Consider the following 521095-nt stretch of genomic DNA (forward strand, 5'->3'; position numbering starts at 1 on the left):
GTCTCTTCTCCCAGATAACAAGAGATAGGACAAGAAGAAATGGCCTCAAGTTATGTGAGGATTAGGTTTACATTGGATATTAGGAAAAATTCCTTCACTGAAAGGATTGTCAGGCATTGCAAGAGGCTGCCCAGAGAGGTGGTAGAATCACCATCCCTGGAAGTGTTTAAAAAATGCATAGATGTGGTGCTTAGGGACGTGGTTTAGTGATGGTTTTGCCAGTCCTGAGGTAATGGTTGGACTTGGTGATCTCAAAGGTCTTTTCCAACATAAATGATTCTATGACTTTATGATTCTGTACATATACAAGGTATATACCATTTAGATATAGTGAACTGTAACTGGCACAAGCAGAAAACTTTAGTCACAACCGAACCCAAACAAGAAATTAAAGTAAAACATGTGTTGTTGTAGCTCAGTTATGTATAATTTTGCATGAAGTACATCAGTTTATTCAAGCAGAAGAGCCTCTACAGATCCATAGATCTCAACAGATAGTACAGGAAGAACTGAATATACAGTGGTGACCACTACACATAAATATTCTGAATACAGCAAACACAGGGTTGTATCTGAGATACAGGTTTCAGAGAATGCATAGGTAATAGGCATACAATCTTGTGTTCTATTAGATGGAAAGTTCTGACTTATTATTGACTTTATAATGGCAAGGAGCAAAACAGAAAACAAGAGTATTGACAAAACAGCTTTTATTTTCCTTTGATGTCATCTGGTTATGTCACTCACAGCAGTTAAATCCAATCTCTAATTGCAACATTATGAACAGTATTCATGAACTTATTACATGGTGCTATGCCAAGCCTGCATTTGAGTGAATGCTCTAGTCATTTCTAATTCTACAACTATCTGTCTAAAGTCCTCTTCACCTCAAAAGGACTGGACTTGCTGACAAAAAATGTCTGCATACGTCATGTGTAATATCACAAAAAACACAAGCACACACCTTTTTCTTGTCTACATGTGTACCCTTACTTTCATGACATTTTCCTACTTCCTTTATGATCCTATTATATTTTACAATTTCATCCATGGAAAGGATTAAAGTTTGAAAACACAGGAATTTTGCACCTGTTGCTCCATTTACACATGTGGAAGATGACTGCAAGCAAAACCACAATATTGTCAATACAAAAATATTCACAGACACATTCCATGAGCAGAGGCAAGTGTAGGAAATGACAGTCAATGAACCACTGTCTTCTGGTTTGCATCATTCATATATTGGGCATTATAAGTCATTACAAACTCATCAAGATTTCCACGTCTATGAAAGCCCCTGCCAAATCCGCAGCCACTTTCAAGGCTCCTTTTAACAATAAGAATTTTAGAAAAGAACAAAAATATAAAGGAGACTCAGCCCATAATATTTTAGTGCTAAATAATAAGATTGGTTATTGCATATCTGAGACTAGTAAAGACACAACACGTCTACCAGTTACATGAGATGTAACTCTGTTATGATTGTATGTCAGGAATACTGTTCTGAAACATAAAAACACAGGCTACCAGATGCTGAAGTGCACGTGACTTTTTAATGAATTTCTTTAATGCTGGCAAACTAAAAACTGAAGAAGTGAATGTTTATGTTTAGCAGTGATTGGTGACAGCACGATCAATGTACCAGTCTAATTTAGAAAATTCAGTTCTAGATGTTTTCACTTCATTTTCTCACATTCTTGTACATAGATGTTCACCAAAATCACCACCTAAAATGAATTTTATTGATCTTTGATCAGAAGGTAGAAGGTAATAATTTCAGTCTCAAAGCACATAAGCATAATTTGCACTCACAAAACTCAGAAGTAATTTATTTTAGATGTCAAAATGATCTCTGATTTCCCATTCTTCTAACTCAGTTTTTGGGTGAATCATTCAAAATGTTCAAGAAATACAACATATAATGAACCCATCTATTAAAACTAAAAAGTATTTTTAAATGTTTCCTAGCTTGTGGGGATCTCAGCAGAATCCTTTGCAGCAGGGCTATGGGGAGCATAGCACAAATGAGATTCAGCAGAGCAATGTCATACAAAACATGAATAGTACAGGTTATGAAGTATGAAGATATTAAGATATATCTGAATGCATAAGAACTCTAAAATGTTAATGTTAAAAGCTTAACTTAAATATGTTAGAAAAATGAGTATTTACAGAATGTCTTTTACAACATGTAACAACTTACAACACAAAGTGATTGCTACAAGGTGTAGCCTTGGGTAGGGTTTTTGCAGCCTATCCTCAGGCTCACAGCGTCAGAAGTGGCAATTCTGCTGAGGGCAAAAAAGCATGCATCTGGAAAATTATATGCATATGTATACGAAAAGTTACAAAGTCCTTCAAAAGAGCGTGGCTGGTTTTTTTCTCTTCCAGTGTATAAGTCCTAAATAGTCTCAACTTCTTTACATTGTCTTTACAATCAATAACCTATAGTGTTCTTATTTTGACTCTTAAATCTCTATCTAAAATTTTGACTCTCTTAAATCTCTACTCTGCAATGCCACCACATCAGTATTAGGATAGAAAAATGAAGAAAAGCAACATTTATCAACTTGGAAGGGGTAAGAAAAAGACAGAAGTTGAAATTACAATGTCAGAATCTTCTACAGCTCTTAGTAATATTTTCATCCTCTGAAAAAGAATTTTTTCAACCATCATACACAGTAAATACATACAGTATTAGTCCCTGTTACAGACAGGGACTGAAGACTCTTTTCCTTAATTCATTATTTCTGATTTTAGTTTTACTTGCTCAGTCACTACTTCCAGCACAAAGAAAAAAACAGGAAAATATTTCACTAGGGTTTCATTATTTGACCAACTAATAATAAAATAAATAACTGCTCACAGATTTGGGTGGGTATATTTTTCAGATGATGTCTTCTTTATCATTCTTACCAAATATCTTTTTAATTTTACCCTACACATGTGAAACAAGGACACAAGGAATACTCTCAGTAATAATTTTCAGTACTCTGTTGCTCCCATTAGGCTGTATCTTGGCATGAATTTTTAAGAGTTTCCTTATGATTTTAAATCCTACCCCTCCCATTCAGCTTAAAAGGGCTGCCTACATTGCCAAAAGTTAATATTTTCATAAATGTTTCTCATAAACATTCACTTCCTTGCTTTCAACTCAGAATTTCTGGGATCTTTTGAAATTATTTTTTCCTCATGTCTACTCTGATCTTGAAAGCTGTTAACAGACTAACTGTGAGCAGAAAGATCATCTTTGTATGTACAGCGTAAATTCTCCGCTGCCTTTGCTGGTGCAGTTCCACTCAACAGCTCCTTTGGCACCCACAATACTCTGCATCTTTGCACTAGAGTTTGGCCTACAGCTTAACGGCCCTTTCTCTCATACCACATATACCCATTTTACCTTCTTGTTATTTTCTATATGTAATTTCTTAATGCTTTAAGAAATAGGCATTACCTGAATGAAGAAATTATGATTTCAAGCATGAATCCAAATCAAGTGTATGAGTGAGCATATTCACATGAACACTTCCACAATAATCAAAAAACACTTAAGTACATTTGCACTCAAGGCTGCTCTACAGGCTGTTCAGCTGCTGAAATATCTTAAAACCAAATGAACTAAAAATCCATTAGTCTTCCCTTCCCTTTGGCTCTCAGATCTGTGTTGCTGTCTTGATGGTTAGAGTCTTCCCCTTACCCTCCATGTGTTAAATCTTTTGAGTCTTTAAACCTATAAACAAGCTACTTGCCTGCCTTTCTACTTGATTCTTGCCATCAGTGTTTCACTTCCAACAAGAAAAACACTATGTAGTTTCTTTAACGGCATCTAATGTTAATCACTTCCTCTAGGTGTGCAAGCTGCAGCTGCTTGTGTCCCCGAGCCCTCTCCTGTGGCAGTGCTTTAGCTTTTTCTGAAAGGTACCTGTGATGGAGCAGGCAAAATACCTTGACACAATTTCTCTTTCCTTTAAAAAGCCTTCAGTTTTCCTTGTCAACAGCTCCTGTGCTTCAGTTACCTCAACCCTTCTCCCATTCATGCTGTAGGTTGCAGTATTTCTTCAGTGACTTCTTTTCCTTGTTACCCTAGGGATGGTTGCCCGGGCTATTCCAAACAGGGATATAATCATGTTCAGCTGGTTTTAGTTCTTCTTTGTTTAAGACATGTTCTCCCTCAAGTTAAAAAGTATCCATGAACATTAAACCAGTTCAGCCCTGACATGTCCAGCCGACATCAACAGAATACAAAGTCTTTAAGACGGCAAATAGGCACTGTCATACTGACCCAAAGAAATGTGTGCAGGCAGAGAAGCAAAAGGAGCAAGTTCCTTTAGTGCTGTACCATGTGTGGCTACTTAGTGCCTCTGCAGACCAGCAGATGCTGGGGTCAGCTGGACAATGCTGTCAGGTTATGATGTGAAGAGGAGGTGCCAGTAGAGAGCCATAAATTGACAGCAGTTCCAAAGCAAGAGAGAGGTGGTGGGGAACAGGGAAGAAAAATGAGGTTGTATCAGTCTATACAGCACACATTGCATGTGATGAGCCACATGGTGAGCAGGTAGGAATTGTCTACTGATGACACCACACAACACAGAGCAGAACAGCACTGTCCCTGGACTGGCACCTGTTCATTACCTTCTTCTAACCCAGGTACACCACCTGTCCCTTTGAAAAAGAGCTGCTAGCTAATGCTTCATTGCTTAGAAAGGGTGGGCAGCAGGCTAGAACATTCTTGTTTTTTCCCTATTTTGCTGACTTTCTGCTTCTACTTGCAAAACGATAGAGGCTTCCTTCTACTCCTGTACTGTATCCAATACAATCTCCATTTTTCCTTTCCTCCTGCATCCTCATCTAAGTCTTTCTACTGCCTCTAAATTACAAAAATAGAATCACAGAACGGTTGAGGCCAGAAAGGACCTCTTCAGATCATCTAGTCTATCCCCTTGCTCAAAGCAGAGCCAATTACAGCAGGTTGCTCACAGCTGTGTCCAGTTAGATTTTGTAAACAGAGATGGAGACTTCACAACCTTTCTGGGAAACCTGTTCCAGTGTTTGACCATGCTCACAGCGAAGAAAAAAAGAAAAAGAAAAAAACCCAAAACATTTTCATGTGTTTGAATGGAATTTCTGAATTTCTTGTGCCCATTGCCTCTTGCGCTTTCACTGGGAACCACTGAGAAGAAGCTGTTCCTGAGCTTTACACCCTCAAGCAGTTCTTTCTTGTTTGTAAGTACAAGGTAGAGTGGAATGCCTCCCCTTGTCATGTCCTCAATCACCTGTGTTAACAAACTGTCATTGATGTGCTCCAGAAACTTCTTGGATCATTTGAGCCTTTCTCTGTTGCCCCTACAGCAGATACTGTAGTGGCTACAGTTCCCCTGTGAGCACCAAGGGCTGTGAACATGAGGCTTCTTCCTGTTGTCTGAAAAAGACTTCAGCTACTTCTTCCTGACAGGCAGTCTGTACACCTACTACAACACTGCCCACATATCTCTGCCCTCTAATTCTATCCCCTAAGCTCTTGACTGGCTCATGATCCATCCCAAGGCAGAGCCCATGCATTCCCACTGCTCCCCCACATGAAGAGCAACTTCCCATCTTCACCTTCCCTGCCTGTCCTTCCTTCCAAACAGCCTGTATCCAGCCATGGCACCACTCTGTTACCTCAGCCCTTAGCCTGAGCAGAACAGACAGCAACAGGAGTCAGAGACTCCAGTACATTTGTCTTCCCTTTAGCTCTGGCGCGTGGGATAGATGCCCCCACTGGTCTGTCTTTACAGCAAACATCTCTGTGTAAGGAAGTGTGGTTATATGTGCCTGAGTACGGCCAGGGGGAGAAGTGGTCCTCCAGATGGGAAAGACAAAGATAATGAAGGATGCTGCGTATGTATACTCATATTCATGAGGAAAGGAAAGCAAAGTATATAGATTTAAACATCTGCTGCAAAAAACCACCAGAGAGAGAACTGCAGAGCGATGCATTCCAGCCCTTTGTAAGGTCTGATCCAGACCCCTGGCTCCGTAGGACAAAGCGGGAAACACAAGGTGAGGAGGAGACAAAAGAGTGGCGATACCAGTGGAACCAAGGGCAGGTTGAGAGACACCAGAACAGAAATGCTGTGCCCAGTTTTTTGCCCACCAAAGAAAGACAACACATCTGCAGGCAGAGAGACTACAAGCAGAGTTCAGAATGAGCTCCTGTTGCCATAAAATCGCCAAATATGTACACCCTACCCCCACCCATTTTAGCACCTTCAGTAATGAAGCAGATGTAGTGCATGCCCTGCAGGCCAGGCAAATTGTTCACATGCCGTGTTTTACACAAGAATACAATTTGATCGTCAGTGATTTCTTAAGCAAACATAAAGCCATACACAACATATTGGCTAGTTCTGGGAGACTGCAGTGAGTGCAGTGGTTTCTACACAACCTGACACACTTGGGAAAAAATGCAGCCATGCAGTCTCAAAACATGGGTCACAAACCAGGTGTATTTCTCACTTCCAAAAGGCTTCAGTGACAGTTTCTTAAACATGAAGCAGCCAGTAAGGACTTTTCATTGGCAAAGACTGGAGCAAATGGGCAGTTTACGTACTGAGTGCACTCTTACAGAAAGCCTAGAGGTAAAGCCATTTTTACAAGGCCTTTTAAAGGCTGTCTAATAATCATGAGTTAAGGAATGTTATGTGGGCCACATCATCCTCTTTGTTCTCATGGTCAAAGAAATTAAAGCTGCATTGTTCCATTTGGTGGACACATAAGTAGTTGAACCATACAATGAATTAGTCATGGATTTATTTTTAGACTTTCATTCCAGGTAGTCCTGCAACTATCTGCTGTGGCAAGACAATACATGACTAGGGAAGGCAGACCTAGAATAGTAAGCATTCTACATTTTTAGTGGGGGAGCACATTAGGGAGTGCTCATATTTTCATACCCTACATAATCCTGCCTCTCTTGCTGCTCCAGATACTATCTTTGTGACTTCTGTTAGCTCCTAAAATGGAACAAAAAATATGATGTCAACGTAACTGACAGAGGACAATCAAAGCAGCCTTTAAATTATCAATGCACAGGAGAATCCTTTATTGACTTTACTACAAATCTCTTTTTTTCTCATCCCTTTTCCCTGTAAATAGATGTCTATCTCACAGATTGCTTCTGGATGACAGATACCCTCAGATTTTCACTGCCTGCTTTTGGGTAACTAGAGAGATCATTTGAGCTAGGGTGTCCAAAAATGTCCTGAATAGTGGCACCTCTGTTACTTGTGAAACAAATGGCATTTTTTGGCTTCATTCAAGTATTTTCCTGGAAAAATATATTGCCTTTTTACCAGCTCTGAAAGGAAGTAAGGTATGATATATGCTTTGCCATACCATCTGTGTAAAGTTACTGCAATACATAGAAATTCACATCTGCAGTTCTAATTATCCATGTTAAAACAAACACATTTTCAGGTATTTTCAAAACCTTTGTTTTCTCCAGTCAGAATTCTTTTTCTGGTAAAACAAGCAAGCACACGCCTAACCAAAGCATGTAAGTAATCCCACTGCTTTTCATAGAGATCTTTACATGTGTAGAAGATGGTATCTTGGTAACTAGAACTCAAGGGCCAAATTCTCTGCTAGTGTCATCCTGTAAGACCACGTCCTTCAATTCAGCTCTGCTGATTTATAAGCCCAAACTGTATAATGAAATTCAGCCAACTGGAAAGTAGAATATAAAAGCATTATGATGCTGTCAGCTTTACAGTAGAAAGCCTTGTAGCTAGCATTTGTTTGGAAAAATAACAAGCCCTGAAGATGTTGGCTAGATTTCCTTAACATGTCGTCTTATTAATGTCATTCTTCTGTATGGAAAACACTGTGCTTAAGCAGAACCAAAATTCTATTTTTTTTTTTTTTCATTTCTAAAGCTCTTTTGAATAAAATGAACCCTGTGATGACAAGACCAGCAAGTAGGTGGCTGGTTCCCTCACAACCTGTAGTTCTCCACCGTACTTCCCTTTCTTACAAAGCCTCAGGATCAAGGATGTGAAACTGCAATTCCTGACTAGTTATCCAGGAAACTACTACTACTGTGCCCAGGTAATGGTTTCAAGGAACATTATTTAGAAGTTCAAAATAACAACTGTCTTGAAAGACTCACAGAGCTGAAGTCACTCCCTGGCTTGCTTTCTGTTTGTTTCATTCAGCTGGGGTTTCTGTTTGTTTCCTTTGGCTCCATTCCTTGCTTGTTTGTTTCCTGTTGTATAACTTTTGTCCAGCAAAGCTTCTGACTGACTAAAGCTCTGCAATGTCCACAGGAAGGTGAAAGGGCAGTGTACTGCCGTGTTTGGGCTACGGCAGAAGTGCTGTATAGAACAGTATTTTTGCTTGTGGTTCCCTGCAGGTTAGGTACAAACATATGTGGGTTGTCTTGTTCGTAAAACCATTCAGCTCTCACACGTTTTCCTATCTCACAGGTGACTCCAATATTTAATATAACTCTAACGTAAGGAGTAGCATAGCTAGTTAAACAGAGATGAGTACCACTCCAAAACAAAATCTGTTTATATTTATATTTAACAACAGGAGGTGTATCCTCTAGCAGATATTCCAGTCTGCCTGGAAAGCGTATATGCTCTATTAAGAGAGGCTTACAAAGGCTTTGACGATCCCTATGGTAACCCAGTAGAAAGGCTGTTACCATGGGGACTAGCCAAGCCTATATAAACCTTCTGTCTTCATTAGAGTATCTCTGAGACTGAATGCTTTAACAGTTACCGTTCTGGAATAGTTAACAACAATCTCTGCTTTGAGGAAAGAATTATTTTTTTCCAGTGGAAGTTCAGTTATTTTGTCAGCTTTCAGTAATACTCAACAGCCTGAATACCTGTCATATATCAATATAGTGAACAGACTAAACAGTGGTATACACTTGAAAAAGCACTCTGATATTACCATCCCCAGTATTATAGTATACATACATTTTGCATTTGAAACTGCTGTTAATTTAAGCATGAGGACAGGATAAATCATACTTCTTATATTTCAGTTAAAGAACTAGCATGCACCAAATATCTTATATCTGTGTGTATCTGTAGTTGGTTAACTGTGAAGGTGGCATTCTGCTTCCAATTCAGATTCCCCTTCTCAGTTGCTCGCAACTCCTTCTAAAATACTCTACCAAAACAAAACCAAAAAAAAATGTCTTTCTTTTGAATGTGAACGTTTCATGCTTGGTCTCAGCCAAATTTGCTTTTTCTTTCCCCCTTTCCTTTTTCCTTTCTCCATTTTCCTTTCCCTTTTCCTTTCCTTTCCTATAAACCTCAACAGTTTTTGAATTATGCAAGTGGAAATAAAAGCTTCGTTTCTTCCATATGTTCTACACAAAATGTTTATACATTCACAACTCAAAAATGCCTGAAGGAAGAAAGTTCAAACTTCTGCTCAGCAATTTCTGAGTCATCATTAATTTTCGCACCTCTTTCCTATATATTAATGAGACTAATTTCTCTTTTTTATGCCCTTTTCCTTTGATATAAGAGCCTTTCTTAGCACCCTTCTTCCCATATCCTTAGGATATTATTCTGCACGTAAAGACATGCTGTCTAAGCTACAATATGCAGACCTCAGAGTAAATAAATCAAAGAAACCAACAAAAGAAAATCTCTGAATAATTCTTCAAGAGTTTAAAAATGTGCCTTTGTCTCCAGTTGCAGCACCACATGTGCTAATGTAGTATGAGTTCTTGACTTGATTGAGTCTTAGTATCAACTGACAATAGACAAAAAATATTTCTCTTTTTAAAAAAACGCTGTCCAGGTGCCCTTTATGATAATATTTGAGATCTTGCCTTAAAAACAATATCATACTAAATAGCTGTGGTCCCCTTGAAGTTCATAAAGAAGCCCATTTCTGCTCTGTTTAATAATGGAAAGTCCTCTTTAGAGTAGGAATTCAGCATTTTTCAGGAAAAAAAACCCAGGACTTCTTTGTGATATAGCTTTCTTCCACACTTGCAGATTTAAAACCAGCAAAGAATATCACAACACCCTTCCATTTCAGATGGATAATGACAGTGATGATGACTGATGCACACAGCCAGGACCACTATATCTCTGCTTACTTCATGAGTTATTGTTAAGAAGCACCCTCCAGTCTGGGATGTTTAGAAAACTCAAGACTTTCATACATCTATCTGTGAGCCCAAATCTTGCTCAGCCTACTAGCAGCTGTGCAGGCTTAGGTTCTTCAAATAAGACACTGCTTGGACTAATCTGTCATTAGCACATGTGACAAAGCCAGTAAGTACCATCACACTTCACAGCTTTGCTTTCTGTAAAGATGCTTTGGTTTCCCACTTGATGTTCAGTATATGAAGAAGACAGAAATTAAAAATTGTTCTGTCATCTCTCATTTTTATACCTCTTTTCCGTGCACCAGCATGCTCAGAACATCACCTCACGCTTTCCACTTGAAAGACACATATCTTGGCATTTGACCTTAGCTGCTTATTTTCCAGTATGTATTTAGACACATGGCCAAAGGCAGTATCTGAATGATACACTTGATTCCAAGTAGCACTTGATTACAGATTACAGGGTCTAAATGCACCTCCTAGCATGGTATAATCTGATGCAATTCCTGGATCAGTCAGATGACTTTGTATGATAATGATTTTTTTTCTTCAGATTAATGCTGAAGTCCAATCTTGTCGTTAGCTCCCCAAAATGAGAGCAAAGCTTTACATATTTGCTTCAAGTCAGTGCAGCAAACAGGAGGATAAAGAAGGCTTGCCTACTTAACTTTCTGATTGTGGATATGCAGTGCCTTTTTAAAAATAAATGGTACCTTATCAGCAAAAATTAAAGTAAAAAGAGAAAAGAGAGAAAAAAATATGTAGCATAAACAGTAATACTAGTGTATGCCTTAGTTCTTGTGAGGATTCAAGTTTTCAGGCTAGGCTGGTTTTCAGAACAGCAATATGATTAAAATCTAATTCTGAGTGAGTGTACTACTCACTAAATCACTTTAGGCACATAGGCCATTAGATATGTATTCCATCCCTTATATTTCCATTTTATTACAGTTGCACACGAACTCAACGGCAACTGCATATGCCAGCTGGACACAGAAATGCTTACACCATTCTGGAAAATCTGGATCTTAACATGTTGTCAAACAAGACAGAATACTGGTTCACAGTGCGCTGCTGGGCAAGTAGTCTCTGTATTGTGTTGAAGAATTGTCTATCCCTATCTTCCTGCCACCATACTCTACAACTTCACAAGCATTCAGAGTAAAATGAAATGATACCCAAAAGGCATCGTAACAGAACCCCTGTGAATATGAACAATTAAAGCAATTCTTTTAAGGATGAGCTTTACTAAGGAGTTACAACATTTTGCACAGCTCTTAAAATACCAGTGTTTTGCACGTTGGCATAGCATTTCTGTATTGGACAAAGTCTATGCAACGAGTTCTGCAAGGTGCGTGAGACAGCATTACTTCCCAAATTCTTATTTGTATTTGCTGAAACTATGTGTGCTTAGTTGAAAGTATATTTTTAGCTTTTCAGCTCATCTTTTCTACTTACTTTTCTGTTGGGCATTGAAGTAATGGTGTATCAGCTAACTCAAACAGTAACATTTAGATACTGACACCACTACCAGCACCCCTTTAAGCAGAGCCCAGCGAATGCCCCTGAATCAGCAGCGTACATGCAAGCTGAACAGAATGAGGTCATTTCTCTCCCTTACATCTCTTTTGCAGCAAGTAATTGCTCAAAGCAGCAAACCTCATTTGATGTTCTTGTAGTCAAGAAGTCATTGCCAATTATTGCAATTGTGAATGATCCCTGATCAGACTAGAGAAGGCTCTTTAAGCCAGCCCCACAACCATGTATCAGGTGCGGTGTATAGATGTTCTAATACAAATGGCCTAACTGTGTCATAAAGGGAGAAGACTGGGTGATGAGTGATATGTTCGTTCCTTCTGCGTGGTGAGACTTACAGTTTGAGATGATTCAGTTAGGGAGTATGTCAGCAGAGAGTTTTTAATCTTGTTAAAGAAAGCAATCTTCCTTCCTATTGGATATCTACTGGCAGTCTCTAGAGAGATGACTTCTTCCCAGTGCTGCACAGGATCCCACTGCTTGCTGTGCTGGAAGGAATGTGTCAGAACTAATCTTACAATAACAAGTTGCACTAACTGCTGACATGAATCTTGGCATTGACGTAAGCCTGAGTTGTTTAATTAGTATTTATGAAAGATGAAGTGATATCGTTCTTCAAGAAATGGTAACATTCTGGTAATCTGTTATCATAAACTGATATAAAGATTTCAACCAAACTAAGATTACTTGGAAAGGGGAACAGTTATCTACAGTTTAATAAAGCAGAGAAAGGATTTGGAGAGCAGAGCACTATGTAGAAGTAAATACATAAGCTTTGGCTTCGTTATATTTATTTCCTATTTAGCTTCTCATTAAAAACAATATAACGTTGAGAGAAAAAATTGGCTCATTATTATGAATGTGTTCTGAAAAACAGGTGACCAACACTATACTTTCAAATTGTAACATTCCAGCAGTGATCTATTCATTGACCACATTGGCAGAATAGTGATAAGTATTTAATATCTCCCTAATTGAAAAAGAAACACTTCCATGATTCATAGACCACTATTCAAAATGCAGAACTTCATTTTTTTCATAGGCAGCAGAAACTAACAAAATACATCCAGTTAGTCTTTGGTAGATTTCTTTAAACTGATAATTTATGCTAAATTCTTATAGATGAATAATAACATACAAATACACAACACAGTATCTTCTTCCATCTTCAAAGAAAAAAATCCATTTTAAAATTGTTACTAAAAGACTCCCAGGGACATTCTCAGGTGTTTTTCTACTGTGATAGCATTAGTTCATGAAAAATTCTGCTCATAGCTTCAAGACTGTTTAATTTCCCACAGTCAGATTGCTTTCTTCCATTGAAAATCCCATGGGAAGTGGTTTGAATGAAGGGATACTCAGCGACGTTCCTCCTCTGCTGTATTTTTTAAGCCAATTTGTGAATATCTCTAGGGAATGACCCTGGGCTACCCACAAGGATGGGAAAACATTTGAGCATGAGTATTTAGCACAGTGATGTTCTGTGTTAGCTTTTCTATGAATCTACACTGGGAACGAAGCAGACAGCTCCCAAACCTCCTCTTCCTTCAAGCTCCTTTCCCATAGACCTTGCCTTGCAGGCCTTGCAGAAGGAAGTCTGATATTATCCAGGTAAGGTAGTGACCTTCTTTCCGTGCTTCTCTTTTTTCTTCCATGCAGAAAGGGGGAAATCTGCATTTGTCAGGTGCTTTCCTCATGATCATCTCGGTTCTTTCCATTCAAGCTTCTGCACAGCCTGTAAAATCTCTCTATCTCTTGTTACTATATTCCTTCCCAAGAGCCACCGTTCTTTAAAAGCAATTTAATCACATGTTGAATTTTGTCTCCCTGTAAAGACTTCAAATTCCCTGAAAGACAGCCTTTGCTGTAATACGTGTCCACAATAAACAGTACATACACAGCACTGCTTTGATTCTCCCTTATCCTAACTACCTATCTCAGTGTAACGATCACATCTTACTTTCCTCTGAAAGCCCCCACCTCCCCAGCTCTCTTTTTTCACATCACTGTTTCTCAGTGAAAGTCATTGTCTGCTCCCCATCTTCCCTAGGTGTGCTGGGAACCACAATGCTCTGATGATTCATCTACTTTTAGCCAAGTCCCTCCACTTTCCTACATTGCCTCACACTTAAATCCATTCTGTCCACTTCATACATTTAGCCTCTTCATGCTGGTCCCTAGCCTACGCACCCAGTCAAGCACAGTCCATCTTCATTTCTACCCATGAATTCAAAACACCTCACAGTCATATATGTACATATGTACATACATAATGCATGTCTTAGACATGACAGAAAGGCAAAAACTTCAAGCATGAAAGCACAATAATACACAGAGACAAACATGGCCTCTTTATCTCACTTGAGATCTACTTGCACCTGGTGATGATCAGGTATGAAAACAGTCCCCTGGCTAAGGGGAGAACACCAGAGGATTTACATGACAACAGTGATGTGACACCCTTCTCTGGCCCTCACTGTTAGACTGATACCAAGGGAAGCGGAGCCAGCACTGAACATATCCCTTCTAGATCTTTATCCCCAAAAGGACAGACAATGTTTAAGATGAATGCTCAGAGGAAAAGCCTGGTTGTCACCACTGAAAGAAAACTATCAAGCACAGCAGCATTAGTAGGCCTAGAAACAAATCAATCCGTTACATGTATTTCTGCCCCATACTACTATTTCAGACATTCTTCCATCTCTGATTCACAGAAGGTAAAAATCTATCAGAACCCTGGAATTTAATTTTTCTGGCATCTCAAGGTTTTAGCTGCAACTTCTTGACCAGCCTCTAAGGACGCAGGAAGGCCTGTAAGGAGTCAAGGACAGTGGACCTGTCTGCTCTAGCTGTGGTGTTAGGAACCTGTTTCACCTATTTGACAGCCTTCCACACCAAGACTCGGAGCATCAAGAGCCTTTCAAAGTCCTCCTGGGTCGGTACAGCTTTATGCCACCCCCAAACAGGCGGGTGGTTGTCAGGCACAATCTGGCCTGGACTGTTTTTCATTGTATAAAGTTGCTATGGTATCACCAATTAAAAATTCTAAAAAATAATCTGCATCTGTACAGCATGCTAAAATAACCTACCAAATGACACGTCCTTTCGTAGAAAGCAAGTCTACTAATTGCTGAGGGGCAGATTCCTCCACCCTTCCTCTCGCTGAACAGTGCCTTCAAGCTGCAAATACTCCCACTGCTTGCAGCATTTGCCAAGCCGAAGTTTTCCACAGAAACCATGAGTCAGGCTCCAAAAATCAGGAGACAGGCTTAAAAAACCATGAGATTTAACTACAGCAGGTGAATTATTTTGCCTCGGTGATTGGATTTGGCAAAGCAGGCATTTAGCATAAGAGTCATAACAGCTAAAAAGCAGGTGATCAGCAGCTTCAGCAGAGAGTGATCCCCGGCACGTCTGAAAATATGTGGTCTAACACTTCAAAAGCTTTCTGTTAGTGTCTAGCAGAAAGAAACTGAGATCCTACCTTCCCTGATCATTTTCTTCCCTCCCCATTTTTAACTTTCTCATTTCATCTTTCCTTATTCCTTTTTCTGTCTCTCCACTTTAATTTCCAAATGCATTTCAATAGGTTGGTCATTGCAGGAAAGATGAGAGTTGAGACTCTCAGACAGCCAGACAGTTCTGGTGGCCAGGGGTCTGACGAAGCCATGGATGACAGCACTAGGCTGTGAAGTCAGCACTGGGCCTCCTGGGAGAGAAGGCTTTGCTGACCAGAAGGCACAGCCTGACGTGCTCCACTGAACTGGTGGGGCTGAGCAAGGTGGGGATGTCTGACTTCAGAGAGCTCTGTTTTCCCCTCTCTCACCCATCGGCTTAATATCAAGGACTTGAGATCAAATGACTTAAGAACTGAACTTCAGTCAACAGCAACTGAAATCACAAACTAAAGACCTATCTTCCCTCTTCAGTCTCACAAGCTACTCCTTCACAGTCAAGGACTCAAGCTCATGTCTCCCACTGAGCACCCCACAGAGATGCTGGGGCCCTGCACACACCAACGGGACTTACTGGCCCTGACTGGTCTCCATTTGCCCTCCTGCCAAGGCTGGGGGCTCCATGTGCCCACAGGCCTTTGCTGCAGCCTGAGCTATGTCACTGGGCAGGCCTGTCCTTAGCTGCCCCCCCCTCAACCCGGACCTGCTGACTGACCCTGGGCTGACATTAGACCTGACTTGTTGCCCTGCTTTTCCCCAGTAACTACTGGGCCATTGACAGAACCTGCCACAGTCACCAAGCTGCCCTGCTTTGGCTGTCCCTCCTGAGTGAGGTCACTGACCCTCCTGAGTGAGGTCAGTGTCCATCCTCAGTGATGTCACTGTTCTTGCTTTTATGCTGCTCAACTCCAGGTCAGTTGTGTGACAGAAAGGCTCGTGCCGTATCATGGAGCAATCTGAAATTAACCCTGGCCTGGCCATGTGTCAGGAGGCTCTCTGGCAGCCACAGACAGCAGCGCTGAGGACCATCACTTTTCCTCTGATGACAGGCACAAGTATGAGTGTGAGTACTACATGCTGAAGATGCAGACACAACAAAGGACAGATTTAGACCTGGTCAGACCTGATGCAAGAAGAACTTGCCTTCACTTACCTCCTCCCACTGTAGTAGAGCCTTTCCACCCCCATATGTATTGTCAGCAATCTTTTACACCTTCCACCAGAACAGTGAACTAGGTCACAGTGACAATGAAAATTCAGCACATTCTCTCTTCAACTCTTTCATCTTCAGCATGCAGAAAAAGCCTGAAAGCTCTGCAGCTGCAGCTTGAAAACAAGGGACAATTCAGCTTCAAGGAATTATCAGTACTGATTAATCTCATGAAGTTTGAAAGCAAAGCCCAGAAACAAGTTTTATCACATGAGTTTTACAAGGTCCTCTTAATTAAAGACACAAGCATTTATATTTTCTCATGTTATAGGCATCCTACCCATTAATTTGACTGATTACATGCATATTTTATTTCATAGGAGTTTATTAGACTTTGGTCACAAACATGGTCTTTTTTTTTGGTCAAAAATTTTGTCCAAAATATTGTCAAAAATGGTAGCTTTTACATAAAGGAACAAACAAGTCCAAATAGGCACCTGGATTTCGGCAAGAAAAACATAGATTTGTAATGTCATAATATCAAAAAGCTGTTGCTAAGTATGGTGAAAAAGAAAGTCTCTGGCTGTTTTAAAAAAGAAAATATTAGGTTTTTTTAAAAAAACAGGTGTTGAGAAGAGCTAAGTGAATAACTGTCTGTCTGGGTGCTGCAAATGGGAACATGTCTAGATGCTACAAATTTAGAGGTGAATAATCTTTCTTTATAGCAAGTATAAGAAAAGTACAGAAAAGATGCTCCATCTCAAGAAAAGTCCATATAAGCGGAATCAGCTTCCCTATGAGGAAATAATTACTGCAAGCTGCAAAAATAGAAATAAAATCTTTGACGAATGGCTGGTGTATGAATTCCTGTTACAGTTTATTTATGCAGACAATATAGTGTCTGGGATGAAACAGCTCTGTTGGCAGAACGAGCATGAGCCACTGTATGTGGGCTCTCATAGCACTGCATGGGAGTATTTACTTCAGCTCTCCTGGAACCATGCAGAAGTGACGTTATCTTGCTAGAGCCTGAAATAAGCAGTGAAATCGCCAGCATCAAGAGAAAGCTGAGCATGTGGCTGAGATCTTCGTCATCTGACAAAAACAAAATTAAACGAACTAAGAGGAAAAAGTAATTGAAACCTCTTCCTATGCAGATCTTGCTGAATTCAGCGGGGCCGCTGGACTCAGTCACTCCCATTTTGGCACTACGATCATTTACCTGTAGTGTCTTCTGCAGGACAGGACAAACCACATTTATATGCCTTTTCACATCTGTATGTTTATATTGACTTATTCTTCTAAATGGGAGTTCAAATTGTACTGGATATCATCAAAAACTCCAGCGATCCCCTGTAAGAACAAAATGCTCTGACCGAGATAAAAAAATATGGATTTTATTCAGAAGTTACAAATAGCTTCTTTTTCTAATCTAAAGGATGAGCCTGAAATTAAAATGCATTGGTTAAATATGACCACTTTCACATTTGGAAGATGTGCTGATCTCTTCTGTTAAAAGATACCATCAGCAGGCCTTTTCATAGCCCTATTGCTCAGAACAGCCACAAATGAAAAAGCAGAGAAAATGTATGTACACAAGAACTAGTGAAGCCGTGGCACTCAACTGCGGAAGAGCAGACCCTGGAGATGCAGTCAGCATGGCATGCTGTGCTCACTGCGCGTCACCCGCCCATCGCACCAGCACCCTGCTGGGTGGAGGTCAGCCCTCCTGGCCTGCCTGGTGTCACACACTTCCACTGCACCTGCTGGCTTGTGGACAGGCTCACAGTACGCAGAGCACAGAAACAGCCTTGGAAGACAGGGTGAGCACCCACCACAGCTCACAGGAGATAGAGCAAAGAAGGACGGTAAAGAAGGGGCACTGTGAGAATACAAATGCGCAATGCTGCACTGTCCCGCCAGATGAGGTACTCTCCATCAGTCATCATACGACCCCTACAAACTGGTGGATCAGGACAAGGATCAGACTCCAGCTCATAGCCCACCTCTTTGGTCCTGCACCCCCTGAAGTAAAGGACACAAGATCCATTGGCTTCAGGGACAGAGCATCATCCCCTGCTATCGGGAATCACACACAGTTGTTTCCTCAAACACTAAATTCCTGTGAAACCACCATTTTCTTTTGCCCTTAGCATTCAGCTGTTGGAAGATTTTTCCATGTGTGTACCAGTAACACATTTCTGAAGTGCCTCATGCAAAACCTGAGCATGACCAGAGAGCAGCCACCCCTGGGCCTGTAAGACTTCCTGGTGTATCCAGAGGTGAGCTCAGCAATGATACAGCTGAAGAAAGAGAGCTACCTAAACTATTTAAATATTAAAAGTTTGCTGAAGTGATGTTTCATTCCCTTCCGCTGAAGTGAGTTGGAATCTTCCTATTGATTGCATAACAATAGAACTGACCTTTGAGGTTTGGGTTTGGGTTTGGGGGTGGTGGGGTGGGTGGTGGTGGTGGTACCCATAATTTTACCAATAACAGGCAGTGATTGTTATTTCATCAGTTCTGAATTTCAAATTTTGTCTTTCTTCTCTCATCTGGGGTTCTGTAGCATTCAGTTACTTTTTTTTCCCATTAAATACTCAGAACAGTTTCATCAGGATTTATGTTGCAAACCTAGCAAAAATATTTAGGCAGAAAAATACCATTATACATGGACAATTTCTTCGAGAATGGATAAAAGATTATATATTTGACCCCACAGATGATAATAATATGCCCCAAAAATAAATGGTTAGTTAAGATGTATTCTAAGGGGCAGGTGACTGAAACAGACACACCTGAGAAGAGCAAATTGCACCCGCTCATTATTATGATAAAATTATCAGTGATGGGCAGTACAGTGGAAAATGATTAAAAAATCATGTGTACTGTTGAGGAGGAAGAGAGGAGAGAAGAAGACATGCAAATAAACATCCTGATGCAGAATATGTTTTTCCTGTCTCCAGATTCTACCAGGCATAAAAAGGGTATGCAAGTGGAGGTGTCTACACTTTTCTGGGGGAAAAAAAAAAAAAAAAGAACAGTATGTGGAGGGTTCATTTCATACCTTTTCAAATTATAATATTTTATGGTGCTATGTTAGCATCACTTCGAGTTCTCTGAGCTCTGCTTTTGTATTATATGCATCTCTGTTTTTTTCCATATGTGCACTGAATATTATTATTTTTAAAAGACTCTGATTTGGCTTTGTTCAAAACTGGAGGGAATCTTTCCTAGGGCAAAAAGTAGGAATTATACTAATCTTTAATTTCTATCACCTTATAAAAAAATGAAAACATGCAGAACAGAATTTTACTCTATGGCAGGAAATTCTAAGTTGCTGTGTTCTCATGAAATTTATCCATATTTTTAAACAGTGTCTTCACTAGTGAAGGAGGAAATTCTGTGAGGCTAGATATTATGTAGATGCTGAAACAGATGTCAGTAACTGTTGTAAAAGCCTTTTTCTACCTCTTAGACATCCAAAATAGAGCTATTTTTTGGAGAGTGAGAGATCTTTATAGTATCTATAGCAGCCATAAAAGCAATGGCAGCTGATAGCACCAGCTAAAGCAGCTAGAGTGGATGAATGGGTAGTGTCAGTGCATGTTAAATAATAATTCACAGTAATTTACAATAAATTAGATGCAATAGCAGTCTAAAACCTATATGAAGGAAAGAAAAAGGTCACTTCTTATAACAGTACATGTACTTATTCTCTTACTTCCATGCAGAGGCATCTAATTACGTGCATACAAATGGATAGCAGTTTTAAGATACTGGGTTTATTTCAGGATATGATGTGAAGATCCTTCTCAAGCACTTAACTATCATTTCTGTTTCTCCAAGTGTTCCTACTAAACATTATTACTATTAAAAATTATTAGGGAGTTTTTAAAAATTCCTGAGTTTATAAATTCGTGAAGCATGGGATTTTGAATATATCCGTTTTTGAGCCTTTTAATCATGCACTTATTATCTGAATAAATTTAGTCACTATGCATTAAAGAAAAAATATCTTTTCTGCATTAATTTAAATAGATATCAATTATTCAACTTCAGCTGAATCTTCAGTACTGCATTTCCTCTGTATCTTTCATGATATTACAGATGTCTATTCTCAATTTGTTTGTTTGCTTATTTTTAACAATTTTTAGTAACAGAAAAGTATGTACGATAATCAGCGCATGAAGTGCTGTATCTAGCACATGGCTTTTCACAATTTCAATGCAATGTTCCCTAAGGCATCCTTTGGTAAAAGACATTAGTGTTAATATCAAAACCTTTAGACAGGAAGGCCCTTCTTTTTCACTCTTATGCTTACCCTAAGAACCTGTGTAATTTCCAAAGGGCTTACCCCTAGCTAGTTTTACATTTTTCTAAGATTATTGTTACTATCTATATCAGTCATTTGTCCTGACACAGATGATGTTCTGAAGGCTGTAGTTTAAGCATCCCCCTGGTCTTCCTTAGGTAGGATACAGATGGTGTTTGTCCTTGATATGATCTTAAACAAGCACAGTCTTGGTGGCAGTCTCTATACTAGACATCCTCAGATGAAAAGAAGGTAGTCCTTTGTGCATATTGCTGGCTCTTGTTTTCCTGTTGTGGCACAATTTCAGCTGATGGCCATATGTAAACACTTGGCAGGATCAGTGAGAGAAATTACTGAGGTGGGTCTCAATTGGCAAGAGATACAATGACAAGACAAAGTTAAGCTTTCCCATAAAACCTCTTTGGAAGTCCATCCAGGGACAACTTCAACTGCTTTAGAGAATTTTAGGGTAATATGAGAAGACCTCACAGAACAAGAAGAATGTCAGCATGCCCTTTGCTAACAAAAGAGCACCCATGGGAATAGCTAACGCTGTTACCATTGCCTGTCCCAACCCAAAGCAGATTGTGCGTGGACTAAGTTTGTGCATTCAATTAGCCGAGTTGCACCTGGTGTCTGACATAAGAGATTTGAAACTGGCAGTACTGCTAAAACAGAGTGTATCTTCCTACCTGTGGCAGGCCCTGGGTAAGCACCAAGCCACTAGCCTGGGCCAGCAGGGGCTGGGTGTTTCTTGGTGCTACAAAAGCACTGCAATTGATGTATGAAAAACACTAGGAAATTAGAAAAATGTGAAAGTCTTCATGACTTCTGGGGACTGATTAAGGGACAGGCTTCTGTACTTTGGAAATAGCTCCAGGTGAATCTAAAAATTAACTGGGAAATCTCAAAAGTTGTAGAGAATTTGTAATACATGAGATAATTGATGGCTGGTACAGCATTATATGCAGATTCCTTTAGTATTACCCTCATACTAATCATAATAAGCAAAATCATAAGGGTAAAAAACCACTGTTTTCATCTCTGTCGATCCTTTCAGCGATTCCAAAACACAGACATTTTGCTTCTTGGAAACACAGGGCTATTGTGCTTATTCCTAAAAGCTGAGATTGTGTTGCTGTGAGCTGCCACATGGCTGGATAGGAAGCAAGTCAACACCTGGAGACAACAGTAAAGGAATCATAACCCAGGGGTTGTTCCATCTTTTATTTTTAGGTGACAGTGTAGTAAGAGGGATAAATGGTGAAATGCTGTAGGATGTAGCCAGGAGCTAAGGCCACACAGGCTGGAACAGTGGGGTCATACGGAGCAGTTGAGAAATGAAAGTATCCCTTGGAGAGGTAATTTTAAGCACTGATCTTACATAACAGATGGAAAAAGAGTAGGTGGTGTAGTCATATAAGAAAAAAATCTAGTGCCCAAATCAAAAAATATCTACTTTTTTTTTGGTCTTAAATGACTTTTTATGTTTTAGGCACAGCAGTCAAGAACAGATCAGAGCAATTTGTAGATTATGCTAGTTGATCATTGTGAAGGGAGCAGAATGTTGTTTTAAGGGGTGTAAAGAAGACTTAGAAGGATCTGAGTCCGTCTGTCCTAATGCAAAGGCCCAAACCACTGTAGGGTAATAGCATAAATGAGAACTGAGATCACCTTGCATACTCTTCGTGAACACTAGCTTTCCGGCTAGCTACAAGATGCCTTGCCATCAGTGCCTTGTTCGTTCATTCGACTTTTCACAAAGTCCAGTTCAGTCGGTTGAAATCAGAGGTGTCCACATACAGGAATATAAACTCTAGGGGTTTAGATATGAGCATAGATTAGCTATGGGCAACAATTCTGAGAACTAAAAAAGGGAGCACTGCATCACCGGATGAGCTCTGAATGGAACAAAAGGATTAGCTTAAACACACGCTCAAAATAGAAAATAATTTTAGCAATGTTGTTCAACTAGGAGGCTTTTTTTTCTCAGAACTGATCTGCAAAGGAAAAACTACAGCAAAGCAACTTCTCTTCCATTGAGCTCTCAGGGTTTAATTCTCTTTCAGTACAAATTCTGCAAACTAATTTAAGTATCTTGAACAAAGAACTGGATGATTTGATACGGTCACATTACCACGAGCATTGTGAATGTTGCCTTTTTTGTTGGAGAGCTTGCCAATTTACCTGACATTCACATACTGCCTAGCAGCCTGGCTGGCCTCTCAAGCAATGACTAATTCTTTGGGCAAAGTTTAGAATTTGGAAAAGTGAAAGCATAGTTTAACTGTGTGTATACCTTTCCTTTTTAGAAGGCATGTTGCAATTAAGACTGTAAAGGTCACGTTCACTCCCTCCTTTTTTGTTAGTGCTGATTTGGGCAAGAAGACAGTCATCTTTATGGGACAAATTGCAGTCTGATGTGATACATGCAGCAGTTCAGAGACCAGGAGCAGAAAGGTTGCCCACTGGGAGACTGAACTGACCACATTTCTCCTATAGCATGCTCCTTCATGGTACTTCAGCTTCAGAAAAAGTCCCAGGCACGTGCAATTAGGCAGGGCTTACTGGAGCTACTGTATTTGTCCAAAGCAGTCACAGGACACCAGTCATCGGCTGCGAAAAGTATGTACTGAACTCAGCATCTGCTCATAGCTCCTGTAAGAGAAGGAGGTTAGGGAGTAAGATTTCATATACAAAGAAAGATGTTTGCTTCTCTCACACCCATTTTACCTTATTATCTGTCTCCAGGAGGTGGGCATGCCTTCACAGCCTTATCCCTAGCTCCATTTAAACTACTTATAAAGTAATCTTCACTTTCTGGACTTCCAATAGCTGTTCCAAATATGCTTAAAAACACTTTTTAATCAAGCCCACCAAATTCCACAAGACTATATACTTAGCAGCAGATAATGCCTGTTTGTTACCAGCACTTTATCTGAATGCCTGTATTACTTAAGTATCTGGCAGTTCAATCAGCCTTTAGAAAGAGGAGAGCACTAGTTAATTATTTTCAGTGCCTCAGGTACAACTTCTTTGATAGCTTTAGGATGACAGCAACTTTTAATGCACTTAATGGGGGAATCCAATTGTCCTGCAAAAGTCCAGAGTGTGTAGGACCAATGTTAAATGATGACAGACTAGACTTCACAGAGACTGGACGCCAATCAGTTTCTGAAATATTTCACCACTTTGGCACTTTGTTGCAGTCTTTGTTTGCAATTACTTTCTTAACTTAGGGCCCATTCAAATATTTTAGTTCAGAGACCTCTCTGAACTAGGGAAGTAAATATATCCTTTCTTGTTTTCCAAGTAAAACTCAGTCCACCATCATTTCTGGTTTAGATACAGTTCCCTCATTTGCTTTTCTTCTTTGTAACAGCCGGGAAGATTTTAAAGCTGAGCCATTTATAGCCTTAACCCATTGAATTACTTTCTGGTAAAGTGGTTAAGAAAATCTTCCTTTAGAAGAACTAGTGACAGTGTGTATGTATTCCAAATCATAATGCATGCACCAATAAGTTGCTGGGTTTAAAAATGCCTTCCTTTACTTGTGTGTACCACAAATGAAGTCAGTGGGGTTTCAAATTAAATAAAACTTGGCACTTCTTCTCAAAAAGCCATATTTTGTTTTGCTAGATCTGCATAACTCAAAATTGCCTAAGTGAAAGTTTCTTGCACATAAGAGAGATTAATTTAGCTCAAGAAAGAAATTCTGTCTTAATTTAAATCCCTAAGGCAAACAGGTGTTAGTCTGTGCAGAATTTGGCCCTCTGGGTCCTTTCATTCTACCTCTACATTTATGTTCTTGCTAAAACAATTGGGCAATTTCACCATCCACTAAAAGATAATATATGACCCGTCACTCTGAGACCAAGGCATGGATCTCCCAGCTCTGAACAATGCCAGTCATTGATAAATGTAAATGAAAGAAACAGAGAACAAATGCAGTGCCAAAAATCCTCTTGAGAAAGCCATATTCTCTTACTCTGATTTTTCAATTTTGCCTAAGACATAAAGAAAACCATGGAAGTATTGCGGGGTGGGGTTTAATCACTCTTTAAGTGTGCCTAGAAAAAAGCAATAGGGATTAAACACCCTATGCCTTTTATCATGCTGAGGTTGTAATTTTTTGATTTCTGAGGTCTCAAGCAAGAGCCACTCATGTTTGTAATTACACATCTATTCTAGAAGATGCAAATAAATATTTTTATTTGCATTTAATTTATATTTACCTCAGTATGATGAGTTAAGAGTACCTTCAAGCTAGGTAAGTAATGACAATGCATTTATTACTCAAGTTGATGGAATATAAGTTAAGTTGTAGTATGCAGGTACCCCAATTCTCCAGCAGTCCTGCTAGAGTATTTAAAGTACAATAATTTGGTCCATTTTGAAATTATTAGCTTTCTTTTGAAGGAACCAAGCAGATATCTTAGCTCCAGACCACATGACTCCGGAGATGGGTAAATGTCTTCTGGTGGACAGTAGTAACCAAGGAGGCTCTCTGGCTGTCTCTGAAAAGATTGTGAGGAGCAGATGCTCAAACTCAAGGCACCCCAAGGAGTTTGTCACACCCACCAATATTTGAAGAAGTGGGTCAAAAAATAAATCTTTTTTCTTTTCTGTCCTCTATTTAAGATGAAGGCAGAAGAATGTATGGTCTAAACGAATAGCCCAAAACCCCCAAAACAGCAACAACAAAAAACATTTACAACATTTTCACTGCTACATCATTAAAGCACGTGTAGATATGGAAGGAAGAGAAAGTATTCCTTGGGAAACATTTCATTTCATTGTGAATTCAAGGCAATGCACTCCAAGTGTGCTCTTGAAATGCAGAGGAATGGGGTGGGATCTGCTAGTAGCTGACATGCCAAAGAATTGACTCTTTTACTGCCAGTGGCCAGCAGGAGACAATGTTGCAGTTGTAATAATTTATGCTTAATTCCAACTCCTAAATAACAGTGAGCTCTGACGGTCAATAAAGAAATACAAACAATATTTTTAAGTCTTTAGAAAGGACTGAAGCATAAACAGTGTTTAGGCAGGCTTTCTGCTGAGCTGTGCTAGTTTACCTCTCCTGCTGCAGATTTAAGCAAATTACTTCAGTCTTTTGACACTGAATCCGAAGAATTATTTTGCAAGTCTGGTTTATGTGGGCACTCTTGTGCACCTAATATCATAAGGTTTCACCATCCTAAAGGAAGGATTTCAGAAATACTTTCAGAGTAATTTTTTGGAAGAGACTAGTTTATAGGCTTTATAGAGAATGTTATCAGTTTGAACACAGAAAGAATTCTGATATTCTGTTAGTGAACAGGGCTATGACAGATACCCACTCACATAGTCTATGCACAGAGAATAAGAGAGGCAAACACACAGGCAGTTTCTTCTGGAGGTGGCTCTGTAGTAGCTGTATTGCCTGCAACATGCCACATCCAGGAGAAGACAGGCCAATGGCAATGCCAGTCATTGATTAGGAAACCAGGCATAGCAAAGATAAACCAGTCATTCCCTGGTCTTCTAAGAATTTTCAGGAGAAAGACCTAACTTCCCTCTGCCTCTGGGCTTCCCAACCCACAGGTCTTTGTGTAACAATATTAGAATTTGATACAATGTCTTCATAATTTTTATGAGTCCAGTATCTTCCCATTTATTGATCTATGCATGAGAAAGACCCTAACAATCACCTTGTTCTCAGCTGTTCCTCTCTGCCATTCCCCTCTATCTGGTACTATAATACTGAGACTACATGCAGAGTGTAGGAGAGATTAAGAAAAAAATCACTGGGCAACTCTGAAATGTTTATTGTACACATGTCGGTTTACGCTGTTTAAGAGGCATTTGTGATTAGAACACAAGAAAAGGGAAAAGGAGAGAAATATTATGAACCTGAGACAAAATTACAGATTTCAGAATAGGTACCTAGGGCAGTGAATAATGCCTAGATATGTCTAGAGTCAGTGGTCTCCCTAATCTCTGTAAACAACTTGTAGATTCTGGTCTCAGAGCCAGTAGTTGTGCATGTAGGGCAAAAGGGGAGGAATAAGTGGTAGGAGAATCTCCTAAGTCTCTTCTAAACTCAGAGGTAGAAGTGCCTGTCCCCCATATGTGAGAAGTCTGAGCAACAGCTCCATGTGTTGCTCCTTTGCTCTTACCAAAGAGCTGAAATGCAGAAACTGCTAGCAAAGCTGCAATGGATGGCTTAGAGTAGCACCAGAACAATGAGAAGGGAAATGGTGAGTAGCTAGTGCAGGGGAAGAGCAGCTCTGACTGAAAGATCACTGGCAGCTTCAGCTTGGCCAACTCACACAAGAAAACACGCTGCATTTGACACCTGTGCACCCCAAACTGAAAATGAAGTCCAAGCAGGAGTGGGAAGCCAGGAGGTGACCTAGCAGCAGTCTCAGTAAAAAAGCAGAGGAACAGTGTGAACAACTGGACTTCAGCAACAAAAGTAGTTTGGCACTGCACATTATCTGTCAATCTACCTTCCTAATTATTTCTCTTATTCTTTGACAAATTGTTGTTTCTTATGTCAATTGAATCATGTATGCAAGGAAAAACTAGCTCACTGAACAACAGAAAGTTTAATTTTCTAAGGGATTTGGTGGGGGTTTTTTTGGTTGGTGGGGCAGAGACAGAGGCTCAAACTGGTATTTAGTATCTCCTCAAATGTAAACCCAGTTCATACTGTAGCCAATCAAGTCTTATCAGAAGGGTTATAACTAAATGAAGAAAAGCTGCGAGGATGACAATGTAGCCTACACTCTCTTTTCCTCTTTTTTTCCCGCAGTGCAAAGCAGAATACAGTCACATCCCTACTCATCCCTCTCTGCAGTCCAGCTCAGAATACCAGACAAACTCAGAATTCTACATTTCAGACTTTGGTAGAGAACAGCCTTAAAATCAAAAATATGCTCAGAGAATAAGACCTGTCAAGGTAAACACTATCATCCATCCCCCAGAAAGAGTCATATTCCCTGTGATTGAGCTTGCCTGTAGTAAGAGCCTGGCTGTGGAAGAGGGGCACTGGTGCAGCTATTCTTAGAGATCAGCCAAAGGACCAACAGGCTTGTATGTCATTCCTTATGGCTCAGGAGGAGTTTGGATGCGGAGCTTATCAGTTCTGACAGAGACTCTATGATCTGTGTCAATGTGAGGAGCAGGCTGCTTGTATCTGAAGGCAAAGCAAAAGGAAAATGCAATGCTAGTTAACTGCTGTTCACAGCTGAGCTGAAGCCACAGACACTAAGCTTTACCTTCAGCCAGAAGAGCCCAGTTGTGGCAGGAAACAGCAAAGCTATTTAACGTCCAGGACACATTGCTTTCTTAGCTATGGTACTTTGTGTTTTATGGAAAAGCAGGCAATAAACAACTCAGAGGCTGCATTTAAAATACATAGTTGCTGTTACTACGGCTATCCCAAGACTAACCTTGAGAGTCCTCTGCTGCCTTGTATTAAAACGACGATATAATCCCCAGCAGAAGCAGTTATAGAACCTTTGGCTAAGTAGTGAGCAGTCAGTATTTCTGGATGACTACTTGCTACTTAATAGAAATGTCAGCATATTGGATATTGATTTGCTGAGCAAATCACTGGCATAAAGGGTTACTTGATCCAGTTATAAGTTAACAGTTCTAACATGGAACAAAACCAAGTATCACTGTTGACAGCCAGGTGATCATGGTTACACTGCAGCTAGTCAGGTTTTATATCTGCTAGAAAAGCATTAATAATTCATCTTCCTTTGTCCTGAATCATCAGTGACAGGCAATTTGGGACTTGAGGGACAAAAATTCGGACTTAGGGGACAAAAAGTGACAACTCTTGATAGCCAGCATGATCCATGTGTCTTGCAAACTCTGCAGTGGAAACAAACTGTCTTCAGTAGCTGTGCTTTTCAAATCAATAGGTCAACTTACTAGTAAGACGGAAAGGGAGGAGATTTATCTATATTAAACTGAGTGATGCTGCACTGAACAGTGGGACAACCTCCATTAAAAGCAAACTGGAGAACATCTGCATGGACAACCATGAGTAAGGCTATGCAGAAACTGCTAATGTTTGGCTATGCATTTCATGTAACAGTTACACAGGCTGTTGAGCAACACTAAGACTGCTTCAAGTACTTCTTTGATTATTTAAAATTAAGACTTTTTTTTTTAAAAGGAAGACAATTAGGGCTTTCTTCACAGATATTGCCTTGCTAAGCTCATCTGTGCTGACTGCTGTGAGGAGCAGTATTGTCCTCTACATTGCAACTCCATCATGCCTCAGGCTTTATTTACAAATCTTTTGCATGCTAACTGGCTTTTTCTTTAAGGTCTCTTCCTCTTTTGCCTTGTAGATAACTGTCCAAGTTGCATTATGCACAGTCCTTTCCTAGTTCCTTAGTAGTACTTCACTCTCTCACTTGGTGCTGAGTGATACTACACTCTGAATAAAATACATCCTCCCTTGACTTTGCCATGCCCAAGTATTCAAGATCAAAATAAGTCGTGCTCCACAGCTGAGGCCTTTTACTTGGGTGGATTGCCTGGACTCAACACAGAATGAATAGACATTCAGACTCAAATGCCCTAGGATATAACCAGCTCATTGGTTAAACCGCTCCCTACATCACAGCGGTACATGGCTCAAACCACTTCAAGGGATGAGAGGACTACTTATTTGAATAATTTTGCACAGTGATAGAAATATCACAGGATTTGTTATGAATGATACTAAGTGTTTTCCAGTTGGCAACACAGTTGATAGCACAATTGAGTTTTGTAATAGTTTGTAGTACTTTTGTAAAGAGTAGTAACAGACTTAATCAGGATAAAAAACAGCCAACTTAAAATTGTCTGGATCCTATAAGATGCTCTCAGTAGCTATCAGTATCTGGCCAATGTTTGGAGATCTAACTCTATCACCAAAACAGGGAAGCTTCCAGGGAGTCAGATCTGTTTTACAGCAGCAGGTTTAAGAGACGAAGAGCATTTCTTCCCTGGCTGTACAGATAACCCCACAAGATACAGTAAGACCCTCAAGCAGCTATTACAGCTGTGCAGTTCAGTAACTGAATTCTCAGCCACATTACTCATCCATTTCTGATCCCAGACATGGTATTACCCAGCAATAAATGTAGCCTGCCATTTTATTTATTATAAATTCTGCAGACTTAACAGAAAATGAAAGGTTTCGTCTCAGATAGGTACATCTGCTCTGTGTTTTATCTTCATTTGCCACTCTTTTTAAAGACACAGTAAACAGAAAAGCAGTATTTACTGACAGAAGTTGAAAATTACTTTGCTGATATCCATGGCCCAATGTTAATCTATCACAGATAAAAAACGTCCCTTTTTCACCAGTTCCACCCTCTACAGGTGAAAGCCAACCATAATAATTTCACCGACTTTGAAGACCACAATTTGGCTTCATTTATCTGACCATCAGATTAGATCATTATTAGCTTCTGCATAATCTCTTTTCTGATGCATTATATTGCACTAGACATGAAGCAAAGGTCACAGTAGTAGTTTTGTGAGGACAGACAGCAAATCTTGGTGTTGCAGAAGAGGTGCTAGTGGTTAGAAGACAGCTGTACAAACTGCAAAATCCAATTTGTTTTCTGTGGACTACCTGTCCTCTTACGTCTTATGATGGTCTTTTACTGTGATTCTCATGGTCTGTGTTAAGGAGACAGGAGAATTATACCTATAAGTCTTCCTTTAAAGAAGGCAACCGTTCACTAGCACAGGCAGAAAGGCAGAATGAATTAACTCTCAGGGAATTATTTTTTTTACTCCCTTGAACCTTTTAGTTCTTAGAACCACAGAAAGACCACAGAAATAATTATGGCATTAAAAACTAAGGAAAGAGCAAGAAAGAGAAATATAAGGAGCATATGGGACTGATCTGTAGGCTAGATGGTCAAAGGAAGAAACCACCTACAGAAGACAAAGGAGAGGAGGTAGAGAGAAAGAGAGAAGCAGGGAAGGGGGGGAGAGAGAAAGAGATGCTGTAGTTTGAGGAGAAGCCTTGAGATGTAAAAAGAGGATTCTGGTTGCCCTGGAGGACTTGTTAAAATGTTATAAACTGATGAGGAAGCTCAGAAATATATACAGGACATAACTATTTTTTCCAGATCTGCAGATCTTTTGTGCTTGCTACACTGAAAATTAATCAGATTTAGAACTCTTTGCAATTCTCACTACTTGTCTGCTTCCTCCATAACACATCTGAAGACACAAATGTAACCTTCAAGCATCCAAATGGGTTAGAGAGATGGAAAAAAATGAGAAATTAGAAAAATGAGAATTTTATCTTGAAGGTATAAGAAATCTTGGTCTATGAAATGGCAGTTCCATGCAAAAGTGATAGCCACAGAGGAGTTGTACCAGAATGGCCAAAGAGATTGCATGGTTGCCTTTTCCAAACACAAGAAGTTCAAGCATGCATGTCCAGCATGATGGCACTCTAGCACAGCTGTTTGCCTCTGTCAGCTGGAGGATCTCTCCCAGGACTGTATGACAGAATCCTCTGCATTAGGAACAATGTTGTCAATAGGTCAAGGAAAGTGATCCTTCCTCTCTGCTCAGCATTGGTGAGGCCACACCTAGACTACTGCATCTAGCTCTGGGCTTCACAGTACAAAAAAAGGTATGGACTTATTGCAGCAAGTCCAGAAAAAAGTAGCAAAGATGATTAAGGGACTGGAGGAAAAGGTGAGAAAACTGGGACTGTTTAGCATAGAGAAGAGAAGGTTCAGGGGGGCTCTTATCAAATGTATTAATGATCAGAGGGATGAAGAGGGAGCCAGACTCTCCTCACTATTGCCCAGGGACAGGACAAGAGGCAATGGGCACAAACTGAGACACATAAAAGTCCATCTGAACACCAGGAAACACTTTTTTTTACTGTGAGAGTGACCAAGTACTGGCATGGGTTGCCTAGAAAGGTTGTAGAGCCTCCACCCATGAGACAGTAAAAATCCAACTGGACTTGGTCCTGGGCAATTTGTTCCAGCCAGCCTGCTTGAGCGCAAGGATGGGAAAAGAAGATCTCAGGAAGTCCCTCCCAACCTTACTGATTCTGCGGTTCTGTGACCTTGTGTCCTGTATGTATTATTTGCTACAGATGAAGTATAACTTAATTCCCAGCCGTGTGAAGACTTCATAGGACAAGCCTAGAAGCATTAAGGCAAACCTAGCATGATCAGCTGGGAGGAGCAACGCATCCAGCTTTCACTAGCTGGATGCACCTGTGGAGAGAGGAATAGAAAGGGTACATCTTGGAATCTTGCTCTCAGTTGTGCTGCCCTTCAGTGCTTGGGTCTTGATCTAAGTGATTCACTGGCCAGTAATAACTATTGTTCAGAAGTTAAACCCACAAAAATTAATAAATGTTTTACAACAAGTTACAATTTTATTTATTTCCCTGTCATGAATACCTAGATTTACTACCCAAAACAATCAATTCCACAAGATGAGTATGTTGCTGAGTTATAGCTGTCTCACACAAGTGTATTTTGAGAGAAACACAGAAAAAAATTTGATTCAGAGCCTTCAATATTCAAGACATCAAAGGAGTAGGCCAGCAGTGTTGATTGTTGTTGTTAATTATGAATTACTTAGGAGTGGATAATTAGAACCGAAACCAGCATTCTTTGTATTGGTTTTGTAACGAGCAGCATGACTAATCTAGAGCCATCGGGATGTCCTTGCTGTCTTACAAACGCATGCTGACATCACAAGTGTGGAACCACATGCTCCCCTCAGCTGCTGTACATACACTGGAGAGGATGGTGGTGCTGTCTACGCCCTGTCCAAGGCAAGACGCCACCACTGTAGAGGCCAGTGCAGGGATAAAGGAAGAAGAAAGAAGTGTGACAACATATCATGGTACAGTCCTCATCACCAGAGAGAAAGAGAACATGCAACACTGACCAGTTTCCTCAGAAAGAAAATATTGTGGCAACGATTTCCCTCACACCTGTGCAGTGATTTCCCAGACCAGACTTACTCCTCCTTTGGACTATTCCAAATGTGTATCTGTCCAGCAGATTAATGATGACAGTGACCTGCTGCTAAAACACTACTGCAGTTTATGAGGCAGATCAGTACCATTCTCCTCATTTAGCAGGGTGGAAATAGGGGCAGAGGAACTTGCCCAAGGTTCTCCAATGTGCCAAGTGGTGGAGATAGAAATAGAAGTGACTCTGTCTGAATCACAGCATCGTATTCTCTCCACCTCAGCCAGGATACCTCCACATTTAAGAGAGATGTGCAAGAAGGAAACTCAAGAAATTGAAAATAGGTATTTAAAAAAAAAAAAGTAGCAACAGCAGGAGAAGAAACTCATCTCTTCTATCTCTTCTACAAAGTCGATAACCAAACTATCATTTCAGGTAAAGGAGACAGTAGATGGCAGTGTCCCCCAATACTTCCCAGGGAGACACAGCTTTTACACTCAACGTCCCTGCTACAGAACACAGACCCACACCCCAGCCCGGGACAGATGCTAGACAGGACAGCCTTCGCTCCCCACTGCAATTTAGAAACAGGCAGTGTCTGGAAGAGTAGTGCTATGCAGCCTCATAGTTCATTTCTCCTTAGGAAAGCCTTGTAGCTCACTTTTCCTGTCTTGCAAGTTAACCTACTATAAATGACATCTGACAGATGACAGTAGGAGATGATGACCATTTCTGGACTGAAGGAAACACTGGCCAGTCAGCTCATCAAATATGTTCCATAGTAACAAATTATGACAGCTTTCCATTTTCTAAAATCCTGATATCTGGCCTTCAGGCACAAGGTATTAAAAAGCCAGGCAAAAGGTCCTAGGGCAGAACAGAGATCTGGTTTCGAATTATGTGCTTCTGCTGGCTTCCTGTGTCACAATGACCAAGGCTCCCTCCATTCTGGTTCCTGTTACAATGCAGCAATCTCTGCTTTGGGATATACACTAAACATGAAAAAAAAATAAAAAATCTGCTGTCCCAATCAATGAAAGAATTCAGATTAGCCCAAATGATTCAAAGAATCAGACTTCTATTGCAGATACCTAAATATCTGCTGAAGTCTTTTCACAGGAAATTGTTGAGATTATTCCATTATTTTGTAAGACCATATAAAAGCCATAAGAGGAACCCAGAATAGAGATAAAGAAAATAAATACAGAGGGAAGCAGCACTGTGCAATGGTTTTCTCAACAACAGATCAAAACTGGGATATGTTGTGGGGCAGACACCTTTCCAATTTCTCTATAAGAAGAGAAGCACAACAAGTGGACTCAATGGAAAGGTCAAGAATTAAACAATCTACTCTTCCAGCACTGCTGGATAGTCTGTTCCCTTGCAAAAATCAACATAGTTCTGTCAACCACAATATTGGCCTGTGCAAGCTGGTCATCTGATCTCTTCTCTGAGCTTTGGTATTACCTTGGAGTCTGAAGACCATTACCACAGTGCTTTGCAGCTAAACAACTGCTGCAGAGCACAGTGATGTAACTTTTAACACCTACAATGAGATCAGAGCAGGACATAGACCTTGTAACTGGCCTTGGGTGCAGGGATAAAGAACAATGGCAAACTAAGCCAACCTGACAAGACATGCCACCAGCATTTAAAATTAGCCTTAATGAGTCATCCAGACATCCTAGAAGAGCAGATCCCAAACCATCCTTCTTAGCCTCCTTCCTCTATAGCTCCAGAGTGATACAAAACCTTTAATTACAACATGCTAGTAGTCTGGTTTTAATATAGTAAAAAGAGATATAAACCAATAATTTAAAATATACTCAGAACATACTGTGATGCATCCCGTGGTAATGAAGGACAGCGCACACAAGGTTGAACAGGGATAAGGGGAGGCAGGAACAGGTTTATAAATCAATTTGGATCACTAGGTAATTGCAAAGCTCTTTGTGCTTCCAGCATGTTGAGGGAAAATTGCCCTGCAGAGTTACAACAACACAAGATGAGGAATTTCAAGACTTCCACAGAGAGGGTGGGGGAAGATTCTCTTGCAGAAACTTCCAAACTGCCAAATCTGCAACTACAGTCAGTTGGAGGACCACCTCACATGCTGTATCTTGCCTTCAATGGCCCAGTTAGTGGTGCTATTGTTGTTGCAGGGAGAGGGGAGAGAAAATAAATTAATGGCCAGGCAGTTGCACCTGAAGCTCCCTCACATGCTGATTTGAGACGTCCTGCATGGCCTGGACTGATTGTTCAGCTCTTTCAAAAAGCCAGGAGGATAGACTTCCATTTGTGCTCACACAGATTGGTTCCTATGGTCTTTGCCAAATGCATTCACTCAGTCATACACAGGCATCTCACATTTTGTGGAATGAAAGGTTTGTCTGCTTTGTGAGTCCAGAGCTAGAAGCTTCCTGGACTAAGCAACAACTCAGGAAGAATCTCTGAAGGACATAAAAAGAAGAGGTTGTTCAACTATTTAGGAAGAAAAAGAAGTATACTTGTACATTAATCCCTAATTTTAGGAATCTGCATGATACATGGGTACCTTTAAAAAAAGGCACTTTGCCACAGACTAAGCAAGGTACAAATGGCAGAAGAAAGCTGTGTCATCAGAAAAACTTGGAAAAAAGTGCTTGTTTACTAAATTACCTTTGCTTAAAGCTTTTACACGTTTAAAGGCATCATATTATAGCTGTCCTATGTGATGAGATATTTCTTACAATCCCAGTACTGTATATGAAGCCAAGAAGGCCTTTACAAGCTTTATTTAGTAAAAAGCTGTCCAAGCCACTACTGTTTCTTTGCACCAGCCAGGCACGCTGCAGTACACTACTCCTCCTGGACCGTGATGCCTCCACCCTGAAATGTCCTGAATACACATTCTGCTGCTGTGGTTTTAGAACCAACTTAGTGAAATAAGCTTTTCTCGATGGCATCATCAGAAGTATCCCAGGACTGTGCTGGCAGGTGTTCAGTAACGCAAATCTTGCTTAACTCATCAAGATGAATTGCCAAATAACAGCTTGTGATGAGGTTCAAAAGTTCGTTCTGTTGGCATTTGCAGCTACGCCACTGGTGACACTAAAGAAAGGAAAATTATTCAAATTTAAATAACTGACAAGGTTGGCCAGGAATTTGAATGACAGAATTTACAAACTACTCAGAGTCCTCAGATTTCTTTAGAAAAGCAAAGCCTCAGGTTCATCTTGACGTTACAGAGGACAAACAGTGACTTTAAAGACTTTATGAAATTGATAGGCAGTCTCTCTGAACACAGGACATAGGGTGAAGCTTTGAATCGACCACTGCTACAAATCCTTACCTTCTAGATGTGTTCATGTTTTCTTTTTCTCTCTGAGCTATCAAGAGAACACCTCATCACCGTTCACTCTTCTAACCAGTTTGTCCTTCCAAGTCACCCTTCAGTCAGCCAAGCCCTGGCAGAATAAGAGCAGCACATACAATGTGACTGCACAAAAAGGCTCGGCTGTGCCCTCAGGCTTTGATGTTTGCATCCAGCATACCTTGCCATCAGACTCAGTGTCACATTTTGTCCCAGTCTGTGTGCAGGCATGCTTGTGTTTCGTGTCACATATAATAAAACGCATTTTTAAGAAGGCTTGTCCTAAACAGTTGCCATATACATACAAGTTACAGAAGCTCCTGCCACCCACTTTCACAAGTCTGTATTGAACAGGGCTATGCAAATAATGGGGTTATTTTAGTTCAGCAATCTCAGGAAAGGCTAAGAAAAAGAAAGAAATTACACCTCTATTAACCAGGATATACATTTTTTCTTAATTCCCCTGCTTTCTTCAGCAACAAAAAGAAGCTATCACACTTCTTTCCCCAAAATGATAATGCCCTAAAAGAACCAACCTCTACAGGTTTTGTATTTTTCAGCCATCCTTTAAAGAACCACTACATTTTTTGGTTTTCTCCACAATGTTCCAGAAGATCCTCAAAAGTATAAATCACAATTTCAAAGCAGCTTTCCTCCAAACCCATGAATAGAAGAATTAATCAAGTGTTTGAATACTACGATATCTTTCAGCTCATCTTTTGGTTTTAATGGCACCCAATCTTTGCTCTGCTCTTTTACCAGTTTTTTAAGGATCTAGTTCAAACACATGTTGAGAAAAATAGCTTGGACTTTTTTCCATCCTTTTTTTCTATTTCCCAAACAAAACTTCAGGATTTACCTTAATTGTTTTCCTTTACATCTTCAGCTCTAATTAGTAAACTGAGTTGTTTTAATAAGGGAACGATGATTATTATCTGCAGCAGGTTCTAAAGGTTCCAAAGGCCGCCCCAGAAAATCACAGTTTCTCTTTCTGTATGTTATAGCAAAGCTATTGGAAGAGGTTTCCACCCTAGCTAGAGAGTCCACAGCCCTCACAGGCAGGTGAGAGTAGGGCTGGAGAATGAGAACATTATGAAAGGGATAGTAGCAGACTTTCTGCTAGCTCCTGTTATGAGTGTATTCTGCTAAGAGTGAAATGCATATGAAAACATTTATAATGTATTTTTACTGGACAGCCCCCTGCCTGCAGTAGCAGCGTGCATTACTTCAACAACAGCTGTGGCACTGTGCGATGCAAAAGGGCTTAAGAGACCTCACTGTCATCCCTAGCTGACCCCTGACTATCAACAAGTTACAGACCACTCCTTGCAAAAGCATGTACCCCACTGCACAAGCCACAGCAGTACAAACCCTGACAGGAGTAGCCTCCTGCAAGCTTTTCCTAGTCATTTAGAAATCTCAAGACATGTAAATGTTCTATTACAGGGAACCTATTAAAACCGTATTAAAATAAAGTTACAGACAGGAACCTCATGGTGTAAAATACCCACTCTCCTCCTGCCATTTTTAAGATAACCAGCTTCTTTCAATCCAGCCAATGCCCCAGCTCTGGGTGTTTCAGGTCATGAATTTTAATTTGATGGCTAGCCTATTAATCTATGTTAAATTAAATCAAAGCTAAAGCTCAAAAAAACCCCAACCCAATAATCTAAACTTTGTGATGAAGTTAATCTTTTCATTTTCTCCTTTTTGTTTGATAATCAGTATATTCTGTTGAATAACCAGTGTATTTCCTAAGATAGCTGCAAGGAGTTTCACAATAGCATTCATTCATTTAAAAAAAGGACAGTCAAAGCTCTACTGTCTTACATCATTTTCAATGAATGCTTTAGAGTGAAATGGCAATCATGAGACCTCCAGCCTACACAAGGAGGAAGTGGTTTTGCAGGCTTGCCAGATTAAAGAGTGACATCACATTACCTTCGTCAATGCTGATTCCAGTTCTTCGATAATCAGGCGAACATGGAAAGTGCTGTTCTCGTGTCACATGGTCAGACATCACTTTCCATTCATTAGTGGAGTTAGCAGTGCTTGCCTCAGCACAAGCCCTGCCTCCTTTACTATAGGAAACTTGCAAAAGCTGAGAAAATGTGACAGAAAGAGCAACCATCTCTTCTTCTAGGCTGATCTATTCAAGATCCACATTCCAAAGCCACTTGCTATTTGTTTATGTCACAAATCAAGAGAAAACTGAAACCTTGTCCTTGCACAAAAGAGAGTGTTGTGTGCCATCACTTTCAGTCCTAAACTCACTAGCAAGAAGTTTTGCAATTTTTGAGTGTAAGTGTGGAACAGTCAGAGAGCTCTAGATTTTCAGATTGTTTACGAAATATGGAGACATCATTGTGTAGTACCCCTTCCTGGACATCCAGTAACACAAACTGCAAATTATAGACATGATCCCAACCACCAAGAATTCAATCAGTGCACCATGAATTTTTTGGTGATGTGTTTTTTCAGCAGAGTTCCAGTAACTCCTGGACTCTTACTTTCCTATAAGGTTCCTGCACTGAAACTTTGTTGAAATGAGAGAGAGCTCGGGTTCACAGCAAACATTTCAGAGAGCTTTCCAAGGCTCCAAATCACACAAAGTATCATTTCTGTTAACAGAAATTTGGACTTAACCTTCAGACCTTTTGAACTGAACAAATGAGAATGTCTTTCTATGTACACCTATATTATGGGTCTAGCATACTACACAGAACAACTGATATGTGCTCCTCATCTGCCTGGAGATTCTGTCTGTCCCATATAGTCTCAAAATTAAGTTCATTACCGTCCCTTAGCTGAGACTTAATGCTTCTTCCCCACATAGAACACTGTGTAGAGTTGCATAATGTTTATTAAACATTATGTACATTTTCCACATAACTTCAAAACCCATGCCAGATCTCTTCTAGAATAGATGTAGTCCATGCCCCAGAGACATTGTGCAGTCCAAGGCACCCCTGTCTCAGAGCTCTTCCACCTCTCACGTAAGTAAGTGTTTCACAGCAGAAACATGCAGAGCACCAGCAGCACTGATGCTAGAACAGGGCTTTCCACAGAAACCAAAGGTATTCATCCAGAACACAGTACCAGACAGCAGCCAAGGTGAAGATGAGGCAGCAGGCTTCTCTTTTCAGTCCCCTTGTAGACTTTTTCTGCATTCATTTCTACTCCTTGATCTGGAAAAGTAGAAATGGAATTCCTCACTGTGCACCTGGACTGAGAGAAGAAGACAGGCTTGGAGACAGTAAAGGCCTTCAGCTGAGACTGGGCCTTGCAAGAGCATTGGCTATGATGCCATTCCATCAACCCAGAACTAAGGACTCAAATTTTCTGCAGATTTATGCTTGTCTGATTTAGGGATCCAGTTAGACATGAGGTTCAGGTGAAGCTTTTCTCATGGTTGAGGATTTTATAAGGTTCCTCTCTTTGACTTTCTGGTGCCCAGAAGGAAACCAGCTCACCAAAGCCAGCCCCTCAATAAGGGCACAGGTAAGCTTGTTCTGTTTTATTCAGCTTCATGGCTTCTTTAGGAAATTTACATCTTTAAGAACTCAACATTTTGATTGCCTAGGAAGCTACTGAAGGAGGAAAAGGGATGCAGAAAGGGAGCAAGCACATTGTACAACTGTATAACCAGAATTTCTGCAAGAAATCAAACTAAAGCGCTGGTGAAGTAGAAGCTCTGCAGAGATTCATATAGAGGATGTGAACATGCCTATACAGAGCACAGAGCACACACCCAGTTTTATATAAGCAGCACCAAAACACATTGCAGTGCTGTGCAACTAACACCTAGGCAGAGCATGGCTTCCACTAGCTATGGGACAAATGAGAAATGGTAGGACTCCAGGATGGTTGATCTTCCCAACCTCCTGTGTTTCACACCAAAATCTTTAGGTGACCAAGACATTCACTGCATAGACTGAAAAGCAATGGGAAGGGGGGCTGTATGATCAATCAGAGGTGGAAACTGGTCCCCCAAGGTCTCAGTCATATTCTGTTGTGGGCTGAGGCTGGCCTGGGTAAGCAGCTATATCTCAGGCCAACTCACCCAATGCCACCCCAGCAACAACTGCTGTTCTGCCTCCTCCTACAGCAGCGCACTCGTCTGAGCACATCCCATACCAGCACAAGGTTGCTGCTGGCTTGATGACAGCCAGCCATGCTCCCTCACATAACTTGTTCAAAAGACACCTGCAATTGCTCACCCATGCACTGGTTCCAGGCCTGAAACATTCCCACTTTGTATCAAAAGTTTCCCAATAACTAGAAGACTGGAAAAACAAGCAAACAAACCCTAAAGCGTTCAGTATTACTTTTTAAATGGCAGGATTAAAAACCTAATTTGGTTCAGATAATCTGAATTAAATTTATCCTCACTGTTTAATCTCTGGGAACTCTGGATAAGCTTAGAGGTGAGAGGCAGCAAATCTTATCAGAGTAGAAGCAAGTTGTTCAAGTTGTTCCCTGAAGTAAACTAAGTTCCCCTTTTCTTTTGCACAGCTACGTCATAGGTGGTAGAGAAGGAAATCTCCCAAGACTGTCAAGCCCGAAAGTTGTATCACACGACAACGCCCACAAGGTTAAATAAGCACTGTTCTGATAAACCCCAGTCAAGGAAAGGAAAGAATTACAGCTCCCCTTTTGAAATGGAAGTCCCAACCAAGTTTATAATCCCCAGACACTGTGCCTCAAAAATAAAAATAAAATAAATAAATAAAAAAATACACAAGTATACATTGAAAAAAATCAGCCAAGGAAGTCTGTCGTCGGTATTATTATGCACACACTCATATAGTTCACCTGAACTGAAGCACTCTACAAATGAGTGCATCTCCCCAGGAGTTTTCATCATAAGAATGAATTTTCTCAGCTCTCAAGAGATAACAAACAGTAAATCATTTAGATCATGAAACCTGGATAGCAAGCAGCAAGTTCAGAAGAGTTTGTCGTGTGGCCGAAAATCACTTCCTCAAAATAGTGGCGTTTGCACTGAATTTATAAAAATCCATTTTAGCCACTTCTCTTAATCTAGCATCTTGGGTTCACGATAGATGAAAATGCTCTGACCACAGACATTTCCTAACTGAAAAGGAATCGGGAAGTGATGCCAGTTTCTTCTGCCATTCAAAGGTTTTGGCTAATAAGTGTCACTTTAGATCCATTTGAAAAATTTTCACTTGCTGTCATGGGATGTTTACTTATTGCTTTTGTTAATGTTACTAATTTGGAATCTAAAGGTCTAACAGAGGCACTAGGCCATTGTGCTACACACTGCACGTACTACTGTCATAAGTAGGTTCTTTTCTAGAAAATATAGATTTAACCAGACATTCAGGCAGGTTGTTGGTTGGGGAAAGCATGGACTGTGGACTTTAAGGAGAGGTGATAAGAATATAGTTTACAATAACCAGTTTTGCACAGCCTAGGCCTGAGAGCAACTCACTGTGTAGAACAGTCCATGGTCTATGCCCTGTGACAGCACAATATGGGCTGGGTAGAAGGCAGGTACACACTCTTTCTGTATAACTGATCATGGTAGACAAAAAGTGTGTCATCTCTATCTGGTCTTTGCTAAAATCCCAAAGCCTAAAACACATGTACATTGTCAGGCAGCTTTATTTAAGCATGAAGAGAAAAAAACCACTGCAAAGTAAAATAATAAAAAAAAAAACCTCAGGGAAAACATCTATCCTAGTTTCTGAAGGATGTGTGTTACTCTAGATAGGTGCCTTTTGGAATAGTTACACAATGGCAAATGGTTTCTTGAGGGTGCCTTTTCTTTCTCCAGCTGACCTCCCTCTCCCCCACCCTGCCACGGTCAGAGCCTTTAGGTAGTAGGCATTTTTTACCATCCCTCCCCCTTGCCTCTCTAGTGCCATTCAGTTACATTTTTCAGGTTGCTTTGATCTTCTCTCATGTGACTTTTCCCTCCAGGGTATTTCCACTGCGATTTCTCAGAGGAGGAGATGACAGTCTCATGAAGCATAAGCTGCATGTTCCCCAAAGCCAGGAACCTATTCATGGTTTCGCATGAATGGACCTGGGCCTTCTTTCTCCTTTATTGTTTGAACAGAATTAAGGAGTTCCTTTGAAGGTGTCACCACACAATAGCTGTCTTCCAAGCCTTTGCATGATCTTATTTCCAAATAACTCTCTTTTCGCTCACTCACATTTCTGAGCACCAGCTGTTCTTCCATTTAGAACAGAACTGTGCAACTGCACATTCATTATCCTAGCCAGGGAACAGAGGGACAGGTGGATCTGCCTTTGCACACACCAGCTTCATATATTTCCTATGTATCCATCACATTTTGTTCTGGTCCTCCTCACTGATTTTGCTATGGATGAGAGTTGAATGAAACCTGGTGCATTTTTAGAAATTACTCCAGACCCTTATTCTGCTGTCCTTGCTATAGGAGTAATTCCTTGGTATACTCAGCGACTGTTACCCCGTCCAGTACAAGTGAAATTAAAATATCAAGTGTTTTAAGGATATGATCTTGCACCACAATCCACAGGATAGGTGTTAGCTACACTGATATACTTGATCCAGTGCCGTTCTTCTAGGTACTGACTTCACAGAAATCCAGTTAACTCAGAGGACATTTCACCATTCCAACCACAAATACACTTTACATCAGTTTAGTTTTGTTAAAAGTAGTTTTGCAGTGTAGAGTCAAAATACATGTTGCTCCCCACAGCAGCACATTTTGTTCAAGTTTAGGATGGCTAGCATTGAGCAATGAGACAGTACTTGTCTCTAGTTGTTCTCCTACACAGACACCCAGATTAAATCACAATGAAAGTTGTCTGAAAATTTGTTGACACTTCCCCCTTCCCTCAAAAGTCAACAAACACCACTTGTCAAAAAAAAAAAGAAGGCATCATAGAAACTGGTGTGTTTCAAGTCCAGGGTGGAACGTTAGAGGGAGAAAAACTCTTCAAATCACTTTGGGCTTCTTCCAGTAACAGAAGAAAACAGCCTCCATGTAATGCAAGAAGAGAAGCAAAGAGAAGTGGAGGGGTGGAGGGAAGCTAACAATAAACTGCTTCCAAACAGATACAAAGTAAAATACCAGCACATATTAGAGATGAGTGCTCATGATCAGTTATTTTGCCATAAGGCTGTTCTCAAATCCATCAAAATGTTCCTCCTTCAGCCTCTCTTACTGTTCTCTTTGTGTCATAAGAAAAGTCTCTTACAGCATCATAACTGAAAAAAATACACCTCGTTACATCTGAAAACAGTCTGGGCTTATTGGGGAAACAGATAGAAACTGCTGGACCAACAAATGTGAACTCTGATTTCTACATCAGTCATTTTTTCTGTGGTGATCCAAGAACATCTGAGCACACAGTTTCTCTTTAGAGAGACAAGTTGCCTTTACTTCACACTCTACTCACAGCCCTTTATCTGTTTTAGAGAAGTAGGATTCAGCATATGCCAAGTAGCTGCTGCAGTTTTAGCAGCAGAGCTTGAAGAAAGTAATGAATGTACAAGTCATTCAAGGAACATCTTAATCAGCTTGAAAAGGGTCCCAATATTTCCAAACAGTAAGGCGGTTTGATTACAAAAAACCCTGAGTCACCTAAATGTTCAAATTGCCTAATGAAATGATGTTACAGAATTTTTCCACAATCTCTTAAGTTGTTCCACAGTTTGTCATTCTCTACCGCTTTACCTAAAACTGAACCTCAGAAATACCAGGCTATAGCTAAAAGTCAGCAGCCTTTTCCTCTGGCTATCAATATCTTCATAGCGATTTTGCCAAACAGCAGTATCCAGTTCATAGATCAAAAAAATCATAACCATAGTTTTAAGACCTAAAAAGATGGCAAACTGTATTAGGGGATGAATTCTAAGAGGAGAGAAAAAACAACCGTTCTTTACAGGGTTTCTCTTAAAAACAGACTAATTCATTTGCACATATGTATATGCCCAGTTTGGGTAACTGATGCTGTACTGCAGACTGCAAACAAGAGCGAATGTAAATTAGTACAACTTTATCAAATCTGAGTATCTAAAAATTAGAAATAAATGCCAAAAGCTCCTGGTATTTTTAGAACAACCATGAAGATTTTCTAAAATATTATACCTTTGTCTACTAGTTTTTATGGTGATGCTATGCTCACTAACAGCACATGTTTACACTTTTCTCCAAAACTAGCTATTTGCTTTAAAAAATGGATAAATAAATAGAAAGGGGAATGTATAGAATCTGAACTAATCTGTAATATCCATGGGCAGGAGCTTCCCAGACAGACAGCTGACAAAGTTGTTAATAAAATCTAATCACAAAGAGAGCCAGAAGTAAAACATGTGGCAGGAAAAGCAGCTAAGGATGGAATAAACCACCTGCAAGTGTTCCTCTTGCTGAATTGAATGTATCCATCCATGGCAAGATTTTGAGAGCACCCAGATGTCCTTTGACTTTTTTAGATTTGTGGGTGCTTGACACCTCTGAAAATCAGGCCAGTGAGAAAATGAGACTCAGACTGCACAGCTAGCATACCAAACAGAAATTTACCTACCTAGCCAGACCCAGCCTAAGGCAAAGGCAGGGAGTTTGGTTGTCTGGGAATGGCAGGCTGCTGGCAGCCAAGCACTCATCCAGGAATGATCTGGACAACCTGGTTTTCCAGATACACGTTTGGGTTCGAGTTTAAAACCAAACCAAATAACGACAAAGCTCCGGTCCAGATGGATTCAGTCAGGTCCAGTCCCATAGCCTCCTCCAGAAAAGATGAGTACCAGTTCTATGAGCCAAGCATATTACCTGCACAGAAAGTTTTCACCTCTTGCCTTCATAGACTGTCACTGCCACAGGGGAGAAATCAGTTTTTGTGAGGCAGTGATTACAGTAAGTTATATAGTCTTGATTTTTGAGCTGGCTCAATTCATCCTTGAACCTGCTTAGTATGTCGGCGTACACTACAAGAAAAAAAAAAAAAAAAAAAAAAAAAAAAAGAGCTTCATGTTGGCTATATTGAATTGGGAATAAGGTTAGAATTTGCCTTTGGCTTCCAAAACCAGAAAGCCCTGTAAATATAGATGCATAGTGCCTATGTGGCACCGTTAAGTATGGAAAATAAATCAAAGCATCCTAGCCAACAGACTATCCTCTGCCCTAGCAGGAGGGATGACATAGTAAGATATCATGATTTGTCACTGCCTACTTATAACTTTTACTGAACTGATTTCTCTTGTAATGTGCTATTTGCACTCCCTCCCCTGTTTTAGGTTACTTAAACCACTCAGCAGAAGGCAGATGCAATGCTACACTGCTCAGCAACCTCTGTCTTTCTTCCCAGCCAGCATATGCTGCTGAGGAAACTACTCTGAACACAGCTCCTAATTTCACGAGAATAAGATTCCTCACAAAGACACCTAGCATTTAACTGCTTCAGTGGATCAGAAAGACCCTAGAAAAAAAGCATTTCTCACGACAGGGAGAAACATCTACTTCTGGCCAGAAATTAAGGAAAAAGGATTAAAAAGCTGAACTTCCAGAAAGGTCACTTTTTCAGAGAGAAATGTAGACTTATTGGATCTTTCATCTATTGTCTGTGCTCAACAAATAGAAAACTCTCATAAAAATCCCCTTACAAAATCCTCTTAGCTCACTCTTCTGCCACAGAAAGACACGTGCCCCTAAATTTTACATGGCAGAACACATACCACTGCTCCGACAACAGAAGTGATAAACAGGGCTTCTGCAACCATAAGGATCCATCAAGACCACATGGCTGCAAGAAAACAAAACACAGCTAAGAACAGTAAGCAGAGCTTGACAAGAGCTCTATGGTTTTAATCACAAAAGTACTTAGCAACTGGACCAGGTTTAATCCCCTCTTTTCTTCAGCAGAAGGGCAGCAATGTCACTTGCTCTTAATATTGGAGCTATTCATGGAGGCAGGTAGAGCACTAGAGCAGGACTCTGCTTCTTCCAGGTTTCAGAAAGAGTCTCAGCCCACGCCAGGTCTATCATTTGCATAGGACCAGGGAAATGGATGGAGAACACTTGCTCCTGTGACATGCTGACCTCCGCTTACAGCAACACCAAGCCAGCAACCCTAGAGCAAAACCAAAAGATTAGCAATTCACAGAGACTTTCTTTCAGGCACAGGCATAACTTTCTTGCTGGGTTGGAAATATACCCATAAAAAAAGCAAAGGGAAACCTTTGAGTTTGGATGGGAGCAGAAATATAGAAATACTTGTACACTGAGCACAACTCATTAAGAAATAAAGATCAAAGACTCCAGCTTTCCAAAATAATCTCTGTAGCTGCCATGGAAACCACAGTAACCAATGGCCAGAGGCTCATCTCTTCGGCACGACATGGAAGCCCACAAATACAAGGTGCGGGGAAGAGGGTGCAAACGAAAGGAAGCCCCTCTAAACCAGCAGGATTTGTGCACCAGGCTGTCTGCTTCCCTTACAAATCAGTCGGTTGTGAACTGGGAGCTGGTAGCTGCTGACAGAGGTAGAGTGCATCTGTTTTGCGCAGCCTGGTTCCTTCATGTGCCAGGTGACTCTCATCTGAAAATTTACATAGGAACTGCTACCACTTATACCAAGGCAAATTCCATCCTTAGTTCTATATTTTAGGGTGTGGGGGAATGTAGACAATGCTAAACAGCCTATCTATCCATTAATTACACATACAATCAATTAAGAAAGACTGTAGAACTATATATTTGGCCAAACAAACTGTGATGGGACTAGAGGACACAAGAACAGCATCTAAAAGTGACCACAGAATGTTTGTCAAACCAGCTTCTCTAACCAGACTGAAGAGCTGAAGATGCCCCTGTTGGATGTCCAGAGTTCACAGCTGGAATAAAAACTACTCTTCTGGCAGGGACTGCGAAAAGAACACAGCACTTAACCTTCACGTCGCACAGAGTTCAGCTTCTTTCCTACCCAGAATTCAGCAGGCAGGAGAAGCAAGAGGAGAGAAGCAAAAATTGAGGAGAATTAGCAGCTCCTCTGGAGCACCATCCACCTTCTGAGCAGTATTATTTCCACTTACCCTACAGGTCAGCCCTGTTCTCTGATGCAGGGAGACCCTGTTCTTAGCTGTACAATGTTCTACCTTGCACAGGGAACAATCTGCAGAAAAGGAGGAAGCACAGACTCTCCACCTTTGTTCTCTGCTCCACAGTCTGCAGAAGAGTATCTTCAATGATTTCTAGTTCCTTAAATGTGAAAGTCCATCACTGAAGGCACCCACAGACCAAGCAAAATAGGATTTGTGATAGAAGAAAGTCACTGATATTTGGATGTGTCTAGAAAAGAGAGAGAGTGATGGAAGAGGAGTGACAGCAATGGGGCAGAGCTCTGTGGTTGTATGATGTCCCATTATTTTCAGGGTTCAATGTTCCTAAACTGTTTATTCAGTTAGGGCTCCTTCCATAGCTGAGGTTTCTTGAGTTTCCAGTAACTGAAGTCAGTAGATCTCTTTAATGCCACATTTGCTCAGTTGCTGATCAGTTCTTTTCCTTGCTTATGTATTCTGGGAGATCACACCAGATACACCAAAATGGGGTCATTATGCCGTATGCTTATTTACTATGTGTACATTAGACCTTTTGTATGCTATTTTTCACTTGTTATCCATCATTATATGTATTTATCTTCAAGTACCATATGGAGCAGTAGGATGGGGTATATATATGGAGTCAACAGATGGTGAGACTGTGTGTGATTAATATGTCCTCATGACTTTTTATTGTCTCTTTTTCTTATATGTTCTACTTTCAAAGTGTCATTACTTTTGCCATCCCTGTTCTCATTTCTTTATTCCTGTATGCTGTTAAACAAATATAAAAAAATTCAATGTCTGGTTTTGAGATTTGTCTTTATAGTGCGCCAGGTGTTACCTTCACCAAAGTAATTCATGGGGTTTTCAGGCTAAAAGGGCCCATGTGCTCTGCTCACCGTGCCTAACACTGGACACAGAATTTCACACTGCAGCTTCTTGAGTTAAAGGAATGTTGCTCCCAACTACTGTATCAACACTGTCAATATTTTATTGTCTCTATTTCACATAGCAGCCATTCCACAAAACACTAAAAAATCCTTTAGAAGATGTAACAATAATTCATGCTGTTAAATTGTAACTTAAATGCAGACAGAAGGGTGCACGATGAGTTAGAACCAGTTCATCATGCACTGGAGGCACTGCGGGAACCTAGCTGAGATGTCCACATGTGCACTGGGACACAAGACAGGGAAGAAATTGTGCACATGCTCTGGGCTGACCCTACACATCACACCTCCCAGACAGTGAACAGCTTTGCCCTGTTTCATTTTGACTGTCTTTGCTCAGTAGTACAGTGGTTTCACTTTCCAGCTGTGGCACAGGAAGCACAAACACGTTTCCCCACCTAATTCATAGTTTCCAGGAAGCCTTTTACGTCTTCCTTATCTGAATGGGAGGGCATGTTATCAAATGCCTCAGTTTAGCTGTGTTGCCTTTCCTGCCAGATATATTGCTTCCATTACCTGGGATTCATGTGTCCAGCACTGCAATTCTGGCACTTGCTAAAATCACTTGGAGCCACTGTTGTCTGTTGATTTTTTTATTATCAAGTAAGTTGAAATGTTGCTTGAACCCATGACTGCCTCCTCTGCCCTTAGTCCTCCTACATTCTGAAAACAAGGGAAGCTTGACTGTTTACTGGATTTTTCAGGGAAGAACTTCCGTTCTAATAGCAGCGTGATCAGGTCAGGAAATCTACATGGCAACATGGGCAAGCACAAGTTTTCATCTTGATCAATAAGTCTACAAAGCTTCATGTCTTTACCTACCAGAGACCAGGATTAGATGAAATGTAAACTGTGACTTCCAGAAACTGCTGCTGCAGATGAGACCATACTGAAAAGTCTAATCACAGGATGGTGAGCATAGCGTACTTCCAGATTGTATGGGAGTGGGGCTGTAAACTTTATGCTCCTATTCTACAATTTGCCTGAAGCATGATTATTAGAATGGTTTTATCTTGCAGTTTTCGCTAGATGCACCAAACCAGACACGTTGTTTAATAGTAAGCCACCAATTAGTAACAAAGGAGTAAGCAGCTTACGATGATATACAGGCTGAAGTACATCATCAATAGCCTGTTATTCCCTCATCCGGCAAATTGCTGTCAAGGGGGATTTGCAGATATTAATAGTGCAGATTAGTGTAAAACCAAGACTTATTTTATTGTGAGGTTCTGAGTATTACTGTTATTTCATGAAAGTGATACTGTGCCTATTTGCAACAAGACAGATCACAGATAGCAGCAGCGACCCAAAAGCTGTCTTGAACATGAAAGTAATTTCAAACAGTCACACAGTACAGACATACCATTACACCCTCTTCAGATCATATAAAGGAGAAATGTATGGGTTTCTGAGTTAGCTGTTTTACCCAGATAGGGTCAATACAGATTGCAATCTTAGTTGACTATCAATGATTGTCATGATTGTCAACAACCGTCAAGAGCTAGACTCTAGGAAGTAACCAGAACTGATGGAAATACACTGTTTGGAGGGAAGAAATCACCTGCGGCATCAACAATTAGTCATAGATCATTGAATGTTGGGGCTTTTATTTTGGAATGGTTTTGAAACTCTGTGTTATGCTAGTGTTGACCATGAATTCTTGCTACGTTTGACCAGGGAAGGAGGATGAGTGGAACAACACAGGACCTAGCTAGACAGACTTGCAAGTGCAACCCTATGTGTTGCATAGAAGTTGATGTTCCATAGCACTGGTAAGCTCCAGCTCAAATGCTTGGTGAATCAGACTCAGTCAGGCTTTGAGTGATAACCAAACACCCACAAGCTGAATGACAAAAAGTGAAAAAAGACACCAAAGATATGTCATTAGAGTTGGTTCTCTCTATCTGTAACAGCTTGATGACAAACAGTTGCTATTTCATCTTTCTACTAGCGAAAGCCCTACTAAAATAAGAGGTAAATTACACAGTAGCTTTATAAATATGGAGGACTGCGAGAGAGGACCATGAAATCTGAGTGTATTAGTTACCTATTAGCTGACTGATTACTGCACCTTCCCAGTAAATAGGGGAAAAAAAAAAAAAAGAGAGAGAAAAAAAAATTGAAAATGAAGAATTGAATGAGATTCAAGTTTTTAAATCCCTTGTTTGATTCAACTGGTTTAAGAAGAAGGAAACATGCATTGTGGAAATCCAGGAGATAGGTTACTTTCTTTGCTGACATCGCAGAAATATTAACATTTTGTCTACAGGGAACATCCTTGTTGAATCAGATAAACTAAAGAAAAGAAAGTACTCATTTTAAAGAGCGCTCAATGCTCTAACTGTTGAGAATTTCCCAACCAGAGACTTCTGTATGTTCCCAGTCAAGAAGGATTTGGCAATAGATCCAGATATGTCATGAATGCCTTTCAACTTCTGGAGGCTCTGGTTATATAAGCACAGCATGGTTATATTGAAGGAGGGGTAGTTACCCTAGAAGAAGAGGTGAGGAGAAGAGAAAGACTGCATATATGGTATAAATGTGTGTAAATGTTGTGCTGAAAATACGCTGTGATGATAACAGATGTTACAGCTGTTACTTTTCATGAACATAATGCATAGGCAACAGCAGGAGCGTGAGCTAGTATGGCAGTACACTGGATTAAACTTTCTCAGAAATAAATTGCTTTTACACAGTTGTTTTTAAAGTATTTCAGAACACATGCTTTTATTGCTTATGTGCTTACTATAAATATTTTCACTATGAATAATTTTGTGGTATCTTTTTGTTAAATAGCAGCTGGTTACCTATACAAAAGACCTGAATTCAGTATTTGAATACCGTGCCTTGAATTTCAGTCTGTCAGGTATCCTTACATATGCTTCAGTTGACACATCCCTTCCTTGTACTGCAGCAAACATCTAAATGGAAGTACAAGGAGAAACATTGACTGTACATACTTCATGCTGGTATTCTACATATATTAAATAACTTTAAGAGCAGAATGTTGTACTGATCAATGCGCTCCAGTTTTGAAGGCTTCTTTACTGTCTATAAATGGCACACAGGTACTGAGAAAGTAACTAGAATTTATTTTAGTTGTTGTCCTTTTGGGAAAATAATTTAAAAAAAAACCAAACACCAAAACAAAACACAATCTGAGATCAAAACTCTAAAACTCTTCAGTGTTGCCCATCAGGTTGATCAGGAACATGGTGTCAACAGAAAGAGAAGACACAGTTTGAGTAGCCTAGTAGAAAGACAAAAGAAAGCATGGGGGTTTTGATGCAGAAATCAACTTTGAATTTGCACCAGCTATATGTTGACAAAGAGGTACACACACTGCACTTTACATATTAATGAGACCTCCCTACTGATCTTTAATCAAACCGCAGCTGAGCCCTTCTCTACATTTTTCCTTGATATCTGGGTTTTCCTACCATTTACTAGCCTTCAAACTTGCAAATAAAGTATTTTTCCTCCATATACGCCCATTTTGATTATTTCTCCTCACTGGCTAGTCCTTTGAGTTTCTTGTTGTTTGGGGTTTTAAACAGCATTTTCTAAATGCTTATTCATAAACTTATCCAAATCCTTATCAACTGATTTCTGTTTCATAAATGCTTTATTTTTGCAGAGGAGCACAAATCTTTCTTGCTGCAGACAGCTGACAAGAAAACATTCCTCCCCATCTTTTCTGTGCTCAAGACCAGGTAGGAAATTTTAGCTTCCACTTCAGTATCATACACATACTGGAATATGGACTAACCTAGTCTTTCCTTAGACTAAGCAGTGAGAAATGATCACTTTTAAGTGCTAGGCAAAATTACACTCTTGCTTACACAGACGTAACACAAAACCAAAGAAGCCCTCTTAGAGATCACACGGTCCAGACCAGGTTGCTTATGATCAGCTTATGACTCTAAATATAATTTCATGTCTGGACTCTGGCCTTCTTCTGGAGAAAGGAATTAGTATTGTGGTTTCAACCACAGGAAGGTTTTGGTTTGCAGTTCATCCTGTCAAGGAAGGTCAGCATTCTGCCTAGAGAAGGTACTTGAAGCCACAGGGTGACGACATCCACTTGCTGCCTCTCCTCAGTCTCACAAGCACTCCAGACACACCTTGAGAAGATTCTCCTCACCCTGAGCAGCATTTTGCTCCAGGGAACACACGCCCCACTGAGTTTCGTGGAAGCTAGGCAGGAACAGAGCACAGCTCGCCATCGGTAAGCAGGACAGACATTTATGAAGATGCTAAGCATGAACAAGTAATGAATTATGACAATGCATATTTGAAATAAAATCAAAATGGTTGCACAGTATAAGCAGCTCCAAATGAAAAGACAAATACTGAATGGCAGAGAATGTCTTGATTCCATTTAGGAAAGACAGAAGTGTAGTGCTAAACGAGAAAATTAAAACATTTCCTCCTTTTGTCTTTGTTTTGTACTGGCATGAGAACAGAGCCTTGCATTTTCCAGACACTACTAGGAAACACGTTCATAACGATACTCAAATATAGCTATTACCATATTTAAATATTTCTTCACTGTTTATTACTTACACAGTCAGCTATAGCTGTTTCCAATTCAAGATGATTACGACACGCATACGAAAGAGCTGAAGGGGAGGAGGGAACAACTTTTGCTCCTAAACAGCTTACCTCTTCAAAAAAGAACAATGTTTACTGAGATAAATGAAGAGAGGGTGGTTGTTTTAGATCACTATGACTAATGTTAAGAAACAGCTGGTAAGGAATATTAGGTAATCACATACACAGGCTGCACATTGGGAACATTACGCTAACATACCTACTATAATTTTATTCCTTTCCCCACGCATTTATTCAAAGCTGCAGCTGTGATACTGGCTTTTGAACATTAGAAACTATCAGGAGAAGCAGCATGAATCATCATCCTTTGCTTGTGTTATTTAACTTAGTCACTCAAGTGCAGTTCTTCTAAGGAAACAATAATAGAAGGAAAACAATAGTTTCAGATATTTGTGAAGACCTCCTTTCCTTTCCTTTCCTTCCCTTTCCTTCCCTTTCCTTCCCTTCCCTTCCCTCTTCCCTTCCCTCTTCCCTTTTCCCTTCCCTTTTCCCTTTTCCCTTTCCTTTTCCCTTTCCTTTCCCCCTTCCTTTCCCCTTTCCTTCCCTTTCCTTTCCGCCAGTTCGACTAAAGTACTACCACTTCTATGCAATATGTACAGCTAACCTGTCCATTTCCTGAGTACATAGGCTGTTCAAAGAAAAAACTATTCAGAACAGTTACTTCGCATACCCCAAGACAATTTCATTTCTCTTCGCCTAAAATGGGCAGCTCAGTTGACTGAAATGTGATACGGTCAGTAGTAGCAATACCAAAAGTAAGGATATTTTCAAAACCCTAAGAAAGAACTACCCATTTTTTTTCTTTAGTGGAGATATTTGCTAGGTTTTTCGATTAATTCAGAGTTCCAGCCACCACATGGTAACTCAGATATATTCAAAAATCTCACCCAGGTTCTGCAATGAAGGGCTTGTGGTGGCCCCCATTTCTCTGGTGTGGGGTTGACTTAAATTGTCAAGGCAGGTCGTGCCTTTCAGAAGGCAGCACTTTTGTTCCACTGGTTCAGAACAAACCTGCTTAGGAAGGAGAGAGACAGGAAGGTTTATTCTTTACTGGCAGCATGTCATATCCTCACTGCTTTGGTCCCTGATCCCTTTAGAACAAGTCCTGATGAAGCAATTCCATCTCATGTCAATTGTTGCTAGCGGCTTTGTGGTTAAACACACTGTTGCTCATGCGGTCACCCATTTAACTGAGGCCAGGTGACAATTAACTTTACTCCTTACACAACTGAAGGCAAGCCCACAGCCCTAAGCAAGCTCCTCTTTGCTCAGTGATCACCAGTGTCCTGCTTTTGTATTAAAACTGCCATTTCCTCACAGTTTTATGCTTCCATGCGCCTGAGTAGTCCATACTAGTGAACTCATTCAGAGAAGAGTTTCTACTGTTTCTGGGAAACGCAACTACACTGGAGTCCCAGGAAGCCACCCTAAGGCTTGGAAGGTTCCTGGATAACTGCAGTTCAGATATCAGGGATAAGTGGACATATCTGCAGACACCAGCCGAAGCAGTCCTTGAAACCACTGGGTGTTATCCGTGAGGGATGAGGAATTTACAAGACAAGTGTTTGCTGCCTCATGTTGTTCTGGATGCTCTGTGACAGTGAAATCACAGTTCAAGCTGTCCTCACCTTCCCTGTATGGCTAGTAGAGAACTCCTTCTATCCCAGGTTTTCCCAGTACTTTACACACACACATGCATGCACACACACAGAGCAGATCTTACTGGATGTGGCACTGTGGTTCACAGTTTAACCTCCAAGCCAGGGAGTATTTGAACAAATAAGAAACAGACAATGTCACGCCATTTCCACTTTCAATTTACACAAGAGCACATGGAATTATGCAATGTAAGGAATGAGTGCATGCAATATCTGGCCATGCTTTGACATTTTATCAGTAGCATTTCAAGCCTCCCCCATCCATATCTCGTTTCTCTAGCTATGGCTTTTCTTCTGGATCACAGGTCTGTAAATGTAGACTTACTGAGATGCAGATGAGGCAGGTATGCTGGGAAGAGCCCTGTGCCCTTGCCGCAGTCAGAGGTGGGAAAGAAAGCCATAAGGAAAAAACATGCAGTGTCTTAACGTCAAAGAGATATTGTAACAGATGCTGTAGCATGCTGAAAAAAAACAGTGTCAAGTGACATACAATAATTATGACCTGGTGGAAATGGGCCTACCTTACATTTTCAAAGGAAGACACTGAACTCAGCCAGACGTTACTGCCACAGAGCTATGCGTAGCCAAATAAGTGCCAGAGATCCAGCCAGTGGCCTCCCTCCAACCTGAAACCTCCAGCGTCTGGGAAGGATCAGTGGATTCACACACCTGACATGTCTAGCTTTCACCTTCTAAATCCTCTCTTTGGCATCCAAAAGATGAAATCAGGTTTTGACCACACAGGATTTAAGGCTGATCCCTCAAAGCTGAAATACATTATCTCCCAGAACTTACCCCTGGAAGCGCAAGCTCTCTGGTATACCATTTAGCTCTCCACAAGTACTTGGTAGAGCTAAGTAAATCAAAACCAAAAATCAGACTTATGGACAAAGTGCATTAAGATTCCACCACTACTTACTTCATGCCACAATAAATACATGGATCTATACAAAAATAACCTTTTCACCATTCTATCAGAGCCCTCCTTTGAGCTCAGTTCAGATCTTTTGCATCTATATAGGGAATTTCTGATCAGATCACATCCTTCTCCTGAAACATGGGGTACTCCCAAATGACCCCATTTTTTCTAACCCAACCTCCACATTAGCATACCTTACCTGGCTCAGATCTCTCTTCCTGAGGACTTTCCATGTTTGCCCATTTATATGCAACTTATTTTCTCTCTCTGATAATTTCTTTTTAGCCCATACATTCTGTTCAAAGACATGACAGCCAGAATGGTTTGTTCTAAGCTTTGGGCAATCCTTGATTCAAATGTTTTCTATTTCAATCACTAAACATTGAGATTTATGAGCTAACTAATGTCCTTGATCTAAAGACATGTGACCTACAAAAATGGATGCACGTGGACAAAAAATATTTATGAAACAACAGTATGCATAGCCAGAGCTAAAAAAATAACCTCATAATATCAACCAAATTCAGGCACAAGTTTCTCAGATTATGTAGGTCAGTGGAGCAGGGATATTTACGAACACTCTGTATCTATCCTAGCAAAATCATACTTTCAAGAGTGCCAGTGGTGTCAGAGAAGGCAGAGGTGGTCTCCAGCTGGCCACCCCTCACCACCAGGTTCAGGCTCACCATCTACCTCCCGCAAGATGGTGGGCAGACAAACTCTGGAAGATTTATTTAGCAGAGTTGAAAATACCACTGTAGCTTGTTGCACACCTCTTTTCTGCACCTCCTTGCCAGACATGACTAACTTGATAGTGCAGGCAGTGGAGGACGTGGGTCTGCCTGTCAGTCCACTACCTAACACAGTTGTATAAATTGCTTCAAAGGTGGGACGGTGACACGGCTCCCATCTCCTGACCAGTGGATTCCTCTCAGATGGCAATGTGTATACCAGCTTGTAGCTCTCCCTACTCGCCCCCCAAAACCTGCTCCTGCACAGAATCACTATGGAGCGTTATGCACCCCCTGATTTCCAAAAGACAAAATGTTTGGTCTAAAGAAGCACATCTTCTGTCAGTCTGCTGGGACATCGTTTGAGAGCTCATAGAGGATAAGCACAATATTCCTGAGTTCACCGCTTCTTCAAGTTGCCTCCCACCATCTTACAAGCCATTACAGTCTGTCACAACAATGATAGAACAAGACATGAGGAGGGAGAATTCCTCCCCACAACTGTCAGATTTTTTTTTAACTTAATGAAATTGTGAGAAGTTCTATAATTGATTTTAAAATGTTGCACAGAGGGAAAAGTAAGAACTTTGTTAAAAATTAATAAAAAACAAAAGTAATGTTACGTATTTTTAAAATTTTAATTTCAATAAGTTTTTTATCAGAGGTGATGTAATTTTGGATGGTGAAAATTTATAAATTTTCCATACATCTAGGCATATCAGCTAGCATATTCAATATAGGTGTGGACAAAGTAGTCTGGAGCTACCTTCCAAGTTTTGAAAACATTTTTGTTGGCCAACAAGGTTATGAATACCTGGTTGTAAATAGCACTTATGAACCTCTCAACCTGCATGATGAGTAGGGCCTGCAGGTGAGTGCAGACAGGGCTGTCTGGCAACTGCAAACTTGGTCATTTGTAGGGGAAAAAAATCATTCTGCTCCATCCACAGAGGAGAAATGTTAATTTTCAAATGATCCACTTTAAACTCTGACATTCTGTTATGCTGTCTAGTTTCAAGTAAACCAGGGTAGGGATATCTATGGCAATATTAACTCCCTGAGATCCCAACGGTGGTTTCTGCCTCACATTGTCTCCCTGCCACCCCAGCCTCCAGCTTCCTTCCCTAAAGGTTAGCTGGATCTACCAGGACAGAGCATTGCCACATGACAAACAGGAGTCTCACCCAGCTGCACCATCACCACCAAGCTGCTCTTTACCATCATTTCCAAACAGGTAAAGAAAGCCTTGTTAGCAGGTGGATGTTACTACATCTCTACTACATCTTGCAGGGCAAGTTAATGTACAGCTGATAGCTATGCAGCATACATAGAGTTTGCCATGAGATTAGAACAGAAAAGGCCTCACTATTCAAAAATACCATCTGGACAGGTGCATGGGTCATCTGGAGGTATCAAATGCATGCTTCTGAATGCTGACTACTGTTATGCACACATCCCCATCCAAAAGACACTGTTGTTCACATAGCAAAAATCAGAACAATGCACAAGAGGAAATCTCTTACAGTTGTGGGAAATAATCCAGAGTCTCCCAGAGTGAAGGGCTGCCTCTCTATTATTTGTCCCCCACCAGACCAGCCCTGTTTGCTGGAACCACTGGATTTCAAACTGCATCTTGCAGCTTGTTGGCAGGACAACACAGGGATTGCTAAATTTGCCCAGCTTCAAGATTACAAAAGGTTTTATTTGCATCCACTCTACCCATTCTTGCTATGGCTTCTGAGATCCCTCTTAACACTAAGCTAGGTTAAAGAAAAAAGCAACAAATTCATTCCAGCAATGCAAAGCTGATTTTTCTACTCATATTTTCCTTTTTACTTAGGTAGTTGTGGTTTAAGCCCAGCCAGCAACTAAGTACTACACAGCCACTCACTTCTTCCCCACCCCCTGCCCCGGTGGGATGGGGAGGAGAATAGGAAAAAGGTAAAACCCATGTGTGAAGAACAGTTTAATAACTGAAGTAAAACATCATCATCATCATCATCATCGTAATAGTAGTAATAGCAGTAGTAGTAGTAGAAAACAGAGATAAAACTAAGAGAGAGGAATAAAACCCAAGGGAAACTAATGATGCACAATACAGTTGCTCACCACCCACTGCGCAATGCCCAGCCGACCCTGAGCAGTGATCAGCAGGCTCTGGCCAACTCCCCCCAGTTTATATACTGAGCATGATGTTCTATGGTATGGAATATCTCTTTGGCCAGCTGGGGTCAGCTGTCCTGGGTCTGCTCCCTCATGGCTTCTTGCACACCTCCTCACTGGCAGAGCATGGGAAAACGAAAAGTCGTTGACTAAGGGCAAGCACTGCTTAGCAGCAACGAAAACATTTGTGTGTTACCATTATTCTCATCCTAAATCCAAACCACAGCACCATAGCAGCTACTAGGAAGAAAATTAACTCTATCGCAGCCAAAACCAGAACCGTAGTGAACAACAGCTATAAAATCATATTGCAAGTCTCACCCCTATCATACACCAAAAGTATTTCCAGGGCTCTTCTGATGAACCTTCCAAAGATGCCTCATTAGTGAACTTTCATAGTTTTAGGGCAATTATGTTTAGCCAAACTGAGGAACAGATAGTGATCAGAGGTCCTTCCCACCTCTTCAGTTTCTGAAGTTCATACTACTAACACCATGAAGAAGCAGACACAAGAGCCTCTACTGGGTCTGATTGCACAAAGTTTCCGCTGGCATCTTTTGAAGTTGGCAGGAGGTCATTATGAGGCGGCCAGTGCCTTCAGGCCTGGAAACAGGGATGGTGACAGTGATACCAGAATGCCTGATCTGGCTAAGCATGCTGCTTCTCATGGTCCTCCTCGCTAGAGAAGCAAGTGTGATGCACACACTATGGTCAGAATAAGTTTGCTTTACTGTCCTAGTTCAGTCCACAGTGATAAAGCACAAGATTGCCCAACAGGTATCCCCAGACAGCAATAACTACAACTTGCTACATCTCATATTCCCTTTCCCCTTTCTCACTCTCTTCTGTTTCACCATTCTGGTTCTCTCCCAAATAAACATCAACCACCCCGTTTACTGTTTTTCCTACAGGGACAGTATTGTTACATAAATATCTTAAGACTCTACTCCAGGCAGTTTTGCCATTCCTGATGGTACTAGCTGCAGCTTTTGCCAGCTTCTTACTTTATTGTATCAGGTTCGGGAATTTCTAATTTGATGCCCAGTAATTTCTTTTTCATTAGCCTAAGTTCAGGCCAGGACCTGGTCAGTGATCTAGTAATTTGCCTGTAGCTCTCATAGTTGTCATCGAATCATAGAATAATTTAGGTTGGAAAGACCTTTGAGAGCATCAAGTCCAACTGTTAGCTCAGGGTTGCCAAGTCCATCACTAAACCATATCCCTAAGCGCCGCCATCTATGATTTTTTTAAATACCTCCAGGGATGGTGATTCTACTACCTCTCTGGGCAGCCTGCTCCAACACTTCACCACGCTTTCAGTGAAGAAATTTTTCCTAACAGCCAATCTCAGCCTCCCATGGTGCACCTTGAGGCCTTTTCCTCTTGTCCTGTCGCTAATTATCTGGGAGAAGAGACCTTCCCCCACCTGCCTACACCCTCCTTTCAGGTAGTTGTAGGGAGTGAGAAGCTCCCCCCTGAGTCTCCTTTTCTCCAAACTAAACAACCCCAGTTCCCTCAGCCGCTCATCATAACACTTGTGCTCCAGACCCTTCACCAGCTTCGCTGCCCTTCTCTGGACACGCTCTAGCACCTCAACTAGCCATAATAGGTGTCTTACTGTTGTGAGTTAAATTCAGTATGGACACAGGTAGAAGGAACACATCTGTATGAGTTAATTTCATATACTTTAATACACAGATATATGTATTATTAATGTTGACTATCACCAATTTGTTACTATAGAATATCTTAACGTAAAAATGAGCCTTGAGTTTCTGTTCTCTTCTCTCTATTCTTTTTTATTTATTTATTTGGTTATATACTTCAGAATGTCTTTCCTCCCTCACAATTCTCCCCTTAAATCTTTTGACCTTCTTGCCAAAACAGATAAACTTAATTTCTCCCCCTGGAACAGTATCAGTTTTACAAAAAATAATAGAATCTTAAATTTTCACAAATCTCATCAATAAGGATAGACTTCTATAGTATGGTCTTCTGTTTTTTCTGGTTCCTCGATAGCAAAAAGTGATCCTATAAAACACTTTTAGAAATATGACTGCATTGTGCACTGTTTCTATCCACTTCTGTCTCTGACTGAATGCCTCTTAATGGAACCCACTCAGCCCTGCTTTGCTTTAGAATTGAATAGTTAGAATCCATGATCAGCCACTGTGGAAAGACCCAGCAGAAAGAAAATGCGTGGATTATAAGCAACAAACATTTTTTTCTGTAACAAACTCATGGTACTTTCTGTAGTAGCATCACAAGCACAAACATTATTGTTATGATGAGTTTCCTGGCTCTTCTAGGCAAAACTTTCCCCAGGGATAGCATTATCCCTTGTTTGAAGTAACAGGGTAACTGAAACACAGAAAGATAAAGTGATTTGTCAGGAAACACCAGTAGATCATTAGCAGTCAGGAAGAGAGTACTGGTCTCCTACCTCCATACCTGATGCACTCACAGCCAGCAGAGGTCAACTTAAGATGCGTAGCCTATGTGCTTGCATGCAGTCTCCCATGACAGTCCCATTCCCTTGGCCTGGTATCTCCCTGTTTGCAGGATTTCCCAAACACCCTGGAAGTTCTGAAATAAATTCAGCCTTCTAGCAGAATTTACAGCACAGGTTCTTGAGTGGCAGTCAAGCAGAGCACCTTATGTGAAGCTAATATCATCACCAACAGAGATCTTGATTTAGCTGCTCACCAGTTGCACATATTTGCGGTTTTCTGTTGTGTGGGAAGCGTATGTTCAAAGCTGGTCATGTCCCTTTCTTCCTCTCATATGATTTCGTGTGAATTCCTTATTGGTAACAAGTACTGCAATTCAAAATACAGATATATGGTGGCCTATTTCTTTATTAGCTCATGAATACTAATGGAGAAAAAAGCCCTCAACAAATATACAAAAGATAAATATATCTGTCAGCCAGAGATGCTCCTGTTAAAGATTTTTGTACAGTTAGCGCAATGGCTGTCATTACAGATGGTGCAGAGTCACACCATTCTTTGGGGAAATTCAGAGACCATTTCCCCCACAGGACAGAAGTCTGGCTGGCTGGCTTTCCCCGGAGTGCAGCAGCTGGTATAAGGCCAAGTATTCATCTAAGCATCTAGCGCAGAGGTCCTTGTACCAGACTTTTTCCTTTATTCCAGTATAAAACAGCCAGGCAAAATCCACCCATACCATTCCCAGTACCTAAGGCCTCCCATTGTTGCTGCTAATATTCGATGAAAACCTTATGGATGTTCCTATAGCACTTATCTACAAGAACCTGGCATGGTGTCAAGAAAAGGGACAAAACAACAAACGATACAGTGTCAACAATACCATGACACCTCCAGAGATACCAGAAATCTTCTGGTAAAAATGTAAAGCAAGTCTCTCCACATATGAAGGAAGAAAACAACTAGAGCAGCCCATTCCCACACAGCTTCCAACTAAACCACAGGCATATGAGTCTATACAAAATAAGACTCAAGCTAAAAATACATACCTTGAGCCTGTGACAGCTCTGTGGAATTGTACTTTACTGCCCTTTTGTTAAGACTACCTAAGAGTGAGTTGGAGATTTCCAAACTGAAGACAAGAAGTATGAACACATTGAACTAAGTTGACACCATGGAGGGGCTACTGCAGAAATTTTTCTTGCCCTGCCAAGTAGCCAGCGATCCACTGGAACTGCCTCCAGAAACATCCAGACAGGGCACTTACAATCTTTCATCATGCTGGTCCAACTCACAACAGAGATACATAATCCTTAGTGTCCAGAAGCGGGTCTTTTTGGTACTTCAGCTAACTGAGGTGGCTTTTTGTAATTGTAATAGCAAGAAATAATACATTAAGGTTCAGGCTAATATCCAATTTATTGAAAAGGTATTAAACCACAGTTTTCACAGGAAGGTGAATTTGTTCTCAGCCTGCAATTCATTAGATCCCAGCTCTTGCCTTCACCCTTTTGCCATGAGGGACTAGGAGAATAGCAGACATAATTCCCTAGACTAGCACAACCCTGATATGTAGAGCTTGAATGACGGTTTCTCCAAGTAGGGCTGAAAAATGTCTTTCAAGCAAAAACTTTCCCTTTCCTTTCAAGAAGATTTTTATCTTTAATGCACAGTTTCCCTTTACAGCAAAAAACAGACTACATGTAATGGACGAGAGTCCATTATTTGTACAATCAGCCAACATCAGCTATTTGAAAAAAAGGGCCAGTGCTATTTTGGGGCATATCAATAGGGTTATTACAGGAAAACAACCAACATCATTACTGCAGTCTAGACAGCAGTGACTAGGCCTTAATTGGAATAAAAAAGTTGGATCTGAGTACCACAGCTCTAAAAGCTGATTATGAAAAAAAAAAGAACACCCTCCAAAAATAAAGAACAATCAATTAGAAAATATAACCTATAAAGTTTATTAAAGGATCTAGATGTGTTCAGTTGTTCTCCCCACCCACCCAAATGAAGCCTTTGCATGTTATTACTTGTCAATATAAGGAAGATAATATAAGAACCAATAAATGCAATATGCTTATGAGCAGAACCTTTATAAAGAACAAACATGTAATATAACAAGCTTCAGGGCTGAAAGCTGTGCAAGTTGACACTACTGTCACTTAATATGGACACCTATGTATTAGGTGTAGCTTAAAAAGATCAGTTTTGTTGTGATTAAAGGGCAGACCTGCAGTACAGTTACCAGAAATCCATATGGGATGCCATATTCTTGACAACACAGCTTTTAATTGCCTCGGAAGTTGGCTCATCATCTTTCATGGGCGAAAACACAATAGAAAAGGGATATACTATTTCTCATCCAATTCCCTCTCATTCAGCATTCCTGTTGCACTCACTGTTATACTGCCATATTCAGTTTATTGAGATAAAACCAATAACAAATATGTTTCTAAACATTTCAGTTCTTAAGGTGTTTTTAAAAATCAATTCATACATCTTTTCACACATTCAACTGAAAATTACATGAATTTGTAGCTTGGGTTTAACAGAACAAATATGTAATATATGTCCATACTATCTGTTTTCAAAAGAGAAATATTCTTCAGAGTGGGCACTCAAGTTAGGAGAGGGCATATTAAAGTAAATTAATCTAGAGAAATAGAGAGAACAAGAGCTTAAGGATAGAGCGATGGATGATTTCCTTACACAAGGCTCATGCAGCAGGTGTACTACTGACACCCTCACCCTCCAGAAAATTCCTCAGACAAAGGTTCTACATTCAGACTTGGAAGTTCAGCCTGTCACAAGCATCTGTGATTTCCTGAGAGGCCCATATTTTTCCCAAGAAAGCAACTGGCTTAGTTTAAATTTAGTTTTGTTTATTGCAGCTTTAGCACAAATTCAGGTATATGAAAGGTGAATTAAATGTTTGGTGGTTTTTTCTGCTTTGATGTGAAGCGTTTTTAAGAATTAGACTATGATGCATGAATCAGTTGTCAATTCTTTTTCCTAGCTTACCTTTCACAGAAAGCATTACATCATTAACACCAGCATACAGAAGAGCAGGTTGTTACAATTTTTAAGTGTGCCATTAAAAAAAACTTTTAAGTAATTATTTAGTCATTGAAAGCATCACTCCCATCCTCACCATCCTTAAATAAATTAGAAATTGCAATTAGACAATCTTCATCTAATGTAGAAAACTAACTTCTAATAGTGACAAAAATTTTCAAGAACCCTTCACCTGCACAGTTAAGATAACACAGTTATCTTAAGTTAACAGCAGAGATAATATTTTGTGGAGATATGCTTCACTAGTTCCAAATATTCAAGGCTGGTAAAATTAAATATCTCCCATAACTCTGGAAATTTTTTGGCAATTGAAGAAAAGTGACTATAAACATGACTGCATGTTTTTTTGAACTAATTATTTATGTTCGGTGTACCTTGCTGTTAGGGAATAAGAAAGCCAGGAAGCTACTACTGTTTCTGGAAAGCCAGTGTTACCTTTATCAGTATAAATTATTATATGTTTTCAAAAGCCAAATAATTTGAATGCACTGTACTTTTCCCATTTGCAAATCTTCCTAATGCAGTTTCATTACCTTTTTAAAAATTAATTGAGAGACAGAGGCTTGTTCCCCTTTCAGAGCTGTGATAAAGAACAGAATATCAGAAACATTGGTATTTTCACAATTTGAGGTGGTGGCCAAAAAGAAAACACATGCCCTTTCCAACCTAGTTGTTTAATTGTTTTCTCAATTGAAAGAGGAATTATTAGCCTGTACATCAAATTCTAGTTCTGCCAAAAAGTATTCCTTAAGCTGTGGATAAACCTTGGAAGAGAGCACATTTTAAATCTTTTGTCACATATGAATGGCTCTGGATTGTACCAATATTTCTTCAGGATGAGTTCCACACAGAAAACAAGGTTTAATCAACAAGAGTATGTTTTAGCATCACTCTTCAAATGTTTGATTCATATGACAAAGTAATGAAATAAGGAATCTCCTTTAAAACATGGCGAGGCTGGTCATCTTCCCCAAAAGGGGAACCATTTTCAGAAAGCTTGACATCTGGTCAATATCCAGAAAACACAGAATTTATGTTCTATTATTAAGCCTCAAAATTAAAGCTGCACTGTGGCAATGCAGTCTACGTGTGATTAGAAAAATGCAAAGCTAGAAGCAGTTTCTAAAAATCTAAAAATCATTTTTTCCAGTGAGGAAAAGACTAAACTTCAAATTGGATAGGAACTGTGAGGCAGATTTGCTTAAAGCTTGTAAAATGAACTTCCTTTGCTTCTAAAACATGGGAGAAGTTTTGAAGTGAAAAGCCAGGTTCTATTATAAAATACAAATAAGAAGACTTAACATTTTATAATAGATATAAATCAAGTGATCAGGTGAGACAGAAATTAAATTTTAAAATGTTGGCAACGAAGGTCCTCTCCTTATTTTATTCTTCTGAAGTACATCTTTTCATTTGGGCTTTCTGGCATCCTAACAGCTTGTTCTCTTGAGGTTGCAGCTCAACTCTGTGCAGTGCCTGATCCCAAGAAAACACCCAGGCCTAGTTGTGTGTTTGCTCCCTGCTCTCCTCAGCCATCTCCTAGCTCCTCAGCTAGCTTTCAGTCCCAGCCGTTCCTCCTCTGCCTGACCAGCACGTATAAAAGCTTTCTTCTCCTCCTACATGCTCAGGTGATCTCAGGGAGTGATTTTCCCCTTTCTCCAGAGGTCTCTGCTTGACTCATCACTCTCTTTTTATAAAGGAGCAAAACATCATAGCAGCAGATTAAAAATAAAGCACCATCTATCACTGAGCTTCAGCCTAACTTCCACTTCTACTTCACTTGCATAAAATTGATAGTTTTCAAGCATAAAACTAATCTTTCTTTTAATCTGTACAAATCCTATCACGGACCCATTACCAAGACTGAACAAACCAGTCTATATGAGGCCTTTCAAACCTTTACGTTCAAGAAAATACACAAAGAAAACAGACCTAAGCAGAGCCACCAACCATCCATATGGATTAGGCACTGCTTAACCAAGAGTAGAACGTCTTTGAAGGAGATGTTTGAATACATGATGCAGAGAACTCAAAAAGAGCTCAATGTCGGGGCAATTCTTCAAAAAAGGGAGATGCTGATATGGAGAAGAGGCAAATTCACATCGCAAATACAGACTTGAATATTCTAAGCAGGACTATGAGAAGTTTTTGGCATCAATTTCACTCCGCTTCCACTGATATCTATTCACTTGAGAATGTTTCACCACCATAATAAAGACTTCATCCTCCAGACTTCGGGAACTTTTCACAGATAAAGGGTAACACCCGACTACCGAGATTTCCCTGTCACCTGGAAAATCCACACAAGTTCTGTTATAAAGTGATATATTCTCAGGTTATCCACAATTATAAAAGGATAACAGCTCTCTTCTCACTAAATAACTAGAATGTGGCCAGCACAAATTACTTACAAGGTTTTGACTCTCACCCTAACTGGTACTTTTTCAGAAGCCTACCATTCTTCAGAAATAGAGCAGCCACCCTTAGAGCCTTGCAGCATCTGGTAAGGGACTTTTGAAAATACAAATGCACAGCACTTGAAATATTCACACACATAGAGCACATGTAGACATGCCACATAGAGGTCCGTACCTGTCCTTTAACTGTTCATACACAGGTGGGCAAGAGAGGAGGGGGAGAATGGCTAACTTCAATGTACTTAATATTTACTCCTACATCCTGGTATTTTACTTAATTTCTGCTACTAGAACATTATAAGTAAATGAGGGGACTTTAACTACACCAATACCCACTGGAAGGGTAATACAGCAGGGTACAAACAACTCAGGAGGTTTCTGGAGTGTATCAGTGATAAATTCCTGACACAGGTGTATGAGGAGACAAGGTCTCTGCTGGACCTTATATTTACAAACAAGGAAGAACTGGTCAGGGATGTGAAGATTTGGAACAGCCTTGGCTGCAGTGACCATGAGATGGTGGCATTCAGGATGCTGAGAGGAGGGAAAAAAACCAAAAAGCAGGATCACAATCCTGGACTGCAGGACTGCAGACTTTGGCTTGCTCAGGGATCTGCTTGGAAGAATCCCAATGGGTGACCATTCTGGAGAGGAGTCCAGTAGGTTGATTTTCAACAACCACCTCCTCCAAGTTCAAGAATGGTCCATCCTGGTGAGCAGGAAATCAAGCAAAAGTAGCAAGAGGCCTGTATGGATGAACAAGTAGCTCTGACTAAAACACAAAAATTAAGCATACAAGAGGCAGGAGTAGAGCAAGGCAACCCACGTGTGAGCATGAAGAGGTGGGATAAAGAAGGCTGAAGGCCATATGGATCTGAATCTGATAAGAAACATGAAAGGCAGTAAGAAGGGCTTCTACAAGTACAGGAGCAGCAAAAGGAAGGGAAAATGTGGGTTTGCTGCTGAATAGGGCAGGGCACCTCAGGGCAAACAACATGGAAAAATCCAAGACACTCAATGCCTTCTTTGCCTTGGTCTTTGCTGGTAAGATTAGCCCTGATAAATCCCCTGATACCAGTGGGAAAGCCTACAGCAATGACAATTTCTCCTCCAGCAGGGAGGATCAAGTTAGAGAACATGTAAAGCGATCATACACAAGTCCATGGGTCTTGATGGAATGCATCCACAAGGACTGGGGAAGCTTGACAATGTCACTGCAAGGCCCCTCTCAGTAATCTTTGAAAGGTCATGGGGATCAGGTGAGGTTCCTCAGAACTGGAAGAAAGAAAATGTCACTGCTGTCTTCAAGAAGAGCAAGAAGGAGAATCCAGGGAACTATGGTTTGTCAGCCTCACTTCAAGCCCTGGGAATGTGATGGAGCAAATCTTCCTGGGAACCATTTCCAAACTTATGAATGATAAGAAGGTGACTGGGGAAATTCAGCATAGATTTAGGAAGTGGAACTTATGCCTAACCAACCTGATTCTGTGATAACTGTCTTGGTGCGAGGGAAGAGTGGTGGATGTTGTTCATCTTGCCTGGAGCATGGATTTTCACACTGTCTCATAATATCCTCATAGACAAACAGATGGGTAGTGAAGTTGAATGAAAACTGACTGAAATACTGGGCTCAAGGAGTTGTCACCTGCTGATCTGTAGGAAGTCCAGCTGGATGCTAGTCACCAGCAGTGTACCACACAGGTTGACACTGGTTTCAATACTGTTTAGCATTTTCATTAATGACCTAGGTGATGGGACAGAGTGCAGCATCAGCACGTTTGCAGTTGATATAAAACTGGTAGGAGTGTGTGCTAGGTCCAGTGTATGTGCTGCCAGAGGGACCTTAACAGGCTGGAGAAATGGGTGAACAGAAATATTAGGTGATAAAACAGTGAAATGCAAAGTCCTGCACCCATCAGTACATGTTATGGGCTGACTGACTAGAAAGCAGCTTTGCAAAAAAGTACCTGCAAGTCCTGGTTGACAAAAGGAAAATGAGCCAACAAGTCACCCTTGCAGGAAAGGCAGCCAGCAGCACCCTGCTGCAGTAGGAAGCGCATCTCCAGCAGGTTAATGAAGGTGATTATTCTGCATGGTTCAGCTCTAATGAGACCACATCTAGAGTGCTGTGTAAGATAAGCATAGAGATACTGGAGCAAGTCCAGAAAGGGGCCATGAAGATGATGAAGGGTTTGGAGTGTCTGACATAAGAAGATAGGCTGGGAGAGCAGGGACTGGTTTTGCCTGGAGAAGAAAAGGCTGGAGATAGGGAGCATATCTTACTAACGTGCATAAATACCTGATGGGAAGCAGTGAAGAAGACAGAGCCAAATTCTTATCAGTGATGCCCAATGAAAGGACAAGAGGAAACAGGCACAGATGAAATGCAGAAAATTCAGTTTGAACACAAGAAAAAGCTTTTATACTGTAAAGGTGATAGAACACCGTACCAGGTTGCCCAGGCCAGCTGGGGAGTCTCATCCTAGGAAATATTCAAAACCTGACTGGACACAGCTCTGAGCAACCTGCTCTAAATGACCCTTCTTTGAGCAGGGTGACTGAAGCAGACAGTCTCCAGAGGTCCCTTCTAACATCAACTGTTCTGTGCCTCTGAAAGCTGTCTCTTCGGCTATCAGGCTGCTGCTCCCGCCAGACAGACAGTTTCAGAGCAATAGCTCAAGACGATCAGCAGCATTGTCATGTTCAGCCCCTTACATTCCCTCCTGCAAGCTGAGACAGGCAGAACCCATGCTGCTGACTGCCCACTGCCACATTACAGAAAGTATGAGAGGACAGAGCTTTGCAAGAAAGAACCATGTGAAGTAGGGTTTTAGTCCCCAGTTCCAGGCTACTTACCTGATTTGTTACCAGTACCCTTGAGTATATCACTTGGTTCTGAAGATTTCCAAATGCCTACAAGTGAGTATATTTTGATTTTCCATGGTTGACATGATATTGTTCTTTCCATGCCATGGCAGGTCAATGACAGGACAAGGCAACGCAAACATGTTGATTAGAAAGAAGGAAGCATGTTACTACATAACAAGTACTAACATGTCTAATCCTTTAAATAATGTGTCTAGACCTTTAAACACACTACAGAACATTTATTATTTCCTTAAGTTTAAATAAATTTCTCAACATCATGGCATGGGGGGAGGAAGTACCAAAAAACCAGAAGATAATACCATGAGATAATCTATACTTTCAAGGTTTGCATTCTTCTGAGCATAGATGCAATCTTAATTTTGCAGACAAAGGAAGAAAGTTGTGGAGTTTTTTTCCACAGATCTAATCCCAGCTTTCTTTATAAAACTGAAATATGTATTGAGAATAAAAAGAAATACATTGTTACCAGGAAAAAAAAAAAAATAAGAGGAGTGTTTCATCCTTCTCCCTTTAGCCTTATCTCCAGCTGCAGAAGCATTTGATTGCACAGAAAAGACAGTGATCCTATTCTTCCACAAACATCGTCAGCAACTAACAGGAGAGAAAAACAGTGCAAAACTTTGATAATCCCCTTCTATCTATGGGATAAATCAAAGTTTCTGAACTTTTCTGGAGCACTGAACCACTTCTGGAATCTTGTGGACCATCCATGTGGGACTTGTCACATGCTGGGGAGTCAGTGGTCATATGAGGTCACACAGCAAGGGAGAAGCATTGCAGCAGAAGTTACTGATAGTAAACTACAAAACCTACCATACAGTACTGGTTAATTCATAAACATTGTATTTCCACCCAGTTCTGCAGATCTGCTACAGAAAACATCATGGGCTTCCAAACCACCAGGATATCAGAGATCGAGTATGTAACATCTTCAGATAAGCTAGATAAGTTTATCCCCTTATTTGCATAGGTAATCTAAGATGTGATTGGATTCTGTACCTTGTCCACACTGTGAGGCTTCTATAGAGACTAAAAAAGGTGTGTATCTGTCACCAGTCCCATCTCAAATATCTCCTAAATTAAAACAAATGCTCTAGAGTTTACCCAGTAAAAGCATTGTGCAGCTATATTTTAAGGGACGGAACAACATTCCTGTAAACAGCTTGGGTTCATAATAGCTGAAGTTAAAAAAAGTAATCTTTTTAGCTGGAGACAGTCATCCAGCACAGAAGATTTGGACCCAAGGAGCTGTTTGTTACAGCCAAACAGCCCTCTGGAAGGAGAGTCCTTATTAAGAAACACATTTGAGAATGCCAGTTATGGGTAACACCACCTATAGTCTTTTATTTTCTTTATGCCAGTCAACTTTAAACACCACCAAATTTCTCTCCATTACATTTCATAAGTGATATCGTACAACGGACCTGTAACTGCTCTGTGTATAATGCCTAGCAATAATAGTGAGAACCAGGACTCATACCTGAATTTCATTCCAAATCTTGCCACAGATACCTGCATCAGCAATTACTTAACTTACCTATGCGTCATTTTTTCTTTGAAAAAACAGGCTGAACTGTATGATGTCTTCATTGTTCACCCATTCCTCCCACTGAGAGTAGAGGAGGCTTTCTATTCTTCCAGAGCTATTCAGATGTAAGAGGTCTGTAACAGAAATGACAAAAAGGATATCTCACAGAAGTATTCAGAACCACAATATATAGTGAAGTATTTTGAAGACTGTGGATATAAGCCATTGTGGCAATCCAAACATATAATGAGAATTATCATTAGATAATATCAGCCTAGTCTGATACAATTCTTACATTATTTCCAGTTGCTGATGAATTTCCTAAATTAATGCTTCACTTCTGGTATGCTGAGATCCCATAATTACTTCCACAGCTCCAGCATAACCAAGAGAACAAGTGCTTTCTAATGCTCGCTAAGAAGCAAGAAAGAATTTAAGGGTGCAAACGGTGCAGCTGTGCTACTGAAATTACAGAGTGGAATATTTCCTGTAATTTCAGTCACTAGGTAACCTTTCTGTCCCATATTTATTTGTTTTAGTTAAAGGGTCTGTTCAGTTTCTAGACCTTTCCAGTAAAATTCTTAAATACCATCTTGAGCCCCGACCCAAAAGTCTAGGGAAATATATTATGCTGTATGAAGCATAATTTATGCCAAAAACTGAGAAAACATCCACACTCACATGCAGCAGATCACTCAAAAGGTTTATGAACAAGCAGAACTTCAGTGGCTTTGGAGATGACAACATAACCAAAGCTGAATTTGGGAGACCTGAGTTAGAGTAACCAACATCACCATCAGCTAGCCTCCTCCCTTTCTTAGGGTACTCCAGGAAATGTTCTGACTCATTCCCCTTCCCATATGTGTAAGTGGCCACCGAAGTAACTGCTATTACCCTCCTCTGCTGGTGGTGGCCATCGACATTACACTTGTCCAATAACTTCAGCAGATGGTTGGTCTGTTGTTGCAAAGGGAGGAGCAGTTTCCCAGGGCTCTTCTAGTCACCAGCCCTGTCCAGATCAGAGCTCCTGCTCATGTGGTCAATGACAAGATCTTGCTGGTCTCCTCCATGACTAGTCCATTGCTGGTACATCCAAGTCTGCCAGGCACCACAAGTAGCTGCCATGCCCACTTGCTTATTTAGTGACCTATCAGCTCCGCACCCTGGCCACTCTTTTTCCTTCTTCACAGACAGTCATTACTCCAAGTGAACTCCAATGAATCCTGACAATAGGAAAACATTTCCAGATTCATGCCTGACCTATGGCTTCATGACCCCAGTACTACAGATCGCAAAGCAGTCTGGGCAGTCCTCAGCAAGCACAAATACTGGTGTTACATTTTCTCTCATTTTAAAATTTAGCAATAGTTTTCAAAGTGGGTTGTCAGCTGTCTCAATGTTTACACATAAATGAAACCTGGACCATCTAACCAAATTATTTCACACTTCAGCACCAACAGAGTTCTTACTCCCCAAAAATGGCTTGCTATAGGTGAGATGCTCAGGAAAGGCTGCTCTTCTCTGGGTCAGGAAATATCACTGGTGAATGTCTTTGTTTAATGCTTAAAGTAATTTGGTCAAGACCTATATAAAGCAATAGTTTTGAGCCTGCTAATTAATTTCTGTCAGAAGGACTTTGATATTCAGAACTTATGTGTGTTCATTCTGATTGAATTCAGAGATGCCCCTAACCTGATCTAGGGGATCAAGTCCCTCTGAATGAGAGGCTGTCAAAACTCTGACTGAATGAATTCTAGAGAGGCTCCAATTACTTGGCAGAAAGGACTTCTCCCCACAAACGCAGCTGGTGTCTTACAGTTCCAGCACCAGGTTCTGGCAGCCTCATAGGCAAGAGCTTCAAGGTTTGTGTTGAGTGGATAGTAGTGTAAGAGCCATGCTCTGATGTAATTCAGTATGTTCTGGTACACTTGCCACTCTCCACAGCACAGAACAATATACTGCTGTTAAACTCACTAAGAATCAACTTCAGCGCTAGGCATATTTTAAATGGATAATTAGCTTCCTTCATTATATCTAAGTAAGTGTTAAAATGTAGCTTTGAACACAAATATTATTTTCTCATACCTGTTTTTGACAGGCGAGGGATAAGAATTTTATGCCAGAACTAGTAAATTTTCAGTGCTATTTTACCAACCCATCACAAATTGAAACAAAACAGTACTCAAAAACCAGCTGTGGTCTGGTCCCAGAGGGTTCTGCTGCAGCAACATCTCAGCCATTTCTATGCACGTCCTTGCAGGTCCACTGTCCCTCCCATCTTCACTGAAAAGCTACCCTAACATGCTGGCAGAATTCAGAAGATACTGCAGATTGAACATCCAGTGCACATTGAGGAAAACCAGGCACGTGCATCTCCTAGGTGTGGCACAATGAGTCCTACAGCCCAGCTGTTCCAGTGCTTTGCTAAGACGGAATTAAAACCTAACAAGGTGGAAAACTTGTGAAGTTAAGAACAAAAATTCTAAAGGCTGAGTTACCTGTACTGGTGGCTTGACTCCAAGATAACCTCAACAGTTTTTAGCTGCAAATAGAGACGCCACTAAAATTATCATTTCTACATATTATGACATAGCCACGGTTTGTACTTATAAACATATCTTCCAGATTTGGCTATTGCAAGACATCTTTGCTATTTTCAGCTGACACCTGAATTGCTTCAGCGAGTTTGAAGTGCATCAGCCGGACTCTTTCAGCCACACCAGTCACCCAGCACCCGTCACCCTGACTGTCAGGTTACATCAGAGTGAAACGACTCTGCTTTTCCTTTCAGAGCCCTCTGTGGGCTACCTAAAACTTTCTCGTCTAAAGGAAAATTATTTGCCACTAAAACTTTCCCCCACAGTGAAAATCACAGCTTCAACAGTGACCTAAGTGTGCTGGGAAGCCAAAGAACAGGTCTAGAACATCTTTTGAAGGGTGCCTTGAGAAGGCTCTGTTGCTACAGAGGAACTGCAAGGGGAACACCAGACCACCCAAGAATGCCCAGGGGCTGAGTGGCATAAGGCACGCTGCATTTACACCAGGCACAACCCCAGTGGCCAGCTGTAGATTGCCTGCAGGACAGCATTATGTTCAGAGGGCAAAAGACTGCTGTGCAGCATCCTTGTGGCTGGCTGCCAAAGGCCATGCAGGACAGTGCTTCACCAGCGACTCCGTGGAGACATTCCTCCAGCAGAGATGCCTAATAAGCATGAGACCCTGTGGCTTTAAGTTTGAAGGCAAAGCTTCCTTTCTGGCATGTCCTTTAGTCATACTGAAGCAAAATATCATTTTTAAAAAACATGACTGTTCTGTACCTGTAATACAAAACCATCTACATTGCCTTTAGTCCTGGAATAACTCACAATCCTATAAAAACCCTTATATTTTAGTTATCCCTTGCGCTTCACAGTAAATCAGTATAATCTGCCTTTTATTAGGTTACTGGATGCTGTGGCAAGAAAAAAAAAAGAACACATTGGCTTTTAAGCACTTCAAAGTGAGTACTTTGAAGCCTCAGTAAGTGATAATCAAGAAAAATGGCACTAACGTCTTATGATAAATCTTCTATATATATTTAAGTAGGATTACTCGTGAAGCCTCAGAAATTAAAATGATTATATACAGCCTTACTTAAGACTTGAGTTTAATAAAGCATATTGGTTTGCAAAATCTTCTCTTTTTGAACTAAGGTAGCTATAGCAATGCCAGTCAAATGAGCTCTTCTGTGAGTAGTAGAACTAATGAAAAGTAGTTCCCTTGATCCCATAAACCTGCTTGACACCACCATTTCTCGTTGTGCCACTCCAATCAGGCAAGAGAGTACATGCAATAGATAGTCTGAAGTTAAGACTTAGCCCACTGCTGCCTAGTAAAATGTATAGTGCTTACTTTCTGCCTACCCTTTCCTCAGCAGCAAACTCATTTGAGTCTCTTTCTTTCATGCAGCCCCCAATTTTTCACGTGACTTGAAGGAACACAAAGTAAACTAGAACTCTTACAGGTAACTCAGATTTGGTTGAATTTGACCATAGAATTCAAAATATGTTAGTGTAGAAGAGGCAGAGGGACAGACAATGCCACAGCATGTCTCTTCCAAAAATCTTGAAATCAAGTTAAAAAATAATTTCTCTTAAGTAGTCCGTTCAACTAGAATTACCACCTGAGATTCCAACGTTATAAAATCACTTACTATTTTCACCATGGAGTGATTTCAAAATTTCTTTTTTTAAATTAAATTTTATTTTATTAAAAAAATTTTAAAAAATCAGAAAGCTCATGAAATCTCAATCCTCTTGGCAGATATAAGAATTTTGCTATCAACTTCAGAGTCTTTTTTTCTTGTAATATCCCATTATTCAGCAAGAATAGTATCAATTCTCTATAACATTTCTCCATCTTTCAGTACAAGCGTCATGTTTCTGAGTATCATAACTAAAGTACAGAACATAGGTACTCGTCTAAATATTTCCAAAATGTCAGTTAAAAATTGTCAGGTGCTTTAACATTTCTTGAAACATAAAAAAATGATTAAGTGGGCATAAGAAGGCAATGAGACTGTGAATTCTAATATATAGTTTAGTCACTTGACATTTAGGGAACCTTAAGTTTATGTAAGTCTGCAAGAAACAAAGGCATTTGTTATATATAACCTCTTCTCCACCAATATCGTCTTTCCTATGTAACCAAGTTGCTCAGGACCATCCAAAGGTCTACATAAGTCAATGAGCTGACCTCAGAGCAGACTGGGAACTGCACTGTTCATGGCAGCAGAAGCAACTGTTTTGCAAGCGTACATCCTTGCAAGCACTGCCCAAGTTCTTTTGCACAACATGAGAGGCTTCTTTCAGTTCTTCTGTCTGATGAGCTTATAGGTCATAGACAAACATTACCTGTATAGCAGCAGTTTTGTATCTATGTAACTGCTCTTGAAGATTACATATAAACAAAGTATGTATGTAAAAGCCAGCTGAACTGGATGCTTAATGCTTGCAGTTAATTGTTTGGGGTTTTAACATCTGCCATCTAACAATGACATGTTTCTTTTCCGTTTTTTAGGACTGGCCCCAGAGCCAAGAGTTATGATACATTCCTATCAAAAGTATTGGATAAAGAAGCCCACCTGCAACTTTCCAGACAACTGATCCTTCCGTTGAGATATGTCAGGGGAAAGCTTCCTATAAAACATCTAGAGTAGCAGGTAAAAACAACACTTAAAAGTTACCACAGTGGAACTAATGCAATGCAGGCATTCCCTTGAGTAATATGTCAAAATTTCTCATTTAGGAATTTATCTTGGTTTTACATACTGAGTCATGATTTCCTTGTTTGTAGACTGTAAAACAAATACATTTCTGTCTTCAAGATAAACCATAATTCCGAATTTCTACATTCAAAAATGTGGCAATTTAATGATTTTTTGCACCAAGCCCAATTATGAACATAGGTAATACCTACTTTTTTATTAGAAACTTCTATTTCTGGTATTGCGTAACAAAATTTTCAAAACGGAAGCACCTCAGTTCAGCATTCATCAGACAACTATGCTAGCTCACAGAGGTTTTTTGATGCAGCAGTTTTAATTAGAACAGCAACTATTAAATTCCACAACACAAGCTCCAAGCTCCCTCTGGATTACTAAATACATTCCGAATCTTCCTACTGCAAGTCAGGCCAGCCACAAAATTCAAGCAATTAATCTGAACAGAACCTGAATACTTCTCAGCACTGGGCATTTTTAGAGGCTGGTAAGTGACTAACATGGACCTCTTTTCTGAAGAAGTCTGTCTCAGCTCAGGCAGAAAGAAAGGTGAGAGCACATGCAAGTAACTGTAAACTGCAGAATGCTTTCCTAGATAGACCTTTTCTCAGCCTGGCAGCAAGAAAAGCAGTCGCTGCAACATCATCAGCCTACTGACTTTCAGCAGGCTGGAGGAGGGTTAAAAGATGAGAGATTTGCTTACTGCAAGGATTCCTCCACCAGGACAGGATAAAAATGGAAGTGTTTCTTTGCAAATACTTTCTGTATATTCATCAACTTTAATTTGAATGGTCGGATGATATCAAACAAGGAATTGATACAGGAACAAATGCACTTCACTGAAAAATAAGACTTCTTGAGCAAAGAGATACTGTTTGAAATGTCTGGATGTCAGAATAGCTGAATGCTGCATTCACCCTGAGCCTAACAAAGTATGGAGGAGGAAACAAAATCACCCTAGAAAATTTAAAGAGGAAATGGAGAAATGGAGAATACTCATTGTTCTGTAGAAGACTATGCCAAAAGCTTTTTGTGCCCAAGTCCCATTTAAGAACTCAAAACGGTCATTAAAATATAGGTCCTACATAGGTGACAGGCCACTTGTTGGCACTGCCCAGCGATGTCTTTGATCCACAAATCACCTCCTTTACCAGTTCCACTACGGGTAATTCCCACATTTGGCAACTCCAACATCTTCTAGGATACTCTGAAGAAAGCAAAAGTCCACCAAGACACCGTCAATTTCTGTTAAGAATGAATTACTGCAGACAAAGAAAAGGGCAAGAATCAGGAAGTCATGTGAAAAGTTCTAGGGAAAGTAGATTGGTTTTGCACCTCTTACCATTTTTTAACATAATGAATGTATTTCTATCATACGGAAATTACAGTATTCAAAACTATAAGCAGTTGACTAAATGTTTAAACAGTAAACTCCTCCTTAAGACTACTCTCTTCCAGCAAAGCATGTATTCCTTCACCACATGACTGTGTGAGAGTCAGTGTCTGCAATTTAAGTAACATCCAGTAGACTATACTGAAAGAATTTTGGCTTTCCTAAAGGCTGAGCAAAACGAATTAGAAAATGCACCAAAAAGTAATCCACAGTTCTAGGAGTCAGTCTCCAACAATTGTATTTCCTCCATCTTCAAAGGCAAGTTTTTGAGCTAAGGAAAAGGCAAGACAGGAGTGGCTCCAAGTATACGTCAAAAGTGCTTACTTATGACAAGAAATGGCAGTTATGAATTAAAAACACTTAGAAGTTGGGGGGGCTGGGTATTAGAATTCATTATCATTAACACATTACATGATTCAGATTATTAGTGAAACTTGTTTAACCATTCCTCCTGCACAGAATGAATGCCTGGAGAGAAACTACAATAGATTGTATTTAGCTTGTTCCTAATTCCTCTTTAGGATCCATCTATAAGAAAGCAGAGGCTGCAATTTTTAAGCGTCAAGTTAAATATCATAATAGTGTCCTTCATATCGCAAGCCAGAATATCAATAAGCTGGGGGGACACACACATAAATATCTGCACCTGATAAGAATGACAGTTCAAGCTTTTCCCATTTTCCTAACACATCTGGCTGAAAGAAGGCTGAGAATGGAATTCCAAAAAACCGTGAGGGCAACATTTCACCTGCATATATGAACCATCTGGATTTGGCAGGAGAAAATGTGATGCTTTCAGTGCCACAGTGTCATCTAGCCACCTTGGCTAGATATTCCTGTGGAGCCTCAGAAGCAAGGGAAAGAGTAGCAACGCCCCATGCTGCTTTCTGCCAAGTAAAACGGAGAGGTTAGGGCAATCAGTAGTAATTATGATAAGTATTTTATTGGGTAATATGATAGTATTTTCCTTTTCAAAGCAAACTGGAAAGGTCCTTTCATCCTGAAAACTTTTTAATAACAGTTACTTGTAGTTGGTGTTAAATCTGTCCGGCCAGACATAAAGGTTTATTGCATATGTTATCTTAAACTAACTATAATTCATAGATTCTGTTTAGCTTCATGGCTGGAACTATCCTGATAAATTGAACTCTTCTTGCACCAGAAAAGACCTGGACTTGTGCAACAAAGCCAAAGCAGTACTTTTACCATCTGATACTTTATCTCTGGCAAATTATTTTTCACATTTTTCAGGAAGTTTCTTTTATGTTGAAGCTGTATATTTATTTGTAGAAATGCCACTCTGCTTCTGAGTTTTAGTGATGTGAAAAGAACACAGCCCAGGGAATTTCTTATTTCTATATGGCAGATTTGGGATTTTCCCATGTGAAATAAAACTTCATTTTCCATGGGAAAATGTCACTGAAATTTAATGTATGTACCTATCTTACTATGCTTAATCACTAGGAACTGGCAGAAAGTATTAGCACCTAAATCCAGTTTCAACAAGTTTGGCTGGAGATCTTGTGAAAATTTGAGATGATTATGATAATGATGACAATGATAATAGTAACAACAACAATAATACTAATGACATTAAAGCCATCATCTAGTTACCTCTCTGTTGATATCATCAGCTTTTCAGCAAATAATCTTTTATGCCCTGTTCATTCTACCTGTAAGTTATAAAAAATGTATAATATTACCTGGTTCTTAAAATTAGTAAAGACATGTAAACTAGTCCTAAGATGAAGTAAGGATTTGATATTTTAAATCCAGTCTAACCAGACTAAAACCCCTGAGCTAATTACCATAGCCCCTTACCATATACCTTTAACTGAATCTGTCCCAGACCTTGCTAACTCTTACATGTCAATTAACATTCACCATTACAGACCTCCTATCAAGATCAATAGGAATGATCAGATAAGAAGATCAATAGGAATGATCAGATAAACTACATTACTTCATAATTTTTTTCCTAGGTTGTGGCCTCAGCCAGGCAGTATGAACTATTCTTTTCATAAGCAATATATTGTTTGCTTACCTACCCTCTCACCTGTACTTCCAGGATGCCTATGTTTTGGAATAATCTTTCTTTTCTTCATTTAGCAAGTCAAAGACCAAAAAATTATTTTAAAAATTCCTGGTTATATAAAATTCAAGGTTGTATATAACTCTTCCTTTCCCTTTGCAATCACTATTTGTATAGCCAGTACATCAGTGACCTCAAATAGCGCAACACACATCAATTACCCTTTTTTTTTCCCTATTCCACAGCAGGCGGAATGACTTCAAGGATGCTGTAAAACATCCTTGTACAGTTATGTACACAAACATAAAACAGAATTAAGCTGAAATGTAAAACTAAAACCATAAAGTCTTGCCTAGTCACCCTCTTAGCCTCTTTGGTAGGAATTATTTTTGGCCTACTATTCACTCCTTACCTGTTATGTATTGATTTCCAGTTTTAAACCACATATTATTGAAAGAGTATAATTGCTATATTCCTGTCAGAAATGACTGGCTGTTTAGTTTACAATTCCACTCTCAGTTTCATATACTCACAATTATTCCCAGATACAATCAAGTCGGTGTTAAACACCTTCCTGAATCACACAGTGAAACGATTGCCCAATATTGCTTGATATTACTGGCTATTTGGGTTAAGTTTCCATGCTGTGAGTGACAAAACCAAAATGAATAGTAAGTATCCCAAGGGAATCGTGAAAAAAGTAAAATAATTTTGTGACTAGCATCATTTGGTTACAGGATCAAAGCAAAGACGTTACTGGATGCCAAAGGATCAAGTTCTTTTGTCATAGCAAAACCATGAGCAATGAAAAATTAAATAAGTGCATTAGTGGAGCTATTTAGTATGGCCAAAAGCTACTTTGCTAAAAACAATTTGCAGAAATCCCCAGTGTTCATAAATACTTGTTAATGAAAAGTTCACAAAATAAAGGGTCTTTTTTATTTGTCTGTTTTTTAAAACCTCATTGAACACAAAGTTTCCTCAGTTTTCCTGGCATCTTTCTATAGGTAGAATCTGGCAGAAATAATCTTTATCAGAGACTTCCTTAAATTGACTCACTTGAAATCATAACACAGAACACTTATGATAGTCTATAGTAGTTACAGGTTTTCTTTGTCCAATGCTCTGTGATAGACCAGTCTGCACCACCTGGTTCCTAAATACTTTCAAATCACCTATTAAACTTTGTCACTCTGCCCAGAACCTTTATAATCTTTCACTGAGAGAAAATCTTATCATTTAAAACAAAGCTTTAAGGTTCTCATCTCACATTTGATAAAACATGGGCTATTACTCAGTAACTCCTGTGAAATTAAGGAAATCCCTACTACTTCAGGGCACTCACTCTGTAACTAGAGCTGAACCAGGCTCTATTTACAAATTTGTACATTCTGCTACTATGCTGTCTGCTTTTTTTGCAAAAATACAACTTTAAAAAAACAAACAAACAAAAAAAAAACAAACAAAAAAAACCCCAAAAACCACACCAAACAACTACACATTTACACAGACAGGCATCTTAATCATTGCACTGGCTGGTACTCACCTACTGCCTGGTTTTGCCCTTCCCTGTTCCTCTTGCAGCACAGCTCTTTCCAGAAGTTTTGACACAGCTCTAAAGGCACTCAGGGAAGGAAGGCAAGAGGGTGTGAAGCACTTAGCAGGCAGCAGGCACTAGTTTACAGGCAAAGGGGAGCAGTGCTGTAAAACTGATGTGAGCACGAGCAAAGTCATGCACAGACTGAGCATATAATGACCACAGAATGGCAGAATAAGAAATGAACAGTCTGGTGGGGGGAAAGAAAGTAAGAAAATGTATCTCACGTCGTAACATTTTCCTCCTCTTAATAAATGTTCCTCTTGATAAAAGGAAAGATTTTGTTTTAATGCGGCAAAGACTTACTAAGCAGCATAGAGAGCATAGCATTACTTAGATATATTAAGGAAGAAAGAACGTAGAGAAAGCAGTTACATGCTGCCAGTGCAACAGGACAGATGTACACACTCACCATATCAGAGAGATCAGCACATCATGCATGGCACCAGCTGGTCTTACCTCAAGCCACCCTTGCAGGATCATTGCCAACAGTGACCAGCACTGGATTTGTAGACAACCTCAGGATGACCCCTAAAATCAACACAATAAAAATTACTGGATTTGTATAGTATATATTACAGCGCTTCAGTGTGTTATGGGTGACATCATCTTCCACTGCTTGGCCTACTAAGAGTGGCATATAGCTACTGAAGCAATTAACCTTCATTTCATTAAATGAATTTGCAGAAACCAATTAAACAAACTGAGGGTGTTAAAATTATACATAAAAGCAATGAGACGAAGCCCAACTTCCATCTTCTAATGAATTGATGAATTTAGCTTCTTTCCTTCCTTCTTTCCCTGAACTAATATTTGAAGAATAATTTTTAGGATCCAGCACTCAAAGCTTGGGAAGTCCAGAATTAAGACTGCCCAAGCGAGAGTAATGTCCATCATCCACAAGGAGAACAGTTTGGTTTAAATTATACATTCACATCTTGATTTTTCTGGTATTGCCCTTGCCTGACACAGCTCACAGAAAGAACAGTACCTACACACAGGTCAGGGCAGTTAATAGTCTTGATTCTGTACCTGCCTCATTTTCTACATGGCTTTAAGCAGGCTGGCAGGGGGACTTCAAGGTGAGAGCAGATGTACAGTTTAGGAAAAAGAAATTAAGTCAGCTGAACCCACTTCCACTCCTGACTCTTCCACAGATTTCACAGAAATCTCCAGATTTCCCTCCCTGCCCTCAAGAGAGAGATATTTTGCAGTCCTCATTTTGGTATGATTTTCATACCAAACTTTCTTTCATACTATCTTTCAGGTGTGTCATCTGACCCCTCACTCCTGTAGCAAGGTCATTCCAAAGTGTGCATTCCAGGCATGCTGATGACCAGCTCCGAAGACCAGAGTGCAGTGCTGGGAATCTCCATGCTGACAAACATTATCCTAATTGTCAGCAGAAGTCTGTTATGTCAACTCATAAAAAGTTTGTTCTGACATATTTTCCTTGCCTGTAAAATAAGGATGCTACAGATAAAGGGTAAGGAAGAAATGCAGGAAGATTTTTGTCACTTGGTATTATCCATCCTTGCATTTAGTCAGACAGAATCCTATGTAAAAGAAAAAAAAACAAAAGAATCGTAAATTAAAGATATATCATACAAGTGAAGGAGGTCTCAAAATTAGTATTGCCCAGGCAACTGTAACTCTGTTTTTCCTTTGAGATCTTCACTTTGCCACATTAATATTACTTTAACAGATTATCTGTGTGCATACTCATAGATGAGGGGAAAGCATTAAAAACTGACAAAGATATTAGGTAAAAAATTTATAGCTAAATAAATAGCAGAAGTTTAGAAAAAAACAGAGACAATTCTACTGCTGGAGAAAGAAAACCATACTGCTCCAGAAACCACTAGCAGAAAAAAATCTAACTTCTTTCCCATACAAAAAAAACAGGGCAAGTAATGTTGGAAGTCAAAAGAAATTAACTGTAAAAGGGTTACAGAATGCAAAATGATCACACTACAAGGAGGAAGGTGACTAGAAATCAAGCGCTGTTTTTTTCAAAAACAAGAAGTAGGGGCCATTAACAAAAGCTAGTAGGGGACAAGGTTCAAAGAAATAAAAGGAGTTGATTCTTCACATAACAGGTGGAATTTGTCCAAATGCTTTTCTGCTATCAGCACCTAATTACCAGAGAAACGTAGACAAATTGGATTAAGATCAAAGAAAAGCTATGAAAATAATTAGGGGAGGCTAAACAAAAAGAAAATATGAAAAGAGAAATACTTGCATAGTGCTGCCTAAATGACAGCTAAGTTACGATTACATCTATAACAAATATTTAAAATGTGCAAACTCTACGCTGGTTCATTAGCAGAATAATTTAAAGAGATACAAGACAGTATTCCACAAACATCAAGGAAAAATTAAGTTATGAGCACTGAAGTTCAATAGTAGGGAAAACATTAATTGGTCTCTGAAATGAATTAATTGGCATAATAGTAGATTAGATGAACACTAGCATCTACATGAATTTGGGAATGATCCTGCACTGCAGTAGGCAAAACTAGGGAATATAATTAGAGGAGGTTTCAAGGGGGTTTTTATCAGCAATTTTGGAAAAAAAAATTCCAACTAAGTTGATATTTTTTCCAGGAAGTCATCGTTTTATTAAAGATTTTCATTCTCTTGTTGACATTTCAGATTGCATTGTTTTAAGAATCTTTTTCTTAAAAAAATTTTGTAAAGTATATCAAAGGGTGTATATATAAAGTATATAGAAAACTGTACAATATAAATAATTGCTTCAGTCCTTTGAAAAATTATCCTGGAAAATAGCAATTATTCCCCCACCTCTACCCTAACATGTTAAAATTCTAATTATCGCTATCATTTGCAGTTACAACTTTATTTCTAGCTCTTCTCCTTCCAGATGTGCTCTTTCCCTGCCCCATGCCTTTCTTTAGGCACTTACCTTCCTGTTGTTGCCCATTCCCTCCCAGCAGCAGTTGAGGGGGGGTTTTCATCCCTTCTATCACAATCCACTGCAGCAGTGTTTCACACAGGCACTCTGCAAAGCAGCAGCATCTGCAGTCAGAAAGGCCTCCTCGCCTCCCCCTCCTCGGTGTTCTGTCAGCAGGAGAGAACGAAACAGCTCTTCAGAGACAGGACCTCACCCACAAATCTCTTATTTGGCGTTTCTCCACGTTTATCTGTCAAAACCACTGAGATCGTGCCATCTCAGTGTCAGGCCTTAAGTCTTTGCAGCTTAATTACAGTTTCTTGAAGGCAGATGGGGGAGTGGAGAACTCTCCAAGCCTTCAAAATCCAACCACAAGTTGAAAAGGGAATCCTTCACAAAAAGGCAAAAACGAGGTAAAAAAAACTAGCGAAGTTCCTTTGCCAGTCACATGCCAACTTCCTCAGGACTTAATAAAACTCCTTCAAAGAAACTTTCAGCAGCTGTGTCCCCACACCTAAATAGTACTCAGTGTAACCTGAACCTGAACAGTATAAAAAAGCAAAGAATTCAGAAAAACATTACTAGCACTGCTATTCAGTGTTACCACAGGGTTTGGCAATCTAATGAAATAAAAGGGTTGTTTAAGAATTATCTGTTAGGAAAGAATTACTTAATAGACTGCAAACACAGTAGACAAAAAATGAAAGAGAAATCCTGGGGCAAGAAATCCAGCAGCCTCACTGCCTTACTGCAGGTGGGAACCACAAGACTTGGGCCAGAGGTCCAGATCTGCCACTGAACCGTGTTACTGCTGATTGCCTGTCACCTTCGCCTCCTCCCCCTTCACCTCTGAGACACATCAGTCACTCAAATTTACTGAAATTTACTGTCCACATGTCCATACTGTCCCCAATGGAACCCACATTTGCTCATCCCTTCACGTTTTCCTAGTTTTTCTCTTTTTTTTCTTTCCCACAGTAAAACCCAGCTATCCTCTTTTCCACATCACTATCATGAAATTTTCCATGACAAAACGTTAAAGCTAAATGTTTGCAATGTAAATAAAATGTTACACACCAAAACCATGTCAGATCAACAGGTCACGGTGACAATTTTGCACAGATGTCATCATCATCTCCTCCTTCCCCTCATTTGGAGATTAGGCTTCAAGTTTGAGAACCGCGTTTTCCCATGTGTTTGTACCAGCCACAGTAATCCAAGCTGGACTTAGCACAGCCAGAGCAGCAGCGTGTTGGGTTTGCATGGCAAGGTTTTGGTAGCAGAGGGGCTACAGGGTGGTCACTGTGAGAAACTGCTAGAAGTTTCCTCTATGTCCGATAGAGCCAATGCCAACCAGCTACAAGACAGACCTGCTGCTGGCCAAAGCAAAGCCCATCAGTGATGGTGGTAGCACCTTTGGTGTAACATATTTAAGAAGGGGGAAAAAACCCTGAATGACAGCAACGGCAGCCTGGCCTGAGAGAGGAGTAAGAGTATGTGAGAAACAACTCTGCAGACACCCAGGTCAGTGCAGGAGGGGGAGGAGATGCTCCAGGCACAGGAGCAGAGATTCCCCTGCAGCCCCAGGTGAAGACCCTGGTGAGGCAGGCTGTCCCCCCGCAGCCTGTGGGGGTTAGTGGTGGAGCAGATATCACTGCAGCCCATGGAGGACCCCACATGGGAGCAGGGGGATGCCCAAGGGAGGCTGCGACCCCTGGGAAGCCTGTGCTGGAGCAGGCTTCTGGCAGGAGCTGTGGCCCCATGGAGAGAGAAGCCCACACTGGAGCCAGTTTGCTGGCAGGACCTGTGACCCCACGGGGGACCCATCCTGGAGCCAGCAGTTCCTGAAGGGCTGCACCCTGTGGAAGGGACCCATGCTGGGGAAATTTGTGAAGAACTGCAGCCCATGGGAAGGACTCACGCTGGAGAAGTTTGTGGAGAACTGCCTCCTGTGGGAGGGACCCCGTGCTGGAACAAGGAGTAAAGTTGTGCTTGAGAAGAAAGGAGGAGAGGGGGGAAGGTGTTTTTAAGATTTGGGCTTATTATCCTACCCTGATTTGATTGGTAATAAATTAAATTAATTTTTCCCCAAGTCAAGTCTGGTTTGCCCATCATGGCAATTGGTGAGTGATCTCTCCCTGTCCTTACCTCAACCCATGAGCCTTTTGTCATACTTTCTGTCCCCGATCCAGCTGAGGAGGTGAGTGATAGAGCAGCTTTGGTGGGAACCTGGCGTCCAGCCAGGGTCAACCCACCACAAGCAGCAAAAAGAAATACGTTGGAGCAAGACGTGGTTGAAAGTGGAAGTACTTATTGTAATCCACGAGCTAAACATAGGCAAATTAAGTAGGGAATTGTGTGACTTCCAATTTTTAAACCTGAGGAGATTCCACAGGAAACTTTATCTTAACTTTACAAATAAGCTTTCTCCTGTCATATATCAGAAGAATCCTTACGGTTATGTATTTCTGAAACATGATACGAAACCTTTGCAGATGATACAGTAATTTAATTAATACACGAAGTACCAGCTTTTTCCAGTCTGAGAACCAAAATTCTGTGGTAAGATCACAATGGCAATAGCTCATCCACGGGTCTGGGTTTACACCACTATAATCTGCATAGACGGTCTCATGCATTTAGCCCCTATGAGAAATTTGTTAACAGTAAATCTACATTGTCATTATTTAATAACACGGCTGCATTCTGCCCTGCCGGGTGGAAATAGTCGATTCTGACTTTCAAACATCTTAATTTCAGAGGCCATTTTATTGGATGAGCAGCGTTAAATAAAAAGTGCCCAAATCACAGCAAACATAAAAGCCCAACATGATTTCATTTGGCAAATGAAAAACACACTGACATTTCTTTTGTCATGCAAATGCATGCTGAACACACAGGGTGAGAGAGAGTCGTGCTGTATCATGTGTACCGCATACACACGGATTCCGCTTACAGGCCTCGGAGGCAGAGCCACGCTGCGGAGGGGTGGTCTTCTGAAAGGTGGGTGAGAGCTTCCCCGTGGAGCACCCCAGTGGTGCAGGGACAATAGCAGCAAAAGGGCGGCAGGGATCAGCCAGCACTACAGGACAGAGGAAAGGCCATGGCTAGGCTGCGGGGTGCCCCTTCTCGGGCAGGCGACACCCTCTATCGCTGCAGCCTGGCTGGGTCCTGACCTAAGCCAGCCGTCTTGTCAAACGCAGCACGCTTAAGCTGCTGTGATTTGTTCCATTGACACATCAGAGAAAGTGTTAAAACCCCCACCCCCAAATGCAAGGGAGCTGGTCCTGCATCCAAAGCACCCAGCCGGCGTACTCAGAGCAGCGCGCGACGGGAAGCCGTATGCACCAGGTACTTGGTTCCATGCACAACTACCCTTCACCGCTTCACAAGCAGAAAAAGGGGCTGAGAAAATGCAGATCTTCTCTAGATACCTTGGATTGGCAGCAGGGGGACTGTTTCTTTTGCCTGCCTCTTACCACAGAAATAAAATGAGTAGCGTGTCTCTAGCAAAACCTCTAGAAGTGGTCTAGATCTAGCTAGTGCTTCACTCATCACTTCTAAAGAAAGGACCCTGCTGCGCCTCCGCCTGCAATGAGAGGAGGTGGAGAGGAGACTACTGCTTCCGAGGGGGAATGTGGTTTCCTGGGAGATGCTGGAGCAGAGATAGCTTCAGCATCAATGACAAGAGCTCAGCACTCACTTCTGACCCCAGTCAATCAGGGGCAACTCCTGCATTTCAATCTCACCAGGCTCTCAGGCTTAACGGCATTATGCAGCTTTGCTGGGTAGGGCTCAGATGCTCAGCCCTTGCAGGTTCAAATCCATAGTGACTTAAAACTGAAATCAGGGTTACCAATAACTAAATGGAAATAGTGTTGTTTCCCACAACGCAGCAGATCTTTCACAATGTACTGGGGTGCATGTTTTTCGTCTCCACTGAGCTATGAACAATAGGCAACTCTCTGCTTTTATTAAAAACTTTGAGGGATTATTATTTTAGTTAAGCCTTTAAGAATTCATACCTATCTGGAAAGGGCAGCTTGTGTAATGAACTTCCTGTTTTCATCATAGCTGGATACTGCTTTTTGCCGTTGCCTTGTTATTACCCAGTTAATATGAACTGCCTGGAGTTTATTTTTAGCTCACTTGAGCCTATTGTAAGGTCTGTTCAAGAACTTAACTTCCCAGCCAGAAAATGTAATTACTGCACCTAATGCTGAGTTTAGGAATATATTCTTAAGTCCTTTTAAACAGGCAAGACATAAAGTGAAAATAGATAATGAATAGTGGCTGAATACAAGTAATCTGTTCAGCTCAAAAATTACCTTTTATTTTCAAATTATACCCTTAATTTCTAAAATAACTATTTATTTGATAGAGAAGTCATGCTCCATTCATTTAATTACCAATTAAAACAGGGGAGATTAATAAATATTTGCCAAAATGAGCAGGGGAGTATTCTTATTTGAGGGAAAACATGTAATTACCTAAATGTCTTGAGGTAATAGAATCAAAAACTTTGAAGTCTTCTGTGTCAGCCACAATTTGTTTCATGTATATCAAATCACATTTAGCATAAGTGAAAAGTACTTAAGACTGAAATGAGACTGAATGTAAACTCTGGAAAGAACACTTTTTACAACAGTCTTTCCACCCCTTATAGAGAAGAAAATAATAATAATAAAATCACATGGAATCACAGGATAATTCAAGTTAGAGGGTATCTCAAGAGGTCACCTAGTCCAATATCCTGCTTAAAGCAGGATGAGCTCTGTGGTTACTCAGGGCTTCATTCAATCTGCCCTCAAAATCCTCCAAGAATGGAGAGCACACAACCTCCTCTGGATCATCTGTTCCAGCATCTGAGTTTCCTCATGGTGAAAAGGTTTCTCTTCACACTCACTGCGAACCTCTCTTGTTTCAGCTTCTGCTTGTTGCCTATCATTCTCCCACGTCACACCACTGAGATGGGCCAGGCTTTGTCTGGGCGACCTTGTCACAGGTAGGGGAATGCTGCTGTTAGGGCCCTCCAACACAGCCTCCTCCCGAAGCTGAACAAGCCCATCTCCCTCAGCCTCCCTCCACTGGGCAAGAGCTCCAGCTCCTGACTGTGGCCCTCCACTGACCTCATGCCAGTTTACCACTGGCTGTCTTGTCAGGGGCTCAAAACTGAACACGGTACCCACACGTAGTCTAACAGGTGCTGAGTAAATAGGAATAATCACTTCACCTACTGAATGCACCCCTGTTGCTACAGCCCAGGACACTGTCGGCCTCCCTTGCCGCCAGGACACATTGCTGGATCCCGCCACACCTGCTGTCCATGAGCCCTCCAGGTCCCTTCCACCGAGCTGCTCACTCTGTCCCCAGCCTGTGCTCCTCCCTGGGATCCCTCGTTCCCAGGCACAGGGTTTGGCATTTGTCCTTGCCAAATTTCTGTTAACTTCGTTATGACAGATAATTCCACGAATGGTTCTTAAACAGGAGCTTAACATTTTCCTCCTTTCCATTTTGCTCTACTACTGCAAATTCATTTTACTACAATTTAGCTTAAAGAGGTGGATTACATAATTCAGGATACATTAAAATCTGATTAGCTTAAAAGAGAGATAAAGAAGTCTGTCCTGGTTTTCATGCAGAATTTATTTTTCACTGTCTTCTATTCACCGTATATATTTTTACGTTTGCTGCTATAACTACTTTGGCTTTGACAGACCCATAAGAATTTACAGAAGCTGTATACTAAAAAATCAGCTTTCTGTCTCTTGAGCTAATCTGACAAACGAACAGTCACATTACTTTCTATGTCATACATACATTTCAACAATTTCATTATTAAACCTTAGCTATGACAATCCCTAAATTATTTACTTTAAGCCAACTTGAAAATAATAGTAATAAGTACTCTGCAGGAGAAGTGAACATTAGTGCGAAATAGGTATGTTGAAAAGGTTTTATATGTAAGTGAGGGATACAGTTTGACAAGTTAATAGTAGCTTCATTAAGTTGCAATTAATTTTATATATAATTGTATCTAAAAGATTTGTTTGTTTTGTTGTCAAAATAATGTATTTTTGGCCAGCTGCTGCCTGTGAGATTTTACAGACAGTATTGCAGTTTTCAAAAAAAGGTGCTATAAGTTACAAAACTGAATATATAGTATATGACCTAGAAGGATACATTTCTCTGTCCTTTCAAGGGGACTGTGTGCAATTCCAAGCGGCCACATTAATACTTTGTTTAAACTTTTTAAAAGAAAATGCAAAAGCTTCAGGACTGAAGTATCAAAGCTAGCTATTACATGCTGTTGAACAAAGGAAACTTATTTTCATTTTTAAAGGCTTGATTTTTTTTTGCTATGTCACTGGCACTGTGATTTTTTTTTAACTGTTTATTGCCTTTACTTAAAAAATTCACCCTGGAGATGAAAAAATAAATCAATCAAGAAACATCATCATTACAAACCTTTCAAGACAATTTTCAGTGAAAGCTACTTGTGCTTGGTTTGCCACATGTACCTGTCCAATATTTGGTCTGATTCCCTTCTCTCCTTCTCTTTACATCTTCCTCCAAAACAATCCAACATCAAAGATCTTACCATGAGGAATTACATAGCAGACATTAGGTTCGATTAGAACATCTATAATCATCATGTACAATACAGTGCATTTGTGGTGGGTTGACCTTGGCCAGCTGCTGGTCACGCACCCAGCCACTCTCTTACATCCTCAGCAGGACAGGGGGGAAAAAATAAGATAAGGAAGTTCATGGGTCGAGATAAGGACAGGGAGATCACTCATTAAGTCCTGTCACAGGCAAAACAGGCTCAGCTTGGGGAAAATTAATTTTATTTATTGCCAGTGAAGAACAGAATAGGATGTTGAGAAACAAAGACAAAAGCAAAAACACCCTCTCTTCTTCCCAGACTCACCTTCACTCCTCCATCCCCACTCCTCTACATCCTCCTCCCCATGCGGTGTCAGGGATGGGGAATGGGGACTGTGGTCAATCCATAACAGCTCCTCCCTGCCGCTCCTTCCTCCTCAGGCTGCTCCCTGCTCCAGCTGGGTCCGCTCCATGGGCTGCAGTCCTTCATGGACTGCTCCAGTGTGGGCCCTTCGCCTGGGCTGCAACTCCTTCAGGGTAAGACTGCTGTAGCATGGGGTCCTCCATGAGCGGCAGCGTGGATGTCTGCTCCACCGTGGTTCTCTGTGGGCTGCAGATGGACAGCCCCCCTCACCATGGTCTTCTCCAGAAGTGGCTGGGGGGTCTCTGCTGGGGTGCCTGGAGCACCTCCTCCCCTCCTGCTGCCCTCCCCTCCGGCCTCGCGGGGCTGTTTCTCTCATATTTCTCCTCACCCCTCACTGCCAAGCAGCGTTTTGCCTTTTCTTAAATACTTTTTCCCCACCTCCTGGGCTGGGGGCCCAGCCGTGCCCTGTGGCAGGGGGACTGGGGCTGTCTGGGGCCAGGCAGGTCCCTGCCACCCGCCCGGCACATCATCGCTCACACTGAACCAAACCCTTCGGTCGCCGGTGCACCCTCTGTTGCCTAAGGTGGCAGGGACATTCAGGTGGATCTCTTTTTCCATTTTGGACTGGCCCAGCCCACCTCTAGGTGGAAATCTAGAACCACAGAGACATTACTGGTCTTGACATGCCTGTCCTCACCTGTTACAGCCAGAAACTTTAGACACCCTGTAGTTCTTCCACTGTCTCGGGTCCAAATACCCATTCCCACACATCAGTAGACACCTGCACACCCATGAAGCTGTCTCCTGGGACTATTTTCCTGTAAAGACAAGTTAGGAAGACAGAAATTATATGGTTGAAGCTAGAATTTGTCTATCATGCCAGAGCTAGCAGCCTCCGTGCCACGGGATATTTAGTGTCAAGAAGCGATAGAAACTCTTAAGTTCCTGTCTTACTGTGTACATCTTAATCGTGAATATTAACATTTAGGCCTGGATTGGTCTCAGTCAAATCAGTGAAAATCCAGAGAATCTACATTTGCTTTATTAGTACTACTTCAGATTCACAGAAGTATATCTAGGTATAATAGTTTAGTACATAACCTTAATACTGATTTCATGTCCTTTAAACCACAGCACACTGCAGGCCCATTCAAATTCTTACTGAGTAAAACACTGAAGAAAATCCTATTGCAATAAAATATTCAAAAAATATGAGAAACACTTAAACTGCAAGCAACTGTCATAAGAGAAGGTGAATTTAGCATTGTCGGTGCTCAGTCTGTTGCAATTAACTAAACTGAAATGAGGAGCAAGGAAACATTTTAATTTCACCTTCTGAAGCAGTTTATCCCAGCGAGACCTTTTAGGTCAGAGCATAACCTGCCGTGAGAGGTCATATCACTGAAGCGCTGTATTTACAGGGTGAGGAGACAAAAATTAGTAACTGTGTGGAGGCCAGTGCAAGTTCTCCTGCAGCAGTGCAGAGGGAATCCCAGATCATTAAAAATTAACTTGCCTTTGATTTTCTGATGTGTAATCTGTTATGCCCAAATATGACACCACTAGCCAAAGAAAATACATCCCATGCTGGAATCGAACACAACAATTGAACAGCTTTAGATGTTCAGTAAATTGACAACTATGCACCACTATTCTGGTACGTCAAGCCCCAAACTCCATAAAATTGCAATATTTATCTCCAAAACCATAACTGTCTAAACATTTACATCAAGTTTCTTCCATAAAACACACATTGAAAGTTTAGAAATGTTGACTGAATCATTTCCTGTGACTCAGTGATTTGCTATTGCATCTGTGCAGAACACCAGGAGAGCTGTTTTTAGCTTGACAATTTTACAATTCAATGGAATGTTAATGGCCTCTTAAATTTCATATAAAACAGCTTCTTATCATGTTCTTAATCTCTTATCAGATGTTATCTAGAGGAAAAAAACTCAAGGCCAGATTATAACCATGGAGAGAAGAAGTAAGAAAATTCTCCCATGCAACTGATCTCAGATTAAAGATTAGCAGACTATGTGCCAGCTATTTCCTGTGATTGATCAGATATCTAGAGAATCATTACTCTGTTCCCTGTCACATGCTGCCCAACATACATGACAAGAAGGGCATGTGTGCTGCTGGAGTTCAAAGTTGTAAACCTACCCCTACCGTCAGCCAAGCACAGTTTATCACGTCCTGGAGCCATCCTTAGAGCAGTTCATAGATGTACAGGACACTGAGAGCTAATCAATCTAAACTTGGTTTGAAATAGGGAAAATCCCACATCTGTCCCTAAATCCCCTGGGATATTTCCTGTGGCTTTACAGTATGGATCCTCTACTTTTTTAACAGGTTTCACATCTACTGACATATGCAGAAATAATAATAAAAAAATAATATAAAAATTGGTGCATGTCTCTATAAAACTTATGAAAAGAGTGAAACTGAATACCCCCACTGTGCTGGCACATGGACAGAGTAAACAAGCTGGAAAGAGAGAAAGAAAGAGCGAGAGATCCTTTTCCTCACCCTCCCTTTCTAACCCTTCTACTTGCTTGAAGTTTAAATTAAAGTAAGTTTAAAAAGTAGGTTTAAAAATGTCAACTTGATTTCTTTTCATTTGCACTTCTCCATTAACAGCTTTATAAAGATGCTCACCTTTTAGAATGCATTGTTTGTTTTAGGAGAAGGTCTTACTATGCGATTGCTTAAAGCAGACAGGATAAAGCAAACGGCATGGCTTTTGTTGAGCCTGCATTTTAGAGCAAATATCTTTGAAGCGCAGCCTACTGAGAAGAACAGCTTTTCACAGGAAACAGAAGAAACTACTGTGCGCTTGAAACAAATGGGATTTTCCCCAGGCAAGAAAGATGTAATAAACATCTCAATATAAAATTGGTTAAGAAATATGAAAGGTTGTGGGTTGATCTTTGCTTTACAAAGACAAAGGAGGAAAATGTCTGCACTAAAGGACCTACAAACTCCTCTAGAGCAGATTTCAGATATAAATAAAAAAATTTAAATGAATGCTCTAATATATGCCTGCAACCAGCCAACATGACAAGAATGTGTAAGAAACAGCAGAAATGTGGATCCCATTCTTTCCCTACCACACCACACTGACAGATTAAAGCAGTATAACTGCTGTAACACGCCACATTCCCAATCTCCCCTTTTCCTCATGCTCCTCACTTTCCATGTGTACCTCATAACAGCATTTCCCATTCTTCCTCTCCAGTTACTGTTCTGCATGATCCCATCTTTGTCCCCCTGTACCCTAGTATGAGGGTCTTTCACTCGGCAGGTCACACCTTCACTGCCCCCAAGTCACACTTTTCCAGCCTGCCAGCAGGTCTATCTGCCCCTAGACCCTTCTCACCACAGCTGTTTCAGTGTTCACTGAAAATTTTCATTTATTGGTAATTAAAAGCAACAACAATTTAAAGACAAAAACCCCAGAATCTAGTCCCATCCAAAGAGCAAGTGTAGTTATGAGTTGGCATATAGGGAGAAAAGGAACCCTGAATTAGCTGCATCAAAGTTGTATGCAAAAAGCTACCAAGGGCCAGTGGTGAGGGTACATGGCCAAAGGTCTGACCTGGCTGCAAATATGTGATTCTGAAAGACATTTTTTTTTCAATCTGTTTTCTTACTCAGTGCCAGAATAGAAAAGGGAAAAAAGGCATTTACAAAAATTAGTAAGGAAAACTCTTAAATTTTAATTGGAAAAAAATGTATTAAGTGGCATAAAGCCACAGCATAAGTTTGACGGGTAGATAAACCCAATGAATGGTTCCCTGCAGCTGAAAGTATGAGGTCTGCCTTCCCCTTTCTTCCTCTCCTGCTTCCCTCTTTCTGTGCCCCAGCTCCTATCTTCCTCCATCCCTGCTCAAAGCCACATAATCCACTGTCACGTTTTATAGCTGTGGCACCAATTTCTTCTATGACTTGATTTGATTGGCTGAAATTTCAGAAAACTACCCAAATCATAAATGGCATAAACAGTCTGCCATTTAAATGAATTAAATCAGTTCCTGGACAGATACAAGTGTCAGAGAAAACACAAAGTCTATGATGGGAAAAGGAGAGCAGGGTAGAGGATCTCATCTTTTTGGTAGTGGTGAGATGATATGTCTACTCATTCTGTCTCATTTGACCATCCCCTAAAAAGACACTGCTTGAGAGAATATGTCTGTGTCTTTGTCCCACACATTCCACACCTGGTGTAGACCCACAACTGATCTCAGTGATGCGGTAGCTATCCTGGGTATTCCATCAAATGTAGCTTACTTACTCAGGAACCAGACTTCAGGAACTTCAGAGTACTCCATTCTGCTTTTTGAAGTGCTTTGGCTTTTACTACCCATGTCACCATAATTCAGTGGAACTGTTTCTAATGACAAGGATGGAAAACCTTCTGTCTAGGGTTCAGAAGCTCTTTTCCTGGTTTTAGAGTAGCAAGAACCACCTGCACTCAGATGGTCCCAAAACGTCACCCTCCAAAGAAGCCTCTGCCTAATATTCATCCTGGCTTCATGGTAGAGCAGATACACAAAATTCTGCAGGTCCCCCTCGGCTCAGAAAGGGTTCTACTCTCAGCTCCATGTTTGCAAAAGAGATCTGGAAAAAATGTTCTTTGTCTGAACGTTATTGTTCCTTGGGGGTGGCAGAGCATGCCCCTTCTGCAAGAGAGAATAGACTCCAAGGCCCCCCATGGCACACAGCAGCTCCCAGGGAATCTGTGATAGGCCAATACCCCCCATATGCCTCTAAACCATCCACAATCCCCGACAGCCACCATGTCAAATGACAATAGTGCAGAATCCCCAAAAGAGTTTCAGTCTTCTGACAATGAATTGAGAACTTTATTACAATAAGTAGACCAGAATTCCCCCTAAGAAGGCACTCCCAAAGTATGGTCCACCAGGCCAGGCTAAACGCTCTAAGGCTGGCCCACAAAAGTCTTATTAAAACACTGTTTTCAACAGGGTCTCTTTTAAAGGTTTGACAAAATAACTCAGTGGCAGTACCAGAGAAAGAATGAGGCTAACAGGCATCCATCGCTCAGAAACTTTGGGCGCTGCTACCTTAAGCCACTTCTCCCCCCAGTCTCCTACTCCTGGCAGAGCTTCTCAGCCCCCTTCTGCCAGGCTTCCCTTAACAGACTTAAGCCACAGCATGCATGCACCCTTACCAGGGTCCCCCTTCTTCGCTGAGGCTCTGGCTCTTCAGAAAGCAGCAGGTTCCAGAGCTGCACCAGTGCCCAGCTTTGATGACCACCCTGCCGACGTGGACATCCTCACCTAGAGAAAACTTCTGCCTTTTCAGTTCTTTTGGGTATTGAACACCGCAGAGGAGGACCCCCCTCAAAAGACCTTTTGCAAGGGTTCCAGCATGACTAACCTTGACCTTCGCAGCACACCACAGCTCAGTAAAGTTTACATACTTCAGTCAACAGCAGTCACACATGGTCTGTGTCTAGTGATATGATGTCAGCAGGTATTGCCCAACATTTCCCCTACTTAGTTTTATTGCATCTAGATTGCCTGATTTCATCTGGAGAAAGATCTCTGTGGTTACGGAAGAGAATGATGGATTTTTGACACCTACAAGTCTCCTGTCATTTACATGAGGCCACTTGAAATGAAAGTGGTGGTGTTCCTAGCTGCTGACTATGCAGCACGCCTGACTAGAAGATTGTCCTTTAACCAAGAGGAGCTCACACTGGCTGATGTTGCTCCAGGTGTCTGTCCTGCTCTCTCTTACCAGTCTGCTCCCTCGTGGAGTGAGTGACCAGGACGTTGTATGTTCCATGCCACGCTGTGGTTTCTGCAATGCCTGGTGCATTACAGATCTAAGAAACTGCTCTTAGTCATGGCTATTCCCTCCAAGTACCAAAAAAGAAAAAATGCCTTTCTGAGATCCATTCATTGTTGGTTTTAGATGGAAGAAGTATTCCTAAAAATTTAGATCAGCTGGTAGTTGTGACACAGGTAAGTCACAGAAACTTTGTGCCATTCAGCAGCTAGTGCTCAAACTGGTGGGTACATCTCAGAGGTGGTATTATTCTAGCCTCTGCTCTCAACCTAGTCTTCGCTTATGAACAAGCCCAAAAACTATTCCCATAAAGGTCATATTTCTTCTTACCACATCCTGCTGTATATTACACCCATTTCTTGTACTGCAACCAATACGGAGACTCTTCACATATTTGATTCATTCATTAAATGAAAAAGTGTGATTATGGAATTACAAATGCTGCGTGAAGTGGCTGATAGGACATGTAGGATCTTTCATGCTCATTTTAGGTATTTTTTGAGAGGAAGGTGCTATAGGTTATATTTTTTGTGCAACACCTAGCATCAAATCTGGATGTACATTTAATGTCTGTCTCATGGTTTTACCAATTCTACACATCAACTTAACATCTTTTGAAAATCTAACTTTGTAAAAATCTCCTGGATGCGCAGCTGGAGAATGTACCACCTTCTAATGCCTCCTTGGTCAATACAACACTTAAATCTGACCTTGAACATATCTCCGAGTACCTCCTGTTTTGAAACAAAACCAACCAAAGCTGCTTCTGGAGTTAGTATTAGAATTAGTCTTGCTGCTTCTCAAAGAATTATCATCATACCACATATTAGACTTGCTGTCTGCTACACTTCCTCACTCACTAGAAATTTTGTCCTACTACTTATAAAACATGATAAGGGACACATTAGAAACCAATTTGAGAAAGCTGGGGGCAAACATTTATGTATTAAGAAGCTAAATCATTGACTGTGTTTTGAAACTTCAAAAAGTCCTAGGTTTTTTTAACAGAGTTGCAGTTTCCTATCCTTTTCCTGTCCTTGGCACTACTATTTTCACCTTTCTGCCTTTTCCTGTACTCCCCAGGATGAATGACATTTCTTTGCAGATGCAGGAAGGAAAACTGTCAGCAAGAAGCCAAAACAATGTGAAGTACTGGCCCTATATTCTTTGAATTGTCAATGCTTTCAAAGAATATGTCATTGTTGAAAACTACTCCATCAGAGGTCCTGAACACACTTAGAACAGCCTCCTTCCCTAGCACAGTGTAATAGTCCTGTAAATACTGCTTTGGGGAACGTTAGTCACATTAGTAATGCTCATCAGTGTAGACAACAGTAGAGAGCAGAGAAGCAGAAGCAGTTGCAACTAAATGTTGCAAAGACTGTGGAGAAACTTTTACATAATTTGCTTTATCCAGTTGATACTGTTGCTGTAACCAAAAGCGCAGGACAATCTGCATATGTAAGCAAGCACAGCACTGTCAATAGCTGAGAAACTATGCCACGTATGCATTTTTCTTCACTTACCAGATCCATCAGCACAAATAAAAACTATACCTGCTGGTAGCTCCTCATTCCCTCAAAATCCCCTTCAACTTTGCACAGTGTGACACTATAAACCCTATCCACACCTAGCCACATTAATCTCATCATCATAGCATTTGTATTGTTTCCTCACCTGAAAAATACATAATGTACAGTTTCTTCTTAGTTTTATTGTTTGCTACCTTTATAACCTTTCATTTATGGCTGAGGAGTTGATTTAAATACATGGCACAAAGACATCAATAGTCTTCACTGTGCTAATACATTTCACAAGGAAATTTCCTTTGAAGCAAGATGTTGTGATTCAAAATAGTCTCTTGATACTGAAATGCTTCTGAAATCCCCTTCTACCCCCAATGAGGTATAAACTTCTCAGCAAGTGTTGTAAGATATATATATATATTATAAATATATATAAAATGATGGTTTTGCAATGTACTCTGAAAAGAAAAAAATATGTATTAATGAATCCAAAAGTATACATAAATAAGAAAAATCATCTGTAAACTACCATCATTCTGAAGTACACCATGCTCCTAGTCATCAGTCTTGAGGTGCCAGGCCACTCCATTTGCTGATGCTAAACAAGTAAACTTATAACATTTAAGAAGTCATAAAGCTTTTCTTTTCAGAATACTCATGTTCCCCACAGGCTCCTGTACAGATGGTGCAACAAGTCTGTTAGGTGTTAAAACTAGTTCAAGTTGTAAAATACTTTTCACTTCCTTTTCTGAGTCTCTGCAGGCTGCAGGCCAGAAACAAAACCAATAGTCAACAAAGGATTAAAATACCTTTTAAATATTTGTACTCTGCAGCAAAGGTAAAAGCAAATATCTGTTCTATTATTCTACTACATTTATTATGAACAGGCTACACTATGCAAAAAAAAAAAGAATATATGCTGACTTAACACTTTACGTTATTTAACCCGTCTAGAGCAACATTACTGAGAAACCACATAAACACTCAATTATATAACTTTTTTAAGGTGCTTTTTTTTTTTCTAGCCATGTAACGATTTCACGTAATGAAAAACACAAAAGGGTGTTTTTGCAAAACTATCAGATGAATACAGACCTCCTAGCAAAGAGATGCCAATCTGAATATTAAAATATTCTACTGGCACAGCTTATAGCTAAAGTACAAAATTGTACTAGTAATAATTGTTTGGAGAAGGGGAAATTGTATTCTTTTTCCTATACCAATATGAATTGAAGCAGTAGCACTTTGAGTAAGAACAAGCTTTTCTGCATATGTTTATTTTCTTCCAGATCTAGTTGTGTAGGATGAAGTTGCTACCACTCCTGGTTGCTCCCCATAACCCATTAGTTGCAGGTTACCACTTGCAGGGCCCTGCTAGCAAAAGAGACTGCATGAGCCCTCCCTCATTCACATTCATCCAGTCTGCAAGGTTATCAGCTGTTTTAATCAAACCTTCTAGCTGGGCCCATAGCGGATAAAGTAAGCACACTTATTTCCATTACAAGATTTACCAGGGTGATACTCTTCAGCAGCAAGATTGGTAACGAAAAGATGATATTTTAACTTCCTCAACCAGCCCAGCAGCCATTCTCGAAGTCAGCAGCTGTCACCACAGCCCAAAGCAACTATGACTCAGAACAAAACAATGCCTGTCGGGATCCTGTAAAAAGCCCTGCTCAGCCTGCAAGGCATCCACTTCAGGGTGAACTATTACAGGTCTGAAGATACTGATTGATAACCTCATACCTAGCTACTGCCTCAAGGATAGGGACTCCCCTGCCATTAATACACAAATCACTATTTGCTTCACTGATGGAAATCTGGCTCCTGACTCCAGTTCAGTTATATCAGTGATTAACCTAAAGGCAAAACTACCATCACCCTTGGTTTACAAGGTTCCCATAAACTATTTACTCAAATTTCTTCTCCAGTCAAATGTATGGCCCTGTTGTTTGGTTTGAAACATCAGTACCTCATACGTCATTTAAATTCTCTGTCTACACAAATACAAAACCACTAACACTAAAGTGTTAGCCTCAGATGCAGAGAATTTCATGAAGTGTCACATAAAAAAATAAGTTGCTCTGATACACGGACTGTACATCTTTTCCATTGTGTTTTTAACCTAATGATTCTCCTCCAAGTCACGTAATATCACAGTACTCATTACTATTGATGGCCAATCTCAGGTACAGCTTTTTAAAGCATTCTAGAGTAAGTGAGGCACCACATTGCAAAGATTGATACTTTGAGCTAAAAGATACTTTTTACTATGACTTGTCATGACAGGGCAAAGGGCAACACCTTTAAACTGAAACAAAGTAAAATTAGACTGGACATAGGGAAGAATTTTTTTATGATGAGGGTGGTGAGACCCAACAGGTTGTCCAGGCAAGTTGTGGATGCTCCATCAAGTGTTCAGGCATGGGGCTTCGAGCAACCTGATCTGGTGAAAGACGTCCCTACTCACTGCAGGGGGGATGGACTAGATGGTCTTTAAAGGTCCCTTCCATCTAAAACTGCTCCACAGTTCTGTGATTGCATGGTTCTGTGAAAAGTAGGTCACTTGTATTGACATATTCTGGTGACTTTGTCCAGAACATGAAGGCCTTCTAGTGTAGCTCTGCTGAGGAACTCAAGTATTTCTTTTTATTTGAAGTGGTAATCCTGATGGTGAATGCACCATTGTAACCAAAACTTTTTCTACAGTACTGGCATAGGTACTGAGTCACTGATGCAGGTCATGCTTCGAGTATCTGCCTTGAACCAACAGTCAATAGTACTCAGTGAACTTCAGGTCACTCCTCACCTCAAAACCATCAGCTGAAAAAGGTGCACTTAGGATTGCAGAGAGGACTGGATCTGTTCCTTGAGAACGAGGCCCCAGGCTCTCATCTTCCTCCAAAATTTAGATGTGCTCATAACCAGAAAAAGTCATCACTGTACAGCTTAGGTCTACAGTGTCATGGGAATGCACAGAATACGTAACCGTCACTCTATACACTATGCTAAAAAATCTTCAACTAATAAGTGAATGGAATTACAATTGTAAACAAATACACAGGCTGCTAAGCTTTAACAATTACATAGGGTTTAGAGTAAACAATTTTCCAATGTTATTGGAATAGCAAATACATAAAAATACATTTGGCTTCATGATTAAACAATTCTGTATTTATAAAATTAAATTAGCATTGTATTGAAATACCCTTCTTTCCACAACATCATAAATGGAGTTGCCACTCCAGTCAGGCATGTGAAAATGACTTTTTGATGATTCCTCCAAATTCCTCCCTTCTCCTTCTGGTGTTTCACCTTCCATGTTCTACTTAAGTTGTGATAAAACGTGTACATGTGCCACTGTCAGTTATTAAAACATGAGTCATTAACTGATGGGAGGTTGCTACTCGCCAGTGCACTGTTTTTCAGAAATCAGTCAGCAGGTACCTCAGAGACTGCCTTCATCTGAACTAAAAAGATTCTTCAAACTCTTTAAACTTTTCGCACCGCTGTTAAGGGTAGAATTTAAGCCATTTTTCCATTGGACTGATGTATGCATATTCTCAAGAAAAAAAAGAATGTGCCTCAGCCTAAAACTCTTCTACTGCCATTATTAATGCTACAACATGGTACCGATTTTCTCCTTTTAATAGGTTATTTGGTGAATTGAAACAATGATTGCTAGTGGTTGAATATATTCCATACATGATCATATGGAAGTCAACGGACTACTGGCAGATTATAATAGAAACACATATACATACATTTCTGTTGGAGAAATTTGGTTTCAAACAAATGTCCTTGATTATTGTTACAGATAGTTATTTGTTCACTATTTCCTTTTTTTTAAAAAAAAAAAAAAGTTTTACCTAATTATACTTCAGTATGGTCCTTAAAAAAGTTCACTTTTCCTTCAAAAAGTATGTCTGTGGAAAAAGAAATTAGCTTCTTACTAGCTCTATTTTATTACATTTCAAATCCAGAACCATAACTTTTTACTCCAGCATATGGGTATCACAGCAAACAATAAACACATTACTGTAGCATAATGAATTACTGTTCAGCAGCTGAGCAACAGTAACTGACCCCATGCGTGCTTTTAGCAAAATCAGACCCATTATTTTGAGCACTGATGAGGATATACATTAGGCACTCCTCACAGCCACAACAAAGCAGTTGTTTTTCCAAAACACAAATTCTCTGTAAGACACCAATCTAGATTCTGTATTTCTTCCTGAACTATCAATAAAACCATGTACTAAGCTTCACTTCATGTATTTACCAACAGCTACTGAAGAATAAGTGTCTTCACCATCACTAGAAGCCTAATAGAAAAATGATGGGGTTGCATCAGTGCCTAAAACATCCTGCAAATTCTTTACTGTGGAGACAGCATAAAAATGCATGATGAATCTCATCTGATCCTCACATCTCAGGCTGCAGTGGGAAGGCTCATCCTTGTCATACACAGACAGAAATCACTTGATATGGTGCTCTCTAGAGACCCAGCACACATGGAAACAAAGGATGTCAGGCTTAGAGAATCACTCTTTGAAGGAAGGGGGAAGAATAAGTTTTGCTATGAATACGTGTTTATTACAGCTAAGTGGTAAGTTTATCTTACAGTAACCCATGGGCTATCTTGGAATCACTGCAAGGTATTTTTTAAATTCTATTATCCAGGAAGAAAACTACTTAAAGTGTTGCCAGCACTTCCAGGACTGCACTGAATGAAAACACCGTGGGAAGACACAGCCTCAGCAGCATAGATCCGTACAACCCTGGCTTACTGTGTCCTTGCCTCCAGCTGTGGCAAAGTCCATGGAGAAGAAAGCTTCCCCACATTTTCATTTTAGTTTTCTTTGTAAACTGGCCATTTATTAAACAAACTTACAGTCACTGATAGTGACTAAGGCTGTACAAAATCAAGACAAGGATAAACCTAATGGGGGAGCTCCACCTAGCTGGCAAAATTTCTTTATTTGGCCCAGTTCAGTTTCACACACACCAAGAGAGACTACTTCACTGGGCAAGCTGTTTCCGTAGAAAAGCTCCCTATAGAACCCACAAAGCCAAATGGGCATCCTCCAGATGCATAGGCAGGACATCACACTATCAATGCACCAGAGTCCTGAAACAGCAGGTTGCTCTTCCAGAGGTCCTGTTTAGGAGAGGAGCAGGGGAAAACAATTCTGCTGAGCACATTTGTCCTCTACCTTCCTGCTCTCGATTCCCACTCAGAATTGGAAAAAAATGTAAAGAAGCAAGCAGACCAGAAAGTGTTACAAACATGGGTGCTACGTGTATGTGTGCAAGTGCACGTCACGTATTTTAATCCTTTGCCTCTGTAGAAAGGACTCAGCAGCTTCATAGACCTTTGTGCTTAAGATTTTCAAAATAAAGAGTGGTAGAGTTGCATGTGAAGGATCAGAAAGACAATTTTTATAAGAAACATCCATTTTACAGATCAGAATGCTATGAGATTAATAAGGATTCTCCTTCCTTGACAGGCCAACTACCAGAATAAACTCTATGGAAAGGGACCTGGGTCTTTTCTCATAAGATGTCTACCTTTTGGATTTGGTTGTTGGTTTGGATTATGGGGTTTTTATATTATATTAGTTACAATGTAATACAGCTATTGTCAGAAGTCATTGCTATCGGGGATGAAGCTGTTCATAAGGCCAGCAGAATTTGAATGCTAGCACAGAAATCTGGAGTCAGCTGAATCCTGTATCATAACAGGTCAAGACAAAACCAAAAATGTAAAGGAACTTCTTCCCAAATCACAAATCTGCCATGCCTGTCATGTAATCTATCATTTCAGTCTGCTTCAGCTTCTGGAAATGCCAGATACTGAACATGAAAAATCTGTAATGGCTTGAAGAGGGATCCTAAGACCAGTATGGTTGTCCTCCCTACGAACCAGATCAGTAAAAGCTACTAGTAGCAGAGAATTGAGTAAATCCTTAAAAGACAAAAGGAAAGAATGAAAGACAGGAAAGAAAGGAAGAATGAAAAGACGGGACAGTTCATCTGTTTTAATAATGAAGAACTGGTGACTCATGGAGTGGGATTTGAAAACAACAGTTTTCTTACCAGCTCATAACTCCCTTAGCACTGCAGGACAGAAGACTTAAAATGGATTCTATTGGTCCAGCATAATTAAATTTGATCAAATATATGCTAGCCAGTTTCTTGAAAGAAAAACTCTAGTTGATACCTGAATAAATGTGCAGAGCAAGCTACTGACAAAGCCAGCAACATCCTTGGGATGAACTGTTAGCTTCCATGCAGAGAATGGGTTTGGGGGGTTTATTTATTTTGTATGCATAATTTTGAGAGTCTAAATAAACTGTTTCAAATTCTGGAGACCCCCAAAGCATTGGTGGACTCAGGGACCACAGAACCACAAAGACAACTCTCACAGGCTTATCTTTGTTCTTCCTTCCACCACTGCACATTTTCCTGGGACTTCAAACCAAAAGGTTGAAAATCGCTTGTCTAACTGTAACATGAAGACTTAAAGCCCTCAGCAAAGACCTACAGGAGGGAAGAGTAACACTATGTGTAAAGCAAAAATAAATTCGGTCCAGTAACTTGGAGAAAGAAAATATTCAAACCTGCATACGTATACCAGATTTTATATTTTTTTAACAGTTAAAAAAACACTTACTATTGTTCATTAATTGTAAAAAGTGGTAGACTTGCATGAAGCATCTTTGTTCCTCATATGGGTTATTCCCCTACTGAACCAGTTACTGTGCTTTTTTTGAAGACAGGCATTGGAACACCAGTACCCAGAACTTTATCATAGGCAGAATTTTTAATGACAGAATCTCAATTATTGCCTTCAGTCTGATTCAGGAGATACTTCCCTTGAGGAAGACTTCTTGATATTTTCTAACAGATGCTGAGCAGACTGGCACTAGAAAATATGTATTTCAGCATTACCTCACTTGCTTTGTACAGGGTGTTATTTAAAAAAACAAACAAAAACCCAAACCAAACAAACCAAAAACCAAACAAACATTGGAAGGAGCACAGTTTTCTTTTACTTCCAGTGTGAGCGACTCAGTCTTGAAGAGGTAACAAATAATAACTGAGTTTCATTTTCTCTTGTTATTATTAGTCTGTGGTCCAGCAAATGTCTGACATAATGTACATACATGTATTCACAAGACTGTCTAAGTTGTTATGTTTTTCACTGAGCCCATAAAGTTAACCCGTATTTGTCACTGTAAAAACAACTTCTTCATTCCTGTCTTGCTTTTTGAAGGCTTCAGGGATGAAAATAAGTACTGTTCATGCCATGACCCACCCTCACAGCTGTTATGATCAGGTGGTCTTCAACAGACAGAAGTGGCTTCTGTAAAGTGACTAAGAGAACTGGTGAGCAAGCTTTGGTCACAGTATCACCAAAACACAGGCAATACCCAGCTCCTGATCTTTGCTACCTCAAATTTAGATAGCACCATCTCCTGTGTGTCTAAATGCCTTGAAGAAACTGCTACCTGGCTGAAAAAGATACCACCAAGGCAAACTCAGGGGGAAAAAAAAAAAAAAAAAAAAGAGGCTTTGCAGTGAGGAATGAGAAACTGAAAACATTCTTGGACATTAAGATGCACCTGAGACTGCATTGTTGGACCACCCCACAGATCATCTTCCACAGCCTACTAAAACCTTATAAACATTTTGATATTATAATCACCCATCAAAACAACATGTGATGGGCAACAAGCCCGGTCATAGTCCTCTGTATGATTTTACACTGAATTTCAATTATTTCCATCTTTTGATATTCAGGAACAAAGTCTTCCTTTCCTCATATGCACACACCACCACATCCTTTGAACAAGATGCTTCATCCACTACAAGCCACACTCCACAGCATCAGGCCACAATTTCACTGGCTGCCATCCCTGACAGTGCCCTGACTACTTTGGGAACAGCACAGCACCATCCCCCTTCAGCCGCATGCGGTTTAAATTCTTTCTGAACCTTAAAGGCAGCATCACCACCTTTGTGTTTGGTAACCCTCGTGGACCTCTGGCCAGCTAATTTGTCAATCACTGCTGTAACCTATTTATTCAAACCACCTGCAGCAACAAATGCGACAATGTAATTATTTGCTTGAGAATTTTCCTTTATTTATGTGATTTTCCTTTAAAAATACCTCCTCTTGCTTGCATTTAAACTTCATCCTTAAGATTTCATTTTCCTTTACGGTTTATTACTGAGAAAGGAATTATTTGCTCTATGTCCTCCCATCCACCATTTATCCCTCTACAGAAAGCTATCATATTCAAATCCTCTCCCTTGAGATGCATTAAGGCAAATAACTTCTGTCCTCATACAAAAACCATTCCAATGATCCTTGTTCCTTTGCTCAGGTTTTTTCCAAATTCTACTCTATCTTCCTTTTGATAAGGTGGCCCAAAATGCATGCAGTTTTCAAAATCTCCATAACAGCCTGATGTTTGGGGTTTTTTTTCTTTTTGCTTTCTGCCCCTTCCTAACATTGTTTTGCTTGCCTTTTTGACCTCCATTGAGTATCAAACTTGACATTTTCACAGAACTATTCACAATGAGTCCAAGACCCTTCCTGAGTGATAACAGGTAATCTGGAGCACATCGCTGTGTATGTATAATTAGTTGGTTTTCTCCATGTGCATTATTTTGCATTTATCAATTCTGAATTTCATCTGCCATTTTCCCACTCAGTCACACAGAATTGCAAGATCTTCTGCACTGCTTTAGAGCCAGCTTTACTTTTGATTTCTCTGTAAGCTTTGCCATTCCCTCCAGTCTCCTCAGATTGCTTTTAAACATAAAAACACAGAGACAGCTGCACTGTGTCAGATCAGTGATCCCCCTAACCAACCATTCTGTGCAATATAGACTGAAAAAAAGATGCTTAGGCAACAGCATCAGAACACATCCCTGGAAGACCTTCCACTCTCAGCCACGCCTGAGTTTGCACAATGTATTTATAGCTACTAACTCCTGATGGCTTACTTTTCCCTGGGGCTGTCTCCTTGGACCCAGGCAAACTTCTAGTATTTGTCATGTCCTCAGGCGAGGAATTTCAGAGCTTTGTGACACACTGCAAAGAACCACCTCCTCTTGTTCTGAACCCGACACCCACCAGCTTCCTTTGGCACCGCAGACACTCGGTCTCTAGTCACCCTCTTAATGACACCCATGAATCGGTGGACTTCTGTTTTTAAAGACTGAAACATTTGTTAGCTATTTCAGAACAGATTTATAGTTTCTTTAGGCTCAGGCCCAAAATTTAACTATCGAGCAAAAGGACTACAACAGCCAGATGGGCCATCTACGTTGTCCAATGCTTTTCTAGAAAAAATTGTAGTGGGTATTTTCTCCCTGCTATTTGATCTCCTTACTCTCATTCAAATCCACGTTACAACAGATCAGTGAGGTTCTTGTCCCAAGAACAGTTGCAACACTCAATAAATTTTACTGTTGCATTTCAACAATCAATAACACATCTGTAAATAAGTATATTACGAATACATATACAGAGGAAAGAGGAAAGCAGAAAAAAAATGAAGCTAAAATTTTTAGAACATTCCTCTGTGTTGCGTTTCCGCTTGGCTTTCTATTGTCTCCTCTTCGATTGGGATTTTTCCTCACCCAAAACCCAAGTCTAAGTAGCATTTATACTGCTGGCCAGCAGAGTGAAAGTTCTGAGGACAGCAGTCATGAGGAAGACTACCAAAAACCGCACAGGAAGAATGGACAAAATTTACACTAGTTCTTCCATACTTTTATATACATTATTTAGGCTTTTTAAAAAGAAACTGAGATCATCCCTATCTACGCCCTAGGGTTTATTTTTTTTCCTGGTCATTGTGGAAAGTCAAGATTGAAGCAAGTGAATTTTACGCTTAATTCTGAGGACAGGGAGGTTTATAGTCACTCTGATGTGTTCCAGGAATTAATCCCTCAGTTGTGGGCTAGCTGCAGAAGCAGTTTGTCTCTTCCATTCATTCCCCATTTTGCCAACAATGCCATTGTTCCCGTGGAATGCAGCTGTCATGAGCTGCCGTGACTGCAGAAGGTGTTCCCTCAGGCGGCCTGGGCCATCGCCATCAAGCATTGTGAAGTCTAAGACCAAAACCAAAACCTTGAACTTGTCTTGGTACTCAGCAGGGTTACAGTGCAACGAGCAGAGCTTCAGGGTGATATGCTTTCAGCAGCCTGTATTACGGATGAGATTAATTGCTCCTTTTTGCGTCAGCTTTGCAAATCTATACCATATGACCGGCTACTAAAAGTCAGTAGCCAACTAGAGCACAAGGATTCGTAGCTTCTGAAGTTATTGTGAAATTATGGGGGGAGGGAGTGTTTCAGTATTTATACAAGCAAGAGGCACAATCTGAATTCAGGAAACTTTAAATATAAATAAATCTGTACAATTATGCGTCCGTGACTCTGAATCCCACACACTGTTCAGCTAAGAATTTATTTTAGCTTAATACTTAACTCCTTTCTTCAGTTTAAAGAAACAATTAGGACATATTAAAAAAAGAAAACATTTACTGCTGATGTGAAAGTGTACATGGAAGTTCACATCTTTACATCTATACAGTTATTATACCAGCATGCACAAACTGATTTTTTTACAAAGGGAATTCAAGCATCACTCAGAAGTAGAGGTCAACAATCAGGTTTTGTCTACATTGATTTAGAACTTGTTTTTGCAAAATTCTCCAAAGTATGTGAGTTTCAGAACTTCAATATGACATTTTCCATATCTTCTTCTGGTTCTTAAAAAAAAAATATATCTCCCAATGCACTTACTCTAGCCTTTATGACCTGTAAGAGATCTTATCCAATATTTCCAAGACTTCTTACCTGTTTTTAGCAGTCCTACCAAGTCCTATCAACAATTTCCAAATAATCTGTATTGTTCAACCACCCTTCCTCTACCCAACTATCATTTCTACCAATAACCGGCCCAGTGTCCAAATGATCACAGCCAAGAACAATAGCTTAAATCCTCATTACCTAACTTTTCCCCACATTGACTGAGGAGATTCAAACAAAATTAAAACATACTGCAGATGGCTGCCCTGGTTATTTCTACCTTTCATAACTTTTGTGCCACTTCTTCCATAACTAAAGCACAAGCAGTGTTAATTAAGTGCATCATGTACTTTTAAAGTATCACATTAATTGAGAGTAATAAACTTACCCAAGTACCTTTCTGTAAATAAGTTACTGAGAATGCATATAATATCAAATCATTCTGACGCACAGAATTACAAGGGCTAGTGTGATAGTAACTGTGTCCATCCCATAAAGACAGACCACGTTGCCTCTCCTCGCACAGAGGGGACCAGACTTTCTCCAAATGCTTCCAATCACCTTGGGTTAATGGGAAATGGAAAGCATCACCAGTCTTCCACAACTACTTGCTGCTCTATCACTCTAGAGGCCTCAAGAATATTAAAGACAGACTGATTTCTTCTCCTCAGAGAAGAAACAGAGATCACATCCCAGGTTTGCATCTCCTTCCTAGTGCAGAAGCCTTGGCTTTGCCATGGAAGATTGAGCAAGTTGCTGACCATTTAAGTGGGAGAAGGAGGAAGATCTACTCACTAGTAGAAAAGACCATCACAAGGAAACACATGCACAAATCTCATGTAAGTAGCTCTTGTCTCCATTACATGCCAGATCCCAGAGCAAAACTCCAGTCATGTATAGAAACTAGAAAGGAGTCAGTTCTGAACAACTAAGTCAATAGCAGAAGAGTGCATAATGAAAACCAAATGTCAAAAAATATTTAGAAAAAGGCTGAACGTAGCACAACAAATTGCCACGAGCTTTAGACATTAACAGGTTTCACTAGTACTTCTTCCACAAGGAGATCAGCATGAAAAAAGTAAATGTAAGTTTTATTAAAACCCTAGAAAGCTAACATGAAAACACTCCTTATTTTTAACACAGAAATGAACTAAACTAGTCAATTAGGGAAATGTGAAGTGAGTAAGTCCAGAACTGGCCTGCTGCGGAATGAAGAAGACCCAAAACAGAGACTAGAAACTCTAGAGGTAAAAGACAGACAAAAGATGCAAGTGAAAAGAAGAACAGAAGGCAGACAAACCTAGAAGGGCATTTTTAAGTGTGACCACAGGCCTCAACCAAAAGGCTGACATTAACAAACCACATTATATTGTGCTCTTCTGCTTACGGTGTCCCACTCAAATCATGAAGTTAGCCCATTTTTGCTTCTCATGAAAAGAAAAAACAAGGGAACAAGGAAAACAATGCCAATTAAAATTTGTTTAGAATGCGGAACCCTCATACACAGTATTATTACAATCATATTCAAGAACCATACCAAGCCACACTTTTTAGTAATTCAAATACCAAACTGGGTTTTAGTACAATCATTCACATTGTTATAGTCCATCCAAACACGTTTTTCTAACTCAATTTTCTTCACTTTAACAAATGAAACATTTCTGGAGAAGAAGCAACAAGAATTTGCTCAAAATAAACATTGGCAAATTTGCTCCTAGACATACATCACAGAAGGAAGAGAATGTTGTTCTTTTTCTTATTAAAAACATGTATCTGACACATTGAATTCTGTAAAACAGACTGGAGTGACTTCACTGATGGGAGTATCCCAGTCCACCTGAGCAAACCTTTTAAAAAAAGGTTTTTAAAAAAACAAAACAATTATTCCAAAAACAAAAATATTCCAAAAAAATTATTATTTTTTGTGAAAGACTCCAAGTGTACAATATTGTCACATTAATATCACATTTTTCTTATGATCAAGTGTTACAGCAAAAATATGTTCACAGTTTACCATTTGCAATGACAGAAACACTATCCATTAGCCTGATCACAGACAGCATCACTATTGAGGAAATTTACTCCCAGCACTGAGAATTAAGAGCTATCTGAGCCTGGGGAGACAACCATAAAAGAAACTAGGCTTTTGCTTCATTACCGTACCCTACAAAGCCATTATGGCTTCGTGTCTTATTAATCTTTCCCTGCTTTCCCCTAAACTCTATTTTTGTTCAGTTTTATCTCATCTGTTATTCAAACAGGTCACTACATTGGTATAATTACTGCCCATGCATGTGCACTAGAAGAGTCATCACTTTTTTTTGTTTAGGTTGAGCCCCACCAAGATTACCTCCAACTTCCCACCTTTTTCATCTTCCTTAATTCAAGGCCTTGGGACTCAGCATTGAGAAGTGACACAGTGTTAAAGTCAGCTTTCCTCGGCTCACCATCAAATGTCCCACCTCTCTATCCTTTCTGTGGGAAGAGAGTTCACTGCACACCTAAGTGCTTTTACTCACAGAAACCTTTCAATGGCAACTGCAGCAGACCTTTAGGCATCAAGCGGCATGAGGCTCATTAACAAAAAGCTCAGGATCAGTTTAACAGAAGCTTACTAACAGTGTATTTGGTCAAATACATCTAAAGATCTCATTTCACCCACCAGTGACACTGCACAATACATCTCCCCAAAGTTTTCTTTGAAATATCGCAGGGCAGAAATACAAAGCCAACTTCTCCTGGAAAGACAGTGCTGTGACTCTACTCCACCACTTTCAGAAAGGTAGGTTAGTTTGAGAGCTTGTTCATAACTAGATCCTTTCACCCTTTTCACCTACCAATGGCTTGGAATTCATACTTTGGGGATGACTAGGTAGAGGCAAAGATACCAGCCATCCCACTGATGATGCTGCAGGTAATCTATCCTATGTAACAGTGAAAATCTGTCACAACTAAGCCACTCCTAGTTTCACCTCACCTGTACAGCCACAGATGCTGTCTAGGAAAACTCTCCAACAAACTACAATCCTTGCAAATAAAGCTACTGCAGAACCACTGAGTTTCTCTCCAAGAATGCAATTACTGAAGCAGCAAACCATTTTCCTTGAGAACTGAAGCTGGTATTGCCATCAAATCTGAACTCCCAGAAGGCTGACAGTCTCTGTATAATACTCCAACAGACCACATACATCAGAGAAGGGTGTACTTCCAAAAAGACAGAAAGATTAAGAAACGCTCCAACATCTCTAAAATCACTACGTCCAACATGCCCTAGAAAGCTGACGAGGTATTAGAAATGGTAAGTATCACTATTCCACCCACTGCTAGCTGTAAAACTTTCACTTTATCTGCAGAAAGACAGAAGTGAATTTGTCTACTGTACCAGGGCTAGAAAATTACATACAGAGCTCCCCAAACGCACAGAACTCTGTGGAAACCCTGAATCACTGAAATGGCTAATTTTCTTAGTGGAACAAGTTATTTTTTAAATTCCGATGATATAAAAGCACAAGACAAGAGAAGTGTAACATCAAGTACTTCAAAACCTATAGTTTAAGCAAATTGATCAAGTTTTAGATGTTGACCTACAAAACAAAACACAATACCATGCACTAGAAAACCATTAAAAGGGCTGGATTTCCTGAAACTCCAAGTAAGAGTTATATGAAGTAAATCTGGTATTTACATTTCATTTACTACTGCTTTGCAAAGACTCTTTGGAAGAAAAACAGGCCTTGCTGCAAGCACTAAGAGGCATGAGACAGCCAATAATTGCGATGCTCCCCTACCCAGGAAGCTTACCATCAAAACTAGGTACTAATTCAATTAGTACACAACTTAGCAGCAGTTGAAGTACTAGAATTTGATTTCTTTGTCCAGAAGTTTTCAACAGGTTGTTCAGCCAGTCAAGCAGGACTACCTTCGAACCCAGCCCTAAACATTTTGGATGCAAATGAGAAGCCCAGACACAAGAGCCAAACACACTGCCCATGCCTACGCTGTCACCAGAAGAGGCTACTCAGACATCTAGCACTGCTGTGCCCAGACACAGAGGTACTACCATCTAGACTGACCTGAGCGTTTCTCTACCCACCTGAATCCCAGAGATATCATGTACTCACAAGAAAGTTGTCCCAATGCCTAAAGCAACAGGCAAGTATCTTCTTTCAAGCATCACTGTGTTAGGTGAATGTCTTATTGCCATACAACACTGTCATCATCTATGTGCCATAGACAGCCAAGTCCAAACCTCTGCCAGCAAGAGAGATCGTATGAAACCTCCCTACAGTGCTTCAGGCAAAATTAGTACAGTTCATCCAGCTGCTCACTTATCCAACATTAACTCAAGAGCTGTGGGGGTGGTAACTCTGGCAGAGGAAAGGCAGCAAACCACTGGGGAAGTGTTGTATCCTCAGCCAGCACAGCTGCTTGCAAAATGATTTATCTTGCTACACCCCTAGCCCTGAGGGGCCTAATACATACTGACGACATTGAGACCAGCCATCACAGCCGCTTTTACACAGCAGACTAGTGGTTAGTGCACTTGCCTAGGCTGCGAGAGAAAGATGTTCACATCTCACCTCACCCTAAAGGGATCTGAAAGAGCACTGCCTGCTTCCTACATGGCGGCAGCTAAGCCTATGAGACCCCTACTGTGTAGCAGGGAATACATTGCCAAAAATATGTATGTATTCCGTGAACCCATCTGGGGCCTGGATGTCAGACTAGTACAGCAGGATCGCTAAGTTACCATTTCTGCTGCACACTCCATCTCCACCGCACATGGACTCGGGCCGACTGCACAGCAACTACTGAATTACTAACTCACAGTCAACACTTGAGGACAAACTGATTTAAAACACATGGCTGCAAGCTGCCACAGCTGGGGACCAGCTACGCAGCCGGGTGAGGGGACTGGAAGGAAAAGCTGCATCACTGCCTGCTAGAACACAGCTCACCCTTCCTAAGGGCTGGGGGGGGCCTCTGGCGTGCAGCTCCCCTGCTCGGGGGTGCTGGGACACGGGCCCCGGGGGGCAGCCTCTGCCCCAGCTGAGCCAAGCCCCGCACAGCACGGCGGGCACACGCTTCCACGAGCCCGCATCATCGCCCGGCCTGCCTGCCTGCCCCAAACACCTACGGCCTCTGCGGCAGGGAGCCCCTCGCAGCAGCGCAGCCGGGATGCGCCGCACCACCGTCTCAGCCGGAGGGGGCCTCGCTCTGCGCGAACCGTGGCCGAACGCCGGCAGCGCGGACTAGGCCCCCCGCCCGGCCACACACCGCGGCCACCCCCCGGGCTTCCGGGCGCCCTTCTCCAGGCTGACCACGGCTCCCAGCGCAGCGGCCCAAGCAGCTCCGGGCCCGCTGCCCCCCGCGGCACCGCCCAGCAGCCGCTCGAAGAAACGAGGCTGCGGTCGCCAGGGCAACGGGGCCGACCGCTCCCCGGGGAGCCGCGGCAGCGCCGCTACGGCCCGCGCCCGCCCCTGGCACCCGCTGCCGGAAGTTTATTTATAGATTGGCCGGATACGTGCTGACGTCACGGAGCGCACCGCCCCCGTGCGTCAGCGTAAGGCGTACGTAATGGGAACGTGACACACGCACGGCGCGAGCTATTTATAGCTGCAGAAGGCGGAGAGGGGAAAGAGAAAGAACAAAAAAAGAAAAAGGTGGCGCGCGGCGCCCCGACCGTTTGTTTGCCATCCGCACGCGCTGGGGGGCGGGGCCGCGCGCGCGTGGGCGCCGTCAGGTGACGGGTCGGCCCCAGGCCCGCGGAGAGCGGGCAAAGCCGGGCGGCCGGGCCGGGTGGCGGCGGCAGCGTGCGGAGGGGGCGGGGCGGCGGAGGGCGCGGGGCGGCCGCTGGGGGCCTTCCCCAGGCGGTGCGAGGGTGCGGCCGGGGCGCCGGGCGGGGGATTCCCCCTCCCCATCCCCACCCCATCCCCGGGAAAAACCCCACGGAAAATAAAAGCGTAACAGCCGGTCCCGGGCTTCCGGGAAGCGGAATCGCCGCCTGGGCCTGGCGGCGTAGCTCTGCCGGCAAGGCCTGCTCCTCCCGTAGCGTGCGTGGGCCGAGCGGCGGGGCCCGGCAGCCTCAAAGCACCCCCCGCCTGCCTGCGTCCCCCGCCCCGCCGCCTCTCCCGCCCGCGAGGGGAGGGGGGCTCCGCCGCGAGGGGCAGCGCGAGGTCAGCGAGCCCCGCGCGGAGACGCTGCCGTCCGCGCTGGGCCCCGTCCCCTCCCCTTGCCTCGACAGCTGCAAAGCGCCGTCCCTCAGCGTTCCCCTGCCGGGGAGACGCGGGACAAGCCGCTGCCCGGGCCTGCGCCGCTGCGGGCCGCCGCCGTGCGGTGATGCCCGTCGGTACCACCGGCTCTACCGGGAGGCGCGGAGCGGCCGGGCCCGCTGCCAGCCCCCGCCCCGCCTGCCCCCGCGGAACCCCTTCGGTACAGCGCGGCCCGGCCCGGGTCACGGGGCGGGGGGGTGCCCCGGCGATCCCGGCAGCGGCGCGGGGACACCTGCTGGCGCCGCCGCCGCCGTCACGCGGCGCTCAGCTGGGCGGGCGCGCGGCGGGCCGGGCTCCAAGCCCGCCGGCGGGGTCACGGGACCGGGCGCGCGTGCCGCACCCGCCGTCACCTGCCCGCGGGCCGCCAGGGCGGGGGGGGCGGGGAGGTCACCCCGGGACCCCCTCCCGCCTGGGAGCGCTCGCCCCCGGGTAACGCGCCGCCAGCTGGAGGCGCCGCGGGGGAGCCGCCGGAGGGGCCCGGTCGCGCTGGGGGCGAAGCCAGCGGGCACGGCGGGCGGCTGCGCTGCTTGCGTGGGGACCGGCGGGCACCTCACCCCGCCCGGGCTCGCTGCCAGCCGCCGGGGCCGGGCGCACGGGAGCCAGCGGGGCTCGCTCGGTAGCTGGGGACGGTACGACGGCCAAGTGTGAGAGTCTGAAAGCCGCGCGTTGCTGGCACGCGTTATCAGCAGGAGGCAAACCCGGGTGTAATCTAGCGGAGGGGGCTGGTGTGGCCCCAGGTCTGCAGGTAACCTGGAGCTCTCTAGAAACGTTGGCAATATGGCGAAGCAATTATAAAGCCAACTGAAGAGCCAGGAGGGCGGCGATCGTGAAAAGACACAATTTTTAATGAAAACCTGTTTATGATACTGTTTGGGTTCTCATCGTTAGAAGATGCCATGCTAGGAAGAGGTATAATGAGTGATAAAAAGGTGAAGCTCAGTGGTGTTACCTGTGCATTGAAAAAAGGATACTCTGTCTTAATTTTAAGAGCAGCAGCCTGGAAAATAAAGGGAATTGCCTAAGCTCTTACGGGTACGAGTCCTGCAAATTTAAGTTACTGTTTTGTAACGACAAAAACAATAAAGCGGGGAAGTATAATGAGAAAAGATACCTAATTCAGAACAGATGGCAGGAAGCCTTTTTCCTCCTTGCATGGAACCACAAATGCACGGAATGATCAGTGGGGAATTTTGGTAGGGTGAAAGCACCAGAGTTATTCTAGCACTCAGCACATGAAAGCTTTGGTGAAGGAAAGAGAAAATGGGAATAAAAAAAAAATAATTCAAGTGCCCACAACTCCTAATTATTCATTAGTTTCTATTGCCAAATAGAACTGCAACATGACAAAGCTTTTGCCTCATCATCCCCAACAACTGTCTTATAAAAATACAAAACATGTTCTAGTAAAAAACAGGAGATTGTTCAAACATAAATTCTCTTGCTGCATGGCGTTCCATTCCCTTCCTGTACGGCAGAGTGTTGAGATCGGCCGGAACATACAGAACGATGCTGACTTGGAGTAGTCTTTGCAAAACATTTGCTGGTCTTTTCTTTCAGAGAGAATCTATCATGACTTTTGCTCCTTTGAAAATGAGGAGGTCCTTGTACAAGGAAAGCACATGCACCTTCTGCTACAGCAGCGAGCAGCTCCACTGATTCTCAGTTCCACTGCGGTGCTTCCTGTTTGTCTTTGCAAAGCTCGAACACTCGAGGGAGGCTAACTTAAGCAAGCAGAAGACGAGGCATGGAATCTCTTTTCCCTGTCATTCTTCCCCTTGTCTCCATCATTGAGATACATAGCTTTCTGCAGTCTTGGATCTCTGCTCTAGGTGCCCCAGAAGCAGTGATGGTTGTTTTCTAAATCTGTATTTAGATGGGTTTGGCTTTCATTTCTTGGTGTTTCGAATTTTTGCTACTTGAACCACATCACTGTCTCATACAGCACTCCACCTGTAAGTTATTTACGTGGCATACAGTTATAATCAGGTGAGACTGTCAAGCTCTTGCCTCCTTGAAGCGGGATGGAACAAAGCCAGCAATTCGGCTTCTCTTTTGGTTTAGCTTTCAAGATCAACTTTCCAAGAGATATTTCAAAGCTCAAATGCTTTCCTGAAGAGTATGAGGCAGTTGCATCCTCCTTTGCCTTTCTCACAGCTTTTCCTGCAGAAATGGCAGCAGGCTCTTCCTCTTTGGTAGAAGAGGAACAGACCAGCTTCCCTAATATCCTGGTTTCAGCTGGGATGGAGTTAATTTTCTTCCTAGTAGCTGATCTAGTGCTGTGTTTTGGGTTTAGGATGAGAATGATGTTGTTAACACACTGATGTTTTAGTTGTTGCTAAGCAGTGTTTACACCAAGTCAAGGGCTTTTTAGCTTCTCGCACCACCCCAGCAGCGAGAAGGCTGGAGGAGCACAAGAAGCTGGGAGGAGACACAGCCAGGACAGCTGACCCCAGCTGGCCAAAGGGATATTCCGTACCATGGGATGTCATGTTCAGTATATAAACTGGGGGGAAAGTTGGTGGCGGGCACTGGTCAGTGGGTGGTGAGCAATTGCATTGTGCATCACTTGTTTTGTATATTCTAATTCTAATTGTTATTGTTGTTGTTATTATTTTCCCTTCCATTTCTGTCCTATTAAACTGTCTTTATCTCAACCCATGGATTTTACTTTTTTTTTTATCCCAATTCTCTCCCCCATCCCACTCAGGGCAGGGAGTGAGCAAGCGGCTATGTGGTGTTCAGCTGCCTGCCAGGTTAAACCACAACGCCTAAGCTGGTCCAACAGCAGCACACCTGTGCTCAGCGCACTTTGCTCCTTTTGTTTGTAAGTTTGTTTTGGCACTGCTCACTCCCGCCATCTCCAGAGGGCTGCACACAGGAGCACGCGTAATGCAGCTCCCTGTATGACATTTCCAGCCTGCTCTGGCCTCTGGCAGCCATGACTTGTCAGTTTCACTCAAGTTTAGATTTCAAGATGATTTTCACAACCCCAAAGACTAGACCCTGAGCTCTAGTCCTGGAGCTAGGACCATAAGTTCAGGCCGAGCGCATACACCATGGTCTGGTCTTTCATATATGGTGCAGGGGGTGGAACTGGGACTGGTTTCATCAGCTCACTAACACTTAGCTGATTCAGAGATGCCAGAAGATTTAGTCATAATTGAAGAAAGCTGATGCTTAAACTCTCTTAACCTGCGACGTGATACTAAAGACCACTTCTGATCTTTGATATCTAATAAGCTTGAAATAGTCCAGATCTTCTCAGGTGAATTATTCATTTCTTTATATAAGCAAAAAAAGCATCATTGCCATTGAGGTGTCTGAGGCCTCATGCATTAGTAAGACATAAACAATAATAGTAATTAGTTTTCAGTTCTGTGTCTTTATTTCCTAAATCCCTTGTTCTAATCTTACAGATGGGAAAACAAAGCGGGCAGAGGTAAACGGAGTTGTGCCAAGACACAAGCCATGACAGAGACAAGCAAAAAACAAAACCTGGACAGCTGGTTACCTTGGCAGCTGGACTCTCCCGCTGACCTCTCCTTGAATCCCTCGTCCTACCCCAGCTGAGGAACTGCTGCCCGATGGCTCTTGGAAATGGTCAGCTCAGGTAGCACAGCGATGAGAAGGGAGAGAAACGGACAGGGAAAGAGTAGGAAGGAAAGAAAATGCAGTCCAAGAAGAGGTGAGAGAGGCAGCAAATGGAACGCAATGCACGGTAAAATGGGTAAATGGTTTGGAGATCATTAGGAGTAAAACAAACAGGGTAACCGGAAAGATGAGGTAATAAGAAGAGATGGAATTTAAAAGGGTCTGCTGATTCTGCTCATAGAAGATGTTAGGAAAAGTAAATAAATAATAAGTTAATGCTTTTGAGGAGCTATCCTTTGTCAACACGAACAGAAAGTATTAGTCTGCCAGAACAGCAATGTCTGATGAACAATCCTAAATGATTATTTGGTATAAATGGTTATTTTATTTACAGTGATACAGTTGCATTTGTGTAGTACTCCATGTGGTAAGTAGAGAGACTCCTTGTTAGGAACAGAAATTGACAATCCAGTCAAAAATTAAATTAAGAAAGGATGGGCTCAGAAGGAAGCCATGGGAAAAAAACTTACAAAATAATAATTTCTATTATTTTATTAATTATATAGTAGAGGGGAAAAAATACTAACTTTTGCTGTTTATAAAGCAGCCCCATGGCCTTGATTCTTCATTAAAATCCATCTCTCTGTAATAAACGTTACACTCATCAAGATCTTTGCCCGGGCTGAGCTTCAGCTTTCCCCCTGCTCCCCCCATCATTTTTCTTGAAGTGAACACAATCAATTAAGATTGTCTTTCTGAAAGAGTCAAGGCCAATGCAACATGTAGTTCTTGTGTATCCGTGATAAAGCCAGTTTAAAGCTGTTTCATTACTACATAATTAATGTACTTAATTTAAGATCCCTCTGAATGCTTCTTCATCTTATTTAATAATGTGCTATGCTTGCATGTCTGAACCTTGTCTAGTTCTGGCTTCTCCCATTCCTAATGCCCTACATGGGCAGTAGGAATTATACTCTCAACAGCCCCTCTGCTTAGTGTGACCGCAGTTTGGTCTGTGGGTTTGTCTGCAAGGCAGTCGTTCCTTTTGTTAATACACGACCTCCTTTACTTTTAGTTTTGGATCTCCACAAGCAAGAAAGAATCGCCTATTGTTTTACAAGTCAGGCAAAGTGAAGAGGCTGAGTCAGTCCAGGAATATTCAAGCCTCCCCATCTGTGGTATTGCAGAATTCCAGGGCAATTCCACCAGTTGGTGGAGCTTCTGTCTGGGAAAACAGAGCTATTGTGAACAAAGCATACTGCGCATATTTCTAACATTCATAAAAGACTGCATTTGAATCATTTGAATCTTTCTCAAAATTTCTTCCTTTGGGGCAAAAATTTCCAACGCATGGCCTCAATCCAATTATAGTCACTTGGAAAATCTCAGCATAAACCACTCAAACATTTTTTTAACTTGGGAAAAGAAAATATAAACTTTTGACTGTAGAAGTATGACGGCAGGCTAGATTAGACTGGGATTTAATTTAGTCAAGACTACGATTCAGTTTTGGCAGGGGGTACCCCCTGCCAAACACACCACCAAAGGCTAAGCTAGGCCTTCCCTGCTTCCCCACCATGACCTTTGTATGACGAGGGCACCTTTCAAACAAAGGAGGCAGGATAAGTTCCTCTTTCAGTTTGGAAACACAGCAGTGATACACTGAGTGTCCTGACTGCCTATTGCAGCGTGCTACCTCACATATGGAAACTTGCTGCCCTAACCACGTAAGGCAGCCAAGGCAGAACTGCTGCTCCAGGCTATCCAGACTCAGCTAGGTGTCATTTTGACCAGGATCACATCCTATTTTCAAGACTTTAGTCACCTTGATCAGCACCAGAACCTGTTACATTTATTTTCTGAATGGCAGGATACCATGGTAGGATTCTGATTCAGACCTAAATCCAACAGGGTTTTAGGTGACCAAATTAAGAACTGCATTGTTTTCTTTAGTGCCCCATCCCCAGAAAGAAATCCAGAAATCCAAATTAATCATCTAACTCTTTGCAGGCATGCAGGGTGATAAAAGGGTACAAAGCAGACTACCTGCAGCAAGTTGACAGGGGCCACATCCCAAAATCCTGCCCCTCTGGAGCCAGGATATGCAGATTAGGACTGCATGAAGTCTCAGGGTGTCAGAATCCTATCTTGAAGATGCTCACCTATAAGTTTTTTCAAAGACACAGCTGGAAGAAGGTGGGTCCTACCTTCTGTTGACTGTAGCTTTGTTAGTTACAGCACTTCCTAGAAAAGAGAAGATCTGTGTTTCAGCTCCTTTCTCTGCCTGAAGAGACTCAAATCCACACTGACCATTACCCGAGAGAACCAGGTTATTGGTTGTCTAGGAAGGTATGGAGGGGAAAGGAGCTTTTACTATAGAAACCATGCTCAGTAGGAAGGGATTAATCAGGCAAGAAAGTTCATGTAAGGTCATGGCAGTGTTTTCACACTGTAGGTGTTTAGCATAAAATAACACAAGCCATCCTTGGAGCAGGAGTGGATAACATCTCCATCCCAGCAGACAGCCTGAAGCACTAGACTACAGTGCTTGTACACAATCCTGGAAGCAGTTTCACCACTTCAAATGGGTGGGTGAGATGCCACCCAGAATGATGCAGGGATTACAGCAATCTCCTGGGAGGTGGGGAATGTAGGTTGACTCTTCCCATCCCCACACTCACCCCCCCTGCCCCAGACAAACTAGGTGAATCTGGATTTCTGTGCAAGTCTACCAAGCTACCATGTAATTTGGGTGCACCAACTGACTCCTCTTTCGGCCTTTTCCTAGAAGGTGGCATTTAGGCAGAGGAACAATTGGTTTCTATTGTTGGAGGAAGATGGGGACATTTGTAGGTAATGCAGGGGGATATACTCTTTGAGCAGGAGGCTGGACTAGGTGACCTTCCCAAGAGCACTTCTATGGCACTGCTGAATTTAGGTGCCTCCAGGTAGATGGCAGCTGGTCAGGATGTCTGGATTGTGCATAAAAGCTTAAAACCAGTGACATTTTCATTGCCTTGGTCCCAGAAATTTGCAGCCTAAAGACTGGCCTGGACCGCACAAACTCTGGTCTCAGAGAAGTCAACAGTAAATTCTGATAAGGAGTTACCGTCAGGTTATTTGGCCATAAATGGAAACGCGTGGGTGGACACTGGGAGCAAACCCCTCAGCCTCTCCACATTGTTTGCTCCCAGTGCCCCCCCCCGTAACATTCAGTCTCCCCAACTCTGGCATCATCCAGAAAACGTCCCTCAACAACCCTCCTCGCCTCCCGGAGCTTTATTTCTCCTCCACATTGCTACAGGCTTCCTTCCCTCATTGCACAGCCTCCAGCGCCTGGTTTGATTATCGTGAGTTATCCAGTAGGCCCGGGGAACAGCATCCTTCTGGCCCTCGCTCCTGCGCCACCACCTCCAGTGAATCAAGCCGACATGTACACACCAATTAGACAATTCACCTCGTGTTGTTCCTGTCCCCTTATCTCTTCCCTCTGCCCCGGTGTTTATCCATGGATTGGGAGCTCCTTGCATGAAGGACTTCCTTCTCGCCACTTCGGAAGTGTGTGGCGGATGACCCCATGGGTCACCAGGAACAGCAGCGCAGCGGGCCGGGGAGAGCGGGGTGCCCAGCACCCTCTGCAGCACCCGCACCCCCCCGAAGCACATAGCGCTCCCCGCACCACTTTCTAACCATTTTCTCCAAATATCCCATTTCCTGTGTAGTGGTTCTTTAAATAGCACTTCAAGGATTATTTTAAAGGCTTTCAAAGCACTCTTGCTGCCGGTTTGGGGTTTGGGGTCGGTTTTGTTGGTTGGGTTTTTTTGTTGGTTTGGGGTTTTTTTTTTTGGTGGATTATTTTTTTTAGCCTTCTTGCATGACGATGTTTCCACATCGTGGGAGATGGGAAAGGCTCGAGCAAGCTGCGAAGTTGCACGGGCTACCCGGGGGATGGCAAAGGGGTGGCCAATACGGTTTCTGGGACCGTCCAGCCGGTACCGACATTTTGCGCTTGCACACACCCCCGGTGCGGGGCTGCGCGTTTCGGGATGGCAGTGTGACCGATACCCGGGGGTAGCTCGCCCGGGGGGGCGGGGGGCATAGCCCCGGGGCGGCGGCCGCGCTGCGCGGAGCCCCTTTCCCGGCAGAGAGGCCGCGATGCAAAGGAGAAATGACAGCATGGAAAGCGGAGTATTTTTATCTGGGCCGGTGCCCGGGGTGAGCGGCGGGCGGAAAGTGCCACCCTCTCTCCTCCCCTGCCCTCAGCCGCCCACGACGGCAGCGGCATCAAAGGGAATCTCCCTTCTCGCGGCGTGTCAGCACCGGGGATGAGCGCACCGGCCCGTCATGGCATTTTCACTTCTCCCGGCGCTTACTCAACAGGCGGAGGGGAGGGTTGGGGGGGGTTGGGGGGGGTTGGGGGGGGCGGGGGGAGGACTCCCAACCAGCCGCCGCTTCTGCCATGAGGTCACCGCCGCGCTATGCGCGCCCGCCGCCGCCCCTGCTCCGCTCCGTTGCGTCAGGCAGGGGGTATCCCCGCCGCGGCCGAGCGGGGCATCCCCGCCGCGGAAACACCCCGCGCTTCCACGCGTGTCCCTCGGCGGCGGGGCGGAGGGATGCTGGCTCCAGCCCCTCCGCCGCCCGGAGTGTCAAGTGGTGCGCCGGGGGGAGGGCGGGGATGGGACGGGACGGGATGGGATAGCAGCGCGAACTGCACCGAGGGAATCGCCCCGAACCGGCAGCCCGGCCGCACCGGCCGAGCGGGAGGCCAGGCGCCAAGCGCCGCCCGCCGCGGATTTTTTTGCGGGTGGAGGACACCCGGGACCGGCGTCCCCGGGCGCAGCTCTGTCCCCTGCGCAGAGTCGCGAGGGGCAGCCGGGAGGGTGGCGTCGGTGTGTGCAGGGGGTGGGGGGGCTGCGTGGGCGCGGCGGGGTCCCCGCGGGCGGGCGGTCCCCGCGGCCCCGCACTCCACCCCCTGCGCAGAGGAAGCCGGGCGCGGGCGGGGGCGTGGCCCCACGACAATGGGACTCGCCGGCGCTATAAATACCCGCCCGCGTCTATATTTGGTTTGGCCGGATCACAATCGGGGGGCCCAAAAATAGCCCCGCGCGCCCGCCCGCCCCGCCGCCGCCGCCGCCGCTCAATGGGCTCCGGCTCCGCCCCCTCCCCCGCGCGATCCCGATCGCCCTGCACGGGGCCCGGCGGCTAAATTTAGCAACGCCGCTTGCGTCAATGACGCGGCTGCCGTGCGTCAGCCCGTTACGCCCCGCCCCTCGGAACGGGGCCCGCCGCGTCCTGTGCGTGGATTGGCCGCGGCGGCACGAGGATGGCGTTCCGCGGTGACGTGCAGGCGCTGATTGGCCCCGCCGGGGGCTGGCTGCGTCCGGACGGGAAGTGTCGCCGCGCGGGGAGCCCGGCGGCCGGCGGGTTCCCCCGGGGGGGGGGGGGAGCGCAGCGGGGGCCTGGCAGCGGCGCCGGCACGGGAGGGAGGCCCAGCCGCCTCGGGAAGGGGATCCCGGGCCCGTACGTGTCCGCCGAGTCGAGTCGCCGAGGGCCGCGCTGGCCCCGGCCTCCCCTCCCCGCCGCCCCGGGCAGCAGGGCGGTCTGCGGCGGTGCCGGTGAGAGGCCGGTGGAGCGAGAAGCGACGAGTCCCGAGCGGCCAAAGCGAAAGTGTCGCCGCCGCCGGTCCCTCCTCCTCGAGGCGGCGGGCGTGCGCCAAGCGGGGCGCCTCGCTCGCCCCCGGCCCCGCAGCGCCCCGGCGCCCGTCGGCAGAACGCGTGTCGCAGAGCCCGACCGTATGAAGCACAAGCACAGCAAGCAACGGCCATAACGGCCGCAATGACACTCGCAAACGGCCCGGCTGCCGCTGCCGGCGGCAGAACTAAATACAGCAGCGGGCGCGGCGGCGGAGCGGCCGCTGGCGGCGGGGCACCCAGCGCCCAGGCCCGGTGCCCCAGACGAACACAGACACACGCAGGCGGTAGCACGGACTTCCCCGGGGCCGCTCGCCCGAGCGCCCGCTCCCAGCGGCATCGCCCGCAACCTGCTCTTCGCCCGTGCGTGCTGGAAAGTTTCATAAGAATATAAAAAGAGAGGGGGAGGGAAGGGAAAAGAAAAAAAAAAAAAGGAGGTAGGAGAAAGAGAAAAAAGATTAAAAGAAAAAAGGGAAAAAGAAAAAAGTAAAAAGAAAAAAAGAAACGTTTAATAATTCATCCTGAAAGTGCCACTGATTAACCAAGAGCTCTTTCCCCCTCCAGCCACTCCAGGAGAGCGCTGCTGCGTTTGCAAAACAGCACAACACGACCGCTGCTGTTGTTAGTAATAATAATAGCAGTAATAATTACAGTAATAGTAATTTTAATCTGTCTCGGGAGCGACTCGCCCGGCTGTGGCGGGCGGCCGGCCGCCCTGTCCCGCTGCCGGCCGCGCTGAGCGCCCGCCTCATCCGCGCTGCGCGGCTCTGCGCGGCTCTGCGCGGCTCTGCACGGCTCGGCGCGGCACGGTGCGGCGGGAGCGCGGCGCACACACTGGGGCGGGGGGGGGGGGGGTCAGTAGCGTCAGGCTCCCATGGCGTCACTATTGACGTTTCGCATTCCAGCCGCTCTATGGAGAGGCCGCTAGGGCTCCTCTCACATAAATGACGTTCAGAGAGAGGGAGCGGGAGAGCAGCGCAGAGAGGCGCCTCCGTCCCCTCTCTCCGCGCAGGCACACGCGCACCCCGGGGCACTCGCACCGGGGACACGGGCGCAGGTCCCGGCCCGGCTCCCGCCGCACACACACAAAGGCACATCGCGGCGGCGGCGGCTCGGCATCCCTCGCCCGCCCGCCTGCTCCTTCCCTCCCTCCGCCCGGGGACGGGCTGCTGGCTCCTCAGGCTTTTGCAATCCTTTTCCATGCCTCGGGATAACGCACCCTCCGGACCTGCAGCCGCCGGGAGTCTCCGGGGTTTTGTGTCTCGGGTCGTGCCGCTGGACAGCGCCTACATGCGCCTTTAAGGAAGCGGGCACCTACAAACTAGATGTAAAGACGGAACCTTCACAGCAACCGAGTACGTATACGAATGAACGGGAGCAGCTGAGGGAGAGGGACAACGCGACGTGTCCCCACTCCGGGAAAGTTGCGCTGCCGGGGTAGATGCTCGGGAGATGCCGTCGGCGGGCGATGCGGCTCAGCCGACGCGCTGCCGTGCCGGGCTCTCGCTGAAACTTTTCCCTCTCCTCCGCCCCCCCCTCCCCCCCCCGCCCCCCCCCCCCCCCCCCCCCCCCCCCCCCCGCTCCGTGGATGCTCATTTGCCGCTCGGCTTCCGAGCCTCCCGGGCGTCTCCGCAACCCCCGCCGTGCCCGGGGCACCGCCGTCCCTCGCAAACGGGAGGGCTGTGGGTGAGAGGAGCGGGAGCCGGAGCCGGTGGTACTAAGGTATTTCTGCTAGTTGTTGTCATGGAAATGATGCTGCCGGCGGCGGCGGGGAGTTTACAGCGCCGGTGATGAATGGCAGTAATTTGTCTCCTTCCTTTAACCGCGCTTGGGAAATAGGTGGTTTTGCTTGCAGAAGTTCGAGCTGTCTAATAGGGGCGGCGGGGCAGGTTGATCTAATCTCACCCCGGGAGAGAGCAGCCCCCCTCGGCAGCCCGAAAGAGCTCGCCCAAGAGGTAATTGCTGGAATGTGACATACTGTATTGAAATGAGACGGGATCTTTGCTCGGCACGTCTGCCCGGCATCTGCTCCTCGGAAATGTGCACTTTTCCCTTCGGAGGTCAGAAGCCGTAACGAGGGGCCGCGGTGCCCCGGCACGGGTGGCCCCGTGCGGGGAGCCAGGGCTGCCCCGCTCCCTGCCCCGCCGCGCCGCTGCCTTCTCCCCCCCCCCGAGCTGCGAAATAAGTTTCAGTCTTGGAAAGAGGCGAGAAAGAGTTGGCTTGTGATACTGTGTCGGGGGACAGTTATGGGGACGGCATTATCGCGATACTCTGTCCCGGGCGGAGATGCGGCTCACCTTCGCGCGGCTAGTTAATAACGCTGTTATTTAACTTGCAATTTTTGGAGACGATGGATTACGTGCGAGGGTATTTCCCAGGGAAAGGGCGGAAAACGCTGTTTTCTGGGGGTGGTGGTGGCGTGTTGGGATCGGATTTTTTTTCTCCAGAAAATAAAAAAAAAGTTTGGGAATGAATCGCTAACTTTTATCCAAGCCGCTTCAATCGATTACATTCTTCGCCCTATTTTTCTCTCCTCCGTGGAGACCGTTGTGTGCTGGAGTCAAGCCCCGGTAAAAAAACAATGGACTAAACCAGACCAGACGGTTCCTTCGGAGGTGAAATCTCACGCGAGCTCGTGGATGTTTGCTGGAGTGACCGTGCGGCTCGGGGCGATTCCTCCCCCCCAAAAAACAAATCGCGAGCTAACCGGCGGTGGAAATCGAGCTCAAAACTTTTTAATTCAATGGAGCTTCCCCCTCCGCGGTCCCTCCCGGGTAAATGAAGGTTTCGAAACTCGCCTGAAGAAGTCACAATCACAATGGAGTATTTCACGGTTTCCTCCTCGTATTACAGGGTGGGGAGGGGTGTCACTCGGGGCTGAATGTAAAGTGCACGGAGGAAGAAAAGAGCTTTGACAAGGGTAGTTATTTCCTCCTAATTTACAGCCCTTACGGCGCTGCGCTCCTGGCTCGGGCGGCTGCAGTCCGAGGGGTGTTGCATGGTTAAAGCGCAGCGAGTGTCTCTAGGTAACCGGCGGCCCGGGGGGTGGAGGAGCCCCAGGGCGCTCCGCGCCGAGCGGGAAGCCGCCTCGCCGGAGCTCGGCAGGGAACAAAACCCTCGGGAAGAGAAAGGGATGAGCTGACAATCACTTAACATCCCGGGAGCTGGCGAGGGGTGGGGGAGTGGGGGGATCAAAGGAGAGGGGAGCGGGGAAGGCAATGGAAAAAAGGACGAGGAACGGGAGAAGGAGTCGCCGGGGAGCGGCTCCCGTGGGCAGGGGCCGGCGCCGCCGCGCATCCCCCGCGCTGCCGCGGAGCCCCCGGGCCGTGCTGGCAGAGCCGGGCGGCTCCTCCGAGCCGGGGGTACGCGGCGGGGCCGCACTCCCTCCCCCGCGCCCACGGTGGTGACCGCGGGGCGTCCCGCGGGGCCCGGAGACGCCGCCGGTTACCGGGCTGGCAGGGTACCCCTCGAGCTCGGCAGGTACCGCGCGTAGAAACTTCCAGCCTGCTTCCCGCCCGTCCCTCCTCCCCGGGAAAAGAAAGTTCCCGCGGGGAAGCGGACGCGCGGGGATGCTTTGCTCCGCTCCTTGGAGTCACCCCGCCCGAGGCTCTCCTCTTGCCTTCCCTAGGCTCCTTGCTCGGGGAACTAACCGGCAGCTCCGCTGTCCCAGCCCTCTGCTTTCTGCCTTTTGTGCGATGCGGGGGCGGGAGCCGGCAAAACCGCGCTCCCCGCCCGGCCGCCCCTGCCCCGCCGCGGGGCGAGGCGAGCGCTTTGCCGTGCGAGCACGGGGGAAGGTGCCCCCGCGTCCCGCCGGGGAGAGGCGGGGGGGCCGCCCTCTGCCCCGCCGGGCACCGCCGCCCCCTGACCCTGCCTTCTCCCCCCGCCGCTGGCGGACAGAGCCCGGGTCGGAAGAGCGCCCTCAGCCGAGGCCAGGCCCCAGACCCGCCTCCGCAGAGAGGTCCCAGCCGGCACCCACCCCGCCGCCCGCCGCCGCCGCCGCCGCCGCCCGCACCTCCAGCCCCACCATTCAGCGCGCAAGATACCCGCCAGGTAAGCTGCCGCTCCGCGGGGCCGGGCGGGCCGGCGCCTCCCGGCAGGGAGGAGGAGGAGGAGGAGGAGGAGGAGGAAGGGGTGTGTGTGTGTGTGCGGGAGATCCTGCCGCGGCCCCTACCCTTCCCAAATCCGTTCGGCATCATCGGTCCCCGGCGTCCCGTACGGGGGCCGAGGGGCGTTTGGATCCCAAATGGATCTGGGCAGCGCTCTTAGCGATGCCGCGTCAGGGCACATGGCGGTGGCAAGCCCCCAGCCCGAGATGTGCCGGAGTGAAGGGGAAAATGGGTGGGATGTTGGCGTCCCTGCGAGGAGCCCAGCTTCCCTGGCGTGGACCTGGGCATCCCGCACGTCGAGCTCTCGCAAAGGTAGCAGAATAACGAGCTCCGAATGTCCCTACCATCATTTGGGCATTGATGACAGGTTGCTCTTCAATGCGCCTCCTGTGGGTATTTGGTGTTCTTTGGGGGTTTTTTTTGTTGGCTTTTTTTTTATATATTGTTGGATAAAGAAGAAAAAATGCCAGGTTATTTACTTTGCTGGGTAATTAATACTGGTTCTCTAAGTGGAAAAGTAGGGGTTAGAATTAGTCAAGTGTGCTGGCAAAGGGCAAGGTAGGAGGAGTCCTGCAGAACCAGGAGAGACCAGACCTTTAGGTTAGGGATATTTTTTCTGTCCTGAGGTCGAACTTATTTTAGACTTCTGTTTTCTTACTCCACTTTGCACAGAATTCAGTGACATAACCCTGTTATGCTCAGAAGAGCACAGAAAAAAACATAATGATCTGTTTCCCTGAACTCCTGCTCATTTTCTAGGCTAGCAAAAAAGCCTTTTTCCTTCACAGGGCTGTGTATCAACACATCCACTTGTGACATTATCTGTCCGCTCGCTCCGTTGTATTCCTCAGTCAGTTCTCAGTGGAGGTGTGTGGAAGGAATGTCTTTCTCTTTTTACCTGATTAAGCACTAATCACTATGTTTTAACAGGCAGTCCTTTAACAAATGATAATAATAGGACTTGCCATTAAATGTGTGTGCGTGGAATGGCATGGGCAGAAACTGCTAGGGAAAAAAAAGAGAACGGTAGAAAAATACATAAATAACATTGGGAGGCAAGGCTTGTGAAAGGGTTGTCCTGCTTTTTACTTTAAGCATTTGGATTTACAAGCAGGAAGGTCTTAATTTCAGCACTATTTTTTTCTCAGTTTTTAATGTTTTCTGGAGAAGAAGAAAGATATGAATGGTTTGTGACAGGACAATAATTGAAATATCATGCTTAGTTCAAACATGTTTATCTGAAAAGCAGGCAGGAAAGAATTAAAAGTTGATTTAATACAAATTATTTGGACTCCTGCATGCCAGGCTCAAGTGAATATTTTAAAATAGTAAGTGTAGGGAGTTCTTAAAATACCGAGGAAAACCTCATTATTTTCAAGGCAGCTTTTTTTTTTTTTTCAGTATGAATTGTTTCTCAAGTGCTTTTGGAATACAAATTACCACAATTAAGAAGAGATGAACTGCACTTAATTTTGATATACGTTTTCTCCATATTTACTTTTCTCTTCACAACAGAATGTATACTAATTGATGTGTTTTATTCCTCTGCTGTGGAACCAAAACACACCATGCACTTTTAGTTTGGGTTGCAAATATTGGGCTAGAGTCTCCCAGTGTTTAGTCAGGCAAACCTCAGATGGATTGCAGAACTGGGTCCATTATTTCCTGAGAGCAGCAAAGGAAAGAGCAGACTAGTAGGAAATGTAAAAGAAAACCAAAATCAAATCTTTATAGCCAGACACTGTGTTGCTTCAACCATCCCAGCTATTGGTGAACCACATTAACTTTTATGACTAATGGATAAAAACTATTGTATTAGCAGCCTCAACCTTGCTTTCCCATGAAAACAGAAACAGAAATACCACATACTTTTTCTCTTACATTTTTGCAATTTTAAGGGTATGTTGTACCACCCACTTTTTTAGGAGAATGTTGTACCACAGATAAGCTTTGAAACTACTAGTTAGGCAGCAACCTTAAATTATTAGCTGACCAGAAATATGCTTCAAAGGCCCAGAGCTGAGTAAGCAAAATTGATGTTTGCAAGTCCTAAGCAGCAAACACTGTGATTTGAGCCATTCCTGTGGCATGCACTGCAGATGCTGTTTCTTTTAAAATAAATATAATTTTTAATACTATGCATTTGATAATCTTGTTTACCCTTCGTGAAAATTTTACGGCACAGTTGCGTGCATACTGAGATAGATTTAGAGCCACAAACTGTTTTCATTCTGCTTATCTAATTCTCATTGACACCTATGTATATTAAGCAGCAGATGCAGGGCAGCTTGAGATGGAGTCTTCTCTCACTGACGCTGGTATAAATTCACGTTGTTCCCGCAACTAGCTGAGAGCTGGCTCCCTAATACCTAATGCTTAGTCGATGCCCCATGCCTATTTCTTGTTGAAAGGCAAAGACTCGAGGCTGATTTATCTGTCGCCTGTCCAGGCCAGAGTGGGAGTCGGGTGTCTAGCTCCGTGACGTGTGGGAAAGCTTCTAGGAAAGACGTTCACAAGGGCCTGGGCCGCAGCCTCAGTGTGCTGGACTTGTTGCTAACGTTGCCCTTTGCCCTTGCAGATATGCCCTGTGTGCAAGCGCAGTATAGCCCTTCACCGCCCGGTTCAAATTATGCAGCTCAGACCTATGCGTATGGCTCGGAGTACAGCTCAGAGATCATGAACCCTGACTATGCCAAGCTGACCATGGACCTGAGCAGTACCGAAATCACCGCCACTGCCACCACCTCCCTTCCCAGCTTCAGCACCTTTATGGAGGGTTACTCTGGCAGCTATGAGCTCAAGCCTTCCTGCCTCTACCAAATGCAATCTGCCTCCTCTGGCCAGAGGCCCCTCATAAAGATGGAAGACACGCGGCTCTCCCCATACCAGCCCTCACTGCCACCCTCCACGGATGAGGGGATGCCCAGCACTTCCATGTACTTCAAGCAATCCCCGCCCTCCACGCCCACCACGCCCGGCTTCCCCTCTCACCAGAGCCTGTGGGATGAGCCCCCGCTGCAGCCCACGCAGACCTGCCTGCCGCCCAGCCACCTGATGGACGCCGCGCCCATGAAGACCGTGCCTCCGCGCTTCCCCCTCTTCCACTTCAAGCACTCGCCCCCCCACACGCCGGCCACGGCCACACACATGTGCTATGACCCTGCCTCCCTGAGCCTGCCCCTGGGCTCCGACAGACCCGCCGCCAGCCAGGCGCCCATGGAGGGCCATTCCTACGGGCTTCACCTGGCCAAAAGGCCAGCCACCTTAGCCTTCGCACCGCTCGGCCTCAACGCAGCCACCTCCAGCCTGATGGGTGAGAGCAGTGGTGGCGGCAGCAGCGGCCTCCCATCTCCACCCAGCAGGAGCTCCTCATCCGGGGAAGGCACCTGCGCCGTCTGTGGGGATAATGCCGCCTGCCAGCACTACGGGGTACGGACGTGTGAGGGCTGCAAGGGCTTTTTTAAGGTGAGAGCTCTGCTGTTTGCTCCCCTCCCTGCTTCCCCCAGCCCCCCTCCCTCCCCGCCTGCCCCAGCACGCCCCTGCTCCTCGCCTGGGGAGCTCGGGGTGTTGTGTGTCCAGGCTCAGGGCCCCCAGCAGGGCGGGATGGACACCTACCCAGGGTTTTTGAAGAAGGCCAAAGCGAGCCCTCCGTAGGGTAAGAAGATGAGCCAGTCTCTGCTGAGGAAGGGCTGTGGCAGTGAGCTGGGCAAACCACATCTCCGGTCTGCCAGCATCCCCCAGCGGAGCACAGGTCACCCCTCTCTGAGCTATAAACTGCATTTATTCTATAGTGAAGCTCACCTGGAATACGTGCAGCCTGGGTTTTACTCAGTCCCTTGTTCCTGTTAAAACTCATTTTGGAGTGAGAAAAGGAACCCTGATATCATAAAAGTCAGTATTTCAGTGGATGGCAGCAGTGCCGTTTGCCGTGCTGGGGCGGTTGGGGTGAGGAGGGCTGGGGGGTCGGCACCAGGAAGAAACTGATTTCATACACGGGACACCCAAGCGCTTCTGGTTTTACTTGGTGGCTGCCTCATCATTACACTTCAGTTGGGGAGCCCAGTGAGTCCTCACCAGTGGGAAGCTGCTTGCAGAGCAGTGACTAAGCACTGCACAGGGTCCCGGTGCCTGATCGGTAACGGAGAAGGCTTTGCAGCTGAATAGCAACACAAATAACTCACGCATGGCAGTTTCTCAGTGGAAACTTTGTGCTTACATTTTTAAGAACGGAATACTCTCTTTTGCTCTTAGATATGGGTGCTTTGTAATTTCCTTTCAGAAAAATGATTTCAGATTGCAATATTATTTTCAGAAATAGCTTGTTTTCAGTGAAGAACTTGGGATATACTTTCGGTGTGATGGTTCTGGGCAGCATGTTTAAGATTTGATGTGTTTGGGGTTGATTTGTTATGTTCCTTCCTGCAAAGACAGCAGTCATGCCCCTGTTCTGGTAAAAGATGGGAATAAAAATAGTCCAAAAATAGTTGGAGGGAGGGCTTACAAGATTTTTTTTTTAATTGTAGACAGAGCTGCTAATGTTACTTAATAATAATCCTTCGACAACATGGTAAAATACCCATCTCCTATGTAACTCATTTGTTATTTAAATATAACTAGAAAAAGGAACACAAATGACCTGGAAATAGCAGCTCTTATGGGCCCGATCCAGCTCTTATGGGCCCGATCCTGCACCTGTGGAAATCAGTACCATATCCTTGATTTGGAGTAGTACCTAGATCTTATTCTGCAAAATTAAACAGTTTTCAGCTCCAAAGTGCAATGAACAATATTTGCTGTGTCTTTTAAATTTAGTACATTGAGGCTGTTATTTGAAAAGGAACACAAATTACAAAATAATATTTATCCATTAATTTAATTGCAGTGAAAGATTTAATACTGAATGTTGAATTGATACATTTGTGCCTGCTCTGATGTCTTTCCTATTAATGCCTTGTTTTGGTGCTAAGTTTTTTATTGATGTATCTTTGATTTTGAGTATGGAAACACATAATACATTTTTGCATCAATATTTGTTACATTCTCTCAAGGCTTACCAGGTTTTTACAAATTTTAAATTTATTGTATGGTTTTAAGATCAATTTAAGGTTAGTTAAATGTATGTGACTACAGTATAATTCTGTGGGTTTTTTCCCCAGGTCAGGTTAGCTTTCCCAGAAATATTTCACTACATGTATTTTGTAGGGGTTTCTGGGTATTTTTATTTTTCTCCCTGATGATTTTAATGGCTAACCAAACCAGTTATTGTGGTATTTGACTAACAATAGTGATAGCAAGAGAAGTACATTGGAGATCATTTTGATTTTATTTTAATAAGGTCAGCAATAATCAAGGGAATGAACCAAGTAGAAAATTGTTCCCATAGGGGTATTAAGAGCGGAGATAATCTAATCCCCAAAGGTAGATGTGATGACCTGGTAATTTCAGATATGATTTTATCATTCAAAGTTGCCTGTCTCTAGAGACTTGCTTCAGAACAATCCTAGATGATTTTCATTGTCAGCAGCTAACACTAATAAAATTGTTTTTCCTGCAGGCTAGTGTGTTAGGAAATTAATTTTATCTAATTATATGAATTGCACTGTCGCTTTTCATGTTGTAATTAAAACACATTTTGTCAGGTTCTGAGTTGTTCAAGAAACAATCAGTTTACTATTTTTGTGTTGCATTTTCACAGAGAACAGTTCAGAAAAATGCAAAATATGTTTGTCTGGCAAACAAAAACTGTCCAGTGGACAAGAGACGTCGTAACAGATGCCAGTACTGCCGGTTTCAGAAGTGTCTCAGCGTCGGCATGGTTAAAGAAGGTAAGGACTATTGATATTATCGTCCTAGACACTGAAATACGATGTTTAATGAATCTGTGTGTATATGTGTGTGGACATGGATGCCTTTACAATTAATTTTACACTGATGGGATTCATAACTTACCCCCAAATATGTGTATTTATGTAATAATGTATTGATCTTCTTTTTTTCACCCATATTATCATATTTAGACTTTAGACCCCAGAGTTCAAGAACAGCAAGGTCACAAGAGGATAATTTGACACTGGACAAAATGTCTCCTTTATTAACTTTGAACATTGTTCGATAATGCTGTTGGCTTCCCTTGTTAGGTTACTGGGGGCTGCACTGGCTTGTGTGCATTTTGACATAGGATCTTGCCTCATTCCCATAAGCTGATTGTAAATATGCAATTAATTTAAATGGAAACCGGATCAACTCATTAGTCCCAATTCTGCAAATATTTAAGTATGTGAGTAATACTCTGTGAGCAGTCCCATTGCAAATAGTAACATGTACAATATAACCTATATAGCATGACCATATTTTTTCAAAGGCTTCAAGAAAGCTGGAATTACTTTGCATATATGACTCTGCCATTTAAAAGGTGCACCATTAGTAGGAACATTATAATATGTGTTTCACCTTCAGTTTTCTTTCAGCAGTAGAGTGAATTAGCGAGTGTGTGTGTGTGTGTGCGTGGGCACACATCCACAGGCACACAGATGTGCTGGAAACAAAGCATGAACACTGGGAACACAGCTGGGCTTTAAGTAAGCAGCTACATTGCTGCTTATGATCATAGGTCTGATGCAATTTTGGTATCGTTTGTGTTCCTTTGCAATCAAAGGCATCGGGAGCATGTGCTGAAAATGGAGATGCTCTTATTTTTCCTGGTCTGGCCACCGCAAGAAAAGCAGGTGTTCATTCTGAACTGTCATTTGCTGGTTTCTTCACAACTGATTCCCTTCTTATTTTTTACCTAGTCGTCCGTACCGACAGCCTGAAAGGGAGAAGAGGTCGGCTGCCTTCCAAACCAAAGAGCCCCTTACAACAAGAACCCTCTCAGCCCTCCCCGCCTTCTCCTCCCATCAGCATGATGAACGCCCTCGTACGAGCTTTAACCGACTCCACACCCAGGGAACTTGACTATTCAAGAGTATGTCTCACTTTTTTTTGCCTGTTTGTTTTCCACATAGAAATGATTTGCAAAATGCATCTCTACTTACCAGTTGTTCTGCTAAAATTGAATTAAATGTGAAATTTGGATGAGGGTAGAAATTTGTCCAGCCAGCCATGTCTTTTCATGGTAGGTGGATGATGAGGAGCAAGAAGGTGCAGTAGAAATTACTGTTAGTAACTATTCATCATGAGGATCTCAATCACAGTGTTAACTGCTGTATATTCCATGGGTGAGTGACAGCAAAAATGCATGGATAAGTAGAGCATTCTTCCTGCAAAAGGCTGTGCCAAAACACTAGAAGTTACAATACAATCAATTAATCTACCAGATTCAGGAGCCGTGCTCCTACATCCAGTATCTTAATTTCCAGGTTCTGAAGGCTAAAATCTAATAGCACTTCCCTAATATTCATCCTAATAATAACTGGATGGATAAGGCCATTTCTATTGACATCAGTAGGAATTTTGCCATTATTTAAATGGGACCAGGGTCTGGCTTTGAATACTCCGGTATGACTATTTCTTCAGTAAAATTCACATTTGTAAAACAAACCTTTAAAAATTAAAATTCTAAAAAATTATCTCAGCAAAGCTTTACCAGCTTGTTCTCTAATCTATCATATTCACCATTTAAATATTCATGGAATATTTTGAAAGCTTAAAACCCTGTTCTATAGTTATTAAAATACAGCATTGGGGTGGCTTGTTAAATACATTTTTAGGCAGGTTGATATAGGAAAAGAAAAAAATACAGCTGAGGAAAAACAAGATCAAATTCCTTCCCCTTAATGAAATATGATTAAATCAGAGACTGTAAAAAACTACAGCTGTACTCAGAGAACATCTACATTGACCATTTATCACTTGTTGCTAAGTAATATTTAATACTAAAACATATTTCATTTTAATTATATAAAAATTACATTATTCTATTTTAAACTATACTTACATGTCATTTAGCTATTTTAAGCATACTGTAGCATCTTTTCTTCAAGCTAATCTGTAAGTTTACAATCATATAATTTTCCCAATTATTATTAAGATTCTAGCTGTTCAGTATCTGACAGCCTTTTAGGGGGAGAATGCATTAGCCATATTTACACGTATGTTAAGTTACCCAGAATGTCTCAGGGGGTCATTCTGCAAATACCGAGGTGTGTGATGAGCTGTGCTCTTTGACAGAAATCTGCTGGGTTCCACAGAATTGCAGGCATATAATAGCCCAGGCCATGAAAGTGGTATCTAACCTTGTGTACTTATTTATTTATAGATATAAAGTTCTTCTGTATTTACAAAAAAACTGAATGAAAGCTGTGTATTTTTATGTGACTTTTTTCTTTGTCCTGCAGTAATTATTTCTTCTTTAATGAAAACAGTCCATAGATCTAACTGTTGAACAGTTCTGTTGGATGTTACAGGAAGCATATGATTGACAGTAAATTAATTTAGTCTTGGTAGCTGAAAGATTAAGTGTGATTGTCTTTTAGGACATATTAATATCTAAGTTTTTCTTTAGAATAAAATATGTAATAGTCTGTTATGCTCAGCAGTACTGAAAAGACAAAAATATGCTAGAAGAAATGAATAAGTTCTTATGTTTTTCATAAAGCATACTTACTTTGAAAAGTTAAGGGAGATCAGAAACAAACAATGTAAAAACTGAGATTACCTAAATCAAATATGCTGTAAACACACTGCAATGCTAAAAAAAACCCTTTGAAGAATAAACCTGCACCCGTAAAGACTAATTTATGGCATGTTCGGTTAGGCTGTGACCCTGCTGAGCACCACAAATGGATAGGTAGGGAAATCTGGCTTTGCAGTCCGTCCTAACACTTCTGCAGGCAAGACCTCAATATTTAGAATGGTCTTCATGTTTACAAGCTGTAATGTCTTGACTGTCTTAAAAATACTGATAAGAGTTTCAGAGAGGAATGGGTACCCCTTCGCGCTAAAAAACCCTATACACACAAAAAAAGGCCAAAACCCAACCCCAAAAATAAATTACATAAGCTATGAATTTTCAACCAAAACAAGGTTGGAACCAGTTCTGTTCAGAACATGGCTACTTTTCACTTCAGCACTGGTTTTAACTTACCAGTCCACAGCAATGGTATATTTAGGTACTTGGTTTCAAAAAGCAATTACTAGGAAGAGAATTTGGTTTGTGAACTCCTTAAAGGCCAAGGGCCGCAGTCTGGTCTCACACCTGTTTTACTGGTACAATTCCACTCCTAAGTAAGCAAGATGAGAAACAGACACTAAATCTCGCTGTCCTTACTCATGCAGAATAGCCACCAACTTAAATAGAAATGTTGCCTTTTTGGAAGGAGAGTGCAGCATTTAGGTAATAATATTCCCCCTACCACCCCCCCACCCCCCTTCCCCAGCCACAAATTAAAGCAAATATTGGGGCTTTTGGAAAAACAAGCGTAGCTCCTTGTCTGCGCAGAGGAGTTACTGTCAGGCTTTTGCAGCTGTAACAGCTGATGGAGATCTGATGAAAGCAGGCAAGGGGTAGAGTTATGTTGTGCTATCAGGCTTCCCAGCATCAGCCGTTCTGAATCTCTTTAGATATACCATACAAGTTAATGTTGCTTCCTACACGTGCAGCCCCCTCCTTGAGTAACAGTTGGGTTTAATGTAATTTCCAAGGGAGCTCTGAGTGAGGGAGGAAAGGCAGAGCTTTTTCTTCTGGTTTTCTCCTGGTGTGACTCCAGTTTGTACAGGGCAGGTTAAGAAGTGCAGATCAGAGCCTTTCCATACTGTGGCCTCCTGACCAAGGGCAGACTTACCAGCTGTCTCGGTTGGAAGTTAGGTCAAATATCACCTTTTCTCAAAGAAATAGCCACAGAAAAAAGCCACAGATTTTGGTGCATGAAACAGAACCATATGTAATGATTATGGTTACTTATATACTTGTAAGTCTGTTACAAGTAAATAATACTTTATTTTAGCTATTCTTTGTAGTAAGCAGTGACATTGCAGCAGCTAAAAATTACACAATTGCATAAATTTTTTTACCTTTCCTCTAAAATTGCTCTTATGGGATAAGCTATAACAACAAATACAGGTTATATATTTTTTAAATGCATTTAATTAAGTGCCCCACATGGGCCGTACTGTAGCATTGACAGTTACGTGACATAATGCAGCATTCAGCTTCATTAGAAAATGTTAAAACTTTGCCTTACTTTTGCCAAAGGAATGTTTTATAAATACTTGGAACAAACTAATACCTGGCATAATTATGCTGACTTGTGATGAGTTATATTTAGAATGAACTTAGGGTAGTATCTTTTTTCTTTTCCTTTTCTCTTCCTTCCTCTTCACTGCCTAAAGGATCAAGAATGTGTTTTGCCTTAACAGTACCTATGGTGAGGCAGGAGTTCCCAGCAGCCTGTTTGGTTTCACCATGTAGAAAGGAGTTATAGTGAGCCCTGTGCAGCAAAGCACATCTCCCAGAGCCAAGATGCACACTGTCATGGCTTGCTCTGCAGCTTCATTTTAAGAGGGTTCAGAATATACAAGGCCTCTGAAAAACCGTATGATAATTTGCCACCCACTAATCACCCCAGTGCATCTTGCTGCAGTCCAGTGCCAGGAGTAGTTAATTCATACTGGTTGAACATCCTCAAGTGCTCCACGCAGATGGGGGACTGAGCACGTAAATGGTGCAGCATACTGCTGCTCCCCATCCTTTCTGTATTTTGGCCTCTGTGTGCTTCACTGTCACAGGATCCTTCAGAGTAGCTGGGGCAGAATTTGTCTCCACATAAACTTTATAAGAGGGATCGCATGTGTTTCACTAGCTGACCAGGCATGTGAGCTGGAGTTTACCATGAGAAACTCGTGCAGCTAGTGTTGGGTAGGCAGAACCCAGAGTTATTCAGGGTAGCACCAGTACCCCAGATATGGCCAGAGGTCTCCAGGATTGCTGTGGTTCTCCAGGAAGTCAGCGACTCTGACACTGTGTCCGTCGTCCCTTACCTACCACCAGCAACCAGCTCCAACTAGGACAGGCAGAGTACAGGACACCTACTCGAGAAGTTCTGCTTGCCGCCTCCCTCTCTTTCCTGCGTTCAGGTGACTTTTGGGTTGCAGTTAGGAGCTTGGGTGGTATCTGCAGCCCAAGTGGCACACCTGTAATTAGGTCCTCCCAGGCTGCCAGTCCACTGTTACTGATTGGGAAAGAGATGTGGGTCTTTCTGCTTCCACTCTGGCTTGGGGAGTTGCTAGGAAGCCCTTTAGGCTGATGGGCTCAAACCCTAACTGCGTGTAGAAAGTTGTTCCCAAAGGGTGTGCACACTTCTTTCAGCCATGGGGACCATCCCAACCTTGCCTGGGCTGAGTCCCAGAGAGAGGGTGCATATGAAATCTCTCCCAGAAATAACCCACCAGATGTCTGATGATGAGGATGTTACAATAAATGCCAAATTATTCAGTTCCTGCTCAGAAACGCAGCAGCACTTTCCAAGTGTAGAATCGGACTAAGCCACGAAAGCTCCTGTTGTATTTTCTGCCAAGAGAGAGAGAGAGCAATGTCACGGGAGTGACAAGGATCCACTGGTGAGGAAGTAGGAGATAGCGGGGAGGGAGCTTTCAGAGGGTCATGGGAAAGCTGAGCCTGTCGAATGGTTGTCTGGAAGAGTTATGGCCGCATAAGCAGGATAATAGGTTCTCCTGGACCCTAAATGCTTCTCTTTGAAGGATAAGAGGTGATATGGGGCAGCTGTTTTACTTTGAACCAATTCTGTATTCAAATGAAGCAATGCTGCATGTGTCAGATAAAACGTGATTTATCTTACATGGCTCTATCACTGTCAGATAAAATGCGGTTTGAGAGGTTTTGGAAGAAATTGTGTTTTGGACATACTGAGACAAATTCATCAATGGGAAAAGTGTTTAATTGTAGTAAGTTAAATAGTATTCCTCCTCTAGTATGATGGAAATTATGCTACCCACCAGGTTCCTGTTTCTGTTTACTAATAGCATATAGGTACTTGTAACGTGATAAACAATTTCTATATACGTGGAAATATTTTTGCAATATACATCTGAATAGCAAAATGCCTGCAGGTAGTCGAATGGGTAGATAGATGTAGACCTACTTACTATGATAATAATACCAGCTTTGCCACAGAAGGAAATGTTGTTGGGCAAGTAACACCGTATGTTTCACAGAATGCCCTTAAATGCATATAACCTTGCTTTCTGTGGCTTTCATTTTAGTACTGTTCCACTGATCAGGCCGCTGCAGGCACAGATGCAGAACATGTACAACAGTTCTATAATCTTCTGACTGCCTCCATTGACATAACTAGAGGCTGGGCAGAAAAAATCCCAGGATTTACTGACCTCCCAAAAGAAGATCAGACATTACTCATAGAATCAGCTTTTTTGGAGCTGTTTGTACTAAGACTCTCCATCAGGTAACTATTTATTTCATTTCCTCTTGAGCTGATGTGAAAAATCATCCATCAAAATATTTTTAAGGAATAAATGTGGTGCTATCTTTGAACAGTGTCAATTGTGCCAAAAAACCCACAAAACATCAGCAATGTCTGTATCCAAAGGATATGGTGTTTAATTTGTTTTATGCTCCAGGAAAACCAAGAAAGTGACTTAAAAGGAGAGCATAGGTCTCGCTAATGTGTTTCTTTTTATTTGATATACCGCATCCTCTTCTTCCATAGTAATCGAAATTGATCCTCAGGTACTATTTGAGCAAGCTTGCTTTGTACTCATCAGCATAAACTATAGAAGAGCATCTTCAGTATGAAAGTTTTTTCCTTTTCCTCCTTCTTTTGTGCATGCACATCATTGCCATCTGTTTTTGAAAGGGATGAAGCAGATTTAAGATCTTGTTCATATCGTTTTTCTTATTAATACTAAGTCATTTAATGGAGTGAGAAGTCGTTTGTCAGTCTAGCACTAGTTAATACACTTTACCAGAACCACTTCCAGGCATTGGGAAAATCCCAGACCGGTGATTTGAATTTTGCCCTTGTTTCTTTAGGATGAAAATGACCTTTGCATGCGTTTTTTAACAGGGATTTTGGCAGTGGGGAGGGGAAGGAGAGGAGAGTTTGGCTGTAATCTCTCTCTTGCACACAGGTTTTCATATAAAAGAGTTTATGACATTATGTATATTGTGGTGCATTATTGCACGTATTTTCCATTGTTTTTTCCTTATGAATTTTTACAATCTGAAAAATGCAGATGAGACGAAGAAAATGCAGAGTTGCAGAATCTCTTCTTTCTCCAGCTTTTACTAGTTTTGTATTTCAAAATGCGCTCACTTAATATTTCTTTGGTTCAAGCATACAGTATTTAATGTAAAATGTCTTCTCTGTTTATGCCTTTGGGCAGGACCAAAATCTTAACTAATTAGACAGTCTACACCACATGCTACAGCTAACCTCAGGCTTATAACTCTACCAAGTAAGCAATCATAGAAGCTTGTTTGTTGTACTTTGGCCCCAAGGGAGAAGCATATTGTCAAACGTGAATGCCCACATATGTCTCAGGATAATATGCTTTGGATTTTAAATGACAGACACTTCAATATTGGTTATGCATTTTGCTATAAAGTAGAAGATGCATTTATAATTTTTTGAATTATTTTTATTTGAGGTCTGATACTGCTGAGGATAAGTTTGTATTCTGCAATGGACTCGTGCTTCATAGACTTCAGTGCCTTCGTGGATTTGGGGAGTGGCTCGACTCTATTAAAGACTTTTCCTTAAACTTAAAGAGCCTTAACCTTGATATCCCAGCCTTAGCAAGTTTATCAGCTCTAACTATGATTACAGGTAAGTGCTCCTTTGTTAATAGAAACCTTCAGACTAGTGCTTTGCTTTAATGTAGATTCAAGCAATTTCAGGTAACTTAGCTATATTCAGGGTAAAGAGTATGAATTTTATGCATTGGAATGACCATGCTGAAATTGTGGACTGACATTAGGCTGTTAGATACCCCTATTAAAATGAAATCTGTTTCTTCACCGTTTCATTGTTTTCCTGGACTAGCCTCTAGAAAGCAAACTGCTTCCAAGCAAATTGTGTAGCGCCTACAAAAATGTTCAAAATACTTGCTGAATTCCCTGAAAAGCCTAATGAAATGACCAGAGCTAGGTCTTCTGTGTAGCAATACTAATATCGAGGTAGCTTGAGAGCTAGAAGTTATACAGCTCATCTCTCAGCAAGATAGCTAGACCAGAAAGTGCTTCACAAGGGCAGGCAGGCTGTTTCTGGTAGCCAAGCTACTGCGGGTATTTCATTTACTGCTTTTTTGAGAGAGAAAATTGGAGAGGTCAGTAAGAAAAAAATCCTCTTCTGCATTTGTATAAAAGCTTTTGGGTGTGCATGTGACTGTATCACCCCTTCTGGCTGCTGGGGTGAACGGCAGGAACTAATGTTGGAATCTGCCAAATCCGGCCAGCAAGTACAAAATGGGGAAGCATAACCTTATGAAGTCTAATTTTCTCATTCCTGAAACAACAAAACCTCTTGAAGTACACACTGCATGCCTTGGTCTTCTTGCAATTGAAGAGGCACGGCTGATGGAAGCAGGAAGGGAGCAAGGGAGTCTGACAACCATACAGCAGAAGTCAGAGCAGCAGTCATTTCTACAGAGAACCTCACACTAATTTCAGAAAAGCTGGTAGTGCAGCTGTGTCGTTAGTGTGAGACAGGGCTTCAGTGTGCCTTGAGCTGGACCTTACCAGGGATGCTGTAAGTTCCACTGGGATGGATATTGATTTCCTTCTGCATTTCAGGTATGCACCAGTTTGCAGGCAGTGGCCTCAACAATATCAGCTGCAGTCTTCATTTTACCTAGGATGAGATGATGCTAGGGAAGCACTGAGATAAAACGTTCAGTGGCAAATGTGAAAAATAAAATTGGCCAATTCCTGCTGGCATTTTTAGAGCCAAGACTTTGGCATTAGAATTTGCATGTTACGCTTCCTCCCTGCATTTTGGTGAAGGGTTAGTGTATGTGTGTAACTCTTTGTTTCTTAAGAAGAGTATTTTCAGGTGTTTGAGTAATTTCTGTTCGTTTCTTCTGCAGGTGTAAAGGGTACTTTAAGGTCCAGGTTCTAGTTTCTTTGATAAAATGCTTAAGTCCAGAATAACTCATTGGAGTTGTTTTGTTCTGTATGAAAAATTTTCAAAAGGAGTGATATGTTAAAATGAGAAAGAAGATACCAACCTTATTTTTTTACTCCTGTATATAATATAAACATCCACTGACATGTGTTCAAGCATACTTACATATATATATTATAAATACATATATATGTATGTATGTATATACATACCTATGTACCTATATAATACATATCTGTATGCCTATGCATTTAGATATCTATAAACCAAGGACAGATGCTGTCTCTCTCCATATATGTTTACATACAGGCACATAAGCTCACACATACATAGCACATATCATTAATTTCGTTTATTTACTATATATTAGATGTGTCTTTTTTAGATAGACACAGATAGCTTGTTCTTGATTTATCTTCCTGGGGACTGAGAGGTTGCAGGTCAATGAACAGGATCCTAGCAAGCTGTCTAAGCGAATATAGAAAAAGCTATTGTATAGAAGGAAAAGTTACTCTCCTTACAAACCCATGCCCTGATTTAATATGATAATTCTTTGTTCAGTTAGACACTGTTTGCTTGCCCTTACATGACGAGTCAAAGTTGTCCAGTGGCTGGCTTAGGTCATCCTAAGATATTTAGTGGAAAAAGCTTCCAATTCGTAAAAACTCACATTTCTTCCTTACCTTGATAATAATCCTTTCGGGAGTTGACTATATTGTGCTGGTCTTCCCAAAATTTCTAAACAAATGGAAGTAACGGTTGCCCTTAAAAGGAGACCATTTCTGTCCATAAAAGCTTTAAGGTTTTCTGCATTTGTCAAGTTTTTCTTGATTTTCTTACTTTTATGAGATGGTGCTTAAAATCAAAGTCGTTTTCTGCTTATTCTTTTATTTCATGAGGCCAGTATATCTCTGCTGATTTGCTCTTAAGGACAGAGTATACTTTCATGCGATCTAAGTTAGACCAAAGCTCCTGTGTCTACTGATCTATATTCACAGTTTCAGATCTCCAAGGTCAGCTAGCTAACTTAGGGACTCAGCCAGAAATTTGGTCACCTGAAAATGGATGGTATTGCATAATGAACAATATTTAAAAAAACCCAAACAAACCTGAAAGAGGAAACTAGGTAATTATGGCTAAGAGAGCACTGCAGCACAAAGTGCTGGTGGACAGGGTTCTTTTGAGACTTTCTCAGTGATAGTATATTGAAATTCTATGTTCAGGAAAGCCTTGAGATTTGCCTCTGGTGTGGCATCCCATGAGAAGTGTCTTCATGTCTTCTCCCTACAGTTTGAGTATGACAAGCCATGTGCTAATTTTCAGCTGGTCCCGCCAAAAGAGAAAAAATAATAAAGTTTAGAAATCAGAAATCTGTTGAACATTTTTAAGCATTGTTTTGAGGCATGATTTAGGTTTAGGTGGGTCTTTGAGGGGCCATTGCTCTCTGAAGAAGGTACCCTTTCCTCCTGGAATGGACTGTTGGAGGCAATGGGTAGTTAGCAAACCCTGGTGCAAATCCTTTTTGTGAGTCAGAGCAAAAGAGAGTGACCTTTTCCAGGTACATAAGATATCTGACTACTGAGTATCACTGTCTTTTGTGTTGAGGCCATTGGACGTATTTCATGCGCTGCAGAATGGCTGTTGTATATGATGATCTGGGAACAAGCTGGTGCTCAGAGAGACACCCAAGGCCCAGTCTCTGGTCTGATTCCAACAGGAAGGGAATCTGACCGTGAATCTCCCATGTCCCAGATGGATAGCCCTGTTACTGGGCTGCAAGCTAGGACAGAGCAGGAAAGCTCTGTTTTGTGAATCTGCTTGTTCACTTTTATTAGCAACACTGCAAAACTGAAGTGCTGGCTTGAGCAAGATTTTCTTCATTATTACACAAATTGCTCCAGTTTTTATTTTGCATGAGTCAACTTGTCATGACTTGATGGTTCAACCAAAAAAGGAAAAAGACAACAACCCAGTGTTCTGTAATAGTCATAGCTTGTTTTAATACTGTACAACATCATAGGTAGCACCAAATTCAAGAATTGGCTCTCTGGGTAAGGAAAAAAACTCCTGGGAATAAAGACCTGTTTGTTCTTCTTGATTTCATGAGTGCTCTCCACAGCCTGAGCAAAGATGTGCTCTTAGAAAACAAACCCTCTTGTATAATAGTCATTGGCAGTATTGCTGAAGGAGAAAAGAGAAGTCGCTGCTCTCTTTCAAATATTCTCCGTTCTGCAAGACAGACAGGGAAAACTGACATCTGTCTCCCAGTGAAGGAAGAGGGAATAAATGTAAAAATTAGTGTTGGAGATTAAAAGGCATTCCACTGTTCCCAGTGTCCCAAGGTACTGAAGGCTGATCTCCCATTTGGGGATGTCAAGTCGACTCCCCAGTAACAGCCCCAGTAGCTCCAGTGCCCTTTAACTAACTCAGCTGACTTGTTTGGAGCTGAAAAGCTCCACAGCTGCAGGTCACAGCATTGGATACATAGTTATAGGCATGTATGACCATTCATTCTGTTTGGTAATTTTGAAGAGAACAACAGGAGACTTAGTGAGTATCATAATACTTGCTAATTCACTGCTTACTATGAGTAAAACTAAAGGTATGCACAACAAAATAAACAGGAAAAGATTTTGTAATATTTTGCATTGTATAATCCATTAGAAAGTCCATATATCTGTGCTTTTTCTGTTTATTTTATGCTTTCTTGGAGTTTACAGTATGTTGCCTAGAAGGATAAGCATCATGTCAGATTGCTGCTGCATTTTCAAGTCCTTTCAAATAGGATATCAGCTTGAAAGAGCACCCAGAATGAAAGAAGTATATCTGGTTTATTGTGAGCGGCTTGCGAACAGTTAACTTAAAACTCTGCAATGCCAAAACACATTTTTTTTCCTTAAAGTACTCCTTTAGGATCTTCCTCTGTCTGTGTCTCTTCTCTTTTTTTACTTCCTTCAGTTGGTTAAGAAGGGCTGGACCCAGCTTCCTCCGGAGCACATCAGTGGTTCACTAAACATCAGCCAGAAGAAAGTAGTTAGGAAGCAACACATGACGCTCGCCCCACATCCCCATGAGAGCAAGAAATCGGTTCTGTCCTGTTCTTTTTCTTTGGATCACTTATTCTGTTGGGATGTAGGATCTAATGAGCTAAAGAAGAGTGCCAAAATGTAAAGAAAATGCTGGTCATCTTGGGACAAATTCTGTCCTTAGATCCAGATGGGTGATTTCTATCAGTTCAGTGTGTGGCATGGTCACAAGGGTTCCTGCAAAACCACTCGATGCTGGACTGGATAGTGTTGATGATAAAGCTTTGCAGAGTAGACCAGATATTAGCTCGTATTAGTTTTGAAAATGCTTCCTTAACTTCCCAAATGACCATTTATAATGCTCTGTTGTACAGTTTTTTCTAACAGTGTGAAAATATAAAGACTGAGAATCCAATGCAGATCATCTCAAGGGCACACTCTAATTTAGCCTCAAGTTTCTGCCTGCTCTAAAACTGCTGGTATTTTTTCTCTCTTTCATTGATGTGCTTTTCTTCTCGGCCTCTTCCTTTCTCTATCCACATCAAAATATTATTGTTTTACCCACTTGACACTCTCAGTGGGATGCTGCCGAGTACAGAGCATTCTAGCCCTCATTCAGCCAAGCTCTTTCAGCATATGTTTTATTTTAAGTGTGTTACAGACCAGCCCAGACCCACTGTATGTATCAGGCTTATTCACACTCTTAAAGCTTCGTTAGACTGGCACCAGAACATTGAAGAATATTCTGAGGTTTCAATTAATTTTAAGTTTGTGTTTGTCTTCCTGCTGTTGGGCTTTCCATTCTAGTTTACAAACACAATTTTTAGCACCATCAGTCATACCAAGAAGTGGTAATGAGTCCAGCCTGGCTACAAAGGGTCTGGCTGCTGCAGTTCCCTTCTGAACATGAATTTGTCGAGGCTCACCTACTCTTCAGCAGCAGATATCCTTCAGTCCTGTTGCCAGGATCTTCCAGAGTGGGTGCTTCGTGTGCTGGGTCTACATACAAGCAGGTGGCAGACTGGAGGAGTGTAGGAGAGCCAGTTATATAAAAAAAACCCACAAACCCTCCAGATTGCATTGTCTGCCTTCCTCCTGCCACTTTGCTGAGGGAAATACTGTCAGCATCAAAGTGAAGTACTCACTCCTTCTCCACTCCCACCCTTTTGCTGAGGCAAGAACTCTTCCCTTCTACAGCAACCAGCAGTCTGTGTTATTTTGTGGTTTTCTTAAAGGAGGGAACAAACTTATGATGTCCTGTGTGGTTATTCAGCTCATCTGACTTTAGGTACCTTGCACAGCTGGTGGAGAATACAGGGCACCTCCAGAAGATGAGTCATCCATCTAAAATTGTAACCATCTTTTTAAAAAGCCCATCCTTCCACTGATGTTAGGAGGAGCTTGAGAAGTCTCCGCTCCTAGCTTGGGCACCCTTGCGAAGTGCCTGAGAGTCAGGCAGGATGAATATGGGCCACATTGCAACAGGAAAGGAGACGCTTGGATCTGCTGAGTTGCAATCTTGCTGTGTCACAGAGTGTGCGTGAGACAATCAAAAAGCTATAGGCAACTGAGCCTTGTGTTTGTCTGCGTTACAGACGGGGAAGGGGATTGTGAAGGGGGAAGGAGAAAATCAGGTAACTATATTGAAACTGAGACAATCAAGAGGCCTATTTTAAGTCTGCAGCATAAAACTGTTGCGTTTCTGGTCAGACTGACACCTCAGGAGGAATTAAGGCTAAAACTGACCCACCGTGACACAGAGCACAAAGCTCAAGGGTCTTTGAGGTGCTCAAGGGTCTTTGAGGTACTCAAGGCCTTTGAAATACTTGGGCTCCTCAGGAGTTGTTTCTCATTCAGGTAGTGCTCGGTCTGCCTAGCCCTGGCATAATCTACCCTGTGTCAGAGATTAGGGAAAGAAGAACTAGCACAGCTGGTGATGGGTTTTCCTGCTCTTTTGCTTTCTTCCTATCAAGTTTTTGCTGATCAGCATAATTCTAGCACAGAATTGCACTGAGATTCCTGGGAAGAGGGGAAAGGTGTAAAACACTTGCTGCATTCAGTTTGCCAGGATGAGCTGCTAAGTTTGCAGAGCTCTAGAGGCAAGATTTACAATGAATCATTTTGACAGGCTTATGGAGAGCATCTTTGCCATAAATCACCACTTTTCGTGCAAAAGTCAATGGTATCCTGAAACACAAGCTGAGAAAACCTATATTCACTTTACCCAAGCCTTTTTAATTGTCATTGTAAGAAAGTCTGAATATAATAATATTTACATGTTTCCTTGATCAGTTAGAGATAAGCTGCCAGTTTTGACTAGCTGTCCTTCTTGGGATAAATCTTGGCCTTATCATTCCCATGTGGATAAAAACACCCGTTGGAAGACGGTGAACAATTAGAGGCCATTGGCTTCAGCGCCAGTGCACACACTTACCACAGGTGCCTCGTGCTGCTCCCTTTAGGCTGAGTAAGACTGTGGGCCTGTCTCTGTGAAAATGGGTCTGGCCACGTGGAAAAGGCAAGAAAATGTGCTTCCTGCTATTCAAATCCTATTAAATTGAAATCTTTTTGTAAATTAGACCCGACTCCTGAAGTCTACCGAACAGAGGAGCTGTTTCTTACACAAGTACGTTCGTCCGAAACTAGTTGGATGCTAACACCAGAGACCGCGGTGGCAGTGCCAGCGCATCCAGTGCCCTTTACTGGCAGAAGGGACTTTGACTTTCTATGGGTCCATAAGGGATGCCTTAGGGATTGGAGACTGAAAACCCCTGAGGCAGTTCCAGTCATGAGGAATTACCTTTGCAGAGATTTGCAAGTAGCAAAGGCCATTGCGTGGCAATTCATGCGGGAGAGGAAGTTTGGTTTATCAGAGACTGCTTTAATATTGTAGCACCAGAGAGCAGCTTAAGGATGGGGTATCTCTTAATTCTGAATTTCCATGATTTTTTTATGTAAAGTAAGGCTACTAATATTATAATCTTTGCACATATTGTGTTTTTCATTGGTATGTTTCATGGCTAGCCGCCAAAGGTACGATTTGTTCATGAAACCTTCTGAACTTGTCAGCGTGAGACAAAGACTGTTTAGTTCTGGCTGGAAATGTTAACGGTGCTGCTGTACGCTCCAGAGCCAGAGATAATTTTTGGTACTCTGCACCCAGGTACACCGCTACTGAGGTGCTGGTTTAAAAATGTGCTCCAGTCAGGTTTTGGATCCATTCTAGTATTTCAGTTCCTTAGAATTACAAAGACATTTTCACTTACATAGCCAGGAAAAAACCTTAAAACAGATTAAAAGATGGGAACTCTTCAAAGACTGCAAGATTAATTTAATGTCCTGCAGATTCTCTCAGTAGGCTAGTGGTAAAAAAAAAACCAACAAAACCCTACAGCTTTTCAAACCTGTATAAAATATTTATCCACCCAGGTTTTTAATGGCAGAATCTGCCTAAGTATTTACTCACAGTGACCTGTATAGTTAAGGCTTATGTAATTACACTATACACCATTTGCTGGAAAGTCTTTAAATATTCATTGACTCCTCGTGTTTTAATGTAAACAAGGCACTTAGAATACCTACAGTTTTTAATTCCTGCAAGGTGAAAAAGATGTCCAAAGCAGATGTTACTGCTTGGATGAGTGTTGCTCTGAAGCAACAGGGCAGATTGATGGTACTTAAATGCTATACCACAGTATCTTCCAGCCTGAGACGTACACGTCTGCACATCTCTCATCCCAAACTAGTATTCTTCAGCAGCTAGCTCTGCCTAAGTAACTAAAGCTGAAAGAAGTGTAAAATGGGTGCATATCAGTCGAAAAACAGACCTCTACATTTCTGACTGCCTTCATTGAATCCCTTCTGTTCTATTGGAACATCTAGTCAAAACAGGTGGTAAGGGGAGGCAGCAAGGAGTTCATATACACATGCCTGGGCAAGGCACCACTGTGCCTTGTGAAGACATTACACCTGCTTCTGGAAGTAAAGAAAACTGTACTCTTTCACTGTTCATTAGGGGATGGACAGAGAAAGTGTCTATTGCTTGCCCCCTTGGAGTAGAGGAGTAAGACTTGGGGGCAATGGGCAGCCCGTGGCTGCCAGGGATAGGGGAGAGGGCCAGGGAAGGCAGATGACTTCAAATGCATCAGACACAAGAACTGCCAAAATTAGTCCTCATCTGCTGCTGACACTGCTTTTATATGTCTAGTGGATTAAAATTAATTTAACCTGCATTTTCTTAGACTGCCTTATCTGGTATAATTCTGTTTCATGTGTAAATTACTATGACTTTGCTGTGAAGCGAGTTCATACTTACCTGTGAATTTCAAAGTCAAAGGCAAATCAAAACATCACAAAATTATTTGAGATTCTTGTTCTGAAATGTTATATTAATTTATCCACTAAATCTTGATAGTGAACAACACAACATTCTTTCCCCATGTACCTGTGAAGAGCCTGCTCTTAATGAATCACTAATCTGACGCATTCCGCTTATACTTAAAGAACTGTGGATGTGTTTAACATCGTTTTAGTATTTTAAAAGGCTAATTGAAGCTGGGGACAAACCCCAGCTCCCCTTTTAGGAATGCTGAGGTTTTTGTGATGGATAACCCAGCAGCCTTTCCACTTGAGGCATTGCTTACACAAAGCAAAACAGTTAACTTCCAGGCTTCTTTTATCTTAGACCTTCTAAAAATGAATAAACTAAAAAGCAGCAGCTGATGAAAATAACAAAGGGTGGTAAGGTGCCTTTAGTTTCTTATAACAGTGTCTGCAAATTCCTGGTGGAATTCTAGGCCGGACGCTGATGGAGCTGGCTAAGGATATCGATCGCCACTTGAATTCACTGAATAAATAATGGTTGCCATAGTTATAGAGCATTCACAACTGGTGGGGAAGCACGGAAATCTCCAAAACACCTCCTGTGATAGTTTTGCTGGAAAATCACCCAATTAATTCTGTCTCATATCATGAAAATTATGCAGGATACACAGGATGCTTGGCCTCCTTGTACTAGAATTTCAATCATAATTGAGCGTCTCTGCCACCCATTTTAGCAGCTAAAGAGAAAAGGGCACTTGCCTTCTCTTACTTTGCATGTCAGAAAGGTTAGCTGACATGGGGTCACACAATCATAGAACGGTTTGGGTTGGAAGGGACCATAAAGATCATCTAGTTCCAACCTCCCTGCCATGGGCAGGGACACCTTCCACTCAATCAGGTTGCTCAAAGCCCCACCTTCAGCACTTCCAGGGATGGGGCATCCACAATTTCCCTGGGCAACCTGGTCCAGTGTCTCACCACCCTCACGGTAAAGAATCGTAGAATGGTTTGGGTTGAAAGGGACCTTAGCGTATAACCCCAGCTGTTTTGAGAAATCTTATACTTCCACAGCACTTTTTGCTTTGAGTACCAGGATATGAATTTGGATTACACTGAAGAAAACGAGTTCTTTCAATTCGTGGTAGGGATGCTGATGTGTTTTTTCTCTTGCTTTGCAGAACGACATGGATTAAAAGAACCAAAGAAAGTGGAAGAGCTATGCAACAAGATCACAAGCAGTTTGAAAGATCACTTAACTTTCAGTTGCCAAAACAAAGGACAACCGCTTGAGTCTGCAGAGCCGAAGGTACTGGGTGTTCTGGCTGATTTGCGTTCTCTCTGCACACTGGGACTGCAGCGCATCTTTTACCTGAAACTGGAAGATTTGGTGCCAGCCCCTTCCATTATCGACAGGCTGTTTCTGGACACCTTACCCTTCTGAGTCAAACCACCCTCCTGAAAGGCAAATGCCCACCAGAGCAGGCAAACGGATCGTGACTTACAGCTAACATTTCTGCCCTCACTTAACAGAAAAGCAGCTCCGAGTCTAAAATGAGGTCTTTTCTGGCGCTTTGTCCTTACAACCTGAGGCCTGAAACTTACTGGCTTACTGGTTTGGGGTTGTGTTCTTTGTTTTCTTTTGTGTGATTTGGGTTTTTTAAACAGCTAATATGGCACTTTTGGACAATGCTATCCCAGCAGCAGTAAAAGGTTAACATGACTGTTTTAAATCTGTTGTTTAACACCTCATGGTATATGAGGAATAAAATTGTAGAAGCTGTGTTTGAAAACAAGAACAGCAAATAGTTGTTTGCCAGGGTAGTATGTATTTTGTGAGGATACCTTTAGCATACTTCCTGCATCAAGGGCACATACATCAGCACAATCTAAACAAAAAATTCACTTTTTTAGCAAAGTACATTCAATTGAACATTTCATACAAATCAAATATAGCAAAATGACAATGGCTGTTAGCTCCCATGTTCAAGTGCAATTTTTTAAAGTGCTGTCTTACCAAGTCTCGTTTATTAACTAATTTATTTTACTATGAAAACAAACGGAAGAAATCAAGTGAGAAAATTACATGCACTAACTTACCTGACAGAGTTTTCCAAACTTGATTCCATGTAGCGTGACTTATTGACAGATGTATGTGGAAGACACGGGAGCAATTGTGCCTCAGTTGTTCCTTAGCTAAGGAAACCCGCGTAAGTAGTGATTGGAGCATACAGGGTCAGCATCAGGGATAGGTCAGTTCCAGACTTCTAACATAAGTGACTAGTTAGTAAACAGACAGAAGATGGTTTTCAAGAACAAGCAAGTCTTGTAAAATAGTATGAATGTAAGTGCTAGGAAGGATATAGTGGGCTGCGTTTAAACATTCCGTGTTCGTACTTCTTTTTGTATGTTTATACTGTTGATGCCATATTAATATGAAATAATTTGTCGCATAGTGTCTTTATTTGTATAAATGTTTGTATGCATGGTATATTGTAATGGCTTTGCCTGTATTTATTGCAATGACTGCCAGCTCATGGGAGCCCTGTTACACACGATAACTAAATGGGGTGTTCACACTGACTCAGATACACCAGTTGGAAAACTATATACATATATATAATGTGTATATATATATATGTATATACCTATATTTGTGTGCGTGTGTGTGTGTGCGCGTGTCTTTTTATTAACCATTTGTATATAAAATATCTTGTCAAATCACAAGCAGAGTTATTTTACAGTTTATTTGCAGTGACTTCTAAGGCAGTACTGTTTAGCACTTTGATATTAAAATCTTGCTCATGTTTTGCTAAATTCAAATAATATTTAAGAAGTTTAGTTCTAAAAAACTTTATATGCACTGTATTAAGTCAAAATTTTGTTGGTCATTTTGCTAAGGAAATTTTTGAATGTCAACCTGATGTCACTGTATCTTTTGTTAGCTTTAAACATTCTAGCTTTTGTCTTTTTTTAAACTATGCTGTTTATATGGAAATTAAATTATACAATCAAACAGATGCCAAATGAATTGCCTAATTGCTGCAAAGGATAACCCAGATATTGAGTCACTGTATGGTTTTCAAATAGTAATCTGGTATTTTATCACTTAACTATGTTTGGATGTGCTTTTATGAAAAAATTATTCTTATATCAAGATTTATAGTAGTGTCAATAGGGAAACAGACTTCTAATCACTATAGTTAATATTTCCAGTTTACCTGCAGATAATATTTGGAAAAGTATTGCTTTTTGTATTGACTTTTAAGCTTATGTGCAAACATAATAGCATAATTAAATATCAGAGAAGCTAATGTTTCTTGTAGGTTGCTGTAACAAGCCTGACCAGCAAGACAAATATATTTTGACTGAATTTGCTTTTGTATATACTAAATATATATATATACATATATATATACACTCACACACATGTGCGCATACAAAAACATACAGACACAAAATCCAGAACTATGTTTACTTTTGTCCTTTTGTGTAAGACACAAAGTCCCTTGAGAAATTACTTTTATCTGGGGACAAATCCTGCCAGGTGCTGAGCACCAGCCAGAGGAGGGCTTGCAGGCACTTCTTGTGAGTGGGCCCTTACAAAGAATTTTCAGGCAAATCAGCATAGTGCAGTAAAATTGCTTTTTCGTTGAGCAAGGTTTATTTATTAAGTAGAATGTGAGTGGGAGGTAGCAGGTCCAGAGCCCCCGTGTGAGATTTCACGTAGCCAGTGTCCTCCAGTCTTCCATAGATAGTCTTAACTGTGATACTCTCCCAAATCCCGTCATCTGTGGAATTGTCCTTCATGTCATCTTCAGACTGATCCCAGAGTACAACCAGTGACACGTCACAGTGGCAAAAGAAAGAGTTAACGCAGAATAAATCTACTTTTCTTAGAGCTCTCTCAGTGTGAACATGCCTTTGTCTAGGCAGAATTCAGGAATATATCAGGTGTTAAGGGAGAGTGCCTTGCTTTTATTTCAGACAACAGTGTTTCGAGAGTTTCTTCACTCCGCTAACCGCAGTACTTTTTTCTTTTTCTTTTTTTTTTTTTTTTGGTGGTGTTAACCTGTGGGTTGAAAGAAATGCTCTTGTACATATACAATGTAAATTAAAATTATTAAATTGAATAACATTTTTTTCAGAGGCCCCATGTGTGTTGAATAAGTATGCTTAATTCTGTTAAAATCTGATGTGAATTTTTTATCATTTATAAAACATTAAAAAAGTTGTCTACTTGAGTCTTAAAAGTGGAAAAATTGGTGAAGCATGCTTAAGAACACTGGCAATTTAATGGCTAGTCTTTTGATTAAAATAGCTTTTGTATAAATACACTAAGACCGGCAGTATCTGGTTACACAATCTCAGATATTGGGAGCTGGACCATGGTTGTCCCAGAGGCTGAACCACACACAGTCCAGAGCAGAGAGACTTACCTGCCCCTCGCTGTACTTCTACACGCCAGGAAGGGACTGCAATTAACTCGCAGATGATGACATCCACAAGGGAGGGAGGGCATGGCTATAGGGCTCGTGGACCCATAGCACCTATGTCTGGCTAGAAAGAGGCCAGAGCTCTAATCCCATCTTCTGCCCCTTTGTGTCAGTAAATTCTGGTAAGACATCGCTTCAGCAGGCACCTGCAGCATTTTCTTTAAATGTGCATGCAATTCCTCTCCTTACTGTGCCTTTGCTTTGCAGGAGGGATCCTTTATCCCCTGCCAGACAAAACTGTTTGGCTGCAAATGCGTTTTCAACAAATGCAGTTTTGAGAGGCATCTGATACTATTCCAGGTATCACCATCAATACTGATGGCTCTGGCACACCTCCACAAGAGCTGTTCTGCAGGAACTGCTCAGCTGGAGGTTCCATTAAATGATGAGCTGTGGCGAGCTGCAGCATCAGCAGCTCCTTTGGAAATGCTGCAAAACAAAAGCTCAAACTTTTCCAAATTATTTGTTGCTTTTTTCCTATGCCTTATTTTAAAAATTAAACCATGAACCCTAGAATTGTTAATGATAATGACAATGATTTTTGCTTAATGGTCCTGTTAGGCAAAACATGCAGATCTTGTGACCAGCCTGTACCAGGGTCTGAATTTTCACCAACAAGACAAAGCTTATCCTCACTGAACTCACAAGTATCTCAATTTGTAATCACTTCAGGGGCCATAAGCTGTGTCCTTAGACATGAGAACAGAACTGTGTCCTGATCTAAATCACCTGCACTTGTGTCCTTACGTGTGCCTTTCGTGCCGATACTCCTAAAGCACACCAGTGCCAGAGTCCTTGTGAGGGGCTGTGACGCCTGATGATTGACTCTGGCAGTGGAAGGTTGGGCTGAGTCAGGAATATCATAGAGGCTTCCTCTACTAGAGACCATCCTTGGACAGAGGCTGGCACCAAGGCACCCCAAAATGAACAACTAACTAGAGGTGAGTCAAATCTCTTTCTACACCTTCCCTACTTTTACTTTTCGAATTCAGGTTCATTTGTCTAATATACAAAGCTAAAACTTCAGTAATGTTGCAGAAAGGAAGGAGGGAGAGAGGGGTTTAATTGCATAAAATTAAGCATGGCTCTGACAAAAATTGGCAACTCCCTCTATGGACACCATGAAACACGTCCTTTGATTAATTATTTGTATTATAGCAACACCTAGAGGCCACAACAGAGATGAGGACCCCGTTTTGCTAGCTACCCTGATCAGCACCTCTAGCACCCACCCAGGAGAAGCTCCAGTCCAAATAGACAGAAAGGAGCAACACAACAAAAAAGGAGTGCCATGCCCAAGGGCATACAGCATTTCAGTCACAGAGCTGGGAATAAAAACTTTTGTTTACTGAGCTTGTGTCCAGTGAATGCTCTTAATTTGTTTTCCTTTTCTTTCCCTGGGCAATTTATGCTGCCACTGTATTGAATTTTATGCAAACATGATAAAAGCACTGAAAAATTCAAAATAGTCCCTGTATTCAAACTGATCTTGTTTATCCTGCATATATAAGTCATCCATGAGATTATTCAAAATCCTGGTCAATCACATGTTTGGAACTAAGCTGAGATACAAGCTAGATAGTATTTTAAAAAAAGATATTTTTCTGTTCCTTAGTAAATTAATGAAATTGACCATTAGAAATATTGTAAGATACAGATTAAACAGTAGTTACTAATGGATAAAAATACTAACTTTTAAAAATGCCAAACTATTGATGCAGTAATTGAATAATTGGGGAGTCAATTAATCAAATTCTTAGCAGCAGATGACATATTTAAGAAATGTATTCCAGACCCACATTTTGTGAGAATTACCAATACAGTGATTTTTCAAATAAAAGAAAAAGAAACTTGTTTACCATATGGAAACACTTTTAGCAATTTTTCTTCTGTTTTCTTTTTTAACATTAGACAAACTTTACTTTTATATTCATAATATGGAATGTTCTGGCTGGATTTGGTTACAGAAGAAGTTTGAATACATGAAGTTGTGACATGGCTGTGAAAGTTGGATGAGATCAAGATTCTGGCATAAACTCACAAAAGCAAGGATTTTCTTTAAAGAGAAGGGTGGGATTCCAGCTGTAAATAGATATCATATATATGGCAAGATACTTATGTGTGTATAATGGGGCTACTTTAATGTCAAACACAAGATTCTGAAGTCATGCAAGAGACAAGAACATGGAGGAAAAAATGCCATTTTTTCATATTTTCATATTTTCATAGAATCATTTAGATTGGAATAGACCTTTAAGATCATGGAGTCCAACTGTTAACCTAACACTTCCAAATCCACTACTAAACCGTGTCCCTAAGTGCCACATCTACACATCTTTTAAATGCCTCCAGGGATGGTGACTCAACCACTTCCCTGGGCAGTCTGTTCCAATGACTGACAACCCTTTCAGTGAAGAAAATTTTCCTAATATCCAATCTAATCCTCCTCTGGCACAACCTGAGGCTGTTTCCTCTTGACCTGTTGCTTTTTGCTTGGGAGAAGAGACCAACCGCCACCTGCCTACACCCTCCTTTCAGGCAGCTGCAGAGAGCTGGTCCCCCCTGAGCCTCCCTTTCTCCAGACCAAACAACCCCAGTTCCCCCAGCCGCTCCTCATGAGACTTGTGCTCCAGACCCTTCACCAGCTTCGCTGCCCTTCTCTGGACACGCTCCAGCACCTCCATGTCCCTCCTGCAGTGAGGGGCCCAGAACTGAACACGGGATTTGAGGTGGGGCCTCACCAGTGCTTCCTTTGTCTTGCTGGTCACACTGTTTCGGATACAAGCCAGGATGCTGTTGGTCTTCTTGGCCACCTGGGCACACTGCTGGCTCATGTTCAGGCGGCTGCCAACCCCCATCCCCCAGGTCCTTTCCCACCAGGCAGCTTTCCAGCAGCTCTTCCCCAAGCCTGTAGCATTGTGTGGGGTTGTTGTGATTGACCCAGCACTTCTCCTTGTTGAACCTCACACAACTGGCCCTGGCCCATCGGTCCAGCCTGTCCAGATCCCTCTGCAGAGCCTCCTGCCCTCAAGCAGATCAACACTCCTGCCCAGCTTGGTGTCATCTGCAAACGTACTGAGGGTCCAGATCACTGAAAAAATATTAAACAGAACTGTCCCCAATACTGAGCCCTGGGGAACAGCACTTGTGACTGGCCCCCAACTGGATTCAACCCCATTCACCACCACTCTTTGGGCTTGGCCATCCATCCAGATTTTACCCAGCAAAAAGTATACCCATCCAAGCCATGAGCAGCCAGTTTCTCCAGGAGAACGCTGTGGGAAAAGATGTCAATGACTTAACTAAGGTCCAGGCAGACAACATCCAGAGCCTCTACCTCATCCACTAAGTGGGTCATCTTGTCGTAGAAGGAGATCAGGTTCATCAGTCAGGACCTGCCTTTCATAACCCCATGTTGGCTGGGCCTGATTCCCTGGTTGTCCTGTACATGCTGCGTGACGTCACTCAAGATGATCTCAATTTTAGATTGTTTATCAATTTTCCTTCAAAGAACAGAGAACTCTGAGCTTGTTAAGGTACAATTTTATCTCAAATAAATAGACAAACAAGCTAAGTGGGATTTAAAGAAATAAATGTGTTTAAGTTGCTGAAATATCTCAAATAAGCCGAAGTCTTTAACCTGCTAAGTAATGTACTAAAAATCTCCCTCTACAATAACTTCCACTGTGGTCTGTGATTAAGCGCTACTGCAGAACGAAAGTGCATTACAGAGATGGCTTGATACTGGGGAAACTTTCAAACACAGCAGACAGGAAACAAAAATTAATTTACCTTTCATGGGGTCTTGTTATTTATCTTGCTGTGTTTCCTAATTAATTGACGATATTGATGTTTACACAGGGATTTGCTCCTTTCCAACTTTGCTTGATCCTGTGAAGAAGTCAGAATGCCGCATTTGTAGTATCACATTTATTGCCATGGCAACAGTCAGGGATTTCACAAACACTAATTAGGGTTGGCAACTTGGAATGTTTTCAGTACAGTCTCATATAATTTTCCCTCTTTTACCCATTCCTCATTATACCTTACTTTAATGATTGACTTCTTCAGTATGTATACAGGGTTTTTTCCCCCATGTCCCCAGGATTCAGTTAATAACTTCTCTGATTTACAGCCACTTTTCTTACACCTCTGCATGCACCCGTTATGAAGTAGCTGCAGTCCCTACCTGCACTTGTGTTAAGCTCCATTTCTTACACTTCAAATTAGTCCAAGATTCAGTACAAACAGCTGATTTCTACACCGGCATGTGCAAAAGTAGTAAGGAAAGGTATGGAGGCTTAGCTGCGTCTTCCTAGGCAAGCTACTTTTAAATGTAGATGTTAAATCTTGCTCAAGCCAGAGTACAAGCCTTCTGTTCGCAAAACCTTAAGTTCTGTGAATGTCCAAAGATCACGTGAAATATTTTAATTCAAGCATACCAAAAGCATTTACAGACATTTAATTTACTATGCAATAATATGGAGAGCTGAGCCCACATGAACCTCATGAAGTTCAACAAAGCCAAGTGGAAGATCTTGCACCGGGGTCAGGGCAGTCCCAAATGTGGGCACAGGCTGGGCGATGAGCGTATTGGAAGTAGCCCCATGGAGAAGGACTTGGCATTATTGGTGGATGAAAAACTCCGTATGAGCCAGCAATGTCTGCTCACAGCCCAGAAAGCCAATTGTATCCTGGGCTGCATCAAAAGAAGTGTGGCAGCAGGCTGAGGGAGGGGACTCTGCCCGTTTGCTCCACTCTCGTGAGATCCCAGCTGGAGCACTGTGTCGATCCTGGGGCCCTCAACATAAGAAAGACACCGACCTGTTGGAGCAGGTCCAGAGGAGGGCCACAAAGAGGATCAGGGGGATGGAACACCTCCCCTGCGAGTACAGGCTGAGAGAGTTGGGGTTGTTCAGCCTGGAGAAGAGAAGGCTCCAGGGAGACCTGATTGTGGCCTTCCAGTACTTTAAAGGGGCTTACAGAAAAGATGGAGAGGGACTCTTTGCCAGCGAGCATAGTGATAGGACAAGGGGTAATGGTTTTAAATTGAAGAGGGTCAACATTAGACATTAGGAAGAAATTCTTTATTGTGAAGGTAGCAACATACTGGACCAGGTTGCCCAGAGAAGCCATGGATGCTCCATCCCTGGAAGTGTTCAAGTCCAGGTTGGATGGGGCTTTGAGCAACCTGATCTAGTGGAAGGTGTCCCTCCTGATGGCAGAGGGGTTGGACAAGATGATCTTCAACGGTCCCTTCCGACCCAAACTGTTCTGTGATTCCTGCCCTTTCCTCCCTTTGCAAGGGAGTAGCCTGCAGAACTCCCCGATGAAATGAGGGGCCCATTGTACCAAGTTCTCTTCACATACATAATTGCAGACACCCCCAGACACCTCCTGCTATTATTATTAACAGAGAACTGGTATTTGATTAATGAATTCTGAGTCTGATTACCACCTTCTTTCACTACAGCATGGGGAGGTAAAAAGCCTTTTAAATGACGGAAAAACATCTAATAAGATATGAAGGAATTGAGAGTTCATCTTGATGGTAAATTAGTAAATCTTTTTAGGAGATTATAAACGAAAACAGGGCAGAATTGCTCTACTTGATAAGGATGTCTTATTGAAGTAAACAATATAATGTGTTTAAGAAGCAAACAAAGGATTTAGATTAGACATTCAAGTCAAAAGTGAACCATTTGGAAGAAGTCCTGTATTCCTACAGATGCTGAGACAAGCTAACATAAACATCTAAAGCAAGCCTTTACTGAAAAAAAACCCTCAGAAGTGTACATTTTGCCTCTGATTTTCTGAGGAAAGACTGAACAGTGCCAGCTTGCCCAGTTTTTGATGACAACTCCCGCTGCACTTCACTGCAAGAATCAGTTTTAAAACCCTGTCCTAATGCTTTTGAGAAATTCGAACCCAGAGCCCTCCAGCCTTTGGGACTTTATTTTCATGACTTAACTTTTTTCCCCCATACCCTTAATTTCAAAAGGCATAATCAAACTCATGGCAGGGCTCTTCGTAAGCTTTATGAACTGTGCCACAGTCAAGGATTTCCACACTGGGTAATTTTATTACATGAAGTTTCCCGTCTGCCGTACAGAGCTGTGCAATATTCAGCACAGACATCTGCTTTTCATCTGATTTCTAAAGGAAAGCCTGGTGGATTGCTGCCCCTTTGAAATTAGGGACTCAGGGAACAAGTTTAAGTTGTGAAAATAAAATGCCGAAGCTGGAGGGCTCTGGGTTCAAGTTTTACAGAAGTACCAATGCTCTGTTTTAAACTGATCTCTTGAGGAAAGCACAATGGAAAGTATTGCCATCGACTGGGCAAGCTGACACAGTTCAGTCTTTTGGAAAAAGAATCAGGATCCATCACACGTTCAGACACAGAATTACATCCACTTTAGACCTAAGTGATAGCTTTCAGGAAAGACTTTTCAAGGTAAGTTTTCAAGGATGGCTGAACCTGAGAAACTAAAAACATAGATGTCATTAACTTAACTGAAATAAAAGCTTGTTTTACTCCGTGCCTCTGAAGCAGCCTCTCTTCCCATGAGATGGAGTTGTTAACACAACATGAAAAGGCTGCAGAATCATGCTGCTGGCCTCTCAGGGGCAGAAACAATCACGAAAATCTAATAAATACAGTGGGAAATGTTATTTGGTGTTAGCATTTTCCACTTTTCCATAATGCATTATTCTTACAGCCTAAGTGAGGCACCTCTGTGGTGCCTTCCCTTCCTTGGCCCAGTGGCAGGGACCATGTAGATGGGAGGAGAAACAGAAACTCATTGGGTTTAAAACTAACCTGGTTTTCCCAGGTGGGGTCTCTGCTCTGCATCCAGCTCTGGTGTCCCTGGCATAAGCAAGGCACCGACCTGTTGGAGCAGGTCCAGAGGAGGGCCACAAAGAGGATCAGGGGGATGGAACACCTCCCCTGCGAGTACAGGCTGAGAGAGTTGGGGTTGTTCAGCCTGGAGAAGAGAAGGCTCCAGGGAGACCTGATTGTGGCCTTCCAGTACTTTAAAGGGGCTTACAGAAAAGATGGAGAGGGACTCTTTGCCAGCGAGCGTAGTGATAGGACAAGGGGTAATGGTTTTAAATTGAAGAGGGTCAACATTAGACATTAGGAAGAAATTCTTTATTGTGAAGGTAGCAACATACTGGACCAGGTTTCCCAGAGAAGCCGTGGATGCTCCATCCCTGGAAGTGTTCAAGTCCAGGTTGGATGGGGCTTTGAGCAACCTGATCTAGTGGAAGGTGTCCCTCCTGATGGCAGGGGGGTTGGACAAGATGATCTTCAACGGTCCCTTCCAACTCAAACTGTTCTGTGGTTCTGTGATTCCTGCCCTTTCTTTACTGGTCTGTGATGCTATTAATAGGCACTTAATTTCCCATTTGCTTCAGGGTACTTTGGCCTAATTTTTAGATCTGCTGCATACCCATAACACCAAAAAGAAGCAAGGAGAGCCATGGGTACTCTTTTGACTCTTACTGCCATATGCTATTTGCAAGGGAGTAGCCTGCAGAATTCCCCGATGAAATGAGGGGCCTATTGTACCAAGTCCTCCTCACATACATAATTGCAGACACCCCCAGACACCTCTGGCTCCAAAGACATTTACAATTAATGAAGACAGAAAAAAAGAGTGTTAGAGTTGCTCTATGATAGATCTTTTATGGACAGAGGCATTTAGAGTTTTGCTCTGTCACATGGGAACTGTGGAAAAGTTAAGATGTTAACCCAGATCCCACCCTACTAGCCTATTGCTTTAAAAAATAAATCCTTCCTCTCTTATGCCATGAGTCAGCATACTTTTCCAAAATGGCTTTCAGACTAACAATTGTCAAATTGCTTGGGGAGACTGTAACCTGACATATTTAGCATGTTCTTCCCACAGCACTCACAGAAGCCCACAGATGTCAGCTTCAATCAAACTCAGCTGGGACTACAAAACTTATCAGGTTTGTAGGGCTGGGAGGCGTGTTAAGATGGTCTAAAAAGTAAATCTTCCAAAAACTTCTGTGTGTTCTGCACTTAGCGAGACACACGAGGCTGCAAAGGGCAGCACTTCCACAGGCTGCCATAAAATGACAGCTACATTATTAGTCCAATATTTTTTTTTTAATGTAGAAATTTCTAGACCATAGGAACTCTTTTGGAAGCAGGCTGCTGCTTTGGATCTCAAATTGTAGTCCCCTCCTGCTGTGAAAAGCTGTCACCATCCAGTCAGTGTAGTGCAAACCAGTCTCACAAACATACATGGCATAACATATAAAGCAAAGGATGTTATTATAATTGTCTGTATAGTGATTACTATTAGAGTAGGAGGTAAAAATTTGAAAACATCATATAAGAGATTTTGTTTTCAATACTCACCATTAGAAGAGCAATTCATGTGACTGAATCATGGAAAAGACCATAATTCAGTAAGGACAGAAAAGGGAGGAAAAAAAGTTTAAATCAAACCCAATACATTGTTAGAAAACTGCAGACGGTTCACAATCACAGCAGGTTTAAATGTTATGGATTAAGACTACACAAGGACTCATGTGTTAGTTCCAAGTGAGGGTCCATCTAGTCCAGCATCCTGGCAGTGGCCAGGACAAACTAGAAACGGGCTGTGCAGATTGATCTTGCCTTTGGGATCACTGGAGCTAAGAGTGTACCTACCAGACACCTCATCAAGCAGTGGTCTCCAAACCTTTTTGAGTGTGCACCGCTATCAGCAAAAAGTTTTTGAGCACACACCGTCAATATATGTATATTTATTTATTTATTTATAAACTATATACCTGTACTAATGAAGTTCTGTATTTTTTTCCCCAATGGATTGCCTTGCACCCCACTTTGGCGATCACGATTATAAAGGCTGTCCCATCATTTTAGTAGCATTTCTAGAAACAATAAATAATATTTTCTAAACACAGGGCACCTTGCAGCCAATGCAGACATCCTAGTTACTGGACCTCATTCAGATGGTAACGACCTGCCATATTTGGCCACCATGGCCACCATGGCATTTACTTCATGTGCACTGAATGTGATACCCATTAGAAACAGAAAGGGACAATTTGTCCAAGCTTAAAAAACCTTGCTGATTTAACAGGCTAGGAACATCAATTTAATGTGGGAAATATTAATAGGAACTGGAAATTGTTCAAGAACATACTACTGCGTATATAAAAAAAAGAAGTGCCACAGATTTTCAAGTAGAAAAGAATTCATGCTGGGGAAGAAAGAATTTGTGAAATATAGAAGATGCGGAAATGCTAGTCAAACATTAGCAATCAAAACATAAAGAATGCAAAAAAAGGATAACAGCAGTAAACGGCAAATTTTAAAAAAGGTACTCTGCTGAAAACAGCTGTATAAGAAAAGATCAATGGCCAACTCAGTTAGAAGGAACATATGCGAAACACATTAGAGTAAAAAATTTCTGCACCAAATATTCATCCATTTCTAAAACCAGGTATTTTCATTTTGAACAAAGGCTCAGAAAAGACAGATATGTTCATCACTATTTCTCTTCTGATTTCAGAAGGAAGCAGGAGGATAAATTGGCCCAATAAAAACTTGTAGATGGAACAGAAAACCTGGCATCCAGAATGAAGAAAAACATGATGCAGAGTCAGCTGCAATTATACACGTACAAATCAAGCAGCCTAGAGGGAAACAAGCAGCATGGAAAACAGGAAAAATCTCGAAGATCTTTCAATTGCCAATGTATTCCAAATATTAAAAAAAAGCAAAGAGATGATCCAGGAAAATACAGATTTGTTAGTTAGATGCTGAACCTGGACACGTAATGAGAAGTTTCATTTAGAAGCCCACCAACACAGAATTGAACACTTAAGGTGCAATTAATAATTATAAATACAATTCCATGGAACGCAGGTCTTGTAAAACAAACAGTCTTTATTTTATCTTCTTCAGTTTTCTTCTTCACAGCTATTGTTCTGGTTCACAGAGGTAACGGTATTCATACAGTATATTCATAGGCCCGTGCCTTCAAATCATTTGACCATGGATTTTGGACATCACATTATATGGAACCAAAAGGATATAACTTAGGAATTGGTTCTTATCAGTCTGTTAGTGAATAATTTTGTCATTGCTGCAGATACCTAAGCAAGATGGTAAGCAAGGAGACAGGTAATTTAGAGAGTGTGATCTGAATTGCCTGATTAGAAGAGCATATTAAAAAATTGCACAGAGATGTGAAGACATGTATTGAGGAGTAAGAAATACAATCTCACAATAGTGAAAACTCAGTTCAGAGCAGGGACTCAGAGGTGCACATATGTATCATCATAAATTAAACTGAAACTAGTGTAGCTAATTAATTCCTGAATATGGCAGGGGATGCAAGCCTGGGTGGAACCTAACGACTATGTCCTGACAGTTTGAATATGCCAGTATGTCTGAAGCTGTAGGGCTCAGTTTAGGGATGAGCTTTCATGACCTTTATGTATAAGGTCAGCATGAGTTGCCTGATCCTTTTTTTTCTGCCTCTGAATGAGAAGGAGCTACATTTTCCTGACAACTTTGTAGATGAACCTGCAAATATAAGTTCAACCTAGGAAGGGCACTCCTGAGCTCCTAAATGCATCAGTAACAAGCCAAAATTTAGAATATGATAAACAATGCAAAAATAAAATTTATGAAATTGTATTCAAATTCTGAATGCATCTTTCCTTGCCAACTTCATGCTCCTTTTTAATCCTTATCTCTGATTTTTATTGGCATAAACGTCTTGGGAATGTCTGTTTTCAGATGAATTCTCAGATACAAACATGACTATTCATGCATAATTAAGAGTATGTTCTGTTCACTAATCATTAGTAATCACACTATAATTCAGCATCCAAAGTCCAATAATTAATGATGAAGCAGAAAAAATGCAATGTAATTGAAGTGACCAATTATATGTCACAAGAAGCAAATAGTCAAAGTTAACAACTCACAGGCATAGACAATATTTTCCTTTTAAATCTTCAGGTGAGGACTTTAAAAATCAGTCTATTATAAGGAATCAAGATCAGTTCATGAATGATTTGTGTACAACAAAAAAGCTACAATTATCCTATAATCCATTTACAGTGAATGATTCATCCAGTCCTAGAAACATCCATGCTAACACTGCATCACTGACCCAACCAGTTACTCTATTTTCAGGCACCAGCAGAGGTACCTCTTCACATACTGTCTTGATAAAGGTTCCATGCAAACAGGCAAGACCTGATGCTCCTGGTTGAAACTGCTGTCTCCATTAGTTTTGACTGAGCTATTCCACTTCCACCAGCTCAAAATCTAAAGCTGAGCAGTAACATCAATAACACAGTAATAACAAAATATTATGGATTGTTCCTTTTCTCAAGGACATATGTATATTAGCTTTTAATAAGTTTAATAGTCTTTGTGGACAGCTTTTATATAGTTATCCAGCTTACTGTACATATTTATGTTCTGATTTCTGCAGTTTCCCACTTATTGCTCCTTTGTTGCCATAATTTCCATGCAAGCCTCTCTTCAGCAACTTTCCCTTGTGCTACTATGTCCTTCCAGCAGTTCCCCATCTAGCTGAGTACACAGCTCTGCTCTTCGTTTCACCGCCAGTGGTCTGTATCAGTTAGTACACATTAACATTTTTGTTTTCCAGGGTTATCTCATGATAGTCTGCACCTGGTGTCATGACACGTTTCCCTTCATGTCTGACGCCTGCACCTCATACACATGCAACTTTTAACTTGTTGATGTTTCTAGTCTATCCTGTATCTGCCTGTGGTCAATCAGTCTAGTCTTCCCCCGTATTCTGGGACTGGTGGAGATTCATGGATCAGATATGGCTTCTGTGGGGAGCGGTACCACCATGCTTCAAAAGCATTTGGTAAAAACTGCATTAACTATACTCCATTTTGAGTCCATGAAGACCCAGCTGTCCAGTCTCCATGTAAGCTTTGCTATTATTAGTTTGGTGCCTCCTACATTTTACCTCTTGCAGATTTTCTAACATTTTATTTCATTTCCTTAGTAAAAACATATGGCAAACAGATGTCTAAGCAGGGCCCCAGGCACCTATCTCTTTTTCCAGACTTTTCAGTATATCTGGGAAAATTCTGAGGTTTATCCTGATATGCATCACACTTGCAATTTATTTCAAATGCTACCTTTTCAGTGACAGGCATCCTAAACACCATCAGTTTTGGAGGTGTGTTATTTTAAAATCAAGTTTCTGTCTCTATTATTTTTTTTCCCATAGGGAATCTTGAAAACATAAACAAACTAACCACCAGGTTCCCGAAAAGGTAGCAGCCGGGCATCAGTCAGAGGAAGCAAGGATGATCTACAGATCCTTCTCCTTCTCACATGCACCTCTCAAAATGTAAAATAAATCAGTTGAGATTCATCTGCAAATGTCAGTTTATGAGTCCCTCCTTAAACCTTAAGTAATGCTTTCCACACAATGGTATGACCATGGCTCTGTCTGAGATAAAAGGGAAAGGAGCTGAAGACTTGAAAATGCTAAATCTAGTTCTGCTTAAAAATTGCTAGTCCCCTCTGAGACTGGGATTTAGCTATTTTGCATAGATTGTGAGAGGGCTGAGTTTTGCAGCAGCCCCCCACTTGCTGTGGCCAAAGCAACTATTCCATGGGAGAGAGCATCTTCCAAACCAGCAGGAAAATGGGAAAGTCTTCAGTAGAGATGCTGGTCTCTGTCATACACCTTTTTCCCAGGTGCTGGCCTTATTTTATACTATAATTCTTCTCTCCCCTTTCCCATGCCTCACCCTTTGTTGTACTATCCTTGGGTAATGCATTTAAAATTATATTTCAATATCTTGAAATTATTTCTGAATTTTAAAATTGTATGTATATTTTGGAGAAAGTTCATTTTGGCATGGGGAACTATAGGTGGCATTCTTTATTAAGGCTGCTTTGTAATTAGTTGTTCACATGGGACCTGAAAGCCAAGAAACAGCTTAACTGTTTTCCCTCTGCTCTGTCCCCTTCCCAGGATTCACTCATTCCAGAAACACAAAATATTGAGCACAGAATTCAAGATGCAATCATGTGTTGAGAAGAGAGCACTGAAAGCCAAACATCTGCAAGTGGCAGATTTACCCTTATAACTGGATCTATCTCCCAAGTATGAAGATACCCAAGGTGTTCAAGATTTGCTCCAGATATCAGACATCAGGGTGTAGATTTATTCACAAAATGCAATTGTTTCATTTAAAAGCTATTTAAATGAACAGCCTCTTGAATTTATTGTCATACTTTCTTTTTTCTTTCTCATTAAAAATGTTGCTTGCTTTTTCACATAGAATGAGAATGCTGCAATGCACCGTTTGCTGTATCGATATGCAGCAATCAATTAATGCTGAATTAGATGATTTTACCATTCGTAAGACATGCAGTGGAAGCTGATACATAGGCTGAATGAAATTGCTCTGAAAGGCATAGTGCATCGTCAGGAAAGACTATCAGCTCTGAGGCCACAAGGCTCCTTCAGAAGTGATTAATTTGCAGATACCTTATTCTATATTTTATTTCAAAATTATCCACCAAAAAAAGAAATGTAAAGCAACTAAATCAATGCCAAACTGACTGTGGCATGTGATGTTTCTTTTTCTCCCAGATAACTTGTATCAACATGAAATTCCTTACAAATGAAGGATCCCTTTTTGTTGTCCATAGGGAGGAAGTGCTAAAGGAAATAGTGACACACTAGCCATCATAGGTAATTCCCAAGGGATACTTAGTTTTTCTGCATCAACGTGTTAATGTTCTTTACAGATAAAGGAGTAATTTTTCCCATCCTTACCGAGGAAGGGCTAAGGAACACAGAGAATTTAATTGCACCAGGTCATGAATGTGACTGCTGGAAAGAAACAAAGCTCTGCAGTCCTCCAAAAAGATGACTTTTTACTATCTATGGAGCATCTACTTCCCCAGACTCCAGCTGGTTAGCTGCTGCTTAGTTATAGTTGCTGGTTAGCTGCTGAAGATGGGCAGCAGCCACCTGTGGTGACAGTGACGGTCCTGATGGAGCTGCCTGCCTCCAGCTGAGACCTCCCAGGCACACTGGCCAGCAGGACTGCCAGATGCTCTCAGACCAGCCATCCTGTTGCACAGAAATGGGGCAGAAGACTCTTGCTTCAACCACTTCTCCATAATTGCAGACCTCTCTGCAGGTCCCCTACGTTTTGTGCCCCAGCCTCTCTGACACAGGCTGTTGAACTCTCTCCGCAGTTCTTTCTTCATAATGTGCTTCTTAATTTGCCTCAGTGTTCCTAGTGATCATTTTACTATTCAAATGTGTGTGAGCAAAGCATTTGGTAGCTTGTCTTTTGTAGCCACATGAGGCAGCTGAAGACCAGAGGTGTCAGAATCCAACCAGTGCAGCAGGAATCGTGCGTGGCCCTGTCAGGGAGTGCCCACTCTGCCCGTCGTCCTTTCAGCCTGTGCCAGCTTCTGTTTTATCTCTGCCTACAGCACCACGGGGACCATAGGAGAAATGTGACTGGAAAATAAAGTGATTTCTGGTCTAATTCGATGAAACATGTGTATTGGTTTCTAAAATGTACGGACACTTTTTTGCCTCCTGGAATCACAGTTTTCAAAGAAAACCGATTGCCATCACATGCATTAAAAATAGCATTTAACAGTGACTTTATCAAATGAACTGGAATATTAACAGATACGTAACGTGCATAAATGTAACATGTTTCACCTCTATCTAATCTGAGAGCTTCTTATTTTCCATCCACCCACTCAGGCACACAGTTATTCATTAGGTACAAAAATGAACTGCACACCTTAAACATATTCAGATTATTGTAAAACTGCTTCCACCTTGCTACCAGAATTGCTGAGGTAAAAATATCCTTCTCTTTCTCAAAAGATAGACAGTGATAATATAGAAATGTTTCTACTTCCAAAGCGCCTATACTAATACAAGGAGTCAATTCTATTTAAAAATAAATTCACACTTGAACAGTTGCTGTACTTGATACATGTATTTCACACACACACAAAAGATTGTTTAAAAAGTTATGTAGCTCTAGTCAAGCATTTAGAAGTTCAGAAATAAACGAGTGAAGAAGAACCTTCTATGCCTGAAGAAACTTCTTTTCCCCCCTTCCTGCGTAAGTATTATGATATAGTCCTTAACTATGTGAAAATGTGATTTTTTACCTCAGGAATCCATCTTGCTTGATACAAAGAACACCTTTCTCTCTTCAAATTGTTTCACCTGAGCCACCTGTGCCATGAAGACCTATAACATTACTTAACATTCCCCCTGACCTCGTTTTCTAGGTAAACAAAACTTATGTTATGCTATGATTTTGTCCTTCAGACCCCATTGAGAACTTGTGAACCCACTGGGTAGTTTCAACCAAACACAATGGAAAAGTAAAGGTTTTAAAGAAGAAATTCTAATCCAAGTTCAAGTTTCAGGACAACCGCATAAAGGTGAAAGCCCTATCAATGCCTCCACCAAAGTAAAAGCTGAAGGTGAACCCTGCTCTGCCACCAGCATTTGGGCAGCTGAGCTCCTAGACCTTGCTCCTCAGGAAACCTGCCTTCACCCGCCCTGCTGCACCAGGGCCACTCGCATCCCTGCCTCAGCCCTCACCTGGCCTCTCTTTTCTGAGCATCTGCTTTTTTTGAAAATCGTTTTGAACCTGAAAATGCTCTGGGTGTGGTACCTTCCAGCTTGGGATGATGGAGATGACAATAATGCCTGCATTCATTTTTACATAACTGAAACCTGGTTTTGCTCTTTTCTTCTTTTCCTTGGTACTCCCATTGCCCCTAGCCTCTTGCTTTTGCCTGGCTGATCATGTTTTGGCTTTATAGTTCTCCCTCACCCTGCACACTCAGTTTGCCATTAAAATTCCCCCTCTAAGCTGAATGGTTGGGCTGTGTATTTAGGCTTGCAGCCTGGAAGTTTGTGGTAAAAGTTCTACACACAAGGCATGTTTGGGCAATTTCAGTATTAGGTGATAAAATTCCCCTTCTTTCTATGCACACAAGTCACACTTCCATCGACGTTTCCAACAACTGCCCAGTCTCTGCTATACTTCAGGACAGCTAAGACAGAGCTGGGTCACAGATCACAGCAATAATGCCTATGTCAGAAAAAAAAAAATTGATACAAAAAAATCAGCACACTACCTGAGAGTTTATCAGTCATCTCTGCCAGCCATGGATCTTGGACTGCATATTGTAGTTTTGCTAAATACTGTCAATACAGATGTTTGCACATTGGCAGAAAATTGATTAAATCCCACTGTTCTTTTTATGCAAACTCTGCTTCCATTTTCTCACATAAGACAGAGGTGTAACAGTAGATGGTATACAACCTCTGTTGTATTCATAATTGCAGTGCAATACATATATGCACATTATCACATTGGTTTTGCTGTTATGAGCCTTTACTGTCACTCCTCATCACTGCAAATGATTAAATGAAGTAACAGGCAGTGAAAAACTATGAAACCTTTCAGGTTGACACTACCTGTAATATATCATAGCAAATCTGCTTGTGTCCATGAATATCCAACCCATCTCCCAAGTATTACCATTCCCCCATTTTGTAAAGGTCCCAGTGTTGTCTCCTACAGAGACTTTTTTTTTTTTTTCTCTTCCTTGCTTTTTAGAGCAAGACTGGATGATTCAGTTTGTGTCTACATGCACTTAGTGACACATAACACTCTGCTTTAGCAGAAAATGTCTATCGAAGAGCTCTGGTGAGACTGGACATCAGTCTAGGGAGGACACACTACAGGAACTACAGTAACAAACTGTCATGTATAGCAAAAAAAGGAACTTAAACTCTGAAGTACAACTGTATGTCTTGTAATCATGATAAGATATTTTGCCTGACTTCCAGTATGTCAATATTAAAAAAGGCCTTTTTTTATCTTAAATGAGTTAAATACTGGTGACACTGAAATCAATGGCAAAATTCCCACTTACTTTGGTAAAATGTGAACATTATCTGAGAAATTTATATTAATAAAGTTTGGGTTTTAAACCATAAAACCTGCATTCTTCATGCCTTTTGCTAATGAAATGATATAATAAATAGATAAAAATACAAACTTTAAATAGCTTTACATTCTATTGCTTCCAACTTCTTTTTATAGCATCCAAAATCATAAAAGAATTAAAATATAAATACTTTTCTATAATCATGTAAATCTAAGGAAAATGTAACATTTGACAATAAAAATTTAACTGTTCATACAGTTTTCTTCTGAAATGTTACTATTGTAGCACAGTCTATTAATCAGTCTTTGGAAGTTGCTTCAACAGCAAATGGATAGATAGACTAAAACTGCTGAAGACTGTACCCTGTGAAGCAAAAAATACCAAGGAGCGAGTCTCAAAACCTACATCCAGTCTTATCTTTTAAAAAGTCTGATGAGGTAACAGGTACGATGCTAACTAAGAACTCAAGGCATCCCAGATACACCTGTTTTTTAATGGGACCAGAAGGTCTAAGGCAGCCTTGTGGAAGACAGCAAGAACATACCTCCCATCTTGAACTGATCATACAGAGGGAGCAAGAAGTGCCATTGCCCTGTAACTCATGGACAAATCCAGGGTATTAACTGGAAAAAAAAGAAATTATTGCCTCAGCTGTGCAACAGCTTTCTGCATTTCTTGCAAAACATGTAAACGTTTTTGTTAAAGTCAAAAGCTTAATGACTTACAGGCTACATTGGTATGGTGATCACCAGTGCTGTCTGATGGTCCTTTGCTTCAGCTAAGGATGGCAGTGAAAATATATGTTTGACAGCTCTTCTTCTTACAGTACTGGTACCATTGCTACCTATTATTATGAGTGCTTTTAGCACTGCTGCAGGCCTTCTAGGTGTGCTGGAGCGCAGTATAGACCTAGGGCATTTGGACAGTGGAAAAGGATGCAGAGCCAAATTATTATCCCCTATTACGCTCCTTCTTTGCAGAACTTGTAAAGACAACAGACTTTCACAGGAGGCACAAGTCACTTTATTGCTCCTCCCCTTGTACCTGCATGCAGCCTTTTTCCTAGAACTCAACATCAGTAGAGAGCTTCTGCTGCTGGAAATGGGTGTTGCGTGAACAGCATCAATTGGTGGGACAATTCCTTGTGCCCAGTACTTGCATTCCTATCACCTGGAAGGGAAGTCGCAGAGGGCTGCAGTGAGGGAGTTCAGGAAGGACAAACTTGTTCTCCTGAAATGTATTTTGAAGATGCTCCTGAAGTGACAGATGTATGTGTAGCGTGAGTCTTCCAGAGTAAGTGCTGCCTAAAGAGGAAACTTGTTTATAACATTTGAACATTCGAACTCTGCTGTGAGTCCATTAACCTGAACAGTAAGACTGAGGTTCAACCGGTCCCAGGAAATGTCTTTAGTCATCAGCTCTGAAACAGTCGTGAGAAACATATGGCACTTTTAAATTCCAGACAAACTTCCATCAGATACACTCAGGTGCTGCAAATCATCTTCAGGAGGGCCAAACTCTAATTTGACAACCTCCTGAGTCACATCCCCAAAAACAGTTTAACCCACACAACATTAGATTAAAAACAAACCAGTGTAAAATTTTAAAGCTCATTCTGTCTTGCTTTTTTGAACTGTTTTCCTCCCACATGTCTGCTAGACTTCCCAAACAAACATACTGAATCTGGACTCACTCCTACCTTCACTTTAGTCCTTTCTCTCCACTGTTTAGGTGTATTCTGCCCTCATCCAGGCACTGCATTAGTTCTGCCCTGCTTCTTGTCAGCCCCCACACCCAGCCACCCTCCACATCAAGTTTGTTCTGGCATTACCTTTAAATTTTCCAATACTAGAAGTGAAAGTACTGGCAGATTCCCCATTTTCTCCCCAAGGCCTGATGTTGACAGGTAAAGGGAAGGAGTGAAGGGAAGCTGATCATTTTTCACAAGAGAAATCAAGAATAACAGTGGTGATCTGTTGAGCTGTTGGATTCCTTCTCCCTCCAAAATTTTGGTGTATCACTTGGCAAAATTGTGATAAAAATCCTTATTAAGCTATAGCTCTGTTCCAAACAGCAAGACACTGGACAAGTCAGTAATAAGTATAGCAGTGGAGCAGTAGAACTCATAATAAAATAGAGGAACAACTTAAGAGACCTAAACAAATGCTTGCAAAAGAATGTTAAATAGCAGATTTTGTGCTTAGATCCATAGAAATGTTGTCTTGGTTTCTTTTGAGGCCTGAGGCTCATGAGAGCTATTTTGAATTCATCACCTCCATCCTATTCACTTCGGGACTGCTGTCCAGCTCAGAGATGACCCTCAGCATGAAGCAGTCACAGACTGAAAATGAGATCCAGTCATGTTAGTCAAATGACGCTGTCGATGTGCAAGTTTGCCAAACACAGTCACACACCAATTAAAGGTTTTTTTGCCCAGTGTTTTACCTGTCTGCAGCTGATACAGAAAAGAACCATTCATAAATGATTGAAATCCATCCTGCGGACAGTATTTGCCACCAGATTTAAAACTGCTAAAATAACTCACTCTCTGTACCACCCAAGCATTAAGTTAATACTCCTCTTAAGCTTCTCTGACACACAGAGCTTTTGCAGACAAAGAAAATAATCTACATTCATGGTGCCCACAGAACATTAAGCCAATCTACTATTTCCAAGGTAAGAAACAAAGCCATTTTAGTCACAGTTTAGGGCTTAATTTAAATTGTAATAATGATATCTTTTAAATAGCATTAAATATCTTTACTTAAAAATTGGCTTTTTTACATGTTTATGATTATTTTTTTTTTTATTACAGATGACTGTAATGGTAAGAAACTCATATTTTAATGGCTCATCTAAATACTAAACAAAGATGTAAATATTCAGTATGATGTGCAGGGAATTAGTAGCAGCATTAGCAGTAATGGGACTTACACAGCTAATTCTCCACATAGCTAGCTGAACATGTACCCCAACGTACTCATCAAGAAAATCAAACTTTCAATTACATTTTAAACTAAAATAGGCTTTAGAGGCTTTCTTTCTCTGAGACAGAACTTTAAAGTAGATTTATCTTTACAAGACTGAACTTCAGGGCTTCACAGTGTTACTGCCATACTAGAAGTAAATAGAATAAGATTCAAATATTATTTATAAAAACAATCCTTACTGTGGAATTAAGGGTCCTTGGATCACGCATATTTGTTTATGCAGCATCTCCACCCTACTGTTACAGAACTTGAGCACTTCACAGCTTTAATGTAGACACAACACTGACTACGAGGTAGTGAGAAGGTCTGCCCAACTCAGCAACAGAGCTGATACCCTTCAGCTTTGCATCTTTGATGTTAGACCATCAATTTTCTTTTTCAAGAAGTGCTGATGAGCACCTCTGCAGTAAAACCGTCTAGCAGGGAAGAAAGAAATAATTCTGAAATGTGAAACTAAGCCATTTGTCTTATGCCAACCTTCCCCCTCAGATGGGAATCTGATGGCTCAGATGTACCTATGACCTAGCAGGAAACAGAAGACAGTGAAACAGCTAATTGTGACTACCTTCTCATTTTGTGTCTTTCAGAGGAAAGGGTCTGACTTCTGCCAGAAGCAACTTAAACTTTTCAAGATAATACCAGCAAGCATCACTATAAAGATTCAGGTCATGAGGGGTTGCCTAGATACAAAGAAATTGATGGGTAGTCGAAAACGTGTAAGACAGGAAGAAACAAATCAGCACAGCACCAAAGAAGCTTCTGATTTGAGAAAGTGTATTTTATGATTTTACTAAGATAATGTTTCAGTTACATTCAAAATTGTATACAGCTTGTCACATACTAGAAATGACAGATACTTTCTAGCAATAGATGTTGAATTATACCTCAGCCATTCCTCCACTTCTGACACACCCTGACTTCTAGCAAGAATAACTTCCTTGTGAATTAAAGTATTCCTTTGTACAATTACCTTACTTATTATGTTGCCTTCAATCATTTTCAGTACAACTGTATAGCCAGTTCCTAAGCTAAGTAGCCAACCATTATGTTGGCCATTACCACTCAAAGCAAGATAAATGAATACTGTGTGCAGCTCTGGTCCCCTCATCCCAAATTGAAAAGGCCCAGAAAAAAATAAGGAGGATGATCAAAATTATGGAGTAAGTTGCCTACAAGGAGTGGTTGAGCCTGAAAAAAAAGACAACATAGAGCATAAATGAGGTCTGCGAAGAAGTGAGTAGCATGGGGAGGTTGGACAGCCATCAAGAGCCAGCCTCTTTACACAGACAGCTGCAGACCCATGAAAATCCTTGCCAAAGGACTTTGTGCCTGGAAGAGCTTTACTTACTTTCTAGGGGAGGCTGGGTGAGCATTTGAAAGAGAGATCCACTGGGGTTACTGAGGAAACAAACAGAACGGGTTCAGGCAACGCTCAAAGCAAAAAAAATGTTGAAGGCTGGGAGAACATTAAGGAGGAACTGGCACGCACGCTTGCCCGATTCTTACTCTAACCTCACCATGCACTTGTGGCTGCTGTTGGAGACAATCCAAAGCTGGGTGGCATGCAAGGCCTTTGAACCAGCGGTGCGATGAATAGGTCATTGTACAGACAGATACATTCCTGATTAACTTGATGTACTCCTTGGAGTCTGACGTGGCTTTTAAATCAGAACCAGTCTGATAAACTTTTTGTCTCCAGGCAAACAATAACCAACACATATTCCATAATCCAGGCTACAGATCTTCGTGTCTGTTCGCCCCACCTCTCAGCACAAAGAACTTTTTTGGCAGAGCTGAACAATGTCTTTCTGGTTATCCCATAAAAGGGAAGAGAGAAAGACAACTCCAGAAATCTTAGAAGTAGAGTTGTAACATCAAGTCAGTGGAAAAGCACCCCAAATTAATGTGAGTGTTGTAAATTTTAATTGTTTCTGAAATCCCCTGAAGTTTTTGTTGAATAGGTAGTTGCTTATGATCTGCACGAGTTAAGAGAAGCAGCAGAATCAAAACCATTTTAATATAAACTGATTATGAATGCAAGTTGATGATATTACACCTCTGGTCTGCAATTAAAAGAAATTCTGAATCCCTCTTTCAAGGCTGAATGGTTTTACAAAAGGAATGTTTATTGGTAACTGGATAAATGAATGTTTGTTCAGTTGATTCGACACTTTCTCTTTTTTTCCTCTCTGAATAAAGTTTGTATTTTCTTGTGTCAGGAAGTGTTGGAACCTGGACAAAGAACAAAATCCTCACCCTGCTAAACTGAATGGAAATTTTACTATTGACTTGAATGGCACTGATACAGAATTTCTAAGGCCTTGTATAAAAACAAAAAAGTAGACCAGCTTCCTTCAGTTGGTAAAACTGCCTTGTATGGAAACTTTTTTTTAGTTACAGTAACTTGCAGGGATTTAGCTTAAGGTGATGACATTATAATTCAGTCCTATAACAAGAGATGAATGTGCACAAAAGACAGTCCCACCAAAAGCTTAACTTAGTTAGCTCAAACTTCTTCTGAAGTAAAGTAAAACTGCTTAAGTGACCTTACAAACAAAACTGAGAATGCCTGATATGCTCTTGGTACAGCACATACTGAAAGCTGATCAGTAGTTCTGAGAAGGAAAAATCCTCTTCAGCTCCAGTGGGAACAAAAAGATGTTGGGTAAAACAACCATGGATCTGGATGAAATTCCAGTCATGGGCAAGTTCCCAGTTAGGGCCACAACCCCAGCAACACTTGTTTCAATGCTTTACCTCCTTTGGTTATGCCAGCGGTGGACAGCTAAGGCTCCCCAGGCAAAGTGCTGCAGGTGCACATTGCCCAGGTGCTGGCAGCACGAGCTGCCACCAGCTAGCCATGCCTGTTTCTGCGTGCTCGTGTCAGCGGGGAAATCCTACTGCGGACCACCTGTTGCAGATGGTTTCTGTACCTACCACGCTCTCTGCACAGGCTTTCCTGCACCACCATTGCAGGGGCAGATCAACAGCAGCTACTGTAAACCATCCCTGCACCAAGGTCACAGCGTGAGACTTGTGAATATGCTGGAAAAGACCCAACTAACCAGTGCAACCCGTGAAGAAGTGTTTATCTCAAAATCTGCTTTGCCCTGATTGCTTTCTCTCCTACTTTTACACCCGTATTCAGTGTTACTGCTACTGTCAATATGTTAATGTATAGTAAACCTCTGTTTTGTTGCCACTTGGGATACGTACTTTGTGCAATACTATACAAACGATCCTCAACCAAATCTGAGCTCGTTTTGCAACAAATTACACTAAAAGGGCATGGGATCAGAATTCCACCAACCGTAAAAAAACACAGCACAATTTTTGTCAACAGTAGCAAACAGTTTCCCTCCAAACCCACCCACAGTATTTTGCTTACACCAGGAAGATAGTTTCAGAAAATGCTGCCACATATTTCACAAAACACCCCTCAGTCAACAATTACTGAAAGAGTTTGATTTTTTTTTTTTGAGATGTAGGTTAGAAGGGGATCTCATTTTGAACAAACTTGTGCTCCTGAAAGACTGAGAAAGCGTGTGATGCTCACTGTAACACAGTAATGGCTGTTTTCCATGACACAATGGAAACTTTATTGTCAGTTCTTGCCAGCACACGCCTTTTGAGAGTGAAATCAGTGTATCTGTAACAATAATGCACTGAAAAAGGCAACAGAATTTTGAAATGTTCTACTGGAAAAAGATATATCTTTGGGAACATAATGTAAGTATGTGGAAAGTTCTGTGTTTATCGAGCAACACTCACTGAAATACCATCCCCGGCATGAGTTACGTGAGAGTCTGTGTATACGGAAAGATTGCTGGGAATAGAGCTGAGCATGTGAAATGAATTGCACATCTGGATCCTGGTCCTGAATTCATGTATCTGAAAACTACGAATGATCTCATGTGGAAAAAAAACCTGTTGCAAGCTTTTGCTTAGTCAGATGTACAACAGTTCTCTGTCTTTCTAGAACTCTCCACGATTTTCTTGTGTATTATTTACTGGTGATACAGAACAGTTTCTCTGATAACTGTATAGGAATACACAAGGTCATCAGATCTATAAGAGACCACTCAAAACTGATCACAGGCATGCAATACAAGTCTGAGACTGTCTGTAATTCAGGAAGTCCAACTCCATCTACATACTAATTTTTTTTCCTGAATTATCTTTTGCCATCAGAGGTAGTATTTTCCCAGACCTGAAGGTGGAACTCTTGTTCCTTTGATAATCTTTACATGAATGACGTAGTGTTTTGCATAGTCATTTTTCCCTTGAGGAAATTTGGACTTCTCTGAAGTCACTGCTGGATTGTCTGGGAGATCACATTAGCAATGGCAGCAGAACTGGACAGTCAGGCATGAATGTCATGTTCATAATTAAATGTGACAGGAGCTCTTCAGATGTTGCCTGTTAGAACTCACAAAAAAAAAAAAAAATCTTTCTTTTGGAGAATATCCTTGGGATCCTACTCCTTCTTTTGCTGCTACATAAGTAGACTTCTTGGTCATCTTCTGCAGTCATTAAGTTTATGGAAAGGAAAACCTGAGTTTAATCTTGCAGTTGTAAAACCACCATATCAGGCCACACAGAACCTCTACCAATGTATTCTGCATGAAAATTGCAGCTGTGTATGCCCGAGCTACACTACATCTTTGAAAAAACTCTCAATTTTTTTACCAACAATTTTGTATTGGTTCAAAAGGTTCACAATTTAATCCTATTGCAAATTAAGATTTGCCATATTTTTAGTTTAATTTTTTTTCTTAGTTTTGCTTTCAGAATTTTGTCATTTTCTGAAAGCCAACACTGCTTCTACTCCTCAAACATTCCTAACCCAGACAAGTACAGCTTATGACAAAGATACCTCTTCACCTGCACTGGATTATGCTTTAAAAATATCTCATATTAATGCACATTCCCCACACGTTTTGTAACTTTCTTTTGGACTCTTTCCAATATTTAACATCTCTTTGAAGTGTAAATGCCCAGACTGAATGCATTATTTTGATAATGGCCTCATGAGTTCTGTAAACAGGGGTAATAGCCATTCCAGTTGTATTTGATGTTCTGGGTTTGCTTCATAGTATTAGTTAGCAAAAGCTTTTTTCTGGGAGCTCATATTCAACTGCTTATGTACTATAACGTCCAGGTCCTCTTCAGCATTGTCTCATGCCAGTCATTCTGCCTCAGGTTCCAGGTGTGGCTTTGGGGCTTTGCCTTAAATCTTACCTCTAATTTGACTGTCTTCAGGGGAGTATTTTTACAAGTGAGACAATCTTACAAAGCAATTCAAAGGAGTTTATCTAAGTGACCTGCCCTTACCTTTATTTACAACAGCAAAGTAGTGATTTAGTATTTCTGTCTAGGTAATTTCTAATAGTACCAGCCCAAGAATAACACCACCCAAAAAGACAACCTTCTGACAAATCCTAACTTACTTCTCTTGAGAACTGTCAGCTGAATCGCTTCTTATGAACGGTGCAGAATTTGCATTCCATGCCTCATGTATGAGAACAGCACACTGTTCTACCCCAGATGGAAACTATTACATCAACATTATTACCTTTCTCAACCAAACTTAACTTCAAATGCATTTAATCAAATCTTTTTCATAAGTGTGTTGACTGGCGTTTAATTATTACCATTTAATGACTGTATCCCATGTCAGCACTTCCATGATTCTGCCCCATATCCATGTCAAACTGGCTATGCTAGGCTGTGTCATCCTTTTTACCAGTTTTTAAGCATATGTTCAGTGTAAGCTTTTTTGTAGTACACTGGCATTCCCCAGTACTCCACTGTCATTCCAGCAGCTGTACTGTGAGCAACAGAACTAATAAAGACACTGGATCCAGTGGATTTGGATCCTTTAGCTCCATAATAAACTTAATTACAATAACTAGAATTTATTCTCCATTTGCCTTATGAAAAACCCATCTAGCCGTCTGGAACTATGTATATGCAAAGTGTACGGCTAATGTATTGGTTGTCTGGCTGATTGCTGCTAACAAGAATGTGTAAGAGCTGAGTTTTTTGCTTGCTCTTCCTTTGCTGAGGAAACAAATTTAGGCTTATTTCAGTGACATACCAACTTCCACAAAACTTACAGGACTGTAATGACTTTCTCTAAATTAGATTGGAACTGGTCAAAAGTGCACAGAACGACAGACAGATGAACAGATAATGTAAATCTTGCTCGGAACATCAAAATCAAATTTGCCTTTGGTAATTTGGAGATCTGAAGTCCGTTCTATTAACGCTGTTGAGTTCACTGTAAAAATGTTTTATTTTAATAGTGGTGTAATATAGTTGCTCTACAGATATTGCCAGGTATCCAGACAGTTTTTCACTTCTATTTAGAGGTGATAAAGTGCTCAGGAGTGATACCAGGCTACCCTTGGGTACCGGTCGTACAGCAGCCAGCGTGCCCGCCGGGAGTGAGTGCTCTGCCAGCCACAGGCTCCGTGGGGTAGGACCCAATGACCGGTGTCAGACACAAACAGGTCACAGTGGTTTTCAAAATACAGGTCAGAAATATCGTATAGATACTTATTTTCTGAACACTGTTAGAAACAGCGAAGGTTAGTGAAAGGTGAAAGGAGACTCACTGGCATGGCCTGGTTGACATTTGTCCCCCACATATTGATGCCAAGGGTCCCACTTGGCAGTTTGGTATTGCCTAAATTACCTGTCAAGACACACAAAAATGTTGGTAGTGGGGAATTTAAGAAAAGTTCTTAAAATTATCCCGGCAACCTCTGGCTCTTTTTTAGAACAAGAAATTTAACTTTTCCCTCCCGATGAGCCCTTATCCCAAGAGGCTCAGTGCTCCCTCCCTGGCCGGGGCAGCTTCTCCTCCGTCCCCCTGCGCACCGGCCCCTTCCCGCACCCGGGGCCACGAAGGGCAGTCACCGGGCGGGTGGTGGCACCGGGGGGGGTGATGGCACCGGGCGGGTGGTGGCACCGGGCGGGTGATGGCCCCGGGCGGGTGGTGGCACCGGCGGGTGATGGCCCCGGGCGGCGGGCGGGGGCTGGGCCGCCTCCCGCCGAGGGGAGCCCTGCACGCCGGCTCCCGCCCAGCGTCCCGGGCCGCCGCTGGCCGCGGGCCCCGTCTCGGCACAGCCGCCACCACGGTGAGGGGCCGCGGGCGGGGCGGTGGGAGCTGCGGGGCGCGGCGGGAGGGGGCGGCGGCTGCCTCGGCGGCGCGCCGGCAGGGCGGGCAGCGGGGCCGGGGTGGCTGCCGGGCGGCCGCCGGCCGTGGCCCGGCTCCTTTCGCTTTCGCTTCCCGCGCCGGGGAGGCCAGAGGAAGGCTCCGGCGGGCCCAGGGCTCGGTTCCCGCGGACGCGGCTGGTCGGTAGGTGCCCGTAGCGCGGCCCGCGGCGGGGAGCGGAGCGCCGGCTTCCCCCCGGCCCCGATCCCCGGCCCCTGCCCCTCAACCGGGGCTGCGGCGGGCACCGCGGCCGCCGCCCGCTCACTTGGGCCTTGCGGGCCGCTGCCGCAGGCCGGGCCCTGCTGCCGCGGGCGGGCCCGCGCCCCTCGGCCGCCCCCCTGCCGTGCCCGGGGCCGGGCTGGCCGGGCGCGGGGGCTCGCCCGGCTGAGGGCCGTTCCCCTCCACACCAGGCCGGGCGCCCCAGAGCGGCTGGGGGCGGCCGAGCCGTGCGGGTGCCCGCGGAGCGGCTGGGGGCGGCGAGGCTCTGCCGGGGCGGAGGTGGGGCCGCGGGCAGGCGCAGGCTGCCGTGCCGGCGGGGAGCTGGGCCCCACCGGGGCTTGCCACACCAGCTGTGCTTATTACTGTTTTTTTTAAAGAGTAGAACCACAGTGTGACGGATTGTTTAGCCCGGCGTTCCCCGAGCTTTTAAAAGCGTAAGTAAGGAAAAAGAAACTAGCATAGTTCGCTTGAAGCCTTGATGTAAGACTTAAAACCTTACTTTATTCTTATGCTTCTGCTCTCTGCATGCACCCCTTGCTTTTCAGGGGTGAAGTACAAACTGTTGGTTGCTGGGCTGAGACCAGAGGCATGGTTCAATAATACAGAAAAACCAGTGTTGGGGTGCTGATGGCAGGTGGAACTGCGTTGCAGCTGCCTATTGCAGGTGTCAGTCTACTATGGACTCGCTCTACCGGTTCAGCATTGGTCAAGAAATGTTGATGTGTTAGTCATCAGGTATTTTCTGCCATTCTGCAGCTGGCGTAAACATGTAAAACCAATACAAAATGCCTGTCATCTGCTCTGATTTCTCAAAATGCAGTCATGTGCCTTTGCCTTGCCTGGGTCAAGTTTGCCTTGCCGCGTGATCCCCAAGCGCACAGAGCTGCTAGGAGCCACAGCCGGTTACCCACAGCTGCTAATTCTGCTTGTTCTGTGGGAGATCCCCCACACACGGCTCTTGATCCCACTCAGTAGTTTCATGACACATTGTGAACACGCTGGGGCTGGCAGTGCTGTATCTCAGCCTAACAAAGCTGTTTTCCTTTGGTTCCTTTTATAGCCGAAAGAGAAAGATGTAATTCAGACCCAAAGTGCAGTTTGTCTGTAGTCTGCCACAGGAGCGTGTTCCTCACTAATGACAAACCACAGCCAACTCAGCAATAGCAAATACTCTGTTGCTGCAATTTTGGGGCCAGCACTACTCTTTAAGAAGTGTTTCGGGTCACCTTAGTGAGAAAGCTGCTGTAAGTCTCTGTATTCTAGCATCCAGATTCTAATTTATTTTATTTGCAATGAGAAAAAGAAAAAGCTTTTTTGGCTTACAGCCCTTAAAAACAAGGCTTCTATGCTGGAAGTACTTTTTTTAGTGGCAGTGGTTGCCTAAAACGTATGTGAATTAAAATTAATTATGCAGGTTAGATTGCATTTCCCTGGGCAAGCAGAACTCTTCACATTTATTCTGCATTTGTCCTGCCGTATTTGAGTGGAGAACACCAGGCAGTTTAACGAAAGTTCATGAGCTTTGTTTTAACAGCATTTACTGAAATTTTTGACAAGAAGGAATACTTCTGACTGCAACTATGTGACTTTGTTCTTTCTATGCACTGCCACACAGTAAGTGGAGATTTTGTGTTAGTGTCAGAATTAAATTCACAGTTTTACTCTTTGGAATTGGATACCTTAAGATTCTTTTACCCCTTAGAATTATATGCTGAATACGAGTCTGAGAGTGCTGTTGCGGTGAAGGACAACCACATTGTGGGCTGTGTTAGTAAACGCAGCTGAGGGACAGCTGGTCAAGGGAGTGACTCTTCCCCTGTGAGACTGTCAAGGTGGTTAGGGGACTGGAGCACTTGATATTCAAGGAGAAAGAGAGAGGTGTATTTGTTCAGCCTTAAGAGGAGGTGAAGGAATGAGAGATCTTACTGCTATAGGTGGGAATCTGTAGAGTCAGGCTCCTCTTGGAGGTGTATGACGGTAGGATGAGAGTAATGGATGTAAGCTGGTTTAGCTACAAGGAAGGTTTTTCCTTGTTTTGTTCGCTTTTAACCTGGAGAATGGCCAAGCACTGAAGGGAGGGGGTCTAGTGAGTGTGTGGAGCGTCCATTCATGGAGGTGTTAGAGCTTGACTGGACAAAGGCCTGTGCAACCACATCTAAATCGGCTTGTACTGGATGGAGTATGAAAATCCCTCCCCACCTATGTGGTACTGCTATTCTGCGATTACTCAAAAAACCCAGGCGTTATAGCATTAGAAATTTGTTAAAGTCATGCTTAGGGAAATACAAACCCCATAAAGTATGCAGGAAACATTAGATTTTCTTGAAATTGCATCTGGAATGAACATATGGTCATCACAAAAACTTGTAATGTAAATGTAATTTACCATATTGTGTGAACTTAAAAAAAGGAAGACCTTGCATATTTTCTTACTGGTAATTTATGGCTTGGATTTTGTGTTACAAAAGCTAGTATACTGTTGGAAAACATTAAGCAGGAGACCTGATGACAATGTAAGTTTTTATATTTCTTTCTTAGTTTCTCACACTTACTGTGCAGTGAATTTTAGGCAGCAGTGCTTTAAAGGGGCTCATAGACATTTTCGTGAAAGCTAATTTACTGTCTGGGAATTTTTAAGGAGAAGAAAGTGACTGTTCAGAGCCATGCATGCAGCCAAATCTTTGAATTTAAAACTGTTCCTTATTCTGATTACCTACTCAAGACACACGGCTGTTGGTTACATTACCTCCGCTTTCACAGTGGTCCAGTTTGTAAGTAATCTAAACTGTCAGTTTTGGCTTTTAGCAATCTCTAGGTGTCATTAAAGGTTAAGGACAAAATTATGATGGATTTAGTTTAGTCTCTGCTGTATTTGTTCTAAGAATGCGCTGTGGGTTTCTGTGATTTCACGTTGTGTGGTAAGTTTGAAGAATTTGTGTCATTGCTTCTTCAGGGTGGTTCAGTATTAAAGAAGAGCATGACATAGCTACTAAATATCTTTAAGGAACCAAATTTTAATTCTAGCTCAAACTCATGGATTAATGTATAAGATGTTAGGGAACTGAATGTATGTTTGAAGAGGAGGCACTGCAGTTTGGAGTATGGTGCTTTTTGTATTTTGCTCATTGCAAAAAAATCAGATCTAGGCTTAAAATGGAGTTCAATTGTGAGATATGAGGGGCTTTTTCAAAAGTGTTAAGGACTGTAGTTACCAAATGTAGTAGAAAAACCGGTGTATTTTTTAACATCTTGCATTTAAGCTACTGTTTTTAGAATGGTGGAAAGAGTAAGTCAGCACAGAATAATTAAAGTTCTTTTTACATCCCCCCAAATCTAAGGCTACCCACTGCATGTTTATTTGAAGATTTGGACAAAGAACTATTAATATTAAATGCCTTGGGCTAGAAGAGGATTTGTAAGACTGATAGTATGTCTCTGTAATTTGAAGTAGGGATGATTTAGCAATGATGCAAAGTAGCGATGACAGCAAAGTCAGTATTTCCTTCAGAGGTTTTGAAAAAGGAAAAGGTGTATCTGTAAAGCCTTAAAGACTGACTTTCTGTAAATTGGTCTTCTCTCAGTAAATACTGTTTTCCACAGTTTTCAGTTTCTTTGTTGGGTGGGATGGGCAAAGGAGAAGTCTTCTGTTAGCATTGCTTTCTTTAGAAAAACACAACATTGTTTTATTTGCAGCTGTGTTGGAAAAGGTTGTTACCGAAATCTCGGAATGAAGAACTTATCGACACCAATGTGATGTAGATAAGCAGACACTTCTTTATTGACAGCCGGGTGCGTGAGTGAGTCCTCTCACGATCAATGCACGCCAGGTCTCAAAATCAGACACCATATATAGAACTTATTCATACATATTCATTAAATATTCATGCACAATCATAATATTTCCCGTAAATCATTAACATATTCTCCTCCCATATCCGATTCTGCGCAGTAGAGCTTAGAAAGGTCCAGAAATGGGTCTGGGGTACGATTTGGGTAGGTGGTGTCGGTGGTCGCGATCTCCCCCTGCCGGAATTACCTTTTACTAAAGTTCACGGTTTCTTGGCAGGTAACTACAAGTTGTTCCAGTCGACTCTCCCCAGTTCCCATTAATCCTATATTCTGACATTTCAATACACTTTCTACATACGGAAGACTAGTTAACTACAAAAAAACCCTTTCAAACCCTAAATTTATTACCTAAGTTTTAAACACTGATTCTAGCCCATTCTTCTGGCCTTGGTACGGGACTGTACAAAGGATTTCATAACAGCTTTTACTGTGCAAATATATTTCTTATCCCTCTATATTTCTATTAAAAATTATTTTATAAAATCAAATAAAGTCAATCAATCTTAACTTATTAGCAAATCTGTAACAAGGTGAGTAATCTGGGATTGTTTTCCTCTAGAAACGCAGCTTCCCTTTGCCAAAAGTACTTCCAGCTTTCTCACTGGCCTGATGAAAGATGCTTACCACTTGGCTCCTGTGAAGTTGAGGGAGATTTGTACATACCCTCCCTGCAGCCTACAAGTGAGGGCAGTGACGGAACTTTGAGCAGTTCAGTTGAAGACCCAGTGCTGTCAACTGGTGTCTGCCTTCAAGTTCTTTCTGCCTGCAGCAATCACAGGTCTCAGAAAAACCTCAACACACTCCTTCTGCACTTTCACACTGGTTAGATGTAAGAAAAATAATGTTTGATTTCACCGTTAATAATATGTTTGGCTGTGTGAAAAACAGGAAAATCTTTTAACCTCTTACATTCTGCTGTGCCTCATCTGTACCAGGAGGATTATTCTAGTTTAATTATTTAAAATTAGTTTGGTTACTGGAAGAGGAAAATTGGGGAAGGCTTCTGATGCAATTATTGTCGTAGTACAGGTACTTTCATTATAAGCAAGATAGCGTGTTGTCTTGTTACTGACATTTGTGACAAAACTTTTTCATAGCTGTCTGCAGCTTCAACTTCTTGTTTTTGTTAAAAAAGGAGTATACAGAAAGAAAATCTCACTTAAATAACCTCTGTTTATACAGTATTAAAACTGAAATTGTCTCACAACGATTTTTTCTTTCCCCTTGTGCATACTCAGCGTTATATTACTCATATACTCTGTAAATAAATGCTATTGTATGCAGTTCTACATATCTTTCTTTTAGAGAAGTGAAACTCCAAAGTTATGTTTTATGCACATGCAGGGAATGGAATTCAGGCTGCTGATGTACTACTGGTCCTGCAGATAATTTCAGCAACTGTTTAACCCCGTTGTTGGTGATGCCTTAGTCATTTTCAGTAGGGGACAAATGCAATTTGGAGTGCAAATCTTCGTTCAGGAGCTCTTACTCTTTCTAGGAAATGGACTTCCAAAATTGATTTTATTTTGGTGTTTTTCCGGACATGTTTTACAACTTTTAAGATGATTCAGAATGTAAATTGGCAAAAATTGAATGCTGATCAAGCAAGACATCTAACTGGAAGGTTTTTTCAAAGGCTTTCATCATTATATTGCAAAGCATGTTTGCATCTGCCTTAATTATTAGTTGGGGTTTTTTTGTTAGTGTTAAATTATATCTATGAAAAATGATCCCCAAAGCCTGAAAATAAATGGAGACAATAAATTTAAATGCAAATACGGTATCCATATTTTGAGTAGTTAATGCTGGTCCACTGTGATTTTGAAATAGATGTGGTTATTGGAAAGACTGATTTACCTTATTTTGCTTTAAGTGATTCTAGATGACTACATTTTTGTAAGTTTGTAATTCTTTGGTTTTTAGGGGTTTCTACCTTGGTGAAGGTATACTGGACAAGTGTTGACTTGAAAGCTGCTTTTAGGATGTCTGAAGATGACGAAAAAGTTAGACTCCGTCGAATTGAACCTGCCATTCAGAAATTCATCAAAGTGGCCATTCCAACAGATCTGGAAAGGTTAAGAAAACACCAAATAAATATTGAGAAGGTTAGTGTTCACTTTTTGCTAATGTAGTTCTCTTTACAGTATAGAAGCAGTCACACTGCAAGTTTACATAGAGATTAAAATGAAAGGTTGATTATGAAATGCTTTAATTCAAATTTGGCTAAAAGTGAAAATGTTGTGTTGTCTGACAATTCGGTGTATACAAAGGCCTTTACATTTGTAGTAACTGGTCAATCTACAGAGTGAGAAACATTACTGTTTTGTGTTAAAAAGTTACTGTAAGGAAAGCAGCCTAATATTCTTTATTTTTAAGTCACAGTGGTTTGCTGCCAACTGTTCTGAGTAACTTACTGTTTATGTGTATCTTTTTCTTTATATATTTTAAACTGAGTTGAGAGAAATAGAGAGATTGAATTAAGGAAACAGAAGAAGAATGGTATCAGGATTGTAGCATGTTTATAATGCTTCTTGTTGACATTAGCTCACAGTTGATAGTGAAACTGAATGTGCTTCCAAGAAGTTGAATTCTTTCATACACTGTGGCAGTGCCTGCACCGCTACAATAAACGTGCCCAGGACAGTTGTCTGGCATGAAACTGGCTATGTCCATATTATTAAATCCTCATGTTGTGCAAAACAGGGTGGCTGCATGCACACTGCTAATGGGGAGTAGCCTCTCTTCTGTGTTTATAACTCCTTAGCTGTTCCCGGGAGCTCTTTATGCGAGAGTGGTGTTTGGTGTGGCCAAGGATGGTTCTAACAATTTAACAGCACGGATAACCAGGTTTCAGACCTGAAACATTCTCAATCTGTGTTTATTAGTACCAATATAGCATGTGGAAACAGAGAAATTGGTTTATTGAGGAAGGTGGTAAGAGATTTACTAAAACAGGTGACACCAATAAAAAAAGGAAGTGACTCAAACACACACAGTCATAATATCAACATTGCAATGGAAGTTTTGAAATGACCATACAAGACATTTGTTTGGAAAAGACTATACTTACCACCACAGAGAATTCAGTGACGGTGTCTGTAGTTCTGCACATTTCTGAAAAAGTGTACATCATATTAATTTGACTAGGCTTATTCATGGTGCATAAAACCAAGTGTATATGTAAATCTGGACATTTTTTAATGCCTTGGGAAGGAATGAAGCAATTGGGAAAAAATAGGTGAACATGATTTTGATTTCCTGAAAGGTATGATCTGAAGGGTATGTATAATGTATTGTTGAAACTGTTTTGCATTTTGCTGTTGTCATTTGTTCACAACTTTTACCATAACTTTACTGTCACTTTACCAAGTGGGTAACCTTTTGGGTGAAATTTTCCATGCCTGGTTTCTGCCACAAATAGTTTGGTGGTGGGGTAGAAGGGAAAATAAGTCCGTGTATTTGTTTCTGAGAACATAGTCAAGAAATATGTTGTTAAAGTGATAGTAATTTCTTTTAATAACAAATAATTAGTTTAAATGGTAGTAAGTGATTGATAGTGTGGTGATAATTTTTTTCCAAAGTAGTGATGTGTTGAAACACTTAGATATTTTTGTGGGGTGGTCTTTGTTCAGACTGTACATTTTGCTGTGCCTCTAAAATCTGCTGGTTTTTGGCCAAGATGTACAATTCTGAAAAAAAAGTGGTTTGCAGGTATTTAGTAGATACTGGTAGAACTTCACCACCTGAAGTTTACTAAAGATTACCCAATGCTAAAGGCATGCTCCTGTGCTTAGAAATTAGCAGAACTCATTCCTGGAGTTGCTAATTTGATTGGTCCTGAATCTGAGAATGAAAACAGAGATGATTTTCTGTGTTGCCTTTGTCTCATCTTCTTACTTTCCCTTACTTGTGTGCAAAAGGATACTTCCTGGCTCATGTAAATAAAGGATAAAGAATTGGGTGGGGGGAACTTCTGAAGAAGTACCTGAGATGGCAGGTGAAAGTGCAGAAATGGTGGCTGACCACGGAACAAGAGAAAAACTGTGATTGAGGGAGACCTGGGGCTGCTGGGACTAATGGTGGGAGGTAATCATTTGACTTTTTCCTGATAAAGGTGTAATAAGGATGCAGAAAGGATATGAACTGCAATATTCACAAACTGAAAAGTGTATTGGTATAATATTTGCCAGAAGCAATACCTTCTGAATGAGATGACCTATTTTTTTCAGTTACAGCATGTTGTTTACTCTGTGTTATTCCGTATTTGTATAATTAATTTCTTTACCTAGATGCCAGCTGATTCAGCAGGTTTTTTGCCTTGGAGTCAGCCAGTTTGGAGCAGCCCTGTCTGTAGTGGCTAGGAGTGGCTTTCTCTTCTCCAGCTTCTCCCACAAAGAATTGAGTTACTTTGCACTGCAGCCAGAGTACAGAGGAGTCAGTGTTAGCTTGCTTTTGAGTGAGATGATGGGGGAACAAGGAGCCTCAACTGTTAACTTGCCCTGGACAGATGTACACTGTACATGCATGGCCCGTACCTAGCAGTGACCATAGAGCTAGCTAAAGGCAACTAGTGAAGGATTTGGAGGTGCTTGAGGAAAGTAACATAATAACAGCTTTTCCATGCAAGTTGTTCCATTGAAACAGAGACAGTCTTGGTAGCCAGGTTGTTCCCTTCTTTCTCTAACCAGAAGTTGCACTACTGCTTGTGGAAGCAACATGCATTTGTCATAATACAGCAAGAGGGATTTCTTGGTTGCAGAGAGGTAGAGTTTTGGGTCTGTAGCTGGCTTATGTTAACATTACGTTAAAAATTCTATCCTTGGGGCAGCACTCCAGTTAATACCAACGGCATCAATGAGTGTGGAGCAGCGAGGCATACCTTTCTTCAGAGTCTTGAGGAAGGCATCCAGGAACAAAGGGATGTAGTCAATAAATACCCACAAAAGGGTAGCATAAAAGCTACAGTTTTGCCTGAAAGGAAAACCACAGGTGGTCACTGGAAAAAGGTAGCCTGTTGATGGGAGCGGGGAGCTGACCTGCCACTACAGAATGGAAAATGATTAGCAGGGCACACTAGCAGTACACAAATGGTTTTGGTACACTTTGAAAATAAAGATAAGCTTTTGATATGTGTAAGGCAGTAATAGCAAGAGACAATGGAAGGGATGGACATAACTTATGCTACTTGCTTTTTATTTATTTATTTTTTGTAAGACGACTACTTTACACAGCTAAATAGATTCTTTGCTAAGTATTGTTCATATCCGTAAAAGCTCCCTCAGTTAGGGTATATACATACCCTATCAAGAAGCTTCAGGACACTGGGTGCTGCAGTGAGGAACAGGGACATGATCAGTGATGTGTAGTACTTAACAGTGTGAGAGATGATCTTGGGAATTGCTGTGTTTTGCAGAACCTGGTTATTGAGGAGCTATGGGCAGTTACTGGTTGATCCTGCTGAAAATATTTTATTTTATCTATTTAGAGAAAGAATAATTACACTGTATCTAGCCAGTTAATGTTACCATGGTTCAGGGAAGGGGTGAAATACGTTCCACTCAATTCACCCATGTCTTTACTGGTCCAGCAACTCATCTGCTTGAGGCATTCCTGTTTTGCAGACAGAAGGGAGATTGTTGCAAAAACAGTTTTCTGTGTCTGGAAGAAAATGCAGAAAATATTAGCATTTGGGATAAAATGGGTCGTTAGTTTAGTTCTGATCTAGCACTTTGTTCAAAGCATGGTTGGAGACTCATGCTTAGCCAGAGTTTAATTATAGGTAATGGCATTCAATGACCACACTAAAATGCCAAGATGCTTGATTGAGTAGTTGAATTTTATATTTTAACTGTTAAAAATCTGATGCAATCTAGAAGTATCTGGTTTGGACAGTCCTTGAGATTTTCAGGTTGTAGGTAGTATCATTGTGAATGATCTTTTCAGTCAACATACAAAAATTGTATACCAGAAAAATCCTTAAATAATTGTAAACATAATTGTTAACAGCACTTACTCTAGAACAACACTTTTATGAAAGCAAGAAGTGGTAGCAATGTTTAGTATAGGTTTGTCTTTCTGATTTCAGAATACAGTTAAAAATTTCTGTGTCCTCAGACAGTATAAAACCTGGCAGATTTGATATTTGAGTTAGTAATTAATCGAATTATTAGAAACAAGTAACTATGGATAAATTATTTAAATAATCAATTGGTAACTATGCCAGAAGGTATTTAGCAGTACTGAAAACTTCAGAACTTCTTTGTTATTATAAAAAATATGACACAAACATTTATGAGAAGTAATACATCTGAGTATAATAATAGTTCATAAATGCCAGATTCTTTAAAAAGTCCACACTCAGTGTAATGTTCTTTAAATTTGAAAGTTTATCTTTTTTAAAAAATACTTTTCTGACTGTAAGAACTATAAATACTCCAAAATCTACTCTATTGATAGATTTATGAGAAGGTGAGAATAAAAATTTTCGGAATTTAAAATCTGTCACTAGATAGTTTTAGATTATCAGAACACTAGCAACTAGTTTGGTTGAATTACTTCCATGATAGTTTGCATTTTGTATCTTTTACATGCATTTTAGCCATAACGAATGTGTTACAGAACTTTTATGAGCTGTCAGCATCAGCAGTTTAAATGGTTTTCTCTAAAATACTTTTTGTAAAATTAACTTTCAGCCATGTAAACCAAACATCCCTAGAGGTAAAAGGATAATTTTGTAGAATCTGATCCTGTTTATTTTACAGGCTACTTTTAAGCAAAAGTCACTAATTACGTCAAATTGCTTAGAGCAGCAACATTATTTACTTATGATGAAGCCAATATCTCTAACCTCGTTTCATGAATATTGATTTAAACCTTTGGTTCCAGAGATAGTCCAAACAATTAATCTACTAAATCACTGTTTGAAGAAACTATAAAATCAACATATAATGAAATTTGACCTTGAGTACACCTTTTCAGAGGAAGTGGCTACCATAAGTCCATCATCATTGCTTCTCAACTATTTGAGAGTCCCGACTTCCCATATGACAGTTTCTGAAGACTTAAAAATTGCATCCTTAAGAAATCGGTTCCCTGTACCTGTTTTAGTTTAGTTCCGTGTTTTCCCCAAAGAGTTGTAGTTTCCTAGAAAGTACATTCCATGGATTGGACGGCTTTTCACTCCATAAAAGGAAATAAAATGCATGTTTATCAAAAAGAGTTACAAGTTTCTGTTAGCTTCTGTTAGATAAAAGCAATTGTCATGGTATTGCAGGAAGGTGGAGATTTTTGCATGGTGCCCTAAACTTTGTTGGTGATATGCAACAATCCTTAAAACCAAGAAATCTGCTCTAAGTCATGATGTCCTTTTTACTGTTGCTTTCAGTTTTGATTTAGTTTCCTGTGACTGTGCCAAATTTGAAGGATGCTGTGCGAAACACTTTTTACCTTTGACTGGGGACTGTTGTTGTGGTGGGAAGATACATAAAGGTGGTACAAAATGAGAAATTATCTGAGTCTTATGGCAGTCTTAATCAGAATGTATAAATTTGTGTAAGACATCTATTGTAGAGCTTTTAGAAATGTGGGTGAGTACTACCTACTGTAAAAATCAATGCAGAGGTTATTACGAAAACCTTTGAGTTCTCTCCATGTCAACTGGATATTTTCAAGGAGAAATGGAAGTGATCCAAAGCATAAGCATGAAGGTTTCTTTCTAAAGAGAGCTTCTCAAAGAGAATGGGACAAAGAGGAAAAGAGATTGAGTGTCTTAATGTCTTATGTTTTATATTTCTGATGTGAAATACAAACTATTTGGCTATAGCACAGTTATTAAATATCACGGAATCATGGAACCACAGAGTGATTTGGGTTGTAAGGGAACTTTAAAGACCATCTAATCCAACCCCCCTGTGATGGGCAGGGATGTCTTCCACTAGATCAGGTTGCTCAAAGCCCCATCGAGCCTGACCCTGAACACTTCCAGTGATGGGGCATCCAGAACTTTTCTGGGCAACCTGGTCCAATGCCTCACCACCCTCATTGTAAAAATTTTTATTATGTCTGAGCTAAAATTAGCCTCTCTCAGTTTAAAAGCATTACCCCTTGTCCTGTCACTACAGGCCTTAGTAAAAAGTCTCTTCTAAGCCTTCTTTATATATTGAAAGGCTGCAGTCAGGTCTGGAGCCTTCTCTTCTCCAGGCTGAACAAGCCCAGCTCTCAGCCTGTCTTCACAGGTGTTCCACCCCTCCGACCTATTTTTTTTTGGCCCTCCTCTGGATCTGCTGTAACAGGTTAGGATTCCATTGATGTTTTACTTTGTGGAACTCCCTTAGTTTTACATGTGTTTGTTAATGGTAAATAATGTCAATACTAGCTTTTCTCAAGGTTTGCTATCGTTGGGTCCCACAGAGTGAATGTTACCCAGGAGTCCAGCCTACTTTGTGCTGGATGACAGAGAGAAGTCAACAAGGATGAATTATCCGACCATGTGAATATCATTACTCTGGGTGTATTAAGTCATTGGATTCTTTGGAGTCATCATCAGCATACTAGGAATTTTGAAGCAAAGTAATAAAACTTCTAAATATATAAAGCAGATAAATCTGTGGAGCGTTTCTTGTAGAAATTATAAAGAGCAATAAAGGTTTCCTGAGGAATTCTTCTTGTTGTCCTTAGCTGGAAAACAGGATTTTTTAAAATTTGATATGTGGACAGTGTATTACAGTCAGTTGAAATTGAAAAAGTAATTTTTCACCAGCCCCCTTCTGTTCCACCCTCAGAACTTCCTGTTTCAGTACTCTTTCAGGGATGACTGAATTGGAAGATACACTGTTGATACAGATTTTTTGGTCCATTTTATTTTAATAGACAATAGCAGTAATTTTAATGGCATAACAATTTGTGTGGAAGTTGCTAGTTTCCTAGAAAAATCACTTCAATCTGACTTAATTGAACACTAAACCTTTTCTCTTCAATAGCACTACAAAATCCTAACATGAAAGAACTTTTTTCTCTGAAAATAAGAAGTAACTTCTGATTTTTTGTTGTACTTTAGGAAGCTGAGTAATTTGTGATCCTTATTGCTGTGGCTTCTAAAATGATGAAAAGAATTAAGGAAAGATGTTGGCTGTAGATAAAGGTTTTTTATTGGTACCAAAGCATGTTAAGAAATTGGGGAATTAAACTTTACATAAAAATACTTCTCAAATCATAGTAAACATTTTGTCTTGTACTTTAAACTATTTAAAAGCATGTTCTTTTACTGTCTGGTATTGTAAACGCATTATTTGATGGTTTCAGCACATATTCCAGGAATCACAGTTTCTGCTTCTATTGTTTTACCACACTTTTTCATGATAAAGTCTCTATATTATTTATGTCAACTGCCAATGGCAGGGATTGTTTGATTTTAATGATGAAAAGGTTTATATGTGGTGATAAGCAGTTCTTTTGCAAAACTTGCTGTCTGCTAATGGAATAATCACTCTGTCCTGTGGAAAGTGCTGTATGCACTGAAGTTAGTGGAGCCTCATGCAGGTTCCAGGTCTGCTCTGATAGTTCTTGTAGGTGTGTTGTGTTTGTAACCACATAGAAATGGTAAGTGTAAATGTAGGCAGCAGTGCTGTGTAATGAATGCAATTTTCTTTGTAAATAATGTCAGATACCTTGTTGTCCTATATGACCAGTACTGCTTATCCCATGTTCCTTTCCTTTTGCACTTCATTTTTCTGACCACCAATGGATTTATGCCACAGTAGTATCGGGATGCTACAAGATGCCTTTATTTTTAGAAACTGATGGTGAAACCCTAGTTATCTGTGATTCAGTAAAATACATTGTACAAAGTATTCACAAAATACATTGCCATTTACCTCTCTTAATTTTGCAGTGGAAATGCCCGTGGATCAGCTCAGCTTTTTTACTGCCAATTTTGGAAAATTAAAGTGATTATTTACTGAAGGCTTGTTTTTTCTGCATAGCCAGTTGGTAAAAATAGCAATTATGTGGAGTATTTTTCCTTTATTTTAGTATCAGAGATGCAGGCTCTGGGACAGATTGCACGAAGAGCACATTAACGCAGGACGAACAGTTCAGGTAAGGATATTAAAATGACTGTGATACTAATGGAATTAAATTAGATATATTTGACAGGTGGGTTTGAGAAGTACATGGTATTGCTTTACTTCATTTAAAAGGTAAGGATTTCCTAATTGTGTCCTATGAGGCAACTACAGTCAGAAATGTGTCAGGATTCTTGAACGAACAAAAGTTTGGAGACTGTTCTTTTGCAAACTATCCTCTTATGTTACTAAATTAGAAGACGGGAATTGCAGTATGGGATGCTGTTTATTTAAAGTGTGGTTTCAGACCAAACACAGAACATCTGGACTACTAGTTTGGTGTGCACATCTCTTGTTAGATGCATTATGTCATCAAAGGAGGAAATACCAGACCCATTTGTCAGCATGGCATCATCTCAGTGACCTCATGCATAGTCAGTCACCCATTGCTCAGCACACAGGGAATCTTACATCTGTTTCTAAAACAATGCATGTTGTGATGAAAATGATGCAAAAGCTAATGCCAAACATCAGCCTTCACACTGCTAAGTAGGATACAGCCCACAAAGATGCTAAATAGCATACAGCCAAAAAAGACTATCAACACAGAAAAACGCAAAGAGCACATCTGCACTGCAAAGTTTGCTGATGCAGATATAGCAGCTAGTGGTTATAACATACATGCTGTACTGGCAAAATTCTGGGGACAGACATATCTTTGCCAGCAGGAAAGGCATCTTGTGTTGGTTTCATAGATGTTCAGAGGAGTGACATGCATGACTTTGTTACTAGAATGAACCTTTTGTGACCTATGTGGCATCTAGACCAGCAGGCTTTGCTGGCAGGGGTAGCATAATCCAAACCCACTATATTTCATATTTCTAATACTGTAAATTTCTGTGTTTGTTGTAATGCTTTACTGACTCCTGTGGGAAATTAGAGAGACTAAAAATGAAAAAAAAAAAGCTCAGAAAAAATAACTTAGTCCTGATTGAACAACAGTATTAGTAGGCAGAGCTGGAGTTATCTTTTTTGAGGAATGGAAGGTGTTAATGAGCTTTTGTAGTGTAGATGACAAGTTATATATGAAATCTACTTGATTTTTCTGTTATTTGGAGGTTTGAATGTTTATTTTGATTTTTCACCAATTCTTTCTGAAATTTGAATTTAGGTTTATTCTTAATATTTAAAGAATCTTCTAAAGTTGGACATCCTATTACAACAATGGTATTCTAACAGGTGTGGTGTAGTAAGCACATGTTTGCTTGTGTCTGTGCTCAAATATATTTTCACATCTGAGGGGTAGGAAGGACTTCTCTTTATTATCAGTATCATTTGTTTAGCAAGGCAAAATTTATCAATAATTAATCATGTTTAAGATTATGTTTTTAAATACATTAAGTGTTTTAGTAATAAAACCTCATATTTGTCTCTAGAAACATTTGTATTTATCTTGAACCTAAACCCTACCATTTTCACTTGCAGCCAAAATAAATTTTCTTACATTTTATTTAATGTTTATTGCTTTTAGATCTGGACACAAGTTATACATTAAAGTGGCCCACATTCTGATACCCAGAGAGCAGAATAAGTACCTGGTTCCATGGAAGAAGAGTAGACTAGCTCTTTGTTTTAATTAAATAGTTAGGAGTTTGGAGTACTTGATAATAAATTATATGACATGTAGAATGTGTTTGCTGTAAGCTGTTTAAATGTTTACCAATGGACTTGTGATCTGTTTGTTTGCGAAGAAATCAGATTAATTATTGTGATACCAAATGTTCTCTGCAGCACACACTTTGCTCTCAAAATTAGATGTTGTAAAAATACATTAGGAATCCCTAAGTCAATATTGACCCAAGGCATCTGCCACAGGTTTTAGACAAATATATGCACAGCCACTCTACATTTAATCCATGTGCACATAATTAGCCGTTTTTCTGATTTTTCAGTTTACCCAGAATAATTACTTCTGTTGTAGTTTTGATGATGGTCAAAATTATAATAGAAGTATAGATGAGCATAAATATATACCTCTTCTTTCTGGTGACTGGATACCACGTTAAAAACTTCTAAAAAAGAGAGTGAAGAAACAAAGAAGAAGGAAATCTTTGTGTAGGGCATGACAACACCCTTTCAAAAATACTGAGAAAATAGCTCTTGTATACCATGTATTAAATCACACCGATGTGCTCTTGTAGATTTTCATTTTTAGGGACCGTCCCTGGACTTCTTAAAATGTTAGGACCTGAATAAATAATGCAGTTTTGCTAGGCTTTGCCCGCATATATGCTGACTGTACCATACAGTGAGTTAATTATTGCAAGATTTAAGCCAATTTCAATGAAATGGCAGTATTTTGTTGTAACACCTAGGGACTGCCTTGATCATATTCATAGTAAGAGGAAGAAAAATGCTGCAGTTACTAGAGGTGTTGAAGAAAAAAAAGGAAAAATACTGTGGTTGAATGATCTGTTTTTAGTCTATATTCAGCCCACAAAAGGAGACTGTTCTGCAAAACATACCTAGGCAGATGTAGTCTCTCCACTGTGTTGCTGTAACCTGGAAAGCTACTTGAAAAATGTTAATTTTTTTTTTCCTTTTTCACTTTTATGATTTCCATTTCAACTGAAAATGGTTTACAAGTAAAAGATTGTTTTCAGTCAGCTCTCTTTTGCATAAGTCTTCAAAGCTTACTTGTATGGCTCATGTCTTCTGTACCACCTTTAAAATTATGCAGTCTTGAAATCAAGTATCTTTCTGGAATGCTATGCAAATATACTGGGAGAGCATGAGAAGCAGGGTAGAGTTTATTGCTGCTGGAGATTATGGTATCAGTGAAGGGTCATATAAAATCAGCTCACTATTACAGCCTGTGGCCATCTGTATGGTAAATATATCCTTAAACTCAGAGTTTCTTTTACCTGTGCCAAGAAATTTGTAACATATATCCTTTATTACATTACTTTCAACAAAGTCCAGAGAAGATAAGTGAAGGCAACTTTACATTTGCATAGCTAAGCTACTGCAATACTTTCTTAGAGGTCCTGTTTATGTTAAGGTGGTGGGTTTGGAGGCAGTATTTACTTTGTAATTTAAAATGACAACATGCAGAATGGAGGGAGAGTTGACAGTGTTTAATGCATGGGTGCCAGAAGGTAAAGAGAAAAAGGGACTGATATGTTGCACAGAAGAGAACCTGTGCCATCCATGTACTATTTCAGCATAAAGAGTTTGAAGTGTAAACTACTGGAAAATGTATACGACGCTACATGTAATGATAGTATTAGAAGAAGAAAAAGAGAACAACGGTGGCGGAGATGGAGTGTGATAATGGCATGGCGGCCGTGATTCAGTTACCTGGTAGTGTTAGGAGCAGTATATAGGCTGATGGGGATGGAGTAAGTGAAGTGCTGGAATTTCTGAGCACTCCGGGAACATCGGTTTTGCCAGGGACACATGGCTGAAGCAGATACTTACACTGCAAATTTTCAGGTAGCTGTTGCTGGGGTCCTTAGATAGAACTTCAGATATTTCCATAACTGGTAGAGATGTTGAATGTTACATGCAAATAATCTCACAGCTCAGGTCCCTGCTGCCTTTTCAAGGGTTTTGGTCCCATCTCAGCCCTTTGACATTTGTACAGGGTGGAGCCACGCAGACGCAGTGTTTATCCTGGTGCCCAAGGACCTCACACTGGGTCAGCACTGAAGCACTGAGGTTCCTTTATGCTCTTTGTTACTACCTCTTTTCCTTGTGGTGTTACGTGTTCTTAACGGCATGCTGTGGCAGCGCAGCCCAAGCTCTCTGCCATGGCATGCTACTGCAGGTTGCTATATGCATTTGCCTGCAGCTGAGTAGGGATTCCATTATTTCTTTGTTGTCATCTGTTACTTTTTCTCAATTGTAATGAAGCTGGTTGCACACAAGAGACAGGTGTTGCTGGTATAACATTGATAGTGATGTTCACGGGCGTTAAGTATTGGAGTGTGAAGTGGTGGTATTTTAAGGCAGCCTACAGTTACCCTGTGGAAACACAACATCTATTTTTCATCAAGTTACATTACTTTGAAAATTCAGCTGTCACTATTAGTGAAGAAAAACTACTGCTTTGAAAAACCAATACTGGAAAAAAATGAAGAATTTTTACTCTTTTGTGTAAGGTTTACTGGTTTGCTGAAAATTGCTGTTAAGGCTTCTGAATTCCTCAGGGAGTCTTACCATTTTTTTTGCATATGTCCAGACATCTGTAGAGGAGGTAACATTCATAAACCACTTAGGAAGAACAGAATATGGGAAGATATTTTGTGATTTTAAAGATAAAAAAAAGAATACTTACAATAATTCCTTCTCTTCATTATTTAAAACAGTGCTGAGTAATAAGGTAAGCTTAATGGACAGATGTGTACAGTAATGTCCGGCAACAGTGATTAAAAAAATATTTAAATTAATCCCTCCTTTGGCTCATTTGTCTCCTTTTCTATGTTACTTTCTGATAGAAATTTATAATTTATTCTTTATTTTTTACTGAATGTGTTTGTAAGGATTTTGAAAAGAATGGAAAAGCAGTGCAACTTCATTATGTATGACTTCTCTGTTTCTTTCCATTTTGGATGTGTTGATGGATTCAGCAGGTTTTTCACAGTGCTTGTGAAAACCATGCCACTTATCATTTACTTTTCTGATGAAAATCCATTATGTTTATTCACATAATATAGTGAATCCACCATCCTGGTGGATCTTCCAGATGTACCTCCAAATTTGTGGACACTTTAGAAAATTGGGCTCAGACATTGTGTCCCTACCTCAGTTCTGCATCTGCTCAACATCAGTGAACATTACTCCGGTGAAGTCCTTTGAGACCTAGGGATGAAGGCACTGTATAATAGCTATGTAACATACTGATTCATTATATAGTAATATGTAATGTTCATTATACAGTAAAATTTGCAAACAGCATAAAGCTGAGAGAGACTTAAGGGGTTCTGGTGGAGAGAGCAGAATTAGAAGTCATAATGATGTTGAGAAAAGACTTGAAAAATCAGTATGTTTTTGGGTGAGGACAAGAACAATAGTCAGCTGTATAGATCCAGCATGGGAAGCTGTGTTGGGGCAGCACTTTTGCAGAAGAGGACTTGAGGGACACAGACTAAAAGTGAACCAGCTCTGTTGTAGTGATAAAAAAATGTCAAATAACGTAGTGGGATGTAAAAACAGGAGAGTAGTCAGTGTGGTCTCTCATGCAATCTCTTTGGTCAGCAGTAGTAGGATCCCAGGTAGAACAGTTTGTCCAGTTTGGGCACCACACATGTAAGGAAGCTATGGACTGATTAGGGAGTATTCAGGGAGAGCAATGAAAAGGGTCAGAAGTCGAGAAAATGAGACTTATTTGGAAAGACTGACAAATCTGTGATTTTGCCCAAAGAACACCTGGCAGTGGCATGCTGTTTGCAACATGGAAAGGATGGTTGCAAAGAGGACAGGGCTTGTCTTTCTCTCTTTTGAACAGAGAGGGTAAGAAATATCTGGTTTAAACTGAGGCAAGAGTTTTCTGTTAGAGATGAGGAAAATGCTGCAGCAATTAGGGTAATGAATTCTTGCAGCACAGTATCAAGGAGGTTGTAGTTTTTCATAAAGAAGTCCTTTTAAGACCAGATTAGATAAACAACTGTCAGAAATAAAACAGGGACAACAGATCATGCTTTGGAGGTATGACTTCCTGTGGGGTTTGCTAGCTTTGTTTTCCTAGTTTTTGTGAGAAAGCCGTATGAAACAGTCTTATTTGGCTTTGGAAGTTAATAGACCAAAACTGCAAATATTATAAATAAAAATTCTGTGTCTTTTGGGCTGAATTTGGTGAGTCCAAAACTCAGGAGTTCCCATAAATGAAAATAGAATTTTGTATTGCCCCCCTTGCTAAGCTTGGTTTTAAAAGTGGAAACAGTTGGGAAGAGAGTGATACACTTTTATGCTCTGCCCAGAAATTAAACTCTGTCCCATTAAATGCTTGTGAAAAGAAGTCACAGCCATTTGCATATCCATAACATTTATCATGTTACACCCTGGTGAGCTGCTAAGATGTGTCTCCTCTCAGCAGGGCTCAGCTTTCTTGCTAGGCTGGATCCATTTAGCTTCTGTTTAATTGACAGTGAATGGAACAAGAGTCCTCTCTCCAAAACCACAAAGGAAGAGTTACTAAAATTAAATTTCACTGAATAGGCGAATATCATAATCTGATCCCTCCATCTTCTTTCTCACAAATACTTTTCTTTGATCAGCGAGGTAATAATGAACAGTGAAGGTGAGGATCTGATTTAGTCATTCCTTAGGGTGAGTAGTTCGTATCTCTTGAAGCTTCTGTTCAGAATTTTTGAAAACTGCAGCAGCAAGGTGAATGGTTGAGTGACCAACTCTGCAGAGTAACCGTCTTCATTATACTTGTGTGTTGGCCATACTCATAATTTGCCCCAGCTGTAGTGGTACAAATCGCTAGCAGAGCTATATTTTAACTCTGTTTCAACTGAGAATTTTTCTGTTGTTCTTTATTTTAAAGAAACTGCTTTGGAAGTATTATTAGCTTATCCCAAACTCACGATCATCGCTGTTTCACAACATGGTTTTGTTTGACTTGTCATTTTTTGTCTCCATTATGGCCAAAGACAGGATAATAATAATTTTGTTTCCTGAAACAAAAAGCAGGATCAACTTCACTTGGTCCCCTGCATATATTTATTATGAAATAGATAATTAAATGTTGTGTGTAGATAGTCCCATTTTGTCTTTTAAATGAAATTCCAAGGTTTTGTAAACCGAGAATTTTGGCATGTGGTGGACTATGACAGTGATGACATTCTCCCATTTTCAGCGGTTACAGACAGGCCATGGAAGGAAGATAACAGGAAGAGCAAGGTAGATTAAGATGACAAATGTATGAGGAAAATAAGGCACGGTGTTTCAGTTCAACATCTTACAAACTTACTTTTTGTATCTGATTTTTTTATCGTTAATCAGTATTTTTACCTGGGATTAGTTTTATATAATGCAGCTTAACTTGGCTAGTAATACTTCTAATTTAAGCATACAGTAGAATATCCTCTTAATAATTTGACAAATGATTTTTATGAATCAGTAGTTCTTTCTTTGGTTGCCTAATACGGCTTGGGCAGTGTTACTTTCATTTGTTGTTGAATCAATTTCCTCCTTCTCTAATTATATTTCTACTATTTCTTTATACATGGTAAATTAATTCTACTAGTGTATGTAAAGAAAAAAAGTTCCATTTAGTTCCTGCTTTTCCAGGTAAGCAATATTGCCTTTCGAAAGCATTACCTGCACCTGGTTTGCATTACTGAAGAAAACCTTTCTTTTTCTAACCACTCACTGGTGTTAATCCATTCTTTTGTTCTGCTGTGAGAAGAAATTTCAAAACAGTTGGTAAACAGTGCAATAAAAAATATGATTTATTACATCACCTTATAATGTAATGCAATGAATATTATTTTTATTACTTTTTTATATAGTTAGATAAAACCTCTTGTTTTTAAGAAGGGGCGTAATTTAAACTATAAATTTCTTCTTTTAATCTGTAGAAAAGGTGGTGTGCATTTTTAGATTTTAAAAGCCTAGGCAATAAAACCCCCCTCTATTTTAGCTGTAGACAGAAATTTATCTCACAGGACATGCCCACGCACAGACTCTTCTTGCTGGTTGTGAATAGTTTATATCTTCTCAAAACTCTTGTAACTAAAAGAAATATTTCTCTCTTTTATTATATTTGATATTCCAATCAAACTAATACATTCGTCCTTCTGAAAAAAGAAGATAAATATTGCAAAAAAAAGTGGTCTTCTCCTTTGTCCCTGAAGTTTTCTTTACAAAATGCAAATAATAGTGTTGGGCTAGTTGGGGGTTGTGAATAATAATATCCTGAAGTGCTATAGTCACAGCAGTTATTTATTATTTAAAAAAGCAAATTTTGAGAAGCAATCACTTTATTTGGATATTATTTTAACTTGTTGCGACTTGTGTAAATATTTTGGCGAAGGCCTAAATTGATCACAGACACTGAAATAACTTAAATAATTACATAGTGAATTAATTAGTTAAATACTTTTAATTGAAACCCAAAATAAAACAGACTGACTTCTTTGTTGGAGAAGTGGATAAAGTATAAAACTGACAGCAATAAAAATAAATAAAAATATTTATGGGGATGGCTTCAAAGATATTTCTCCCTTCTTTTGTGGTTGGCTGATACTGTGGATAAATTAGTTTGCCAGAGAAGATAACAGGTACCATCTCTTCCTTGATCTTTGGTTCTTATTATCCCGCGGCAGCTAGCTTAGTTTCCCTTATGGAAAGCAGGCCGTGTCCAGAAAGATTCAGTATGTCCCAGTGATGCTTCATTGCACTGTTTAGGGACTGCTGTGTTGGGAGCTGCCGCCCCCATTTTTTTTTTAATAGATGGAAAACCGAGTGAACTCACAAGCACAAGCAAATACTAAAAATACAATGGACTTAAGTGAGCTGGTTATGATGTAGTGGCACCTCCAAGTAAGAAGTGCTTGGACGTGCAGATGCCTTCCTCTATGGACAGTGTTGAGCTCTGGTTGAGGTGACTAATTGCTGTCTTGCTCAGTATCATTGTTGGCTACAGGACTGTCCCCTGCCTTAGGAAGAGGTGGAGGTAGGTCATTTACTCAGAAGGGATCATCTTTAGGTTGAGCTACCTTAAGTAAGGATAAGCCCCTTCTCTGCAGAGTGCTTTATGATTTATACGCTGACTCTTCTGCAAAAGCACTGTAAAAAGACCAGGGAATAGCACTGGGTCACAAAATCACAGGGTCTGGGAGTCCCAGGATGGGTTCAGGGGAGGGTTGGCTGTGTTACTGGAGGCACGGGCTTTTACAGTGATCAGGGGCATCTTTGACAGGTGACCCAGCTGCAGTCAAACAATAGAGTATGGAAAACAAAATGGGTGGAGAGGAGAAGTGACCTGGAACATGGGGATTGCTTGAAGCCTGGGACTTCTGAGGCTTTTTTTTGGTCTTAGTTTATTAAAGCTTAGAAATGGCACTTTTTATGATTATTTAAAGATAATCAAGATGATAGTTGCTTCCCAACCACTGAAGGTCCTGGTGCTCTTACATAGTGAGCTACAAAGTAACTCTTAATGTTACAGCAACTTCGTGCCAATATGAGAGAGATGGAAAAACTGTGTTTGCGAGTCCGACAAGAAGACATCCCAGTTCTGCAGAGAATGATAAAACCTGTGAAAGACGAAGCTTCATTTGCCATAAAAGATTTCCTGCAGCTCCATTCTGAATCTGCAGAAGAACTTAAAAGGCAACTTGAAGGACAGGAGGATGCCTCTTTAACCAGATCTGCAACTGTAGGAGGAGGTAGTAGAATTTAATTTCTGTATCTATCATATCTATATCATTGTATCCAGTTTGCAGTTTCTCTGACCAGCTATAAATGAAGTAAACAAATGAGATTTCAGTTGATTAATAATTATTAATCAAGAAGTGGATTTCTTCCCTACACCACACTTTTCTCATGACTTATGACTGAGTTTTAATAAGTGGAGAATTCCCTAATTAAATGTCTTAACAAATTAAATAGCTGTGGCCTTCCATGAGAAGGATCCCGTAGCCTTGGATCTTGAAATAGGAGACTGTTCATAGGAAGCAGAATACTTACATTCATGTTTCACGATAGCTTGACTTCTTCCCCACCCCACCCCCCCGGCCCCAAGCACTTGAACGTGTGCAAGTAATCATTTAGGCCATTTTCATTGAATTAGTGCTTGCAACATCAAGAAGAAAACAATTTTTATGACAGGTGATATATTATGCCACTGCTGAAATACATGGAAAAGAGGAGCAAGTTTCTATATAAAGGAGAACATCTCTTCCGCTAGCATTTTAACTTGATAACTGACAAGAAAGCAGGAAACAGTATAAATCCATTTAAATAAAAGATTTTGAACTGTAATGCGCTACAAGCCAGAAATGTTTGCTGTTCTTCCCTCCTTTCTGTACAAAGTGTCCTTCATTCTTTGTTCTACCATTCCGTCTTCAGGGGAAGCCCTTATTATGCCCTAGTACCAGCTCATGTTTGCTGCTAATGATCTGTGAGAAAGTTGGTTACATCAGGATTAAATCCTTCCACGTAACAGTAATTAGATTGATTGCTGCAGTAGCAGCACTTGAAGAGGCTGCCCAGAGCTTGTTTTTAAGACTCTTAAAATCAGAGCCTTAATTTAAACAATACATATTGTTTAAAATTGTTTGAAAATTCCATGTATCTTAACATTAGAAGTGTCCTCAGTCAGCAGCATTGTAGAAGAATCTGCTATCAAATTTGATTTCATTACCCTTCTTATTGCTACATAAAGAACTACAAGAAGTCTTTCAAGTGTGATTAATAAGCTAGCGAGTCTAATGGTCAAATAGGGAGAAAAGAAAAGTAGAGTTGAAGACTGGGCTGGCTTTCAGGAATGTCATGTGCAGTAGTATCAGAAAGCCTTATGAACATCAGTATACACCAAATACAGAATCACAGAACAGTTTGGGTTGGAAGGGACTTGTAAATACCATGTAGTCCAGCCCTCCTGAAGTGGGCAGGGGCACCTTCCACCAGACCAGCTTGCTCAAAGCCCCATCCAGCCTGGCCTTGAATACAGCCGGGGATGGGGCATCCACAGCTCCTCTGGGCAGCCTGTTCAAGTGTCTCATCACCCTCATCATAAAAAAAATTTTTCTTCTTACCAGGCCAATAAAATAGACTGAGTTAGCTTCTGGCATATGAATCTGGATTTTTTCAACACCTTCAGCATCTTAGTTGATTGGTCAGTAGTTTGTCCTTATATCTTTGTGGGTTTCAAAATCTGGGTATTTGCTGCGTTCTCCTTCCCCTCCAAAAAAGGACGATAACGGATTCTATTCTCTTGCAGTCCTCTGGGACCCCCTTATTCAAGTTCTCAGAAAAATGCTTGAACTGTTTTTTAATGCCCTAGAATGGATTTCATTGGACCCTCAGGACTTGAGTAGATCTAGCTCATCAAAATATTTTTAACCTGTTTCACCCTGTCCCTTTTTTTCTTTCTTGTCTAAATTAATTGCATGAAGTACCTAATTACAGCTACCCATTTGCATAAAGACTGACTTAATCTTTCTCCTAGTCATCTGTCTTTTCTTTCTTTACCTAGCAATGCACTTATCCTTCCTTTGTCTTCCTCTAACTTCAAAAGCATTCACAGACACTTTCTTGGTACCATTTATACCCCTTAGTAGTTGCAATTTACACGTCCCAGTCTTTCTGATACTGACTTCCCATGCTTCTATTATTCCTCGTACTCATCTTAATTGTGTGTCAAATTCTTGGTATCCAGGGCATTGAAGAGCTTTTGCTGAAGCCATAAATGTTTTCCTCTGCATCAGGACAATTTGCTGTCATCTTCAGCATAGCCTGTTTTATTAGTGTCTGCCAGCTCTTCTGCAATCCTTTATCCTTTAGGAACTTCTTCCCCATAGTTAATCAGTTTGTTGCATTTGTTGATACCTCTTTTGGGGGAGCTCATTGCCTTCCATCTTCTACTCTGAGTTTTACAATAGTGAGCTCTGTTATTCACTGATCCCCTTCATGCATAGTGGCCATTTCTTTCAGGCTCTTTGAGAGATCTTCTCTGTTACGATTAAAACTAAATTTAAAATATCTCTTCTTTTGGTAACTTTCTGCAGTTGTCCTCAATGCATTCTGGCATTTCATTGGAAAGGCCTTGTCCTGGCTTATTGCTTTTCTAACAGTTACATAGGTCGTAAATGGGAACTAGAGTTTAATTTCAAAGAACAGGACTGCTTTTTAAATCTGAAATACCTTGAAAGTATGGAGGACATTGAGCATAACAGCACTTCAGAAAGACAAGCAATTGATCAGAAAGATCGGGATGAGAAGAACAGAAAGATATTACTGGAATGACACGTTCCTGCAAGTCTGCTCAAGAATTCGGAAGTAATTCACCCCATTTAAAGTGAAACATACAGACAGGCAGACAACTAAATACAATTAAACAGATATTTTTTTTTTCAAGTTTGCCTGCCTGTGAAAGCAGCTGTCTTGAATTGCTAACACAGATGCAATATATTGCCTGTTCTTTTGTGCTTAGAGGCTACAGTTCTGAAAGCAAATCTTGGCTGCTGATCTTAATCAAAGGAGCTTCAGCATGCCCGTTCTTTGTAGCTTGTTGCTTCCCATCTGGTAGAGAAGGAAGGAGTTTACAAATTCAAATGGCCCATTTAGAAGGCATCAGTGATACGATGTAGTCCCTTCCCCCCTTCACCATCCTCAGCTGAGGTCCAATAGAAATGGAATTTAATTGCATTTTAAACAAATATTAACAAAAGGTGAGACTCCACTCTTAAAATTACTAAAATCTTTTAGAAGCAACATATTGAATCTTCCAGAGCATTAGATTTTTATCTTGAGTGTAATGAGGTGTGAAGCTGCTCTATGAAATCTGCAGAGGTGTTTTGTATTACTGCATTTCTGTGGAGATGCTGTAAGGGAACCGCTGGAGCCACTTCTATTCTCAGTTCTATTAAAATTGGTTAAGACTTGATAAAACATGAACTAGTGAATATAAATTTCTTACTCAAACTTACAGCCCAAGTGTGACTGCACCTTCTCTTACCCTTCTTGTTCTTTACTTTAGTTTTTTGAAGTGAGTAAAGGATTTTCTTGAGGTTTTTTTCCCCCACTAATTTTTAGTTATTAGAAAACAATAACATTGTAAACCTACATTTTAAATCTTTTTTTAAAAAAATTTAAAAAAATTAAAAAGAATTTTAAGTTCTCTTGAATGTGTCATGCAAAACTACAGTATCATTTCCGTACTTTGAAGGATATGTGTTTCTATAGTAGGTCAGTATACATTGTTAAGGACAGACCAGAGTAAGGAATGTAATTTGTGACGAGGCAATTTTGCTTAGTGAGCTTTTTTATTTTCTTTTGAATTGTATTTTACTTTCAGCCAACTATAGCATGCATGTGGCTGATCAGGGAAGAGTACACTTCTCTTGGCAGAAGAAACTTGATTTTGAAATAGGGTTTTGGAGAATTGAAATGGAATAAAACACTCAAACCCAATGCTAAATGTCAGAATATGTAGCAGAATTGGTTTCTCCAAAAATCCACACATTTGAATATATGATTAATTACGTTGAAAAGAGAAAAGTAATATTTTAGAACTGAGTATACAACATTAGTTAATCTGATGTTATAAACCAAAATATGTCCTGGAGCAGGTGATGATTGCAGAAGGGGAAGTGCCTTCTGTGTCTGGATTCTTAAAGGCAAAGGGGTAGAAATAATTAGAAAGAAAAGCAAGCCTGAAATAAACCCCCAACTTACTTACTCCATCATTGATATTCTGCTTATTTAGTAATTATGGCTGAATATCAGCTTCATTGATGTTGACTTCCATTGATGTGAGAGTAGGAAGATTAAGTCCTTCATGTGTTTTGAGATACTGGGATAAAAATGTTGAGAAATGGACAAATGTTATGAAAATGCATAATTTTTATTTTCTTATTTCCATGAATAAACATGCAGTATTACTGAATTTTTAAATGATTTTTCCATTGTTTGTATCTGTTGTAGTAACAGTTATATAATATTATTGTAGTACCTTTGCACATTCATTGTTTCTCAAGATTTTAATGCAGTATTTACATTTTAGTATTGTTGGACATATCTAACCAGTCTTTCCCATATTAAGCTTTCTCTTGATACTACCCTCAAGGAAAGGAAACATCAGTGTCATGCTAAAGTAGCTGTCTTCCATCAGAAACCAAAGTTGTCTAAATTAACATGATCTTCACACTGTTTATATACATACGTTCTCCAGTCTGCTTTTCATGCTCTCAAGCTGTTCTTTAATCCTTGCTGTGATAAGCCAAACGTGTTGTTCTACTTTATTACCACTTAATTACTTGTCTGTCATTACACACATGGCCATTACATCTGTAGTGGCTCAAGGCTGGGCTCTTTGACTGGAGGAGGTATGTGTACGTCTGTTCATGTATCTGCTCTCCCCTATGCCACCCAGCTGTCTATCATTCCCCATTTTTTCCATCCTAATGTCTTCTGCATTCAGTCCAGGTGATTTAGAAAGGACGGTACTTGAGAATATCTCCATTACACCACAGAGCTGCAAATATTTGCCATCCTCACAGTACCGTTACCCAGCTGGATCCAGCACTGAATGCTGGGAAGCACGTTACTTGGTTTTCACTACTTCTAAAGCCTTTTCCTGCAGCTTCTTTTAGTCCCAAATGGCTGAAAATCAAGCTGGTAGCATAATAATCAATCATAAAATGAGTAACTGTCTGTTCAGTTTTGGAAATACAGTGGTTTTGTGTGTTGGATGTAAATGAAAAGTTTTTGTCCCAAGCTCAGTTTTCTTAGCTCGGTTGATACAAAATTAACTAACTCCTTGAATTCAGAAGTATAATTTAATATAATTCTCAGAACTGATTGTGAAAGCACGCTGATAGAAAGTAATTCATGTCTTTGGCAATAACTTCCTTTTAAGAAACTGTCTGGTGCTGTGAGTAAGACTTTTCCCTATATGAGCATTTTCAGGGCTGCTGTTTGGCTTGAATTAGATTAAATACTGATTTAGCCTTGAGAAAGATTAAGAGCGAGAAACTTTGCACATCACCTGCATTCTGATTCAGTGCATTTATTTATAAACATCGTATTTCTCATTCAGAAACTTCATATAACATGGAAGTGAAGGATGGCTCCCAAAGTTTAATCCAGATCTACTCCCGCCTTCCTGAAATACCTCAGGAAGAAAATGCAGCTGAGTCCTGGGAAAATTTAGAAGAGGTATGTTGCAATGCCTTCACTGCCCTATTGGTGCTTTTGTTTTTAGCAACTATTACAAAGTAACATTTGTTTCTTACTTGTAGGACTTGATTCAGCTTAGCCAGTTGGTGACTGATTTTTCTGTCTTAGTCAGCGTAAGTATTAATTCTGCATTCTATCTTAGAGTCTTGTACAAAAGGAGGGCGAACGGGTAACTCCTAGTTGGGGGAAAAAAAGATGAGCAGTACTTCTGTCCGTAGTGTGAACTCAGACTGAGCTGGTATCACTTACCAAAAAATCAGAATAGCAGAATAGCATTAACTGAATTTTCAGTCCAGTATTTAAAGACTACAAAATCCTAGTCACTGTTAGGAACTTCAGGAAAGTGCCAGCAGAGGCAGAGCAGTTTCCCCACAGTGAGCTGAGATGCCTGCGTGAAGGTGCTGTCTTTGCTACTTGGGACCCATGGTAAATACACCTATAGTTTCAAAGACTGTACGTTAAATACTTTCCAAAGTAGTAGGTGATGCATATAATGTTTACGTCATGTTGTCTAGCAGTAAGGTGAAAGGTTTTATTTTGTTTTTTAAGTGTCAACAGAAGAGAAATGTTCAAAAGCATTATTTTAACTACTCGGCTGCCCCATCTGGTTAGAAAACTAACAGCTTTTCTTTCCCTACATGAGTGACTCATTGCTACAAGTGGCTTTGTGGCTCTCCTGTTGATTGAGGCTCTGTCAAGGTAATTTTTTGAGAAGGCAATAGTCTTCTGTTTCAGCACTAGTGCTGGTAATTGCTCCTAAGTTCTTGTCACCAGAGCAACTACTGATATTCTAGCCAGTGTCCTTGGCCAGAAGCTCTACAGTATTGACCGCAGACTTCTCCACAGGTGCTATTCGTATGTACAATTTCTAATCCTAATGGTGACGATGGCCTTCACCGCACAGGTTGGGTGTTTCTCAAGTACTTTTTCTTGCCTGTTCAGGAGTACTAGAAAAGTCTTAGGTTTCCTTCACCTTTTATCACACCTTTTCTCTGCTGTCACAAAGCTGCCAAAAGGTCTTCATCATCCACACTCAGTTCCCAATATTTAGTTCTTCCTGTGCCACTGGGAATTCAAAGCCACAGTTCTCATCTCCTAGGAGAGTTCTTTAATCTCCTTGCTATCGGATTAGTTGGGATAGATAAGCTAACTTTTATCCTTTCTGCTGAATATGTGCTGCTTCACATATACAGAAAAAAAGACTTAAGATTTCATTAGACAGGAGAGGGACTGCAAAAATTTTTATTCAGTAGCCTAAATGTTAGCAGCTTTAGCTAAAAAGGAGGGGGTTCCTGTTCCCAGGACTTCCTGGATTTCAGACCCAACCATCATTAGATATAACAGCAAGCATCTAAAGTGTGTGGATTGGATACAAGTGAAGGTACCAGAGCTGGCAGATTGAGCAGTTTCTGAATTAGAAAGAGAAAAAAGTTAAGAATGCCTCTTATTTTCAGCTTAAATCTCATTATTTTGTGACATAAACTGCTGAGATTAAAATCAGAACAAACAAACCCCCAAACCCCTTTATCTTCTGCTCCAGTGTTTTCTGAGAGACTGCAGGGGAATCTGACGGCACTTGGAGAAAGGATGGAACATTTTTGTAAAATCAAACAGTGAAATGCAGAGTAACATCAAGTATATTTTCAGTACTGTCACTACTCTATTTGTAAAGTTAAGCCTGTGTTTTATAATGTCATAGTTAAACACTACTATTTAGATTTCTTAGTGCAGTTTTGTATGTTGGAGTTGGTACTGATCTTATAAATGCTCTTTATAGAATTATTTTTTTAAAATTTGAAACTCAATAGGAAACAAAAAGGCCAGTTTGGATTATTTTTCCCTTTGGAATGCGAGTTCATCTATTCAGAAAAAAGATGTAGAAATCCGTATTTTCGGTTGTTTTCTGTAACTGCAGCAACACATTGTATAATACCCACACTATTATTACTTAATAGTTACGATTTTTTTTAAAGTAAGTTTGTAGTTTCAGCCCAGTTTATCAGATGCTATTAATGAACCACCATTAAGGCTGCACGGCTGCAGTGTGTAGCAGATGAAAGTGGCTGTGGGGCCCTGATTACAGGCATTAAAATGGTGTGTATTGGCTCACTGCTGCTTCCCAGCAGGTTACCTCACTCGTAATTCCTTTGCATCTAGTCTCAGCAGGAGAAGATTGACAGGATTGAAGACCATGTCAACAGTGCTGCTGTGAATGTTAAAGAGGGAACCAAAAACTTGGGAAAGGTAGGGATCTGCTCCTGCTGGTGAATCAATGGTACTCTGCCTCCCAGCAATCCTCTGTATTAACCCAATTGATCTGCCGTCTTTAATGCTGAGGGAGCCAGCAATTAAGGAAATAAGAAAGAAATGACTCACAGGTAGCAGGGGAAAAAAAAAAATCAATCTTCCTTGTAATTTTCTGCCACATCCAGACTACTAGGAAATAAAAAATTTTTTTCATTTTTGTAATGCTATTCTGATGCTGCTTTGGTTTATCTGCAAAGACAAGCACATTCAACGATTGGGTCACAAGAATGAAATAAGTGTAAAACAGGTTGATGATAACATACAATTTCAGTCCCATTCTATGTAGATGTCAGTGATAGTTGTTAATAAGCCACAAACCTTGATTCAGGCATGTTACTGAACAGTGAGCATTTTCTCAGTTTCTCATTGACTTAGTGATGGCAACAAAGTAATAAATAGTGTATATAATCAGCCAGAACCATGGAAAAGGGACCTGGTTCACAACTGCATACATGAGACAGCTCAATTTTGACTTGTTTTTACTATGTTCTGTCATGTGTGTGGGATAGGAGATCATCTTTTTTTAAATACTAATTTGTAAAGTTTATCACTGAGCTTTAAGTCATTGCTGAGAGCAATAAGGGGGAAACACACATCTCCACAGGCAAGTATTCTAACTCTTGCTTTTTTTTCCCCTTTACAGGCTGCAAAATACAAGCTGGCAGCCCTTCCTGTGGCAGGTGCAGTCATTGGTGGAGTGGTGGGGGGTCCTATTGGTCTCCTCGCAGGCTTCAAAGTAGCAGGAATTGCAGCTGCACTTGGTGGCGGGATTTTGGGTTTCACAGGTGGAAAATTAATACAAAGAAGAAAAAAAAAAATGATCGAGCAGGTCTGTTCTAGCTGTCCAGAGCTTTCTCACCAAAGTGCCAAAAAATCCAGCTGAAGTATAAATTCATTATGACTAGGAACAAAAGCGTAGTAGCTGCGCTAATGACAGACACGCAGCCTTATGCTTTAAATACAAGGCTGAGCTGTGTGAATTTTGATAAGTGCTGTTACTTGGGAGGGGTCAAACAGTTATGTCAGAATTTCTGTCTTCAGATGTGGTGACATCAGTCCTTTAGAAATTGTACGGGTGACTTTTATTATGAAAATTCTTAGGTGTGTTATATGCACAGCTGTTAAGATGGGTGACAGGTGCTTCATGCCAAATTTGCACAAAGTGTCTTGCAGACAATACAACGAGAGGTATCTGGAGAACCCTAGTGCTTTCCCATGAATGCCACCCAGAAGCTGGAGCTTTTATTATAGTGCTCCAAAGAAAAGGAGATATGCTCCGCGTGTCTTTCATGGTCATAGTACTTTCATTTATCTGGATTCCCAAACTGCCCCTGTGTGTACCCCCAGGGTATGACTGGCTATGCCTGTTCAGTAACGCACAGGGAAGCATTAGCTGCTGTAAGAGGTGAAAATGGTGGGGACTAATATGGAAAAAACCCCTACGTGTGTCCCATATCTGCCTCCATCAGCCAGATCAGAACAGCATCATAAGCAGCTTTTCCCCTTTTTCAGGTACCTTTTTTTTTTATTTTAAATTTGTGAACGTCTTGCTCAAAGCGTAGTTAAGAATTCAACAGTTTAAGCAGCAACCCCGCAGGAATGCTAGTGGAGATTAATAATTTTCCACGGCTGTTCAACTACTTGGCTTGTCCTGAGAACCATACAGGTGACGTGCCGGGCTCTATCTAGCCTTTCGAACCTGAAGCCTCAGCTTAAGCAGTGCTTGCTGATAGATATTGCCTTGGCCTTTGCTCTCCAGCAACAGTGCTGTGGTGGGAGAGCTCTATAGCTTCCCTGGAAGGCAGTGCTGCAGCAAGGCCCACTCTCTCAATAGTCTTTTTTTATCCCTCAAGGGTGGCATTTAGGCACCAGGTCAAAGGACGGTGAAGCAGCGGTGCAATGGTGCCAGTGTCAGCTGACATCCCCAGATGGTGGGGCTGTTTTGAAAATGTCAACCTGATACTGTTTAGAGTAAGTAAACCAGGCTTGCCTGGGTCAGCTGCACACCTCTTGCGTGCCGTTCCATTCCAAACCTTCTGCTTCCACTCACACTTCCACCAGCCACTGATAGCATCTCAGCTTTTTCAAGATTTTGGGACATGCAGTGGAGCCTGTGTGGGGTGAGATACTGTTAGTGCTTTTGCTAGCTTTTTAGAGCAGATGCCTGTTACTCTTACCATCCTTATTTTACTGCTTAAGAAGCCTTTTGCTTCTGAAACTCCCATTGTTAAATACAGAAGGGTTAATGTGTTTTTACTGTCACAGTTGTAATCCGCTGATCAGCCCCTAGTCCTACCTCCATCCTTCCAGGACAGTTCCCACACTACTGCTGCTACTGTTTGGGGGAACAGGAGCTGAGGTTGGGAGGCTGCTTTTTAAAGTTTTTAGATTGTTCAATTCATCCTGAGCTCTGCTTGAGTCTGATTTTATTAGGTGAACACTGACTTCAGTGTTCAGTTACAAGGCTCCCTAGCAGGGAACGCTGTATAAGGAAGCATACTATAGAAGAGGAAGCATACTATAGAAGAGCTCCCTTTTCGTAACCAGTACTTTGATACCATCATTGGAAATAACTGTCTGCTAATGACAGATGATAGGGCTTTCTGCCTAGAGGCACTGTAAGCAACTGTTAGTTACAGCACAAGCATCTTTTTCTGAACGGTTCTTCCTATTACTTTTAAAATATGATTGAAATCGGTATCTGTCAGAGCATTGTGTCTACTTCAGGTAGGTCTGAGGCTCAGGGAAGCAACACATGCGAGAATAGTTTTCACAAGAAATCACAAACATTGTCAAAAATCCATGTGTTAAAGCCACAATGCCTACATCTGTAAAATCTGCTGGAGTGGAAAACTTGACCTAAGTAATTCAGCTCCTTTGCTCCAGTCAGGCGAAAAGCAGGTTTTTTTAAATGCATCTATGAGCTTGTAATAACTTCACACTAAGGCTATTCATTCCTTTGATATGTAATTTGTACATTTAAAGGAAGAAAAAAAGTGTTCTTAATCAGAAACTGTGATTGATTCTTTGTATGATTTTTCTTTGTATGATTTTAAAAACCTGTCTGCTTTCCTACTGTATGCTTCAGAATCCCATGTGTTTAAATGACAGCAGCCACATCAGAGACATTGCAGACTCCACCCTCTCCCTCTGGACTAATGCCAGGACAATCTAAATTCATAAAACTGAATTCCTGCTGCAGCTTATACGAATTCAGCTTAGTATGCACTCATTATATGAAATGTCTAGCACAAAAAACTATTCTTCCTCCTTGTGTCTTTAAGGAAGCAATTTCAAAACGTGGTGTATGCACTAGACTTGGCAGAGTATTATTTAAGCTATGATTTTTTTTAAATAGGTGGTTTATTTACATATGTGAAGAAACATGGGCATCTGAATAACCCCAAACTAGCATTTAAATTGCTAGGCACGTGAGTCAGAAGCAATGTGAGATAAAATAATTCTTTCAGACCAAATACAACTTTTTGCCTATGAGATTGGTTGTAGCATTTACTGAGAACGTTGGACTTTATTTCTTTTCAGCAGCTAAAAGATTAATCCCTCACAAATTTTATATTGTTAAAAAAACTGCATTAACAAGATTTGAGTCCTGTATTAAATTACCAAACACATACTTCAGCTATTGAAATACTTACATTAACTGAAATTACACAATTTCCTAAAGTGGTGCATGCATCTAGTAACTTGTACGTATTACCAGTTCAGAAATGGAGTCCTTAAGGGGAGTCCGGCATGGTTTTGTTCGCTATGGGGATAACACTAAAATTTTTGACAGCTTCCTAGGAAAGCCTCAAGAAGCACTGAATGGAGTGGTTAGCTGAGCACTGAATGGTTAAAACCACTGATGTAGATCAGAGTTGAAGGGATCAGTTTGAAACGCATCTCACATTTTGTCCAGCGCTCGCTCTCTAGGCAAACTCTGTATCATCAGATACTTAAAAAGCTCAAGTGATGCTCAACATCACATCAGGCAAGCATACCTGGACTTCAGCTGTTCAACCTTTCTGCTGGCAAATAGAAAAATCACTCTGAAGTTGGTACAGCCAGGTCAAGGGTCATCAAGAACACAGGAGAATCAGGTCCAGCTCCAATGAATGCACAATGAAATGACTTCAGTGCGTAACGGTCATAGAACTATTACATCTAATTGTCTACCTAGTGCTGGGATGCCAAAGCTCTGGGAACGAGTCCTTACTCAGAAAAGCAAACCTGGATTAAGGAACGGTGGAGGGGGTTTGAACATCTCTCTCACTTTCTAGCTGAAAGCACCGGCCACTCTGCATCTCTCTCCGGAAAGATAAGTTTAGACATTTATAAATAAGAATCCAAGGAAAAACGGGAACCTCAGAGGAGCTGGATAAATACTTGTAGGCACCAAGCAAGAAGTGACTAAAGTGTCAGGTGCTTGAACAACTCCAGTAGTTCTGTAGCACCACCTGCAGATAACAAGCGGCAGTCTTAAACCCATACCCTGCTCACATCTTTAGATTCCAGCTGGAAGCGGGGTATGACTACACTGCCAAAAATGCTTGATTTGGCATGAGATGGAGAACAGGACAGGAGAAGACCTGGTTTTCAAGTACTTAACGTGCACTTCAAAATGCAGATTCAGAAAGCCAACAAAAAAGCATGCTTGTAAACAAAATCTTGCAATACTTCTAGCTACCAATTCTGCATCTACTCCACTGTAGCTTAGTGTTGCTTGGTATCGGCGGCTGTCTCCCTTGAATCGCCCCTAGAAAGCTCATGTAACCTGTTGCTGCAGGGGCTTGGTTCAGCAGGCTCTCTTGGGATCAACTTCTGCCCCAGCTGCACCAGATCATGTTAGTCTTCTGTCAATAACTGAATAGGTGGCATCTGGCTGAGAGGCAAAAGGAATCCTGAGCTGTGAACTGCAGAGGCTGGGGCACTTGCGAAAGTCAACATGAACCCAGTTAGTCCACCCATCCAAAGAACAAGCTTCTGAGGACACTAAACCTTGCAGGCCTAAGTCATGGACCTGGGTTCTTTGTAGTTAGTGTACTGCACAATTCCAGTACTAATTTGTCTCAAGCAGCGCACCCCACATTAACGTATTTTTTTCCATCTTGCGGTTTCTATATGTTCATCTCACCAAGCAGCTTGAAGATGCATTGAGAAAAGCCCACATTCTGGTATTATGCACAACAGAGAAGTCCACAAGGAAAGCAGCAATTCTTTCTTCAGAGCAGAATTCAAAGAGTATGCAATACAATAAATAAGGCACAAGCCAGAGAAAACGAGTATGAGAAGACCTACAATGGTTGCTCAGAAAGTGAATGTCTGCCAGGAAAGCAGGGACCCAGAGAAGAAAAAGAAAAAACCGAGTAATTTTAACATACATAAAGAGATTAATTTAAGACTGACAAAACTAAGATGGCAGTCCACCCCTAATCCTTTCCTACTTTGAAGGGTTTCCAAAATTCGCGTTCTTTTAACACAACCATGTGGATAATATAACGATATTTATAATTCCAGGAAATCTGAGCAGGTCAATACAGCCCTTTCATTCAAAGTACAGCCATTATCTTAACAAGCTTTCCTTTCCTCACTTGGTATTTTAATAGTCAGAAATTTTTTAATCATTTAGACATTAACACCCAGTAAAGCACCACACGAGATTCTGTAAAACTTTAATTTATTCCCCTCCCGAGTATCCAGAATAGAAGACCCTCTTTAAGTTGGAGAAAAATGTGACAAAGAAATAGATTACCAGGATAGCTGTTCACATGAAGAAGAAGCACATACTACCAAGGTTACACAGAAAACAACCCAAAAGTCCTATTTAATGGGATAGTGCAAGTTAACAGCATGTCTCTGGCAAGGATACCTTCATTTGGATTATAAAAGTTTTACAGAACAGAGTTAGATCAAGAGTCTGGATGGGTCTCTGATATTTGACAATACCATTAGGAACATACTGTTTGAAAGATGCTGTACAGAATGACCCACCAAACAAATGTATTTACAAGCCTGGGGAGGAAAAAATTATTTTTCAGTTTATTCAAAATAAAAATACACATAGAATTATGAAAATATAGGTTTACTATTTCCACCACACAGAAGTCAATGCTGCTGTCTGAAAGGCTTGCAAGATTAATTCAAGTTTTTAAAGTTCATCTTTTTCCCTCAATAAGGTGTACCTATGTTCACTGGGTGCCAGTTTCTGGAATGAGCTCTCTGGTGGGCTGCTTGCTAAATCCTGAATTGGCTGAAAAACAGAACAAACAGCAAAATTTCTTGTTAGACTCATTTTAATAATTAACAACCTCCATTAAATGAACTACTAGTATTAATAACGGGAGTGCACGGATGTCCAGCATTTGCACAAACGGAGGGGGATTTTTTTGGAAGGCACACTGTAAAGTCCCAAGCAGGTGGAATACACACACACACACACATTAATTAAATAAGCACCATCAGTTAAGGATGCTCCTTTCGCTGGCACATCTCAAAGGTAATGGGCGCACAAGTTTATGTGCAAGTGACTTAAAAGTACTGCAAATGCACCCCACTGTGTATTTGCTGGAGTCTATCTACTGCTTGCTTTCAAGGCATTCTAGTTTGTGTGTTTGTTTTTGAGATACACCAGGGCAGAAGTGGTATTGCTGCCAAAATATTCTACAATTCCTTTTCTACGGAAACTAAAAAACCCCAGAACACAAACATGCAATTCAGGGGACGCACATGAGCTAAGACAGCAGCCTCCAGTTTAGTTAAGGCCAGTATTTCCATCGCACACGCATACACATCTTCCACAAGATGGCAGGATGCCATATGGAGATGAGAAAATAAACATCCCAGGTTTTGCACGCATTTTTCAAGGCAGAATGAAGACAAGAGCAAGCCCGCAGCTCTAGGCAACCAGCCTGTGCCCAGACAGGCAGCAGGATCCTGGGCCTCTGCAGGCTCCCTCCCTCGCTGGCCAAGCCTGCTCCACACCGCAGCTGCCCGATGGCAACTTCCCACACGCGCCTGTGCAGCTCCGAGCTGACTGCCCTACGCCTCAGGCTCCAGCCCTGTTTTCTGCATCTCCTCATACCGACCTGAATTCCGGTTGCTCAATACATTCCTGAGGGAGTTACCAGTTAAAGGAATGACTACTGAGACAATTCAGCCCCTGTGTTTTCGCAGCCAGTCATGACAACATTCAGAAGCATTCATTCTCCTGGCTCAAGGCAAGCCCTCCAGGGCTTTCACACTTTTAAATCTTTTAACTTTGAGCAGGGCGACAGGAGGCTGCACTCACAAGGTTTAGCGCAGTGCCAGCCTTGCCACATCCTACAGATGACCAGGGAAAACGAGCCCGTAGCAATAAATCGTTTCTGCCCCTCACCCATGGATTCTGGGATGGCCCAAGACAACCCAACACAAGGGCACCAGATCTCTGGGTCCAACGTGGCTCTGAGCCTAGACAATGCAACATATAACTTAAAAGTGTTTTAAAACAGTTATTTTTTTAGAGGGTAATGAGAAGGTTGCCTGACAGGCTGTTAGATTTGCACTTTTCAGCCTGACAACAAGCATATGAACTGAGTGGTGTATCAAGAAGATAGAAGGCTGGTCACGACACATCTGCAAGACTGGGCTGGGCAGAGGGAACCAGGGCTGGTAATGTCCTTTCTTTTCTGCTTCTTGGATTAAACTAAGCACTGATGTTGTCCAGGTTTTGTCTGGAGAAGAATCTAGTAGTTGTGTTCCTGAAGAGATTCCAGGAGTGACTTCCAGGCATGTAATCATACAGCATGACAACCTTTGAGCAGAACAGTGAGGAATCCAAGCTGACAAATTCAGCCTGTGACCACTATTAATGCCACCTGTTAATGGCATTAATGAAAGTAATATGCCCCACTACCACTTACCAATCTTTTGTTCATGCTCTAATAACCTGCCTCCTGCTTGGATTGGTGTCAACGAATGAATATATAAAACATTCCATCAATGCATGTTTTCCCTTAGAAGCACCCTCTCACAGTGCATCGTGTGGGAAATTATGCATCTATGACATACCAGTTTTTGCACTGAAATCACAGGAGAATGCAAGAGCAGGTCTATGAGCCCAGAACAGCCATGTAGCCCAAGATCTGTTTCATTCAAGGCAAACGGGTACCGTATGTTCCCCTAATGCTGTCCCTGCCTTTACCCAAAGGAAGTTAAAGGAAGAGCGAAGCTGAAGTAGCAACGTTATGCTTCTATAAACAGATTTATCTTTCAGGAGACCAAAGTTAAAAGTGCATGTGTATTAGAAAGCACAGCTCTGACAAGGAGTGAAAATAGGCCTTTATTAAATGGCCAGATTAAATACATTTGTTGAAACCTTACCTGACCAGGTGCTACATCAGTTGGATCAGGGCCATGATGAAACTCTCTATGCAATTTTCCAGAATGCAAGTCTAGTACAAATTGTTTCAGTTTACCTGGAACTCTGGAACAAATCCAACAGAAACACACACATTTATTACAAGTTAAGTCTGAACACAGAAGATTTAGAGTGCACTGTTTAGAGTAGCCAAACAGTGTTTATCTAGCACACTATGCCCACTTTTAGGTGATTAATACAGGACAGGAAGCCAAATGGTTTGTTAAGGTATCCTACCAACTTCTTTTTCTTTCCACTGTCTCTTGAGAACACAGCAAGTATTTCATCTTTTCAATAACTCCCACAGAGTGGTACTAGCCGATAACTTCATTGTATACTCACTTCAGCTCCCCACTAACCGTAATGTAAGAGGGAACAGCAGGTTCCAAATGCACAGTTTACAGATACAAATGACAGTTGGGTAGCAGTATTGACAAAGCATCTTTGAAAGGCTCTCCAGTGCCTAAGCAACTGCATATACACTAGAGATAAGCACCGAGAGGATATCAATGTAAATCTAATCTGAGATCATCTACTGTCACCCACAGCAGACATGTTAAACTACAGCATCCAATTTTATTTGTAAAACATCAAATAGACTAAAAAGCTTAAAATGAAGGAGCTGATCTAACAAGTATTAAAGATGAGATAAAAAAACATGTGAGCACTATGCATGCAATCAAAAGGAAATGTATGAACAGAGACAGGTTTTGTAGGGAGTATTTCATCAGACCACTTATTAAATTTAGGAAAAAGGGACACAGTGTGGTCAGATGGGCTATCAGCAGCGTTGCAGATCATCAGAAAACTCCACGGACAAAATACAGCTTAATATAGAGTCAGAGGGTATCACTACAGCAAAGTCTGTAACTCATCAGTATTACAGTGGTACTTCGAGGGATCTCTTCCCCTCCCAGATCAGGAATTAGTACCGACTGAGAGAAGAAGGATCATTCCAGCCCAGTTGTAGGGACGGCAGAATCACTGCTCCCTGCTTTACCTCAGGCTCCTGTCCTGTTCTAGGTCGGGCACACTGCCGGAGACATTCCTCTCTAACCTCCTCCCCTCTCCTAACGCAGCAAGGGCATCTGGTGCCTACAGCCTCTTGTACCTCAGCCAGTTCTTGCTGAGAAGCTACAACTGATCTACCAAACAACTCCCGGCTATAATTTCCAACCTGGAACAGCAGGATGAATAGGGCCAAGTGGCCAAAGTATGAGGACAAAATATTGAGTGGTGGTCTCATTTGCCTATGAAGTGGCTATTCTCCAAAAAGACAACTCCCTAAAAGAGAGAGGAATCTTTTAATGGGCCAGTTGTGAAAGTGCCATATGCAAACCCTACTGGTTGGTGGCAGCACTAAGATCACAAGAGACAGTCTGGGGCCAGTTTGTAGGAGTCCTGAAAATGTACTGAAGTGGCAGAAATCCTTGCAGGTAGATGAAATTCTCATAATTAAGACTGTACCTGTTATTAAAAAAACACCAAAAAACAAACCTAACAAAAACCAACCCTACCAAAAAACCAAAACAGAAATCCAAACCACACACACACAAAACAATGTCACCCTAGGAGCTCCAAGCTCCCCTTGTTTCCAAACTGTTAGGTATTTCTAAGCATCAGCTCAATCTCCTAGAGTAAGGCTGGATAATTACTTATCCTTAAGCAACTGTCTCCAATCCTGATGTATCTCTCTCATCTTCATTTGTATGTAACAACTGGTATACAAACATGCAAGTAGCTGTTATTAAACTGGTAATGAATTCCAGAAACATAACACCTAAGAAACATAAGGTCCAGTGGAGAGCTGTAAAGATGATGAGGGGACTGGAGCACCTCTCTCACAGGGAAAGGCTGAGAGAGCTGGGCCTGTGTAGCCTGCAGAAGAGAGACTGAGAGGGGATCTTAGCAGTGTCTACAAATATCTTAAGGGCGAGTGTCAGAAGGACGGGCCGGGCTCTTCTCAGCGGTGCCCAGTGACAGGACAGGGGGCAACGGGCACACGCTGAAACAGAAGAAGTTCCACCTGAATATGAGGAAAAACCTTCTTTTCTTTGAGGGTGACGAAGCACTGGAACAGGTTGTTCAAAGGTTGTGAAGTCTCCTCTGGAGACGTTCAAAACATGCCTGGACACGATTCTGTGCAAGCTGTTCTAGAGCAGGGGGAGCTGGACTAGAAGATCTCCAGAGTTTCCTTCTACCCTAACCACTCTGTGATTCTGTGATAACATGAAAGTCTAAACTAAACATCTCTATTACCCCTGTAAGAAATATTAATTTATTTCAAGGCTATTTCAAAAGTGGTAATAAAAAGTGCTTTCAGAATGCAATTACCGCCCCCCCCCCTTTTTTTTTTAAAAAGTGATGGTGCATGCAGTGAACATGATCTTCCAAAGAAATGGTAACAGAGGGAGAAAAATAGTCAGTAGAATTTCAACATACATAACTTTAGGTATTTGAAGAGCACTATTTGAGATACATCAAACAGAAACTACATTTTAAGAATAAGCCTGTAGAGAATTCTGGGGAGAAGCTAGGTTTGAACCCTCCTTCCAAATGTCAAATTTCAGGTAGAAAAATGCCTCCTGGAATGGCAGAATTAGACATGGGGTTACATTCACATTGCAAGCTAAGCTTGCACTTTGAATCCTTGGCTCTGACAAAAATTAAATACCCTGAGTTTTTAAAAGTATGAATGGACAAAAATTCAAGTCTCAAAGCCTAAGCATCTAACCAGGACTTAACAAGCAGTGTATATGCAGGTACCTCCTTTGAAGCAGAAACTGGAGTTCAACACACAACCTGAAGGCAAAGACAGAGCGTTTGTCTCATGCTGAAAGCCCCTGAAAATAATACTTACACATCCTCACTCCTCAACTGAACCAGGGGAGACAGAACATTTCTATGCCAGCTTTCCAGGTTTTGACTAATGCAGGAAGGGTGGAATTGCACAGCAGGAAAAAGCAAGCCAGCAGGCGAGCAGGCTGGGAATTCTTACGTGGTGCATTTTACAGTAATCATTGCGTAACACAGCACTTAAACATTCCATGTAGTATTTTAAACCTTTTACAGTTAACTGATATCTCTAGATCACCACTAAAAATACCATGCCAGACTCCATATGCCTAACTACTATGGAAAATAGCAGAATTTTGAAATAAAAGAGCAGCAGTATCTAAAACTGTAATGCAAGCTTCTCTTCTTGCGTAAAGCAATGCAACTCTGTATAAACAATGACTTCACACCAATTCATATTGCTTTAAGGCTGACACCGAACCATACACAGGCAGCCTTACCTATCCCAGATTTACTCATCTTCCTACCATAGTACTGATTAAAATACGAGCACATCTTTTCCTTTGTTCTTCTCAAATTAAAATGCACGAAGAAAAATACTTACGACAAGTCATTGAAGTCTGGAAAGACATACATGTGCCTAAAGCTATCAATGGCAATAACAGGGCAGTCTGCTGGAGTCTTCTGAATGTGGAGGAGTGGGTGCCTGAATTTATCACAGTCAGCATGGAGGAAGTTTATTGTACCTTAAAATTGTGAGCAGGCAAAAATCCATGTTAAGATTTTTTTATTATTATCTTGAAACCCTAACCACTCATAACTATTACAAAGGTGGAAATACTCGATAGATAAAACAAGCAGAACTTGAAAGTAGATTTAAATAACTAACACCACCAAAATAACGGATTTTCTTCAAGAGGTTTTGGCCACAATCCAAACAAGTTTTGTTTAATATCTTCTCTAACTGCATTAAGTCACTTAGACAAAAAGGATTTCTGAAACAGCTGCTTACCAATAAATTGTGTATCTATTTTAATAATTTCTAGAGGAGTCAGTCCGTCCTCACTGTCAAAAGTGCATAAAGCCGTTTGGTCTCAAGCTTTTTAAAGCTAGGATTCTGTTTGGCCTCTGCTTCCACTCTACTGAGTTCACCTGAAAAAATTATACCAGTAAAAACAAGTAGTAGGAGTTCCTACAAACCTTTTTCACTTATTAACTGTCGTGCAACCTCCTGTTGGAATTTCTCTAAACTCTCCAAGTCATCTTTCATGTGGAAAAGTATGAGAAAAGGAAGGCCTTCTTCTGTCAGTTCCTGCACAGAAAACAAATGACAAATCTTATTCCTTCCATTTCTTAAGGGCACTTTAGTGACTCCAGCAATTTTCAAAAATCAGTGAGATCTCTACTTCAGTCCTGTCTGTTTAACTGTTTTTAAGGAAGTTAACTGCTGACACTTCATCTAAGATACCCGAGTGATACAGTTAACCGTATTTCCTTCCTCTATCATATACAGCAGATAAAGAATGAAGGTATTTCATTATCAACATGTCGGGAAGGGATACACTTGCAGTGGAATATATTGGAATACTTGCTCAAAAGAAATAGCCCAATTCTGAGAAAACATATCATCTTCATAGAAACAGCAAAAAGGCCTGAACAGTATGGTATTAAATGCTGTGTAAAGCTTGAGGGTGTATTCTAGATCCAGTCCTAGCTTGTTCATATACTAAACTGTTTTTTCTTAGCATAGCACAACAAATTTGTGGGTTTTTTCTTTAAATAACTCCATCCTAAAAAGAAAAAAAAATTAAAAGGAAAAAGCAGAAGCTGTATCAGTTATGATCAGGTACTGCTCTTTCGCCAGTATGTGTGTCCTTACTGGTCATCTGTATACCACCACTATTAAATTCACAGGCTACCATATTACTAAAACTGCTGAAGAAATGAAAAGCTTTGTTGGACAGGCAAGCTCTAGCTCCTCATAGGAATGCATTCTTGTAGCCCTAGTGCCTTTTAAAGATCTCTGTCCAGGGACAGATAAATGCAGGAAGCCCCTGAATAATTTATTCAGGATTTTTCTTTTACCCAAAGCCCAAACAACATGCATTTGCTTGCTTCGAAAGTGATTTTTAGGCACCTTTAAACATCAGCTCAACTCGCTACAGCCCAACTCAAGAAATAATCACTTATCTAACAAATGCCTACAGTCTTGCCTATCTTTCATTTGCACAACTGGTGTACAAGGAAGTGCTACTATTTCTTTGGTTCTAGTCTGAATCAGAATAAAATCTGCTTTTTGAGAAAGCAGCACTCATTTGTTCTGCCACCAAATAGAAGAGTTTCTGCAGATTTTTCCATTTGCAGTAAATTGGAAGAAATGCTTTCCATATCAGCAGGCAGCCAGTTACACAGTGTACATGAAACGGCTGTCATTCTCCCTTCAACCAAGTCCGTCAGGTAAGTTGAAGCTTTGTTTTTTAACAGCAGATTGCAAAGGTCCTCAGAACTTCAGCGCTCTTGATGAAATCTGAGCTTCCCAATCCAACCCTAAAACCAACACTAATCATATTTGCTCGTTCTCATTTTTACACACATGAATTTGGCTGGGTCTCTGCCTGCTCTCCTGTTAAAGGATGGGAAAAAGTCTGTTTTGTAGCACCATGATTATGGCTCTATTTCCTCACTCATTTCAGCAGGTATATTTCCAAGGAAGAACTCACACAGCTTATTATTCCAGCTCTAAGCTCGCCTCTTGCTTGCAAGCACCTAAAACGACAACCTTGAAGAATTATATTCACAAGATCAATTAATGACCAAATAGGCCGTTAGGACTGCTGGCTTGAAAGCCTTGCCAATCTTGGCTCTAACTAGTTCCTAAAAAGTGCCTTCCTTTGCTTTTCTACTCCAGCTTTCATACTGTGCCTTACTGATCAGGACACGGCAAACAGAATAGCATTTCATTTGCTTTGGACTGCTCCCTTGGAGGCTACTGTCTTGTTCGGCACTGAGAATATAAAAATATTTTTTCATTAGATCTGAGCTTCCCACTTTACTTCTGTACGCCTTTGAGAAGTTTTTTACCCTTTCAAAACTTTTCAATTCAGTACCATCGTTAAACCACACGGTTCGTTGTATTCGTATAACATAGAGCTAAACAGACTGATTACAGGTTAAACAGTGATTTCTTCCGCTTATCACTGATCCCAACACCCTTTTCCTGTGGAGTACAGGGACAGTCTTCTCCAATAGACAGTCTTCTCAAACTCTAAAGCAAGGTCTTCTACTTAATTACTACATGTTGTCTAAAGTCACAATGATGAGCTCTGTTCAGATTGGGCATCTTCCTGGCCAGTCTGCCCATGACGCTTATCAGATAATGAAAGCGTTAAGAAAGAAAATAAGGGGAAAACCTACCAGCAGTTTATAGAGGCCAATTTTGATTTAAAATTTGAATTTAAAATATGTGGTAGAAATGTTTGTCTTTATGTTATTTATATGGCATTGTAGTACCATAAACACAGCTTAACAGTCACAGCACTTCATATTTTTACCCTGTAATATTGTGCAGTATGTATTAAAGGCCCATTCAAATACTGTACAATCTCAGCAAGCAGAATTATCTCCGTTTTGGCACATTTAAATGTGTTTGGGTACTGGCAGCACTTAAATCTTTAAACAAATGTTGCTAGGCAAAATGTCACATTGGAATTGTAAATATCTGCCTAAGTAAACAGGAATGGAACATTGAGAGAACAACCAGAAAAACCACAACACAAGGTGGTACAAGCTGAGAGTGATGAACCTTGGCTTCTAAGGCTCAGAATCCAATTTCACCACAGGAAAAGTACACTGAAAATCTACCACGCACTTCTAAAGATGTTAACATGTAGCACCTTGTACCTGTTGAGTTGCAAGTCAAGGATTAAAGTTTGTTTAACTAACTGAACTTTCCAAGAAAAAGTTGGCAAGGTTGACTAGAAGGTTGTACTTAAACCATCATGTGCATCCCACCCTCCCCCTCCCTCTGTCATATAAACTGACATGTTGCATGCGCCCAGAACAGCAGTGTTACAGACATTCTGGATTCAGCATAAAAAAAATAAAGCGTGCAAACTGAGAATGAATCATATGACTGATGCTTTGGTTTCTAATCCAGTGTGGACAATATACTGCAATTTATTACAAACCTCACCAGAGTTTCTAGCAGATGCTGTAGCTATCTAAAAATACTCCTTTTGAGATACTACAAACTTGCTAATTTTCTACAGATTTTTTTCCTGTTGGTTATTTTTAAAAAAAAATAATATGGAGTTGGAAATAGATGAAAGGAGTGAGTTACAAAAGAAAACAGAAAAGTATTGGAAGAAAATAAGGCTAACAAGAAGAAGAGAGACATTTAAAAGCAAACCTCCAAATTCAATCTTATGATTTACAGCTAAAAAAAAGAAACCCAGGAGAAAGAGCAGCGAAGCTAAAAAGATTAAGAAGGTACCAGTGGTTAAACACAGACTGACCAAAAAAAACCCCCACAAAAGTCACGTTTTTTTATTACAGCTCCTAGAAAACTGCTAGTTCAGTAGATTGTCAGCCACCATTTAATGTGGTTATTTATTAGCTAATGCTTTGGAAGTGGTTAGTACAGTAACATTTTTCTGCTACCAACTTTAACATTAAATTTTGAAAGCTGATTTATAACTGAAGGACAGTTCACAACTATTTTAGTCTTTCAAACTGTCACAGACATGCTGACATGGATATTTTCTACACTGACTAGAAACATTTTCTCCAGATCATAACAGATGCAAAAACCACTTAACATTTGTGTCTGGATCTTAAATCAACATTTAGTCATAATATCTATATAAATGTACTTACTTCACGAATAACACAACCTACTCAAGGTGTTACACACATTCTTACACGTGCACATTCTTAGCATCCCAAGTGTCCACACTCTGCAAATCACTAGACATTTCTTACGTGACGTGTACACATAATCATAACCTCTGGTAGGGTATGAAACTGCTACAAATCTGCCTCCAGTGAATTTCAAGTCTAACCAAAAAGCTCCAAAAGAATGAAAAGACATTACCTGACAGCTATTCTCTGCCAAAAGTGGAGAATGAAGGGAGTTCTTTGGCATGGATTAGAGACCTTGAAAAAAACATTTTGGTTTTAAGAAAGAAACCCCAAAAGTAGAACGGTAAAAAAAAAGTCTTACCTCCCCATTTTCAAATGTAATTTCTCGAACTAGTGGTACACATTTATCTTGTGTCCATGCATAAATCAAATCAAAATTGGTTAGCGAGCCTAAATACACCATATCTGGAGCATTTTCCTGTTGAAAAGAAAAATATACTAGTTGAGAAACAGTAAAAATGACATTGCTACCTACAAAGAAGGTTACCTACCTGGCAAAGTAACAATTTTCATATAAATACTGAAAGCCAATTTTACACCAATATTCAACCTTTGTGCATGCAACATTTCTAATAACTATGTTACAAAAGTACAACAGGAAAATAAATATAATGTATGATCATTTATGCAGTCAACTCCACTTTTTAAGAAAACTTAAGAACAACTGAAAGGATACTTTGCTTCCAAATCAGGGATGCTTCAAACAGAGGCTATTTGTTAGGTTGAGAAATAGTATCTCCATACCTAAAAATCCCATGTAGATATAACTAAACGCAGATATTAATGCTACTTCATGCTGATAGTGACAGACTCACCAAAACCATGCTCCTAATGTCCTACACAACTTGAAACTGGTATTTTACATTTGCTTTGCCGAAGAGATATGAATAAATAATAGTTTTCCTTCATTCACCAGTAGTTTCAACTCAGAATTCAGTACTGTCATCTTTTAATGTAAGTGCAATTTTGATTAACATGAAGTGAAGCATGACTTTGCAAGATGTGGCCATGACTAAGCACACCTTAATTCAGAAACACCATATAAGTCAGGTAACCTAATAAATTCTGCTTTTGCAGAAAAAAATATTTTAATCTCCATTCCCCTTTAGGTCTTTTTTAATTTATTTCTCTTTTGTAAGCAACTATCTTCATACATCAAATTTGATAAAGCACATTTTCAGATACTAATTAGGTTTCTAAAAAGCAATTCTTGCAGATTTTCTTCTTTCTGAATTTTCCCTCAAGCAGAGCTATGTTTATGACAGTTTGTTAACAGGTAGTTAATTTTACTATTTACTTTTTTTTTTTTTTTTTTAATGCAGAGAACAGGTCTTGACCCTTGTGGGCTCAGACACATAAGACAGGCAAGTGGCAGTCAGAAAAATAGTAATTGTCACTTGCTTTGAAAAACATGAACTGCACCAGCTTGAACTTTGCAGATTTTAGTGACTTCTACAGAACACAAAGTATCTACACATGATGAATTGACTGTGTTTCTAAGAAAAAAATATTCTATACATCGACATTTAAAATGACAGAGGTTTTGTGCACTCAACTGGCAACAAAGGAGATGGAGATCTTTTTCACTGACTCAGAAACACTATTTTTTACTAGAAAATCTAGAGAAATCTTATTTCTCACACTATTTAGTAATGAAATAAATTAAAAGTTGAGATGCAGTAACATACCGAATGATCTGAATTTAGTCTCCATTAGTTCATATTCATATATAATGACAATAAGCAGAATAAAATACATAGTTACACTTACCCCTGGTGGCTTGTAGATTACATTGTCTCCGCTAAATCTCTCTGCTTTTGAAATAGCCCTACAACAAACCAACCAGTAAGCATGTCTTGGTACAGACAAATAAAATAACTAAGATACCAAACCCCGTATTTTAATTTGCTATCCTTTCTTTACTACTTATTTTTCCTTCAAAATTTGAGAATTAAAATCCTGGATCTTTAAGGTAAACTGTAAAGTGACTCCACAGAAACTTGGCCTGGCTATATAAGAAGGCATTAAGTGAGTCAGCAAGATGCGTCCCTAGGATTAGAAGTGTGGACTAAAGGCATCGAAGTGCAAGTGATGAATGCCGGTACTATTTTGGATAAGAGATTATCAGAAAAAAATGTTAATGAATTAATATAATCATGTAAATTAAAATAAGTAAATAAACAAATAAATACCTATTATTAAGGAATAGGTTTGCATTTACTCTTCCTGTTCCATTGTTACACTAAAAATTTACATCTCATCTACCCTCATAAAGAAGGGCTTTGAGGTGCTCTACCAGCCCAAGCAATGAGAAAATGGATAGCAAATAAGCCCATACTGTCCACTTTGCCTTCAAAGCAGACTTAGAAAGCACAGGACACAGCATGCAGTTTCTGACCACTGATGATATGGTATGTGTGTACCCAGAGAACACATACAGTTCCTCCTTGATATTCAGCTTACGATGTTGTCATACTATGTTGCTGTCTAAACTCACCAATTCCCAAACTCCACAATGTCACTTTAGTAAATTCCTCCTGCTCTTCTGGAATATTTTGTGGTTTCTTAATCCCAGCCACAACAGAGCACCCTGAAAGCTGCCAGCTTGTGCCCCCAAAATTATCATCTCTTATTCAAACAAATGAGGACAGCTATGCATCCAACACAGGAGACAAAAAAAAAAAAAAAAAAAGAAAGGAAATAGAACTCTCAACAGAAATAAACCCTTTCACCACCTTCAGACATTGAAAGAGGCCTCCTTTCCTCTCCCATGCCTTAATGTTCCAACATAACTCATGCTAGCAAGACAGAACTGACTGGCTGCACGTGCCAGAAAAGAGTAAATGAGCTACCCATTTCTTTTCCTTTTAGCTTAGGCTAAAAGGTAAGCATGTCAGCCTTTGGGGCACGTTAGCTAAGTGTTCCAGCTTCTCCAGTTATAGTATCTCTTTTGTGGACTCAATATAAGCATTGGTGAAGACTGATTAAGAGAGATAAGGGGGAGGAAAAAAAAAGAAGTAAAAATATCTCAATTTATCTCACTGCAAGATGAGGTAAATCTTCCAGGGGTCTAAACAATTTAGAGGGTCAAGGGAGGGTGGAGTACGAGATCAAAACATAATTTGAGTTAAGCCTTATATTTTTGGTCCAATTGTCCTTTTCTTATCACATTCAAAAGATGTCTTGCATAGTATGTTACATCTCTAAACTGGTACAAATACTGATAGGTGTATGTTTTAAAATGCATTTTTGTATTCCAGACATAACTGCTCCCATAATGTGAAATTACGCTCCTTTGTGACCATCATTAATTACTGAGGTAAACCACTTGCATCCTAAACAACCCTTCACTGAAGAAGAAAGTGAAGACATAGAAACCACCTGTCCGATCACTGCTTGGTAAACTGATAATAATCTATAATGAAATACATGCTCCAGGGTAAACCTGTGGTGGAACCCAGAAGATATTCTTCTGTGTTCTTCCACTTCAGTAGCTTCAGTTGTGACTGATTCACTTCAGATAAATAAACAGGGGACACGATGTGAAAATCCCAAATGCCTGAAGATACACCTTTTTAAAACAACTACCAAAATGGAAATATTTCAGTTTGCATTTTGTCTCTTCTTGAAGCAGTAACGTAGACAGTGAACCTCCTGGAACCACACAACCCCAGCTCCCCATCATCCCTCACACCCATTTCTTGCTAACAAAATTAAAACAGTTCCTAGATTCTTTACTCTTTTTCATGAGTTCATATAAGCCTTTTAAGAGAAAAGTGGTTTTTTGGCTGTTTTTGTTCTCTGCATTTGGCTTCCTATGCCATGGGTCAATCACACAAGGCCATTCTCTTGCATGTCTACAAACATTTCAGATTTATCCCTGATTCTACTTCTAAAATCTACCTCTAACCATCTCTTCCTCAGTATCCTCCTGTCTTCTCTCATTAATTTTGCTCTGCGGTCACCTCAGATCTTAACAGAACTGTAAGGATTATTTAAGAATAGTTCTAAGCATCAAGATGATCTGCAACTACGTACCATTAATAGAATTTAAAAAGAAGTTATTACCACTACCTAAAGCCACAATAACTTTGACATAGCAGGGAACAGTTCTGCCTTGACAGAAGTTAGTGAAGTAATTATTTTTTTTCCTGTCAAATTGATAGGTTTGAGTTTATTTTAGCTTACTACAAGTTTGAACATGACAGCACGTTACCATATACTACCCAAACCATATACCTGTTGAACTCTGTGCATAGCAAAACAAAAAATGCCTCCCAGGGGCTGTTAGGATGCCCAGTCAGAAGGGTCTGGCTGATCAGCGCCAGCTCCCCATGAAACATTTTGTTATACATAACCGGAGTAGAAAGCACTGCTATATAGCTAGTATCTCCCTCAGAAGTCTTTTCACATGTAATTTGTTAGGAAGCATGAGAACCACAGCCACTCAGAGATGAAAATGTTTAGTTTCCAATGTTGCTGTCTGGAAGGCTGCACCTTAAAACACAAACAGCTCCAAGCTAGGAAAGGAATGGATGTCTGGAGAAAAGAGTAACAGCAAGCTCGCTGTGTAGTTACGTGGGCAGGGTACAAATAATCAACCTCTGATCTGTTCCATTATGTTTGCTTATATCTAAAGAAAGAAAAAAGAAAAACCCCATAGTAACTACTTCAAGGACAGTGTCCAACAACCAAATGCTAACACTGAGCGGTGGGAGAGTATTTCTCATTATACAAAGTTGACAAATAGCAATATAAAGATGAACAGACTCAAACAACAGGAGAGAGGATCTTAGAAGTATTGATACCTTACTAATGATGTTTTAAGAGGCATTCCTGAAAAGGATGACAAGTCATACGAGGGGGACAAAAAATAATTTAAAATTCTAATAACAACTCAGATTGGCTGCCCTGAGAACCAGTATGGATGCGCTCATCAGAAAACACTTGGGGTTAAGACTGATAGACCTACAGACCACAGACTTACAAGACTTGATTATTTGCTCACAGCCAAGGCTGCTTACACAGTCACAGGGTACCTAACTGGGAAATGATGGAAAGGAAAGCCATGTGTACTCTTGCACATTACAAACACTCTCTCACACCCACACACTTTTTTTGGAGACATACTAGAAGAGGCATCAGTGACTGACAAAAAAAAAAAATTTGTGCAAACAGATGAAACATTTTCTACCTTGATAACACCTCTCAGTTTCACCAATATTCTTCGCTACATCCAACTCAAAAAACTGTCAGGGTGACTGTATATGGTATAAAAGCTAGTATAATCCATGCAAATTCCCTGGTCTTGGAACTGCAGGTAGACTGCAAACCACTGCATTCACATTTATGCCCAATCACCTTAAAGTGGGTGGTGCTGCCACATTAAACACTGCAGAGAGAATCTATAATTGCATTTTATTATGCTACTTAGAAAGGGATCACTCAGTCATAATTTATTATTCTTCTTCCAGTGAAGATCTTGTAATATTTTAAATTATCACTGTAAAACTGTGTAACAAGGAGAAATTTAAATTTCTGTAGGTTTTTCTTCTAGACTCACACTATGTAGCTCAACAATGCAATTCCCTTTTTAACTGTTACTAAGCACAGTGACACAGAACTTGCATGAAATAGACCCAGGCATAGAAATCAGGCATTTTGGAACAAAGTTCTCTCCCCAACATCAGGAAGAAGTGAGCAAGTAACTATAAAATTATTGTTACAGGAAAAAAGGAAAAAAAAAAAAGTCCCACCTACAAAAAGAAGGAACTTCCTCCTGTACAAAAAACCACCATAGTTTAAAGAAAAAAAAATTTAAGAGGTTGTAAAAAAAGTTACTCAGTCTGCAAAGCTGATAAAATGTTTGCCAAGAAGTTTTCAAACTCTTCCCAACATTTTCCCCTCTCCCTCCAAAGAAGCAGGTTTTTGGGACACAACTGTCTATCATAACCCCCAAAACCTCGCCAGTTACATTTAAGTTATACTGACAAAAAGGAGGCAAAAAATGAAAGTTGGATTTCACACCAAACATTCAGGCTAGCAAGTGTTTTCTCCTCCAGTCCTTCTCTTAGTGTATTTATCTGTTAAGGTCTAGTCTCTTCAGTTATGCCACACAAAGTATTAAAAAGTCCATTCAATTAAATTAGATACAACTCATTAACATAATTTCAATAATGAAGTCATGCAAACAACAAATTTTAACACTTACCCGAAGGCAGACAGGAATACACAATCATCATGCAAAATATTCGCTACTCTTTCAAAGGTTCTGTAATTGTCAGAGTCCTTTTGCTCAAAGTATCCAACAATATTTCTTCTGCTGTGCTGTAAAAACAAAGGTGAAATTATAACTTAACTCAAATTATCAAAAACTATCATCACTCCCTAAGGATATTAAATACGGAGGTGCCATTCATTCAACAGTCAATAACCAAGCAGAAGTTATTTCTTTTCTGCCTTTTCAATATCCAGAAGCATCCTTGTTAATATTTTTCCAGTGAGGAATTAGGAGTGTCTTGTTAAATACAACACATGATTCTTTTCAAATGATTAAAAGTAAAATAATTTGGTAGTGGAGTTACTGTTACAAAATTAATGCAGTTGAAAGTGATTATATTGGAATAATTTGTAATACTCAAAATGACCCAGTTTTCTACTCTGCTTAAATAAAAGCACTCACAAAATTTCTGAATGCAAAACAAAGAAGTAAATATGTACTTCAAATATATTACATTTCACTAGTCCAACATTAAAAAGAAAAAGAAACTATTTAGAAGGAATAAAGTTCAAAGACTTACATCAAGAGAACTGATTTCTTCCAAATCCTGGACCTCCCGAACAGGGTTGCTCTTCTGCTGCCTGATATAATCTGCTATTGCTGTCACAGATCTCTGGCCCCTGTATTCTCTCTTCATCATCATTCCATTCCGGAAGAGTTTCAGAGTTGGATACTTGCTTATCCTGTATCTCTGAGCTATATCCGCTAAAAAGAAATCAAAAAAATAAACCCAAAACTGTACCAATACATAAATACACTAAACATGGTATCTTATACAAGTGTACGTGCACATGTAAGTGGCATCTCTGAACAAGTAGTTCCACATCTTTAAACAAGCACACACTAAAAAACCCCAACCAACCCAAACACCACCACAGGGGACAGAACAGACAGCAGGTACAGTATTTCACACATGTACTAATCTTCATAAAAAAACCCATGACCAAAATCTGGAGTAAGTAAAGACTCAACTTTGTCAGCTATAGTAATTTAGTACAGCTCCTATGAACAACTAGGAAGGCTGATTTAAGAGCACAAGAACATGAGAATCTTAAAATCTTGCCAAATCACAATTAACCCCCATAAGAAAATTTTCATAAAATAAACCATCCCATATTTTTCTTTAAACTCACTATGATTTTTATCTCAATTACAGTGCTGGAAATATAACTGTCATATCTAAAATAGAGAATGTGAACCCTGCGCAAAGTATTTCTTGAAGCCTATGAAGGCCAGAAGACTGCTGTTACAGTTCTGAGCTGTTCAAATTTTGAATAAACACAAAATTTCAGGTTTGTAAATTAAGGCAAACACCACTCTGGTCAACTAGTGTCAGCATTCCCTTCAAGGCAGTTCTTCATTAACATCTATACACGCAGCCCAACCTTCTTCTAGACTTGGATAGCACAGAGCTTCTCCATGCAACAAAAGTAACACATATATGTGTTCATCTAGCATAAAAGCACTAGCTATTTTCACCTTTATATAACAGGTCGGCTATTTAAGTTATTCACAAGACTTACAAATGTAAAAGAATAAAAAAAGGGAAGAGGTTCTACAGTAAAATTAGAAGGGCAGCGAAGAAGAAAGCCAAGCAGAAGCAATGAAGCCCAGTTTCCCATGAATGTGCATCCTGTGCCCCTTATCTTCAACCACGGCTAAAGTGATTTGGTTCTTCACTACGCCCCACCAGAATACTTCAACTGTCCCCTTGTCCCTCTTCCACTTTGGTTAATCACTGGGCCACAGCAGGTTGCAGTGTAGGTGTTGCAGCTAGTTCCCAGCTATGCATGGCATACTCAGCAGGGTCCACTAGCCCTGAGTTTTTAAAGCAACTTCTGCTACAGTGTAGAAATTGGTTTTGTGCATCTCCAATATCTAGCAACCGCTTTAATCAAAGTTTGCAAGTACTTAATGGCTTTGAATGCCCTTCCCTCTTTCAGATGTTGCTGAAGTTCAGCAAAAAGCTTCAAGGAGTTTTTATGAGGAAGGACTGGAGAAAGAACATAGCCTTTGGATTACACTTTGGATTCTTAGGAAAACAAGACTGAAAACAAACAACAGAAACAAAGCATGTATGCAAAGTAGATTTGCACAATTTCCTTTCATTTTTGCTTTGGTTAATTATGCCCTCCTGTTCATTCCTCCCCTGGAAATATATCTAGAAACAACCAAACAAACAAATCATCTCACAGCTCCTGTGAAAACTGGGTGTCTTCTATTACAGAGCGGGATGTAGTTTAGGCAAATGTAGTTTAGGTAGATGTTGGTACCTAAATCCAAGTAAATCCCGAAATACGAGCAGTATGCCCACTTTTCAGAGCTGCTTAATCATTTGAGGTGACTCACTGCAGCCAACCACACACACCTCTGCTTCCTCTTCTTCCTTTCTCTCTCAAGGAGAGAGACACTGAACTTCAGAGTGATTTACCCTTTGGAGACAGAAAAGTTTCATCCAGTCAACAGAGAGAGGAGGGGATTGAAGTGTAGGCTGAATGCGTGTCCTGTTAGTGTTCGCCAACTCCTTTAGAAGCCAAAAAGTACACCTCAGGTGAGCTGGATTGGTCCACAGCAGGAAGGCAACCAAATGAGGGTCCATCCATGCTTTCTATCTTATCTTACACTTAACTCTTTTCTAAACAGAATGGAGACAGAAGTCCTGTGAAAACTGCTATTTAGAGACAGCTGCCATGAACAAACCGCTGATACTGGGCAGATGACATAAACCTCTCAGGTGCAAACCGAAATCAAACCCCTGTGCAACTGGAAGTCATTCCCCTGTGGAACTGTGCCTGTAACTGTCCTCCAGCACATAAAGCTCTACACCTCTTTTGAACTTCTGTGAGATTAAAAAAACAAAAAAAATCTAAATTCCCTGCTGCCTGGAAAACTCTGAGTGAAACCCATCAGTAGTTTTAATCACTGCTGAAACACTACTAATCTCTTGCAGCTTCAATTACTGAAAAATACCTTTGTACCAGCTGCACAACTGAAACAAGTCTGAGAACTGAAAACAAAACATGCACAGCAAAGGAATAAGAACCAGTTCTACTCTACAAAATGTTCTTGAGCATCCCTCAAACCAGTAGCTTTACCAGCTAAGCCCAGTTCCAAACGAGCTTTGCATCACTATAACTATCACAGAATTCAGCCTATCAATTTTGACTAAGAAAGGATTTGACCTGTTCCCTAAATATCACAGAAACGTTTTTTAATGCACTAATTACAGTTAAAATTAAGGGTAAGATATTTTATGTCCTCAGTTCAGAGTTCTTTTATGTCAAATTAATACAAATTTCTAAAGGAAAGATGCCAACATGTTCAAAATTAATGGGTATTAGATCAATACTGTTTTCTTCCTTTAAATTCCATCAATTTTTAGTTAAAGTGCCGAACAGCTGCCTGCAAGAAAGTGGCAGGTATAGAGGGGGAGGAATCACTTTGTATTTGTTTGGCAGAAGACAAACATCAGCAGATGAGGCATTTGCTGCCCTTCTCTCCTATTCATAGGAGGATCTTTGGTCTGACAGTATGTCAGTCTATCGAACCTTGACCTGGGTCTGGTAAGAGACAATGAGCACAGAAACCCGTTGAGATTAAAGACTGTTACTGTTACAGAACTCCACAGCAAGGGAACACCAAAACTACACTTTCTGGTCTCACAACATGGACTTTTCCTTCAGGTTATTTCCACAGTTACAGGAGGATGCAGAGGTTGTAGAATGAGCATTCAGATTGCAGTCCCTAGGGATGTGGATCTTCATCAAGTGCTGAAGTTGTGTAAAAAAAAATTAATGGTAATAAAATGACCACTGTCAAGACTGAATTCAAACATTATTTCGTAAGTCAGAACTTGCATGCTCTTTACAAATTACATTGAGATTCCATGAATACTGGTATTTGAACTAACAGAGAGAGATGACAGTCCTACACAAGTAAGTATTTGAAAACCATCTTTTTACAAAATATAAAATGCAAGTACATGAAAAATTGTTTGAATTCATTCAAAAGTCAAATAAAGTAAACCTTAAATGCTTCATTAAGCCTTGGCATTTGATACAGGTAGAGTTAGCATAAGCAGAGCAACTACAAAATTATATTCCTTTTAAAATTGGAAATACACAATGCAAATACATGGAATATTGCTTGAACTAATTCACTGATTTCATTAGTTATAGTAAATCCTAAATTAAATTTTTAAATATTTCCATTCTCACTGCCTATTTTCTGATGAAAAAGAGGTATTTGAAACAGATAAGGATAACCTACCTAAAGAAAAAAAAAAAGTCTCCCAGCTACAACTTCACATTTTCTTCAGCTACTAAGGTACCTACAAAGAACAAACCTTGTGTTTGTATTTTTCCCAATTAATCGTTAAATCACAAGACTAGTGTCTACGCTACCAGAAAGGTTTCACACTATTTATGATAGGAAGCTACACTGACATACTTGATCGTCTTCTACAAATCAGGAAATTTCAGGCAGAGCAATGACTTGAATTCTGATGATTCTCACCTCCTTGTTTTGCTGTTAGCATACAACCACTTCTAAACCACCCAGACTATTTTCTACTATTCATTCTATAAACTCCAACAGGAATGTCTTCACAGTCACTCAGTTCTCTTCATAGATGTGCTGTATTGATACTTCTCCTGAACTCAAGGGAAAGCAAAGCTGCTTCTTACAATAGGGAAGAGACAGCAGCTTTTATTATTTTGAAAGAAACTTTTACATGAAGCTTGACATTTACACCCATATTTACTAAGACACTCTCCCACATCATCTTCGGAGCAAGATCCTCCAAGAAAACATGCTTTGTGAGCCACATCATTTGTAATCTGTATCTTTATCATATGTTTGCACTGCCAGCCATTTCTCTGTTGTCTGACCATCCTGTGTTCCTCTACTCAAAGGAATGCCAAAACTCATTTTTTAGGGGTGTGTTGGGTGTTTCACATGGTGTGTACACACATTACCCAAGCTACAGCTTCAAGCAAGCACACACCCCGTGACTTAATTCCCCAAATGATTCAGACTCAATTGTTGTAAGTTAACACCACAACACACTGTTCAAAGAGTTCTGCTAGTATATCAGATCACGCCACCGAGAATCTCAAGGCTATTGTCACTAAATTAAAATTAAATGCACAATGCAGAGTATGTTGAAAAACTGCACCAAGACGCACTATATTGAAATGTGTGGGATTGAGTGCACCCTCAGCAAGTTTGCAGATGACACCGAGCTGGGCAGGAGTGCTGATCTGTTTGAGGGCAGGTGGCTCTGCAGAGGCAGCTGGACAGGCTGGAACGATGGGCCAAGGCCAGTTGTGTGAGGTTCAACAAGGAGAAGTGCCAGGTCCTGCATGTGAATCATAACAACCCCACACAGTGCTATGGGCTTGGGGAAGGGTGGCTGGAAAACTGCCTGGGGGGAAAGGACCTGGGGGTAGGGGTGGACAGCTGGCTGAACACGAGCCAGCAGTGTGCCCAGGGGGCCAAGAAGGCCAATAGCATCCTGGCTTGTATCTGAAACAGTGTGGCCAGCAGGACAAGGGCAGTGATCATTCCCCTGTGCTCGGCACTGGTGAGGCCCCACCTCAAATCCCGTGTTCAGTTCTGGGCCCCTCACTGCAGGAGGGACATGGAGGTGCTGGAGCGTGTCCAGAGAAGGGCAGCGAAGCTGGTGAAGGGTCGGGAGCACAAGTCTGATGAGGAGCAGCTGAGGGAACTGGGGTTGTTCAGCCTGGAGAAAGGGAGGCTCAGGGAAGATCTTATTTGTCTCTACAACTACCTGAAAGGAGGCTGTAGGCAGGTGGGGGTTGGTCTCCTCCCAGATAACAAGCAACAGGATGAGGGGAAATGGGCTCACATTGTGGCAGGGGAGGTTTAGATTGGATATTAGGGAAAAAATCTTTACTGAAAGGGCATTCAAGCATTGGAACAGGCTGCCCAGGGCAGTGGTGAAATCACCACCGTTGGAGTTATTTAAAATTAAACACGTAGATGGTGGTGCTTAGGGACATGGTTTAGTGATGGTTTTGCCAGCCCTGGGTTAATGGTTGGACTTGATGATCTCAAAGGTCTTTTTCCAACCTAAATGATTCTGTAATTCTATGAAGTAGGTTACCACCCACAATGTAGTTAAGGTCCTTCCTACTGAAGGACCAGCAATATTTACAAGGGTCAGGGTATCACCCTACCATTAACTCAAGCCACTGTCTTAGTCTTCCATGGTCATAATTCATACTGCCATCCAACAAATACTTAGATTTTAAGTCTACAGGACTGGCTTTCAAAAACATGTCCACTAGGATTTGAACAATATTGAGAATTATCCTAAATACCCATCTCATAATATAAGGCACCACCTGAAGCAATTCACATGCCTAACAGAGGACTACAATAGCCTGAAAAAATTATCTGGGGGGAAAAAAAAAAATATATATCTTAAGTTCCAAAACTCAACCCCCATAAAAATAATCTTTGAAAATATTCAGTGTTCCGTTTTCTAAGGAGAGTCTTAATGTTGTCTGAGGAAGAACTAGGACAAAGCCAGGCTACTGCACTTCCTAATTCTGTTTTCACATGATGGATACAGGAGTTGTGTAGCTACATATATATATATATATTTGTAGTTGAATTTACTGGATCTAACTAAGCTTTTTTTGTGTCAAATCATCTTAATTCTTCCTCACCCTTGTGCAATACCTTCTATCTCAAAGGGAAAAAATTCCTGCAGCTGTGTATTTGAAGCTGGGACAACCAAATGAGTATTCTGCTTGCTCATTTGAGATCAATCGCATCTTTTCAAGTCCCTCAGGCTACCTGCCAGGGCACACTACAGATGAGAAATTAAATCTGTCTTTGATAGGTACCTTTTTACTTATTCCACAGGCTTTTTTCTCTCAAGTTCACTGACAAATGCCTTTTTGCCTCCTAGTTCCCCACATACAGCACTACATTCACCTTATGCTTAAGTGTTTCGTAATATAGCATTAATTCTCCCCAGTTAAACTACTCTTCTCCTGACAGTTGCACATAACCATAAGACCTGGGAATATTCACAGGAAGCAGAATTAGAAAGGAACTTGGAAGACCATCTAAACCAGGCATCCCACCCCGATGCCTGTGATACTGGTGACTTGTATAATGGACCAAAACAGGTACAAGAAAAGCAATCAATGACCTACATCAAACTCAGCTACTAAGAAGCTGAGTAACAACAAATCTAGACCACCTTCTGCTGCAAAGGAGCATTCACAACAGCCATGCCTGCTTTTAGCGGGGCCTCATCAGTAGGCATCCCATAACCTTTTCCGACAGGCTAACAAAATGGCTCTCCTGAGGAGAGCCATCAACCACCTCTCTGAATCACTTCCACTTTTTATTTTAGCCAAATAACTTTCAGACCAGTGTTTTTTTTCCAGGCAAAGTGGCACGAATGCAATGAAATCCTCATTTTTGTTTATAGTTTCATTTATAGTTCATTTATGAACCTCCAAATTTGTTACCGTACTGAGTTATTTTGCTTACCAAAGACACAGCAGCAATACAATTTAAGTAACTCTCTGAACACTAACATTAGCAGACATTACAGGAATAGCCAGACCCAGAGAGATCAGCAGCTCAAGTAGTGAATGTGAGTACCACTCATGGCCATTTTCCAAGAAAAACCAATAGCCCCCTAATCAGTCTGTCTAGCAAAGCACTTATCAACACCCCACCAGTGAGAAGTTGTTTTCTGTTTGGAAACACAAAGATTTATTAAAACCCACTGCTATTTTTTATTACTCCACCACCAAAGGAAATACTGGTGTAGTAGAATTAAAACCACAATATATACTTTAGTTTATAAGAAGTCTGTACCATAATTCCTAATATTGAATTCACAGAAACTGTTCAAAACCAACTCTCCTCCAGAAACACGAGTTCTCTGTGACTGAGTATTGCAGTATAGAAGCACATAAACACGGAAAATCCATGGTACCAAGTGAGCTTCCAACATTGAGGCTTAACACAAAGGATAAAAAAAACCCACAAGCAAGCAAAAAAACACCCAAACTAAAACCTTCCTAATAATGTATATGCAGAAGGATCTTCTATAATTTTATATAGAAGGTCACTTTTATTAGGTATTACAGAATAGAGGTGCATAAATTTTAAGGTAAGTGAGTTACTAAATCAAACACACCAAAACCACTAACGATTTCAACAGCAAACAATGTAGCGGAACTTGGAGATTTCTAAGCTATAAAAGGATAAGGTCTTGGAAACTGAAGAAGTACCTGCTTCATCAGATTTATCTGTAGTGTGTGTTCCACATCAGCTTAAAAATAGCTGGATGACTTAACTTACACATTTCAGTTATAAATATCTTCCACAATATTATAAATTGGTATAAAATGTAACACATATGGAGGTTTGATATAGTTTTAATGTTTAGATTTTGTATTTCATCACATTGGGGCCTATCATTTCCCAGAAAAACATCTTTATATTGGCTATAAGAGCAGACAGAATGATGGTTTTGTCATTAGGAATCAAACATTTGGCGGTGCATCAATAATTCTCTTTAATTTGCTTTACCCTCAGAAGCTGGCGTGAGCTGTTGGGCCCTGCAGTGTGCTTCAATAATAGTACATTAAATGGAAAGTATCTATGCCTGGCTGACCATTCTGAAAGCTGTTTTTGAGTGGCCTGAAATCAGCTATTTGGACTCCCTACAGAGACTTGCCTTCAAAAAGAAGCAGATCATTTGTAGTGCAAATAATCCACCATCTCTAGAACATCATCCTAATAGTGAACTACTAGTGGTATGAAATCTGCAGGCATAATAAACCCCAAAATATTGGCAAAAACATTCTAGTGTTGCTATAATATGTAAACACAAGCAAAAATATAAAGGTCAAATGGGGGGTGGGGAGAGACAATAACAATCTTGACTCCAGCATTTAGTAAACTATTACAGCAGGCCCAAGCTGGATAACTGAGTAATATTCACCCTCTTACTATAAAGCTGCTATTACATCCATCAAAATCAAAGTTAAAATACTTAAAACTTTAGGACATACACAACAACTATGTGCCATAAAACATACCATTGCTTACAACCCAGTAAATAAACACTAGGAACCAGGAATGACCTATGCAGCTTTACTATTCTAATTCAAAAAGGCAATGCAAATTGGGGAAAAAAGACTTGGTCTGTCACAGGATTTTATTTTTAGTTCTCACATTTTACAGCTTCTGCAGCACTAGTCATGCTCATCATCCTCTTAAGTTAAGGACACAAATAGTAAGTACAGAGAACTCATAGTATTCCAGTAATAAAAACAAAGACCAAAACACCTGGCTGCCTCATACTACTTAGCCCACTACACCTACTCCCAGGGGAAGGAAGACAATCTCTGCTGTAACATCTTCTCCTCCATCCAGGCCTTAGCTCTCTGTAACAAGCTCTCATGAGCTCAATTCAATGAGCACATGAGAAGATTAAGCAATAAGCTTCTAAGGTGTTTCAAATACTTGGGGAGGGGAGGGGGGGGAGGATACGGGATGGGACAACAACACATCACTGTTTTTAGGCATAACGGCTAAGACAAGAACATCTCTAAACACTGGGTATCCAGCAGCCCAAAGACTCTCTGAATTACCCAAGCAACTAAAGCTACAGCAAACAAAATAAGGACTTCAGTTGTTAATGCAAACCTTAACAATAAAACTCAACATCACAGGCTGATGTTGAGTACAGACTTACTACAGTATTTTGTGAGAACTTTACAGAAAGTTTCATTGTCAATATCTTAACTCAATGAAAAGATGAGCCAACCAAACTGTTAAACACTGAGATAATACTTAAGGACAACCATAAAAGGTTGTAGTAAACTGGAAGTACGAATGTCCTTAATTCTCCCCTTCTCCCCAACTGATTCAAGGTTATTTGAAAAACTATTACTGATGAAAGTGTTAGAATATATACAAAAGTATAAGTAAAAGTAATTTCAAGTATGTAGAGTGACTGGCTTAATAAGCTGATACAAACCTAATCATAACACTTGCTATTTATTTGTCTAGATCCTGCAGTAGATCTCAGAACAAAGAAAGACAAAAAACTCAATTAGAAAAATCCAGCAAAGACTGCCTGTCAGGCTTTGCCTTCAATATACTCCTCCAAAGGATTTCATTGCCTTACTTGAAAATTGACTTCTAGGGATGGAAATTACGAGTACTTAATGCTATGCTTTTGGTTAAGATCTCCCAGACACACCATACAGATGGATGATTGCAAGTAGAAGAGAATACCAAGTGTGAAAAAAAGAAGCTGAAAATGTAGTTAAGTATTTGAGATCTGGGAGGGTATTCCAGGTCCAAAAAACCTGAAAACACAAAAACACAACCACACACCCCCGGCCAAAACCAAACCCTCACAAACCCCCCAAAAATCTGTGATACTGGAAACGGCTACTCAGGAAGGAGGTAGGAAATCATTCACTTAACAGAGACAACATTATAATGAGAAAGAAAAAATGCTATTGGACTTGTAAGTTAGGGAGACTAAAAAATATCTAATGTAGCACATTACATACAGCCAGGTCTCTTCATTCTGCCGCTGCTCTGGAAATGCTCCAGGCAGTTACAGAACTGCACTGTTCTACACTGTATTCAAGCCACTAGATCTGCTCAGAGGAGGAGATTCTACAGCCATGTGCCTAATGTAACCGCTCTTCAAAAACACCAACATTCAAACTTTGTATCAAGTTTGTATCAAGACATATGTATCAAGACGTAACTACCACTCCAACACAGGAGGGTACCTGAGCAGCTTTGAAGCATGCAGCCGCCTTAGGTGAATACTGTTGCACCTCTTTTCCAGCTGAGGCTATAAAGGGGTTCCCATATGCCAGTGATTCAAAGATTTAAGCCCAGAGGCATTTACGTTTCCTGTGGTCACGAACTGGTCTTACTGATCTTTGGGAAAAGACAAATCAGAATTTCCTTGGCCACTCCCACCAGTTTGAAGAATCAGCTTATTTTACATTTCAGATACTGAGTGGATTCTGTTTGCTCCCATGAAAGTTTGGTGGTTTGTGGGGGTTTTTTTAATGCTTGAGATCTCTTTCAAGATCACAAGATAGGCTCTCGTACTGTTGGGCAACTACATGCATGTATACAAAACAGAGCACACAATGGTGCCAGTGGAAGACTGACTTACTGACTTTTAAATCTGCAAGTAAGAACCAAGACACTTCAAGCCGAGAATTCTCATTATATGGAAAAATCCTCTCTAACATCAAAAAAGTTAGATTGTCAAAAGGGGAAAGAAAAAAGTAAATGAAATCAAATAATTTTCATAGATACGCATTTTCCTGTCCTATAAAGTTCTCTCTTTAGATAGACACAACTATTGGGTCAATGTAAGTGTCAGGAATATGCTGCAGATATAAACTAATAACTCTGTGCAGTGATTCCTCAGCTGCAGTGCTGCTTACAATTTCGTAAAGCCCAAATATTATAATCAGTATTGATTAGAACTGAATTCCTGCTGTTAGTACTCTTTGGAAATCGCAAGTCACTGCAAGAAATTATACCTGTGAATGCTGTAAAACTCTGAGAAGCATAAAACGATACAGCTGATACTATACTACAAAAAGCACTGTAACAAAAACCTCAGTGCTATCCATTTGTCTTTCAATATGCAGCAGATGTTCCTTACATTTTACTTATTATGGGATTAAAAAGCAACGTTTGGGATTAATACCAGCATAAAATGAGTAAGGTTTGGCATATCATTTTCATGTATTTACAGATGTGGGGAAAACCCAACAGGTAACCATTTGTTAGTGTGTGTACAAATAACAAAGCAGAAAAGCTCTGATCTCCTCCTGGCTATGTGAAAGGCAACTTAGAGTCCACCATGACTCCTAGTTGGAAGGAAGACCTGAGCAGAACATATTCTTGATGCTGACAATGGAAAGTTACCTCTTCCTCTTCTTGGTAGTGAAGACCTGCACCATTTGTTGCACTAGTGTTTCTCTGACACCTCAATAAGCCAATTCAATTTATAATCCCAGTCCTTTTTTTCCCCATTAAATGAGAGAGGCTGAACTCATATAAATGTATGTTTATGGATGCAATGAGAAAGAAACACTGGAGAATGCCCTTACAAATTTGCAAAAAGAGGTTCACTGATGTATACAAGCAACTCTGGGCTAAATGATGAGGCAGGTACGGCTCCATCTCAGATTGCTGTCTAATATATTGTTTGATGCAATGAGTAATTTACTGGCAGGATAGCATGGAAAAATCTAAATTGGGGTTTACTTACAATGCTGATCGCAGTCTACTCTAGCAAACACCACTTGATTCTTATCTGGATATTCTTCCTTAATTACGTTAGAAGCTTCCTCAAAAATAGGATGCAGCATTTGGCTGAAGCGGCACCTGTGGATAGAACACAAAATCATAACTTCAAAATATTAATTTGAAATGTTTTACTTGATGACTCTGGGAATATGTCAATATTTGAAAAAAAATGAAAACAAAGAAAGAAAAGCTACTGGAAAAGCACATCTATTGGTAATCATCCCAGTAACTAACTAGGTAAAAATAGGTTCAAAAGTAACTTAAATAATTCAGGTTGGGGTGGGGGGAAATCATTCTAGATTTATCTGCTTTATCCCCCATGCCTCCCTGCTTTATCTGCTTAGGAAACATTATTAATCCATTAAAAGTCTTCAGGAAATATATTCTATTCATGAAGTCTGCTCTTCATTTTTTCTACCTCAGTTATCCCTGGGCAAGTAATTTTAAAAATACAGTAAGAGATGTTACTTGAATTGTTGAGATTCAACTACTCACCATCAACTTCAAAAAATACCACAGAGATAACTTTCTAACAGTCAAAAATAGAAGTTATAAGTATTGCTTATTATATTATTGCTCAAGTTTGGTAGAATTTTAACAGACTGCTATTACATCACTATGAACAAAGAGAATCCCATGGGTCCCTTTGTCTAGTCATGTCAGATTCTGAAGCAAATTCTCTCTTTCTGCCCATGGAAAAGGCTGGAGCATTGGAAAGATGCCTTGGTGGCTTTGGGGAGTTTAGGGTAATAATGGACCTACGCACTAGTGTTAATATATATATATAAAAAATTTATAATCTGTTCTTCTTAACACAGAGCAGAATTTTAAATTCAAGACATAAAACAGCACTGTGGAAGTTGACAGAATGAGACCTCATGGAGCAGACTTGCAATAAAACAGCCCGCACTGAAGCCCTGCTTAAACTTAGCAGCGATAGCCTGGGGATGCTGTTACATCTACACACTCAAGTGAAGAGGCAAGTTTTGCTCTCAAAATACAAACAGGGCTTAAAGCCATTTTCTGAAAGAAACCTGCTCTGGGCAGGACAACTGTATGCTACCCATTTATGCAGCATGTTATGTTACATTCCTCATTCCTCGTTCTTCTCTTCTCACAGCAGAGTATCTACATCAGCAAAACTGTTCTGTTCTCATTCAAAGGTCAAGTTACATCAGAGGCTGGCAGCATGCTAGGTTGAGAGGTTATTACTGAATGCCTACCTGTAATGATCATAATTAAGGCTGTGATGTTTTAAAATTATGGCTTGCTATAATGCGAACCAACTTGCAAGCACATGCAAGTCTTTAAATTCAAAGCAAATCTATTCTACAGAGGATCTGATAACAGTGGGGATTTGCAGAGTGAGCTATGGCAATAAGGCCCTAAAACAGGATGCTTGTTACCTTATTATATTAAGTTTTAAAATACCAGTATACTCCCCTTATCACAGAAGTATCAGAACATAGTTTTTTACCCTCCTGCAGTACATCTTATGGAAAATCCAAAAATGATTTTTCAATTGCAATACAGACCCCAAATTTCAGTGTATTAAATTTACTCTCCAAGGTTTGCATTCCTTGGTTATCTTTATTAAAACCTTTTGAAGTAGCCCATGATCCACCAGCTATCTGCAGATCACAGACTGAAAATAACTATCTGAAGTTTCATTTATTTACTTATTTCAAAAGACAGCCTTTGCGGCATAATTTTATACAGAACAGGTAAGAGATTAGACCTAGTTTCTTTCTTAACTAGTTATTTAGTTGTACTATTGTTATAAAGAAAGACATTTCAAACAAACAGCTTACTTGGTAAACAAATGCAATCTCTCTAAAGAAAAATTCTACAGTTTCAAATGTGCCTCAATTTAGTCTGTGGTAGCAAATGAACAGATGCAAACTAATTGAACATAACAATTGTCTATAAAATGACAGAGGTATATACAAAGGTTATTAAACTGGTTTCGATTGGCATAATCTCTATGCAAAGTTTAAATGAAGGCATTAAAAACATCTTTGAGAACTTCTGCATGAAAAGACTGGGTATGAATTTTTCAAAATCACTTTTACAAAACAATTCAAATTACCCTACTACTAGTTGAATGAATTATCAGTAAAGGCAAACTGTAAATTTTTCATGTAAAGCTCTGTATGCTTTCTATTTCTAGGCCATACAAACCTACAGACTTAGACGTACAGTGGGATGTGAAGGAGGTGAAAGGAATCAGAAGTCTAATCACCTACATAACCTTTGAGTCTGAAGGCCAATGCTTTATGCTCACAAAGCAAAACAGCAGGGAGAGGAATATTTGAAGTGCAGTACTTTGGTTTATATATTGCTTTACTTCTAACCTCTTTTTCTATATTAATTTACATGTTAAATTTTACTTTCTCTGAACACTTTTTCTGGTTTCGTCCTCGCTAAAGATTCTTTTAAAAATATTAAGGGTGGAGCAGAAAAGAACATTTAAAATTACTTCTTACACAATTTAAAAAAAAAAGTGTATGGTGCTGAAATTAATTCTAACAATGAATCTGTATGCAAGTTTTTAAAAAACAATTTTTTTTCAGGTAAACTGTTCCCTTTCAGTATGTTTTTCATAATGTCTAACCCATCTGGCCCCAAATTCTTTCCTTTTCTGGATGCTCAGATTTCATCCCTCAATTATAATTTCTCTAGTTCTCCACTTGGAAGGTCTTCTAGATTAGAGGAGGAATTGATTTTTAGTGTAAATTCAAGCTGCCTTCTTTTTAGCACACAAGCATGGGACCAACATAGAATAAAACAGAAAAATGGAATATTTTGGACTATAGTATGATAAGGAGCAAAAAGTTAATGAAAACTGTCTAAGAGGGAAAAAAAAAATCAATTACATAGCATGCTATACCATACTACTACAGAAGCCTTTTTTTTCTGATAGGAGCCCTGAATGGAAGAAAAGATGGCAGAACAGCAAAAGAGGAAGTAATCAGGACATAAAAAACCAACTAGTTTGAAAGCAACATAGGACTGTATTTTCAATTACAAAACTATAGCCAAACATGAGTTTTCAGAAGAGAGAAGTTTAAACATAGGAAAAAAACCCAACTTGTATAACTTACCAATCAGCATAAAAATTAACTAAAGCAACATCTGCATTGTCTGAGAGGAAAGAAAAAGAAAAAACCCAATGTCACATTGTGAAGCAAACCTCTTAGTGCTTTTATCTGAGATTATAAAAATACACACCACAATTATAAAAGCAAATATTTTAGATTATTCCGCATACAACTTAGTCTAATTGCTAGAAAACTGCCAGGATAAATCTTATCTGAAATTTAATCTATATTAAATGGGAAAGTGACAAAAGAAACCTTCAGTCAATAATTTTATTGACTTTATTGATATATCAGACAGAAAAAATGTCAATACTTAAGGTATTAAGACATCAAAGTAGTAATTAAGTAACGCATGAGACAAAAAGTAATTCTGGATTTAAAATTAAGGCACTCAAAGCCAGAAGTTGCACTCTAGCATATCTTTTAAGCATTAGCTAGATTTTTCATAAGTGTTAAAAACAGTTAAAAGCTGAAGTGTTAGCTATTTGGGTTAGAAGAATGACCAACATGCAGTCTGCCTATGCAACTTGCTCTGGTTAGTCCTTACCTGCCTTATTTGCTAAGAACCTGGATACTAAGGCAAAAAGGTAGCAGAGAAATCTTTAGTCCCCAAAAAAGAAAAATGCTACGGGACAATAATACAAAAAATGCAATACTATAGGGATACATATGATGAGGTAGTAAAATCATGCTCCTGTATATTATTTTTCACATACAAAAAAAAAAAAAAAAAAGGAAAATAAATCAAAACCATGAAGACAAATCTCTTGCCCAAAAAATTAAATCGTGATATTTACACAGTATAACAACCATGCTGTAAATTCATTTTTATTAATAGTAGTGGCCTAGACATTGAAAAAAACTTGAAATAAATACTGGAACTATAGAGTATCAGCTGCAGCTTTATAAAGCAGAAGTTTGCAAGACAAATTTGCACTATTGACAAAGTTACGAAGCAGTTATGCGCAAAGATGCTGGAAGCCTGGAAAAGACAACATCAAGAAAAATACAACTCTTGAGAAAGCTGGGAAAAAGTACAGTTTTGATTAAAATTATGGCATTAAGATTTTCATTATCAGCAAAGAATGCAAGTGGTAAACAGGAAATTAATAAGCATAGAGAAATATAGAGTTACCTCCAAGGCATAAAGTATTCATTGAAAGTAATCGGATAAATTTAAAAAGTACTTACACTTTGCATATATTTCCTTTTATGAATAACGTTTTACAGAAGGATTTTACATTTTCCACTGTATACAAGTTATTTACAAACAGGTTTCATATCCCTCATCATACATTTACTACACAAAGCAATCCTGCAATAGTAGGCAGATTCTAGTAGAGACAAATAAAAGAGCATAAAGATTTTTTTCTCCATATATTAGAAAAAAGTTATTACATTGTTTCATATGAATATAACCAGATACTGGCAAACTGCGTACTTTTCAGGAGAAAAGGTTTCAAACAAGGAATACACATCTGTTTCATTTAGAGGTCTCCTTTCTATAAGCCACCAGAATCAGGACAATGCTTAACCTGAGGAAAAGCACAGCAGAACAAGCAAGATACTTAAGGCCCATCACCATGGGTTTCAGTTGCTGCTGTTTTGAGGGGAACTTCTAAGATGCTGCCTTGACAGGTTCTGCTTATGCATTCAAGCACTCCTATCTGCAAACAAGATACCAGCTATTTTTCTCAGACACTTCAATCCTCAGATTCAAAAAAAAATCCTCGTTGAGATTACAATGAAGTTAATTTGTTGGGTGATACACTAGTTCAGACAGCTAATTTTGATCATAGGCTCTTAATAGCTCTGTGTCAATTGCAATTCATATATTCAAAGCTAGGGTATGCATATTCACTTAATAGCTTTGCAAGACTCGCACAGGTAAGTGACTGTAAACATACAAAGAAAAAATAATATTCAAAATACTTACTTAAAATGTCATCTATATTTCCGCTATCTAGACTTGTTATTTCACTTCTTGTTGGATTAAAAAGCCAAGACACCTAAAAAGAGAAAGCAAACCAGTAAGGTATGTAAAGTTTCAGCAATAAAGTGGTAACATATCTATGATTTTAAACGATACAGTTCAAAAGCTGGAGAAGAGCAGTAAAAGAACTGTATGTAATTCAGTCTATGCATTTCAGCTGCCAGCAGTACTACAAATATACAAATAAACACTATTTACAGATTTAACATACTTTCATATTTAAAGCAAAATTGGCTCTCTCAATTTGATTTTCTATTATGCTGGCAGAAATGTTACAGGTAAATTTTGTACCTTTAAGAATAACTTACATTCATAAATTCACTCTCAAGAAAGAAATGAAAACCCAGTTTAGCCACCTAAATCTCACACAGCCCAGTAGCACATAGGCTCAGAGGTTTCACACAGAGACAAGTAATTCCTTCTGTCACTTACAGGGCTTGCCTGGCTAAAAATTTTCTCATTAGGTAAAGCTTGCAATTGCCTCCATTTGTATTGCTGTTTTAGAAAACAGTTTCAGTGTATCTAACTCAACTAGCTACAGTCTTTTATCTCCTTCTGTATTTTTTCTTGACACTGCTTCAGTTCCACCATATCAGACTATAAAAACTGAGACACCGCATCAGCCAGATCATTTCATTAGAGCAACACACGCATGACTCTTAATGCAACTATCACCGCAATACGCAGTTTTATGGAAGAGCACTCTCATGTTCACTGCAACAGGCTGAGTTCGTTTATCTCAAAATGCAGAAGTGAAAAGCGGGGTAGAGTTGCTGCTCTATCCCAGGTGAGAGGTATCCGTAATTTACAACTTATTTTTGCTTTGAGAGAGATAAGCCTGCAAGTTTTTGAACAGGACAATACAGATTCTGGTCTGGGATGCGAATGTTTTCACCCTGAGCAACCTGGTCAGAAAGTCAGCACCTGTCTAAGCAGGGCCAGGGCTTGGACCAGACACTCCACTGAGGTGCCTTCCAGCCTCATGTTTTCAGTGGATCTGTGGTTCCTCAGCTGACAGAGACGGCGGGAAAGGAAAAGGAACGTTTTCAGTAGAGAACTGACAGGAACACACAGGTCAAGGAATCAGACAGAGACCAGAGACTGACAATGATATCTGAAGAATTAATTAGTCCTTGCACTGAGATGCAGTGGCACAAAACATATATACTACTGATGTTCCTGGAAATTTAGTTTAATCCTTGCAGCTGTAAAGAAAATCTGCTTATGGCTATGGAGTCAGAGCTGATTAAAGACACCAAGAAAAAAGCTAGCAGCATAAAGAGCATCCAAATAATGTCAAGTAGAGCAGCTGGATACAAGGATCCAGTGATACAAGGATATCTGTATTTATGGAAGAGCCTGAGACCCATCCTGGACCTATACTAGAACCATGACTACAAGCAACAAGCCTTCAGGGCACACTTGCCTTTGACACCATTTACAATTTATCAAAAGATTAATCCAGCATCAAACATCAAGTTTTCTAACATTTATGGAAAGCGTATATCAAATATTGGCCTCAAAAAAACCAGCCAAACTGTATGCCTGCTTGCATTAAGATCAGCTTCGAAAACTATGGCACACTTCTGCAGCAAGACAGTGTCAATAGCTCTCAAACTATCACTGTAAATGGCAAGCAGGTGAGATTTGCAGCAACCATTTTCAACTTCTTCTGATTTATGGATCACTAACCACTTTTCAGTGAAGATACCAATCCTTTCATATTTCCCATACAGAAGCCACTGGGCAGTACATATGCTCCATCTTACACTACAGGCTGAAACCCCACAAGCTGTTATAGTACAAAATATGTACCAGTGCTTCTCACTTGGTAATTGGACAAGAGACTAATCTTATATGCAGGTCTGAAGATCCAAGGCAGGGCTGCACAGCCTTCCTGCAGCATTTAAACTGCCTGACACAAATGTCTGAACTGTGGTTTTAAGATGACTGTAGAGAAACAAAACTAACAGTTGAGCTGTAAGGTCCATAATCAAAATTAAGTGTAATTACACGGTCTGCCAAAAAATATCTGATTAGGCAAGCTATGTAATGTACAAGTTGCAGCAGGCCAGTCTTGGGGAGGTTCCTTTGAAGATGCTGGTGGTGTTGACTGTTGAGCAGTCAGGGAGGACTGCCTTCAGTCTTTGCAAAGAGAAGCTACACACACATATATATATATATATATATATATATATATATATATATATATATGGACCCTGGCCCGCATCAGTCAGATTACTTTCAGATGAGTGACAGTCAATGGCAACCATCAGTGCTGATACCTTCCCATCATTCCTTGGGTGGTGCATGGGATGACACTTCCATAGTGTTGCTATAGGGAGGTGCTGGTAGTAAGTAGTTATATTTATAGTAATAGGTCAGTTAAGCATGTGAATGCACTGGCATAGTTTTTGTTTGTATGCACATGCTGTTTTGTTGCAAGTATTAGGTTAGATGTAACTTGTGTACAACTGAAGCAGTAGCTATGGATTAACGATAACAACTGGAGTATTGCTTTAGGCAATATAGGACAATGTAACTCAACATTAATTTTGTTGGCCAACATCCGATGTTCCTACCACAGATGACTTTGCAAACTCATCTTAGTTCCAAAGGCTTTAGCTGCCCCACAAGGTCTCAGTAACCTCTGATCATACCCTTGAAGACCACAGAGTTACTTACCCTGTTTATAACCTTAGATAATGCTTGTTGACACAGAGAATCCACGTAAGCCTCTAGAAAGTGGGAATTTTTTAACTGCTGCACACAGCTCTGCATCAGCATCCATACTTGGAAAGAATTTCCACAGTAAGTCTCAGTGAAATTATTTTCACAGAAAGCTCAGCAGTTTGTATTGTCTAAGTATACCAAACAGATAAGACACCAATTTCTTAAACCCACATGGCTTTTTCTAATACAATTTTATATTAGTAACACAAATCTCATCTAATAGAATAAATTACATGTAACATAGATAAGCATATTATCTGCAATCGGGTAATAGGCTATGTTATTGAGCAGATATACTTAAATACATCAGGAACTGTAGCTGCATTTGTAAATCGCTACAATATACCTTAACTTCCAATGCAAATATTTAACTGCAAAATCAAAGCACAGGGCTTACTAACCAATAAAACCCTCTACTAGACTGTGCTATGTGCAGAAAAAGCAAATTAAAACTTTTTTATAGCATGAATAAAATTTTTGATTGCTTTCTTAACTCTTATTGTGGAAAAACACGGTGCAAGCTGCATATACTGAAACAAAGACCTCAATCTTCATATATTGAAGGTGAAAATGAAATTAAGCTGTATATCCTATTGCCCTTTTATATTAAACAGTAGCAGAAAAATACTGAGACTATGAACACTTTCTCCAAAAGCTGCGCAAAACCTGAGATAATTGAAAAAAGTTTTCCACTAGAAGCATGAAAATTTCTATCTTGTCAAAATACATTCATAATCATGTTCTTAATTGTGGGTGCCAAAACCTTCATAAGTAGATAGGCTCAGGGGGAAAAAAAAATATTCCCTGAAGAAATGTCAGTAACTATGCAAAAGACACTTCAGCTGAAGCTTTCATAAAGGTATAATGCCTGTAAGGAAGAAAACACATTCTTTTGACTCAGTAATCTTGCTCTCCCACGAGATGCAAGAGGGTTTATGATATTACTAGCATTAATACTTAACATGAAGGAATACAAATTCTTATTTAAATTGCTAAGAAGCTACACTGTTTTTCTGAACTTTCACAAGGCCTGTGCTTGATACCCACGGGCAGATAACAAGATATTTTTGAGGAGATCATTTTTGAATGTCAGCTACACACCTTATAAAACAGGTCTTGAACATATGTTCTGAAAAACATTCTGGCTAAAAAAAAAAAAAAAAAAAGTCTTCACAGTTTTTTCACTTTCAAATGCAAACTTTGCACTCCACTGGCCTACAGAAGGACATAGAATGTAACTGGTGAGAAAAACATATTTTCCAACCAACCTCACAAAACAGCTACAAACTCAATGACGAAAGCACCTTGCAACAAACAATTAAAAAGGAAAATTACCTATGTAAGTACATGTGGAAATAACTCAGGTCATTGCTAATTTTATCCAATATAAAGGCAGTATTTTTATATTTGTGTTTTTTAAATACTTAAACTACTAAAATCTCTGAAGGTAAAACTATGAATGTAATAGTATGAAAGAAAAATTTTCAAAAAATACAGTAGAATATTAAAATACTAAATACTTGAATGTGAAACCGCACAAGTTAGATAAGTGTGTTTGTAACCTACTCACAATCATTTAACACTTTAGAAAAATGACAAAAACTATAGACTAAACCAAATGAATGCAGAAAGCGTTATACACTTACAGAACACATTACTGAGGGGACAAAGTCAGGAATTGAACTGCATTCAAAAAGGTAAAATTTGTGCTTATACAGGGGGAGGAAAGAGGATGTGGCACGTGTTATTTTTACTCTTCTGGTCCTCAGAAATACTGTCAAATAAAGCAGGAATATATTAGCTCAGGTTCCTGGATATTTCTGAAGATAAAACTGCTCATGTTTTTCCTGGAAAATTTAATTTGTAAAGAAAACCTAGTACTCCTGGTCCAGTTTTGATCCCCACTTGAAGTTAAAAATTAGTTCGCCACTTCTGTTGGGAGCCAGTATTAGTTGCTTCTGAGTAACTACAAATTAGCTGACATTGACTCATTCTTTCTAATGAAAGACCTCAAAGCACTGCCCAAAAGACAGTATTATCCTCCTCTGACACACAGCACACCAAACAAAATGCCTGAACAAACCCCCTTCCATTCACTCCCAACCTGGCAGACCTCTGCCAGGCTTCATATCCCTTTTCCAAACAGGAAACAAACACATTTTCAACTTGTCTTCTGCTGACTGTGATGCTGTTCAATTGCCACTCCACACATTCAATTAATGAAGTCCTGTACTACTTTTGGCTGAGATAGTGCTAATTTTTTTCACGGTATCTAGTATAAGACTATCTATGTCTTGGATTTGTGCCGAAAATGGTGTTGATAATATCGGGATGTTTTAGCCATTGTTGAGCCGCACTTACCCAGAGCAAAGGCCTTGTCTGCTCCTCACCCCACCCCACCAGCAAGCAGGCTGGGGGTGCACAAGAAGCTGGGAGGGGACACAGCTGGGACAGCTGACCCCAACTGACCAAAGGGATATTCCGTACCATATGACATCAATGCTCAGCATTAAAAGCTTGGGGAAGAAGAAGGAAGGGGGATGCATTATGCATGATGAAGCCCTGCTTTCCTGGAGATGGCTGAACACCTGCCTGCTGATGGGAAGTGGTGAATTAATTTCTTGTTTTGCTTTGATTGCATGTGTGGCTTTTGCTTTACCTATTGAACTGTCTTTATCTCAACCCACGACTTTTCTCACTTTTACTCTTTTGATTGTCTCCTCCATCCTGACACACGGGGAGCGAATGAGCAGCTGTGTGATACTTCATTGCCAGCTGGGGTTAAACCACTACAAGCCCACTGGTTATTCAGGAGATTTAGGTCAACCATTTATCAACATTCCACTCTTATCAGTTAGTGCTGTTAGTTCTTTAACTGAAAACTGAAGAGACAGGCCTATAGATTTAGTAGTGTTTGTTTCCAAGTTTATCATACTTTATACACCACTTTCTTGCAGAGGAGTTTAACAATTTAACTGTGCATAATCTTAAAACTACAAGAAAAGGGAAAAAAAACCAGGTCTTTTTAGTTCTTCACATCTTTATTTTTTAATTCACATAATGAAATAGAGGTCCTGATTTGCAGAGCAAACTATCTGAGGAATACAGAAAATCTATTATTGGAGCATTATGATTTCTAATTAGTAGTACACCTTCAAGGCAGTGAATAAGAACAGTCTTCATTTTCACTTGCTGAACTTTCCATTTACCTTTTCCTCCTGCTGGGAAATCCTAAAGGCACACTACTAAACCACCTTCCTCCTCTACCACAAAATCATTTTATGTTTAGCAACCAGCTCTAGCCCACACCTAATCCAGATTGACATGTTGAAGTTACTACCTGAAGTCCTAGCCCCACAGGACTCTGCAGCTGACTTTCGGTCCCCGAGTACTTTTTTCCTTTATGCATGCCGCTAATCTGCTGCTGCTCTGAGGTCTGCATTAAACTCATGGACAACAGGAAGCAGACGGGTTTACAGCCTGCTGTAGGATGATACAAATTGACAGCAATCCCAGGAGACAGCAACGCCGAGGCTGACAGACATTGTAAGAGCCCCTGAAGTTTGGCTTCAGAGCCATCCATCAGGAGCATCTCGCTGGCAGCATTCCCAGAAGCCCTATAATGAACCACAAAGTTCAGGGCAGGGAGAGATAACAGTAAATAGAGAACGGTGGGGAAAAATAAAAAAAGAACATTATTCACCCTCTCAGTGAGAGCAGTTCAATTCTTAATTGTCACCACTTGATTCCAGACTGTGCCTGAATACTTTCATAATTTAGACTAACTGCTGCCATCCCTGTTGATTAAGCAGGATTTTTGTTAATAATGTAAGCTCCTTTCACTACAAGACTATGAGATAAAACTGTATTTGTTCAGAACACTAACGATCACTTCTGAGCTATATTTACATTTTCAGAGCAATTTTTAAATTCTTACCAAAATAATCCTTTTTCTGTTATTTTTCTCTCAAGAGCCGTATCTTTAATCAGGGAAATTTTAAACACTCAAAAGAAGCTACTAAAAATAGATTTAATAATTGCAGTGACTACCTTCCATGAGAACAGAGATAAAAATCTAACTCAGCTGATATATGGATATTATATATATATATTAGAAAAGTAAACGTATTTCTTTAGCCTTGATAGACAGTTCAATTTTATAGCGATTTAGCCAAACAGTGCTATAACTGCACAGAGTTTGGTAGAGAGACCACCATATTAAAAAGAGGTAGCACAACAGGTTTTTTCCTTCACATATCCTGTCATGTACTCCCATTTCAAGTGTCTGACAGGAATACTTGGTGTAGGTACATGTATTATTAATATTGAAGAACTTTTTGCCAATGAAAATGTTGGGAACAAAAAAACCCAAACACATTCATAATTTAGAACAGTATCTTTGAAACTCCAAATAATATTGATTTGACACTCCAAATCAGAAGAAAACCTCACAGCTAATGGTTTCTACAACTGAACTTAACATACAAGCAAAGGACCTGTAGGATTGTTGTGCATGACTGGGAATGATTCATAGCTGCAAAGATATCTATCTCCATGGCCTGTTACCACAGCACCAAACGTTCCCAGAAAAAATGGGAAAGTTAACCTCAATAGCTTGTGAACTACTATAAGAAGACACAAGATATTCATTCAAAAAGTCCATTGCAGAGATGAAAATTAAACCTCATTAACACAATGTGCAATTCAATGCATTGCATTTTTTCCATAAAGCTATTAGTAGCAGAATCATGCACCCAAACACAATTTTAAAGCTTAAATCTCTGGGCACAAACTTATGGATAATTTTCTTTTATAGAAATGTTTAAGTCGGGGCTCAAAAAATGACAAAGCATGTCTAAAAAAAGAAAGATTCACAAGAGGTAAGACCTATAATTTATTTTCAGTTGAACTACTTCTAATTTTCAGTTATTTCTCTTGGCCTGGAGGGAAAAGGGCAATCTCTACTGAGGACCTTAATGCACCAGTTTACTTGTCTTAAACACCCATTTAAAGGCAACACAGTCCATATACCTACAAAGATGTAAATAGGTGTCTGAACAACTGTATTACTTCATGAATAACGTTTAGTAGACTGCTCCACATCCTCAGAAATGTGAACCTACCTTAAAGGCTGTTTCACATTTTTAAAGCCATGAATTTAGCTCCCCAGGAAACTACTGAAAATTCTGAATCTTTATAGATACTTCCTTTACCAAGCTTCTTCTCTTACACAAGAAGCTAGAATTCCTCTGAAAAAAGAAAGGTATAATTTGTACAGCTTAGGAAAAAACCTCATGTTCTGATAACTCTTCCTTTCTTTCACATATCTACAAACTGCTCTGATTATCTGGCAACACCACACAGATGCACTTTGAAGAAGGAATAAACCACTTAAAATACAAAGGCAATTTCCAAAATTATTAATGCAAGTTAAGCAGCTGTTGCTGTGTGTGAAAGCCAGCACCTATAAGCTAAAGCTGTGATCCAGCAATACAAAATAAAGGGTATCTCGGTCTTGTCAAGGCTTTGATAAGGCTAACACTGCAGAATAGTTTGCTGCCCCTTTTTACTACGGAAAAAGGCCTGTTCCCTATTTCAGCCACTGCTATGCTATTACACGTAAAATCTATTACCGTAAGTGCTCATTGTAGAGAGTTTAAATCTTGGAGGTTGTGTTCTTTAATGCCATTCCTCACATTACAGATCACACATGTAACCTTGAAATGCAAATAATTTCTAAATACTTTCCTCTCTGCATTTGAAGATAAATCAAATACCATTTTTGCACTTATAATATTTTTGAAATTATTTTGATGCATAGCATTAGAGAAGAAATTGTGTGTCGTTTCATACAAATTGTCAAGTCCAACCAGAAGGCTTATTAGGAACTGTGTTTTGTGAGCCACACGGAACATTACAGAAAACAACATACTATCCTGTTACTCCTTATGACCTTCCACAGTCTTTCCTGTGCCCTTTATTCTAGTCTTGACACACAGGGCTACCACAGAACAAGAAATCAGAATTATTTTTTTTTTTCCACATAACATATATATACACATGTGCGTTTTGTTCATTCTTGGACTAACAATGAAAACTAAAATGTATCCAAAACTTTTTACGTTATTCTGTGGAAGGAGTGGCCATAGAATTCAGAATCTCTCCTTCAAAGCATAATCTTAAGATGAAGAAACCAAAAGTAGCATTTTCATGAGAAACTGTATTTACCATGTCACATGAACATGCTACCTTGGAATAATCTGGATTGAACATGTAAATTGATAACAATTTGCCATACTTGCTGCCTACATACATTCTACTGCTTTAAAAAAAAGACACTTTCTATTTTGGTATATTTTAATACAAATCAGTATTATTGTTCAACAAGACAAATACCAACTCATTTCAAGTGAAATGCTCAGCTTCAACACCTACTCACTTTTTGCTGCTTATCCTTTTATTAACCATACAATCAACCTGCAATACTGAATACATTTTTACTCTTCTGCTCCAAAACATTGTTACCTATCTCTTTGCAGAAAGGTGGGAACTGTAAGCAAAGACAGGGCTGTTGAGTTTTACCTTTCAGGCTGGAACTTGTTTTAAAAGTAGGTATGAACTACTGAAACCAACTGCTCAAATGCAGATATAAGGGCTATAATAAACATGTATAAACAAGCCCTCCATGATAGAAATACCTAAGAACCAATTTAGATAAAATAGCAGTCAGATGGCACAACAAAAGTGCAGCATTGGAGAAATGTGCATTTTGCATATTCTTATCAGCATTTATAAATGAAATATCACAATTCTGCAAGTCCTGAGGTGCAGGATCCATACAGCTTTAAACTATACAGCTGAAGCATTGGATTTAAAAAAAAAAAAAGCAAGACAACAAAAAAGAGCAGTAATAGTGACAATTAGACAAACAAAATACTAAGGTGAAAAATACAGGTAGGGTCATTCTCACCCAGTCCACCCAAAGAGAAGCAAAACATACTGGTTTACTTACCACTTGAAAGACAACCTAAAGGAATACAAGTGAACAAACCAGTCTCTGATAACACTATTTCAATTGTACTGTTCATATTAGTGCTGCTGCTTATTTGTACTACTGAATAACCTCAGTTTGAAAGCATAGAACCACAGCCAGCTTGATTTGCCTCATCCTTATTTGATGATGAAGGCAATGATGATTAGAAGTAAACAGCAGAGCAACACTCCCTAAAAAATACAGCAAACCTACACAAAACAATTAGCAGTTCAAGTTAAATACTCTCCCAGTTTTAGCATTACATGGTCATGCTGCCCCCTGCAACCTCAGCCAGAACTAACACACACATGAATACGCATGAAACCACCCCGGCTTACTAACCTCAGATCTAGAGCTTTTAGCAATACTACTTCCAGTATCACTAAGACCCTTCTTGTGCTACAAATACTTTTTTTCTTCCTTGACCATGATCGAGATGCCACATTTCCTCACATTACCTCCTAGTATTTCAGCAGGATGTTAAGATTTTGTTAACTATCAAGACAACTACGGTACTTTGTGACACAGCTGTCTGTAGCATACAAAGCCATTTTTTCCATACATTAAACCCATTTGAGATTCAGTCTTGTGTTGCTGCCTCTCCTCCCTCTTTTTCTGAGGAATCACACCTTTGAATTTTGAAAATAAAAACTTTCTAAAATACAATGGGGTTTTGCTGCATCAGCTTCTCATTCTGTTAAGAACTCTGAACTTTAGAACAAATCAATTTAAAACATCATCTAAATTTCTGTTACTTTATTTTCTTTTCTTCATTCCAGGCAAATCTGTGATGTACACTCCATAAACTTGCATTCTACATGCAAACTCCAATCATAGTATATTGAAGCTCCCTGGCAATCCATTAGCTTGTCTCTAACAAATGCTTTGCCTCAATTTTTAGGTTACTATTTATTATTTGCTACCTTAAAATGACATATGAGAAGACAAGGGATAAGATCTTTCTGATTAAGCAGTAATAGAAATACTACTCCACAGCTGCATTCTAATTGACACATTGGCATTGGAAAAATTTCTTGATTTAAATGAGGAAAAAAAAAAAAAGATAAATTTTACAATTAATCCATTAGGTATCTTCTACAGAAGAACATTGATTAAAGCAATGCTACCTGAATCTGAAGAGAAAAATTCACCTTTGGGACCACAGATGCATGTAGCTTGAAGAATGAATGGCTAACCTCAGAGCATGTAAAAGCTATTTTCTTTCTACCCTAAACAGCTGCGAACGGTCTGCACATATGCAGTCAATTTATCCTGGATAACCCTGGACAGCAGAAGAGTAAAGGATGCAGAGCATAGGACATGCCACAGATATTCTGAAATGCACGAAAGAACATGATACAGACATACCCCATTGCTGGTTTACATCGCCCAAGGAATATTAACCCAGCCAGCTTCAGGCTGACTCCCACAATAATATTAAAGCAAGTATTCCAGACTGGTCCTAAAAATAATGTGAACACATTCACATGGTACAGTGCTTGAACTGGTAGCAAGTATCAAACATTCTGGCTCTGTAATTAACGAGCTACATGTAGCGAGCTTACTGTTCTCAACAGAGAGGACTGCTGCAACCAAAATTGTTACCAAAATCCTCAGCAAGGTATCACAGCTACGCATTGGCTTATTTTAAAATAATGTTGAAGAGCTTTGCAATGCCAATTTTATGTTTTTGCCTATTTTTGCCCTAGTTTATCAAATTCTGCTGGCCTATATTGACAGGAAAAATACTTAAAAAAAGTCTCTCCCCCCTGCAATTATACATTCTTAACCAAAGCAGTTTTAAATGTCATTCAAAGGTAATTCCTGAGAGGCCCACACACTTGCTGAGCTCCCTTCACTAATTAACGGCTCATTAGTAGGAAAGAACCCCTAACTGTTCACCCCCCTGCTCCCCTCCCACACCACATACTGTCTTAATTACCTTTGTGAAGCAACTGATTTGTCTTTCAGTCATTCTATCCAAAATCCCAAGTGAATTGACTCAACAGGGAGAAGAAAAAAAAAAAAGTATTTTCATACACACATTTATGAAATTTCATAATTTTTATGATTGGCAAAGCCTTTAGGGGCTAAGTGTTGCCAGCAAAACTTAAGAAAGTGGATTTCAATAAACTGTAAGAGACAGAAGTGATAGACAGTGACTAAAGGAACAAAAAGCTCTTCTTGGGATTACAAAAGTGGATACATCATTGAAAAGCTTTCTCTTTGTGAAGCTTTTGAGAAAGTTAATTATATCACTTCATAATCACGACAGCTACGGGAAACAGCATAACACCATCACAGCTGTTGTCTTTTTTTTGAGACCGATGGAACAGGCACCTATTCCCTGGCTTTCAAAATACATCCTTGCAGAGTTCCTAATGAACAAGTTCTCTCCATGTTTATGCCCAATTTGCCACATGAATCCACTTGGAGACGAAATGTAGGCTTCACTGACAGTTACCTTGCAACAGAGATTAGATTGCTTTTCCTCTCTCCACTTTTCTTCATAAATCCATAAAAATAAAACCCAAAAAAGCTGACATCCTTACAGACTGTTTTTTGTATGCACCTTGAAACACTGCAACAAACAAGCAAGAATCACTGATGACCCACATGGCAGAAGACACACTGGCTGCAAAAAGTATTGCAAGGAACCAGGTCACTCACTGTACCCTATTTCTAGGGCTCCACCTTCTGCTCAGGTTCCCCTTCCATGAACACCATTTAGGCTACAAAGTTTCCGTGATTAAAGAAACTGATGCCATAGAAAAGTATCTTCTTTTGAAACTGAATGCAGCAAAATCATACACCTGAAATCTCCTTGTGGGTTAGCATATCCTTAACATTGGTCCTAAAGTGAAGCAGTTGGGAGACTCCAACACATAAAATGTAACTTGCATCTTCCAGGAAACAAGACATCAGGATCTCCAGTGTTTCATTTCATTGCCACTGCTAATGAAACTTGCAGATCTAGGTCACCAATGATTGGGGCTTACGCTAATTCCCATCTATAATCTACTACTATACTTATTTTTTAATAAGTAAAATGTTACCTTTACAGAACCCTGAAAAAAAAAAAGACAAAAACTGTACGCACTCAGGTATTAATAATAATACAGTCCATTCACTGAACATGGAAAGGGATCAAAACAACCTCTTCAAAGCACAAAAACAATCCACCATGTGGAAAGTAGGTATGCCAAGAGATCTACATGGTTTAACACAGAATTTCTGGATGACTTTTTTTGTTTGGTTGGTTTTGTGAAAAAAAAAAAAAATACACAGAAGGTTGAGGTAAGAAAATAAACACTTGGTAGGAGTATAGAAACATTGCTTGAGCAGGCAGGATGAAAATAGAAAAGCCCAGGCTCAGCTGGAGTTGAAACTAGAGAGGGAGGGTTAAGGGTAACACAAAGTTTCTACAGATATGCTGGCAACCAAAGGGAGACTAAGGCCTGCTGCTCAACTAGCAGGGGACGTAGTGACAAAGGACATGGAAAAGGCTTAGATACTCAATGTTGTCTTCATCTAATTTTCTCCTGATGAGGTCTGAGCCTAGTAGCAGAGTACCACAGACGTGAAGCATTACCCACATAAGTGAAAGACCAACTTAGAAAGCTCTTAGGCAAGCTGGACATACACAGAACCACAGAACAGATCAAATACATTTTCCTGGGTCCCCAGGAAGATTATGAAGACAAATTTTCTTTCCAGAAGCCACATCCGTCCAGCACGGCTTTAAAATAAGTAGCTCAATCTGTTTTCTGTAGTGAGATGATTAGCTCTGTAAGTGAACGAAGAGTACTAGACACTGTTTGCCTTGACTTTAGCAAGTTTCTAATGCACTGTCTCAAACTGTCCTTAGACCTAAATTGGCAACACATGAACTGAATAAGCGAACTATAAAATAAGTGACACAGCAGCTGGACCGCTGGGCACAAAGGGCTGTAACCAAAGAAACCATGTCCAACTGGTCTCTAATGGAGTTTCTCCAGATGAATATTGGGTGTAAGGTTTGTCTTTACTAATAACCAGAATGATGGAACAGAGTGCCCCCTTAGCAAACTTCCTGAGGATACTGAACTGGGTGAAGTGGCTTATATGCTAGAGGAGAGATCTGTTATTCAGAGACCCCAATTGAATGGAGAGATGGCCTGGCAAGAACCTCAAGTTCAACAAAGGCCAAGTCCGGCATCTTGGGTGCAGTAACCCCATACAGGCTGGGAGCCAACCAGACAGAAAACAGCTCTGCAGGAAAAGACAGGAGGAACAAGTTGAACAGGAGTCAGCACTGTCCCCCTTGCAGCAAAGACAACTACATACTGGGCTGCATTAGCAAAAGTGTAGTCAGCAGACCAAGCAAAGTGATTCTTCCCTTTCAATTGGCACTTGTGGGACCACATCCGAACGATTCTGTCTAGCTTTAGGATTGCCTGAAAAAGACATTAACACATAGTAGGGAAGTCCAACAAATGGCTATGAAGATGAATGGTGGCTGAGACAACTGCATTTGTCCAGCCTTAAGGAGAGGAAGCTATTACTGCTGGGACCAGTGACCTAGTTGGAGGTTATAGAGAAGGCAGAGCCAGACTCTGCTCAAAGATGCACAGTGATAGGACAAGAGGCAATGGAGATGAGCTGCAGCTTCAAATAGATTTTTCAGATAAAACTTTCAACAAGGTTCTGATCAAGCACAAAACAGGTGCCCAGAGAAGTTGTAGAACCTCCATCCTTGGAGGTGTTCAACTGGAAAAAAACCTGAGCAACCTCATCTAAGTTAGTTTTGCATTGAGCAGGGAGTAAGACCAGATGACTTTTATAGGTCCCTTTCCCATTTAAATGATCAAACTTCCAGTGGCAATCAAAACCCAAAACTCTGCAACTTGACCCTATGAAGTAAATACATCTAGACTCTTGGTACTCCTCTTCATCAAAGCTTTCTTGCTGAAGCCAAACTAAAGTAGATCAAGAAACAAGAGGAGGGAAGAAACCCAAAACATTTACTACAATAAAACCCAGCAACAGGGGATTTACTGTGTTTACCAGAAACCTCATGATGCATACACTGTTACTTGGAAACCAGTTATTTGCTGAAGGTATGCATAGAGCACCTGCATTCAGATAACCAGGTATGATGTTCTGTCCTCGCTGCTTTCACTATTTCAATTGGTATATGGTTTCAGACACCGACCACTGCACTTCACATTTTTCTTATTGCCACTGCAGACAACAAGATAACATTTATGTTCTATCAGCTACACAAAGAGCGGATCTTGTGAATCACTACCAGATTTACCTGAAAGAGCTTCCAGGTTTGGTGTGTTCCTAGAAGAAGCTGCAAATAACAGGTGCTTATCTGGAGAGCCCAGTACTGGAACTTTGCAGATGTTTTAATGGCATGAATAGCTCTTAGCATGAAAGGGTATATTATCAAGGTAGTCAGTTTATCAGTAGCAGCATACATGAAAAAAGGAAAAAATTATGGAACACTCTTGCAATATACATTGTCACTTTTTGTAGGGCACTTTTGTAATCACCACAGTAATTTAATATGGACAGTGTCCTACAGCTAGTTTGGAGAAATACAACAACCTTGACTGGCAGTGAAAAAATATTCTGTGTTATTGTTGAGTATAACAATAGTTTTACAGAACAAACCTTAAGGTAAAACAGAATACCTGAAAGACAGTAAATTAAAAAAACCTGAAGTTAATAAAACTTCTAAAATCTCAATTATGATTTTTTTTAAAATTAAGATTATATGAGCAGTTGACATTACTAACAGTTTTCAAAAAGAAAATCACATATGTTCCTACCAATGGTTAGCATGCTTCTGATGAACGAAGACATACCAGGGAGGAAAGAAGTGCAAAGGCAGAACTCTCAGAAGAAAATCTGATCTCCTTTCCTAATTCTCTGAAATGCACCTGCTCTTTATTTCTCAGGGGAGCTCTCTTCAGTTTAGAGTTTTGGAAGAAAATATTCTTTAGGCTCTGACATCTATACGCTATATTGCTTCTGCTTACTTTCCCAAATATTCCTGTGTTTCTCCTCTAAATCACTAGGGAACTCACTCTCAAATGGAAGGGATAAGGTATTGCTAATGCATCCAAAACCACTCCATTACTGAAGCACCTTATTACTTCAATGTATCTCTGGACTCTCTTGAAGAGCTTTTGAAGCAGCTCTGGTACAAAATTTACAGTGTATTTGTACACTTGCTTTTTGCATGAGACAACTCCCTTCACGCAAAACAAAATATCTGGAAACTATACAAGTGAGGCTTACAAAAGAGCCTCTAGAGGTAAACAATGGATCCTCCCGGACAGCAGCATGTAATCCTTAAGTTTTTTTTAAAAAAATAGGTCTGATTAAAAAACAGGGGATAACTCCTGAGTACATAACCAGTGGAAACTCTGCTTTCCCAATAAAGCAATATGAAGACTAGTCTCTTGCTTAAGAAAGCTGTCTTGCCAAAAACCCCCAAAGTATATTATCAAGGAGAACAGTAAGGATATCAAAAGAACAACTAAGGAGTGTGTCACTACAGAGTTCTTCAGCTGCCAGCAACAGGATTTTCTGACATCCTTATGTCAATTACTCATTCATGGTTTTTTTCCAGTGTCATCTGAGTCTTCTGTTTGAAGAATCAGTTCAGTTTCTTCTCTCTTCCCTCCTAAGCACTCCAAACAGGAAACTTACCCAACACATGACATAGCAAGAAGAATGCAATTCTTCTTCATAGCAAGAGTTCAAGCTCCCTCTACTCCCCACCCTCCTACCCAGCTCAGAGAAAGGTCCTCAGTGAAATAACTCCTATTTCACTCTTTAGAGGTCATGACAGGTGATGGAGAACTCAGAACTCCTATGCTACTCTTTCATTGTATAAGGCTCAGTGGTCTAAAAATTTGCCTGTAACTACAATCTTTGACTAATGCTCAAATTCAAAATACTACATTTTGAGCAGGATTCCTGACTATAAAATTTGTTTGTTAATACACATGCAGAGCGGCAAATGCACCAAAATATACTCTATACATAATATGTACAGAGAGTTCAATTTCTCTTCGGGCAACTTACTAAATGCTTACTCCAACATTTAACTTTTTTAAAAATTAATTTTAAAAATATTTAAATTAAGTCAAAAGACAATTTTATTTCATTTTACTTTCACTATTTGGGTACTTGGTGTCATACTAACAAGATATGAAATACAGTGGTAGTAAAAGAAGAAACAGAAATACTACCCTGAAGTATTTTTTCCTATTAAAAGTTTAATAGGAAATTCAAAAGTTCATTCACTAGTACCTCTTAAAAGTTACTCCTTTTAACAGCTGCAATCGCATTGCTATGTAAGCAGTATTTTGAAAGCCTCACTAAAAATATAGAACATTAAAGTGTAAGACCAACCGTAACACTAAATATTATCTGCCAAAGATAAACTGCATCAACTTACAAGAGCATACGTGACAGCGAGGCTACTGTATCACAAATGGAATATATACTAGGCTTTCCTAATAACCCCAAGTGAAGGCAAGCTACTAATTAGAAAACTAGGTAAGCTTTAAGACTCAGAAAACACTCCAGCATTTCACATTCTCAGAACACAAGAGGACAAACAAGCTCTTCCAAAGGTGTTACCAAATACATTAAGAAGTAGCTGTTCTCAGTTTGCCCGCAACACCTTTCCAAACAAGCTATAAAGAAAAGGTATAGTAGTGGTGCTTTGAATCTTAATAAACCTCCACAGACTGAAGTGCAAGAACTGGAAAATCCTTTTACAGTTGGTTGCAGGGGGGTGAAAAACGAACAAAAAAACCCACAGAGAACTTCCCCCTTCATTTCCCTTACTATCAGTTGGTGGTTTCCTCTAGTCACATCTAGTGCTCAGGGACACTGCACATGACCCTCCCAGTGAAGTACTAAGCAATATGACAGATGTCTGTCAAACATGCAGAAGAAGCATGTGCAACTGAGTGTCTCATTTTAGAACTTCCTTTATAGGCAAGGTATACACATCTGCAAGTAGAGGCAAACCTACAGAACTATTGGTTAGAGCAAAGCCAAAGAACCACACCCTTCCTCACAGGAGAATGCGATGACCCACTGTCCCATAAGCATTTATTCCACTATCTTGGATTAATCTTAAAGATCTGTCCCACCAAGTATTATGCAATATACCAATGTGGCTGAAACATCTTAATCTACTAGTACAAGGGGTCACATCTCTTATTTCAGTCTTGCAATCAGCTGTACACAATCCTTTACAGCTCGTGCTGTGTGCTGCTCGTCCCTTCACTCAGCTCCCGTGTTGCAGATGCAGGGGTCATGCCAGTCAGTACTTCCCCTGTTGTCTGTCCAGCCCCTTTTCATCTCCCAGCAGCCCAGTACAATGCTAGCACATGAGGATGAAAAGCTGGAAGGCAAAAGGGTTTGTGCTGGGACTGGTAGGTATCCCTGTAGTAATGCTCTGCACCACAATCTCCATCCTTGCAACCCAAACTTCAGTGAGACCAGAGAGAAGAACAGAGTAAGACCCAAAGCCCTCTAACATTTTAGTGATTTCCTACTGTCAAACTTCTTTACCCAAAAGAACTTTTTTTGATATTGACATTGTATCTTTTCTTCCTTTTGCAGCATTTGAATTTTCCCATCTAGAAGAGAAATATGCTCATCCAGAAGTCTGGAAATGTAAATATTTTCTTTTAACTTCATTGCTATTACTAAACAAGGCCAACTTAGTGAGCTGTTTTCACAGCTACGTATCACTTGATTCTGTTCTAGGAACCATTGAATTAACACTAGTAAACTCACTTATCCACAAAACAGGCCAACTGCCATGCCCAAAGAGGCTCTGCTAGATGGCACATCTGTTGGATGAGGAGCAGAAAGCTCTCCCAAACCTTACCGACCAAGATCAAGGCTACGTTGCTGGTCTTAAGTATTCATGCCTGTCGGTTACAAGAAAAAAAAACCTCACCAGAACTTTAAACCTAATCTGGTAGACCTTACTGGATTCTCTGAACCCCACAAGAAAACAAACTCCGTACTTTGTAAAAGAGTTTTTCAGCCATTTTAAAGAAAAAGGATTCCCACCCACTCCCAGTTTGCTCAGGACAACTCTTCCAGAGCTCTTAACAAATCTACTAAAAAGAATGACTCATTGGCCAAGAATGTAACTAGGCACCTTTCAACACAGGGCCACATCTGATATGATGCTGAAGAATCACACAAATAACATTTATGTATAATCATATTTTTTTACAAAAATCAACTCTGATCTGCATTTTTCTTGAGGTTTTAGGTATACAGTTCTTTTTAATCATATTTGAAATGTGTTTAAGTGACCCATACACAAAGAAATAGCAACTGAAACACTGGGAAATTTCAGATCTTAGCCATTTCCTATTTTTTTAGTTGGCAAACATAGATCTAACTGATGCATATTAAGTCTGCATTGATCAACAGTACCGTGAAAACAGAAAAACACTTTCACAAAGTCACATCCACATTTTCAAACTTGTACTTGCCCGTTTAAGTGGCATTTTAAAAAAGTACATACTCCTTGGTTTTGTTCATTGGAGTCTGTACTTAAAACAATGGTGAAAACCAACCTAGCACAGATATGACTGGAAAATACTGGGTTCTTCACTTTAATCTCTCATATGGTGAGCTAACTTACTATAAATAGCAATCTACACATAAACATTACGAATGTGTTTTTTCAAACCTTACTGAATACATATACTTAGTAACCCTAAAACTACAGCAAATTTGTAATAATTTAACCAGAACATATCCAGGTAGAAGTGCACAATTCAAAGGGATAGTGAGTAATTGTTCATTAAATACCTGTCCTCCTATTTCCAATTAATTCATTAGCAGCTATATTACTATGTATTTCCCTTTGAATCCCCAAAACTCCATCTACCTTTACCTACAATTATTCCTTCATTTTCCATCCAATTTTATTCTCCAAGATGTTTTATATTTAAAATTGATTAAACACATTACTATCTTCACACCAAATCCTATTAACCTTACTCACACAAGTCTCCTTTAACTCTGCAAGTCACTTATGCTACGGATGGCCCAGAATCTGGCCTGATACAACTCTGGAAAAGTCAGAATCGCTACATCAGCCTGCTAAAGAAAAAAAAAAAAAAAAAAGATGGAAGTACAACGCAGACAAGTTATCTCCACAAAACACACACACCAGTGATTGCATTTGTGTGTGCAAAGCCGGAAGGTAGCTCAGGTCATGCATGTAATACTAGCCTGAAAAAAAAAATAATGTTGTAGCCTGACAACTAAAGATAAATGTGACGACTGTGCAAGACAGCTCGGGAACTTTTCCCAGCTTCTGCCACAGAGCTCGAATGGGTTACTTCACCGCAGGCGTGTCACGGGAAGGGAGTACAAGCAGCCCCGTCTCCACCCGGGCACGGGAACCCGCACCCCTCAGTTCCAGCGGGGCAGCACCTGAAACGCAGGCGACAGGCAGCGGGCTGCAGAGAGGCACCGTTATGGCATTTCCCTCCCGGCAGCCGCGGCTCCGGGTCCCACTCCTGCCCGAGGGGCTGCGCGGCCCCGCTCCCTCCCCGCGCTTTCCCTCTCCGGCTCCTGAAGCGGGGAGGCGCGACGCCGGCCTCCTCCGCCGGGGAACCGAGATGAGGTCCCGTCGCCCACCAGGCCTACGACCCGGGCCCGCGGCGGCTTCGCAGCCTCGGCCCTCAGAGCGCCGAGCCCAGGCCCGGCCCCGCCCCGCAGCCGGCCCGTTCCGGGTGCGCAGCCTATCAGCCTCGGCCACAACACCGGGCTCCGCCAACCGGGGCCGCTCCCGCAGCTGCCGCTCGCCTCCCTCCCCTCCCCCGCCGAGCAGGTGCCGGCGGAGCGGCCCCGGCCCTCGGCGAGGCGACGGGAGGCACCGCAGCGGGATGGTGGGCCGCCCCCCGGCCCGAGGCACGTTCTCGGCGCGCACAAGCGGGGTGTGCCGGGAGGACGCTGGCGGTCGGGAGAGGAGAGCCCCGAAGCTCGCCGGCCACCTCCACGCCGCGCAGCCCAGGCCGATACTCCCCGTGGCGGGACCGCGGCGGGCCGGGCGGGGGAGCGGCGGGGAAGGGGAGGGCCGCGGGGAGCCGGTCGCTCACCAGGAGAAGGAGGAGGCAACCAGGGTCAGGCAGGAGCGGGAAGATGGCGGGTCTCATGGTAGATCGGGCGCCCGGGAGGGGGAGAAACGCGGTTCCCACTCTCCGCGCTGGCGGCGGCTCCTCACTTCCCCCGTCGCCAGGAAACACCCGGGCAAGTTCCACCGCGGGGCCCCGCGCTCCCCGCCTCCATCGCTCACTTCCGGGTTCCCGCGCTGCGCGGGGCACGCCGGGAAGCGTAGTTCCAGTCGCCTCGGCCGGCCAGCGGCCGCCGCCCGGGGAGGAGAGCGGGCGCTGGGGCGATCCCAGAACGCACCGCGTCTGCCCGCGCCTGAGCCCCGGCCCCGCCCGGCCGCTGAGGGTGGGGCTTGGTGGCGGCGCAATGAGGCGGCGGGTGGGGTCGAGGTGAGTTACGGGGCGCAGCTGCGGCGCCGGGGAGGGGTAGGAGGGTGGGAGGGAGGCGGCTCTCAGCGCTCCGGCGAGGTTGGGTTAACCCTCTCCGCCTTGGCGGGGGCGGTGGTCCGTGGCACCGCAGCGTGTTCCGCTGTTGGTCGGATGTGGGGCTCGTTGCCGGTCCGGCGGCCCGCGGCCCCTCGGTGCGGGCGGGGGCCCTGCCAGCCCTCAGCGGTGGCGGGAAGCGCGCGGCAGCTGCGTTGCCGAGGCGGGTGGCCGGTCGCCTCCGCTGGGCCCGGGCGGGTTGGGCTGCCCCGGCGGCGCCTGTGGAAAGTTGTCCACGTCTCGTTTGGCATCGCTGGGTCCCGCCTTGGTCCTTCTGCCGCCGGGACTGGGGAAACGGCGTTGGCTGTGGGGAAGATGAGGGGTGTTTGGGCGCTGTGCGCCTTGGGGTCTTCGTTTCCTCGGAGTTGGGGAAGCAGCTTTCTGTTTGCGAGGTGAGGGAACGCAGCCTGCGTGAGGGGGCAGAGCGGCTGGTGGGAGAGTTGGGAAATTTCAGCTAGATAATAGTGTTAAAGTGGAACGTCATCATTCAGTTTTATTCTTGACACTTCGATAGATTTGGGCTTTTTGTCACTTCCTCAGTTCTAAGTACTGAAATCAAGGAAGAACACCTCCAATTCAGTGCGCTTCCAGTAAAACTTTGGACTTTACAGAATATATTATATATGCTTTGAGATCTTGCCGAACTGTCTCAAAAAGATGCTGGGAGACTGTGCTTTGTATGCTTTACGTTTCCAGTACGTACACAAGTGTAAGGAGTGAAATGAGGCACAATGCCATTTAAAAGAAAATACATCAGGTTTTTGCAGGTCAGGTCCAATTTGGCTTCAGAGAAAGCCTGACAAGCTCAGACTTTGTGTGACCCTGCAAAATCATTTGGCCTGTCAGTATCATGACTGAAAACACCTATACGTGTATATATACAAATGTCTTTTTTTATAGTCTGAAATCGGAACTTCTATCATTTTGTCAGTGTCTACCTTAAGAACCTGTGCTCCTCAATCTATAGAATGAACATCTTTTGAATTAATTCACATTAGAAAAATACTTTGATATTTTTTCATAGTAGTTCGTTCTTGACTTGGAACCTTTATCAGTAATACTGAGTAGAGGGATCTTGTTTAAATTTTAACAACCCTCTGTTTTGCTGAATAGAAAAATTATGTAATTCAGATTATCTGTGTAATGTGAAGTAGACCTATAGTATGAAATTTCACATTCCTTGAAGAGCTCTTGGTGTCCTATGACTTCCTTCATTTCACGTGACTCGACAAGGTTAATCTTTTTGTATACGTTAGCTTAAAGAAGAAAAAGTGTGTTATTTACTTGATTCGAGTAATACAAATCATATTACAGATAATGTCAGTTGCGTAACTTTTTATAAGCAGATCTTTTACTTCTTGATTTTTTTATTGTTGTTTTTCATCCCTTATGAATAAATGACTCATTTTTGTTAATGAGGGTCTTTATCAAACAAGTCTTCCAGATACCAGTTCGTCTGTTTGTCATATACATAAGAGAAATATCTGAGGAAAGTCACATATTTTCCTTTTGTAGTTTGTCTTAATATTTCAGAGTTTCTCTGATGCAGAATTAGCTCTTTCAATGGAGTTATGGTACTGCACTGAGAATTGCTGTAGAGATAATCAGTTGCTGCTCTAACCTGTATGACTACTGACACTTTATGCAGATATGGGTCTTGTTTTCATCTGGAAATTGTGACTATTTTTCATTATTATTTCTCTTCTGTATTCAGTCAGTTTTATATAATAGTTGATGCAATTGGGTTGCTTTTGGTACTTATACTAAGTTTTTCAGTATCTGCTGAATTCTACACTGTGATCCCTGGATAGTTTATATTACAGCTTATTTGTTTGCAGAAGGGTGAAATGTAAAGAAAATTGAGGAAAAGACATCAGTGGTAACTTTGGGGAATACAACCAGTATCTCAAAATTTCAGCAAGTGTAAAGTTCCAATGATGCATGTAGGTCCACTTAACAACGTAGAGAGCCCTGATGTATTCTCAGTATCCAGAGGAATCTTTTGAGGAAAAGTGCAGTCAAGTTGAAGACAAACTGTAGTCTTGTATGCCAAGTGCATGTTAAACTATGTAGCTTGTAGTCCAGCTATGCAGCCTTTTCCCTTCTCTTCCTTTCTTCTTGTTCAGATTGCAGTTGAGTATCATAGTTTCCTTCATATGGCTGTAGGAATAACTGAGGAGAAAAGTAATGGTTAAGTAGGGTGAGGCACTGCAGCTACTTGTAACTGATACTCAATTTCACGTCCCTTTTGGTTTCTTCTGAATTAGAAGTGCCTCATCTGCTTTTATCCAGTATAATGTAGAGAAGAGAACAGAAAACATAAACCATACTGCTGGGTTGGGAGGAAAGGTTTAGCTTTGAATGAAACATCAATTACATGTCCTTAAAAGGTCAGAAAAGCAGTTTTGTTGGAGGAGCAGGGGATGCTTGGGAAGCAGAGAATGGAGCAAGTATTTTGAAAATATGAATATTCATTATTATCCTCCTTGAAAGAAAACAGCGATTGTAGCTATTACTGGGAATGTTTGAAGGGCCGTTACACTAAAATTAAAACAGTTGTGCTTTATATTTTAAAGGTAATTTGGGCTTGTTTGGGCTTATGTAAGCTCTGCCCATCCTGCATTGTTGAGTATGCATCTGCAATTTCTTTGACTTTCTTAAGCACCAAGTCAGATTGAACTTTTCGGTAATTTATTGTGTATTATGGCACTGTTAGCCTGTCGTACATGGCTCTAAAAGTGGAAATACAGGTAACCTCCTGTCACATTAGACTCTTTCTGAACTCCTTTCTGTTCTGTGCTCCTAGAAATCAACAAAGCTGTGAATCCATTAATGATGGTTCTGATTCTAGGAAGCATCACCTACTTATGTGGTAAAACAAGTGTATATAAAAAAAGGTTGATGGCTTTTCTGAAGTGTAGAGAGGTTCACCAAATTCAGTAAAGATGGAAACATTCATGACTTCCAAGCGATACTGAACAACATCAGTGTCATGTTATTCTGAGGTTCACAGGAGAAGGGAGCAGTAGGATAGGATTACATTGTTCCATACGTTTCAGATGACTGGAAATAGCTCCAAAACTATTGATGAGAAAAATACTTTCATAAAGTTATGCAAGAGCTCATCCTTACACTTCTACACCAGTGTTCTCAATGGAGTGCACCGCTGCTTGTGTAGAAGCAATTAACTTGGCTCTAATAACTGCTCACTTCAGATAAGTACAAATGCTATACATGCTTGGTGTTGGCAAGTTGGTTGTTGGGTGACTAGAGTGATTTTTGAAATGGTTTTATAGGGGTCCCTGAAACAAAAGTTGGGTTTGGAGAAATTGCTTGCTTTATTAAAGTGTAGTAAGCCATTGCACATTTCTATTACACACATTCTCTAAGGAGCGATAAAACTAGGCAATACTGTTCAGAACTCCAGGTTCTGAAGTGACTGATAGAAGTCAGAGGGAGATCTGTGTACAGAAGCAAGGAAGCATTCTAGTAGTGAGGAATTCTAGTGTATGTACTTAGGGAAATTTGCGTCTCATGCCTTTCTAGTCACAGCATTATTCATTTTTGTAGGGGAGAGAAGTTTCATTTCTTAGGAAATGGTGGACCCACTTTCATGGCTCATCAGAACTCAACTAGACAGACTTCAGGAAAGAGTTAGCCATTGTAAGAAGAAGCATAGCATGCACATGGCTGTCTGAGGACAAGATAGAGAAGCAGCAATTTAGATGCTAGTGTGCTGGAAGTTTTGTCTGCAGTTGCCATGTGGTATACTTTAGGCAATGTCTGGGTTATACCTGAGTGTTTTTCATGTGGAGTGGATGGAATATATTGATGTGTTGATGAGCAGGTTTGCACAACCACATGGTTCCATGTTTGTGATTATTCCAGGGATGTGATATGAACTGATATCGTGATTGTGCAGGTGTTCTTTGAGTAACTGATTAGATCTGCCATGAAGCTTCCTGTATTAATTTTCTTATCAGCTCTCCAAGTGAGTTTGAAGCTTGTGAAGAAGGGTCTAAAATTATACTAGGGTATTAAGTTGGGGTATTTTTGTGGGGTTTTGTTTGCAGATAAAGGCCTTTATTATTTCATGCTTAATATCTGCTGTAGAAATTTTCACTTCGTTTTACATAAAAGTGAATGTTTTTCTGGTGTTTTAATAACATTTCCCTGCAATGTTGATAGGTGTACATCTGCAGTTAATGACAGCAGATGCTGTATAGCAATAGATGAAATTTATAGAACAGATAAACCAGAGATGGTTGAAAATAACAACTGAAGCAAAACAGCTTCCTCTTGCTGTTTTTCAAGTGTAGTATGATGTAAATGTGGGACATGAAAAAAGAAGTATATTTAAATTAACATGGAACAAAAGATAAGGTGAAAAATTCTCAGAATTCAGTAGACAGCCTCAGTGATACCTCCTCTTCTTTTCTGGTGTGTACAATTATTGTTTACCTCAGTTTGTTTTCCATTCCAGATGTGAAGTGTGGTAAGAATTGAAAGTGGAAGTTCAAGTGTTTGATACTTTTGGAGAAAATCAACAAGTTTCCAAGTGTGCAGGCTCGTCTTAATTTCTAAAGTAGTGTGTGAACCTGAGCTGCAAATTATAAAGATCTTGAGGCCCTGGTAGTTCAGTGAAGGTAGCAGTTCAGTTTCAGAAGAGGCTAGGAAGACAACTGTAGTGGTAGACGTGATTTAGGAAAGAAATAGAGAAGAGAATGCCATGATACCGCTGCATAAATGCATGTTTTGCTCACATCTTGAATAGCTAGTGAGTTTTCTTCACATCTCAAAAGGCTTAGAACAGAACTGCGAAAAGGCCCCAAAAAGGGCAGTTAAAATAGTCACGCATACAGAAAGGCTGCTGCCTGCATAACAGCTAAGCAAGCTCTAACTTTTTCAGCTAGAGGAAAATATGATCAGGGAGGATATGTTAAAAATCTGTAGAATACTTACCGATGGATAAGAATTGTTTATTTACTGTCCCTTCCAGTACAAGGATTAAGAGCCCTCAGGTGGCAAAAGTCAGGACAAAGCAGATGAAGGCAAGTGGTTTGTCCATACAGTGTTTGGTTGTGGTGCGTGGATGTTGTGGATGCTAGAAGTTTGCATAATCTGAAGAGGAGACTGGACATGTTTATAACAGAGAAATTAATTGAAAAAAATTATCAGAATTTGCAGACTACTAAATACACAGAAACTAAATCCACTTTAGGAAGTGATTGAACTAGAAATAATTGCAGGTTGGGAGAGTGTTTGGAAGAGGGGAATAAAATCATATTCATATATATAATATATCTATCTATCTGTCTTTGTTCTTTGGCATCTACCGTTGGCCAGTTTGAGACAGGATTTAGAGCCAGACTTCTGGTCTCATTCATTGTGGCTTTTCTTGCACACACATTTTCCCACTTCTGTTCAGGTTTGAAGAACATCAGTGATCTAGAAAGCCGATCTGATTATTTCAGTTATGCCAGTTGGGTAAATAAAAGGTACTACTTCAACTTAAAAACCATGTCCTGCATATGTCCAGAAACCATTACGAAAAAATACTGCCAGATAAAGTACTGGAGGAGTATATCAAGTAACAAACTTTATTGGTTGCTGAGTTGAAGCATGCATGGCAACACTCTGGAGAACAGTCTGTGGGATTTGTAGATAAACACTATCCTATTTGCAGACTTTTGAAAAGCTTATTGGCTGAAATTTATGTTGAAGGCAACAAAACTGTAATAAATACACATATGTATCTCCTTAATGTAGGCTTTTTCTGGTTGACTTTGGCTAGACGTAGTTTTAATCCATGAAATAAGAAATGTGTTTGTTCTTTTCTATTTTTAACTAAACAGTTTATTCTCTTTAGCATTGTTTGAGTCATTTTAATGGCTCATGAAATTAATTCTATTTTATTGGGTTTTTTCTAGATCCGAATTCCTACAAATAATGTTGGTGGTGCAGATCTGACCTGTGGTAATACCTTGAAAGAGTATGAATATTTCAGCAAACTGCCTCTTCAGTGGTTCCTCATTAGCATCTGAAGTGCATGCTGCTGCTGTTAATGGAGATAAGAGTACCCTCCAAAAGCTAATAGCAGGTAAATGTTTTCATTGTAGATGCATTTGGATTACTTCAGAACTGAAGCTTTTTGGTTTTGACTTACTGCTCTAATCTTTAAGATATGTCTTTATTTCTTGGTTATATGTATTTCTAGAATAAATGTAGTCCTGAAAAGATGACAGATTTCTCATACTTTTTATTTCCTGTTGCCTTTGGTACTTCTGTGTGAAGTAAAATAGAAAGTTGGTATATGATATAACCAGAAGAGTTATTCAGGACTCCTGTTTCAGGGGATTTGAAGTTCTGGAAAAGTGCTTTGGGCTGAAATATTTTGGCATTTTTGGAATTGCTTTTGTGAGACTTTTGATAAACTTATTTTTACAGATCAATTAGTAAAGTTAATTAAGTTTTCTTGCAGTGTAGTATTTGGGGACGAAGTCAGCCAACCTTTTCATTACTTTGATTCTGATACACTAACAGTGTTTCTCAAGACAAATTGAAGGCAAGGAAAGAGCCTGGTCCTATTGAGCTGAAGTTGAAAAAAATTCCCATCCATTAAAAAGCCCAGGATTTTGCCTTCCCTCTATTCAAGAACTGTATGACATTCCAGGTTAGTAGTTTTCAACAGCAGTATATATTCTGTGTTCCAAAACCAATCTTGCATACATTTAGAAGGCTGTGATACGATAGGTGAGGACTTTGATTTTCAGAATTTCTGGTTAAATACAATTCCAGGTGATACTCTAGAAGTTCTATTTGTTCAGCCTTTTTTGAAAATCCTATTCCTGGAGCTTGGTGAGGGTGAAGGATTGTAAAACAGTAAGAAATAGTCTGTATTTGTGCTGTTAACTGTCAGTTTTAATGGGTGTAAAGGATTTAATGGTAATCACATTAAACCAACTGTCAAATTTCTTTATGTATCTTCTGCTTACCTGCATTGCAGACAAGATAGTAAGCTATGTGTTTTTATTGTCTAAGCTGTACAGAAAGCAGTAAATGGTTCCTCTTTACAAGGTATTAGAAAGCTGTAAATGGTTCCTCTTTACAAGGTATATCTGATTTTCTCAAAAGACAACTAGAAGTGATTTGACTCAAACAGGAGAAGAAATTTGAGGGAACTAACTTTATAGACATTCCACTGGTTAAAACGACTATTTTCTTGTTGGGTCTTCAACTTCATTTTCTCATATGATGGTTCAAACATACACTGTTTGCATTTAATGCTATCTGTTCAGTCTTTTGTAGAACATTTTATAAACAACAGATGAGCAGTTGATATGGAGATGCTTTAGAAATCTGTGGGATGCAACTACGAAGTAGCTTTAAATACCTGAGATTTTAAAAAAATCTTCAGCCTGCACATGGAGGAGTGAAGAAGTCCAAGCTTTCAAATCCTCTGGCTAGCAATCAGAAGCAACAACAGTTGCTAACAGCTACCTTCAGCGGGGTTTTGTTAATCTTACAGCCAAAAGATGTATTTTTAAAACGCAAAAGAACAAGTACTTCTGTGTTGCTGGTACCACAAAACAGCCATTAGAGCCAGATAAGAAAATCACTTTTAATGGTGATTACACAGCAACAAAATAAAAATGCTATGTGTTATTTTTACATGGGAGAGAAAACTGCATAATCCTTGCAGCTTTTGCTATAATAGCAAAATTTGGCTTTTCTGCTTTGTCATGTTTTGACAGGATATGACACAGACTTTACTTTAGCTAGGACAGGACCAAAGAAAAAGTATTGCCTAGCAGAAGAATGCATCAGAGTAATATTTTTAGCTGTTTACCAGGCACTGTTGAAAGTATAACTTGGTGCCAAAGTAAATTGAGCAATTGGTGTTACTCACTGAACTCCATGACTGCACTTAGCAGCAGCATCTATTTCAGGACAGCGTAATGTCTGTGTATGCTGTATCACTTAACAGCATTCTCCTAAGACAGCCAAGGTTGTGCATCTTGATTATGTAGCTAGCAGTATATGCAGTAACATAAATTCTGACTATCTCCTTTCAGGGAGGGCTTTTTAGCCCTAAATTTATTACTTTTCTCTTTGAATTTTTCCTATTCAGTTGTTAACATAGGAGGGGCATAGAGGCTGGGTACAGTCTTTTAGAGCAGTCCCTCTAACCTGTTTGGTAATTATTCCTTTTCCCATCTGTAGCTTGATGGAGTGTGTGTGACTGTATACGAGCATATATGTTTTATTTGCATATAATTCATGAGTATGAATGCATGTGTAATCTGCTGCCCAATAGCCTGTGATTTTAAAGGAACAGGTGTTTGAGATTATGTGTTCTGGGTACTATGTTCCTCTTGACATTCCTGTGACAGTAAGAGGCATAAATACACAAAATCAAAGGTAAGCAGAAAAATTATATTGAGAAAGAGGGCTTTGGAACAGTGTCCCTTTGTTAATCACTGCTGATGCTTGATTACAGGATTTTCTAAACAGCCTGTGGGTTAAATATCATAAAGTACAGCACATGCCAAGTGTTTATTGTATAACCAGTGCTCTAAACAAAGTGTGCTAATTGTTTGCATTGCATGAGTTGCCTAGTACTGTGTCACATTGTTTTAGAATTGTATGATCTCAGGCTTTGGGGAATACTCAGTTACTTTCTTTTCTATGTTTTATACAACAGTGAACGTGTCTTTAATTAACAGTTCTTAAGTGTTAAACCCCATCTGTATCATTTTAATCCTAGCCAAAAAGGGAGCAAAAGTTAATTCTGTGTTTGGAGGATCATTTTGCATTATAATGCTTTTATGTAGACTTTTGAGAAGATGGGTCTAACTGTTTTAATTGCTTATAAGAACACATAATGTGTATGGTAGTTGTTACACTAAAGTGCCTGTTCAGTCCAACTCCTCATTCTAAGACACTTATGTATTGTTTGCATACAAATGCTTCTAAATCTCTGATATGATGTTTCATTGTAAATGTTAACTATAAATTCCAGGTGGCAAATACGCAGTTACATGTTTTTGTTCCCTTCTCCTCTCTGCTTCTCTCTTCCATTTTCTGCCATATGAGACGTTGAATAAAACTCAAATCAGATATTACAAAAGACAAGATTTTTGCAAGTAACAAGAGGTGGTATGTCTTAATAATTAAGCAGAATTCACATCCTCCTGCTGCCCTATCTCCTCTTCTGGTTTGAAAAATGCATGGAAATGTTAGAAGTCTGATGTGACTGCTTGCGTAGACTGTGAGGAATTGATGAGGTATGAATATGACTTAAATTTTGGAATTGGGCCACTTGATTCTGTGATGTTCATGACCTCCACTGGCAACAAGCTTATGGAATGCATAATCTGGTGGGGTGAGGATGTTGATCCTGAAAGGGTATCAAACAGACTTTCTTTCTTTGGCTGGTGTGTGGAAGATAATTTAATTATGCCATGGCGTATTTTAGATATGCTAATATATGAATGTTTTGAAGGCTACCTGTGCTTGCTTGATTGCACAAAATAACTTGCTGCAACTGTGAAGTCCTCAAGGTATTGTGGTTAGTGAATTTCATGAGCTTAGGCCCTTAACATCAGATGGTGATGTAGTAGCTCGGAGTCCTTGTCCTGTCCCTTAGCTTGAGTGCAGAGACACCCTTTTAGGGAAACGTCCACAAGACTTTTACCATTCTAAGGGCCTCACAGAGTCTTGTAAGCAAACCAGATAATAACAAGAAGTAACTTAGTGCTAGCTGGAGATAGTTTCTTACCTTAAAAACCAGTGGAATAGCTTCAGGCAAATTACCAGCATCAAGTTTTGAAGGTCTTGCTTGTTTTTCACTCAGACTGTGAGTAGTCATGGAAACTCTTTGTCATCAGCAACATCGCTGTTTGGGAGCTATAAATGAAAATAGATGTCTATTGCTCTACTTAATTGGGTTATGCTTGAGCTTTAGGCCACCTTTGCTCATGTTGACCTTACTCATTTCTTTCTTTTAGTCTACGTTCTGTATATCCTCTAACATTATATGAGAAAATGGAAACATGGAATTTGAGAGGGACTAGTTTTGCACACTGCTGATGTAAGAGCAAGTGTTACATGAGCACAAGCCACGTGCATGTGTCTTAGTGGGAGAAATGCATGTTTATATATTACTTTTTTTAAATACATGTGATTGTGGAAATCCCATCAGCTTTAACAAATTTACTGAGGCTATGTTAAACACGGAACAGTTAAATATGGTTTGGTGATGTCTAAATTACTAGGCTGAACTAATACTGGAAGAGCACGTGACTGCTTAGCTAATTGGAGAAACTGGCTTGTTGACTGGGAGCAGTGACATGTTAAATTATGCTTTGGACTTCAAGATCTGTATGTTGCAAAACAGGGCTGAATGCTTATTCATAACTGGCTTTGGTTTTGTACTATGCTCTGTTGAATGAAAAAAGCATTTATTGTTAGCTAAAATACTGAGATGTAAGACATTGATGGCTTCACAATATGTACGTGTAACTTTAAAATACTTTTTTCTAATATTAGAGGAAAAAGTTGTCCTGAAATTGCACCCAGTTCACAATGAAATTTGTAATACTGTGAAATGAAATTGTAGTAAATGTTTTTACAAGTTAGGGAAAATAAAAAAAAAATTGATTCTCCTCTTAAACTGATAAGTTACATTTTGGATTATTTCTTAATGGCCATGAATTAATTGAACAAGTGACAGAATTTTTTTTCTTCTATATTTTGCTTGCTAATGGATTTAGTAAATTTTACAACTTGTCATTTTGAGCAGAAATAAAGAATTATGGTCTTCAATAATGAAAATAAGTGAAAGACAGTAAATGAACTTTTTCTCAAAAAGTTTTGATAAAGAGTAGAATTTTAAACAGTATGTAGTGTTAGTAAAAAATATATAAATATATAACAGGACATAAATAATAATCCAAATACTTTTCAACTTAACCAGCTTTTAACTCCCCCTTAGAAACATTGCAAATTATTTTTTTAAGTCTTAAAAATTACTTCTAAAAATGCTACCATAAAATGAAGCTTTTTTGATATCTGTTGTTTTGATGTGAAGAATAATGAATAAGATTTATCAGATACTTTACTGTCTCCCATTCTAAGCAAAGTTCAGACCAGATTTTTACATAGTGCTTATGCAAAGCTGCACAGGAAAAAAAATTGCCTGTGTATATTTACGAATGTAATTTTCTGTTATTTTGTTTATTATTTGATTTTTCTTCTGTATAAAAATGTACTTTGGTCATTTATTTATTGAAAAAATCCAATATTCAGCTGTTATACTCATTATGAGAAGATTGCTAAAGGGAAAAATGAGGAAGAGCTGACAGGGCTACATGTAGTTCTCAGTGTTTTATCTACAAAAGGTGGAAATGTAGCTATTCTGTATCTTCTGTATTCAAACTGGTTGAAGTTGCATAGAAATTAAAACCAAACATACACTTTTTTCCACATACATGGAAGTCTAAAATTAATAGAAAAACTAGAATTTCATGTTTTAAATGAGGCTATTGATGATATGATGAGAACATAAAATTTGCAAAAGGGAAGGCATCAATGTGGATGATGTTTTTTCTGTATACTTTGTATTCTGATAAATTCATGGAAGCCATATGGGTGGAGGAGTGGTGATACACATCTAAAAACCAAAACAGAAAGCAAGTCTTGGGTTCGAATGAGTAACAAATGACCATATAAATCAAGCTTAAACACAAACAAAAACCCCAACCAAAAACCCAAACCAAACCACTTAATGATTGCATTTACAGGTCTAAATAAAAAACTGTAGTACTAACATTTTATTACTGTTTATCTGACCAGATGGTGATATGTGTGATATGCTAAGGGAGATCAGAGAGTCTGAACTGACAGGAGACACAATAGTAATGAAGATTACTTTCATATGCTTTGGGTAAATGGCTATTGAGGATATGATCCTAAAGCTAAATTTTTAGAAATCGTGAATGGGCTGGCAACAGAAAATCTGGTGAACCCACAAAAGAACCAACCCTCGAGTTGCTTTTGAGTGCTGTGTAGGACCTGAATCAGTGCTACTAAGTGAGATTTTTGTAACTCTTGGCCAGAGTATACAGATAAGCAAGAGCAGCCAGCTATAGTTGTGTACTCTAAAAATGGTGAGGGACATCAAAATGAAAACTCTTACTACTAAGAATCTAAAGATGAGTCTAAAGGGTAAGCTCCTAGCTTGCAGTGTAAAGTGAATGCCAAAGCACTTAATGGAAGAAAGCATTGAGGAAGGTCAAAGAGAAACAATCATGGCTAAACAGCAGTGTGAGGGTGTGTCTTACAAACCAAGAAGGTGTTCTTCAAAAAACAACCAGTGTCTGAGGAAGATAGATGCGAGTCAGTAAAATAATTTTGGTTTTTAATTTTTTTATATATATATATTTGGGAATAATTTGCTAGAGGCATAAAAATTAGTTTTAAAACTAATGGATTATCAGGGTGAAGGGGCAGTCAGGGAAGAGACAAGGCCATGGGTGAAGAATGAAAAGAAATTTTTCTATATTTGCATTCACAGAACAGTTTGGAAAGGTTCCTAAGCAGTTCTTGACAGAGCAGAAAGAGTTTTCTCAATGCAAATCACAATTTCTAAGCAAGAGAAAATGTTACAGAATTAATCATAAGAACAATGTGGTATTTACTCAACAGTTTAAAAGGAACTTAGAAATGGAGTGAGCAAGCAAATGATTGCTCTAACAGGTAATATCCTGCTTAACAGCGTTTTTTGTGAGAGTCTTGGTTGGTAGGGAATGAGTTTTAATTCTTGACATTCCCCTTGATTCACACTTCATCTGCTTTCCTCTTCAGTGGGGTGAAGCAACAGAAATTATAATTAAGAATACAGTTGCTGGATACGTAGATAAGTATAATATGCTGGGGTAGAGTGAAGATGGTGTTTGTAAAGGAAAAGCATGCTTCTGCTGGAGTTCTTTTAAAGCGTCAAGTCATGCAAACAAGGGAATATTTAAAAAGAAAACTAAACTTGCCTGTTAAAATTCAGTGTTCCTCGAGTAGTTGTAGACAAAGTGGCTATGTGAGAGATACGTTTAGAGTTGGGATGTGTAGGCTAGTTGATACCCATGAATTTATCGGTGCTACTTTCTATGTGGTGACATAATAGAAATGCAAAACTCTGTAGTGAAAGGTGTACACTAGTATGTTCGGAGGGTTCTTTTTGACTGTGAATAAGAATACAATGTTTTGATCTTTTTTTTTTTATAAGACCTCAGACTTCTCATTTAGCTGAATTACTGCCTTACTAACCTTACCAGTTCAAGACAGCTTGAGAAGTATTTTAGTAGTTTCCATATTGTAAAGTACTATGAAGTAAATAATTGTATTGATATAATATTGGCATGTTTATGCTTTTTAAATAAATATTGCTGTGAGCAGGCTTCAGATCTTGTTTTAGTTACAGTGTTTACAGGTTTCAGAAGGACTGTTCGGTTTATGTGCTGTTGATATTTTTTAAGGTAATCTTTTCAGCTAAGATCTGAATAACTATTTTTAAATTATTTGTAATTATGCCATTGAAGAATGTTACTGGTGGTAGGTGTATTTGTGGAACTAATGTTTTCTCAATGTACTTTTTTTCTGTAAATATATTCTGAAATGTTCTATAAATGTCAGTAAAAACAGCGTGAAAAGTAGTAACTTTGAGTTGATCACCTTGTTCCTGTTCCTTTATAATAAGATATCCTTTTAATAGAAAAAGTACTAGCTTTCTTTACATACTCATAGACTTAACTGTTTTATGTGATTTTTTGATTTTTTTTTTTTTTTTAAGGAAACCCTGAGCTGAAAGATAAAGAGGACCAGTTCGGAAGAACTCCACTTATGTACTGTGTATTGGCTGACAGGCTGGACTGTGCAGAGGCATTGCTGAAGGCTGGAGCTGATGTTAATAGAGCTGATCGTAGTAGAAGAACTGCTCTCCATCTTGCTGCACAAAAGGTAATTACATTACAAGTGCTCAGCCATTGTATAAGCTGCTGGCATTCAACAGGTATGAGGTGAGTTGACCCTGGCTGGATGCCAGGTGCCCACCAAAACCGCTTTATCACGCCCCTCCTCAGCTGGACAGGGGAGAGAAAATTTAACCAAAGGCTCACAGGTTGAGATACCGACAGGGAGATGACTCAACAATTACCATCACAGACTAAATGGAATCAACTTGGGGAAGAAATTAGTTTTATTACCAATCAAATCAGAGTAGGGTAATGAGAAACAAAACCAAATATTAAAAACACCTTCCTCCTGGCCCCTCCTTTCTTCCTAAGCTCAACTTTATTCCCAAATGTTATGCCTCCTCCCCCTGAGCAGCACAGGGAGATGGGGAATGGGGGTTGCGGTCAGTTCATCACACATACTTTCTGCTGCCCCTTCCTCCTCAGAGGGAGTACTCCTCACACCCTTCCACTGCTCCAGTGTGAGATCCCTCCCATGGGAGACAGTTCTCTGTGAACTTCTGCAGTGTGAGCCCTTCCCATGGGCTACAGTTCTTTGTGAACTGCTCCAGCGTGGGTCCCTTACATGGGGTGCAGTCCTTCAGGAACAGACTGCTCCAGCATGGGTTTCCCGTGGGGTAACAGGTCCTGCCAGCAAACCTGCTCTGGTGTGGGCTCCTCCAGTCCATGGGTCTACAGCTCCTGCCAGGAGCCTGCTCCAACACAGGTTTCCCAGGGGGTCACAGCCTCCTTTGGGCATCCACCTGTTCCAGCATGGGGTCCTCCAGGGACTGCAGGTGATATCTGACCCACTGTGGACCTGCATGGGCTGCAGGGGGGCAGCCTGCCTCACCAGGGTCTTTCACCACAAGCTGCAGAGGAATCTCTGCTCTGGTGCCTGGAACACTTGTCCCTCTCCTTTGCTGACCTGCGTATCTGTAGTTCTCTCACATAGTCTCACTTCTCTCTTCAGCTGCAGTTGCTGTAGCATTTTTTTTTCCCCCCTTCTTAAATGTTGTATCCTAGAGGTGCTACACTGTTGCTGATGGGCTCAGCCTTGGCCAGTGGTGGGTCCATCTTGGAGCTGGTTGGCATTGGCCCTGTCGGACACAGAGGAAGCTTCAAGCACCTTCTCACAGAAGCCACCCCTGTAGCTCCCCCACTACCAAAACTTTGCCACACAAACCCAATACAAGATATAAAGGAGATTTTCTTGTATTGATTAAGCATGTTGTATCTTTAGAGGCTTTCATTATTTTAGAGGCAAACAATGCTGTGAGTCTTTTAAAAACTTGGCCCATCCCAAGGTAAATCTTTGGAGGGTTATTTTTTTTTTTAAAGTGTTTTTGCTGAGTGTGTTTGTATATGCCTGCAGAGACAGTATAATCCATTGCTGTTTTAAGAACTTGTACTTTCTAGGAAAAATAGTCTTTGTTTTGGTATGGCCAGTTGTAAGACTAAATTCTGTACGCTCTGATACTTTTTAGGATGTTACCGTTAATTTCAGTGGATATAAAGCCATACACTGCTAATGATTAATGCTGTGTCTGGGAATTTCAAGCATACGGAATACCAAATAATTTCAAAGGACCAGGAGGGAAATGCATTACTGTCTGTTTTTCCTTCTACAATTTCAGTCTTTTATATTGTCTAGTTACATTGTCCAACTGAAGATGTGATAAAGGAGGTATTCTGCAATAAAATAAAAGGTAATTTTAAAGTATAACTTCAGAGCAGCAATAACTTTTGAGTATGTTTAGGGCTGGGGGAAGTGTTCATAGTTAGAGGAGAATAAGTACACTGCTGACAGGAGGAGGGAAAAAAGAGGGGTTGGTGTTGTGGTTTAACCCCAGCTGGCTACCAAACACCACGCAGCCAGTTGCTCACTCCCCCTCACTCAGAGGGATGGGGAAGAGAATCAGAAAGGTATGTAAAAGTCAAGGGTTGAGATAAGAACAATTTAATAATTTAAACAGAATAAAGAGGTAAGAACAATAATAACAATAAAAATATTAACAATAATAACAAAATTGAAGGGTGGGGGAAAAGCGTAAAGCAAAAGCTGCGCAAGCAAGCAAAGCAAAACAAGGAATTCATTTACTACTGTCCATCGTCAGGCAGGTGTTTGGCCATCCCCAGGAGAGCAGGGCTCCATCACGCGTAATGGTTACTTGGGAAGACAAACGCCATAATGCCAAATGTCCCCCCCCTTCCTTCTTCTTCCCCCAGTTTATATACTCAGCATGATGTCATATGGTATGGAATATCCCTTTGGCTAGTTTGGGTCACCTGCCCTGACTGTGTCCCCTCCCAGTTTTCTGTGCCACTCCAGCCCCCTCACTGGCAAGGCCCAAGGAACTGAAAATTCCTTGATTTAGTGTAAACATGACCCAGTAACAACCAAAACCATCAGTGTGCTATCAACATTGTTCTCAAATCATAGCAAAAACACAGCACTGTACTAACTACTAAGAAGAAAGTTAACTCTATCCCATCTGAAACCAGGACAGCTGGCTAGCTTACCATGATGTTTGTGAAAAAGACTCCACAGAGAAGATTAAAAACTCAACCTGCGAAGAATAGCTTTTTATTTAGTATTTTACTTTTTATAGTATGCTTAAAACTGTAACTGCTCAAAAGGTAAAGTTGTTTTGGCTATGTAAGCTGTGTCTTTTGGTACCAGTTAGAATGCCTGCCATGATTTTTGTAGCAAACCATTTCTGTTTATAGAATTTTTTCACCTATTCATAATCATTCACATTGTTCAGATGTTTTATATACTTTTTAATATACTCTGCAAGTTTTTTTTGTTTTACTTTGGTTAGGTTTACATAACGGTAACTATAATACGGTCACAGTATTTAGTAAGGAGCAATTAAATAGAGATTAAATAGAAAACCAATTGGGAAGATGATAATAAGGTGACATTCTTCAGTTAGACTTGCTGGGAGTCCATAGGGACTAGGTGGTCTGGGATGTGTTACTGCATCCCTTACTGCAAATTAAGTGTTCATTTAATATTTTAAATTTACAAATTCTATAGGTAGAAATGTTAACTATTAAAAAATAGTGTGAATGCATTCATGAAATGTGTATAGTAATGCATTACATTACTTGACTACCCTCGTAATTAGTTACAGTAGGTTACAGTTGAGTTTGGTTACATAACAACACCCTGATGAAATATTTTAGTCATCATCATAACCTTGCCTCCAGTGTACAGGGGTTAACTTCATATTTCTAAGTGACCAGCTTGCTGTGAATGTTAATCTTTTGAAGGTAGGTATTTCATAAACATAACAATGTCAGAGACTTAAAAAAATTGCTGTTAAGATACTGTACTTGCCTGGTGTTCATACAGGCTTTAGATTTTATGACCTGATAGGCACATGAACATTTTAATCCTATTAAAAAATTAATTTGAAACACTAAATTTCCCCCAGGTTTTTAAAATACATTTTAGCATATTAAAACAATCTAAATTCTTGTTTAAATCTTTATCTGTATGCTCATATTGTGGCGATTTGTATTGTAGCTATTTAAGATGAGATATTTTGTCTTGACATAATATCCATTAACTGCATGTGCTTTCAATTTCCTTTATGTCTTGCTGCAATCGTAAAGGGCAGTTTGTACCATGTGACATGTGAAACATCTGATGTGATAGAGAATCTCACAATAATTCCTTAATCCTTCATCTTTTCCTGATGGCACCTCTAACTCCTTTTTAAGTAGTTTGTTACTTGCAGTTGTGTAGTTGACCTCCTCCCAGGTATTCTGGTGCACTTAGATGCTTTTGCTTGTTGTCCCAGACATGTCCTGGAAGCCATGTTTCGGAACTGTGAGTTGTCAAAATAGTTCTATTTGGCTTTGGATATCAATAAACATTATCAAAATTTCTGCCTTTGATATAGTCTCCACAGAAAATATTTCTGATAGAACAGCTAGGCAGACTGACCTGTGCTGTTCCGTGTTCTTTCAGTTCCAAGGATTTCAATGTAGGTAAAAAGTGAAGGTGGTCTGATGATTTCGGTAACCCTGTCTAATGCAGTTTTAATATCTAGGTCATCTTGACCCGTTAATGAGAAAACTGAGGTCTCTGAACTCAAAATTGCTGTATTGTCCTTGTTTTGCTGTGCTGTGTCCAAATGGCTTTTGTCACTGGAGCATGTCTACAAAGCAATAGTTACCTGGAAAGATGTGCCAGGTTCTCAACAAAGGGTTCTTGTAATCTCTCTCTCTCAGACTTCATTAATGACATTCTGGACCATTTGCAGGAAGTAAGAGTTAGGATATTCCCTGACTTACCGGTGCAGCTAGCCACCTTTCTGTGATAGCAGGCTAAGTGTACATGTTCTCACGCCTTTCTTTGCAGAAAGTTCCTGAAGTTAATAAGGTAGGGTCAGAAATATCAGCTGTTAGTACTACCTGAAATAGCAATGCTTTTTGAAAACACCTTTGCTTATACATTGATATGATAACCTTTGATAGTGGTTGCTTAATGATAATAATTATATTCTTAATGGTAAGTCTTTCATGTGGTGATAAACATCCTTCGTGTTACAGCTTTCAAGCTTTACATATCTGTTAGTGTAAAAAAGATTCTTAGTGTGAATAAGGAGTCGGAAAGTTAAACTCTTTGCTTAAATGTAACAAATACATCTTTTCTCTTGATGGAGAATAGGCAAAACACACTACAATGCAATGTGAGGTGATGGGTTGAGAATCTCATGTAACTGCTGAAATTTACAATGTGGACATCTACATTGTGTTAGTCATCTAGATCACTTTCAAAGTTAATGCAGTTTAGGGTGCAGTTTGTTCACCCAATAGTATAAATGAGTACCTTAGGACACACTAACGAGCTCAGTCATCCTTTTAGGCATCTGACTGATGTAGATCTTGATGTTGTCGATGTCTACATTGTGACAAATGAATCTAACTCAAGGTATACATTGTTTAGCAAGTTTTCATTCACATGATCTTTTGTAGTATCTGTCTTTTCTTCATCAGCCTTATGATGGAGGTGATTCAGTCTTTGTAGACAGAAGGCCACGTAAATGAGGTTACTTTGTTTTTCTTGTTGGGTTTTCTTCTGTTCTCTTACAAAGTTAGAACGTTTTTGTCTCTCTCAAATGGACAGTCTCCCAAGCAATTTGAAAGGGTGCACACCCTTACAGAAAAAAAAAAACCCAACTCAAACAACAAAACCCAAAACCCCCACCCAACAACAAAAAAGAGAGGTCAAGTTGTTAATTTCAGAAAAATTAAATTTTAAAAGCATTCAAACAAAAAAAGACCCCCAAACCTGCCAGAAGATGATACACATTATTGCAGGAGTGCACCTGTGAAGATTGCCGTAGGAATTTCAGAGGATAGTTGTTCCTTCATGAACACAGATAGAACTTACTGGGAGCTGAAACAGTGACTGATTGCAACAGAAGTAAAATCATGAACATGATTTTCCAGTGATTTCACACTGAGGAATTTTATTATTATGTGGGTACAAATCGTTTAAGCTGGTAGAATTTAGATTATTGTGAAATAAACATGCTGTGGAGGCGGATGTGAGTACTGGGATTGCAGTTTAACTACAGACATTCTTTTTCACTTGTAAGCATTCTGGTAGCAATTTGCTTCTAGTCTTAAATTGGAACTTGCTTAAACACCTGCATGTGATACTTCTGAATGGAAATGTTTCTACATATCCAAAATATTGGTATATGATTTTTTCATTTATCTTTCATTGAGTAATTCCAGTTTAATGTATGAAAAAAACAGGCCTGCTTCTTTCAGAATTTCTCATAGAGAATGCTCACTTACTAGCAATCTGTTTACTCTGGGGAAGTAACAGTCTATGAATACCCCAAGCACAGCCTTTTGTGTGAACAAGGATAGAAGAAAAAATTCAATAGTTTTGTTGTTGGATGCTAATAATATGCACTTAAAATAATCTTACCAGGATGCTTAACTGTCAAGAGGATATTAATTTTGGCTTCAGGAAGATTAATACCACCCCAGTGGGAAAATGTGGCTTTCATTATCTAGAAGCATTAAATATTCTGGAGCTTATATTAATTCTTTGCTGACACAGTTATTGGTAAGTAACAGTACACTAGGATGCAGTTAGGAATTCTGTGTAAAGTATAAGGGTGTATTTTAATGATCTTTACTTGTATTTTTTCTTAAACTAGAAATAAGTGTTATTCCTGTATACTCACTCACCAGTAACCATAGAGGTAAAGAAGGAAGTAAAAAAAGACAGCCTGTGGCAAGCATAAGACATTGCAGAAAACTGGAAACAGAAAGTAGACTTGAATTCAGTTACTTTATGAAAACTTACTCCCAAGTCTTATGTAATGACTACAGTCAAGGTAGTCCAAGAGCCCCCAAACCAGCATGTTCTTTCCTCTTTCTTGTCCATGTAAAAGATGTTTGTATTAAAAGCTCCTGAATGAGGATTGCCTGGGAACAAGCTTATACATTTTTCTCTCACTACCTTTTTCAAAATATATTTTGTGCAGCTGTAGTGTTTCAAATCATTCATAAGGCATTATTTGAACTGCATAAAAGAGTACATGTGCTTCTAACTTTTATTTTCCAATCTATGTCATGAAAATAAATAATCACGGTGCCTTTCAGAGGTGATGGTGGTCAGTTCATGTTCTTTTTTTCCCTGAGCTGGTAACCTTGTGTGAGGTTTCCCCTGAAGTGAGTGCTCATGAGTAATACTAATTCTGTGCGTATAGGTTCATGAAGTGTGAATGAGCTTTACATTCATTCTGGCATACTTTCATGTGAACATACAATTTGACTAAATGCAAAAAATCTGAACAAACCAAAGTGTGAAACAGGAATGTTGGCCAGCCGGCCAGAAGAGGTGGCGTTTTTTACATGCATGACTATGGTTTCCTCTGTGTTTAATTAAGCCATGGACAATAACCATGATACAAATATTTTCTTTCCAGAACAAAGGGTTCTTTCTAGTGCATGCAGCAGCCTGAAGATGCTCAAGGGCAGAAGGTACAGGTCCTTCTATGTGATTTGTATGTGTTGTATTACAGATATGCTAGCTGCCCCAGGGTTGGGCCTGCCCATGGCTTTCCCCTGAGCCCTTTTCACAACCGCAAAACTGTTCACTGGTGAGTCAATAGAAAATGAACTCCACAAAATAACGATTTATTTTCTGCCTGCTTAGCACAAGTCCTCATGCTCCCAAATGCTTTTCACTATTGGTTGTGCTGATACTACCATTGATCTGTGCTGAAAGCCCTGTTGAAATGGTTAAAAATAACTGCAGGAAAAGCTTAGGAAGAAAAACTTCACATTGTTACAGAGATCTAAATTACGATATAGTCCCTCAGAAAGTTGTGCTGTCTCCTCTGAGGAAGAATAATAAAGCAGACAAAGACTTTGCCAGGCTGGAACTTCCTAAATGAACTCTGACATCATGAAAACTGTTCTTAAAACCTTAGGTAAGATTTTGTACCATTCCGTTTGAGTTGAGGGAGGACAAGGGAACCCTTTTGAAGTTTTTTTGTGTGCAATAAATAGCAGCTTTGGCTTTCTTTCACAATCTTGTATATCTCTAGTTCTGCTTCAGGCATTCTTTAGATTTCATTAGTACTTCCATTTGCCTTTGCATTAACCTGTCTCAATTTAGTGCTCAGTAAGCAAAATATTGAAGTATGAAAAGGTGATCTTGAAATCAAAGTATTGGTCTCCTCTTATGAAAAGCTGCATTCCAGCTCCAGAGCATCTTAAATTTCACTGTTTCTCACTTGAAACATGCGGGGTGGCTTAGAATATAATCATGCACACAAAATACTGTAAGATGGAAGCATCTTGTGGACACCAGCGTTAGGTAAGCTCTTTTGCATGTAGCTAGAGAGAGAAATGACTGTTCTGAAAAGGTTCTGCAAAATCAAGCACTAGATCTTATGAGGATGGTCAGAACACTGTCTTGTGTATTATTCAGCTTCAAAAATTCTGTATCTTGATTCATTAGTGCATCATAGATGTGAAGGAGAGGGAAGGCTTTCCAAGTCAGTTATAGTAAAAATTACAGAGCAGCATCATTGAAACAGAAAGCTTGATAACAGTTTTGTTGGTACAGAGAGCTTATTTGGGCGCTACTTTCCATGACCGGTATGTTATTCTCATATTTTCAGGCAATACATTTTCAGCTTGCACACTTTGTCATGCCTCGTAACAGTGCAAGAACATGCACGTTGCTGGTTTCTCCTGAAGTGTTAAATCACTAGTCATTTGATATCCAGCAATCATCTGTCTCTACTTCAGACTGTGGTTAAAATCCAGCCAGTTCTTTTGTCTGTAGAAGAGAAACTGGAAACACTGTTCTAGAAGCCAGGGTTCAGTTTCACAGCAGATACTAAGGTATCTGAATCTGATTTCTCACTGGTTTTATGTTAGAATGAAATCACATTTTAAGATGAGGTTATACAAAAATTTACATGCCAAAGTAGTTATTTTGACTTCAAGATTAGAATTTCAGAGTAGCTAAAGATTGGACTGTCTCTATACAGACTGCACTGATAAATGTGGTATGAATGTCTGTAGGCTACGGCACATATAAAATTTACTTTTAAATTATTTTAGTAACTGTTGGTTACTACACTTACTCTAATAAAACATGTTTGAAAACACTGCTTGCAATTTGTGGCTACCTCCCTGAATATACCTACTTCCCAGCAGTCATTTTGAGCAGCAAAGGAATTATGGCATGGCTAAACAAAAAGCATAGTGTCTGTTACTGTCTTTGGATAGGATTGGATTGTGCAAAAGAAAGCAAGCTAGCTGAGGTGCTAAAATGCATTATACTATAAATATCTGACAGGTTTGTTCTGCAGTCTGCTGTAGCCAGAATGCTTCTATCTACTTCCACTCATAATAGCAAAAAACTGGTTTTCCCCATTTAGAATTGTAGAAGCAAAAGCTGAAGGTGAACAGGAGAGGCTTAAAGAGAGAGTTTGCAGCAGGAGCACCTGTGGAGTATTTAGACAAATACTGTGTAGCAGAGTGTGTTTGTGTGGAAAGGGATGGACTAAGTGTAGCCCTTGTGTAGTGTCTTCTCTTTCACATGCAAATGAAGTGGTGAACTCCAGTTGTCAGGGGCAGTTGATGACTGGCAGCTATCATTGTAGCATCCATATTCTGAAGCATTTTGTTTTAATTGTGAGGTTTGCAAACCCAATTTGAAAGTAGAACAAAGAATAAATACATCTAAGGTTTTTGTGAAGATGAATGGATTAACTCTTGCTATAGGTAAAGGATGTTCAGATATGATTCTGAGAGGTACATCACCTGGAACATAACTTGAAAAATGTAGTGGTATATAATTTCTGATTCCAACCTGTAATAGTGGAAAATATTCACACTTCTCAAGAATAGGGATCATAAATCAAATAAAAGTATGTCTTGCAGAAGAAAACTCGGGAATTATAACGGGGGAGACAACTCATCGGGTTAATGAGTCTAATGTGATTAGACATTAAGAACAGTAGTTTTTCTTCACTGCTTGGCACAAGCTAGTCCTCTAGTATAACGTTATTTTTTTTTAGCAGTTAAAGATTTAGGGGAAAAAAACAAAAGAAGAAGAAAAGCTCTTACAATAATAAAAGGGAGGAAAAGCCCAAATGAGAATACTTTTAATGAACTGGGTAAAACCAAATTGGGGGAATGATACATATTCCATTCCTCTGTAAACAAGTTATGCATTAAAAAGAATAAGAATCTGCTAAATAAAACCAAAACCTAGTAGTGACTGTAATCTAGGACAAGTAGGAGGTTTATAATATAAACAATAATGGAGTTTTTGATGTTGAAAAACCTGAACACCTCCTGAGAACACTCTGGACTCACAGTCACAGTATAGGGACAAATGTCTTTGTGCAAATAAATATTTGGAATGAATGTGCTCTGTTCTGCCGGGTGTGGAGGGTTGGGTGGGATGAGCCCCCAGAGGTGTGTCTTCTTCAGCACAGGTGCTTCTGTGGGGGCCTGGTGCTGGAATTCTGAACTAATTCTGAGCTAACCCATTGAAAATGGGCTTTTAATCAATCTAAATAAAAATTTATCTACTAAATGGTACATTACATTATTTGAAAGCTAAAATATTGTTCTTCTCTTTGCAGTGATTTATTATATTTGGAGTACATTTTAGAGTAGTATAATAATAATTTAAACTTATCCCTAGAAATATTATATACATTTCAGCTTTTCAGGTTTTTTACTTGTTTCCTTGAGTTCTGTGAGACCAAGCTTACTTCAGTGTCCTGTAGGTTCAGTTTTTCTTCAGACAGTAATAATCTATCTGTTTGCCAAATTGTTTATTTAAATATCTCTATTTTGTGATAATACTGTACTGAAATGACCATCTTTTTAAAGTATTTAATCAGCTGTGTCTGATTGAAACATTAGTACATGTGTTCAACCCTAAGAGTATTTTGTAAACCTAAGAAGTTAAAACACTCCTAGGACAAATGCTATGCAATTTGATTTTTTTTTTTCTGAGTAAATCGTTTTACAGTGTGTAGATTTTTGTAAAGAATAGTATTGCATTTGCATGTAGTTTCCTGTATCTGTATGACCTAGATGTTACACAAAAACATTTTCCTCAATTAAACTGTAGATTTTTCCAAAATAGAATAGTAGATATTCATCTTATGTCTTCCTTGACTAAAGAAGCTTTATTTTATTTAAGTATTAATGTAATTTGATTTAATGTCATTTTATTGTTAGTAAGTAATTTCAGAAGCATAGGAATCCTTTGCTGGAAAATACGTATTTTTAACATAATTGAGAAATCAACTAATTAATTATGGCACAGGAGTTCTAATTTCTTTTTAACTGCTTCAAGAACTTGTGTATTTTTACTCACATTATTTTTGTGTTTGCATGATCTTAACAGAGTTCCTGTGGTTTTGGTGCCTAATTTTAGGGGTTTTTAAAATTTTCTTTTCCTGTTGCTTGTTATATTAAACAGCCTTAGTTTAAGGACTGTGCCTCTGATCTTGTTGTTAATGATTTTGCATAGTACTGCTATAAAAATAATCAATGTTGTTGCTGCTTTTCAGTTTGCCTTGGAGTGATGTGATTTGTGAAGTCCTGTGTTATTAGATATTGCATATTGTCCTAGAAATGGACTTTTTTTTTCCTTGAGAAACAATTGAAGAAAACTTATAAATTCAAGTGATGTAGTTCTGGTTTATATCGGCCCACTAAAAAGAAAGGAAAATTGTGTAGATATTAAATAGAATAATAACCGTAACGTCTCTCTGTCATGTAGCTTGGTATTGGGATTCCTTTATTAATGATGCAAATCCTTGCCTGGTAAGAACGCTTCCCAGCTCAAGTTTGGTTTTCTGGGGTTAATTTTCCTGGAATTTCTGTCTGGGCTTGAGAAGAGCTCTGTACAAAGGGAGTCAGTACAGCCTAGTGGAGAGCAGAGTCATGAGCATTTGCATCTCTGGAATGTTTTTATTGACAAACGGTAGTCTGCTATTGACATTTGTGTCCCTTGATGATACTTCTATCCTAGCTTATCTTTGCTGGTCAAATGCCTTAATTGTTCTGGCCTTTAATTCAGTCAAAGTTGGAGCAGGAGTGGAAGAGAAAAGAGAAGGAACAGGTCTAACAGAGCATCAAGCTTGAGCTGTGAAGCTGCTGGCAACGATCAACCTGTCATAATGTTATGATTTGTTCATTTTTATACCATTTATTAGCCTTTACTTGTTGTGCCATTTGGCCTCCAGGGCAGATAAAGTGCTGTCTAATTTGGTAGGTTTGCTTCTGTCAGAGTGGCCTCGACAGAGAAGGTGTTAGCTGTAGTGACAAATAATCAATAGCTGTCATTGTCATGAGGAACGTGAGTAGTTGGGCCTTTCATCTGGAGGATTAGAGGTCTAATTGGATTGAGAATAGGGAGGGTGGGCTGTTGGGTAACCCTGTCAGCTATGTTAAGCTGTCAAATGTCAGCCTTCCTGAAAGGAAGAAGGGATGGTTAGCTTTCAGAAACAAGGAAGGAGACACATGAAAGCTTTTTAAAAAGTAATAGATAGAAAAGTAGAATAGGCTAACGTAGACTTTAACCCCTTCTTGTTTAATTATAGATCTCTCCATTTAATGAGGGTGCGTTGTGTGCGCCCTCTCTCCCTCTCTCCCTCTCTCCCTCTCTCCCTCTCTCCCTCTCTCCCTCTCTCCCTCTCTCCCTCTCTCCCTCTCTCCCTCTCTCCTCTCTCCCTCTCTCCCTCTCTCCCTCTCTCCCTCTCTCCCTCTCTCCCTCTCTCCCTCTCTCCCTCTCTCCCTCTCTCCCTCTCTCCCTCTCTCCCTCTCTCCCTCTCTCCCTCTCTCCCTCTCTCCCTCTCTCCCTCTCTCCCTCTCTCCCTCTCTCCCTCTCTCCCTCTCTCCCTCTCTCCCTCTCTCCCTCTCTCCCTCAGACACACACAGACAGACAGAATTTGTGTGAAACAGATTTGGCAGCATGGTGCCACATCAGACTGGTTCTGTGTTTTGAGAAAAAGCCATTTAACTACTCGGATGGAGAATATAACTGCAAAAGATTGCAATTTAAGAGAGAAAAATAGCTACAAATGGAGGGAATCACTTAGCAGAAGCTATAAAGAAATGGAAGATTTTATTTTAAATATTTTGTTGTAAAGATTTGGCAGTCCGATAGTACCAATATGTTTTTGAGACACAAGCAGTTGTTTCAGTGTTGCTGTAAGTAGATAAAGTACTATGATCCAACCCTGCATTAGACTGTAAAATTGTCAGCTGAGTTTTGTCTGTATTTTCATGCTGTTGCTTTTGATCCCTTGCTCTCTGCCTGTTTCTTGGAGAAAGATTTCTGTGGTTATAGGAAGATAAATCCAATGAAAGAGCCATTATGATAGTAGAACAAATAATTTCTTCAGATTAATGTCTCAGAAGGTTTACACTACTAATATTTACCTTACCAGAATAAATAATGGGACTGGATTTTAAAGGAGGATTTGTTTGTTTATAAAATCACTAAAATAGTGGTTTCTTTATTTGTCATCTGATTTTGTCACACTTTTCAAAGCAAGTCTTAGCTGTAACTGTACCGGTATTTCCTTTCTCTAAGTAACACATTTTCCCAGAGATCTGTAGAATTTAGCCAAAGTTACCAATATAACTGGCTACCTTTTACAAGAAGCTAACATCCTTAACTGCTGATGACCTTGAAATAGCAAAGATTTTAGAAAGGGGGGGGAAAAGCCCTTTATTTTTTATTGACTAAATAAAATTTTAAAAAAAGACAATTTTATATTTTTCTTTATTTTGAGGCCTGTACATTTTTTTTTAAATCTCATAGATTTCTGTTTTCTGGGTTTGATTGTTTATTCTAAACTAGTGGTTTTACTATTGGTGTTTCAGTTTGGATTGATTCCCCAGCTGCTCCCCTCTCTTCTGCACCACTTATTGATGGCTATTTGGACTCATGACATCATATTTACTGGTGGTCTGCTGTAAATACTGGCAAACCCACCCTTAATCTTAGGTTTATCTTTGCAGGTTAGTACAATGTGTAAGTATTTCAGAAGCAGAAATCTTGAATAGATTGTCTGTTATCATAATATTTCAATGGCTTAAGTGGCTTTTTTCCCCTTTGAGATTGCATGTCATGCTCTTAGAGTCATCTTTGTGTGAGAGTCTGGATTCATGGCTCTTAACTGATTGCAAAAGCAAAAATTATTCATCTGACAGGTATTGTACCTCTATCATTTCTCTTCTCACAGTCCACTTCTCCTGCCTCATCTTCCTCTGTTTTGTTTCATTGCTTCCCCAACTCTGACTTTATGATCCTGATACTTATTTTTGAGTCTGTATAATCTGATTTAATCGGAGAAATATTATGCTACAGTGGCCAGGTTGGCTTCAATATCCATAATATCCATGAAGCTGATGCAGGGTTTCTACACTGTGTTGTAGTCTGAACTATAAAAGCACTGTGATAAAATCAGCTTTTTCCTGGCAATAAAATAAGCCCAGGCCCATTTATTACTAGAAGATTTTTAAATTATGTTTTTAGCTTATTGAAAATCTTTCCATTCTTCTGAAAGTTTTTTTCAAGTTTCTGCTTTATTTTTATTCATTGTGATGTGTACATCTTAATTTATAGAGTTAGTATCTTAATTTCTAGATCAGTATTTTAATTTCTAGAGCTTTACTAGCACTTGCTACTAAAATCCTTGCCCTGGTTTTTTTCCAGATAATTTTCATGACATGGCAATGATCTGTGGTTTCCCCATTTTCTCCCCTTCTTATTCTAGCTAGAACATCACTGTTGGTGATGCTTTCTTTCTCTTTTCTTCCAGCAATGTCACAGCTATTTTCATTAACCTCATTGACTGATTTTCACTGTACAAATTGTTACCTCTCATTTCCAAGCACCATGTAATTTCACTTCTCTGCATCTCTGTTCTGCTTCTTACTCTGTTACTCTCCTCATTTCAGCTTTGTCTTCTGCTATGCTCCCTGTGCTTGAAATGAGCTTTCATGATCCAAACTGCCAAAGAGGATATTGTCAGGCCAAAAAAAATATATTGTATATATATACATATATAATATATATATTAGTGCCTCTGTTGATCTTAAGCATTTGAAATGTCATTAAGAATAATAAGGAAATAAATGTCTCCAACTCCAGCGATTCTCTAAAAGATTTTGAAAATACGAATCAAGTGCAAGACATGGTAGTAGAACATAGAGAAGCTCTACTTATGTTTTGGTTTTCAGTGAAGAGAACTAATTCTGCATAGTATAGGAAATGGGACCTTAAATATCTGTGCAGTCATCTGGAGAATCGCTTTATTTTCATCTATCAAATTCATGGTTGTACTTCTGTGAGTATAATTTGGGAGAGCTTCTGGGCCGATAACTTACCCATTGTTACTTTTTCTGATCTTTTCTAAGTCTTCTTCCACAGCAATAATTTTTCAGGTTGCTATCAATTAATAAAATAGCTCGTGTTAGTTTATGAAGAATTTTAGTTATCAAGAATGAGAAGGTAAAGGGATCCTGTCATTAAAAAATCATCTTAAGTGAGGACTGAAGGCTAAAAAAACCCCATGGGTGCATAACTTCAATGCAGAGGTTTTGTTGGGAAGACAGACTGGAACTGGACAGGATGCGGACATACTTCAAGACAGTTAGGCAAAATTTTGCCCAGCAAAAGCAAGTACTTTGTGCAGGCATGAGCAGTGCTTTTTTTTACAGAATGTTATTCCATGTTGCTTGATATTTGGATGTTTTGAGTTAACTTAATTATCCTGTTTTTCAATGGCTAGCTCTCTTGTACATACTGTTACCAAAAACTTGTCTCCTCTCTCATTTTTTGCTTCATTCAGAGGATAGGTGAGAATTTCTCTAGTGTTTGAACTTGAAAATAATGGTTATATCTTAAAAATGCAATTCTCTTTAAACGTGATACTTACTATATTTGGAGTGTTATGGTTCAGATCTGAATAATTTCATTTTGTTTCACTACTGCTGTTCCTTTAGTGTGTTTAGCTTCGTGGCATCCCTCAGTGCACAAGAGGCTTGCCCAGCTCTTCTCCCAGGACATTGCTGTCTGCTGCCGAGTCTGTAACTTAAAAATACCTTTACAGGCAAAGACATCTCCCTGTTTGAGTGTCCTTTCTAAAACATCATTCTTGCATTAATTGCCCCTCTGCAGCTGACCTCACAACTGATCTTTAATGGTTACAAGTAGAAATATTGTTGTTGGGACTGAGAAGCTGCTTACTTGTTTGTGTCCAGATTTGGCGCTAACAAATTAAAACAGGGCTACCCCTAGTATTAGCTCATGAGTTTGGTTTAGTTCTGTTTTTTGAGCTGTTCCATTTCTGTTTGAATGACGTTATTTTTTTCTGGGTTTTCTGTACGAAAAAGTGAAGGTATTTGGTTTTGCTGATTATAAATGTTATTCTAATTTTAAGCAAGTTAGTTTTGTGTTAAATGTTTCCACATACACTTCAATAAATGTAGTACCAGCAATAGATCATTTTGAAAAAGGACACCTTTCTGCTGAATTCTCCAGGAATCTTCTATCAGGTGTCTGACACGTCCTTAATCTGACGCTCAGGCTTGTCATTTGAATCAATAGTATACTAGATAGGATGTCTTCAGCATGCAAGGCTATTGCTATAGAAGGTGTTTGAAAAATAAATTCAGATCTTATGGCCAGCCACAAACTCCAGGAGCACTCATCTTTCATTTGTCTCTCTCTTTGTCTGTAATCAGTTGGTTAAGTTGTTGATTAAAGAGAATTAGGTGAATCACACCCAAGTTAAAATGGATATGTATAAACTGCATAAGCAAATTCTGTTGTTTCCTGGAAAGCAACAGCTAATGTCAACATTTCGTAAAATACAAAATTAATTTAACTTACCTATTAAAGTTAGTATTTTTTGGTCTCTGTAGAGCAGTTTGGAACCCTTTTTTATTGCACTTTTTAATTAATTAAGAATGCTATCAGTTCTTATTAATGAGGAATTATTTCTACGGAAATATTAAGTGATTTATAAGTATTGTGTGTATATCTTCAGCCTTCTGATAGGAACATTTAAACATAATTATATATCTATATGTATGTACACACGTAGGACATGTTTTTTCAGCATTCTGTTAGTATGTTATAGATCTGGGAAGACTTTTAAGAAACACCAAGCCTGAATTGTTATTTTAACTGCCTATAGTCTGAACAAAGAGAACTAAATCTAGTGCTTTTATTACAACTAGGATGCAGTTTGAGTAGGTTACTAAGGCTTTGATTTGTTTACCAGTACTGTAAGTAGATTCTGACTTCAGTTGGAATCTCAAATGTCGCTGTAGTGTCTATAGAAGCTGTAAAATATTGCAGTATATAAAAGCAGCCTCAAGTGTCTCAATAACTGTTTCAAGTAAGGGTAAACCCACCTTTGTTGCAGGCTATTTTCATTAAGTTTTGTCTGTCTACTTCTGTAATAGTTCTCAAAACATCACTGTCCCTGGACAGCTTTTCTCTTAAAATAGAATTTGCTATGTAGTTTTGTAATTATTGCACACAGTGGTTTGTTATAGGATTAAAATGTTTGAAATACATATAAATTGATTAAAAGACTGATATTTTCAGATAAAACAGCAGCTAAAATCATAACGTAAAATTCTGGGAGGATATGCTCAAAAATGAGTATATATGCAAAGTTTTCATTTTGCAAGCATTGTTGCTTCCAGCCGTTTGTAAGGACATAACATGCACGGGTGCTCAGAGGGGTGCAGTTAAGAAGTACAAGGCAATAGTGACACAGTACTGGTCAGAGAGATGCTGTGTAGCACCAGCAATTAGTTTGCTTCCAGAATGAAATAGTACTGCACAAAGTTAGGATAAAAAATGAATACTTTGACTGGACTGATGGCTGTCATTCAGACTTGTGTTTCGACTAGAATTCTGTCATGGATAATACTGTTCTTTATAACATTTTTGTTAGATTTTAACTGGAAATCTGGACATAGTATACAAAAGTAGATGAATCGAAAACTATATTAAGTCTGTCTAAATGTAGGTTTATCCTCTTAAAGTATGAGCATACACAATTTAAAAGTTCCTGTGTGTAAGATCATGGAGGATTTTTTTTGTCTTGCTAAAATGCTTTTTGAGCAACCATCCTAACTTGCCTTATGCTTCTGGAAGAGAGGTGGGAAGTTTAGGAGGCATTAGGTAATGTACGTATAACTAAGCAATAAGGGACTTGGACATCTGCAAAACATCAGTTATGTGAGGTATATGGATAATTACTAAAAATTGAAAGAACATTATAAATATGGACATAAAACTTTACAAGGATTCAAGAAGAATGTGAATATATGAAAATACCATTTTTTTAAATAAAAACATATTTCAGGTATATATTTTAAATTTTTTATCATTACTCTTCATTCGAGACTGTTCAACTTAAAGCCATTAAGATGAAGAAAATTAATGTTGTACATATTTTCTAGTACTTGTACTTTTTGGGAGGAGGGAGTCAGTACTTGGTGCCATATCTTTCAGATCACAGTATGTTTTGAAATACGGTATTTTTTGAAAACTTAGTCTTTGATTCTCTATGAAGAGGTGGGCAGCAATCCTGTAAATATGGATAATGTGTCTTGGGTTTTGTCGTAAATCCCCAGAGATTGTGTTGTGGGTACTTCTGCCTGAATGACTTTGAAAGAACACTGCAGGAAAACAAGTTCAGTAACAGTAGAAGAGATCAGCTGGAAATGAGAATGCTAATTGCATTTTCATCCTTGAAGTGTTTTTTACATGAAAGCCACTAACTTCTATAGGTAGACCATAAAATCCAGAGCTGAAGAGCTGAGAACACTACACAGAAACATATGTACAGACCATGAATAAATGAGGTCAAAGGTTGTAATATACAAACACCTATTTTCCTTCAGTTTACGCTGGGAAACAGTTTTACCTTGGCTTTTACAGCACTGGTCAGTTGTCTTCTCTATTGTATTCTTTGACTGCGTGCCAGTGGATAGTTCAGTCTATTCCTATGGAAACCAAGATATTGAAGCCAATCTTGTAAAAGGCTTTGGGGAGAGGTGCTCTAAGTTCAGACACCACTTTGCTTTCAGTCAAAATGTCTGATAGTCAGAACTGGCCTCCAGTTGTACTGATGTTCTTGGCTGATGTATTGCCTAAGATGCTTAGCCAGACAGATGAACACGATCAGCTTGGAAACTGGTAAATAAGGTTTCTATTCAGCTGTCTGAGAGGTTCTCTCCAGTTGAGTGTTTTACTTCTGGGTCTAAGATGTTGCTAACAAAGTTGCTAAAAGGGTACTTTGTGAGAATAAACCTAATGTCAAAATTAGTGATGTTTTTGCTATGGTTGACTTGAAAGGATTAACAAAGCATCAAATATTTAAATCCACCAGTAGTTTGTTAGATAGAAGATATGTCATCATCCTTTAGCTTACAGCAATTATTTTTTTTTCAAAGCTGTAGTTCAATGGATGACTGCTAAGGATTATGTTTAAAACAATAATACTAAATATTTTCTTTTATTTTTCAGTTACATTTTTAATCAAGGAGTTAACTGCTTAGTTTTGCTCAAATTAAAACTACATAAGCACTTGATTTCAAGTTTTCTTGAATTAAACTGGTCCAGCTGTGACTGAAATTGTTCTAGAGGCAGAAGAAATACTGGTTTAACTCCCTATAATTAATAAAATTTGCATTATTAGATTTTATTTGTCTGTTTAGAAATGGGTTGTTTTCATTTACTCCACAGCAGTTACTGAAGGTGCAAGTGGATATCAAGTCTTCTGACTATCATTTGCCATCTGATTAGGGAGTGTGGAGAACAGGAAGGGGAGTAGTTTCTCTACCACCTCTACCAACTTTGTTTATGATGTAGTTAATATAGACTACAATGGTGAGTAGACAGTATGCAGAAAAAATGAGCTAAGAATTATTATCTTTGCAGTCTAATTCTTGCCCAGTGTCCCAAGCGTGTGTCCCAAAGGTTGAAGGGACTATTTGAAAGGATTGAGAATGTCCTTAGAATTGTAATGTTTAATAAAATACATCAGTGTGTGTTTTCTATAGGACTTTGCCATCAGATTGATGAATACGATCACCTTACTTTAAATTTTTGAAATAATTTGATTTAATCACCTTCTCTTTTGGTGTGGTTTCATTCAACAGTGACAGTATTTTTGCAGCTACTGTGTTTTAATGAAGAATGGTTAATCTAGCTGTTAAGAATTATGGATAAAATTGAATTTCCTTCCCTATTCATCATTTACATATCAAAATAATATTTATTATGGCAGAGATAGGGAAAAAAGTTATTGGGAGCTTGTCTGTGATTCTAATTTTGTGTATTCTTGATAAAGCATTTGAAATTTAACATATATTAAAATGATTAACATTTAAACATAGTCAAAATTTTATATAAACTTTGTCATGGGTATATTTGCTCAAATAAGGATATTCTGTGTATTGAAATTGTATGGCAATATAGCACATGATAACCAGAGGGACAGCCTGTTTGTCTGATGGTGACTTTACTCATTTTAACTAGAAATTGTGGTTCTGCGTAGCTATATCAAATTTTACCTTCCACCCCACCCCGGAACTGTTTAAAAAATGTTACTGATACTTGGGTGTAAGAACAGTGCAGTCGTATACATTTAAAGGCTAGCTCTTACAGGGCTTAGCTGTTGTAACCAAGCAATATTAATTCAGTTTCAGTGTGTTAGAAATCAGAAGTTTCACTATTTCATGCATAGATAATTTTTCAAAACACAAGTGTTGTTAATTTATAAATGTAAAAAATTCTTATTTGTAATTTAATTAATGTATCTACTTTCTAGTCTCATTTTGATAACTTTTCTTCTGAAGAATCCTTGTCAGATTTCTGGAAGTTGGCTCATAATATAAACATATCAATATGCTCCTTTTGATGTATGGATTGAAGTTACTTTTGGAACACTATTCTGTTCCTATATATATCAAATTAGAAGTATGATAGTCACGGTTCTGTTTTTGTAAGTGCTTAGTTTGTTCTCTGAAAAGCTACTAAAACTGGCAGGTGTTGGTGACAGAAAGTCCCTTTATATGCTCCATGTCTAAGTTGTTTCTGATGTTCTGAGAACATGTTTCTTCTCAAAGGGATACTAATAGATGAAGCAACCTCCAAAGAGACTACATGCACAGCCCCTTTTCTTTCCAAAGTTATTAAATTCTTGGGTTCTGAAAATTTTTAACCAAGCTGACCTGTGGGGTGAAGCATCCTCTCTTAAGCACCTACTCGTTGGAAAGAAAGTATGTATGTTTGTGTATATAGAAAGGTTATCTTCTGTAAGATTGAGTAGGTTGAAGACAGCAGTTTCTGCCCTGTGGACATAAGCAGGTTAAATTCAGTTGCCATTTTGCTTTTAAAGGGAAAGCTCATGGATATATTTATCTTTTACAGGTTTAGCTAGCGATTAAGGAGTCAAGTTTTTTTACTTTCACTGTTTCTTGAAAGCATCTGACAGCAAAGAGCTGTTCTCAACTTCAGCTGTAGCATCTGTGCTATTCTGTTGGCAATGCGTGCTAATGTCGTGCAGAGTGTCTACTATGCTCTGCTTGGGTTTTGAGCTAAAATCTAAGTGACTTATCCTGCGAGTGTGGGAATGCACAGTACAATTTATTATTTGCCAATGTATAGATTTATACTGACTTCAGAAACTCACGTCACTATTAAAGTATAGACAATTTTGTGTTTCAGACATGAGTAATGCTTAAATCTTAACTCCAACTTTTAAGGAGTCATGGGTTTAAAAGGGTTAATATGTTGTCTGACTGTTAAAAACATAGCAATCTATTTCGCTTTTTTTCTTATCTTAGAATAAAAACTAGTATATTTGGGGCACAATGTGGATCTATGGAAAAGGTTATCAGTGGCCTGGTATACTAAATTTCCACACACGTTTCCAGTTCTCATTCTGCTCCAAACTGGGTCTAAATCAGAGGAACAGTGTACATGACCGAATATGTAAGTACTAACCTATGATACAATTTGTTTTCCTGCTCTCAAGCTGTTATGTATCCAGCTATACTTTCTTAAATGTGATGTAGGAGTTCAAAGAGGAAAATTAAAACATGAATAATATTTAAAGACAATGAAAGTATAATCACTGCCCATACTGTGATTGGTGTAGTATATAGAAAAGCATACCTGTTTTTTCTTTTCAATTAATTAAATGTCATAATTTTGTGATGTTGTTTGTGAAGAATTAACTGAATCATATATTGTATTCCTCTGAAGAGTTCTTGACTGTTAAATAGTCTCTCTTTTCACAAAAGAATACTAAGAAAATAGTACTAAAATGTCTTACATAAGTGCCACTTAATTAATAATGAATATATTTCAAAAATAAAAAATTAATAAGCTAATAAATTATTGAACTCTGGTGGGATGTGTAATTATCAGCTTTCTGAAATCCCTACTGTCATGGATGGTGGACTTACTGCTACTCCTCCTCTCTTGTATTCAAATGCGCCCCTTGAAACCAGCTGACGTTTGTGCTTCTGGTTTTGTGGGGACTTTTATATTATGACTTGCCTGCAGTCTTCTGTGCACTTGCTGACAAGGCTTAGTTACTGCAGTTCTCTCTGTTAGGGGCTGTGATCAGTGGTTGATGCCTGATTTTGATAGAGATCATCTTAATAGTACAGAAACAGCAAGGCCAAGGCACAAAAGAGTTTTAATCAGTGAATCATTCTTTGGGAATCATAACATTGCAGAATTTCATAAATACTGGTAATTAATGTTTTCCATAGGAAGAAGAGTAGCTGAGAGAAGTAGCTTATTTGACCTCAGTAGCATGGAAGAATTTAAAATTATTTTCTAAAGGATAAATATGTAAACATAAATAGAAAATTGGGTAGAATGTGCACCACACTGTCAGCAGTAGGTTCTTCAAGACTAACTGGATCTTTTGCTAGCTGGTTTTCTAGAAATAAATTCAATAGATGACCTTTTTAGGCCTGTATGAAAGTATTTACTGTAGTGCTAGATGAAAAATTGCAAGGTAAATGGGAAATTAGGACATAAAATGTAAGAGTACGGTAAAGAATTTCATAATGAACTAAAACCAAATACAGCTGAAATAGGAGCTGTGAGATCAGAAGTGTATTAGAATGCCTCAACAGTTGCACGTGCATCTAGTATTAGTCAGTATTTTTCATTAGCAAACTTAGCATCACAAGTAGTACTTTTTCTAGGGATACTTCAGTGTGACACAAGATTAGGTGTTATTGTCAGTCAAATACAGGATTGGAGTATCTGGAATGAGAATACTGAAAATAATTGAAATGGTTGGAAATGAGAGAGTCCAAAACGCAGGGGTTGAGGGCAGAACAATTTATTCTATGTATTATGAATTTATTATTTGAAAATTACTGAGAAGGACATCAATGTGCTAATTGATCAGTAAATGTACTTAATTGATGAAAGAAATACAGGATTTGATATATCTGACAAGACATTTGCACTAACAATAGACAAATATCATTGCCATTCAGGAGGATACTTAGTGGTACACTGTCATGTCTTGTTTGTGTTCAAAACAAATTAATTCAAACTAAAATGAGTGCAGAGAGCTGACAGTGTTGGGGGGGGGGGGGAATGGGGTTTAATCTTTGTTATTAAGATGAAAAGACCAATGCTTGTTTAGGTTTTAAAACCTGCACTATACTTTCATGGGCAGAGAGTGAAATTGTGTGCCTTTAATAAAAAAACCAAAACCAACCAAACAAAACCTAAAAATCCCAGCCCAAAACTGAGAAAAATGGGGGGAAATATCCAAAACACCATAATTCCACTAAAAAAAATAATCTCAAAGGATTTTTTGAAAAGGTTTAGGTGTTCTTACTCCTTATGGTGCTAAAGTATTTGGTTTAGTAACCCAGAGGGTCAATTTTAACCTTCAGTTCTAATGTCTGGTTTGTGTGTAAATATTTTTAAGGCTTTCTGTTCTACTGGAAGTATATGCCCTGACTATCTTCGGTGCTTATGGCTGTTGTCAGTGAAGAACCCTTAAAACCCACCTCCTTTGTAAGGGTCACTTTTAAATTGTTTTATGTTCTTTTGGACTGTCTGTTCCCAGTACTGGGAAAGCAGGTATGTAATTTTGAATTGGAGCCAAAGTAACATCTTCATGGTTTAACAGCTTGGCATTCTTTTTGACCCCTGCTGTGTTTACCAGGAGGTTATACAGAGATGCTGGGCTGCCTTTTCCCTAGCTCTCTAGCAACCCTTACAGTCCATGAAATCTTCACAAGCCTATTATAGGTATTCTGAAAACGAAGAGTAGCTGTGCTGTAACAGTCAGTAGTCAGCTCATGTGTGCTACATTATAAATTATTACAAGTCAGTCTTTCAAGTCACGTTAAATATTTCACATAGATTAGAATTGTTATGCTTTTTGAAATTGTGGTCTCAGCAATGAATAGGGAAATAAGCACTTTTTCTGTATGTATTGGCTCCTTTTAACCCACTGATGATGAGGTGGTGATAGCCAATCTATGGACGTGCTTTTAATGCTTGGAGAGGTGCACGTATATGTGTGGAATGAGAAGGGAAATACGTTTTCACAGAGCTGTGTTGCCCATCAGCAAAATGTTTATAGAATCCAGGTGAACTTTTTAAAGCAAGCTTGTATATCTCTGAAATATTTAAAAGTTTGCTATGCAAAATACTTGGGTGTCATTCATCATTATGTGCCCAGGAGAACTCTATTTGGGGTTCTGCAAAATATTCCTGTTTGTTAGTGCATAATAAATGGAAGTCTGGACTACAGTCAAACTGATACAGTGTCATTTGTTTAGATGAAATAGTTCTGTTCCCCCTTCCCATTTATCCGAGAACCACATCTGGTACAGGAGAGGGTTATCAGTTTACTGAGGCTTTATCCATATAGAATAGCATATAAAAGTAATATAATGAGAAATAATATTAACAGATTGAGGATTGGTTCCTTTTCTATTAATAAGTGTACTTCATCTTTTGGTGTTGTCTGTAGTTTGGGAAAGTGTTTGGACCCATATCTACTTAATGACTACGCAGGAGACATCTGTGATGAAACTTAGTTTCAGTATGTGCATACTTTATATTAGGATGATAATAACTTCTCCATTTCAGATGGTGTTTTATTTTACATAACCACAGTCAGTAATCCAGGTTTTTACATTTATGTATTTTATATGATATTACTTTAAATGTCCCCATTGCTCTTATACTTTGACTTCCAGTTCACAGAAAGAAAATGTTACACATTTTACAGGAACTGTACTCAGTTTCTTTTCAATTCCAAATCTGAAAAGCATCAGATTTTAGGTACCTAAGAGGAGAGGAAGTAAGATTTTTTTTTTTAGTAAGTATTAAATGCAGTTGTTGTTGTTATTTTATTCCTGATAGCTGAGCAGTGATCCCAACTGCCATAGCCGGCATAGCCAGGCTTCTACCAAATGTAGCAGAGCACTGTACATGACCTCTTTGCTGGCAGGTTAATCTGTCTGGGTCTCGGAAGGAACATGCATGGTATGTCACAGTTGAGGAGAGAATACCCTGTCACCTGTTAAGGAGGTTAACATTTGTGTCTGCTAAGAAATTTCTGGAAGGATTTTGCTTACATGAAGAATAAAACCTTTCACAAGAAACAGGATTATGTACAGCAATTTGTTGTTAGCTCTGTGTTAGTCTAAGATTTATGCTTTAACAATGTGTCTTGGAATTAAATTATTACATTTACTAAATTAAAGATTTAAATTAAATCTATTAAATTAATACATGTATTAAATTATCTCCATCTATTGAAAAGGTAAATTAAAAAGATCCATTAACAATTCTGAATCTTACTTATACTGCTAGATATCATGTGAAGAACAAAAATGTCTGCTGGATCCTTGTTCATTTTGAGTGCTGAAATATTTGCACAGGTGTGTTTTTATGATAGTGTTTTCTATATTAGGTTGATTGGTCTATTGTGCTACCTGTTATCAGAGAGCCAGCTAGTAGAGGTGGGTAACGTTATTTGAACCTTTCCAATGAATAATATACGAAAATATGATTGCTCTAAATGTTGCAGTACAATTGAACTATTTTAAACAATGGACCAGTAGGAACCTGTATCTGCTTATTTGTTTGGAAAAAGGCTGAAAACTGGCCCAGAAAGGCTTTAGATGTTAGAGTGGCTTCGCAGTGGTGCTGGAATCCCTCTCCCTATACCCATATGCCCACGTTAGGTTCAGTCACATACCAGATCTCCTGTTCTCTGTTAGTTTGCTAGGGAAGAAGAGGACTGCCGCTGATCCAAGGAAAGGAAAAATAAATATTCTTTTCCTTCCCACTGCTGAGTGAAGGTACCATGACCCAACTTCTGAGGAAGTGTTTGAAACAGAGGCGCTGGGTGACTTAGGGCAGGACTCTGCCAGGCTGTATAGCGTGGCACGATGTGAAGTGTGAGGCTAATGTTTTTAGTGCATTGGTAATACAGCCATCAGTTATTTCAGTATCAACCCATGACTGGGATCATAACAACACTGTTATCAGTACAAACCTCATTTTTTCTGTAGACTTTTGCTTAGGTGACCATATGGGGCGGAGTAACCTTGGCTGGTTGCCAGATACCCACCAGCTGTGCTCTCACTCCCCCTCCTTAGCAGGCCAGCCAGAGGAAATAGGTTGAAAAAGCTGCTTCAGATGGATGAAGAAATAAACACATTATCTTGTAGGCCCAGAAAAGTAGGTAGAAAAGAGTTTATTGGCAATTTCCTGCTGGAACCTGTTTCTGGCAATACAGTCGTATTGAAAATACAAGACAATTTTTTTCTGAGTGAATGTGCAATTTTGGGAATAACTTTTTCAGTTTTAGAAATAATCTGAATTCTGGCAAATGCATTGATTCCAACTAAGATGTTTCTCCCATTGCTTTTTTCTCTGTTGAAACATTCAGGTAAGTAAAGTTTTTCTGACAACTTAGTAGTTAATCTTGGGGTCCAGAACTTTCTTGAACGGCAAAGCAATGATTGCTTATTGAGCTATCTACCAAAAAATTTGTTGTACTCCACTGCAGATAGTATATGAGGCTGAAATTTTGAAATAGCAGAAGTAATTCATTGTGCTGAAGCTAGTTGTCAGCTGTTCTCTGAAACTGTGATGTAGTTTGCACACAGAGTTACATCTTTTGGCTAAAAATAATTTTAATGGAAAATGAAGGAATTTTAAGAAACAGCATTGGAATAGTAAATTTTGGCTACCAGGATCTGAGTTTTCTGTGCCGGTATTTAATCCTGCTTGCTCATAGTGTTTCCACAGTATAACAGAATCATTTTAGAGACACTGTCAATGTTAAGAGACCATGGACTGACCCAAAGTGCTTCATGATGCCCAGGAATGTTTAGGCCAATCAAATGCATTTCCTATCTGTAAAAACTAGCAAGCTTAAAGACTTGTTATATGCAACAGTTTTAGAAAAATGAAGGAATTTGGCTAGCAGTTGCATTTCAGTTCAAGCATACCTTTTTCCCCTTCCACCTGGTAGGACTTAAATTAAATCTGCCATCAAGACATGTTTATACATTCATTGCATATTTACAAACGTAAACAGTAATCAGCTGAAGGTGGGGAATTTTTCCTTTGTAGTTAGTAGGGGTGGTATTATTTTCTAACACGTGAAAGAAACACAGCAAAATTCATAGTATTACTAAAGAAAAGAATAGCAGTTAGAAGTAAGCACATGAATAGGATCATCATGAGTAAGTAATTGTAAGTACAGATGTTTTTTGTGGTGGTGTTTTAAAAAAAATGTTAAATCATTTGGAGGGAACAGAATCTTTTGTGTTTCATAATGAGCAAATTTAGTACAGATACATTTCCTAAGGAAAGGGATTTGTTGGTGGCTAAGCATGCAACAGAATAATACAGTAGTAACTGGTTGAAAAACTTTTAACAGCAAAAATAAAATACAGTATAGGGAAAGAAACTCTAACAATAAAATGCATGTTTCCTTAATTTTACATATTATTTTAACTTTGACTCTTCAGCTGAATTCATTCAAGAAGCACAATATACTTGTAAACCTGCCAATAAGTATCCATCAACAGGAGAAAATATTTTTTTTTGCATGTGTATGCATGCATATTGGGCAGGAAATACTGGAAACAAACCAAATACGTTATCCTCTGTGGTGGAGAAAAGCAGCTATATTTTTTCCAAGACTAATATACTCTCAAGTTACTTAATATTGTTTTCCCCGGTCTAATTCTCAACCACATCATGATACATTGCAATTTTGGCTTTTTTTCTTTTTTAATGAGTTCTGCAAATTCTTCTTGTATTTACCTGTAAATACAATGGCAGTAATGAAGGGGTTTCTCATCCCTAACTCATTCCCAAATTTATCGTTAATTCATTTTGAGTGTGTTCTGCATAGATTAGTAGCTGTGCAGGCATTATGCTGTTCTGCCTCTACTTCAGTGTATGCCTTCATGTGTGTCTGTGTATTAGATGGACAAAATCCTAAGGTTATGCTTTCCCTGACGCCCAGCAGAAGAAAGAGAATTGGTCACTACTTGCTGTGAGTGCTGTTGAAGAGTACAGTAGCCATGCTGTCTCTGGCAAGAGCAGTTTGCAGTTTCAGGCAGGTTTGTGGTAAGGTTTTTGGCAGACTTTTCTTGTAGGCTTTCGCTGAAGAGCAAGGACCAATGACAATAAATTGTAGCAACAGGAAGAAGTTATTTTGTCTGAGCTCATTCATTATTTGCTTTCCCTGTTTTGTATCTTAAAATAAAATAGTGTACGGGGTGGGGGATGGGGGGAAATTACATTCATTTATTTTAGGTGAAATGCATTCTGCCCACATAAAGGTCAATTCTTCCATTTTTATTAGGCAAAGATCAGAACAGTAATATATGCAAAATGCAAAATTTGCCCTTCCAATGTTTATGGCTGCTGTAAAAAAGGAAACTAGAATATTTTTATGCCCTGTTGCGGGATACTGTGGGGGCTTCTGGAATCCTTTGGCCCATCTCCACCCTACAATTTTGCTGAGAAAGTGATTCGCAATTCTGAGTCTTATGATACACAGAAGTGCAGCCATTCATTAGCACTGCTTGCACTTGTCTGCGTGTTTACTTTTTTTTCATTGTTTTTCCAAAGACAGCCTAAAGGGACTAAGTTAGCGTACAGGATTTATGAAAGAATTGTGGCAGACTGATCTATGTTAATTTGCAGGTAGTTCCAATAAGCAGAAGTATCTGAAAACGGGACTTCTGTTGATTTGAGTGTCACCTCCCTGTGTACATTGTCCAATAAAGCATCCTCAAATGCTGCAGCTTTTCCCTGAGTGGGGGAAAATAGTACAATTTCGCTTCTCTTCTGAGCTATTTTCATTATATTTATGGGTAATTGGTACTGTTGCTTAAACTGTCAATATGTGAATTTAGCAAAAAATAGTATTTTGTGAAACACTGGGAAATAATGAGCAAAACTGGGAGACAACATACTCCTTTCACTTTAGGAAAGATTAAAAAAGCAGGGAAGAATAGGGATGCTTAAAGTATGATCACACAAGTAGATCCAGATGTTTTGCTTTAATATTGCTCCAGCTGTTACTGGTCCTTGACTGAAACGCATCTGCTGAAGGTGGTTTGAAAAAAAACGTAAGATTTTGTTTTGAAGTGTAAGTATCAAAATGTTATGTAGCATCTCTGTTAGATGGAAAATATCCACCAAGGAAGGAGCAGTAGCAAGTCCAGGCTGGCTATACCTTAAATCACTACAGCTTCTTCATTATTGTATCTTTAAGTTTTGACTGGCTTCTTTAGTGATTTGAGAAGTAAACCAGGATTGTTTTCTTTAGGATCCACCCTCAGTTTTTAGCCACAGAAGCATTTCTACATTATTTCTGTTGAAAACCTAGTAAGTCCAGAGTGTTAAGTATTTTAAATGTATTACAAAGCTAGCTGTCCCATCCATTTGTCATGCATACAGTAGATCAAAAGTGATATATGGTTCCCAATTTAAAAATGTAACGAACAATCACTTCCCTGTATGTTTGTTACTCGTTCAAATGAGTACATTTTAGCTCTCTGAATTATTCCCTGTTATTTTTCTTACTTTCATTTGGAAAATTGTAATCTTTCTTCATGTTTTGTTTTATTCCTCATCTGCTAACTCTCTGCCTTGCTGAGACTAGCACGGAATGGTCTTGTTTCAGTTTTTACATGATGTTTATTGAGGTTAAACTGTCAAGAAACTCTTGACAATATTGCACAATTTTCAGTATTACTGAACCCTGTCTTACACACTCTGCTAACAGAAGATATATATCTGATACTGAGTAGCAAACCAGACTTAAAAATCAAGAATTAATGTTTTTTAACAAAAAATCTTCAGTAGATGTTTCCAAAGCTTAGAGCTGTTTTAATGCAGGTTCTTAGGCATTGTAATACAACAGTAAATATATCTAAACAGTATCATTGTTTGGTTTGATAAACTGGAATAAATTTCTGATATTTTTCTTTACCCAGGGAAATTACCGCTTCATGAAACTTTTACTGGCTCGTAGAGGAAACTGGATGCAGAAGGACTTAGAGGATATGACACCATTACATTTAACTACACGTCACAAAAGCCCAAAATGTTTAGCTTTGTTGCTAAAACATATGGCACCTGGAGAAGTGGATACACAGGACAGAAACAAGGTAAAAATATGGCTTATTTTAAGACAAGACTTGTAGCAGCTTTAAAAATTTGCTGTTAGCAGACATCCTTCCTAACACTGGGTGTAGTGATTTTGCTCTGCACTGGGGCCACTAAAGTGGTGGTGATGTTGACACAGCTGTCTATAGGTGCTACCTTTCAGAACTATATGGTGGGTTAGCTTTTGCAAGCAGCCAAATGCTCACCCTGCTGCTTTGTCACTCCCCCTCCTCAATGGGACAGATGGAGAAAATAGGTGGAAAGAGCTCACAGGTTGATGTAAAGAGAGGGAGATTGATCACCAGTTACTGTCATGGGCAAAACAGACTTGATTTAAAGAAAATTATTTTCCTTTGTTGCCAGTTGAAATAGCTTTGTATAGTGAGAAACAGATGCAAAAATTAGAACATCACCTTGAAGCCACCACCACCACCTCCATCTGCCTGGCTCAACTTTACTCCTTCACTTCCACTCGCAAGGATGTTCCATGGGTAAAAATATCCATAGACTAAATCTGTCTGGTCAACTTTCCTTTTTTCTGTATCTCTGTAGGTAAAAATGGATAATTTTTAGAGTCTCCTAGTCATATGTGGCTTTCTGGCCTGGGGTAGAATGTGATAACATTTGTCAAGAAGGTTTTCAAACAGGGCAATAAAAAGTATCAAGTTGTTGTTGTTATCATTATTATTATTAAATGGACCAATTGGCAGCAGAAGGTCTGCTATCAATGCACATGCACTGTTACTTCCATGAGTGAATCATTTAGTGAGACGGATGTGATGATGAAGTTGATTGACATTCTGGCATAAGACTTTCATTTGAAGCAGAGCAGCAGTTAGTGACTTTGACATTTGTTTTGTGAATCTGCAGACTTCCTTGGGGAGAAAATGTAATCTTGACATCTTCAGAGCTTTACATTACTGCCGCCTTAGAATAAGTCCTTCAGACTAACTTTCTGTATCTGTAGTAACAACAGTTGCTTGAAAGGCCAGGAAATCTCCAGGTAACTTTCCTAGTATGTCATACAGTGCATATATCACTATGAGTTGTCTCACATCCCTTTGCAAAGTCAAGCCATGCTCTACCACATCAATAAAATTACCAGCCTGATTCAGAAGCACCCTGACTTCTTATAGCCTCAGGAAATAATCTACTGATATTTGTTAAAAAAGACTGTAATTAAAATGACTAGCCAGAAAAGACGATGGATCTTAAAAGGAAAGTGGTACAGTTCTTAAAACAACTGATTTATGAATACTCTTCATACAGAGAGGTACTGCCAGTCCACAATAATACCACAGTAACCTGTTTTAAAAGAAGGAATAGATATTTAGACTATAGTAACTGTATTTTTTTTAGGTGCCTCAGATTAGTGTGGTTCTTAACCTTGAGTGCTTAGCGATGCTTGATTTAAAACTGATGTGAAATGGTGGCCTCCATTAGCATTAGTAGTAGGATATGAGGAAGCATAGGACTTTCACACAGTCCTGACAGGCATTCTAGGTAAAGGATTTCTTGTTTCCACATATGTTTTGAACAAAACAGAATCATGCCTCTTGTTGGCATGCTTGATGCGTGTTCTGTTTGGGACATGATCACATTGCCTTCAGTAGACAGATTTCTAGTAATTATTGTGGACCTGTTAATCTGGGAACATCTGGTTTAGATTCATGTGCTGGCAGAGTTTGTGTCTCCTGAAATTTGAAAGAGACTTCTTTCAAAGAACCCAGAGAAATGAATGTTCCCTAAGCCAATTTTTTTCTGCAAGGATATAGTAACAAAGTGTGAGACACCGTGAATATAGATAGCAAAAGGAAGACCAAAAAAATTCATTATGTAACTACCATTGGCAAGGGTAGGCAGGGTATTGAATACAGCTGGAAGAGTTACTGATGATGGAGGCTTTTTAAGCATTGAGCAGGAAAGTCTCTTACGATTTGTAAGTGATCTTGGAACTGCTGCAAAAAATTCTGCAGGAGGCACTAATCTACCGCTGATTCAAATGTGAGTGCCCTGATCAAGTATATTTGGATCAGCTGATAACCAGTGTACCAGCTTGGCAAGGCTGGTCTTAGTGGAAATCATCATTATGTATCTAATATAGTGGGTTTTTATTCTACCAGAAGAGGACATAGTAAAAGAAGGGGACTGGACTTTCTAGTGATGTAACTGCTCAAATTCTGAAATCCTTATCTGATTTTATCATCTGGGAAGCAGGATAAGACAGCTGCAAGCCCAGTTTGCAACAAATGAACCTCTGTCCCTTCTGTACAATGGAGCTGAACCAGCCCATGCCCTAGCAATCAGCTGTTTGCCTTCCAGGATATTCTAACATGTGTCATGGAAACCCTGGCTATAACTACAGCAGTCGTTCCGGAGCGGTCATGCTGACTCCCTGACCATGTTAATTAATTAACAAAGGTATATGGAAACCAGCCAATAACTTTTAGGAACCTTGCCTGTTGTTTAGCAGATTTCCAAGGCAGTATTAAAGCATTGCCAGATTTCCCACAAAATGTAAAGCACTTTTATTGCAGTGCATGTCATGAGCAGTCACAGTAGCAAAGATGGAATTCAGGTTGATGAAAGGGTGTCTCAGGGACAGAGTCCAACATGTTTGACCCTGTTGGACACATAGCTTATTCGTTTATCTTACTGCAACTGTCCGTACTGGGACTGTCAGATATAATTCCTGAACATAGAACAACTGTCTTTTACATCTACTTCTATGTAGGCAACTGACTGAAAAGCAGGTTGTAGGTGACAGAAGACAGTAAATCAGGCTACAATGGCCTAATCAAAAGTTTTTGCTTTCATTGAAACTGTCAGTTTCTAGGGATACTGGTCAGCTCCACTTCAGAAATAACACTTGTTAACTTTTTACAAATTTCTACTGCTAGAAGTTTTTATTTAAATTCAAATCCCAACAGGCTACAATCGTTTGAACAAGCTTTCTGGTGCTGGGCTATATGTTGTTGTATGCAGTGTCAGTTACCAGACCTTTTCTTGCAGCTCCTCCAAGTCATGTCTTAGAATGAGCTCTTTTTCAGCAAACTACCAAATAGACAAATTATGTTACCATGGTACTAAACTAATAGCTTAAAGCAACAAACACGAAAAACAGATCCTTTTTGCCTTCTTTCTTTACAGAGACGTTAAGGATACGATAGTGAACTCTTATAGTGAACTTCAAGGGTGTTAATCCAGGGTATCATAGGCTTATACACTAATGTCCCACAGCAGATATTTCTCTCAGTTTTCAAATCAAAGTGCCATGTAATATTTTGCAGGGGCGAGGGGGGAAGCAAGATGGGAAATAGAATTTGTTCAGTATGTTACAACCCTCTGTTACTTGGCAGTTGGGAAAGATGTGTCTGATAATATTGGTGTATTAACAAGTATTTTAGTTTTGCTGTTTAAAAAACACACACACACTGGTTTGCTTGTGTAATTATGAGCATCAATAACGCCCTTAGAAAGCCACTGGCAGTCTGTAATTGGCAGTAGGAGCATGGATTGCCTTTTGATGTTTTCTTGGACTGCCATGGGTTGGTGGGTGTTTGATTCAGTAATACTCAACCTCATAATTCTGAGTGAACAAGGACCATGTAGAAAGTCAAAACCGTTGCTCAAGATGGATGCAAGTCCAGTGTCAGTATTCTGTGCCATCTTCCTCTACTGGAGAGTAATCTTCTTATATGCTTCTGCATTGATTTGTGTTATTCCAAGAGATCTCAAAATTTAAGAGGGACCAAATAATTACTGCAGTTGTTCTGTAGTGCAGCCTCTGGTGCTGAGATCATTCTAACTTGGACATGACTGCTTAACACCAAGCTCAGATACTTTCTCCAGATCTGAAATTGCTGTACCTGATGGCATTGCCCTGTTGGCTGGCTAAGTAGCATGGACAGTATTCTCCTGACATAGTCCAAGAAATCCTCATACAAAGCAATTAATCTTCTACCAGAAATACTTATATTCCAAACATAAGGGCTTCCCAGTGTGGGTCTCATGTAAGATGGTGTAGCTTAGACTTAATTCAGACCTCAGCAGCAAAGATGTGTGAGTATCTACCCTTACTCAGGTAGATGAGCCTCTTGTTCAGTTTTGTTTAAAGCCTGTTTTCCACTGATTTGGAGTTGTCACCCACCCTAGGTACATGTGCTCCATTTTCTGTCAGTCCTTTTTACTGAGGTGTAACAAAAGTTTGCTCATTTGCCGGTTGTTTAAAGCTGGTTTTGCCTGTGGTCCCTCCCCTCTGCTCAGCACTGGTAGCACCACAAATGGAATGCAGGGTCTGCTTCTGGGTATCAAGTACAGTAAGGGCATAGACATACTGGAGCAAGTCCAGTGGAGAGCCACAAAGATGATTAACAGATTGGAGTCTCTGACCTCAGGGAGAGGCTGAGACCTGCAAATGTTTAGCCTGAAGAAGAGAGATCAGGGGTAATTTTACCAATGTATATAAATGCCTGATGGGAGGCTGTAGGACCCAGACTTTTCTGAATGGTCTCCAGTGAACAGATGAGAGGCAATGGGCACAAGCTGAAATATAATAACTTCTGTTTAAACCTGAGAAAATTATTTTTTTTTTTAACTGTGAGGAAGGTCAAACTCTGGAACAGGTTGTCCAGAGAGGTTGTGGGGTCTCTTTGGAGATAACTACTAATCTGACTGGACAGTGTCCTGATCAACCTGTTCTAGTTGACCCTGCTTTGAGCAGAGTTGGACTAGGTGATTTCTTTCATTCTGTGAAAATATAATTCAATCATATTTCAGGTTCTAACCAACTTTAATGTTCATCTTTTAATCATATGTGAGTGCATTTGTAAAACTTGAGAATATTGTCTTCCAGCAAACTGCATTGCATTGGAGTGCCTACTACAATAACCCAGAGCATGTGAAACTTCTCATAAAACATGATTCAAATATTGGAATCCCTGATATTGAAGGAAAAATTCCACTTCACTGGGCAGCTAACAACAAGGACCCTAGTGCAATTCACACAGTGAAATGTATTCTGGTAAGAATGTCTATTATATATATAACACTTTCTGTATTTGTTACTTCAATAGAATTTTTTTATTATCTTGAAATTTATCATTTTAGTCCACAGACTCTTTGAGAATGAAATAATTTGCATTTCCTAATATCCATAATTTTGTAAGAAATCATCTTAAATATTTTTCCTCTCTTAAGAGGGATTTCTTCAAAGTTCTATAGGTCGATATCTTTGTTCCAACTCATGGACTGTAAAATTTCTCTTAATTAGTTTGAAGTGTGTAACTATTCATTAGGGGGTATGGGAGGGAGGAAGGGGTTGCAAGTTCTCCTAGTTAAAATGGCCAGTCACGTGACTCATCTCGGTTGCATCTCACACACAGATTTTTGTTGCGTGTCTTCATTATTTGAAAGTTTATTTCTAGTTATAACTGTACTGACAAGTCTAATTTAATTTTGTCTTTCAAGTCAGAATTCTGGGAACTATTTGATCAATTATCAGTCAGCATATGATCAATTTATTGAGAGGCTTTCAAAATGTTTTTGTGTATGGATTTAATACTTTTTCCTTGATGGCATATTTTCTCTTTCTGCAGTATTTCAGTTCCATTTTCTACAGTGACAGTTATAATGAGTAGAATGAAATCATGTGCTCAGCTTGATTTTCATCTTGATTTTTATTCTGTGGAAATCTCTGAAATTCACTAACATGGAAAGATACAGAAGTCTCAATTGAATATTTCTCCCATTACAGCAATCTCTCTATTATCTTTGTCTTTCAAAGGTCTTTCAGAACTAGACACATATTGATTGTAAGCTAACTACAATGACTTATATGTCTGTTTCCCTGATTAGCTTGCAAGTTGAGAACTAGTGTGGCATATTAAAATTTGCTTTGCTTTTCTCCAGATCACATTGATAATTTTACTGTTACTGATACTTTTTTTTTACAATGAAAATAGTTTTTGAGAAGTTTCCAGTGTTAAATTAATGCGATTTTATTTCTGTATTACTTCTGTTTATTCAAGTTATTTGTAATTTGATCTAAGTTTTGAAATAATTTGTCACAAACAGAATTTTGTCTCAAAGTTTTAGTTTCTATATACCATCTAATTTTCTGCCACATTAAGAAATAAATTTTCTGAAAAGTAGGTAAGGATTACTGTATTCAGATACAGACTTTTTCAAACATTAGATAGTCAAGGTGAACGTTGTGGGTCGGTCCCAGTCAACAGCCTAACACCTGCACAGCCACTCACTCACCCCTCTCTTACAAGACTGGGAGAAAAGAGAAGGAAGGCAAGAACTCTCATGGATGAAGATAATGACAGTTTAGTATAGAAAGCGAAAGTTGTATGCAAAAAAGGGAGCTTATTCTCTACTTTCCATCAGAAGGCAGATGTTAACCACTCCCAGGAAAGTGGCAAAGGAGCTTCAGCGTTCATAATTGTTGCTTTGGAAGACAAACAGTGTAGCCATGATATCCCCCCTGCCCCCCTCCTTTCCTTGAGCTTTTTTTAGCTGACCATGATGTTATATCAATGAATATTGCTTGGGTCAATTTGGGTCAGCTGTCTCAGCTGTGTCCCATCCCAATCTCTTGCCCACCCCAGCCCACTCACTGAGGGGAGCAGGGCAGGGCATGAAAAAGATAAATCCTTGATGCTGTTGAACCACTATTCAGTAACAGCCAGAACATGGGCGTGTTATCAACAGTTCTAATCACAAATACAAAGCCCAGCACCATACCTGCTGCTGCGAGGAAAATTAATTCCATCCTAGCCAGGTGCACTATAAAAGGTAAAAAATACCTGTCTCCTTACTGAAGGTGTTCTCAAAGATTCTCTTTAGGTAATACAGAATGATGATCATGTCTAGTTTTTTTGATTCTTTTCTTTTTAGCACTGACAGTTAAAAGAGTATTCCTGATTCCATCTAGCCTTTTTCGTGCATCAGTTAAATTGTTTATATTCCAAATAGTTACACCTGTATATGCTTGTTGATGGAGGAAGATAATAAAAGCAATTTAGCTTACAAAATATGCTGTAAACGTTGATGATACAGAAACATTGTTGCTAGGTAGATTAAACATGTTGTTGAGTATAAATACCTTTTCTTTTGGTGGTGGTGCCTCTGAGTTTAATCCTTTAGTAAGATCTTGTTTTCCCTCCAAACTGAAGTGTTTCTTCATAGATATCTGCCTAGCAGAGTTTCTAATCTTCCCCTCATTTCTATAGTTGCATTTTGCCGTATAACTCTATTCCAGATCTATTGCTCAGGCATCACCTCTGATTCTCATTCTTCTCTAGGTCTTCACATCCAGATTAGCATTACAGTTTTTCACATTGTTTCTGCATGGTACTTCTAATATATGTACCCATACAATTAAAATTTCTATCATCTTGTGTCTTAACTTACATAAGTGCATTTCTAAGTTCACAAGAATATTGTCTTGTAGTGATAGTGCAGCAGGCCGACAACTCTGTCACTGTTGCCTTTCCATTTTCATGACTGCATCCAACACAAGCCATTTGTCCTTGCTTTCATGATAGAGTGCTATAAGCTGTAAGCTATGTGCTGGTGCTCAGGTAGCAGTCAGATATTGATATTTACTGCTGCTCAGTCTACATTGGCAGCCTTTGTTGCCTGCTAAGTTATGAAAAACAACACTGCTGTTGTTTTTCTCATGTTATCTTTGACACTCTGGCAGAATTCCCCAGAAAATTATATTTCTCTAGTGTCCTACTCAGAATTCTTCAGTGCTGCTTTACAAAATCTTGAGAAGAGTTAAGCTGCTGGGTTTTATTGAGACCACGGTCTATGATACTGAAAAATACTGTATTGTTTTTCCATGCCATCTGGTTGTGTCCATTCATTGTCTCCTGTTTATAAATTCCTAAAATTAAGGGTCATCTTTCTGTGTGCTGTTTTTTAGTACTTAGCTGAGGGGAGAATGTCAAAATAAACAATACTGAAAAGAGCCCAACTGATTGCTAAAGAAGTAGGTTGGGTTTGCAGGGGTGACAGTTATGCACACATTGGTTATATCTTATATTGAAATCTGTGAAATACAGTGAAAATGGAACCTATGACATATTTAGAAAGTAAACATGTGAAGTAGAGAGAAACTCTGATCGGGAGGTCCTCTCATAGTCAACTTCCTTTTCCACCTTTCCAGATTCAGCAGTGCTTGGTTACATGAAAAACTTTGGGAAGATTTAAGGAGAAAAGAACAGAATAAGGTTCCATTAATATGATGGAAGCAACTGCTTAGTACTCTGTCTATTTTGTATCTCTTCTCTTTATTTATTCTTCATGGTAAGAGACATGATATTTACTTATACAACACTTTCCATTATTGCCTACAGTTCCATTATTCTAATGACTGCAGAAAAATGTGTGTCTTCTGTGTATTGTGCTTAAAATATTAGTATAGTATGACAGTTTAATTATAGCTAGTTTTACAACAAAACCACTTTAAATCCAAAGAAATTATATTCCTGAATGTATACAAAATACAAAATTTTAGTTTAAGTGGCCAAAAATTTCAAAACACAAGTACTTTTAGACTAGAATATAAGTAGTGGCTTTGTCATTAAAAGATGCTTTACCACTTTGCAAAAGCAACACTTTTGATAATGAGGATATGTTCTGGGCAACATCAGGGACTTTGAGCCAGGAGTTCTAGGATTCATGTATTTAATATGTTGTTGTGCTTTTAGAAGGCTTGAAACTTAGCTATCCAGGTTACATCAGTACGTTACAGGTAGAGTGAAGAAGCATTTGGTTTCCTGTTTGTCCATTTTGTTCAAACAGGTTTTCCTTTGGTGGAGTTAGAATTTCAGTAATAACTTCTGTGCATGTCATCATTCATTTTTAGTCATTTCTTAAAAGTGATTCTCATAAAGATCACTTCTGAATTGTAGCAGTGGACTCTATACTCCCCCTGCTGAGCTCTTTGAGTAAACAGAAAGTAAGCATATTATCAGTTAGCTTTCTCTTGAGAATTATTAAAGCTGGGGAAGAACGTAAAACTTCACTTCTCAATGTAGTGGCTCAGATAAATACTTTTGAATGCTTATTAAAAGAAATGTTACTCATGCTTTGATTATTGTGGTTTGTGCACGTAACAACGTTAACTTTGATTGTATTTTTAGTTGAGATTCATATCTACCAATTTTTTGTTTTTAATAATTATTTGTTGTTGCACAAGTGGCTAGATACAGTAATGAACTACAGTATGTTTCAAGTATGTTAATTTTTTTCTCTAGCAAAACATGGCTATCTACCGATATCTGAAATTGATGTGGTCTTTTATATGTGAGACAGGCAACGTAGCATTTACATACAGAATGTGAAGTATGTAAATGTTTAACTTCAGAAAACTTAAGTTAATCAAATATTAGGAGGTTTAAGTCGACACTGTTAGAAAGTAAGACAGTAAGAATTCAAGAATCAGGGCATTGCAGAGTTCAGTTTACTACTTCAGTATTAATTTGACCAGATTGCACTTCCGAAATATGGTTAAATGTAGCTCTAAAAGTGAGGTTTGAGTTGTTGGGTTTTTTTTTTTCTATTAAATAGAACATACAGAATGTACAAACTTTGTCAATTCATTTTGTAGACAAACCACATCTCTGGAATTTCCTGACCTTCTGCTTCTTGATTTATTATTCCCAATGTTAGATGTTAATTTTCTAGGTAATATTTACTGCATTTCAAATAATGCAAATACAAGTGATTTTATGGCCTATTTGTGTGCCTAGTGAAGTTGGTAGGAAAAATTGCAGTTAGTTTAGTGAGGAAGGGATTAGGAACTTGCTTTAACTGCTAACAAGCTGCAGGGATCACAGTCTCTCCCTCCTCCTTCATAAGTATATTGTAAGATACAGTGTGGCTCTATTTTCAGAAGGATTGTTTTTCTTAATTATCATGGTTAAAATCCACTCTAGTGTTGGAAGTTTAAAATCTCAGGACTACATTCTCTTTTTTCTTTTGCACAGGGTTCCCATGACTTCAGTGAATTGTTCTGAATTGTTGGTGATAGAGCAGCAGACTTACTATCTACAGTTTATTTAAGCTCTTGTTTTGACATTCTGCTTCTGCTGTACGTTTGGTGTCCTGCATCCTGAATTTCTATTGTTTTATTATTTACCGTTTTTCTTTAGAGATACCTATTTTTTCAGGAAAGTGAAGTTTAAAGTTTGTATTTCATTGGCCTTTATGATATTTGCAGATATTTGGAGATCTCTGGAACACTGTGATGATGTTCACTTGTACCTGTTCTGTTCTTTTGTCTGAGAAAGAAAGTAATGAAGAGAAATCTGTCTAGAAAAAAGTTGATGAGAGGAAATTATCATAATATGAAATTAGATAGCTAGGGGCCTTATGTGAAAGTAATTTAGCATGTTTTTAAAGAAAATGTGATGAAAAGTCAAGTTATATCTATTAATTCCTACATTATTTGATCAAATGACTAATCACAATACTCAAAGGTTTTTTTACTCAAAATTAAGCCCATTACAAGTAGATGCATTCATTAGAAGTTCTCTCTAATTTACTTCTATCCTGTCAGCTAGAGACCTTGACATCTCCTTTAGAAATACTCTAAGTCATGTGGTTTGAAAATGCTGTAAAAGTATAATGAAAGGCATACGATTAACTTGTGAAAAAAGAGGAATGTCCTAGAAGAAAAATACAAAGATATATATGTTGTGTTCAGCTTAGGAAATCAAGTAAGAAGATCTAGTTATTTTTACAAGTGTCTGAGTTATTCTTTCAAAGATCTGTGTAAGGAGCCACTGGCACAACAGACTGGTAAAACTGTAAGTTGTGTATGAAAATCAGATCTTATACAAGTAAGTATAAAAAAAAATTCCGTAAGAAATACTTGAAGATAGCCTATACTGTAACAAAAGTATTTGATTGTAGGGCTGTATTGTACTGAACAAGGACGGTTTATCTATTTATTATAAGACTAAAAAAAAAAAATCTGTAAAGAGTATATAGTTTTCCTCTTCAACTTAAATATATTTTTAATCTTGTATATATATATATTTTTTTAAGGAAGCTGCACCTACAGAATCTCTGCTTAACTGGCAAGACTATGAAGGACGAACTCCCCTTCATTTTGCTGTTGCCGATGGGAATGTAGCTGTTGTTGATGTCCTAACCTCCTATGAAGGCTGCAATGTGACATCTTATGACAACTTGTTTCGAACTCCCCTTCACTGGGCAGCCTTACTTGGTAAAATGAACAATGCTGAAGTCCTTTAATATTTAATTGACTGTGGTGTTTAACCTTTGTCTCTGATTTTTATTTAATTCCAGCCGAGCGTTATGCTGACTGATCTCTTAGATCAATACAATAGAAACAATAGTAGTTTCTGCTAAATCAGGATTAAAGTTTGTGTGTAAACTGGGGGTTTTTAGCTTCAGTCTCCAAAGCATTGTAAAATGCACTGCTTCAGCAGGCGATATACCAGCATGTATGCCAGACAATCCATTGGGGTGCATGAAGGAAACATCAGAACTTCTGTTTATGTTATTTTTAATCTGAAAAAAATAAGAAAACTTTACTCATACATAATATATAGATTGATGATATCACCCTCTCTTGGTCCATATGTAAGATGGTCATGTAGAGTTTGCAAGGTGTCCTGAGGGAAGTGAGTGCTCCACAACATGGAGGGGTTGACAGTGGCATCATTGCTCATTTGTGTGTACTGCAGTTTACATGTGCCCAGTTAAGTGGATTTATGTGTTATACTATCTAGTTTTTACTAAACTACTCCTCAGAAAATAAACAAGTAACTTAAAAAGATTCCCACAAAGAAACAGCAGATAATCTGATAATGCCAGCACAAGTGAACAAGAAAATGGCAGAGCTGACACTTTTCCTACTCCTAGTACAAGCTCTTCATCAGATACATTTTGACAATCTAATCAGATCTGACAATAAGTTTTATTCAGATAAAGGGGTTTCTTTCTGCTCAGATTGCTGCTCTGAGACTCAGGTGCTTGGTAAATTATAACTCTGCATATATTAATTTTGCATAGTTTGATTTTACAGGTTACAAAACTGGATCTTTACAAAACAGGTAAAAACCAGATTAAATATAGTCCAAATACAGGAAAACAACTCATTAACTGACAAGCACAAAAATAATATGATTTAGAAAATTGACCTCCTATTTTCCGTTTCCTATGTACAGGGGAGAAAAATAGCCACCATGTACATACCGGATAAAAAGAAAGAATCTTCAAACACTTTCTCTCCCCTTTTAACGGCTTCATCCCCATGATCCTTTGGGACGCTGCTGACAAAGAATGCAAATAGAAGAATCGGATTGCTCACTGGAGCAAGTTACTGCAATTTCAGTGACAATATACATGTAGTCTGATTATGTTTACTTTAAAAAACAGAAAGAAGGAAAGAATGTTATCAGATTTGCATTTGCATTCAAGTAGGGATATTGAATTTTTACAGAGAAACTGTGAAACATTTTAAGTGTTATAAGATTGATCTCCCAAATAAATAGTTGTTATCACTTTGTTCTGTCCAAGAAACAAATTTTATTGTGTTTTTAAATTGATTGTATTTAGGAGAGTTTTGTCTGTTGGAAAAATGGATTGTCTAATCAATGTGGACTAAAGGCGGGAGATGTGCCAAGACCTCCAGCATCCTTTGTGAACTTGATGAGGTCTCTAGGTGGCATATGCCCATGGGGAACTTCTGATTGGTAAATTATGATTAATTTTTAGGGTTCAGTTTTTAAGTTAGATGCTGTATAATAGATTTCAAAGACTAAAATGTTAATAAATTGGCTAACAGTAGGAGGTTTTAAGTAGAGCATGGATACAGCCTCAAATACCTTGTTAAAGGTGATGGGTTGCATGCGACTGCATCTTAGAGCATTATTGCCCCTGTTACTTTTGCTTCAGCCAAGTTACATCTCTTCTAAATAAAAGTATTATAGAAATCGCAGTTCTTGACCTCAAGAACTGTGTTTTAATGTTTACAGTAATATCCAAGTGAGATCCATCTTTGCACCAATTTATTGCCTGTTGCAACCAATATAAATTTTTTTTCAACTCCCTCAAGTCTTCTTTCTCACAGATAATTTAGCTAAACTTCCTGTCCCAATTATAGAGTTCAGTTACCCTTTTTCTAGTTGTGTATCCTGAAAGTTCAGGCAGCTTTTTTTCCAGGCTCAGTACTCCTATGGTTTTCCTGCTGGGATTGCACTCAGAACCAACTTCTTCCAGTGCACTTCAGTTCACTTCTTAGAGTCTTGAGATAGGAGGAGCACAGCAATGTTACAGCTCCTCTTTTTGGTGTTTTTTTGGTAGAAAGGGACAGAATGTTGTAATGTTCTGGGTCCTGGCTCATCTGAATGGCTGAAAGGAAAGAGGAACCTTCCTGTACACCCTAAAGTCTTTAGAGAAAAAGAGCCCCCACATAGCTGTTTATCCTATTTGACCCACGTTGACCATTTCCTCTTTTTTTTCTGATACTTCTATACAGAGAAAGTCTGAAAGTGTCATTCCACAAAAGAAGTCTTGCCTAGTCCTCCATTTCTTAGGTTTTTAAAAGCTACAGGCCACAACTATTACACAGCTTCATTCTGTAATTGTTGGTGTTTTCATTAAAACGAAGTCTACTGCTAGTGGAAAGGTTTCCTCATTTTTTTCCATTTATTCTGAAGTAATTTAAGTCAACTATGCAAAAGTAACAAGCTACAAAATTGATTGTTTTCCCCACATGCAAGATACTGGGAGAGTAAAAAATACTCTGTAAAGTCAGAGTATTTGAATGTAATTTATGCCTTATATTATCTTTTAAAATACCAAATCATTAAGATATTCTGAGCTGCATATGCCTGCAAAAGAAAGCATATGAAATGATCAGTTGACTTTAGTGGCAATTTACTACTATATTGTCTTTGTTTTCCTGTCTGTGAAGTGGATGTAAAGTTTACCTATCCCCCCAAAAACGTTGTGATTTTAATATAAAAACATTCTGATCTGTTTTGATGGAAGGAGTTGTGTGTGTCAGTCTGCTGTTTATTGCAGATATGGCAGCTGGTAGTAGACTAGCCTCCAGATTCTATACATCTTCAGCTGAAATTTTGATTGAGTAAAATCTAAGCAAAAGTTTACACTTAATTTCTCTAAAACAGTGTGATGTTGGATGAAATTGTCAATGTTGGTTTAGCCTACCTTTTAGTGTAGATGAACAAATGTTCATCAACATCAGTCTGTGCTCACATTCCTGCTTCTGACTGAACTCACTCGCAAATGCAGTATCTCATCAGGAGCTTTTTCTGGAAATAGTCAACTCATTCATTGCAATGTTAAAATCACCGTTGTCTCGCCAGCTGCTGCTGGTTTCTTTGTTTAGGAAAATGCTCTGGTGATTTATTTAAAAAGAAACAGAAAATCTTTCCACGTGTTCCTATTCATAGGTCATTCCAGTTTACAGATGCCCCTCAAAAATGATGATAGAGAGTGTGGAACTGGAAGACTATTAGGAAGAAGGTGCATGCCAGTCTTAATAGTTCAAATAATCAAGTCTTATGTTTCTGTGTTATGTTTAGATTATAATGACTACAACACAAATAGACTATCATTTTATTGAAATCTGTTTATTTTCTTCAGGGTTTTTTTTTGTTGTTGGGTTTTTTTTAATAATGAAGTATTCAATTTTAGGACATGGTACATAAACTAGTTTTATTATATTGTTTTTCTCAGGTCATGCACAGATTGTCCATCTCTTATTAGAAAGAAATAAATTTGGAACTATCCCATCTGATAGTCAAGGTGCAACACCCCTACATTATGCAGCACAGAGCAACTTTGCTGTAAGTAGCATATACCCTAAATGAGACTTAAATATATTTTGCTGAAGTATTTATAATGTAACAAAGTGTTTGAGTTGGTTTTAATATCATATAAACACAGTGTTGTCTGCACAAGCTTAATTTAGAGTATGTGGTATAAATGTGGTTAGTTCAATCTATTAAAAATAGATTTAAAAACCCTAAATTGCTGTACAAAGAAAGGTCCTTTGATCTATATGTTTGCGTCAGAACACAATAGTCATTTAGGTACTTCAACAGAAAGGAGAGTGGCACCTACTATTTTACAGTGCTTTCACTTTTTAAGACTCATTGTAGCAAAATCTGAAGTTAGAAGGTATCTAGAGTGAGATCACCTGTATGAGTATTTGCACAGCTGCTTCAGTACCAGTCGAACCAGTCTTTGCCTTCAAGAAGGTGATTAACTTATAAATATTTGCTATTATGAATAAGCTGTTATTTCATAAATAATGGCTACAGAGTGAGTAGCTTTTCTCAATCCTCCATGAAATCTTTTTTTTTTTTTTACATTTTTAATACTTTTAAAATATTTTTTAACTTCAGACAACAAAGAAAATTTGCTTCTCAGATAGCCTAATGCTTATATTTTGGTACAACAGATAATTTTTTTCTAGAGCAAGATCAGGTACAGTAGAACTAAATATAAAACTCAGCCGTTTAATGATTGCTGATCATGCTGATCATGGATGTAGCTCTCAAGCACTGGAACTTATGAGGGCTTTTCTCAGGCTGCTCTGTCTCTCATAGTCGAATTACGCCACGCATAGTAAGCTGAGAGCTCCCATCTAAGTTCTCTTCAGTTGTATTATTCATAACCTCCCTTTACAAAAAGGGTCATTTCGTGCCTAATTAACATAGTTATGTAGCTCATATTGTAGCATTTTCTTAACAAGGATACTAATTTGGGTCTTTCTTGCACACCCACATATTAATTTTCATTTTAAAAGTACTATTTTAATGCCCTTGAGAACCATTCAAGCTGACAAATCCAGAAGTACTATTGAAAGAGGAATCTGACCAATGTATATTAATACCACAGCTGTCACCTGTTTCCTTGTGAAGAGCATGTTGTGGGATTTTGCTGGGTTTTTTTGGACGTGGTCTTAGTAAGACCATACAGATACTTTTTAAGTTCAGATGTTCATTGGAGGATATCTCTGTGTATACTTTACACCTTTTTAGAGATTTTTTTATTGATGTTGGTTACTCTCCATTACATGGTATCTGCAGTTTGGGTCTGACTCACAAGCCTAAAATACGTATAATGTAAAAGCCGTTCTTTCTAGTTTGACTCAGACTCATGGGAAGGATAGAATTGTTTTTATTTACAAACTGATGATTATCTCCACATGCTTTTATCTTTTTATCTTTTCTATATTGATACATTCTGGAAAAAAAATTATTTTTCATACTCGCTTTCTTTCTCTGGGCTTAATTCATCAGTATGAAACATCCTCATTATGTTGTTGCCTTTTGACACCACCACCCAGCCAAACTATGGTATCATTTAGGGTTTTATGGGGAAATAGAATACATGACAGAATCAAACATTCTTTTGTAATGTTGTATACTTACAATGAAAATACTGTTTCCCATCTTACATGAAGAATCAAACAGGAGAGTCTCACGCAGATCTGCAGGCCTCTTTTGGATGGTGATGTATCCCAGAGCCCCTGTTTGTGCATACCTAAGTTATGCCTGGAGCTTCTCACTTTTTTTACCACTGGTTGTTTCTGAGCACCACTATTTGCTTTTTTTCTCAGGTACATACAAAACCTTGAGTAATTTCTACTGCTACGTTCCATATATATAGTCAGACAACTGAGTGGAGACACATCCATGTTTGTTTCAGCAATAGCATCTATATATTTACAGTTTGAGAGCCACACAGTTGTTCTGTTCAGTCTGCCCAAATTTGGATAGGCGTGTTATGTTTCTCAGTTAAAATACTATGTTTCTTAGTCCCCAACAAGAAGAAGAAAGTTTGTTCTTTTGTGTTTATTATAAATATTTGTGTTGCTTTCAGTTTTACTTTGCTCGATATCTTGTTCTTTGCTTCATTTTCTGTGGGTTGCTTAATCTAATGTGACATTTTTGTTTTTTAAAGAGAATTAGCCAGCACTTAATTTACGTGAAGATTTGTTCTGTAAGACTAACTTATCCCCACTTATTATAGAAGGAAAAGTTCTAGAAGAGAAGTTACCTAATATAACCACCCAAATAAGTTGCCTGAAATTTAGATGTCTTATGTATCCTGTAGAAGGTCCAAATAAATTTCCTTTTAAAATTCTTGAACTTCATGTGTGAAGGCAGATGCTCTGTTAGTATTGATTTTGGTATGTAGAATGCAGGACTAAATATATGCAAATTTTTTTCTGATTTTTTTCCACAGATGTCCGGGAAAATGTACTTCCCTTTCACATACTTTTATAGATTGATCTAGTAAATGAAATGTGCACAACCCTGTCTTACTTTTGAACTTTCAAAAATAATATTTAGTAATTTTCAGAGTTTCTTGATAGCACAGAATGAAATGATTCAGGTTTACTTTTCTCCTTTACTGTTGTTTTTCAAATTTGTTGATTTTTATTTTTTCTCCACTTTTTTTTAATACAGATAAAATACATGCAGTTTTTCATTACAAAATACATATAGAATTACAATGATTGATACATCTGTTTCCCAGTTTCTTAACCATCCTGTTCTACTTTAATTTCATTTTGTTTTAAAGTTGTGATAACTTCGTTTTGGAAAACAACTCTTACAGCACTATGGGATTTTCTTCCACTTTTTCCCATTAAAACCTTTTTTTTTTGTGGTTGAAAGAAGTGTTGCTTTGCTAAAACTTAATGGAAAAATAAAATTACTTATTTATGTTTGTAGGATGTGTGCCTTAGTCTTGAAAAGGTCCAGCCTTCATACTGCTTTTGAATTTGCAGGATTTCAAGCAGTGTTGAGTACTGGTAGGGTGCAGAGTTGCTGGCCTAATGAGTAGACACTTGTGTCTGAGATCTAGTGGTGGTTAGTGTGAGTTTATAAAGCTATAAACACATGCTGGTTTGTGTGGAAGGCTTAATGCTTCCATTCCTCATTATTTCTGGCTGGACCTTTTTATAATAAACTGACAGTTCAGACGTGGACCCAAAGTCACAAAGCTGTTAGGATCTTAGATCACATTAATATAAGATAAATGAGGAACTTCTAATTTCTTTAGCAGGATGAAATAGTAAGTAGTAGTTAAAAAAACATCCAAACTAATCAATAGGACTTAAGCATTTAAACATCTTTGTGATTCCTTATAGCCAAAGAATTCTCATCCTACCCAGAGCAGTGACAGAGCTATTTTGGGTAACGTGGGGGAAAGGATAAAATTGTGTTAATACTAAAATATAAAAATAAAATAATGAAACCCCTCTTTTCCCTTTTTTTATCAGCTAGCCTATCCGTGGCTTTTAAGAGATGTTTACCAGCTGTTAAATACACAGCCTAAGACTTTAGATCAAAAAGGGAAAATCTTCCCCTAATTCTTGTTCTAGCAGTTGTGATTTCCTCTCCCTTCCTTTCCTGTGGGGCTTATTAAGAATTTAGGAGCCCGTTAAACAAGTGGACTTGTTTGCTGAGAGCTAAAACAGGCACACCATTTAAAGAAATGATTCTTTTTGCTTTGATTTAAATAGAGATTTTAGTGTAACAGTTACAGTGGAAAGCCTGGACGCAGGCTTAAGATTTTCTTAATCTTTTTTGATTTAAAGTATTTCTGTAATTAGTAACCTGCTGTATTATTAAATACTAGGAGATATATCTATGTTGGCCCAGAAGTCCTTTTTTTGTTGAATAGTCAAATTATTAAGAGTTTGGCAAACTAAAATACTTGTGTGTACAGTCATATTTAAAATTGGAGAAAAACATATGTCAGGAGAATATTTTGAAAGAACATTGTTGTAGCATCATAGTATTACAGTAATGTTTTCATAAGCTGATAATCTTTTCCCCATTGCTTTCTTCACAATGACTGCAGTGTCTTTTACTTCCTTATGATGAAGACATGATATTTCACACTAAAAAGAAAAAAGTATGAAATAAATTACAGTGTTAAACTCATAGTTAAGGATGCACTATAAACACTGATGAGGCAAAGGGCATAAAGAAAGTACAGTGCTGCTGTTGAGCTGTTACTCTATGTAAAAATAAAAAAGAAAAATGAAGCTTTGATTTGCTTCATAAACAGCAAAATGAGACAATAGTTTCTTGTTGCAGGTTCTTTGTAGTGTTAATTTCAATAGTATGTCTTTTCAGGAAACAGTTGAAGTATTTTTGAAACATCCATCTGTAAAAGATGACTCAGATCTTGAGGGAAGAACATCCTTCATGTGGGCAGCTGGCAAAGGCAGTGATGATGTCATTAGGACTATGCTGACTTTAAAATTGGATATTGATATCAATATGACAGACAAATACGCTGGCACAGGTAAGATGCTTTACATTAATGAGCCACTAGATGTTTCCAGTTAGTGTGATTTCCACTGAATGAAAAAGTGTTAGGAGCTGTATTAATCTTTTCTTGGATGTGTACTTTAATCCTGAAAATATATCTGCATTGGTTTAATTGTGTGAGTCACTTCTTTGCCTTATTGTGGGAAAGAAACAATCTTTTCTGTGAAGGCTGGACCAGTTCATTTGAAACATGGCAAGAAGAAATGTACTGTTATGCAGCTATTTAGTTAGATCTGTAATCCTGGGAAAGGAAGAGCTGTTCTGTATTTTGAAGAGTAAAATGAAACAATTTTGTAAAAGGCTCTCCCTTAAAATGCCTGTTAAAAAAATTAGTCAGTAAATGAATATTTTGAAACAGTATAGAGCAAACTAACCAATGAAGTGGCTAAATTATCATAATGAAAATTGTAAGTACCATAGTTATTTGTAAAGGTAGTGTAATAAAGATTATAGGTATTCCACTTCTGTTGTCCAAACAAGGTTAAACTTGATATCCCCCAAGTTTATTATCCCATTATCTACCTGAAGCAAAAGATAGGTATGCAACAGTGTTTCAGAATTCAAGCATGCAAGTAATGAAATTCAAAATATCCTATAGCAACTATGAATTTATTTCCTTTAATGAAAAATAAGAATTTGTGCTAGACATATTGTACCTAGGTAGTACTTTCAACAAAAATAGAATAACAGTTCTGACAGAGTGACAGGTGTTGAAGGGTATATGCACCCAACAGTGTTGGAAATACAAGTAAAAGTAGTGGAGCTGTATAGTGTGCTGGTGAAATCTGAATAAAAAAAAAAAAAAAAAGAGTATGTGGATATATTGGGCATAAATTGGAGGGGCTTGGTAGCAGGGGGCTGCAGAGGTAATCTGTGTGGGAAGAGGTCATTAATTACCCTATGCTAGTCACAGCCAGGTCACAAATTTAAAATACAAAAATGTATACATATGTATAGTAAGTAGTAAAATGATAGCCAAGCTGGTAGTCAGAGCACACACCCATGACAATACAATAGAGGGCATTTCTCCTAAATAGAAAACTATGTTATTTTAAACAAACAAGAATGTGTATTGCAGTGTTTGTTTATATAAATTTCAATATATTTGTTTTAAAGTATACTCAAGCATGATCTTTTAGCTGCACACAGACACAAACTAGTCTAAGCTGCATGCTTAGATTTAGGGAACTTTCTGTGTAGGTCTGTCCCAACCAAGAAACAAAGATAGGAGCTTTTCTCTTTTCAGATCACACTTTGAATAGCATATAAATGATAAATAAATGCAATATCTTGCGTGGTTCAGAATTTGTATGATAGCATGTATGAATATTACTTTCTCATTAAAAAACCTGAAAATTTTTATTTTCTTTGGTGGTATTGGTATTTGGTCTTTTCACAAAAAGCCAAATACAGTTAGCATAATATTCTATTTACATATCTAATTTCTTGCTTTCCTTAAAAATTAACACACAAAATATCAGTCTTTCCAAGTTATGATAGTTTGTAATTTTTGAGTTTAGGAAATAGTGCAACAAATAAAATCTCAGTGTTCATGTTTGATGACTTCACAAACTACATACACTGCAGTTTAATCTTGTTTCATCTTTTATAACTCACCTGTATTTGCTCCTTCCTGACAGTTCCCTTTTAAATACCTCACAGTATTTTTTTCAAACCTTAAGGTGCTGTAACGTTGCAGTCACTGTGCAAACCTTCTTAAAAAGGGTTTTCTTTGTGGACAGTAATCACATACTGTGTTTCTGAAACTACTCAGGTGTGGATTTCATGCTTGAATAATTCAGGTGGTTGGGTTTATTATCTTTCAGTCTTAAACTTTTCATAGCAGTGATGTGTAATCACCTTGTACTCTTGATTTTCTTGTAGGGCTTTTAATCCAAGGAAATGAATGGATTTTCCATTTACTCGAAATTGCCATTGTGTAGAACGCACTAATAGTCTTAAAGTGGGGAACTATGCTGTTCGTTGCTTGCTGTCGAGCAATCTGAACTTTACCATTGTGCAAGCATGTGCAGTAGCATGGGCTTTATTGTAGTGAGCAGTAAACTTAAAAGGAAGCCCACTAGTAAATCACTCTCTGATTTCAGACCTGGGTGTTTTTTTTCTGAAAGGCTCTTAATCATTCCCAAGTTTTGGTGAGGGGAAAAGTGGCATGGTATTCTAACAAAAAACTGCACTAATAGAAAATAACATACATGCCACCGTGCCTGGGATACAGTTGCTGAGGAGAGTTCGTGTTTTTCTGACTTTTGTGTGCGACTGTTAAGCTCAGTTATAATGTTGCGTTAACGCAGCCTTTTGCATTTACTTAAAAAGAGCAAGCTCTCCATTCAGCTTTGCTAGAACATCGAGACTGTCTGTATTGTGTAGGAGAATGACACCAAGGGAAAGGAATTTCCCTCTTCTCAGAGATCAGCGCTGCAGGAGCATTACAGGGGCAGCTTTATAGCTCTGCCGTCACTGCGTACAATGGAGAGGGCTCTGTGTGTCGGCTGAACAAAGGGCCTATTGTGACCAGCTGGCCGAAGAATCTCTTCAGTCACCGTGACTCCATCACAGAAAATTTGGCTTACAAGAAAATATTGAGCACAAAGTGCGAAACATGATGCCTGCGTCAGAATGAGTGATAGGGGAGAAGAACTGGCCAAGCTGACACAGCAGCTCTTTTTCTATTGTATTGTTACACACACCCCATGTGTCATCTGATGGAGTGGTTTACTGCCTTTGGTTTCATAAAAATGCAGTACAAACCCCAGAACCTAGAGTTTACTGTGAGGTCAGGCCCTGAAAACTAGACCCATTCAAATACGAAGCAGTGGGGATCTCATTCTTGTCAAATTTCTGCTGATAGCCACCCACTTGCATAGCTACTGCAGGTCTCGCTGCTTACAGGTACTTTTTGTGAGTGCCGTGAGTGCCCCTGTGCTGCTTAGCTGCAACAGTTAAACATCAGTGTCATCTTAAAGGCATGATTCCAATTACTAAGGCAGCACTTCTCGTAGCGTCTCTGCCTGTAACCCCAGTTCTTGTAGGAAGTGCCTCATTTGTCTGTATCACAATTGAGTTACTGTCACTAATTTTGAGAATGCGTGTTTTAAGGCAACAGACTTCAGCTGGATTTGATTCATGGACACTGTGAACAACCTGTGCATCTTAGTAGTGCCTGTGTAACACGTTGTGCTAGGTTACTGTTTCATAAACTGTGTGAAGCTGGTACCAGTGGTGAACAGCAGTAGGCAAATACAAAAAGCCTGACGGTTTTAATATTCTGGCTATGGTTCAAGAAGCATTTCCCTCTAGCATTGCACTTTGTGGTGTGCCTTTCTGTGTAATGCTTCTGCCCGATCCTGACCCTGCCGGGTTTAAGATTAAACAAGTAGACACCTAGGTACTGTTTACAGCCACTCATTTCCCTTGCTTGAGCAGAGTGAATTCTCACTAAGGATGAATATTTGTGAAATTTCACGGGGACACATGAATTCACTTTACTAAATGCACATTTACAATTGAACTGTTTTGTATTTTCATTCTAAATTATTTTGATTTTGTCATCTGTGAAATATTCCTACATGTAAGGCAGTATGAGAATGTAGGTTTATCTGATTTGATTGCTGACTATAGGAAATAATCCAAAGCATTTCGAAATCAAACTGTAAGTGAAATCACCAAATATGTATCCTCCGTTGGTTTGAAATCACATTGCATGTGTAGTTCTTTCCTTCAGGAAGAGCTGTGAACTGGTTGGACTGGCATTTCAACATTTTCCTGAATTCCAGCTGATGGTACCCACAGGATGCTGTTAGGCAACAGCAACTTCAGTTATAGGGCACTACATCTTTACTTCCTGAGGTCTAAAGTAGCTCAGTGTTATTTGTTGATTTAGATTCACTGAAGTCTGCATATATTCAAATATGTGAGGGCAAAATACCCTATAGAACAGTAGAAGTCTGCAGAATCAACTTGCGTAGTTTTCATACAACTGAACTTCACAGATTGTAAGAATGAGACAAAATGCAGTATCTGGTCTTTCCATCATCTTTTTCCTGAAGAAAACAGGGAGCTGCAGATACTGTGCAAGATGTGATGGCCTTGCTACATAATTTTGTGTAAAATTTTCTCCAAGTAATTCTGAAAAAAAAAAAAAAAGGCAGGGGAAGGGGCAACAGCTAGGTAGTTATCTGGAGTTAGTTTTTTATTGAAACAGCTTTCCTTATTTCAAAGAAATATAAAGGGTATTTTCAGGAAGAAATTATTGAAGAAATAATGAAAGCTTTCTTTCACTGGCAATGGGCAGTTTCATCTCCATCGGGATGATGTAAGAAATGTCACAAAACAGAAGCAGAAGTAGATCATGTTGTACAAGTCCTCAGCATAAGCTAGTCTTGGTGGTGTTAAGGTGAAAATTCCTATTTGTACAAGTTAGAAATCCACTTCAGAGCTAACAGTTTTTATGCTTGTGTGGGAAGAAAATGTGGTTAGTGATCACTTGTTTTGATTCTTCAGTTTCTTGTGGCTGAAGAACAACTTTTCCATGAAAAGGTTGAAATTAATTTTTCTTTTGACGGTTCTAACTCATGATATTGTGATACCTTTTTCTTACTACTTTGTTCTCTTAGCGTTACATGCTGCCGCCCTTTCTGGCCATGTCAGCACAGTGAAATTGCTGTTGGAGTATAACGCACAGGTAGATGCTTTGGATGTCATGAAACATACGCCGCTTTTCCGAGCCTGTGAGATGGGACACAAAGAAGTGATACAAACACTCATTAGAGGTCAGCTATTACAAATTTGCAAACCTGTTCAGAGTTCTGGTGGTGCTTTCTGTGGGACTGGGAAATAAACAGCATAGCTGAGCAAGAGGTGAGGTGGAAAATTACTTTCCTAAAGCACATTTTGTCTGTAAGTACCCTTTGTGGAACAGCGCTAGTAAATGTAAAAGGTTATCAGAATGTTGTGAAAAATGGCTAGAAGTGTTAAATATAATACTTTAAAAACTGGGATAGTTCTTTTCACAGCTCTTTTCTCAGGCCTTTTCAAGTATGTTCTAGTCTCTCAAACTGCCTCTTCCCCCAGTAAGTCATTGGGTTTCTTTTTTTTTTTTTCCTTCACTAAGTAAAACCAAATTAAACTTTCTTCTATTTTGTGAGAAAGCAGTTTTAAGGTTCTTTGACAATTGTGTTCGTTTTTTTACTCTTTAAATGAATCTTTATTTTTTAATGAAGGTAGCAGGTAGCTATCAAAAATCCTAAATCATTAATATTTTCCTCTGGTTGGTTTTTTATGTGCAGTATTTTATTTGTAGACAGAAATAAGATTTTAACAATACACACAATTTTAGATAACTGTAAAAACTGCTGAAGTGTAAGAAGTATGGTGAAAGAACAGTAGTTTCTTAGATGCAAAATTCTGTCCTTTTAGCTTCACAGAAACATTGCAAGTAGTTGGAGCTCCTACTTGAAATACCCCATTTATGGACAGTTGAAGTATCCAGGCTAACAAGTTGCAAGTTTTCCATCAACCAGCCTTTCTTACTGAAAAGCATGCTTCTCTCTGTGATCTGCTGGGTATATTTTAACCTACTGTTAAGCTCTTTCTCCCACCCTCTGTGCCATTTAGCTTTTGTAGATGCAAGAAGCTTGGTTATCGTAATCTGAGTTATGCTTAATTAAATATTTTATGATATTGACATTCATTGTTGCTGGGGTTTTCTTTGTACAGAGCTTTTACACCTTACAGGAGCACATAGAGAAATTAATTATCTCCATAAAAGAGTCTTAGCATGCTTGAATTAAAAAAAAATTAAGCTTTTTTCAAGTCGTTTTTACACTGAATATTTTATCTTGTCTGCTTTAGAGATCTAAAAAGAGATTTAATCTGAGGTCTAATTTTCAAAAGTGATTTTGTTGTTAAGAAATAAAAATTTCCCTGCAGATTAATAGGCCTGAAACAAACAAAGGCTAGGTTTTTCAAGGGCATTTGACAAATCTGGAGATTCTAAAGCATCTGAGGGGATACTCAGAAGCTTGTAAAAGTTAGATGCCTGACCCTCACTGAAACTATTTCATTCCCAGTTAATTTTGATTTAGATTTTAGGATTTTAGCAACAAAGTTGAAGTTACTTTCAGAAATATTTATCTGAATTTTCAGTTTACCAATTAATTTCTAGTTGACCATAACCTTTTTCCTTTCTTTTCTTTGCATTCAAAATTATTTTCTGTTTATGTTCAAAAATGTATTTGTTGTTACAGGAGGAGCAAGGGTAGATTTGGTTGACCAAGATGGCCATTCACCCCTTCACTGGGCAGCCCTGGGAGGAAATGCTGATGTGTGCCAAATCTTGATAGAAAATAAAATCAACCCTAATGTGCAAGATTATGCAGGTAGAACACCTTTGCAGTGTGCTGCTTATGGAGGTTACATTAACTGTATGGTAGTGTTACTGGAAAACAACGCAGATCCAAATATTCAGGATAAAGAGGTATGTTGTTCTTCACTGAGCTATTAACTTTAGAATAATCATAAATCAAAACATTTTCCTTCAAGATCATTCCCTTTTCTGGGACATAGAAGCATTTCTGCTATCATGAAGGGAAATGCATCCTGATGTAGTTTTCCCTGTGTCTTCTCTTCTAAAACCTTGAATGAAAAGTAGTATTTCAATATGCAGCATGAATTGAAGATTTGTATTTTTCCATATCACTTGACTTTTCCTTATCAAAGTGTGATCTTATGAGGAGTCATATTAATAATCAAATTTCTTCTGTTCTTCCTTATTAACAGCTAACATGAGAATGTGAATTTATAGTCTGTTATGTGTTTCTTCAGCATGCAGATAGAGCAAATAAGATATTGCAAGTGAGATTGCACAAGAACTGCTTCATTTACTTACCTACATAAGTATCCACATATGTATCACTCTTCCAGGTGAAAAAAAAAAACCAACACTGATCAGTTTATATGTTCTTTTGTGCCATTATTCGAGCAGTAAGTGAAATTAGGAGCCAAAATAATTGTGCAACATATAACAGATTTCCTTGTTATATGAGATAATTTCTCAGAAGTCAGTAGAACTTCATCAGTCAAAAGAATTTCACCCCATTTATTAAACTTTTCTGTAGCTGTTCGTTGTACAGCATGGATAATTCCAGGTAATGGAAAAGTGGGTTTTATTATGTGTTCTATAGAGCATGCTGGGGAGATTTTCCAGCCTGCTTCCAGCTCTGTGTGGCATCCGCTTGAGTACAGCTGAACACATCAGCTCCCCTCTATTTCACACAGAGACATTGCAGCGTGCTTTTCAGCCCTTGGGGTTCAGGGAGGTGGCTTGCTAGCACTGAACTCACAAAGTCTTCGTGTTTTTCTGTGGTTCCCAGCCTCTTTGTATTCCCTACGTTTTGGAGTTCAGAAAAGCGAGATGCAGACAGGAGGCATGACCTGGAAGTGAAGTGAAATATGTGTTTTGTTGGTATTAACAGAACTTGGGGTATTCGTATTGTGGTTCTGTGATCCCAGTCCCAAGACTGGTCATATATGAGCTGGCTATATAGAGTGCAGCTTGAGAGCTGGACTTCTCCACCATGTGAGGGAAACTAGACTTCTGAACTCGGGCTTGTTTTGAAAGCACAGCTGGAGTCTGCCTGGGCTGATACGTTTTCCTCAAACTTCATCTGATTTTGAATTCTGTAGTAATTCTTTCAGTCTTATCACAGTGTCTTGGAGCAGCCTAGAAAACAGTCTGACCTACAACAGCCGATGAGAGCTGCTTCAGACCTGGGTGGTATAGCTGCAAAGAAAGCAATTCTGGAGCTAGTCTCCTAATGCTGGTTTTCAACCGCTTTAGGTAAAAAAGCACTAGTGTTGTAATCTTGTGTTGTTTTTTTAAAAAAAAAAAAGTTACTTAATTTTAAAGTGCTCTATTCTTTTATTTTAACAAGGAGGTTTGTTTATAAGAATTAGTTTGTCCTTCATGTCCATAAAAGCATAAATTACAGTATGATTTACAACTTTTATTGTGGCACGATAGAGTTCAGGGGTAATATTTATTTTTGTGCTGTTCTATTGTTTGCAGGGAAGAACTGCTTTGCACTGGCTCTGTAACAATGGCTACCTTGATGCTATAAAGTTGCTGCTTGGTTTTGATGCTTTTCCTAATCATATGGAGAACAGCGAGGAGAGGTATTGCCTGTCTGACTGCATTAGTTTGTAATTTAGCAAAAGTGCTACCTACTGATTTCAATATTAAGTGTTCAGGCGTTGCCAGAGAATTGTGATCTTGTATCTAAAAGGAGTGCTGTAATCTTGAGCTTCAGTGTAAGCAGCTTTTCTAATGTGAAAAATCTCTTCTTTAAGTAAGACATTGCAAATTCAACTGTTTATACTTCTGAACCTTGAACTTACAGAGATTTCTGCAAGTATTTATTCATTCTAGTCTTGTTTGAAATACTAAAAATCTTTTTCGTGTATATGAAGTTGACAGTGGATATGTACAGATAAAGGATAAAAAGGCATTTCTGCTGCTGTTGGATTAGACTGGAATTTTTCTTTTCTATTTGGTAGAATACAGTGAGAAGTAAGAAAATGGGAGAAATGCAACGTTAGGTTTTAAAATAGTGATTACACATTACCTGGTGGTTAACTGTATTCTAAAGGCCTATTTAAAAAAAAAAAACAACTCCTATAATCATAAAGAGACAGTACATTTGCATCTCTTTTCTTTGTCTTTCATTGACATATAAATAATAGTTTTTTAAATGTGATTTGGGTTGTGGAGCTTGAATTAGTCACCTGACTGTGAAGATAATTACTATTAGCAGAAATTCATAATGCCTTTTCTAGCGTAGATGACCTCCTTATAATTATAAATAAAATTATGATCACTGTGCCATATAAATTTGAATATTTCAACATTTTAAATAACTTACAGACTTTAAATCCCCATATTTTAGTGCTAAATTGGAGATTTCCATACTTATCCCAGTTTTTAATTGCTTTCTTCCCCTATTATTTCTCTATTGTTCTCTACTCCAAACCACTCAGATCTCTCTTCCTTTTCTGTTCTCATTTTTTATTGAGAAACACAAATGAAAGTATAATTAGTTCCTAATTAAGTAGTGCCAATGCTCTCTTTAGTGATTTTTGATAGAAAATTAAATAAACAGTTGTAATTAAATTACTGGTAATAAGTAAGATTAAAAGCCACTGTTTTGCCAGAAAGGAGGCTGCTATTTTCCTTAGTTTTTAGAAGTGTACTAATGATGCTCAAATGTCAGAGAAAGACCTTGGGTGTGGTTTTACTATAGCCATTCAGTTAGTATCTCTTCTGTTCCCCTCTGGCATTAATGTGTGTTCTTACGTATAAACCTAGATTACTCAAAATATAACTAGCAGTATTCCATATGTCAGCCCCTAGGCACTGGTCCATGTGCAGAACTATGCAGATCCCTAATATTTCTAGATTAATCAGCCTTTAAATATAATTCTCATAGATAGGTAGATAGCTATAAATCACACAATTGCTTCTTAATAAACATCTACAAAGCTTGTTTTACTGTTAAGAGATTGGAAGTTTGGAAAGTGGAAAAACTGAGTGTTGTAAGAAAGTAAAAATAACCTTATGAATATGGTTCATCTGTTTGGATGAAATTGTTTTTTAATCAGTAACATTTTCACCAAATAGTAATTTTTTTTCAAATACACATAGAAAGAAGCTTCCTTTCTTTGCTTTCTTAAAGTGCAATATGAGATACCAGTTCAAAATTCAAATATAGTGATTAAAACTAAATAGGTTTGTGAAAAGATGGAGCTGAGATTGCATCTGGGATTTTAAGCTGCCCACTTGCTTGCAGATATGTGATCAGGTGCTAGTCTGGAGTGTGATAGATTTGTTGCTCTTTGCAAATTTATTTCATAATCCAACTTGATGTCCTGGGTATGTGTAACATGATCACATGATGCCAGGCTAGCTGCTGCTCAACCAGCTTCATGCTGAATTACATATAACACATGATGGCTCATGTCCTTTTTGCATGTTTTCCTGTGAAGCCAACTTGATTTAAAAGCTGACTTCTTCAAAAAGAAAATTTTTAACAGGCCTTGAGCTGACAGAGCAGAGTAATGGCTGGTTGTGAGGAGTGTGTGTGAGCAGCTTTGAATGAGTAGTGTCCAGTCATACAAACCCCTATTCAGATTTTATTTGAGTGATTTTTTACTTCCACAGATAGGTCTAATGGAGTTATAGAAGCCACGTTTAAAAATACCGGTCTTCATGACTGGGATCTGTAATATAATACATTGTCTTGGTACATACATACTGAAGGCATAAAGTTTACTTTAGTAGCTTTATGTTTTTAATGAAAATATTCAAAATCAGGTATACTTTAAAAATGCAGTTTTCTGAAATGAGTTCCCTTCTGAAGTTTCCATTCCTGGGTTATCAAAAATCTGTATCTCTTCAAACGCTATCAGCAACGCACCTTGGCATACACATTTTCTTGTTATGTCGTTGTCTTTATTCCTGCAGACACTTCAGTTCAGATACTGTTAATCCTTCCATCAGATCATTGCTGCATGGCAAGTCCAATTGTGCTTTCTGTCTGTTTTTCTTTGCTTACCAGCATTGCGTCCTAGCAAGTTACCATCAAGAAGAGCCCTAATTTTCACAAACACATGCATTGACATTTGCTATTTGATAGTCTTCTATTATATGGTCTTGATTATAGTTTGTGACTGATAATTTTCAGCCACTGAATGTCTCTGTCCAATGTTTCAGTGTTGGTGAGGGAGGTATGTAAATTTTGCTCCTTTATTGATAATGGAAAATTTGGGAATTATTTTTAAAAGGGCTTAGGCATCTTTGACACCATTAAAAAGCAAAACCATTTAACATTTATTGATTTATATTTAATAATAAATAAAATAGTTAATATTTTTAGCACCTGTGTCCATTTGAAAACAGACTTAAGTCTTCCTAATGCGTAAAAAAATAATAAAATATCTATATTATCCCTTGGTGTGGGCATAATCCTGCTGCTTCATCAGTCAAACTGTTCTCAGTCATTGTTATAGAAACTAAGCCAGATTTGACAGTAAATATCTAGAACTTAAATTCGTATGGAAGTAACACAAAAGAAAGTTTTAATTTGCTTTTTATTTAAGTTATATTCCTATATGAGAATCCCAGCACCTTTTTAAGATTGCTTACCTGAAGCAGTTAATTCTATTCATAGGGCTTTGGAGGATTTTGATCCAATGCTTCATATAGTCTGCCCCCTCCCCCCCTTAATTAGGAGACTAAAATAAGCCTTAAACATAGTGTGTATGATGTGTAGTCATGGTGTGTAGAATGAATAAGGCAGGGAAATAATGTTAAAAAAATTAGTAAAACAGCCTACTGAAAACAGTGTTTAATCTGTCTTCAAACTAGAAGTTGCCGTCTTATGAAATGCAGATGAAGTAAATGCACGTTATGATTAGATTTCTAGTTTAATGATAATTATTGTCGGCTTGGGTTTGGGGTTGTTGGTTTGTGGTTTTTTTTTTTCAGATATACTCCACTTGATTATGCCTTGCTTGGTGAACACCACGAAGTGATTCAGTTCATGTTAGAACATGGGGCTCTGTCTATAGCTGCCATACAGGACATTGCTGCTTTCAAAATTCAGGCTGTCTACAAAGGATACAAAGTTAGAAAGGCTTTTCAAGAGAGGAAGAATCTTTTAATGAAGCACGAACAGCTGAGAAAAGATGCTGCTGCCAAGTAAGTCTGAGACTGGAAATGCAAATAGACATCTGTCCTAAGTTTGTATCAGTGTATGATTTTATGTGTAACTCATCATCATTTATTTTTCCTTTTAGTAAAATGCATGAAACTGTAGGAAGCATCATGGATTTTTTTTCCATACACCTGTAGATGGAAATTATTTTCCAGATAATCCCAAATTAAATAACAAGCTTTATGTAATATACAAGAATAAGGCAAAATATCAAAAGCTGAGAAACTAGCATGTTAGCATCCATGAATCGTTACCTGGTATTCTGTATGATGATAAAAAGGCTTGGAAAACATTTATCATTCTAAGGTAATGGAAATAATTATTGAACTATCAAGTCTGTGTATCAGTTTTGAAAAGAGAATAATAAATAGGTGAAGAAAAGAAGGAAAATAAACCCCAAAACAAAATGGGAAAATACTGGTTTGATAAGACTTAACCTGCCCTGTGAAACAGTAAGTTGTGCTTTTCTAGCAAACTGAACTCCTGGATTTTATTTGCAACTTCTGTCTTGGCAGTATCATTCTCTGCACTTACATTTTCTGCTCTTGAATTAGAGTTACCATAAAATCATGATATTAGATTTTAGATAATGAATATATGCAATTCAAATAGTTATTTGTAAGATGTGTAGGTTCTGAGTTTCTATGCTATTTAAATGAGGTAATGGTAGCAAAGTGGTGAAATTCTAAAATGCTTGCTTGGGCCTTATCTTTAAGATTCATAATATGAAGAAGAATAAACTAGCAGCTCGTTTCTTACAAAGAAATCTGATTCTGAAATGAAGAAATGTAAGTCAGAAAAGATTTCTGCATGATTTTGTGGTAATATTTCTGTTAGGTCATATGAATAGACACACAATGTAATTTACTGCATCTAGGGATATTCTTGCTGCATCTGTGTATCATAGACAAAGTCACCTGCACTGTGCTCTATTTCAAATTTGATAGTTTGATGTTCTGCATAACTGTCGAGTCTGATCTTCATTAGGTTTGATTGCTACTACTATACTGGTTAATAATTGTTAATGCCCAGTAAGAACCAAAGCTAGAAATGTCAGATAACTTAATTTCTTGCTCACACCTTTAGATCCTAAAGTTGCAACTTGCAGACCTCCTACAATTTGCTTTTTCTGCTTAAGTCAGTAGAAGTCAAACCCATGCATCGAGAAGCTGCCTTTGAAAATGTCCTGAATATCTTAGATATTTCTTTTTAGTTTGGAGAACTCTGCTTCTTGCTGTGTGGTCACAACTGAGTTTACCATTTTTTATTCTTTGTGATGACAGTCATTTTTAGAAGAATCTGTGATACCCCATCTAGAAGATTAAATGAAAAAGGATTGCCTCATGGAAATTTGGGGATGTTTTTATAATTGTTTGTCTTTGTAAGTTTCTGATGTGCTTTCTGAAACCTACTAAGCTGTAGTTGATTTGTTTGAAAACAATAGAAACAAAGTCTGTGTACAAAATACCATAAAAACAGAATTAAAATACAATTGGAGTGTACAAGCAAATCAAGTTGTCACATAACAAATTTTATTTAATTGCAATTTTATGATCTGTAATAAACTGGAGGGGACATTATGTTGTCATCATTCTGTGTACCCATCTGTGCATTCCACAGCTAAAATTGGCCAGAGTGTTGCTACGTGCAAAAAACTAATATCCCTACTGATGTTTAAAAAATCTGCTCTCCAGATAAAAGTAGACATTATGTGGGAATCCAGAATGCTAGTGAATTCTTAGGTTGAACAGCCCTCCACCCCCCAACTATTTCAGTGCATGTATTTAAAACTTGCTTTGTAATACGTTATTTTAGAGAGTCACACTAACATAAATCATTCCTAAGACTGCATGGTTTAACTAGTCTGTTCTTTTTCTTTTTTTTTTTTTTTTTTAGTTTTTTTCCTTAACAAAAAGTCAACCGGTATCTCATACCTGTATTATTTTCTGGTAAAGTTACATTCAGTACCTGTAACACATTTCTATACAAGCATATTCTCCCATTTTGAACAAACCTGTATAAAAGAAATGGTAATCTATAAAATTAATATTGATGCAGGCCAAAACAATGTACACGCTATTATGTCATTGAGCAAGGATATCAGAAGACCAATTTTGGGTAACGGAGCTCAAATGCAAAAAGGCAGTATACAGGAGGTGGAAGCAGGGATGGGCTGCAAAGGAAGAGTGTAAAAATGTTGCTTGGGCATGTGGGGGTGGTATCAGAAAAGCCAAAACTCAAATGGAGTTGAGGTTTTCAAGGGATGTCACAGATAACGAGGTACGAGGTACGCTTCTGCCTCTACATTAACAGTAGAAGGCTGAGCAAGGAAAATGTGGGCCTGTTGCTGAATGGTGACGTAGTGACAACAGACAGGTGTGGCAAAGTACTCAACGCGGCCTTTTCGTCAGTCTTTACCAAGAAGGTCTCCCATGCCTCTGTGCTTAGCATGATTCAAGGAGGGGGGGGCTGCCAGCTGTGAATGAGGATTAAGTCAGGGATCACTTGAGAGAACTCAGCCCAGAAAGGTCCATGGGACCAGATGGGTTGCATCCAGCAGTGCTGAGAACTAACTGATGTCCTTAAAGGGCCACTTTCCAACATCCTTAAAGGTCATAGAGGCCAGGGAAGGTCCTTAATGATTGGAGGAAAGCAAATGTTACACACAACTTGGAAAAGGGCCAAAGGAACAATCTGGTGAACTGCAGACTGGTTGGCCTCACTTTGGTCCTGCGGAAACTTGCTTCAACATAAGTTGAAACAAGAGAGATCTTGACTGGAAATAACGAGAATTTTTTTCACCCTTGGGACAGTTGAGCAGTGGAACGGGTTGCCCAAAGAAGTGGTACAGTCTCCATCCTTAAAGATTTTCAAGACCCAACTGAGCAGCCCAGTCTGTCCTACAGTTGACCCTTTTCTGAGCATAACATTGGCCTTGATGACTTCCTGAGATCCCTTCCAATATGTGTTACCTTATGATCCTATGATCTTTTGGAAGAGTGCAGTGTTGATGCAATGTATGAGCATTGAACATTTTAACAGCCATAAATGTGTCAATATATAATAGGTGTTTTTCTTCAGGGGGAGTGAAAGTAACTGGTTATTAATAGGTGGGATGGAGAGAAGCAGTGCTTTAGGAGGGCAGCACAGAGGCAGGCGGGGAGGGAGGCATTTAAAAACCAGTCAGACTACATGCAGGTAAACTGATGGACTTTAAAATCTTTTTTACAAAGAGGCTTTTGTATTTTTTACAAAACCAGGTCTTTAGAAAAATAATACTTTAGGGTTTAAAGCATATTCTGAGAAAACTGATGTCCAGTGTATGCCGTTTTGTAAAAGGGCTGCGGAACTCATTCATCACTGGTTGACCATCCATTTGAATTTCTCAGAAGTAAGTTCCTGAATCCATACTTCTGTTTTCACTAAGTCTTCTGGATTTCATTCTGACCAGTTGGAGGAAGCTTGATTGAGAATGTGGATATGAAAGGGAAATGGATGAAAATGAGTTAAGACTAAGTAACTTGTGATATTTAGGAAGAGAGGAACAACAAGAAATTAAATCAGCTCAATTAAACAGCCTTCAATAGAGTTAGGAAAACGTTCTAGCGGCAAGACAGTACATGTAGATCATGAGGTTCTTCAAAAAACTGGTAGTAAGGCCCACATGCTGAGAAGAGATGGGTAGTGTAGCAAGAGAGAGAATGATGAGCTCTCCAGCAACCTGAAAAGGAAAAGCATGTGGTGTGAATTTGGTGCAATTATAAAACTGAAGGTAATATTAACATACAACGATAAAATTAAACAAGCTGAGGTGCAAAATAAGAACAACTAGCAAGGGATATGAGGTATCACAATAAATCATTGTAAACATACACATAGTAAAAGGAAGAGCAAAGAGAGTTGGTCCGCAAGTGATGTGAAGAAGGCTGAGGTTTTTCCTTCAGTCTTTCTTAAATTTCAAAAGATGTCCATTAGCAAATGGAATTCACACAATAACAAAGGGCAGCAATGCAGGCTAAAATACTAAAACAACAGTTTAGAGACTAATTGGATGAGTGAGGTGCTTTCACATCATCTTAGCCTGACAAAATTAATCCTGAGGTCTTTAGAAAACTGGGAGATGTAATCTTAAAATGGTTACCCCTAAAAACTTTAGAAGGAATATGAGGAGAACCTTCTTTACTCTGAGGGTGACAGAGCACTGGAACAGGCTGCCCAGAGAGGTTGTGCAGTCTCCTTCTCTGGAGATACTCAAAACCAACCTGGATGCGATTCTGTGCAACCTGCTCTGGGTAAACCTGCTTTAGCAGGGCGTTGGGCTAGATGGTCCCCAGAGGTCCCTTCCTGTGAGCTTTGAAATCTCTTCCATTTATTATTTCTTCAGTTTAATCTGATCAATTAGCACACAAGACCTTTTTTAAAAAAATCCCATTTTACTACTACTCAGTTTCTGGTCCTCTGTCATTTCAATAACTTTACAGTTGGTATGTTGCTGAAGTTAATGTTTTGAGTTAATCTGCACGCCCAAAGAGTGCAGGCCGTTCTGGCTTGATTCTGTATCACACAACCCATCTCACACTTAATACCCTGAGTGGAGAATACTAGTAATAGGCTGCTTGATTCTTGTAAAGAAAAGAAAATGACTATTCTGTGAATAGAAAGATCTGATTTATCAGCTCAAACAGCAGAGTAACGGCAGTGAGACCCATACTGTATGCAACCACATAGTCCGATTGTGGAATGCCAATATTATTTGAAACTAGCCACTTTTTTTCTGTTGCAGAGGGAATACTGAACCTCAAGCTGCCAAGAGTGTATTTTTTAGGTCAATTAGCAGCTTTTCAGGTGCAAAGTTCAGTCAGCTTCTTCTGCAAAGCGTACTTGATAAGATAGCACTGACAGATAAAGTTAAGGCTTCTCTCTGGCAGCCTCCTCTGAAATGACATATACTGGCATTGATATGACTCACAGGAACTGATGATGGCATGCTGCATAACTAACTTGTCATATGCTGTGCTGTGAGCTAACGTGTCAACAGTCTGCAAACTATGTTGTAGCATTGGAAGCAAGTTAAAATACCAGACAGCTACATGATAACGACATTTACCACCTGTCCATTCCAACAGGAAAAGTGTCACTTCATCTTACAACCAGTGCTTAATTTATAAAAACAAATTCAGTGGTAGGTAGGTATGTAATGTTTGCTATTGGGTTTATTCTGCTTTGTAGGAAAAAGAATGTAAAAGCTAAAGTGCAATGATATCTTACTTTATTTCAAAACAGGCTGCAAAACTTTATTCCACAGATGCGCCTTTCATAACCTTGTCCAAAATTCTCTTTTCTGTCTATGCTATTTAAGAGATGCATGACTTCTTTCGCTTTTGAAAACGAAGCATCATGATTGTCATGGCATACTATGTATACACATTTTTAGTTCACATCTCATATTTATCATTTGTATAATGTATAATCTATTTATGTAAAATATATTAATTATCTAGTAATGATAAATACATAGCAGAAAATTAGTACCAATAGCTAGTTTGAAGTTGGTTTATAATTCTCTGTAATAATTATGACACAGGTAAGCATGAAAAATAATTGTCAAAGATACGACATCTTTAATCAGAGTTTCCTATTTTCAAATACAGTTCATTGCATTACTACTTGTGTTAAAGCATTGTTCATCACAAATTTGAAGCATAGTTATTAGTATCATATTTCTTGTCTTTTGACACCTCTTCAAAATCCTCCTTTGAATTTTTGTTTGTTTATAAAAAAATAAATGTCATTGTTTTCAATAAGGGAGTATTGTAAAATCAGTTTAAACTCCCACAAACTGAACGGGCAGCTGGCTGATAAGGACTTAACCTTCTTTAGGCTGTAGCTGCAAGTCAGTTGTTACTTTGGATCAAGCCAAGATACTTCAGTGCAGTAGGTCTCCCTTTCTTTTGGGGCAGCGTCAGGTTTCTGGAAGGGCATGTGTTGAAGTTAGATACATGCTCCCAAGATTTTGTCTTTGGAATTCTTACAGTATTGACTATGATTACAGGAAACGTGAAGAGGAAAGTAAGAGAAAAGCCAAGCTACAGAAAGGGATGCAGAGCGTGGAACAAAATAGGTTTCAAGTACAACAGAATCCTACAAATCGAGAGAAGACTACCAGCATCTCGCAGTCACCTAATAAATCAATTGATACACAGAATAAGAGACCTCTGCCCCTCAGTGCTTCACAGATTCAACCAAGGAGAAACAGTAGAGGTTCACCTAAAGCTTTTCACAACAAAGTTACACCAAGGGAGAGTTGCCTGTCAGGAGACCCTCAGAGTGAAGGTCATAAAATCAGGCAAGGTCTGTAATGTTTTTTAATTGTCTTGATTATTCTTTTTGTCCATGTCTGGGGGTGGTTTATATATGGGAACTGTTTTATCTTTCTATCATTCCTTATTCTTTCATTATTCAAACAATTCATATAGGATAGGGTTAGATACAGATTCTTTTACTGCATATGTTCTATCAAAATACCAGTATGTACAGTGTCTGTAAAAATACCTAAAATATGTGAGAACTAGTTGTTGGAATTTGTTCTATTAGTTTCACTGTTTGGAGAAAATGAGATTAAAGATACTTGGCGTATCTGTGGGCTATCTGAAGAATGTTAATGGAGAAATGGTAACTCTTGTTTTTAAGCAAGGTTAAAATGAGGATAAAATTGTTCTAAGTGACATCCCTACCATACAAAGGGAACTGTTCAGTCAGCTTTGTTCTCCATGACAAGGGTTCTCCTGTGCTTTGTCTCTGAAGTCCTCTTGTTGAGAACACTAGGATATTTTTTGAGAAGTGAGACTGTTTTTAGAAATCATACTATGAAAGTGTGTGATAGCTCCTTCTGTTACTTTTCTTGCCCTGCTGCACTCTTTTATTGTCTGTAAATATATCATCAGTTTATTATTATTTCTTGCCCACTCCTATATTAGTTTTGCAAAATAAACATTTTAATAACGTTTTGATCAGTTCTGACTTCAGCCGGTTATTTGAGCCCATGGCTCAAATCTTTCAAAACTGGTAATGTTAAATCATCTTTGTTATCATTAGAAGCAAAAATTGGATAAGTAGTTTGTTTAAGGTAAGTTGCAAGAACCCCTCAGATGTAAAAATATTGCTAATCCTTCTGGATGCTCTGCTCATCAGAATATTTCAATAATGCGAAAGAAAAGAAGGTCAAAGAGCTGTTCCTGCTGAGTCTTTTTACTATATTTCTTTAGCTTTTATATGGAAATGTCTTGGTAACAAAATACTTGACTATATTGTCATAGTACAAGCAGACATATATACCTTAGCCCAAGATATACTATGATGGCTAGGTAATGATAAACAGAGGTGTTAAAAATGCTAGCAAGCTTCACCTGCATGTGTTTTAACTTTGTATTAATCAAAATATTCAGATGACAAAGTAAAACATGTGAGAATAATCAGAAACAGTGGTTGCCAAATGAAAAATGGATAGTTGTCATGAACATAATGAGGAGAAATTGATAAATATAGAAAAATGGGAAAGGAGAAAGAAAGATGTGGGGAGGATTACAGTAGTGAAGTGGGGAGAAAAGAATGAGAAGGACAAAGAAACTGTAAAACAAGCGACCTTTTCTTTTACTGACTCCAGCATCCATCCTTAGCCAAAATCTTCCATTGGTTATGACAATGGGAACTGCATTGCATCAGTCAGACTACCACTGTTACTTGGAAGAAATACAATGGTTTTGCACTGAGAGAATGACTTCAGGAAGTAGGTAGTAGGTAGTCCGTGGGAAACATGCATTATAGAGTCAAACTGACTACAGAGGACAGGGCTGAATTTTCCAAATTTTCTGCAGAGGATTCTGATTTGATACTTGTATTTGAAAAAATGCATTTATGTTCAGTTATCTGCATTACCCTTCACAGTAACGTGGGGAATTCAAACCAGGAGCAAATGCCAGCAGCATGTAGCTTGGACTTTAGGCTGAAGGCTTCCATGAAGTTGGAGATATCCTTATGTAGCTATGCCAGAATAATTTTTCCATGTTGATGGTTCTTCAAGTAAAATTTTATAATCATGTAGGCTGTTGCCTGGAGATACTTTGCTTTTCGATGTATATTTAAAAGCAGAATATAATTTCTGTAAAAGATAGTATTTTAATTTTAAATAGACAATTCTTTGTTATTGTTTATTATCTGTCTTCACCATGAGTGTTGAACACGAAAGAACAGAACTGTTCATTCAAGGTTATTCTGAAAATATGTAACAAGTCTACTTCTTCTACAGTGAGATCAGTTTACCTTCAGAGATTGTAAAGAAAGACTCCTCTTGCTCAATTCAAAAAGCCTGTGTTTGAAATAAAACATTATGCCATTTTCAGGCATGTATTCTTTTTTTACTATTGAAAAGGTGCCAGGAAAGTTGATGCAGCAAGGATCAGATCATGAAGTTCTTTAATCAGTTCTCTTGAGGTGTTTTAATTAGGCCTCTCGTGACCAAAACTTGAATGAAATTCATTGGATGTTTTCTTGGAATTAAATATAAATTTAGATCCTGTGGCCTGTGAAAACTGTGATTTAGTTGATGGGTCGTTTCTGATCTGTTCTCCACAGAGAAATCCTCTTTCCTATGTATGTTATCTCATTTGCCTTGACTGTAAAACAGATTAGTTCTTTTTGTGCTCTGTACTTGTTATTGCTTGGTCTTCCTATCTAAGAAAGTTTATTTCAGCCTCAAAAGATGAGATAGAATACTCAAATTATGGTTTTTTTCTGCTATCCAGTTACCCAGTTGCTCAGATTGGGAAGTTTGCACATACTACTTAAATGTCTTATGGTTGAAGCAAAAAAGCGTTCTACATGCTGTATGTGCAAACCAGGTAGTAGGTTTTGGTGAGTTCAGAATGACAAGGCCTTTTTTAAAAAGCCATATTCTTTTTCCTTGTTGAAAGATCAAAATAGTGTTGTGACGGTGCTGGAAATTTTGGATGTTTGAACTGACTGTCAGCCCTATACCATTTTTATTGATGGCAATAGCAATTTTTTACTTGGCTTCATTGGGAATGGGATTATGCCCATAGAAATCTTGGCATCAGAAGGCACGGTTTTTTTAGTTGTCTGTTCTCCTGGTATAATGCAAGAGAGAGAGAATTTCCTTCTCCATTCTGGGAGATTAAAATAATATCTCAAAATAAATACAAAATCGGTAATTAAATGAATAATAGATTAAAATAAAAGATTTCCCACCCACCCCACCCCCCATCCCAGTACATGCAGGGCTTTCTACCTACCTATATGAGAATCATCTATAAGTTAGGAGTAGCCTCTCAGCCCATACTGACCTGTCGCTGTCATAAATCTCTATTGGAGATATCATTGGTTATGATCATTAGTGTCTTCTGTATAATCTATTAATGTGCCATATTGTGTTATCCAGTGAAAAGAATATCCTGTAAAAGCATTAGTGACTAAAAATATAGCGTGTTTCACCAGGTTGTGGAGGATCTAGAAGATATTTCTGTGATTCCAGTATATCAAAAGAGCTCTTTTCTTTTCCTCCTCTTACCTACCCTCTGACACCCTGTCTGTTGATTACATTTCATCCTGTCTAGTCTTATTTTCTCATTCTCCTGTTAGTTTCCAAACAAAATGGAAGTGAATGGTAGATGAGAGATTTTCAGTTTTGCATTCCAGTCTGGCTTCCAAGTTATCCTCACAAGAGTGTTCAGATGCAGTTATCATACAGCAGCAAGGGAGAAACGGAAAGGACTTGATAGTTTCATTTAGGATGTCAAGGAAAGTACTGAGTAGCCAAGCACTCTGTGTTTCCTGGGTCAGTGGATTACCCTGTCACCATGTGCCAGGATGCAAGGTAGCTAGAGCAAAAGTTTAGCAAATGAACTTGAAATGAGCAAGTGTGTTTATGGGGCTGCATTCCTGCACCACATGGCGAGCTGGTTTCTTTGAAGAACACCAGTATATTCAGGTAGGTGAAGAAATAGTTTCTCCTTGTAAACTTCTTTTTAGGCATCTAACTCAAATGTGATGTGAGAAAGAAAAATACTTGTAGAACATTGAGCAGATAAAGAAGTTTGGCTGTACTGTTACAGGCAATCATGTCCACTTTTGATTCTTTCTGCTTATATATATATATATATATTTATTTAAGTAAATACTAGTGTTGCCTTAAAGGTAACTGAGCAAATAAATTAGAGACATAAACTATGTGTTGCTGGATCAGTGACTGAATGTTAGTTTCCATTTCTCTGTCCAAAGATTCATTGAAGAAACACATCAAAACCAAGTCAAGTTGTGTCCATTTCCATTGTGGCAAAGCAAAAGAGGGAACAAAAGTGGAAGTGAAACATCAGGTTGCGGCTGCTACAGAGCTGGATGGAGAAAAGCACAAGGAGCACACTGTCGAGGCAATGGGTACTTGTGCTCGGAGGAGCAGAAGGCATACTTCTTCTTGTAGAGCTGCTAGTGTTGGGGAAAAAATAAGAGATCCAAGTCAGTCTTCATCTGGCAACAGGGACCATTGTGAAGGGACGGCTGTGTTTTTCTGCAATGTCAGTTGTACCGGTGGAATTGCAAGAAGCTCAAAGCAGTGTGAAGCTTCTTCCAAAGGCAAGAGGCATCAGCAGAAATCCAGAAATAAAGAGGTAAACGACGAGCGATGTTCACCAGCTGGCTCTAGTAGACCAGGAAGTGCCAAAACAGTATTTGTAAGCACCAGAAACGACAGCATGCGTGCTGTAGAACAGACTAGCAAAGTAGGAAATAACGAATTAGCAAAAAAGGCCTCCCCTTTATTGTCTGCTGAGGCAGAACCTACCAGAACTGTGCCAAGAAACCCAGCAGCGTGCTCTCCTCCTGATGACAGTTTGAACTTGGAAAAAACAGGCGTAATTGGGTCCAGGAATGCAGATGATCAATTATGTTCTGTCGCGTGGCAAAGTACAAATATTGAACTAATCCCTTTAGAGATTCGAATGCAGATTATAGAAAAAGAAAGAAAAAGAAAAGAGCTGTTTCGGAAGAAGAACTATGCTGCTACAGTCATACAGAGGACGTGGAGAAGGTAAGACTACTTGTTTCAGTAGCTAGAGAAGAGTGAAATACAAGGAGATGTAAATTAAATTAGGCTTGTTGGCAATGTGCTTTATTTTGTCCTTTTGCATACAACATTACAGCATTACATTACAGTGCTAAATCAGAAATTTAATAATCTTTCACCAAACAAGTAGCAGTGGGTTCCAGTTGCCTAGAATTACGTAAGTTCATTAAAAGTGCAAGGTAAGTGATGACTTTTAATAATAAAAGAAGTTATTAAACTTCTATTTCAGGCACTGATATTTCTTTAGAGAGGTGCAGATCAAGATTTGCCTAAGCCTAGAGTTCACTGCTGTCATGTTCATCAGCCAACTTGCACATGTAGAGATACAGGGTTTTTCCTAAAAAGGTTTTTATAGCCAGAGCCTTCACCACCATTTACCGACTCACTTGAAATTGTATTCTGACCTGACTTTTGGCTGGATAACCAAACCACAAGTGGTTTGGAAGCTTTGGAAGTTCATTGCCAAAACTTGAAGCTACCCTGATTAACCTGACTGAGCAGGAACAGCCGCTGTACAGAAGAGGCAGGCAGGAGAGCGTGAGATGTCCCCGTGTTGCTTTCCACAGCATTGTCCTGCTTTGATGAACGCGTGCATCTGAAGGCTCAGAAGTAGTCATTCATGTTGTACATTCCCCTTAATATTTAATTTATGAAAATCGATAAGAAGAGTATGGCAACTGTAGATTAAGCATATAATATGTAAATAACTTGTATTTCCTATTTTTATTGACAATTTCTTCAGGTTTTATGTGGATGCAGAAAACTGTAAATTGCTGATTGTTAGTAATAACCGATCTTTCCAGGTCTCTCACTAGTTGACCAGTTTCATATATGGTTTAATATTTCTTAGTATTCAATTAAAGAAAAAATAACAAGGAAGTTCCTTTGAGAGCTCAACTCTCACGCCCTATGGTATGGTTCAGTAGCGAGGCAAAAATTGTTCCCCCGACTAAACTGTAGGGAAGGGAGCAGCTGGTGGATGTCTGGGAGCGTGCAGAGGGCAGTACCCACCTTTATAGTAGTCCCTGGGAAACCTGCAGGTTTCCTGCAACAGCAGGGTCAGATCTTAATACCCAACTGCCTGCAGAAGAAATGCTGAGTCACTGGTAGACCTCCTTTCTTCTGGGTCATGCTGGAAGCTCTGGTTCCTTCGCAGAGAAATTCGGAGAGGCTGTTTCTTCCCCCTGCTGTGCTAAGAGCTAAGTACAAGTTGTCTTCCCGACGCAGGGCAGCGTCTGCATCCAACCTGCTCTGCCCCAGCGTGGAGCAGAGGGGAGCCCGCAGCAGCTGGAGCATCGGGGTCTGCTCTTTATCGCCACATCCAGCAGCAGGAGGCAGCCAGCCTGGGCTGTTCAGCTACTCCAGTAACATGTCCTCTGGGCCTTGTCAAGCAAGGCCAGGACAAAACGTTGAGAGAGAACAGTACTGAATACTTACCATACAAACCTGCTGTTTTGACAAGGTCTTTTCACCTAGTACCATGTAGCTCTGAAAAGCTAGAAGAGAGGCATGAGGTTGTGGTGCCTGCGTTCAGTAGGGCTTCCAGGCTTAAAAAAATCCTCTTTCTCAATTTTGCAAGGTGGAGTGTTACCTGTGTTCTCCATGGTACGAAAGACCAGGGAGCTGAAAGACAAGTATTACTCGATGCTTGTTTGTAGAGTTTTAAGAACTGGTATTTCTCTCATTGCTTTTTATAGTTAACTTACAAAGTCCAAAGAAGTCTTGTCTTTCTGAGACAGAGCTGGCACTGCCCATTACTAGGGAAGGGACACCAGACCAGACACCCCATGGTCCAAGCCAGTAGTCCATTTGTTCCTAAACTGAAATGTGGCCAATTAAACATTTGTGTTGGCTCAGCAAATACTTCTGTTTGCCCCAGCTCTTTTACTGATCAGTCTAAGTATTTCCAAGCATGAGGTTGGATTTACAGTCCAGTAATATTCCAGGTTATCTCTTCACTGTTGGAATATAAAAGTTACACTGGCTTTTGAAAGTACATTCCTATTCCTATGGAAAGTTAAAATTCTGGAACATAGTATTTTTAATTCATTTCTGAGACCTTTTGAGTGAAAATGCTGGGGTTTTTGGTACAGTATCACCTATTTCTGTACTTCTATTGTCTTTGCTCTCTGTTTTCTATTTATGCATCCAACTCTGGCGTGCCCAGCCCAGGAAAGACATGCACCTGTTGTATGGGTCCGGAGGAGGGCCGCAAAAATGGTCAGAGGGCTGGAAGATCTTTCCTACGAAGAAAGGCAGAGAGCACTGGGGTTGTTCAACCTGGAGAAGAGGAGGCTCTGAGGAGACCTGATTGTGGTCTTTCAGTAATTATAGGAGGCTTATAAGCAAGATGGAGAAAGACTTTTTACCAATGTCTGTAGTGACAGGACAAGGGGGAACCGTTTTAAACTGACAGAGGGTAGGGTTAGGTTGGATGTAAGGAGAAAGATTTTTGTGATGAGGGTGGTGAGACACTGGACCATGTTGCCCAGGGAAGTTGTGGATGTCCCATCCCTGCAAGTGTTCAAGGCCGGGTTGGATGGGGCTTTGAGCAACCTAATGTAGTGGAAGGTGTCCCTGCCCATGGCAGGGGGGGTTGGATGAGGTAGTCTTCACAGGTCCCTTCCACCCCAAACCGTTCTGCGATTCCATGTCATATTCCTCATACCCCCACTGAACTGCGAAGCAAAGCAGCCGCTTGTTTTCCCGTGATACGCCACCTCTGCCATCAGCTCTCTGTGCTGTTCCCAAACACCGTGTAAGCAGCTCAGTTCTGGCAATGTCCTTGGCATTCTTTTCTAATGTAGATCCCAAATTTTTGTCCTATATGTCCATATCCTTTTAGATACCAACAGCTAAAGTCAGGAGCAAGGTAAGGCAGTATATCTGTAAGCGATACTATTGCTCTGAAGGTTATGCTGTTTTCACTTAACACCAAATTAAAATCCTTGTAGAGGAGGAGGTGCATGCCATAGCTTTCAGCCAAAGATGTGCAGTGAGTGCTTGTGCAAATCTCCTCCCAAGAACTGGGATCTAAAATCTTGTACTGAGCTAGCATACCTGTGTAGGAATCTTAGCGTTCCGTTTACAGTTGTGACTATATAAAGATTTTGGATAGATGTTTCTAAACTATCCACGTGCTGAAACAGTGAGAGTGTGTTGTCTCACCCGCAAGTGCATGCATGCACTTATGGCACTTTGAAAATTGTGGGGATTAAATATTGTTTAAGTGGCATTTGCTATTTAAAGAATTAATAAAGAAAAATAAATATATATGTATAAATATAAACTATAAATATATAAAGAAAAATAAATATATTTGTTCTGTTTGCAAAATTCATAATTCGCAGTATTTATAGAATGCCAACAAGGGTCATAAATTCTGCAAGACGGCAGTAGGGATTACTTTGGCAGTTTCTTCACTGTCATTTTGTTACGTCTGCAAACAGGTTACTGTTGCTAGAGCTTTGATGGAAAGTAAAGTTTGCAGCAATATCATAATGCATTTATGCCAGTGAATGTTTTGATACAGAACAGTTTGATGGGCAGCGATGCTGAGGTGAGGGCACTGCACTGTTATGAAGAGCCACGCTCCCCCCCTGCGTTCTCTCCCAGGCCCACCAGTTCTGCTGTCTTTGCTGCCTCAGTTGAAGCTCAACCCGAGCTTTGTCGTCTGAGTGTTTTAAAACTCACGTGACTTGATGAGAGCTGTGAAGTTGAATGAGATTTCCTCCTGCTGATTTCCATGCTATTACCACAGCAGTAATGTTTATTTTTACAAAGAAGAGATTTCCGCCTTTTCCTTTGAAACAGAGTTCATATATATCTCAAAAAAAAGAGGTGGTGTGAGTATTTTAGAATATGGATCCCAAGTCAGATGGTGGCATCTGCCTGCCAAGAAGTCGTGGTTAGTGTTTCCAGCTAGCTCATACCAGGCAGCTGTATGTGCTGACTACTAATACGTCAGTTATTCTGACACCGTCTCTGAAGTCCGTGATTTCCCATCCACTGTACAATGAATTATAGTTCTTAAGCAGGTACCTGCTGCGTGCCTGTGTCCCACTCAGTCCCGTGTTTGTCTCTTGGGTCCAGGATTGCACTGGTAAATAGCATGTACTTGTAGACAGCAGTAGAATGATACATCGTTAATGTGTAATTTTACATTAGAAACATGTAGAAGTACATGCTTGAGTTCTGGCATGTCTCTAAATTAGGGTTAAATACATTTGTCTCACTCTGCAAATTTTGTAGTTGTGATTTACTTACTGAAAGTGTATTGAGAGCTATTGTGAGCTACGACACAACGGTACTGGTATATTTAAGTATATTAAACTTGCCTTTCTCGGGAAATTGTTTCAATACCCACAGCCAGCAAACTTTATAAATGTATTCCTCAAGTGTATTTTAAGGTGTGTGGCTTGCCAAAGGTTGCTTGCTTATCTTGCTCGTTGGGGCTTACAGATTCCGTGTCTGGCCTGCTCTCTCGCGGGGAGGGTGGAGGGGGGCGCTGAGGCCTGTACCATTCTCCAGGGTCCACGGTGAGTTGACAGCAGCTGGAAATAAGTTGGTTGCTGTCGCTGTTGCTCTCCTGCGGGAGTCAGGCTATATTTTCTAACGTATTATTCCTATATGCATATTTGACCAGCAGTGGTTTTTAAGATTAGAGCTTCCGTAACAACGAATCTGAATACCTTTTGCCAGCTTTGTTGTTCTGCACATATATCCCGCGTTTCTTTTATGTGCAGTAGTTCTGTTGACTAAGCATTGGGTTATTTTGTTAAGGCATCACATCAGATTCTTAGAGCTTCAGACTTGGTCCCATTCTTCTTTTTTCTCACTAGGATCAGAGTGATCTTTAGGGGAGAGCTGAACTTAAAAAATGTGCACGTGCTTTAAAGATAGCTGTCTAGACTTTTCAGTGTCAGAGCCTCACAGCTGTTTCCTTTAAAAACTACCAGAAGTTCTCTACAAACATGAAGTCACAGCTGGGTGCAAAGGTGGAGTAGCCTGTGAATGGGTCATTTCACATATCAGCAAAGGTGTCTGGCAGTAATTACCGAATTCCAAGAGAATACCTTAGTTTTCTTTTCTGCTCAAGTATAAAACAGTTCCCCAATTGTTTCTCCTGCAGCGGCATTCACATGACCCATCCTTAGCTCAAGTTATGTCAGCAAGTCCCAATAATTGTGGTCTCCCCCTTCACTTTCTCTTCCTCTCTTACCCCACTGAGAAGTTCTGAGCGATGTGTTATTTAACAAAACTGGATATATATTTTTTTCTGTCTCTTTTTAATAATGCTCCTGTTTTGAATTCATACGGTGCTTTGCAATTTGCAGACACTACGGACATTTACTGGTAAGATACAGTTGCTCCCCACATTTTTTACGTACTTTAATGAGCTGTATAATAGTACAAGCCTGAATTCTGAAGCTCAAATAAATTAAAATTAAATATGTTTGTCTCACCCAGCAAATTTCACAGAGGTAATTTATGAAGCCTATCGATATTTTAAAATTATTTGGGCTGTAACTGAGCGTATCATCCCCCTTTGGCATTCTGTTGTGCTTTTATGTACTCATTTTCAATATATGGCTGCTGTTTTGTTTGAATTACATCGTTCATTGGCTTATATATTTAAACAATTTGTATCTGGTTGTGTTGTCTTTTGTTTTAATTTGGAACTTGTTGCAAATGGAGCAACAAAATAACCAAAATCACCTCTTTCTTCCTCGTTTCCTTTACCGAGGCATCCAGTAAAAGCCTTTTGAATGCTGGAGGGGATGATGATCAGTGTGTTTTGGCCCGTTACCAAACACTTACAATTAATATTTTACAAGTGTTACTCAGTGTTCATTTGTGACAGGTTTGTACTGGGAAGATCAGAGTTAATTGCTAGGCCAGTTAATTGACTTGCAAGTGTGAAATGCCAATATCTGATTGAATACTTATATCTGATTCAAAAAAAAAACCCCAAACCAACAACTCCTTGTTGCTGGTACAATCAGCCACCGAAGTGGGAAGAAGGACAGATAAAAAATCTACTATTGCCACTTCAAACAGGGCTGTGACTGCCTGTAAAATCAGAGCAGCTGTGGCAGGGTTGGGTTGGGAGACGGGGAGCCTCTGAAGGGAAGGGGTAAAGAAAAACAGTGGATTGCCGAAAGCAAGGTGAGGGGAGCATCTTCAGAGGGCTGGAAAGCAGCTCGGTTTTCTGTAGAGGCAGTGCACAGCTGAACCTCTAAGAGGTAGATTTGGCTTGCCCCTTGCACTGACTAAGAATACAAAGTGGTAAGGCACACGAAAAACTTGGTACTATTAAGCTGTGAATACAATGAAAGTGAGAAAACAGTATTGATTAGACTGTTACATCATAAATATTTATAGGGTTTGTCTTCTCTAGATTTTCTATATGTTATAAAGCAGCTGATAAGCTGATGTTGCAGTACTAACTTTTGATAACTGTAATGCCAGAATGTGTGAAAATAATGGATGCATCCAGAATTGAACCCAGCTTCTACTTTTTCTTTCGAGCAAACATTTCTCATCCAAATGACTTAGCACATCAGTGGGAGTTCTGTTTTCCCAGTTACTCATGTAATCCACCATGTGAACTGATGCGTGGAAAGCACTGAAGTTAAAACAGGTCACCTAAAACAAGTGCTCTTCTCTTTCCTGCTCTCCAGTTACCAGCTAAGACAGGAGTTGTTTCAGCTTCTTAGTGCCAAGCGGCAGTGCAAAGAAGATGAAGACAAATGGAGACAAGAGACAACTGCCTTCTTCATTCAGGTTGCTTGGAAGAAACAGCTGAACCATAGCCCTCTGAAGTCAGTTCCTTCATGTAAAAATCTGAAATCTATAAACAAAAGCAGCTCAGCCATAAAAACCAGCAAGCAGTCCATCCTTAAGCAGATATATGGTAATTTTGTCTTCACTATGCTTTATTTTAAATAGCTGCACTTGCATTTTTATAACAGAGCATATTCTTCTATACACTTCTTACCTAATTGTTAGGGATTTCAACTATGTATAAAAAATTAGTCTGAATCTCAGGTGGTTTGGGTAATTGCATTTCTGTTTCAGATTGAAAAAAACCTTCAGACATCTGTGATTTAAAATGTCTGCTGCTAAAGCCGTTTGAATCACCACCTAGCGTTTTTCCAGCACTGGGTCTTGAGCAACCAAATAATTCTGTTGCCAGAGCTGCTCACATGTATCAATGCGGAAAGAGAACAGAGCAGCTAAACTGGGGATAGCTAGCTGTATCCATGCACAGTGGCTAGCTGGGTCACAGTTTAATTTTTTTAAGCATTGTTTAAAACTTTGGGTTTGTATCTTTTTAAGTATTTCAGTTTGAAGAATATGGTCTTGTTCCATGTTAATAACTTCCTTGTTATTAGCTGGTCTTTATTGGAAGAGCAAGATCATCTTTTGTGGTAATGCTGCACTGCTTTGCACTACGCCTGAATGTGCACGGTGCAAAGGAATGCATCTTGAAGAAAAGGTAGAGGAAAAGCATTGCCTGTAAACCTCGAGTTCCTTTACAGTGTGGATCACTGATGGAGTAAGGATGTGCTAACTGTATGTACTTTACCAGGTGGTAAGTCACTTCCGTCATGGCTCTGTAGTTCAGATAGCCACAAAATAGCCACAAAATAGCCACACAAGGAGAAAATAAACAAATAAATAAAACTAATAATTTAATTTTCCTTCCTTTTTATAGCAACTGCAAAATGTGTTTTAACTTTAGTTAAAGTTTAGTTGTGGTTGTCACAATTTTATGTCATATATAACGTCACTTGAGTTTCCTTATCATAAATGAGAATAATTTTTAGGATAAAATAATGCTGTAGCCTACTTAAATAGTTTATAGCTATACATCACCATATCTCTATGGGAATAAAACCAGAGCTGTTTGTATTGTTTGTTAAAGGACGTTCTCAGGAAGGCAAAGTCTGTCAACCAACAAGACCTCCTTCTAAGCTGAAACTTTCTGACGTGCAGCTGGTCTCAGGTAGGACTTGTAAGAATACTTTAATGTTTATATACATACGAGATTGGTTTCATCTTAGAAAAGAAAAAAAACTGCTCAAGAACTGGGATCTCCTATCAAAACATAACTACTGCCACACTGTTGTGACTGCACACTCTTTCACTACTTTCAGACTTACTTGAGCACCACACTTTTATCCTTATGTTGAGTCATTTCTATGAAGACCTATTTTCATTGGGCTGTTACTAGGAAAGGCCTCAATATAACGGACTTGTGCAGCGATAAGCCGGATAGGTAACATTTCACCGGTGGTTAAAATTCCCTTATGGATGCTCATACTTTGGTTCAGCAGCACAGGTATTTACTAGTCCTATAGAAGAAGAAGAAGAGAGCAGATTGCTACATGTGCCAAGAATTTACACAGCTGCTTGTTAGAAATGCATGGTTTACTGCACAGATGAAAACTTGAAACACCAAAGTTACTCATCTGATCTCTGCCCTTTCTTCTAAAATGGGGGTCCTGTGCTGCGCAGAGAGCCTCAGTTATTTCATTGAATTTTACTTGCTGTAAGCTTTTAAGGCTCTAACAGAATCATGCCTTTATTTTCTGCTTAACGCAGAAGCCATGTAGCGATTACCAGGCCTTCCTTAGGGAAGCCTTGGTTCTGTTTGTAACTGAAATTTTAGGTATGGGACCGGTATTGGGGCAGTAGGACCGGCACAGTCAGGAACGACAGGCTGTGCAGGCAGACAGATGGGGCTGCGCTGCGTAACAGAACGGCGTGGAAGAACAGATTGTAAAAGTATTGTCAAGGTCTTTGAAGGCTGGAACTTTTGTGCATGTGGCATTAACTGACAGCTAGCTTAAAAATGAAGTTGGAGCGCATGGTTGTCTTCCGTACTACTTCTTTACAAAATGGTATTTTCAATATTTTTCAAGTGTACAGTGCACTTGCTCAGGGTGGGAGCTATGGTCGTGTTTGCACTTGGCCATGGGAAGATTCAGTGCCTCGTTGGACACTTAGTCTTTGTGGTTGTATCACACGTAGTTCAGAGGCAGGCCACGGCTAGACAGCAACAAAGCGAGTGCTTCGAGGAGACAGTTGTTCGGGTAAAGGTAAATTTTACTTGCAGGTAAACTTTGCAAAGGGAAGTAAAATACATTTATGCAACTAGTTTTAACGAAACTCTGAAGTCAGAAAGCGATCCGAGAGTACCTACCCTTGGGTTTCCTTAGAATTGTAGGCAAGTTTCTGCCTCACAAAGAGACAGAGGCTTTTTTCTTCCACTGTTTGGAAACTGTTTTAATGAAGAGGCAGGACTAGACAGGTGTTTGATTGCCACCTCTTCATGCAGATATGAGTCTACTTTTTAAAAGAGCTTTAGCTTCTTCTCGTTTAACTGTTCAGGACAACAGATCTCCCTGTCTTCTGAAATAAAAAGGCTTTCTTTTGAGGTTCGAGTGTCCTTTGCTTTCATAACCTGGTGACGAATAGGATAGCGATAGGAACTCTGCCCAGTTCCTTTAGAACACTGCCTACTTTTATTCACCTAATAGGAGCTCGGGGAACTTTAGCCCTTACTTAAAAGACAATAACATGTTTTTCATCTGCCTGCCTTTGTGCATGACAACATTACGTTTGTTGGAAAAGTTCAGAGCTGTCAGTGGCTAATGCCAGATACTCTGTTTCTGACGTAGGTGCCTGGAGCAGGTCAGAATGGACTGCTCAGTTTGCTGCTTCTCTTGTAGGAGGTACATCTGGGAAGGTGAAGACTGACTATCAGCTCTAGTTTTAACGTTCCTATAGCTAGTGGGAAAAGCATGCAGTGACAATCTCTAACAGGGCCTGACAGCAAACTCGGTTAACTTACTGGTGGAAGCAGACCAAACACTTTGGAGTAGGGACATGCAGAAGGGATTCAAAGGAGATGTACAAGTAAGGGGAGGCAGAGGGTGACAGGTGGAAAAGGAGCATGCAACGGGATATGCAGACACGGCGTAGGCGCTTCGAAATATTCTGGCAATTAGGGCCTTTATCATCGTTACAATTAAAGCGCTTTGGAACCTGAAAGTTGTTCGGTTTTATTAAATAGATGCCTTTTGTCAGTTCAGTAAATGGCATTTAAAGAGGCTCTCTGCAGCAGGCCAGACAGATAAGCCCCTTTTTTTGTTTCACTCTGAACACTGAAGTGCAGTGTTGTAAAGGAGGAGGTTTTGCAATTCTTGGCATTAGAAAGACGTTCTTAAGATGTTGCTGGGTTCACTCTCAATGAAATGTTCCGATTTGCACTTGGGCTGACCCTGGCTAGAATGGGGTAAAGCACTGAGATGTTTGCATCCAACCTCTACAAAACTGGGAAAAGAAAACACACGTACTATTTGTAGCACACTACAGTAAACACATTGAAGGAGTCCAGATGCTCAGCCAGGCTCAGAACTGAAGAGAATGGTCTCAGCTGACGTTCATTTTTGCTTTCTAATAATTCAGAGAGTACTTGCTGTAGCCCTACACTAGTTTCCCCTACCTTCTAGAAAAGACCCAGTATCCAGCGTTGCTAAACACTGCTCAACAAAATCTCTTGCTGTTTTTCAGCAGACTCAGCCACGAGCACTGTGTTGGTGGCGGAGCCGTCAGCCTGGAAGCCTTCGTTCGTTTATGAGGGTCAATGTCAAGTTAAGCTCCGTTATTGCAGGCTGTGTTAAACACCGACAGTAGCATTCTGCATAAGCCGCGCCGGCTGCCGCAGAAACAGAGCTCTATCTAACAGATAATCAGCAGTGAGATGTCAGGATAAAGGCACGTTCTTTTCCTGGCAGAGTCAGCGTTTATGAAATCTAGAATGCAGTGCAGATTAAACTAAAGTTACTCATCAAAACCATTTTGTGTTCTTTTACAGTAAACAATTTACAGTGTGTCAATTTGCTGGAGAACATGGGAAAATCAAAGCAATTTTCATACAACTTGAGACCAACCACTGCCGCAAAGTCAAAAAATACAAGACTCAAGCACTAAGCAAAACTGAATGTTTGGAATTTAAAAAGCACACTCCGGTACAGCTATTATCTTTCACAACGTACAAGTCATCTACAACATACTGAATTTGAACACATTTTCACTTTAGTATTATCTCAGCATTACATGCCAAGCAGACTTCCGAGGAGTTGGACTCATTGTATTTTGTGGACAAATTAGTTTTTAAATGCAACTGTTAATTTATTTACTGACAGGATAAAATCTAAATTGTATTTGGAAACAGAAAAACAAAGCACTAAGCCCAGCCTGACAATAGAGTTGGGGGGCTCCCAAAGTTGTCTGTTGTCAAAAGTCAGGATTTTGAATGTGTTCATCAAATGCGGTTTCAAAGGAGAGGGAAACTGTACTAAAGACGGACCAGTTCTGAAAGACTGCGCTTCAATTTCACCTCAAATTTACTAAATGTATTTCAATATCTAAACAGGAATGGAAAAACAGCCTTCATGCTCCGCTTCTGTACTAAAGAAATAATCGTTTCTAAGATATCTCTGGATTTAGAAGGAAAAGTAGAGATGCTGACAAAAACTACTCAGTAAATAAACTGGTGGGGTGGGTGTGTTTTCTACCCTTTATCACCAATTTTTTCCCTATTGGCAACTATTTTTATACACGCACAGAAAGTTTCTACAGAAAGCAAGACAAGATGGGACTTGTTCTTACAGTAATAGCTTTGGACCTGCCAGCGTACAGTATTTACCTCGCACAAAGTATTTAAAAATATGAACTCAGTGAAAATAAAACCCGTTACTCCAGTTTTAAAGGATATGGTTTTCTGCTTTTTCTTCTAGTTGTTATTATGTAAGTTAATTTTTTTAATATGATGGTTTGAGATGATCGGAGTAAATGTAAGTCTGTTTCTCTGCGAGCACTTAAGCTTCAAGGAGGTGGATTTTCTTTAACACCCCTGACTGTGGTCACCACTTCTACTAAAACAAGGGCCAGCAACGTCTACTTGCTCGAAAGGAAAGGCAATAGAGATATGCAATTCTTTGTAAAATTTTTATTCTGTTTCACTTAAAAAAATTGACAAGCTTTGTTCCAACCTCTTCCACTCAAAACTAAATAGAAGTAAATGCTTTACAATAAATGCAGTTCGACCTCTTTAATATACCGCGTTTATAGGGCCAGGTCCCTGGGGATGAGAGGCAAGGTAGATGTTGAAACAGTAATGGAGGTCTGTCAGCCACTGCTCTTGAACTTCACCGCTCTTCAGTGTCTAGAAAGAAGGGGGGAAAAAAGAAGAAAGAATTTCACCAACAGCAAGTTGCTAAGCTTCGCTTTGTTTTTACAGTTCATCAGGTGCGCTGTTAAAGGTACAGGACAGCCTCGGTCACCTGCACACGGTGACATTATTCCGATTTATACATTTCAACACGGTATGTCTGTTAAAGCCAAAATAACAAAGTGTTACTACTTGGTACGCTAAGTGGGTGTTACATCATGAAGTGTGCGAATTACACCAGATGTGATTTCCTTACTCTTAATTATAGTGCTTGGCTTACTTGCCAGCTCTGCAATTTATAGTCAATTAAAATGCAAATGAGCGATACCCTCTTATATCTGCTTTTGCCACCACTGAGGTTGTGTTTCTGGTAACAGACCTTTTAAAAGATACTAATGGATACATGTGGCTTAATCAAACCTGTGGGACATACAAGCTCTGTGCTCAAAACTGCTAAGAGCTCTGTGTGATGGCAGTTTCAGATATGTTTTTTCTGGGGAGAGAAGCAACTGTCAGAGTCTCAAAACCACTGGAACACAGATGCGTGAGTAGAAATGCTGGGTTTTGCACCGCACAAATTTGAGTTTGTCCAGTTCAATAACATCTTTGTACACCTATATACCCCTGCTCCAATCAACAGAAAAGACTAGTTTCTTCTTTTCGTTTCAGGAAGCCAGCTGTGGACCAGGGCCCTGGATCAGGTGCAAGCTGAGCTTCAAAACTGGCTCATCTGTGCAGTGACCACAGGAGTTCAGACAAGCAGCAGCCTTCTACACAGCCCAGACTCCCCAGACAAATAAAAGACAATCATAACTCATGGTTTGCTAAACATCTGCGCTTGGCAGTAATTTTTTAAATATAAAGGTGAGGTATTTATCCTTGTACTCTGGGAAACAACAACAGGTTTCATACCATGATGTCCTTGATAATCTGTTGCACCAGAAATTCATTTGTGATCATATGGCTCCTGAGCTGACCATGCTGCATTAGTAAGCGAAGCAACTGAGCAACAACAGGCAGTTCTTCCTGACAGATCCTGCTCACTTGCAGACTCTGCAGCATCAGTCTCAGTAATCGTGGCAGGAGTGCTAATGCAGAAATACACGATCCCCACAGCATATCCCTGAGAGGAAAAGAGAACAAAACCTGAAACTATCGAGGACACTTACTACAAATACGCTTCTGTGATCTAGGCTCACAGCTAGATCTAAAAGGAAAATGTGCCTCTCTGGACTCAGTCATGCCAACTGCCTTCACCACAACTGGTGCCAAAGCAGAAAATTTGTACCAGAATATGCTAAACTTGGAAATACTCTAAAATTCTGTACAGCACTGGAAAAAAAATTCAGGTCCTGGAGCTACAAACGTTGCTGAAGCTCTTACACAGTGTAATTTCTGCTTTATGCAGCTGGGGAGAGGTTTTAGTTTCCACTCGTTCAGGTACAACTGAATCTCTATTTAAGACTCAAAAGAAATCAAACAATGGAATCGGCTTTTTTGTGATATGCAAGCCATTAAATACAAATAAGCGAAGGATGACTCCAGCTTTAAAAACACATCTTAAATTGTAAGTAAGCTTTGAGCAACTTCCCTGTGTATGGAGCAGAGGGAAAAACTGAAGTTTAAACCATTTAAAGACATTTCTGTTATACAGGCAAATAAATTTCTTTAAGTCTGGTATTTGTAGCCTTTTGGGGGTTTTTTAAGTCAGAGGTTTTTGCAGTCTGTGAGATGGTGCCTGAGAAGTTTTGTTAAAGCTGAAATGCCAAGTCAGTTAAGAGTATAAGCATACACATACAAATCCTGTGCATGTTGCTTTTCAATATATATCTAATGAAACCAAAGGCTAAAGCTAAAGATTAAGGTGCACATGTATATACCTTCCTTAAGTCAGGATGGTTCTGATGTCTAACTAGAACAATTCCAGGTTAAACCTTCTTCAGTTATTGTTTTAAATAATTCTAGCTAACTTTGCGGCTGGTTTTCTTAAACCCCAATAGTGTTTTGAAGTAAAAGACAGCAAAACAAATTGGGGGTGGGGTCTATCCCTCCAGTTTACATCTCTAAATACTTATGGGTATAAAGGCAGAGACAATTAACATAGTAAGAAAAGCAGCATTACCTTTTCTGTACATGTTCTGCATCCTCTTTGTCTAAAGTTAGCAGGAAGTAGAGAAGACTGTAACAACAAGAGGCTAAGAACTTGTGCAGGTTTTCACTTAGGATGCAAGCTTGATCCAAGAGCTTATTTATGGCACATAGAACAGATCCAGCTGTGCTATCAGGTATTACAACCAATCCAACCTGTATTAAAACAAAAAAACCCCCAAGTTCACCACTTCATACACAAGGGGTTTTTGCCGGTACGCAAGCCTGCCTAGAGCTGAATGAATATCTTTCATACCATGACAGACATTCCTGTGTTTCTGAAATCCCTCTTTGCCTAAGCAATCGCCACCCATACCAACCGAAGGTTAAACTGGCATCTTCATTCCATCCCCTCTAAATAAACATCTCAAATGTATTTTAAAACACCACCGCTGCTTTAATCGAGCCTTGCTCTGAAAGATGGTACAGGCACTAACAAAGGTTTTTGGGACAGAACAGCCCTTCTGTGTCTTGAAACGGGAGTGAGCAGTGACTGAGGTAAAAGGAAACTGATTGGATCATCATCAGGGTGAATCTCAGAAATCCAACAGGAATGAGAGCATTATAAGCCGACCTAAATTAAAGCTGATGAAATATATGGTGGGCACCTGCTGGGGTGATAGATACTTTTCTGTTGTTAACAACGAACGTCATCTTGAGTACGGATTTTATAGGCATGATAAATAATTCAGAAAAAAATTATTCTTTTGGGTAGAGGCAGTGAATTCAAAAGCAGCTTAAATTTTGAAGCGCTATCAAGTAACTAGCCTAGATTTTTGTCCTGTGAAGTCATAAAAAAATTTCATGCATTGCTAATGTGGCACCATTCATCTTATTAAAAAAACTAATTTAAGGAGTTTTAGAGTAGCCCAATTTACTCACCTGCTAGTACGTTGTTTTAAGCTGACAGAGGCAGTTGGTTCACTTAACAAGGTCAAATGTTTCTTTTAGAAATGTTTAGAAAAGGATCAATAAAGTACAAGCTACAGAAACGTGGAATGTATCATTGGTATCATTACTCATGAGAGGTAAAAGATACAGAACAATGATGGGTTCAAACTTCTAAATACTTCCAATTTAAGACATCAGGTGTATTTCAAGACCACGAGTGCAGATCACTGTCCCACGCTGACCCTGCCTGCACCAGCCAATTGCAGAGAGAGGAGGAGGAGGAGGAGGAGGATGGCATTCTCATGTGACAGAATATGGACTGCAGCATCACCAAGATGCTGCTGAATACTACAGAACATTGAGGCACTTAATAATGAAAACTAATAATGAAGTTCCTGACCAACCACAGACAGGAAATAACGACTGTGAACCAGACAGATGTCTGCATATAAAGAAGCATCCTGAAGACCAAATGAGCCAATGCTGCTGATGAAACGTGCCAGGCGGCCAGTCTGGAAGATGATGTGAAGGCAGACATTTCAATTTACACAGATCCCATAGATGAGTCTGCTCAAGCAAGTTCCCATATAGGACACTGCCTACACAGTGCCTTTCTTCCCTGTCAGGTGTCAGCATCCAGCTGGAGATCATGGGCAGCAGTCTAATCAAAATCCACTTAACCGTTTGCTCTCAAAGGGACGGTGTAGCAGAATGCATAGGCTGATCTAAAAGTTGCGATTTAAGTCAACACCCACCCCCAAAACCCCAGACAACAGTTACAGGTAAGCCGCTCCCCACGGAAGCTTTGGTCTAGTCATTTTTCAGTAGGGCTCCATACAGAGAACTGCAGACACCCGTTAGATTGCAGAACCATCTCGACAGGAGGACAGACAGATCCTCCCTCTTGGCAGGCAGCATCACAGGCAACTGCAAATCCCTTAAAATTCTGTTGCCCAGCTCTGCTTTGTCATCCTCATCCTCAGCTCGGGGAGTGTTCAGGATTGGAAAGAGACAACAGACTGTAAAACTCATCTGAAGGTGCGAGCTGCTCTTTCGCAAAGCAAAGCAAACCAAACCAAGAAGCCCTTCATTTACTCTGTCCTGGCTTGAAAACAAGCTGAACTATTCACAAATGGGAACAAAAAATACCAACAGTTACTGGATATTTTTCAGAACTCCACTAATCTTGTTGAAAAATTTTGCAAATGCTGAAATTACACATGAAATAATGGAATAAGTGTATTTGAGGGTTAATGAGACTGTTAGAAAAATCTTACCACAAGAAGTTAACCTAGAAGACAAAAATGGTACTTACCAGATATTTACAGATGCCAGTCTGGAGAATGTCGAAACACTGACTCTGTGAAGGTATAGTGGACAAGCTGTGACAGATCATCTGTTTTAATAAAACAAAGTTATATTTAAGTACTGCAAATGCAACCAGCAATCATTCACTGTATAGTCAGACTTTGTTGACAAACCTAAATTCAAAGTACATATGGGGACACATAGCAGCTTTATTTCAAAGTACTGATTCTTTACGGTGTGTAAGAGCAACACCGTCAACATAAACTGTTCAGCTTTTAAAGATAAGACAGCCTACACCATTAGTTTTCCGGGTAGTGGCTTTATTATTTTACCTGTGTGATACGAGGTAGAAGGCTAAAAATATTCCATCCAGCTACAGCACCACACTGAGCCTCCACAAGCCCTTTCTTAGAGCTGAAGAATTTCAGAAAACAACTTCACAAATAACTTTATCAAGCTTGAAACAGAGGTATCACAGTGAAACAGGACAGAAAAATAATATAACAAGAAAGTAGCAAAGATCTGTTTCCAGCTTATTTTCCTCTACCCTGCCAAAAACATAATATTCAAAGATGAAACACAATGGAATACTACAAGGGGAAATCTTGTTTTATGAGCTGCCCAAAACTTCCTGGTGCTTATATAATCAGGCAGTAGCCAACTGTATTATCTGCCCAGAGACACAATGGAAAGAGTGGAGAGAGGTTAAAAAAAAAAAAAAAAAAAAACCAAAAAAACCAACAACCCCAAAACAAACCAACCAAAAAGCCACCAAACACCACCACCACTCCCCAACAAAACGCCCCACACTGAAGACTCAGGTTCTTAATTTTTAGTAAAAAAAACCATATGGGTGAGAAAAGGGAGGGGAAGAGTTCAGCAAAACCCCATGAAATGCTATATGGCTCCTTGATAGGATAAAAGAAACCAGAAAACAAAGATGGAAGTACCAATACCTGAGGAATTAAACACTCTGTCTGTGCTTAAGGGAACCAGAAAGAGAGCAGCAAGATCAGACATTTGAGGGAGGGAAGAACTGAAGTCCCTCAGTTTCACAAATATCTTGACTAAGCAAAAAGCCGTTCCGGTAAGACACCTTGCTGGCTGAAGAAAGGGCTAAAGAAAACTTTCACAGAGTGATCTGACTTGAGGGATTAAACTCTGTAATAGTGTCTCGGGTTTGAGACTTCAGTTGAATCAGGGCAGGTCAAGACACCCAAACGAGATAATGACAAAACAGAACACATCACCCGTGTTGTGTCAATAGCCCACAACATTTCCAGCTGGAGAGGGACTCCAAAGAAAGGAAAGGTTGGGAAAAGAACCGTTAGCTCAAGGACCCGAGGTATGAAAACTCGATCCTAAGCAATGTGGGTGCCAGCGGTGGTTTAATCGGCAACGGCCAAGCAGTATCATTTGAGGTGATGGAAAGGTGTGCTCAGCTTTTTTTGAAATGACATGCCACGTGCGCTTTTAGCTCTGCTTAAGCCAGCCAAATTCACAAGAGCCTTAGCACATCCTCTTGATGGAACGTGATACTGTCAGGACATTGCTCATGTTAATCGGTATTACAGGTGTAACTGTGCAAGTATTTCATTTGACTAGCAGGACTATTTAAAAGATAATTTTACAGACACTCTTGGAATACCCTTATTTTTGATACTGTGTGCTTATTTAATAATGAAATAATAATGTTGGAACTGTGTGCTCCGTCCTAGATATGGTAGTACTTCTGTACACTGCAATTTGAAAGTGATAAAATAGTAAGCACTCTGGAATATTCCCAAGAAACGCACTCAAAACGTCTGCGTATTAGCAGTGTCAAGGAATAAAGTCAAGCCAAGACAGAGTTACTACTGGGGATTGTCATGACAAGGACAAACTCTGACGCCAATCTGACCTAGTATTTTAATGAGTAGCACTTACACAAAAGGTAAAGCTACATTGATGAAATCTGTCAGCTGACAGCTCAAGGTTGAGGAACCTGCCAAGACAGGAGGATTGCACTAACCTATAGAAAAGATCGTATGGGTTTGATGAATAACATACAGAAAAACCTCAAGTGAAATGAAAGTGGTGGGTCATTCCCTTAGAGACTAATAAAACGCTTCTGCACGCAGTTAGGAGTTTTAGCAGTTGGAAATTAAAATTCTGTGCATTACTACCGGCCACAAGGTGGTTGTGATAAAACCATGGCACAGGCAAATATCATTTTAAGATATAAAAATAAAGATAATCACAATAGAAGTAATCAGAGTACTGACTGTCTGTTGAATGCTATTCCGTAAGACCCTACTTAGACTATTTCTGACATAGTGTGCAAAACAGGAGTTACTCATTTTCAAGAAAGGTAAATTCAAACTGAATGGGCATAGATACTGTGCAAACTGTGCAAAGAATAGATACCCTGTCTTACAGGTGGCATTGGAAAGAACTTAACCTGCCCAAGCTGGCAAAACGATACCCCAGAAGGGTTTTAATCGTCACCTACAAATACAACAAAGAGGTGAAAACCACAGGAAAACAAATACAAACAAACAGCACTAAAAATAATGATGACCATAGCTGGCTGGGAATGCAGATGAGATTGATATTAGGAAGGATTACCATGAAAGGGGAAAATGCAGGAGACATTTGTTGCTCACAGGACAGAGCTTAGGAAGTTTACAAACGGCGCACCCCACATGCTTGGGAGCACGTGACACCAGACACGAGATGCTAGAGAGATCCCTTTTAATTCAATACATATCTACGAGAGGTCAACAAACTAAAGACGCTGAAGGCAAATCCACCAGGTCCACCCAGCAAACTAAGGCTTCATTATTAATAAAACCGTTACTAATATTTTACTCTTAGGACTACATCACTAGAATAGACCAGTCCACTGAGGTTCTCCCCAAGATGACAAGTTGTAGGAGCACTTCCTAACAGGTACAATTCACCAACACTTCAGACTCTTCCAGAACTGGCAAGGAAAATAGGCGTCATGCCACTGAAAGGCAGCACACTTGCTTAGAAGGGTCGCAGTGAAGTGCATTGGCAAGTTAGTTTTTCAACCTTTTACATCCTTCTGATCCTCAAAATAGCACAACCATTCCCTATATGCAGTTCTGTCTTCCTGCGGTTAAGTGGGAGTGGCAATCCTTTTCAATTCCATAAATTAAATCCTGCTTGAAATGGCTTTCATAACAAATGCCTGTTATAAAAAGTGAAACTGAAACATTATTAGACATGGAAATGAAAAGCAAAGAAAACTTAATTATCACATGAAAATTAGTATTTTTCCTGACAATTTGTTTTCCTTAGGCAAGGGTTTGCATGATGTTTGATTTCCATAATAAAATGTCACAGCTGATTCATTATTTTACATTTGATCAGCATTTATCACGTTTTTGGCACATTCATAAGTTGATTTTGGACCGAAGCCAAAGTGGTTTTGTTTCAGAGTATTACTGAAGCGAATGGACGGAGAACAAGCATTTCTGATCGTAGTGAGTTTTTTTATCTTTGAGACAAGTATTTTATAACAGATTTGGTTTGGGGGGGGGGGGGGTTTGCTGTTGTTTCGTTTTTTTCTTCTTCCTTTTTAATTTTGTTTGAATGTCCACTTCTTAAATAAATAAAACCAAAGAAAAGCATTCTCTTAAATATGGGGATTATCTGTTGGCATTACGCAGCAAATACTACAGGCTCCATAATCCACTGGCAGTTTTTCAAAGCAAACCCTACTGATCAGGCGAGTGCAGCTCTCCATCACACTCACGAGCCACACAACAACAGCAGGTTCCCTACTAGCGCTTCAGGAAATTGTTACTACACGGGCCTCCTTGCCTGCCATACTCAAGACATACTTCCAACAGCAGCCAGCTAAAATGAAGCGGAGGAGGGGGCAGCCCAGAAGCACTTTTTGGGCTAACACCAGAGTATTATTTTACTTCGGTCTTCAAATGGGTAAGTTAAAAGGACTCTCCCTGCTGACAGCCAACCTAGCTGCCGCCTCTTAATCCAATCTGAAACAGGCTTTTCATAGCTCTAATACACAACCAGAGGGATCCATCAGTTTATGTTGCTTATCTGTTAGGATGCTCTCAACTCCAGAAGGCAGAGCTGCGATGACCCCAGGAAGCCAAGACTCAATCTCAGCCCTCACGGCAACAGGAACACGCACAAAAGGTGAACTGAGAGCTATAATTCGTTCATTATTTAACTGTTCCCACTTCCTAAATCACACAACGCTTCCCTAACGTGACAGAATCCAGACTCAGCGTGCCTCAAGGCAAGTATTTTATCAGTAACTCTCCAGGGAAAATCTACGTATTATTTCAAGCTTAATAATGTTGCAAAGTACTCTTTTTTCAAAGAAAAATACTCACCTGCCTCTGAAGACACACACAAGCGTGAGGCACAGAGAGGAACCAAGCAAACAGGAAAGCTAACAGGTCAAGTATTTTAGCAAGCCACTCTGTGGAGTCAGACCAAAGACAGTTCAGACTCCAAGAGAAGTGGTTTTATTTAAAAAGAAAGTTGGCATACACCAGACACTATATCCTAATGTGAACTTTCAAATGTATTTTTCGATTCACACTGACATCCACCTCAAACATGGGTAGCTAAAATGTAACAGGCTGCTCTGCAGTCAATTCCCAAGCCCTTGTGAAATGACTGTTTGGAGCAGGACTCTATCCAGCGTAACCTGTTACTGTAGAGCACAGAAAACGAGAAGTTTTCAGGTGATGGGGCAGGCAATGAAGCTTGTCGTCTGAAGCCTGGCCAGCTTCCCCTGAAGCACCCTAGCTTATCAGACAGTGTATTCCCTTGACAGGTGCTGCTTCTCTTTCTGAAATAAATTGATTTGACAGGGCAATATTAACAGTGCCCTGAGTTGTTGAGAAAGCTGCGTACAACAAGAGATCTTTGTTCATCTGCCTTGGTTAAGCTCACAGGGGCGGATGTGAAAGGTATTCCTGATTCAGTGACTCCAGAAAAGAAAGAAAAAAACCCACAACACAAAAAACCTCACGCACAATCACAATAAAACAAAACAAAACCCTAGGTTAAAAAAAGAAAAAGCAAGAATGGAGCCTGAAGGAGAACATTACATTGGTGGGCAAGGAGGGGGGGGACACCTACTATGTGGTTAATTTTACATTCAGGCTATCAGTGCAGGAATACAGAAATTTAAGAATTACAAATGCTTAAGAACATGCATTGTGTCCCACACCTTGATAAGAGTACGTATTTCCAAAGACTTAGAAGGATTATGAAACACAGTTAATGTCCAATTTCTGGCTCAGGAACAGGCTAACTACAACATACAAATTCATTCATCTTGCATCTGTTGAACCACGGTGATTGCCTGTCTGCAGACTCCTTGGCTGAGGGACACAGTCTAACGTTAAACCTACATTTAAAAGCCAACTAAACCAAGCGGAGGTATCTTGGTTTGCCACGGGACACAAATACATGAGTGGCAATCACCCCTGCTCACCTCCTGTCCAACAATTTGATCACGTGTTTAAATCTGGAAACCAGCAAGACTGATGCCAGGAGGCAGAGAACTACAGGCAAGAGACAATCCTATTTTCTCACCGACAGGCATACCTGAAAACATTACTCTTTTGTCTGCAAAACCAGGTTGTGTGCTCAACAACTAATATGCTATCCAGGAGTAGATGAAGCCGTACCTGAAAATGGCACATGTCTGTTTCTCTTCTCAGAGCCATCTTTCTAACAAAATTCAAAGAAAGGACATCACAAAATAGCTTTGCTACCCAAGGAGCTTTTGTTTCATCCTTGCAGCTACAAAACGTTACCATGGCCGATTCCTCCTCCTCACGGATGCCTCCTCGTCAGACCACTTGCAGGATGGTCAAAGGAACATCTGATGTGCAAGCCCCCAAATTCACCTGCCTGCCCCCCTTCCCCGTACCCAAACAAAAGGGCTTGAAACCACAGAAAACCGTACACTTGGGAAGCTAGCTCTTGCCACACCAAGCCGGGTTTTTTGAGCAACTTTAGTTTAGGTCTCACAAGCCAGGGTGTGAATATATGGTGTAACACACAGTAACTGTACAGGTGTTAATTCACATTAGTTACACGCAGTAACACATGAGCTCCCAGCTGTAAGATGTTGCAAGATACACTGGAACTACATGATGCAGGTAGAATTGAGCACTGGCCTGAAGATCAAGTTAAAGTTTTTTGGGAGTTTGTGTTTTGGTTAAATTAGGGTTTTTTTGGTTTGTGTTAGTTGTTTGGGGTTTTTTTGGCTTTCTGTTTGTCTGTGGGTTTGGGATTTTTTTTTGTGTTTGTGGGGTTTTGAAAGTTTTATGTCTTAAGAAAATTATGGAAGAGGGCTTTGAAAAAGAGCTTTATTCATTTTAGGAAGCATTACATTTATTTCTATGGTTTCTCTTTTGTTTCTTTGGAATTTGCATTACTTTTCAAGAAAAAACATTGTTTTCATTTCTAAACATTAAACTTGGATACAACATAGTTTTACAAAACACTAATGGGCTTACACAGAATTTTTTAAATTCTCCTTAAAGAGGGTAAAAATTATAGCGTATTTCTCATTCAGAACGGATGCTTTACCCCCAGCTGCTTTTTCTGTCCAATGTAACTCTAAACTGAAAATCTCAATAAAGACAAATTGAAATCTTACAGGAACCTCAACTCAAAATCTATATTTTAAAAATAGTGTGGGTTTTTTGAGTGTTAATCTCTGCTTGAAGTTAAACTGCAGTGCTACAACACCACCTTTTACTTCTCAGGACAAACATCCTTGCAGGACTTTTCATTTACATGCATTGACTTGTTACCTTTATTGATTTCTTGTAATTTTTCATAGCATGTCAGTGCTGATACAGCCTTCCTAACTATTTCACTTGTAAGACTTCTCCGTTTTCGACACAGATTAGTATATCCCATTGCATGCATCCTAATGGTTTTGACTTCAAGACTGCTTTTAAAATCAGCTGACCTTCCCTAGATTGCTCTTAAATGTTTTAAACATTTCGGTGAGTATTTTATTTCTTCAAGCCAGCCAGGTGCTCGGTGTAACTCTAGAATCTCGACTTCGAGCAGAACCTTTTGCTTTCCTCCTCCACAATATTCAAGTGTCACAAACACCAAATATTACTACAGAAATTATCATGTATACACGGTTGCCTCATTAAGCTGTTCATTTCTGTTGGCACCATTTCATTCAATACTGGCAGAGCGATTCAATTACAGGGGAGTGAACAGTATTACCGACAAACACTATAGGCACAGTCAGAATGAGTGAAGAGTGAAGCCTCTTCCCTAAGGCTGCAACATTTATCCTAGAGCCCCATCTATTTTGGCTACAGGGCATGATTTTAAATAATTGGCTTTAATAAGGTAGAAGTCATTTTAAGCAGAAGTTGCTCCAGAAAAGGAACAAAGGTCTCCGCGTTTAATATATCTTTTAGACAAAATATGAAGATTAACCTTTACAGCTACACAAAATTGTATTTAAAGGGACACTTGTCTTAAGCATTGCTCCTTAAGTGAAAATCAGCATTACCTAAAAACTTATAAACAACAACATGGCTTCAGATTTCCACTATACCGATTACCACTCTCTCGACCAAAAAAAAAAAAAAAAAAAAAAAAAAAAAGTTACAAACAGTACCCATCTCAAAACAGCTTTTTTTATAAACCATTTAAAACCACTAATTCCTATCAGAAGTGCATTTGTTTGGCTTTTTCACCAATTACAGTTAGCTACGTGCTGCCAAGTGCACTGGTTATATTAACACTCCAAAAGTCCAAACTGCCATTTGAAAATGCCTCAAGTTACTCTTTTCCTTTACACAATTTGCTCTTTCTCCAGAAGGACACCTTTTCTTCCTCCACATATCTGGCCTGCAGACATCACACAATAAATTCCCTGTTACAGTTCATTACCATTAGAAATACACAGCACTCGCTGCACAGTACAGCTAGCTAGCGACAAAGCTGGGACTGCCTTCCCCTGGATTTGAAAACAAAGTCGAGCAGCAAGCAGTGAAGCCAACAAGCCATGGCCTCCTCCAGGTTTGTGCCTGGGACCCCTCCTTCCTTGCCTTCCCATTTCTTCAGCACTGTAACCCCAGCTGCTCCTGCCTCACAACCCCCCGACACCCCCACGGGCCAAGCCACAGCACGTGCTGAGCCTGGTCCAGGGTGATGCGTGCGCAGGCTGGCTAGCTGGCTGCTGCCAAGCGGGATGCAGATTCAGTTATAAACTGCCTTGTGCTAATCTAGAGCATTTTCTCTTCCACCTGCTTATTTTCATAAAACTTATGGGCAACTAGTATTTGCAACTTTATACTTTTAGCAGAGCACCAAAACCTAGCCGATGGTTTAGACAAAACTAGTGGTGGAAGAAAGAGGAAGATGGGTGGACTAAGAAAAATAAGAATCTAATCACTAGTCTCATGCATTCATAGGAAATCAGGCTGTCAAATTCTACTTCCATCAGTTCCTTATTTATTTTCATCCACAACGTTCTCCCGTTACAAGGAAACCCTGAGTTCCAACTACACAATGAGAACGCCTTTAAATGAACAATTCTTAACATAAAGTAGAGGTGTGAATGCTGCCTGCTCTGCAGCCAACGGAGGGCTGTTCTCAGTTACTAGGTATTTTAAATTACTACAAGTATTTTGCTTAACATTTCAGCACCACCATAAACTTCCTTTTCCAGCAAGGGAAAGCATGAAAGATTCAACATTCAGAAACTGTGCCGTTCTACTCAGTTCCACAAAAGCATGACCAATTCAAGCCATTTTCTGTAGCACTTCTTTATTAAAATAGTTTTCTGTCACAGCTAAAAATATTTTGATTCTGAAATTGTGTCACGCCTTAAACTACATCTGCTTGGAGGAAAGTGGTCTCCATACCTGCCTGGCTCAAACTCAATGCACATAAAGCCATCATATCACACTGTCTTTCAAGACATCCTAGAAGAGCCTCATGATTTGCTGGGAGTTTTCTTCTCCCCAGAGGCTGCAGCTCTGGGTTTTGAGGGTTTTTGCTGCCGTTTGGTTTATTTTCTTTTGAGAGGAAAGTAGTTTGTTCAATACTTGGTGGAAACTATTTGCTCCACAAAAAGCGTTCCTCTGCAACTTTTGGCAAATTGTGAACTGAAAGGCTTTTCCACCAAGCCAGGATTCTCTTGTAAATGTTTTTCCTTCTTGTTATTTGATGATGGTCCAGTTTCCAAAGCCCAAAGTTTTTATGGACTAAAATCCCCAGCATGTTTTCTTTACAAATTGAACAAGAAATAGAATATGGGTCAACAGGTTTGAGGTTGAAGAATTGTTACTCAACAAGGAAAAGAGGAAAAAAAACCTCTAAAACTTACTGAACACAGCAGTGCATTAGATATTTAAACACAGAGCAAGCAGTCATCTAAAAAGCCTAACATCTGATTTTTTTAAAGTATAACTTCAACATAGTTTTGTTTATATATGACTTACCGTATCGACAATTGCATCTGAGATCAAAACCGGCCAAGCGAGAAATGAACGGAATCCTGTGATTCATAAAAGGAAGTGGTTGCCCTAATAGCGGTCTCTTCTCTTTGTAAAAAAGAGATTTGGAACACAGTGCACCCCAGAGACCATTACCACCAGATCAGAGGCAAAAGGGAAGAATATCTTAATTTTCCTCACATAAGAAAGCAAGCTACTGAAGAGGTGCCCCTAGTTCTCTGTCCACAAATTTAATGGGAAAAAAAACACCATAGCAATTTTCAGGGGAAGACCCCGAATAGCACTGCAATACCAACTAGTCCTTCTGGCAAGCATTTAACAGGAACAGTCTGACTTGCAGATCATACATTAACTGTAACCACCCACCAAATAAACTAAAATATCCTGATACTGGGAATCTCATTATGGTCTAAAATAAAAATTAATAATAACAAGATTTATTGATGGTGAAACAAAAGTTCTGGTTTTTTAAGAGGAGACATTTTCAAAGAATCACAGAATCACTGAAGCTGGAAGGGATCCCCTCGAGTTCCTCTAGTCCCATACTCCTGCTCAAGCAGGGTCAGCCACAGCAAGTCGCCCAGCACTGCACCAGCCTGGTTTTGAGTAGATGGGAACCAAAATGTCTCTAGGCTAATCATTCCAGTGTTTAACCACCCTCACTGTGAAAAAGTTCTCTTCTGTTTAGATGGAACTTCGCATGTTTTAATTTGTGCCCTCTTGTCCTGTCACTGTGTACTACTGAAAAGAGTCAGGCTCCACCGTCTTTGTTCATCACTCTTCACGGCGATTTCTGATGTGTGGGATTTTTGTTCCTATTCTTCCTTTCATAACTTAGTTTCCAGAACTGCCACATAACTGAGGAAGTAGTGCAATGCTCCACAGGATGTCCAGATCTTCTTTCATTACTAACCAAGGATATCCAGCTCTTTGCTTCATGATTGCCATCCACTTCTGAGAACCTGAGAGCGCACCTTGTATCTTTCCCAAGAAAAAGTATTTTTAACAAAAGCACGTCTCGAGGTTCTGAAAATACTGACTTTCCTTGATGGCACCGAAATACTGAAAACACTGGTAGAAGTAAATCAAACTTGCAACCAGGAACCGAAGGCACAAACAAGCTATTGTCAAATCAAACAACTTCACTGTCCCTAAGTGACAACAGTCCTACTGTGTAGTTCCTCAAGCAACTTTGACAGATTTGTGGAAGAGACGCAGAAAGAGGAAGACGACACAAGAGACAGCATTTTCAGAAACAGATGAAGTATAAATAAATCTTTCAGATGCTGTATGGGACTACGCTAACTCTTTGAGAAACAAGTAATCCCTCTGGTGCATTCTGAGGAAGAGTTCTGTACGGGACAGGGACAGGGACAGGGACAGAAAGCATTCTAGTCTTTCCGTACTGGAGAATGTATTGAAAGTGAGAAAGATATTGGTGAGAAATGCTTCATTACTGCTCAGAAGAGGCAAAAAAACAAATTGGAAAAAGTTTAGTTGTTCCACAGGCCAGCTGACTGAAGGCAGGACATCTTTAGATGTGTGTTAGTCACGGCACCAAACAACAACTTGTACTTGAAATACTTTTCAATACGTGATGGCACACGTTCAATATACGCCTCAGACTATCATTAGTTTCAACAGATTATCACTTGAACTTCATGAATTAGAGAAAAATCTACTGTACTGCTTTCTTGAACCAAAAAGATCGCCACGAAATCCCAGAAGAAATCATACAACTAAAACTTCTGTTACACTCTTCTTTCTGTATTCATGACAGAGATTTCATAAATACTGTCAAATTGGCATGTCATTAAAACGTGATGTCACACCTTAAAGTGGTTTCTGGTGAGCTAAGCAATAAAATGAGTTGAGCCAGAATGAAGACTAACGCACCTGTTCTGAACAGAATCTGTTGCCTCAGATCTCTTTAGAACCAACAATAAAATTAAGTTTTCAGCTCTTACGATCTTACAAGCTGGAACTGAGTTCACAGTCAAGTTTGATTACAAACAAAGTACCAAACAAAGTTTGATCACAGTAAATTTTGATTAAATAAGCATCAGAAGTTATTCTAAATATTCACCAATGCCAATTTAGTACTACTTCCAAATTAAAATCTCATGCAATGCAAGTGTTTTTTAGGTAACAGTGGATTTTACTCTCAAAGAAAATGCTTCATAATTAGTATTTCTACAATTAATTTATTTTTGAAAGCTAAAAAACATTGCTGGTCTTAATCTTGTTACTGTAAGAATTTTCCACCAAGGCTTCTACCCGTTTTTTCCACAAGTATTGTTTTGCATACTACATGTCTGAACATTCAAGTTTTAAAACAGCTTCCTTCAAAATATTATCTGATGACTGTAGAAAAACATTGGCTGTTTGACAGCTATTACATTTTTCATTCTTTTTTCAACTCATCTCACAACAAGATTTAGGCATCTGCGGAAAAGGGATGGAAAGCACTCGGAGTTTGTATGCTGTCATTTAGAATTAGTGTTGATGTATTACCTCTGTCACAGCCCAGTGGTGTAAAAACTGGTCCAGATCAGTTAGGTAAAGACGGACAGGTGAAAGCTGTGTCTGGCTAATGTGTGGTTTTCCTCTAATGCCCTGGAGACTAGTCAACTCCTCTCTTGAAAACCCTAGAGAAAAAGAAGCAGTACAACAGCATCACAAAACAAGCCAAGCACTGTTCTACTTCAACAGCATTATTGACAAACACTGTCTTTTAGATTATGTCTGCGTAACATTTTTTTGTTAAAAGCTCTTGCTTGGTATTTTAAATTAAGTGTATCAAAATACAAATTCTGACTTCTGAAAGAAAACAAAAATATTTGAAAAATCAAGGGCATACCCATTTAAGTTATAAAGTGGTATAAAAACAGTAAAAGGCCAATGTTATGCTGCCATTATCAACATATGTATCTTTAAAAAATTTTTCTAGAAAGCAGGTATAATGCAAGACAGTTCACTGTGTGTTTAAAATAACTCAGAAACCTTCTAATATAACCTCAGGGTTTTAAAAATAATAATGATAATAAAAAAAAAAATCTTTTGGCTAATTATTTCTAGCCAAGTATTAGTTGGTTTAGTATAATGGGACTACTGTACCAAAACAGTCACTTCGGTTTTGCTTTTGTTTTCTGGGTTATCGGTACAGCTCTCTTCACTTTTTCATCAAAAAGAGGTAATTTTTGAAAACAAGATAGTTTAATATTATGGCAGACTGAGATGATGAAGAAAGGACACTTTCTTTTTACCACAGCACAACTTAGTAGAAGATATTTCTTCGTAATACTATGCCATTTTAACCACTGTAATTTCCCAAAGTTGCATCACCACACAATACAATTATTTAGGTATCTGAGTAAGAATATAGTAGCAGAAGGAATTCTGCTCACATGCTGACCTTGGGCAGCTCACTTCAACATACTTTATTTTATTTTGATGGAATGTTTTTAATAGTGTAAGCACGTCCACAGGAAATCCCAGAGGCACTCATTTGTATTGTTATGAGCCAATAAAAGGCATTTACTTAAATCTAGAAAAAAAAATAATCTTGTTCATGTCATATGCTGAATTTAGGTTTTCCCCATACTTTTCAAAGAAAGTGGCTAGCATGAAGAAAACAGTATGCAAATATTCCAGCCCAAATGGCAAAGTTATAAAAACAGGGTGTCAAAAACCAGATCAAGAGGAAAAAAAAAAGGGTACCTTCTATCAAAAACATGTAACAAGATTAGAATTACTTTCAGGAAGTACTTACTACACCATTTATTCTAAATTAAATCCAGTAATTGACTATCAAACCAGATTTCATCTTGTTAATTCTGAATTATGACATGCACATGGATTACCTATAAGGGTTGAAAACAAGAAGCTGAAATAGTCCACATCATTCACTGAATTATCCTGCACTTGGCACTTCCAGCCTGCAAAGGATGATCTACACAAAACCAATAGCAGATAGTTTATTAAAAACCATGCAAGTAAAAATTCACAACCTACCTGCACAATGTACAGTCAATTAGCATGATTAAATTGTTAATTTTAGCATTCCTGTTTCTAACTGCTCCTGTTAGAATAGCACTTTAAATAGCTTCAAAACCAGAACTTGCTCTTTACAAGGCAGGTAATATTGAGCTTTGTACCCCTACACAGGCCTAGGTTGTTAAGTTGATTAAATGACCAAGATAACAACTTTTCATAAATACCGGTATAACCTTTAATATAGTGACGACAGCCAACATACAATAAATTAGATTAGTTTTATTCCCTTTATTTGGTAAAAGTCATTATATTACAAAGCTGGGCTGCATTTTTCATTACATCAACTACTTTGAATACAGCTCTTTACATGAATGATAGATCCCAATTTAAAAGCAGTCTCAGCGTCTATTTTAGAGTAGCTAAAGCTATTAAACACAGAACTAAATTAAAACTTGCTTAGAGATTTAGAACACAAAAAGAGCAGTATGCAAAGGCAGGAGCAAACCTGTTATCAAAGCTGCCTGATGCTTCCCTTTTTAGGGGCGATCTGAAGGAAGTAGAGCACCAGCCTACTTTTGTTTCTCAAATTAGAAGCCGTATGTGCTTGTGGAAAGTCAGAGCAAACAGACACCACTGACCAGCTAAGGGTAGTGTCTTGCCCATGAATCACTGCAGAACCAGGAGAAAGCCAGGGGCTGGGAACAAGTACATCTCACGCACGCTTTCCTCAAAAGGCTATAAGCTCAGCCCTACATCACTTTGAATACACATTTTGCATACGTTTACTTCGATGCTGCTCTTGGCACTTGCACTGTGGACTATGGATCTTTGCTGTAACAGACTGCACTTTCTGCTCTTAGCATCTTGCAAGTTTTCAGAGCTTCTGAATGCAATTTTCCATTCAGCGTCCGCAAAAACGACCGCTAGAATATGCACGGGGCTGGTGCTACTCAAAAACAAAGGGGAAAAAAACACCCGAACACCAGAATTTCTATAAAGAAAAAAATTCAGGATTTAATCAGGCTACCACATAGGACAGCTATAGGAGAAAAAAATAAGAAAAAAACCCACAGGTAGGCAAGAGAGAACAAAGAAAGGCTTTATTAAATAAAGCTCCTACTTCACTTTGTATCCTTAATGACAGAACCTTATTTCCAGGCATACTTGAGGCCACGTAGTGACCCTGAGGTGTTGGCGCTTTGGCATGGTCCCTTCTAGTTCCCAGGCCTTCAGTCCTCCTCTGAGGCCTGGCTCGCTGCTTCCTATCCTCAGCCTGTGGTTTCTCCATCCCTCTCATTGGTAAGGCTGACACTTGGCTGACACCACTGAGCTCTCCAAAGACAAACCCCTTGGCCGTGGCTAGTAGCCTTCTCCCAGGAGAAGGGAGAATTTCTTCTCTCCTTGCAAGGAGGTCTCAGTCCAATTCACTAGAGCATCACAGAGATTCACACACGTAGTCAACTGAGGTTGCAACACGTCTTGCTGATTATTTCCCTAAACAAGGTGCATATTCACACCAGAATTACATCTATAAACCAGGAGAGACAATGCAGCTTGCGTCCTGCTCAGCATAGGGGAAGAAGCTGCCTGAATCCAATGCAGAGGGATCATGAGTCAGACGTGAGGCCACTCATTACACCAAAATAAGCACTGGGGAACATGAAGAGAGACTCAGGAAAATTTAGGACTTAACGGAGACAGAAATTCAAATTATGATGCAATCACTGGCCAAAACGGTGGGAAAGCATGAGGTTGGAAGAGATATATCAGATGACAAGCTGCAACAGGAATCATCAAAATGTGAAAATAAAAAAAATCTTGGGCAGGAAGACAGAAATTATGGGAAGAACTTTGATAAATCTGAATTTAAGGAGTAGGGGGCTTGCATGACAAAGCTATCGGAATCTGGTTTAAAATAATAAAATGTAAAACTATTTTTCCATGCAACAGTTAGCAGATGTGTCAAATTCTTCATAATGGGACCAGTGGATGCAATAATTTTACATGAACCCCGAAGAGACTAAACAAAAACTCAGATTTACTGCTGGCTGCCAAACACACAAACTGCAATAGGTTCAGGAGATCCCTGGACAAGAAAAAATGATTCTGAAACTTACTGCTAAACATCTGGAAATCTTTCAAATACTGCAGCAGGATTTTTTTTCTACCCACATTCGACTATCCGTACACACACAAAACGGGACAAACGTTTTAAGCATCCTACCAGCATGCCAGGCTAAGTGCCACTGACTAGATGTAAGAGGAAGCGGAGAGAAGAGCTGCTGTTCCACCCTGGGAACATGGAAGCAGTGTAAGACACAAACCCTTGACAGAGCTATTAAATGGTTTTAAGACTCATCTACAAGCAGACCTACACCGACACACGGGCACACAACCGAGATCCCCACCTCCAGCTGCAGTTTACTTTTTAAAAAAAGGCTTAATGTTAAAAGAGCATTAAGGTTAAAAATAAGCTAGCATTCAGTTTAGAAAGTGACAGAGAAAGTTGCTTACAGTCTTCAGCTTGGCTTCTTTGTGGATGTGCCTTAAGAGTATGGTAATATTGTATGCCACGCTTTCTCTAAAAAAATCTATGCCTTGTTCAAATCATGGATGAATGGATTGATCAGGACTATGCAATGAAGAATAACACAGCCTGACCGGTTCCTGCCTTATTTATTGCATCATCTGTAATGTGCACAGTGTATGAGGCATGAGATGGTTAAAAATAGTATAAGAAAGGATTAGCTCACAAATTGAGGTAAAGAAACAGGTTCTAAAACCTGTTTTAATATAATACCTAAGTATTATACTGGATTCACCCCTATTTGTATTGCAGAGGTTCTGTGAAATGCTAGATAAATACTTTTTAAAACTAAGAGGACAGGAAGTCAGTGGAAACATTTCTCCCAAGTATCATCAGATGAGGTATTAATTTACTTTTAGAATAGAAAAAAACCGCACATTCATAGCGGAGGTTTCCCTCAACCCTTCTTTCTGCTAGTTATCACTAGCCCCGCAAAAGTTCAACAGCGAGTAAAAGACTAAAATAAAAGGGCAGTAACAGCTGCGGAGTGATACAGCATCATGTGTCTTACTGAGCAGCACATAGACCCATCCAACCTCCACAGGTCCACTTGCACTTACAGTGAAACTAAGTCAGTCCTTTCCTTTCAAGAGAGAAATTGCTAAATATTCTGAAAAATCAGTGCCCAAATGTTTCATGCTGAATTCCCGAAGTCAGTTCTATGCACTTCTGTCTACACCTTTTCCTTGTCTAAGTTCCTCATCTGTAGGTTGGAAAAAGTATCCCTCCTCACATCCTACAGTTGTGAAAATACTTAAGCACAACACAGAATTCCATGGGTGGGGGGAATCACTTTGTTTTCCAAGTGGGACATAATACAGTAGACAAGACATGGTGTCTTTTACTGAAACAACAGGGACAAAGCAAAACATTAAGTAAACACTCCTCTAATGAGCACGATGCACTCGATACAGAACACAGGATGGGAAAATAACATGAGATCATGTAATCAAAGACTAGACAACATATACGTCACAACAAATTAAGACAAGGACCAATGTCTTTGCAATATTACAAATACAAGCAGAACAGCACTGCAGCACACAGGTTTGTTTAAATACAAGTCTAACCAGTTGTTGATGCCTCAATTATCTTAGAACACAAATGTCTACAATGTAGCTAAAGCTGCTTAATTTTGAGGTTCGTGTTAAAGGAAATAGAAATAAGATAAGGAAAACAGAATTTTAAAGAAATAATTCTAGAACAGATGTTGCTATACTACATTACAAACCATTTCAAAAATCTTGATTTAATGTATTAAAACTACCGCGGATTATAAAGAACAATGTGCACTTTTAAAATAAGTTTTCAAGATGCCTGTAACTACATGTTAGACATTTAACTAAAATTTTAAAAATCCAATTTATAGGTGGAAGAGTAGTAATAAGCATATTCTAACCTCCCTTTTATAGAACAAATTTTTACTGACAATGGGAACCTGTTCTCAAATTGCATATATGTGAGACCCCTCCAGTCAGGTAGTCCAAACCTACATTAACTATGATGAATACGTGTTGTAATTTCCATAAGGTTACCTGCTCTCCATGAGAACCTCTCTACTGAGGTTTAGAATTCCACCTTTAGGTAACCTGCTCTGTATATGAAATGGCATTAAAAGAAAAGCTGAATATAATTAACTTAAAAATCACTGCTTCTCTTGCCATTAGCATAGCAAATATTTTCCAGTCACAGCAGCTATGCAATGCATTCCTTTCATCACTTCCTGCTAACTTTTCTTTTAACTCCAGACAGACCTCACTACTTCTGTTCACACTGTTGTTACTTTCAGGTTGGGCTGTATCACACAGTTGCAAAACAAACAATTGCTGTTTGTGCACAAGTGGTTAGTTCTCAACTACAGACTATTAACTTTGTGCTTCCTGACCTAAACTAGCTACCAACTGATTTCTGGTTCAGGTTTAAAGCATTGGTTTTGACTTAGGTAGTCATAAGGAGTCTTTGAGTAATTTAGAGGTGTGTGGTAGAACAACCCTGGCAAACCTTACTGTAGCCATTTTAGAAATTGTCCTTTCACTTGTCCTCCTGTAAAACACACCGCTCAAACTCAGACAGCAACACACCTATCAAAGCACTGCAATTTTTGCTTAGAATTTGGATTGGGTTTTTGATTACCTTGTTGTTGTTGAGCAATAAAACTGAAAAAAAAAAAAAAGCGTAATGAATCTCAAAACCCCCTGAGTTCAGTCTTCTAGTATTTTTAAAGTAAAACAACAAAAAGCAAACGCAAGATTCACAGTTCCCCTGAGGCACTGATACCATCATCCTTTTGTTCTTAAATATGAGGGTTACAGAACTCAAGAAATGTAAGATCAAGGGTCTGGGTTTTCTGTTCAGGAAACTAAAATCCAATTCTCTCACCAGCCAGGGAAGTGCTTCCAGCACCATAACAGAAAACATTCTAGCACAGGGTGTTCCTGAAGCTTTACAGAATTATTTCAACATTTGCAAGAGAATATCATCAGAAACCTAACTTAACTTAGACTATGGTAGGTGATCCCATTTTAAATTCATTTTATCAACCATTCATCACAGATTTAAAGCAAGGCCTCCCACAATTGTTTCTTTAATTCTAGGTTATAACACCATTCTAAACAGAGCTTCCCCTCCATTTCTTCCACTGATACTTCTGTTCCATACAGAACACGTAAATATTCATAGGCACAGCCACCAGCTGATTCAATCATTTCCCAAAAAGAACCTAACTGCACTCCAGGCCTCAACTCAGTGGAAATTTAATAAAATCAATACCATTTATTTATATATTATTAAATTAAGTACACCTCCTCAAAATTGTTCAATGACTAAGTCACTGTGTTAGGAAATCGGAAATTAACCTCCCCTTCAGATGAAGTCAGCAAACCCAGATTTTCTGTATCCTCAGAAAGTGCTTTAACCACTGAGACACTGATAATAAACTGTCCTTCAAACACACCAGGAGCAGAAAACTTCCCAAGATCCTGTACACCCAGCAGACAACCAGTGCATGAGAGCAGCGCTCAGGAAAGATAAGGTTCTAGGACAGGAACCAGAGGAATTCTGCCCATCTGTGATCATCAAACCGTGCTGCTTTCCATCCCAGAACAACTCTTCAGTAAGACCTGTTGTAACTTCAAGCAGCTGCACAACATGTTACGGAGCCCGAGAAAACAGAAGGGTATTACCAGGATGAGATGGCATTTACAATGCAAAGGAGCTGCAAGGGAAGGCAAGGATGAACTGAACTACTGGCAGCTGTGAGCAACCTGCCATCTGAGAAGTTACCCAACACCTACACGTTGTGGAGTGGCAAATATGGTGATGTGTTTGCATTTGTTTAGTTTGGTTTTTAAAAATAAGTTCCACGTAACTGAGGTCTGTAACTTTAACGCCTGCACTAAGCAAATTAACACACACTATGGTAGATAAAATTAGCTGAGACATGAATACATATGTCATGCTTGGAAAAAAGACAGAATGGTTTCTGAAAAAAAGCGCATTTTTGCCATACATATTAAGGGGTAGGTGCACATGAACATGGAAGAGCCGATAATACTTAGGACAAAGAACTCCAGGAAACTAAGCAGCCAGAGTGTAGGAATGAAGGTCCTTAGGTCAAGAGATAATTGGTGTAAAGGTAGGAAATGGTGGGTAGAACTAACTGATCAGCTCATACAGTGGAAGACAGACATCACTGGAGGTTCACGAGATCAGTGCTAGCACTGGGCTCTACAGCCTATTCAGGAACAATCCAGAAAGAGAAATGACAAAGCCCACCAATATTATTACAACGTTATTTAGTGTACTAAAGCACTTAGTATAGTAGCATGCAGATAATCAAGTCTACTCTTTTTTTCTTGCCAAAGCTACTGAGTCAGTTCATCCACCTACAGCCTGAAGATGACACACCACCACCTTCCAGACGTACATTCTGTTGTTCTGCAGCTCATCAGGATACAAACGAGTAGTTCTTTTTGCCCATCCAGGAGTTCAGTTAAGACCCTGGAAATACGAGCAGCAGAGAAAAGTGATTCTTCCACAATAGCCGGAATAATCACACTGCATCCAAGGATCATAAAGAAGTTGTTTACACTGCACGAAACAAGGCCAAGACTTCCCACACAATCCAGATTGTGCGGATCACAGTATCCTGTGGATACACAGGACCACAGATGCGTAGGACAATACCTATTATCACTTGTGGATCTGGTTATCACTGAATCTGAATACCACTGTGATCCACCAGGCGCTGTATTGAGAAAAATCCTTTACTGATCCACAGGAAGAGGTGAAGAAAAGGGTTCCTCTTTCTTTTGGCTTCCTGTTTTTATGACCTGTGCCATCTATGAGCTCTGAACACAGCGTATCTCATATCAGCCCAGAGAGTTAATCTATGAAGACAAAACTGTTCAGCTACTGATCAGTATCCTCAGGAGCACAAGACTTCCACAGGACTCTGGAGCTAAGAGTACTCCATTCAAATTCTTCAGCACACCGCTCAGGGGTCACTGTTTGAGCCCAGAACTGCTGTGCTACATAAAACAATGGCAGGACAACACTGTGCAGGTATGTCTTCTAGCCCGCCTCCTCACAGGACTGCTCTGAACATCTCATGTTTTACAGACACGTAGCTGCGTAACTAGTAGCAGTGCTGTCTACCAACCATTTTAAATAGTGCTCACATGTAAAAACATCTGTCAAATACGAAGTTAACAGAACAATTATGGAATTTGTTATTTTGGAGAGCTTGGCAAGTATGTTACTATACATCTGAAACACTCCCATGTTCTCATTCTCAGGAGCTGTGTGTGTATAAACAATATACACTGGAAGGAGCAAAACCACGTGCAACTACCATACAAGGATTGTTGTACCTTTACAGAAGAAAACCATAAAACATTTTCCCCCAGTGTAGGCATGTACTTGCACTACTGTAAAAGATGTTCTTTTAAAACACTAAAAAGTCCTGTGCCGGTATTTATCTCAGCTTTGGCATAGTTTATTCCTGTTTAGCTTTAATCAAAAATAATTTCTGTCAAATTGAAATGTAACTGCAATAAAGCATCAACTCAGGTTCCTGCATCAACTTAATCAAATCAATTTTGCATTACATTGTCAACAAGGATCAGCACTTAGTTTTCATACCAGTTCTTGAAGAGACAGGAAACCAAGACTGTCACAGACTGATGTAGAAATAATTTTAAAATTGATAAATAAATAAAACCCGAATCTTTGAACACCTCTCAAACCCTGTACCCATCTCATCATTCACACCAACCTAGCTCCAGGTAGCACAGGTCCTGAACATAAACTCTGAGAGCAAGTGAAGGGTTTTTATCTTCCTTTTCCTCTAACAGGTTACCACGTAGGCAATGGTTTGTTAGCGTGAGTTTTTTGTTTTAACTTTCATTACTCCTTTTGTAGGATCAAGTGTTTCCATTTGAAGACGTGGCAAAATACAACAAACATCTGCAAGGAATTACAAGGGATTTGGGGAAAAATATGAACCCTATTTTAAGAAAACAACAATTTGAACTATGCATTGTTAGAAGTAAGCCTGTCAGCTACTTATTTGCTCCATGCTTACAAAGGTTGTCTGAAGAAAAGAACTGCTTACACATTATAAATGAGAGCACAAATCGGAAGAAACATTCACTAATGAGCAAACAGCACTTACTGACTGGTACAATTTTAAGCGCAGCAATATAATTCTTTTCCCCTTGGTTAGGAATATCAAACTACCAGCAACCACCTGGGGACAAATTTAGATGGCTGTGTCCTTAAACACAGGCTTAGCCTTCTCCCTCTCCCAGGTCCTAGACCTTTGCGTAACAGGAGCAAGGAAAAGGAAATTTGCTGGGCAGATGTGGATGAAGGAATGCACTGTAACCCATCCCAGGATCCGATTCTCAAGAACTATGGTTCCTTTCTGATCTTGCAGCAAGGGAAACAGATCATTCTATTACCCTTCATCTTCACTGGCACCAGTCAGGGAAATGTCAGCATTCTGAAAGCACATTCTTCTTTTTATTTTATATTCAACAGTGCTTATGCATTTTTGTTACCTTTTTAATACTTTCCTCCTCCTTTTTTGTTTCTTAATTGGGGGTGTGTGAAAATATAGCCAGAAAAAGCACTTCACAGTGAACACAAACCCTACTATTCTTACATCTTTTCTTAGTAACCCATTCATATAATTACTACACTCTCCTATACATGTATGCTTTTTGACTTACTCTCCAAGGTGTATTGAGTTGACTTTCCATTGTACCACCTGTAATGACCTGAAAGTGTCTGGCTGGTGGTTTTCTTTGTTGTTTTAAAAACAAAAACAACTTAGCTTATTTTGGTCAAATTTTAGTTTTATTTATATCTTCCTTTTTTTAACAAAAAAGACATTAAGATCTTTTCTATAATTAATTTATATGAGAATTACTGTATTCATTTGCTCTACCAATGTTGTTATTCACAATAATGGGTTACAATAGGTTCCAAGTTCCCTCCAGCTTGCAAATACTTCTTGGGAACATAATATTTTTCCTGTCTACAATAACGCATTCAGTACGTCTTTAATGAAGTAGTATATAGGCTCTTCATTACCTGCATTTTGCATTCTCACTGTGCCTCCTAAAGCTATACTGTCAAAGGTTGCAGATCACATAAATAGGATGACTAAATGAAGTAAGAGTAATACTTAAAAAGGAAGTATCTATAGAAAACTTTAAACTCTATTATGACCCTAAAACATCTCTGGGTAATGTATTTGGAGACACAGTATTTTACACCTTATACAAACAGATGTTAAAATGTCCATCCTAGTTTTTTTCTAAACACCAGATTCTGGATGATTACAGGAACGAACAAGCATGCCTGGCTGCTTGATGAGATGCCAGCTGAGCTACCTCACTATTGTCTGGAAAGCAACAGAATACTTTAAAGGTACTACCTCTGAAGGAAAGAGTCCATTTACAGTTACAACAAGCAAAATGCAAGTTACTCCCAGAGTTATCTCAAACCTGTGAGGACTGGGAACTCCCACATGATTTATGCCTCACTACAAGAGTGCACTCAGCTTTTATTTATATGGTCCTCACCCTTCTCCTTTTCTACAGCAACAGAAACAACAACTCTGTCCCCAGCAGGGAAAGAACCCTACAAGAATAAGAAATGGCCATTTGAAGCCACTTGAGATCTCATTTATGGACACTACTTCAAGAGACAAATGCCATAAATTAAGTCCCATTGTTTTTTATCTAGGTAGTGAAACATTATCTGTCCAATTCTTAATTACAGTGAAATGATTTCCAGACTCACTGTTCCAACGGATAAAAAATTCTACCAAAATATAATAACTATTATGTATAAACAAGGCACACAAATAAATTGCATTTATGTAATTACACTGAATAGGTTTTCCTTATTTGTACCTCAAGACATATTAAGAGGAGACAGAACTTTTCCTGTAAAGTCAGCATTCTAACTTCCTGGTTTATATATTTGATCACAATCTCATAATCTGCATTTCTTAATCCATATTTCACAGAACATATATCACAGTAAGTACTGAGATTATACATTAATCATCTTAAGTATCCTGCCTTATACAAAAGCAAAGAAAAAGAGATATGTGTTTGCAAGAATATATGCCATTCAATCACCACAAAGTCACTAAGAAGTAGCAACCAAAACCACTGAGCCTAATCAATGGTGAAAAATGGCGCTCCTCTGCAATTCTTACATACCAAAAGCTGTACGGTAAACAGCAGGCTTCCCTTTTGTCAAACAAACAAAACAATCTACTGTATACAGGAAGGTAAGTTTACAACATTTAATAAGTTTCCATACCTGACAAGAAGATTTGCCTCAAAGCCAGTCTTCCAAAAAGTACCAAAAAAATAAGCATATGCTTATTATGTTCAACAGAACTCCACTGTTGAGACGAAGCTAAGACTGGAATTTCAAACCAAAAGGTCCACTCATGCCAAATGTCACATATTCCCACACAACACTATAAACCCTTAACATTTAATTAGCAGAGAACTACTATTTGATTATTTACCAGTTATTCCAATAAATCATGCATGAAAAAATCAATACTGAAGTTAATTCTTTGAGAAACATAACATGTTGCATCAAGGTGAATGGTTTGTCTCAATACACCGAAGTACTACCACCTAAAGACCACAGAAAAATTCATCCAGTAGGTTCAACGCAGACTTCCTAAAATACTTCCCAAACCCCTCCACGTCTCTGTAAATTTAAGCTCATCAGAGGACGACTCAGAGAAGTCATCTCCTTCAGAGAAGCTGCTACTTCTCATTTCTCTCAGTCTGAAGTCACAGATTGCTCACTCATGTTGCTCCACATCTTTCCTCACCTGTTTATGTATGAACAAAAGTGGGGAGACAGATTTATACACCAAAACCCTGGTCTCAGAACCCTACCTGCCTGGATTTATTCAAGTTACTTACATCTCAGGTCCAACACAGTAGGCACTGGAGAAGAACAGCAGGGAAATTAAAGCAAGACAACACCTGTCCCTCAGTTTCACCTGAAACTCACCAGCTGTAGCTTTTCCAGTGACCCAAACAGCAGCAAAGTCTGTCTGTTGGCACAGAGATCAATTAGCATAAATCTGTCCATGCTCATACGAGCACCCAAAATGGGGCGGCTGCACTGCAGCTTTGTTTTCAGAACTGTCCTTGGCCTGTGCTAACTGCTGAAGCTTTAGTGAAAACAGACCAAAAACATGACAGAAACCATCCTAATAATTTAGCAGTACAGATAATCACCCTCCCAAACTCAGAAACCTTCCCATTATATGTGGAAATAGCGTCAACATTATCTTCATTCTTGGCCCACAGAGCCCACCGTGGCTGTCTTAATGGTCTCCTACAGACCACCTGGCTATTCATTTCACCATCGCAAAAACAAGAAGTAGAAGCGATTGAACATCTTCAAAATCCATTTCTAATCAACAAAAAATCCTAAAAGTTAACACACTAATTATAATTTAATGTTACCTCCTGGTAGCATCACAGGGCTGTGGTTTAAGACATCTGGACACATTATATCTACTTTTACAGTTTACACACATACACAAAAAGATATGAGTTCCTTGAGTTTATAATGATTATTCCTGGAATAACTGACAGTCTTATTATCATCCATATGTACTCCCACCAAATCCACCTTAATGCAGCTTCTCCCTGGCAAATATATATAGGCATATATGTGCATTCTCAGATGCATGTAAAAACATAGATGCTCTGCTAGTCATTAATAACGCAGAAATAAAGGCTTTTGAAGAAATTAATAACAATTACCAAACACAGCAGTGAGCCCCTGATGCTCCTGAATGCAATCTATTTAAAGAATGACAGATAAGCAGGTGGCACAGAAGAAAAATTTATAAAAACGCCCCCCCCCCCCCCCCCAACAGAACATGAATCTACTGGAAGAAAAACAGTGCCATCTACTGACAACACTGGTTTTACTCATAAATGATGTCTCCCAAAGGACTGATTTGTATCACTTTCCGTATGCAAAGCTATCCTAATCCTACAGAAAGCATCCCATGAACCAGATTGTGGCACGGAACTGTGAAATTACATACATTTTTTTTATAGCACTGTTCATTTAAAAAACTTGCATGTTAAACTCCATGCATCCCAAAAGCAGTAAATGGTTACCAGAAGTTACCTAGTCCCTCTACTTCCTTCATAGCTTTACCCTCTGCCATCCACGATAACCTTTTGTCCGACCCGATTTTAAGTATCTCCAGTGAAGTACATTTACACCCCCTTCCTACACAGCACATTGCCATCTCTCTGCTTTTAGAAAATTTTGCTACCACTCAAACCAAACAATTTTTCTGCGTGTAAGGTCTGTATTTCTAATCCTGCTAAAGTCGTGTTCTCCTGTTCCTTTTCAACAGCCTTTCACACACAGGGCTCCCCCTCCTTCCCAGCCTGATTTGCCTAACAATGCCAATTTGTCAGTTCCCCAGTATCACAATTTACAGACTATTGGTCTCTGTCTGCTCTCATTTAAACTGAGTCCAGTTTGTCTGTATCGTTACAGAAAAGCAAGCCACAAAACTGGACACAATCCAGCTTGGCTTTTCTGGTAAAGGACAGAAAATTTGTTCATGTATCCTATGTGCAATGCCAGATTATGAAGCTTGTAAAACCCAGCTAAGGTTCACATCTAGAAAACCTACTACTTCCTTAACTGTACCTCTTTTCCAAGGGAAAAGATACATCAGACATTTCTGTTCTTGAGAAGTTAATATTGTTACTTATCCCCAATGTTTGCATGCTGAAGTCACCAAAGCAACTTTTTTTTTTGTACACCCTCCTCAGCAGCTGCTAAAATTTCTGACATGATCTTAGTTCTAATTCTTTAAGGCATCCTAGGATGAAGTCTTTAGGATAAAAAAAAAGTCTACAGTTGTGACAATAAGAAAAAAAAAAGTAGTGTCTCACAAAATAAACCTCACCTATGTATCAAGAAGCTGAGCTACAGCTAAAAAAAGGTGTCATCAATAAGCCCTTTAGAACTTGTACAAGTTTCAAATTGGCTATATAGGTGATAATGTATTTTCAATGCTGTTGCATTCACTTTGTCTGTAAGACTCATTTTATTCTTTCCAACGACTTGCATTGTTTTCAGATGTTTTTCTAAATAAAATTGATCAAGCTCCTGTTTTTAACAGCATCCTTGCAATGAAGTGGGAACAGCCTTATCAAAGAAAAACAACACTCAATCAAAAGTAGTATCTCTTTTCCAAGTTTCATCAGAATTTGCAATCTTCCAGAAAGGAGGACTGTTAGGGCTTATCAATACAAGAAACTGCGCTAGTATAACTACATCAGTACTTGGGTTTTTTTCATCTAGTTATTTCAGATTGACTTCCTGGGTAGATAAACCACAATCTTTGAATCCAACTTAGTGTAAAACATGTTTCAAGTGCCATAAGTTAAAATCAATATATCTTTTTTGCACTCCAAAAAGTGAGAAGTTGCTCCTCCTCCTCCTCTGTTGACAGGATATAACCTACTTTTGCTAAGAACACCACCCTCTGACTGCCTCTTGCACCTTCTGCTTAAAGAATCAAATGCCCGCAGCCCACCTGCTGATAATCTTTAGAAAAGTTATATTACTACTATAGAAGTCTACCATACTGAAAATCCAATAAGATCTAACAACAGAATAAGCATCTAAATGCTTATTACTGATTCTAGTTCTTACCATGACTGTCTTTGAATATGATGTGGTTTGCCACTGATTTTCCAATATATGGTAGAGAACTTCTAATTTTTTTAAAACAAAATTTGAGGTCCACCTTCCCAAAACCAGACACAACTTCATTTTTATAGTGGTCATGCATTATATACAGGCTATTATAAATTTCATCGCCATCACTTCACATTAGTCACCTTATTCATGTGTTATACAGTAATTCAAATAGGTCTGCATTTGACAGTACATTATGTCGTGTCATATTTTAACTAAACAACGTTTAAGATCTAAAAAGCATTAAGAAAAAAAAAATCACTTTAAGCACAATTCATAGAAGTTTAATTCCTGCTTATTTATCCAAGGTTCAACAATACTGAGCAATAGAAAAAGAGCAAGTATATTTTTTCCAGAAGCAGCAAAGTGAAAGACCCTTGTAAAAACCCTGCAAGCCTAACACTCACTTTGGCGGAACAGTGGTCTCTCTCCCTGACTTTGTAGGCAAACTCACCCTCTTTCAGGCCAGGACAAAAACAAGACCATGAATAATTTCTAACAAGACACTTAAACAGCCAAATCATAGTTGCTAGGCAAGTGTAGTAATTGTAAGCAAAGTTAAGTTTTAAAAAGTTTGAAAGTAAGCAGAACTTGAGAATACACATTAGTTGGTCATTTTTCACTAGAAACACTGTCAGGTCAAAGTACTTATGAGGAAAAGCTGCAACCAGCAGCAGAATAAAAACCACCAGCAATGACATTCTGGGTAGAGGTTGCTCAACACCACGTAGCCTTACAGGTAACTGGTATGACTTTGTGATCAAGCATTGGAGAAAACTGATCAGTGGAAGGACACTGGAAGTGAAAGGCTAGGAGTGAAGTTTGATGGAAGCACTAACTTTCTTTGTGATGCCAATTCTTGCACACTATATTGCCTTTTCCTGTGCAAACCAGTAACAAAGTTCACAATGAATAAACGTCCGCAGTCAGTTGTGTGGGGGTTTTTTTGTCTGGTTGACTTTCCCCCCGCCCCGCAGCAAACACAAACCACTGTCGTACCTCATGTGCAGTATCCCGATGAGGGTGGCCGCCAGCTCGGAGGACATCCTGCCCATGATGCAGCAGCGGCTGAGGCCGGCGAGCAGGCTGGCGGGCAGGCAGGGCAGGAAGTACACCAGCTGCACCAGCCGCCGCTGCGCCTCGGCCGGCAGCAGGACCAGGGTACCATCTAGCGGATCTGCCGGCACACATAGGGAAGCGAAACGCTGACGTGCCACTGCTTTTCCACGCGCAAAACCGCTGGGTAACAATCACACAGCAGAAGCATCGCAGGCGAAACTCTGCAGCAATTCCGCAAAGGACCCCACTCTCTTCTAACTAGTCTTAGTTAAAGGCCTACAGCACTTGCTGGAGGGAAGACAATATAACTAACGTGGGGAGGGGGGGGCAGAAAAGAGAAGCAATGCTACCAAGAAGTAGATTTCACAAAACCTGAACCTTCTAGTCTGTCCAAGTCCTACTGACTCGACCTAAAGATCTAACTTTTTTACTAGCCTCTAGGAAATGACATACAGTTTGTTTCAACCTTTTCTAAAAGGGACTAAACTGATCTCCACCCCTGTCCCCCCTGCCTCCCGACTATATGCTCTTCTAGGAAACATCAATATTTCCCACATATTGCAACTTCCCTGCCAAGTGATGGACAAAATTCATTTCACTGTAGTGTAAAAGTCTTACCATATATTCGAGCAGCAGTGGCTTGTAAACTTTGCAATAATTCCTTGTTTGAACGAGAAGCAGCAGAATGAATGATGTCAATCAGCTGATTTGAAAGCTCAGGGTTTCTCAAGCCAAGCAGAGCAAGCTGCTGAGGTAAGCCAGCCAACCAACGAGATAAAACTTTACTTCGACTTCTAAAGAAAGAGGGAAAATTAGTTGGGGGAAAAAACCCAAAACACACAAACCAAAACAACAACCGCCCCACAAACTTACTCTCTCCAGTTGACTAAGTTGCTTTAATGACAGGTACATTTAAGTTACAATAAACTGCAATACTGTGATGTGCTGAGAATACTTCACCAGAAGATCTGAGAACACTGGTGTGCCACTACAGCTACATCAGAAGTATTTATCTGATCCACAGCTTTCGCACTGCATATTTTCAACTCTTCCAGAAAGTATTTGTGTGAACTGACCATATGCTGGCAAATCAACATTTCCGATACCACTTAAAGCAAAACGAAAAAATAAAACTGATAGAACACAGCACTAAACAAACCTTATTAACAAGTTTATTGTGTCAAGACACTCTCCCCTTCACCATGCAGCTATTCATCGTTCGTCATCGGGGGCTATCATGTCAGTAAAGTACAGTTTGCTCTCGCATACACGCTAGCTTGTTCCCGATTACCCGCTTTGTCTTTACATGTTCATATCAATTCCAAGCAAAGGGCTGCACAACCTTTGCAGGGACCATGCCAAGGCTCATCAGCCTGAAATTCCCCAGATTCTCTTCAAGATGGGTTAAACAGCAGTCTTTTCCCAGTCATACAGAACCTCCTGCGGTCACCATGGCTTTCCATGGACGACAAAGTGGCCTCACTTTCACAAGACAACTTTCTCAACCCAAGGGTGCTATGTCCCTGCGTATCTGTCTGGCCCATGTGTTTCATTACATTCAGCTGATCCGATTCTTCACTTGCTAAATTTAAAGAGACTTTTTACGTAAATTCTGCTGGAATGTTTACCTTTCTATTGACTCTACCCAGAGCCTCAGGCAAGCACAACTGAGGTGTTTGGGACAATTCAAACATAAGCAGAAAGAATCTATAGCTTAGGTTGCCCCTGCAGCTCTTACAATTTGGGCTTTCTTGTGCATAAGTAACTACAACTGAATGAGGTATCAAATGAGCTTGTTCACAGATTACAATACTTCCATGTATCTTCTGCTAACACTTAGTATCTTTAAAATCTACACTTGTTCCACCACCCCCCACCCCCCATCCCCAGTACACAACCCAGCATATAGGAGAGAGATTAATCACAGGACTATTGTTTGCAACTGCCCGGCTGAATTTTACATTTTAAAAAATCCTGTTAGTTGCTAAATGCACCAATTTGTGTTTTGTACAAATACTTCTCTTCCCTCTTCTACCATTCCCTCAGGTAATCCAATTCTTCTGGTTTATTTCTCATTTCCTCTGGTCAGGTAGTGTTTCTAAACTGTGTGTCATCAGAAAGTTTCTATTGGCATACTCCTGTTTTGTGTGCCTGTCATTAATGATAACATCTAGTTTAGCTTCAAAGGAGCTCTGAGGAACTGCACAGGCAGACTCACTCCAGTTTTACCATTTCCACTGTTGTTACCTGTGTACAGTGTGTTCCACTGTACACGCTCCTACTCTCTAGGTGAGATGCCATCTTTTATACTAAATACATATTGCATCACCTGCCTTTAAAGGTAACAGAGTTCTTACTATCGGCATTTTCACGTTCCAGTTCTCTTGAGCCTCTGGAATAAAATTTACCTAATCGTCCTCTTTTGCAGTCATTTGACTGCATTCAACTCAAATTTGTTTACAGCACTGTTGTTTTCTTATCTGAGGACTCTGATCATCCCTTGTGTTTGACACAAATTATAATAATCTTTATGGGAAAATGTGACACTTACTTATATTGTAGGACAACCTCAATTCACCCTAATTTCAGACCCACTTCTTCCCTTATCCTATAGTGTGGTGGTTAAGAAGCTTTTGCTGTTTTCACATTTAGGAACTGCTACTTCTAACCTTCTTGTCAGAAAAGTAGGAATGAAACCCGTTTGCTTATCAATTCCTTTTTTCCCTTTCTCTGTAAGTGCTGTTTACTCTAAACACCCCCTAAAAAATGGTCAGGAAATAGAAAAAAACCAAACCCAACCAAACCCAAACCTCAGACCAGTTCTTCCTTAGCCCTAGAAAAATTTTCATTTGTATTTATGACTTTATTCTCCAGACCTCCTTTCCCCATTCCAATCAACTGGCCTTCAGGGCCAGTACTTCAGGGAACTTCACTAATAATTTTTCTCTTTCCTTTAAACGTCTTTGGTAAACTTGACAACCTCCATTATAGATCTGATTTCATTTATCTTTTCTAGCTCAAACTGAAAGAATCCTATAGATCATATCTTCAGTAGTCTACAATTTCTATGACACCCTGTCTTATCAAACCAAGTATCATTTATAAACCAAAAGCATTTTCATCAGCTTACTATTGAAGTGATGACTACATGAAAGAAGCAACCAGGTGTAATCAAGAAGTTCAAAGTAGGTCTTTGAAAATGTCAACAAGAGTACCATAATGATGATAAAAATTATTCCATTTTCAAAAGACAAGATCACTGACCAAAAGCTTTTCAAGGAAACTAGGTATCGATGACATAAGAGGGAAGAGCCTTGCACAGAGAGATTGTGTTTAACAACAGGAAAAGCCTGGAGAACAGACAACTGAAGTGGGTGAGTTGGAGGTGGGCTCAAAAGAGGTCTCAAGTCACTTGACATGTAAATGGTGGATGGGAATAAAACGGTTGTTTTCTCTTCCCACAAAAGAAATGGGTGCTGGTATCAAATGAAACTAGAAGGAGCCGTGATCAAAACAAACAAAAGCTGGTCTTCAGATAGCTGAGCTTTGTCACTCCTTTCCAAAGGATGCTGCAGCCGCTCTTGATTTAGGCAGCTCCAAGGAATGACTAGAAGAGCTCATGGAAATGACATCCACCGAGGGATACTAAACACACAGATGATCTGCCCTGTGAGGAAGCACAGGCTTCAAAATTGTTAGAAGCTTAAGAGTAGTATGGAACAGTAATTCTTGCCTTCTTTCTATAGCATCTCACATAGGTCAGCAGTGTGGAAGGCAAGCTGTAAGGCTAAATAGCCTTTAAGTCTCTACCAGTATATATACATGCGTGTGTGTACATACACACTGGGTATGCATGTAAACACACAATGACTACGCATATGTGTGTAGTGATTAGGGGTGAAGATATGTCCTGGTTTCAGCTGGGATAGAGTTAGTTTTGTTCTTAGTAGCTGGTGCAGTGCAGTGTTTTGGATTTGGTGTGAGAACAACGTTGATAGCACACTGGTGTTTTGGGTCGTTGCTGGGTGATGTTTATACTAAATCAAGGACTTTTCAGTTTCTTGGGCCCTGCCAGCCAGAGGGCTGGGGGGGCACGGGACATTGGGAGGGGGCACAGCCAGGACAGGTGGCCCAAACTAGCCAAAGGGATATTCCATACCATATGCCGACATGCTGAGTATATAAACTGGGGGAAGAAGAAGGAAGGGGGGGGACATCCGGCATTATGGCATTTGTCTTCCCCAGTAACCGTTAGGTGTGACGGAGCCCTGCACTCCTGGGGGTGGCTGAACACCTGCCTGCCCATGGGAAGTGGTGAATGAATTCCTTGTTTTGCTTTGCTTGTGTGCACGGCTTTTGCTTTGCCTATTAAATTGTTCTTATCTCAACCCTTGACTTCTACATTCCTTTCCAGTTCTCCTCCCCATCCCTCTGGGTGAGGGGCAGTGAGCAAGTGGCTGCATGGTGCTTGGTTGCCGGCTGGGGTTAAACCACTACAATATACTAACATCAAGACCAAAATATTAATTCTGAACCTTGTAATAAATCAATCAAGTTTTCTTTCACAGGGCAACAATAGCCAAAAGCTTCTACCTAGCCTTTGAATCAAATACACCTAAAAATTAAACACCTTCACTTAAATATCCTTGGAAAATGTTCCAACAAAACTTCTGCTCCTCTTAAGACTACTCTTGACAAGCTTCTGAGAAAAAAAATAAATATGGAGGAGAGCAATCACAGGAGGGCTGAAGGAGCTATGACGTCAAACTAGATGGAATAACATGAATGTCATCCAGGATCTACTGCACAGTACACATCTTGCAATAATGAAAAAAACCACTTGTTTTTAAAGGAAAGAAATGAATCAGTATAGCATACAAGAATTATGTCATCTTAAAATGTCTTATCAGACATAAGTGCAATTATCCTTTTTGCAACAAATTTTTGAAATTTCATTCATCTGTTTCTAAAAAGTCACAATTCCATGTGAAGACTAAGATGAACAGCAGAAAAACTAGTGCTATTTGTGACATCTAAAGATAGAAAACTAAAGCTTTCTAGATAGTTAAGATGATCATGTGAAACTGGATGAGATGCTCAAGACTTCCAGGTAAGTAGAGAAAACAGTAACCTCTGGGAAATTAGCTGGTTGAGAAAAGGAGGAAAATGGGATATTCCCAAGCCTTTTTTCTGTTTGCCATTCAAATTCCCCATACTTTTTATAGCGTTCATAGGGTAGTGTTAGATGTTTCTGGCTGCAGAATTAATTACATGTACACCCAGGCATTACTACAATGTAAAATTTAAGAAAGCAAAGTAGTTGCAGAAGACAACAATTTTCCGAAAGCTTGACTCTGCTACTGGATGCCAGTACTTCTGGGGACCCTGAGGTTTATTTTTTACCTAGCAGCAGAAACAGGTATCATGGATATGATCTTACATCTCTTTGCTGTTCTCAAACAAGTTAGGATTGATGCAGCCTGACCTGTGTTTAAGGATTTTATGTAGCTGGAACCAGATGACCTGGCTGAAAAACACCCTCTGGAAAAGTTAAGACTTGGAAATGATTTGGACAAATTTTATTATGAACAATAACAGCAGCAATACAGAAAATCATCTCCTCTTACTTGAAGCACCCCAGATATCTAATAGAAGTATGAAACTGGGAACCCAAACATTTCAAGAACATTTTCCTAAACCTAGTCTCCTTAGGACCACATACCCAAAACAACAGAATACTTTTCTTAAAGAAAATAGGTACAAAAGGCTAGACAGGCACTACCAGAACCATCAAAGGCACTAAGTCACAGGTCCACACACCACCTCAGGCTGAAGTAATGAAGTGCACCATGGCTACAGCTGCACAATCCTGACACATCCAGCGACTACTGCACAGCCAGTAACGAGCTTGCAGCAGTGTACTTCAAGTTAAAATTGAAATCCTTAATATCAATCTAGTACTGAAGTTACAAAAAAAGACAACTAAGCTAATACACGTCAATCTCACAGAGAACCTGAACTTTCAAATTTCAGTGACACAGTGCCAAAACAGATTCAGAATGAAGTTTTATAATGTCTACATAGAAATCCAGTATTCTAACTTCTGAAAGAAGCATACTATGTTGAAATGGAAAAAAAAAAAAAAAAAGAAAAGAAAAAAAAGAAAATGTTTTTTACCTGATTCTTTGAGTCCTCAAATCTTCTTTCAGGTAAACTCTGCTAAAGAATTTCAAAAGCAATGTACGAACTGGAAAGAGGAGATTCCTTTGCTGGTACAGTGTATATACTGCTTTTATCAAGGGTTCTGTTGCCACTAGAAAGAAAATATACAAAAATCTGAAGTAGTGCTTCTTAATCTTCTGATTTTATATATACACACACATATACGGAAGACCTATAATACTTATCTGCAACTATTTAAATTTAACTCCACAGAGAAGTATCAAAATTTTTTAAAACAACTACTGGATAGACTTCTAAACCATTGAAACATCATCATCTTGCATAGCTTGTGAAAGAGACACACAAAAGAACAGAGACAACATGCAAGTGAAAACTTCAGAACTTCTTGAAGACAAGGCCGTGCACAGGTTGTGAAGCAGCTAAGAACTAATGAATTCATGCTTTCCACAGCCATCTTCCACATTCTTTTCCCCTAGTGCAGTAACCTCACACCAATCTTCTCCTTTATACCTCACTTATGCCCCCTCAACCCTCATCATCACAGTGCTTTCAGTTCTCTCTATACTATTCTTTTCTCCCTGCCACACACACACCAGCCTTACCAGCTCTGCATGTCTTTGAACCAGCTGGCTACAAACCATATTTGCCAATTAACCAGAAAATACACGCCTCAAGAGGCCACTGGCAAGCCACTGCAAAGAGAACCGCTAAACTCCACTGGAACCTTACCTTCTCTGAAGCTCTCATTAGCTATGTGTTATCACCACACTTAAAACAACGTATGAAAATTCTACCCTTGTAACAAAGTTACAGAATTTACCAGTACACTGAGAAACAAACCTAACATTTTCTTTAGAAACTGGACTAAACCACTAGATGTAAAAATTAACAAAACATGGAAAAAATATCTGAACTGAGAGAAGATAAGCATGGAAAGAATGGGGAAGCATCTGAAAACTTAGAAATACATGAAGGGTATTGAGAGACCTGACTCAATTTGTCTCAGAAGAGCTTGGGGTCCCAAGGAATTCACGGCTGCCAAGACAATACTTAAATAGCAGCAATCACTTCCTTATCTTCATAGACTGAGACTGCAAAACCTTTGTCTTTCCATCCAGATGTACAGAGCAGTCTGTATTCAAAACCAGATACAACTGTGTTCCATACTGAACACCACTTCTGCCTAGAGAGGCAACAATGCTTCACGCTAAAAATGATTCCGGATCCTGTCAGAGGCTGGTCTTCATCAGTAAAACTCTTAACCAGGGAACAGATTTAAGTTATTGTGTAGGGGTTCTCTGTAAAAGGCACGCTATAAAAAGTGGATGAAATGGCACAGTCATACTTCAGCATAATGCAGGGAGCTACCTAGAAGCTGAAATCTAACATACTTGTCAACAGAAAAATACATCAAATATTAGAATGGATTTTAATTATGATAAATTATTAAGTTCTTTTTATTGCATCGGGAGCATCAACTTATTCAATTCACATACTCTTCAGGTGAAGATTCATCTTGGATAGTGTTTCTTAAACAGAACACTGGCTTATTCTTAATTGAATAACAATTATCCCATTGCATGGGTTTTAGATAATTAATGATCTGTGAACTGAACAAATACAATGAATAAATATTCTAAGTGTGTAGGACATTCAGACACCTTCCAACTCTCTACGGCACATTTAGTAAAGCAGTTCCTACTGTTTGAATTGCTTCATATAAAAAGGACAAGTTTAAAAAATGGAAGCAATTTTAAAAGTATTCTTAAGAAGTAGTACTTAAGAGGTCCGCATTATACAGACTTCCAAAATGCAGCCGAAGTTCTCATGATTTTTAACATATTTCAGTTTTAATTGGCACATGACAAGCCTTCTGAAGTGACTGAGTGTGCCTGCTTTGTTACTCAAAGAAAAGTTATCAAAAATACAACTAGCAGGCAAGCTGCTGATAAAGTCATACCTGAGAGATGCAAGAAAGGAGCAGACCTCCTAATTACAGAGAACAGATCCAAAGTTTGACCTTTAAACAATGCAGAGAAATCTTCAAACAACACAGCTCAAAGCTCTTCAAGACATCCACAGAAAAAAGGTGGATATGTGCATTTCACCTCGGCATAAACAGTTACTCAAAACTGACAACCCCGAAAAATGCAACTGCAAAGATACCACCATGCTTTCGTGGCACAATGCGCAGGTTGACTTATTTTTATTTAATCTCTCATTCATTAGCTCTGTTTTTTCTGTCTACATTTCCCCTCTTTTGATTGCCATTGTGTTCTTAAAAAAAAATAATTGTATTTTAATAGTTAATTTTTAATTTTGTATTGTCTTCTAAACACGACGTATCTTTCCAGGCCCTTAATCTCAATGTCAGAGAGGTTTTAAACAAATCAGTTATATTTTTGTTCTGTACCATCTCTTGCAGCGTCATCTGACACAATACCGTGCAGAAATTTTAAAGCGCCATCAAAAAAAAAGAAATCAAGGAAAGAAGCTTTTCTTCTTCCACAGAATTACATAATGCTTGAGGTGGGATGGGACCTCTGAAGATCATCTAGTCTAACACACCTGCTCAAGCAGGATCAGCTAGACCTGGCTGTCCAGGACCATGTCCAGACAGCATCTGAGTATTTCCAAGGATGGAGACTCGACAGCCTCCCTGAGCAACTGTACCAGTGCCTGGTCACTCTCACAGTGAAAAAAGTGTTTCCCGATGTTCAGAGAGCATCTCCCGTGTTCCAGTTTTTGCCCACTGCCTCCACTGAAGAGCCTGGCTCCCTCTTCTTTGCACCCTCCCTTCAGGTATTAACATACATCGATGAAATGCCCTCTGCTCTCTTCTCCAGCTGAACAGCCCCAGCTTTCTCAGCCTTTCCTCATAGGAGAGAAGCTCCTGTGCCTTCACGATCTTCATGGTCCTTTGCTGGACTCTCTCCAGTATGTCTACATGTCTCTTATGTGAGGGAGCCCAATACTGGACACAGCACTCCCCATGAGGCTTCACCAGTGCAGAACAGAGGGGAATGATCACCTCCCTCAACCTGCTGTCAACATCCCTCCTAATGCAGCCCAGGACACCACTGACCTTTTTTGCCCCCAGGGCCCACTGCTGGCCCTTTCCTGCCAAGCTGCTTTCCAGCTGGTCAGCCCCCAGCATACACAGCTGCATGATGGGCTTGCTCCTCCCCAGGTGCAGGACTTTGCACTTCTTGCCAAACGAGCCATCAGCCCTTTTCTTCAGCATGTCAAGGCTGTACATCCTCTACATGTAGTAAATGAATTATTTACTTGAATGAATTAGAACCTGACATCTAATCAGGCTTTTAGTACTGCACAAGGATTATGTTGAAGGGATGAGATATACTGTCCACACAAACAGATACAGATTCATGAGGTAAACAATTTTCTACTTGCAGTGAAATTCCTGAACCTTTACAGGATCAGCAGACAAGACCCATACACATTAATCTTTTACAATTTCATTTAAACTTTTTTTAAGCTTATTTATTTTCTGCATTCCTGAGTAAAATTACTGCACTAAAATGGCCACTTCAGTTAGAAAAACACCAGCCATTATCCACTATCTGGTAAAAGTTTGGTAAACGAAGGAGAAAAAAGAAATCACTGTTTCATTACAAGGAAAAGCATGAAGTATCTGATTTAACAGTCTAACAATAGTTTGGAAACTATTTTCCTTTGTAGCCACTCTTCTGCTTTAGCTCAGCTGGCGAGACAGGCACACCTCTAACTTTGGACTATTATCTGCCTTCAACAAGAAGCTAAATTTGGGGTGCAGATAGGAATAATTAGTTAACTTCGTCATTAGAGACACAGGAATAGACAGATTCCCAATTAAAAATCTATTTGGACAGAGATACAACTAACTGCCAAAATATATGTGAGGGACATTTGACATCTTTTCCACTTACAACACTAACAACAAAACCTGCTGCTAAGGGCAAAGCATTTTCTGTAAACTCTACTTGGCCGTGTGGCTGTGGGATTCACTTCTACCAGACTAGGAAGACACCACAGACCTCTGCCACCTTTAGATTTATTTAAGAAAGGAATTTTTCACTAAGTCCTACATTGATTACATAATGGACATGTCAACCAAGGTCTCACCTGGAACAAAACCAAGAAGTATTTGAAAAAGGGCAGGGGCGGGGGAGGGGCAGGAACCAAGGCAAAACACTGTACTGGTCCTGCAAGTCACAACTGGCAATATATTTTCTCTTGGAAAATATTTTAGAGCAGCTTCCATCACAACTATCTTGGCATTTCATGTCACTACAGAACCAGAATGGTCATCTGGCAGTAGTCAATGGAGCCTACCAACTACATTAATGATTTTACATAAGGACTGGAATATTAAAGTGTCATGTACCTCTACATCCTAGTAATTCTTTTTTTCAGTAAACCCCCCTCATCTTCCCATTTATAAGAAAATCTTAAGAAGTAAAACCAGAAAACAAGTACACAAATGTATTAGTACTTTGCACATCAACAGTATGAATCTAACAGCATCCCTAAAATCAAGCAGTTTTCAATGCTACATGCAGGCATATGACCATGAAATTCAGTTTAGCTCTTTAGACAAAATACACTGTAACGTAAAAACGGAGGATATCAGATGAAGTGACCTGCAAATGCTACAATAACTCAACCTCTTTGTCACTGCATAATTTGGCTTTTCAGAAACCCTTACCTTTGTTTTGCTGTATTTGCATTAGTCTCCAAGTCACACCAAGCAATCTGTTCACCTGCTTGCTATTCAGCTTACTGCCATCCTGAAGAGTATCTGTCACAAACTTCCTTATCATGTCCAGCCAACCAGAATCCATCTGAAGTGTTGAAGTGCTTGCTAGTGAAACCATTATGTCACACAAGGTTAAGTTCAGTAAAAGATGGTCTACGCTGTTTGAGGATGTCGTACAATACTTGTTGCTGGAACGGAGGGGTGTGGAAGGGGAAAAAAAGAAGAAAAAAAAGAAGAAAAAAGAGATATTTCAAAAAAATATTTTGTGCCTTTTAATATGTGTTACTTTGGTAGAAATTATACTATGTCAGAAAAAAGTTTTAAAGTCAAAAAGAGATATTTCAAAAAAATATTTTGTGCCTTTTAATATGTGTTACTTTGGTAGAAATTATACTATGTCGGAAAAAAGTTTTAAAGTCAATACACATGTCCAAAGTCTTCATATTTGACATATGGGTATTTAATTTTTTGTTCTGCCACCAAAATGCCTGTTTCACATATTTATAGTGGCGGCAACAACCAATGCTCTAAATCATATCTTTTCTCCTGTTTGACATTTTTAGTCTGGCCTAGCAGTGGGTGACTTTTAGGTGACTGAAACCAGTAAAAAAGCTAAAAAGTTAATCCTTAGTTAGTTGCAGTGTCTTCTGTGTTTCTCCTGTGAGGAATCACATGGATTTTGTCATTATTACACAACAACAAAAAGCACCACAAACAGCCCAGGGAAGTCCATTTATGTACTTCTTTCCAAATTCATGTGGAATCAAAACCACATTTTTCACCATCACAATATTCTGCCGGACCACCCTGTTGCCCTACAGAGATTTGAAAGACAAAAAGAAAGTAATCAAGGGTATTGCAGCTTGACATATAATGCTAGAAATTCACTACTTGCTGATTGGTCACTCACAGTATATATAAAAAAAATCACAGCATTTATCTGCAGAAAGCTGCACAATATGAATGTCTACATCCAGAACACAAAGCAAAGTTGTGAAAACAAAGTAACAAAAAGGACTTCAAACCTGCACTAATAAAAGTGTAGTCACCCCTCAGTTCAGAGCTAACCATTACAATATGAGCAAATAAATCTCAGCCTGTGAACATTACTTACTGATGGCATAAATGCTAATAACTTAAAATTTTATGCTTAGAATATGTAGATACTAAGCACTATCAGTAACACTGTGGTAAATTTCTGCAACTTTTTCTAACTGGATAAGGAAGGAAGCTTTGAAATGCCATGGAAGGTTTCCAAATGCAAGCCTTTAACCCAATATATTGGGAAACAAGGGAAAAAAAGCAGCTGTTTTTATTTTTCTGGCATAAAGCTAAGTTTTGAGAGGTCTTGAAATAATAGTCAAAATAAAAACACAAGTGTTTTCTAAAAATGAGGTTTTTTAAAAAAATAAGTTTCACATATTGTTTTTCCTGCATGTATCCAATAACCTGTTTATTTTAAAGCGTAACAATGGGGCAAAACTTAGTACCAGACTGAAGGAAGATCAACAGAAGTATGGTTAGTCAGGATGTCATAAGGCAAGATTGCCTAACTGCTAATTCTGAGATTTTCAGTTTCAAGGAAGGGTTTTCAGGTCAAAACGTGGAAAAGCAGAACACCTTTTGGCTGTATGAACTTAATAGGTAAGACTTTGCTGAAATGACAGCATTTAACAAAGAGCTATGCTGTACTTCTAATCTATGTGTCCCTCCAGGAAAAGAAAATGCAACAGTCAAAATACCAAACAAAATTTCAGCCTCAAGTAACGGTAGACCCTTTGTATACTACTACAGCTCTAGCTGCGGTGGCAGTTTGCAAGTATCTGAAACCAAGACAGACACTGGCGGATATCCTTTGTACCTACACCAGCATTCTACATAGACTGCAAAGGTGCAGAATGACTCCAGAACAGACTTTGCGCGAATACAGTCTCACATCTGGGAGCCAAGACGGGAGACGATCTGCTACTGGCCTGTACCAGAATAAAATTGGTGCACCCACTCTGCCAGCTCAACAGTGAAGAAACGCGTTTAGCTTCTGCTCCAGTGCTGGTTTGCCATAACAAGATAGGCACAATGTGTCCCATCTCCCCTCCTAGCTGTATTTAGCCATCCCTGTAATACAACTATAGAAGAGTAGATGTGGGTGAAAAAACAATGTTTTAACTATGTTTTGACGCAATTCAGCAAGCGACTTAAGAAAACACGCAGAAATATGAAACTAGTCAGACGAATGCAAATCACCATTTAGCAATATGCAAATTCCACATCAAGAGTTCAATAAAACACTTTCATTTCTCAAGGACAGCATTTTAATTTCTACTGGAGGCTATTCAGACAACTTCCTACACAATACTTTTACAAAGAACAACCAAAATTTCTCAATTCAAAGCAGTGCCACCTTCCTATAGAAAATTCTCTACAGAACTTCAAGGAACACACAATGAAAAGTTTTCTTTTCCAACATTAAAAAATTTAATACTGGATAAAGCGCATGACTCACATTATCTCTTCTCTTATGAAATTAAAAGCTGTAACATGACATTGATTTCATTCTTACCCTTTGCACGAATCTTTCTTTTTGTGTTTTACTGTTTCTTGTAAAGAATAAGGAAAATGACGCATGAAGTGGTGCTTGAAATCAACAAGGTAATTCATTCGAAGCCATAGTTCCTGTTAAGGAAAGCAGATGACAGAACACATGGTAGTAAGTGCAATACATCAATGCAATCATCTTCCAAAATCCATTATTGGAATCAATGAAAACCAGGAACTTTAGCTTCTGTTTCATGTTTTCATACAGATTTACTTTCAGATGTAAATGTGAAGGCCTGTGCATGAACCTGAAGGTCCATAAAACAACGGGGTAAAAATTATAATTTAAATCAAGGTTAAGCAATGTTTAATTCAGACTGGACTGTATTCAGTATATTTTCTTAGCACATATTAACGTGGATATATGCAGTATTAAACTGAGTGAGTTACAGGTGTGAATTAAGTGTGCTTTTGTATCAATTTATCAGAGTGAACTCTGATTTACTTGCAGTGACCGTCCCAAGTTTTCCATTAAGATGTATTCTGACTCTCTATCTTCCCCATTGTTAGTGTACTTATTCAAAGCCCACTGACAAAACATTTCCCAGTAGAAAGGCCATTCTTAGAGAAAAGGACTCTTTCAAAAATTTAAAACTAATTTTACTTTATATGTTAGCAGACATCCACAGTCACCGTTCCACAGTGTCCCGCAGAACTCATGAAAAAAAAAAAATCATGCATTACTAACAAATTGGTCACATAGAATAATTTTTTATATATATTCAAAAAATTCTACAAATAAGAATGACCATTATACTTTTTCAAAGATTAATAGGTTTCCACTAAGCAGATTCAAAGTGGTTTCCCAAAGTGTCTGTAATAACCACTTTGGCCTGTAAGCCCAAGGGCTATCAAACCAGCAAAGCTTCCATTTTCAGACTGAGCCATTTGAATACATTTTTTATATATAAACGTGACTATAAAAGACAAAATAAATTGCATGTAGTATCTAAACCACAATATGCTCAAAAAAAAAAAAGTTGTATGGGCATCAATTTTTTTTGCCAAAATGTCCTAAGGTCATAATGCAACTGCATGTACCTAACCCAGCTCCTACCTTGACACAGCAGCACTCCTTTCATGTAACCGAAATGCAGGCACCCTATGGCTAAGGGCAGCATCTCTGCAGTACCCTAAAGAAAAAGGCTAGGGGCAGTAAGTGGGCCCAGGTATTTACCTGGCCACCTGCCTGCTTCCAAGAGGCCCTCTAGAAAAGATGAAGAGGAAAAAGGGGAATGGTGTGTTTTGTTCAGAACCACTGAATCCACCCCTCAGGCTCTGCATGTTGGGTAACTCTGGTCTAATGCAATTAATTCCACAAATGTTTTCCAACAAATTATTCTATGCACAGATTTTTGTTTACCAAATGGACCTACAGTCCTCCACACTAGTAAAACAAAGAGCTGCCAAGACACTGCTTCTACCTACTCTCAACAGTCAAAATGGAAAGTGTGTTATTTTTCCAGTTTGCAAAACTCTGGAAGAGCAGCAAAAATTACAAAAATACAGTGATTCACTTATCAAAAGACGGACAAAATAATTTGGGCAACAAGGGTATTTTCCAAAGTTCTTATTGAGGTTTTGGTAGTATCACAAGACATCAAATCAATCATGACACAATACAGATTGCATCAAACAATTACAGGGGATAACTGTGGTATAAGATCCTACCTTTCCAAGGGTTTAGGGTTTGTTCACTTTCAACCCCCACCCCTGTAAAATTTTTCAACACATAAAAAAACCAAGGCACAAACAACTCCATCCTACACGTTGTTCATATTTATATTCTAGAGGTTATCAGGGAGACAAAATGCTCCTCTTCTCCAACACCACTTTCAGTTTCAAAACCTTTTGTGCTGCAATTTGTCAAGAAGGATTCATGGAGACTATTAGTGAAGTCATTGTTCAGTTCAAAAGATTTTCTACAGTAAGAGACTTGACAAAATCCAAACTCGAATTCTACTCAAAACCCAGGCTTCTTCCCTCTTAATAAAAATATTTCCACTACTTGCAATCACCAGATCACTAGTTCCCAATCAAAACAAAATGGACTGTCATTATTATGCCACAGATCACCTCTCCCTTACCATTTTGTATGTTTCATCATGTCGCTTTGTGAGTTTCCACAATAAATGTATTATACTAAGCACTTGCTGCATAAGCTGCTGAGATTCTGATTCCAAAAGGTTTCCGAGAATGGGAGCTGATTGTGCAGGAGATGCTTCAATCCAGCACTCAATCAGTAATGGAATTATTATCTCAATAAAACCTTTTAAGTTTTCAGCCGAGGACAGGCCTTTTTCTGCACTGTCCATTACACTTGCCAGAGACCTAAATGAAAAAAGCAAAACAAACAAAAAAAGATAAAAGATAAAGATCACACCTTTACAAACAGATTAGAGTAAGACCACTTTCCTGCTTCCGGAATAACAGGAAAAGTTAGAAAAATTACTTTTTTAATACATTAAATGTTTACTTGCTTTCTTGCTAGAAGGAAAAAAGGGAGTTCAAACCATCTATAACAAACCTGCTCCCGAGTCTCCCTGCAAGTTTGTGTGCTTCTGTAACAACTTCTTAGATTTCAGTATTTCTTTCCCCATTGTTATGTGTGAAGTCTATGAAGTGGAGAAATACGCTTTGTATTATCACCTTCAACCAGCAGATAAGAATTCACTGTACTCGGCACAACAAAATAAAAAAAGTTTTAAGCTCCTTGAAGCCAAATAATGAAACTGACTACGAAGTATTGTCAAATGCATGAAGTTTATTACAGTTAATAACTATCTCCAGCTATAATAAAAATAATGGTTGTTCATATCAATGGGGGGGGGGGGAATTAATTCTGCAAAAGTATAGCTTTAGTTCTCACCTGATGTTTTAAGTATAATGCTCTGGCAAGCAACTAGCTAGAAAATTATTAAGATGCTATCAACATGAATTTAAACAAAAATTACTAAAAAATGAAGAGACAGTGTAAATTAAAAGAAGATCTCCCAAGAAAGGAAGGAAAACAAGGGCTTCCCCCCCTGCTTAAAAGACTGTTTCAAAAGGCATTATCAGCACAAATGACCAAATCCTGCTCCTGGATAAATGCAGGTAATTTGTAACCATTTTAAAAAGAAGAAAGAAAGAAAACCCTGAATAACTCCTGCTAATTTTAAGCAATACAGAGCCCTTAATTAAAAATTAATTTTAAAAAGGAAAGAAATAAAAAAATCAACAATATTTTCAGTCAATGATTTCTGACATCGTTTTCCATGATTTTGTTTTCTACCTCACAGAAAGGAATTCCCATCATAATTCTACTTCCTAATATACATAAAATCGGTACACTGAACCTCCTGTTAAACTCCTTTCTACTTCAATTGTGTTCTCCAGGTGATTTTTCTTTACGTATATACTCAAAATAAAATCTGAAAAACTGTTTGCTTTCCTTCCACAGATAGGCAGAGTTCTGTTTACAAATATTGAAATTTAATATTGGATTAAAGAGGTAAATCAGTTTTCCCTGGTCATCCCGTCGTATCCAAATTATCCAATTAGTTATAGCCTTCTATGAAGCTACCCATCTCATGATGTTGCAATTATCTATAATATGCACATAATAGAAAATTGTATTCTGTCATTTCTCCCTGGTTGAAATTGGTATAGCAAGAAAATTACTAAAACAAACCAAACCCAGGTATTAAAAACTTGCAAAAGGAGCAGGGAGAAGACATCTACAAAGGACTAAAAAGGAAATGTGAGACAAATACAGGTTCCTTTCAATGAAGGCAAGATGGGAGAAAGAATTTACATCTCCAGCACAAAACAGAATGGACATGCAGAAACGTAACTGGTCATAAGAAAAAAAAATTTAATCTTTAGTACCTCCTACAACTATCAGACATCTTGAAATTTTATCAAGCTTAGCAGTAACTGCAGCAACCAATGTATGCAGTCAATGTAATTTGGCTTATTTGTCCCTATTTTGTTGCTCTATGCTGTGTCTATGCTGCAGACACTGCAGGCAAGACACCAGTTTCAGACTATAAAGAGAATTTAAAGTGGTTGCAACTTAAACATTTAACTCTCAGTCATCTAAAGACACAGTAGATAAATCTCATCTTCCAGTTATAACCACAATGAATTCTAAAGTGCCACTGGACAAGTCAGTTTACACCAAGACCGTAACATCACTGAAAAAGTTAGGCTGTCCTGTAAGTGCTATGCCATGACAGAACTAGACACTCAGCTGAGATTCTGAAATCTCAGTAATTAGTAATAGTCCTGAAGTAATAATCTTTAATCGTTCTCTGAAAATAATACCTGATATTACAGCAGAGCTCTGAAATTAGAGCATACAAAAACAATCTCCCCATTGAATAGTGCAGGAAAGCAAGAAGTTGGCAACACACACCTGAACACACTTCCTACAAAAGTACACCACCAAGAACAATCACAACTATTCCAGTACTTATCTGAAACAAGGGATGGAAAAAAGGAAGAATCCATGCCAAGTGGGATATTCCACCCAGCTGCTGAAAACATATGGGCAAGAATACTTAGCATAGCTTTCACATACCCCTGCAAAAGATGCCCCCATCTCTCAAGACACCTCCAAATATTCAAGATCAACAATAAAAAAGGTAAATAAAATCTGATTGCCAGTAACAGATTATGACAAAGCATTACTGTAACCCATCCAGTATCCATTCAATTAACAGTATCCTTAGCAATACAGGCTCACTGGAACTGGGAAGGTTTCATGTTAAAGTGTTGGATCTTTGTCACGTATCTGTGGTCACTATCTTTTAATGGTAAAGTGGCTTTCAGAATCATTACAAAAGCATATTATCTTCATATCAGCATGAAATACTATTGAGAGGAGCTGCAAGGTATTTGTGTACCCCTAAGCTGTCATTTTTCTTCAAAATGCCAATATTTTTATAAAGCGGGACCAAATAAAAGAAAACTAACATACCTGCCATAAGACATTAAGAGAACAGAAATTCAGCAAAGGGAAGTCGAGGAAGTGTAAAAGAAACAGAAAACAAGGGAACAACTTTCTGCTGCTTCAAATACTAAAAGTCATTGCAAGTTAGTAAGTTTTTACGGCTCAGAGCCTAAGCCAGGTTACTGTTCTTTATTGTACACGTTGCCACTGCAGCAAAGAAAACACCCAGTACACCAAGTGAACTGCATTTTCCATTTCTATCTGATGCACAGGTCACACCATATACATATTTATTCACTGTGCTTTTTCTTCCATTTTGGACTTTCAAGTGGTCTTCGCTTTTCTCTGCCAGCTTCGTTTTGTCCTTTCTCAGCAGAAACAGAAGCTCTCATTTCTCTTCAGCACCACTTCCAGTTCAAAAAAAAAGATCACACACCTTAGTATCACCACATTTAAGTTGTGAAGGCTTTCCATTTTTCCACACCTGAAATGAGTTTTGCAAAAAGCAGCAAAGTCAGAGGCACATATTTCAATAATCTCCTCATTCACTGTAATCTTTAATTCACACGCAGTAGGAAGACCCAGCACACAACAGAAAACAAGTCTTAAGATTTGCATTGTTGAATCATCTCGCGTTCCAAGCTCAGAATCTACGCTTTTTAATAAACACTAATACTGCAAACTGATTCTGAAAATCCCTTTCCATATCACTAGGTTATCAATTAGGTGCCATTCCTACCCATCAAACTTGCAAGATTAAAAACATACAGGAACTTTAAAAATTTAGCATACTATTAGTGGTGTTTGGAAGCCTACTTTTTGAAGAACAAAGATGAAGCTTACTTGCAGTATTATTGATGAAGCCATCAACACACACACAATTAGTTACTTACAGTTTGGCCAACTCACTATCTATAGTTAGGACTTGACTATTTGTGCATTGACTTATTTAAACAAAAGCACATACAGTTTGAGATTTGGGCAGTACTCAAGGAGCATTACAGATGCTTTGCACCTCTTATTAGAAGTAATTTCTGTCCTTGCATTAACAGCCACAGCAGAGGCCTGGGAATGCCTGTAAAAGGCCATACTTGGGATTGGAAGAGATAAAATTAAACATTTTCAGATTACTAAAAAATATTTCAGTGGCAAATGCAAAAGCCACCACAGCAACTTCCACTTCTAGAATTTCACAGATGGCCACTGTTGTACTGGCCTTCTGTGCAAAATTAATATACCAAAAATAGGCACAAATGCAATAAAACGTTTTAGTACCTTCTGCAGGTGCCCCTTCTCTTTCCATTCTTCTGTTCTGCTGCCATCAGCCTGCTTTGCCAATCTCGCCTTGGATTCCAGCAATGTTTCCTTCTATTCTTCTGGCTCCTCCTCATGCTTGCAAACGCCTTTTTGAAAGTATTTATAACCACAAGTGGATCACGATGTTTCACCAAAATCTAGCTCCTCAGAAAACCGGAATTCAATTCAGATGACACCAGATGTAAAGCTTAAATGCATCTTCAGCTATTACAGGGCATGGTATAATCACACACTGCACATCATTCAGGGCACAACTCAAGAATCCTCTGAGATACAGTGGTCCACACTGCAGAGATGAAGTCCATACGACTTTCTCATGCTCACCACCACACACTTTCCCCTGCCACAAGTGGGCTTCACTACTCTGGTTTCCAACTGAATTTCTACTTGCAGCAGATACAATGACTGAACTCTAATGCCATGTTAACAACCCTTTTGAGAATAAGCTGCACATTTTACTTAGCTTAATATAAATTTCCTATACCTACACCAAAAGTAATATGCTATCTACCAAGAGGAAGCCTAGCAGAGTGGGAATAGAATGGTCATTTCTGTGTCTCCATGACAGAGATGGAAAACACCCGCTAATTCAGGCCAACACTTGTGGTATTAAAAGAACACCTCCTCTTCTGCATTTCATTCATTCAAAGAATGAATATGAGATAGACATAGCAATGGATTAGGCAGTGGGATTTATACCTTTTCCTGCCACTGACCTCCTAGATGAATTTGGTGTAACCGCTTTATACCGCTTATTCAGTCTCCCCCAGCAGTAAAACAAGGATTGTGGTTTCTCTTCAAACCACCTTGATATCTATGGATCAGAAGCGCTGTGTAATGGCTAATCAGTTCCTGTTTTTCAAGTCTTCATTCCAGGTCTCCTACCAGCAGGTATGTAACATCTATAGTAATGCATATACATGAGGATGCCAATGCATATACATGTACCATAAAGAGGGGTGGGAGGTTTCCCCCTAGTTCGAGGAGTGGGTGAATCAGAAAGGAGGAAGAGAAATAAAGATGGTTAGTTATTTCTCCCTTAACTTCAGCTCACATCTATTTAGATTACTACTAAAACGCACACAAACCTTTCTCTGACTAAACACACTATGCGTTCTTCCATATTCATCAATGTGTCAGATGAGGTACCTTTTATCCATGGTGAAGATTAAAATGGTGAATTGATTATAAATATCTAGAATCAGAAACTCAGCAGAACTTCATACAGCCAGATACTTCTTAATGTCCTGTCCTTTTTAAAAGAAGCTACATTCACAAAAAACACTCCTAAGCTTATGATAGACTCTTCAAAGTAAAAGCACAAAATTTCAGTAAAATTCATTATCACTGCGTATGAAACAAACTTACATTTAATATAAAGAAATTCCCTGCTTGATGACAGGTCTGTTTGATATCCTGCAACAACCTGCAGTCGTCAGTTCACATTCCAAAAACACCTGTTAAGAGTTGGTCTTCCAAAATTATTTTGAATTGCATAAAATAAAGCTTTTATTTGATAACAAGAAAGTCATGATATACACATAGCACAGTCATCTGCTGAGCATTTCCATATTTTCAAACCACTGCAGTATGACTGCACACTACACTAAGTGTCCTAAAATATGGCTAAGGGACAATTCCGCAATTAGAATTAAACCGTTTTCTTCAGCAGCAACAAACAAGAGTTTAACACTGTGATCACACAGTTGACATTAATTCCTAAATTTAATTAACATTTTCTCACCTCAGTCTAAATGATGAGTTGATCTTTGGTCGTAAGCCACCATTTTCAAACAGCTGTACATGTTGCTGATTATTTGCATGGACCTTCCAACTTATACATATTGGGTTCCTCGCAGAATGAGGGCTATCCTTCTGTTCTTGAAGCCCTTCATCCTCTAGTTCACTGGATCCATCTACCACTGCTTGGAGAAACTTCTTGAGCCTGCTAAGTACGTTCAGCCTCCACTGCTGAGAAGTCACTCTGCGATTTGGGTTAACAGAGAGCATCCAGGAAAGTTTCTCTCTGTTTTTCAGTCTTTTTGACAGTTGCTGGTGAGAAATAAGCTCTACAAAATTCTTCAACAATATACTGCTGCGGTCTGTGAGAAGAGCTGGGTATGCTTCCAATAAAACGTCCAAGACTTTCAATGAATCTTCCTGAATTCCCTCACTGATATGAGTCATGGCACTGGATAGATGGGCACTTACCAAAGGAAAAAACGGAGCAATCTGTTCTGCTCTTATTTTTGAAGCCAAGAATTGCAGCAGGTGAACAGCTGCTCCTCTGACACCAGAATCTTTGTCTGTAAACACAGCTGCCACCTCACTTATTATGTTTGAAAGGTGTGCATCAATTACAAATGGATACTGAGACAGGAGATCTTTGAGCCCAAGGAGTGCATTATGCTTAACCCCAGGACTATAGTGATGCATCTGTGAAAGCAGATCCTAAAAGGAAAGAAACATACATACTTGCCAGCATTATTACTTTTAAGCTCCAGCACATTTTTCTTACAACACTCAAAAATACAGTCTATTCTTATAATGTACTGCTGTTCATAACAGTGTAATATGTTCAGAACAAGTATTAGTTTAAAGCATAACAATGAACAAGTCATCAAAATTCAATTACAGGAAAAATAAGCCACCACGTTTGTCCTTCAGGTAATTAGATACTTCTCATTCTTAAGTTTATGTACAACCCTACTGACTTAACAGAGGGATGACCAAAAATAAGTCCTCTCACACTTGTTCTCAAAAGCACAACTATGAAATCTCAGTCTCACCAGCTTCCTTCAATTTAAGCAGATTGCTGCAAGAGACAGAAGATGACGCAAAGGAAGGACAGCAGAACCACCACTGAAAGAAATACACTATTTTTTAAAACACTGTCTCAGGAGATCTACTTTAAAAAAAACCAACGCCTTTAAGTTACGAGCCAAGACTTTTTAAAAAAATGAATGTTAATCCTCAATACTTAAATCAGTGTGCAACTTCAGTTTTTGCACTGGTAAAAAACTTCCCCTTGGGTTATACGCTGGTCCAGGAATTTGAGTCATTGAATTCCTGCAACAGCTTACTGTCAAGAACAAAGAAAGAGGCTAGTCACATACTCTGATGGGTTTCATTATTTATTTTTTAATGATTTTTTTCCCTAAACTCTAGTAAACATAGTAAGCCTAGATAAATGACAAGTAATTTTCCATCATTTCAGAATGTAATATACCTTTATGTTAAGTTTTCTATTTTGCGTAGGAAGCACTCCATCTTCTTTAAGCTGCTCAGGAATTTGTATGGCCTTTGTTTTGAAGGTAGTATCGGTTGCATTCTCTAGTTTAGGCTTTTTTTTCCCAACTTTTAATTTCACTTTCTGGAAATCTTCTTGATGTTTCCTTTTTTTAGTCATTCTGATTCTCTGCAAAAAGATATTCAGAATTTTAATTTGTTTAAATACACTACAAACAAGTATTTTTTCCACCAGAGAGCACCAACTTCCTAACAAAGGCTACTGTTTCCACACCTTTTCCTATGCATAAACTAGTGACGCTCCTCAGACAAGATGCTAGGCTAGACATGCAGACCGATTCAGCACAGTTGTTCTTCTAGTGTCCAGAAAACATTCTGCTGCTCCTTTGATTGTCTCTGCTCTGAGAACTACTTCATTGGAAAAGATGACTGAAGTAGCTGCATCTTCCGCTGCCTTATCAGCTAAGTTCTTGTTTTTATTATTTTAAAAAGTTCCTGCCAATAAAGCAATGTTTTATACAGTTGACTATTGGTTAAGGCAAAGAAGCTCAGCAAACTGTTTCATTTAATTTGTACATTGTTTACCAATTCAATCATTAACAGCATAATCTATATGGGTACACAGGTAAAATCATGGGTTTAATCAGCTTTCACTGACAACAACAGTATACAAGAACCTAAGAAAACTTCCACTACACACTGAAAAGTCAGCCTGTACATTTAAAAACACTAACCAGAAAAATGAAGGGGGAGGGGGATGACACTGAAAAACAAAGTCATTTATAAGGCATAAGAGATAAGGTAGTATGAGTAGCTATACTCGGAAGTCATACAGACATACCAGATGTGCAAAAATAAAACAAATTAAAACCGACCTCAGTTTCTGAATGACCTTTTGGCTTTGACATGTCTGTATTGATAAGAGTAATCTTAATTCTACCAGACTTACAAAAATATCCCAAAACAAAACAAAAAACCCTATCCACGCCAACAAACAATACACCACAGGCTCCTTTATTTAATCTTCCTTCCCTTCATCTCTGTATTTCTAAATTCATCCATAACAAAACTCCAGAAGCTGATGTGAAAACATTCAGCATCAGACACAAATTGTGCCTAGACTTCTGTTAATTAAGACCATGAATCCGAGGTCTGATGACTCCTAGAATTGGCTGTAGTGATTGCTTACAATTTTTAAGGGGGAGACAAGCACAAAGCCATTCTGATGTTGAGGTTTAACATCTCACAACTTTCTAATGATCACAGGAAATTTATGGAGCTGGAAATCTAAATAATTCCAGACCACCACTGTACACAGTATAAAGCCCATGTTGTCAGGTACACAAACTTTTTGTTTCTTCCCCCTTTGAAACTACTCTTTGGGTAACTAGATTTTGCACGTTCTTACAATCTGAACTATACAAAAAAGCTGCAAACACAACATTCAGATTTTAAAGACCATGCTAACTAAAAAAAAAAAACAACCAAAAAACCAAAACAAACCAAACAATACAGCTGACTAAACACAGAAATTTCTAAATAAAACATCCCAAACAATGATTCTTTTACGGTGGATATAATCATCATTCACTCTAGAAAATAGAATTCTACAGTTGATATTCCCAATGGACTTCAAACTGTAAATTTGTGCTTAGTACAGTACTTCATATACTTATCATCAGGATGATCACTACGGAATGCTTTAAAGCCAATTGTCATTTTCTATCCTTTCAAAACACTTTAAACAGCTGATTATACAAACATCTGACTACAACTTAATTTCCGCTTTTTGCATGCTAGCTTAAAACAGCTATATGTACAACCATTTAGCGTAAGTAACCTATCAGTTGAAAAGGCTTTAAAAAAACTTGGGGTTTGGTGCCAAAATAAAAAGGTTCTTTAGTGTCCAATTGTAACAACTATGGTTTCACAGGCTTTTGATTTTTACCATGTGCATCTTTTATTAAAGAATTACGATTTTTACTACTTGACGGAAAGACATGCAGAAATAGCTAGAAGCTTTTGACATGCACGTTATTTCCACTTACAAAGCTTGCTTTCATGGAGATGTTGAGCAAGCCTCAGTCTACGAGACGAATCGTTTGGCTTCCAATTAGCATTAAAAACTTAACAATACAGGTGCACACGCACCTGAACAAAGTCAGTGAAGTTATTTTAAAGGAGGAGGCTTATAAAATACGCTTTCCTCTTACTAAAACAATGTAGCACAGTTTACCTTGCATGGCACACTTTGGCAATGATTTATTGGAAATCTAAACATATCCCTTTCCAATTCAGATGTACCGCGCTAAATCAGAGATAAAACGGTTACAAAACCAAAGCCTTGAAAACACCAGAGTGTCTACCTAACAAAACATTAAGCAAAACTGTATACAGCTTATGAAGTTACGTAAATATTTTAATGAAACTTCTTGCTGAAACCGCCTTTTGACTTCAACTGCATTTTCAGCTGGCCCTCCTCCAACAGGACTGAGCTAAGTGCTCCTCAGAGTTTACGCACCACTACAGTTTTACAATCCAAACCATTACAATAGAAGTCAATGCCAGCTCCCTGCAAGGCGAAGCTGCACGCAGCGCTTTTCAGGAGCTGCTTCAGGTGCCACTGGGCCACCCTGGCCTCAAGCTTCGGGGAGCTGAGGGGAACCAAAGGAGCGACTGTTTCACCTGCGCTGGTCTCCCTCGCAGCTCTGAGGCGTATCCTCAGGGAATCCCGCTGCCAGCACGCTGACAAGCTCAAGCAGTCAGGAAAAACCTGAGAAACCGAAAGGCGAGGTACCTGCGCTACCTCCCCTCATCCGATAAAGCCTTCACCTGGGCCAGCCCTCCCAGCGAGGGGTCATACCTGGGCCAGCCGTCCCAGCGAGGGCGATACTTACTGGCAGGTAACGCTCTGGGCTCCCGCGCTGGACAGCACATCCCCCGTCACCACACAACCCCACCACAGGCCGCCTCACGCCGCGAACGCCATACCCCGAAGCCAAAGCGCTGCTGAGGCAGAGGCGGCGGCTCCTCCCGCAGGTCTAGGCCGGCAGGCGACCCTCCTCACGGTCCCGGGGCATCCTCCGGCTGCTCCCGACGGGCCGCTGCCCCCGCTCGGCGCCGGTCGCTCTAAGGGGCGTTCAAACAGAGCGCGTTACTGCCCGCCCGGTGCCGGGGCTCCCGGCGGGGAGGCCGCGAGTTCGGCTCCCGCGAGCCCCCGCAGCCGCGCCGGGGGATAACCCGGGGCTCGGCCGGCGGCGGGCTCGGCGGAGCGGCGGCGGCGGCGGACGACGCCCGCGGCTGTGCTCGCGCTTTCCCGCCGCGCTGCGCAGGAGCGCGCGGGCAGGGGGCGGGTCACACAAAAGGCGGCCGCCGGCGCGGGGCAAGGCGAGCCCGGCGCCCCCCCGCCGCGCCGCCGCCAGGGCCGGCCGCCTCCTCCCGCGCGCCGACGGCGCCGCCGAGCCCCGCGCGCACCGCGCCGGCCACTCACCAACCACGCGGCAGCGCGAGCACCCTTCCGCCCCCGACAACCTGCCCGGAAGCGGCCGCCCCACGTGAGCGGCGGCGGCCAGCGAGCGCCCCGCGCGGGAAGGAGCAGCCTTCCGCCCCGCTCCGCCGCGGCCGGGGCGCTGGCGCCACCTGCAGCACCGGCAGCCCCGGCCCGGGCGCCGGGTCACGGGCTCGGGGAGCGCGGGCGGGCGGCCCCTCAGCGGCGGGGGGGGGGAGGAGGGCAGCGGTGCCGGGGGGCTTTCCTCCCCCGAAGCGGTGCCGGGGTGCGGGGGGTAACGGGACCACGGCGGCAGTAGCAGCGAGCAGCGGGACTCGCGCCGCAAGGCTGGGAGCGCACCGGGAGAGGCCGCCGCGCCCGCGGCAGGCGGCTGCGCGGCTTCTCGGGAGGAGCGGCGGGCGCCCGCGCCGGGGCGGGCCGGTCCCAGCGGGCGCGGGAAGCGGCGCGAGAGCAGGCTGCTCCCATGCCGGTCTTGGGCAGACATCGCCGCCGCGCCCTCCCAACTCTCCCCTTCCCGCCCACCCGCCCGGGAGGACCCTTCCCACCTGCCACCTTCCGCCTTCTAGAGGAGCAGAAGTGCTGTGGTTTCGTTAAAAATCTCCTCCCCGAAGTCTCTGGTCCCCGAGTAAAACATGTAAAACTAAAAGAAAAATGAATTCTCTCTTTTTTTCATCCTATTGCTGAAGTTTTAATTCTATTAATTCGCCGGTGACCCCAGATGACTGCCTTGCTGTTACTCTCAGAAACAATGTATCATATTAAATACAGTCAGCAACATTGTTTAACTTCATTAGTAAAGAGACTGCCTTTTTTCCTTACTTTACACTTCTGGCACAAGTAAAACATTATCTTTAAAAAATATTTTGGAACAAATACACCGTTTTCCATTAGTATAAGAATATACCAAGCCATCACAAAACACAGGCAGATACAAGAACAAAATAATAGTTCCGCAGCCTCTATTTGCACCAGAGGAAAAAAAAAATGAAGGGGAAAACAACTCTAACAACTGAATAGGCTATGTTAGACCGTATTCTCAGAAAACGCTTCCAGAAGGATACACTTTATGATTCAGAAAACTTAGTTTTCCCAGTTGTCTTTGAGAAGTACAGCAGCACTCTGCCAGGTACCGTCCAAACCATTTTACAGAAGTGTTTCCATTTTCAGCGTGCTCCTCTGGCACCCAAGGAAGTAAGAAATAACCAAATCCAAGTAATTTCAACTTAATTTTAACTTTATTTCCACTAGGAATGATTCCATAGTAAAAGGAGAAAGAAGCTGCCCCAGAGATGGCCTTTCACAACAGCTGAACATTCTTATTTTATTATTTTAATTCACAGAATGTTCTGTACTTGGAAAATAAACAAAAGACGTTTCTATTTTTATTTTCTGTATTACAGGAAAAGAATTCAAAAGTTTTGTATCAACTAAAAGATGTTTTTACTGATCATCTTCATTAAGCAGGCATTAACATTGTCCTTATTATAGTGTAAATGAGCTGTAAGAGGTCTGGTTCCATCTCTGCTTCCAACAAGAACATATTTAGAGGCATTGTAGAAATTCTTCACAATTTCTTTAAAGCAGCTTTTTGTGGTTTCATTTCTTTAATTGTCAGTGAACTGTTTTCATTCCTGTGTCTGTTCATGGAACAAAACCAACCAATTTTCTTGCTGCCTTCTTTGATATCTTATTTTTATGATATCTTGCTTTCCATGATAAGAAGATGTGAAACCATCAGGATGAGGATTCTCAATTCCATCCAGATCTCAAAAAAAAAGTTAACATTAAAAGGTTCATTTACCATCTGGCCTCAGTATGTCTATATTATACCAGCATTTGACTGCAAAGCTGAAGAGCTTTAATTAGAACCACCGAATGCTACCCAATGTCACAAGCAGAAAGCAAATTTTAATTATACAAGTTAAAAAAAAATTACTTTTCCCCATGCACACTTAATTTGTAACCATCCAAAACATTCTTCATTATCCTACAAAAGTAGTAGTCATTAATGTCAAGACCTTTACATTCAGTCAAAAACACTACTACTATAGATGGAAAAAAAGTTCACGTTAAAAGAGCCTGAATTGAAGGACAGTATAAGTCAGCTTTCATTTAATTCTCATACTGGTGGGATAAGAGAAGACAACAGATACTTTCACTACCACATCAGTGCCTCTTATCTGCAGTTCTGTTAGTTCTCTTGGAACATATCCCTGAATTTGCAGGCACAGCCAACTTCTGTTGACTTTGCTAAGGCTTCCAATTACGGAAGCTCCCGTAGCTGGCTATAATCCAGGTACTCCTCAGCTCAGAACTAGACTGACAGCACTGACTTTTGATTATTATTTTTAACCTTTACTCAAAAAAAAAATTTTATATATATATATATATATGGGTCATTATCCTTATATGGGAGAGGATTTTTGATTACAAAATCTTTTGAGTCAGGCCCAGCAGCCCAGGGAAGAACTTCTGAGTATTTATTGTAGGATGAATTTGTACTGCTGATTGCAGTAGTTCATTCTGCTGATAACTCTTTGGAAAAGAACCAACAATAAGAAAAGATTAGACTGTCAACGTATCGTATTTAATGATACTGAGAAAAACTGTTACCTGTTTTAAAAGTATATTTTAACATGGAAAGAGAGAACGTGAGCTTTACAACCTTTCCACAATATAGAAATTTAAGCTATACTAAGAAATAAATAACAACCTCAAAGCCAAGTTATTAATTTAAAATAATATTGTACAAAATTTGAACATAGCAAAATCAGCTACATTGACTTCATACTGAGTAAAACAACAAAGTGACAGGAAGTGAACATTGCTATATTAACTATCAACTACCACGTCACTGTGTGCTGCCATTGCTTGGTCTTCTCAGAGTTCCACTTTCAGTCAGGATCCTTATAACATTTGGAATATCAATTCCTTAAAGGCAAACACACAAACAAACAAAAACAGAAAATAAGTGGGTTTATGAAAAAATGCATTTAAAAGCACAATTGAAACATTTAGATGCTGACATGAGTTTGGATCTTTTCGTATTAAATGAAAAATACCGTAACTTTTAACAGTCAGAATGCGCCCAGAAACTATCACTACATATTGCCATGAACAGCTGTACTGGTCCAGTTAACGGGTGTGTTTTGCCTTTCTACTCATCTCCGACTTTGAAAGATCTGCAGCTGATAATTAGAAAAGCGTGACCAGAAGTGCTTGATTTTACCACTGTAATGATAAGACAAGTGTTCTCTTCCGAACACAAGCAAGAAGGCCACGTTGCTTTGACGAAAATAATGCCCATGGCTTTGGGAGGGGGAAAGGAGAAGTAGAAGAAATGCAGTGGTAATAAACATTCAGCACCCATAACCATATGCTAAGGTAAGGGTAAGAGCAGAGCAAGCATGCCTGCTGCTTGGTGGGGTGTGGAAATACTGTGTTCTCCCCATCTCAGATCATCTTCAGCTCAGGAAACTTTCCAAGTCTGATATGGTGAACTTTAGTAGTCCTCTTCCAAACACTTGCCCAGTCTGGCCCAGACAGCAAAGACAAGGACACACACATTTTTGTATCCACAGTATCCCTTTTGCTAGGAGCTCCTTAGATCATCCACCTGATACTGCATGAAGAACCAACTCTTTTTGTCCACATTGGAGTCCCACACTACTCCAAGTTTATGTCTCAAAAGAGACAGGAAATAACAGAATCCTGTCTGTCATCTCCATCCACTCATGATTTCACAGATCTGTTACATTATCTCTGTCATCTCCAGGCTAAAAAGTTGTAGCTTTCTATTGCTTCTTGTATGGAAGATATGCCCTTACTCTGTGGCCTTTTCTAAATCTTTTGCAGCAATAAAGCCCCTTATCTGAAATAAGGGAAACAGAATTTATGCCCTATGCCAGATACAGGCAAAGCATGAATTCATGCAATAGCAAAATGATGACTCACACCTTTATTTCCATTCTTTTCTTAATTTCTTGTATTTGACATATTCTTCTGACTGATAAGTTGATATTTCCACTGATCTGATTAGGAGCTTTTGAAATTCATCAGTCAACCAACACTTAACTGTTCTGACTCTTGAGAAAATTTTGCCATCCAGATACTCATCCCTTTTTCCAGGTCATGTGTGAAGATACAAAATAGCACAGGCTCAGAGCTCTCTGCTAGAACTTCTCTTCATTGTAAAAAGTAATTGCCTATTTTCTGTTTATTATTTAAACAATGCAAGCATTTCCCTCTTTTCCCACAGCCAGTTAGTTTCCTTACAAGCCCAGATTAGAGTACCTATCAAAAACTTTTTGGAATTCCAAACAGACTGTATGAACCAGATCACCTTTATCTGACTCCTTTGCTGATACCTTTCAAATAACTACAGAAAGTCTGTAAGGAAGGTTTTCTTATAAAAAAAAATGTATTCATATTCCCCACCAACCACTTTAAGCAGATTTCATTTTTCCAGGTGTCTACTAATTCCTACTTTGTTTTCCTAAGCAGTTTTTATTCACCTGTCCAATAGAAGCTGGCAGTTTCAAAGATCACCTGGAACCCTGTACTAGTTCTGGCTGGGATGGAGTTAATTTTCTTTATAGCGGCTTGTATGGGCCCATGTTTTGGATTTGTGGCCAAAACAGTGCTGATAAAACACCAGTGTTTTGGCTGTTGCCAAAGGATGCTTGCACAGTGGCAAGGCTTTCTCCGTTTCCTACTCTGCACCCCCACAGTGATTAGGCTGGGAATAGGAAAAAGATAGGAGGGGATACAGCTGGGACAACTGACCCAGCCTGGCCAAAGGGATATTCCATACATCATGTTCAGCAATAAAAACTGGGGAGGCAAGGGGGTGGGGTTGGCTTCCAAGGTGTTTGTCAGAGACTGGCTGGGCATCAGCCTGCTTGTGGGAAGCACTGAGTGATTGTCTTTGCATGACTTGTTCCCCCCAAACCTTTCTCTTCACTTACTAAACTGTTGTTATCACGACCCACAAGTTTTCTCACTTTTGTTCTTCCTATTCTCTTCCCTGTCCAGCTGCAGGGGGGGTGGGGGGCAGTGAACAAACACCTGTGTTCAACACACAACAAAACCTTAAAAAAAAAAAAAAAAAAAGAGAGAGAGAGAGAGAGAGAGAGAGGAATATACATGAAAAAGAACCACATTTGCCACCCACAAGTTTTCAGGTTCCAAAGGAAGCTTTATGGGAGAAATCACTACCATCAGTAACTTCACAATTTTGGTCTTGAGGTCCCTAGGACCAGGTGATATTCATGGAAGAGTTATAACAGTTTGTTAATTTCATGGTTTTGTCAGTTTGTTCCAGAACTGAGTTGTGTGCACACACACACACGCCCAAAGAGAGGTTATAGCACTGATTCTAGCAGTTCCTTCCACAGTGAGTATTCAAGCAGAGAATATCTTAAGCTTCTCCACAATGTACTCATCTTCAGCATTCTTTTTTTACTCTGATGATCCTAAACTCACTCTGAGAAGCTCAAACATGTACACAGGAAGCTTCTGAAGAAAGGGCAGCAGTTGACTGAAGATGTGGGAAGGTTTAGTAGCTGAAACCTATTAGACCCTTGTAAGCAAAAGAAAGGCTACTTTTCTCTGATTCATTATTATTTCTGTGTTACTGTGCAAGTACGGTTCCTTCAGGAATCAATAAGTAAAAATTTCTTTGCTGTTGCCATTCCCAAAACCAGTGTTTCACCAGTTATATCACAGACAAGAGTCCACTTTTTTCCAGTAACAATATGCTTGATTTTAGATTACTGCCTCTCACCATGTAAGTGTTACTATGCACAATGAGAAAATAATTTTTAAAATTCTGCGATTATTAACACCTTTGTGGGAAGGCAGCTACTTTGAATTACCATTTCTAAACTGGATCCTGCAAGTTAAAGGACCAAAAAAAAAAGGTCTCTTTAGCTCTCCTTAATACCTCAAAGTTCTTTGACCCATATAGTTATTAATATTTCACAGAGCTAACAAAATTATGTTATATTTTTATATATGTGTTTGTGTGTATGTGTATGTGTGTCTATGCATGTATATGTGAATTACCTCTGAAAGCTGGATTTGCTGCTGCTATTTTGTGTAGAGTAGCAGTAACTTCCTCAACATTCATATTTCTTACACTGTTCAAAAATTCAGTAGTGATGTTGTTCTCATATGCTGTTTCCAAAGAGCCAGTTGAAAAGTTTTGGGGCTCATCGTCTTCATTTATTGATAAGGAGTGCTTAGCTGATCGGCTGCTTGAATAATCTTAAAGAAAAGAAATAGTATTTTTCAGTAACAGAAGATTCTGAAAGATTTCTCTTATTTCTCTAAATAGGGCTTTTCAAAACAAGCATTTCCAGTTTGGCACAGCAGCATTGCTGCTAAGGTTCACATCTGGCTTTGCTACATTTTCATACAACTAAGAGTCAGGAATGCTTTCCATTTACAGAAAATTCTGGAGAAACAAGAGTGGGAGGTGGGTGAAAGCTATTTCCATTATGCTCACAAAAAGTCTCCTGTATTATAAGTCACTGCATTTTTTTTTATTAGCATTGTATTAATTGAGGTTTCCAAAGCTAAAGTTTCTATAAAAAAAGAAAATTGACCCCACACAAAAAAATAAAAAAGCATACAAAATAGCTCCACTAGTATTCTGCATATCTTGCCTCTCCAAACATATGATTTTACTTCCTACGCTTGAGAAAAATAACTATTTGTTTATATCAAGAAGGGAATGACCTCAAAGGAATCCAAGATTTTTTGAAAAAATTAGTCAGAGGTACTGAGGCCAAGTAGCTGGTATTAAACAGAACTATCCATCCTATACAACATAATTTTGTTCAAATAATATCTTGATTTGACTAGACCTGCACTAAGCCTCTTCTCCATCAAGAAGGGAAAGAAATGGGAGGGGGTTGGGGTGCGGGGAAGCCAGAGTTAAACTTTGAAAGCCTCCTTAGAAACAGTTGCCTCTAGACAGAGGAAAGTCACAGTCGGTACTAATTAAATTTCTCCTCAAATGCTACAGTTAAACAGGATGAATGTTTTTGAATAGTTTGCCATTTCTAACATTTGTAGAGGATGGAAAAAACCCAAAACTACTAATTCACGCTGCTTGACCCTGCCTTTATTCTGCTCTTAAGCTGTGTTTTTCAAGAAAAAAAAAAAGCTTACTAAAATTTATGCAAGGTTCAGTGTTAAGATTAAAGCACATTCAAGATTGCAAAGCTAACATTACCAGTATCAGAGTCACTAATATCTGCCGAAGTCAAGTCAGACTGTTCTGTGGAATATTCCAATGCTGCTTCTCCATTATATTCAGTATCTAAGAGGTCCTACAAGTTTCAAAAAAATTGTGTTCAGATTTTCATCAAGACAACCTCTTGAAATGATGAATTTGTACATTTTTAATGGTCACAAACCAAATAGAAGACCAGTATTTCTGCTACAAAATCTGAAAAAACAAGTATTTATTTGAAGATTAGGCAGCTGGTAATGAACTTCTATGTACACATTGCTCACAGTATCTCTACATCTGAAAAAGCAATATATTTGGCCAAGAAGAGATAAAGCCTAATTCTCAACCTGTCAGGTCTAAAAAAGGAAGCGTTTTACTCTTAGAACAATAGTTAGTTAATATATTACCAGTTGAAAGATCACAGTTTTGAGTACTATAAAACCCTAATGTGGCAAAACATTTTCTTTTTTCTACAACTAGTAGGTCAGAAGTTACTTCAGTTAGAACTTGTTTTGTAACGTGTCAGATTTTACCCTTTGTCAATGAATAAAACAACAAAATCCTGTATGGAAAAAACAGCAGGAATAAGGTGAAAGTAAGCTTAATGAGGAAGTAAAAAGCAGTAAATTATTCATAAGAGCTATAGGCATGGAATTTATCATTGATAAGTACTGCCTTTGGGGCAGAAAGAAAATAACAGAGGGAAGACGGAATATGGGGAACAAAGATAAACTTTATTCTAAAAATTAAGAAAGGCTTTTGAAGACAAGAGAAAAAACCAACACTAAACTTTTTTTTCTTGAAGCATCACCTCTGTGATTCTCTCCAGTTGTTGGCTGGTACTTATCCTCATTTGGCATTTTCCACTTAAGCTCACCCTTTAAATAAAGTTAAGTAGCTGTAGCAGTAGGAGTAGCTGTTGTGGCAAATGAGAAGTCTGTTCAACACGTAACAATTCTGCAAGAAACACTGGGAGGGATAAGGAATACTGTTTCCTATGGCAAAGATGTCGAATGGATGACCAAGAGGAAAGTTCCTACCTATCTGTTGATAACAGAGGAATGAACTAAAAGTCATTCCAAGGATGGAAACTGTGGAGATTATGGTATAATGGAACACAAACTGGAGGTATAGGAAATGCAAGTGGCAACCACTACAGCTTCAAAGAAGTACTCGGAACACCTCCATACTATGCCTATGTGAAGTCAGTCAAAAGTAATAGCAGAGAGGGGAAAAACTGGGTTTCTAATAGTGGAGGAAGAAAAAGACCTCAAAGGGAACACTCCAAAGAGTAGGACCAAAAGTTGTGTAAAAGAAAATTAGTGTCAGTAATGCTTAATTGCATGGTGAGTGAAGTGAAAGCTGGGAATGGAAATGCAATACAGAATGGAAATGCAACACAAAAGAAGAAGAGAAAAGCTTAAGTTAGAATTGAACAGGGGCAAAAAGAGCAGAAAAACACAGATGTAACAAAAAGCATGGAAAATAAGAGACAAGATAATGTTTAGCTTCTATTAGAAAGAAGAAAAAAAAAGAAAGCACCTTTGAACACAGAAAGTATTGAGACTCCTCACCAGAAAAGCTGGAAGTTTATTCTATCATCACTACAAAAAGTGAAGTATTTAATGGGCAAAACTTACAATATAGTCTTCGCAGATGTTTTGTTTAAACTATATGTAACAATAAAATTGCATAATCACAGGAATCTACAGATCTATAGAACAAAACCAAAACAAAATCCACATTACTTTGTTTGATACAGCCTGCTGACGATATTCCACCAGTGCATCTGTAAGAGTCTGTGTAACTTTCAGGATAAATGAGGCATCATCTTCATTCAGTATCTCAAAATTTTGCTAGAAAAAAAAAAACCACAACCAAAACATTAAAAAATTGCCTCTAAAAGATTGAAGTATCAACATGTTCAAACAAAACCTGCAGGAACTTCCATGTCTCTATCCTTCTGTCAGACGTGGCTGAAGTTACAAAGCAAATACAGTTTTTACACCAATTAATGGGATTAAAAGTAAGAAGGTGGAATGGAAGAGGATCCTAACAGAAGGAAGCTGCAGCTACATGATACAGTCCTTTGAAGAGGAAGAACCCAAGAATATGCCTGGAAATAGATATAGCAAAATGCTTTTTCTTAAGTATTTTGATCTCTTCCCAAGACACTTGCATACAAATGAATGTGTACAACCTCCCTGATGCAATATAGTCATAAGCTATGTATCCAAAAAATAGCAAAAATCCAGAACACTACTGAAATTAAAAATATATGCTGCCTTGACTTATACTAATCTTCTTCTTCCCAAAAAGCCTAAGGAAAAGTCTTCAAAACTTTGAAGCTCTAGTAGGGGAACAAGTTCTAGCACCAACAGCCCTCCCAGAGTGTGCTACATGCATCATCCTGTACTAATAAAGTTCTGCTGAAAACATTTCCACTGGGCACAATGTAACAACTGCAGGTCTGTCCTAACAATTCAAAGTATTCTGGCATAGAAACAAACACTTCTAAGCACTCCAGACGATGACAAACAGTAATAAAAACCAGCATAACAGGGATTATATTATATTTTTAACACTAACAGTGTTTGCCTCTCCTGGTTTGCATATGTTCTAGTTAAAGATCTTGTCAAAAAATCAGCTGGGAAAAAATTAAGCTTTAGCAAGGAGATCTTATCAGGTAATAAACAAAATACAATTATTTTAATGACAAAGCTGAACATACTGATTTTCACAACTAAATAAGTATGTATCATGGATAGCTGTTGAACAACTGGAATTATTCCATTATATGAACAGGAGCTCCAAAAAGATACTTGTGAAATTACTTTCCACTACACAAGAAATCTCAGAATCCAACAATAGAAACACATCATGCAGCTTTTCAAAAAATGACTGTAAATGCCAATATTAAACAGTTTTTGAACTTTCCAAAACAGAACATTGTTCCAAACACATTCCCAACAGTCCTCTTTTCCAAACACATTCCCAATAGTCCTCTTTTGTTCTTGGAGACAATAACACCAAGCCAGAGGACGTCTCAAAACAAATTCAAGCTTCATTAGCAAGGAGCAATCTTTAAACCTAATAACTCCCTATTAAAAAGGGGAAAAAAGATTTTATGATAGTCAATGATGTTTAAATTAACATGCAGTAGCTGAGTCACAACAACTATCACTAAAGATTTTTGTACAGTTTGTCACAATAACCATTTCTGTATGCAAGACCAAGACCACAAATGTTGTTAATACATCTAACTAGCAACTGCTAGCTTTCCCCTCCTATTGATTGTATCTCTGCTGTGAATGTGTACATAAGACATATTTTCAACAACTGGGTAGACTCAGGTGTTTTGTCACATACTTTACAAAGGGAACAGGTAGGTTTCTTTTAGTTTATGATTTTGGGGGGGGGGTTGTGTTCAAGTATACAACTTGTATTTTATTTCTTAAAAATTGCTTCTTTCCTTTCCACATATCTCAGATATTTTTCTCCATTCTACTTCCTTCCATTAGTGAATTACATCTTTCCAAACTCCTCATTTGGCAATCATAGACCAATTATAAAAGAAAAAAAAATTTAAAACAGTCATTTTACTTAAGCATGTAGTTTAGGAGTAGAGTTAAGCTATAGCTGAGAAAAATGTGCTCATTTTAAGTGCAAGTCATTTTACTGATAGTAAACCAGCACTTTAGCAAAAATCCTGTCTAGAAACTTTAGAATGAATACATAAATTATAAATTCAGTGATATTTATTTTATTCTGAATCCTGCCTTCTGACAAAACACATTAAATTATCAGACTGCCTACATTTTGGCTTCTGCTACTTTCTACATTTTAAGCTTAGTAATTCTGTGATTATTTTTTTTCCCAAAAAAATTACTTTGCAAGGTAAGAATCAACACTCACCAAATAACTCAACAGTTGTTCTTGACTAGTAAATTCTTCAGAATTTGCTGTAAATTCTTGCTGTTTCATATAGAAAAAAAAAAGTCCACAGATCTATCATGTGCAGTAATTATAACTAAAATTAAACAGTAATTATGGTTATTCTAGATTGTAATTAAACTATGTGTGCTTATATGAAACGTGTACATGTGTTTTCATGACAAAGTAGGAAAAAACCTAGTTCTTAATAAATTTGCTTAGCAACTTGTAGCTAATTTACTATCAATAATATTATCAATATGAATAAGCAAAAGCAAACACCATTGCCAATCATATATTAAAGTAATTATTTCCTCAACTATTTGTAAACTGGAAACACATTAATGGAAAAACATTCACCTCAACTTCCTTCTTTTCTTCCTGCGATTGTTTATTGGTCTCACACCTTAAGATAGAATAAATAAATAAATAAAACAGTATACAGTTGGTTGATCTCTCAAAAATGTGTAGCTAGTCAATAACTGATAATCAGTTTCAATTCCTGACACAATACTCGTACAGTAGTTCTGAAACACCCTGAAAGGTCACATTATTTTCTTGCAGAAATCCCAGTGGTCCCAGGTATCACTGTAAAAAAATTTTATGAGGTTTTTTCAGTCCGAGTAGCTAGTACGTAAGTTCTAAAACCCAGAAAAAAGAATGAAACATCATTTGACTGCTTGCTGTCAACGAGAATCTGATCTTATTCCTTTTAAGAAACTATATATTGAGTTCACATCTCTCAGAAGTCTCACAAAAATAAACAGTAAAGGAGCAAGCTGAAGTCCTAATTTAGTAACCAACTTCCAAACCAATCTCTTGCTGAAACACCTGGCTGCTCATAGTTACCCAGGATCTATCTAACAACTGGATTAAAAGAACAACATTAAGTGCTTTTCCAAAAGATACTGTTCTTTAAACTTGAAGTACAGGACAGCACAATGAGGATCAGTGTCAGGGAGAAACAGACAGCAGCATTTCCAGGTGTGGATAACTGAGCTTGATTTAGTTCCCTATTTTTGATGTTTTCATGATCTAGTTCAATCTCCAGATTAAGAACTGTTACAGGTATTTGAAAGCCAGACAAATGAACACAAAGATTCATAAACCTGGACTTGAATCTGGTTTCAATGAATCCTTTTCCTTAATGGTTGTCCCATAGACAGGCAGAATTCCTACAAAAAGATTTCAGAAACAAGAAAATTTCTCCTTTTACTTGATAACAGTAAACAAGCAAAAGATATTAGCTCTCCATGTCTGGGAAAGAGTACCAGCTTAAGAAACATTCCAAGAGAATGTCATTAGAGCAAACCAAAGAACTAATTGTTGGAACAAAAGTCTTATGTTTGGGTTCACGCATGTATGTCCCTTACTGAATGCTTTCCTGTAGTTCCTGGTGTAGCACAAAGACGACTGATGTTGGGAGATGTCCCTCTCACACAAAGGCTGATAGTTCAAACTAACTGACAATACTGTTATTAATAAAGACGTTTACAAACAGCAAGCATGGTTTCACCATTTTGGAACCACACACAATACTACTAATTGTTCCTCCATGAAATCTCTTTGTAAAGATGAACCCCAATTGTTACAGCTATTTACTGATTATATTTTCCTTCTAAAATCAGTTCATATACCATTCTAATTATCCAACACGAACCCATAACAGAGGGGTTTTTAAATGATAAGAGAATGTTATTTTTGAATTTGTAATACATGAGGGTTATGCTTTAAGGATAACACAGCTAAATATAAAAACTAGATGCATCTAGAGCAAAATCTGAGGTCACTTTACATATGCCAGATTTTCTGTTGATGAGAGAAGTTTACAGCTGAGCATGATTTCATAAGACAAGCATTTTACTATTATAGCATGCCTTTCTTCCTCACAGCATACACTATGCAAATCCAATACAGACAGTTATAATCTACAAAAATTTCCTTTGAGTAAATTTAAAGGGTTTTGGGGGTGGTGGATTTTTTTTGTTTGTTTTACTTTTCTGAGTTGTTGCCTTTGCTGCCTTCTTCAGTCTTGTTGCCTTTGCTGCTTTCAATAGCCTCATTAGGTTCAATCTTCTCATCTGGCTTTGTCTGCTCTTTCTGAATTTTCTCCTGCTCCTCTTGAACCTTCTTTTCATCTAAAACAATAAAACCAGTATATTTAGTAATGGTTTCCCAGTATTTTGATTTAAAAGTATTCCTTGCTTAGAATTTTTTGAAAGATAATGTCAATAAAACCTGAAGGTGTAAGAAAGGTATCTTATGAAGAAATAAAATAAAAACCGGACCTAAAAATCTAAGATTTGGTTCAGCCATGAAGCACAAGTTTAGATTTCTGATCAGAAATACCCTGAATGAGAACAATTATAATGCCCCTAGACTGAAACCTAATCTCACCTTTGACATTAAGTCTACAACCAAGCAGTAACTTCTTATGTTTCTTCACTTACACGGTGTTCACTTATTTTTGTATTTAATTGTTGGTTTCTTCCCAATAAAATAAGCATTAGTCAAATATTTTACCTGTCATTAAAAAAAATATCTATTCAATCTATTTCCTTTTTATTCTTCTTGTGCTATGAACAGTTTGGCATGCAGCTATTCCTTTTTTTTCCTGACACCAAAGAACAGTTTATATGGCCAAAAAGAGTCTATGCCCCTTCTCCCAAAAATATGCATAGTAAAAGTTTCTAATTATGAAACTTGTCTTGTTTCTGCTCTGAATTATCCAGCGACATTAAGTAAAACTGGGTATTTTTTTTTGTAAACACTGGGATTATTCTTTCCTTTGCCACAGATCCCAAACCCATTCAGATATGGCACAAATTCACCCTCTATAGAAGAACATAACTATAGAAGCCATAAACAGGCAAATACAGAGTAAAAAAGTGAAAACTTAAAAAAAAAATAATTGAAAAAAAATTATTCTTCTCTTACCTTGAATAAGGTCTGGCATTTTTCCATCCTTATTTTTACAGTCTTCTTCATTATTAAGTGATGTATCCATATGCTGAACTTTAGCTTTTGAAGGGCTGTCATCTGCATTAGGATCTAAATAAACATGCTTGAAATGTAGCACAATGGACTTATCTTGACAGAGACGGGTTCTACAACTGCACTTCAATTTCAACTAGCTCTGTTTCTGTGCGCTACTAGTTACAAACATTCAGAGGAATTTTATAAGCATTATTATGTGACAGCATATTCAATGTGAAATACAAATCAGTAACGAAGTTTTAAATATTTTATAGCCTGGTTATAACTACATAAAAAATTTCTTAACAGATGTAAGTATTATAAATATAGTAGAATGCCACACAGCTATGCACAAAATTAGACACATTAATCAATAGGTTGCAGTCAAGAAAGCTAATCTGAATAGGATTCAATTTATTTCAAAACACTTTCCTAGTTTCAGAATGGCTATCTTTACTCTTCAGAGTGTGACACTGCTCATCTAGATTATTATAAAAATAATCTTCCCTTTAATTCTGAGGAGCTATTTTAAGACACCATTTACATACTAATAATATACATTAAAATTAAGTACATTAGTTTTAATTCAAATCTTTATTTTTCACACAGATCTGAGAATAAGGATGTCTCATAGCAATTTTTAGCCATTTCCTGTAGTGGCATGCAATTGTACCATCTGTCTATCTGGATGACATCGTACTACAAAAAGTTTTGAAAGACTGAACTGAGCGGAAAAGTCTCACAGATACCATGTTTCTACAATTTTATGAATATCAATGGCTAGTAAAACAGAAAGTTTTCTTCCACAAGTAAAAGCGACAGCTGTGCTTTAAGAATCCTGTCTGGCTTTCTGGACTGCAAATTAAATATTGGTATGGAGCTACAACTTGCTCCTTTTGCCCATAGGGAAAGGATCCTGGGAAGCAAGAGGGACTGGGATGGAAAGAGGGAGAGAGAACAAAGCTATATAAAACAGTGCTCTCTAGTTATGTTTTCCACGGAAGAACTTGTTCATCCATCAAATTTTCAATATAAACCTTACAAAATGCAACTTAGAATGTAAACACACGCTACAATTACTGACCAAACCTTTCAATTTGCCCTTAAAACAAGCTGATTTAGATAAAAGGGAGTTTACCCAAATTTTAACTATACAATTTACATCCCACTGAGCACACGTACATTCTTGCCATCTCCTCCTCATTACTGGAGCATCTGTAACAACCTAAAAATAAAACCCATTAATGTTAGATATTTTGTGTATAAAATCATTCCACAGGTATTTCATCAGAGTTAAACATTTATTTTTGTAAGGATATATGATCCGTAGTGTAAATCACTGAATGGATATTCAAAAAGTCAGTAAGTCAGTTACCTGGACACTTATTTGCTACAATGAATTTTTGCTAGAGCTTAAACAGACACACACACACAAACAAACAAATAAAAAAGCCCCAAATATCTGGTTTCAGAAAATACAGCAGTAAAACCAAATCAGGTTACGCGTACTCTGTTTAGAAGTTCCCAAAATCAAGGATGGATTTGCTGTGGATGTAGCGCAACTTCCTAGAAAAACAAAACTGTCTACAAAATATAGATGGAATTAATTATTTCTGTATCCATGATCTAAAACATACAGTCTTGAGCCAAGAAGAAATTTGAATTAAGTAGGTCAAAAGACAAAGTTGCTGCCAATAGTCAGTTTTGATTTTCTTTTTAAGCAGAAGTTTAAAAATGAAGGCTATGCAGACAGACTGAATTTGATAATCTGAAATCTCTCCGTTCTACAGCATTTGTTCTAGAGGAAAGACTTGATCTTCCAATATTACCATACTTTCTTTTTAATCAAAAGGAGTAGGATCAGTACAGGCTCTCATCCTTGAGCCTAGCTGCAATAGTATCACACAGAAAGAAAAATAGATCTTTTTTTCAGATGGGCACAACATAGCAAGCTTAAACACAGTAATATTGTGAACCCCACTTTGAAATCAGACACATCCTATGCACATTACACAGCATTAGCAAGAGATCTTGCCAAGAAACATTGCTTAACAAGCAGGATGTTGGCAGATGTTTAAATTGATGGAGAAAATTAATTTAATATATACTATAAAGAACACTAAGCACCTAAGTAAGCTTGTCATGAATCAGTGCTAAGGTACATCTTAAGAAGAAACTTCGCCAATGTCCTGCCCTGATGAAGGTGGTAAACATTTCTAAATACTGTTGCAATGTAAGCATCCACAGAAAACAATATGAAGATATCTTAATAAGGACATGCTTCTAAGGGTGCAGCCCCCCAAGAATTTAAGCTTACGGTGTTCGTGTGACCCCATGGCATTGTTGATAACATCACACTTCTCACACTTCCCTCTGTACTACCAGAATTTTTACCTTGCTCCTCTGAGAATTGCCACAAGTTGCTAACAAAGCAGAAACCAATTCAGAAAAGTCATAAAGGTATTTTCCTAGCAACAATGAAACAAGTTATTTTATACCTATCCACCCCAGCTGTGAACTGATTAAATATTAATATAGATATTTTGTGTTATTTGTGCACTCGAGTCATGGTTCTGTAGACTCAGGTAGCATGAGTATTCTTTTAAATAAGAGAAATACTTGTGATGTGTTGTGACAGTTGTTGTCACTTGTGTTGTGACAGGAGTGAGCAACAGGAGATCATGTCCAGAATAATCCTAGAAGAATTGTTAAGATGACAAAAAGCATTTGTAATAAAGGTTTAAAAGCAAGATTATCCTACCATCGAAAGCAGACTTTCCCACAATAACAGAAATTACTTTGGTTTTTTAATAAATATAAAACTTCTTGAATTCTTAGAGACATGTACCTTTATTTGTTTTCTTCCTTCTTTCTTCTCAATTGTTAATGCAACTTGCCTAACTTTTCTGTTCAGTTCAGAGCCTTTACCCTTAACTTCATCAGATTCTGCTATCTCAGGATAATGTTGTTTCTAGAAAATAAGGAAACACAAATCCTGAAGTCACACTTTATCCTACACAACTCATTCCAGATCTAGCACAGCTAATAACCGTGGAGGATACATCAACTTTTACATATACCTAGGAGAACTTATTAAAATGACTCTGCATAGAATCATGGAATACTTTAGCGGACCAAAGCCAAATCTTCTGCTCAAAACAGGGTTAACATTGAACACCGAATTGGTTGCACAGAGCTTTGTCCGCTTGGGTCTTAAAAACCTCTGAACAGGGAGGTTCCCCTACCTCTCCGGGCAACCTGCTCCAATGCTTGACTGCCCTCACAGTGAAAAACTTTTTTTTGTCAAGTAGGAATTGTTTGAATTTATGTTCCTGCCAAGTATATCCATTGAAGGCCTAATTCTGCCTTATTAATAGCCTCCCCAGAGGTATTGACTTCCAGTCAATTCTAGCTGCAGATTTCATTATTGGCATTACTAGTCAACCAAAACAGAATAAACTAAAAACTTAAGTGTCAGCAATGGGCAGGTGTACACCTCATTGATGAGAAGAATTTTAAATCCATTTATCACAGTTGCACAGGTGTAATACAAACACACACATTGTCACAAAAGCTTATCTAACCCCTTAATTTTATTTTTTTAAATTGTAATATGACTAGAAAGTTCTCTACTTAAATCATTACATTAAAAAAAAACCCAAAACCATCAAACCAACCTGTAAAAACTTACCAGATATGCCAGTCTATGCTTGGAACCACAAACATGCATGAACATATTACTCAATCCTGTTTTACAGTGGCACAGTTGACATTCATAGAGAAAAGGGAAATTGTCTTTTGATCTGTATTCAATTATATAGTTAAGTCCTGTATTGATAACAAAAAAGTTAGGAAATCTGATGTTTGCTGAAACAAATAATCAGTGCTAGTTTCAAAAGAGACATTAAAGGAAATTATTACTACTGTATGCCAAACACATGAACCAAGGTTTTTACAACCATCAGCTATTTTATCTTTTAGACATCTAGACTTCTTCAACACCAAAAGTACAAAACTTAATTTTTTTTAAGATGCCTTATGTTTACCACATAGGGCTTGACAATTAAAAAAAAAAATCTAAAAAAATAATAGCAACAATTCTTTTGTAACTATTTAGAAGGGAATGTGTGGAGTGGCTGGAAGACAACGGACATATTATGAGCAATCCAGACCAAGTAACTTTGTTGTAATAGCCGGGCAAGCAGGCTGAAGCTGTAACAAGCTGCAGGTGTTGTTAAGGACGTATGCCAAGGCCAAGGGAGACAAAGAAACTGTGTATTCACAGAGAGATAAGAGAGTTGGACAGAAAGATGAGAAAAAGTAGGATGTCTGCACAAGGGGGGATCAGTGTGTGGGTGCCACACCAGGACCAATCATAGGGGAGGTAGAAACATGTGAACGAGTAGTTTTAACCTGTCATCTTTTACATAACAAAGCGTGTGTAGCATGTGTATTTTTAGCTGGGGGTATAAATTGGTGTGAGTCTATTAATAGCACCAGTAGAGTATAAATTGCTGTGTATCCCTTAATAAAGTGGCACTAACTTGATCACATTGATTGTATAAGTTGTGTCCGAGCCTTCTGCATCAACAGGAAAGTATTTTAATATATGCCCCTGCTGTTATTTTTCCTGTCCACTCCACTCTCCCTTCCCTCTGCAGAATGGGCAGTTTAACTGCAAAGAATAGTAAGGATCATCTATGTCAAAGTTCGTTTCTGTCATATCACCTTACAATGTTTCTAGAGAATATTCTCAACATGTGGTATCTACCCTAATCAAAAATATTCCAGGCCAAATCCAATGATTTTGTCACTGAGATCAGTCACTTTCATACCATGCTATACCATACTATTGGGTACTCATTTTAAACATTCTAAGATTTTATTATACATTACCTAATTTCATTTTTTTTAAAAGAAAAAAAAAATCAAACAATACTCTTTAAAGGTAAACATCACACAAGCAAACAATTACAGTATTAAAAGCCCTCACCAAGTGCAGGTTCTGAATCTTTACACATATTAAGCTGTTCTTCCAAGGTCTGTCCATGAAACCTCTCTGGCTCAGTTTGCACTGTAAGATAAAAATCAATTTTGTGTGATCCCATATCATCTATCTATCAATCAGTCCTTGTGGTCTCAAGTCATGTCACAAAACCTTCCAAAATGAAACAAACACCTGTGTCTAACCTTTGGCCTAGAGAAAATATGCTGTGAAATTCACATTCAAGTGAATCCCTGCTTATACATGGCCCCACATCACAAATTAAGTCAGTTATTGAGAAGCATTATCCCCCCCCAATCCTATTTTCACTCTTCTTATAGCATTTTGTTTGCATATATTATTGTTTAATAACAACACATTACCGCAGATGGAAGCCACAATGAACAGAAATTAATTCCCAATGACTTGCTAAGGTCTAGACATACTTGTATCACTGTATCTCAAAGTATTTTATTTCTTCCACTTTTTTTTTGCATTAAATATTCTTACCATAATCAGGAAGTTTTACAGGTGTTTTCACTTGCTCCCCTGAGCCACTTGCTGTTTTAACTAAATAAAAAACAAACCAGAAATGAAAATAAAATTCTAAGCACAAAACCAAATTTGGCATGATAATGAATTTTTTTAAAGAAAACTCTTTGAGCTTTTGTTGACATGAGAAAAATAAGCTATGTTTAGTTTTGAATAGACTGTCAGATTTTTTAGTGAAAATGGACAAAAACCTTTACACCAAACAATAACAAAGGTATTTAATGTCAGGCAATTCAATAAAGCAGGCAGAGAGGAAGACCAGCCAAGCCACTAGTTAGCACACAACATGGGTTCAAACACACATCACAAAATTAAATTCTTAAATGGTGGCTTAAATTGCAAGTAATTATGGCTGTAATTTAGTTTACATAGAAGACAACCTGCAGCAAAGGAGAAGCCTGACCAATTCTCTACAGTGTAAATATCTTTTATTCTGTAATGAACAAAGCTTCATTTCATACATTTCAGGGCTACTTTAATCCAATACATCACAGCAATTCAGTTTAAATCCACTGAACCTGAGGTGTTTAAACTGCCCGATCACATACTGCCTGCCAGGGCACTTGACTCAGCCTGTAACTCTGATGTCTTTTTCAGAAGGTCTGCATTTATCCCCTCCCCAGTCAGTATTTATTTCTATCCACATAAGGCATATGATACAGCTGGGGCCGCAAAACCTTAAGAAAGATCAGACAGAGATGACCATATAACATTATCTGCCATTGAAGAACCTGGAGAGAGACAGACATGTGTATGAGATGAAACTCTGTGTTTGGGAGCAGAATGCCAAGCACGCAAAGGAAGCAAGTTGCTATTTCTTGAATAGGGGCTTAACACACTTGCTATAAGAATACAACAAAATTAGGATTTCTAAAATTAAGAAAGCTCAGCATTTTACTACATGGGAATAAACAAATAAATAAATTCCTAGCAGTGCCTTAAACAAGACACAGTTAAGGGCATATTTGGGTTTCTCCCCATCTCTTCAACGTCCCTCAACACTGTTACCCTTCTGTTGCAAGTAATCTCTTACTAAGACTTCAGATATGGCTTAGAAGTTGAACATAGGGCTTACAATAAACCCTATACAGAAGGTGGGAGAAAGAAGGCTTCAACCTATCCTATTGCATCAGAAAGAGACACATACACTTAGATTACAGAGATAATCTTCATGAAAACTCTTCTTGAGTATTTGTTACAAACTATATTGTACTGACAACTGAAAAAATTGCCATCTTGTTCCTGCCGATTAGATGTTGCTTAATACCAGCTGCATTACCACCAACCTTCTGAAATTACCTTAATGAAAAGAGTAGAAGAGTAAAAAACAAGAAATAAAGTGTTACGAAGATAAACCTGCAAAGACTCTAATAACACAATTCATATTCTGGTCACTAGAACTCATCCAGTTTTTCAGTGGCCAGCTGATCCTTTTAGAAAGGAAAAAAAAAAAAATAAAGATATATGGTGACTGTCTGCCAATTCACCTCTAAACATTTCAGGGCATCCATTTCATTAGATCCAGCTGCTAAAGATTATCCACTTATATTTCCTTTACAGTCTGCACAAATTCCCAGATTGGTAGGTACAATGCCTATGTATAACTTGGGCCACAACTTTCAAACCAAACCCTAGGAGTAGTGCACTGCAGAAACTTGTAAATACATTTTGGTGCATCATGAAACAGAAGTAGGCAAACTATTATGAACATAGTTAGACCCTCATTCCTTCTGGAACTAGACCAGTTCATAAAGACCGAGGAAGGTTTAATGATATATTAAACCTATTAAAAGTACTTTGCTTCAGCTAACTAAAATATTTTTAATAAGTTATTTAAAAAAAACCCATCAAACATAAAGTATACACCAAAACAAGTATTTCTACATGCTTTAAGCAGCATAGTTTTTTAAAATATATTTTAAATCTTGAAGGTCTTGAGTTCTTTAAGGTTTCTCAGAACTTTAATGTAGGTGATTTGTAGTATTGTAGCTAGCATTTTTTAATAAATTTTGCATACCTCCTGCTCATATTATTGATTTTATTGTCATAGGATTAGATATGTCATTAAAGAACGCAAGACAGTTCTTACAGCACAAGTCTTGAGAAAATCTTTCTTGTTTGTTTCATACAACTACATCAGGGTGGGGAAAAAGGCACATGTCTAGAACAGAGTAGGAAGTGGAAAATTTTGCACTTACCAATGCCATGAGCTTTCAATGCTTCTTCAACCTAAGTTACCAAGTCATCAACCAACAAGGAAGACAGACAGACACTTCAGATTCAAGAAATGACAATGCAAGCATTTTATTATTTAGAAAATAAATTAGGTAATCTGTGGTGTTGATGTTAATCTCAAATGAATAGATAATTACATGAAACTTGAAAGAGACATACATCTTTTTTCCTAGATTGTCTATTATTTAAGTAATTCTGGTCTGCACTTATTAACAGCCATATATTCTCATGTATTGTCTTTACTAATACAGAATATGAGACACAAAGTTGTAACTACAGTTTTGTATATTAGTCCTGTCAGGAAATAAGTTCTACTTTATTGCAGTAAAAAAATAGTAAAGCAACAAACCTAGCTAAATACCTGAAACTGCACGTTTTAACAATACATTACAATTCAGATTATAAACGCATATTCTATTGCTAAATAAATCTGTAAAATCTGACAAAAGGTTCATTCAAAAACTGGTCTTACCGTCTTGTGTTTGAATCCGAGGAAATGAGTCTGCAAGTTTAATGCTGAAGCACACCAGATTTTGCAAATCTAGGTTAAAGAGAAGTATTTCTAGCGTTGCACGCATACCAACAGAGAAAAAATATGACCGATACTAAACCAAGTCTGCTATCAAAATATCAGTACATGTAAATTCTACAAAAGTACTACTCCTCCAAAGACAAACTAAAGCAGCTTCTATAACTTTTCTTTATGAGGCTCCAAGACCACCAAAATACAGTGAAACAAAAAGGAATCTCCACATCACATAGACATTTCAGATGTCTCCAGAACCCTGCAGCTATCTCATAGCGTATTTTTGTGGGGGTAAGTAAAGACAGATCCAAGACCTTCCTCACCCACTATTAACCTGTCTGAACCAGAGGCACCGCATACTGTAACAACCCAGGACACCTGCCTAAAATAAGCCAGTTCTCCTCCATGCTGTATTCAGGCTAACACACTTAACTCTAACCAGTTTAGGGCCTGCCTCTCTCATGCATATGAAGTTTTCCGATCACAGTTGCTTTATGCCTGGGCCGGTTCAGAACAGCAGCAGATTAGGATTAAATTCATGTGAATGAACAAAGGCAGTCCAAATATTTTCTCCTCCTCTATAAAATTCAAGATACTAAAAACCAGCAGCAATAAAACTGAGAACCAGATAAATTAGGATTTTTTTTCCCCCTCAACAGGAGCTGCAGTTTAATCTCCCACTTTAAAAGAACACTTTTATTTAGAAACACAGTAATATTAAAATTGTTAATTTTAATAAATTGATTCCCGACACACAACCAAGTCAAACATGACAGACAGCAAAGTAAGTTCAACTCCAGAACTACTTTTCCATTTCGCTCAAGGGGAGGGGAAAAAAAAAAAAGTGCACACTTGACTTAGTCCAGCTTTGTTTTGCCAAAACTGTTTTGTGTTAGTTACAATTTTCAGCTAGGAATACTTACATTGCAGTAAAAAGGGTTTACTTGCTTCTTTATTTCAGCTTCAGGGTCCATGTTTGATCTTTAGATGACAAGGAAACTCTAGGAAAATTGCAAAAAGATTGCAAACTCTTGTTTTACCTTCACAGTATCACTCATGTTCTTGTTCCACCTATTTAAGGGTCATGCATGCTCCCACTTCAATCTGTGCCTCACCTCCAGTTACGTTCAACCTTTACATCTCCAGGCTAGCGATCCTATTTTTAACTTGAGAGCAAAGGTACAGCGTGGAAAGAAACGATTCTTCTCTACGAGTTCCCCTCAGGAAACACAAAGCCACCGGAAGAAACTAAACTAATCCGAACGATTTCACGCGTTCCCCGCTCCTTTCCCGGGATGGAGAGGCGCGCAGGCGCTGGGCCGGATGACACCGGGCGGCGCGGGCCGGGGCGGGCAGCGCGCCTCTGTAACGGGGGCGCGACGGGGCGGTGTGAGGCAGGCCCGCTGCCGCCCGGGGCCGCAGACCCCACGGGAACACCGGCGCCGAGAGCCAGCCGGCCCCGGGGCGGCACGGCACGGCACGGCACGGCACGGCGCGGGGGAGCGGCCTCGCCAGCACCTCCAGCCCTGCCGGGGAAGGGACGGGCACCTGCTCGCCGGGCAAACCGCCGGGCCGCTGCGGCGCCCAACTTACCCCCAGCCCGGGAGCGGGCAGCACCCGGAGCGCCCGAGGCGGCCGGCGACCCAGGGCCGCTCCCCGCTGCCGCACCGGCCCCGTCCCACCGCCCCGCTGGCAGGGTGGCTCCCCGCCGCGCCTACGGCCGCCGCGGCCCCCGCTCCTCCTCAGGCGGCCGCGGAGGGGCGGGCACCGAGGGAGAGCCGCCGCGTGCCGCCCGCCAGCCGCTCGGTCGCGCCCGCCGTTACGCTCCCACCGCCGCCGCCGGCAGGGCCCCCGGGGCGCACCGGGCAGGCAGGAACTGCGTCACGCCAGGCGCGGAAGGGGCGCGGGAGCCCGGCCGGCCCGGGGGGGACAAGACGGTAGCGGGGAACGAGAGCTCCGCGCCGACGGGAAGGCGCGGGGCGCGGCGGCGGAACGGTACCCCCCGGCCCGCCTCCCTCCGCCGCCGCTGGGGGCGCTGGCGCACACGCGCGTCGGTCCGCCGTCCGCTGTCGGAGGTAAGGCCCGAGCTGGCGTACGCTGCCGCCGCACCGGGACAGAAGGGCGGGCAGGGTCAGGGACTCCCATGCCGTCCCGCTCCGCAGCGGGGAGGAGGGAGGGGGGTGGCGGGTACCGCGCTAGCGATGTGTAGCCCGGGAGCTCCGCCCGCCGGCCGCGCCAGGTGCAGGCGGGGCCACCCCTACCCCGTCCTGGCGGCCGCCGGATGCTCGCACGTTGCTGCCCAGAATACACACACCCCCCGCAGCGCCGCCGCGCCTTGGGGCTCGGAGTTCCCCGGGACGGCACGGCGGGCTCCGTTGGCCGGCCCTGCGGTGGAGGGGGAGGCCGGTGCGGCGGCGCCTGTGCTCGGGAGAGGCGGAAATCCAGCGCGGGGTTTGCGGGGAGCTGAAGGAGCGGCGGCGACCTGCCGGCGAGGAGGTGAGGGAGGCAGGCCCGGCCGCCCAGCGCGGGGGAGGAGGGAGGGAGGGAGGGGGCCGAGCCGGCGGCGGCGGCGGCTCTCGGCGGCGCTTTGTTACGAGAGGGGAGAAGCCGGGGGGCTGCAGGGTGGGGCTGTCCCCGCCGCCGCCGCAGAGCGCGGGCTCCGCGGGCGCTGGGTGACAGCGTGGCCGTTTGCGGTGCCTCCCGCCGCGGCAGATGTCCCTGAAGCCGCGCCAGCCGCAGCCCGCATGCTCGCCCTGGGTGGAGCGGCCGTCTTTGTCGAGCCGGGACCCGCTCTCCGTTCTCGGGCAAGCAGAAGAGGAGCTAGCGAGGAAATAAAAACAAGCTCGAGTTAATGTCTGAGAAGTTCGGGTGCAGGAGAGTCTGGTAGGATTCCTGTTTGTGCCTATTTCTGATGAATTTCAGACAATCGTTCGAAATAACCTGCGTCCATTACCTTTCTTTGCACAAACTGCTTTGGATGTCCTCCATAGGTAGTGGGATGACCCGCTTAAAATGCCTCTATGTGTGTGTATGTGTAATATTACCTGTATTTTTAAAAATACCTTTGCGTGTATTTGTATATAAAATCTGCAGGAGAAATTTTTGGCGAAGTACTGTTGATTTTTAACCAATATTTTGTTATTTGCTGGATGATCCATGATCACTATTAATTTGTATTAAAAAGGGGTGGTGGGAAATGGGGGGGGGGAAAGCACCCAAAGAGTTTGTTCGTCTGTTTTATCTGATTATATTGTAACACAATTTCCACATAGATCTCATTCATATTTGTAATACGCACCTAATTACCTAGTGATTTCAAGTCTCAAGGTAGACAGGGTCAGGCCTGGAGCACTCTGAGGGAAGCTCGGTGAGGAAAACCTAACATTTGAGGAAGAAGGACACTGTTTACTGCTGGTTCTGCCATTCAAATGAAATACAAACCTGTTGTTGTGACTAGTTAGGGTCATTGCATTTCCATACCTTTCTTTTACCCGCCACTGGATGAAAAAGACAGAATTATGATTTCTTTCCAGTGCTTTTAATTACTGACTATGCTTAAAGCTTCATCTGCAATTTTAAGTTGGATAAATAAATATTCTTTTTCTCATACTTTTAACACATTCTGGTAATAATCCTGTTGGCATTAGTAAATGAATTCCACTTTCACACCATTAAGTGACCACAGTTTGCTAGCAAATTATTTTGGGTTTGGTTAGTGTAACCTTAATGTTTAGGTTAAATCTTCCACTGTAACTTTCTCTTTGCTTTTTTCTTATGCCTAAAAAAATTATTTCAGGGACTGAAAATGCTCACACATGCCAACATGAAGTGGTCTGTGTTTTTTTAAATGGGCTTCTTTACAGCTGGTTGGATTTCAGGTGTACATTTAGGTGTGTGTATGCAAAGTAATACATATGTACACTTCTTCACTTGTGTGATTTTTTTTTTTTTTCCCAAAGGTATTTTTCCAGCAGATCATAGCACATCCCTTACAATCTTTAAAAGAAGAATGCCATGCAACATTTCAAAGGAAAAATGAGGAGTTGATATATATATTTATTATTTTAAAGGAATAAAGGTTTGTGTGAGAAGACAAATACATAGGATACTGATTTGTTTTAAGGCAAGTTGTGAATTGAGCCATGCCAGGAGAAGATATTTAGCATAAACTACTTCCTTACTGCACATGTCTTAGAGCCTGGGCACCTGTAAGAGTGGGAGAAGCCTTCCATGCTTTGTTTCTTAGAATTTACTGTGCAACTGTCTTCATATGCCCACACATTCCCAAATGAATCCTGTTTACTGTATGAGCTATATGCAGTGAACTATTTCAATTTCAGCACAGATTCCTACTAGGATAAATTATATCCTAGGCATATGTCCTGAAAGGATCTTTTAGCCTCAAAATGGAAATTGTTTGAGCTTGTGAGAGTCCTTTCTCATATTCTGCAGAGGCCCTAGCGGGCTGCCAGAAGGTGATTGATACGCATAAAGAATAGACGTGACTATAAATATATGGTGGTGGTTTGTTGCAGCTTCTCAGTATTCTAGGTTCTCTGACATCTCAGAGTGCTTTCCATTCATCTAATTGAAAATGGGCTTTAATATATTGAAGCCAGCAGTCTAAGCAGGTGAGCTTTAAAAGAATCTTCAAGAACTCTTTTCTTGTGTGCAGTAAGTGCATTAAACTGCTTTCACCAGTTCTTGAGTTCTTTTATGCATCCTAGATCATAATCCTGGCTTTTTCATGGAAAGGACACAAGTACAGTGTATATGTGTAGGAAAGAATATTTAGGGATGTTACGGGGGAAGGGAAGACTAATATACTGTATTCTTCTCAGATTAGGACCTACGTTTCTGCTCTTAAATGTACAGTATTTAGGCTTATGACTGGGCATCTCAGATGCTAGCACAGTAAAAATATTAGTAGTGATAGTGTGGTATATAAGTGATTCTTAAGAGTTTGCTGTAGCTGGATCCATGAAAGATCAACTTTTATTCTAGTACGTAGCTTGTTAATATATATGAAATCATATTTGGAATCAGTTGATCTCTGCCAGTCTGTGTGGCTAAATATTTAGCACTTGAAATCCAGAAGTCCCGGTATCATCGTTTAACTTTTTGAAAATCCATTGTTTCTCTAATTAAAGGGATTTCTGTGCGCAAATGTTTCACAATTTTTGGTCTGAGATTCTCACACCTTTTCAAAGCTAGAAAAAAGATTGATACGCATCAGCAGACGGCAGAATCACACAGTTTCTCATCCTGGCTTTTCAGGGTCATAAGCTATTGGACCTTATGACTTGCTGATGGGACTGCTTTTTATCCTGTTCTTCAGTGAAACTGAGGCTAAGGCAGGTTGAAGCATCAATATTTAGTCCCAAGAATTTAATTTCAGCAGCTGTCCAAAGCAGCTCAATGGTTTGGAATGGTACAGTAAGTATGTTAGTAAAATATATTAGTAGACAGTCTGTTTCATTATAGGTCTCTTATTTTACATGTTTTGAGAGCTGTTTCATGGAGCAAAGTTGCCAGTTTTCAGTATATCTTTGTTAGGATGTCCATTTCCTGACTTTTGCTTATTTTTTTAATTTATTTTTCATTTAAGGAACTTCTGAAGCAGATGTTCTCTTCTGTCTCTTAGACTTAGACGTTATAATAATTGGTATGTGATACTTTCAAGTTTGTTTATGTACACTTAGTTTGTTCTGTAGGATTATAAGTGTTTAAGAAGTCCTGTCACCAACATGTCGGGTGACTAAGTTTTCACAGAAAGTAATAAATAACTTTATATAGTTTGATGGAGGAAATGCTGGATCAGGGAACTGTCTTCTTAGACTTAATCACCCAGTTCTTTTCCCTCTTCCACCTTTTTTCTTTCTTGCAAAACAAACAACTCTGTTTCCTATGGATCTTTCCCTTTGTCCCCTAATTCCTGTCTGCTGCAAAAGCTCCAGCTTTCCCATGTCATGACACCAGCATTTGGTAAAAGACTGCAGAACTGTGACTAGCTAGGAACCACACAGGTGCCGGCTGTCCACTCGATAAATGCCCGGTGATTACCCAGTTGAGCAGTGACAGAAAGTACAAACTGAGTGGGGTTTGCCTCTTTTTTTCAGTAGGGATACAACTTAGCTACAGCTACTGACTTCATGCCTTTGACTTAAGGGCAGACTATTCCTTATTTCTATTCACTTTGTTTCAGTTCCGCTATTCTAGGCTTTGTTCTACTGCCTCCTCTATTCTTTGATTCCTCTTCATTTTGCTGGGTTTTGTCTTATTTTATGGGCTGCCTGAGAAAACTCCTGTTCTTACCACAGACTTGGGTTCTCATTTTAATATTAGTTAATCTGCTAATTTTCTTTGTAAATATACGTAGTTACTTTCACTGAAAGAGATGAGAATAACTGTAAGTATTGAGATGTTTGGAGAAAAGAGATTACGAAGATAGTATGAAGAGAGTGCTAGTGCAGTGGAGTTAAAGAAAAAATTCTGAAAAGAGGAAGTCTGATGGTGATGTCTGTTGCATCTTCAAGTAACATTATAAGGGAAGTAGTGGAAACAGTGGGCAAAATACTAGAAAATTTGTTTTGGGAGAGTCCTAGACTCTTAGGAATACGAACCAATTATCTCATTATATATGTTCCACCTCTGAGTTTTACAACTAAAACCAGAAAAAATGTAAGCTAAATCAGCATTACTTCCCCTTTTTCTGCTTAATAATCCAGAACGTTTTGCCCAAAATATAAAAGTAATCAGGGCAACACAGTTGTAGAGGAAAGGAATGGGGAAAGAAGTATGCAAAGACAAAAGAAAAAACTACATTTTGCAGCACAGTCATGTGTTAATAATTCAAAGAAGCACTGCTTTATTTTTATTTTTTTTATGGCTAAGAATTCCCTGGTATCAAAGTACCCTTTTTCTGTTGCCTGTCTAAGTCCTAGGCTTGAGAAGAGAGGCAGTTGTTAACTTGGTGTAATTATATAGCAGTGGCTGTATTGAGTGAGGTCAAAATTCTTTTTAGCCTGGTCATTTGCTCCTGAGATGACCGGCAGTGCAAGCATAAGAAAGAGTGCCACATGCACAGAGTCAGCAGTAAAGGATGAAGGACCTGTACCTTCAGAACAGTTAGTTCCCATAATTAATTCATGTCTTGCAACACTTGTATCTTCTCTGTATTGTAATACTGGTCAGGATCCTGCTGCCTATTGGATGTCAGTCAAGAAGGGCTGAGCATGAGGGAGAACCAAACTGACAGAAGTCTTTAAAAAGATAACTTCTTACTACCATTTCTCATACAAATTTCAAATATTATGGAGACGGAATTAGTTATACACAGTCAGCAAGGGCAGAAAGGTGGCTTTACACTTAAACCTGAAGCTGTTATGGGCTGGATTTCAGAACCTGTACCACAGTTCAGGACTTTGAAAACTCTCCAGGTGTTAACAAAGTGCAATGAATAGGAAAACAAGTTATTAAACAAGTTACTAAGTAAATTGAATACTGAGTATTTTGTATGAAGATAGATCTTAACAAAGAGGAGAGATAGTGTACTTCTGTAACTGTGTAGCTACTAAAGTTGCAATATAGAATTATACTATAATTATAATATAATTATACTGTATCTTACCTGAATGTTTCATTATGTACTCCAGAAGGATTCACAAACTATTCTAGAAAATGAAGTGTGTTAGAATCAGAATCTATGCTTAGGAGTTACTTGCTGAAACATGGTTTCCTGATACTGTAACCAGTTCTAATTTGTGTGTTTGTTTTGTTTTGTTTTTTCTTTCAACGTTGTTTTCATAGGATTTTTGGCTTCTTGGAGAAACAGTAGAAAATGCAAAACGAAATAATAAAGCCTGCTAAATACTTCTCAGAAGTGGAGAAGAGTGTGCTGCTTGCATTAGTTGAAAAATACAAATACGTACTTGAATGTAAAAAAAGTGATGCAAGAACGATTGCTCTGAAACAACGTACCTGGCAAGCACTAGCTCATGAATATAATTCACAGCCCAGTGTATCACTGCGAGACTTCAAACAGTTAAAGAAATGCTGGGAAAATATCAAGGCACGGACAAAAAAGATAATGGCACATGAGAGGCGGGAGAAGGTAAAAAGAAGTATTAGTCCACTTATAAATACTCACATCATAGGGAAAGAGAAGATTGCCAGCATAATGCCTGAGCAAATGTACTTTTTGCAGAGCCCACCAGAAGAAGATTCTGAATATCAGCCTGATGCTTCTAATCAAGGTATAAATGTTACTGTAATGTTGCAAGTCGTATTTTTTTGTATGTGATTTTGCCAGTGATTCTCTTTCAGCAGTCTAAATCTCCCACTTAGCTGTGACTGCTGGTTATAGAAAAGTAATTTCAGAGCTATGATATTCCAAGACTCTGTATTTCCCTAGCTCCCCAGGAGTTAAACTCAGATTTTACTCAGTTTTTTCCAGCATTTTTGTAGCATTGCAGTAGCCATCATGCTGGCTTTCCAGAGAACAGTCCCAAGGATAGTTTGATCCTTTATAAAGTAGCCTTTTGCTGGGAAAAGGTTGTCTGAGCATGGAAAAAAAAAAAGCCACCAGCAGCAAATTGATACACAATTGTCTGCTGCAAGAGTTCCCTGCAGGTCTTTTCTCCTTTGTTTTCAAGGACTAAAAAGAGTATGTAGAGCCATATTTCACACTGCAGTCCACATTGGAGAATGGCCTTTCCGGAAAAGTTCAGCACTACATTCTTCTTTGTTTGGCAAGCGTACAGAGAAGGCATAATCCAAAACCAGAAGGAAGGGTGGCTACAGCAGTTACTTGCAAACTTCACTATGTCAAGATCACACGTATAAGACTATCCTTGCTCAAAAGACAACAGTAACTACATTGTTAGATAACATTCTTACAATGTTTCTTTCATAATTATATTTACCGTAAGTAGTCATCAGGATTTGTAAAGGAATGTATTTAGAGACCCTTATTTGCAGTGGTAACTTTTATTCCGTTAGTAGTTTCTTTTATTTTAGAAGAATTGATAGAACCTTCCCAAAGTTAGAATAACGTAAATTTTCCTTAAAATATACACCACTGTGTTTACAATATGCACAATAATGATAAGGAAGGAATAAATAATATTCTTTGTAGTATTCCTTCAGCCTCTTGGTATTCATGTTGATACAGCTCTTCACCTGATACTCAGATCTTTCGTAACAATATTGCAAATCATATATGGATTTGGCTTAAACAACTGCATTAAGGTTCAGCTCCAGGCTCAGCCACCTAAATTTAGATGTCTACTTATAAATGTCTACATTCAATTCAGTATTCTGAGCTGCTGTCATAGCCATAGAGGTTTATCAACAGAGCCCAAAGTGGTTCAGTTCAGCTCATGGTGCCCTTAGTATTCTGTAACAGAACTGCATTATGTAATGGCTCCTGTACTATGGTACAGAAGCACAAGGTTTAGATGCATACACCAATAACTAAATTACTGCAAGTTCATGTTTCTTGAGGGAGAAGAAGGGAATACTGTAATACTTCTTCCTCTTATGTTTTGCAGAGTCATTTGTTGTCTCAAATAGAGAACTTTGTGATGAAGAGAAAGAGCTGGTACATTTCCCAGTATGTGAAGGTACCTCCCAACCTGAGCCTTCATGTTCTGATGTCAGAATAGCAGCAGATAAGAACTACAGAAGTAAAGCATCTCAGGAAAGTGCTCTGAAAAAGATGCATGAGGAAGAACATCATCAGCAAATGTCAATTTTGCAACTGCAGTTAATCCAAATGAATGAAGTTCATGTGGCAAAAATACAGCAAATAGAAAGAGAGTGTGAGATGGCTGAAGAAGAACACAGGATAAAAATGGAAGTGCTAAATAAAAAGAAAATGTATTGGGAGAGAAAACTGCAGACCATCACAAAAGAATGGCCTGTATCATCGTTTAACAGACCCTTTCCTAATTCACCCTAGAACATAAAGGGCCAGAGAGTCAGTCTGATTGAGCACATTTATGAGTAACGTGCACTGGAAAGAGGATGTTTTAATGTGAATGTACAGTGACAGGATAGGTGCCTGGCTGATAGTGAACACACTTTGACTCTTAATGTTTAGGGAAACAGTGGTAGAGTCCACCAAGGGGAAAACTGTATTGTTCAATTGTAGGTAGTTCTGATTTGTTTAACTCTCAGACATACACAGTGTTCTAAAATGTGAATGTATTTTCCCCTCTCAGAATACCCTAACATCCTTTTGAAATTTAAGGTACTCTGGGTATTCTTACATTGTTGTTCTTGAGAAAACATAACAGCTTTAAACATCAGGTTATAGTGTTTATTTTGATTTCTATTTCTTTCTATCAACTATTTCCCAAATAAAAGCAAGGTTTGGAGTTGCTCTCTGCTATTGAGACAAAAGGTGATTGACAGATATCGGTTGGATTGTTATGCTGGGGCTTAGGGAAAAAAAACCCTTCTCTAGTTAATATAGTTCATAACTTACTCTTCATAGAAGATGTGGAAATGAAGGAAGTAGGAAAAGGACCACCATAGTAACAGAGTCCTTTGCTTATGAAGAACAGTAATATTTTCCAGCTGGCTGGCTGATTGAGAGAACGGTTGTGGAGGAGGTCTCTAGTTCTTTGAGCCTTGGCCCTTAAAAAGTTGGAAAGAAGGTGAGTTCTTCCTCAAAAGCCATCGTGCTTGTCCTTTCTTTTCCAGGCCCATCTTGTATTCAAGTAGAATACCAAAATAGGAGGGTTGCATGCTGCTGCCAGCGGTGTGCTGTTCACCTGGAGTCATTCTGAGGGAAAGAGCTTTTCGACAATTCATAAAGCTTTTAAAATGTAGTGAGCCGGCCAGTCTATTGGCAAAGTCTCCCTCTATCTCCCTATGCAGTACTTGGTGTAGCAACTAGCTTGAGTATTTCAACCTCTCCCTAGCTAGAACAAAAGACTAACACTCGTCCTCTTTTTCTTCATGTAGGGTGGGAACAGTTTAAGGGAATATTTCCTGTCTTGGAGCAGTGTTCTGTTTTGTTCTGTCTTACGTGTTACGGTGGTGTGTTTCTTGCCTTTGCTGTCATTGAGGGGTGATGGACATTATTTGTATGAAAACATTCACATGAAGGTCCCTATGGAGTTTGGAGGTCTAGAATAGTTGATGGTAGGAAAGCACAAATAAAGATAATCCTTCCCCAGGCATTCATTTAGTCTAGTGGGGCAAGGGTTAAGAAAACATGAAGTACAGAACTCTGCAAAGATTCATAAGAACTTCCGATGTGTGAAAAGCTGTTTCGCAGAAAGGTGTATAACTGTTATTTGAAGCAGTGAGAAAAATGAACAAAACCATAATTTTTCATTGAAAAACCTGAGTATCCCATTATTCAATAACAGGATTTGTGAGGGCAATCCATACAGTGAGCAACATACTCAAAGTAGAATATGTTACAAAACATACATTCCAGTTACACTCCTGTCTCTACCCTGGATGTTCTTTCTAGTGGAGTGAGTGTCTTTTGGCTATATTTGGAGTTTGGGGGTTTTTGTGTTTCTTTTTATTGAACTGCTTTCCCTGCTGGTGATTCATCTTTGCAAGCACTGCCATTATCTACCACAGTACTCACTGTGGTTAGCGCTGTGGTACATGCGTTGTTCCCTTCAACGTGCTAACACCAGCAATTGCAATGGGGGTGATTTATTACAACTTACTTTATATGACAGAGAAAAGAAAATCCGCAGAGCTGCTGCAAGATCAAAAAAATAGGCCATGTATGAAATCTGAAGACAGATCTTTTTCACAGCAAATTCAGTTTTCTTATAAATCGGCTGTAAGGAAGCACAGGACTTCCAAAGAAGAATATAATTACGGACACATTTTTTTTCTGCTGAATGGAAACACTATTGGAGGGTATAATAGCAGTAGAGGCAAAAGAAAGAAGTAAACAGGAGAGAGGACCTTGTTCTGGAGTTGCATTCTGTGGTCTAGGAGATGGGTCAGTTATTTGAGTGGTTATGACAATTGTTCAGGCACCATCTGGAAAAAAAAGAATAGGAAAGGCATTTGTCTTAATTAATGATGGGATTCCTTCCATACTGCTTCTAAGTGAAAGTAATTTGAAGCTATGAAATTGAAACCATGTATATTAAGTCTCAAAAGGTGACAAATGGAAACAGTTTCAGCACTGTGAAGAGAGCAAGAACAGAGAGGCAATCCAGGTCTAGATAGCCCTGTGAGGAGGTGTGAAATAGTCCAGGGAGAATCTCATGAAATGTGAGATTAGGGTAGTTTTGACTCCTGGAAGTTACACCATCACTCATGAAAGATTGTGCGGGGTTTTTTATATTAAAAAATCATTTAAAATATGCATGTTTTCAGACTGTACTAAGTGGGCAATGCCTTGCATTTTGGTATATATGCTTATTCTCAGACCAAAAGTTATAGTTCTTAGGCTGAACAATAGACCCTTTTAATTCAGCTTCTATTTAAAGAAAGATCCAGGAGAAAAATTAGAAAGAGCCAAGATGAAGACATGAAAGAAAGAATGATCAGTACATGCATAGAGGAAGAATAAGAATGTCACACCTAACACAAATGGTACAAAATGCTTTTGTGGTACAGGTAATTGATGGCTTACTGGTGACACAGGCTTTTGCTTTCCCATCTGTAGTTGACTGTTGGTTGTTGTAAGGTTGGGTGACAGACACAGAAAAAAGTAGAAGATCAACAAGACAAAATAATGTGTCTCCTTGCCAGGCTTTGGCTTCTCGATCTAAAGGCTTTATAAAGTGATTGGAGTTTAAATGACTTGAGAAATGTAGCTTTTACCATTTGTTATTTTTTTACAATTACTTCCTCTGGTATTAAGAGTTTATTTTTTCTTTTGTTTAACTTTACTTATATGTAATATAGCCACCTCAGACAATATGTCCACTTGTTCCTCTCCCTTTTTTCTAGGTTACATCATTCAAATACTTTCACTATATTGTGTTTTCCTGTTAACCATTTGGCCAAGCTATATAGGTGATTTCCCAAGGGTTCTCCACAGATAAAATACAGCAGTGTTTGAAGAAGAAGAACATGCTTGTTCTTCTTCTCTGGATTTGTTAAACAAGTTGCTGGCAAGAATGAACTTAAAAGATACACTGGGCAAAATGAGCCCTGCTTGACTCCCTAAGAAAAAATATATACCAGACATTTAGTGGCTGTTGTTCTCAACCTCTGTGTTCTTATGAAGGGAAACTATGATCTCCTAGACAATGGGTGGTGAATTCCTTTATGGTCCCCAAATTGATATGAGCCTGGCTCCAAGTGCTGTCTCTCCTTGGAGATCATCTAACTTGTTATCTGGTACAATCTTTTTTATTTGTTGATTTTTTTTCCTCCTCTGTTTCTTCCTTATGTCTTGTGTTCCCCTGTGGCTTTTTAACCAGCAATATGAGCAGAGGGGTTCATCCAGAGCTATGTGTTTTGCTTTTTCCTTTCTCTTGCCCAGATTGCCTATATCACAACATTTGAGCATGAAATGGGTGCTCCTCAGTCATCATCTTCCCCTTCCACAGAAAGCATGATTAGTTAGGCTTTCTTACACAGCTGCCCATACATTCTGGATACTGCACACAGGCTTGGAAACATTAAAGGATTCTGAAGAGGTTAGTATACAGAAAGGTCCATATAGAGCAGAGCACTTCCTCCATTCCAGCTCCATGTAATTCTGGGAGGACAGTCTGTGACTAATGCAGGGCGCTGAAGCTGTGTAAGCAGTACTGATTCTTCATAAATCCTTGGGGTTCTCCAGAGGTTAGTCTGGGGTTTCCTGATAACAAAGTTCCTTCTTTCTAGGTAATTGAAGAATCTCAGTGGAAGATTTTCACAGATACTTCCTCAAACGGAGGCTCTGATCTTGACAAAGAAATAACCCATCCTGCAATCTATTATACTACTTTCAACACCCAGGCTGTTCTATCACAGGAGTAAGGGATCTTGTTACTTGCCCCAAATCCTCTCTGTGATGCTCTTTCCTACACTGCAGAGACGTGTTTAGCCAGGGCTGAAAGACACAGCCCTCCTGGCCCGCCACTGCTCAGAGCAGCAGTCCTTACAGAGCGGGTGTGCAGCTGGTGCAGCTGGGCTCAGCGCTTGGACCGCAGCGTTGAAATAGTCCCGTTGCAGCCCTGTGACCAGAGAAATGAAGGGTGGCTCAGGGCTACCCTTTTCTGAATTATACCACATGTAGTGCAGCTAAGGATGTTGTCCTGAACTTTATTTAATGATCAGTTATCTTTGTGTGTTTCCAATAAAAAAATTTATCAGTCTCCCAAGGATTTGTATGTTCACATAGGTGTTTTTCAATGATCTTTTGCAGATTTTATTTTGTTGGTTATAGTTACAATGGCTTTTACAATATTTCCTTTTCCTTCTTCTCCACTTGCATTATAATTCTTCCAGTTTCATTCTGAATCTGTATCATCACAGTCTGTGTAACCCCACATCCGTGCAATATCATATTTTCAGGTATTTTTCTCATGATGACATTGAAAGGATAAACTGCTACACATTTATATATTGTTACTTTAGGGGTAGGGGAATTACATGTAAATCTTAAAATAACATTTAATTGTATTTTTTTCCAGCCAAGTAAAGTCCCTCACAAGTAGTCCTGTGATTCCATATTTTGAGCTAGCTTGTTTGAAGCTGTTTTTGTGAGACAGATGCATCACAGTTGTTTTCATAAGATAATTGCCTGTCTTTTCACATTATTTTTTCTGTTTCTTCTCAAAGCAGCTGACTGTAAACTCACACATCATCACTCTTCCTGAACTTTGTCTCTAGTTAGATATTCAAAACGTTTCTGTGCAAATTAAGTACTAATGTGTACTAAAATGAATACATTTAGGCTAAGAAAATAAATCAAGTAACAAGATGACAGGATAATGTGCAGTGACTGTTAATATAATTTAACAAACTTTACAGAGGACAGCTCTGTACATTTGATAAAAAGAAAGAAGACAATTTGTTGCCTTCTATAATAAAAGGATAATAATATATTTTTACAGTGAAAGCAAGCGGTGATCTCTGTTTCCAGTATCACAGATTAATTTACATGCTGCTGATTTACAAGGGACTTTGCTTCCTAGATATCTTTTAAATTTTTTTAAATTTTTTTTTGGTCATGGAATTAAGCGGAACCATTTGATTCTCTTACATGTGAAGAAGGTGCACATAGAAATGTGGACAGATTTCTGGTCCTAAAACAAGAGCAATAAAATAGAAAAGTACTAGCTGTGGCTCTGAACATTTTACTGTTCTGGTGAGGAAGGGATTAGGGATCCCATGACATCAATCATGTTAATAACACTGAACAAATTAAAAACTTGCAAAGGCAAAAAAAAAAAAAAAAAAAAAGCTGGCATGGTGTTAAGAGCAAGTCAGAAGTGAAGACAGCTGTTAGCTGTTCCAGGAGATAACACGGTCATGCATTTCGAACAATTCCCCTGTATGGTCTTCACCTTCCCTGATTACACTCCTTTGAGACTCCGGACACCTCTGTCATACCATTCACAGCTCCAAATGCCTGACAATAAGAAAAGTAACTGCGTCAAGTAAGAGTCCCACCAGAGTTATTAGACCTCACTCTTTACTAAACTGAAGTTGGACAATTTTCTGAGGCTGCATTACCCAGACATACATGTTACGCACTGTGGAGAGGCATGTCAAATTTGTCCAGTGCGTAGTCTGCCAAATGGCATAGGCTACACCGCAAGGAAGAGAAAAAGGTTGTCCCCGCGCATGGCTGTGGGTTATAAAACTGCTTTATTCATCAGGGCGTGTGGGTGCATCTCACTGGATAGTCAGTCTCGTTAACCATAAGATTCAAGAAGTATTTTTGCTAAATCTAATTTCATCCTAATCTGGATTTCCCAATTTATCGAACCAGCCATAGGATGAAAACAGAAGTTAAAAAAAAAAAGGAAGAAAAAAAAAGAATTAAGCAGTCAAAATAGCTAGTAACAATGTTATCTTCCTGATGAAGAGCTGGCTAGACAAAAAGCTATGCTACATATATATATATTTAGGGCAATAACTCTAATGTAACAGAAACAAAGCAAGATAGATTTCTTAGATTGTCCTTATTTAACTGGGGGGGGGGGGCGGTTTAATGTTGATTGAGATTGTTTTCCTTTTGTTATTCAGTCCAGCTGCAGAATAGCTGTGTGCTTCAATTTCTGACCAAATGTTAGAGCACCTCATTAATCCAATTTGTTTGGCAAGAGAGTAGAAGTAGGTTTGTATTCAGCACGATGTGAAATTGATTGTATTCCACAAGTCTTCAGATATTTCTTCTCAGATACAAGAGGCTGTTCTTGAACAGCCCTGAATCTGAAACTGGCACTATACACTGATTTAGTAGTAATTTGTTATTTATATGGTACTAATAAGGTGACATATAAGTTGTTCATGCTCAGTCCATTATTTGGTCATGTACAAATTCCTTCCCTTTTCTTAGAATTATACCCTGAAATTATGTACTGAGCCACAAATGGACCAGATGAATAGACCATATAAATTCCTGCCAGGCATTCTGTATCACAATATAACGTGGGGGGGAGGAAACTCCTGCTTCTGTTTAATTGTGGAGTTTTGAAATTCTAACCTGTTACCTCACCAAAGCTTTGCTAAAAATTGTTTTGTTCTGTTAGATAGCTATGTGTTCCCAGAGAACCATCCTTCAACCCCAGGAGCCACATGTCTTTATGACTTTTGAATACCAAGCCTATGGACTATATGTCTGAATTGACACACACACACAATAAATTCCATTTATCTCAAAAAAGATCTTGTAAATGCTCTCACATACTGAGACTCTGAAAAATACAAATTAGGGAGGTGATTTGATGGATCTGGTATTTAAGCCAGGGCAGAAATTTTGGCAGGCCAGGATTTATCAGTGCTGACCTAATAAATAGGTTCAGCTTCTGCTGAAGGAACAATAATGTTCAATATAAATATTGCCTTACCTCCAACTTTCCATCTAAAATGAGGTGTAATTAGAAGTCCTTGCCAAATAAAGCAACATTAGTTTCCAAAATGCACTTGTTTTGCTTTCAATGACTGGTGTTCATGAAGGCTTTGAAGCTAGACTGGGCTTCATGTTGCATTCGGTTGGTGGCGGATAGCATTTGAAGAAGAGTTCCCATATGGATTTTGCCCTGTTCCTCTTGAATGCAATACTTCTACTTGGATGCATTTAGCCATGAGGTGCTGCCAGTTGGACCATGGCAAGGAGCTCACGTTCTCAAGTTGTCTGGCACTGAATCCTTGCATCTTTTCCAATTACCAGATCAGCAGTGGTGGATGAATTTGGGGCTTTGGCCAGCAGGAACAACCCTCATTGCTAACTGTTTCACTGAGGTGCCTTGTCACACTGGTAAGGTTACAAATTTAGAGGTATAATCAATAAACAATCACAATGGTACTTTGTCTCGGCCAATTACAGTCTTCTAGGGTAAATCTTGCTTTTACTCCTCTTGTAGACTGATAATTAAATTGCTTGCTGCCACTTTATACTTCCACAATCCCACTGAAGCCAATACGTTTCTCTACATGTTGCTGCAGGCTTGATAGATCAGTGTAGATACCAATCTCATTCTGGTCCAAATGCCGCAGCCACCAACACTGCTTCTGTAAATCCAGTACGAGTGCACTGTCAGGGAGCCAGGCTGAGAAAATCGGGCATTGGAAAAGACTGGCTTAAATTTAATCCCTTCTCTTACACACGGACATAAGTGGCTCAAGCCCCACAGCACATCAAACTCAAGCCTGCATCCTGTCACAACTTAAACCACCAAGTATGGACATAGTAACAGAAGTGGATTACTTTGGTGATCTGTAAAAATGGCTTTGGGTGGTAAGCAATTGCTTTTTTAAATTGTTCTATATTAAAATCTTCCAAATCATGGGACAGGTTAAAATTATGCCCTGTCTGTGTTCAACTACCAAGAGCAATAGATTAACACAGCTTCAGCCTGACGGATTCAGCTTTCTGCTAGGATTTGGCTCACTGGTGTGGTTAATATATCACATAGGCATGCTCTCACTTTTCTTCCTTGTAAAATCTTTGCTACTTCCATCAAATTAGTTCACATTCTTAATTAAAAAAATAAATCCAGCTACATTAAAATCCATCCCAAGTTAGATACATACATAAATTCAACCAAATGGACAATATATCAAATCTTTTTCTATTATTTTGTATTTTCAGCTATCTGTGGGCTTTTTATTTATATGTTCCACTTTTTTTTTTTTCCCTCATGTTTTTCCCTGAAGAGTCTAAGGTTAAATAATGAGAGATCTGATCTTCAGCTTCTTGAGAAGCAGATGTCCTGATATTTTAGATCAGTACCAGAAAAAAGTTCTGGTAATCTGTAAAAGCAAATACAGAAATATTCTGGTCTGTTCTACTTCCCAGAGAACTAGAAGGCATAGCTCTAATCATACCTTTGTTTTTGTCGTTGTTTCTGAACTTCCAGTCACAAGATGTACAAGCTGTGTAACCACCAACTAGCATCCAGCAGCACTGGTGTAGTTACAGGGCCTGTTTTTCAGAGGTGCTGACCCGCTGTCTTCAGCAGGGGTCATGGAAAGTCAGGATTTCTAGGCAAAATGGGCTGTGGAAACCATGGATGGGATTTTCAACAGAGCACATTGGTTACACTTTCAGATCCCACTAATTTCCAGGGAGCACTGGAGCCCCATTTCCCCCGGGCATCTTGTGGAATTTCCAACCTATGCAACTAAAACTTAAAAAATACATAGTTTTTGCTTATCAAAAGCAATCACATAATGGTTTTCTTTAACATTTTTTCTTCCTGTGACTATTGAGTGACTTGTATTGCTAAATGAGTAAGAACCTCTCTTTTCAAAAAACACATGCAGTTTAACAGAAATATTTTCGCAATACCCAAGAAGCAAAAATGCTTTAAGATAAAATTTATTTCCAAATCTGTTATTGCCATCTCTGCTAGTACTACTGTCTTGTGATGGTGCATCATGTTGGCCATGTTTTGAGAAGTCTTATTGGCCAGGTTTTTAGAAGTCTTACCTTTCCAAGGGGAAAGAGTAGCTTTCACTTTGATTTGGCAATGACCCAGGAAATTATTTGAGGTTGTTCTGTGAGGTTCTCCCTCCACCACTGCTTTTTCCTGTCCTGCAGAATCTTCCCCTATTTTGCACATATATTCCACCAGCACTGGAATTGCACCTGAATTCCTTTAGTCATAGAAACTGCAAGGATCCTCTGAAAACCTCTGAAAGTGGTAATATTTTCTATATGTATTCAGGGGCTCGGGATCACTGCAGTCTAAATGCAGAGGCATGGAAACTGGACCGCTAAAATATTGCCAGCACAAGAGCTTGAGAATCTCAAGGAGAAACTTGAATCTAGGCATTCCTCTGTCATTTTTATATAAGTGGTCAAATAATTAGGAAACCACTCTTCCTTTACACCATGTTGTATTTATTATGTGACATTAGATTCTGCTGTATTTTAACAATATATAAAATCGCATTGTGGCTGTTTGTGTTTATAGTCAGTGAGAATCTAAAATGGAACTAGCACTTCTTAAGTACTGGGCTATTTGTCATAAGATACTTGAGAATGTATACACTACTTCTGATACTAAATATTTTAATGGAGTATTAGTTGGTATCTCTTGTGGTCTTTGCCTTTATTAGTAACAATTTCTGGGGTTTGCATTTAAAATTGCACTAAAAACTATACATTATTTAAGATCCCCTTTTTAGCCAAATGGTAGCCACTAGGCTAATCTGATTTTCCTAGTATGGTGTCAGCCTCAGTCATCTCACCCATTGTAAAATGTTGATTTAGTATTTCAGTGCCTCAAACACCACCAAAGCTAGTTCTGTCCTGCACGGAAGTAGCTTCTGAAATTGCATCTTTAAAAAAATTTTTGTTGTTACTCTTGGTTTTGATTGATAAATAAAGCCCACATCATAGTTTGAATCTCTAAGGAGCTCAACAGTATGTTTGAGTCCTTGAAAATGTTAAGGAATGGGGTTTTCATTGTCTTTATTGTATAGCTAATTTTCATAGCAAATTCTTTGTTTTTCCTACAGAAACAGTGAGTAAAAGGAGACAAAACTAGGGCCCTAAAATGTGTACTTTCTAACGGTTGGAGATACATGAATTGCAACAAACACTACCATTGGAGGAAGAGATTCAGTAATTGTCTAAGTGAGGGGAATCTACTGTATGTCTGAAACTCACAGCATATGTAATAAGAATGACTAACTGTACGTTTTAGTGCCTTGTTTCTTGTAAAATGTTTAATCATAAATTACTAAACATAAATAATGAAGAATTTCTGAGAAAATGTTTCTAAATATTGTTACTAGAAGCTGTATATTCACAGAGAAGTCAATAAATCATCAACTATTGTTATGCATTAATTAGATGAGATTTTTAGTCTCAGTTCTTTTAGAATTGTTTTCAAATAATGTCATTTAATTTACAAATGATTGTGCTATTTCTGTCTTTTAAACTAAACTCCACTGAACTGCATGGAACAGAGAAACTTCCTCAGTTGCACTGTCAAATTTTGTGGGAGCAAGTGCTATTTGTGAAGCCCGTTGTACATATTCTCTACAGAACTTTGTATTTTGCTTGATTAAATGCTGATACAGTCATAGGTTCCTCTGAAAAGTTGATCCTGTAGGTCTGTTGAATAGACCAAGTTTGAACCCGAGTTAAGCACTAGCAGATTGCTTCTGGGCAGCCTGTGTTGTGCACTGATGTGTGGCGAATGAAGAGACGGGACGCAGCTTGATGCAAGCAAATGTCAATTTATTGTACAGAAGCACGCGTTTTTATACACTTTCAGAAGCTGCGCGTTTTAAACAGATTGGTTCTTGAAGCTAAGCATTGCATACTAGGCAATCCCTGATTGGTGGTTAACTACCAGCAATTAACCGCAAGGTGTTACCTTTCCTGGGCGCCATCCCTCTCCCACTCCCCTGTGCTCTGTAAACACGCCTCATCGTGTTAATTGTCTAGACAAGCTCGAGCACATTCCCCTCAGCTAACTGATTGCCGCGCATGGTCCTAGTTTCCAGCCCGCTCCTGCATCTCCCCCTTCCTGTTGCACAAAAAGAACCTCTGAAACCGAAAGAGTAAAAACAAGGTATAAGTAATAGAACAAATAAAAAACCAACTGAGACACATTATCAGTGTCAAAATAACCCACTGTCTCTGTTCCGTACAATTATACAATTTCCCCTTTTTGTTTTTGAAGAGCTAGTACCAGGCTTGCCATGTTCTGCAGGGCCCTTGCAAACATGACGGCAACCAAGGTAATAGCAAACAAACAATACTGCCAATTGAGTGAATGGATGCCAAAAAGGCTGACATTTTCTCAGATTTTGATAACATGTTGCTGCAATGGGGCGCCTAAAATCCACGCAGCACATACCATCAAAATCCTCACAGCCATGTCCTTGAACCAACAACAAAAAGCAGTGGCAATTTTGACTCACATTCTTAACTGCCTACCAAACAAGGTGATTTAACTCTTTAATGCTTTCCCTGCTGTTACTCTGGATAAGAGAAGAACCGCTGCGACACGTTCCCATCATAGCCTCCTACTACATTAGCATCTACAGAAAGACAATTATCGACATTCAAAGTGTAAACAGTATCATCTTCTTTTGGATTAACATTACACATAGGTGGAAGGGCACACCAAACAAGAACTGGTTCAATCAAAAAAGTTCGAAACATCGCATGCCTTCTCTGAACATACCTCTGGGGTCATTCCCTTCATTCCCTCTCTTTTTTATGCAAAGAGAAACACTTTTACCATAACAGAGAAGCCCCTATTTACATCTCTGAGCCCGGACACAAACCGCAGCTGTATGCGCCACCAGGCTCAGGGCAGGAATCATTCATGTAGTTACATAGCTATGTATCTCTACAAGCGTGCAGACACCTATTAAACACTAGATAACCATGTTTATCTTTCCTATTCTCCTTCACAATACCTAGTTGTTCTCTCATTATGAATCCTCCCATCCCCCACTGCTTTGCTTAACTCTTTAACAGCCTCGTATTGCACAGGCTGCCACTCTCGAGGTTGATCTGTCTGATAAAATACTGAACATGCCATAGCGACTCCCCTCACTTAAGTGCTTCCCACTTGCATTCCTGCCACCAATCCCTCAGACCCCCTTTCACCCTCCCCAAAAATACAATCAGTGCATCGGGGGGGGGGGTGGGGGGGAAGGTCTAGCTCCTTTTCCAGATCTATAGGACCTGGATCAAAAGGTTTATCAGCGTCAATAAAATCATTGTCCGAGTTGTCCTGTTCCCGTGCTTGCTCCTGTGTTGTGAGGGTCACTGCAATCAGTGACAGAAGCTTTGGGGGCAGAGAAGGTGTGGACGGAATCGCCATCGCTGACGGTGTCTTGAGAAGAGTCGCGCTGTCGGTGGAATTTACAGCTTCCTCTGGTTTAGCACCGTTAGTAGAATTAGTCCACACTTGGCAAAGAGTAGTCAGAATTTGCCACCAAGATGTTAAATGCATTCCCGACACGGAGTTCCCCTCCGCGGCAGCATCTTACAATTGGCTGCTGTATGTACACACTTTCATTCTTTCAAAGTCTCTAAAGTTTCTTGGCTGCTCACCTGTGTCGATGCATACAGGTGTTATCCTCGGGGTTTAGGTTGTCCGCCTGGTCTAGACAGCAAGACGATCGTTCAGCCAAGCCGTCTCCTCCGGAATGCAGCCCTCTTCCACGAGCTGTCTTTTTTCCGTCCTTATTCTTCCAAGGCTTCGGAACACCACCATAGGGGTCACCATTTGAGGAGACTGAGGCACGGACTCCCTGATCTGACTAGAAGACCCTTCATGAGTCCATATACGTCTCTTTCTGGGGACGAAGCCTGATTCCCCGTTACGGATTTCCCACAGCTCACCTCTCAACTCCGGAGGGATTTCAGGCCGGCTCCTGCTTCCTTTCAGCAGATCATTCAAAGTTCTGTGGGATTCGCTGCATGTCGCTCAGATAGGCCATTCGAGAGCCCTTCACGTTAGATCCTTAAATGGATCACGTCGGGGTCACCAATTTGCGGCAAATGAAGAGACGGGACGCAGCTTGATGCAAGCAAATGTCAATTTATTGTACAGAAGCACGCGTTTTTATACACTTTCAGAAGCTGCGCGTTTTAAACAGATTGGTTCTTGAAGCTAAGCATTGCATACTAGGCAATCCCTGATTGGTGGTTAACTACCAGCAATTAACCGCAAGGTGTTACCTTTCCTGGGCGCCATCCCTCTCCCACTCCCCTGTGCTCTGTAAACACGCCTCATCGTGTTAATTGTCTAGACAAGCTCGAGCACATTCCCCTCAGCTAACTGATTGCCGCACATGGTCCTAGTTTCCAGCCCGCTCCTGCACTGATGGGCAATAAAAATAATAGGGTTCCTATAAAGAGCACCTAATAATATTGGTTCAAAGCCTACAAAGAAATTCAAGAGACTAAACCTTGCTGTGACACATTCAAGAAAGTGAAAGTCTGTCCCACTCACAAGCAGCATGGTGAACAGTAGGGTCTGAAGACCCACAAGGCTGAGTGCTTAGAAGAAAGGAAAGGGGAGAGCATTGCTGCGTGGGTAAAGACAACTGGAGCTTTTTCCCTGCATCTCTAGGATTTTCTGTGGAGACCAAATGTACTGAAAGCCACGTTACTATGAATAATTCCCCAATGGTGTCTCGTCTATGCCACATGCAGAACTTTGTGGTGAGTATTAAGATGTCCAAAGGAACTGGGACAAGACCTTAGAGGCCACTGGATTCATATATGTAGGACCAAACAAAAGCTATTTTGGATCAGGCCATAGCTCCATCTAATCCACTATCCTGCCTACAAAAGAGGCTAATAGCATCTGCCTCGCAAAAAGTAAAAATAAAAGCAAGTCTACAATACTTTCAGAGCATGTACTGCTCCATGAGGCAGATACTCAATGAGACTGTACTGGAGTATTGGCATATAATGACCTCCAATAGATTCTTCTTGTATAAATCTGTCCAAGATCTTTCTGGACCTGTGTAACCTATCAGTAACCATGTGTTCCACAGCTGAAATATATGTAGAGTGAAGAAATACCTTCCTTCATTTGCTTCAAAGCCAATTCCTGCTATTTTAGCTTGCTGCCCTATCTCTCCATGTAGAACCTTGAGTTAGAAACTCACAGGTCTTAAGACTGGTTCAAATCAGATAAGGGTTAGAATAGCTCATTCAATCAATTTCTCTTACATCAACACAAGCTTGGTTTTTAATTGATACAGAAAAATATCTCTGCCAGTGCATTTGATCAGAAAACAACAAATACTTTCATGAAATCTGAAAGAATAAAGAAAGGGTAGCATAATTACATATAAAAGTAGGGACAGAATTTCACTTTTGTACTTTTCAAGCAGCCACTCTTCACTTAAAAATAAGGTTGATCCTCTTCTTCGCTAACTCATTTTCAATAGGAGATAATAGTTCCACTGAGTGAAAAAAGCCTTTGTGCTAGATGATTGCTTTTGGCCAGCAGGATGCTCCTCAAATCATTTCATCTTCCCAAAGACTTCCAGAGTGTGACCACAAGACAGCGGAAGACAGGTTTGCGCACCTGAAGGCTTCGGTCTAAAACCTTTATCTTACCGCTGTTGATTCCTGAACAGAATTAGCCAGTTTTGTGGCTGATTACGCCATCAAACTCAGCAGGGTTTTTTTCTTGTAACTGAATCTGCAAGATTCAGTATGTTATGCCATAATCTGGATTTTTTTCACAGCTAATTTGAGTGCTCCTTGAAAAAGGTAAAACCATGAATTGAAAGACCTCGTATGATAAATGATTATAAACCTGACTGGCTCCCTGTAGTGGCAGTCACTACTGTGCTGCCACCATGTCCCTTTAGTTTCTAAACCAGCCGGGTTGGGACAGTGTCCACACTTCATGCTCTTGGTGGTGAAGTGAACAACACAAGCACAGCCTGCTTCAAAGGGGAAATAAATGTACCTGTTGGCAGTAAGGGCATTATTTACCAAACAGGAGGAAATTAAAATAGATGGTAATAAATACAGAAAAGAAGCTAATGAAGTTCAGTGGTAACAAATAAAGTTAAACATGTCGTGGTTTAATGCCAGCCTGCAACTAAATACCATGCAGCCCCCGGTGGGATGGGGAGAACAATTGGAAAAAGGTATAACCCATGGGTTGAGATAAGAACAGTTTAATAACTGAAATAAAGTAAAATATAGTAGTAGTGGTAGTAGTTGTAATGGAAAGGGAGATAAAAAAAAGGAAGAGAAATAAAAGTAATGGGGAAAAGAACCCCAAAACCCCCCAAAACCACAAATGATGCACAATCCAATTACTCACCACCCACCAACCAATGCCCAGCCTGTCTCTGAGCAGCAATCCCACCTTCCTGGCTAACTCCTCCCAGTTTATACACTAAGCATGACGCCATGTGGTATGGAATATCCCTTTGACCAGTTTGGGTCAGCTGCCCTGGCTGTGTCCAATTTCTTGTGCCTCTCCAGCCTTCTTGCTAGCAGGGCATAAGAAGCTGAAGAGTCCTTGACGTAGTACAAACACTACTTGGCAACAACTAAAAACATCAGTGTGTTATCGACATTGTTCTTATCCTAAATCCAAAACACAGCACTGTACTAGCTACTAGGAAGAAAATTAACTCTGTCCCAGCTGAAAACAGGACAACACAGTAGGAAAAGAAGTCTTGACCAGCAGATCTGAATACAAGAAAAAGAGTTTTTGAGGTGTACAAGACAAGGAACAAACCCATTTAAAAATTTAAAATATATTGTCCTGTTACTATATGCTAATGGTAAACTGTTACTGATACAGAAAAGGCAAATGTTAAAAAGAATAGTCTCTCTGTTTTGAAAGCAGCAAGATACTGGTTTATGGGTAATGGTTGATTTGTTGTATGAGGATGACAAAGAACCTCACAGTTCTTTCCACCAAGAAAGACTACAGAGAAAGACTGGATTTGGGGTGGTTGGGGTTTTTTCATTAAAACCTGCTGAAAACTTGTAACAAGTGTCCCAGAAATGATGGCTGACCATTACTGCTCAACTGATACTCATCTCAGAAGACTGGAGAAATTCAGAAACCTGGAGGAGCACAGATGGTTGCTAGTTGAAGTAAGGGTCACGTAGGGAAATCCGAATGCAACTAGCACCCCTTCCACAGAAAAAACAAACAAACAAATACCCTTTATCAAATAAATCTGGTTTTGTTCTTAGACAAAATCAGAATTGTGATAGAAGAGGTAACCGCACTGATAAAAAACACATGGACATTGATGAACTCTTTGCTTCAGTCTAACATGATTTCTGGAAAAGAAATGGTTCAAATTAAATGGCCTAAAACCTGCTCAGTGACAGGCATAAATATGATTGGAGAGCAGTTGTTGGTCAAAGCTCTCTCTAGAGATGTTTCGCAGGCATTGGTAGCAGGAATGATCTTGAAGGAAACATGCAAGTCATTGCTCTCATTCAAGTCATCGCTCTCATTCACAGCTGGTGCCAAGTTTGCCAAAAGAGTAGTGGCAGGGCAAGGCAGAGATATGGCAGGGCCTGGCTCCTTCTGTGAGATGGGGCAGGTCACAAAAGCGTCTCAGTGCAGACACAGAACTCGGTATTTGGGGCTGATGCGCAGAGGCCTAAAGGCAAAAGCAGATGCCCGAGCCAGCGGTGCTGCTGGGTCTGGGGCAGGGACCCGACAGGACTGAGGGGCTCCTGAGGACACGCACCCGCAGGGAGGGCTGAAGGGAAATGCGAAGGAGGGTGGTGTAAGAGATGGAAGCCATACCCCCCCACCTAGCCCTGGGGAATCCAGCAACAAAATATTGTTGGACCTGATGCCCGTGTTTTAAACAGATTTTTAAAGTGAATGGGTGAGGGTGCCGATGTGGGCCATAAAGCGATTATACCAGCCATCTTAATGGTATGGGAGGAGTCCTTTTGGTTTATAAATAAGAATTTGGTAACACAGCATGATCTTAGTGCGTGAGAGTTCCCCTCATGAATAAAAATTTTTACTGAAGGGCTTTTTAACTGAAAAGAAGTGCTCTAGCAGAGTAAGCCTGAGACTGACATGCACGGACAGCGATGGGCAGCCAGCCGCCGGGAGAGAAACCAGCGCAGGTAACCGGGGCCGCTTCTCGCCTTGCCGCCGCCCGCTGGGGCCAGGGGCCCGCCTAGGCCGTGCAGCTGCCGGGGTGGGGACTGGGTTCAGAGGCAGCGGGTGGCGGAGGGTGAAACGCCGGGCCGGGGGGACGCGTCTGACCGGCGACGTGCCGGGCCGCCCCCCCCGCCCCGGGCCCTGCCCGCTCCCTCCAGCGGGCGGCAGCCGTGGGCCGCGGGCCGGGCCCGGCCCGGCGTCGGGGCGCTCCTCGGTCAACAGCCGCTTTCCCGAGAAGCGTCCCCGGGCTCGCCGGTGTCCCGGGAAGCGCCGGGCGGCTGCAGTCCCGAGCGGGAAACCTGCTCCGTGCGAGCGGCTTGCTGCGCCCGCCGCCCAGACCCGCCGCCGGGAGCTGGGGAAGCCCCCCCGGACCGGACCGGCACCGCGCACCGAGCCCAGCCCGCAGGGTGGCTTCAGAGCGGGGGTGGGATGGTGGGCTGGGGTCGGCGGTGAGCCCCGGTAACCTACTGCCCCCGCAGGGGCTGGGGGTCCGCGCAGGGGGTGTGAGGAAAATGGCCGGCGCCTGTGACTTTGCATGGCGGCCTGAGCACCAGCCGAATGCCTGGTGTAAGGGATGGTGCTGCTTTAAAATTAATTTCCTTGCCGGTGTGAGAAGCCAAGCCAACGTCTTTGTTTCGGCCTAAGTCAGTGAGGGACTGGTTTATACTGAAAGAAAATCAATCACTTTCTGCGAGAAATCAGCATTATATACGGCCTATATATAGCCTATTGTACTGCGCTTAAAAGCCGAGGGAGAGTGAGCATGTCTTTCCAAATCCTTTGGCTACACCCCCCACCCACCCTAATTCTAGACGTCTGTGGGTTTAACACAAAACCAGAACAAGGGAAGCACATTGCAGGTGAAACCATCACATTTTTCAGCCTATGGAAGTTTTCCCATTGATACTGGGCTCCAGGAAATCCTCTGAAAGCCTCAGGGCAGGATCTGAACCCCCAGGAGATTTTGGCAGCCCCCTCTTTGTCTCCTCCACCAGAAACTCCCCAAATCTCCCATCTCAGTCTGGCGTGTGTGTTGCATTGCCTGGTCAGGGAGATTCTTGAAAATCTTCAAGGTATTTGTTTTCTCAGGTTACACCTACACTAGGAAAAAGGGCTGTATTTCAGTGGTAGTAGCTGCTGTCTCATAAAAAGTTAGTTAGACAGGGCAAGCTGTGAACATATGCTCTGCCTAAGTGGGGTTTCTTTAAAAACCCTGGTTCTCTCATACAGGTTTTTCCTCATCAAGCCAGCATATATGAGAAATGCCAGGTACTAAATATCATGTTTTAAAATCACACCATTTTGCCAATCCAGGCAAAGCCTCAGGGAAATTCTCCCAGATTTTGTTTATCCCCACAGTGCATAAATCTTTTAACCACTCCATTTGCCTGAGGCCACATGGGGGTTACACACTACACATAAGCATGGGGAACATGCCGTAGCCTTAGGCAATCTGAATTGTTGAAAAAATTGTATGTAAACAGTTATAAACAAGTTTTCAAGATCTCTATTAAATAAGCAATAAACTAATCCTTGTCATAGACAGATAGGCACCCATGTCTCAGCTGTTTAAGAGCAAATTGCGTAAGACACAGTGCCTGAAATACCTCAGTCTAAAAGCACCATCATTGTGTTCATGTGAAAATGAAAACAAAGACAACCAAAGGCTGGGGGGGCTGATCAGCGCAGATAACACTAAAGTACACACAAAATAACTGAAGTTCCTGGTTCTTGGTAGCATTCACATTTGTTTCTGGTTTTCAAAGTAAGCATACCTGTACCTTGTCATATCCTTTCTGCCAATTCAGCTGCTAGGTGCTCTTGCTACTGATCACCTAAATGACACCAGTTTAAATCACTGTTCGGAGACCCAGGAAATTAAATTATACCCTGAGAGCTCAGCCATGAGTAACTTTTTCCCACTCCCAAGCAGAGAGCTAAACAGAAAGGCTCTAGACGTACATATTTTCTGACCAGAAAGGAGAGAGGCCAGGGAAGAGAAGAAGACACGACAATGTAACTTGGAAAATCTGCTCAACTAATAGGAGAAATAGCCATCCACTGCTGGCAATCATCCTGACCCAATCCTGGCTCAGCACCATGTGGTTGGTAGGACAGCCATGCTACCCCAGCTACTAGCTGCACCCCGCTCCAAACTTATAATTCTGGCCTGGATGTGTCCTGATGAGCTGGGGCTTAGTATTTAGGCTCCAGCAGTGTTCCCACTCCAGGCAGTGGCCTCAGCAACTGGCTGGTAGAGCAGCCAGTGCCACTGCCTACCACCAGCTGCCTGTAAGTCACCACTCCATGGCCCACCCCAGCCACTGCAGTCCTGGCAAGTCAGCTCCCCCTTCTGCCTCCCCAGCCTCTTTTGGGACATTACAGATCCAAGGGTACTACAAGTCTATTTTCTTGTAAGATAAATGAATGGTGCACAGGATCCACATCCAGTCCCTATAAGCAAAAGAAAGACATCCCTATTTTATTTTATTTTTTTCTCCATTTCCCATCTTGCCTGTCCAGGGCTCCTTCACCTCAAGTATCAAAGCCTCACAGGCACACTTCTGTTGGCCCTCAATCACTAAATACAAATACAGCACCACTGCGAGCAGACCTTTATTTTAGTGGGATGGCTGTAAACCGAAGGCTGCAAGCAGGCATCAGCTGAGACACCCCACTCCTGTCAGCTGCTCGCACAGCATTCTGCTGGAGCGAGGAGGCCTGAGAAGAGCTCGTCCCCCCTTGCAGGTGGTCACTGCGAGTGAGCCCCTTCTGTGCTCTCTTGCTACCAGGATCTCTTAGAAATGGCACAGCTAAACCCACAGAGGGCATAAGCTAAACACTTAAGTCTTCTATAATATATATTATATATTACAGAAAAATTTTTTGCATTTGCCAATGTGTTTGTAATATACAAAAATGACAAGGAATTTTATAAACACGAGGGAGACTATTCAAAGAGCAAATAGTAAGCCATGTATTGTATGGTAAACTCAACTGTTCTTTGCTCCTAGTCACTTTGGGGAAAATCAGAAGAACCGCAGTGGGCAGAAAAGAAGAACCTGTAGACTACTGCTACCCAGGCACTTGCACAAACTACAATGAAGTCAAATCTGCAGACATGATCGGTTTCCTTCACTCTTAACAGAAGAACCATCTATGAAAAGTTTTCTGGTTTCCACTCCCCCTCCTCCCCCAATTGTTGTTTTTAATAAAGAGTATTTATGCTGCCTGAAAAATGCGACAGATCCCTATCTCAAGTTCCAGAAGAAGTTACTTGATATTTATTGTATTACTGAAGAAACAGAATGTAAACAAGTAACTAAAGACCACTGACTGTCTGGGTAAGTCTGGAGTACTCCTGCTAGGCAGTAAAGTTACTGCTTTCCACCAGTTTTGCACTACCCTTGTCAGGAGAATGGCCAAGCTGTTTCTGGGCTACATTAAGTAGTCTGATGAACATCTGTAAGCTTGAGTCTATCTGGGCTCATTACCTTTGGCAAAGTCTCAATGCTTTCTGAGCATCTTATGTCAATACCTAGCGCTCTGAAATCCAGGAAGGCTTAGTAGCTCACTGCTCAGTCAGGTAGACAGCACGCAGCACCTCCTGGCCATGAACTGTTTTGGGGTTACTGTGGTAGCAGGATAATGGAACTACGGGCAGCACAGTGATCATTAGAGGAGGTAAGGCAGGTAAGAGATGGGGAGAGAGCTGTGTCAGCTTTTGTCTCACAACATTTAGTGGCTTCAGAAAAATGCTGTACTGCTGAAAACACAGTGGTGAGTATATGGGGTGCAGATACCCAGTGGCACTTTCAGGTCCATTCAGCCAGAGCTCATTAGCTCTGGATCAGTGCCAGTCCCACTGGACCTGTGCTGACACCAGGACAACTCCTCAGGTCTCTCCCTCCTGCTCCCAAGTACCTTGCTGTCCAGGAAGCTTACTTGTCAGTGTGCAGGCCCTCATAAAGTATCCAGAAGTGGCATGAGTCTGACATTGTGCCCAAGCTGACAAACCTTCTGAGACCCACAGCTGTGGGAAGCATAGTCCATGCAAACAGCCAGAGGTCCTGCAGGATCTTTGAGCCTAAGCTCTGTGCTTTATTAAAGCGCCAATGCTACTGATAGATCAGCTCTGTCCTAGAAATGTTACAGCCATGACCGATAGAGGCAGGTCCACCCCAGCTCTGCTCTGCCTTCCTTCTTTTGCCATGCATCTGCACCCTCATCCGAAGAACATACCAATTGTCTAAGCAGGAAGCACGAGGGTGCATCCCATTCCAGCAAGAAAACCTGGATCAGGATGTTCAAACCCTACATAAACAATATACCTCACAGGATCCTCACAGGATTGTCCCAGATCTCCTCCCTTCCACAAGCTATCACTGCAGCTTGACTGCTCCACTGGCATCCTTGGTGTACAGGTCTGAAATTACTGTCTCCACCCTTTCTTCCTTGACACCGTTTTTGAAGAAGATGTCTGTCCAGAGGCCAGATAGCAATTTCTGCACCTGAGAGGTTTGTCAGATGCATGTAGGTATCAAATCTACAGCCGCAGATGAAGGGCTTCTCCTTTGTAGGGAGACTTGGAAGAAGGACTGTGAGGGACTCATCTCTGGAATACCACTAGGCCTCGGTCTCTTTTCCACCCTTTTTGATACATCAGCAAAGCTACTGCAAAGAAAACCACTGGGCAGATTTGGCTCTGATCACTGTACACAGAATTACTGTTGTGCTGTTGATAATACCTACGTTTTCATGATAAATTCCTAGCTTTTAGGTTCATGGAGTATGTCAACAATGCAACTAATAAACAGGAGGCAGACATCAGGCATCAGATGAAATGAATGCACTCAGCAATGAGAATGGTGTGTATCATATTGGATACCACAAAAACCACAGCTGAAATGTACTAAGGGAAAGACTGACGTACTTGTCACAGGAATACCCTACATATCTCTGTCTCTTCCTTTCCATTCCTTCTGAGTACTAAGAAAGCCAGGCTTCATTGACTTTGAACTTGGACAGAAAAATAAGCAGGGTGACTCATCAAAGAACTGGTTTACCCCTTCTCATACAGTACAGTTCTGGGTGACTGAGGAAGATCCAGAGAGCACGAGTAGAAAACAGGTGAAAATTCCGTATTTTAAGAGGAAGTTAATTAGTACCTAATTGTTCCTTAGCAAAACAAGGGAATATCAAGCTACTTAATTGAAATAAAAAGACACTTTTAAGCTATGATTCGGCAAGTAATTTATTATAGTGACAGAAACATTGGACCTACACAGACAGAGTTAGTATTCTATTTTTTAAATAACTGTTACCGTGTCTTTTTCACAGAATCATAGATCACAACAGATCACAGAAGAGCTGAGGTTGGAAGATGACCTCTGAAGGTCATCTGGGCCAACGCCCCTGCTGAAGCATGGTCACCTAGGCCCAGTTGCCCAGGATCATTTCCAGATGGCTTCTGAATATCTCCAAGGATAGAGACTCCACAACCTCCCTGGGCAACCTGTGCCGGTGCTTAGTCATCCTTACAGTAAAAAAGTGTTTCCTGATGTTCAGAGGGAACCTTGAATGTTTCAGATTGTGCCCATTGCCTTTTATCTTGTCACTGGAAACCACTGAAAAGAGCCTGGCTGTTCTTTGCAACCTCCCTTCAGGTGTTTATATACATTGATAAGATTCCCCCTTTTTCATCTATGTCTGCATTCCCTTGCAATATAAGATGCCCTGTGTTATCTAAATATAACCAAAGAAACACTAAATCGAAAAGCTAGAGAAGCTATCTTCAGTCCACAAAGCATGTATGAATGGGCATTAGGTATGATCAAAATCAATGAACAGCGTGACATCATGCACTCTAAAAATATTTGTCTTTAACTCATATGGTATACCGGAAAAGAATAAAAAACTGATTTGGAAAATGAACACAATAGTGAAACCTGTAAGGCAGTCTAAGTCAGCATAAGAAATTAATGCATCATATCACAATGTGTAATCAATACATCAGGTGCCAGGTGTAGTTATTCCACTTGGCAAGTTGCGTTTGTAAACAGAGATGTCCAAATCATTTGAGGCTTCATTTCTGTACTCTTTTACCTTCTTAAAGCAGATGAAAACTTTGCTGTTCTAGGGGTATAATCATTTTGACAAAACAAACTCCCTCCAATTGCTACTGAAAGAAAGTAGTGGAAAGAACAAAATGAGCAGAAACATACCTTTGCTATCACATGTATTTTTTCTAAAGAAACATGCTTCGGAATTTCAGTGCTGCTGCTAACTATTACTGCATATGTTAACAGTCTGAAAACATGGGTTACATTTGGGCTGTCTGAACAACCTGTAAACAAGGGAATCTTTGGTGCATAAAAGTTCTGCTGCAAGTGGCTTGTGGCAGATGCCTTGTTCTTCCTGCATAGCAGGAAAACTCTCAACCCCTCTGAGACAAGCCTGAAACCTGGGACTAAGAAGACCCAGTAGAAATGGACAGCAACAGTCATGCCTCAAACCTCTCCTTCGGCTATGAGGAGAGCAGGGGATGACTTCTGGACTGATACCACTTACATTCTTCCTACACTGCCTGTCAGGGTAGGACTAGTGGATAAGAGGCATGTGAAGAGAATACTCAAAGCCCCAGCGGTGACTCAGAAATGACAACGTTCCAGTTGCTATGCAAGAGGGACTGCTTGAGATGATTCCTCATTTTTTGTCTGGCTGCAGTGGGAGGAGACCTGTGCTGGGACTGGCAGAGGAACACTCCACTCATTTTCCCAAGCAGAGATAGGAGCCATCTGTCCTTGCTCCAGAGATGATCACAAGAAAGAAATCAGCTACTGGAAGGGGAAAGAGCTCTTTGATACATAGATTGATATGTAAGACTTCAGTTTCTACATGGCAGAAGCATTTGTGAAGAGGTTAGGAAGGAAAAGACAGCAGATGCAGTAGAGGAAAAACAGCAAAACACCTGAAGAAGTTAGAGGTCACCTGAAGAGCAAGACACACTTAGAGATGCTGGTAGAAGTCTGTAAGTTTCAATAGCCATTAACGTGTATCTCTGCAACCTGCCCAGACACAGATCTCATGGTGTAACTACATTTTGAAAACAATGGGATAAGAAAACAGTCTTACAGGTCCACATTTTGCAATTCACAGTGGATGCATCCCTCCCCTGCTTCCCCCCTCCCAAACACCACTAGTGAAAGTAAGATTACCAGTGGCAGCAGTGAGAAGTGTCAGTTCCAGCCACAGTCTTTCTCCATACTGGGAAATGAAGTCTTGAAGGTGGAAAGCTTCCAGATTGCTGCAGAACACCACCAGAAATCACCATTGCTTCATTTTTTCTTCCTGCTGAGATCTGTCATCCTTAAAGCTATGGGGAGTGCTATTGCACAAGGCTGGCACTGCTAAGGCAGGAAGATTTCCTGACCATGACAGCTGCCACTGACACAATCTGCAGAGCTCTTCATTGAAATACGGCTCAGGATACTCCAGTGCATCTCCCCTACCCTAGACAGCTTCACCAGGCTGTTTTAATTAATCTTGTCACTCTTTGGTGTACTAGCCCCTAATATAATGAGCTAACAGAGCAATGAGCAGATTGGGGCTGTATAATTCAGCAGAGGGTGTTATATCTTATCCTGAAGAGTCTTTTTATGGTAAAAATCACGGTTAGGTTATTCTGGAGGACTCTCTATAACCTTTGAAGGGAGAGAAATGACATGGAGTAGAGTTCTGGTTTGGGGCAAACATGTACTTGCCTTCTCTCCAAAGATTTGAGTGTAGTAGAAACGGATGTTTTGGAAGTCTGCAAAGTATCCACTGGATAACTTTACAACCCTTTATTAAAGACAGATCTGAGCAATTAATTTCTGTATTGATTACATTTTTGAAATCCTCATGCTCCCCAGCCCATGTTTCCTCCAGGGACGCATAATTAAATTGCTTTGCTGCTCCTATTTTGTCTGCCTTTCCACTGAAGAACTGAGCCTTGCTGGACAAACATCATCCAACCCATCTTGTCACATGAGAATGCCAATTTCAGATAAGATGCTACTAGTGAACGGAAGCAGTGCCTAGTTTCAAACACAATACTTCAAGTAAAGAAGACCCCCAAAAGTGAACTCAAGCAGGGCAACAAGAGTGATCAAGAGTTTTAATGTCTGGCAGAAGAGAGGAGAAGTCTGGCTTTTTTTTTCTGTTTTCCTCTCTTTTCTAGAATAAACTTATTAAATCCTACATGTTAGAATAGAATGGTGATCAGTTATTACTAGCCTCCACTGGGAAAAAGACAAGAATAAATGGACTTGTTTTGCAGAAAATAATAATGGGCAAGTTTTTAATAGGATATTGAAGCACTTGAACAGGATACCGAAGGAATTTCTGGAATCTTACTGGGAACTCTTTGTTCTTCAGTTCAACATCAATCTGCCATCTGCCTGTGGTCTACAACTGGTAATGTCTCAGTGCAGGGATTTGACCTACAGAGGATAATCTCATTGGACCCTGCACCTCACCTTTATAGAGTGGATGGGCCCATCCACAGCAGATATAGTGATAAAGGATGGCCTTAAAGAAAACAGCTTGGATCACTTGTCTTCTTAACCGTTTTGATCACTTTCTTCCCAACGCATTCTCCCTTACTCTTCTCCAAACTTGCTCTGCTTTAATCCTCCTCTTCCCTGGCCACCCAGGAAAGAAGAAAGACATGAATTGTAAGAACGGTATGTACCATCTGTAGGCAGAAGTAAGTGGTGCATGTTATGGACCAGGACATTAGAAGGCAGTTGCACACTGCTATCTGCAGCAGAGGAGGTTCAAGTGTGAAATGAAGCTGTCTCTTCACTGTCTTTCACAGCTGAACAAAACAAGCGTGGCACATGAAATGACACAATCGTGAATTGCCCTTTTCAGATCTGCAAAGTATTCCTACTTCTGTCTTTGAAGCTTTGATAGTTATGTGCCTGCTACATCCATCTCTGCACCACAGATCATGATTTCCCAGAAAAAGCAATGCAAGGGAAGGAGGGCAAGGCTCGTTTCCTTCCCCTGGTCAATTAATGCTGGAGGAAAAGGAGATGAGGACTATCTCTTTTTCCTAGCTCTGGAGTACCTGTTGGGGAGCAACTGGTAAATGGGTACAAGGGGTGCCACTTTCTTCTTTCAATAGCAGGTAAGAAGTTGTTTAGCAGATTGGAGTGATCTCCAGTATTTATTACATACATACATACATACATACATACATACATATATATATATATATTTTTTTTATTTTTTTTTCCCTCTGTGTTAATATATGTCATCACTTCTGAGCTTTCAGGGCTGAAAGACCACTCTGATACCATACTTCATTGATGAACTGTGGTAATCCATTTGTCATTCTAAGTGTTGGTCAAAAAATAGGAATTTCAAATGAGATTGCTCAAATGGCTTATGCTGAATTTTCTGGGAGCATATTTCCACCAAGAGTTGCACAGAATAGCCTTATAAAACAAAGACTGGAACAAAGATTAAAGCCAACATTGTTTGCTATCCTGCACTAACTATATCTGTCCTCAAATGTTACAAGAATGTGAGTATCCATTAGCAGATCATGCTGGAGTAGGAGAGGAAGAGGCAAATAGGATGCACCATATCATTTTACCTATTGGTCAGAACTCTGTTTCTTTTGGTTCAATTTCTTAGAATATGTGAAAAGCACAAGTCACTGTGACAATCTTGTAACCATTTAGCATGATCTTCTCCTAATAGTTGCTTCTTTCACCAGGAGCCTAAATTGGAACCAGAGTCTGCAATGTGGCTTTCTGTCCTTAAACCTACAGGATGAGCCTCTCGGAAGTTCAGGCAAAGAACAAGGTAAGCAAAAGTTCTGAAAGTTCAAAACTAACAATCTAGTTTGCAAAAATAGCATTATGGAGTGCTTCTCACCATTGGTATAAATCTGTGACCTCAGTATTAAGTTCTGCATCACCAACCAGCTTTATATAAAAACCTTTTTGCTAGGCAATGATTAACTGTAAAAGGGACTGGATTCAATTTCCAAACACAGATGCCAAAATGCTTAAGAAAGGTGCCTTGGTCTCCTCACCCCCAAACCAGGAAAATTTATCTGCACATCTGGGTGCTCAAAAGTGAGCAGAGACTTTCCGTTTGTAAGAAGTGATGCACAGAGAACATCTGAAGAGATCTCCTGAGGAAAGACAGTGCAAGAAAACTAACTGGCAGGGTCTTGGTGAATGGTAGATGAGCTTTGCATGCTGCAGTGACTCTGGCAATAGTCCTGCTGTAGCTCTATGAATATACAGAGGGAGCCAGCTACAACCTCCTGTCTGATTATGCCCCAGAGTATCCAGGACTGGAGTCCAACTGCTGCCCAAGGTGATCTCAGAGGGATATGCAAACCTGCTCCATCCACAGGGACAATCACAGCAGCGTAGTTGAGTTCTATCTAGCCAGTTTGTAAAGGTCTGCCATTCTGCAGATGCCTCTTGCTTCAGGGCATGGCAGTGCCTGTTGCTGCTATGTTCCATGAGAAGAATGAGAGGGGTGGGGAAGAAATGTGAAGGATGATACTGCTCCTAGGGTCAAAGTGAGCAGATGCTATGGTGCCACCTCAGTGTTCTGGTACAGCCAAGTTTTTGTCTTGCTGCACTTGCCTAATATAGAACTCAACAGGCATATCCTGGGCAAATACAACTGACAGTTTTCAGCTAGTCCTGGTCATTGTACTCCAACTGATGCCTCTGGGGTAAACTGATGATGCAGACAGTCCTGTACTGAGGCAGAAGCTGATACCCTTGGTGGTATTGCCATTGTAATGCTTATGTAGGGCTGCAGATAAGGCACTACAGCATGGAATAAAGATCAAGAATATGAAAGTGGCCAACAACAGCACTTGAGGCAAACAGCACTCTTGGCAAGGCTCCCGTCATGTCTCCCAGCTCTGAAATTGGACAGGATTGTTGGCATGGTGCACTCATTCAGACCCACACATTTAGGCATGGCCAACAGAAGAGAAGCTGATGACAGACAACAAGTGCCAAGGAAACAAGATTGATGACTTCTCCTGAAAGAGTGCACCAGATAGCTTAAGCCTGACAAGACTGCAGAGATGGAGATGGCACCCCATCCTCTCTCTCCACCACCAGCCAGCCTCCTTCCCCTGAGAACACTTGCCCTGTCAGCAACACTTCAGAGAAGATGGTAAAAACTGCTCTGTGTCTGAGGTTGGTATGCTGATTTCAGAGCTCCAAAAAGGCAGAAAAATTCCTTAGGATTCCCTAAGGGAAAGACTAGATGTTTCTTCTTTCACTCCAGGGACTCTGTTTTTTTACTGGAATATCAGGATTAGCACACTGGTGAAAACGACTGAATGTGAGCCCTTGCCCAGCCTGCTACATATGTCATCTAAGTTTGGTTTTCTTCTTGTTTGTGTCTCCTTCATTTCTGGGGAGTAAAAGTTCTGTGTCTTGTGAATTTAGAGAAAGGATAACAATCTACCCCAGCTCAAGTGGTGAGTATTGGGGAAAGCAAGAGACAAGGCCAGATTGGCCAAAGCTGGAAAATCAACTGTAAAGGTCAGCACCACCCACTTCAGCTGACCTGTCACATCAAAACTGCAAAGCCTCATTGGTTTTCCTATAACAATTTCAGGATATTCAACATGAGACCTGCCACTTACGATACTTATTCTGTCAAAACAAAAAAACAAAAAAACAAGCCAAAATTTGGCTTGAATATCTTAATGTGTCTACCAAGGAATTAAGGTAGTTCCTTAATTAAATGTATTAAGTGTCTTTTATAGTTATCCACAAAATCTAGAAGTATTTGATATGTAAAAGAAAACCCCATCTTATTCCCCGTTCACTTCCTGGAATCAATCAGATCGATTCCTGTAGCACTGCATCTCCCCTGTGTTAGCTTTCTAACCTGGCCATTGCTTCTCTTGCAGTGCTGCATACCTGGCTTTCACAGGCCATCCCAACACACCATGAACCCTGTCACAGAAACAGTCTAGAGCAGAGCACTGCATAGCTGGGGATTTGTCCCCTACAATGTACATACTGATACAGATCACAAAGGAAATCATGTCAGAAAAAGACTGTGAATTTCCAGTATGTATCTTGGCAGAGCATTTTTTTGACAGTAAAGTTATCAAGCACTATCTCAAATCTTCTATAAATCACAGTTAAGAAGACAGCAAAGGCATAATGAAGCAACACTTTAGCTGCATCTTCTCCACGGAGCCTCGTACTGACAAACACAGCTTTGTGCCTGTTCCTGAAATGTACTGACCCACTGAATTAAAAGGCGGCTAAACTCCTGGCTTGTCTGCAGGAAAGGGATGCCTCTGGGACAAACTGCAGGATTTCCCAAAGGTAAGGAAAAAGAAAAGAAGAGAGAGAGAATCAAAGGCCAAGGATAACAGCAGAGGGAGGTGAAAATATTGAACTTGCCAGATGACCTAGCAGAAGAGGGGCTTGACATGATTGAATGGGATGTGGCTGTTAAAAATGCCAGTTGATACAGAGGTGACATGTCATGAACAACCAAACTTCATGAGGACAGGCTCTGTCAAAATTTCTGCCTGCTTCCTATCTTCTAAGCTACAGGGTTCCCAAAACTTATTTCTATCAGCATGTAAGTGATTAAACCACTATCAGGTATTGTGCTGGCAAGACTCACCTGTCTCAGTTCTTCTCTTCCCAAGGGCAAGTGCCTCTAGATCTAAAAGCTGGGTTGCTGTCTTCTGCAACAGCCCTGAGGAAGGCAGTCTACTCCAGTAACTTTGACTTCACTGTGTTCAAACTATTATCTCACTTTCTCCCTTTTCTCTAATTTGAACTTTTACTATTAGTACAAGTGCATAATATTTGCACACTTAGTGACACTTATACTTTGTACAAAGCCATGTCCATGGAACACCTATAGCCAAACTGTTTCCTGGGGCAACACAAGAGACAGTGCTGTTCCCAGCTCACCAAGGTGAATACTTCATGGTGGGACAGGCAAGAAGCTGTTGAGTTGTGCGGAGCTCCCATTTTCTGTACATTAACCATATGCAATCCCTCTTTCCCTCAAAACCCTCCACAAAGAACCTGGTAGGTCCAGGTGCTCAAGCTGGACATCAAATTACAGTTTACAGCAGTCAACATTTTAAATTCAATGAAAACACAAAAATGTGCCCAGATCTACCCTCCTATTCCTCACCATGTGCACATACGCAAGCATCCACTATTGAAAAGTGCTGTTCTGCCAGCTTAAAACTCATAAGGACATCCACAGCATGAAAAAACAATTGCTCTACATCTTTGTCCTCCACAGGAGAAGTCCAGTGTACCCTATCCTCAGCTTATGGGCTGCTTCTCTTTGGGAGGGGGCAGCTTAGGGCTGCTCCAAGTATCTCAAGGAGCTCTCCAGAGCGATACTGGGAACTGAGCTAAGGATGTCCCTGCCCGGCGCCACCTTTTCACTCATCCACATCACAGCCTGGCACCTGTTCCCACATCACTCTGCTTCATATGCTAGAGGCTCCCTTAGGAAAAAGCCTCATTTGCCCTTCTCAGGTAGTGTCTAACTGGGGACTGTAGAGAGGGAGCAGGGTGAGCAGAGGCAGGAAGTCAGTGATGGGGCACTGTAAGATCAGTGCTAGTCAGCCACACATGCTCCTCATGTCTGCACTGTCCAAGTGAGTTGTGTGCAGGGGCAAGATGGACTGGCATAGCTTCAGAACAGGTCTGCAAGCTTTTTCCTGATAGAAGGATACTCTGTCTTATACAGGACTCAGAAAAAGATCAGGCTTATGTCCTTTTTCACTGTGGTTGGCTTTGCCCCCTTTAAGTTGAGTTTAGCCTCTTTACACATTCTAATCCTCTACTAGAAAAGCTCCAGATTAGTCTGATGAATGTGCAATGCCCGGTTTACCAGTCAATGGAACAGTCAGAGGAAGGCAGCAGGCAGTTTTCTGAAAGAGAATGTGGTTGCCATACTGCCATACCCCTGAGACCAAGGTCAAAGAAAGAAGCATTTGGTGCCCCTCCATTGCTGCATCTCTCGGGATGAAACATTTCTAATATTTCTCAGAGAAAGTGCTATGCACAGACAATTATAAAAGCTCATGAGCTGTGCTACACATCAGATTCTTCATATATGTGTCAAAAAAACCTTTCCTTTCTCTGAGCCATCTATAGCTGTAAACAGAAATCCACATACTAATGCAGTGATATTTCCTCTGCACATAAATCCCAAGTATTGTAACAACTTCACTGTTTGCGCAGCTTTTAATTCAGCTAGAGCTGTGCAGCAAGCATGTTTTCTATTCACTGAATTCAGTTCTTACAAATAAATATTTATAATAACATATATGCTATCTAAATGCATTTTCCTTTGAGCTTAAAAATCTAAGTTTCAGGTTGCATGCACCCTAAATTTCCATGACTACAGGGTAAGAAAGTATACTAGTGTCTTTCAAGTTAGACATCTGTTTAGAATGTTTTGTGGCCACGCTACGTCTTAAATCAATTTGGTTATAAAAACAAATATTCTTTACAGTATTAAAATAAAAGAATGGAGATGATTTATTGCTTGTTTTTAGCAACTGACTTGTCTGAGGAAAGATGGACCATATGGAATGAACTGACTTAAAAGTTCACTGACATGATGCAGTTATTTATTGATTTTTATAGACAATAATGACCTATAAGGGCTCAGCTCTGCCGTTTCACTGTTGCTTTAGCACCCTCTTTTAATACTTCAGGGAATTGAGTCCATTTAGCTGTCTGTATGTCTTCTTACAATAAATGAATAATATGACGAATCATATTTTGGTATCTCATAATGTGCTGTTATAAATAGTTTCTTATTATGTTCTTTCTGCTTACTCCCATTGGGAAAATACAGTTAGAATTTAGATTTCTAAAAAACGTTTCTTTTTTCTTCAGTCTCTACATGAGTGCTTTAAACAATTTTCCTTGCATTTTGCTGCAATTCACAGGTTCATATGGACTTCTAAGCAAGAAAGGTCAGGGGAATTGCTAGAAACAGAACTGGAGCATGCAGAACAACACAGAAGTGTGCAAAAAGTGCCAGAGAAGGATGCAAGAAGTATCTTGTAATCTTCTTTTGAGATTTCTGCATTGATTTAAAAACATTTGATTTTTCTTTTTCACCTCCCTTTCTCTGGTGGCTTTTAAAGGTGGTTCTGTTCCCCAGGCACCCACCTACAGTTTCTGCACTAAACACCAGGTCCCACCCCTGCTGAAGTCAACCTTCCCCTTGGCAGGGAAGTGAAGACAAAAGTGACTGAGTTTCAATATCAAGATCACTGTCACTTTTAGGGGGCTGTTATCTGAGAACTTGGATCTACCATTACTCCAGGCAGCCACAGCGAGCAGTGGTTTCAGCCTTCTCTCCCCCGTGGCTCCCAGAGTGGCTTCTTGCTGAGCAAGCAAGCAAGCACCAGCCCCTGCATGCAGGCAGCAGCAGAAGTGCAGCAACTGAAGCTCCTCTTTCCCTGCAGTGTTCAGAAGCCTTCAATGAGACATCAGCACCACAGCCCTACCGACCTGCAGCTTTCTAAGGAGTAGGAAGAAGAAAATGGAAGCAAAAGTAGCTTGGACGATGAAATTTTTGATGCCATGTAACAGTAAGATAAGGTCAATAGAGACAACCCTTAGAAGTATGCAAATTCAGTGAGCTACCCAATACCAGTTAAGCACATCTTGGAAAATAATAATTAAAAACAAGCAAGCAAACAAACAAACAAAAGCCAAAACCCAACTGGTCATCAAGACGCTCTTTTGAGCCGCGATTTCACTTCTTCTGCAGCTATGGACAGTTGATTAAATTGGGGGCTAAATCTGGAGTGAGGACAGCTTGCAGTTTAACAAGAATGTTATCCGAACGTCTTACCTTCTTTTTTTCTTTTTCTTCTTTAAAGAGGATATGATAGTTCTGAAAAACTACTCAAAGAAAATAAGGTAATTTGCTAGCTCTGGCAATCTGGATTATTTCAATCACTTTGTACTTTAAGAGTTTATAAAAGCAGTGTGGAAGGAATAAGAAGCAACCAGTGTTGCTTCATGAGGAAATGCTTGTGTTTATGAGAATATTAAGAATGTCTGTCTCTTTTTTCAAATAGCATGTGTCATTTAAAGCATCAAGAAGAAAATTACATTGGCTTCCAGCTCCCTGCTAGTTTCCTGCACACGACCACCTCCCTTCCTGGTAGTCTAAAAATAATGGGAAATATTAAAAAATGAGCAAAAGGATACAGTTGAGAAGCCAGTTACATTCAAGAAGCTATAGTACGAGAGATAAAATGTATGTTCTAAGTATGTGGGTGCTTGAAATAATGATGACCATAAAAAGGCAGATAAAGACTAAAGTCTGTAATTATTTTCCAGAAGAGAAGTGGGCTTATGGGATAAATTGATTGCATGGGGTCTTGAAAAGGAAGGTGTGGATGACAGTCTAGGTTTAGTGTTCAAACAAGCCCTTTGAATGAACACACATTTTCAACCAAGTAGAGGGAGTCTGAGAAGAAAACAGACTAGTATTTCAAAGTTTCTGCTTTGAAATCCTGTGCAGGCACAGATTTACTATAGCGGATTTACTAAGCTACCTCATAGCACTATCCAGAACCTGCTTTCCTGGCCACACAACACAGTTGAGACTGAGCGAGTCTCTAGCCTCCTACTCTATGTGCATTGCAACAACAGCCATTTCTGTGTTTCTATGTATATGTGTGTATTTGTGCACGTGACTCTATAGATGGATCGCACTGCTAATACAAAATCAGTATGTCCTGAAAACCTTGGTCTCGGTGCTGTGAAATACTGAGCTCTACACCTACATCTAGATGCGCTCCTGAACTTAAATGCTTATGCCCATGGTTAAATGCCTTGAGAGCTCAGGTCCTGATTCCTTCACCTTCCCTGCAGGAGGGAGCAGAGGAGGAGTAAGAAGGGCACTGACCTCCTGCCTCTACGGTGAGTGATGGAACTTACTGTTCCATTTACAGTTCCATTTTAAAAATAGATGCTGGGCAAGTAAGCAATTAAAATTCAAGAAGAAAAGCAGAACTATCTGGCAGTTGTTCAGAAAGCCTAACTTGTATAAAAAAGATCTGCACGTAGCTGGTATAAGTATAAACAGTCAGCAGCATGAGATTATGAAAAACAATCCTTGCCTGGCAAATGTAATTACTTTTAACAAAATTTAAAAACCGGAGAGTGAAGAAAACACAGCACAAATACTGTCTCTGCAGGCTGGATCATTCAACTGTACATGGAATAAGCTCCCATAAAACACCTGAACTGTCATCTTCGGAAGTATCGATGCAGACAGGTGCAAAAGGGTCCAAATTCCAAGCTGGACATATGCTAGCTCGGCGCTGTTCCCAGACAAATGAATTCACCAAGAGGTTTGGTAGAGTGATCTGAACACCATGGGGTGACACCGCTTCTAAAGGAGAGCCGGTTTGTGCCTGGTCAATGAGCTCAGATGTGTCTTCACACACCAAGATACCTCCTGGCTCCCTGGCTTTCCTTTGTAGCACTGAGTTCACCAGGAGAAGTGATGAACAATAGTTGTCCTATGACTGTCTCACCATTATCCAGCACTTTCTGGACTCCACCCCCCCACCCCGCAGCCCCCCTCTTCTCTATTGGGTAAATCACTCCCTGTCAATGGCCTGGCAGCAGAAGCACCATTGTTCCATCTAGTGGAGAGCTATTCAGTGTTGATGGCCTTTGATTTCTCTTTCCAAACATAGGCCTTGCCTCTGCCAGATAGGATTTTGCTGGTAGGGTTATGCTGGCAAATCCTCCTAACATAAGCACAGTCTGTAGTCCCCAAAGATTTATGGTGGCCCAAATCGGTCTAACTTACATCAATTCTGTGAATATAGTAAGTGTAGACAATACCAAAGCCTCTCAGAATATGTCCGATATAAAATAGATACACTAATTTACTGTGAAGGTTACAATCCTAAACAACATTCAGAAGAAAAGTAAATAACGGCATTCATAGTTTGGCACAGACACGTTGCTAGTGTGTCACATCCTGACGGATTGGGGATATGTCTGTGTCAAACTATGAATTCCGTTTTTGCCTTTTGAATGCCGTTTACAATTGCAACTGTCCATGTGGATTATTGCATCTATTTTTATAGCCAAGGCTCTGTCTGGGAAGATGTAACAGAGCAATCAACAACACTGACTGGTTCTATTTTGCTGGAACAATAGTGTTCCTGTGAGCTGGGCTCTTCCATCTTCATGCACAGGACAGGAGGGCTGGGGTCCGGACTTCCCCTCATCTTAAAGAACATGGGCAAAAGAGGGATGGAAGCTTATTATGCGGGTACATTTGTCAAAGTGAAGGCTCTCTGCTAAAAGCAAGACAAGAGCGGTCAAGCCAAAGACTTAACAGCGATCGTGAGGTCAGGCAGTGGGGCACTGCAGAGAGATACAGCTCTGAACAGCTGGGAAAGCTGGGAAGCCAGGCAAGTGCAACCATGCAGGCCACCCATGAAGCTGGTGCCACCCTCCTCACTGCTGTCCAGGGCGAGAGGGGAGAAGGGAAGGCTCAGGCACTCTTTCTAACACTCCTGTTCCTCGCCACTCCTTCCTCAGTAAATTCATGCCTAGGCAGTACATTTTCATTCTGTCTGTACCACAAGCAACCTAAGAGTAAAGCTTTGTACGGATAAAAGATCTATTAGATGATTCAGACTAGATGTAAGGAGGAAATTTTTTACAATGAGGGTGGTGAAACACTGGCACAGGTTGCCCAGAGAGGTGGCAGATGCCCCATTCCTGGAAACATCCAAGGTCAGGCTGGATGGGGCTCTGAGCAACCTGATCTAGCTGAAGATGGCCCTGCTCATTGCAGGGGGGTTGGACTGGGTGACATTTAAAGGTCCCTTCCAACCCAAACCATTCTGTGATTCTGTGATTAGCAAAAGGTGGAGTTCTTTGCTTTACTATACATTATTCCTGCCACCTGCTTTTTGATAATTGGGCTTTCCTAAAAGGATTGCCTGTGGATATAAAGCTCAGCCAGCTGGGGCCCGAGAAGCTGCAGCACTGCGGTGCAGGGTGCTGCTCTCCGAAGGGTGTTACCTGCCACAGCACCTGCATCTGAGGGGACGCTGCGGCAGGCCAAGGCTGCGGAGCAGTAGACAGTTCCTCCCCACAGCAACCACTCCCAGAAGTCTGCTGGAGTTTCACCGTTTGGATCCCCTTGCTAAGGACCGGCATCCCACCAGGGAGAGGGTTGTTTGTCGGTTTGTTACCTTGGACTTTCCGCATCAGCCTGCTCTGGTTTGGTCTGTCCTGTCCTGCCGCCTCCCGTGCGAGAGCCGCTTTAGGTACCTACCAAAACCAGCATCTAACATCACTTGCAAAAGGCCCCGCTGCTTGCCGGGGATCCCCTGCCACTTCCAGGACAAACCAGCAATCCGTTGGCAAAATGTTCCGGGGGAGGGCGGGGGTGTGTGAATGAGAGAAAACCTCCCAGCTGTTACTGCGCTTCCTGGCGAAGCCGGTAAATGCGGTGCTGCACCGCGGTGCCGGTGCGGTACGCAGCGATGTGCCTCTGCCCCGCACGGCGACAAGTGCAAAGAAACCGGCACCGGGCAGAGACCGGGGCAGGCGGCGGGGCAGTGTGGGGCAGGGGCAGCCCCCGCCGGAGGCGGCGATGCCGGGGGGGCTGAGGCGGCTCCAGGTAGCGCGGGGGCGGACGCGGACGCGCACGGTACTTTCTCCTTTCCAACTTGCGGGGAGCGCCGGGCCCGGCGGCGGCGCGGGCAGGTGCACGGCTCCGGGGGCAGCAGGGGGCCCGGCTCGGCCCCCCGGCCCGCGGCGGAGCGGCGGGCAGCTCCGGCGGAGGCGCGCGCTGAAGGTCCGCGGCCCCGTCCGGCGGCGCACGGTGGCCCGGTCCCCGCCGCGCCGGCCGCCGCCCGCCCCCGGCCGCCGGTGCCGCCGCGCCGCCGCAGCGCCCTCTGCCGCCGGCCAGGGGTGGCGGCGGCGGGCCGGGGATCGCGTGCGAGCGGAGAGCCGGCGGCTCGCCCTGTCACTCGGCCGCCAGCCCGCCACCTGAATCACGAGGAAGCGGCGGCCGAGCATCCTCCCCACCCCCGGCGCCCTCCGGGCCGCTCCCGCCGCCCGCTCCCGCACCGCCGCCCCGGCACCGCCGCCGCGCCTGGGCCGGCCGCTCCGCGCCGCGGCCGGGGGCTGCTCCTCGCCCGCAGAAACTTTGCACCCGCGGGTGGCGGCGGGGACCGTGCGGTAAGTCGTTGCATCCCCAGAGCTCGCGGCGGGCAGGCGAGGCTTCAGCCCGGGCTTTGCAGGGGGCCCGGGGGCCCGCCGGCTCCGGCCACCTCCCCTCCCCGGCCGCCCCCCCGCCCGCCCCGGGGTGTCGGGGCTCCCCACCGGCCGTTTCGGTGGCGGCGGGACCGCAGCCGCGCCGGACGCGCCCCGCAGCTGCCACCCGGGCGCCGGCGCCGGCCGCAGCTCCCAGGCGAGAGCGCCGGGAGGTACCGGGTGCCCGCTGGCCACGGGGTGATGCCCGGGGCGCTGCCTCGCTGTCCCCAGGGCTGTGAGCCGGGCGGCGAAGGGCTCAGCCGTGCCACCTTGGCCACGTCTGGCTTCGCCCATCCTTGCCACTGATGCCTCGAGAGACATGCCGAGGGGAAAGCAAGTGACATAAAGTTTCACGTCGCCTCCTCCGAGCCCCAAGTGCGGTCGCTTGGCGCTGGACAGGGTGAGTATCCTTTGGGGTCAGGCAGCGCTTCCCCTGAAGACCTTCATTTTCAGCGGTTTCTAACTTCAGAGGTACAAATTCTTGTTGCGTTTCGGTTTGACACAGCAAAGGGGGAGAAATCAGTGAGGGAAGGGCAAAGCATGTGTATGGGCTCTGCCGCTTTTTCTGACTTTGCTTTACTTTGTTTAGTAAACAAGAATTTTGTATGTCTTCGGGTGAAGCTGTAGTTTTATGTCTTTATTAAAGAATAATATAAATAGCATAAATCCAAATTCTATCACATAAAAAACTTCTTTCTTTTTCTGAAGACGGGCACAAACAATGTTTGTGCGTCATTAGTGAGTTTCTAGGAGATAGACTCTGAAGACCAAAAAAAAAAAAAAAAGAAAAAGAAACAAAAACCACCAGAAAACCCCAAGAATATGCTTGACGTTGTTTGGTAGTTGGAGGTTTCAAAAAGACGACCGGGACTGGATTTAAATAAAACTGAATGATCTGGTTGGGCTCAGAAGTAGTCTGTTGAGAAGAATGTTGATGCACATATGTTTGCAGTAGATAAAATAAAACAGTTCTCCTTTATGAACCGTAGAGAGTGTTATTATCCAGGGCTAAGACTAAATCGTTGCATTTAAGCGAGAGACTTAATGACTGACAAGATCGAATTCACTGGCAAGACACTCGGTTAATTTGCAACCAAGAGCAAGAATTTATTTCCTTGAAAAACAACGTACCTAATACCGCAGATATTAAGATCCAGAGTGAGTTACCGGTTAAGGTTTTGACAGTAACTTTAATGCTGTTGCTCCTGCCCGCACCCCTGAGCACAGGCTGAGGCAGTCCTCACTTTTCACTGCCGCATCCACCACATCTCTGTGTCACTATATATGTTTGTGACAACCTGTTTTTTTCTGTAGTTGACCGTAAAAGCGTGTTCGAGTGTTCTCTGGTCTTGAGGAGAGGACTGGGCTTTGAGGGGCTGCGTTGGGCTGGTCTGTGGACACCTCCAGCCTTGAGCTCTGGAAGCACAAGGCTCTGGAGTCCCCAGAGTGAAGGTGTTCCGAGGGGGACCGTTTCAGCAAAGAGTGGCAGGGACTGAACGCTCGTATGTGGAAAAGCTGGGTTGTTGTCGTTTCAGGATTTTCATTCCAAATGAGCTGTGGGAGGGGAAGGTATGTTATTACCTCAACTTCCCATCGATTCGGATTTCTGTCCAGGAATCGTAAGGAGGAAATGCATTGCTAGGCCCGCTTTGCAGCGCGGATGCTTACAAAAACCAGGCAGCCGCTTTAATATTGATTCGTCGGCTTCAGCGTGTAAACAGGTTTAAACTCCACCGTGGAGGATTTAGTAGTCAGAAATTATTTTACCATTAGATTTGCCTTTCTGTAGGTATATCTAAAAATGCAGTAAAGACACTTTTGGTATCAGGAACTGCCCATAAGTAGTTGAACTAGACTGAGAACTTGGTACAGCTTTTGCTGTCGTGTTTTCAAGGGGTTTGATTCAACCCAAGACCCCACTAAATGTGGGGGCTCTGCTGTTGAATAACCAAGGTCCGGTGCCAAACCTTTCTTTAATATTCCTGGTAATTACTGCTGACTCATGCTGACATGTGAGTTCAATTAGCCCCAACTGGAATGTAAAGGATGTGGGAGTGTCTCTTTGTGCCCAGAGACAGCTAGGACAAAGCAGATTTTGGAGGAAAATTTAAGGAATTGCCAAGTTTGGGTAGGAAGTGTCAGCCAGGATTTTTTTTTTCAGTAATGTTTGAATAACCAATAAAGCTGAGTCCCGGGAAGGGGGTGAATTTGGATAACATGGGCTTGTCTTCACTGTGGAGTAACTGGTGTCCTAACTCAGACATTGCTTCTAATTTGACTCATGTCCACACACAAACCCGTTTCTGAAGAGTGGTGATGTTTTCAATTTGAGTTGGCTTACCCATGAGGAATAAGCTATAGCTCAGATAACCACAATTCATCAACTGCTAACACGATCTGCCTGAATGACACAAGTGCGACTTTGCTGAGCTCCGGCTGCTCCCACTTGAACGGGGTTACCTGGACCGCAGGCAGTGCCCGCCTGCTTCCCTGGTATGGGCAAAGACATGGTCAAGGGGAGCCTTGTCAATGTGAATGTTCCCGCATAGTTACTGCCTAACTGCCCTGCTTGTGGCAGCTCACTGCTGGTGGTCACTGTCACCACATGGCCGTGGCAAGCAGGACAGGAGGACTTTGCAGCCATGCAGTGCTCACTGATGCTCAGAATGGGCCATCGCTGCAACAAGATGTGAAAAGCAAAAAATTGTCTTTGCTCCAGAAATTAATTTCCTGTCAGCTACCTGCTGGTATGAGAAGGTCAGTTATATGTCAGAGGTATATGCTAATATATATGTGAATAAATCTGGCTGTACTTGGCTAGCAGAAGCAAGAGCTGCAGCTCTGGGAGAAGCAGTTTTGTTGTTGGCCCTCTATGCAAATTGCTGCTAGCAAATGCAGACCAGGATTTCTACAAACATTTTGAGGTCAAAGCAAAGAAAGTGGATACAAGGGCAAATATGCAGCCTTAAGTGTACTGAGTAGATGCTTTCTTTACGAGGAAGAGGACCCTAAAGCAGACTCCTGTGTCTGCATGAAGAATGAAAATTTCAAGGTGCTTTCCAAGGAATTTGACTCAGTGTTAAGGACCAGCTGAACATCCTGAGACAGAAATGCTTTAGTAGTATGTCTCTGTCAGTCCGGAGCTCCCTGTTGGCAATTTTGGATTTCGTTCAACTTACCTTCAGAGTCATGATCTTTGAGGTTTCTGTAGCAGTTGTGGCTGTGTTGTGCTGTTGTCAACATAACAAATATGACATGGGTAACTGCAGAATTTGAATGGATGGTCTTCCGGGATTGCGCAGGTGGGGTGGACAAAATGATGCCAACATAATGCTAACTGGGATGCACCCCAAATACTCACGATCCCCCGAGGTCCGTAGGGCCGGTGTGTGATACCACCATTGCAGTGTAGACAAGGTAGGATCTGTTCACTCAAGTGCAATCCTCAGGTACGCAGGCACGCAGCTACAATTGCAAGAAACCCCAGCGTGTCTCTTTTACCTTTGTTTTTGAAACCTTATGCTGGATCTTACCCTTTCCCTCTGATAGGTGCCTTCTGGTATGCAGCAGCAGGGCAAGTGTAGGAAGATGGTGTAAAATTGTGCAAGACAGCAGTGCTTAGCAGCCTGTGTCAGTGGAACACCTTTAATACGAGTGTCTCTGAGCAAAGCATTTAGTCTACCCAGGTACCTGTCACATGATGAGATTGCTTTGGGCTGGGCTGTACTGTCTATGGTTTTGAATCAAGGCTGCATCTGTAGGCAATGAATAAATTTGCATGATGCAGTCTTATTAAGCTGGGGCTGCAAACCACGTTGTTTGTAATCATGTATTTGACCTGTCCTGTGACTGCAGCGGTGCCTGGTGCACCAGAGCTATGGCTCTGTATTCAACAGCAATCATTATGTCAATGCATTAAAGATATTAAATATTTATTCCTTACTCTTAAACTTGATTTGTATTGATGCTAAATGGTGGTCATTTTGGTAGGTTTAGCTTGTGGAAAACGTGCTAACAACATAAAATCAAATTTTGTTCCTTGTTAGGACTGTAAAAATCCACGATTAGTGGATTTCTCCTTGTTCTGTTAACGCTGGAGCTGAGACAGAGTGAAGTTGAATACGTGGCAGTTTTGGGGTCATTGCCTTGCTTTCCCAGGAGCTGTTTGCTACATTTGGTAGTGTACTGATCCCTGGAAGTCATGATGCTGAGTAGCCTCTTGAACTTTTTCCTTTGCTGAAATTCCAAATATTATGCTCTCACCTCACAGTCAGGGCAGCATTGTTTGGAAAGTGGCTCTTCTTGGCCTCGTCTTTCACAGGGGTTTGCTTCTCCAAAATGTGTTTTTCTGATGTCTGAGCACTGCTGGTGCACTTGTCAGATTGAGTCTTCCTCTCCTTGCCCTCAAATGAGGAATCCTTCCACAAACACAGTGTCTTCTAGGGAAGCAAAATTTGCTGAGGTTGTTCTGTGGGCGAAGGATAAAGGTACTAGAGATTTTGGAGGGGTATGTTGGGAAGACTGTCATTCAGGTTGGGACTCTGCAGGGGTCGGTCAGAGCTGTTCCCGGTTTCATGAATGGTTTGAATGATGTGGGCATTCAGCCTGCAGAGGTCACCAAGCTGAAACAGGTTTCAGGCACCCTGGAAGATGAGAATCAAGTTCAGAGTGATTTTTGACAGTCACAACTTCCAGAAAACCAAGGAGGATGCGATTCTGTAAGGTTTTGTGCAAACGCTTACCTTCAGTCAGCAGTAAATCACATACGCAAACACAGCACGGAGAATAGCTGGCTAGGCAACACAAGCTGAGGCAAAAAGGATGTGGACATTTGGTGGATCACAAACTAAATATGAGTCAGTAGCATTGCACTGTTGTGAAAACAGTGTGTAAAAATGGGAGTGTAAAAATAGGAGTGTTTTTTCTAAGATAATGAATAATCTTTTCATGTTACTCGTAGGTCCTTAGCTGGAGTATTGTGATCATTTGAGAGCTTGAGAAAAAGTACAGACCAAATTAAGAGTCCAGAGGAAAGAGCAGGAATGATCAGATACCTAGAAAACATCACTTACAAGAAAAGATTAAAATAATTGTTTAGTCTAGAGATGGGAAGAGTAAAGGGGAAAAAGTTAAAAATCTTTAGAAATATAGGGTTAGCTGCAAAATTAATTGAGCTTAAACTGTTGTTTAAGTTCATTTCAGCTAGGGCAAGAAATTATGATAGAATCATATCTTACATCACAGTAAGGAAAATTTAGGTTAAGATGCTTGGGAAAAAAATTGTGATTTTAGTAATAGTTAAATGCTGGCATAAAATCTCTGGGGTACTCATAGAAACTATACTTCTTCAGTATAAGCAGCTTTTGGGAGTGGTTCAGCAGCTGTGTCATTACAGCTATGATGGCCTAAGCATGTAAAAGACTAGAAAGATGTGGCGCTTTTTTATTATATCAATTGATTTAGCTACAAAAAAAACCAGACAAGGCTTTCATGCTTGCAAGCCATTTCTCTGATCTGAAACCTCTGAATAGTTTTGGTACAGCTGCTTCTGTATGAAGCAGGGAAGGATGTTCTGTATGATCTCTTGAGGGTCCTTTCAGCCCCATTTGCAAAGATGAAATGATTAACAAAATCCTTCTGTCTTGGGATAGATGGGTGTTCAGGGACTGGGGAGGGAAACCATGCTATAAAAGCAGCTAAAAGAGCTCTCCCCTACCCTGCAAGTGGGGGTATTCCCTAAGATTTTCACTCAGTGAAAAATTACTGTTTATTGCTGCTTTTCAGGAGTAGGTGAGAATCAGTCAATGTTAAACTAGCTCCTTCATTAGTGTCAGGTGGTTTTGGATGGTAGCAATGCTTTATAACAAATTATACTGTGGTAGGATGTACCCATAAAACATTTGCTTTTTCATCTTAGAGACTAAAAAAAGTTCTGGGAGTTTTGAAGGCAAAAGATTAAATTTCCTTCCACGTCTTACACTGATTATATAAAGTGAAATACTTGCAGTCATTACTTGTTTATGAAAGTTTAATTTAATTAGTTTTTAAAAATCTAAAAATATATGATGAATAATTTAAGGAGTACATAGGAAATACTACTGCTGGGGTTAATAATGAGAATAAATCTTTATATATTGATTAGTATGGGGTAGTAACAGATATAAACAGAAGACAGAGTTGTACTGCAGACAACTTGCAAATGTATTTAAATGTATTTTTTCCTCTGGAGATGTGTCTTTAAAAGAGTAAAATTATTTGCAATAGAAAGTGCCAAAAATTGTCAAATAACAAACAAAAATGTAGATATGTCCATAGATCTCAGAAACAGAATAGGAATAGATATGTTATACTGTTTACAAAGGAGAAATTTGTGTTCCTGGGGAAGAAATCGTACACTTAATACAGCCATAGTTAATGACCTGCAGTAATACTTGAGTACGTATCCGAACCAAGGTGCTGGAGTAGTGCCTTGTCAGCACAGCAGACAAAACTAGCCAGCCTTTCAACCAGTATAACTTGTTTAGCTACATTTGTAATCTCAAAAATAATAGCTACATCAGGTTTTATTTTTACTTTTGTCTTCAGATTCTATTATCTGAAAGAACAGGAACTTTTAAGTTTTCATTCTGATTTTCATGTACTTCATGAAACTGAACACTTGCAAGAACTGAGCAAAATCTTGACAACTCGTACGCCAGCCTGGCTCTCGGTCTGCCTTTCTAAACTGTGACCTGCTTCTTTCAAATGCTGCAGTGTTTCTTACACTTGTAGCAAAAACATTTTAAAAGACTGAATTGCAGCGATAACAATAATAGCAATGTCAATTTAGGCATCAAGTTAACATAACTTGCTCAGTTCTAGGAGAAAATATTTCAAGTTACATTTCAATTTTTCTTTGCATTCCCATGTCAAGCTTTGAGGAAAACACCTTATTTTTGTCCTGAAAGTTTTTGGCTTTTTTTCTGTGGTTCTTCATATATCTAAGCTCTGCTGAACCTCTGTTATGGGAGTCTTGGCATTTCATCGTCTGCTTCTCCTTTTCTCTGACTGAATGTCACTGAGAAGGAGGAACACAGAAGAGCAAAGCCAGAAGAATGGGATTGCATCTTCCCAACAAGCTGATGTTACATCTAGGTTTATAAGGCATTTTTCTCCCTGCTCTCCCACTCCTACACACACACAGACGTTTCATAAGAAGTTTTATAATAATAAAGATGTCAGTCCCCATTTTGTTTGCCTTAGATCCAGTCCTTTTTTTTTTTTTTTTTTTTCTCTTTTCTTGGGCAAAACGCTGTGCTGTGTTCTCCTGGTGTCACAGAGGCTCCTTTGAGGACACACTATGTCTCTGAGCCAGAGATGGCCACTTCTTTCTCTTTCCACACTGTCTCTAGTGATACAGAAATATATGAATATATGATACATATGCGACATATGTATCATATATATAAACATGAAAAACTAGATAGACGACATGTATGAGATGTCACATATTTTGACTTCTGTTCTGCGCTGGAGTGCAACTAAAACCTTTTAAGAAACCTTTTATGGACAAGAAGAGAGGAGTCAGGGAAATGAGAGAGCAATTATGGTGTGTTCAAAAAACTTGGAGCTGTGTCTTGGCCCACTTGCAGGAGGCGATCACCAGCTTACTGGCTACCATGAAGAGTCTCCCTGATTTGGGTAAGCAATCCTTTCCTGACAAAAATTCTATTTCAATTAGTTCCATTTTGGCTTTACAGTAGAAAACTCCTAAAAACAGTTCCTAGTATATCTCTCTTTGTCTGTCATCTGTTGAATCCTCTCATCTATCTGCAGCCTCCCTTTGTATAACTCGGAGTTTCTCATCACATTGTTAGTGTTTGCTCCAAAATTGCACCACACTTCTAGTTTGTCCTGGTGGATGTAGGGTGATAAATAGTCTTACTGAAGATCATTCATCTAGTATTCCAAAGAGAGTCCCAAAGCCCAGACAGCCAGCATCTGATGAAATGACAAGCAGAGTATTAAAACATAGGTGGTTGGGAGGGTAACACCAGGAATGCTAGTGAACTTAGAAGAGCGTTTGGAGGACCAGCGTAGCTTTGTAGTTCATAGTTGCATTTGCAACCTGTGGCTAGTTCTGTGACTCAGAGTGACATGTCTAGTTCACCCCATCGTGGTGGTGGATGGGTGCTGGAACATGTACAACCTTATGGTGGAACAGGGGAGTGGAGCAACACACAGTGGGGTGAGGATAAACCAACCCAAAACGCAGCCAATGCAAGGCCATGTGTGTCCTGTGAAAACAAATTGTTATTCTTTTATCTAAGGGTATTTATCCCTCACTTGCAACTGCAGAGTAGCGTAGACAAGTCAGTGAACTAGGCAAACCTGATAAACTATCAGCACAGAGCTAAATTGGGGCAGAAGTTATCTGAAAAGTTAAATACACACTAGATAAATATACTTAAGTTGTTAGCTTGTACTGAGCTGTCTTGCCAGCATGAAGCTGCTCCCAGAACCTGAACTAGCTATAGGTTGGAGACAGCTGAACTACGGCCCTGCCACACTACACATTCATGGCAGAAATATTTCATTGACCTATCTTACTGGTTTTATTCAAATTTGCTATGGAAATGATATTTAGGCTTTCACAGCATCTGCTTTTCATTCTCCAGAAGTTACTTCTTTTGACCTGTTAGTCTGGTACCAGGAAAATAACAGGGATATTGATCTCAAAGATGTAATGTTCCTGAGAATTTAAAGGTGAAACATGCTACACTAATATCTCTACTGAGGGCAAGATTGCGATGTGAGACTTAATGTCTTGTTAATCATCATGTAATCCATATGGGTCAGACAATACCTTAACTGCCCCAGCTGTAGCAAACTTTTCATCACTGCTCACACCTTACGGTGGAAAGGACAGTTCTGCTGCTGCGGCAGCCCCGTGTTGTCCTCAGATGATCTGTGGCAAAGACAGTAGAGAACCACAGTCAAGCTTGGTATAGAGATGCCACTCCACTAACTATAAAGTATTGTACCAGATTTATGGCCAATCTGATTTTTTCTGTGGGTTTTTTTTACATGCTATGGTCTGTATCCTTTCTGAAGTGACACAGTGCACATGTTAAAAGTTCTAAAACCAGCTTAATTTGTAAAACATGACTTAAAAAAAACCCCACCTCCATCTAAACTTTTTTAGAAGTTAGCTATTTACATCCTCAAGGCTCAAAAAAAGTGTCCTTGAACTTATTTTCAGGTTTTCTTATATAAACAAATAAAGAAAGGAGGGCTGATGAGATAATTTAGTCCCCAAATGAACTCATTTGCGAGGGAAGAATAGTGATTGAATTTATTGTTCTACTAAAGATTCCTGAAGAGTGTAGCTGCGTATCCACCCTGTAGCAAAGGGCTGCCATGTTTCAGAGTCTTGCACTTGCAAATTAGGAAACCTGGGAGTTAAAGATGAAATGTGAATTACTCAGCTATGTGGACAGGCACTAAACTTAATCTCATACTAAACCGAGAAATTGCGTATTTTGTTTCTATTGTCCTCATTCACCTTGTGGTCCCAGTTCCATACTACGCACTGTTCAAATCCCATGCAAACACGGTGCTATTAATTTTGTCACAGACAGTTCTGTGATAATTGTGACTCTAATATCTAAGTACATTGAAACCACTTAATTTAATCTTTTTCAATTAATCTTTATTATACTGCTGAGACGTATGGTCTTATTAGGAGAGATAAATCTGAAAGATGTATTCTCATTTATGCAATGCCAGGCACTCGGAAGGCGATTTTCCAGCAGGTGCAGCCTTTGGTGTCCGTTCCTTCAGAGAGCAGTTCTGAGCACCTTCAGCTGCAGCGCTGAGAGCTCATCACCATTGGAAATCAGACCAAGGCTCCCAGAAAACGAGGGCTGATGCCTCTGATGTCACGGGCTGTAATCGCGTGCCGTGCCTCACGCAGCCCTCATTCCTACACTCACGCAGCCCTCATTCCTACAGCCGCAGCACAGCCCTGATTCCTCCCCAAAGCTCCGTGAGCTGGGCAGGGTCTGCCTCCATCTGCTCACACTTCTCCCTCGAACGCAAGCAGTGATGGCAAAGGAGCACGCAGGAGACCTGGGTGGGAGACTCCAGCTGGGAGGCGCAGGCCACCCGATTTCTGGCAAAAATCCTGGATTTTTGACGGTTACTTTGAAGTCCTAGTGATAATTCAAAAGCAGTCGTCCCTTTCTGAGTGTTATGAGGCACAGCGTCTGTCTGCAGGTTTTAGGGATGCTGAGATTCAGGACCACAAGCAGCCTGCTTCTGTCCCCTCCCTGCCTCGCCTCGTCTGCCTCCCAGCCCTTCCCATGCCGACTCCTCATCCCATGCCTGGTGTTTGGAGTCCTTTGCTTCTGGGCGCAGCGGCTGGAGCAGGGAGAGCACATCAGGATGGGGAGGAACAGCGAGAGGGAAAGTCTGGCTCTGCCTTTGCTGCTCTGAGGGGAGGCATGTAAAGCGCATGGGGATGCATATGTGTAGTGCAGATGCCTGTAGGAGGAATGAAGGGGATGACGTGTGCTCAGCTCAGGCAGAAACTATAGATAACTGTCAGACCACCACAAGTCTCCTGAGCACATGCAAACTGTTTTTTGGTTCGGAAGCTCTGAATGTAGCAAAACTTGTACATATTTTCTTTAAAGGAAACTAAAGAAAGTTTATATATATATGCTATGTCAGACAACCTTAGCTGTGCTGGAACCCAACATATGATTCCCAGTACTTGCAGAACACCCTTTGTAAGTCAAGTGCTATATGCCTTTTTATTAGTCAATTAATATTTCTGGCAACTCTTCGGGTTTGTGAATTAACCTTCTTCCTTTTTCACTGGAGAGAAGATTGAGGCAGAAAAGTAAGTTATAGGGCCAGAAGGAGCCACCATGGTCTTGTTTTGATCTCATGTAAAACATGGACCATCAGATATCCTTAGAAAAATTCTGTGCCACAGAGGTCTGATAGTTTTCTTCAGAAAAAAAAAATCTTGATTAAAAAAAAGGCTCAGTGATGAAGAGGCCTCTATAGTCCTAGGTAAATTATTTTAATAGATATCCTCATTTATTTGTAATTTGAATTTAATTAGCCTCAAATTCTGTAAATTGGATCTTGCTAGAATTAGCTTGATCTCTGTCACGAAATGTTTGTTTCTTACATCATGTAGTTACTTACTGTGAGGAAATTCTCTGTTGCTGTTCTCCTTGATAACCCAAACAGTTTGAGCTCCTGGACTCTTACTGTGGGGCTCGTTTTCTCAAGCTTTAATCATTTTTGTGACTCTCTGCTCTGTTTTTTTTTTTTATTGAAGTGGGGCTGCTTCAGCTGGAAAGAGTACTGCATGCTGTTTGCAAAGATATATCCAAAGCCGTTATCATATTTTCTCTAAAACGTGGCCGTTCATCAGAGGCAAAGCATTTGGCAGAAACGTGCTAATCACAATTAATTTAGTGACAGCAGGAAGGTAGATTTCGATTTTGATGATTAGCCATTGCGAGTGGAAGTCTTTTTCCAGAGTTGCTCCTCCCAAGGTAGAAAGGCAACCCTGTGAAAAGCCAAGCTGTACTCCAGCACCATCCCCTGCTGGCTTTCCTGTTGAAGCTGTGCCACAGTTGTGTGGTGTGGTGGGGATGGGAACGGGAACGCAACTTCCTTACTCCCAGGCTGCCTCTTCGAATCCTGCACTGCTTTGAAGCTGTGGTTTGCACAGCCCTTTTAGGTAGTTCTGGCATTGAATGCATGGTATGTGATCACATTCGGGAAGGAAATTATTAATAAAATTTAATGAAAGGGGAGATGATCAGATAATATAATTTGACCTCCTACAGCTACCAAAGCTACCAAACTTTCTTTTATGAGTATGTCTGTGTTCAGCCCAACTGCTTCTATTTAATTTAAGCCTAACTTCTGTTAGGGTGAAGTGTACATTACAGAAAGACATCTAACAGTCATTTCAAGACAAAGAATCCATTAAATCCTTTGTAGCTTGCCCCACTGTTTAAATGCTCATGATGTTAGAGATCAATGCCTTATTTCTTACTTGGATGTATCTGGCTTCAGCTTCACTAAGTGCTTGCTATGTTTCAGATGAAAATAATTCAGCACCCGTATCTTCCCCATGAAAGTACTTTGCTTTACTCAAGTCACCAAATTCTTTTTTCTATGCAAAGCAGTTTCTTCAGCCTGCAAGTATTTCTTCTAGCTTCTTTCCTCACCCTTTCCAATTTCTATCATTTGAAAAACACTTACATGGGAACTGTACACACTGTTCCAAGCATCAGTCTCATCGTATCTGTAAACAGAGGTAAAATCACTTCACTTAGGTCAGCAACTGCATTAGCTGCCTTTGCAGCAGCTCCTTCCTGGGAGCTCAGGGGATGAATTGTATTCATTTTTCACTCTGATCCCTAGTTCCTTTCAAGAATCACTGGCATTTCAGGATGCAGTCCCTATTCAGTAGCAATGACTTGCATACCATATTCTGAGATGCCAGTGTTTGCATTTGGCTGTATTAAAATGCATTGTGGATAAACAGAATCAGCCTACAGGGCACTCCAGGTTGCTCCATTTCACTGTCTTCAGCATTATTTACCAGTCTTCTAAATTTTTATAACTTTGCAAATATTATCACCAATGGCTTTGTATTGAACCTTGTTGCCTGTCAAGATCTTTATAAAAACCTTTATATTTAGCAGTGATTTTTCTAGAATTACTCTTTTTTTTTTATCATCACTTGACAAGTTCTTTACTTACAGAAACTCTGCACTACCATATTTCGTTGTGGCTTTTTAAAATCAGAATGTTGTGCTGCTAAGTTAAATGAATTACTAATACAAGCGAATTCCAGCTAAAGGTGGTAACTTCTCAGTGAGCTAGTTTCACTCCAAAGAGCATGATATTCCATAGAACGCTGCTAAGTGATGTAATTCATCTTTCTGATCAGCTTTTCTGGTATTTTGCTTGGGATGGATGTCAGTCTTGCCATCCAGTGGTTAGCTGGACCATTATGTTTCCCTTCTCTGAAGATTGTCATATAGCAGCTGTCTTTCAGTCGCTTGGATTTCCCCAGTGTTCAGAGATTCCTTACGACTTAATGTCAGCAGTGATTAAAAGCGTCTGACATAAGAAAGTGAATGATCATGGTCCACATCTGCCCTTTCCCAGTAATTCTGTTCCTTTCAGTCCCAGTTCTCCTCCTCCTGCAGTTCCTCAGCCTTGTAAGCCCCCTCTTCTGCTGCTGGAGGGGTGGAAGGTTGCTGCTTTTAGGTTTATCTTTGTCCTCACTCAAAGACGGAGAGAGCATGTGAGGACTCTCATTCATGTTACAGAGAGAAAGAGCACAACTGTTCTGAGCAGCTGAGTGCCATCCCCCCCATTTTCTTCCTGTTTCCCATTCCCACGTGAGGCTGGTGGGCTGGCAGGGGCAGGAGCCCCCAGCCTCCTGCCGCAGTGGTGACGGGCTGTTCTGCCCCAGCGGTGCAAAGCAGAACTCACAGATGATCAGAAGAGGGCACAGTCCAGATGGGACCATGAATGTGTGCTCTTCTCCAATTTCTAAAAGAAATGCTTTCTTGGGGTATGGTTCTGTGCAGCTCAACAATTTCAAGTGCTATTTTCAACCATATTTTTAGGACCATTAGCTATGGTTCTTCTGATTTTGTCTTTATTCCCCTATGCAGAGGAATGAAGGCAGTGGGTTGATCGGCATTGATAACATGCAGCTGTGGCCTTGCTACGTAGGCAGTGGGTTGATTGACATAGATGATGTGCGGCTGTAGCTCGTTCCTGCAAAGTGGTTAAATAGCTCTGAGGACTGGGGGGATAGGTGGGGTAATGTGGTCTTGCCTCTGGAGGAAGGAGAAATAGTCCAGGCAGTTGAAGCTGACTGATGGTAAAAACTTTGTTGTAGCCTATTAGTTTGTGCTAAAACAACTGGTGCCCAACATAGCTGAGACAAGTGGGAGAACCTGTGACCCATAACAGATGCTGTGAGAGGTGAGCTGTTGATGACTAATCAATATGGGTGTATTGAAATATTTGTTGTCCATCTTTCCTCAAATGGCAACTTTTGGTGCCTAGTGTAGGTGGGGCCTAATTGATATGGGTGCAGAAGAAGAAAATTCTATGTTAATAATGCTTATAGATCTATTTGAAAAAAGAAGCATAAAGTATAACAAGAAGGCAATAAAAACTTTGCTAGGATGGTGCAAAGTAAATGATGTGTTAGTTATGCTGAAAAATGTCTCTAGTGTTCAGACATAGCAAAATGCTGGAAAAATACTTATTGAGGCTGCCTCAAGGGGGGATAAAATTGCAACAACATTGCTAACAACATGGAGATTAGTCTTAGACTTACTAGAACAATTAAAAGTGGACAGGGAGACAAATTCTGTATTTGCAATGCTTATGGATATATCTGAAAAAAGGGGTAAAATATGATAAAATGGCAGTAAGAATTCTGCTGGTATGGTGTAAAAGTATGATTTGCCAGTTACAGTGAAAAAGGTTTTCAGCATTCAGAAATGGCAAAGCATTGGAAAGGTATTTTTTGAGGCTGCCTTGAGGGGAGACAAAATTCTTACAGCCTCGTTAACAACATGGAGATTGATCATGGATTTTCTAGAGCAATCAGAAGTGGACAGAGAGACAAACCCTATATTAACAATGCTAATCAACCCACTGCCTTCATTCCTCTACACCTGTACATTCATTCTCAAACTCATTTTATCTGCATGCCATTATTGGCATTAGCGGTAGCAGCAGAAGCACCTCTTGGCTGCACGCAGATCTGGGGTGCTGGTGTGCAGTTGCTGAGGCAGTGCTTCATACCATGTTGCTGTGGTAACCCCTTGTCCTAATTCTGTAGAAAGTTCCTGTAGAAAGCCTGAAGAGTGCACGGTTTATTCTTACTTGATGCAAGTGCATGATTCTCTTTCTTTTCAGAGAATAGAAATAAATCTGTTCAACGCTCTTAAATTTTACAGAGTTCTGATGTACAGCCATCTCTATCTAATAAGCACTGTACACATTTTTTAGACTTTTGTTCATAATGTTCTAAAAAGCATACTATCTTTTCTCTTTAGCGCTGCAACTTGTGAATTTTCCTTTGGGCCTTTATCTTTCTCAACCAGCATTTTACACGTCATAAATTCTAGCTCGTATTGTTTTCTGTTTATTTCCTGGTTTTCAGTTGTTTGAATACTGAGGCCTTTTTATTTATTTCTATTTGCTGTCACATATTCATCAATTGAACCAGAATGAGTTTTAAAACAAAGTGGTCCTTCTGGGAAATTGAATGAACTCTTAACTTCCAGTTTTCTGTTGAATTATGCTGTCCAAGTCTTTTTCCTCCTTGTAATTTTGCTCATGAAGACAAGAGAAGGGAAGTCTAGCATGTGACACAGTTCTGAAACATGAACTATGAGTCATGGATTCATATTATGGATGGGAAGGACTCAGAACACAAGTATTACAGTATTGTATTGGGTTTGTGTGGTGAAGTTTTGGGGGTGGGGTAGGGGCTGCAGGGGTGGCTTCTCTGAGAAGCTTCTAGAAGCTTCCCCCATGCCCAAGGGAGCCAATGTCAGCCAGCTCCAAGGCAGATGTACTGCTGGCCAAGGCTGAGCCCCATTGGTGAGGTGGTAGTGCCTCTGGGGTAACGTATTTAACAAGGGTGGGTGGGTGGGAAATTGCTGCAGCAACTGCAACTCAAGAGAGGAGTGAGAGTATGTGAGAAACAACTCTGCAGACACCCAGGTCAGTGCAGAAGGGGGAGGAGATGCTCCAGGCACAGGAGCAGAGATTCCCCTGCAGCCCCAGGTGAAGACCCTGGTGAGGCAGGCTGTCCCCCCGCAGCCCGTGGGGGTTAGTGGTGGAGCAGATATCACTGCAGCCCATGGAGGACCCCACATGGGAGCAGGGGGATGCCCAAGGGAGGCTGCGACCCCTGGGAAGCCTGTGCTGGAGCAGGCTCCTGGTAGGAGCTGTGGACCCACAGGAGACCTGTGGTGGAGTACTCTGTTCCTGAAGGGCTGCACCCCGTGGGAGGGACCCGTGCTGGAGCAGGGGAAGAGCGTGAGGGGTCAGTGCGTGATGGACTGACTGCAGCCCCCATTCCCTGTCCCTCTGTGCCACAGCAGGGGAGGAGGTAGAGAATTCACAGGTAAAGTTAAGCCTGGGAAGAAGGGAGGAGTGGGGGGAAGGTGTCTTTAAGATTTGGTTTTGTTTCTCATTATCCTATTCTGATTTGATGGGTAATAATTTAGACTTTCCCAAGTCCGGTCTGTTCTTCCTGTGATGGCAGCTGCTGAGTGATCTCCTGCCCCCATCTCGACCCACAAGCCTTTCATTATATTTTCTCTACCGTGTCCAGTCAAAGAGGGGGGAATGGTAGAGCAGCTTGGTGGGCACCTCGCATCCAGCCAGAATCAACCCGCCATAAATATAAAGAAAATACCTTTTAATGTAAGGTCTCACAAGAAACTTCAGCAATTCTTTTATCATCTTCACACCACTTCAGCTTCCCCCTGCAGCAGAAAACCCACCCAGGGTAGATGAAATCTTAAAAACTCTCGGACTGTTGCAAAAAAATGAGCTTGTAGACTAGACTAACCTGACAAGGTCTTTGAAGGTGGCAAGAAGGCTTTAAGTGAAGGCTGTGGGATACACAAACTTTCTTAACCTGGAGTGGTAGTTATTGCACTGTGTCATATCCCTCATAGACTTTAGCCAGACAGTTCACCCATCTGATGTCATATGAAATCATCCTAGTAATAGTGAAAAAAATGGTTTTGTTTATTTCTGGAAGAACTTTATACCTGACGCTGCACCAATGGAGAATGACTGGTGTTTCCACTATCAGCTACAATTGAGAGAAGGCGACTACTGACCTATGTGTCTGCGCTCTGTACTATGCATCATTTTTAAAAGAATTCTCAAGGAAGGAACCATTAATGGCTGTGGTTAGTTGTGTAATGGAGTAAAAATGGAGATGATTTTGACGAAGTAACCTGATAGCTTTCTATTGATACGATAACTGATTTTCCAGATGAGGGAAATACAGTGGACCTAATCTATCTCAGTTTAGTGAAGGCTGCTGTGCTGCTGAGGACTAGTAAAGAATTAAAAGGGTTAGGGGAAGGAACTGGGTCAACAGCATGTGCTGAAAGAAAAATGACTGATCAGGGAGGAAACTGCATGCAGAGTTCCTCAACTATCAGTTTGGAGACAATCATATTTTTACTAAGAAATTTCATGCAAAACCAGAAGCATACTGATAAATTTAGATGCTTGTGCCATCAATAGAGAAGAAGATACAATTCTCACGTAACAAAAATGAACTGGAGATTAACTGTATGAATGAGATGGTTAGGCACTTTGGCACTAAAAAGTTAATTTCCTCCATAAACTGTGCATTGGAAGTTATACATGAAAACAGAGAACTGTGTATTAGGTGACCACAGGATGACTGTGAATTGTGAATTTGGTAACAGTTATGAAAAAGGAAAATTCAGTCAAACAAGAATCAAGTGAAATAATTCCCATAAAGAATTAGTCTTTTCAATAAATATGTATATATATCTGCATGTATGAAATACTTTTAGATTTTACTTGGTATGCTGTGCATTACTATGTTTATCCATGCTTTAGACAGATTGACTGACGTGAGAAAATAAAGGTTCTTAAGGTGA

At 40.2% G+C, this 521095-nt stretch overlaps 7 protein-coding genes across 38 annotated transcripts; 4 read left to right on the top strand and 3 right to left on the bottom strand.

Annotated features, from left to right (window-relative positions):
• The first annotated feature begins 125158 nt into the window (after positions 1-125158).
• On the top strand, positions 125159-154177 carry NR4A3 (nuclear receptor subfamily 4 group A member 3). Of its 2 annotated transcripts, XM_037381876.1 has the most exons (8): positions 125159-125609; positions 128152-128304; positions 130939-131825; positions 134056-134185; positions 135152-135324; positions 140580-140779; positions 141984-142162; positions 151986-154177. In XM_037381876.1, exons 3-8 carry the CDS (start codon positions 130941-130943, stop codon positions 152246-152248), a joined length of 1830 nt encoding a protein of 609 aa, XP_037237773.1. In that variant the 5' UTR covers positions 125159-125609; positions 128152-128304; positions 130939-130940; the 3' UTR covers positions 152249-154177. The 2 variants fall into 2 exon arrangements, with proteins under 2 accessions (XP_037237773.1, XP_037237772.1); XM_037381875.1 differs by lacking the exon at positions 125159-125609 and having other exon boundaries at positions 127777-128304.
• Positions 154178-179716: 25539 nt separating this feature from the next.
• On the top strand, positions 179717-217483 carry STX17 (syntaxin 17). 5 transcript variants are annotated; one of them, XM_037382275.1, is made up of 9 exons: positions 179717-179721; positions 182442-182452; positions 188521-188702; positions 196627-196692; positions 205840-206059; positions 211435-211553; positions 211637-211687; positions 213732-213818; positions 214525-217483. In XM_037382275.1, the coding sequence occupies exons 3-9, from the start codon at positions 188580-188582 to the stop codon at positions 214762-214764; spliced, it is 906 nt and encodes a 301-aa protein (XP_037238172.1). In that variant the 5' UTR covers positions 179717-179721; positions 182442-182452; positions 188521-188579; the 3' UTR covers positions 214765-217483. The 5 variants fall into 5 exon arrangements, with proteins under 5 accessions (XP_037238172.1, XP_037238169.1, XP_037238170.1 ...); XM_037382272.1 differs by lacking the exon at positions 179717-179721 and having other exon boundaries at positions 182326-182452; XM_037382273.1 differs by lacking the exons at positions 179717-179721; positions 182442-182452 and adding an exon at positions 182533-182673.
• Positions 217484-219541: 2058 nt separating this feature from the next.
• Positions 219542-274823, bottom strand: ERP44 (endoplasmic reticulum protein 44). Its single transcript, XM_037382271.1, has 12 exons — positions 274652-274823; positions 253676-253748; positions 251743-251782; positions 248601-248716; positions 236796-236980; positions 236207-236322; positions 231766-231823; positions 230297-230413; positions 226276-226387; positions 225680-225821; positions 222243-222345; positions 219542-220131 (listed from the first exon to the last, which is right to left on the bottom strand). The coding sequence occupies exons 1-12, from the start codon at positions 274706-274708 to the stop codon at positions 220030-220032; spliced, it is 1221 nt and encodes a 406-aa protein (XP_037238168.1). The 5' UTR covers positions 274709-274823; the 3' UTR covers positions 219542-220029.
• Positions 274824-274967: 144 nt separating this feature from the next.
• On the top strand, positions 274968-373513 carry INVS (inversin). Of its 5 annotated transcripts, none has more exons than XM_037382260.1 (17): positions 274968-275053; positions 281077-281246; positions 288993-289159; positions 319258-319431; positions 324285-324452; positions 330497-330677; positions 334184-334293; positions 338608-338779; positions 343440-343595; positions 345072-345301; positions 346892-346998; positions 350366-350578; positions 356647-356945; positions 360888-361692; positions 368412-368644; positions 369659-369739; positions 372617-373513. In XM_037382260.1, exons 2-17 carry the CDS (start codon positions 281141-281143, stop codon positions 372730-372732), a joined length of 3318 nt encoding a protein of 1105 aa, XP_037238157.1. In that variant the 5' UTR covers positions 274968-275053; positions 281077-281140; the 3' UTR covers positions 372733-373513. The 5 variants fall into 5 exon arrangements, with proteins under 5 accessions (XP_037238157.1, XP_037238158.1, XP_037238160.1 ...); XM_037382261.1 differs by lacking the exon at positions 274968-275053 and adding an exon at positions 281690-281819 and having other exon boundaries at positions 281153-281246; XM_037382263.1 differs by lacking the exons at positions 274968-275053; positions 281077-281246; positions 288993-289159 and adding exons at positions 309740-310002; positions 310570-310717.
• Positions 373514-373738: 225 nt separating this feature from the next.
• On the bottom strand, positions 373739-433383 carry TEX10 (testis expressed 10). Of its 5 annotated transcripts, none has more exons than XM_037382269.1 (17): positions 433292-433383; positions 432793-432930; positions 430076-430296; positions 429782-429970; positions 428297-429003; positions 422387-422630; positions 420265-420377; positions 417654-417892; positions 412940-413075; positions 407381-407556; positions 406703-406880; positions 391689-391777; positions 390340-390473; positions 378330-378410; positions 376098-376279; positions 374888-375098; positions 373739-373969 (listed from the first exon to the last, which is right to left on the bottom strand). In XM_037382269.1, the coding sequence occupies exons 4-17, from the start codon at positions 429959-429961 to the stop codon at positions 373856-373858; spliced, it is 2784 nt and encodes a 927-aa protein (XP_037238166.1). In that variant the 5' UTR covers positions 429962-429970; positions 430076-430296; positions 432793-432930; positions 433292-433383; the 3' UTR covers positions 373739-373855. The 5 variants fall into 5 exon arrangements, with proteins under 5 accessions (XP_037238166.1, XP_037238167.1, XP_037238163.1 ...); XM_037382270.1 differs by having other exon boundaries at positions 407381-407553; positions 432699-432930; XM_037382266.1 differs by having other exon boundaries at positions 432699-432930.
• A 1139-nt stretch (positions 433384-434522) lies between these two features.
• LOC119144063 lies at positions 434523-458101 on the bottom strand. Of its 7 annotated transcripts, none has more exons than XM_037378915.1 (18): positions 456871-457336; positions 456679-456756; positions 455702-455770; positions 455193-455223; positions 452953-453012; positions 452452-452532; positions 451150-451286; positions 450307-450429; positions 448641-448683; positions 447420-447533; positions 446479-446620; positions 444843-444888; positions 444465-444524; positions 442298-442405; positions 440550-440646; positions 439376-439576; positions 436157-436240; positions 434523-435074 (listed from the first exon to the last, which is right to left on the bottom strand). In XM_037378915.1, the coding sequence occupies exons 2-17, from the start codon at positions 456727-456729 to the stop codon at positions 436161-436163; spliced, it is 1443 nt and encodes a 480-aa protein (XP_037234812.1). In that variant the 5' UTR covers positions 456730-456756; positions 456871-457336; the 3' UTR covers positions 434523-435074; positions 436157-436160. The 7 variants fall into 7 exon arrangements, 6 of the variants coding, with proteins under 6 accessions (XP_037234812.1, XP_037234815.1, XP_037234814.1 ...); XR_005102954.1 differs by adding an exon at positions 438277-438399 and having other exon boundaries at positions 434526-436240; positions 456871-457337; XM_037378918.1 differs by lacking the exon at positions 456871-457336 and adding an exon at positions 458017-458101 and having other exon boundaries at positions 434526-436240.
• On the top strand, positions 457717-471710 carry MSANTD3 (Myb/SANT DNA binding domain containing 3). 13 transcript variants are annotated; one of them, XM_037378929.1, is made up of 4 exons: positions 457718-457830; positions 461364-461420; positions 463565-464010; positions 465307-471151. In XM_037378929.1, exons 3-4 carry the CDS (start codon positions 463596-463598, stop codon positions 465714-465716), a joined length of 825 nt encoding a protein of 274 aa, XP_037234826.1. In that variant the 5' UTR covers positions 457718-457830; positions 461364-461420; positions 463565-463595; the 3' UTR covers positions 465717-471151. The 13 variants fall into 13 exon arrangements, with proteins under 13 accessions (XP_037234828.1, XP_037234826.1, XP_037234817.1 ...); XM_037378920.1 differs by having other exon boundaries at positions 457720-457830; positions 458468-461420; XM_037378925.1 differs by having other exon boundaries at positions 457756-457830; positions 460307-461420.
• The last annotated feature ends 49385 nt before the right edge of the window (positions 471711-521095 follow it).

This window comes from Falco rusticolus, chromosome 3 (genome assembly GCF_015220075.1).
Source record: "Falco rusticolus isolate bFalRus1 chromosome 3, bFalRus1.pri, whole genome shotgun sequence".
In the NCBI taxonomy this organism is placed as follows: Eukaryota; Metazoa; Chordata; class Aves; order Falconiformes; family Falconidae; genus Falco; species Falco rusticolus.

What these genes read in the sequence shown, in the direction of transcription:
- MSANTD3 (XM_037378931.1), top strand. Translation starts at nt 463,596, where the DNA reads ATGCAAAACGAAATAATAAAGCCTGCTAAATACTTCTCAGAAGTGGAG. An exon ending in GCCTGATGCTTCTAATCAAG is followed by an intron (nt 464,011 to 465,306) that starts GTATAAATGTTA and finishes TATGTTTTGCAG; the next exon opens with AGTCATTTGTTGTCTCAAAT.
- STX17 (XM_037382275.1), top strand. Translation starts at nt 188,580, where the DNA reads ATGTCTGAAGATGACGAAAAAGTTAGACTCCGTCGAATTGAACCTGCC. An exon ending in ATCTGCAACTGTAGGAGGAG is followed by an intron (nt 206,060 to 211,434) that starts GTAGTAGAATTT and finishes TTTCTCATTCAG; the next exon opens with AAACTTCATATAACATGGAA. An exon ending in CCTGGGAAAATTTAGAAGAG is followed by an intron (nt 211,554 to 211,636) that starts GTATGTTGCAAT and finishes TCTTACTTGTAG; the next exon opens with GACTTGATTCAGCTTAGCCA.
- LOC119144063 (XM_037378915.1), bottom strand. Translation starts at nt 456,729, where the DNA reads ATGGACCCTGAAGCTGAAATAAAGAAGCAAGTAAACCCTTTTTACTGC. An exon ending in AGATTCAGAACCTGCACTTG is followed by an intron (nt 451,287 to 452,451) that starts GTGAGGGCTTTT and finishes TTATCAATACAG; the next exon opens with GACTTAACTATATAATTGAA. An exon ending in AAAGGCAACAACTCAGAAAA is followed by an intron (nt 444,889 to 446,478) that starts GTAAAACAAACA and finishes TTCTATCTTAAG; the next exon opens with GTGTGAGACCAATAAACAAT.
- INVS (XM_037382260.1), top strand. Translation starts at nt 281,141, where the DNA reads ATGAATATTTCAGCAAACTGCCTCTTCAGTGGTTCCTCATTAGCATCT. An exon ending in GATACAAACACTCATTAGAG is followed by an intron (nt 343,596 to 345,071) that starts GTCAGCTATTAC and finishes TTGTTGTTACAG; the next exon opens with GAGGAGCAAGGGTAGATTTG. An exon ending in AGGTCATAAAATCAGGCAAG is followed by an intron (nt 356,946 to 360,887) that starts GTCTGTAATGTT and finishes CTCTGTCCAAAG; the next exon opens with ATTCATTGAAGAAACACATC.
- NR4A3 (XM_037381875.1), top strand. Translation starts at nt 127,824, where the DNA reads ATGCTTTGCTCCGCTCCTTGGAGTCACCCCGCCCGAGGCTCTCCTCTT. An exon ending in GCGCGCAAGATACCCGCCAG is followed by an intron (nt 128,305 to 130,938) that starts GTAAGCTGCCGC and finishes TTGCCCTTGCAG; the next exon opens with ATATGCCCTGTGTGCAAGCG. An exon ending in GCTGCAAGGGCTTTTTTAAG is followed by an intron (nt 131,826 to 134,055) that starts GTGAGAGCTCTG and finishes GCATTTTCACAG; the next exon opens with AGAACAGTTCAGAAAAATGC.
- TEX10 (XM_037382268.1), bottom strand. Translation starts at nt 429,961, where the DNA reads ATGACTAAAAAAAGGAAACATCAAGAAGATTTCCAGAAAGTGAAATTA. An exon ending in ATCGGGATACTGCACATGAG is followed by an intron (nt 391,778 to 406,702) that starts GTACGACAGTGG and finishes GGTTTTGTGTAG; the next exon opens with ATCATCCTTTGCAGGCTGGA. An exon ending in CTGGCATCTGTAAATATCTG is followed by an intron (nt 376,280 to 378,329) that starts GTAAGTACCATT and finishes GTTTTAATACAG; the next exon opens with GTTGGATTGGTTGTAATACC.
- ERP44 (XM_037382271.1), bottom strand. Translation starts at nt 274,708, where the DNA reads ATGAGACCCGCCATCTTCCCGCTCCTGCCTGACCCTGGTTGCCTCCTC. An exon ending in GTTAATTTTTATGCTGATTG is followed by an intron (nt 248,717 to 251,742) that starts GTAAGTTATACA and finishes TTCTATCCACAG; the next exon opens with GTGCCGCTTCAGCCAAATGC. An exon ending in CTGATGTAGCACCTGGTCAG is followed by an intron (nt 220,132 to 222,242) that starts GTAAGGTTTCAA and finishes TCTGTTTTTCAG; the next exon opens with CCAATTCAGGATTTAGCAAG.